The sequence below is a fragment of the Scyliorhinus torazame genome, chromosome 8 (genome assembly GCF_047496885.1).
Source record: "Scyliorhinus torazame isolate Kashiwa2021f chromosome 8, sScyTor2.1, whole genome shotgun sequence".
Classification (NCBI taxonomy): domain Eukaryota; kingdom Metazoa; phylum Chordata; class Chondrichthyes; order Carcharhiniformes; family Scyliorhinidae; genus Scyliorhinus; species Scyliorhinus torazame.
The window spans coordinates 191,386,607-191,963,322 of NC_092714.1; the positions used below are offsets into that span (position 1 = coordinate 191,386,607).

A 576,716-nucleotide genomic window follows, 5' to 3' on the forward strand; every position below is an offset into this window, starting at 1 on the left:
AAAGAAATCAAAATTTTAAGAGATACGGGAGCTAGTCAATCTTTAATTGTAAGAGATGAGGAGTTATGTAGTTTCGGAAGAATGTTCCAGAAAAAGTGGTAATATGTGGAATTCAGGGTGAGGGGAATAGTGTTCCATTATATAAGGTAAGGTTGGAAAGTCCAGTGAAGGGTGGTGAAGTGGTAGTAGAAGTAATAGAGAAACTATCTCACCCAGGAATGCCCATTTTATCTTGGGTAATGATATAGCTGGATCACAGGTGGGAGTGATGCCTATCATGGTTGATAAGCCAGTGGAAAATCAGACAACTGAAGTGTTGAAGGACGAATATCCTGGGATTTTTCCGGATTGTGTAGTAACAAGGTCACAAAGACACATGTTAAGACAAGAGTAGAAATCAAAGAGTGAAGATGAAGTTCAAGTGCAATTGTCAGAAACGATTTTTGATCAGATGGTTTAAAAAGAACAAGAACAGGTGGAGGATGAGGCGGATATTTTTAGTTCAGGAAAATTGGCGGAGTTACAACAAAAAATGTAGAAATAAAACGGATGTATCAGAAAGCATACACGGAAGAGGAATCTGAGTGGATACCAGAGTGTTATTACCGTAAAAGTGATGCCTTGATGAGAAAATGGAGACCTTTACATATGCAGGCGGATGAAAAGAAGTTCATCAAGTAGTATTGCCGCTAGGGTATAGAAAGGAGGTGTTGCGAGTTGCACATGAGGTACCAGTGGGAGGTCATTTGGGAATAAGGAAAACTCAAGCTAAAATACAAAAACATTTTTATTGGCCTGGACGACATAAAGATGTAGTTAAATTTTGTCGATCATGTCACACATGTCAAGTGATAATGAAACATCAAGCAGTGATAAAACCAGCGCCCTTAATACCCATTCCAGCATTTGAGGAACCTTTTACAAGGGTCATAATTGATTGCGTAGGACCGCTTCCTATAGCGAAAGGTGGGAATCAGGGGAACTCCATGATACACTTTGGGGTCCTCTAAAGCCTGACCCATAACACAATACCACTATGCCACCATCTGTCCCTGCATGTGCCCATGCAACCAAGTGTTAACCTTAGCCAATAAAAATATCACTGCCAAACTGCTATCACCCATTTGAGCTCTTACTGAAGACCAATTTCACACTCTAGGCAAATACAAGTTGCAGTTGGTTGGTTCCCATATGACTGTGTAGAGGCAACAAATACATATCAAATGTCCGGTAGTTTTTATGGGGAATCTTCCAACCATATGTCATAAATTCATGGAATGTGCCATATAAACAGCTGTAGAACTTAACACTGAAAAAGACCATTCAGATCAACTGGCCTATACTAGTATTTCACACAAGCCTCTTTCCACCTAATTTGTCTCACCCTATTTGCATATCCTTCCATTTCTTTCTTCCACATGCAATACTGTGCACTTGTGACAAAATTGAGAGTTCTCCCACAGAGTAGCCAAGCAACAGCCTGATGTTGTCCTATTCAGAAATCATGCGTTGTAGCCAATGTCCCAGACAGCACCATTACTATTCCTGGATATGTCCTGTCCCAGCATCAGGCCTGACCCACTAGAAATGGTGGCACAGTAATATTCACTCAGGTGGGAGAGGCCATAGGAGTTCGCAACATTAACTCTGGACCCCTGTGATATCTCAAGTTATCAGGCTAGACTTAGCCAAGGAAACCTCCTGTTGATTAAAACTTACCTCCATCAATATTAGAACATAAGAAATAGGAGCAGGAGTAGGCCATTTGGCCCATTGAGCCTGCTCAGCTATGGCTGATCTGATTGTAGTCTCAACTCCACATTTCTGCCTGCCAGCCAGAGTGCTTGACTCCTTTGCAGATGAGAAATCTGTCTAACTCAGCCTTGAATATAGTCACTGACCCAGCCGCCATTGCTCTCTGGGCTGGAGAATTCCAGAAATTATGACCCTTGAAGAAATTCTTCCTTATCCCCAACGTAAATGAGGGAGAGACCCTTTAGTCTGAAACTGTGCCCCTTCATTCAAGATGCCCCCATGAAGAAAACATCCCCTCCACATCTATACTGTCCAGCCAGCTCACAATCTTATATGTTTCTGTAAGACCAGCTCCCATTCTTCTAAACTGAAGCTAGGATAGGCACAATCTGCTCAACCGTCACCCATAGGACAACCTCTGCATCCCAGGAATCAACCAAGTGATCTGCCACCGATCCCATTATTTTCCCTCTTAAGAAGACCAAAATTGCTCGGAGTACTCTGGATGTGATCTCAGCAATGCCCTGTAGAGTTGTAGCAAGACACCTAAGACGGGATTCTCCATCCCGCTGCATCCATTTTCTGGTACGGCATGCCCCCCGCCGGCAGCGGGATCCTCCGTCCCGCCAGCTGCCCAATGTGGTTCCCCATTGTGGCCACCCCCACGCCGTCGGGAAATCTGCGGCCGTGTGTGCGTAGCTGGCGAAACAGAGGATCCCACCAACAGAGAATCCAGTCCCTTATATTTTATGATCCATCGTCTTTGCAATGAAGGCCAACACATCATTTGCCTTCCAAATTACTTGTTAATGTTTTGTAACTCAAGTACGAACGCATGCAGATCATCTGGTCTGGGGCATCCTGCAGCCTCCCTTCATTGAAATAATATCCTGCTGTTGCATTCTTTCCAACCGACATTTTCTCACATTATATGCCATCTGTCAAATTTTAGCCCAATGATGTAACCTCTCGATATCCGTTTACAAATTCGCTGGGCTGGATTTTTGCTACCCAGGTGGGGATTGGTTCCAAAGAAGAGTCTGATTTTTCTCTCTTCACAGATGCTACCAGACCTGCTGAGTTTTTCAAGCACTTTCTCTTTTTATATAAAAGCAGGTGGTTGTGGTTGTTGGAGCCCCAGGAATTACTACAGGTCCGCCGGTAGTCCCTGCCTGCTGGCTCCGCCCAGTAGGCGGAACATAAATATGCGTGTCCTCCATTCAGCAGCCATTTCGCCAGCTGCTGTGGGAGGCCACACATCTTAGAGCAATAAAACCTCAGTTGTATCCAACTCTAGTCTTTGTTCAATTGATCGTGCCTCAATTTATTGCTCTAAGATTTTCTAAAAGATGGACCTCCGAATCAAACCAGATCGCCTGCAGCTGGATTCGCAATCAAGCGACGCCAAAAAGGACTTTAATCACTGGCTAGCTTGCTTCGAGGCGTACATTAACTCAGCAACCACCCCTGTTCCGGAGGCTCAGAAGATACAGAACCTGTACTCAAGGTTGAGCTTCAGCGTGTTTCCGCTGATCCAGGACGCCCCGAGCTACACCGACGCCGTGGCGCTTCTCAAAGAAAACTACGCACAGAAAACGAACACGCTCTTCGCCAGGCACGTACTCGCCACTCGCTATCAACTCCCTGGTGAGTCCATAGAAGACTTCTGGCCCTAATCCCACTCGTCCGGGACTGTGACTGTCAGGCCGTTACGGCGGCCGAACATTCCAACCTTCCTTTGCGTGATGTGTTCGTAACGGGGATTGGGTCAGACCTCATACGCCAAAGACTGTTAGAAGGGGCCACGCTCGACCTAGCTGAAACAAAGAAGCTAGCGCTCTTCATGACGGTTGCCTCATGTAACATTCAGGCCTACCCCACCAGCCACGCGGCCCACCCCTCCTACCCCTCGTGGACATCACAGACGGCCGCCCCAGGGCCTTACCCAGCCTGTACGCCTGCGCCACACACCAGCCCGCTCACCCCGGGGGTCCCCGATGTTACTTCTGCGGCCAGCAGAAGCACCCTCGCCAATGCTGCCCGGCCCGCGCTGCCCTTTGCAAGGCTTGCGGCAAAAAGGGGCACTTCGCCGCCGTGTGCCAGGCCCGCGCAATCACCTCTATCGCCCCCACCCACCTAGCCTACACACAATGGGCGCCGCCATCTTCATCTCCCTGGACCACGCGCGGCCAGTGGGTGCCACCATCTTCACCTCCCCGGACCACGCGGCCGCCATCTTCTCCCCCTCAGTCCACGTGCGGCCCATGGGCGCCGCCATTTTGTCCCCCGCAGGATCTTCAGGCGCCGCCATCGTATCACCCCCACGGGGCATGGACACCGACAGCATTCCAGGACCTGGGCCCCCCAGGCTCCCCATCATCCGACGTCAGCAACGAACGACCACTACTCGCCTCAGTGGCGATCGACCAGTCTCGTCCGCACAACCAGGTCACCACATCGACCAGTGTGAAAATCAACGGCCACGTGACCTCTTGCCTGCTGGACTTCGGGAGCACCGAAAGCTTCATACATCCGGATACGGTAAGGCGCTGCTCCCTCGCGGTACACCCCGCCAACCAAAGAATTTCCCTGGCCTCCGGATCCGATTCCGTCGCGATCTGGGGGTTCTGCACGGTTACACTCACGGTCCAGGGCGTAGAATTCAGCGGCTTCCGCCTCTATGTCCTCCCTAACCTCTGCACTGCCCAACTACTTGGCCTGGACTTCCAGTGTAACCTCCAGAGCCTAACCCTCAAATTCGGCGGGCCCCTACCACCCCTCACTGTGTGCGGCCTCGCGACCCTAAAGGTCGATCCGCCTTCCCTCGACGCCAATCTAACCCCGGATTGCAAACCCGTCGCCACCAGGAGCAGACGTTACAGCACCCAGGACAGGACCTTCATCAGGTCTGAGGTCCAGTGGCTGCTTCGGGAAGGCATCATTGAGGCCAGCAACAGCCCCTGGAGAGCCCAAGTGGTAGTTGTTAAAACTGGGGAGAAACACAGAATGGTCGTGGACTACAGCCAGACCATCAATCGGTACACGCAGCTCGAAGCGTACCCCCGCCCATGCATATCTGATATGGTCAATCAGATTTCACAGTACCGAGTCTCCTCAATGGTAGACCTCAAATCCACCTACCACCAGCTCCCCATTCATAAATCAGACTGTCCATACACTGCCTTCGAGGCGGACGGTCGTCTCTATCACTTCCTCAGGGTTCGCTTCGGCGTCACTAACGGGGTCTCGGTCTTCCAAAGGGAAATGGACCGAATGATCGACCGGTACGGTTTACGGGCCACCTTCCCGTACCTAGACAACGTCACCATCTGCGGCCATGACCAGTAGGACCACGATGCCAACCTTGCCAAATTTCTCCACACCGCCACTCTCCTCAACCTCACCTACAACAAGGAGAAGTACGTGTTTAGCACGACCCGCTTAACCATACTTGGCTATGTGGTCCAGAACGGAGTTCTGGGGCCCGATCCCGACCGCATGCATCCCCTCATGGAGCTTCCCCTCCCCCTCTGCCCCAAGGCCCTCAAACGCTGCCTGGGGTTCTACTCGCACTACGCCCAGTGGGTCCCAAACTATGTGGACAAGGCCCGCCCACTCATTTAGTCCACCCTTTTTCCCTTGATGGCCAAGGCACAGCAGGCCTTCGCCCGTATCAGAGCCGATATCGGCAAGGCCAGGATGCACGCAGTAGGCGAGACACTGCCCTTTCAAGTAGAGAGCGACGCATTGGATGTCGCCCTAGCCACCACCCTCAATCAGGCAGGCAGACCCGTGGCATTCTTTTCCCGCACCCTTCATGCCTCAGAAATTCGGCACTCATCCGTCGAAAAAGAGGCCCAAGCTATTGTTGAAGCTGTGTGGCATTGGAGGCATTACCTGGCCGGCAGGAGATTCACTCTCCTCACTGACCAACAGTCGGTAGCCTTCATGTTCAATAACACACAGCGGGGCAAGATCAAAAACGATAAAATCTTGCAGTGGACGATCGAGCTTTCCACCTATAATTACGAGATTTTGTATTGCCCCGGCAAACTCAACGAGCCCCCAGACGCCCTATCCCGAGGTACATGTGCCAGCGCACAAATAGACCGACTCCGGACCCTGCACGACAGCCTTTGTCACCCGGGAGTCGCACGGTTGTACCATTTCATAAAGGCCCGGAACCTGCCCTACTCCATCGAGGAAGTACGGACAATCACCAGGGACTGCCAGATCTGTGCGGAGTGCAAGCCGCACTTCTACCGGCTGGACGATGCGCGCCTGGTGAAGGCCTCCCGCCCCTTCGAACGCCTCAACGTGGATGTCAAAGGGCCCCTCCCCTCCACCGACCGAAACGTGTATATTCTCAGTGTGGTCGATGAGTACTCCAGGTTCCCCTTCGCCATCCCATGCCCCGACATGACGTCTGCCACCATCATCAAAGCCCTAAACACTATCTTCGCTCTGTTCGGTTTCCCCGCCTATATCCACAGTGACAGGGGATCCTCATTCATGAGCGATGAGTTGCGTCAGTTCCTGCTCAGCAGGGGTATCGCCTCCAGCAGGACGACCAGCTATAAACCCCGGGTAAACGGGCAGGTAGAGAGGGAGAATGGGTCGGTATGGAGGGCCGTCCAACTGGCCCTATGGTCCAGGAACATCCCAGCCTCTCGCTGGCAGGAAGTCCTCCCTGATGCACTACATTCCATCCTGTCGCTACTGTGCACCGCTACTAACAACACACCCCATGAACGTCTTTTTGCCTTCCCAAGGAAGTCCACATCCGGGGTGTCACTCACAACTTGGCTCGCAGCTCCAGGGCCAGTCCTGCTCCGTAGGCACGTCTGCCTCCACAAGGCGGACCCGTTGGTGGAAAGGGTGCAATTGCTCCATGCCAACCCCCAGTATGCCTACGTGGTGTACCCCGACGGCCGCCAATATACTGTCTCCCTCAGGGATCTGGCACCAGCAGGTTCCACACACACACCTCTCCGGCCACCCTCCCCTCCCCCGGCGCTCCCAGCATTAACCTCACCAGGACCATCCGTCCTTCCCCTGCCCACGCCCGATGATGAAGAGGATTTTGGCACGCTCTCGGAGTCACCGAACATCAGGCCAGCATCGACATCGTCGCTCCCAGCGGAACATCAAGGCACCAGACCAGTTAAATCTCTAACTGCCACCGGACTTCAAAAGAATTTTTTTTTCTGATCAAATACTGTAAATATAAATTAATTGCTGTATATCAGTCTCCACCACCCCACCGGACTCAATTTTAACAGGAGGTGAATGTGGGAAACCACTGTTGCACCTGTATTAGGTGATGTAAGGTAGGACCTGTACTGCAGGTTCGCCAGTCGTCCCTGCACACTGGGCGGAGTATAAATATGCATGTCCTCCATTCAGCAGCCATTTCGCCAGCTGCTGTGGGAGGCCACACACCTTACTGCAATAAAGCCACAGTTGTATCCAACTCTAATCTTTGTTCAACTGATCATGCCTCACACCCCACCCTATCCCTGTAACCCCACCTAACCTGCACATCTTTGTACACTACGGGGCAATTTAGTATGGCCAGTCCATCTAACCTGCACAACTTTGGACTGTGGGAAGAAACTGGAGCACCTGCAGGAAACCCACGCATACATGGGGAGACAGTGCAAACTCCACACAGACAATCACCCAAGGCAGGAACTGAACCCGGGTCCCTGGTGCTGTGACGCAGCAATGCTAACCACTGTGCCACCTACCTGAGAGACACAGGATGCAACGGGCCTTTTCAAACAGCGGCGATGCGAAGGTCTTGTGGACTCTCAGCCAGTGGCCAACACCCCATTGTCTGCCCATGATTATAAACCCCAGTACACATTCCCACATATGAAGGCTCGTAACAGGTACATGACTATTCTTGAAGAAAAATGTATCCTGGTTTGCTCTCCCAGAATTCTGCTGTCTGTTAAATTATTGAAATTCTTTTGATGATTTAGCAGTCATAAAACCTATTCACCTGACAGTGTTGCATGTTCCAGAATGCAGACAATTGGCCACACTGTTTGTCATGCAGTTCTGTACCGGGACAGCTAAGTTGCAAAATGTAAGGTGTGCGTGTGTTGTGAACAAAGTTGAAGAGGTCATCAAAATCAAAAATTTTTCAAAATTCTTGGGAATTGTCATTTGTAAGGCCATTATCTGAATGTATCGTGCTTGTCCAAAGGATATAGAAACTTCTACATGTGACAGGAGAGGATTGATTAAATTCAGAGTAAAAACAACCTGACAATTAAAGACAGACATCGGGCAAAGAATTTATGGAAAACAATTCACTGCATTCCAGATCCACAGGCAGCCACTGACAACCATTAACAAAGCAGATACAAGATAGCCAAATGTGCATCAGAGGTTTTCAAAGTGCCTGTTTCTTGACTGGGTTAATCTAATGATGCAAGTGGAATTTGTGTTTGTCTATGCTGTTCACACATGTCACGTAGTTTATAAAACATTCAGCAGCTAATAAAATTGCCATTTTAATGACTAATTAGGGATGAGGTCCTATTGAGAATTTTTCTGAGTAAAAGGGTTGATGTAACTATCATTCTGTGCTGTTGACTATCATGAATACAAAAATTCAATACTCTGAATTGACTCATCTTTTACATGGCTTATCACTTCATAGGGCAGAATTTAATATGGGTGATGCAGAGTCCTCGCCAACTAGAGAGCTGATGAGGGCCCTGCATGACCACTTCACAGGAAGGCCCGCAACATTAAACAGGAGCCGGCCTTCCCTGGGATCAACGACCCAAGGGCCAGGAGTCCGTCCGCCAAGAGCTGCCTGCCAATCGGAGGCCAACAGCTCTTCATTGTTCAGTAACACTGCGGAGTTGGTGGCTGCCCCAGGATTGCTGTGAGGGGCTGAGTCCAGAGGTGATTTGTGGCAGGTGGTGGATTGCGGGGTGGGAGTTACTGGGAAAAGGGCAATAGGTTAGCAATGAGGGCAAGTGGGTAGCTCCCAGCAGCCCCCATCTCCAACTTCCCACTGAGTGCCTGACAACAGGGGATCCCCCTCACGCCTTACTTTTGGGGTTCCTCCATGGCAAGACTCCTTGGATGAATACTAACAGTGAAGCAGTGAGGCCCCTAAGTATCCATTAATTGCTTACCTAAGGGTCTGAGTAGGTAGTGGGAGTGGGATCAGAAAGCCATCCATGAGCCTCCTTGCTATGGAATTAATCGGAGCTGAGACGGGAAGGCGATGGGATCCTCACCTGCCACCCTCCCACCCAACTAAATACCCTGCTCCAACTTTCCACAGGTGAGTGCATTAAAGTCAGCCCACTATGTCTGTTAACAGCTTTGGTGTTAACTAGCCCTGTGTTATCACATTTCAAAATTGAAGCATTTCAGGGTAATTTTTTTTTGACGCCAGGTAAGGAACATTCAGTCTCTAGTCCAGTCCCCTTGGCTGGAAAGTGCCGCGGAGGAGTTTAATTGACAGCACAGTATCATTGAATCATACAGCACAGAGGCAGACCATTCTGGCCATTGTGCTAGTCTGAAAGAGCAAGTAATCCTCTCTTTCCCATATCCCTGGGGGAAAAAATCCTCTTAAGTGCTTAACCAATTCCATTTTGAAAGTTACTATTGAATTTCTTTGACCACTGTTTAAGGAAATGCCGTCCAGATCATAACAAATTTAGCAAATTACCTTAAATCTGTGTCCTCTGGTTTCCAAATGTCATTATCATTTGATTATGGGCAGGTATATTGAGTGGATTCATTCATTATAATGAATTGCCTGGTTGTGGGCAGGCATTTTGTACATCAATTATCTTCCCAGGCACAAAATAAAAACAAGGTAAACAAGGCTGTGATGTGGCAGTGTCCATCACCAAACCCATTCCCTGCTGTCCACCCCAGTGTTGCTGACGGTTCAGTGATGGAAGGGCAAAAGGAAACCCTAGCCTTATCATTGACTAGTCCTGCATGAAGACCTAACCCTAAGGTGAGACTGGTGCCCCTTGAACAGTGAATATCAGAGGAGGAAGGAAGACATTTGGACAAATGGGGAGAAGGCATTTGAAACGATTATGTAACTCTGGTAAATATCTCCGTAGATCTGAATATTGTGTTCAGCAAGCCAAAAAATTCAAAGAGCCTATAAATATTGTAAATGCTGATTTTTCAGAATTGCAAGCAACATGATAATGCCATTACCGAGCACTGCTGAGCATCAGCATCACCCTCTATCTTCAGGCCATTTAAAACTTGCCTAGATCATGTTGCCAAGCTGTGGTGCTCATTGATTCAGGGACTGCTCAGGATACCACAGTGGAGCTGTCACAAATGTTTACAGCCCCTCCAGTACCGAGTTTTTGCATAGTTCACACAAATGCCACAGAGCGCCAGGAAGATGGCAAAGGCCATTAAAATTCCTGAGGACAAATCCTTTCGAGGGTGTGTGTGTCCACGGGGGGTGTGCGGTTTGAACAGTTCATGATAGGAAGGGTGGTCGTTCCCCGTGTCAGGAAGTCCTGGCGCGGAGACCCGGAGGCGGGGTTATTGGTGACTGAATGGAAAGGGGCGTCCTGGACTGTACAGTGGCAGAGTGAGTGAGCTGCCGGCTTTCAGGCAGTTCTAAACTTAGTGCTGGATATTCCGGAATTAACTTGGGCTCCATTCGGCTGCAAAATAAAAATGAGCCCTGTTAAATGAAAGAGGCTTTTGTGTTTTGGGTGAGCTGTAAAATCTATTTACAATGTGGAAGAGCGAATTTTACACGCTAGGTTCTGGCTCAGAGAAGCACAGGCTCTCAATGACAAGTGGCAAATATTTGTTTGCAAGATTAGAGACACCCTCGAATAAAGTAATAGAACATAACTTCTGCGTGACAGAGTGAGGTAACATTAATGTTTTGGAGCGGGAGAGCTCTCATGGAACCGTTTGTGTTTGGTAACCTTTAAAGAGAACTGCACGAATGCTCAGCCCTAACTGGTACTTCACTGCTGGCTGAAAATGTTCATTTGAAGTGTTTTTTTGTTGAACTGGCAAGGAGGCTTCAATCTTTGGGAATTTCTGAAAACAGGATTTATTTTCCCAGACCTCCTCCCCTCCTCCCTCCCCCTTTTTTTTATCAGCCTATTTGGTCCACTGAAGGAGTCACATTCATGCATTACTTCTCCCACTGCTAATCACTTTTCTGAGTTGAACAGAGCTCCGAATTCATCGGGTCATGCTGCATTCTCTGAGCTTGCTGCTCTGGAGAGACCTGACAGTGTGCGCGGCTGAATGCAGAACTTTGATCGTTGCAAGTGGGGAGTGCTGACCCTTTAGCACAGGCTTGTTCTGAATACAGACGGTGTAGGCGGATCATGCATCCATAAGCAACGCTGTTGTTCAATGGGATGTCGGCTGAACTCTGAGGAAGATGGTAAAGCTCTTTATTTAAAAAAATGTTCAAACGCTGGCTTAGAGAAGTTTATAGCTGTATGCTTAGCTGGATATGTAACCTTTTAAAGTCTCGAGGACTGGAATAACATATCTAACCCTAAAAAAAAAGATCCAGAACGAGATTGCAAATGTTAACCCATTAAGAAATATTCTTTGGAGCATTATTCAGTATTGGAAAAGTATGAATGTTCGGGGCCTTATTGTATTTTCGTCTGCTAATGTTAGACTAAAAAATTATCTTTGCTAATTCAGCAAAATAACTGAACGTAAGTGAAAAGTGGTGTCCACTGTTGGCAGATTAATGTTAGAAATAGTTGAATTTCAAGATGAATAGCGAGTAAATGTACCTATCATATTTGGCTTAATATTTTCATTACTATGGAGACAGGATTAACTAATTCATCTTTGGGGACATCTTGTACAATTAGAACATATCACACCTGCTTTTGTCAATGACTAGTGGAAGGGTTCTCTCAGTAGCCTTCTGTATTGCTTATAGGATTTTATAAGATGGATAAGGGGCAAGTAGCAGACAGGGATTGGGAAAGTTTGAGTATGGGAAGTTAGCAAAGAAAGCATGAGTAATCTGGTCTGGAACATATTTTTGTTCCAGTAATTTGCGGCAATATGGCCTTCAATGCCAAGGCCAATGTTTGTGATGAGCTGTCTTCTTGAGCCACTGCAGTCGTGTGGTATAGGTGCTCCCGTAGCACTGTTAGGGAGTTCCAGGATTTTGAAACAGCAGAGTGAAGGATGATGCATGACTTGGAGAGAAAGTTACAAGTGATGGTGTTCCCTGCACCTGCTGCCCCTGTCCTTCCAGGCGTCAGAGGTCACAGGTTTGGAAGGTACTGTCGAAGAAACCTTGGTGAGTTGCTGCAGTGCATGGTTCATAGCCGTTGCCACTGTTGCTGATGCAGGGAATGGATGTTTTAAGTGGCAGATGGGTTGCTACTCAAGTGGTCTTTTTCCAAGATGATGCAGAGATTTTTGAGTGTAATTGGAATCACGCTCATTGAGGGAAATGCAGAGTATTCCATCACATACCTTGTAGCGAGTGGACAGATCTCAGGAAGTAGTCTGGTGACCTCAGAATTCCCAGTACCTGACCAACTCTTGCAGCCATAGTATTTATACAACTGGTCCATCTCTGGTCAATGATAACCGCCAGCGTGCTGAAAGTGGGGAATTAAGTGATGGTAATTGAATGTCAAGTGGAGGAGGTTAGACTCTCTCTTGTTTGAAATAATCATTGCCTGACACTTGTTGGGTTCAGAAGCAAATCGACTGAGGTAGGTGTGAAAGTGGGTGATGTTATGGTGGTGAAAATAGTCAGTCCTTGTGATGGAGAAGATTTGAGGCAGGACTTTCTCAAATCCCTGGTTATCCCACCATTGAAAGCAGGTGCAAAGGCAAGGTGGACAGTGGTACCCTGGGTGGGATAATACTGGCAGCAGCCAATTAAGAGGAATATTTTGACATTCACAAATATAAAATGTGCTTTTTCAGGCCCAGAGAGGCCGTTCATTAATAATTATAAACTTAGTTTGCTGTTACGAATCCAAGTACACCTCATTCAACAAGGGTTAACTTTTTCAAGAGTTATTACACTGAGACTAATGGTGCATAAATGTAAGTTCATGCCAATTCAAGTGATTTCTAAAGACTTCCATCTGTGCAGACTTTAACAGTGCACCCTGTGGAGAAGAAGGAAATCACTGATGGCAATCTCTGATTTCTTGTGTTTAACTGTGTATGAGTTGATGGAAGAAATTGCTTTCTGTTTTGCACCCGTAATGACAAAGGACAAGAAGGACAGAATTCTCTGTTTTTGAGATGTAAGTGCAGTGGTGGGTGCTTTTCCTACTAGACAGAATGGCGGGATACTGTGCCATATTTTGCACCTTGTGAATTATGCACAGGCAAGTTCCCCTCCATGTCGCCCGTGGGCTGACAGCGGATTTGTCTCACTATCAGCTGGCGGGTGTGAAGGTCCCGCCGCCATATTTAAATACCGGTCTAGCATACTCATATCACTTTCTCCATTCCTTCTGTCTTCACCAGGCTGTGATGTCAGCAACCCAGAGAGAAATGGCTCGCAGTCTCAAGAAGAGGCTGTTTCTCAATTCAATCACCCTCCCTCCAAACACATTACCCATGAGGTGCCCATGTCCCACTTGGACCGCCACCCACCATATCTGGAGTCTTTGTGCATCCCCTGCCAGTAAATAATGTGGTATATCTTTGACTCCCATGTTCGTGAGATTTTCATGCAGCCTCATTGGGGTCCAGCTTCCATCCCCTTCGGCTGCCTCCCATCATTTGTTTTCTTCATCCATCTCCTTGCTCCTCTGCCCTTCAAACCACCTTGCACAGCCCTCCTTCCACATCTCCTCTTGTCTTTGTCAGGCCTCTTCTGACCTTTATTGTGGTGGCTGCCTGAGTACCCCAGCACAGTGATGTCTGGATCGTCCCAAGTGTGTGGCACCACAGGAGGAGACCCCCATGCTCCCAACCCCAGGCACAGGACAGATCCGAGTCTGTGACAAAGGAATGTCCATGGGTTCAGCAGCACAGTGCTGCCCATGAAGACCAACTCATCATGAAACATTAAAACAAAAATCCATGCCAATGCTTGACCTCCTAATATACTGTAGGCTTTGATAATGCCTCAGGAACTAGGAGCTATACCGACATCTTTCTCCCAGCTACATCCTGTTTCAGTCCAGCTGATGTGCTTCTCTTAACACTTTAGTAAGCAGGTAAGTCCCCATTGGGTGTTGCCATATGGATACTAAGTCAGACAAAAGACTCGCGAAGAGCAAGGATTTCTGAGGTTCAATGTTTTATCCAAGATGATATCACTTAGTATCGGAGAGGACCGTTAATTGGTCTCAGCATCACTAATGAGAATAAAAAGAAATGCGGTTGCAGCATTTTTGGTTTTACCCTATGTAAACGTCCCCCGAATTTTACACAGATGTTGAACATGTGTTCAAATCTCACCTTTGCAGTTTGAGAATTTGAATTTAATTTTTAATATCTCTAAAAGTGGTCTTGTAGCTGTCATATTCTCAGATAAAACACAACTGATTGCTTTAGGGAATGAAACTTGCTCAGGCCTATATGTACTTCCAGTCCCATGCCCAAGTGCTGGCTCTTAACTGCCTTTGGAAGTGGTCTAGCGAGTCATGAAGTCAAATGAAACCACCAAAAAGAATACCACACAATTCAACAAGCAGATTCCCACTGTCTTATTAACTCTTTAACTATGATCATGAGCATGACATAATGTTGCTGTGTTTCTTAAATAAGACAAAAGTCAGTAAGAATGACTTATTTTACTTAATAATAATCTGCACTGCAAATAGAATACAGTGTGAAGTGTCTTGGGATTTTTAAAACTAAATTAATGACACATTCAAGTTGTTGTTGCTTTACCTCTAAGCATAGTCATCAACTCCAGTGACTATGGGCGCTGCTCAGCCATCTCGTCACGCCCGACTTGGTATCGGGACAAGGCCGTTTAATCTCGCGAGCGGCCTCTCGCGAGATTTGCGCTACTTGAAATGTCTCTTGAGATTTAATGGAATCTCATCAAACGTCCAATCTAGATCTCGCCCTCACTGGGCGTGACCCAGGTCTGCAAATTTAATGAGCTGTACAGCTCAATTAAATATACGTTCACTGGATTCTCCCGGCGTCCAGGACTCAACCGCCGCGCCTGCGAGACCTCACCTGGGCGCCATTTAGTATTGGTCTACACAAACGTGGACCAGTTGTAATGGCATCTGAGGGTGTCTTCCAGGCCATTGGGACCCCCAGGTTGTCGGGGACAAGGCAGTGTGGCAGCCTGGTTCTTCCTCCTTTTGGCATCTAGGTACCATGGCAGTGCCGCCCTGCTACTGCCAGGGATCGGTTCGGTGGGCGGGGGGGGGGCTCTTATCAGGTAGAGCGGGGTTGAGGGGAGCGTTACCAGGGGCCTCCCCAATGTTGAGGGAGTTTGAGGGAGGGTCAAAAATGGGGGGAATGGGGTCTGAAACGGAGTGGGGGGCTGGATTGGAGTAGTCTTCCAAAATGATAACCCGATCTGCTCTACAGCAGGAAAGTGTGGTCTTGGCGGAGAGAATCTCCCCGAGGTCAAAAAAACAGCAAAGTGCGTTTAATAACAAGATGTTTCTCGGCGCTGAAGCCGTCGAGAAACATCCCGCTAAATGTGGCCAAAACCACGTACAGACATTTTTCGGATGAATCTCACCCTATATTAAATTGTTTCACTATTATTAGGTCACTGCACTTAAATACCCCTAAGAATTCATCCAAATTGCCCCATTTTAAGGTTGATCTAAAGTTTGGTTTCGTAAAAACATTAGGTACTGAATAAAGGGCCTCATTTATTGGCCCTTCAACCAATAATCTTGCCAGTGTCTTGCTTTGTTCTGTCAATAAAAGTTCATGTTATTACTTCCTGTTTTCCTCCACTTCATATCTGCAATATTTCCTTTAATCATGCTCTTGAAAGTCTGCTTAATTCCCACTTTTGCTCTTTTGCTGTAAATTCTCACTTTATGTTGTTATCTCTTACAATGTGGGCATCGCTGGCTGGGCCAGCAAAAACAAATTACAACAGATGATGAAAATCTGAAATGGAAACAACAAAAGCTGGAAATCAGAAATTAAACAATCTGCTTGAAATACTCAGCAAGCAATATATGTGGCAAGAGAAAGAGAGTTAACTTTCCAGGTCACTGTCTCATCAGGACTGGAAAACATTGAGACGTAACAAAGGCAGCATGATTGTGCAGTGGTTAGCACTCCTGCCTCACGGTGCTGAGGACCTGGATTCAATCCTGGCCACTGTCCCTGTGCAGTTTGTAGATTCTCCTTGCGTCTGCGTGAGACACACCCCCACAACCCAAAGATGTGCAGGTAGGTGGATTGGCCAAGCTAAATTGCCCCTTAATTGAAAAAAAAAAGAACTGGATACTTTAAATTTTTTTTAAAAAGCACTGAGACTTAACAGCTTTTAAGTAAGTACAGTGACAGGAAGGTGGGGAAGAGAGGAAAGAACAAAAGGGAAAATTTGTTATAGAGTGGAAGGCAGCAAAAGAGTACAGATGGAAGGAATGTAAATGACAAAAGGGATGATGGTGCAAGGCAAAAAGAGGTTGGTGGTGGTGAAGAAAAGATGGGTCTAAATATGCTATAAATATCCATGGGAACATCATTAGCAACAGCTACCATTAAAAACAACTGGGAGCAGTAATTGAACTTGGTGATATTAATGCTAAGTCAAGAAAACTGTGAAGCGCCCAATTGAAACACGAGGTGTTGTTCGTTGAGCTTCAGTTGAGCTTTGTTAGAATAATGTAGGAAGTCAAGAGCTAAAAGGTCAGAGAGGCAGCGGAGTGGGGAATGAAGATGTCAAGTGATTGGAAAAAACAGGCATCCCACTTGCAGATTGCTTGGTGGAATACATTCAGTCTATCACCCAATCATGCACTGGGCATCCCAGCGTCGAGGATTTATTGCCCATTTCAACTTCCTATTGAGAAGGTTGTGGTGGATCTTCTTCTTGAACCATTGGTATCCATGTTGTAATGGTACCACCACCACGGCCAAGAGGTCAAGGATCTTTTTTTTTCTCTATCCAGAGTCAGTGTGTAACATTGAATCTCATCCTTACTGCCTGAACTTCTTCTCCAGTTTGCAATGCTCTGATCCTTTTCCATTTTCCAAACTTTTCTTCACAAATGGTGTTGGCTGTTCCTTGCTACCTGCCAACCCATTGCTCACACTATATGCACCTTTACCATCGCCATTTCTTCAGTTAGTTTTTTTTTAACATCCCCTTTATTACGACATGGTATATATTCCATCAGCTGTAACCAATTGTTGATAGTTTCATTTAGCCATGTATAGCTCATAGTCTAAATTGCTGGGTTATTTTGTTTCTTGTTCAAGCAGAGCATATATACTTGGGCATTAACAATAAGAGCAGCCTCGTACCTCATGCCATATGCAATTTAAATCAATACTAATATGGACACAAGTTCAGGATAAGTCAACAAATCATTCAAATTTATTTATAAAATCAGAAACAGTTTTAAAATGCAAAACATTTGACCAATGATAAAATATAGATAAATAATTTATAGCATGCAGTTAACTAGAGCCCCCACCAAATAGAATGGTCTCTTGAAGCAAAATAAGCAAAGTATTACAACAACCACTTTATAATTTTACATAGCAGCTTTAACACAGTAAAACATACCAAGGTCCTTCATAGGTGTGTTAACAAACAAGACTGACACAGCAACATGAATAGCTATTAAGGCAGATGAGTAAAACCTCATCAAAGAAGTAGGATTTAACGATTACCAGAAATGCCAAACTGTAACAGGGGAACAACAATTTATACTGTATGAGAGGAGAGTGCTGATTGGTTGGCAAGTGGACACTGATTGGTGGAGGTCTCTGGTATGTTCATTTCTTGAGAGCTCTCCTGATGTGTACAAGACTAAAAACTTAGATAACATGTCTCTTTTTAAGCAATAATCTTAAAGTAGGAAAGTGAGTTAAAGGGAAGAGAGGTTTAGGAAAGGAATTTCAGAGCTTAGGGTTCAGGCAGCCGAAGGCATGGTCGCCAGTGCTGGAGAAGGTAAAGTCAGGGATGTGCAAGAAGCCAGAATTGAAGCTGCTCAGATATCCCGATGAGATTTAGGGCTGGAGGAGTTTACAGAGAGAGGAAGGAACAAAGTCATGGAGTGATTTGAAAACAAGCATGAGTATTTCAAAATCAAGATGTTTCCAGGATTCAATGTATGACTGAAATAAAGGCAGAAAATGCTGGCAAAAACTCAGCAGTTCTGGCAGCATCTGTGGAGAGAGAAACAGAGTTAATGTTTTGAGTCCCTATGACTTTAATTCAATGTATTACTGTCATGGTAAATGCTAAGTCCAAACTTCTCACACAACTTGAAAACTGAACATTGTCCTAAACTGTACCTCTTAGATAGGGATGTTCGTGTGTAAAATGTAAGTTAAAATCTCTTGGAACAGTTTCTTCTGAATAGCTTTCATTAAGAAGCAAAGATATTGGAGCCTTTGAGTACTTAGCTACTTAACTGAATTGCACTTGCTCAGTTTCGAAATACAATTATAATGAAATCATCTCTTTGAGACTGATATTACATAATGATGACGTTCATATAAACAAAGCTTGATTTTGTAATGATTGGAAGGTGCCAATTAACAAAGTCTGCTATTTTAAATAGAGTATTAAAACTGTGTTGAAGAGAATAACACCTAAAATAGCAAACTGAAGGATGTCATACAAGTGCATTTGCTAATTTAGGGAGCATTATTTCTGGGGTTTAGTTTCCCAAAGTAACTTGCACGACCTTGAACTTAGTTCTGGTGACTGCCAATGATACTACTGTGCTTGCTACTGTGTTAGTGCATGATAGGAATTTTGTGTGTGGCACCTATTTTGTGTTAGGTCGAATCTGTTCCAGATGGTTAATGCAAAAGCTGTATATAAATACGCAGTGACTTAGCCATCAGTGAGCTGTGGTAAAGAAAACTGTTGAATTCAAGACTTTTTTCAAGTTCAAATAATGGGATGCACCTTTTATTTAATGGGATATTTTAAATAATGCTTTCATATAAATTGATTGGGTGGGGGTCCTCCTGTTGCCACCCGCGCTGATCGTTTTTTCCCTGTTGAAATCTGAAACAGAGGGAAAGACCAGGAACAAATCTTCGGGAGCTTGCATGCTGATGATTTTGTCCAGCATCTCCAGTCCGAAAAACAACAATTGTGGAGTTCAAGGTTAATTCTATCATCTACACCCAATTGTTTCAGAGTGCACAGTTCACTATATTTATTATAGGAGCACATTTAGCCCAGTACAACAGAATTGTTTCTGCAATACGATTAATGCTGCTGTTGTACAAAATGCTTAATTTGTACAGCGTTGCTGTTTGCCTTCTTTAGTAGTGAGATACCATTTTAAAACTGCACAACTGTAATTAATTCCCAGGGGCTAACCACTACCCCCGCCCTGCACAGTGCTGGCACAGCTCTGTACAGGTCAATGGGAACATCCCAATTGGTTTGGCAAGGAGGTGAAACTTCCTCTGCTCACACTGCTGATGAAAACAAAGCCATCTCCAGCCCAACTCCACAGTGATCCATTTCACGTTTATTCTGCAGGAGCTGGCAGTGTCAGTGATGCTGCTTGACACCATTTTCTTCAGTGATGTATGTTGTTCTCGGTGGCTAAAATTGTGGCCTGTGCATCACTGAAGTTCACCACTTGGTGGATGCAGCCCCAGGGCTGCTCAGTGGCATCAAAGACAGAGGATTCTCCATTTGGGAGACTAAGTCCTCCCGCCAGAGTAGAATTGCTCCTGGTCTGCGCTGGCTCTAGGAGCGGCAGGCAGAAGCGATTCGCTCTCCCTTGTCATGCAGCTTTATGCAGGGTGGTGAACTTGCGGGATTCCATTCGGAATCTGGAATGGACTGCATTGCCATGACGTCCAGCAGTGGACATAGCTCAGCACAAGAAAGACAGTGCAGTTGGGCAGTCTTCCATTTCTATCGCTACCCATGGTGGCCAGACACTGGGACAAAAAAGGCGCAGGAAGCAAATTGGAGAATTTTTCTTAAAACAAATATGAAGGACTGCTAGTAAGTCATGAGCTGGACTTTCAGTCCCAACAAGGAGGAAGTGGTGGGCGGACGTGGAATTTCTCAATGTGGGCCTGCATGCTGATTCCTTGTCTCTTCCCGCCCCCAGGACATTTGCCTGAAGGTGGGATGCAGACTTTGGCAATGTTACCACTATTTCGTCTAAACAATTAAACTAAATAAAATGAACTCAGGGTCTAATTAAAGGGGCAGCCCCCCTACAGGGATACTGCCTTAAACAAATACAAATCACAAATGAAACTCAAAACATCAAACTAAAATGTGATTAAGGGGATCGATAAGCCGCCCAGGTCCCCGGCGGAAAAAATACATCACCGGGGGTGGCAGTGTTACCCACCGACAAGTGGCGCATAGCATATTAAGCTACTTAAAAGCTTATTAAGGCTTGTTAACAGAGGCAAACTGGGATTTTCCAATTGTCCTCTAGATCCCGGCAGGCCATGGGATACAGTATAGCTGCCTGGAGGGGGCCTGTCTTTGATAGACCATGGTGCCAGTGCTCCTGGACGGCTCACCAACCAGCCCTGCCTTCCTGCCAGGGTGCAACAGCAGCTGTGAGGGGATTTTCTCCCAATGTGTGGCCCGGGTGGTAATTTTAAATTTAAAGAAGCTGGAGAGAGATTACCTCAATTTTGAAGTGCCCTCTTCCTCTCACCTAGCTGGCATCCTGCTACTGCTTTCAAGCTGGTGGTCCTCCTATTGGTCCTCCAGCTTTGGGAGCCTTCCAGCTGTCTTTATTTGGCTAGCAAGCCTGTACCCTGGCCAGTCATTGGCCAATTCGGTGAAAATCATTACCGGGTGACTGCTTCCCACTCAGGGAGCTGAACCGAAAAGGTTCAGAGGTGGCCTGATTGGTTGGTCAGAGAGCCAGAGGCAACACCAAGGCAGCCATTTCTGGAGTTCCATTTCTGGGATTAAATCTCCAGCAGGTAATCAGCTGCCATGTGTTGGGTCCAGGACAATAACATGGAGTCCAGGTAATCAGCGCAGGCTGGCCAAGGCCAGGAAAGCAGGCCCTGGGAAGAACAACGGTGGTTCATGTAGAGGACAGGGAGCCTTTCAATGGGGGTAGCTTTTGTCACTGGTGGGACCCTCTGTGGAGCACAGGATGCCTGATCAGGCCCTACGCTTGCTGACAGGCAGCCAAGGAAAACCTGATGGTAGAATACTGTTTGCAGCAGGATGAGCCCATTTAAGGGCTTAATTTGACCTGATGGGTGGGGCCGAAGGTTGATGAAGACTTTTTCCAGTCCTGATTAATCAGGGGCAACTGAGAAGGCTCTCCACCCAACACATTCCCATCTAATTACACACTTGCCTTGCAGCCTGCTCCCTGTAGGGGCTTTAAATTCTGTTCTGTTCTGTTCTTTGAGCCTCACTTGAGCCCGATGCCAATTCATAAGCTCACATCAAAAGTTCCAATTTTGTCTCATTTTAGCCACACAGTTTTTAAAAAATCGTCCATGGGATGCAGGCATCAGTGGCTGGGCCAGCATTTATCGCCTATCCCTCAGGGCATTTAAGAGTCAACCACATTGCTGTGAGTCTGGGGTCACTGTAGGCCAGATCAGGTAAGGGAAGCAGATTTTCCTCCCTAAACCAGATGGGTTTTTACAACAATCGGAAATGGTGTCATGGCCGTCATTAAACTTTGAATTCCAGATTTTTATTGAATTCAAATCTCACCAACTGCCCTGGTGGGATTCAAACCCAGTTCTCCTGACCAATACCTTGGGTCTCTGGATTACTAGTCCAGTGAAAATACCACTACGCCATTGTCTCCCCTGCAATTGTGTCCCATTTTAGCCAGACAAGTGCATTGTGTCATGAAAACAAGAAATTGTGACTGACTGAGAGCTATCTACAACTTTAGCAGTTCACTATAGACATATTGAACAGTTTAAAGAAGACCTGTTTTGAAATAAAACAAAAAAAGACACTGGTCAAAAATGGCTGCCACAAGTCACCTGATCGATGATACTGTAAAGTTGATCACTTTTCTGGAAAGTTTCTATGTGAGTTACACTACACACATGGAATTTCACACCGGGAGTGGGGGTGTCAATGTCCACTTAAAACAGGGCAATCTTGAAAGGAAACCATTAAAGACCCAAAGTGCTGGACTTTGAACAGATACTCAGCAGATATTCAAAACCTCTTGTGGAGGACCAAAATTATCCCCATTTCCTGTTGATTTAAATGTGTCAAAGGTTTCAGGGATGAAAAGATCAAAAAATGTTATTACTTTTTCTACAATAATGAATGCAAGACATGCTATTGAATTGCCTTCCGAGATTATACAGAGAGGAGTTTGAAAAGCTGTTGCAGATAACCAGAATCAAAAGAACAACCAGAAGGAAGAAGAAAAATGACAGTCATCTGAAAACATAACCGGAAAAGAACAGGAAAGACTTCTTTCCCTCTGAAGTTAAAAAGGTGTCTCAGGAAAGTACAGCCCTAAACAAAGTCAACTCTAGAATTCTACAGGAAACAGGAAACCAACTAACTTCAAACGGCTGCAAAGTTCAATAATCTACATGTCAAAGACAGGCAAAGGTCTTAATCGTATATTCTTTTTAGCTGATGCATGTGTGTGTGAGTGAGAGAGTGAGTGACCCTGTGTGAGAGAGAAAGAGAGTGAATGGCTGTGTGTGTGTGTGTGTGTGTGGCACCTTAATTTTTTTCTCAGGTAACTAATAAACTCTGACTCAAGAAAACCTGGTTTGATTGGCTCCTTTGTAACAAACAAATACATTTGGATTGGAAAACGCATTTAAGGGGGGAAAATAAATTTCAAAACATTTGTTGCGACCAACTGAGTGGGCTGAATAGAAAGAGATCCAACCCACTCCTCCTCACCTGGCTGTAACAATTCAAAAAGTGATCAAATAGGCCTTCTTAAATTAGTGAGATTATAAGAGAGACAAGAAAGGGAGGGGTTGGCAGAAAACATCTGGTTGAAACAATGAAGTATTAAAATGCGAGCCCTGGGAGAACCCTGGACTAAACGCTTGTGCATTCCGAATGTTTAAATCCCCCCTGAACGTTTTTGGAAGAAAATATGGTCTGGACAGGATCCCTGGTCATGCACTCAGAGCCTGGACGGAAAAGCTGGCGTAGGTGTTCGCGGACATCTTTAACCTGTCCCTACTCCACTCCGACTTCCCCATCTGCTTCAAGAAGACCATCATCATACCGGTACCAAGGAAGAACCAGGCAACATGCCTCAATGACTAATGTCAGGTGACCCTGACTAAGCCGTAATGAAGTGCTTTGAGAGGTTGGTCATGAAGCGCATCACCTCCATACTGATGCACGATCAATTACAATCAAAGACGTGGTAGTCACATAACTGAAGGCTTTAATAGACTAGAACTGTTCCCCAGCAGCTTCGGTACAGAAATGACCGCTGCTGGGACGGCACCGGTTCTTATAACCCTCCTGTCAAGGCGGAGCTGCATACCAAACAGCCAATGGTAAACTCCTAGGTTTAACCAATGGTCTTCAACCTCTCGGGTACTGTAATACCTGATAATACCACACATACTCCCAGAACGTCTTGACCCACTGCAATTTACATACCGCTGCAACCGGTCCACAGCAGATGCCCGACACTCATCTGGAGAGTATCTCGACAACAAGGACTCCTACTTTGAGGGTGGGATTCTCTGATCCTGAGGCTAAGTGTTGATGCCGGCATAAACGCCGTCATGTTTCTTGACGGCGTCAACATGCCCTTAGAAGCAGCGATTCTGACCCCTACAGGGGGCCAGCACCGCACCGGAATGACCCATGCTGCTCCAGCTGCCGATCCCGGCGTCAGATGGGCGCCGCGGGTCTGCGCATACACAGTGGGACCGGCGCCAAAGCGCGCATGTGCAGTGAGACCGGCGCCAATGCACACATGCGCAGTGGCTCACTTCTCCGCACCAGCCCCAACGTAACATGGCGTAGGGCTACAGGGGCCAGTGTGGAACAAAAGAGGCCCTCAGCCTGAGAGGCTGGCCTGCCGATCGAGTGGCCCCTATCGCGGGCCCGGCTCCAGCGGAGGCGCCCCCTGAGGTCGGACCCCCCTCCCCCTCCACCAGGCCGCCCCGGATGCATGCACGCCGAGATCCCACCCGGTAAGACCACACGTGGACGGCGTCGGCGGGACTCGGATTTTTTGCGCGGCCGCTCGGCCCATCCCGGTGGAGAATCGCCCGGGGGGTCGCTTTCCGAAGAATTGGCGGAACTGCATTGGGGCATCGTCGTGCGATTTGCGCTCGACCCGGCGATTCTCCGGCCCGGCCTGGGCTGAGAGAATCCTGCCTCAGACTCCTATTTATTGACTACAGCTCTGCCTTCCAACACCATAATCCCAGCCTTCAAAACCATAATCAAAGCTCAAAAACCGAGGACTTGGCTCTTCACTCTGCAACTTGTCCCTCAACTTTCTAACCCACAGACCACAATCAGTAAGAATAAACAACAACACCTACTCCACAATAGTCCTCAATACCGGGGCCCCGCAAGGCTGCGTACGTGGCCCCCTGCTATACTCCCTGTGCATACATGACTGCGTGGCAAAATTTGGTTCCAACTCCATCTACAAGTTGATAATGATATGACCATAGTGGGCCGGATCTCGAGTAATGACGAGTCAATGCCATGTGTCATGTGTCATGTGAGTCATGTGAGAGTACCCTTTAAGAAATGGGTGTTTAAGAAATGTACCTTTAGGAAATGGAGCTGCTCATGTTACTGGAGTGATGTCCGAGTGTGGGTGGAACTGAGCTCCACTTCTGCTTTTTTAGTTTCAGTTTGAGAAAGCTTGGGTGTGTCTGTGAGCTGCACTGCTGTTGATCTCTGGCATGAAGGACTATCTCTTAATCATTTGGTGAATTCAGAAGAATTATACATATTTTCAGTCTTGAATGTAAACCCTAATGTGCTCCTGTTTGAAGGTTTGTTAAGTTTTTGGATGTTAAAATGACGGCATACAGATTACTTAGTGTTGTATTCTTTGGGAGGTGTATTTGATTTACTGGTTGCTAAGATATTCACTGTTTGTTTTAAAAAGGTTATCTTGAGTTCATTGAATAAACATTGTTTTGTTTTTAAAACCACTGGTCCATTTTCTGCTGTACCAAACCTGTAGAGTAAGCCGTGAGCTCCCCATACCACAATCTATTAAAAGTTGTGGGTCAGGTGAACTCCATGATACACTCTGGGATTCTCTAAACCCTGACTCATAACATCAGAATACAGGAGGGAGATAAAGAACTTAGTGGAGTGGTGCAGCAACAACAATCTATCCCTCAATGCCAGCAAAACTAAAGAGCTGGTCATTGACTTCAGGAAGCAAAGTACTGTACACACCCCTGTCAGCATCAACGGGGCCGAGGTGGAGATGGTTAGCAGCTTCAAATTCCTAGGGGTACACATCTCCAAAAATCTGTCCTGGTCCACCCACGTCGACGCTACCACTAAGAAAGCATGTGGCTCCTCCCCTCGAGCTCATCTATAAAGGTGGCTAGTCTCCGCCTCCAATCCAGTTCGGGATCAGAGGCCAGGAGGCTTTCTGTTTAGTGTGTTAAAGCCTCAGTTACGGTCATCACTCGTCGTGTGTTTATTGATGGCATATCAATTTAATACACTAAACTTATTAAGATGAACTCATCACTCAAGCCTGATCTCCTGGAGTTGGATCTCCCACAGGCAGCCGCGCCACGGAAACATTCAAGCACTGGCTAAACTGCTTCGAAGCGTACCTCGGATCCTTCACCGAAGACTTTACAGACCTCCAGAAGACATAGATCCTCTATGCACGGGTGAGCCCAAGAGTCTTTTTTCTCATCAGGGACGCCCCCTCGTTTGCGGAGGCAATAATGCTGCTGAAGGGACATTATGTGAAGTCCGTTAACGAGGTATATGCTAGGCACCTCCTTGCCACGAGACGACAATGCCCTGGGGAATCACTTGCAGAATGTCTGCGTGCTTTGCAGGTACTCTGCCAGAACTGTGATTGCCGGGCGATATCGGCTACCCAGCACGCGGAGCTGCTGATCAGGGACACTTATGTTGCAGGCATGAACACTAACTATATCTGCCAGCGATTACTAGAAGGGGGTACACTCGGCCTCCCAGAGACATTGCAACTCTCAAACCCGGTGGAGGTGGCCTCCCAGAACATGGAGACCTACACCTCGGACCGCGCGGCACCCTCGTAGGCGCCGCCATCATCCGACCCAGGTGCGACGCAAGCCTGTGCCGCGCAGCGGGCCGCCAATGCCGGAAGCCCGAGGTACTACTTTAGTGGCCAGGGTAATCATGCCAGACAACGCTACCCTGCACGGAACGCGATTTGCCACGGGTGTGGGAGGAAGGGCCATTTTGCAAAAGCCTGCCAGGCCCGATCTCCCCCTAAAACTTCTAGGCCCAGCAGCGTTGCCTGCTGCCTGTCGGGGCCACCCTCATCTGCCGCGCCACCCGCTATGTGCAACCCATCGGCGCCGCCAACTTCACCGTCATCTTCAATTTCAGCCGCCATGTGCGACGTATGGGGCCACCATCTTTAACGCAATTGTGTTCTCCACCCGCCACGCACGACCCATGGGGGTCGCAATCTTGGACGCCATCGCCGCTGCCACACACCACGCGCGACCCATGGGGGCTGCCATCTTGGACGCCATCGCCAATGCCTCCTGCCACGCGCGACTCATGGGGGCCGCCATCTTGGGATCACTCCACAGCCTCCCGGGAGCCCAGCTCACCCGACCGTACGCTGGCCGCCGCTACCTCCGACCGGCCTATCAACCGCCTTCCGAAGCTCGTCTTCATCACGCTCGAACAGTCCCGGCCTCATCACCTCACAAAGTCTACGATGACTGTCCGGATCAATGGGCACGAGACGGTCTGTCTTTTCAATTCCAGGAGCACAGACAGCTTCATACACCCAGATACGGTAAGGCGCTGCTCCTTCAAAATTTTGCCCACGACCCAAAAAATCTCCCTGGCTTCCGGATCCCACGCAGTAGAAATCCGGGGGTACTGTGTCACGACCCTTACTGTACAAGGCGTAGAGTACGTTAACTTCAAACTCTACGTCCTTCCCCATCTCTGCGCTGCCCTATTACTGGGGCTCGACTTCCAGTGCCACCTCCAAAGCCTTACTTTAAAGTTCGGTGGACCCCTGCCCTCCCTCACCGTCTGTAGCCTCGCAACCCTTAAGGTCGCCCCTCCCTTGCTCTTCGTAAATCTCACCCCGGACTGTAAGCCCGTCGCTACTAGGAGCAGATGATACAGTGCCCGGGACAGGGCCTTTATCAGGTCGGAAGTCCAGCGACTCCTACGAGAGGGGATCATTGAGGCGAGTACCTGCCCCTGGAGAGTCCAAGTGGTGGTCGTCAAGACTGGGGCGAAGCACCGGATGGTCAGCGATTACAGTCAGACCATCAACCGGTACAAGCAGCTCGATGCGTACCCCCTCCCCCGCATATCTGACATGGTCAATCAGGTTGCGCAGTATTGAGTCTTCTTGAAATCCACGTACCACCAGCTCCCTATCCGCCCGGAGGACCGCCAATATACTGCCTTCGAGGCAGATGGCCACCTCTACCACTTCCTCAGGGTCCCCTTCGGCGTCACCAATGGGGTCTCGGTCTTCCAAAGGGAAATGGACTGAATGGTTGACCAGTACGGGCTGCGGGCCACGTTCCCGTACTTAGACAATGTCACCATCTGCGGCCATGACCAGCAGGACCAACACGAAAACCTCCGGCACTTCCTCCACACCGCTAAACTCCTGAACCTCACATAATAAGGAAAAATGCGTTTTCCACACGACCCGCTTCACCATCCTCGGCTACGTCGTGGAACACGGAGTCCGAGGGCCCGACCACGACCGCATGCGCCCCTTCCTGGAACTCCCACTCCCCCACTGCCCCAAAGCCCTGAAGAGATGCCTGGGGTTCTTCTCGTACTATGCCCAGTGGGTCCCCAATTATGCGGACAAAGCCTGTCCACTTATCAAATTCACCATTTTTCCCCTGACGGCTGAGGCCCAACTGGCCTTCAATCTCATCAAGGCCGATATTGCCAAAGCCGCGATGCACGCTGTGGGCGAGTCCATTCCATTTCAGGTGGAGAGCGATGCGTCGGACTTTGCTCTGGCCGCTACCCTCAACTAGGCGGGCAGGCCCGTGGCTTTCGTCCATCGTACCCTCCATGCCTCCGAAATGCGACACTCCTCCGTCGAAAAGGAAGCCCAAGCCATCGTAGAAGCTTGGAGGCATTGGCTGGCCGGCAGGCGATTCACTCTCCTCACTGACCAACGGTCGGTTGCCTTCATGTTCAATAACACACAGCGGGGCAAGATCAAGAATGACAAGATTCTGAGGTGTAGGATCGAGCTCTCCACCTACAACTATATCAACCTGGGAAGCCCAATGAGCCCCCAGATGCCTTGTCCCGCGGTACATGTGCCAGCACACAAGTAGACCGACCCCGGGCCCTCCACAATGACCTCTATCACCCGGGGGTCACCCATTTTTTTCACTTCATCAAGGCGCACAACCTGCCTTACTTCATCGAGGAGGTCAGGGCCGTGACCAGGGACTGCCAGGTCTGCGCGGAGTGCAAGCCGCACTTCTATCGGCCAGACAGAGTGCACCTGGTAATGGCCTCCCGCCACTTTGAGCGCCTCAGCATCGATTTCATAGGGCCCCACCCCTCCACGGATTGTAACGTGTACTTCCTTAACATTGTTGACGAGTACTCAAGATTCCCCTTTGCCATCCCATGCCTTGACATGACCTCTGCCACCGTCATCAACGCCCTACACAGTCTTTTCACCTTGTTTGGGTTCCCCACCTACATCCATAGCGATCGGGGTTCCTCCTTCATGAGCATCGAGTTGTGTCAGTTCCTGCTTAGCAAGGGCATCGCCTCCAGCAGGACGACCAGCTACAACCCCGGGGAAACGGACAGGTGGAGAGGGAGAACGCGACGGTCTGGAAGGCCGTCCTCCTGGCCCTACGGGCTAGAACTCTCCCAGTCTCCCGCTGGCAGGAGGTCCTCTCTGATGCGCTCCACTCCATCCGGTTGCTCCTGTGTACAGCCACCAATGAGACTCCTCACGAGCGTATGTTTGCCTTCCCCAGGAAATTCATCTCTAGGGTCTCGCTCCCATCCTGGCTGGCAGTCCCAGGGCCCTTCCTCCTCTGGAAGCATGCGATTAGCCATAAATCAGACCTCCTCGTCGAGAAGGTCCTGCTCCTCCAGGCCAATCCACAATATGTCTACGTGGCACATCAGGACGGGTGACAGGACACAGTCTTCCTTCGGGATTTGGCACCTGCAGGTTCCCCAGCGACCATCACCACCACCCTCGACTCTACACCGTCTTCCCCCACCTCTCAAAAACTAGCACAAGCAGGCCCATCAGCGGCCATCACCACCACCTCCGCCCATACACCGGCCCCCCCCTCCACCGTCTCAACAACTGAGTGAAGAAGAGAACAACATGCTCCCAGACACGCAGGTCTCAACACCGGTGCCCACACCACAGCCGGGACTGAGGCGATCACGGCGGAAGGTCAAGGCCCCCGACAGACTTGACCTTTAAGACCACTTCACCCCCGCTGGACTCTTTTTTTTTAACAGGGGGTGAATCTGGTAAACCACTGTATTGCATTGTATTGTGTTGTTACATGCCTGGGCCTATCCCGGCTGGATCCGCCTGTGGCTCCTCCCCTCGGGCTCATGGATAAAGGTGGCTAGTCTCCTCCTCCGATCCAGTTCGGGTCCAGAGGCAGGAGGCTTGCTGTTTAGTGTATTAAAGCCTCAGTTACGTTCATCACTTGTCATGTGTTTATTGATGGCATATCACCCTCCCACCCGGCTTACTCACTCTTCCAACTTCTTCCATCAGGCAGGAGATATGAAAACCTGAGAACACGCATGAACAGACTCAAAAACAGCTTCTTCCCCGCTGTTACCAGACTCCTAAACAACCGTCTTATGGACTGACCTGATTAACACTACACCCCTGTATGCTTCACCCGATGCCGGTGTTATGTAGTTACATTGTGCACCTTGTGTTGCCCTATTATGTGTTTTCTTTTCTTTTCTTTCCATGTACTTAATGATCTGTTGAGCTGCTCGCAGAAAAATACTTTTCACTGTACCTCGGTACATGTGACAATAAACAAAATCCATCCAAATTAATCAAAGAGAAGTTGGGCAGATCCTACCACACCACAGATGTACAAAGCCCATCCACTGCTACCCACACACCTATGCCGTCTGATCAAGAACAAGATATCAGATGTGGTGGACAACCTCATCTAGTCCGATTGATAATTCTGAACCAAGAAATTCATAAGCTTCTGGCCAATCTGTTTCATTTTGGTCCATCCAAAGCTCTGCTGCATGTACTCCCAATGCCTTGACTGTAAGATTATGATCCTTGTTTTCAAATCCCTCTTTGACCTTTCCCTCCCTATATTTTGAATCTTTTCATGCCCTACAACCCTCTGGGGTATCATCGCACCTCCAATTCTGGTTTTCTGTGCATTCCTGATATTCATTGCCCAACACTGCTAGTCATGACTTCATCTGCCTGGGTCCTCCGCTCTGGGATTCTCCCCTGAAACATCTTCGCCTCGCTACCTTGCATTCCTCCTTTCAGACATTCCTGTTCACCTGACCAAGCCTTTGTTCACCTGTCCTAATGTCTCCTTATGTGGACTCAATGTCAAATTCTAGTTGATAACACATCTGTGATGCACCTTGGGACGTTTTAGTACACTTAATGCAAGTTAGTTTGTTTTCTGCTGTGGCCAAAAGTGAAAGTTTCCCCCATTGCGTTTCTTTAATAGTAAGCAAATTATTAACAATGTTATCGTTTCCATACTTGGCATATCTTCACCGACAGAAATGTAGAGAAATACATCCAGGAAAATGATTAACTACATGAATGAAAAGTGAGGAAATGGGAGCTGTCGGCAGAAAAATCTTTCTCATGAGCTGGGAACAGTAAACGACCTGAATGTAGTTAAGTGCTCAGGGAATGGCCAATAAACACAGATAAGGCTGTTGACTGATGCTGTAGCAACAAGGTTATGGATTTTTCTCAATGAAATCACACTTTGTGCAAAGAGCTGAGTGAGTTTGTGTACAGTTCACGCTAGCCCTTGTGTTAATACTTGATTGAAGTTTGTGCACCTCTATCTTGCCTTTTTCTGTGAGTCCATGATCCCATTCTGAGACTTATGTGCTGGGAGCTAATTTGGTCATCTCTCTGTAATATCCCACACGGGGCCGATGGGTTGGAATGACTATCTTCCCCATGATCCTTGTGGAGTATGAGCTCCCTTGCTAGGGGTGGTGCATCTCGATGAACCATTGTATAAAAGGTCGGTCAGTTAGACACCAATCAGGAGAAGAACGCAGAGGGATCTACAGGGCAGCACATATATCACATTGTAAATAAATCTAAATTATTTATTTTACTCAGTGTGGACTCCCCGTATCCTTATTAAACTCTCCCTACCTCATGAATAATTGAAATGTTTTTTAAAAATCTGTTATTCTTTTAAATTATTGTTTCTGTTCACTATGGTGTCCCTGGAAAGGCCTGATTCCTGGAAAACCCAAGTTGACTGCCAGGAAAACATGTGTGTTGCAACAGAGCAGCAAATGCAGCACGAATATTTCCATTGTAGATTTAGTTTTTTAAAATTAAATAAAAAATACTTTCCTTTTGTCCACCACAGTGAACTGATGCTGCGCCACAGACTGATGAGATGTGAATATTACCAGTCAGTTAAAAAAAGAAACAAAAGGCATTTATTTTTCAAATTTAAAAAAAAAATGTTTATTAAAGGTTTTCATAAAATATCAATAACAAAATGGGAAAGAAAAAAGAACCCAACAGGGTTAAGTACAAAACACAATCTAAAAAAGCAATCCTCCAAACCCCTCCCCCACTGAACATAAATAATAAATTAACATTAACACCCCGACTTAACACAACAGGTGTATACACCCCCTCAGACCCTCCAGTGTAAATAACATAAACAAAAATAAAGTAAACCTCCCCCCCCCCCCCCCCGCCCCCCCCACCCCCGAGCTGCTGCTGCCATTGACCAATGTCTATCGTTCTGCCAGAAAGTCTAAGAACGGTTGCCACCGCCTAAAGAACCCTTGTTCTGCCCTCTCAAGGCGAATTTCACCCTCTCCAATTTAATGAACCCTGCCATATCGCTGATCCAGGATTCCACGCTTGGGGGCCTCGCATCTTTCCATTGAAGGAGAATCCTTCGCCGGGCTACCAGGGATGCAAAGGCCAGAATTCTGGCCTCTTTCGCCTCCTACACTCCCGGCTCCTCTGCCACCCCAAATATTGTGAGCCCCCAGCCCGGTCTGACCCTGGATCCTACCACCCTCAACACCGTCCTCGCTACGCCCTTCCAAAATTCCTCCAGCGCTGGGCATGCCCAGAACATATGGGTGTGATTTGCTGGGCTCCCTAAGCACCTAACACACCTGTCCTCACCCCCAAACAACCGGCTCATCCTTGTCCCGGTCATGTGTGCCCTGTGCAGCACCTTAAACTGTATGAGGCTGAGCCTCGCGCACGAAGAGGAAGAATTCACCCTCCCCAGGGCATCTGCCCACGTCCCCTCTTCGATCTCCTCTCCCAACTCCTCCTCCCACTTACCTTTCAACTCCACCACCGAGGCCTCCTCCTCCTGCATCACCTGGTAAGTTTCCGAGATCTTCGCCACTCCCACCCACCCCCCCGAGAGCACCCTGTCCTGTACTGTGTGTGGCAGTAGCCGCGGGAATTCCACCACCTGCCGTCTGGCAAACGCCCTTACCTGTAAGTACCTTAAGGTGTTCCCCGGGGGGGAGCCTGTACTTCTCCTCCAGCTCACCCAAGCTTGCGAACTTCCCGTTCACAACAGGTCCCCCAAGTTTCGTATCCCTGCCCTGTGCCACCCCAAAAACCCTCCACCTGTTCTTCCTGGGGCGAACCGGTGGTTCCCTCGTAATGGGGCCCACGCCGAGGCCCCAACTTCCCCCCTATGCCGCCTCCACTGCCCCCAAATTTTGAGGGCCGCCACCACCACCAGGCTCGTGGTATACCTCCTTGGAGGGAGCGGCAGCGGCGCCGTTGCCAGCGCCCCCAGATTCGTACCCACACAGGACGCCGTCTCCAGCCTCTTCCATGCAGCCCCCTCCCCCTCCATCACCCACTTGCGCACCATCGTCGCATTGGTGGCACAGTAGTACCCACAGAGGTCGGGCAGCGCCAGCCCCCCTCTATCTCTGCTCCGCTCCAGGAACACCCTTCTCACCCTCGGAGTCCCTCGCGCCCATACAAACCCCATTATACTCCTGTTAACCCGCCTGAAAAAAGCCTTCGGGATAAACACTGGGAGGCACTGGAACAGGAACAAAAACCTTGAGAGCACCGTCATTTTGATTGACTGCACCCTACCCGCCAGGGACAGTGGCAACGCGTCCCACCTCTTGAACTCCTCCTCCATTTGCTCCACCAACCTTGTAAAGTTAAGCCTATGCAGGGCCCCCCAGCTCCTGGCCACCTGGACCCCCAAATATCTGAAGCTCCTCTCCGCCCTTTTTAGTGGGAGCTCGCCAATCCCCCTCTCCTGGTTCCCTAGCTGAACTACGAACAGCTCGCTCTTCCCCATATTGAGCTTGTACCCCGAAAAGTCCCCAAATTCCCTAAGGATCCTCATTACCTCTGCTATTCCTCCCACCAGGTCCGCCACATACAGCAGCAGGTTGGCCGCATAAAGCGACACCCTATGCTCCTCCCCAACCCGCACCAACCCCCTCCAGTTCCTCGACTCCCTCAGTGCCATAGCCAGGGGTTCAATCGCCAGTGCGAAGAGCAGGGGGATAAGGGACACCCCTGTCTCGTCCCTCGATGCAACCGAAAGTACTCGGACCTCCTCCTATTTGTAGCCACACTCGCCATCGGGACCTCATACAACAGCCTAACCCACCTGACAAACCCCTCCCCAAACCCAAACCCCTTCAGCACCTCCCACAGGTACCCCCACTCTACCCTATCGAAGGCTTTCTCAGCGTCCATCGCCACCACTATCTCCGCCTCCCCCTCCCTCGCCGGCATCATGATAACGTTCAAAAGCCTCCGCACATTCGCGTTCAACTGTCCCCCCTTCACAAACCCCGTCTGGTCTTCATGGATGATCTGCGACACACAATCCTCAATCCCCGTGGCTAAGACCTTCGCCAGCACCTTGGCATCTACATTTAGCAAGGAAATCGGTCTGTAAGACCCACATTGCAGGAGATCCTTGTCCCGCTTCAGGATCAAGGAGATCAGTGCCCGGGACATCGTCGGAGGTAAAGCCCCCCCGTCCCTTGCCTCATTAAAGGTCCTAACTAACAGCGGGCCCAACAGGTCCATATATTTTTTATAGAACTGGACCGGGAAACCGTCCGGCCCCGGTGCCTTCTCCGCCTGCATGCTTCCTATCCCTTTGATCAGCTCCTCCGGCCCAATCGGGGCCCCCAGTCCCGCCACCAGTCCCTCTTCCACCTTTGGAAACCTCAATTGGTCCAGGAAAGGGCCCATCCCTCCCTCCTCCCGTGGGGGCTCGGATCGGTACAATTCCTCGTAGAAGTCCCTGAAGACCCCATTGGGGGTCAGAGACCAGGCAGTGTGGAGACAGTGGGCGGAGGAGCAACAGGAGGGTATCCAGCGCCACACTCCCTCCCTGTCCTTAACTCCCCCGATCTCCCTAGCTGCGTCCCGCTTCCGAAGCTGATGCGCCAGCATCCGGCTTGCCTTTTCCCCATACTCGTAGACTGCCCCCTGGGCCCTAATCCACTGCACCTCCGCCTTCCTGGTGGTCACCAGGTCGAATTCGGCCTGGAGGCTGCGCCTCTTCCTCAACAATCCTTCCTCAGGCTCTTCCACATACCTCCTGTCTACCCTCACCATCTCCCCCACCAGCCTCTCCCTCTCCCACCGCTCCCTCCGCTCCTTGTGGGCCCTAATGGAGATCAGCTCTCCCCTCACCACCGCCTTCAGTGCCTCCCATACCATCCCCACTCGGACCTCCCCGTTGTCGTTGGTCTCCAAGTACCTCTCTATACTTCCTCGGACCCACTCACTCACCTCCTCGTCCGCCAACAGCCCCACCTCCAAGCACCACAGCGGGCGCTGGTCCCTCTCCTCCCCCATCTCCAAGTCCACCCACTGCGGGGCGGGGCCCGAAATGGCTATTGCCGAATACTCGGTATCCTCTACTCTCGCTATCAGCATCCTACTCAAAATGAAAAAGTCGATTCAAGAATAAGCCTTATGGACATGTGAGAAGAGTGAAAATTCCCTAGCCCCCGGTCTTGCAAATCTCCAAGGGTCCACCCCTCCCATTTGGTCCATAAATCCCCTCAACGCTCTAGCCGCCGGCGGCTTCCTACCCATCCTAGACCTGGAGCGATCCAGTGCTGGATCCAACACCGTGTTAAAGTCTCCCCCCATTATCAGGCCCCCCACTTCCAAGTCTGGGATCCGACCCAACATACACCGCATAAAACCCGCATCGTCCCAGTTCGGAGCATACACATTGACTAGTACCACCCTCTCTCCCTGCAACTTACCACTTACCATTATGTACCTACCGCCATTATCTGCCACAATGCTCGACGCCTCGAATGACACCTTTTTTCCCACCAAGATCGCCACCCCTCGATTTTTGGCATCTAGCCCCGAGTGAAACACCTGACCTACCCACCCTTTCCTCAGTCTTACCTGGTCTGCCACCTTCAGGTGTGTCTCCTGGAGCATAACCACATCCGCCTTGAGCCCCTTCAGGTGCGCGAACACGCGGGCCCGCTTAACCGCCCATTCAGTCCCCTTACATTCCAGGTTATCAGCCGGATCAGGGGGCTACCCGCCCCCCTCCCCCGCCAACTAGCCATGATCCCTCCTCGGCCAGCCACGCGCCCGCACTCTACACCCGGCCCGTTCCCCACAGCGGCATACCCCCGTTTCGACCCCACCCCCCACTCGCTCCAGCTCCTCCTTGACCTTAGCAGCAGCAACTCGATCCCCCCCCCCCCCCCCCCCCCCACCCCGGCTAGGACCCATCTTAGCTGGTTTACTCCCCCCATTGCACTTCCGCAAGTCAGCTGACCCCGGCCACTCCCGCCTCCCCTTCGGCTACTCCCATTGTGTGGCACACCCTCCTCTCCCGCTCCCCATCCACAGGCTCTCCCTCTCTCCCCTCTGTTCTAAGCGTGGGAAACAATCCTTGCTTCCCCGCCCCAGCCCCCCCCCCCAAGTCTTCGGCGCGGGAAAAAAGCCCGAGCTCTCCACCTACCAGGCCCCGCCACCAACCAAAACAGTGCCCAACCCGCCCCATCCACCCTCCCCAACCCGAAAGAGAAAATCACAGAGAAAAAGAAACCCAAAACAATGCAAAGGTCCCCCCAATCCGAACCAAAAATAGGCATAACATATCCACCGCAGTCCCCAATTGCCCAATCCGACCCTCGGCCTGAAAAAAGGCCAACGTCTCTGAAAATAATGGTGCCGGTCCTTGTAGGTAACCCACAGTCGCGCCGGCTGCAACATGCCAAACTTCATCCCCTTCCTGTGCAGCACCGCCTTCGCTCGATTGTACCCGGCCCTCCTCTTCGCCACCTCCGCACTCCAGTCCTGATATATCCGAACCTCCGCGTTCTCCCACCTGCTGCTCCTCTCCTTCTTAGCCCACCTGAGTACACACTCCCGATCGACGAACCGATGGAACTGCACCAGCACCGCCCGCAGAGGCTTGTTAGCCTTGGGCCTCCTCGCCAACACTCTATGGGCTCCTTCCAACTCCAGGGGCCCCTGGAAGGACCCCGCTCCCATCAGCGAGTTCAACATGGTGACCACATAGGCCCGCACGTCCGGCCCCTCCAACCCCTCCAGGAGGCCCAGAATCCGCTGATTCTTCCGCCTCGACCGATTCTCCATCTCCTCGAACCGCTCCTGCCATCTCTTGTGGAGCGCCTCGTGCGCCTCCACCTTTACCGCCAGGCCTAAGATCTCGTCCTCATTGTCAGAGATCTTTTGTCGAGCCTCTCAGATCGCCACCTCCTGGGCCGCCTGTGTCTCCAGCAGCTTATCAATAGAAGCCTTCATCGGCTCTAGCAGGCCCGTTTTAATCTCTCTGTGGCAGCGCTGGATACCCTCCTGTTGCTCCTCCGCCCACTGCCTCCACACTGACTGGTCTCCACCCGCCGCCATTCTGTCCTTCTTCCCTCCCTTCTTCTGGTCCACCACCACCTTTTTTGTCGCCCCACTCCTAGTTAAAGCCATATCCTGACGGGGAGCTATTATTAACTCCTTCCCACACTGGGAAACGTCGAAAAAGTGTCCTTGGGGGCCCCGAAAAGAACCCAAAAGTCCGTTTTTGCGGAAGCTGCAGAATGTGCGACTTAGCTGCACATAGCCGCAACCGGAAGTCAAAAAAGGCATTTATATTGCACCTTTTTGCCTCATCTGGAGTCCTCACAAAGTGCTTCATAGTCAATGAATTACTTTTGAAGGGCAACCACCTTTCTTAAGATGACCAGTTAATCTGCTCTTGGTGGTGCTGGTTGAGGAACACTTTGTGGTCAGTTGGCCTGGAGGACCGGCTGTTTATTTTTTTGAATAATGCCAAGCAATATTTTATATCTATCTGAACCACCAGAACACACAGATTTAATGCTTCATTTGAAAAACAGCATTTCCAACAAAAGCACTGAGGTTCAAATGTGCTTGGTTTTGAAGTGGAATTTTTAAATTCCAAATGTTAAAATCACAGTCTCAACATTTTTTCTGTGTAAGTGAGGGCAACAGCTTATACTGTTGTAGCATGATTGCAATCTGATCTGACCCTCCTCATGGAGGTGCAAAAACAGCACCTGGAACCCAACTTAATTCCTGGTGCCCCTAACTTTCAGCACTGTGGGTTAAGGGTGTGGGCCAGCTCCATAGCGGGGATAGGTATACCTTCATCCACCACAATTTTCATGGAGTTGGATCAGAGTTAAAGAACTAATGGTTCACGGCCCAGATGGGTCCAGATGAGTTTCACAAGAATGATCCCTGGAATGAAGAACGTTCTTATATGAGGAATGGTTGGGCAATCTGGGTCTGTACTTGTTGGAGTTTAGAAGTTGAGGGGGGGGATCTTATTGAAACTTACAGGATACTGAAATGTTTCCACTAGTAGGAAAAACTAGAAACCGACGGCACCGCCTCAGACTGAAGGGATGATCCTTTACAATTGAGATGAGGAGAAATTTCTTCAGCCAGAGGGTGGTGAATCTGTGGAACACTTTGGTGCAGAAGGATGTGGAGACCAAATCACTGAGTGTTTTTAAGACATAGATAGATAGATTCTTGATTATTAATAAGGGGATCAGGGGTTAGAGAGAGAAGGCAGGAAAAAGAGGATAAGAAACGTGTCAACCATTATTGAATGGTGGAGCAGGCTCAATAGGCCAAATGGCCTAATTCCTATTTTAAAATAAATTTATAGCACCTAATTTATTTTTTTCAATTAAGGGGCAATTTAGCGTGGCCAATCTACCTAGCCTGCACATCTTTTGGGTTGTGGGGGTGAAACCCACGCAGACACAGGGAGACTGTGCAAACTCCACATGGACAGTGACCCAGAGCCCGGATCGAACCTGGGACCTCGGCGCCGTGAGGCAGCAGGGCTAAACCACTGCACAAATGGCCTAATTCTGCTCCTATGTGTTATGTTCTAATTGCGTGTCATAGCTTGGCATGATGGTATGAGGGCCATGAGGGACACAGGTTGGCATAAAGGTTATGAGGGGTTATGGGTGTTGGGGTGGAAGGGCATCGTTTAGCACGGAGGATATGGCAGCCATTGGGATGGGTGAAGGGGCGTAGCTTAGCGTGGAGGGTGTGAGGGGCTACGGGTGGTGCACAGAAGACATTAGTTGGCATGAATGAGGAATGGGGAGTGTGTGGAGGATGAGGGGATGTGAGGGGTGAGGGCCAGAAGTCTGCTTTTTGATATTTTGATTTTATCGTAACTGGCATGAAACTCCAGATCACCAAATGATATTTAAGCCATCTGCTTTTACACCTGTCAGCCCCCTGTGACAGCCTCCAAGTTCTCAGTAGGGCGGCGGGCCCACCTCTTGTTAGCATCCTTCCCTCCCCGAAAAGAAAAGTGTACGTTTGCTCACACTTTTTCCCAAAGCAGGAATGGCAAGCGGGAAATTTCCCAACTCCCGCTACCACCTCACAGAGAACAATGCAGCCCATTGTTCCAGGAGACTATGGATACATTTATCTTGAAGTTGTTGATAAACCTAACAAATCAACAGTGAGGAATACTTCCTCAAACCATATTCTGACGCCGGAGGGGCAGCTTCTGCCTTGTTTTTTGGTGGGCTGGAAAGCCAGAGGGGGGGTGAACCCAACGGGAGTCTCAAAATGGCTTTTACGCAGTTGGGATTTCCCATTGAGATTGTCCCCATTCGCCCCCCCCCCCCCCCGCCCCCCCCCCCCCCCCCCCCCCCAACACCAATTATGTAATTGTGCTTCCAGCATGTAAGGTCGGGAGCCCCAATCACAACCCACCTTGTCAGCATGCCATCGGAGGACCTACCCCTTCCTTTTGTTTCAAATGTTTAAAAATACGTCGGAGAGGAAACCGGTAAGGTCTGCCACCTGCTTTCCCCGGCCGAAACAACATTTAGTAAAATAATCAATAAATTCCACCTAGGTGTATCTTTGCTTTTGGGAAAAGCACGGGCGCTATTCCCCCCCCCCCCCACCCCACACCGGGTGGGAGAATCGCCGGGGCGCCGCGCGAATCACGCCATGCCGCCCCGACCCCCGCACGCGAGCGGCGATTCTCTGGCCGGATGGGCAAAGCCGCCGCTACGACACAAAAGGTTCCCACCGGTGCTGTCCACCCCTGGTCGCTGCCGGTGGGAACTCTGCGGGAACGCTGGGGGGGGCGGCCTGTGGGGGGAGGGGGTGCTCCTTCACCGGGGTGACCTCCGATGGGGTCTGGCTCGCAATCGGGGCCTACCGATCGGCGGGCATGCCTCTCTCCCCCCCGGGCCTACCTCCTTCCGCGCGCGGCCCCAGAACACCGGCTCCATGTTGGCGAGGGGCCGGCGTGCGTAAGACGTTCCCCACGCATGCGCAGGATGGCGCGGCCCAACTGCGCATGCGCAGGATTGGGCTGCCCCAACTGCGCATGCACGGGTTGGTGAGGCGCCCAGTTGGCGCCGCGTAAGGATGCTGGAGCGGCGTGAACCGCTTGAGCGCCGTGCTGGCCCCCTGTGGGGGCCAGAATAGGTTGTGTCTGGGTCCTGTTTGCGCCGTCATGAAACGCGACGGCGTTCACGACGGTGCGAACGCTTGGCCTCAATATCGGAGAATCGCCCCCCACAAGTTTGGATTAGGGAACATCCAGTTATTTGGGCATATTGGTTTTCCAATACTTCCAGCTGGTCAGAGTTAACAACATTAATGTAACATTTTCCAATGGAGATTATTATTCGCCATAGATTACGGGCGGGATTCTCCCTTCTAGGGATTAAGTCCCCACAACCACCGGCAAACTGGTGGGAATCACTCCAGACTTTTTCCTAGAAAGTCCGGAGTGATTCTCCATCTTCAAGGGGGCTAGCAGGGCCCCCGCATGCGTCCCGCAGCTCCGGCTGCCGGCGGGGCCCTGCAGTTACACCCGCGCGGCTGCGCATGTGCATGCGTGCGCCGGCCGGCTTCGCGCCGGCGCCCGCGCAACATGGCGGCACCCTACAGGGGCCCGGCGCAGAGGAACATAGGTCCCACCTGGAATGAGCATGCCCACCGATCGGTAGCCACCGATCACGGGCCTAGCCACCGTGGAGGTCTCCCCTGGAGTCGATCCCCCCTGCCCTCCCACCAGGACGGCCCCCGCAGCCAGAACGCTGAGGTCCCGCTGGGTGGGACCACACGTGAACCACGCCAGCAGGACTCGGCAGGCACTTGGCCCGTCGAGCAGGGAGAATCGCCGCGGGGACCGCGTTCAATGGCGTCGATCGCGTGCGCGCAACTGCTGGCAATTCTCCGGTCGGCGGAGAATCGCATGCTGGCGTGGGAGCCTATTTTGGGTAATTCTCCGCCCCCGCACCGAGCGTGATTTTGGCGCAAAGGGCTGGAGAATCCCGCCCCTGGTGTGGTGATATGGGGCAAAATTCTCCAGTATCGGCGCAATGACCGCTGACTGGCGCCCAAAACAGCGCAAATCAGTCGGGCATCGCGCCGCCCCAAATGTGCGGAATGCTCCGCAACTTTGGGGGCCGAGCCCCAACCTTAAGGGGCTAGGCCCGCGCCGGACGAATTTCCGCCCCGCCAGCTGGCGGAAAAGGCCTTTGGTGCCCCGCCAGCCGGCGCGGAAATTACATCTCCGGGCGGCGCATGCGCGGGAGCGTTAGCGGCCGCTGACGGCATTCCCGCACATGCGCAGTGGAGGGAGTCTCTTCCACCTCCGCCATGGTGGAGACCGTGGCGAAGGCGGAAGGAAAAGTGTGCCCCCACGGCACAGGCCCGCCCGCGGATCGGTGGGCCCGATCGCGGGCCAGGCCACCGTGCGGGCACCCCCCGGGGCCAGATCGCCCCCGCCCCCCTCAGGACCCTCCGGAGCCTGCCCGCGCCGCTTTGTCCCGCCGGTAAGGTAGGTGGTTTAATCTACGCCGGCGGGACAGGCATTTTAGCAGCGGGACTTCGGCCCATCCGGGCCGGAGAATCGCGGGGGGTGGGCCCGCCAACCGGCGCGGCGCGATTCCCGCCCCCGCCGAATATCCGGTGCCAGAGAATTCGGCAACCGGCGGGGGCGGGATTCACGCCAGCCCCTGGCGATTCTCCGACCCGGCGGGGGGTCGGAGAATCTCGCCCATGATTATCCTCACTAATTGTATCAGAAGACACCACCTGCACTCACACCTGAAGTGATAAATGCACTTAACATTTATGCATTTACTGAAACATCCGGCACCATTTAATAACCAAAGAAATAAAATATTCACAATGATTACAAAATACCTTCACTCTTTACTTGGTGCCTTACCATTTTATCAACAAATGTGCAAAAATATACGTGGGATTAATAGCCCAACGAGGGTGCCTACTTGTACTTTTAAATTTACTGATCAGAAATTTAAATTAGTCACCAGAATTCCCGATGAGCAAAGTGTGGCTAATGGCTGGGCAAGATTGCATGAGAGTCGCACACACTGTACCACAGTAGTAGCAACGGTGTGCAGGCTTTTGTTAATGCTTACTGAGTGATTGCATCAAGGGAGTTCTGATCAAAGCTTCTCTGATCCACAAGTGAATCCCATCTTGCATAAGTTGCATCATTCAAAATCATACATGACAGCCAGAGGATGAGTGTTATGATGGAAGCAAAATCCGATATGTTTAATGAATTCTGTTTGTGTTAAGTAGAATTTGGCAACCAGTAAAATGGAGCAGAACAAGGCTATTTCTGCTTTCTGCTGGCCCCTTAAAAGACAGTGAAATTTCCATTTCATCTTCCGTGGTTCCAAAGAATCTCACTTGGGATGCAGCGATAATCTGAAAATATGGACAGCCTGAATCTCATTGCCATCATATTCGAATTCACCCTTTCGCGTAGCATACTTTTTTGTTTTTTGAATCATTGAATTCACTATCAACTCAGTATGAAATGTGCATTAGCTAGATATTTCAAACATCTCTGTGAATGGTAGACGTTTATAACAGTCACAAATAAAACCCGCTTGACATTTAAAAACAATGCAAGTATAATGCTTTGTCCTGGCAGAAAGCATTCTCCAGTTTGAGGACTGTTGACGACTTAGATTGTGGAATTGGTATTCCTCGATGTACACATTTCTGGATTGCAAGTCTTGATCAACTGACATAAGAGGAACAGCTAATTTTTAAAAAACTATCTCTCGACATTATTTTATTTTTAACCCATTCACTCTACTGCCTTTATCCTGCATTTTTTCAACATTTGTATCATCTCTTTGCATTTCATTTCCACCAATTTTATCTTTTGTTCCTTAATGAAACTCAAGTCACACCGGTTTCTGACTTCTCTTTTCAATATTAATGACAGATTTTCGACCTACATTTCAATCCTAAACAAGGGGCGAAATTCTCCGGAAACGGCGCGATGTCCGCCGACTGGCACCCAAAACGGCGCAAATCAGACGGGCATCGCACCGCCCCAAAGGTGCGGAATGCTCCGCATCTTTGGGGGTCGAGCCCCAACCTTGAGGGGCTAGGTCGGCGCCGGATGATTTTCCGCCCCGCCAGCTGGCGGAAAAGGCCTTTTGATGCCCCACTAGCTGGCGCGGAAATGATATCTCCGGGCGGCGCATGCGCGGGAGCGTCAGCGGCCGCTGACAGATTCCCACGCATGCGCAGTGGAGGGAGTCTCTTCTGCCTCCGCCATGGTGGAGACCGTGGCGGAGGCGGAAGGGAAAGAGTGCCCGCACGGCACAGGCCCGCCCGCGGATCAGTGGGCCCCGATCGCGGGCCAGGCCACTGTGGGGGCACCCCAAAGGGCCAGATCGCCCTGCGCCCCCCCCAGGACCCTGGAACCCGCCCGCGCCGCCTTGTCCCGCCGGTAAGGTAGGTGGTTTAATTTACGCCGGCGGGACAGGCATTTTAGCGGCGGGACTTCGGCCCATCCGGGCCGGAGAATCGCGCGGGGGGGCCCGCCAACCGGCGTGGCCCGATTCCCGCCCCTGCTGAATATCCGGTGCCGGAGACTTCGGCAACCGGCGGGGGCGGGATTCACGCCAGCCCCCGGCGATTCTCCGACCCGGCGGAGGGGTCGGAGAATTTCGCCCAAGATGTCTAGACTTCGATTCACTCTGACATCTCTGCAGCTGACATAGATCGCAGCTGACATAGTTCCCTTGAAACATTCGCCCAGTATTCTTGGTATCTTTCACTCTTCTGCTCTTTCTGTCTGAAGCATGTGATGTTATTCCAGCTGACATGGAGGATTCCAATGTAGCAATTTTCTCCTGCTATACCTAGCACTCGCCTTGATTCAAATCAGTCTATCATTCAAATGTGTAATTTTTTCATCAGACCCGGAGTGTAGTAACGCATTGTTCAAGTTGCTGATAAAAGCAAATTTAATGTAATAACCTACATGAAAATAACCCATAAAGAAATCTGACACAAAGCTGTTAACCAGTGCAATATCAGAAGATATGAAACCCCTAGCATATTTGTCAGGCTGAAACAAGCCAAGCCAATTTTTTTCTCAACTCTCATCTCTCTGTAAATTCGCTGTTAATTGTATTCAACAGTTGTATCAATTGCTTTCTTCTTGTCTATCCAGCAGCTATTACTTTTGGTCCCTCAACAAAATTGTCTCTTGTATCTTGAAGCGACAACAATTAAAATAACCTTTTACATAATAAAACATTCCAAGACCTTTCACAGGAGTGGAATGGAACAAACATTGCCACAGAACCAAAGGAGACATTCGGACAGGTGACTAAATGCTTGATTACAGAGATAGGTTTTCAGATGGTCAAGAGGGGGCCGGGGAATGTGTGAAGTAAGTCAGGAAATGGATTAGCGGCCAGTATTGGAGGAATGCGGTGTTCTATGAGTTTTATATGGTTGGAGGGTGTTAAAGTGACCGGGAACAATGAGGCTATGGAGAAATTTTAAAAGTGAGGCATTGCTGGCCCGGGACTCAGTGATGGTCAGAAAGCTGATATGTGATGGGTTAATATGGTTTGCTATGAGCTAGACCAGAAGTCTTAAGCATTCCAGTTCAAATCAGGTTTGGACCAGCCTATGCCAGTATAGCCCAGTTTTATGTGGACTGGTTTCTAACTGGACTGAGCTGGTTTCTCCCTCTGGTGTTCGATTAAGTTCACGGCGAGTACCTGGATGGAGAGATCCATGGATCTAAGTCAATTTGTCACTGTGCTTCATCAGAATAAATAAACTGAATTATAGGCAGCAAGCATCATCTGTCTGGGCCTTAAGGACTTCAGCCCACTTTGAGGCCTGGAGCTAAGTTTGGCAGGAATGTAAGGAGGAATGCAAGGGTTATTATGATCCCGGACCAGACCTCAACATTTGTTACAATGCTGGAAACAGACCCCAATACTTAAAAAAAATTTTGTAGAACTGTGAGGAAAGAATACGTCACTCCAGGAGTGATTCCATGCGTTTGGGGGCCGAGCCCCAACATTGAGGGGCTAGGCAGACACCGGAGGGATTTCCGCCCCGCCAGCTGGCGGAAATGGCCTTTGTTGCCCCGCCAGCTGGCGTGGAAATGACATGTCGGGGCGGCGCATGCGCGGGAGCGTCAGCGGCCGCTGACAGTTTCCCGCTCATGCGCAGTGGAGGGAGTTTCTTCCGCCTCCGCCATGGTGGAGACCGTGGCGGAGGCGGAAGGGAAAGAGTGCCCCCATGGCACAGGCCCGCCCGCAGATCGGTGGGCCCCGATCGCGGGCCAGGCCACCGTGGGGGCACCCCCCGGGGCCAGATCGCCCCGCGCCCCCCCCAGGACCCCGGAGCCCGCCCACGCCGCCTTGCCCCGCCGTTCAAAAGATGGTTAATCCACGCCGGTGGGACAGGCAATTTATCAGCGGGACTTCAACCGGCGCGGCCTGATTCCCGCCCCCGCCGAATATCCGGTACCGGAGACTTCGGCAACCGGCGGGGGCGGGATTCACGGTAGCCCCCGGCGATTCTCCAACCCGGCGGGGGGTCGGTGTGGTACATTAAAGCAAACTTTATATTAATACAGTATTAAATTACCTGAACATCACAGAAATGTAACTTACAATTACCAATTAAACAATGGTAATTAACAACAAAATAAAAAGAGACATTTTAACTTCTAGCTGCGATCAAGAAAAACCCATCACTGGTCAAAAATTACTTTCAAATAAAGTTAGCAAACACAGGATTACTTGCCTTCTCTCGATAGAGAGATCTTTTGAGCTTGAAGAGAGATAGATAGACATCCTGTCAGATTAATGCTGAACCTGACAGCCTTCTGCAGAAACTGCTGTACAACTCACATCTTCCAGCCAAAATTGACTCAAAACAGACTGCCACATACCTGGCTCCTCCCATTATACATTAACTTTATCCCACTCAAATTCCATGACCTAATTGCTTATGTTTAAATACAATGGTCTGGATTCTTCACTTCTGAGGATAAGTGCAGGCGCGAACGGAGAATCCGCGGGAGGTTCGCAACAGGAAAATCAGCACGAACCCCTCAGCAATTCCGGTACCAGTGAGGGGTTACCACCAGCAGTGCGTGAAACTCCCACGGATCACACCAAAAATGGCCGGAGAATGGCCGGCTCCCAGTCTGCGAATGCGCAGGGCTGACCACCTGCACCAGTCACGCCGTAAAACATGGCGCCGGCCGTGCTCAAACCCTAACCCACAAACCGCGACCCCACAGCCTTGCCCCTGGCCACCCCCCAGCAAATCCCCCCAGCCCTATCGAAACCCCCCCTCCCACCAGCGGCATGGATCCTGGACATATGTGACGGCGCTGGACACTGTCCGCAGTCGGCACACTGTGTTCCCAACGGCTGGGACCAAATGTGGCCTCCACCATCAGGAACACAGCCCATCGGGGGCGCAGCTTCATGGGTAGGCCGGCGGATGTCGTGCCAAATGGCGTTGAAATGGCATGCAGTGCGCATCACGATGACACCGGTTTTGAAGAGGCAGAGCATGGCGGACCTGAGTCAAACCGGCGCCAGCCCCGATTACGCCGTCGGAATCCATTCTCTGCCTCATTTCCGAGCACAATTTTGACGTCTGGCTATGGAGAATCCAGCCCAATGTCTTTGATTATTTACTCCCCAAAAATCATAACAAAGACCCATTCGCCCTCTCCTTCAAACATAAATATGGCATGAAAGAATGATGATCCCACTTTACGATATCTTAATTGCACCTTTTGCAGCCAAAAAGTCTGTCTTTTAAACCAGGATTTTAAAAAATTGCTGCAGCAGATATATACACGCCCTAACCAGGCTTTTAAAAACATTACTGCACCAGGTACATATAATACAATATATATATCAATTTCTTACCTTCATCACAGAATGGTTACAGAGATAAGGAGGGAAAAAGCCATGGAGTTATTTGAAAACAAGGATCCTTGCCGCATCAGGAGCCAGTGTAGATCAGTGACTACCTGGGTAAGGAATGAATGGGACTTGTGAGTTAGAATATGGACAGTTCTGGAAGAGCTCAAGAAAATAAATGGTGTCATTGGGACCATTGGTGAGGCTGTTGAAGACTGGAATGGCTAGGGCCATCTCTGTACCTCTAAAGTGTGTATTGTTGTGCCCCTTTAGGCTTTTAAAATATTCACAACAGTGTTACAGTTAGAATTCTGGGACAGAATTTAATGAGGTTGGTGGGATGCCCTATGCCTGTCAACCCCCCCCCCCCCCCCCCCCCCCACACACACACACACACACACACCCTCCTCAATCTGATCTCTGAGAGCCTCAGGGAATTAAATCCACAATTGGGAGTGGAAATGCTGATGTGGGGCAGCACGGTGGCGCAGTGGTTAGCACTGGGACTACGGCGGTGAGGACCCGGGCTGGAATCCCGGCCCTGAGTCACTGTCCGTGTGGAGTTTGCACATTCTCTCCGTGTCTGCGTGGGTTTCACCCCCACAACCCAGAGGTGTGCAGGTTCGGTGGATTGGCCACGCTAAATTGCCCCTTAGTTGGAAAAAGAAATAATTGCGTGTTCTAAATTTAAAAAAAAAAGGAAATGCTGATGTGGGCCTCCCTGCTCCAAGGCAGACTTCACCCAGTAGGGTGCAAATCCTGCCCTTGAGAACTTCCAGCCAATTAGAGCCCTGCAACTCCCCATTGCTGACAGGGCCCTTAAACGGAATCTGAATACCTTAGTGTGCGGGATTCCACCCACACCCTCTATGCCCTCCCTCCCCTCCACCCACACAGACACATCCCACACATCTCCCTCCACACCCCCACTAGGCTGCAAGCTAATTGGACAGACTGTGGATTGAGGCCCTTAAGTGAGCATTAATTGCCCACTTATGGGTCTCAATTGGCATCCGGGAGGGAAATCCACCCACAAGACATCCCACTCTCAACTTAATTGGGTTAGTGCGGCACTTCTCCAGGGGAGTGGTCCTGGGCTTTAAATTCCACCTTTAATGTTCCACTTGAGAAGTAAAATAATGTGTTAAATATAAATTCCTTGGTCTTCTTGTGGATTTCTTTATTCTCTCTGTTGGGAACAGGCTATCCAATAACAAACAGTAAATGAAGAAGGTGGCTATAACAGCCCTGAATGGAACTTCTTAAAACAAAGCTGTGAGTGTTTGGGCTACCAAAGACACTTTCAGCATGAAAAGCGTAACAGTTTCCAACAATTCTGTGAGGAGAATTTTTATTTACTCAGTGGATTGTTGTCTCTTGAGATCTGCAGCAGGGTTCTCTGTGCAGTATCATTAATTAAAAAGTTGGCCTTTTCCACTATATTCAAAGACGTTAAGCATGATGTTTGGATTCATTTTCTTCACACTGAAAGAAGCCATTCACATGGAAACTCAGGCTCACCAGGTTATTTCAAACAGGCTTTTTAATTTAGTTTATTTCCTGTTTACACTGCAGTCTACATTTTCACTGGGGAATTGCCAAAATGTAGCTATACATCAGTAAGACCTGAGTTATTCTGTCCTCAGTAAGATGTGTGAACAGACAATTTTTTCTGTCTTAAATATCAAATGAGAAGAAATATCTCACATTGAACAACTAATTTTAACAACAAAGTATTCAGAAAACATGGTTTATTTCAAATATAAACTGCAGCAAACAGTCTACAGAGTCTATTTAAAAAGGGAGCTGGATTCTCCGCAGCCCCGCGCTGAAATCGGGTTCAGCGCAGGGGTGGAGAATCCACTTTCACGCTGAAATTGGGCCCGGCGATTCTCCGGGACCCGAGAATCGGCTGATCATGGAGTACGGCGCATGGCTGGGGGCCCATTGACAGGGGCCCGCCCAGCGATCCTCCGCTCCCGACCGGCCGTGTTCCCGAAGGCGTGGAACTAACCTGGTATTCCCAGTCGGGATGCTGGCGTGGCAGCTGCGGACCGAATAGTTGCAGCAACTTTATGGCTAAATTTTTTAAATGGCAAGTGCTCAGGGCATGTCATTCGGAGAGTCAGCGGGGAACGCATGCCCACCCACTCCGACAGGCTCGCTACCATTTTATGCTCAATTGAGCATTGATTTGTCAGCAGAAGGGACTTCCATCTTCACTTCGAAGGAAGTCCTGCATCGGAGAACTGTAGACCAATCGGTTCGGCCAGCAGCTCTCCAACCCATCTAGGCACAGCGCTGCAGTGACGGGAATAGCTACTGCAATGTTGTGCCTGACACTAAATCCTGGGACTGCACTTCTGGTAAGTATTCGTGGTCCCAGTGAAGGGAAAGTAAGGATGCTCTGTGTGGTCACTATGGGGGCGGTAGGGGTCTCATGGTCAAGGTGTAGGCGAGAGGTGTGGCGGGGCAGAATGGCCAAAGCTCCCCTGTCCATAAAGGGAGGGTGCCCATAGTCTGAAGTGGCCTTCTAATGGAGGTGCCTCCCCCAGCTCGAGATCACAGATAAGAGCTTTTATTGTTTTCCACCCTTAGTCATCTTAAAGGTGCGGATTTTGCACCTTTGAGGCGGTCCGACGCCGGAGTGGTTCCCGCACTTCATCACGCCGGGACACCCCGCCCCGCCGGGTAGGAGAATCCCAGCCCTGGTGTCTACCAGCCTAACAATTGAGGCTAGGTGGGAAAAGATTCTTAATGGCCACTTAAAGGACTTAATTGGGGCAAGGTCAGGCTTCTCATCCTAGTTAATGTCTGTCCCACCGTAAACTCCCATTCAGGATGGGGCAGGCAGGATCCTGGAAGGGTCTTTGCAATTTTATGTTTCTCTCCCTACCTCAGAACCCTGGGTACCTCAGAGCCCTTGGGGGGGGGGGGTGGTGAGGGGGGGTTGGGGGGTGAGGGGGGGGGGGGGGGGGTTGAGCATAGAATTCTGACTAAGTATAATGTCAATTCCGGTCACATACAAAGTGATTGAGCCCAGTCTTGACTGTTGGGGGAATTTTCCAATCTTCTCCATTCACACTGGGAATATTGATGCCATTATGTGCACCCTAAAGTTATGCTTCCCTCCCTTGAAGGATCTGGATGTTTCAATGATAAACCTGCTTTTTAATTTCTATGCTACATACCCCAAAAATACGAGTTACTGTAAGAACCTCAATTACCAAGTCAATAAAATTGATTGAGTTGACTCAACTGAAATGGAAAATTACACTTTGCGGTTGACTTTTCTTGCTACCTCTAACAAGACATGTCAACAAATCTTGGAATATTGACTTAACACTGGAATATTCTGTCCTCTGCTGTATACATAACAATTAATACCTTCCGCAAACATACACTTTAAATTAGTTTTCAGAATTTGGCAACATCACAAGCCTCTATGTTTCAATTAAGCGTAGGTTTAGATTCAAACACATATCTTAAAACTGCAGTGTATTTTGATTTCGTGATACTTGTGAGTAGTACAATTGCTGAGTTGAAATGATTAAACGTGGAAAAAGTGCTTATTGATTAAATTAATTATTTAAATTTGGCACTTGGTATTCAGCTGGGAGAGCATTATGGGATTCGGTCTACTTGGATTGATGGTGCTTCTTGAGAGAATACTTGTCCATTGTTGGCCTCTGGCAGGGCAGGACATTGCTGTTAGTCTGGCTTCTCATTTTGGGAAAATGGTTTCAACAGTCAAACCAAACTGTTTCCGTTGTGTTTTGAGTTTGGTGGCTAGATTGGGTTTCTTTATGGTTTGCCTGTTTCCCGAAAAAAAGCTATTTTAGTCTGTTATTCATTTAAAAAATTTATTCGTAGATCTATGTGTTTCTCAGTGGCCTTATGCTAGGTTGATACTTCTGCTTCCCTGCAGATCTCAGTTACTTAAACATGCGCGACATCACAGTTGCATCGTAGTTTTGTCAGTATCAGGTGCTCATGATATTAACTCTTTAGTCTACATCTTTTCTCAGTCTTTATCCCAACTATACACATGCTCCTAAAACTCCCCTCAAAGTTTCAGGCTTCACAGGGTTAGCTCTCAGGTGCCTTCCTGATCCTGGTCCTGATTCAGTTTCGAGGTTGAGGAAGACTCTCTTGAAGTGTCTTCCACCTCGGTGGCTGTGGAGTCTCCACTTGTTTTTGGTTCCCTGTCTCCATCCGGATCTAAATAGCATGTCCAAGGTCCCATAGGTTTCGTTCCCAGTGTTATCAAGGCTTTTTGCTTCCTTCTGGTATATCTCAATTCTATAAATCATGGGCGGGATTCTCTGACCCCCCCCGGTTTGGAGAATCGCCGGGGAGCGGCGTGAATCCCGCCCCCGCCGGCCGCCGAATTCTCCTGCACCGAAAATTCGGCGGGGGCGGGAATCGTGCCACGCCGGTCGGCGGGTCCCCCCCCGGCGATTCTCCGGCCCGCGATGGGCCGAAGTCCTGCTGCTGTCTTGCCAGTCCCGCCGGAATTGCGTCACGCCAGTCGGCGGCCGCTGGCAGTGGCCTACCCAGGAATTCTCCGGCCCGCAATGGGCCGAGAGGCTGCCCATTTTCGGCTGATGCCACCGGCGTGAATTAGAGTAGGCACTTACCGGTGGGAGCTGGCTGCGTGGGCAGCCTCCGGGCTCCTTGGGTGTGCGAGGGGGGATCTGGCCCCGGGAGATGCCCCGGGCCATGGTGGCCTGGCCCGCGATCGGGGCCCACCGATCTGCGTGCGGGCCTGTGCCGTGGGAGCACTCTATTCTTACGTGTCAGCTGCTGTGGTCCTCTGCGATGGCCGACGCGGAGAAGATCACCCCCTGCGCATGCGCTGTGATGACGCCAGCATACGCTGGCGCTCCCGTGCATGCGCCAACGAGTGCCGGCCGGCGGATTCCTGGGGCGGGATTCTCCGACCCTCCGCTGGGTCGGAGAATCGCCGGGGCTGGCATGAATCCCGCCCCCGCCGGTTGCCGAATTCTCCGGCACCGGATATTTGGCGGGGGCGGGAATCGCGCCCCGCCGTTCGGTGAGCCCCGCCCAGCGATTCTCCGGCCCGCGATGGGCCGAAGCCCCGCTGCTGGAATGACAGTCCCAGCGGCGAGAATCAAACTACCTCTGTTACCGGCGGTACCAGGCGGCGCGGGCGGGCTCCGGGGTCCTGGGGGCGGGGGGGGGGAGGGCGCGGGGCGATCTGGCCCTGGGCCATGGTGGCCTGGCCCACGCTCGGGGCCCACCGATCCGCTGGCCGGCCTGTGCCGTGAGGGCACTCTTTTCCCTCCGCCTCGGCCACAGCCTTCACCATAGCCGACGTGGAAGAGTCACCTCCCCCTGCACATGCGCAGGGATGACGTCAGCAGCCGCTGACGCTCCCGCACATGCATGGACTTCCGCCGGCCGGCGAAGTCCTTTCGACCCTGGCTGGTGTGGCGCCAAAGGCCTTCCTCGCCAGCTGGCGGTGCGCTAACCACTCCGGCGCGGGCCTAGCCCCTCAAGGTGAGATCTTGGCCCCTAATGGTGTTGAGAAATCTGCAACTTTGGGGCGGCCCGACGCGGAGTGGTTCCCGCCCCTCCATCCCGCTGGGGCTCCCCGCCCCGCCGGGTAGGAGAGAATCCCGGCCCTGATCTTTCAACAATCTTTATTGTCACAAGTAGGCTTACTTTAACACTGCAATGACGTTACTACGAAAAGCCCCTAGTCGGCACATTCCGGCCCCTGTTCGGGTACACGGAGGGAGAATTCAGAATGTCCAATTCACCTAACAGCACGTCTTTCAGGACTTGTGGTTGGAAACCGGAAACCGGAGCATGTGCAGACTCCACACAGACAGTGACCCAAGCTGGGAATCGAACCTGTGACCCTGGGGCTGTGAAGCAACCGTGCTAACCACTGTGCTACCGTGATCATGATTAACCAAAATGATTAACGTCCTGTTTTGACCACGTGAAGAGGGGTCAAATGATTCCCTTTTTATGCCACTCCAGGTCTAGCATAACAGGGATTTTTCTGAATTTAAGGAGGATCTGCTTTGCCAATACTGCCTGAGTCCCACTATGTTCGCTTTCAGATTACGAAGAATTAGTTGGTGAGGTTTTCTGAGTTTAAACAAGGAACAAGATTAATTAATTGAAACTATTTCATAAATTAAAAACTAACTGGATAATTTTGAACCATCTTTCACATGTGACACAAATTCCCGAGGCCCACATATACACTGGTACAGATGGTAGAAAAGGAAGATAAGCTTAAAGACAGTTTGTGAAGAGGATAAAACATAGGAGGACATGATTATCTGTCCTTTGGTTGATTCCATACTGTGGCTATTTTGGTCAGTTGTCTTCCTGGGTGTAGTTGTATGGAGCAGATTTCCCTGTTTATTCCCAAAAGATCTCAGTTTGCAGTAGATTTCTCGTCTCAGGCCAGTCACTTTGAAAGTCTGGGCACAATACTTTTGTGGGAGAGCTAACAGCTCTTTGCAGCCAGTTTTAGTGGAGCATCTTGATCATAGGGTCATACAGTACAAAAAAGGCCCTTCTGCCCATCATAGCCTGTACTGACAATAGAAACTACGCTAATCTACACTAATCCCTCTTCCCAGCACTTGGCCCATAGCCTTAAATGTTATGGCATTTCACATGCTCCATCTGAGTACTTTTCAAAGATTGTGAGGTTTTCTGCCTCAACTACCCTCCCAAGCAGTGATTCCAGATTCCTATCACGCTCTGGGTGAAAAACCTTTCCTCAAATCCCCTCTAAACCTCCTGGGATGGATTCTCTCTTTTTTTTAAAATTTAGAGTACCCAATTCATTTTTTTTTCAGTTAAGCGGCAATTTAGCGTGGCCAATCCACCTAGCTTGCACATCTTTTGGGTTGTGGGGGCGAAACCCACGCAAACACGGGGAGAATGTGCAAACTCCACACAGACAGTGACCCAGAGCCGGGATTGAACCTGGGACCTCGGTGCCGTGAGGCAGCAGTGCTAACCCACTGTGCCACCGTGCTGCCCCTGGGCTGGATTCTCTGCAGCCCCGCGCCGAAATTGCGTACGGCATGAATGACTGTTTACAATGACTTCGGGACTGGCGCCGCTGAAGTGATTCTCTGGTCTCAGGAACCTCGGGTGTCCGCTGCGGACTCAGTCCGCGGTTGCACTGGTGGGGGTTTGGGGGGATCGATCACTGGGGGGGGGCCTCATGGACGGCCAGGGGAGCGATTGGGCGGCATGGATCAGCGGGTGCGTGCGATTTCGGGGTCGGGCCTACATTTTGGATGACGGTCCACGGTCCGAGTCCACTATCACGTACGGCGCGGCCACTGCAGGCCGCTGCTGTGCACATGCGCGGATTCCCAACTGGAGGTGCACAGCAGCGGGGCAACATGCTGGATGAGGAAGAGGAACAGGAGGAGGCAGAGGGACATGCAGCCTTGTCTAAGGAGGAGGAGGAGGAAGATGAGGTGGTCCAGGAGGAGCTGGAGGACGAGCCCGAGGAGGATGGAGGACAGGCGAAGCAAGGGTCTGACAAGCCAGGAGGACCAGGGAGGCCGTATTCTCATAGGACGAGGCTGTATCACCCTCACCCCCATTTCCCTCCATTCCCCATTCATCCTCCCTCCATTTCTCTCCTGCCCCCAAATCGTCTCTCCCTCAATTCCTTCCCTCCCCGAAACTCCCCATCCTCTTCCGATTACCCACACGCTCCATCAACCCGCCCTACCACCCATTCCCCACTCACCCCATTTCCTTCCCCCCTATTCCCACCATCCCCTCTTTTCCCTCACTCCCTCGTTTCCCCCCATTCCCCTCCTCCCATTTCCCCATCCATTTCCCATACACCTCATCAAACCGGCCCCTCTCTGATCATCCTGTTCCCCCCTCACGGGTCTGTGTAACATCACTTCAGGGTGATGGGTCTGTGTCGGTACTGTCAGTGGGTCACTATACAAGACATGAGAATGTTGATAGCTTGCTGTGATGAAAGCTCCAGTGCTCCTCAGTTTCTGCTGAAGTTTGACTCCTGTTTTTCTGTTGACTGCACGCTCAAACCATCCTCTGAAGGGATCTGCATCGGATATTTTTGATCTTGGACCACTGTGTCGGGGTGGGGGAGGGGGCGGTTGTTGGGAGGGCAACAGGAATGGGGGTGCTGGAGGCTTGCTGCAAAAATTAAAGTGTCAGAGACTTCACATGCATGAGGTGTGACATGTTTTAATAGTAAACATTTTAATGTGACGTTTCTTTTCCTCCTAGCTACAGATAAACCAGTGCCCACTCAGTGCTCCTCACCATTCTTGGTCTTCCAAAGTCTACTGCTATGTCTAGGTATGCCCCCAGAATGCACATCAGAGATGGAGGCAGCCTTGCTGCCTTCCACGGTCTGTGGCCGTTGATGTCTTTGGCAGACATCCTCTGGAGGGCCTAAAGTCGGGGGGTCCCGGCCGACTTACCGATTTCACTGGCTTCACCATGCCACCCTGTTCTGCCCATTGCCCTTGATATGCGCCAGTGTCAGGGGTGGTGGGGGGGCGGTATTTGGCAGAACTGGAGACAGCTGTAATCTCTTTGGTGCAGCCCCACGTTGGCCTCCAGTGCTTCCTTCTCCCTCACAGTGCCCATACGGCCCTGGAGTCTTTATGGGATGGAGGGGAAGCTGAAGTCAGCTTCAGAGGCCTTAGAGGCATCTAGCGTTGCAAATCCTCGAGGTTCCCCATTGTCTGCACCATGGTGTCGACGCCCTTAACGATGGTAACTGGGCCATGCTTTGGAGGGCATCCGCAATGTCCATCTGGGACATGTCCCTCAGCAACTGGGACATGATGCCGTGACCCTCAGCCATGGTTGTCACAGACTGAGCCATGCCTTGAACAACCCCACTCAGGATGCAGACACCGTGTTCCAGGTTTTCCATTGCCGTCGCCTCGGCCTCGGTGTTGGCCTCAGTGCCATGCTTTGTCGGCACCATCATCTGCGCCTGCAGCCCTTGGGACTCCTCCAATCAGCCTTGCAGTCGCTGGAATGTCGCTGACACCCCTTCCTGAATGTCATGGCTCTCGTCTATCATCTGCATCAGCTTTGGGAGAACCTTCTCCAGATGCTCAACATCTGACCGGGACTCAGCTGTGTCCTGGGATCCAGCAGACCTCCGACTTCTGTCTCCCTTGGATGTTTCTGCCTCCACTTGATGTGCATCAGCAACAGCATGGTGCTCACCACCTTGTGCCTCAGAATCCTGTCCACTGATGTCACCCACCGAGATGTGTGCCTCTGCGCTGGTGGAAGATGCAGGTGACAGCTGTGATGCCTTGCTGGTGGTCTCCTCGGAGATCTCCTCCGAGGTGTTCTCTTGAGTGGCGGGGGTACGGCTCCGATGGCAATGGAGATCCTACAGGACAATGGACCCATGGTCAGTGAGAGGGAAGGACCATTTTGTCTGACATGATGAGGGCCTGGGCCTGAGGGTAGCTATGCCCATGAAACAGGAGTGGTGAAGGGGATATGAAGGGTGGCGGGGTATAGGATGGGTATAAAGGGTCCAAATAAAAGTTGGGGTGTGAAGAGTGGGGGTCCTGAAAGGGGGGGGGGATCACTCCTTTACACAGATGCTGCCAGTCCTGCTGAGTTTAGCCAGCATGTTCTGCTTTTATTCCTGATTTCCAGCAGCTACAGAGATTGCTTGAAAAGGGAGGGAGTCCTCAATGACACCTGGGGGTGGGGGGGGGTTGGTGGGGGGGGGGGGGGGGGGGGGGGGGGTGAAGGGGGTAATGCCCATGTGTCCATGTGTGCAGAGGGTGACATTGCCCATGGGTGGGGGGCGGGGGGGGGTGGAACCCTCAAGTTCATCCCCCAAACCCACCTAAAATGACACTCAGAAATGGTTTGGTTGAATCGCACCCTTAAGTAATAATGCGACACCAGCCCTTCTTTCACACCCTTTCCTGTTTTGCCAAAAGATCCTGTGCGTGATTCTCCAGTCCACCAGTCACGCTTTCCTGGGCGGCGCGCCCACACCAGCAGTGGGATTCTACATTCCCGCCACCTGTCAATGAGATTTCCCATTGTGGCCACCCCACGTCGCCAGGAATCCCATGGGTGTGGGTGCGCTCCCACTGCCTATATCCCGGAATGATGAGCTTTCCAGTTCTGCCCCTCCCTCGAACACGTCTGTGACGGCCACAAGATCACAAGTCCACATGTCAATACTGCTCTGAACATATCAGCCTTACCTATGATACTCCTAATACTAATGTTGAGGCCATCCACCCTCACCTTACTCCCTTGAAACTCAACATGCGGTGTCCCTATTGCAGAAACACTCAGCCTCCCCCTGCCTAATTAGTTTAAATCCCTCCCAACAGCATAACAAACCCACCTGCAAAGATGTCCACCCCATATTCTGGTTCAGGTGTAGACCGTCCCATGTGTACAGGTCCCATCTTCCCCAGAAAAGATCCCAATGATCCAGGAATCTAAACTCCTCCCTCCTGCACCAACTCTTGATCCAAGCACTCATCTGCCATTTTCTCCTATTTCTGTACTCGCTAGCATTTGGCACCGACAGTAATCCAGAGATTACAATCTTTGATCTATGATCTCTCTCTAGCTTGGCAATAGTCTCTTAAAGTGTCGTGCCGGCTGTATATTTCAGGAAAATTCTATTCATCCATGTCTGCTGTGGTCATTGTTTTTCGAACAGCTGATTGCATTTTGATGTCTCAGCTCAGAAACGGTTGAAAGATTTCTGGATCGTGCAAGACCCAATTGGAGCTGGGGTCTATCAACCAAGATCTTGTTGAACAACGAAGCAGGCTCGAGGGGCTGAATGGTCTGCTTCTGCTCCGATTTTGTGTGCTCCTCAGGGGGCTGAGTGTCTGTTCTGTTTCATCCCACTCGGTGGGATGCAAGCTTATATCTTGCAGCCGTCTGGCAGACTCCAATGTCTTAAGTTTATTTTTAAAATGCAGGCAGAAAAAGAGAAAATAGAAATCACATTTTGTTTTAAAACGCATCCTTGTAACAGCTCCCTTTTCCATTACATTATCTAAAGCAGCGAACAAACAATTGAAACTCCAAAACCAGTCAAGGACAATTGTACAGCTCATGACATCCTGAGACAAGCTTAGTTTAAGATAGTATTTCAAGCCAGTTTGATTTGGCAGAAGGAGCAGCTCGATCCCCTGCTTTGTTTACTTTCAAACCTTTTCAGCAATCATTCAAATGTGGCAGGACAGAGAATAGCTGAATGAAGCGTTGAGGTAACATGCAGGTACACGAGGAAAAGAGTTGACAGGCTGTGCTAGATTCAAGCTGTGAGTTCCTGTCAACCGTCAATATAAATATTTTAATATATTCATTGTCTTTAAATACTATTGATTTTCTCCCTTCACAGAGATCTTTTATTCCAGGATTTATTCCCAGCAGAGCTGCTGAACTTTGTGAGTTATGGGGAGGGACCACAAGGCTAGTATGGTTCCACTTATTTTAATGAATTTAAACATGAGGCCAGTGTAGGAGTTGCCTGAAGCTGCCTGATTCCTGCCAGTTGAATTTACAGCAAAGGCACGTTTTGTACAATCATTAAATAGCCGCACATTAAATAGGCTAATTTAGAGGATTTGTTAAAATCATTTTGCTAAACAGCTCCCTGAACTGTTTATTTTCAAAACTTATTTTGTACTTACTTAGAACAGAGAGTGCAGAAGGAGGCCATTCGGCCCATCGAGTCTGCACCGACCCACTTAAACCCTCACTTCCACCCTATCCCCGTACTCCAATAACCCCGCCTAACCTTTTTGGTCACTAAGGGCAATTTATCATGGCCAATCCACCTAACCTGCACGCCTTTGGACTGTGGGAGGAAACCAGCGCACTCGGAGGAAACGCACGCAGACACGGGGAGAACGTGCAGACTCCGCACAGACAGTGATCCAGTGGGGAATTGAACCTGGGACCCTGGCGCTGTGAAGTCACACTGCTATCCACTTGTGCTCCCGTGCTGCTCTTCAGTGAACGTCATCTTGATATAATATTTAATTTTGGTTGTGTAGCATAAATGTCTGGCACGTAAGGGGTTAATATGGGACTAAATACAGTACCACCCACACGGAGTAGAAGACCCGGACCCAGGGTCAGTCCAGTGTTGGACAGAGCTGTGCGTACCAGCAAGCTTGGAGACATTTCCTATCTTGGACCCTTTTGTGTATATTTGTAAATAGTTCTCACAGCCAATAAAGATTCACAGTTAATCTATGTCTGACTCTGAAGACATCTTCAGACCTACCGAACTGTAGCCAACACCCTACAACAGTGTCAAACATTTTTTTATTAATAGCTTTGCAAGTTTAAGATGCCCCAAAGGTATTTTTCTTGAGCCTGTAAGGGATTTGATGACAGATTTGCGTATAATCTCTGGGGTTGTTGTGCTGTGACGAAAATAGATTGCCTTGGGGAGAAAATTCAAAAACAGTGGAGAAAAAGATTGCTACATGTAGATATGTGCAGATGCTTTTATAAATATTTTAACTGATTGGTCTTGCCAGTAAAACCGTAATCATATTCTTACCAAACGGTGTAAATTTGTGTGAATACATGGACCTATGCTGCGACAAATAATGGTCTGGATTCTCTGTTTCAGCGACTAAGTGTTGACGCCAACAGAGCATGTGTGGTCTTTTACAACCAAAATTTCTGCCTGAAACCCCTCACCGATTCCGGACTGGTGAGAGGCTGGCAGCGACGCTGGATGAAACTCCCGGCTCCCGCGCGGAAAACGGCTGGAGAATGGGCGGGTCCCTGGCTGCGCATGCGCATGGCTGATGGCCTGCAGCGCTGGCGCCGCACAACATGGTGCCGGCAGCACGGGGACCCAACCTGCCATCTGCGACCCCACAGCACACCCCGTGGTCACCCCCTGGCTACCCGCACCAGTACCCCCAGCCCTCGCGGAAACCCCTCCGACCAGCAGCGCGGACCCCGGCCGAGTGTGGCGGCGTTGGGCACAGTTCGCAGCCGCCAAGCCGGATTCCCTGCATGGCTGAGATCACACGTGTCCCGTGCCATCAGGAACTCAGCCCATGGGGGAGAAAGAGCTTCGCAGGAGGGCCGACCGATGATGCGGCAACGGCGTTGTAACGGTGTGCAGCGTGCGATGCGATGATGCCATTTCCTTTTTTTTTTAATATGTTTTTATTAAGAATTTTTTCAACAATATTTTCCACCATACAAACAAACCGCCCCCCCCTCCCCCCGTAACAAAGAAAAGAAAGAAAGCTCGCGTGGCAAGACATGAACATGGCAAGTCAATAAGATACAGAACTTTGTACATTGGATTCTTCCCGTACATGTCAGGTTCCGGATCATTCATGTGCTTTCTTGCTCAAATGCCCCCCAGAGAAACCCCCCTTCCTCCCCCCCCCCCACACAAACGATGTCCCCCCCTCCCCCCCTGGGTTGCTGCTGCTGTCCGACCATCATCTAACGCTCCGCGAGATGCTCCAGGAATGGTTGCCACTGCCTGTAGAACCCCTGCGCAGACCCTCTCAAGGCAAACTTTATCCTTTCCAACTTGATAAACCCTGCCATATCATTTATCCAGGCCTCCACGCTGGGGGGCTTCGCCTCCTTCCACATTAGCAAGATCCTTCGCCGGGCTACTAGGAACGCAAAGGCCAGAATACAGGCCTCTTTCGCCTCCTGCATTCCCGGCTCGTCCACTACTCCAAATAGTGCTAGCCCCCAGCTTGGCTTGACCCGGTCTTTCACCACCTTAGATACTGTTCCCGCAACTCCCCTCCAGAACCCCTCCAGTGCCGGGCATGACCAAAACGTATGGACATAGTTCGCCGGACTTCCTGAGCACCTCCCACATCTGTCCTCCACCCCAAAGAACCTACTCAGCCTCGCCCCCGTCATATGCGCTCTATGAACCACCTTAAATTGTATCAGGATAAGCCTGGCACACGAGGAAGAGGAATTAACCCTACTTATGGCATCAGCCCATAGCCCTTCCTCAATCTCCTCCCCCAACTCCTCTTCCCATTTACCCTTCAGCTCCTCTACCAAAGCCTCCCCCTCTTCTTTCATCTCCTGGTATATCGCTGACACCTTGCCCGCTCCGACCCATACGCCCAAAATCACCCTATCTTGAATCCCCTGTGCCGGGAGTAGCGGAAATTCCCTCACCTGCCGCCTCACAAACTCCCTCACTTGCATGTACCTGAAAGCGTTTCCCGGGGGTAGCCCAAACGTCTCCTCCAGCGCCCCTAAGCTCGCAAACGTCCCGTCAATGAACAGGTCCCCCATTCTTCTAATCCCTGCCCGATGCCAGCTCTGAAACCCCCCATCCATCCTTCCTGGGACAAACCGATGGTTGTCTCTGATCGGGGACCACACCGAGGCTCCCGTTGCACCCCTGTGCCGCCTCCACTGCCCCCAGATCTTTAGCATTGCCGCCACCACCGGGCTCGTGGTGTACCTTGTCGGCGAGAGCGGCAGCGGTGCTGTCACCAGCGCCCCCAGGCTCGTTCTTTTGCCGGACGCCATCTCCAACCTCTTCCACGCCACCCCCTCTCCCTCCATCACCCACTTATGGATCATTGCCACGTTGGCTGCCCAATAGTAACCACCCAAATTCAGCAACGCCAACCCTCCTCTATCTCTGCTACACTCCAGGAACCCCCTCCTTACCCTCGGGATCTTGCTCGCCCACACAAATCCCATAATGCTCCTGCTTACCCTCTTAAAGAAGGCCTTAGTAATCACAATTGGGAGGCATTGGAATACAAAAAGAAACCTCGGGAGGACCAGCATTTTAACCGACTGTACACTACCCGCCAGCGAGAGTGGCAACATGTCCCATCTTTTAAAATCCTCCTCCATCTGTTCCACCAGCCGCGTCAAATTAAGTTTGTGCAGTGCCCCCCAGCTCCTAGCTACCTGAATCCCCAAGTATCGAAAGCTCCTTTCCGCCCTCCTCAATGGTAGGTCATCTATCCCTCTTCCTCGGTCCCCCGGATGGATCACAAAGAGCTCACTCTTTCCCACATTGAGCTTATAGCCCGAAAAGTCTCCAATCTCCCGTAGGATCTGCATTACCTCAACCATCCCCTCCACTGGATCCGCCACGTACAGCAACAGGTCGTCTGCGAACAGCGACACTCGATGTTCCTCTCCCCCTCGAACCACCCCCTTCCATTTCCCCAACTCCCTTAACGCCATGGCCAAAGGTTCAATTGCTAATGCAAACAGCAGAGGGGACAGGGGGCACCCCTGCCTCGTCCCTCGATGCAGCCGGAAATACTCCGACCTCCGCCGGTTCGTGACCACACTCGCCACCGGGGCTTTATACAGGAGCTTAACCCAACTAATAAACCCTCCCCCGAACCCAAACCTCCTCAACACTTCCCAGAGATACTCCCACTCTACCCGATCAAAGGCCTTCTCCGCGTCCATGGCTGTCACTATCTCCGCTTCTCCCTCCACCGATGGTATCATTATCACATTTAGGAGCCTTCGCACATTAGTATTTAACTGCCTACCCTTTACGAATCCCGTCTGGTCCTCGTGAATCACCACCGGGACACAGTCCTCAATCCTCGTGGCCAACATTTATGCCAGCAACTTAGCATCTACGTTACGGAGCGAGATCGGTCTATACGACCCACATTGCAGAGGGTCCTTATCCCGCTTCAAGATCAAAGAGATCGTCGCCTCCGACATTGTCAGGGGCAGGGTCCCCCCCTCCCTTGCTTCATTGAAGGTCCTTACCAGCAACGGGGCTAACAGGTCTACATACTTACTAACTCCACCGGGAACCCATCCGGCCCCGGGGCCTTCCCTGCCTGCATGCTCCCCAGTCCTTTAACCAGCTCCTCCACCCCAATTGGCACCCCCAAACCAGCCACCTCCTGCTCCTCCACCCTTGGGAACCTCAATTGGTCCAAGAATCGCCGCATCCCCTCTTTTCTCCCTGGGGGCTGGGACCTAAACAGCACCTCGTAAAAGGCCTTAAAAGCCTCCTTCACTTTCCCCGCACTCCGCACCGTAGTTCCCCTGTCATCTTTGACTCCGCCTATTTCCCTCACTGCCATCCTCTTACGGAGCTGATGTGCCAGCATCCGACTCGCCTTCTTCCCATATTCATATATCGCCCCCTGTGCCTTCCTCCACTGTGCCTCTACCTTCCCTGTGGTCAACAGGTCGAACTCCGTCTGGAGACTTCGTCTCTCCCTGAGTAGTCCCTCATCAGGAGCCTCTGCATAGCTCCTGTCCATCCTTAAAATCTCCCCCACTAACCTCTCCCTTTCCCTGCCCTCTCTCTTCACCCTATGAGCCCTGATGGAGATTAACTATCCCTTGACCACCGCCTTCTGCACCTCCCATACTACTCCCAGCTGCACCCGTTGTCGTTGGCCTCCAGATACCCTTCGATACACCCCCGCACCCTCCCGCACAATTCCTCGTCTGCCAGCAGTCCCACATCCAACCTCCACAACGGACGTTGGTCCCTCTCCTCCTCCAGCTCTAGCTCCACCCAATGCAGGGCATGATCTGAAATGGCTATGGCCGAATACTCCGTTCCCTCCACTATCGGGATCAGTTCCCTGCCCAGAACAAAAAAATCTATCCGGGAGTAGGCCTTATGTACGTGGGAGAAAAAAGAAAATTCTCTGGCCAAAGGCCTGGCAAATCTCCACGGATCTACGCCCATCTGGTCCATAAACCCCCTAAGCACCTTGGATCTGGAGTGATCTAATGCTGGGTCCAGCACCGTGTTAAAATCCCCACCCATTATCAAGCTCCTTACCTCCAGGTCTGGAATACGCCCCAACATCCGTTTCATGAATCCAGCTTCGTCCCAGTTCGGGGCATATACATTCACCAGTACCACCTCCGTCCCCTGCAACCTACCACTCACCATCACGTATCGGCCTCCCTTGTCCGCTACTATGTTCTTGGCCTCAAACGACACCCGCTTTCCCACCAGTATTGCCACCCCTCTATTCTTCGCATCCAGCCCCGAATGGAACACCTGTCCTACCCATCCCTTCCTTAACCTGACTTGATCTGTCACCTTCAGATGTGCCTCCTGAAGCATGACCACGTCTGCCGTCAGTCCCTTTAGGTGCGCGAACACTCGGGCCCTCTTAACCGGCCCATTTAGGCCTCTCACATTCCACGTGATCAGCCGGATTGGGGGGTCATCCATCCCACCCCCACCCTCCCCCACCGACTAGCCATCTCCTATCTTAGGCCAGTCCCGTGCTCGCGCCTCCCGCGCCCTCCAGTCCCCCAGGCGGGGAACCCCCGTCCCGACCACCTCTTCCATTTTCAGTTCCCGCTCGGACAGTGCAGCAGCAACCCTAAAATCCCCCCCCCCCCCCCCCCCCCCCCCCCCCCCCAGGTCTACATCTAGCTCTTTTGCTCCCCCCACATTACTTCCATGAGTCAGCTGACTTCTGCTGACCCCGCCTTCCCGTTGATCTCCCCGTGTGGGAGTCTCTCCTCCTCCTTACCTTCCTCCATCCCCCCCCTTTTTTGCACTGGAAAAAGCCCGCGCTTTCCTGAACCAGCCCCGCCCCTGTGCGCAGCTCCTGTTGCGGCCATTATCCCAGTTCCCTCATTCCCGAGTCTCACCTCCCTCCAGCACCGACGCCCACATTCCCCATCATCATCATCTCGTCTACAGAAAAGAAAAAAGGAATTTTAGGAATTTTAACCAGAATTCTACCCACATCCCCATCCATCATCCCACCCATGAAGTATTCTTTACCCCTATTTACAACCCCATATACAACCAACATCTCCCCCACAACCACATTCCCTCAGTTCGAGTCCAGTATTTCCGTCTGAATAAAGGTCCAAGCCTCTTCTGGCGTTTCAAAATAATGGTGTCGGTCCTGATAAGTGACCCACAGTCGCGCAGGCTGCAGCATGCCGAACCTTACTCTTTTTTTATGCAGCACCGCCTTGGCCCAGTTGAAGCCAGCTCTCCTCCTTGCCACCTCCGCACTCCAATCCTGGTAAACTCGGATCACCGCGTTCTCCCATCTACTGCTCCGCACCTTCATGGCCCATCTCAGCACACTTTCTTTCTCCGCGAAGCGATGGAACCTTGCCACTATCACCCCTGGCGGCTCATCAGCCTTGGGTCTCCTCGCCAGGACCCGGTGAGCCCCCTCCAACTCCAGGGGGGTCGGAGAGGCCTCCGCTCCCATCAGCGAATGGAGCATCGTACTCACATACGCCCCGGCATCAGCTCCCTCCACAGCTTCGGGAAGACCCAGAATCCGGAGGTTCTTACTCCTCGACCTGTTCTCCAGGACTTTGATTCTCTCGGCCCACCTCCTGCGCACCGCCTCGTGCGCCTCCATTTTTACTGCCAGGCCCAGGATCTCGTCCTCGTTATCATTCATTTTATCTTTCACCTCATGAAGCTCCACCGCCTGGGTTTTCTGGGTCTCCTTCAGCCCCTTGATCGCCAACAGCATTGGCGCCAGCACCTCCTTTTTAAGCTCCTCCACACAGCGCTTAAGGAACTCCTGCTGGTCCGGCCCCCATGCTGCTCGATCTCCGCCCTCCGCCATCTTGCTTTTTCCTCCTCGTTTTTGCCGCTGCTCCAGAGTCTCTTTTCTCGCCGCTCTACCGCTGATCTCGGCCATATACCGTAAGGGGGGACCTCACTGCACCTTCCCACACGGGATCAAATCAAAAAAGTTCCAATGGGGCTCCTCTGGAGAGCCCGAAAGTCCGTTATCGTGGGAGCTGCCGAAACGTGTGGCTTAGCTCCGCATCGCCGCAGCCAGAAGTCCCGATGATGCCATTTCCAAGCGGGCGAAGCATGGCTGACCGATATCAAACCGGCGCCAGCCCCGATTTGGGCGTCGGTGTTGATTCTCCGCTCGATCACCGATTATGATATCGGCGTCGGGCAACGGAGAATCCAGCCTAATGACTTTTCCAGATCTTTTTTTTCTGCCCTATCACCCATCAGAGTTGAAAAGCTTAATATTTGATGCAAGTTCATTTTCTCACACACTTACAAATTGCTCGAAAATAAATTAAAATAGAAAGTGCTGGAACAGTTCTGTAGAAGAGTCATCTGAACTCAAAGCGTTAACTCTGTTCTCCACAGATACGCCAGTCCTGCTGAGTTTATTCAGCATGTTCTGCTTTTATTCCTGATTTCTAGCACGTACAGTATTCCACTTTTCTTACAAAAAGTTCAGTGTGTCTAGCGGCATCTAACTGTCATAATCATTGACTTGCATTAACATCCATTGGCATCCTGTAGTTTAACACTTATTTTCCTGGTTTTGAATATGTACAAAATCCTGATAGCAAGATGAAACATCGATTGAATGAACCTTTGCTCCTGTCTTGTGAATCTAATTGATGAACTAAAGACCAGTTTTCATATCGCCGCTGTTAATATCAGATTTCTTTGGCTGGAATGAACCCACCAATGCACGTGTTCATGCTTGACCTGTTATCTTCAATGAGCCATGCTAATGATTGATTTTCTTTGTGGAAAAGCAGCTGCCAATCTAACAGTGAACTGTCATTGTGCACGCCTATGTTTTAGGAAGAGAGCACAAAACATTATAGCTGATTAAGCTTGGGTCTATTAAATGCCATGTGATACGTAGGCTGGTGTCTAACCAGGGACTGTGCTAAACCGCAGGCTTGGTAATGCAGAACAAGGCCAGCAGCGCAGGTTCAATTCCCATACCGGCCTCCCCAAACAGGCACCAGAATGTGGCTACTAGGGGCTTTTCACAGTAACTTCATTGCAGCCTACTTGTGACAATCAGCAATTATTATTATTAATATGATTTAGCTGGCCTCTTAATTCACTCCACAAGTTTCTGTCTTAAGGCTATAGAATTTCATTTTACAGTATTGAACTTCTTTAAGTGTCCAACTTCAAATATGATAAATGAGGGACATTTGCAGAATGTTTCATTTATAACAGTGAGTGGGAGAGATTTTTAACCCCAAAAAAGAGGTTGGTTTGGGTTGGGTGTGAGGTTAAAGTTTTAAAAATGTACATCCTAACCCCAACTCCCCTATAACAAACTGTTTTTACAGAGGACAGAGCAGGAGGAGGGTACTCTACCCCCTCCCCGGGAAGAAACTTAAAGAATTATAATGAGGTTGGCAGCCTTTCATTTTTTGCAGCATTCTGAAAGAATCCATGAGGTAAATGGGTTTCCATCTATCTGCTGGACCCAGCATACATGTCTCTCCAGACTCCCAATCACCCCTCCAACCATCCTGATGATCCCAACACTGCCTCAGCCCCTGAGGCTTCCAATAATAATAATAATAATTGCTTATTGTCACAAGTAGGCTTCAATGAAGTTACTGTGAAAAGCCCTTAGTCGCCACATTCCGGCACCTGTTCGGGGAGGCCGGTATCGGAATTGAACCCGCACTGCTGGCCTTGTTCTGCATTACAAGTCAGCGATTTAGCCCACTGTGTTAAACCAGCCCCTAATTTAACCCTTGGGACTTTGCTGCCCTCCGGGGGCCTCCAGTCCTACTTCTGAGGCCTTGTGACTGTCTCAGAGCCCTCTGATATCACCACCCTCAGGTTGCTGGCCCCTCCCAACCCCCACCCAAGGGCTCTGATTCCCCCTCCCACCCCAAATCCCCCACTTATGGTTTCCAACTCTCCCCACTCCCCCTTCAAGCTTCCGACCTCCTCAAATGAGTTAGGGTGCTGACCTACCTTGCACTGCATTCTCTTCTCCAGTGTTCCCTGCTCGGCTGGAAGCTAAGCATGCCAATTGAGTTGACTCCCAGGCAGGAAACCTGTCGGTGATGTTACAACAATGGAATTACAACTACGGCAAATGGGGAAACCTGGATTTCCACGTTTTCCACCTATTATATGTAGCTTCTCTCCCCTCCTCTCCCTGACCCCCATGAGTCAAAATGTTAAAATTCTCCCCAACTCTTAGTGATGTTATTAGTTAAGGGATTGGCCATTAATTCATGATAAAAATTATCTGAGCTTATTTACAACTTTCCTCTTTATCGAATTGAGCTTTGACTAAATTAGACTTACTGGACACTATCTGTCACTGTGCTAAAATATCCATTGTTAATATGTGAGTCTTGACAGTGAAGTAAAGTCGCCATAGTCCCAGATGACCATAGGCTGCTATCCCCTTTGAGGGGGAGAGCTGACAGGTGGCGATTTATCCTGAGGATTACCACACCTCAGGAGAGGGGCAAGGTTGAGAAGGTGGGGCCTTCATGAAGTCCATCAGGATCAATATTTGCAAGTGTATCCGTTTGTGGTACCAGCATCAGACACACACACAGAGTCTGCATTGTACGGATCTGAGAGGATGGATAATAGCATTGGGGTCGCGAACACACTCGTAGTGGTAAAGCTGCAAAGACCCTTCGACGGTTCGGTGTCATCGATCGGTGCTGTGTCCGACCGGTGCATGCGGCTGTCCCCCCTGATAGTGTAAATAATGAATGGGAGAAACTGTGATACATAGAGCTAAATGAGTGAACGTGTGAGATTATCCACTAGAGAGCAAGTGTGCCGTCTCTTTTCATGAAGGCCCGACAAATTAAACACCTATGGGCAATGATGGGCCTGCCCTGGGATCAAAGACCCCAGGACCAGAAATCCCGCTCCTCTAATCAGAAGCCAGCAGATGTGCATTGTCTGGCAGTGCCACCCAAGAGAGCGGTGGCAGCCGCTGGCAAGACAGCCAGCTGAGGCCCAGGATTGCTGAGGCATCCGGCCACAGATGAGTGATGGCGGGATGGCGGGTGGAGGAGAGGGCAGTCGGTAGCAACGGCAAGGGTTAGCTCTCCTCTTGTGGGCCTCCTTTTCCTGATGTCAGGCCCCTCAGTCAGGTACCGAGTACCTTTGAACAAAGGAATTCCTATAAAAACCCACAAGCAAACCCAAGAGTTTACTTTTCGGCTAGGAGCATGATGAGTCCGCCACCCAGTACTGGGTGAATACCAGCGCCGGTTGGTTAAGTCTCTTAAGTGGGGGTTAATTGCCCACTTTTTGGCCTCAATTTGTTGCCAATTCAGATTTAGTCGGGCAGGGATGGGAATTAGGCAAAGTCCCCAACTGCTACCCTTCCACCTGATTAAATCCCGGCCCTACCCCAGCCATTAAACTTGCCTCAGAGAAGGGCATTAAGTTCCATCCAAACAGTGATGGAAACCGAAACGCTTTCCCCAAAAGACAATAAAGGCTGAGTCAATCGGAAATTTCAATAGTTACTAGATTTCTGGTGTGATTACAAAACCAAGGTTGGCGGATGGAGCTAAGGTACAGATCTGTCACGACCCAAATGAATGGATTAGGATTAAAGGGCTGAATGGCCTACTCCAATGTTCTTATATTTTTGTACTACTAAAAGCAGCATCTAACTTGTTATCACCCAAGATCATACAAGCCCTTCCTGTCAGCAGAAGCAAACAGTTGGGATCATATTGTGTGAGGAAGGCAGGTTTGTTTTGGCCCAAGCAGTGATGGCTTGCAATGTTAATTAGTCAATCATCCTGGGTGGGGGCCCATTATTTTTAACTATCTTGTGTTATGGTTAGACATGACCTATTGTCAAAGGGAAACGTCATTGCAACACATAGCAAAAAGCAAAATAATAATAATAATCTTTATTAGTGTCACAAGTAGGCTTACGTTAACACTGTACTGGAGTTACTGTGAAAATCACCTCGTTGCCACATTCCGGCGCCTGTTCGGGCACACAGAGGGAGAATTCAGAATGTCCAAATTACCTAACAGCACGTCTTTCGGGACTTCTGGAAGGAAACCGGAGCACCCGGAGGAAACCCACGCAGACACATGGAGAACGTGCAGACTCTGCACTGACAGTGACCCAAGACGGGAATCGATCCTCGGTCCCTGGAGCTGTGAAGCAACAGTGCTAACCACTGTGCTACCGTGCCATCCATACTGCGGATGCTGGAAACCTGAAAGTAAAGTAGAAAACGAGGGAAACACTCAGCAGATCTGGTAGCACCTGCTGCGAGAAATAATTGTTTCAGGTCGATGACCTTTCACCCCGACTTTGGCCATTGACCTGAAATGTTTCTCTCCACAGCTGCCGCTTGGTCTATATTTCCAGCATCTTGTGTTATTACAGTCACTCGGATTTCTGTAAGGTCGCTTGTCACTCCTCCAAGGAATGACCACCAATATGGGGGACAGTGACAGAATGGGAAAAGGTCCTTAATTAGCTCGGGCTCTTTGCAATTGACAGGTCATTGGGCAGAGATGCTAGGTTGAATTTTCATGCGCATGGGTTTGAGAATGGATATAACATTGGGGAAATTGACAGAAGAGTCAGACAGAAGGCAATCAGCCAACGCCTGCATTTAACTACAGTGCGTTAGGCTGCAGTAAGAAACTTCCTTGGGAGAGGAGGGTTGCCAATTTCACAATGTTAAATGCTCAGTCGCTGTGACATTAACATGGCTGTTGCTATTTAATTGTGGGTCTAGAGGGGGTTCGTGGGCTTCCTGGAACTTGCCAGTAAAAGCTCGGCGATAACACAATGGCGATTGCCGGGGTTGAAGACATTTCAGGGAAACATGGCCAAAAGTGCTGAAACCTCACGGCTGCTCTCTTGCCTGTTTGTGTGAAGGGTTTATCCAAGGTGCTTGTGCTGAATGGTCACTTTGATAACTTTGGAGGTTTGTGTGCCTGATCACCATTTGGGAGCTCGGATCCATTTGATCAGCAGAGATGCTGCTTAGGCTGTTCTACTCTGGACTTCAGATGGTGACCAAAGTGACCAGTTGCAGCAGTACCAGCAGGAGCAATACCAGCAATGTCACCATCACGAGGAGCGGGAAGAAGTGCAAGCTGTGACGGCGCTTTGCTCTCGGATCTGCAGCCCCACAGGAGTGAGGGAATCAGCAGAGAGGTGCAGATGAGAGGAGACAATACCGGCCGTACAGGGTGTACTTGCAGACGATAAACTTCCTCAATGTGTTAGATAGCCAATGGCTCAGTGTGGTGAATGTATTCACCAGATAGGTGATATGCCTTTAAGGTTTGGTGTGATATGCCTTTAAGGCTTGGGTTGGAACCCCGACGGACTCTGCCTTTGGCTCCGCCTCCCCGGGGCTGTATATAATGTTGCGTCCAGTGGGTGGCGCTCAGTTTGTACTGAAGTCTCTGACTAGCTAAGCTCTTTGCGTATTAAAGCCTTCATTCACTTGATTTCTCTGTCGTGTCATAATTGATGGTATATCACTCAGGGAAGCTCATATCAGATGGTGAGAGACATTAGCAGCCCACTGGAACAAGACCTAACAGCTGTGCTTCACCAATGACTGTCAAAGTCACCACTGACCTCAACCTGGTGCTTGTGGGTCTTCTCAGAGCTGTGATGGAGACATTTACAGGACTTTGTAGTCGGTGGCTGATAAGACTGATGGCTGATAGCTTGTTTGCTAGGGAGGCCTATTATGCCAACTTTGCCACTGGTGATGCCAGTCAGAATAAGCAGGGGCTCAGGTTTACGGTTTTGGTTGGCGTCCTGTAGGTGCAGGGTGTCATCGACCCCACTCTTGTAGAAACCAAGCCACCCACAGATCATCCCGGTATGTTTATCAGGGGCAGCCACTCCATCAGTGTGAAACCACAAAAAAGATGCTCACGCATGTGTAAGAAAGTTTCCTGGATAGGTGCCCTGATGTTTTGTTCTGTGGCAGCTCCCCCTCCCTTATTTATTTGTACATCAAAGCAGGTTTACTAGCTGTCTGTTAGGAGACAAGAGATACTTACTTAAATCATGGCTGACAACACTCATGAGAAACCCAACCAATGAGTGACAGGAGTGATGAAACGAGAGCTATATAATAGCCAGATTTGTCATTGAAGAAGCCATCGACCGACTGAAAAGGTGCTGAAGTTGCCTGGACTGACCTGGAAGCGTCATTCAATACCAACCAACCAGAGTTTCCAGAAGGGTTGTTGTGTGCTGCCCACTGTATACATTGCACAGCTGTAAGGGTTGCACATACAGGCGGAACAAGGCATAGAGTACAGAGCATCTTTGGATGATTCTGAGGAGGAGGAAGAGGTGGAGTGTGATGTGGTTAATGCACCAGCAGTGACATGCATAGCTGCCCACAGTGTCTTCATTATTTAGCTTCCACAGGTCCATCCATCTGACAACCACATGCACTTCCACCTGCCAACCCCCCACACTCTGCGAATACAAAACTGTCCTTCGAACAACCATGCAACCCCTCCACAGTCTCCTCCCCCACCTCACCCACCCCCAGTGTTACTCAGTGTCAGTCCTTGTCTGCCCATTCATCACAAGTGAAAAGACCACTTACCAGAAAAGAACCATAACCAGGCAAGTTGGGGAAGTGGTGGTGGAAAGAAATGTTTCTGCAGTTCCAAAGGTAAAACACAAACTTACAACTCTGACATTGTGACATGCCCCATGTACATTCCCTTGGGCAAACCTTTGCTCTACCTTTTCTGAGCATTTCCAGGTGCTGCAACCTGTGTGACTTTAGCAGAGATAGAGGCAGGCTGCTCAGGTTTCTGCTCTTGAGGGTAGAGATGCTCTCAGTAGTTTTGGTGATCACGAGAGCCTAGTCAGAGGCTCTTCCACCCGGACCTGTGCAGCGGTAGATTTGGTGGACCAGGAGACAAGGCAGCAGGTGGGGCACTGACTGACAGTGTAGGAAGTGGAAGCTTTTTGTGCTCCGCCATGTCACGTTTCATCATTATCACTCCTGTGCCCCTGTCCACATTCCTGCCTTGAGAGCACTTGGATGTCGATCAGTGGAACTGTCATGCCAGTGAAACAAAGGAGTGATGCAGTTGGCCATGAGGTGAGCAACAGCAATGCAGTGGCGTGCATGCGTTGCCATGCCTGTGCATTCAATGCTGAATCAGTACAATGGCACGCTCACCAATCCTGATATGCGCATCACCAACCACCCCCCTGCTCCCCAATCCCCTCCTCCTATCTTCTCCAGTCTACTCCAGTACATCATTTGGCGCATTCTCAATTTCTATCACCCCAAGACTGTCAGCATTGTTTTGAAATACTTAAGCCCTACGTTGTGAAATACCCTCTTTAAAGCCACCTCTCTATCTCTTTATCCTCCTTCATTATATTTCTTTTTGACAAATTCTTAAATCACATGTTCTGATGTGGCCTTGTGTCATATGTGATGTGTTGGGTGGTCTGGATCACATACAGGTCACCAACACTTGAAATAGTGCAACACTATTTTATTGAATCATTGACTGTTTAAACATACTCAGACTGTGGGTTAATATGATACTAGTTTTAACTAAAGACCTTTGCCTTGTCCTAACCAGTCGATGCACTCAGCACATGGTGAATGTCTGTGTTGCAGGCTGTGAGCTCTGTCCTCCTAGCTAGCTGCAACTCGAATGAGCGGGAACTCTGATGCCCCCTGTCTTTATAATGCGTGTGCTCTCACTGGTGATTGGCTGCGGTGTTGTGTGAGTTGATTGGTCCCACTGTGTGTCCATCAGTGTGTGTGTGTCTGCAAAATGATATACTGGTGTATATTATGACATCTGCCCTTTTATAAAAAATGTACCTGCGTGGCAATAAATAGTGTATGGTGAATGTTCCTGACTACGTGTGTGCAAAATATTTACAGGACTATGTACATGAAAACTAAGCTATTTACATGGGAAGGTGCCAGGTGCAGAAAAACAGTGTGTCACAAGAATAACAAGATGAACACTATATACAAACCACTTGAACGATTAAACGGAAGAACAGAACAAATCAGAAAGTCCATGAGTCCACAAAGTTCACAGATTAAATCTCTGAGGTGGGCGACGGATTCTGGTTGACCGTCAGGGTGGCACACCACTCATCGTCTGGATCGATACTGTATACCGACAGCGGCTGGTGTCTTTGCTTCGGGGACAGCCTGTTTCTCGTTACGACACCGACTTGAAAAGGTGCCTTCGGGTCCTCGGTGTCACTGCTGTGTGGGAGGTCCGCATCGGACTCGGTGACGGTGGGTTGAATTGCCCGAACATTCCTGCGAGGCTGGCTGAAGCGATATGAATTGGCAGGCTGAGCTGCTCGACAGAAGGCAGCATAGTGGCCAAGTCTGCCACAACGCAGGCATTGTCGAGATTTTGCGGGGCATTGCCGCTTTAAATTGGCGGAGCCACAGTTGCCACACGTCGTGATGTCAGCACGTTCGCTGCACCATCGTGCATGCGCGGTGCGGTCATGCGTGGTGCGTGCCTGCACATTGCGTTCCTCAACGTCGCCGTCCCCTCATTTGGTGCGTACAAGCGTGGGAGTCCGCGAAAAGTGCGCAAAGTGGCCGCCCTCATCCAGGCTGAGGTCCTGGAGGTGCTCAATCACTTGGACCCATTCCGCCTCATGGGGACTTTGCCGTGCCGTTTCAGCCGCTTGTATATGGGAATACCGACTTGTGGCGTTTTCATGTGAGACACAGGTCTCGATGGCGGTCGCTAGGGTGAGTTGCTTTACTTTGAGGAGCTGCTGATGTAGGGGGTCTGACTGAACACCGAAAATGATGTGGTTGCGTATCATGGAGTCGGAGGTGGGCCCGTAGCTGCAAGACTGTGCAAGGATGCGGAAGTGCGTGAGAAAGGATTGGAAAGGTTCATCTTTACCCTGCAAATGCTGCTGGAACACGTAGCGTTCAAAACTTTCATTCACCTCTACGCTGCAGTGAGTGTCAAACTTGAGGAGGACCGTCTTGAACTTTGTTTTATCTTCATCATCCGCAAAGGTGAGAGAGTTGAAAATGTGGATGGCATGGTCCCCGGCTGTGGAGAGGAGAAGAGCAATCTTTCTGCTATCCGAGGCACCCTCCCTATCTGTGGCTTTGAGGAAGAGCAGGAAGCGCTGTTTGAAAATCTTCCAGTTGGCCCCAAGGTTGCCGGCGATGCGGAGTGGTGGCGGCGGGCTGATGTTGTCCATGTTGCAGGATGATGGAATGCTGGCGGAAGGCAGATCACTTGCAGGTAGGTCTAAGAAGTGCTAATATCCCACCACTTCCTGGTATCATGATGTACAGGGTGTTCTGGATCACATACAGGTCACCAACACTTGAAATAGTGCAACACTATTTTATTGAATCATTAACTGTTTAAACATACTCAGACTTGGTTTAATACGATACTAGCTTTAACTAAAGACCTTTGCCTTGTCCTAACCAGTCGATGCACTCAGCACATGGTGAATGTCTGTGTTGCAGGCTGTGAGCTCTGTCCTCCTAGCTAACTTCGAATGAGCGGGAACTCTGATGCCCCCTGTCTTTATAGTGCGTGTGCTCTCACTGGTGATTGGCTGCGGTGTTGTGTGTGTTGATTGGTCCCACTGTGTGTCCATCAGTGTGTGTCTGCACCATGATATACTAGTATATGTTATGACAATATGTTGGCTTTTTGTTTGAATAGGCTCCGCTGAAGCTCCTTGGACTGTTAAATGTAAATTGTTGCTATGATTCTGGAGTCAGGTTATGATTTACCTAGACATCAGGTAGTAAAAGATGCATTTTAATTCACAGAGGCAAGGAGGTTGTTTATGTTGTGTGCCCAGCAACACAGAATCTGGGAAATTATCTGTTGTAAAAGTCCCCCCAAAATGTCACTTAACAATGAATATTTTAGTTACTTCACTGTGTTAATATTGACTGCCACAATTTGCCACGCTATCCTTCTCTTCGATTGACCTGAGCAAGCAAAATGATTGCAAGGCAATCCTAGACAGTGCTACATTGCAGGTAAGCATTTTCTATTGGGACAGAATGATCTCAGCCAATCTGTATTTGTTGCATTATCAGGTGTGTTTGCTAAACTGAATCAGGATTGTGTGGGGGTGGGGGTGGGGGTGGGGCCAATGTTGAGTGAGTCAAAGACATGCATCAGCTCATGTTCCGAGGATTTAGCCACTGCAATCAAATGTTTTGATTATTTGGCTGCAAGGAAAAGAGATCCAGGTAAGTACTTAACTTTGTTTTCACACAACATGTCGTTTAGAAAGTTTTGTGAAGATGACCTTTCTGCAATTCCCTTTGCATTTGTTACCGGTGCATTCGTGAATGGCAGCATGAATTAATCTCTTGTGAAATTGGGATTAATTTTGGGCTAAGATCCATCTTGCCGTATGTCATCATATTATGTATTGCATTGTGGCACTAGTAGACTGCAAGCTTCTGCGCTCGATTCATTTTAAATATTTTAATCTCTTTTGAGATTAGTATTAAAACATGTAACGATAAGATATCGGCCAAGTTAATTGTTTGAGTTCTCTTGATTATCGCAGCCCCTAGAGTGGGATCGTTGGTTTGCTTTGTTCAGAACAGAATTGTTTTTAAACTCTTTGTATATTCTGTCAATGAGGCACAAGGTTCGCTTACTTTATGCTTTGATACAACCCCAACCTATCTAATCATAGACTTCGTGCATCTATTTTGTGTAATGTTAAATGACATGAGGATTAGGACTATATAGAGTTAGACAACTAGCAGATAATCCTTATTGTTTCAAAATGAAGGTTTCGTCCTTGGCTAGGCTCAGATTTGTGCTGGTTAGGTTCAGATTATTTTCAAGGTAGTTAACAGTATAGTATTCATGTACCTTAGAGGAAATAATACTGTGAATCTTGTGAAAATTGTATGTGTGTTATCCTCGGATCTAAAGCTTTTAGTCATTTCTCAAGACCTTTACCTATACTGTTCCTTCACTGGCCAAAAGCTAACTCATTTTCTTAGAGACAAATTCAATAGAATATCACCAAAGGCCAGCTTCTCGAGTGCTCCTTTACATGAGCTGCAGAAAATAACTTAGTTTATCTGTGCGATGATCACTTGAACATTTACACAGGTAAAGAATGATATTTATAAACATTGCGTAAATGGTGTTAAATCTAATAACATGAACAGATACCACTAACCCCCTATATCAAAATCAGTGGCTGAAAATGTTAGGCTCTGACACAATTTCTCTTTTTGAGTGTATTTGCACAGAAATGCTTCGTCAAAACTGGGAAGGGGAGCGGAGATCACTCTTATGTTATAGGGTTGTGAATAAACAAAGGTTTAGAGCACTTCTGACCTCTTGCTGTCTATTCAGGAAGTTAAGGGGTGCTGTTGTTTTACTGTGCTAGTGCAGTTGACATTACATCAGTGTGCTGAAGCAAATATAATTGCCCTTTACATAGTCTTTCAAACCATCTCAATATGCCCAGAGTTCCCATGCTCAATGGCAGCATCACTGGGGTGAAGGACACACTCCCAAGGCTCAGGGTCATCGCTGGATCCAGGTGGGTGGGTGCAGGAGTGGGCTTAAAGCAGAGGGTTAGGAGTCAGCAGCAAGCATGGGAGGTGGGCTCTCAGTGGGCCCCTGTTCCTGATGCTGTGTTCCTTGTTCAGGCACTGAATGCCTTTGAATGAGAACGCACCGCTCCCCCAACCCCTCCCACCCATGCTGGGAGCCTGCAGGCAAACACACCAGGGTTTGCTTGTCGTGCTCCCCCCACATGGCGAGTCTTCCACCTATTAATTGGCCACTTAAGGGTCTCAATTGGTGGTGGGTTGGGAGGGCCGTCTACAGACTTAGTGTGGAGGCGGAAAGGCAGAGTCCCCACCTGATACCCTCGCACCCGATTAAATACCTCACCAACATCAAACTCGCCACAGGAGGGGTCACAAGGTTCCACCCTGTAATCAGGCGAAAGGACTTTGTCAGCTTTGTGAATTTTACAAGGTTTCACTTTGAAGCAAGTTTATAATTTGATGTTGCGCCAATGTATCTTTTTCAAACCAGACTTTTCCAATAGTATGAGGGTTGTGAATATTATTTCTACCTATGCTAGGAGCCTACCAGGGCATACCAGCCCTGTGGACTCAAACACCATTGTAAACCAACTTTGTTATTGGGTTCAGGGTTAATGGGTATCGAGAAAGGTTTTTAATAGTCTATTGCAGCTGTGTGCTAGGTCAGTGAAGAGAAGTCTGCTGATTATAAATCATGAAGCGATATTAGGAAATGCTAATTCGGGTTTAGGCTTCCAATCTGTCATGGTTCCTATATATATATATAAAATAAAGAAATAAATTGACTACATCTAAATGTCACAGACAATATTCACAAACTGTTCGAAATACTACCCTCAACAATGTAGAAACATTTAGACCAAGCATTTTGCCTGTTGGTAGGTGAAGCATTTCAACATTTTCTCTTTATATCGAAGATCAATTGTTGAGTAAGGCTTATTCCAATCGATGTTTCAGCCCTAAGCCAATCCATCCCTTCTGACAGTAGAATCCAATCCTTTAAGGACTTTAAATTCCCATTACAGCAAAGAATTGTACATTGTCAATTTTGCTGAGCTTGTCCTTTATATTCCAGATTCTGGATGCGATTCAATTAAACGGGAACAAAGTCCCATAGCTGGTGCGTTTAGCCAATGTTTCTTGGTGCTGAATGTTGTAAAAGTCCACCTGCATTAAATAAGGGGCTTCAGTGGGCAATGCGCAGCCAAGGCCGCACATAGCCCCGTTTTGTACACCGAGGAACTCCACTCGCTGTAACTTCTCAGTGTAGAGAGAGATGGGGTGCCATTTAAAAATGGCGTCCCGATCTCCAAGACCCCTGATCATCCTCCCCCAAGCCCAAGCTCACTATGTGGGGGAGGGGGGGGGCCTCCAGTCCCCCCTCTACAACAGCTGTGCAGGGAACCCCTGGCCTGATCTGCAGCACAAATAAAATGCCAGCTTGGCACCTTGGCAGTGACCCTACCAACTGGCAGTGCTACCTGACCTGTCAGGTTGGCACTGCCAGGGTGCCTGGGTGGTACCAGGAGTGCCAGGGTACCACACTGCCAAAAGGACATGAGCCTCCGATCCCCTGGGCGGCACCCATGAGTGCCGTTCCGTCTGGTCGTCGTTTGTGGGGACAAGTGCTGAACGGCGCTCGCCCGAGGTCTCAGAGGTGAGGGAGATTGACCCCAATCCCTAGGGTAGCTCAGGAATCTGTACATTGAAATTAGACGAGTGTCTCGCTCTTATGTGCAGATTTGCTAAAATGTGATCTTGCCCACACAAGGTGAGATTTACATCGCAATGTAATGCGAGATCGCGTAATATCTCGCAAGGTGTTGTGAGCCAGGCAGATCCCGGGAGCGGGGTCTCCCGGCTTCTATCCACCACGCTGCGCCATGGCGAGCTGCTTTTCGGGCACAGCATGGCCATTGGATCAGGTGTGGACTTTTACAAATGTGAGAGATAGAAGTTTTTCGCCCCATTAATCTAGGCTTAGTTGTAGAGTTCAAATTAAAATGTTTAACCACCTACATCATTCAATCTCCTGAGATTGAATTCAACTTCCAGAATTCAATGAAACATTTGGAGGGATACTCACTCCTTACTATTCATGGCATTTGGAAAGATGCAGAGGTGCATTTAGCCTCAATAGTTAATGATTGGTGTCTGCTTTGTTTTATTGTCCTAATGGCTTTGGTTGACTCACCGCTCCTCCATGTAAACATTCACAAGTATAGAATGCTAAGGGATGGTGCTGGGAATGGAAGTCGACTGTAGATTTTTACAATAGATACAAATGCAATCTTCTTAAAAAAGGTAGTTGCGACCCGTGTGCTAAAATCGCTTGCCTCTCAAAACTATATTCCTCCTGTCAATGCTGTTCAGCTAACATATTGAGGTTAACGTATGACAATACCACTGCTTGGGAGAAATTAAAGAAAAAGGTGCTTAAGCATGTACAACAGTTCAGAAAGTGTAAATGGTCAGTGCAAGAACAGAGAGCTTCTAGTATATTATTGGGACTGGAATTTACAGGGATAGCCACTTGACTACAGCTGATTATGCCCACCACCTTTCACGCCTGTAGGTGTAGGCTATACCTTTTCTGTTGTGCTCTCCTTCTACAACGCTGGTGGTAAATCATGAGAGATAATGGGCGGGATTCTCCCATTCGGCAACAGAGTGTCCACGCCGTCGGAAACGCCATCGTGTTTCACGATGGCGTGAACGAGCCGCTGGGAGTACTGATTCTGGCCCCTAAAGGGGGCCAGCACGGCGCTGGAGTGGTTCACGCCGCTCCAGCCTCCCATCACGGCACGAACTGTGCGCCGCAGGATCCACGCATGCGCAGTGGCGCCGGTGCCAACCCGCGCATGCGTGGTGGCCTCCCTCAATGCGGCGGCCCCGACGCAACGTGGCGCGGGAGTTTGGGGGCCGGCGCAGATGAAAATAGGCCCGGGGAGCGAGAGGCCGGCCCGCCGATCGGTGGGCCCCGATCGCGGGCCAGGCCCCATCGGAGGCTCCCCCCTGGAGTCGGAGCGTGCCTCCCCCCCCCCCCACTGGCCACCCCCCGACCTTGCACGCACCAGGTGTGGATGGCGCCGGCGGGACTCTGCCTTTTTACAGCGGCCGCTCGGCCCATTCCGGGAATGCAGTGGCCCGCGACCGGCGCCGCGCCAAACCCGCTGGCACCAATGGCGCCGATTCTCCACTCTGCGGAGAATCGCGTGCCAGTGTCGGGGCAGCGTAGCTCGGTTGCGGGGATTCTCCAGCCCGGCCCCGAGCTGGGAGAATCCTGCCCAATACCTTCACCAGGTGCCCAGGAAAAGCCACCATTCTTATCCATTTATGTGCTCCAGCGATCAAATACACAGCCCTCTCAAAGAGAAATTGCAAAGCAAAAACCTTGAATACACTCCATAGACTTACATTCATCGCAGTCCCCACTCCCAGTGATAGAGAGTTTTATGTTTCAATGCAAAATAACACATGCGAAACAGAGAAGACCAGTAAGTGCCACAATGGATGGGACAGAATTGAATACCCTCCCCAGTGATGAATTTGGTGATGGGATGGTATTTAATCAGGAGGACTGGTGGCAGCTGGGAAACCCAGTCCCTTCCTACCTCCACCTTATGTCTGTGGTGGGAAAATCCGTGGTCGGCTTTCCTGCCTCACCACCAATTAATGCTGACCTGAGAGAATCATTCTATCACTGCTGGATTAAACCAGCGGTAGGTGGGGGGCTCTTTGAGGGAAATACAACAAGCAAAGCATGCAGGATTGCTTGTGGGTTCCCGGTAGGGGTTTTGGGGGGGAGGAGGCAATATCCCACATTGTCAGAGTTTGTGTCTTTATCAAGGGACCAAACTTCAGGAGGGGGAGCCCACCGACACCCACCCCTCTGCCGTTGCTATCAACTGCATCACCCCTCCCCCATCCCCCGAGTCATCCACCCTTCCCCTGAGACTCCCACCTCGCAATCCCACTCCTGCCATCACTCGCCTGCAGCCTGTGATCCAGCAATGATCTTAAGCCTCAGGCCAGTGTTATTCCTTCTGTAGCCATCTGCCTCTCCAGTCGCACTGCCTTTCATTGGCCAGAAACTCTCGGTGGATGGGTCCCAATGTCTGATCCGTTGATCTTGGGGAAGGCCCGCTGCTGGTCGAGTTTTAAGTACCTCGAGTGGCACCTAATTCGGTGTGCCTCCCTAAAAGACATGAGGCGAGGCTCTCTCCAGCCGGTTAATGTCACCGACATTAAGTAAGAATGATTTATGATGCTTGGTTGTGGGCATTGTGCTAAACAATTTATTTTCCTGAAGAAAATGTTTTTTTAAAAAAACGGCTTGAAACGACGAAAGCACAAATCTAAATGAAAAAACTTCTGTTAGCTCCTCTTCAGCGTACACTATACTTTGGTTGGGTAGATGGCGACATACATTGAAAGAAAGAGTTGCATTATTGTAGAACCTTTCACAACCTTGGAATACCCCAAAGCACTTCATAACAATTGAAGCACTTCAGTCACTGTTGTAGTTTATGAAGCACGTAGCCAATTTGCACACAGCAAGTTCCTGCAAAAAGCACTGATTGGGTATTTGTTTTAATGATGAATAAATATTGAGAGATAAATATTGGTCAGGACACTGGGCAGAACTTTGAAAAGGGCTGGAGGCCCACCTGAGAGGGCAGATGTGGCTTTGACCGAAAGATTCATCTGAAAAACAGCACTTCTGACGGCGCAGCACTCCCGCTGTACTATGCTGTCAGTTTAACTTTCCTGGCCAAGTGCTGAACTTGGAGGGGCTGGGTTTGTTCTTGGCTCGGAGCCGATGCCCCTGATTAAAGTTCATATTTTTTGTGTGGGAAAGCCCTTAATTGATATGGATATTATTTTCTGGCCTTGTTGTGGTGGTGCCCGTCATGGGAGATTCGGTGACCCTGCCAAAAGGCCATTGACTTACAGCAGCACCGGACAATGTCGGCAACGGGCAGGATCGGAAAACCCCACATGAAATGTGGTACCCGTTTAACCTCTTCGCAACAACCATCATTGGGGCTGCTGGTTGACCTGATAGAGAAATCAGTGGTTTGTGGCTAAGTCTCCCACTTGTAAAATACATCGGTCTGCAGCTGTTTGTGAAATGCCACTTAGGTCTGCAGTTTATCCTTGGAAGGAACCAGGAGCGAAGTTCAAGGCCATAGTGAGTTTGATGGCCACTAGCGGAGTATGGCGACCAGAGCTTCAAGGTGTGAGTTCTTTGGCGACAAGGGCACCGATCTTAATGACCATCTATCTGGAGAATCATAGTGCCTTTTGGCAATGCGTCTAGGTCACATCCAGGTAGCTGCACCTTTGGTGGTAGATTCTCTGAGGAGATTTGGTCTCCTTTGCCTTTCTGCAACTTCCATCCCCCCAATGTCTTCCAGTCCCTCAGCACCACTGGATCCAAAATCGACCGTCGTGCCCCCATTGCAAGTTGCAACCTTCCTTTTGTGATGGAAACCTTGCCCCCTGCTCTGTCTGCCGCTGTAATGTCGGGGTGGGGGGGCGGGTGGGGGTGGGGGGTTGATTCTTTGCAAATCTGAGCTCCGCGTGCCCACTCTCCCTGTCACTGGTGCAGCATCAAGGACACCTAATTACCCGATGCAGGAGATTCTCACAGGACGTGAGTGATGTCCTGGTGCAGCTTTGACTGCTTCCCCACTGTCTACCCACCTTCCCTCAACTGTTCTGAAACTAACAGCTTCTGAATCCTGTCTGCCCTTTAAGTGTTCCACCCTTTGAGTTCAATGAGCTTTAACAAGTTCACTTAACCTCGACGGGGAGGAAAGTGGGATCGCTGTCCCACTCTTTCACCACCTTTTCGCCACCCACGACATTACTGGCACCGGGATTGGTGACGCCCGGTGCTGGTATTTACGGGACTATCCCTAGCTCCATTCCCACTTTCTGGAAAGCCCGAAGATTCAGCTCCATGTGTCTGGAGTGTGACTTGGATCGACAACTTTCTGACTCAGAAACAAGTATTCTGCCCTCTAAGCCCGAACATTATGCAGCTGGATGTTCCTGATTTCTGCCCCTCCCAGTGTTGAAAGCACTCAACATACATTCAGTGCCTCATGCAGACGTGTGGTGAATCACAGGTAAAAATTCATTCCTCGAGGCTTCGTATTGTTACATCAACATATAAATTAAAGCTTAAAGGACTATAAACTGGAAACGTTCATCAAACTTTTCTCACTGTTGTAAGTGTTTCAAAGTTAAACGATTTGTATAACGCATCGGACCAGATGATCCCAAAAATGTTGCGGCTGCAGGAGAAACTGTTGCCTACGGAGGGCAGCAGAGTAGGACTGGAGGTAGGTAATTTGAAATTATTGCTTGATTGCTATTGGGATCAAAGAGTATTTGTGCAACGCATCAGGAGATTATTTAAACATTGAAGCTACAATCATGCAGATAATATAAAGTCTGCGAAATGAGCAAGAATAACAAGCTAAATACATCTTGCTAAAGCGAATGAGAAACCATTTTTGTATGTCTGATTTTTTGGTGAATGTATTGCTCTTTTTTTTCTTCAAAAATTGCCACTTGATTCTGGGTCTGTTCAGTGTTGACAAAAAAAAAATACGGCGATAGTGTTTTTTCAAAATTGGAATCAGCTCAAAATATCACGAGAAAGAAATTGGTTTCTGAAATTCTAATCTAACTTTTGAGGTGGTTTTGTCTGTTCTGGGGAAGTAAGAGCCAGGTGAGGTACGAGAAACATTGGGAAAAAAAAACGCACCTGTATATGAAACAGCAGTAAACTGATAAATACTATCAGTAACACACTTCAAACAAATAATACTATTTGATGATATCTGTCATTTGGCAGTAAAATAAATTGTATAACGTAACGGGATTAGATGAAATGGAAATTGTCTCATGTGGAACATACACATAGAAAATAGGAGCAGGATGAGACCATTCAGCCCTTCGAGCCTACTCCGCCATTCATTATGATCACGGTTGACCATCCAACTCGACAGCCTAATCCTGCTTTCCCCCCATATCCTTTGATCCCTTTCGCCTAAGTGCTGTATCTGACTGCTTCTTGAAAACAAACAGTGGGCGGGATTCTCTGATCCTGAGGCTAAGTGTTGACGCCGTCGTAAACGTCGTTGTGTTTCTCGACGGAGTCACCATGGCCTCAGGATCAGCAATTCTGGCCCCTGCAGGGGCCAGCACGGCACTGAAGCGACCCACGCCCGCTCCAGCTGCTGATCCTGGCGTCAACTGGGAGCCGCGGGGTCCGCGCATGCGCAGTGGCAACGGCGCCAACGCGGGCATGCGCAGTGGCTCCCTTCTCCGCGCCAGCTCCGACGCAACATGGCATAGGGTTAAAGGGACAACGCGGAAGAAAGGAGGCCCCCAGCGCGAGAGGCCAGCCCGCCGATTGGTGGGCCCCGATTGCGGGCCAGGCCACAACAGAGGCCCCCCCTCACCCCCACAGGCCGCCCTCAGACCCTGCCATGCCGAGGTCCCGCCGGCAAAGAGCAGGTTAAAACTGCGCCGGCCGGACTCGGGTTTTCTGTGATGGCCACTTAATCCATCCCGGGCGGAGAATCGCCGGGGGGGGGGGGGGGGGGGGGGGACCCTGTAGAGCGGGCGACATGGCGCGATTCACGCTGGTTGCGGCGATTCTCCGGCCCAGCCCCGGGCTGAGAGAATCCCGCCCAGTGTTTTTGGCCCCAACTACTTTCTGTGATATTGAATTCCACAGGCTCACCACCCTCTGGGTGAAGAAATTGCTCCCCATCGCTGTCCTAAATTGTCTACCCTGTATCCTCAGACTGTGACCCCTGGTTCAGGACACACCCACCATCGGGAACATCTTTCCTGCATCTATCCTGTCTAGTCCTGTTAGAATTTTATAGGTTTCTATGAGAAGCCCCGCATTCTTCTGAATTGCAGCGAATACAATCCTAACCAATTCAACCTATCCGCAAATGTCAGTCCCGCTATTCCAGGAATCAGTCTGGTAAACCTTCGCTGTACTCCGTCCTGAGCAAGAACATCCTTTCTCAGATAAGGAGGCCAAAACTGCACACAATATTCCATGTGTGGCCTCATCAAGGCCCTGTATAATTGCAGCAAGACATCCTTGCTCCTGTACTCATCATCTTGCTATGAAGGCCAGCATACAATTTGCCTTCTTTATCGGCAGCTGTACCTTCATGCTTACCTTCAGTGACTGGTGTACGATGACACCCAGGTCTCGTTGCTCATTCACTCTCCTTTATGGCCATTCCAAATAGTCTGTCTTCTTGTTTTTGCTACCAAAGTGGATAACGTCATATTCATCCAAATTATACTGCATCTGCCATTCATTTGCCCACTCACTCAACTTGACCAAATCACTCTGAAGGATCTCTGCATCCTTCTCACAGCACACCCTCCCACCCAACTTTGGAGAACATCTGCAAATTTGGAGATATTACATTTTGTTCCCTCATTCAAATCATTAATATATATTGTGAATGGCTGGGGTCCTAGCACCGATCCCTGTGTTACCCCATCATTGGTGCCTGCCAATTTGAAAAAGGCCCGTTAGTTCCTACTCTTTGTTTCCTGTCTGCCAACCAGTTTCTATCCATCTCAATAAACTACTCCTAATCCCATGCGTTTTAATTTTACACGTTGAAACACCAGCTGAACAGGTCTGTATGCTGTAAATTCTATTTAAACTACAGTGTAGAGATTTTATTTTATTTATTTAGAAATGCAACAAGTTAACTCCTTGAGGACTATTGTCTGAATTTTAATAATTATAATATGTATGCTATGAAGTAGGATTATTAAGGTTTGACAGTGAAGTAGTAGTTGCTTATGAACTATATCCTGTGAACAATCTAAGTTACCGAGAGCCAGAATCCAAAGACATTTTGGCCTGGATCAAAATTGCCTTCATAGATTAAAGGCAATATTGTAACCCCTTGAAAATTGTTGCAAAAAGTGTTTCAGAATGAGTCAGAATGAATAGCATACAATAGTCATCGCAGTGGCATTAAAAGCCAAAGGTGTGTTTGTGTGCGTAAGTATGTATCATATCTATGTGCAACTTTTACACGGTGATGCCTTCTGCTGTATCACAATTGTACTTCCTGTACCAAGGTGCTGCTCATTAAATTTCTCAATCATTGACCTAACTTTTTATTTCGCTCTCCTCTCTCTCGCACTCAGCCCAGTCCTGAGTTGAAAAGCCATGTTTGCCATTGCAATCATGCATGGGTCCTCCTCCTTGCCTTTTGCCCACCTCTCTCCTAACTAACACATCTTTCCTCCCAGCTCTCTAATACTTCAGATCCTTTCCGCAGTCCTGCCATCCACCATGATACCAAACCCCAGCGTCGCAGCTCCTGAATGCCAAACTCCGAAACCCCCTCTATAATTCTGCAAAAACCCTCAGTAAAATCATCCCATTATGATGAAAATAGATGATCAATCCAATGGTAAACATTCCAGAGCTATAACCTCCCCTCTCAGCATTATCAAATGTCAAATTGATATATCTTCTGTACCATCTTACTTTGTATCCACAATCCTCAAAATGGATAATGGGTAAAAATTAAGGTCAAAAATAAAGGAATGTGTATATCAAAGCATTTGCAATTTCTCCTAATGGACAGGATTACAGAATTCTATCTCAAAGCATTTACTAAAATCCTAAACTCCCATGTTATGTTGTCCCCTGAATGGCACAACACCCATATTGTTATAAAATGGTATGAGCTCCAACTCGCAAACAGCAACAACACAACAATAATCTGAATTTACATAATGCCTCACAGTCCAGGAACTCGGGTTCGACTCTGGCCTTGGGTGACTCTGTGCAGAGTTTGCACTTTCTCCCCGTGTCTGCGTGGGTTTCCTCCGGGTGCTCAGGTTTCCTCCCACAGTCCAAAGATGTGCAGATTAGATGGATTGGTCATACTAAATTTCTCCCTAGTGTTCAGGGGTATGGGGTGTTACAGAGATAGGGGTGGGTCAGTGAGCTGGCGAGTGGACCCAGGTAGTTCGATCTTTTGGAGGGTAGGTGCAGACTCGTTGGGCCAAATGGCCTCCTTCTGCACTGTAGAGATTCATCATGCTAAATTTCCCCCTAGTGTCCAGGGGTGTAAGTGGTTACAGAGATAGGGGTGGGTCGGTGGGCAGGGGAGTGGGCTGGGGTAGATTGCTCTTTTGGAGAGTCGGTGCAGACTCAATGGGCCGAATGGCCTCCTTCTGCACTGTAGGGTTTCTATGGATTACAATCGAGGTCTCAAGGTGCTTCACTGAAGCATGGTAAAGGAAGATTTGACACTGAATGGCATAAGAAAACATTAGGGCAGATGTGCAAGAGGTTGGTCAAAGAAGTAGGTTTTAAAAAGGGTTTTAAGAACCATCTTAAAGGAGGAAAGGGATATAGGGAGGCGGTGAGGTTTGGAGAGTTTGAAGACTATGGGTAATGAAGCCACAGCCACTAATGATGGAACAATTACTATTGGGAATACTAAAAATACCAGAATTAGAGGAGTGCAGATATCACCGAGATAGTTGAAAACAAGGATGGGAATTTTAAAGTTTAGGCACTGCTTATTTGAGAAACAGTCTAGATCAGTGAGTAAAGGGGTGATAGGTAAACAGGACTTGGTACCATGTAGGACAGGGGCAACAGAGTTTATCAAGGATAGAACATGGGAGCATGTTGCCATTATCAAATCTGAGGTAACAAAAGCATGGTTGAGGATTTCACCAGTAAATGAGCTGAGGCAGGATGTTGTTATGGAGGTGGAAATACACAACCTTACTAATGGAGTGTATACACTGTTGGAATCACATCTCAGGATGAAATGTGATACAAAGGTTGTGCAGTATACTGTACAGCTGCCTCTCTGTTATCCTCTTGTTGGGGAAGTGTAGCTAGTTCAACAGCTGCTTGCCATGAGTTCACATGTCTAACCTCAGTGCGGTACCCAACAGACAGATGGTGATGAGGCTGGGATTGAGTTCTGTTTTACATTTCCTTTGAGAAATGAAGGACTGAAGAACACTGTGATACATTCTTTGCAACTCCTAAAGTTGAATTGGGGGAAGTTTAATCAGTTTGAAAGATTGATCTGTGCACACGTTGTGTTCAAGAACAGTCACAGAGAGCGGTGGGGCAGAGTCATTGTCTATATTTAAGGTAGGGAATCAAGGGTTACAGGGAAAGGGCAGGAAAGGTAACGTGAGGACTGTTGGTTCAGTCATGATCCAATAAATGGCAGAGCAGGCTGGGGGATCAGAACGGCCTACTCGTGTTCCTATTTCTTACAGAGCTACTTAAGAAGTTGAGGAGCAGTGAATGGGCCGCATCCACTGTGGTAGTTCAAAAAGTAAACAGGTTATTTCGGATTTGTGAAGATTGCGAGCAAATGGTTTTCTAATTTAGTGGATGGAAAGGTGTTCAGTAAGACGTATCTGCCAACTGCATATTTGCAATTAGAGTTAACTGGCGAGAGCAAGGAACAGTTTATTATTCATATGCACAATGGATTGTACTAGTTAGGTAACTATTTTTCATTAGTATATATGATGTAAAACTGGTACAGTTCCCTGGGCAACACCAAATGTCACACTCCCTTTATCCCTATATTGCCTGTACCTCTAAACTAATTATCAATCCCCTTCAGACAGTTACCTCTAATTCCATAATCCTTACAGTATAATATTTCAACATCTACTATTGAAAATTTAAATATGGTTTGTTCTGACAAATTAACATTTGAGTTCAACTGATCTGATAAAAGACTGGAATCTTGTAAGGTTAGATTTTACAGCAAGTGAGATCAGTGAACCAGAGCAGTGGGAACATGAAGTGACAGGCTTCTGTACATCTATACAACCTTTATTGGGCATAGTTAATTAAAAAAATATTCTAAATCCAACACACCTGGGTTTCCTAGGAACACAAATAGCTACTATGTGTACTGGGCAATTCAAGTACAACTTATCCTAATCCTATCTGCTTTCTGCTTGTTACCTTCTCCTATGTCAGCCACCTCTGAAACTTCCGGCTAGAATCTGTGCCTCATTACTGGAGCCATCTACAGAAAATTCCTCCTATGCCGTTACACATTACCCTGCCCATGCTGCTCCTGCACACTATCCACTCCCTTGATCATTTTCCGACTCATGTCCAATCTGCCATGGAGCTCAGGTGGATGGTTCCACTGGAACATTCTTTAAGTGGGAGGCCCTCTATGCGCCACTCAGGATCTGAGTTGGAGAGAGTTACACAAAGTCATTGTGTGCATGATTTTAACAGCCTAGAAGAGCCCATGGTCCATATATCGATTCAACCCTGTTAGCTGATGGGGCTACTCTTTAACTTCTAGTTACATGTTAGCTCCATGCACAACTTTTGGCTGTCCAGTGAGGATGGGGTTGGGGGGGATGGCCTGGTTAAATCAGAGCATCTTCTCATGGACCTGTTCTTGAGCCTGGCTAAAACATACATTTCTAGGTCTAGGTTGGGGGGGGGGCCCTGGAAGTGACCCTTTGACTGGGCGCCTCTCTTCTGGGGTTCTGTCCGCCTAACTCTGAAAGTTAGCCATCTTGCACTGTCCACTGGTACACGTATTGCCTTGCCTACTGCAGGGTACAGTTTATCTTAGAGCCACATGTTGGTTTAATTGCAAAAATTACCTTTGCTTTCGTTCGGACTTTATTGATTATTTTGGCTTCTTTCAGTTTGATTGGACCATAAGTTTCTTATCTATAGTAATGGTGCCCGAAAAGGGGTATATGTTGTGATGGTTCTTGGTTGGTGGCCAATGTTATCCTTATTGGTCCATCGAAAAAGGCCCATGCTGCCCTACTTGGGGTAATTGTTCATCAGCCCTGTATTCAATTTACCTCCTGTCTCTGACTCCTTGCAATTAAAATTCAAGGCTTGGGCACTAAACTTGCATTTCCTCACTCTGTAAAATCCCATTTTTCAGATATTCTGTTCAAATAATTATACCATTTCAGAAGATATGATGGCTCCTAATTACAGTTCACTGCTGCAGTTATAAGGCCAAACGATATAAGGATCCAAGGTAAAAGACAAATAGCAGCTGCATGGACTTGCAGGAGATATGAAGAGCTTGAGGCCAAAATTTCAAGATGGCATTGGATTCTGCAACCACCCTCGCGGTGTGTATACCGTCAGAGTGTCTTTGCAGTAAGCATTTGTCTTTTCACAGCAAGACATTTAGCATTGTCTGAATGCTCAACAGGTAATGACTGGGATCTCTTAAGCCTCAGCTCCAAGAATACCATGGTCCACCTCCAACACCACTTTGTCTGGCTTTGTTGTTGACTTTGAAACAGGCTATGCCAATTCATTTCCTAGGAAATGTGTGTGTGAGTTAAGCTGTTTGGACTGGTAATGTTAATGAAGACATTCATGATGAATGGGCCAGATTCTGCTGGCAGTCGGTTCCTCGCTCTCCCTATTTCTCCCTTTCTCTGGTTTCTGTGGAGAAAAGAAGAAATATAATGGCCTGATTTCTATGGGTAGGCAGTGGGGGGCTGGGGTGCAGGGTGCCAACACTGAGGCAAATCTGGAAATTCTGGGGATCAGATTTGGCATGATCTCATTTTCTTGCCATGTTACCATTGTGGATAATGTGGGATTTACATTTGAGGTTAGAAGAGATCTCTCTCTGGTATGACTGTGCCTGAAATACAAAGCAGTTCTTGTTATACAGTTCCAGGTGTGTTATAAAGATATTCTTGAATTCTCTAGATGTTTTGGATGTTAAACTTTGAAGACTGGCAACGCACCTTTAGCTTTAAAGCGATTCTCTGTTCTAAAATGCAGCAATTATCATTCATGTGATTGACATGTTGTTACTTGCTCAATGTCTTTGTGGAAAAGTAACCACCATATTTTGTTTTACTGATAAACATAAATTTCATTGAAGATATCATTATCATACCAGCCAATGAAAATGATGTCAGCTGCTTGTTTTTTATCCCTTCATAATAAAAAACGCTAATAAAAAGCTAAAAGAGAATTGTCCTATATATTTACTGGTTTGTTACACACATTATGGGAGAAAATTTACTCAGTGCACTATTTCCTCTTTCCTCTTTAAAACCTTGAACCTACTGTCATTTCCCAAATCCATGCCCAACTTTCTGGAATCCGCCGGGTCGGAGAATCGCCGGGGGCTGGCGTGAATCCCGCCCCCGCCGGTTGCCGAATTCTCCGGCACCGGATATTCGGCGGGGGCGGGAATCGCGCCGCGCCGGTTGGCGGGGGCCCCCCCGCGATTCTCCGGCCCGGATGGGCCGAAGTCCCGCTGCTAAAATGCCTGTCCCACCGGCGTGGATTAAACCACCTACCTTATCAGCGGGACAAGGCGGCGGGGGCGGGCTCCGAGGTCCTGGGGGGGGGGGGCGCGGGGCGATCTGGCCCCGGGGGGTGCCCCCACGGTGGCCTGGCCCGCGATCGGGGCCCACCGATCCGCAGGCGGGCCTGTGCTGTGGGGGCACTCTTCCTTCCACCTTCTGTTGCTCTTATTAGCCTTAGTTTTATTAGCTCTAATTCTGTCACCTTTGCTCACGAGTCACCAGGTATCTTTCTGATACCGCCACGTGGTTCAAGCTCAAGTAATGATTAATAATGCAGCACACCGCTTAGTAAAAGTTAAATCAACAATCATTTATTATATACAGCAATAAATACTTATACAATAATCCTACTTCTAGACTATTACCTACCACTAAAGGCCAATACTTAACTTTGGTGATGGCCCACCAGGTCAGGGAAACGAATGGTCTATCGAATTGGGTCTGGCCTGCAGGATTCAAAAAGGCTGGTACGAGTCGATAGTCTGGAGCACCTATCTGGTAGCGATCGCTGGAGTAACATTTACTTGTTTCTTCGTCGAAGGGTCTCGAAGGTTGCGAGCAGGAGAAGAAGGGTCGATCTGAACTTGGCCCCTATTTTGATAGTCCCTCGGGGCTTCCCGCCTCTCGGCGCGGACCTTGAACCTGGTTCCAAGTGATTGGACTTGGTCCCAATCACTTGGTTCGATATGCTCCAATAATGGGGCGATTCCTTGATCGGGGGGTGGTCGTCCACCTTTCTTTGTCTCAGCCACTGCTGGCGCCAAAAAGTTTGGATCGGCTTTATGTTGCTAATGTGTAGCAATTGTTCCCGGGGATGGCTGCTTAGTATGCAGATGGCTGGGTTGTTGTGCTGTTAATGGTTGCAGGTATCGGTCTGGGCCGACTTCCTCAGAGTCGAATACACTGTTTTGCCTGCAGCCATCCGTTTGAGTCCTGTTGGCTGATTTTCCCATCAGCCTCTTTCGTTCGCCATTTTAGATCGGAGTTTGACTGGGCTTTGGGTACTGCGGGGTAGTGAAACATTAACGGCAGGGAGGTTTGAAGTAATGGGGTCCGCGGTTCCGCGCAACCAAGTGTTCATGAAAAAAATGTTGATCACGATGAAAGAAGTCCTCATGGCTGTCCTGGCTGTCCTCTTGCCTTCTTGTGTTCTTTTGTTTTCTCCGGTCCTGGAGCCTCTGGAATTCTGTAAAAACAAGCATAGTATCTGTAACTACCTTGGTTTCATATCTGGTATGTTAGTGTGTCTGTCCTTTTGGGGCCAATTATTCCCTTATAATTGGTCACTATGTGTGACTCCCTCATTTTTTTTCCCAAAACAAATTTTAGGACACGGTACACTTCCCAATGACGGACCAGTGCTGATTTACCATCCAAATGTTCCAGGATGTAAATAGCAGATGGCAGCAACCTAAAGGTCACCTAAACAAATAAAACCTTTTTGAAATGAAAGAATGTCAAATGAGGTGCGTATGGGCCGCGACGGGTAAGATTTGGATGGAGTCCCCGGGTAGGACGGCTACCAATGCCGTATCTCCCCTACCCGAGTGTGTTTGACCAACAGGGGGGGCCCCAGGCAGGGCGGGTCTCACGCCGTTTCTCCACTGCCTGAGCAACAGACAAGAACGGGCAAAAATGTAGTCATCGTGGTGGGGTTGCTACAGTGATTCTATCCTTGAATCACAAGAGCAGCTACGATCGGGGGTCTGGTACCCGAACCGGTATCAGCTGAAGTGTCTGCAGACAAGCTAGTTCCGCTGAACAAGCATCTGGTCTGCTGACCAGGTATCTGCAGATAAGTTGGTACCGCTGAACAAGCGGCTAGAAAAAAAACTCTCCTGTCGGACGAACAACACAAAACAAACGTACGAACAACATAAAACATCCTGCAGGTTCCATCAGGAAGGACAACACTTCTCCCAAGCGTTTCCTTTAAACATCATGTGGACACCTCAGTTCTCTGTTGCGAACAGGGTCGTAAAGGGGTTGGCGGCTTGGGAGTCAGACTCGAGGTCGTCCCCTTCTCCCGGGTACCAAACTCTGGAGTGAATTAGGGCTGAAAGGGCTGCATGGTGTGAGTTGGGGTTGCTTTCGTCGTTGCGGACAAGTCTGTAGGAGTTGTCGTGGTGCCAATGAGTTGTGTCGAGTTGTGTGGGGACAAAGTCGGGGTCGTCCGTGTGGTTCGGTGGGATTTATTTAGAAACGTGATCATGAAGGGATCACTGGAGTTGAAATCGGAGTCGCTGGGTGTGGGTCCGGTTGTATGGGGATAGTAGGGAGGCGTGCTGTGGCTGTCGTCCGAGTCACAGTCGCTGTCTCTGCTGCTGCAGTCTGTGGGCATTCCGGGGCGGAGTGTAGATTTTGGGGGTGGAGTCGAGGTTGAGTCTGTGGCTGGGCTAGACGTGGTGGGGGTTGGTCTGGTTACGTTGGCTGTGGGCGGGGTGTGGTCTGCTGCGTCAAGCATGATGTAGTGGGCGTGGTTTGACTGTGTTCCATAAGCCTTTAACTGGTTTATATGAAACCACGCAGTCTTACCATTTGGGTATTTTATTTTATATACCGATGGGCTTACTTTATCCGGAATGGAGTACGGACCCGAGTATTTTGGAGACAGGAATGTGCTGGGGTTATATACAGACAGCATCACTTGCTGTCCGATATCGTACTCCGTTGCATGCACTGCCTTATCAAAACATGCCTTGCTCTGTTTCTTTTTGGTGCCCAATTTAACTGCGGCTGCTAACTGAGCCGTTTTTACATTAGCAACTAATTGCTCCACGGCTTTCCCGTGTGTGAGGGCCGTTACTTCAGGGCTGGTCAGGTCTAAACCTAACACGTATTCTGTCCCTTTCATGGGGCGTCCGGTCATAAGAGTGTGGGAGGTGTAACCTGTGGAGGTGGAAACAGTGTTATGCAAAAACATCAGCGCAATAGGGAGGACTGAGTCCCAAGTGGTGTTGTTCTGCTGGACCATTTTTCTGAGGGTAGTTTTTAGGGTCCGATTCATGCGCTCCACTATACCACTCGACTGTGGGTGGTACGCAATGTGGAATTTTTGGGTCATGCCAAATATCGTGAGGACATTCTGCATGACCCGTCCCGTAAAGTGAGAACCTTGGTCTGGTTCAATATTGCGGGGGAGTCCCCATCTTGTAAAGATGTGATGGGTTCGGATCTTGGCTGTGGTTTTCGCGGTGTTGGTGCGGGCTGGAAATGCTTCCACCCACTTTGTAAAAGTGTCTATGACCACCAGAACATATTTATAGCCATTCCTGCAAGGGGGCAATGGACCTATAAAATCAATCTGGAGGTTAGTCCAGGGGCCGTTAACAGGTTGGGTGTGGCTGAGTTGGGCCTTTTTGGCATATCTATCGGGGTTGTTCTGCGCACAGATAAGGCAATTCTCAATGTGATGGCTAACATCTTCCTTGAGATTTGGCCACCAACAAAGCTGTTTGAGGTGGGCTGTAGTGGGATCGATTCCCTGGTGTCCATGACCATCATGGAATAAACAAATTAATTGGTTCCTATCCTGCTCAGGAACTACATAAAGGGTGTCCTTTAACACCACACCGTCATGTGCGGTTAGTGTATTTCTGAACCTCTCGTAGGAGGCTGGAAACTTCCCTTTCACAATCTCAGTGAGAGCGCTATCCTGCTTCTGGGCCTCCACTAGATCCTCGATTCTAGTCTGTGTGACCTGAACTGCACTCACTGGCGCACTCACTGGCGTGCTTTCGGGGGGTTTCCAAAAGTACCCATGCCTGGATCCTGACTTAGCCAGTGCGTCGGCTTTTACATTTCCAGGGGGGGAGGAACGATGGTGGCTGCGGACTTTTATGATCCCAAAAGTCCTGTTCTGGGCTTTTTGTAGAATATGGCGGAGTAATGGGGCTGAGGGGAGGGGTTTCCCATCTGCGGAAACAAATCCTCTTGTTTCCCACAGGGGCAGAAATTCTGTAAGGCTGTTGCAGACATATAGGGTGTCTGAGTATATGTCTGCTGGGCTGGGGAAGGAATCTGGGTGCTCTACTATGTACGCGATGGCCGCAAGCTCTGCTGCCTGCGCGCCTAAGTATCCGGGGAGTTTTAATGCTATCTCCTCGAGGGCGCGTCCCTGCGCGTCCTCAACATAAATCCCGCAACCTGTTATGCGTTGCCCATCTAAGACTGTTGAAGATCCATCCACATAAATCTTAATGGGGTCACACGTGTCCGGGTGAGGGGGGCTCTGAGATGGATTACCTATTTTTCTGGGGGGCGGTTTTGCTATAAAGAGGCCTGTGTTGTGGTGTGGAGAGATGATTTCACATTCATGGGGGGTTCCGGGGTACTGTAAATTGTCCGCTAAGTATGTGTGGGTCTTTGTCCGTTTTACTGTGATGTCCCGTCCCTGCAAGAGAAGGGTCCATCTAGCTGCGCGTATTTGGCTGACGGTACCGTCCTTAAGTTGCCCGTCCAGTAAAAGTTGGGTGGGGGTGTGCTCGGTCAGAATGGTGATGGGGTTCAGTCCGGTAATATATGAAAAGTACTGGACTGCCCAGAAAACTGCGAGCAGGTGCCTCTCACAGACTGAAAATGCCTGCTCCACAGCATCTAAAATTCGGGAGGCAAAAGCCACGGGTCTTAACTGGTCGTGCCGTTCCTGCAGGAGCATGGCTGAAAGGGTGCGGTCTGTGGTCGCTACCTCTATTGCGTAAGGGGAAAGCGGGTCTGGAACTTATAGTGCGGGGGCGGCTATAAGCGCCTGTTTTAATGATTCCACAGCATCCGTATGCTGCGGAAGCCACTCCCAGGGGTCTCCTTTCTTTAGGAGGCCTGAGAGGGGCGCTGCCTTGCTAGCGAAACCGTCAATGTGGTTTCGGCAGTAGCCAACCAGTCCTAAAAACGACCGGAGGGCTGAAACGTTCTGAGGAAGGGGCAATTTAGCGATCGAGTAAATTCTTTTATGCTCGATCTCGCATTTGCCGTGTATGATAATTGTACCCAAATATACCACCTTTTCTTCCAATATCTGGGCCTTTTGGGGGTTTACTTCACAGCCAATGGAGTGTAACAATTCCAGGAGTTCAGCCAGAAGCTCAATGTGCTGTTCCTTAGTGTCTGTCTGCAGTAGTAGATCATCTACATACTGTACCAGACATTCGGGGCGAGAAAATTTCACTAGTCCATTTGCCAGCTGTCGGTGGAAAATGGAGGGGGAGTTGTGGAATCCTTGTGGCAGGCATGTCCACGTGTACTGCTGCGCTTTGAAAGTGAGGGCAAATTTATACTGGCACGCCATTGCCAATGGAATGGACCAGAATCCATTACTGACGCCCAAAACCGTGAAATATCGGGAATTGAGTCCCTGTTTGAGCATGGTCTCGGGACTTGTTGCTACGGTGGGGGCTGCTGCGGGGGTGACTTTATTGAGTTCCCGATAATCAATGGTCAGGCGCCATGATCCGTCGGGCTTTTTCACTGGCCAAATCGGGGCATTATTAGTAGAGGCTACTGATCTGAGTACGCCCTGCTCTAATAAGCTCTCTATAACTTTTAGGATTCCTCCCTCTGCTTCTAGGGTGAATCCGTACTGTTTTTGGGGTCTAGGGTCCGGTCCTGTTACTTGTACGGAGCCAGTCATCCGTCCACAGTCGTGCTTGTGGGTCGCAAATGCTGCCCAGTTCTTTTGCAGGACTTTCCTAACCTGCCTGTCCGTGCTGAGTGTGGTGGGGTTGAACCAAAACTCGCCTACTGCGCTAATTTTGTTCGTATAGTCCCCAATGTTGAGCGTTGCGGGGGCTCTAGCGGATTTCGCCATCTTCCAGACACACTGGTTGACGGGATCGAAGGATAGGTGGTGGGAATTCATAAAGTCGATTCCCAGAATGTGTTCTGCTGTGTGGGGCAGGTCTACTAAAACTACGGGGTGTTTTGTGGTTATGTTTCCTATCTGAATGGGTACAGGGGCTGTGATGTGTCCCTGTTGTGAGTGGCCTGTAAAGCCGCTGAGGGTGATAGTGGCTGTAGTGGGCCACGTGTCCTGAAAAAGGGTGGAGGAATTTATGGTGGTGCGGGACCCTCCTTTGTCCCAAAGAAACTCGATAGGCTGTCCCCGAATTTTCACTGCGACTATGGGTCGTCCTGACCTATCCCAAAGGGTATCGCAGACCCAACTGGGGGAGCCCATACACCGTCAGTCTGTTTCGGTCAAGTCCGTCTGATCCGAACGGGCGCTCACGCTCTGGATGGGCTCTGACTTTTTCTTACTCAGAGTGCCTGTCTGTTGGGCTCTCTGTGGCTTTTTGGGGCCATTGCACTCTTTTGCAAAATGTCCCAACTGTCCGCAGTTGTAACATTCTTGTGATTTGGGTGGGGGGCTGTTCTTTCCCTCATTTACCCAGGCGGGGTTGTGAGGTGTGGCTTTTACTGCCTGCATGTCTGCGGCAGCTTGCTTTTCCTCGGTGGTTTTAGCGGCGGGTCTAATGTGAACAGACTGCTCCCAAACGCGGAACAATCTTTTAACCACCCACTTCTCGTTATGAGCCTCCTCCGAGGGATCATAACTACTGCAGGCATTCTGTCCTGCCTCTGTGGCATGGGAGATAAGGGTACGGGTCCATTTGGCCATATTGTCTGGGGACAAATGGGCACGGTCTACGTCTCCAAAAACGGCTTCGAAGTGAATCCACAGGCGTCCTGCAAACGCTGTGGGGTGCTCAGACTTCTTCTGCCTACACTTATTTAGGCAATCTACAAGGTCACCCCAGTTATACCCAATCGCATCCAGGATCGCGGTATGCATTTCTGCAAGGGTGCCTCCTCCTACGTTCTGTGGGTCGGGAAGGGCTGCTGCTACCGATGGATCCAAACTTAGAACCATGAGCTTTACATGCTCTCTCTCATCCAGGCCGTACATAGTCGCCTGATGTTTGACGGTGGCAAAGAAATGGTGTGGGTCTGAAGCGGGGAGGAACGGTGTGATTTTTGCACACGCGTCCCGTAATTGGGACACTGTGAGGGGGGTGGAATATAGGAATTCCGCCTCGTCCGATGTGGCTGTGCGGTGGGCTGTTACAGGGTTCATTGGAGCCTGAACTACCTGCTGTATGGGGGGTTGGGGTGCTTTTCTCCTTTGGGGCTTTCCCTGCGCACATGTTCTCTGAACATATCTCTGCGCTGTTTCCTGTAATTTTTCCCAATCAGGGCCGTCTTCCTGGTCTAGGTTTTCCCCAAAGTTTTCTTGAAATCCCTTCTGGACAGAAAGCAGTGATTGCAGGTCTGCAATTTGCTTCTGGCACTTCGCATGGTCTATGGTGCTCTGCCTTTGTTCTGTGGATGCAGCGTGGAGCACTCTCAAGGCTGCCTTGAGATCACTACATTGTTTCTGTAGCGTTTCCACCTGCTTCTCTGTTTCTTTCTTTACCAGGACTGCACGCTGTGTGTCCTGATAAGCCTTTTCGTACTGGGACTGGAAACTACTCAAATGCGCCAGACAAGACTGGTGACCCCGTTTGGCGTCAGCCACCTCTTCGTCCTTTGCTGCTAATTTCCTCCTTAGTTCCAGATTCTCTTTCTCCACTTCGCATACATCGATTTTGCTCATACGATGTATGCCCTCTACTTCTTTGCGGAGCGTCCTGACAACCTCCTCTGTGCCTCGCAATTGTGCCAGACAGGACACAATTGCCATCGACTTGCGAGCTTTTGCTAAGTTCTTTTTGTGGCTCTCACTCATGTTCTCCCACCAAGTATGCCCTATACTTCCGGGACCTGAGTCGCCATTATTACAGAAATCATTCCACATGGGCCATCCTTTGCCCTTGAGGTATTTCCGAATTTCCTCTTCCCAAGTGGGGCACTGTCCCACTCTACTGCTGCTGGTCGCTGCAACTGCAAATTCCTCGGGGTTCATGAGGCATTGCATTGCCTGCATGGCCATCTCTCCTATCCGCTTGCTTCGGTTAAATTTGGAACAGGGGGCTAAGGCGGTGTCGTAGATGCGGGTACGGCTTGCGCTAATTTCTGAAACTACAGACTTCCAACAATTTTGACGCAACACAAATCTATCAGTTTTACCTTATAGCCCTGTTAGTTTTGCATGCATACACATACTTCCGAATTATGAATTATTAATCAGAACCGCTTGAACACTTGTGGTTTTTGTTTCCAATTGGATTTTAATTCAAAATTTCTTGGGTTCTCCCGGAGTGGTTTTCCACTTCTAGATCGGGTCCCACCAGAGTCGCCAAAATGTTGCTCTTATTAGCCTTAGTTTTATTAGCTCTAATTCTGTCACCTTTGTTCACGAGTCGCCAGGTATCTTTCTGATACACTGTTTTGCCTGCAGCCGTCCGTTTGAGTCCTGTTGGCTGATTTTCCCATCAGCCTCTTTCGTTTGCCATTTTAGATCGGGGTTTGACCATTTTACTCGGGAATCAGCCATTTTAGGTGGCTACACTTCGCCACGGTCTCCACCATGGCGGAGGCGGAAGACACTCCCTCCACTGCGCATGCGCTGGAATGCCGTCAGCGGCCGTTAATGCTCCCGCGCATGCGCCGCCCGGAGATGTCATTTCCGCGCCAGCTGGTGGGGCACCAAAGGCCTTTCCTGCCAGCTGGTGGGGCGGAAATCTGTCCGGCACGGGCCTAGCCCCTTAAGGTTGGGGCTCGGCCCCCAAAGATGCGGAGCATTCCGCACCTTTGGGGCGGCGCGATGCCCGACTGATTTGCGCCGTTTTGGACATCAGTCGGCGGACATCGCGCCGATACCGGAGAATTTTGCCCCTCGTCTTTAAATACCTCCAATCAGGTTGCCTCCACTGCCGCAGTGCCAAAACAGCTTTGATCAAAGTCATTGAAGATATTCTATGTGACTGTGACAAAGGTAATCTTTCCCTCCTTGCTCTCTCTGTAGCTTTTGACATGGCTGATTTTATGGTCACAGAGGAGTTCACTTGAGAACATAAAGGAAAATGATGTATTGGTTTCAGCAATTAAATACACATAACACACCTGTCCCAGGCTCGTCTTCCTTAGGCCTCTCCCAACTGGGCTGGCTTTTATGTTAGAGTCCATTACTCTATTGATACGAGCCCCGACTCTCATCGGGGAAGCTCCACGAGGTTTGCGGAGATGCTAATTGGCCCGTCCCTGTAGGTCTTGTCTGAGTTATAATGCCTCTCCACTCAGTGAGCAGCAGGGTAGCACAAGTGGATAGCACTGTGGCTTCACAGCGCCAGGGTCCCTAGATTTGATTCCCTGCTGTGTCACTATCTGTGCGTAGTCTCCACATTCTCCCCTTGTCTGCGTGGGTTTCCTCCGGGTGCTCCGGTTTCCACCCACAGTCCAAAGACGTGGAGGTTAGGTGGATTGGCCATGATAAATTGCCCTTCGTAACTAAAGAGGCTAGGAGGGGTTATTGGGTTATGGGGATAGGGTGGAAGTGAGGGCTTAAGTGGGTCAGTGCAGACTTGATGGGCCGAATGGCCTCCTTCTGCACTGTATGTTCTATGTTCACTGTTGCCCACCTGGGTGGGATTGCTTGGCCTGGTTCCATTTTTATCTACCTTTCACTCTCAGGTTTATCTCTTGCAATGGCTCATTTTCCTGCTCCTGCAGTTACCCCTGGAGTCTCCCAAGGATCTATACTTGTCCCCCTCTTTGTTTCTCATTTGCCTGCTGCCCCTTGGTAATGTTATCCAAAAGCACAGGGTGGAATCCCATGTAGACAATGGGCATCTCAGCTGCCAGTCAAAGAGCTGGCGATACCCCATTTTTCAGGAAGGCCCACCTTGTATTGTCCAATTCAGGCACTTGGTAGGTCAGCGGCAGGTCTTCGCCCCAAAACAGGTGCACCAGCGGGAGGTTCCACCCAACAAGAGATGCCAGGCAAACAAAAGCCGGTAACTCTTCTGTGCTCAGTACTGCCACTAGGGAGGTGGTGGCTGCTGCTGCTATTACATTCGCCCGAGACTTTGGATCGAGAAGGGAACTCACAAGTGATGATGGCAGGAAGAGGGTCATGGCATGGCAGTCACAAGGGAGGGGGAGCAGTGTTGGCAGCAAGGGCAGGGGGGAAGCACTTAGCAGGCCCCATCCTTCCTGGTGCTGGGTCCCTCAATCAAGCACTGAATGCCTTTTGAGGCATCTACACTAGAAGCCCACAAGGAAATATGCCAGAGCCTGCCGAGCCTCTCTGCCCACCACTAGGTTAATGCCAGCGGCATGTGAATGAGACCTTTTACAAGGCATTAATTGTCCACTTAAGTCTCTTAATTGGCAGTGTGGCAGGTTGTCCATGGGCCTTCCTGCCACTGACTTAATCGGGGTGGAGGTTGGAAATTAGGTAGATTTCTACCTACTAGCCTCCCACCTCATTAAATACTCTCCTGCCACCAACTTGGCATAGGGGTGGGCACAATATTCCACCCACGGTGTTCGTTTACAATTGTACGCTGAGAACATGCATCTACCTCACCTTCACCTCTCTTGATTACTCCACTGTCGCTAAATTATCCGATATTGGATTTGCAGACGTTTCCTCCAATTGAATATTGGGAAGACTGAAACAATAAATTTGCGACCCGCTGAAGCTCCATTCCATAGCTCCCATGTCCATCCCTCTCCCAGGCAGTAGCATGTAATTAGACAAGCTGTTCACAATCTGAATGCGACATTTTTAGATTCAAACCAAATTTCCGTGCCGTCATTAAGACCCCCTCCATAACATTGCCTGCCTTTGCACCGTCTCAACTCATCTGCAGCTGAAAACCTCATTCATTTCTTTGTTACCTCTAGACTTGAATATTCTAATGTATCCCTGGCTGGTGTCCCACATTATACTATCCATATACTTGTGGTCATCCCAAACGCTGCTACCCTCATTTTAACTCACACCAAGCCCCATTTACTTATCTCCTCTGACTCCTTTGAGTCAAGCAACATCTTTGGTGCTCATTTGCAGAGCCGGTGCAGAGACGATGAGCCAAATAACCTTCTGCACATAACAATTCTAGGATTCTGTGATCTTGATTTTAAAATTTCCATCCTTGTTTTCAAATCTGCCAAAGCCATGTCCCCTTCTCTGTCATCTCCTCCAGCCCGCCAAACCCTGAGGTATCTGCATTAATTTCATTCTGACCTCTTGAACATCCCCAGTTTAGTTCACTCAGTAATTGATGACCGTGCCTTGAGTTGCCTCGGCCTCTACCTCACTTCCATTCCTTAAAAGACCACTTAAAACCTTCTTTTTTGAGCATGATTTTAATCATTAAACAAATATATGGGCCGGGATTCTCCGACCCTGCGCCGGAGCGGAGAATCCCCAGAGGAAGGCGCGAATCCCGCCCCACCGACACGACGCCGGCTGCCCTATTCTCCGGCGCCGTATTTTGGGGGCCAGCGGGATTCCCACCACGCTGGTTGGGGGCCGTTGACAGTGGACCCCCCGGCGATTCTCCAGGCCCCAATAGGCCGAGTGGCCGTAAAGTTTTGCCCAACCTGGCGTGAATTACTCACCTCACACACGGTGGGACCTGGCAGGTAAGTGTGCGTGGGCGGTCCTGGGAGGGGCGCGGAGAGATCCGACCCCGGGAAGGACCCCCACAGTGGCCTGGCCCACAATTGGGGCCTACTGATCTGCAGGTGGGCTGGTTCCGTGGGGGGCCTTCTTTCCTCCGCGCCGGGCCCCTGTAGGGCTCCGCCATATTGCCCGGGGGCCGGCGTGGAGAATAGAACTCCCGTGCATGCGTGGAAATACGCCAGCTGGTCTGCACATGCGCGGAAATACGCCGGCCGGTCCACGCATGCGCGAACTCGCGCCGGCCCTTTGGCGCCGGCTGGAGCTCCGTGAACCACTCCAGCGTCAACCTAGCCCCCGAGAAATTGAAGAATTCCTCACTTTCGGGGGCTGTTGACGCCGTAGTGGTTGACGCCAGTTTTCCTGCCGGTGTGGGGACGCAGCTCCATTTTCAGAGAATCCCGCCCATGGTTTAGTGTGAAATGTGGTTTTATAATATTCGTGTGGAGTGCCTGAGGAAATTTTATTACAGTAGTACAGTAGTTAGCACTGCTGCCTCACAGCGCAAGGGACCTGTGTTCGATTCCAGCTTTGGGTGACTGGTGTGGAGTTTGTGGTGTGGAGTTTGTATGTTCTCCCTGTGCCTGTGTGGGTTTCCTCCGGGTGCTCTGGTTTTTCCCACAGTCCAAAGATGTCCAGTTTAGGTGAAGTTATGGGGTTACGGGGATGGAGCGGGGGAGTGGGCTTAGGTAGGATGCACTTTTAGAGGGACAAATAGCCTCCTTCTGCACTGTAGGGATTCAATGGATTTTATAGATTCTATGGATTAATGTGCTGTGTTAGCAAAAGTTGTTGAGATTATAACCATTGATTTACAGTTTTCTTACACAAATGGTGGTATAGCAAGGCATTAGAAAGACAAATGGAATTATGGTGCGAATTGGAAGGGGAATGGAATATAAAAATAGGGATGTTTTGCTACAGGTGTATTGGATGGTAAGACTACATCTGGAGTACTGTCTACATTTTTTAGTCCCCTTATTTGGATCTCTCTCTTGGGCAGGCCCTCAGGGTCGAGGATGACTTGCTTCCACTCTGGGGAGGTGGGTTCTGTGGTGGCTGAATAGTCCGATCCTGAATATGCACACTGCCATAGGTTTGGCAGGTTGTACTTGATGAGGTGGGTGGGTGGAATGTTCTGGATTCTGCGCTCTGTTTCTGCTGCTTCTGCTTGGCCTCCGAGTGTTCCATCCTGTGATACTTGAGGTGATTGGTGCCTTTGCGGATGCTTTTTCTCCAGTTTGTGCTTTCTAAGACAAGGGATTCCTACGTGTCGATGGAGGTGTTGCATTTATTTAGGGAGGCTTTCAGAGTGTCCTTGTAGTGTTTCCTCTGCCTCCTAGTGATGGCTTGCCATTGCAGAGCTGGGAGTAGGGCACTTAAGAAAGGATATAAATGCATTAGAAGCAGTTCAGAGAAGGTTCATTTGATTGACACCTGGGATAGGGAGGGTTATCTTATGAATTAAGGTTAAACACATTTGCCCTGTATCCATTGAAGTTCAGAAGAATGAGAGGTGATCTTATTAAAATATATAAGATCCTAAGGGCAGGGTGGATGCTTAAAGGATATTTCCCCTTGTGGGAGAGAAGAAGTAGGGGACACAATTTAAAAATAAGTAGTCTCTCATTTAAGATGGAAATGAGGAGAATTATTTCTTTCAAAGCGTCATGAGTCTTTGACACTTCCTTCCCCAGAGACTGTTGGAGGCAGGGTTATTGAATATTTTTAAGGCAGGGGTAGATAGATTCTTGATGAACAAAGGGGTCAAAGGTTATGGGGGTAGGCAGAATGTGGAGTTGAAGCCACAATGCACTCATGATCTTATAGAATGGTGGAACAGGCTCGAGGCCTACTCCTGCTCCTAGTTTATATGTTTTTAATACAAAACCCACTGAAAAGTTTCCCTTATGTTCTCTTGTATTACCCGTCTCTTGGTTTTGTCTAAAATTCATAATTTGTCTGTAAAATTGAGCAATTGTGTTTGGGAGAAGTTGATGATACATATCTCTTTTTTGACTCAGAATTCACAATCGCTGGACACCTGTATTCAACGCATCCTCTCTGCTTTGTATCCTCCATTTGACGCCACTGCTCCCACGGTCCTCAGTCAGATCTTCAGGGTCATCGACACAGTATACAAGGGAGATGGGCTTTGCTGTTTACTGGATTTCCTGATTCCAGCAAAGCGTATCCTGGAGACTGTGCAACAAGAAGCTTGTGTAAGTATTAGGAACGACAATGTGTATATCGGTCTGGTTTTTTTTAATCGAAAGGGAAGACCAAATAATTGTTATGATCTGTTTATATATGAACCTGTTTATCGCGTTTTCCGAAGTGTTCGCTTCATAAAAATAATCTAGGTCTCCTGTGCTTTATACTGTTTGATGGCCCATGCTGTTTAATGCATGACACAACTTGTAGAAATCCTCTACATGTTCACTGCTTAGACCAGAATCTGTCTGCATTTGGCATATTTGGTGGAGTTTCACTGTATGAGCCAAAATGCCATCAAGCACTCTATTTAGTTATAAAATAGACAAATTTGAACTAATTTGACAATCAACTGATTCACATGTGCATCGGGCTGGATCATGTCAAGCGCGATCAGCCTATAATTTTTCCTGATAAAACTATTCATTATTTCAGGACCATTAGAGCTAAGATAATCTTTGTGTCATTTTCTTCATGACCGACTGTTTCTGTAAACCCATATTCCATGTCCCAACATGCGAGGAGCCCTTGAACTTCCATGTCACTAAAATTGAGACCAATTATTGAACTGCATGCAATGGCTTCCCTCCCTTTACCTCGACCACCTCCCGCCCTAGCCCTGAATCCACAGCATTCTCTCGTTTCGCTCCTATTTCTCCTCTTGTACTTTCAACATGTCCATGGGACCCATTTCCAGCTTCCGTGACCCCAGTTCCACTGTACTGCAGGCCACCCAACCCAACATGTGTGAACCTCAGCAACACCATAAATAATAATAATCTTTAGTGTCACAAGTAGGCTTACATTAACACTGCAATTAAGTTCCTGTGAAAATCCCCTGGTCGCCCACACTCTGACGCCTGTTCGGCTACACTGAGGGAGAATTCAGAATGTCCAATTCACCTAACAGCACGTCTTTCGGGACTTGTAGGAGGAAACTGGAGCGCTCGGAGGAAACCCACGCAGACACAGGGAGAACGTGCAGACTCTGCAGAGACAGTGACCCAAGTTGTCACCCGGGTCCCTACCGCTGTGAAGCAACAGTGCCAACCACTCTGCTACCAAGCCACCCAGGCATTAATCAAATACATTTTGCGTGACAGTTACCTTGGTGCACGATCCTTACTTATCCTCTTTGGCAACTCTGCAGTCTTTGACATGATTGATCACACCAATCTGATCCAAGGTCTCTCCTTTATTGTCCATCTCAGTTCTACCCTTGCTTTGTTCTACTCTTGCCGATCAAATCACCGTCAGATCATCTTCTTCAGCAATGGCTTCACTTATAGACCAACATTGCTACTTCTGGAGTCGCACAAGCATCTATTTATGGCCTCCTCCTCTTCGTCATTTGCATGCTCCTCTTATGGTGGCATCATGTGTCAGAACATAGAACATACACTGCAGAAGGAGGCCATTCGGCCCATCGAGTCTGCACTGACCCACTTAGCCCTCATTCCACTCTATACCTGTAACCCAATAACCCCTCCTAACTTTTTAGTCACTAAGGGAAATTTATCATGGCCAACCCACCTAACCTGCACGTCTTTGGACTGTGGGAAGAAACCTGGAGGAAACCCACGCTGACACGGGGAGAACGTGCAGACTCCACATAGACAGTGACCCAGCGGCGAATCAAACCTGGGACCTTGGCGCTGTGAAGCCACAGTGCTATCCACTTGTGCTACCGGGCTGCCCACTATACATGACAACCCACTGCCCTACCTCTCCATAACCTTTTTATTCAATATTAGCCTTGGATGAACAACAAATTCTTCTAGTTAATCACTGGGAAGATCAAAGCCATCGCCTTCACCCCCATCATTAATTCTGCACTGTCAACATTAATTATCTCTCCCTCTCCAGACACGGTAGCACAAGTGGATAGCACTGTGGCTTCACAGCGCCAGGGTCCCAGGTTCGATTCCCCACTGGGTCACTGTCTGTGCGGAGTCTGCAGGTTCTCCCCGTGTCTGCGTGGGTTTCCTCTGGGTCCTCCGGTTTCCTCCCACAGTCCAAAGACGTGCAGGTTAGGTGGATTGGCCATGATAAATTGCCCTTAGTGACCAAAAACATAGGAGGGGTTATTGGGTTACGGGGATAGGGTGGAAGTGAGGGCTTAAGTGGGTCGGTGCAGACTAGATGCGCCGAATGGCCTCCTTCTGCACTGTATGTTCTATGTTCTATTATGACCAGGATTTAGGTAGATGGCGGGGGCCCTGCCCAACAGCTGGCAATTTGGGGACAAGCCTGCTTCTGCTGGCATCAGAAGCCATGATGGTATTTTGCGGTGTTCAGGCAACTAGATGCTTGAGGTCATGGCTTCCACTCTCCTGAGGCCGATTTCCTGCTTCCAAATGCTGCTGACCAATCAGATGCAACCGTTCCCAGACCAAGTCAATGATAGAGGCTGGAGAAGCAGGTAAGGGGGGGGGAGCAGATGGCTATGGCTAGTCAGGCAGGGGGAGGATTCACTGTGTAGCTGTCTGTGGGGCACAGGGTGCCCAACCGAGACCCCTTTCCACCCAAGCCCTCAGTCAGATTACCAGGGTATATCTGACTGCCTTGCCACCTGGCATGGGCATCTCCCATTACAATACCAGTGGTGACAGGAAGAAGCCTTTAATTAGTCATTACTTGACCACTTAAGGACTTCAATAGGCCCAGGGTGGGTGGCGCAAACTGTCCAACACCTACAGCACCACTGGTAAAATAAGCTTCAGTCAGATTACCAAGGTATATCGGACTGCCTTACCACCTGGCGTGGGCATCTCCCACGAAAATACCAGTGGTGGCAGGAAGAAGCCTTTAATTAGTCATTAATTAACCACTTAAGGGCTTCAATTGGTCCAGGGTGGGTGGTGCGGACTGTCCAACCCCTACAGCACCACTGGTAAAATGTAATCTGAAAGACAGCACCTCTGTACAGTCTAAATGCTGTCTCAGACCCTGGCGGAGTTTGATACCTTGACCTGCAACTACTGAGACAAATATGGGGGGGAATTCTTCACTTTTGCAGGTATTGATGTTTAAGCACAATACCATTCGCTAAACATTGTCAGCATTGGAAAGATTCTCAAATGGGGCGACAAAGTGGTTAGCACTGCTGCTTCACAGCGCTAGGGACCTGGGTTTAATTTTGGCTTTGGGTGACTGTGTGGAGTTTGCACATTCTACCCGTGACTGCGTGGGTTTCTTCCGGGTGCTCAGGTTTCCTCCCACAATCCAAAGATGCAGGGTTAGGTGGATTGGCCATTTTAAATTGTCCTTTAGTGTCCAGGGATGTGCAGGTTAGGTTATGGGTTACAGGGGTCAGGACTAGGTGGCCGGGCGTGTGGGCCAGAGTGGGGTGCTCTTTTGATGGGCCAAAGGGCCTCCTTCTGTACTGTAGGAATTCTATGAAAGCTATTTTATTTTCTGAAACTATGCATCGGAAGGTTCTGAGTTCGAGTCCGATCCATTTTATACTCTAGTGAAATAGTGACGATGCCCCCATATGTTGAAATATTAAACTGAAGTCTTGTTTGCTTGGTCAGATAGATTTCAGATTGCTTTGAGATTTTGATAGGATAAGGTACATTATAAATAGAAGCACGGTTATTTTAAATATAGGAAAAGAATTTTGGATTACTTAAAGATTCTAATAAATATTTAAACATGCCAAGATTTTAGTGCGTCATGAATAATGAGCTACTGAATTAGATCGCTGAACAATTATTATTTAAAGAGGGCTTAATAAACTATTACTTCAGTCAATTCCAAAGCATTGCATTTGAGTACATTGCCACCTACTCCAATCTGTACAGAAAGTTAAGGAACAAATTGATTCAATCAGGGGCCTCGAATATCTACCTGGACTGAGCTCCTGTAATTGAGATCCTGTGTGAGAAAAGATGGAAAGCAATGATATTTGAGAACTTGGAGGAATCTGCAATCACTTTGCCAGCTAAACAATCATTAATCATCGTTCTGATTTTTTTTTAATTCAAAGGAATTTGAAATTGGCTTACAGGAAATGGCTTATAACAATAATGATTCAGTGTGTACTGTGCATCACAGTGGAAGTCAGAGGATCGGTCTATTCTTTCTTGAGAAGTAGGTGAAGCTGCTAATTGATACAATGAAGCAATTTTCAAGATACAGTATCAGCGAGCCTAATGATTTGCTGATTGTGATAAGCATGTGAGCATTGTAGATACAGCAGTGTATTTACCATGGGTTGTAAGCATGAAATAAGAGGCACAAGTGCAAGATTAATAAGCCTGAGGTGACACTAAAGATTAGAAGGGGTAGTAGATGAGTGGAGTGTTTTTCTTAAGATGTCTACGGGTTTTTTACTCTCTGTTCTTTCACCTGTTCTGAGAGCTTGCATGTTTGTGTCGGGGTAGTCAGTGAATGATGAGATGGGCATGATGGTGTCTGAAAGTTACAACATGCCAAAATGTGACAGGTTCGATGGACAAGCTGGTCTGTTCCTGTCCTTTTTCATCAGTTTGTGTGTTAGAATAGACTCTCAAGGCTGTGCAAATTCAACTTGTTTAAAAAAATTAAAATAAAGGTAAATAGCGGGGGCGACATTCTCCGACCCCCCGCCGGGTTCAATTCTCCGGCCCGAATGGGCCGAAGTCCCGCCGAGAAATTGCCTGTCCCGCCGGCGTAAATTAAATCACCTACCTTACCGGCGGGACAAGGCGGCGTGGGCGGGCTCCGGGGTCCTGGGGGGGGCCCCCACGATCTGACCCCGGGGGGTGCCCCCACGGTGGCCTGGCCCGCGATCAGGGCCCACCGATCCGCGGGCGGGCCTGTGCCGTGGGGGTACTCTTTCCCTTCCGCCTCCGCCACGGTCTCCACCATGGCGGAGGCGGAAGAGACTCCCTCCACTGCGCATGCGTGGGAAACTGTCAGCGGCCGCTGATGCTCCCGCGCATGCGCCGCCCCGAGATGTCATTTCCGCGCCAGCTGGCGGGGCAACAAAGGCCGTTTCCGCCAGCTGGCGGGGCGGAAATTCCTCCGGCTTCGGCCTAGCCCCTCAATGTTGGGGCTCGGTCCCCAAAGATGCGGAGCATTCCGCACCTTTGGGGCGGCGCGATGCCCGTCTGATTGGCGCCGTTTTGGGCGCCAGTCGGCGGACATCGCGCCGTTTCGGGAGAATTTCGCCCCTGATTACAAATGGGACCGAGGATTAAAGGGTTAAACTTAGGCTACGTTAATAATATTATCCATGGAACACAATGGTTCCTATGTTGCTATGGGATGAAGGATATATCATCGATATGAAGCAGCCAAAGTGGATTCAATAGTGGAGATGATGTGGCTGTCTGAAGTTTCACTTAATTACCTTTGAGGGCTGTGGAGACACCCTTAAGAATCTTCCATTAGAAGATTCAGAAAGCTAATAGTCAGTTAAATGGACACATGCATAATTATACATCTACAGTAGAAGGACTAGCTTACAGCACGGTAAAACATTTTTTATGCTTCCCTCTATCCAGCATTGTGTGATGTTCTGGTAATCCAGGGTTGGGTTGAAATGCAGCTTTCCTGTTGCACAGGAAACCAACTAATTTCTATCCAGGATTGTTGCACAACCTTGAGCGTTGGCTGAAAGAACAGACACAATAAATCGACTTTAAACAGTGCATGCCATCCATTCCAGGCCAGGCCCCTATAACATGAAAATAGATAAATATTTTTGTCAACATAATTAAAATGTTATATCTTGCATGAAAAAGGATTTTCAGCAAGCTGTCACATGATACATATATATTTATGTACATATCTTCTCAGTCAGTCCCTCGGAGCCAATTCCACACTAAAAATAAGTTATCAGGTGACTGAGTAGTTCAATGCGTGACCTACAGTCTCCGCCAGAGATGGGGCAGATGATGGTTGGAGAAGCGGATGGGTGGGGTGCCCAGCTGGGGTGCCCGGGTTGTCATGCATTCCTTTCGCTGTCGACGCTTGGCATCAGCTTGCTCTCAGCGATGAAGCTCAAGGTATTCAGCTCCCTCCCGATGTTTTTTCTCCACATCGGGCGATCTTGAGTCAGGGATTCCCAGGTTTCAATGAGAGTGTTGCGCATTTTCAAGGAGACTTAGAGAGTGCCCTTGAAGCATTATCTCTGCGCTCCTGGAGTTCGCTTGCCACCTTGAAGCTGAGCAGATCTCCTGTTTCATGAGGCTCGTGTCAGGCATGCAGATGATGGGGCCCGCCCAGCAGGGCTGATCGAGGGTGGTGATACCAATCAATCCAGTCGAAACGGTAGTTAACAAGAACTGTGGTTTTAATCAGCTAGAATGTGCCCATCAGTAGCTTCTCCCACACTGAGAGGCTGTCCTGGGTCGATGGGTTATATACCTTCTCAGAGGGGCGGAGCCACAGGCGGTGCCAACAACAACATCAACACAACAACAATAATAGTGAGTAAATACAATAATATATACAACAGCCATATGTGGATCACCACATTCACCCCCTGTTTAAAAAAAAGTCCGGCGGGGGTGAAGTGGACTCACAGGTTCAATCGCACAGGAGAGTGCATTGTCCGCTGTGAACGCCGCAGTGTAGGCACTGGCGTCGAGTCCTTCGACTCCGGGAGCACGTCGTCCTCACACCAGGGTCCCGAACAGAGTGACAGTGCAGGGGCAGTGTTAATGGACCCCGGATGAGTTGATGGGGTAGATGGGAGGTAGAAGGAAGCGGTGAGGTGATGGTGGCCGCAGGGGTACCAGTTGATGGGGTAGATGGGGAGGTAGAAGGAAGCGGTGAGGTGATGGTGAGCGCAGGGGTACCCACGGGGGCCAGGTCCCTGAGGGAGACTGTGTCCTGCCGCCTGTCGCGGTGTGTCACGTATGCGTACTGAGGGTTTGCATGGAGGAGGTGAACCCTCTCGACCAAGTGGTCGGCCTTATGGCTCCTCACATGCTTCCGGAGGAGTACCGGCCCAGTAGTCGTGAGCCAGGTAGGAAGCGAGATCCCGGAGATCGACGTCCTGGGAAAGACAAATAGACGGTTGTGAGGGGTCTCGTTAGTGGCAGTACACAACAGTGACCGGATGGAGTGGAGCACGTCAGGGAGGACCTCCTGCCAGCGGGCGACTGGGAGACCTCTAGACCATAGGGCCAGAAGGACGGCCTTCCAGAGCGTAGAATTCTCCCTCTCTACCTGCCAGTTTCCCCTGGGGTTGTAGCTGGTAGTCCTGCTCGAGGCGATGCCCTTACTGAGCAGGTACTGACGCAGCTCATCGCTCATGAATGAGGATCCCCGATCGCTGTGAATATTTGGGAAAACCAAACAGGGTGAAGATGCTGCGCAGGGCCTTGATGACTGTGGCAGAGGTCATGTCAGGGCATGGGATGGCAAAAGGAAAACGTGAGTACTCATCAAAAACGTTGAGAAAGTACACGTTACGATCAGTGGAGGGGAGTGGCCCTTTGAAATCCATACTGAGGCGTTCAAAAGGGCAGGTGGGCCTTGTCTGGCCGATAGAAGTGCGGCTTGCACTCCGCACGGACTTGGCAGTCCCTGGTCATGGCCTTGACCTCCTCTGTGGAGTAGGGCAGGTTGCGGGCCTTGTCGAAGTGGAGAAGCCGGGTGACCCCCGGGGACAGAGGTCATTGTGGATAGCCCGTAATCGGTTAGCCTGCGCGTGGCGCAGATACCACGGGACAGGGCATCTGGGAGCTCATTGAGCTTCCCAGGACGATACAAGATGTCATAGTTATAGGTGGAAAGCTCGATCCTCCACTGCAAAATCTTGTCGTTCTTAATTTTGCCCCGCTGCGTGTTGTTGAACTTGAAGGCATTGGTCTGTGAGGAGAGTGAATCTACTGCCGGCCAGGTTATGCCTCCAGTGCCGCACAGCTTCCACAATGGCTTGCGCCTCCTTTTCAGGAGTGTCGAATTTCAGAGGCATGGAGGGTACGGGAAAAAAAGGAGACAGGCCTCCCTGCCTGGTTAAGAGTGGCTGCCAGGGCAAAGTCAGATGCATCGCTTTCCACCTGGAACGGGATGGATTTGTCCATGGCGTGCATTGTGGCCTTGGCAATTTCGGATCTGATGCGGTTGAAGACCAAGCGGGCCTCAGCCATCAGGGGAAATGTGGTGGACTTAATGAGTGGGCGGGCTTTGTCCGCGTAGTTGGGGATCCACTGGGCATAGGAGGAGAAGAACCCCAAGCACCTTTTCAGGGCCTTGGGGCAGTGGGGGATGGAGAGTTGTAGGAGGGGTCGCATGCGTTCGGGGTCAGGCCCCAGGACTCCATTTTCCACTACATAGCCGTGGATGGCTAGCCGGGTTGTGCGGAAAACGCATTTCTCGTTCTATGTCAAATTAAGGAGTCGGGCGGTGTGGAGGAATTTTTGAAGGTTGGCATTGTGGCCCTGCAGGTCATGGCCGCAGATGGTAACATTATCCAAGTACGGGAACGTGGCCCGCAGCCCGGACTGGTTGACCATTCGGTCCATCGTTCGTTGGAAGACCAAAACCAACGACGCCGAAGGGGACCCTGAGGAAATGGAAGAGGTGGCCATCTGCCTCAAAGGCAGTGTATTGGCGGTCCTCCCGCCGGATAGGGAGCTGGTGGTACGCGGACTTCAAGTCTACCGTAGAGAAGACTCGATACTGCGCAATCTGATTGACCATGTCAGATATGCGCGGGAGGGGGTACGCATCAAGCAGCTTGTACCGGTTGATCGTCTGACTGTAGTCGACTACCATCCGGTTCTTCTCCCCAGTCCTGACGACCACCACTTGTGCTCTCCAGGGGCTATTACTGGCCTCAATGATCCCTTCCCTTAGGAGTCGCTGGACCTCTGACCTGATGAATGCCTTGTCATGAGCACTGTACCGTCTGCTCCGGGTGGTGACGGGCTTACAGTCTGGGGTGAGGTTCGCGAAGAGCAAGGGAGGGGCGACCTTCAGGGTCGCGAGGCTACAGACAGTGAGAGAGGACAGGGATCCCCTGAACTTCCAGGTTAGACTATGGAGGTTGCACTGAAAGCCTAAACCCAGTAGGAGAGGGGTGCAGAGATGGGGGAGGACAGAGAGTTTGAAATTGGCGTATTCGACGCTCTGTATTGCCAGGTTGGCGGTGCAGTACCCCCGGATCTGCATGGAGTGTTATCCGGAAGCTAGGGATATGACTTGGGAGACAGGGAGGGCCCGGAGGGAACATCGCCTTACCATGTCCGGGTGGACAAAGCTATCAGGGCTCCCAGAGTCGAAGAGGCAGGACGTCTCCTGCCCGTTGAGGCTGATGGCCATCATCGAGCTTTGAAGGTGGCAAGGCCGGGACTGGTCAAGTTGAATGGAGTTGAGTTGATGGCGATGAGTGTCCTTCTGGTCGCAAAATGGCGGAGACGACGAAGTCGGATGAAATGGCTGCCCCCATGGATTGCGCACGGTGTTCGACGTCGATGATGTCAGACAGGATGGCTGCCCCCATGGATTGTACACGGTGAGTGACGCGTCAGCAGAGGGCGCTCTGGGCAGGCACGATGCCACGCTGCGGGGTCTGTGAGTCTCACACTGGGCTTGACAGGCTTTTTGTTTTTGATTCTGATTTTTATGCTTAGCTAGGCATACTTTAGCGTAGTGCCCCTTCTTGCCACACTCGTTACACGTGGAGTTGCGAGCCAGGCAATGCTGCCTGGGGTGCTGGCCCTGACCGCAGAAGTAACAGCATGGTCCTCCAGAGCTGGACGGCTGCCGCGCGGTGCAGGAATGAGGCACGCCTGAGTCGGGTGATGGCTGCACCTCCGACGTCCCCGAAGATGCCGCGTGGTCGGATGGGAAGGCATCCAGGCTCTGGAAGGCCACTTCCAGCGAGGTAGCCAGCTTCACAGTCTCCTCGAGGTCGAGGGCCCCCTTTTCTAGAAGCTGCTACCGGATGTAGCTGGACCGGACATCTGCCACATATGTGTCCCGGACCATCAGCTCCGCGTGCTCGACCGCTGTGACAGTCCTGCAGTTACAACTGCGGACGAGTACTCTCAGTTCACGTAGGTATTCAGCCAGTGACTCACCCTGGCGCTGACGCCGCGTGGTCAGGAGGTGTCGAGCGAGTACCTCGTTCACCGGCCTCACAAACTGTCGTTTGAGCAGCTCCACTGCCTCCGTGTATGAGGCCGTGTTTCTGATGAGCTGGAAAATCCTGTGGCTCACCCGGGCGTTGAGGAGACGCTGTTTAATTTCCGGGGAGACCGCGGCGGCGAAAGAGCTGAGGTAGGCCTCAATGCAATTGAGCCAAGGCTCAAATATTGCCGTAGCCTCCGGCGCCTGCGGCACAAGATCGAGGCGTTCTAGTTTTAAAACTGCTTCCACGTTAAAAAAATTCTAGCTGATTAAATTGATGCCAATCAATCCAGTCGAAACGGTAGTTAACAAGAACTGTGGTTTTAATCGGCTAGAATATGCCCACCAGTAGCTTCTCCCGCACTGAGAGGCCGTCCCGGATCGATGGGTTATATACCCTCTCGGAGGGGCGGAGCCACAGGCGGAGCCAACAACAACATCAACACAACAACAGTAACAGTGAGTAAATACAATAATATATACAACAGCCATGAGTTAATACAATAATATATACAACAGCCATACGTGGCTCACAACAGGTGGTCAATTCTTCGATGCTGGGGATGTCGGCCTGTGTGAGATGACTGACATTGGTGCACCTATCCTGTCAATGGATTTACAGGATCTTGCTGAGGCAGCGCTGGTGGTGCTTCTCTCGGATTTCAAGTGCCTACTGTGCATAGTCCACGTGGACTATGCTGGTGATATATATATATCATATATATATCAGATATAAATATATATTAATGGATGTATATATTTTTCATGAAAACCTAGGGGCTACAAAATTCAGGGAAGGCCTTGCCAATTAAAAGGCAAGATGCTTCAGGGAAATCGATGGGCCTGCAGGGATGTCTTCCCTGTCCATGGCCTCCTCTTTAGACCATGGAGTCTTTGGCTCTGATGCATAAAGGCGATGGCTTCCCCATGCTGTCAGAAAAATTGCCGCACACCCATAAAATTACCCTTATTGCATCAGAGCCGTGCCACTGGGAAACTACCCAGGCAGTGGAAAAGTACCAGGGTGCAGCTCGATGCCACTGCCTGCTATTTTACCCAATTATTCCATTCATGCCACCCAGTGGCTGGTAAACGTCAAACCTTAAACCCTGTTTTGATCTCTCCACAGATACTCCAAAGCCTGCTGTGTATTTTCAATACTTTCTGTTTCTATTTCACCACCTTTCCAGCCAGGTTGTCCGTGATTGTCCCAGATAACTGTGGTGTTAGTGAAGGCAACCCTAATGTCTCATCCACCAACAATCCCACATATTATCTCCCCTCTCCTCCTGAAACGTCCCTCTGCCACTGATCAACATGGTGTCTGTTTGGACATAATGCAAAAATGCAAGGCACCACAGAATGAACATTTATAAAATGAGAGATCAAAGCATCCAATATTCCATACAGAAGCCAAATAATCATCCTTGTGCATTCCCCTAGTGCCTGTCCTCTATTTGCCTTTGCCTGTCCCAGAGTGCTGGAGTGCTACATAAATGGTTGCGGAGTGGCTGGCAGACGGGGGATTGGGGGGGAGGGGGGGAATTCTGCAGATGACCTGGCAGGATGTCCCCCAGCAAAGCCCAGCTGAAAATTACACCATCTCAGCATGAGGGGCAGCAATCTGGATTGGCGAGCTAGCAGTAAAGAACCAGGGAGCTGGTGGAGTGGCAAATGGGAATGTTGTGACAGTTCTGTGTTCCATGATGACACTGCTGTCCCAGAATGATGCCTCAGTAGCCCTCACAGTGCCTTGGAGGGCAGATTTCTGGATTACTGAGATACTCCAGCCTTGTCTGAACACAGGTCATCCGCAGCTATGATGGCAGCAATCTGATCTTGCGTAACTTCAGTTTCCACTTCCACTGCAGGTTCGGGTGATTTCTGCTTGTACTCTGATGGAAGTTGAGACATCACATCAGACTCTGTATTGTGGCTGATGGTAGTTTTCTCCTGACGGTGGCCACTACTTTCAAGCTGGAGACTAACTTGAGCCTCTTGCTCAGTCATGCAGTCACTCATAAGCAGCTTTGACACTGGGCTGCGTCCCACAGACCAAATGAGCAGGTAGCCTGAAATTTGCATGGTGCCTAAATCGGAAGCAACAGGAGTGGGTTAAACATGCATCATGAACCAAGAACCAATTTTACTGAGCTGTCTAATTTTGATCCCAAGCAATCAGAAGCATTGCAATTGGGCCAAATGATAATTGATTTTTTTTATTTCTGAAGCATCCCATTTCCAATTAATTCCGATTTTAAAATCTATTTGGAATTCATGCTAGAACAGGAAGAGGTCAGATTCTGTATGCGATGGTGCTGAATTATGATCAGATTTGTGCAGTGGACGGCAGGCAAACTAATTCTGTCTTACAAACTTGACAGTCAATGGGAGAAAAATAATGGCTGGGATTTTCCAAACTCCCCTCAGCGTGTTTCGTGGTGGCAGGCGTGGCCCCCGATTGGCCGGCTTTGGGATCTTCAGTGGGGTTTCTGTTGATGTATCCTCCACGACTGGGGAATCCGTGGTGGGGTATTTTAGTTGGCGGGACCAGAAGAACCCACTGGCGGGAATGGCTAGAATATTCCCTTATGGTCAACTGGGAAAGACGGAACTGCTCCACATGGTGCACATTCTAGTCAGATCCTTGTTTGGAGAGTGATTGCGGATTATATTATTTGTTTTGTGAACTGTTTCCCCTCAGGGCTCCACTGTGTTTTGTTATGCTCTTGACGTAACATAAGCTGCTTCCTTGGTGTGCACTCTGACAAAGGAAGGTTCAGACTTGGAGATAGCTTTAACACGTTTATTAAACAATGAACAATTCTCCTACTTGGATTCGACGCTACTGTTAATCCTGCTACAGCTACTCAGACTGACGAACCAGTCTGCTACAATCCATGTGGTGGGAGTGATGTTCAATCAACCCTGTGTCTGTACTCACTGAGAGTCTCCACTGGAAAGAGACTGAGCATGTGTGATGTGTCCTTTAATATGGGTTGGTGTAATGCCCTCCTGTGGTAGTGTCACCTCTGTGTGTATCGTGAATGCCCATTGGACGTATCCTATCTTACTGACCTATTGGTTGACTGTCTGTGTGTCATGTCTCTGGTGTTCCCTCTAGTGTCTAGCTAGGTGTAGTGTATGTACATTAACCCTTTGTGTACTTACAGTGATGTATATCACCACACACTGCATCTGGAATTTACTGTTGATCACATAATCGCATTTAGTTTGTAAATAGTCGGTACGTTCAGGTAATGTACACTTTGGGAGAAACATTTATGAAATTGAAATTCAACAAATAAACAAACTGGCAGCATTGTGAAGTTTGAAAGTAAAACCTCATATTTGTTCAAAAAGAGTACACATTAAAACTCCACACCTTTGTTTGGCATAAATGCATCTCGGTGGCACAGTGGTTAGCACTGCTGCCTCACAGCTCCAGGGACCAGGGTTCAAACCCGGCCTCAGTTGATTGTCTGTGTGGAGTTTGCACTTTCTCCCCGTGTCTGCATGTGTTTCCTCCGGGTGCTCCGGTTTCCTCCCACAATCCAAAGAAGTGCAGGCTAAGTGGATTGACCATGCTAAATAGCCCCTTCGTGTCCAAAAGGTTAGATGGGCTTACTGGGTTATGGGGATAGGGTGGAGGCATGGGCTTAAGTAGGGTACTCTTTCCAAAGGCCGGTGCAGACTCGATGGGCCTAATGGCCTCCTTCTGCACTGTAGGGATTCTATGAAGGCACAAGAGACACCATCAGTTCACCCTAATGATGAGGCCTGAGGCCTTGGGGCCTCTCTGCAGTTGCATGTGAGTTAAGCTTGAAGACAGACACTGGGCTAATTTGTATCCATTCTGATGCACCCAGGAGGGAGCAGCTCTAAGTGCCAGAATTGGCGTGCAACAGAGGAACATAAACTGTGCCCCCCATGGTTTGCTGAAATGAGTTTGCTCCTTCCTTGCCAAGAGGTCAAAATTGGACCGACATTACAGAAATAGGGTTAAACCTTCTGAGGTCACTGTGATAACCCTCACACTGACTGCAGAGGATCGCTGATTGATATCCCCGTGGGCTTCGTAGAATACGAGTTCCCATGGTGAGCGGGCAGAGGCTCAACAAGCAAGGACTTGTAAGCGGGACCTTTAAATGTAGCTCCCAGACTCAGACCAGCAGTTCCCGATCGTCCTGGGTTTATGTGCCGCAGTAGCGGATTTAGTTTCAGTTTAAAATAAACCAGTTCGACCTCTGCGCCACCCAGAATTATTACACTGGCAATGAGGATCAAGCTTGGGATTCTGAGCAGTCTTTTCGATATTTCCAGGCGACATCTCTGGCTGGAGGCAAAGCGAAAAGAAAAACCCAGAAATAAAATGCCCTTATTTGGGAAGCTTGAGCGTTATGATGCGGATGTAGAGGACTGGCCCCAGTATGCTGAACGCATGCGCCGCTCCTTCTGCGCCAATGGCATAGAAGGGATAACAGACCTAAAGTAATCCTTTTGACAGCACATGGGGCTCCGACATTTACCATTATTAAGAGTGTAACTTATCGTGCAGCCTCTAACACTAAAACGTTCAAAGTAAAGACATATTACGACCCAAAGCCGTCCGTAATCCTCCAGTATTGCGAATTCAACACGGCTGGGAGGACTCTGGGGAACCTGTGACTGAATTCCTGACTAGATTAAGGAAGCTGGCCAAATACTGTGAGTTTGGCCCATTCCTGACTGAGATGATGCGCAACCGGCTTGGATGTGGGATCAATAATGTCACGATAAAAAAAACAAATTCTTGGCAGGACCCATCGTATAACTCATAAGGGCTATAGAATTAGCATTATTCTTGGAAAACGCTGAGAAAGGGACCTCAGAACTCCAAGGGATGATGGACAGTCGCATTCTCAGGCCGGGGGAGGGTGGGGGTGGGGGAGATGACGGGAGGAAGGGGGGGGGGGCGGATAGGGAGGGCCCTCATATAGAAAATCCAGAATTCCCAGTGAAGACTCCCACGTACCACATCCACGACCAGCTCAACATACAGCCACAACATTCTGGCATCACAAAAGATGGTTGGATAACCCTGGAAGGATTTGGCAATCCTCTAGACTGCAAGTGTCAGCTGTAAGTGTGGCCAAAGGATACGGCCCAGGCAAGACTTTCCGAATCAGCAGCAGGCATCCCGCCCAGGCCAGAAGCCAACGCCATTTCAGAGCCGGGTCTTGCAAATCTATCAGCCTGTAGAGGACAAAACAATGTAACTAAAATGGATCGCCACATCTAAGGTGTCCCCGATAAAGGTAACACTCTTGGCCAATGGTCATTCACTAGAAATGGAGGTGAATACGAGAGCTGCCATCTCTATCATCGGAGAACAGACCTTCTAGCATCACAGGATGGACATCTTTCCCCTAGGCCTGCCAGACACCAGGGCCAGTTTGGGCAATATACAGGGGATCCTTTGAAGATTATGGGGACCACTATAACCCCGATAACCTACGGGTAGCAAACGGCCTGACTCGGGTTCATAATTGCACGAGTACCAGTAACCAGCCCCTTGGGCAGAGACTGACCCCTGAGGATCCATCTAAACTGGATACACGTTTTTAAACTATGAAGCAGTGAACTGTACAAGGTGATTAGCAAATACCCCGAGGTATTCCAAGAAGGTCCTGGTGGAAAAAAGGAATCAAGGGCAACGATCTATGTAGACCATGATGCCCTATCCAAATATTTCAGGGTATGGCCAGTCCAATATGCTTTACCTACTAAAGGAGAGACCAAACTCAAGCAGTTAGAGAGCCTAGGGATAATACAACCAATTTGCAGAGTGGGCTACACCAGTAGTCACCATCCTCAAACCCGACAAGTTGGTCTGCCTTTGCGTGGACTATAAACTAATGGTCAATAAAGCTGGTATTAACATATGGAGTAGGGGCAGTCCTTTCCCATTGCTGGAACGATATGCATCCAGATCCTTGGCAGAGTATAGGAATGAGATAGAGAATCTGGTGAACTGGTGCAACGACAATAATCTCTCCCTCAATGCCAGCAAGACGAAGGAGATTGTCACGACTTCAGGAAGCGTAGTGGAGAACATGCCCCTGTCTACATCAATGGGAACGAAGTAGAAAGGGTCGAGAGCTTCAAGTTTTTAAGTGTCCAGATCACCAACAACCTGTCCTGGTCTCCCCATACCGACGCTATAGTTAAGAAAGCCCACCAATGACTCTACCTTCTCAGAAGACTAAGGAAATTTGGCATGTCACCTACGACTCTCACCAACTTCTACAGATGCACCATAGAAAGCATTCTTTCTGGTTGTATCACAGCTTGGTATGGAGCCTGCTCTGCCCAAGACCGTAGGAAATTACAAAAGGTCGTGAATGTAGCCCAATCCATCATGCAAACCAGCCTCCCATCCATTGACTCTGTCTACAATTCCCGCTGCCTCGGAAAGGCAACCAGCATAATTAAGGACCCTACGCACCCCGGACATACTCTCTTCCAACTTCTTCCGTCAGGAAAAAGATACCAAAGTTCGAGGTCACGTACCAACCGACTCAAGAACAGCTTCTTCCCTACTGCCATCAGACTTTTGAATGGATCAACTTCGTATTAAGTTTTCTCTACACCTTGCTATAACTGTAACATTATATTCTGCAGTCTCTCCTTTCTTCCCTATGTACGGTATGCATTGTTTGTACAGCATGCAAGAAACAATACTTTTCACTGTATAGTAATACATGTGACAATAATAAATCAAATCAAATCAAATCAAATTGGCAGATGAGGAAAGATGCTATTCTCAAATCAAAAAGGAAGGGTTGGCTGTTACTTTTGGGGTAAGAAAATTCCACCCATATGTCTACAGCCGACATTTCACATTCGTAACAGACCATAAACTCCTGCTGAGCCTTTTCAAAGAGTATAAACGGATTTTGCCTACCCCCCACCTCCCAACCCCAATTACCTCGGTTTGTATCCAACATTGTACAGGTTAGGTGGATTAGCCATGCTAAAATTGCACCTTAGCGTCCAAAGATGTGCAGGTTAAGTTGGGTTACGGGGCTACTATGGGGAGTGGGCCTAGGTAGGGTACTCTTTCAGAGGGTCGGTGCAGACACGATGGGCCGAATGGCCTCCTTCTGGACTGTAGGGATTCTATGGAAAGCTCTGGGCCGGATTCTCCGCACCCTCACGCCAAAATCGCAGCCGGCGCAGGGGCAGAGAATCCATGTTCCTGCCAGAAATTGGGACTGCAGCCGGTTCACCGATTGTGCGAGCCCCGAAGTATGCCAGAGTACGTCCCGCCACCTGGGACCTACCTGGGGCCATTGGCAGAGGCCCGCTCAGCCATTCCCTGCCCCCAACTGGCCAAAGTCCCGATGGCATGGAACTACTAATGTGCTCCAGCCGGTCGAGGTACTCACGTGCAGCCGCCCTGCTCAGGGGCAGGTGGATCAGAGGCGGGGGGGGGGCCTTATAGGCGGCCGGGGAGTGCTTGTGTGGGGGTTGAGTGTCGGGCGCACAGCAGATCGGGGTGTTCTCTTTTGTGGGTCGAGCCCCGCGCGCCCGCCGCCGCCGCCTTGCGCATGCGCGGCCTCCAACCTGGAAGTGTGGGAGCTCCTATCTGCAGCAAAAGCTGCAAGATCTACTCCGGGTCCCTGCTAGCAGGGCTTGGAATTCGTGCCACTATGGACCAAGTTTTTCTGGCGTAAAACTCTACCGTTTTGACGCTGGCGTGGGGACATAGTCCCAATAATGGAGAATCCAGCCCTATGTGTTTCAATAAACTTAATTCAATTTTCAATTAACAAGTCACCTGAAATTCTTAACACAGTGATAACTGGATGAGTGCATAACAGCAGATTAGTAGTACTGTTGCTTTTCAGGCTCAAGACAAACTAAAAGCTTTACCTGGAATGTGTGATGACCAGATTGTAAAAGTAATGGAGTTATGATAAATGTAATTCACTTTTTCCTGTTAGCCCTAGTATCTGATCAATAACTGAAGTAAATGCAATTCTTGAGTCTGAGGTATGCACTTTAAATTTTATCAAGTTTAATTTTCTACTTGAATAAAGAAATAGCTCCAGACTCAGGTTTTGTCCCAAATAAGCCTTGACATGTTAGAGGCCAGAATATTCATGCCAATCTAAACAACAGAGACATCATTAAAAGCTGAAAAAGTTCACTCAGTGAAAATTGCTTTGATAATGCAAAATATCAGGATGTTTAGTACTCTCATGCATTTGTTTTTGCTATAAATAAACGTGGCTCATTTTTTACAACAAAGTGGCAAGAAAGATATTAAGACTAGTAAAATAGGATATGAAATTGGAGGGAAGCGATATCCTCCATCTAAGTTACAGTGTGCATATAGTTAAAGTCAATGCAAATTAAACAGCCGATGTTTCACAAGGTGACGTTTAGCATCTTGGAACAAAAGATTACTTGGCAAGCTCCACCGATAGCTTGTTAAATCGCAGTGTACGATGAAGGTTACATTGTAGGACAATGCATATTGTAACATCCATGTGAGGAGGGGTGAAATTACCCCTCTATTTTCCCACTCCAGGTTGATCATAACAGGTTTTTTTTTGTATATTTAGAGAGGATTTCCTTTGCCATTCCTGTAAGAGTGCCACAATTTACACTTTATGTTGTAAAGAATTAGTCAGATAGGTTTTCTTAGGTTAAACAAAGAACAAGATAAGTTTATTACAACCACCATTGATACATTACTTGAATTTGTCTACACCCACACACACACACACCAGTACAGATGACAGAATAAGAGGAGAGGTCGACAGGAATTTTTACAGTTCATGAAAGATAAGATGAAGGAGTTATAGGGTTAGCTGTTTCTTTGTTGGTCTTGACGCAATGTTTTTGCAGCTGTTTTGTTGAGTTGTCCTACTGGATGTGGTTGCAGGGAACAGATCTCCACATTTTCTTCTAAAAAGATCTTGGTTTGTGGTAGATTTGCCTTCTTAGATTGGTTACTTTGCAAACTGAACATGTCTTTTCTGAGAGAGAGAGAGACAGACAGACAGCGCACAGTTTCAAACAGCCTGGGTTCAGTATGGCATGACTTTTGTTCATCTTTCTCTTGCTTGGTAAGGGCAATCAAAGTACCTTCTTGGGTGTATATTCCAGAGAAATTCGACTAGTTCATGCCTTCTGCAATTATTGTTTCAGAACAGCAAATAACATTTTGATATCTCATCTCCGATACATTTACAAAGTCTCAGGATGGTGCGAATCAGGGATGGGGTCTCCCAGGGAGTGAGTGTCTGTTTTCATTCCACTTGGTGTGTGCATTGCAGCAGTCTGGCCAGTTTTGACATTGTCTGGAGAAGGTCCCAGTTTTTTTAAAAGTCTAGCCAGGAAAAGACAAAATTAGAAATTGTCATTTCAAAAAGCATATTTTTGGGGGGGCCGATTGGCTCAATGGGCTAGACAGCTGATTTATGATGCAGAACAAGGCCAGCAGCGCGGGATCAATTCCCGTACCGGCTGAGGTTATTCATGATGGCCCTGCCTTCTGAACCTTGCCCCTCACCTGAGGTGTGGTGATCCTCAGGTTAAATCACCACCAGCCAGCTCTCCCTGCCAGGGGGAAAGCAGCCTATAGCCATCTGGGACTATGGCGATTTTACCTTGCCTCTTGTAACACTGCTCAAAATGGCGCAATGCAACCAAAAACCATATTGCATTGTCATACCAGAAGACAATGTTGCTTTAACTCTTCCTTTGAAAACAAAGTGACAGATAATGGTCCTGTGCGGTCAGAGTCCCTTTTTTCACTTTTCATCTTTACAGCAACATTTTCAGTTCAATTATGGCACCAGCCAAATGTAAGGAAAGTGTACCCACACATTGTGCTAACAAAGTGCTTCCACAGCATGTAAACAGCCTTCGCTGCAGGCTGTTATTTCCTTTTCTTACAGTCTCTGCAATGCGACCTCTTTAACCGTGCCTGTCAAATTAGTGCCTGCCTTGAAATTAGGTTTCCTTTTGAGTTGCGGATGCCTGAATTGATTGAGATTGACCTAAGCTACTTTTGGCATTATGATCCTTAACGTCTAACGGAGGCAAAAAATGTTTAGCTCCAAAGTGAACAACCTACAGATTTATTACCTCCTCTACCATTCACCCTATTTCTTTGTGAACGAGAGGTGGGTGTGTTAGAAAAGCACTTGTGTTCTGGCCCATGACCAGAGGAATGCTGAATGCAGACATTGTTGGTGGGATAGACAGCTGGTCACTTGGAAATGAATTTCTACACTGTTCCGACACAACATGATGATAATAACTGTGCAGCATCCATATGATTTATTTGTTTTTCTATCGATGCACCACAGAAATATAATTGTTTATCGCGAATGTTCAGTCCAAAGCCACTCTCAACTGTAGCAAAGCGAGAGTTTATTTGCCGTGTCTGTTGGAAAGAGGCCTCACTTCTCCTTGGGGAATATGAATCCATGACTGTGATTCGGAACGTTGCCATTTTTTTCCAAAACACAGAATTGAAAAGTATTGCCCGAAATGATTCTTCAGTCTTAGCAGTAATTTTCATTGACTGAATATTAGCTCTCCATTTTCCCCTCTGGAAGTCAATACATTTTAGCTTGTGACAGTGAGTTCATGCTTGCCAAAATGTTACAGATTAACAGAACTTTGTATCGTGTGCAAGATAAAACGAGCATTGCATCTGCATGCTAATTCTGCTCAAACTCTAATCCGTTGGGCACATTTAGCACTGCGGTCTGTTGAACTGTGCCAGGAGTCCACATTGGCACAAACCCACCTCAAACCTTCTGGCTTCTGATGAAGGTTCCATTTATATTATCGGCTTTCTTTTTCTCGTTTTGACCCTGATGATTCTGCGCTGCGTTTCCAGAACATTCTGCTTTTGTTGCTCTATTTCATGATCCCAATCCTTTACTCTCAGATCTTAAACAGTCGAGAGAGTGCAGGCCACAAAATGAGAATTTGGCTTTAAATCCCAACAACAACGTGTACATTTTGTGCTTTTATTGCAATAAAACACTGAGCCACATAAGGAGACATTGAGGCAGATTATCAAAAGCTGAGTCAAAGAGGTCAGTTTGAAGTAACCTATGTTGCCCTCTGGTAGCCGAAGCACATTTTTTTACAAATTCACCAAATCGGCTATCTGAATATACGACTGAAAGTATTATTTTAGCAGAAGGCACAGATATTTGGATACAATGCTTTATCTTCCCACAGTGTAGCCTGATTCAGAATAGGAAAAACTGCAACAGATGGTGGATGTGCACTAACAATTCTACAGCGCAATTGCTTATTCAATTTCAGGGCTGTGTTATTTATGGAGATCCTTTTCTTGAAACCATTTTTCTGCAAACTCAGAGGAGGTTTATTTCAGCCAGGCAATCATCATAAACAAACTGTCCACAAATGCCACAAGACTTTACTATTATGTGTTCCCTCTGTTAGTTTCTGTGGTTGTCTGTCCATTGTCTGTCTTAAATTTGTGTCCTCTTTTACTTAACGACTCACAGCATGTCATTTCAGATTTGATCTTCTGCCTGGTCTTGTTGCAATTGTGAGAAAAGTGCTCAGAATGTGGAGCTCAGTTTCTCTTGAGGCAAGAAGCATAGATGCATTTAAGAGGAAGCTACATAAGCAAATTATCAGCACAGGAGGAGGCAGTGGCATAGTTGTATTGTCGCTGGACTAGTAATCCAGAGACCCAGGGTTCTGCTCTGGGGGCACAGGTTCGAATCGCAAATGCTGAACTGGGAAATCATGTTCTGTCATCCCAGGAATCAGTCAGTAAGCCTTCGCTGATCTCCAACTAGAGCAAGAACATTCTTCCTCAGATCAGGAGCCCAAAACCGCACATAGCATTTCAGGTGTGGCCTCACCAAGGCCCTGTACAATTTCAGCAAGACATCCCTGATCTTCTACTTGAATTCTCTCGCTATGAAGGTCAACGTGACATTCGCCATTCTTACCGCCTTCTGTATGTGCGTGCTTACCTTCAGTGACTGGTGTTTCAGGACACCCAGCTCTTGTTGCACATTCCCCTCTCCTCATTTATGGCCATTCTTTTTTGGGGGGGCAGTGCAATTAAATGCTATACATCTATCTGCACGGGAAAGTCACCTTCCAAAGTAGCCGATTTGACACATCCCTTAATACTGTCTGCTGCTGAACTAAGATCAATCCTCATTACTTCAGTGTTGATTGTTCTGTTCCCCTAGCTTTGGCCCCATTACATGGTGGATCATGAGGGGCTGGATTGTCGCAGAGTCAGGAGGACTTGGAAGCCTTTTAAAAATGGCAGGAAGAACCCGATTCCATGATTCCCTACCCCATTCACCAAGTTTCTGATTTTAGGGAGTGCCTTTTAAGGGTGCGGGCTGGTTTGATCAGTGAGCCTGCATCCTGCACTGCCGACCTTGCCAGCTCCATGACAGAGGTAGGCATGTTCTAGTCTTCCGCATTGAGTCAGACATTTTTTAATGAATCATTGTTTACAGCGTCTCAAAGGCAGCACAATCTGTTGTCTGCCGGAGCAAACATTTGGAAGGTTAAGCTCAAAAAGTTTTCATTATTGCCAAGATATGCCTGCTGCCCACACCCAATGGCCCCTCATGTCACCTTTGCCAAGCTACAGGACCTCCATGCCCATTCAGCCACTATACACTGTATGGAGGAAATGAAATGAAAATGAAATAAAATGAATGAAATTAAATGAAATGAAAATCGCTTATTGTCACGAGTAGGCTTCAATGAAGTTACTGTGAAAAGCCCCTTGTCGCCACATTCCGGCGCCTGTTCGGGGAGGCTGGTACGGGAATTAACCCCAAAGTGACAGTAGAATGTGTAAAAAAAAAAAGTCATTCATCAATAACTTTCCACTTTCTTTTAAAAAAAACACATTTTAACTACAACTTAATACGTGTCAATCATCCAACACTTTTAAAGTATCAATATCTGAAACTGAAAGTACTTAAAATCTCTTTGTCTTGAATAAGCTGTTATTGTTAAATTGACAGTATAGATCAGAGAGCCTAGCTGTCAATCCATCAATGTTTTCCATGGGTGGGGTGTGTAAAGTAAGGAGGTAGGTTGGGTGAGGTGTTGCTAAGGGGACAGGATGTTTAAGGGGTTGGTGTGGGTGAGTGAATAGGGTGACGGTTGGGTTCAGTGTTGATGTTGAGTCAGGGGAGGGCTAGTCAGGTCCTGTTGGGTGTCAGGTGAGTAGTCAGGAGGGAGCTGTGGGGTCAGAGGGGGAGGCAGTGTGAGGCAGGGCATTAGGGGAGGGAGTTAAGAGGTTGAGGGTGGAGTTGAGATGGTGGTGGTTGGTTGTATAGTTACCCAGGAGTTAATCTAGGACTTTTCTGTCCAACATTTCCTGGTTAACTATTCAAGTAAGTAAGTCAGAACGGTCCAACGCCTCTGAGTCTAACTCAGATTTGTAGACTTCTTTGTGGAGTCCTAGCGATCAGTGGAATTACCCATAAGAAGTTCAATGTACTCGGGCAACCTTCTTGGAAAAATTGCACTTCCAAGGGCCCCCATGGTGCATCTTGGGAGGTAGGTCCCGTCTGTGACTATCTGAAGACCAGAAGAACTTGGTCAATATTTCAAGTTTCTACTCAATCTCATTTACAAAAACACAAATCTTCCACGAGATATTGGCAGCATAATAGAGTGAAATTATTTACTGTGTCTTTGGAGTAAATATATTTCTTGATATATTTCTGCGAAGTAACCAGGAGCAATTTAATAAGCACATCCATAAATGGGTTTAACACAATAAATAAGCATTTTTAGTAAGCATGACTAGTTTACGGAAACATTGAAAATGACTTAAACTAATTAAACTGAAGCATTTACTAGTTTCATTGATGTAGAATAACCAGTTTCTGAGCAAATTAAATATTTTAAAATATTTTTCTAAATATTTTTATTCAAGTCAAAATATAATTGTACAAAATATCAAAAGAACAACCAAAGAGCAACAACAAACCATCACACCAACCCACCCAACAACCCCAACCATCCAGCCCTTCTGACACCAGCCCCCAATCACATTCCACCTTCCCCTTTTTTTCTTTTTTCTTTGTTTTAAATTTAGAGTACCGAATTCATTGTTTTCCAATTACGGGGCAATTTAGCGTGGCCAATCCACCTAACCTGCACATCTTTTTGGGTTTTGGGGGGCGAAACCCACGCAAACACGGGGAGAATGTACAAACCCCACACGGGTAGTTGTCATGTAAGAGTACCTTTAAGAAATGGGGATTTATAAAATAGCTGTAATGGATGTACCTTTAAGAAATGGGTGTTTATCAGTGATGTCAGAGTGTGGGTGGAGCTAGGCTGTCTGTCTGCTTTTACTTTCACTTTGGGCTGTCAGCTACAGGGTCCATTTAGTTTTGTTTTAGATTTGGAGAAGCTGCAGTCAGAGCAAGATTTGTATGAATCTCTGCAAGCTTACGAATGTTCATTTGGTGATTTCAAAGTGGTAACTGTTCTCAGTAGTGAAGTTAAACCTGATGTCTTTCTGTAAAAAGGGTTCATTTTGTCTTATGGACGCTGCAAGGAAATATTAAGAGTTACTTAGAGAGGACTGTATTCTTTGGGGGATTTATTGATGTTGATAGTTGTTAAGATGTTTACTGTGGGTTTATAAAGTGTTAACTGGTTTCATAAATAAAGTGTTTTAATTTAAAAGTACTGTACATCTCTGTTGCATCACACATGCAGAGTGGGCCCGTGTGCTCCCCATAACCATAATCTATTGAAAGTTCTGGGTCAGGTGAACTCCATGACACACTTTGGGGTTCTCTAAACCCTGGCCCATAACACTGACCCAGAGCCGGGATCGAACCTGGGACATCGGCGCCGTGAGGCTGCAGTGCAAACCCACTGCGCCACCGTGCTGCCCTCCACCTTCCTCTTTTTAACCTCCTTTACCCATACCCCGAAAGCCCTCCCCCCCCCTCCTCACTGACCACTCAATCCTCCTTGAAGAAATGGATGAACGGCTTCCACTTCTGAGTGAACCCTTCTACCGACTCTCTCAGAACGAACTTGATTTTCTCGAACAGTAGGAATTCTGCCTTGTCGCTCACCCACACCTCTGCCTTCGGGGCTCCCAGTCCCTCTGACATAGCAAAATCTGTCTTTGGGCTATCAGGGAAGCAAAGGTCATTACATCGGCCTCTCCTCACCCCACCCCCACCAACCCCCTGCACTCCCAGATCTTCCGACACCACAAATATCGCCATCTCTGTACGCAGGGCCACCCCCATCCCCAGAACCCCCCTCAGTCTTGGACATGCCCAAAACATGATTTGCGGTTCCCCTGTGCACCGTCCATTCCTATCCTCCACCCCCTCAAAAGAACTGCTCTCCTCGCCACTGTCATATGGGCCCTATGCACCACTTTAAACTTAACCTCGCAAACAACGAGGACGCATTCTCCCTCCTGAATGCTTCAGCCCATGCCCCAGCCCCCCGCTTCTCTCCCAACTGCCCTCCCACTTGTGCTTAACATCCTCCACCTGGGCACCCTCCCACTCCATCAGTTCCTTGTAAATATCCAAAACCTTCCCCTCCCCTATTTCGTCCTCTGACAGAAGCTTATCCTGCAGCACCGGAGACAGCAACCTCAGGAAAGGTGACACCTCTCTCTTCACAAAAACCTGAACCTGCAGATACCTAAACCAATTCCACTAGGCAACTCAAACAATTCCTCCAACTCTCCAGTCCCACAAATTTGCCCTCCATAAATAAGTCCCTGAAGCACTCAATCCCCGCCTGCCGCCACCTCTAAAACCTCACATCCAGGCTCGCCGGCACAAACCTATAATTATCGCAAATAGGCACCCACAATGACATTCCCTCCAACCCCAAATGCTGCCTACCCCTCAGAGCCGCCACCACCACTGGACAAACAGAATACCTAGCTGGCGAGACCGGCAGAGGCGCCAACAACAAAGCTCTCAAGCACATCCCCCTACACGATGTCGTCTCCACTCGTCCGTTCTCAAACAGACCTCTCTTCCGTGGCCCATTTCCTCACCATCGCAATGTTTGCAGCCCAACCAATAATAATTTATCAAATTCAACAACGCCAGGTTCGATTCCGGCTTGGGTCACTGTCTGTTCAGAGATTGCATGCTCTCCCCTGTGTCTGCGTGGGTTTCTTCCGGGTGCTCCGGTTTCCTCCCAGAAATCCCGAAAGACATGCTTGTTAGGTGAATTGGACATTCTGAATTCTCCCTCTGTGTACCCGAACAGGTGCCACAATGTGGCGACTAGGGGATTTTCATGGTGACTTCATTGCAGTGTTAATGTAATCCTACTTGTGACAATAATAAAGAATATTATTATTATTGTCACAAATACGTTGACGTTAACACTACAATGAAGTTACTGTGAAAATCCCCTAGTCACCACACTCCAGCGCATGTTCAGGTACACTCCCTTCCCAGGTGCACCTGCTAGTCTGCCTTCCCACTGCAAAATCTTCTCCTTGTCCAAGAAGCAGTGCAACCGCACCACCATCGCCCTCGGCGCCTCCCTTCTCCTCTGCACCCTGTGCGCCCGATCCGCCTCGAGGAGCCGATCAAAGGCCCCCTTCCCCAGCAACAGCTCCAACATTCTTGCTACATACTTGTCTGCTCTCTACCTTCGGGCATCCCGACGATCGTTAAATTCTATCATGTGGAGTGATTCTCAAGATCCTCCAACTTCTCTCCCAGCCTTTTCTGGCTGCCCACCACCATCCCCAACTGCACTGCCAGAGAGGCCATCCGCTGCTCATGTTCCCCCACTGCCTCCTCCACCTTCTGAATCGCCAGGCCCTGAGCCTTCAGCCTCTACCCCACTTTCTCAATCGCTGCTCTGAGCTGCTACATCAGCTTCACCGAGGCTCCTTCCTCTGCTGCTCAAAAGTATTATTTAAAAACTCCACCAGTTGGTCCTTTGACCACTGGGTGGGCAGTGCTGCCCCCTTGCCCTCTGCCATCTTGACCTGTGGCGCACTACAGAACTGCCCTGCTCCAACTGCCCTCTCTTTCTTGTAGCACTTCTCATCCTCTGATCCATGCACAAGACTCACCAGAGGAGTATCACCTTCCCTGGTCACTCACACACTTTTCACCCTGAAAAAGACCCCCAAATGGATGGGGAAGGAACAACAAAATCCTCCTTGAGCGGGAACCACCGAATGTGCGACCACTCACTCCATGGCCGCCACCAGAAGTCAAATATTTTCTAATTTTTAAGAAGTTTTAAAATATTATTGTCTGTGAACTTAAAAAAAAAGCTTAATTTGAAGAGCCTTCTTGAATGGTTGCAAATGAGTGGAAATTTGCCATGATGTTGAACTGGGGGCATTTATGGTTGAAGATTGGCTTCTAATGCAATGTTTTTTGAACTAGCATTAAAGCTTATGGAACTCGATTTATGCTCAAAGTAAACCAGCTTTTAAAATTCCTTGATAATTGGTTTGGCTGATTTTCTGACGAATTTCATTGGTAAAATCAGCACAAAGTAATGGAAACTCTTGTCTTATATTTTTGTTACACTTTTAATTTGGGCACAGAAAAATCAATTCAATTGAAACCAAGAGTTACAGGCAATTTTTATTTTTAAAAAATGTCCAGGGCAGTAATCCCAGCTAAGAAAAGATTGTCAAATGCTTTTGTCTTGTATAATAATTAGGTGCATCCGTGGTGCAAATACTGCTTCATTTAAACTGGGGGAACAGCACATGGATATTTACACTACGGTATAAGAGTCCCCACATTGCAATGATCAAAGGTCCTATGTTAACATTTTGTTTTCATTAATCAATAATAGCGCCTTGCACTTAAAAGTCTACTGGTTACATGAATAGGAACATTTCCTCAACCTCCAATTAAACCTGGTGTTCTTTGTCTTATTCATCCTCCCTATTGGTCACACTGACCCAGAAAAAGAATAATGTACATAGCCACAAGCGCATATATGTCTTGGAATTAAGCTCTTTAAACATTAGCATGTGAATATGCAAAATCCTCGTGTTGTCAAGTAATGTATCTTACTTAATCAGCCTGAGTACACAGACATCACCGGCGAGCTGAGTTTAAAATGAATGAAATTAACCAAAACCTGTTACAACAGCTTCCTCATTGGATTGGATTGGATTGGATTTGTTTATTGTCACGTGTACCGAGGTACAGTGAAAAGTATTTTTCTGCGAGCAGCTCAACAGATCATTAAGTACATGAGAAGAAAAGGGAATAAAAGAAAATACATAATAGGGCAGCACAACATATACAATGTAACTACATAAGCACTGGCATCGGATGAAGCATACAGGGTGTAGTGTTAATGAAATCAGTCCATAAGAGGGTCATTTAGGAGTCTGGTGACAGTGGGGAAGAAGCTGTTTTTGAGTCTGTTCATGCGTGTTCTCAGACTTCTGTATCTCCTGCCCGATGGAAGAAGTTGGAAGAGTGAGTAAGCCGGGTGGGAGGGATCTTTGATTATACTGCCCGCTTTCCCCAGGCAGCGGGAGGTGTCGATGGAGTCAATGGATGGGAGGCAGGTTCGTGTGATGGACTGGGCGGTGTTCACGACTCTGAAGTTTCTTGCGGTCCTGGGCTGAGCAGTTGCCATACCAGGCTGTGATGCAGCCTGATGGGATGCTTTCTATGGTGCATCTGTAAAAGTTGGTAAGAGTCAATGTGGACATGCCGAATTTCCTTAGTTTCCTGAGGAAGTATAGGCGCTGTTGTGCTTTCTTGGTGGTAGCGTCGACGTGGGTGGACCAGGAAAGATTTTTGGAGATGTGCACCCCTAGGAATTTGAAACTGCTAACCATCTCCACCTCGGCCCCGTTGATGCTGACAGGGGTGTGTACAGTACTTTGCTTCCTGAAGTCAATTACCAGCTCTTTAGTTTTGCTGGCATTGAGGGAGAGATTGTTGTCGCTACACCACTTCACTAGGTTCTCTATCTCCCTCCTGTATTCGGACTCATCGTTATTCGAGATCCAGCCCACTATGGTCGTATCGTCAGGCGGGTATCAATGCAGTTGGAACTCTATTGACATTTTGGAAGCCTGTGGGTTAAGATCACAGATGGTGGGGACTGGGTGACTGCATTAAGCCCCTTTTGGTTTAATCGTCCACTAACCGGCATGTTTTATAGCCATCTCCATGTTACCAATAACCTGCTTAAGTAGCTCACAGACAAAGTTACTTATAAGTATTTTGCTCCAGTGAATTTTCTATTAATGCAGCTTGTATGTTCTTTCCCCCCAGGTTAGATATTCAAGTCTCCTGTTCCGTCATGAAGGCTGGCCTTTGTGTCTCCACGAGAAGATAGTGATACAATTGTCATCATTCAACATCTTTCTTCTGCGCCCTGGCGATTTCTATCTACAAATTCGGCCTGCTGGAAGACAGTCTACACGAATCGTGTTGAAATGCCTGAGCAAAGACCTCTGCAGCGTGGAGGAAAAGCTTGTAGCAGAAGTCTCCTACACCAATATATTTACAGCAGAATGGTTGGGAATGATAAACAGTGAACGTTCTGGCACACCTTTACACACTTGCCTGTTAGCCACAGAGAATGGGGTTGTGAAAGTGCTTTGGACTAAAATAGTACACCCTGAATTTATAACTAAAGCCAAAGTAGCACTAGAATCTGGACTCAAAACCTGTTCTGTTCAGGAAATGCAGAATGACTGTGATCCTGCTGGGATGACATTACAGACTGAAATGGAGACTAATTGTTTATTTAAGGCTTCCGAGCCAGACTCTGAAAATAAAGGTGATAAAAATATGACCCCCAATTCAACTCCGATAGAAAGTGCGAAATGTCTGAGCCACCAACCTGTGACATTTGGAAAGATCTCCCCAAACGTATGTGAACTTTACAATGAAAATGTTGAAGGGGATTATGTAGATTTAATGATGTTTTCTAAAGAAAAGTGTTCTGCTAAGAGGACTGCACACCCTCCATCTTCAGTGGTTCCAGTGAATGGCACATGGGCATGTGGAGGGACAATAAGGTTTTCTGCAGAACCTTGCACACCATGCTTAAACAGAAGGTCAAACAGAGACTTAGAACACAAAGAGATGAAATGTCGCTACCGTGAATCTTACATTGAAGCTCTGCAAAACCCTTTGAACTTTGGATTCAGTTTTCAAGAAACAGAAACTTCCAAAAAGAACAAGGAAGAAGTCTTGACCAACCACAAGCTTAACAGTGGTTCAAAAAGTCCAGTCTGCTCTGGGCAAAAGCTGGAGTCTAGGAAATTCAGTAGGTTGACTGTTCCAACATCATCGAAGGCAACAAATGAGGACAGATTATTGCCACATCCCATTCCACGTCCCGTCTCATTCAAGGAAACATATCGATCTACGGCCAAACATGATCCTCATGTACTTTCGCCATCTTCAGAAATGACCAACCGGCATTCACTTCCTGGTGCTCAAAGGTCATGTTTGCCAACTGATGACGCTACATCCTCAGAAATTATGACCAATAAGAAAGCTGTGCAAGTTGCAAAAAAAAGTTCAGTTGGTTACATATCTCCAAGAATCCGTAGACATAAATCCCAAGGAAAAGGTAAAACATATGGAATTATACTTGTGCCTAACATCCAAGAGTACATATCATGGCTATTGCCTCAACCTGGGGGTGGGGGGGGGGGGGGGGGGGTCTATAACCTACAGCTCTGGATTTGCATGCAGCTCTTTAACATCTCATTTCTGGTTCCCAATCTTTTTCCGTTGGATGTAAAAAAAAAATCAAAAAAATGGGAAGCTGTCTTTTATTGTGGGGTCTAAAAGCTAATTACTACGCTACACTTTATGGTTGCAAATGATTATTGTAACAGGAAAAATCATCACGTTCTAAATAAACCTCTTTATTTACATGTTTATAGATAATCCCTTTGATTTGGGGAACAGATTTTATGGATGTGTCTATTATTGTTTCTAATGCAACGATAAGTTATTCTGAAATTACTATTAGAAGCTATATGACCACAACAATCAATAGCTGAAATATTTCAATTTTATGCATATTAAATTAGGTTTTGTTATGAAGGTGACTTTCCCGACAAATATTTAGTTTAAAAAGGTGATAATTTAGTTAGGTCTATTTTAATTTAGATGTTGTGTCTCTGTATGTATAAAGGTAGATGTTGTTTTAAAGGCAACTTTACCAACAGAATTATAGGTGAAACAGTTATAAAAAAGTGATAATTCAGAAACCAATCTATTTTAATTTAGATTTTATAAAAATCGATTGATGCTTAAAGTAAGATTTTGTTTTAAAGCTGACTTTACTGATATAATTATGGTTTTAAAATGTAAAAGAAAATGTGACAATTCAGAGTTAGGTCTATTTTAAATTAGGCTTTCTTTTCTCTATTGATGCATAAATTCAACAAAGTTATTGGGCTGAATTCTTCCGCCCCGCCCGCCACAAGAAGGCCACAGACGGGCGAGGCGCCGACAATGGAAAAATCCATTGACCTCGGGCAGGATTCTCCACTCGCCGGGTGACTTCGACCGGAGAATCCCTCCCAATTTATTTATCATATTTGCAAATTATACATTCTACCAAGGGATCTGGCAGTTTGCCAAGTATTTGGTTGGTCGAATTTTTGTCTTGCAGGTTCCAGTAATTTTTCTTTTGGACAATGCACTTCTGAAATGAATATTCATTAGATTTGGGATGAATATTTTGTTTTAGAAACTCTTCAATGAAAGAGGAAGAAAAGCAAGCACTTGTCTGGATAAAAGTGCTGATGTTCAGAGTTCATCAACTTTGAAATTCATATGATCCTTCTGGAATACTCAACCAGAATTGGAGTCTGCAGGAACGATCGCAGTTTCGGTCAGGACATGCTCCCCTGCAAAGTGTTATGTCCATTCAGTTTTATTTTGGTGTGCTTCAAAGGAATTTGGAAGTCTTGTGGCGCAGTGGGTAATGTTCCTGCCTCTGAGCCAGATTTGAGTCCCACCCCAGGATTTGATGGCCAAGGAAGGTGTGCTCATAACGCGGTCAAACAGGTTGAGCGTGGCAACCTGCAAATCTTTCCAAACACGCCAGTGACTGGCAGTAAGAGCGGGAGAGACTCCTTGTCAGCCATGCTTGATGTAGACTGGCGCCCCTCAAGCTATAAGCCTCTGGTGACAGAGCAGCAACCTGTTCCAGGAATTACAAGCTATGGAAACAGACCAAAGTTTGCCTTAGTGCAACACTATGTGTGGGAAGAGAATTATAATTGAAAGCATTTGAATTTTAGTAACATTATATTTATCAAAGCTATAAATATTCATCTCAAGTTCTGATACTGAGCAAGGAGTAATATTATACATATTTTCTAGTTACTTCACTGGAATATTAACATTCATAAGACAGCAGCTACTATTTTAAATACTAATATTCTACTACGTCAATTTACTTTATGATTTTGTTTTAGATTATTTATGAGAATATTTGCATAATATTTCTTTTGCCTTTCATGCTAAGTATCAGCAATTGAGATGAAGAGCAAAATTAGTTGTATGGCTGATGTTCCTTGGAGCTGTTCCTTCGATGTTGCTGTAACTTTGGTGCCAATTGTATTTCTGCTGAACATCTGAAATGATGGCGATGGAGTGGGAGGAGCTGCATATTTTTTAACAATAGCATGAATAAAGAAGGATTGCTTGTTGGGTATAACAAGTCCTTTCCTGTCTCTAATCATTCCTATGTTTTTAGAATCATAGAATCGTGCAGCACAGAAAGAAGCCATTCAGCCCATCAGGGGCGGGATTGTCCGTCCGTTCACGGCAGCGGGATTTTCCGTTCCCGCTGCAGTGAGTGGGAGATTTGGCTGAGCGCCAAATTCTCCATCCTTGCTAGCAGCGGCGAATCCCGGCCCAAGTCTCTGCCAGTTCTTTAAAAGAGCTGCAATTCATCCCGTTCTCCCGCTCTTTCCCCTCGCCCTGCAGATTTTCTTTTTGTTCCAATTCTTGATCATGTTCACTACCTGAATAAATCATCATGGCAAATTTATGAGAAAGGAAATAAAATTGTTCCCTTTGGCCAGTGATGATTTGAGCTACACATTTTCTGCGACATTCATCTATGGCCCTCTTATTTTGTGCCTTGTATTGGAAGAAATTGGGCACCCCCAATCCTATCCAATGTTGAACCCAGTCTTTTACTGTAGTGTTATCGGGGGGCTGAATTCTCTGATCCCTCAGCCGCGTGTTGCTCAGCCGTTCGCTGGCAGTGGGATTCTATCTTCCCACCGCTTGTCAATGGGATTTTCCATTGTAACCCCCCATGCCACCAGAAAACCCGTGGGTGGAATTGCGCTGCCGGCGGGAAAAGTGAATCGCAACGACCGGAGAATTCCGGCCCAGATTTACACCCAGCACAAAGAAAGCATATGGCATTATTTTAAAGGGTGGTGGAGGGATGGCGATGCTGACATAATGCTTGTGAGCCTCAAAGTGACCAGTGAACGTGGGGTCTGGGGATATGAAGGACCAGCTGATTGTAATGACTGCTGTTGCTCTTTTTAACCTTCGTCTATTTGCTCTGATTACGTCACCTTTGCTCATGAGTCACCAGGTATCTTTATGATACCGCCACGTGGTTCAAGTTCAGGTTATGATTCAGGTTACGGGCAGCACGGTAGCCTTGTGGATAGCACAATTGCTTCACAGCTCCAGGGTCCCAGGTTCGATTCCAGATTAGGTCACTGTCTGTGCGGAGTCTGCACGTCCTCCCCGTGTGTGCGTGGGTTTCCTCCAGGTGCTCCGGTTTCCTCCCACAGTCCAAAGATGTGCAGGTTAGGTGGATTGGCCATGATAAATTGCCCTTAGTGTCCAAAATTGCCCTTAGTGTTGGGTGGGGTTACTGGGTTATGGGGATAGGGTGGCAGTGTTGACCTTGGGTAGGGTGCTCTTTCCAAGAGCCAGTGCAGACTCGATGGGCCGAATGGCCTCCTTCTGCACTGTAAATTCTATGATAATCTATGATGATTAATAATACAGCACACCGCTTAGTAAGGATTAAAACAACGGTCATTTATTATATACAACGAGCAATATTAATACACTAATACTAATATCTATATAATAAACCTATCACTACTGGCCAATACTTAACTTAGGAAGAGCCCACCAGGTCAGGGAAACGAATGGCTTGTCCAATCAGATCTGGCCCGCGGGATTCAAAAGGCTGCTACAGGTCGGTGGCTAGGTGTCTCTACCGGGTAGCGATCGCTGAATTCAAACTTACTATTGCCGGTGGCTGGTCTTGTGAAGGTCTCGAGCAGGCAAAGAGGAGAGAGAGAGAGAGATCTGAACTTGGACCTTCACTTTTATAGGGCCCAGGGGCTTCCCGCCTCCCGGGGCGGCCCTTGACCCTAAGTCCCAAGTGATTGGATTCTATCCCCAATCTCTGGGGTCGATGTGTCCAATGGTGAGGCGATTCCTCGATCGGGGGGTGGTCGCTCACCTGTCTTTGTTTCGGCCACTGCAGGCGCCGACAGGTCTGGCCCTGTATTCAATTGCTAACATGTTGCAATTGTTCCCGGGGATAGCCGATTTAACTGTGGATGTCTGAATAGATGGGCTGCAAACAGTCCTGAATGCAACTGCGAATACCTGGGTTGATGGATTGTTGATAGCCCTGAGTATCGATCTGGGCTACCTTCCCAGAGCTGAATATGCAAAACTGTCTGCAGCTGCCTGCTTGTGTCTTCTTGGCTGCTTTTCCCAGCAGTCATTCGGGTTAGCCGTTTTAAACTGGGTTTGGGCCAGATTAATCGGAACGCAGCCATTTTACATGGCTACACTGCACCTCATTTCATTAGACTTTCTTGGTGACTTGCCTGAAGGCAGATACATTACGGCCAAGTAGGATTGGGAGTGCTTTGAAAATAGTGCTCCTGGATGACTTGCCATTGTGTTGAAACCTTTGGGTCGTGTTGGAATTTTCAAATTGATGGTGTAGTGAAGTGGGGAGTTGGTAACCTGCTTGTCTCCAATTAATGGCCCGTTACTGTTTTGCAGCACCTGTTAACAGGCTGGGAAGGACAAGATGATGATTTTCAAGTTATATGTCATTAAAGCTAGAGCACTTTAGTGTACAGCTGCTGGGCCCAATAGGAGCCGAAATTAAGAGTCTTTTTCATGATGGAATATTTTGGCAATCAGGAATTATGCTGCAGATCATGTGCAATATCGTACAGTTGTTCTTTTGGCCACATCTGTGCATGTGAGGCCGTTGGTCTTTATAGGTCCTGCCTTTGTTTTTCTTCAAGGTAGTGGCAGGCCCCATCATGGATGCCACTTACTATTGCCACTTGTGATCTGCAGGCAGCTCCCCCCTCTTGGTAATGAAAGCAAAATACCACGATGCTGAAAATCTGAAAAAAAACAGAAAATGCTGGGAAAAACTCAGTAAGGTTGATTCTCTGAGCCTCCATGCCAAAATCGTGATCGGCGCAGGGCGGAGAATGGGCATTGACGCCGGAATGCGGCGCGATGCCGCTCCCTCGATTCCCCGGAGAATCGCCGCGAATCACACGCGTGCAGTCTACGCGAGCGGGTGCCCCCCCCCTCGATTCTCCACGTGTAATTGGCTGAGTTCCCGACGGCGTGGGTCTCTCCTGGTCTCACCCGTCGGGAACTCGGCGTGGCGGCTGCGGACTCAGTCCGTGGCCGCACTGGGTGGGGGGCAGCGGGGATCCTTTGCTGGGGGGAGTCTCACGGACGGCCGAGGCAGCGATCAGGCGGCACCGATCTGCAGACGCGCGCCATCTCGGGGGACCTACATTACTGGTGCAGCTCCGCGGTATGAGTCCGCCGTGTCCCAAGGGGCGGCCGCCACAGGCCGCCATTGTGCAATGTGCGGACTCCCAACTGGAAGTGCAGGGCCCCCTATCTGCAGCCAGAGCTGCGGGAAGCACTTCGTGGCCCTGCTAGCCCCCTGCAAATTGGAGAATCACTCTGGACTTTCCTTAAGAAATGCCCGCGTTTTGACGCTGACGTGCGGACAGAGCCCCGTTATTGGAGAATCCCGCCCAGTATGTCTGGCAGCATCTGTGGAGAGAGAAAGAAAATTTATGTTTTTATTCCATATTACTCTACTTCAGAGATGAGTCACCTGTATAACTGTTCTTTAGAGTTTTTCCAGTATTTTCCACTTTTATTCCCATCTCTTGGCAATGCCTGGCATCACTAATTGGGTGGCAAGCTGACCAATGGCCCAGTTAGGGCATTTGCATTTGACTATTGTGTTGAATGAGTGGCACTATTGTGGTTCGGATCCAGAAATGTTTGGTTTCTCGATCCCAGATTGAATAGTCAGATCCAAAAACTGGCCAATAGGCAGGAGTGGGAAGCATCCTAGCAGTTAAGTACATTGTAAGGGAAAATGTTTTATTTTTTTAAAACACCTGTCATGGTTTATGAGCACTTGTTGCACAACCCTAATTACCCTTGAACTGATTGCCTTGCTAGACAATTGCAGAAGGCAGATAAGAGTCAACAATAATGCTGTGAGCCTGCAGTCACATGTAGGCCACATAAGAATGTGTAGATTTCCTTTCTCTAAAGGTTTTTACAACAATCAATGATAGTTTCATGACCATGTTTACTGACATTAACTTTTTACATCAGCTGCTAAGGTAGGATTTGAACCCCTGTCTCTTATTAACTTGGGTTTCTGGATTGCTGGTCCAATGACATAACCACTATACCATCATCTCATCATACTGCGATTGATGCCAGGATGTGATTGGAATGGATGGGGAGTCTCGACAAGGGAGGCGAAGGCATCTGTCCCAGCCTCTTGCCATTCAAAAGAAAAACCTGTGTTGAGTTTGAGGAAACGCCCAACCAGGAGTGTAAGGAAATAAAAAGTTAATTATTGTTAAACAAAGACTCTATGTGCACAGGTCGCAGAAGGGATGACCCAGCTCACAGTTGGGCCAAGGTTTTAATGTCCTGATTTGCCTACCTGCTGAGGGACCTCCGCCCCTCAGCGGGGGTGCTCGCGCGCCACGAGACTCACTGGGAGCCTAATCGGCAGGGCCCCGTGGGTTACGTGTATGTTACAACACTCTGAAAATGTAATAATTTACCTGCCTGAGCATCTTCTGGCCATAGATCATAGATCATAGAATTTACAATGCAGAAGGAGGCCATTCGGCCCATCGAGTCTGCACCAGCCCATGCAAAGATCACCCTACCTAAGCCCACACCTCCACCCTAACCCAGTAACCCCATCTAACCTTTTTGGACACTAAGGGCAATTTAGCATGGCCAATCCACCTAACCTGCACATCTTTAGACTGTGGGAGGAAACCGGAGCACCCGGAGAAAACCCACGCAGACACGGGGAGAACGTGCAGACTCCGTGCAGACAGTGAACAAAGCCGCGAATCAAAACTGGGACCCTGGAGCTGTGAAGCAACTGTGCTAACCACTGTGCTACTGTGCCACCCATGTTACGCTTGTCCTAATGTAGGAAACATGACTGCTCCCCCACTCAAACAACCAATCAGATTTATAGGTTCATTGCAAGTGACCTCATTGGGATTCAATCTGCACATTTCCTTTCCACTGGTGACAAGATCACTTGCTGAAAAGAGCAGGTTAACATTGAAGAACAACTGAAAGACGTCTGGATCTGATGTTGGGAGTGTATTATTTGTCATTACCCTCTTGTTAACTGCTCCCCCAGCCCAGTTTCCACTAAATGATGGGTGTTAGATTGTGGAATTGAAGTTTGTGTTTCCCAGTCTTCACAGCACTTTGTCATTTGGTCGGTTCTATTCTTCCTATTGTCCAGTTACAGGAAGTGCAGTATGTATTCAGCGTGCTGCCCATTGGTACCTAATGTATTGCTTATGATGCAATTATCAGGGTACTAATGATCTAAGTCACGCAATTGATTACGAAGTACTGAACAAAGAAAAACATAATATGATGGGAGGGTGGCACGGTGGCACAGTGGTTAGCACTGCTGCCTCACAGCGCCAGGGTCCCGGGTTCAATTCCGACTTATCTGTGTGAAGTTTCCACGGTCTCCCCGGGCGGGATTCTCTGACCCACCGCTGGGTCGGAGAATCGCTGGGGGGGGGGGCCCACGGTGGTCCGGCCCGGGGGGGCCCACGGTGGCCCGGCCCGCGATCGGGGCCCACCGATCTGCGGGTGAGCCTGTGCTGTGGGGGCACTCTGTCCCTCTGCGCCGGCCGCTGTAAAGCTCCGCCATGGCCGGCGCGGAGAAGAAACCCCCTGCGCATGCGCAGGGATCACGCCAGCGGTTCTGCGCATACGTCAGAGCACGCTGGCGTTCCTGCACATGTGCCAACTTGCGCTGGCTGGCGGAGGCCCTTCGGCGCCGGTTGGCGTGGCGCCAACCACTCCAGCGTTGGCCTAGCCCCCGGAAGTGCGGAGGATTACGCAACTTCCAGGCAGCCCGACACCGGAGTGGTTCACGCCACTCCTTGGCGCCGGTACGGCTCGGCCGCCGGTTCGGGGAGAATCCCAGCCCCCGTTTCTGCGTGGGCTTCCTCCGATTTCCCCCCACAGTCCAAAGCTGTACAGGTTAGGTGGATTGGCCATGCTAAATTGCCCCTTAATGTCCAAAGGTTAGGTGGGGTTGCGGGACCGAGGTTGGGTGCTCTTTCAGAGGGTAAGTGTAGACTTGATGGGTTGAATGGCCTTCTTCTGCACTGTAGCAGTTCTATGATTCTAACTGTTTTTCAATAAAAATTGAAAACATGAACTCTTATCCACCGCCTTGAGCTACATAGGTTTACTGGACATCTCTCTCTGAAAATTGATAAGGAATAAATATTAAAACCTTCAAACCATTTCTTGGCAAATGAAACTTCGTGAATAAAACTGACACTAAATTAAAACAAGTTGCAAAGGCATCTAGGAACAAGAGACCCAAGGAATAAAGCATGTGAGTTATCAGAACAATATTGCTGCTTTTCTTTTATAAATTTACAGTACCCAATTCATTTTTTCCAATTAAGGGGCAATTTTAGCCTGGCCAATCCACCTAGCCTACACATCTTTTGGGTTGTGGGGGCGAAACCCACGCAAACATGGGGCAAATGTGCAAACTCCACACGGACAGTGACCCAGAGCCAGGATCGAACCTGGGACCTCGATGCCATGAGGGAGCAGGGCTAACCCACTGCGCCACCATGCTGCCATTGCTGCTTTTATAAGCATGAATTAAAGCACATTGTAAATGCAATTTACATGGTCGAATGTTGCTCGGTATAGTATCAAGATCCTTGCACAAACTCAGAATACTCCAGGTACAAATTGGATAAATAGTTCACTTGTTCTATTCCTAAGTGCAGTCATCAAGCAATGAATTAATCTTTCATCGTTCAACGATTTTTGCTGAAAACACTTTGATGCAAATCCATAGACTGTTAAGACCACCTCAGACTCTAGTAACCCTTTCATCACATCTAAAGCTGCCTGAAACTTCCTAAAATCATAACACAGCAACAGTGATTTGTAAGCAAGATACTGCAGTGTGCACCTTAATATCAAACACCCAAGCCTTAGGCCATTCATTTAGCCTCACATGTATTATCTGGAATCAAATTGCAACAGCAGCATCCAGCCAACGCCCTTGTGTTCTTCCTATTTGGCCATGTTCCAGTTTTTCAGTACAAATGCTCCAGGCTGCTACAAGTGGAGACAATGGTTTAATACGAGAAATGCAACACGGTTCCTTCTATGTTTCAGTTCTCAATTATTCTCCGCCATGCTTGAACCAGTCTTTTCGAATACTGGCTCCCAAAACAAAACTGTTAACTGGAGAGATCATTTACCACTCCTTTCATATACAATTATCTGGAAAAATTAAGGCAATGTCCTTGTAATGTTGTAAGTCTACCACAACATTCTTTTAGCACTTCCCGCAGTCAGAGGAGCTTTTTCCCCATGCACTTTTAGTTCCAGTTAATTTTTACAACAGACATTAATTGCTGCCCTGGTCTGGTTGTATGGAAACCAATTATTTTCCAGTACCTCACTGGTCATCATGATGAATAAATCTAGAGAATGAGTACAGATAAGTTATTGAACTGTAGGAGGCATTTCATACATGGGCTGGATTCTCCGTTTTGGAGACTAAGTCCCCATGCCGGCGTAAAAACACTGGTCTTTTACGCCAGGAAAACTGGCGCAAAACGGCCGCCGATTCACCGTTTTGCTGGGGCTAGCAGGGAGGCAGCATAGAGCTCGCAGCTCTAGCTGCCGATACGGCCTTGAGCATTTCCAGTTCCTTGGCCATGCATGCGCTCGGCGGTGGCTTGCAGCGGCCCCGCCATGCTTCATGGCGGACTCAGCCCGTGGTCCCGGACTGCAAAAGTGGTGCCCCCCCTTCGGCCGCTCACGTGCCCCGGATGGCCTGCCCGCAATGACCCCAGACCTGAATGACGCCCCCCTGCCCACGGATTGGCCATCCCCTGACTGTGGTGGCGCTCGACTGAGTCCGCAGCCGCCACGCGATGTTCCCGGACAGTATGAGCACACCTAACCCACGCCGTCGGGAACTCGGCCGGTCGGGGACGGAGCATCGCAGGGCATTCGCCTGAGGCCGTGGATAATCGGCTGCTTTTCAGGGGGCAGAGAATTCAGAAACCGGCGCCGCTCCCGATATTGCCGTCAACACGGATTCTCCGCCCCGTCGCCGAATGCAATTTTGGGGAGCGGAGATTCCAGCTCATGATCTCAGTTGTAATCCCAAGTGCATACACTTCTCACTTGGCACACTGGGTGGTAATAGAAATGGAAACACTGGCTGCTGCCTCCTTTCTTACTTAGTGGCATTAATGTCTTATCTCAACTAAGTTCAGCTAATTCACTACAGCGTTGGGAACACAGAAGTTGTTAGGAAAGTGAATCTGCAGAAGTTGTGTGGTCATTTTAATCCCATTGCAGATGTTTCTAAACTTCAATGACAAACAAGGAGGAATGGGAGGTATTCAGGATATCTATGAGCAACTGCAAAAATAGCGGGCCGATCATCTTCAGTGCAGTCAGCATCACATTACTACCAGAGCGTGACACACTGCTAGTCAATGACCTGTCCCCCAGTTAAACACAAAACCATTTTTGGAGCAATGAAGAATTACATTGTTGGCCCCACCACGTTTGTATTTAGGAAAGCAGAATTCTGTGCCCCCATACCTAAGACAGATACAACCTCCAATTGCTGGTAAATGATTGGTAAATATTTAAAGTTGGGGTAGTCAGCTTTATTTCTGTTCCTGGAAATGTCAAACCATTCTATGATCGCCAAAGTTGTTTTGAGAGATAAGGTTTAAAAATTCTGCCACATCCCTGTGGTTGTTAAACCATAGGCGAGTACATGTCTATTATGTGGTCACAAACAATTCATGAATGTGAGTTTGGCAAGAATTCTGACATTTAAACTTGGAATTTTGACAAGTGTGTTCACAAATGAACACTATTTTCCACTAGTTCAAGATATGCTGTACAACTGACCAAAATAAAATAGAATGTACAGCGTAGAAACAGTTTATCTGACCCAATCGGTCTCTGCTGGTGTTTAAATGCTCCGCATGAATTTCCTCTCATCTCTCTTCATCTAACCCTGTCAGCACATCCCTCCATTCCTTTCCGCCTCATGCATTTAGCTAGCTTCCCCTTCAATGCACCTGTAACTGCAGCACATTTGGCAATAGTTTTGAATTAGTTAATGATGCTGAGTTGTCAGAATACAATAAAGGAGTATGGGAGTATGAACACCAAATTCTACTACAGGCCAGATGTTTTCGAGAACTATTGCGGCATTTCATTCACATGTTTGTATTGTGTAAGTACAGAGGCGATGACCATGTGTTGAGAAAAAAAGTCATTAAAAAAACTCCAGTGGTTTATTTTCAATGCTCAACATTCTTCGCTTGCATTCCAGTCACTGATGGAAAGTTTTGTGAGCGAAGCTGGCAACCCAACTGTTTCATCATCCCTGCCCTCAGCTTCTTGAGCATCAGTCTTACTTATATTGTGATCAATTTTGCCAGATGAAAGAGAGCTCCGCACTGACAGTTTTATTCTGCAGTGTAAATGTGGTGCTTTTGATGATGATAAATGCAAGGCAAAGTGAAGCAGGAGCAGCCCTTCATCTCAGACTATAGAAAGATGGATTCAATGGCAGAGGTTATGTCCCGGAGTCTTGTGAAACAAGAGTAAGAGATACATTTCCAATTCCCAGCATCAAAGTGTGTCCAGAAAAGACCCACAAATAGATGATGATTACATGTACTATAAGCAATGTTATCCACAGTCTCTGGTACCAAAATAAAATGGGTGTGATTCTCCGGAAAGATTTCTAAGTGTTGTAGTGAGCGGGAATTGCCACGGGCTTCCAGGGGCTCGACCCAGATAGGCCGGCAATGCTAGTCAACGTTAATTGGTCCACATAACGAGGCCTCACAGCTGCTCGCCGCAAATGAAGGCTCGCCAGCCGATTCACCGGAGCCTCACTCGCCAGCCTCCCGCTCACAAGGTCGAGCAGCACTGAAGCAGCATTTGCTCAGCCAACCCCAGCCTGCTCTCAACAATGGCGCCGAGGAGACCAGCCCCAAGATTAGGAGAAGCAGACCTAGGGAGGCTCCTACACGCAGTGGAGGCCAGGAGGGATGTCCTGTTCCCCGGAGGGTCCAGGAGGGTTAGCCACAGGGCAGCCAGTGCTGCCTTGAATGAGGTGGCTGAGAACGTCAGGAGTGTGACCAGAAGGACTGGTCTTCAGTGCAGGAAGAAGGTCAATGACCTACATTGGGCAGCACGAGTGAGTAGACACCAACCCCCCCCCCCCCCCCCCGAGACCTGTCGGCCCCCCAAGGACCATCAACCCCCCCCCAACACATCATGCGACCCCCAACCCTCCCTCTGCCCCCATCCCCCTTGAAATCCCCTCAACCCTCCTTTCACACACCCCTCCCTCACCGTGAACCACACATGTGGCTAACGATTCCCTCTCTGTGTCTCCGCAGGCAAAACCCTCGCATAATCGCCAGGAGAGGGCCCAGACTGGCGGTGGTGTGCCAGACCTAAGAATCCTCACCTCTTTTGAGGAGTGTACCCTAGAGGTGACTGGGGTGGCCAGTTCATCACCCCGCTGCTGTGCGAGAATGTGGAGGACACAGCAGACCACCACAAAGTGGGCAACCCTCCGGGCAGTGTACTGCAGTGCGCCACTGGAGCAGCTGAGACATCGGAACCGCAACTTGAGGAGTCCGATGCACGGTTCGATCACAGCCTAGGTGGTCTCATGGGCCTCATTGTACCGGATCTCTGCTTCGGACTCCGGCATCCGTACTGGCCTCATTAGCCAGTTCCTCAGCGATACCCCTTACCCCCAAGAACCAGTCGCCCATCCTGGGGTGCTCTTCGAAGAGGCTGGGGATGATCGAGTGCCCCAGGATGTGACTGTCGTGCACACTCCCCGGGAAGCGCGCGCACACGTACATTATCTTCATCTTGTGGTTGCACACGAGCTGTATGTTGAGGGAGTAGAATCCCTTTCGGTTAACATAGGGCAACCCAGATGACCCGGTGAGCACAGGGCAATATGCGTGGCATTTATGACCCTCTGGACCTGAGGCATCCCGGTGATGACAAAGATACCTGCTGCCTGGCATCTTGCTGGGTTGGTCCATATCAAAGGTGATGTAGTTTTCCGCCTATACATATATGGCATCCGTGACCTATTGGATGCATCTGTGGGCTGTGGCCTGTAAGATGCCACCCAGGTCCCCGCTCGAGTCCTGGAATGATCCTGAGGCATAAAAGTTCAGGGCTGCAGTGACCTCATCCTCCATGTGGTGCCAGTTCCACAAGGGCATGGCACAGGTGCTGCACCATCTCCTTGCTGTCCGCTACATTCTCGAAGGACCAGCAACGCCTGCGCACCCTGTGCCATTGCGGGTCTCCCCCTCTAGTCCCTCCCTGGCCTGGTGGGTGGCCGAGTCCTCAAGGTGTGGGGCGGGGTCCGGGACATGGGCCACTGCCTCGAGGATCAGCAGACGCTATCTCAGGCATCTGACCGCGGCCTATCAGCAGCTCCACTGGGGCAACTTCTACATCCAATATCCCTGCCATAGCGTTCAATATCTGTAAGGAATTGGGAGAGGGTGTTAGACTGATAAAGAGTAGTTGCTCCCACCCTGGGACACTCCATTCCCCCAATTGATCCCCACCTCCCTCACCCCACCCCGCACGAAACACCCTGCCCACCCACACCTGGCCGCAGTGAGCTCCCCTCAATGGACCCCATACCCTGTATCCCGTGCACCCGTATGTAACGTCATCTGGACCGGGTGATGGTCCTCTCCCCGTGGCACACACCCACCCTCTGACCGTGGACATGTACCCGGAGCTGTGTCCCATCCCCTGGGTGTCCGGATGTTGGCTGCTGCGTGTGTGGTGTTGCCTCCTGCAGTGTTCAGGCACAGTGTTGAGGCAATGCACTATGATTGGGATGTTAGGCAATGACATCCACATGCTACATGGCCCGCTCACCAATTGAAATCCACTTGGGTTGTGTGATTTCCAATTCGCGATCAGCAATAGCCTTCAGCTGCACGGCCAGAGGTCTCGGCAGTCGGCGGGGTTTATGGGTGGCCATTGGGGCAACCGGGCAGGGATAAGGCTGTCCTTGGAATGGGTACACATAATCCAGGGGTTGGCATGGGCGTGCCGCGAGTGGATGCCCCCCGTTTGCCCCCCCCCCCCAGCCTCCCATGGTGGCTCACCTCTGCGGAGGGTCCTCACACCCCCAGCCGAGGGTCCCCCATACCCCATCGACCACTGGGGTGACAAGCCCAGCACCCCCGGACTCTTTGCCTGTGAGCAAAGATAGTTACTCACCTCCTCGGCTCCCCCACAGAAGGCCTTCCGCCAGGTTCACGTTTTTAAAAAGGAGTACTAATCGGCTCCAGCGTAACCACTTGCTGGGGAGGCCGATGAGTGACAGGAGGCCGTTGGATAAGGAGTGGCTCTCATTAATTGTATGGAAATGGGGCTTAAGTGGTGATAATTGCTTTCTCGCCACTCGATGGCGAGATCCTGATTTTGTCTCGGGGAGCGGGCCGGTTGCATTGCAAACTATTTGGTGCCTGGTGCGGTTCTCATTTTTGGTCTCTCCTGCTATTCACCTTCGGTTCAGTTGAGCGAGAGGCTAACGAGGCTAGAGAATCGCACCGTACATCATAACCTTAAGATGAAATTTTGCTAGCTTGAGAAGTGCAATAGAAGAAAAAACCAGAGCAATAATGGAAAATGGAAACTTACCCACAATACTTAAGCCAGTCGAGGTAATGGATGTATCTAAACATCCCGGGGTAGAGATTTTCCTTGGTTTGCAATTTGCCAATTACACCCAGTAACTGCTTAAAATTGGGCTGGTTAGGATACATTCAAGTTACTGCTAAAATACATTTGCAAAATCATAAACATATAAATTCCTACCAGCTTAATCAGGCGGTGTAACAGAGTGTAACTATTTCTTTATTTCCAGTTGAAATTATATCTTGGTGTATTTATGCATGATATACTGTCACAGATTAGGTTAGATTAGATTTAGATTTATTGTCACGTGTACCGAGGTACGGTGAAAAGTATGGTTGTGCGTACAGTCCGGGCAGATTGTTCCATACATGTCAAACATAGGCCATACGGTAAATAAGCAATGTAAATACGTAGACATAGTCATTGGGTGAAGCATACGGAGTGTAGTGCTGCAGATGCATAAAGAGATCAGTTCAGTCCGTAAGAGGGTTTTTCAGGAGTGTGGTAACAGTGGAGAAGAAGCTGTTTTGGGATCTGTTAGTGCGTATTCTCAAACTTTTGTATCTTCTATCCGATGGAAGAGGTTGAAAGAGAGAATAACCTGGGTGGGAGGGGGCTTTGAGCTAAAATTTGGTTTATCAACACCGAGAAGCATTTTTAATCAGGGCGCCCTGTCCTCCACCTGCCATTAACTTGCATGAAAAGTTGAGGGCAATTTGAAGAGTCTTCCCAAACTGATGCCACAGGTGGAATCTCCGAATTTTAACCTGGTGTTGCGGCCAGCTTTCTGGACGGGGCTTGATTCAGGCAAATTTGAATCAATGCAAAAGATCATGGATAAGTTTAGGGTAAGTAGTCTTGTGTGTAACTTGACCAATGTTTGAAATTGCTCAATGCTGCGCACTGACTTGACTGATCACACCCGGATTGTGCTGGAATCGTGGCACAAATTAATTGGAATGGAAACAAGCAGGAACCTCCGTTATCCCCTTTTATTGGATTTGTGGCACTTTTTAAGGGTGAGAAGGATATTTCTCTCAGTTGAATGGATGGTGCGCTCTAGTGTACAGACATCTGTAGACTCTCAAGGCTTAAATTTGTCCAGAGCGGGCAAACCAAAATTGCAGAGGCAGCCTAAGTATAAATGGTGATCTGGGGCCAGATTCTCCGACCCCCCGCCGGGTCAGCAAAGGATCTTAATCAAATGAATGCTAATATTAATTACTGTCCTGAACTGATGTTAAATTTAACAACAAGAAACTTATTTTGAGGGCACGATCCAATAGGCACGTTGTGCCAGAAATGTGGCTCGCCGCAGCGCAGCGTGGCCGATGAAAGCTGGGATACCCAGCTCCGGGGATTTACCTGGCTCGCCACGCCTCACGAGATCCAACACGATCCCGCGAGACGCTGCAAATGGACGAGATCACTTTATGGCAAATCTGCATATTAGAGCGATGAAGTTAGCCTCATTCTAATATGAAGATTCCTGAGGCTTTGGGATTCATCCCCTTCACCTCGAAGACCTCGGACGAGCGCTGTTCAGCAGTGGTCCCCACAAATGGGGAGCAGACGGAACGGCACTTATGGGGGTCTCCCACGGGATTGGAGACCCCAGCTGCGTGGCCTTTGGGCAAGGTGGTGCTCTGGCACTGTTGGTGCCAGCCTAACACCCTGGCAGTGCCAGTCTCACATTACCAAGGTGCTCAGGTGGCACTTCCAGCTGGTATGGGCACAGCCAGGGTGCTGGGGGGGAGGTTGGGGATTGTTTTGAGGGCCTCGGAGACAGGGACGCCATTTAAAAATGGCATCCTGATCGCTCGCTACACTGGGGAATTCTGGCGAGCGGAGCACCCCACTGTACAAAGTGGGGCTATGTGCAGCCTCACCCACGCATTCCCAGTTCAGGCCCCTAAAACAATGTGAGTCACGTTGAATAGCAATGTGCTTCTCGGCACTGCAAGCATCGGGAAACACGCGGCTAAACGTGCTCACTAGGGGGCTTTGTTCCCTTTTGGGAGAATTGCGTCCTGAGATTTGCCTCTGCGTAACTCAACTCTATTGCCAATTATACCCTCACAGTTGGAAATCTGTAAAATTGACTCATCAAAAATAGAATCCATGTCTGTATACTCCGCTCTGTTATTTACAGTCCTTCAACCTTGTCAATAATATGTCCAGCCTGCCACTCCTATTTTCTAGCAGGTTTAATCTAAAACTTTCCTTTCAATTCTGTTCCTGTCACAAAGTCCTGTTTGCATTTGATCATGGTGCAGTACCAGCAGGTGCCATTTACACATAACCTGCGCTCGTTGAAGCCATTGACAACATGTAAGATTTTAAAGTATGCAAATAACAGGGGCAGGATATGACTGAAATCGAGATTGACTGTGGATAATTTTGAGCTACCATTGTAGCTACAGTTTTATCCAAAGAATGGGGTAAAGAAGGGTTGTTCAAGTTCAGTTTTTGTGTGATCTTTTCACTCACTGAATAACATTACTTACTGACTGTAAGGTGAAACAGCATCAAGAGCAACAATGGACTCGAGCTCTTCTCATATTTGATGGTTGTGGGGGTTATTCTTTCATATCTGGATAAACCTAAAAGTGAAAACAACCTGAGAGCCCTTACTCGGTACTAAAAAAATACATTTAAATGTCTTCAGATTATTGATGGAAGTTTTTTTCATTCATTCATGGCATATGGGCCCCGCAGGCTGGGCCAGCATTTATTGGCTATCCCTAATTGCCTTTGAACTGAATGGCCTGTTAGGCCATTTGAAAGGGCACTGTAAGAATCAACTGTGTCATTGCTGTGGATCTGGAGTCACATTGGAGTCACATGAGCAGGTAAAGATGGCCAGATAAGGGAGGGGGTCAGGGGCAGCACGGTAGCATGGTGGTTAGCACAATTGCTTCACAGCTCCAGGGTCCCAGGTTCGATTCCTGGCTTGGGTCACTGTCTGTGTGGAGTCTGCACGTTCTCCCCGTGTCTGCGTGGGTTTCCTCCGGGTGCTCCGGTTTCCTCCCACAGTCCAAAGATGTGCAGGTTAGGTGGATTGGCCATGCTAAATTGCCCTTAGTGTTGGGTGGGGTTACTGAGTTATGGGGATAGGGTGGAGGTGTGGCCTTAGGTAGGGTGCTCTTTCCAGGAGCCGGTGCAGACCCGATGGGGCGAATGGCCTCCTTCTGCACAGCAAATTCTATGATTCTATGATAAGGACGGCAGATTTCCTTCCCTAAAGGACATTAGTGAATCAGATGGGTTTTTACAACAATCGAAGATGGTTTAATGGTCATCATTAGGATTTTTAATTCCAGATTTTTATTAAATACAAATTATACCATCTGCCGTGGTGGGATTCGAACCCAGGTCCCCAGAGCATTACCCTGGATTTCTGGATTATTGATTCAGTGACAATAGCACTGCACCATAGTGTGGAGAACAGAATTCAGTTTTTTAATTAATTTACATTTATCCATTGGTTTTTGCTCAGAGATCCCCGTGGAAATTTTAGCTGTTTAAGAAAGAAAAGGCATGATGGAATGAGAATGAACTGAGTTTAAGAGGCTGAGGGTGGTAAGACGGGTGCCTATCAGACTACAAGCTTTCTCCTTGTAACAAATAAGAAAATGGCCAGCAAATCTGTCAGCACCTAATAAGGACGGCAAATTTCCTTCCCTAAAGGACATTAGTGAATCAGATGGGTTGTGTTCATGTTAAACCCTTCATTAGAACTCCAGAAGCCATTTTTTGAGCTCATCCAAGATGTCGGAGGTGTTGCGAGAGCTACTTCACATTGAAAGCAAGAGTGCAAACCTGCAATCTAATGCTACAGCTGTATTTTCTACCCCTCCCCAGGAAAAACTAAAACAATCTCATTTTCAGGCATGTGGAAATTTGAAAGCCATCTCAATAATATTGAGAGTAAACATATCCTCAAGGCACAGTCAGATCTCAAAGACTAGGCTCAGTCATAATTGAAAACTTCAAGCTTAATGTACAAGTTACTACTAGTTATCACCCAGACTGCTTTGAAATAAACATCCATCAGATCACCATATTCTCTTTGTAGATTGCTGTATTAAGGGCAATTTGGCATATGGTATAAAACAGCTATCCATTCAACAGATCGGGTAATATAAACTAAAAGAGCAAAGGTTAAACCATTCGTCCACATTTGCTGTTCCTCAAGATGTGTTGCTCCCATTGGTCAATGGCAGCATTACCTCAGCGGGGGGGGGGTTTACTTTATTTCTGTTTTTGTTATTTACACTGGAGGGTCTGAGGAGGTGTAATATACCTGTTGTGTTAAGTCGGGGTGTTAATGTTAATTTATTATTTATGTACAGGGGGGAGGGGGGTATGGAGGGTTGCTTTTCTAGACTGTGTTTTGTATTTAACCCTGTTGGGTTCCTTTTTCATTTTGTTATTGATATTTTATGAAAACCTTAATAAAAATTATTTTTTAAAAAAGATGTGTTGCTCCAAAAACACACTCCAGTCTGTGCTCATTTTACAACAATTGCAGATCTCTTGTCTGTCTTTTGATGCTTAGCTGCCAATCCAGCCTGTCCTTCTAATGTCACTACTTAAATTTACCCTGTGCAAGTGAAAATATTGACGAACGATTGCACATTTCTGCTTGTAAATTGAGGCTCATGCCTAGCATTCTACATCAGTGAGAAAAACATTGTGTTGTGTTATGCTTCTTCACGTAGCATAAGCTGCTTCCTTAATGTATACTCTGACAAAGGAAGGTTCAGACTTGGAGATAGATTTAACACATTTATTGAACAGTTAACAATTCTCCTACTTGGGTTCGACTCTCCTGCTAATCTAACTCTAGTAACTCAATCTAACTAACCAGTCTGCTCTAATCCATGCGGTGGGTGTGATGCTTCCCTGATCTGCCCCTGTCTCTCTGAGTGTTGCCTATGGAAAAAGAAAGAGCATGTGTGCCCTGTCATTTTATATGGGTAGCCCCCTTGTGGTAGTGTCACCTCTGGGTGTGTCTTGATTGCCCATTGGTCGTCTCCTATCTTACTGACCTATTGGTTGAATATCTGTGTGTCATGATGTCTCTGGTGCTCCCTCTAGTGTTTATTTAGTCCTAGTGTATTTACATTAACCCCTTGTGTATTGATAGTGTCCTAGTGTATCTACATTAACCCCCTGTGTATTTATAGTGATGCATATCACCACATCCCCCCTTTTTTCACGTTACATATTTTCTGTACAGTGTTAAAGAAAATTGAACAAAATAGGTAGATAAGTGGTGACATGTACAAATCATGATGACAGTGATTATTATACAATAAGTCCAAATCATGAGTATGAGTCCAAAGTTTATGAATTAATATGGTCGAGTGGCTTTCTTGTTTTGTTGGTGAAGTGGTGATGTTGATGGTGGCATGTCCTTGTGAACGCCGTCAGTGTCCCTGTGCTGAAGGAACCAAGAAGTGGTCAAATCACTTCGTCGTCTGAGTGGGACTCTTTTTTTTTTTTCTTTGATGCTTGTGGTAGCGATGTATGCAATCTGTGTCATCCTGCCATGGTATGTCATTGTACTGAGCTGAGCAGTAACAGTGTCCCGCATTTGCAGAGTTGTACCATGTCGTACCAGTCATAGTTCCATTGTTGTTGTTTTTGTCGTACTTGCTGTCGACGTTGTTGCCTTTGGTACACTTCTTGTTGTTGTCTTTGTTGTTGGATTTGTAGGTTTGTTGGGTTTGTTGCGCTCAATGACCACCCTCTGTGGATAATACGAGTCTTTCACAAAGTTACTTGTGTCAGTGTCCTTTGTGGCATCTGCTGTTTCCTTGAGCGTGCCATCACTGAGTCCGCGGCGCTCCCCGTCTGGAGTCATGTCCGGTTCACTAGAATCATCTGTGGCTTGTCGATGCTACCCGTCTGGAGCACTTTCTGGTTCACCTGTGTCAGCTGAAGTTTCTTGATGCTCCCTGTCCGGAGTCAAAACATTCAGGAATGCATTTGCTTGTGGAGAGGCTCGAGCGGTTGAGGTTTGAATTAACGTGGTGTTACCGGAGTCACCAGTAGTCACACTGTGATTGTCGAGTGCCTCTGTACAGACTAGCGGAGAACAGCAGTCTCGCTGTTATGTTGCACATCCTGTATGGGAGTTGTGATGCCTTTCTCACTTGTCGCACATACAGTGTGTAGACCTTCAGCGTCTTCTTGCTTGTTAAATGAGTTGGGTAGACTGTCAGAGTCTTCTTGTGCACTTGAGCGTGGTAGACTGTCATAGTCTGCTGCTGGTTGCTCAGTTAAGGTTGCTAGACCTTCATGGTCTTGTTCATGCAAGGACTGCGTTCTGGAGTCTTGCGTTGCTTCCATCGTGGAGTCTGTCCACGAGCTCGCTGTGGAGGCTTGTGTCACTCTCTCTGTGGAGTCTTGCAGCGTTCCCTGTGTGGAATCATGCATTGGTCTCCCAGTGGAGACTGTCATCGCTTTCTGTGTGGAGGCTGGGACCCTTTGTGGTGCGTGGGCCACTCTGTGTGGAGTCGGGGACTCTTCGTGGTGTGTGGACCACTCTCTGTGTGGCAGCAGGCCGCTCTCTGTGGGCTTGTACCGCTCTCTGTCTCTTGGCGTCAGGCCGCAGCATAATCCCGCACTCACGAGTCGGGATGTCATATTTGCTGGGCTGACGATTCCCCAATCTGTTCTCTGCTAGTGTGTACAGAGGCACTCGACATTCACAGTGTGACTACTGGTGACTCCGGTAACACCACGTTAATTCAAACCTCAACCACTCGAGCCTCTCCACAAGCAAATGCATTCCTGAACGTTTTGACTCCGGACGGGGAGCATCAAGAAACTTCAGCTGACACAGGTGAACCAGAAAGGGCTCCAGACGGGTAGCATCGACAAGCCACAGATGATTCTAGTGAACCGGACATGACTCCAGACGGGGAGCGCCGCGGACTCGGTGATGGCACGCTCAAGGAAACAGCAGATGCCACAAAGGACACTGACACTCGTCGTCGGAGTCTTGACAATGTACAATACCTCTAGTTGCGGATCGGATTTGGTACTGGGGTCGCCACGTCCAATGATGAAATCTTCGCCTGAGTCGTAGTCTTCAAGGATCATATCATCTTCTAGGGCGGTGCTAACTGCTTGTTGCAGGGTTCTGCGGAGATTACTTTCAGCTACTGGTCGAAGTTCAGGCATTGTGCTGTCGTTCCAGGTGAAAGAATTGTGTTTTCAGGCTTACAAATTTAAAAAAAAAACTGTTTTGGGACATTTCCCCTTTAAGTGGCCGTGGTCCGGGGCCTCTGACGTCATGACGCTTGTGACGTAGAGCGTAGGAAGTGATTGCGCATGCGCAGATCGCTGTTCCTTTACTTGGTGCATTTTTCGCAACTGCGCATGCACGGCTTCTCGCGCATACGCAAACGGACCTTTCTGTTCTGTGCACTCTTTGCGCAACTGCGCATGTGCGGCACCTTTCCCAAGATGGCTGCAAATCAAAACTGCCGTTTTCTGCATTTGCAGGCCTACCTTCCCCTCATGGTGAGTATTGGCGCCTCTTTTACTGTTCTCTCTCGTGTGTTCCTCGCAGTATTCTTGAAACTTCTCCAGGGCTGCCTGGAAGTCTCTCTTGTCTTGCCCTTTGGAGTACTTGAAGGTATCGAAGATTTCTGCTGCTCTTGCACCCGCGATGGTGAGTAGCAGCTTTATTTTCTCTGCATCCTCCATGCCATCTAGGTCGGACGCTACCAGGTAGATCTCGAATCTCTGCCTGAACGCACGCCAGTTTGCACTGAGATTGCCGTGGTACCTGAGCTGTTGTGGAACCGGAATCTTAAACATCTTGCCTGGGTGCTGTTGCTGGTTGTCATGGATTTGTTGAGTTGAACTATAGGGATTGAACAGGTCACTCACTAGTACCATGTTGTGTTATGCTTCTTCACGTAGCATAAGCTGCTTCCTTGATGTGTACTCTGACAAAGGAAGGTTCAGACTTGGAGATAGATTTAACACATTTATTGAAAAGTTAACAAATCTCCTACTTGGGTTCGACTCTCTTGCTATCTAACTGTAGTAACTCAATCTAACTAACCAGTCTGCTCTAATCCATGCGGTGGGTGTGATGCTTCCCTGATCTGCCTGTCTCTCTGAGTGTGGCCTATGGAAAAAGAATGAGCATGTGTGCCCTGTCCTTTTATATGGGTAGCCCCCTTGTGGTAGTGTCACCTCTGGGTGTGTCTTGACTGCCTATTGGTCGTGTCCTATCTTACTGACCTATTGGTTGAATGTCTGTATGTCATGATGTCTCTGGTGCTCCCTCTAGTGTTTATTTAGTCCCAGTGTATCTACATTAACCCCCTGTGTATTTACAGTGATGCATATCACCGCACATTGTATATTTATAATGCATTGTGCTCTGAATGCGAGTGATGTGTGCTCGATGCAACACTCATTTTTGCACCAAAGATCTTCATCACGCCTCTCTCCCTGAGCTTTGAAGGATACATTGCTTTACAAAAGCAATCAATTTGAACCTTTAAAATATCCCAAGATAGTAGCATTATCACAGAAAGCACTCATTATAATATTCTGTTGCTACAGTAGAGTCGCATGTGGTTTTATGTGTTCTGTTGAGGTCAAAAAGACCTGTGGCTTCACATGTTTTGTGTTTTAGTAGTTAAATCCATAGTCCAGAAATGTTACTTTTACTCCACACAACAATGGTTTACCTGTCACACATTTTTGTCCTTCATACTTCAAGCATCAAACTTGAGCATTACATTTTTCCGCACACACATTCTGCATCGCACTTGCACTTGATTGCCTGTTTCACAATTAAGCGAATAAGGAAATTACCGATTAGCATATAGCAGCCAGGAAATTGGGAAACTATCAAAACTGGACTGTCAACAGTACACGACCATAAGGTGAATGTAAACCAATCAATTCAATCCATGAATGTTGTACAACTGATTGGAGCCGGCACCATTGAATTTTTACAAATGTATTTACAGTTGACCTTAAAACTTCACATAAATAGCTGATAAAAAATTAACCAATTCTTAAGATTATTCTTGCTTCTACATTTGTCGATATTGTGTTATAAATCCCTGGAAAATGTTTTCTCAGACATTTGGGGCCGGATTCTCCGATTCTGCGACTAAGTGCCGACGCTGGCGTGGGAACTGCGGCGTCTTACGACGCCAAAATCGGTGCCGGCCCCTCACCGATTCCAGGACTGATGAGGGGCTAGCAGCGGCGTCGGGTAGAACATTTTTGGCACCCGTGCCAAAAATGACCGGAGAATGGCTGGATCCGTGGCTTCACATGTGCACGGCGACGATCTGCAGCGTTTGCGCCATACAACATGGCGCTGGCCGCGCGCAGACCCGAGCTGCCAGATAGAGCCCCCCTGGATCCCCCTCACCACCCCGGACCACCCCCCACCAGTCCCCTCAGCCCTCGCCGAAGCCTCCCCAGCCAGCAGCATGGCTCCCTATGACTGTGGCGGCGCTGGACACGGTCCGCAGCCGCCACGCATGGTTCATGAGAACCGAGAGCACAAGTGAATCGCGCCGTCGTGAACTCGGCCCAACGGGGCGGAGCATCGGGGGAGGGCCTTCAGGTAACGTCCTGAGGCCGTCCCAACAGCGTGTGGCGTACTCCCTGATGATGCTGTTCTGGTAGGGCCAGAACTTCCGAAAACAGGCGCCGCCCCCGATTCGATCGTAAAAAGGGATTCTCCGCCTGATCGCTGATTACTAAATCGGCGTCGGCAAGCAGCGAATCCAGCCCTTGCTCTCTGTTATGAACCTGAATAATTGATGAGTGTTTGAATTATTGGTTTCAGTTTTGTTACAAGCATTTTCCACAATTGTAAAGCTTTAGTCTAATTGTCTGGCTCCATGTCTCAGTTTATGATCCAAGTTTTACATTGGGCCCCCTCCTCTTCAGAGTCTAATGAAATTCCAAAAAGTTCATGTTGAGTCTCAGTGAGATGGATTCAGGAATTAGCAGCTGAGGCAGCCTACTTCTTAATACTTTGAACCCAACAGTCTGTAACTGAACTGAATGAGTTTTAGCATTGCTTTGGTATTATTCGCACAATCCATCTTGAGCCTCGAGGAGAAACAGAGTTTTAAAAATGACCTTACCATCCTCCTTGCTACTTTATTTAGTGAATGCAAATCCCCAAAGCCAAAAGATAGCCTCCTCATTTGGTGAGTGTAAGGTGATTAGTCTGTTGCTGAGCCTGTAGAGGGGACAATCCTCGGTAATGGGCAGCATTGTTTGTCCATAATCTCATCGGGGTTCGAACTGGAGCCCCAGCAGTGAAGTTGTCTGCACATGCTCAGTGTGAAGCGGGAGGGGAAGGAGGACCTCCTCGCAAACCTGCTCCTGGCCTGGTCAAACCTGCCATTAATAGATCCAGGCAGCGGGCGACCGATGGGGTCGTCCAACCCTACTGTCTGCCCTCCGGCTGCATTCATGGCCCGCTGTCCCTGAAGAGGGAGCCCATGAGCAATGTTGAGGCCTTTCTTGCCTGGTGGGCCCCACTTTATTGACCTTCTTAATCACATTTAAGTTTGACGTTTTAAATTTTATTTGCTCTTTGTTTATGTTTAGGGAAGTATCTCTTTAAGGGCCTGTGCATTTTACTTTGTCCCTCAGTTTGTTTAATTTAGTTTAATAGTTTCAATTAAGATAGTTGACGTTGTCTGCCCTGGCCTGTCCTGAACCTGTTTACTAAGGGCCACTGTTGCCAGGGTAGTTCAAAGTCTGCCATTCAGCACAAAGGGTGTGTCACAGGAACTTGTTAGTGACTGTGTTTTCCATGTCTTAACCTAAAGAATATTTGCTGGTAGATCTTGCTCAGGAAGGGTGCTCTATATGACTCACTGAGATGGAAGACAAGCAGTTGAACATGTAATCATAGAGTGGGTAAATGAGGTGCAACACGGATGGTTCCAACCAGCAAGTAGGTTTTTGGTGAATGTTTGCGGGAGTAATGTTTGCAAGGACAGAACGGCAGGAGACGGATGTTGAGTGGAGAGTTCCTATTATCTATTATGGTGCACATTGTTGCACGTGTACAGTACTCTGCTGCAGAGTATGATAGGGAAAGTACTGAGGTCCAGAGTGTTGTTGCAGTCCTCGCCAATCATAAGTTTGCATGGCTGAGGACACGGAATCGACTCCTGACAGGGAGCACAAATCATGTGAATCCATCTCCGGCAGGAGAACATGCCGCTGGATTCTGCGATTTTCAGGCGGCCTGGGAACGGTGGCGTTTTACGACCGAAAATTCCGCGCAAAACGGCCACCGATCCTCCGTTTGGTGGGGGGCTAGTAAGCAGGCAGCGTAGAGCACCCGGCTCTAGCTGCCGATATGGCCCGGAGAAATGCCGGGTCCTTGGCCGTGCATGCACACGGTGGCGGCCTGCAGCGGCTGTGCCGGGCAACATGCTGCCGGTCGCGATGGACTCGGCCTGCCAAATAGTGCAACCCCTGGACCACCCCTCAACAGTGCCCCCAGCATCTGCCAAAGTCCCCCTTGTCTGCGGATCAGCCCTCCCCGACAGTGCTGCCGCTGGACTGAGTTTGCAGCCGCCACGCCAAATTCCCCACAAATGATAGCACACATGACCGATGCTGTCGGGAACCTGGCTGGTCGGGGACGGAGCATCGGTGGGAGGGCCTCAGGCAACATCCTGAGACCATCGATATGGCGCGAGTACGTCGCTTTGGCGGGTGCAGCGCGGTAGCATTGTGGATAGCACAATTGCTTCACAGCTCCAGGGTCCCAGGTTCGATTCCGGCTTGGGTCACTGTGCGGAGTCTGCACATCCTCCCCGTGTGTGCGTGGGTTTCCTCCGGGTGTTCCGGTTTCTTCCCACAGTCCAAAGATGTGCAGGTTAGGTGGATTGGCCACGATAAATTGCCCTTAGTGTCCAAAATTGCCCTTAGTGTTGGGTGGGGTTACTGGGTTATGGGGATAGCGTGGCGGTGTGGACCTTGGGTAGGGTGCTCTTTCCAAGAGCCGGTGCAGACTCGATGGGCCGAATGGCCTCCTTCCGCACTGCAAATTCTATGAAATTCTATCATGAAAGTGCGCCACCCCCGATTTCGTCAGAAACATTGATTCTCCGGCCGATTGGCGAACGAGATTTTGGCGTCGGCGACCGGAGAATCCTGCCCATAGTCTCCCAAATGGGAAATCTAGCCCAATATTTGTTTGTTTTTTCCATTTCTAAGGAAATCTGATCATCAGTGCAGTAAGTGTTGTCTCATAGTGTTTAGTGGAATAACACAGTGCTCCTTTCTTTTCTCCAACAGACTTCAGTACAGAGGTTCGCATGCAATCAGATGCTCCCCTCCCATTGTGTCAAAGAGCTGATAAAATCTTAGCATCTCCCAACACAAGTTTACCAATTAGTGACTTCTCCACATCAGAACATCACCAAAAGAGGTTTGCTGCACGATCGCTGGATCTCAAGAGTGATCTATTACATTCAGGAGTTGCATGTTTACCAGGTACGCTTAATTCCAGTCAAACTATTAGCAATATACGCAAAAGCACAGACAAACGTAGGGCTGAGCTTTCTAGCAAATGCCAGGGCAATAGGGGTTTCATGAACCTGGTGTATGATATCGGGTGTCTTCCGGATCAACCTTTGGTTGCGGGGGGCTTCCAGTTGGCCATCTGTGTATCACTGTCCAATTAGGATAGTGGGTGGTTTCCCATCCTGGGAGGCCCTAAGAGCCTGCAGGGCAGGCCCATCAGGAGAGGTTGATGCTGCTGATGTAGGTAGGGGAGTGCGAGGGCATGTCAAGGTGGAAGTGCTTTCTGCCCAGTTCAGCAAAGTTTAAACATGAAGAATGCCCACAACTGTCAGGCTATCATTATGGATGGGGCAGTCGCTCTATAGGATTGGTTGTGACTGTGGCCCTCTGATCCCCACAGCAATGGGATAGGGTAGGTCATAGGAGGTGCCGATAGCCTCCTGGCCTTCCTCTGGGTAGTTGCCTCCAGGCACCTGCCATGGGTGGCCCATCTGACCTCCGGAAGATTCAGGCACCTTCACCAATTTGCACACAAATGGGCAGTTAAGTTTTCTAATTGCCTACCCACTGCTGTTGGGCAAGTAACCAGAGCCAATTTAACCTAACCTCTGGTAAAATCATCCAGAGGCAATAATGCATCAAGGAAACAATGTAATGCATATTATCTCATTTTAGTGCCTCCTAACCTGTTACAGGAGAAGCTACTCTTCTTCTATTTAGACAAAAGGGTGTTCTGGATCTCTTCTGAGTCTCCTGTGTAGGGAGGACAGTCTGGCTCTGGTGTACCTTCACTGGTAGATGGTCACTTTTTGCCTTCAGACCAAGCAGAAATACCAGTACTTTGAACCTCCTCCAAATGGTGGTGTGCTGGTAACATATTCTTTCCTTCAGTCAATCAGCTGCACAGCCTCAATTGTGATACACAACTCTGGTTTATAAACCTATGGAGTGTCCGAACCTCTTTGCAGGAGCTGTTTGACTTTTACCAGGGGTTGATCACGGTCTGGAACATGGGTCAGGATTTTGCGGCCCTGCCATGGAAGAACCCGCCATGGGGAAATATAGAAGGCCAACCAAATGGACTTTCAGCGGCACACAAGAGAGCATTAGGTGATCACTTGAATAGAAATAATGTGCAGGGGCATGGGGAAAGGCTGGGGTTGCTCGTTTGGAGAGCCAGTGTGGACATGATGGGCCAAATGTCCTCCTCCTGCACGGCAACCACTATTAATTAGTGAGCAGCAATCCTGGAACCGAGGAATAAATCCTCTCTTCCACAGTCAGTTTGTGAATCAGGTGTCAGTCAGTGGTGCAGGGATGCAGATCTTCGAACATGTGCTTCCTCACAGTGAGACATCACAAATGCCAACTCTGAAATCGACAACCTACCAAGAAATGCCTCTTGATTTTTAATTTTTTCAAGTCCAATCCTTAAAGTTACAAAGCCAATATGCAGAGTGGACAGGGAGAACCCTTAATCCATCTCATTGCTTGCTCTCAAAACCAATTCAAACTCAAATCAAAGCCAATTCATGGTCTCCACAAGTGCGACATACATGATCCAAGCTGACATGAAGGCATTGATCCTCTTCTTGGGCTTGATCTTAGCCAAAAGGTACAAATAATTATCCAATGAGCGCCCCCACCCGTATACCCTTAACCTTAATTTACACTATTAACATTAGAGAGGGTGCAGAAGAGATTTACCAGAATGGGAACAAGGATGAAGGATTGCAGTTGCGCGGTGAGACGTAAGAATCTGGGTTGTTCTCTAAAGAGCAGAGAAGGTTAAGAGCAGATTTGATTTCAGTGTTCAAAATCAGTAAATGGTTTTGATCGAGTTAAGAGGGAGAATTAAGCTGACCGTAACCAGCGGAAGCAGATTTGAGGTGATTGCCAATAGAAGCAGGTGGCATGAAGAATTTTTCTTTTCCTCACAGAAAGCTGTTGTGATCTGGAACTGCGCTGCCAGAAAGTGTGTTAGAAGCAGATTCAATAGAAAATTGGACACGCTTGAAGAGAAAAAGTACGGGACTCTGAGGAAAGAGAGGCAGTGGGATTAATTGGACAGTATGGTGGACTGAATGACCACCTGTGTTGTGTCATTTACGATTCAATGATAGGCTTTTTGGATATTCTTTTTGTGGTTATGTTTTTTAGAAATGAAATTCAGGCTGAGGATCTTGTTGGTAGGGGTAATGTGACCGGAGAACGAGCAAGCCAGCAGTAACCATGACTTGATGGTCCGAGGCAGATTGGCTGTTACTGGGCAGTGCAGGCTTCACCCCATCCACAGCCTAGCACTGGCAGCCTTTTATATTGGGGAAATGACATGAATCATTCACCATTACCACAGGAATTAATTACAAAGGCACTGTTTGTAACGTTTGGAAGATGCTGACTATTCCAGGAAGTTCAATAAGTCCTTTCTCTTCAAACAGCTCTGCTGATTTCTGCAAATCTGCTTCAGTTGAACTACCTTTGTGTTGAGATTAAGGTTACAACTGTTAACATGGGAGAGACAATTGCTAAATGGAGATTATGTCTAGGACAGAGTGTCTGGTATGGGCCGGTGGGGTGGTATAAAAACAGGTGGCTTGATTTGGGTTGGGAGGGGTGGTAGGCACAGGGTACCAGTTCCTTTGTTATCCAACTCCACTAGGATTGTTATCAACGGTGGGGTAGGTGCTGGGGGGCCTGCCTACCCTTAGGCCAATTGAGTCCCTTAATTGCACTTGAGGGTAGTAGTTTATGGTGCCCATGTCATGTAATGAGGCTGCCAGCTAACCTCCACTGGCCTGGCTGCAGCCTGGGGTGAGATCCATTCTATTCAGAGATCTCTGCCTGACAGAAACCACCTCCACTGATGATCATTGCCCCCGTTCCTCTCCTTGGTCAACTCGTCATGGCCCTTTCACCCTCTTGATGTGGCCTGCCTGACTGACCCTCGCAAAACAGCCTCACCAACACCTTGGTGTTCGGCCTCCAGCATCAATCATTGTGTGGAACTGGCTGTGGACTGCTCCCAATGGCAATGCTGGGTCTGCAGAAATGCCTGCAATCTTATTAGTTAAATCAGCTGGGGGCATGCAGGGGATTTTTCAACCGGGGACAGGGCTCCTCTGTGTGAAATGCTGGCCGACCAATGTTTTTAACATACGCTGCTGACTTACCTTTTTTTTGTTACATACCTCCAATATATATAGCAGATAAATCACGTTAACACCAATACACCTGCTATAAACTATTGGGGCTGTGGCAGTTTATTCATGCTAAGTTACTGAGATAGTTTTCAAAATTTAATCCTGAGACATTTAGTTAATTCCACAGGAGTTAAAAATACATGTTTGTGTGGAAAACAGCACTAAAGATGGCCCAGCCAGAACGTCACGGTGGCGCAGTGGTTAGCACTGATGTCTCATGGTGCCGAGGACCTGGGTTCGAACCCGGCCCCGGGTCACTATCCGTGTGGAATTTGCACATTCTCCCCGTGTCTGCGTGGGTTTCACCTCCACAACCCAAAGATGTGCAGGTAGTTGTTTGGCCACGCTAAATTGCCCCTTAATTTGAAAAATTTAAAATACATTTAACAAAAAAAGATGGCCCAGCCACACTCCAGTTAGGAACCTGAAAAATTAAATTTTACTTTTGTGAATAGTGGAAGTGCCTCCTCCTCCTCCTCTCAATCATTGCAACCAGAGAAAAGTTCCTCATTCTGTGACTGCGCATCATAGAAGATGTGAAGAAACTAATCACTCAATGACTGGAAGTTACATTTTAAGTACATACTGGAAATATATATTTGGTACGATGGGATATTAAGTGCCAAAATGGTTTAATAAGAGAGCTGGACAAATGGTGTAACAAGAACACATGAAATAACTTTATATTATTTTCTAATCTTTCCAGGAAGCAGGGATAAGGCAGGGAGAGCTGTGTTACAAGTCTGCAATAATAACAGCCTTTTGCAGAGTCAAAGCTGCAGCAGTGAGGACCTTGGCAGACTCCTCCTGTACTTGTACAACATCCCCAGGTGAAACTTTCCTTCTGTATTGTTGCCTGATGACAGGAAACCATTGCAAACTTTGAGGATACACACATTTCTTTCAGCTCTTGTTTCACTTTTGCAAGAAATAAAGCTCGATTCTATACTGGACAGATTGCAAACAGATTGGTGTTGTGTTTAATAGCAGCAAAGCCACATCTAGTCATAACAGTGGTAATGTGCCGGCCAGCCAAGAAACAATCCAGCTCCACTCAGACTTGGCTGGGCTGTTCAGACCAGGCAGGAAACAAGCTTTAATCAGCTTGGCTTAGCTGGATTTAGATTCTCGCTTGAAATAAAGAATGTTCTGTAGTTCAAGAAGTTCACTGCTGAAACAATGAGAAAATCAAAGCTGAGGCATGTTTTCACTTGTGCTGTTGACTTAAAACTCAGCACCTTCACTGCTTGGTTGTGAAGAATGGGGTCATGCTAGCACAGTACCGGGCTAGTAATCTAGAAGTTTGCAATAAAGCTATGGAGACTTGAATTCAAATCCCACCGTGCAGTTTAGGGAATTAAAAAGCAGTTACTAAATAAAATCTGATGTGGACATGCCGGCATTGGACCGGGGTGAGCACAGTAAGAAGTCTTGCAACACCAGGTTAAAGTCCAACAGATTTGTTTCAAATCACTAGTTTTCGGAGCACTGCTCCTTCCTCAGGTGAATGAAGAGGTGGATTCCAGAAACATTTATATAGACAACGTCAAATATGCAAGACGATATTTTGAATGCGGGCATTTGCAGGTAATTAAGTCTTTACAGAACCAGAGAGAGGGGTAACTCCAGGTTAAAGAGGTGTGAATTGTCTCAAGCCAGGACAATTGGTAGGATTTTGCAAGCCCAGGCCAGATGGTGGGGGGTTAATGTAATGCAACGTGAATCCAAGATCCCGGTTGAGCCCGTACTCATTTGTGTGGAACTTGGCTACAAGTTTCTGCTCGGTGATTCTGCGTTGTCGCGCGTCTTGAAGGCCACCTTGGAGAACGCTTACCCGAAGATCAGAGGCTGAATGCCCTCGACTGCTGAAGTGTTCCGCGACTGGAAGGGAACATTCCTGCCTGGTGATTGTCACGTGATGTCCGTTCATCCGTTGTCGCAGCGTCTGCATGGTCTCGCCAATGTACCAGCTTCGGGACATCCTTTCCTGCAGCGTATGTGGAAGGCAACGTTGGCTGAGTCACATGAGTATGTACCGCGTACCTGGTGGGTGGTGTTCTCACGTGTAATGGTGGTAGCCATGTCGATGATCTGGCACGTCTTGCAGAGATTGCCATGGCAGGGTTGTGTGGTGTCGTGGTCGCTGTTCTGAAGGCTGGGTAGTTTGCTGCAAACAGTGGTTTGTTTGAGGTTGCGCGGTTGTATGAAGGCAAGTAGTGGGGGTGTGGGGATGACCTTGGCAAGATGTTTGTCTTCATTGATGACGTGTTGAAGGCTGCGAAAATTATGTAGTAGTTTCTCCGATCTGGGGAAGTACTGGACAACGAAGGGTACGCTGTCGTTTGTGCCCCGTGTTTGTCTTCTGAGGAGGTCGGTGCGGGATTTTGCTGTGGCGCGTTGGAACTGTCGATCGATGAGTCGAGCGCCATATCCCGTTCGTACGAGGGCATCTTTCACCGTCTGTAGATGTCTGTTACGCTCCTCATTGTCTGAGAAGATTCTGTGTATATGGAGGGCTTGTCCATAGGGGATGGCCTCTTTCATGAGTTTAGGGTGGAAGCTGGAGAAGTGGAGCATCGTGAGATTATCCGTGGGCTTGCGGTAAAGCGAAGTGCTGAGGTGACCGTCCTTGATGGAGATGAGTGTGTCCAAGAATGCAACCAATTTTGGAGAGTAGTCCATGGTGAGTCTGATGGTGGGATGGAACTTAATGATATTATCGTGTAGTCGTTTCAGTGATTCTTCGCCGTGGGTCCAAAGGAAGAAAATGAGGTGCGAATTTGGTCCCCATGGCTGTTCTGTGTGTCTGGATGAAGAACATGTTGTCGAATATGAAGATGTTGTCGTCACCTTCACTGCACAACCTCAAACAAACCATTGTTTGCAGCAAACTACCCAGCCTTCAGAACAGCGACCACGACACCACACAACCCTGCCATGGCAATCTCTGCAAGACGTGCCAGATCATCGACATGGCTACCACCATTGCACGTGAGAACACCACCCACCAGGTATGCGGTACATACATGTGCGACTCGGCCAACGTTGTCTACCTCATATGCTGCAGGAAAGGATGTCCCGAAGCGTGGTACATTGGCGAGACCATGCAGACGCTGCGACAACGGATGAACGGACATCGCGCGACAATCGCCAGACAGGAATGTTCCCTTCCAGTCGGGGAACACTTCAGCAGTCGAGGGCATTCAGCCTCTGATCTTCGGGTAAGCGTTCTCCAAGGAGGCCTTCAAGACGCGGGACTGCGCAGAATCGCCGAGCAGAAACTTATAGCCAAGTTCCACACACATGATTACAGCCTCAACCGGGATCTTGGATTCATGTTACATTACATTCATCCCCCACCATCTGGCCTCGACTTGCGAAATCCTACCAACTGTCCTGGCTTGAGACAATTCACACCTCTTTAACCTGGGGTTACCCCTCTATCTGTATCAGTAAAGACTTAATTACCTGCAAATGCTCGCATTCAAAGCATTGTCTTGCATCTTTGACTTTGTCTGTATAAATGTTTCTGGAACCTACCTCTCCATTCACCTGAGGAAGGAGCAGTGCCCCTAAAGCTAGTGATTTGAAACAAATCTGTTGGACTTTAACCTGGTGTTGTAAGACTTCTTAAAATCTGTAATTAAAAAAGCTAAATTAATTAATGACAGCCATAAAACTATTAGATTGTTACAAAAACAATCCCTCTGACTCATGAAAGAAATCTGCCATTTTTCCTTAGCCTAATCTACATTTAATTGGCTGAACACCGTGTGGATTAAGAAATGAGAGTAGCAAGCACACAGAATGTATTCTGTTTGGGAGACCTCAATGTCCATTATCAAGAGTGGCTTGGTAGCATCATCACTGTCTGAGTCCTGAAGCACACCTGCCAGACCATGTTCTGAGATTGGGAGCTTCAATCCTGGACTCCAGGCATGGGACTCGTTCGTTCGTAGACAGACTGTAGACACACTCTGATATCTGCTGAACACTTGTTTATTAGTACTATTTCTAAACCAGTTACAGAGTAGGCACATATCTCGTAGGCATGATTCCAACCTTGCTCTTGGGAATTTAACACATGACTGACTGATCACAGTAGGAAGTCTCAGAACACCAGGTTAAAGTCCAACAGGTTTATTTGAAATCACAAGCTTTCAGAGTGCTGCTCCTTCATCAGGTAAAGTGGAGGCAGGTTCGCAAACACAGCATATATAGGCAGATAATTACAATTGCAAGATAATTACAGATGATGAGTGATCAGTCCAAGAAGGAGCAGTCAGTGGCAGAGTGTGATTCGACTTAAAGCAGAGTTGTTTAATTATTTCATTCAGTTACAGAAAAGGTGCTCTTTCTAAATACTGTCAAAATGATGCAGAAAACTGGTAAAATTACATTGATCCTGATGTACCAACTTTATTCTGTATCTTTCTGTAAGTGTCCAATTGTTCCAGCTGTATCATGATTTGCAGTACAACAGTCAAAATTAACTGTTTAGTATTGCCATCTACTGGCAATAAAGTTCTAATTTGGAATATAGTTCTGCCATCATAAAGTATAGAGACTTGCCTTTCTATATGCCTGTCACAGCCTTGGGGTGTTCCAAAATACTTAACAGTCAACTAAGTATTTTTGAAGTATAGTCACTCCTGCAAATGGCAGCAAAGGCCCTCAAACAGCAATGTAATAATGATCAGATTTGTTTAGAGATATTTGCTGAAGGATACATATTGGTCAGGACGCTGGGGAGAACTGCTTGACTTATCTTTGAAACTGTGCCCTAGGGGGTTTATTATCTCATCTGAAAGTGACACCTCGAGCATGCAGCAATCCTTCAGTGCCACTGAAGTGTCAGGCTGGATTGTTTACTCAAGTCTCTCGGGTGAGACTTGAAGCCAATCTTCTGACTTGGAGGTGCGAGTTTCATCAGAGACTATAAAATCACCTCCCTAACTTAACCAGTCAACACCAACATTCTTAAACTGGCAGGGATATTTTTATATGCATTTGTTCATGGAACTTGGTAGTGCTGACACGGCTATATATATTAACCACCCTTGCTTCATACAGAACGGTGGTAGTAAGCCATTCCTTGAACTACTGAAGTCTCTCTGGTGATGAAGCTACCACAGCAGTACTAGGCAAGGAATTTTAGGATTTTGGCCCAGTGCCAATAAAGAAACCGTCGTAAATGCCCATGAAGATGGTGTGTGTGCAGCACGGTGGCACAGTGGCTCGCACTGCTGCCCCCACAGCACCAGAGACCTGAGTTCGATTCCAGCCTTGGGTGACTGTGTGAAGTTTGCATGTTTTCCCCGTGTCTGCGTGGGTTTCCTCCAGGTGCTCCGGTTTCCCAGGTGCTCCGGTTTCCTCCACAGTCCAAAGAAGTGCAACTTAGGTAGATTGGCCATGTTAAATTGACCTTTAGTGTCCAAAGATGCGCAGGTTAGGTGAGGTTACGGGGATAGGGTGGGGAGTGGGCCTAGATAGGATGCTCTTTCAGAGGTTCGGTGCAGGCTCGATGGGCCAAATGGCCTCCTTCTGTACTGTAGGGATTCTACGGTCTCTTGAAGCTAATGGTGTTATCATCAGCTGGAATTCTCTAGCCGTTTGTTGGCGGCGGGATTCTCTAGTCCTGCCAGCAGCCCAACTCCGCGTGTGGGTTTCCCGGCGCCGTGGGGTGCCTTTGATGGGGGTTCCCACTGCGGCGGGAACAGAGAATCTCGCCATCTACGAATGGCGCACTGCCTCCCGCTGCTGCGAAGCACGCGGCTGGGAGGCCGAAGAGTCCCGCTCATCATAATTTAATTTGACCATCTAGTGACCAAATGGTTTCTAAAGACCCAGGCGAGCAAAGCAAAATGACCATTGACTTCAGGACTGGAAGATCCTATCAGTGGACAATGGCAAGCTTCCTTCGTCCCTGGTAAACCCGCAATGGGGGTTTGGTGGAGGTGGCAGGGGTAAACTCTTAATTATTCCAGTGATTATAAGTGGTATTCAAAAGCTGAAATTAAAACCGAATTGTTCTTTAATTTTATTCTTAACATTTCTTTTCACAGGAAGGAAGTTCGGGATCTGGGATTAACAATGGTTGTAGATGCCCGGAGACGCCCACCTCATGCTACATTGTTTAAAGCTTTTGGAACTCTTCAGGTGAAAATGGATAAATATTAGTTACGGAATGTCCCCAGGATATTTTTAAAGACTCACTTTCCCTTCTCTTCATTGTTACGAGCACATAAACAATGACAGGCAGGAAAAGACTTAATAGCCCATCTATCCTGATGCACAGGACAGTGAGGCCTTGTGTCTCACAGTGTATGCACTCCCCCAACTCACACAAAAACCAGCTGATCTCCTGAGATTGCTAAAGTGCCCAGATTAATTTGGGGGAATCAAAATCTGGAAAATTTCTTTCTGATTTGAGCCGATTGAAATCTAGCCCAGGAGATCACGATGGCCCCAATTAATGTTACAGCAGGCTTGCCTCTTGCATGAGGTGCTTTTAAATCCAGCCAGACACTAGTCCAGTTCTGACATGAAGGAATTCATGGTATCTCTGTTCTCTACATATCCTAATCCACACATCCATTACTCTCTGGACAAAGAAGCACCTTCTCCTAACATCTAACCTTGTTGTCCCTTTACACCGCTTGGAATTATGATCACTGGTCCTCTCTGATTTATTTATTTGAAACTATTTGTCCACCCATACCCAAACACTCTCTTATCTCTTCATTATCATTTAAATCTGAAACAAATTGAGGTAACCTTCATAACTTCCGTCTGAAGACATCACTTATCTAAACCAAAGTAGGGCCAAATGAAGGGCCTGCTGTGCAATCTACTTTGATTTTCATCCGAAGGATGGTGGTAATCTGGAACAGGCTGCCTGAAAAGTTGGTGGAAGCAGAGACCCCCATAACATTTAAGAAGTAACATTTTTGATGCGCACTTGTGATGCCAAGGCATACAAGTCTATGGGCCAAGCGCTAGAAAATGAGATCAGAATACTTAGGTGGTTGTTTTTGACCGGTGCAGGTGAAAAATGAAATGAAAATGAAAATCGCTTATTGTCACAAGTAGGCTTCAAATGAAGTTACTGTGAAAGCCCCTAGTCGCCACATTCCGGCGCCTGTTCGGGGAGGCTGGTACGGGAAGGTGCGATGGGCCGAATGGCCTTTTCTGTGCAGTAAACATCTATGACTCTATGACTCTTCTATGTAAAGGTTGTCACCAAATTCTCTTTCTCTAACCACTTTCACGCAGCTTCCCACATCATCAGTTCCGAAATATACTTTTTCAAATGTATTTATTATATATAAAGCAAAAATAATTTGTTAGGTATGGGTCCTGAATTCCAATCAGACACTCCACACCTGAATCTTCCAGGCAGCTATTGCCTTGTACATCATTCCCCTAATTTGTCCCTGGTTCCAATCTTTATTCACATCTGTTCTTCACCCATGTGGCATTTAGACTAATACAGAACATTAGTCAAAATGTGTCACAGAGAAAAATGGCAGAGAGAAAGAAATCAGGAAAGCAGAGGAATGCTGACAGTGTAAGCAAAGTAACAGAGAAAATCAATGGAGCGTCAGAAGACAGGAAACTGGAAATTGAAAGAAAGAAAAAAAAGGCCGAATTTCATGGAGAACCTGTCTTGTTTTCCTTCCGTTAATGTGAACAGAAAGTAAATTAGACCAGCTCTGTTGTGGCTGTGTGATCTGTACAGCCAGATTTTCATCCCCGTGCCCCATGGAGATGAAGCTTTCGACCCATGCAGTAAAAAATTAACCCTGCCCCATTTAGGAAATACTTCAGCAGCAACCAGAGGCCCAACCTAAACTAAAGATTTGACAATTTAAGTTGAGTTTGTTTATACTTGTTATTAGTAAGGTGGTGTCCCAGCAGGAAAAAAAAAGTAAAACGAGGAAAATAGAATACAGGGGCGAAATTCTCCGGTATCGGCGCGATGTCCGCCGACTGGCGCCCAAAACGGCACAAATCAGTCGAGCATCGCGCCGCCCCAAAGGTGCGGAATGCTCCGCATCTTTGGGGGCGGAGCCCCAACCTTAAGGGGCTAGGCCGGCGGCGGATGAATTTCCGCCCCGCCAGCTGGCGGAAAAGGCCTTTGGTGCCCCGCCAGCTGGCGCGGAAATGACATCTCCGAGCGGCGCATGCGCGGGAGCATTAGCGGCCGCTGACGGCATTCCCACGCATGCGCAGTGGAGGGAGTCTCTTCCGCCTCCGCCATGATGGAGACCGCGGCGAAGGCGGAAGGGAAAGAGTGCCCCCACGGCACAGGCCCACCCGCGGATCGGTGGGCCCCGATCGCGGGCCAGTCCACCGTGGGGGCACCCCCCGGGGCCAGATCGCCCCGCGCCCCCCCAGGACCCCGGAGCCCGCCCACGCCGCCTTGTCCCGCCGGTAAGGTAGGTGGTTTAATCTACGCCGGCGGGACAGGCATTTTAGAGGCGGGACTTCATCCGGGCCGGAGAATCGCGGGGGGGGCCGCCAACCGGCGCGGCACGATTCTCGCCCCCGCCGAATATCCGGTGCCGGAGAATTCGGCAACCGCCGGGGGCGGGATTCACGCCAGCCCCCGACGATTCTCCGACCCGGCGGGGGGGGGGTCGGAGAATCTCGCCCCAGGTCTGAACTGACCTGATATACTTTAAAATGGAACACCAATAAAACAGGGAATTAAGAATACTAGTCCGAACTGTTTATTTCCTTCTGGGTATTTGTTGTGTAATCTCTAACTATATGTTGTATTGATGTTTCCACTGCTTCAATCACTTTGTTGTTTAATTCTCCAGGAGTTTGCTCCTCACTCCATTCATTGTGTCCTGATATTGGCAGATAAGGAGGCAACACTTAAATTGGAGAAATGTCCGGGAGTACCTGTAAGTGTTGCTTAAACCACTTGAAAAATCCAAATAGAACGGTAAAGTGATTTTAGCTTGATTTTCCCTGTGTCAGAATCTTTCTTTAAAATGAAAATGATACAGATGAGTTCCACAATTACATTGGCGCTTTATGCTTTCCCATTTACACATAATCTGCCCTTCAGTTGGGAGCTAGTCCGAGTCATGCAATAGCCCCTCGCCATGTAACTCGAAAATAACTGATAGGACGTGCTTGGAAGCATGGCAATGATATTTTTGTGCCAACTTCTCTACCCGTCCCTTCAATGCATCCCAGCAATGGTAGGCACTGAGTTGAGCCGCACAACTGAAAACTGTCTAAGGAAGGGCGCTTGAAGCAAGGGTTCGGACTTAAAGGAGGACTCTGGTTGGAGTATTTTGCTACAACAACGCTAGACCAAAATGCTGTGGATGCCAGCAACATGAAGTTAAGACAGAAAATACTGTAAATGCTCGACAAGCCAGGCAGCACCTGTGGAGGAAGAAAAGCAGAGTTGCCGACCTTTCATCAGAGCTGGAGTTTGAGATGTAACAGATGTTTCATCTACAGAGGCAGGGAAATGGGAGGGAAAGGGTGATAGGATGTTAGGCCAGAGAGACAAAAGTGCTGATGGGGTGCAAGGGAAAGGGGGATAGTGGCAGAACAAATAAAAATTGCTTTTAAATATGCTGCAAATGATAAAATGCCCATGGTCACTGACCCAAGTCTCACTGACATATAAGAAAAGTGGTGCGTCAACAACAACATTGTAAACTGAAACATTTGTCCTCTAATGGAGGACTCTGTTGTGAACACCTGGTTGTGCAATTTATGAATGTCTATGCTGACACGGCAGATTCTGTCCTGGATCTCCACGTTGATGATGACCTTTTGAGATAAGTAGTTGCTGAGACATGGGAATGACATATATATGTTATATGTATTATATATATTTAATAGAAAGAGATAGATAGATATATGGCAATTAGACAAATTGTGTCACCCAGCATAGGCACCTCTGACATTGGGGAATTTTCCATCAGTGTTTCTCCAGAGGATGCTCAAAGTCAAGTCGGAAGAAAGGTGAACAAACTCCGTTATCTTCACCAAAGCCATTTTCTCCAGCATCACAACCATGATCCTGCAGAATCAGCTCCATTCGTCTGGACAGTGCGTACGCAAGCCAAAGCTAATCAGCTTCTGAAGAAGATACTCTTTTCACAGCTTACGGATCCCATGGAGGATGGTGAAATGTTTTCGATTACTCTGAAGGCCTCGTTGAAAAGGCATCAAATTTGACATGGGTGTATGGCTTGAATTTGCCACAAGCTGGCACCTCATCCACCAAGCCGCAACAACGTCAGAAACTGACCCCATAAACTCAGCTTCAGGAAAGCGATGACAGCAGAACCCTTGAGAGATCAGAACCCTGCTTCCCCTTCCTCAGAACAATTTTTGTCCACTCTGTCCAAAGACTGTGCATCCAGGGTTGGCCTGGTCAGTCACCTCAGGACGCGCAGGTCATGAAGTCTGGCAGGTGTCATCCGTGTTTTGAGTGAATGATGACAACAAAATGACAAAAATATATCATTGACAGCAGCTGCTACCCAAGTCAATGGAGGCAATGGTTATAGTCTGAAATCATTGAGCTCAGTGTTGATTGCAGAAGGTTGCCAAATGCTTAGTTGAAAGGTGATGCATCTTCCCTTGAACTTTATTAGCGTAGGAGACCACGGACTGAGCAGTCAAGTGGGAGTGTGATGGATAATTATACAATTAATGACTAGTTTACCAAAAAAGGAACCTTTTTATATATACATAGCTTCCTTATTCACATCTGGAGGTTTGTGCCAAAATTGGGAGAACTGTCCCACAGATTAATCAAGCAACAGCCATCCCTAGAACTCACTGCCTGAAAGGGCTGTAGAGGCGTGAACCCTCACTACATTTGAGAAGTATTTAGATGAGCACTTGAAATGCCATGGCACACAAAGCTATGGGTCAAGTACTGGAAAGTGGGATTAGACTAAATAGGCGCTTGATGGCCTGTGCGGACATGATGGACTGAAGGGCCTCTCTCCATGCTGTAAAAGCTCTATGACTCTCTATGATTTACTGGTATCCATCACCATCCATGAGAATGTCCTGTTCCATCAGCAGGACAGATACACCAGTGGTGGTTGCAGAACAATCGTATACAGTCTGAGAGGGAGTCATCCTAAGAGTCCTCAACATTGATTCCCAACCCCAAGAAGCCTAAAAGCGTCAGATCAAACAGAGGCAAGGTTACCGTCTCCTAATTACACCCCATTGCTGGCCCTCTGCTGATGAATCAGTACTTCTCCATGTTGAACAACAGTTGGTGGAATCACTGAGGATGTTAAAGGCACAGAATAATGAGTGGGGGACTTCAATGTCCATCGCTAAAGGTGACTGAATAGCACCATTACTGACCGAGCTGGCTAAGCTGGAAAAAGAAGATGGTTGTGATTTCTGAAGGCCAACAGCTCAGCCCCAACAGGGATTCCTCAGCACAATGCCCGAGGCCCAATCATGTTCAACTGCTTAATCAATGGCTTCTCTCCATCAAAAGGTCAAAACTGGGGTCTTCGCTGATGATTGCACAATGCTCAGTGTCATTCTTGACTCCTCAGATACTGAAGCAGTCTATGACCACATGCAGCAAGACCTGAACAATATTCAGACTTTGGTTAATAAGTGACAAATACAGTTGCACCACACAAATGTAAAGCAATGATCATCTTCAACATAGGAGAATCTAACCATCTTCCCTTGACAGTCAATAGCATTATCATCACTGAAAGCCCCACTATAGGGGCTGGTTTAGCTCACTGGGCTAAATCGCTGGCTTTTAAAGCAGACCAAGGCAGGCCAGCAGCAAGGTTCAATTCCCGTACCAGCCTCCCCGAACAGGCGCCGGAATGTGGTGACTAGGGGCTTTTCACAGTAACTTCATTTGAAGCCTACTTGTGACAATAAGCGATTTTCATTTTCATTTTCAACATCCTGGGGTCACTGGACCAGCCATATAAATATTGTGCCTACAACAGCAAGTTAGAGGCTGAGAATCTGTGCCAAGTAGTTCACCTCCTGATTCTGCAGCCTGTCCACCATCTATAAGGCGCACATCAGGGGTGTGATGCCTGGATTAATGCAGCCCTAATAACTCTCAAGAAGCTCAACACCATTCAGGCTAAGGCAGCCAGCTTGATTGGCACCCCATTCACCTCCTTCAACATATAGTCCCTCCACCGCCGACGCACAGTGGCAGCAGTGTGTACTATCGACAGGATACATGGCAGGAAGGCTGCTTAGGCAGTATCTTCCAAACCAACAACCTCCACCACCTAGAAGTATGAGGGCAACAGACGCATGGGAGCAGCACCATCTGCAACTCGCCTCCAAGTCATATACCATCTGACTTGAAATTATATCGCTGTTTCTTCACTGTGGTGTACTTGCGCGACATGGACTGCAGCGGTTCAAGAAGGCCGATCACCACCATCATCTCAAGGGCGATTAAGGATGGGCAATAAATGCTGGCGATCCTCACATCCTGTGAAAGAAGAAATCAAAATATGATTCAATTCAATGAACTCCATTCCAACATCCCATTTATTTTCTCTTCATTCCCATGGGAAATTGCATTGCCCCTAATTTTGAAATTGAGTAATTGGAAAATTATAAGAGAGGATAATTGGGCCATTACACCTTTTTAAAAAAATTATATTTACCTTTATGTACACAGAATAAGAAATATATATATACATATATAGAAGAGAAGGGCACACCTAAACAAACCCCCCCAAAAAAGTAATAAAAAATAAAATAGAATAACTGGTAGAGTATTGTGCACCAGCTCAACAGCAGCAACTCTGTACAACTGGCAAAATTATTTACAACACATAAGTAGGCGACTGTGGGGGGGAGGGGGGGGGGGGGGGGGGTGGAGACTGGGGAGGTAAATATACATTTGGGTGCTGGAGAAACAATTACAGTGGGCAATACTCGAATGGGTTTGGTGTTGGTGTTGTCACTTGCTTCTCCCGGACGGATCTCGCAGCCTTTGTCATCTCGCGCTCACCTCGGCTTCAGCCGTTCCTCCCGTCTTTCGCCTGTATTCTCCTTGTTTTCTGTTCCTGGAGATGCCAAGTTTGTTATCGTATCCCATGCCCTCCTTCCGGCTGCCATTTCCCTGCCGCGCCCCCACCTCCCTGGTTCTCCTCTTTTGTTCCCTGTCCCTTCCCTCTCCCCCCTCCCCCCTCCTGTGGTTCGCCTTTCTTTCCTCTTAGGTTCAGCTGCCCCCCCCCCCCCCCCCCCCCCTCTCCCGGTCTATCTCTCCCTCTCGTGCTTTGGCTCCTTTCCCCTGATTCTTAGCTACCTGGCTATTCTTCTGCTTGTTCGGTGGCCACAAACAGGTCCTGGAACAATTGCGTGAATGGCTCCCACGTTCTGTGGAAGCCGTCGTCTGACCCTCGGATGGCGAATTTGATTTTCTCCATTTGGAGAGATTCCGAGAGGTCGGACAGCCAGTCTGCAGCTTTGGGTGGTGCTGCTGACCGCCAGCCGAACAGGATTCTACGGCGGCCGATCAGGGAGGCAAAGGCAAGGGCGTCCGCCCTCCTCCCCAGGAATAGATCTGGCTGGCCTGAAACCCCGAAGACCGCCACTTTCGGGAATGGCTTCATCCTCATCCCCACCACTTTGGACTTTGCCTCGAAGATGGCTGTCCAGTATCCCACAAGTCTGGGACAAGACCAGAACATGTGGGCGTGGTTGGCCGGGCCTCCTTGGCACTGTTCACATCTATGCTCCGCCTCCGGGAAGAACCTACTCATACGGGTTCTTGTTAAGTGGGCTCAGTGTACCACTTTTAACTGCGTCAGGCTGAGCCTTGCGCACGTGGAGGTGGAGTTGGCCCTGTGCAGTGCTTCGCTCCAGAGTCCCCACCCTATTTCAATGCCCAGGTCCTCCTCCCATTTCTTTCTTGTTGCGTCCAGTATGGTGTCGGCCCTCTGTACCAGTCGGTCATACATACATGTCCACTCGTGCGTTGGCACATGTGCCGCGGGATAGGGCATCAGGAGGCTCGTTTAGCTTCCTGGGACGATACAAGATCTCATAGTTGTAGGTGGAGAGTTCTATTCTCCACCATAAGATCTTATCGTTCTTTATCTTGCCCCGCTGTGCATTATCGAACATGAAAGCAACCGACCGATGGTCAGTGAGGGGAGTGAATCTCCTGCTGGCCAGGTAATGCCTCCAGTGTCGCACAGCTTCTACTCTGGCCTGGGCCTCCTTCTCGACTGAGGAATGGCGGATTTCTGAAGCATGGAGGGTGCGTGAGAAGAAGGCCACGGGTCTGCCCGCTTGGTTGAGGGTGGCCGCCAGAGCTACGTCGGACGCGTCGCTCTCGACCTGGAAGGGGAGGGACTCATTGATGGCGTGCATCGTGGCCTTTGCAATGTCTGCTTTGATGCGGCTGAAGGTCTGGTGTGCCTCTATCGATAGGGGAAAAACTGTGGATTGGATCAGTGCACGGGCCTTGTCCGCATAGTTGGGGACCCACTGGGCATAGTAGGAAAAAAAACCTAGGCAGCGCTTCAGGGCCTTGGAACAGTGCGGGAGGGGGAACTCCATAAGGGGGCACATGCATTCAGGGTTGGGGCCTACCACTCCATTACGCACTACGTAGCTGAGGATGGCTAGGCGGCCGGTGCTGAACACGCATTTATCCTTGTTATGCGTGAGGTTAAGGATTTTTGCAGTTTGGAGGAATTTTTGGATGTTGTTGTCGTGGTCCTGCTTATCGTGGCCGCAGATGGTGACATTATCGAGGTACGGGAACGTGGCCCGTAAACCGTACCGGTCAACCATTCAGTCCATCTCTCGTTGGAAGACCGAGACCCCGTTAGTGACACCGAAGGGAACCCTTAAGAAGTGGTAGAGCCGCCCATCTGCTTCGAAGGCAGTGTATTTGCGGTCACTAGTGCGGATGGGAAGCTGGTGGTAGGCGGACGTAAGATCCACCATGGAGAAGACCGTGCGCGATCCTGTTGACCAGGTCGGAAATGCGGGGGAGAGGGTACGCGTCGAGCTGCGTAAACCTGTTGATGGTCTGACTGTAGTCGATGACCATCCTATGCTTCTCCCCGGTCTTTACAACCATTACTTGAACTCTCCAGGGGCTGTTGCTAGCCTCAATGACACCTTCCTTCAGTAACCGTTGGACCTCTGACCTAATAAAGATCCGGTCCTGGGCACTATACCATCTGCTCCTGGTGGTGACAGGTTTGCAATCCGGGGTGAGGTTCGCAAACAGGGAAGGCGGATCGACCTTGAGGGTCGCGAGGCTGAAAACAGTGAGGGGGGGTATAGGGCTGCGCAGAGGTGGGGAAGGACATAGAGTCAGTAGTTTTTGTACTCCCTTTCCCTGGACTGTGAGGTTAGCTACACAAAACCCCTTGATCTCTACTCAGTGAGATCCGGAAGCCAGGGAGATTTTTTGATTAACGGGGAGAGAACAGCGTCTTACCGTGTCGGGGAGTATAAAGCTCTCCGTGCTCCCAGAGTCAATTAGGCAGGACGTTTCATGCCCATTGATAATCACCATCGTTGTAGCAGTCGATAGTGTTCGGGGCCGAGACTGGTCCAGGGTCACCGAGGCTACTCGTGGCAGCAGTTGAATGTTTTCTTCGGGCAGTGCGTGGTCAGCCGAGCTGGGGTCCTGGGAGTCCATCCAAGCTGGCGGCGCCCATTGGTCGCACATGGCTGGGAGTGCACAAAATGGCGGCACCCATCCATCACACGTGGCGTCCGCGGGACAAGATGGCGGCGCCTGGAGGCCGCACGTGGCTCTGGAGGAGGAAGATGGCGGCGCCCGCTGGCCGCACGGGGACCGTGGCGAGGGCTGTGGTGGCGGTCCGTATTCGCCTCCGGAGACCGCAGCGACTGCCCGGGCCTGGCATACCGCCACAAAGTGGCCCTTTTTACCGCATCCCTTGCAGGTGGATGAACAGGCCGGACAGCGCTGTCGGAGGTGCTTGGCTTTCCCGCAAAAATAGCAGTGGGGCCCCCCAGGGTTGGCATGCCGTCTTGCAGCACAAGCTTGTGGGCGTATGGGAGATGCCTCGGGGTTGGCCGCGGGGGGGTTCCACGGTGCCCAGGGGGCTGCCGCACGGTCGGGGACATAAGCATGGGCGTTTCGGGAGGCCACATCCAGGGAGCCGGCAAGGCCCCGTGCCTCCTTGAGGCCTAGCGTCTCTTTCTCCAGCAATCGCTGGCAGATTTGGGAGGACAGCATACCTGCAACGAAAGCGGCCCGGATCAAAAGTTCTGTGTGGTCTCTCGCCGAAACTTGCGGGCAGCTGCAGTTTCTGCCCAACACCAGGAGCGCACGGTAGAATTCTTCCAGTGATTCCCCAGGGATTTGTCACCTCGTCGCTAGCAGATATCGGGCGTAGACCTGGTTTAATACGTGGGTATGTCCTTGTCTCCTTTCATAGGAAGTTTTTGAGTTGTAGATACCTTAGCTCGTTCCCCCTGGCTAGCTGGAATTTCTCTGTCAGTTCGTCCAGTGTTGCGATCCTGCTGTCCGTGTATAGGTCCCTGACTGTCAGTGTCCCTCCGTCCTGTCCCCACCTTTTGAAGGTGGAGTCAGTCAGTGCTGGTGTGAACCTATAGTTGTTGCAGGTGGGAGCTTTGTCCGACATTTTGGTCAGGCCAAATTGCTGCCGTAGTTGGTTCCAAGACTGGAGGGCGGCTATCACCACCGTGCTGCTGACGTGTATTTTGGGTGGGGATGGGAGTGCTGCCGTGGCGAGGGCCCGGAGGGAGGTCCCCATGCAGGAGGCCTCTTCCGTACGCACCCATTCGGCTTCAGGTTCTTTGATCCATCCCCTTATTCGCTCGTCCGCGTGTCCAGTGCTTTGAAAAAGGCCTTGGGGATGTAGATCGGGATGGCTCTGAATAGGAAGAGGTACCTGGGTAGTACGTTCATTTTGATCGTCTGGACTCCCCCCGCGAGGGAGAGTGGGAGTGTGTTCCATCTTTGCAGGTCCTTTTTTACTTCCTCTGTCAGACTGGTGAGGTTCCATTTGTGGATCCCTTTCCAGTCGTGGGCTATTTGGATCCCCAGGTAGCGGAATTTGTGTCGGGCTTGTTTAAACGGTAATCCCGTTAGTGCTGCCCCACCTACTCGTGGGTGTACAGGGAAGATCTCACTTTTACTCATGTTGAGTTTGCAGCCCGAGAAGGTGCCAAACTCTTTCAGGAGCGCGATGATTCCGTCCATGCTGCTTTGTGGGTCCGAGATGTAGAGGAACAGGTAATCTGCATAGAGTGAGACTCTGTGCTCTCTGCCGCCCCTTCGGATCCCCCTCCAGCTTTTTGCTGCTCTGAGCGCAATTGCTAGTGGTTCGATCGCTAGAGCGAACAGCAGCGGGGACAGTGGGCATCCTTGTCTGGTGCCCCTGTGCAGCTGGAAGTATCGGGAGGTGGTGTTGTTGGTCCGTACACTCGTCATGGGAGCGTTGTATAGGAGTTTTACCCAGTAGGTGAACCCTGTTCCAAGCCCGAACCGCTCCAGTACCTCTATGAGGTATTTCCATTCGACACTGTCGAAGGCCTTTTCTGCGTCTGGAGAGACGATCACCTCTAGTGTTCTCTCCCCGGAGGGGGTCATTATCACGTTCAGCAGGCGCATGATGTTGGAGGTAAGCTGTCTACCTTTGACAAAGCCCGTCTGGACCTCTGCGACCACCTCTGGTACACAGTCTTCTAGCCTTTTGGCTCGGATTTTGGCCAGTATTTTGGCATCTGCGTTCAGCAGTGAGATGGGTCTGTATGACCCACATTCCGTTGGGTCTTCTATATCAGTGAAATTGAGGCCTGTGCTTGTGTGGGCGGCAGTGGGCCCCTAGCTAGCGAGTCTGTGAAAATCCCATGCAGGTGCGGTGCCAGTGCTGTCGCAAATTCTTTGTAGAAGTCCGCCGGGAATCCGTCCGGTCCCGGTGCCTTTCCCGCCTGCATGGAGCCAATGCTGTCCATGATCTCTCACAGTGCTAGTGGTGCTTCCAGGCCCCGTTTACTGCCCTCCCCCACGACTGGAACGTCCAGTCCATCAAGGAACCGTTTCATCCCGGATTCCCCCATTGGGGGCCTGAGGTGTACAGCCCTTGGTAGAAGGCCTTGAAGGTTTTGTTGATCTTTTCTGGTTCTGTTTCTAATGGGCCTCTGGTATTCCTGATTTGTGCAATTTCTCTGGTGGCTGCCTGCTTTCTCAGCTGGTGTGCCAACAGGCGGCTGGCTTTGTCTCCGTGTTCATATAGGGTCCCACGTGCCTGGTGGAGTTGGTGCACTGCTGTCCTGGTGGAGAGCAGATCAAAGTTCCTTTGTAGCTCTTTCCTCTCCGCCAGGAGCTCTACGGTCGGGGCCTCGGAGTATTTACGGTCTACCTCCAGTATGGAGTTGACCAGCTGCTGTCTAGCCGCCCTTTCCTCTCTATCTCCTCACGCTATGAAAGCGATGATTTCCCCTCTTAGTATGGCCTTTAGCGCTTCCCAGAACGTGGAGGGTGAACCTCCCCGTTCTGGTTGTTCTCCGTGTACTCTGCTATGGCCCACGATATCTTTTCGATGAAGGCCATGTTAGCTAGTAGGGCAATGTCTAACCTCCATGTGGGGCATGGGCCCTGCCCGTCTCCAGCCTCACGTCCACGTAGTGTGGAGCGTGGTCTGATATCACCATTGCGGAGTATTCCACTTTGTCTATCCCCGGAAGCACCGTTTTCTCCACCACAAAGAAGTCAATTCTGGTGTATACGTTGTGTACTGGGGAGAAGAAGATAACTCCTTCTCCCCTGGGTGGGCGAACCTCCAGGGGTCCACTGCTCCCATCTGTTCCATAAAGTGACTGAGTTCCCTTGCCATGCTTGAGGATTTCCCCGTTTTGGGGTTTGATCTGTCAGTCGTTGGATCCTGTACACAGTTGAAGTCACTCCCCATGATTAGTCGGTGCGTCGCTATGTCAGGGATTTCTACCATGGTCTTCTTGAAGATCGTGTCGTCCCAGTTGGGTGCGTATACGTTAACTAGTACTACCGGTGCCCCATCCAGGGCTCCACTGACCATGACGTACCGTCCCCCTGGGTCCGTAACCGTCTTTGTCGCCCTAAACATCGTCCTCCTGCTGATAAGTATTTTTTTTTAACTAACAATTTTATTGAGGTATTTTAGGCATAGAGAAAAAGTGACATTGTACAGTACAAAAAAAAAGAAGCCAAGACACAAATTAAGCATAGTGCAAACCACGGCTCTGTTCACGCACGGACCTGCCTCAATATCCCCCGACTCTCCTCTACCCTAGCCTCCCCCCCCCGCTGACGCTTACTTCTCTGCCAAGAAGTCAATAAATGGCTGCCACCTTCGAGCGAACCCTCTCAAAGCGAACTTGACTTTCTCTCGGCCAAGAAAGCTCGCCATAGCTCTACCTCAGCCCTCGGGGGCTTTGAGTCCCTCCATGCTAACAGTATTCGTTGCCGGGCTACCAGGGAAGCAAAGGCCAGAACGTCGGCCTCTCTCTCTTCCTGGACTCCCGGGTCCACCAAAACCCCAAAGATTGCCACCTCAGGGCTCATTACCATCCCAGTTTTCAATACCCGGGACATGGTATCTGCGAATACCTGCCACTACCCCCTGAGTTTAGGGCACAACCAGAACATGTGTACATGGTTAGCCGGCCCTCCGGCGCATCTGGCACACTTGTCATCCAGCCCGAAGAATTTGCTCATCCGGGCCACTGTCATGTAGGCCCGGTGGACGACCTTAAACTGGATCAGGCTGAGCTTGGCGCATGTTGCGGTCGTGTTTACTCTGCTCAGGGCTTCTGTCCAGACACGGTCCTCCATCTCCCCCCCCCCCGAGCTCCTCTTCCCACTTAAGCTTCAGGTCCTTGATCTGCGTATCCTCTGCTCCCATTAGCTCCTTGTAGACGTCTGAGACTCTACCCTCTCCCACCTCTCCCCTAGAAACTACCCTGTCCTGCCTCCCCTTCGGCGGGAGACGTGGGAAGGACAGCACCAGTCTGCGTACATGCTCGGAAAGCTCCCTTCCAGGGACAGATCCCCAATCCTCACAATCCCCGCCCTCCTCCACAGTCGATACCCCCCGTCCATGTGATACCCCCCCTCCATGTTCCCTGGGGCAAATCGGTGGTTACCGCAGATTGGGGTCCACACCGATGCTCTTACCTTCCCGCCATGCCTCCTCCACTGGCCCCAGATCCGAAGAGCCGCCACCACTATCGGGCTGGTGGAGTACAGTGCCGGCGGAAGCGGCAGAGGCGCCGTGACCCGGGCTGCTAAGCTAGTGCCCCTGCACGAAGCAGCCTCCATCCGCTCCCAAACCGACCCCGCACCCACCATCCATTTCCTTATCATCGCTATGTTTGCCGCCCAGTAATAGTTGCTGAAGTTCGGCAACGCCAGCACCCCCTTCTCCTCTGTTCCTTTCAAGCATCACCCTCTTCACCCGCGGGGACGTCTCTGCCCATACACATCCCAGAATAATTTTATTCAGCCTCTTAAAGAAGGACCGATGGGGAGACACTGAAAAACAAACAAGAACCGCGGGAGAATCGTCATCTTAACAGTCTGCACTCTCCCCACCAATGACAGTGGGAGCGCATCCCACCTCCGGACCTCCTCCCTCACTCGTTCCACCAGTCGGGACAGGTTGAGCTTATGCAGCTTGCCCCAGTCCCATGCCACCTGAATCGCCAAATATCGGAAACTCTCCCCCACTAGCCTGGACGGCAACCCCTTCAGCCTACACCCCTGCCCCCTCGCCTGAATTACAAACAACTCGCTCTTAGCCATGTTCAGTTTGTATCCGGAGAACCGGCCAAATTCCCTCAGGGTTGCCATAATACCGTCCATCCCCACCATTGGGTCCGATACGTATAACAGCAGATCATCTGCGTATAACGAGACTATGCTCCACTCCCCCCCGGACCAGCCCTTTCCAGCCCCTAGAAGCTCTCAGTGCAATTGCCAGCGGCTCTATGGCCAGCGCAAACAGCAGTGGGGAGAGAGGGCAGCCCTGTCTTGTCCCATGGTGCAGTCTAAAGTAGTCTGATATCGTCCTGATCGTCCTTACACTCGCCTCCGGGGCCTGATATAATAGCCTAACCCAGTCGATGAACCCCGCCCCGAACCCGAACCGTCCTAGTACCTCCCACAGATAATCCCACTCGACCCGGTCAAAAGCCTTTTCAGAATCCATGGCTACCACTATCTCGACCTCCCTACTCTCCGGGGGCATCATAATCACATTGAGCAGCCTTCTTAGGTTGGCCATCAGCTGCCTCCCCTTTACAAACCCGGTTTGGTCTTCCACAATTACATCCGGTACACAGTCCTCAATTCTGGTCGCCAGAATCTTGGCCAGTAACTTGGCGTCTACATTGATCAACGAGATCGGCCTGTATGACCCACAAGCCTCCGGGTTCTTATCCCGTTTCAGAATAAGCGAGATGGTGGTCTGCGACATCGTCGGGGGTAAACTCCCTTTGTCTCTTGCCTCGTTAAAGACCCTGAGCAGCAGCGGCCCCACTATCCCGGCAAGTTTTTTGAAAACTCCACCGGATACCCATCTGGCCCCGGGGCTTTACCCGACTGCATGACCTTCAGGCCCCCCAATACCTCTTCGATCCTGACCAGGGCTCCTGGTCCGTCCACCAACCCCCTCTCCAGTCTTGGGCAGGTCAGTCCGTCCAGGAATCGCCTCATTCCCCCCCCCCGGTCCCTCAGGTGGTACCGAAGTGGACAGCTTCCTATAAAAGTCCCTAAAGACCTTGTTCAGCCCTGCCGGGTCATCCACTGGATTACCTTCCCCATCAACTACCCTCCCTATTTCCTTAGCCGCTTCCCTCTTTAGTTGTTGCACAAGCATTCTACTGGCCTTCTCCCCATGCTCATAAATCACGCCTTTTACCTTTCTAAGCTGCTCTACAGTCTTGCCTGTAGACAGTACACCAAATTCGGGCTGCAGCCTCTGTTCTTTCCTGAGTAACTCTGGCCTCGGGGATTCCGCGTAACTCCTGTCCATCCATAGAATTTCCTTAATCAGTCAGTCCATCTCTGCCCTATCTGTCCTGTCCCTGTACGCCCGGATTGAAATCAGCTCCCCTCTCACCACTGCCTTCAGTGCCTCCCAGAGCACCGCTGCCGAGACTTCTCCAGTATCGTTCACCTGTAGGTAATTCTGCATGCATTTGCTCAGCCTCTCACATACCGCCTCGTCCGTGAGTAGTCCAACTTCCAGCCTCCATGGTGGGCACTGAAAGCCGTCCTTACAAAACTGCAGGTCTACCCAGTGCGGAGCATGGTCCGATATGGCAATTGCCGAATATTCTGCCCCCATCATTCCGGCCAGCAGGTCCCTACTCACAACAAAGTAGTCAATTCGGGAATAGACCTTGTGGACGTGGGAGTAGTACGAGAACTCCCTCGACGTCGGCCGGCTAAATCTTCACGGATCTGCTTCCACCGTTTGCTCCATGAACCTTTGCCATCGCTGGGAACCTGCCCGTTCTTGAACATGACCGATCCAGGCTCGGGTCCAGGACTGTATTAAAGTCCCCGCCCATGATCAGCTTACGTGAGTCCAAGTCAGGGATCTTCCCTCACATCCTCCTAATAAAATCCACATTGTCCCAATTAGGGGCATACACACTGACCAGGACTACTCTCACCCCTTCGAGCTTACCCCTCACCATAACAAACCTGCCACCCCCATCCACGACTGTGTCCTCCACCTCAAATTGTACCCTTTTATTAATCAGGATCGCAAACCCCCTCGTCTTAGAATCAAGCCCCGAATGAAAGACCTGACTGACCCAGCCCTGCCTTAACCTAACCTGGTCTGCCACTTTCAGGTGCGTCTACTGCAGCAAGACTATGTCCGCCTTCAGAACCACAGATGCGCAAACACACGTGCCCTCTTCACTGGACCGTATAACCCTTTAACGTTCCCGGTGATTAGCCTGGTTGGGGGACACTTCGCGCCCCCCCCCCTTTGCCGATCAGCCATCCCCTTTCCTTGGCCAGCCCCCCAGCCATGTGTCGCGCTTCATCTGGCCCGCCTCCTGACCGGCTCCACCCATGACCTCCTCACTGTTGCCATGCCCAGTTTCCATCCCCGTCAGCAGAATGACTCCCCACCCCGCCCCAGCAACACCATCCTATCATCTAACCCCTGCTCTAATCTAACTATATGCACCCCCCCCACCTCGGCTATCGTTGACTAGCTGCACTCAGCTAGCCTGGGGCTCCCAGCCTCAGCGCCAGCATGTCTCCAACCCATTGTTCGAATGATCAGTATTGCCACCCTCCTGGCCCTTGTCCCATAGCAGGAATGGTAGGTTTGTCCCACCCAGCCCTTTCTTACCCTCAGTCGGTCCTGCTCTCTCAGGTGTGTCTCTTGGAGGAAGACTATGTCAGCCCTCATATTTCTTAGGTGGTGAGGACTCTGGATCTTTTCACTGGGCCGTTGAGTCCCCTTACGTTCCAGGTGACTATCCTGGTGGGGGGCTTCTGTCCCCTCACTCCTGTGGGATTAACCATACTTACCTGGTGGATGCGCCCCTGCCCTCCGGGGTTTCCCTTTGTTAGGGGGCCATCCAGGATGGCCGTTGTCACTGCTCTCTCCATGCAGTCAGGTCCCTGCGCTCCGGGGTTTCCCTTTGTCCAGGGGGCACCCGACATGGCCGCCTACTGTGTGTCTGCCACACGGGTAGTCCCCTGCACTCTGGGGTCTCCCTTCGCCCAGAGACCGTACTGGGTGGGTGCTTGCAGCGATTCCCTGTTTCGAGCCCTTGGTTGTGGCACTTTGTAGCCCTACTGTTATTCCTTTTCTAGCCTTGTTTGTCCCTCCTTCCCTGTGTCCCCCCCCCCCCGATCTCTCCCTCCCTGTGTTTCTCCCCCCCATTCTTTCCCTTTCCCCCCCTTTTCTCCCTCTCCCGTATACCCCTCCTTTGTCCCTATTTCCCCTGTTCCTATCCCCGTTTGCTCTCCCGCCTCTGCTAAGCGGTCCCCCCTACCCCCTGCCTGGTGCCATCCCCCCTGTTGGGGGGGCGCTGCGGCCCTGCTTTGTTGCATGCCCCCGGCGCTAGCTTTCCTGCTAGTGCAGTGGCCCCCCTCTCGGGAGTTACTGTCTCGCTTCTCCCTTGCCCGGCCTCTGCGGTTTTCTGCCTGCTCTTTTCCCAAACCCAACCTGCACTCCTCTTGCTTGCTCTCCCTTCTCCGCTACTCTCGTTCCCTCGTGCTGGGGCATGGTCTCTCACCTGAAGCGGTCCCTTGGGCAGTGGTTTGCTTTTTGTTCAGGGTGCGCTTGCTGTGGCGGGATGTGGAGGTGGGGAGGGCCTGGCATTGCCTCACCCCCCCCCCCCCCCCCCCCGGTTGGCGTGTTGTTTCCCCTTGCCAGGGGCCCCTTATTTCTACCCTAGCTGCTGATTTTCCAGCCTGTGTTCCTCGACAAACTTGTTTGCTTCGGCGGGGGCTGTGAAGGAGTATTCTCTTTCTTGGTATGTGACCCAGAGTTTCGCTGGGTACAGCATCCCAAAACGCACTTCGTTCTTGTGAAGAGCTGCTTTCGCTCTATTGAATTCGGCCCATCTCCTGGTGAGGTCTGCCCCAATGTCCTCGTAAATTCTAATGAAGTGTCCTTCCCATTTGCACGTTCTGTTTGTCCTGGCCCAGTGCAGGATTGTTTCCGTCTTGGTACCGGTGCAGATTAGCTATAACTGCTCTCGGGTGGTCCCCTGCCATGGGCTTCGGGTGCAGCGACCGGTGTGCTGTGTCCATTTCTGGTGAGTTGGGGAAAGTTTTCCTCCCCACTAAGTTGCCCACGTATGCTGTGGGGTTTCTACCCTCGATCCCCTCGGGTAGGCCCGCTATCCTGACATTTTGCCTTCTCGAGCGGTTTTCCTGATCGTCCACTCTGCCCTTCAGGCTCCCCTGTGTTGTGGCCAGTCTCGCCACCTCATTCTCCAGGGCCGTGATCTAGTCGCTCATGTCAGTCACGGCTTTCTCCAGCTCCTTAATGGGCGCCTCTCGGGCTTCCAGTTTCTCCTCTTGGGCTTCTAGTTTCTCCTCTGCTCTGCCCTGGGCGTGCTGCACCTCCGCTAGAGCCTTGGCCATTGCAGCCTGCACTGTGGCCTATGTGTCTGCCCTAGCCTCTGCCTTGTTTTCCTGCTGATGTTCCCTCAGCGCCTCGGCAAAGGCGGCCTTTCAGTTTCACATTGCCTCGTCTGCTTTTGGTGCCCCTTCTCCCTCTGCTTTGGCTCCCTTCTGGCATTTCTCTCCCCCCTTTTTTCCCTTTTCGTTTCCCCCTTTATCTTCCCCCCTTTTTCTTTTCCCTCCCTTCACTCCTTTACCACTTTTTTTTTGTAAAATTCTTTTCAAGAGAATTTGTTTTTGTTTTTAAAAAAAAAGTGAAAAAATGTATTTCTCTTTAAAAGTTTTATTTTCAAAGTTTTGCTTTTGCAAAAGGGGAAGTTCTTTTTTCTTTTCCCTCACTCACCCAGGGTCGAGAGAGAGAGAGGCTTCTGGCAGGGAGTCCCTCTTTGTTCCTGCCTCTTGGTGGTCGCCGCCAGGGGTGGGGGTCGGTCCTTGCTGCTGGCTCAGTTCCTGCTGCTGGCTTGGGCCCCGCTTAGGTCCCTGCCTTGGTCCGGGCCGCCGTTCGTCTTACCCTGCGCTCTCCTGCCGGGGGAGGGGGGCGGTGGGGGTGGGGGGTCGTCGGTTCTTCCTGCTGGCTCGGTCCCCGCGTTGGTCCGGGCCGCCGTTCGTCCTGCCCTGTGCTCTGCTGCCATGCGTGGGGGTTGCGGGTGGGGGGGGGGGGGGGGGGACCCAAACGGGTGAATTTGCGCGCTTGGCTGCAAGTTCTCGGCGAGGAGCGGGACGCAACTTTGTTCCCCTCCAGGAGCTCCTACACCCACGACCACTCTCTTCCCCTGCCGGAAGCCGAATCCCATTTCACCTTCACAAGGAATTTCTTACGTTTGTCACCCATATACAGTATTGCACAGACGTTCAGGTGTTTTGTTCTGTTTTATGTAAGCTGCTCAAATGTTGAATGAACACAATGAAACCAGATCCACTCGAAACCTCTGTGTCCATAACACCTGATGTTCCTCTCATTTTAAATTGATGAAATCTCAAGGTTTGTGGATCCACTATTTTCCAGCTCAGTCCAGTCCAAGGAACTGGTCCTTATAGGATAAAGACCTTCTCGAAAGTAAAGATGAGTTATGTTTTTCAATCTGTTGTTACTCTTTAGTCTATACCTTCAATTTATGTGGCGCATGCTGTTTTTGCTTTATCAGATTGAAGTTCTGACTTCCTTGAAAGCCCTGCATAAGTTCATTGACAGCAACCAACTGACTGAGAAACTGGAGGGCAGATTTCCTTACAATCACTCTGAGTGGATTCACTTCCGGATGGTCAGTAATACATCACTAAGAAACTTTATTAGTTTCAATAGAGCACAAAAATGTAGATTATGCTGCATTCTATATTCATATCGTTCATTCCAAAAAAATGATAAATATGCTTTTTATTGACTGCGCTTCTTTAGATGTGAAGTCCTATTGTTTGATTCATAATTCAGTTAAATATGTACCTCTGGTGGCATCTCTCACAGACTTTTTATGTTGTCCAAATTGGGCCTGTATTGGGTTGGTTAGCTCTGGCCATGAAGAATCATGGGACAATGTGTCAGGAATGTTTGTAGGCCTGGAGTGCAAAGAGCCATGCAGAACAACATCTTTGGAACAATTTTGAGATTAGATTTTTAGTCATTTTTTCTTGGGATCTGGGAGACACAGTCAAGGTCTTATTTACTCCCCGTCCTTAACTACTCTGAGTAACTGGATCTTCTCCTTGAAGCCCTGCAGTCCTTAAAGCGACTGATGCAACGGTGTTAGGTAGACAATTCCATAATTCTCACCCAGTGACATTGAAACAGCAGTGATATGGGCCCAAGCTGGGTGCTGTGAGACTTGGAAAGGAGGTTGGAGTTGTGATGTTCCCATAACATTGCCACTCTTATTCTTCTTGGTGGTATTATCTAACTGGAGAGACGCTTTAAAATGCTTTGGTGCAGAGCGATCTGGGTGTCCTCGTGCATGAATCGCAGAACGTTAGCGCGCAAGGGCAGCAGGTAATAAGGAAGGCAAATGAAATGATGGCATTCATTGCTAATGGGATAGAGTTTAAAAGTAGGTAAGTGCTGGAGTACTCTGTACAATTTTGGTCTGTTTATTTGAGGAATGAAGTAAATGAATTAGAAGTGGTACAGAGTATGTTCACTAGATTGACTCCAAGGATGAAGAACCTATCTCATGAAGGAGATTGAACAGTTTAGGCCTCTACTCGCTGGAGTTTAGAAGAATGAGAGTCAAACTAATTGAGGTATATAAGATGCTAAAGGGCATTAACCGGTAGGATATAGAGCAGATATTTCCTCTTTTAGACATACTAGAATGAGAAGCCATAATTTTAGGTGAGAGGGTGACAAATTTAAAACGAATTGAGGAGGATTCACATCAATCAAAGGGTCATGGAATTCTGTACCCCAAAATGCAGTAGATGCCGGAACACTAAAAAAATTGAGAAGAGAGATAGGTTTATAATTAGTAGCGGGAAGGAGGGTTATGGGGTGTGGGCAGGAAGGTGGAGATGAGACTGAGATAAAATCGGCCATGATCGTATTGAATGACGGAGCAGGCTGAAAGGGCTGAATTGCCTACCACTGCTCGTAGTTCTTGTGTTCAGCCGCTGAGAAACACCTCGCTAACCGCGCCCAAAAGCAGATTCAAAAATTTGTCCACTGAATCGCGTCCATTGAGTCCAGTAACAGGACGTAAGTTAAGCAAACTGCTCTGTCCTGGACTATGCCAAACTGATTGAAAGTTGTTGCAGCTGCACATCCCACCTGAAGGAAAGATCAGTAAAACTTGGGAAATGACTGGTGTTGGTCAGAACTGGTCTTGTAAACCTTAAAATGAAACTCCAGGTTGGATCAGTACCTGTCATTTCGGAAATCTTACTGGTTTATCTTTCTGGACATCCAAGCAAGTGACTACTCACTCCTGACTCGAGCCTTGTAGATGGTAAAGAGGCGGGGAGAGGGTGAGCCATTCAGAATGACGTGTACCTAGTTTCTGTCCTGCTCTTGTAAACGTGGTGTAAATATGGATGGCCGAGTTGATTTTCTGTTTAACCTCCCGAGGAGTAACCGATCTTCCGAAAGGAAATTCAGTGGTCATGCATTACATTGTGCCTGTTGCATCTCCCTGCGCAGAAATTTGCTATCTATGTGCCTACAAAACAACAGTGTCAACAGATCTCAAACAATTTTTTGGATGTGAAGAGCTGTTGAACAGCCTGTGAATGTGAAAGGGACTATACATAATTTGAAATAATGGTTACCAGAGCAATGAGCCAACACAAAGCCTCAGGGAATTGTCCAATTACACTGTAAACTATATCGCTGAACCACATAGTTGCTGCACCTACCAATTCACTTGCACAATTCGTCTCCTGAGAAATGTTGAGGCAGTGGAAAGGCTTTTCTATCAGAATTTTAAAACGGCAGTTTTTCTGAATGTTTGGATTTATAGAGGATTTTGATGTGAAGATGCAGATAGTCACATGGGAATGTCATTTTGTGGTAATAACTGGGGTCGGGAATTCAGCATCGGGAGAACCTCCAGGCCCCAACCCTTCACAGAGACGGAAGTAAACCTCTGATCTGATCTTTCAGTGCCAGGTCACTGAAAGGCCAGGGCGCGTGCTTGTTTAGTTAAGGATGGTGTGTGGCATCCAAAGGCTAGAGGGTCTGTTAGAGAGAGAGAGAGAGATGGGGTGTCTCTATTTCAAAACACTTCTTAAAAATATAGTAAGAAGTGTTACAACACCAGGTTAAAGTCCAACAGGTTTGTTTCAAATCACTAGCTTTCAGAGCACTGCTCCTTCCTCAGGTGAATGAAGAGGTATGTTCCAGAAACATATATATAGACAACGTCAAAGATGCAAGACGATACTTTGAATGCGAGCATTTGCAGGTAATTAAGTCTTTACAGATACAGATAGAGGGGTAACCCCAGGTTAAAGAGGTGTAAATTCTCTCAAGCCAGGACAGTTGGTAGGATTTTGCAGGCCAGATGGTGGGGGATGAATGTAATGTGACATGAATCCCAGGTCCCGGTTGAGGCCGCACTTGTGTGCGGAACTTGGCTATAAATTTCTGCTCGGTGATTTTGCGTTGTTGCGTGTCCTGAAGGTCGCCTTGGAGAACGCTTACCCGGAGATCAGAGGCTGAATGCCCTTGACTGCAAAAGTGTTCCCCGACTGAAAGGGAACAAACATTCTTGCCTGGCGATTGTCGCGCAATGTCCGTTCATCCGTTGTTGCAGCGTCTGCATGGTCTCGCCAATATACCATGCTTCGGGACATCCTTTCCTACAGCGTATGAGGTAGACAACATTGGTCAAGTTGCACGAGTATGTACCGCGTACCTGGTGAGTGGTGTTCTCGTGTGTAATGGTGGTACTCATGTCGATGATCTGGCACGCCTTGCAGAGATTGCCATGGCAGGGTTGTGTGGTGTCGTGGTCGCTGAAGACTGGGTAGTTTGCTGCAAACAATGGTTTGTTTGAGGTTGCGTGGTTGTTTGAAGGCAAGGAGTGGGGGTATGGGGATGACCTTGACACACCCCCACTACTTGCCTTCAAACAACTACGGTGTGTTTAACCCATATAAGATGGACAAATGATCACACAAGTTGTTTAGTACAATAATAGTTTACTTGACACACACACAAGATTGTTTACTTATTTAATCACACGTTCATGCACATTGGATTATAACTAACACACTTAAATGACCTAAACTTTACTTCCAGGTGACCAGCAGATACAGAGTAGATAAGGCCTTATCTAATTCCAGTAGTCTGGTGGAGGCTGTATTTCTTGGAAGTAGTCTGTGTTCGGTTGTCGTCCTTTGGTGGATGGCGTGGACCCTTGAACTTGGCGAGTGTTGGTAGCTGTCGTGCTGCAGTCGAAGAGCATTGAAAGAGAACGAGTGAAAGCCTGCGCTGCCTTGTAACCGGCTTAGAATTTCCCTGCCCCTTTTGTGGGCGGTCTCTGGGTCGCTGTCAATCAATTGATCAGGGCTCCATCCCCCTGATCGGTTATGTCCAATCAGGGGCTGCCATCTCCATTTTGGGGTGGGCATTCAGTGGCTATGCCTGGAAGTGTTCAGAGCAGGGGCTTGGTGCCGCTGCATTTGGTAGATGATGTGATGGACAGGATGGTTCTATTGTTCCTGAGTAGGCATTTAACAGCCTTTTTCCTATGTTCGTTTCTGCATAATCTGAGCTACAGTTTGTATATTTGCAGGCTGCAGCCTGTCTGTGTTCAAGCTTGGCCAAATTTCCTATCATTCTTTGCGGGAGGCCATTTTAGATAGCCACACTATGTTGAATTAACAAAGCTAATTTTATTACACTACTCTCAATACAGTTCAAATTCTATTCCTAAAGCAAGCAACATTATATAATACAATTACTATCTACACTATAACTAACTACTGTCTCTAACACACTATCTCTCTAACTATCTCTAGACTCTCTGTGCACTATCTGCTCCCCACTACACTCTCCCAGAAGTCTGAGAGGCATTCTCTTTTATAGGTCGGCTCCCCAGCCCCATCTGGTGGTAGAATAAAGTATCCCATCAACTCTTTATGTGCCAGACATTACACATAATGTCACAGGTTAGGCAGAATCCTGAAAGTCTGAATGGGTAAGGCTGTGGCATGCACTGCAGGAGTCAGTAATTATAGCAGTGACCATGTTAACTAATAGAAACATGGGATAAATGGATATAGGAATACTACTGGCCATGTGGGATCAGGACAACTGCTGCCTTGGAATGGAAACACCAAAGTGGATTATGCTGAATGAGCAGTTTCTGCATTTTAATCCCATGAAAGACTGAATCCTTGTTACCTTAGTTTCTGAAACCTTAAAGCAAGCAAAAAACACCAATATAATGTTAAGAAACAATAGCTACGAGCTATACACTGTACCACAAATTTTTTTTAGATAGATTGTTCTGTATTCGGCAGGAGATGCAATTGCAACAGTTTGCTGATAATTGTTAGTGAACCACATCATGGAGTAAATTGGAATTTTACAGTATTGAATCTTCAATATAATGATGCCAGATGTTTCCATTCCATCATACCGACTGCAACAGTTTGCATGAATAAATGTTTATTGAATCAAATAGCTACAGGGTAATAGTTTAATAGAGCTCTTTTAATTAATGCCAGTACAATACTTTTCAGTAATGCAGCCTGGTGTCAAAGGCTTCAGTATGACAGTGCCAGATGTTGTCATTTCATCATGTTGAACGCATGACAATCTGTATGAATAAACATGCCCTGGAAAATAGAACACCTCTGGCTTCACCTGCTTTACTCATATTGAATTTTTCACTGTGATGAAAGATTCAAACACCAGGGGACATAAGAATAAAATTAATAAGTTTGGAATAGAAGAAAAACCATGCAAAGCTTTTTCATGTAAATAGTTCCAACATTGCGAAAAAGGTTTAAAGAAACTTTAAGGAATTTAAGGACATCCCACTCCAGTTGTATGATCGATTTGATCTCCCTGACTCGTTTGTATTGCCTGGGAGGAATATTTCCTCCCCCCACCAATTCCCCCTACCCTCCACCCCCCATTATTGTCCCTGTTTTCCTTTTTTCCTGCCTCCCACAGCAAATTAATTCCTATGGCGATAGAGTGGGTTTAGAAGGTTTTAATCAGAATGCAACAAGAGTGTGGGATGCGTTTGATGAGCCAAATGGCTTTTTCCTGCACATTCAAGAAAAAAACTTAGAGCGGGATTCTCCGCCCACATTCGCCCGGCTACCAGCGAATCCCGTCCCAGGTCAATGGATTTTTCCATTGTCGCCGTCTCGCCTGTGGCGTTCTTGTAGTGGGCAGGGTGGGAGAATCCAGCCCTTAACAGAAGAAAGGCATTTGGCCAGTTGAAGCACAACCTTTTGGCCCTCTAACTCTTCTCTTATAGAAACAGTGGCACATTTTGATCATCTCCAGTGTCAGAGACTTTACTACGGATTTGTTCCAAACATTTAGATTGAGTAGCAACATTTCTTTTCAAACATCTATTTTCAAAACACTTCAGTCCAATTTCAATCTCTTTGCCAACTTGAGGTAATCCCGTGGACTTGTCCTATCTTTACCAAGAGATATTTAATACTTCAGTGAGATCTCCCTTAAGCTTCCCTAATCTTTCTTAATCTGTCAATCTCTTTTTTATTTGGAAACGGTTATATTGCTCTTTTTGGCATGTGACCAAAATTCTACACTGTATTCCCAGTGAGGTCTGACCAATGCATTTAACTGTTCCAGTATAACTTTATTACCCTACTATAAAATCCAGTCACATCGTCATGAAGTTGGAAGTGATGAGAGAACCCCTAACCTCAATTCTCTTAGTAAGCCCCTCTATAAATTCACTCCCATTTGGAGTATTATGATATATATATATATTTTAAACCATTGGTAATACTTTGGGTGCAATTCTCCCCAAAAAACAACAAAGTGTGTGATTCTCTGGAAAGATGTCTAAGTATGGTAATGAGTACCACCGCTGGGCACTGGGGTGGCAAGCCCAGCACCCTTGGACCCTTTACCTTTGAGCAAAGATGGCTACTCACCTCTTGGCTCCCCGCAGAAGCCCTTCCGCCAGGTTTATGTTTTTCAAAAGGATTGAAATTAGCCGGTACGATTTGGTGCGCATCACAGAGACATGGCTGGAAGGGGATCATGGCTGGGATCTAAATATCCAAGGATATGTGTCCGAACGAAAGGACAGGCAGATGAGCAAAGGGTTGCATTGTTAGTAAGCAATCAAGTTACATCGATAGCAAGATGCGATATAGGATCAGAAGGCATAGAATCTTTGTGGGTAGAGTTGGATAATCGCAAATGTAAAAAGACCCTAATGGGAGTTACGTAAAGGTCCCCTAGCAGTAGTCAGGATGTGGGGCAGAAAGTAAATCAGGAGATAGAAAAGGCATATAAAAAAGGCAATATTAGAATAATCATGGTGGACTTCAATATGCAGGTGGACTGGGAAAATCAGGTTGGTTGTGGATCCCAAGGAATTTGTCGAATTTGTGGAATATCTAAGAGATGGTTTTTTGCAGCTGCTTGTGACAGAGCCTACTGGGGAACAGGCAATTCTGGATTTGGTGATGTGTAGTGAGCAAACATGATTAGGGAACTTAAAGTGATGGAACCCGTAGGGGGCAGTGACCACAATATGATAGAATTTACCCTGCAGTTTGAGAGAAAGAAGCTGGAATCAGATGTCATGGTATTACAATTAAATTAAGGTAACTACAAAGACATGAGAGAGGAGCTGGCCAGCGTTGATTGGAAAGGGTGCCGAGCAGGGAAGGCGGTGGAACAGCAAATTTGGGGGTTATCCGGGAGGCACAACAGAAATTCATCCCAAGGAGGAGGAAACATACTAAGGGGAGGATGAGGCATCCATGGCTGATGAGGGAAGTCGAGGACAACATAAAAGCAAAAGAGAAAGCATACAAAATGGCGAGGGTTAATGGAAAGGCAGAGGATTGAGAAGCCGTTAAAAGCGAGCAGAGGACAACTAAAAAAGCAATAAGGGGCAGAAGATGAAATATGAGTGTAAGCTAGCTAGTCAGACCCTATGTAGAGTATTGTGAACAGTTTTGGACCCTGTATCTAAGCAAGGATGTGCTGGCTTTGGAAATGGTCCAGAGGCGGTTCACTAGAATGAGTCCTGGAATGAAGATCTTGACATATGAGGAGCGGTTGAGTACTCTGTACTCGGAGTTTGGAAGGATGAGGGGGGATCTTATTGAAACTTACAGGATACTAAGATGATGCAGGGGCATGCGTGGCTCAACCTAGCTGTCTCTCCATCCCGAAGTGAACCCCAGGGCCCTATGGATACTGAGTGAGAGGAGAGAACACAACCCGGACCCATCCTATAGACTGGTGTCGATAGCCAGCAGCTCTCCTGCGTTCACCCCTCTGATGGGACAGCGTCTCACAGACAGCACCCGGCACAGGGCGGCACGGTTATGCATGTGCTGCCATCAGGGTCAGGGCCCTCTGGCACCAGAGACGCCAGAGGACTACCGTCAGGGGAATCAAAGGATACATGAAGAGATAAGCAGCTGGCTGCCTCCATCTCTGATGTGCATCCTTGGGACCCCAAGATTAATTATGCCCAAGCAGGTTGAGGATCACTGAGAGGGCATGGGGGGGTGGGGGGGATAAGAAGCTGAGTGTGCATTAGGGAGTGTAGGGGGCATTGGGGGGGAGGGTGGGGATAGTGATCGACACCATCGGGAGAGTAGGGCAGTGGTGTCCACTTGTAGGAGGAACATTAAAATACCCCCACAACAACCAAAATGACACCTCTGGCTCCTTGTTCCACAATGGGGGACAGTCACCAAACACATGGCCCCATCCCCCAGACATGTCCCCCTCCTCCACGCATCCTCCACCTGACACGCTCTGTCCAAACACACCCGGCCATACAGGTGCCAGGGGCAAGATCAGCTCCTCATGGATCGGGGCTCCATTTTAAAACGTACCCGATCTCAAAGTGAGGTTGAGGGTCCCCCACAACCCCTACCCACATACATCACTACCCTCCGCAGACCTGGGCAACACCCCCAACTCTTGACCCCTGTTGGGCAACCCCCCCAACCAATCAATACAAGTCTGTGTGAGCCCACCCTTCCCTACACCACTCAGGCATGAGGATAACCCGACCCCACACCTCCATTTCAGGCCCCCTCTTAACCCCCCACCCAACCTCCATAACCCCCCTTCATACCTCCCCTTCGCACACCACCCTTCATACCCCCTCTTCACTTTCATGGGCATGACCCCCTCAGACCCTGCCCCTTGACAGTGCTAACTTGGCACCTGGGTACTGCACCTAACACCATAGCAGTGCCAATCTGGCACCGTGGGACTGCCCCTGGTACTCTGGCAGTGCCAGGTTGGCACTGCCCGGATGCCATGAAGAATGCCAGGGAACTGCCATGCCCGAACCAGGGGCTCCAATGGCTCCAAACCCCCACGGCATGGTCATCTCATCTGGTGTTCGTTTCTGAAGACCAGTATTAATTTGCGTCGGTGTAAGGCCTGGCCAGTGGGGTCAATGAGCCTGGAAATATAGCCTCAAATGGGCTGTGCATATTTAAATGAACCTATTGACTCATTTAAATGTGCTTATCTGGAGCACGCCGAGTAAGGGTGCCAGGCTTGGCGGATCGGGTTCGTCGCGCGTGGCTCAGCGCCTGGCACAAAACCCATTTTTGGCCTCTCCCGCTTTGCACCCAGTTTAACAGGATTGGAGCCAGGCGCAAAACAACATGAAAATAATGTCTTTTATATTTACAGGTATTCAAATGTTCCATTATATTGCTGCCAGCAAATTTGGTAAGCGTACCTCAAGTATAAGAACATAAGAACTAGGAGCAGGAGTTGACCATCTGGCCCTTCGAATCTGCTCCACCATTCAATGAGATCATGGCTGACCTTTTGTGGACTCAGCTCCATTTTACTGCCTGATCACTATAACCCTTTATTTTTTTATTCTTCAAAAAACTATCTATCTTTACCATGAAAACATTTAATGAAGGACTCAACTGCTTCACTGGGCAGGGAATTCCATGGATTCACAACCCTTTGGGTGAAGAAGTTCCTCCTAAACTCAGTCCTAAATTTACTTCCCCTTATTTTGAGGTTATGCCCCCTAGTTCTGCTTTCACCCAGCAGTGGAAACAACCTGCCCGCATCTATCCTATCTATTCCCTTCATAATTTTATATGTTTCTATAAGATCCCCCCGCATCCTTCTAAATTCCAACGAGTACAGTTCCAGTCGACTCAATCTCTCCTCGTAATCCAACCCCTTCAGCTCTGGGATTAACCTAGTGAATCTCCTCTGCACACCATCCAGCGCCAGTACGTCCTTTCTCAGGTAAGGAGACGAAAACTGAACACAATACTCCAAGTTTGGCCTCACTAACACCTTATACAGTTGCAGCATAATCACCCTAGTCTTAAACTCCATCCCTCTAGCAATGAAGGACAAACCTCCATTTGCCTTCTTAATCACCTGTTGGGCCTGTAAACCAACTTTTTGTGACTCATGCACTAGTACGCCCAGGTCTCTCTGCACAGCAGCATGTTTTAATATTTTATCATTAAAATAATAATCCCTTTTTCTGTTATTCCTACCAAAATGGATAACCTCACATTTGACAACATTGTATTCCATCTGCCAGCCCATTCACTTAAACTATCCAAATCCCTCTGCAGACTTCCAGTATTCTCTGCACATTTTGCTTTACCACTCAGGGGCTGTTTAGCACAGGACTAAATCACTGGCTTTGAAAGCAGGCCAGCAGCGGTTCAATTCCCGTACCAGCCTCCCTGAACAGGCGCCGGAATGTGGCGACTAGGGGCTTTTCACAGTAACTTCATTTGAAGCCTACTTGTGACAATAAGTGATTTTCATTTCATCATTTCATCTTAATGTCATCTGCTAACTTGGACACATTGTACTTGGTCCCCAACTCCAAAGCATCTATGTAAATTGTGAACAATTGTGGGCCCAACACTGATCCCTGAGGGATACCACTAGCTACTGATTGCCAACTCGAGAAACACCCATTAGTCCCCACTCTTTGCTTTCTATTAATTAACTAATCCTCTATCCATGCTACTACTTTACCCTTCACGCCATGCATCTTTATTTTATACAGCAACCTAAAGCTTTCTGGAATTCCAGATATACCACGCCCATTGGCTCCCCGTTATCTACCACACTGCTAATGTCCTCAAAAAATTCCACTAAATTAGTTAGGCACAAACTACCCTTCATGAACCCATGCTGTATCTGTCCAATGGGACAATTTCCATCCAGATGCCTCGCTATTTCTTCCTTTATGATAGATTCCAGCATCTTCCCTACTATTGAAATTAAGCTAACTGGCCTATAATTACAAGATGTCTACCAACCTTTTTTAAACAGTGGTGTCACATTTGCTCATTTCCAATCCGCCGGGACCACCCCAGAGTCTAGTGAACTTTGGTAAATTCCCACGAGTGCATTTACAATTTCCCTGGCATCTCTTTGGTACCTTGGGATGCATTCCATCAGGGCCAGGAGACTTGTCTACCTTTAGCCCTATTAGCTTGCCCATCACTACCTCCTTAGTGATAACAATCGTCTCAAGGTCCTCACCTGTCATTGCCTTATTTCTATCAGTCACTGGCATGTTATTTGTGTCTTCCACAGTGAAGACCGACCCAAAAAACCTGTTCAGTTCCTCAGCCATTTCCTCATCTCACATTATTAAATCTCCCTTCTCATCCTCTAAAGGACCAATATTTACCTTAGCCATGCTTTATTGTTTTATAGATTTGTAGTAACGTTTACTGTCTGTTTTTATATTCTGAGCAAGTTTACTCTCATAATCTATCTTACTCTTCTTTATAGCTTTTTTACTAGCTTTCTGTTTCCAATCCTCTAGTCTCTCACTAATCTTTGCCACTTTGTATGCTTTTTCCTTCAATTTGATACTCTCCCTTATTTCCTTCAATATCCACGGTCGATTTTCCCTCTTTCTACCGTCCTTCCTTTTTGTTGGTATAAACTTTTGTTGGTATAAACTTTTGCTGAGCACTGTGAAAAATCGCTTGGCAGGTTCTCCAATGTTCCTCAACTGTTTCACCGTAAAGTCTTTGCTCCCAGTCTACCTTAGCGAGTTCTTCTCGATATTTGTAAGTATCTCGATATTTATTGTGGGTTAGGGGGTGCCAGAGTTTCAGAATGTGCTGACCCTTGTTCTACTATTAACACATTCTGTTATCTGACCTTTATGCCACCTGATTTAGTCTCTAACACCATCATTATCACTCCCTTTGTATTGTGTCCATGATACCTTTGTCATTCAATTTCTACTTCTCCAACCTATCCCTTTTTGCTGCACCTGCTCCTCCCATCTCGTCAACCAGCATAAAACCCATCACATTTCTACCTCTCTTCATCTCTGAAGAGGATTAACACAGAAGCATTAATTCTTTTTCCCTCTGCACAGGTGCTGTCAAACTTGCTGAGTTTTTCTCCCCCAGCATTTCCTCTTTTTATTTCAGAGTCGCAGGTCTAATTGCTATGGAATCCCATCCAGCACCTAACACTGGTCTGAGATTCTTCCTGTCCGGAGTTCCACTTCTTTCTGATCCAGCTACTTGTAGAGTAGTGCAGACATGCACTAATATACTGGAAATGTAGATGGCTCGTACCTTAAATTATGAGAGAGATCATACACTAATATAATAATGCATGTTGGTACATTAACATGCTGCAGAGTTAATGCAGGGGTGCACTAACAACGGTAACATTCTAGCTTACTTTTGCATTGAAGGGTATAGCTTTAAAAGTAGATTTTATGAATGGCTGAGATATTCAGCAGGACCTACTGACATCAACCCTTGCATTCTAACCAGGCACCCTCGGGCCAAGAGTTAATGAAGAGTTGGCAGCTCTTCCCGCAGTCTACCTATGCCAGCCCTGGAACTCTATTTTACAGCTCCACAGTCCCAGCAGCATAACCAGAACAGGTGGCCACTGCTGTTACCGAGGAAGTCCTGGGATCATAAGCACCGCAGGAGGCCTGGAAGGGAAATTAGTGGGGTGGGCTCACCAGGGCCAGTGAGGCAGGACCCAATGAAGGGAGTGGGGATTGAACGCAAGGCAACAAGGGACATTTCAGCCCTTGCTGCTGAGAACTCTCCATGGGGCATGGGTATTCGGTCAGAAGAGCACCCCCCCGCCCCCTCCCCAGCCTTCAAGAAGGTCACCAAGGAATACCTGGTGGCCTCACCATGTGGTAAGATGCCACCTGTCTCTAATAAAATACCGTAGGAAGAGTCCCTTAAGTGGCATTGTGTTGGTCACTTTCGAACCTCAAATGGGAGGAGTGTGGAAGGGTTTCCCACCACTTCTCCTATTTCTCGTGACAGGCACAGTGCCCCCACCATTCCACCTGAATTTACGTCCCTCCTGCCTGTTCCCGGAGAGAGTGGAGTGGTAGATCATGGTCTGACAAATGGCATTCTGGGAGGGAGGATGTTTTGAAATATTTCCTCTCATTTATCCAATGAAGCAGTCAGGTAGGGTGCGATGTGTTCGACTATTTTGCTCCCGGCACACCCTTTATCGGCAGGAAGCCCGCGGCCAGGGTTTGCCGTCGGCGGGGCAGGATGATTCTGTTAGCAAGAATGGCTGGAAAATTCTGGCCGAATTCTCATTCCTTTAAAAATTGACAGTATTGCGTTTCTGCCACCGGGTGTCAGTCTTGTACTTTATAATACTGTGACGGGCTATTGAAATAGTGAGGCATACTATTGCAAACGATTCTTATAAAGAGGAAAGAATGTGTGGTTATATAACACCTTTCACAACCTCAGGACTCGCAAAGCGTTTCACAATCAATGTGCTTGGTGATGCAGTCACTGTTGTGTTGTATGAAGCACAGCAGCAAAACCTCACGCAGCAAGGGCCCACAACCTGCAATGAGACAAATTAAACTGATCTACTCATGCTGGTTGAGGGATAAATATTAACCATGACCTGGGGGAGAATGCTGCCGCTCTTGGAATGCCAGGAAATCTTTCCTGCCCATCTGCAAGATGCTCAATTTACCATCTTATTTGAAAGACAATTCTTTGACAGTGCAGCACTCCCTCAGTACCATGTGAACATGTCAACTTACCTCATTTTTAAGTCTATGAAGTGGACTTTCTGACTCAGGCTGATGCCTATGGAGCACCTTGCCCACTGGCACATGAGCACTCCAGACTCTCTCACTCTGCTGCTCCCGTTTAATTCTCAATTTTAAATATTTATTTACAGGATGTGGGTGCTGCATTTATTGTTCGTCTCTGATTACAATCCATATTTCAGGAAGAAACTGTGGCCTCACTTCAGAGACAGAAACCAGTCACTACTTCCCAAACTCGTTTCCAAATAAAATCTACTCTAATCCCTCCACTAATGCAGGGGGATTAACTTGTCCCCGAGTATGCGCGGGTTTCCTCCGGGTACTCCAGTTTCCTCCCACAAGTCCCGAAAGACGTGCTGTTCGGTAATTTGGACTTTCTGAAATCTCCCTCTGTATACCCGAACAAATGCCGGAAAGTGGAGACTAAGGGCTTTTAATAGTAACTTCATTGCAGTGTTAATGTAAGCCTACTTGTGACAATAAAGATTATTATTATTGTTCCAGGAGAATTATGAGCCCAAAATTCCATTCGGCAATAAGCAGGCAAAGATTTGCAACTTTATCTACATTTCTTCAAGTGTCTTGTTTGAAGGATATATAGATACGAGATAAAAAATGCTGATTGATTTGGCTCCATTTGCTCTTTTTTTTAAATAAATTTAAAGTACCCAATTCATTTTTTTCCAATTAAGGGGCAATTTAGCAAAACCGATCCACCTGTCCTGCACATTTTTTGGTTGTGGGGGTGAGACCCACGCAGACACGGGAGAATGTGCAAACTTCACACGGACAGTGACCCGGGGCTGAGATCGAACTCGGGTCCTCAGCGCCGTGGGGCAGCAGTGCGAAGGATATTCATTCAACCATAAATTGTACTTTTTTTGTTGTTTCAGAAACTTGAGTTGTTCGTCACAAACTGCAGAGAAGTTTCCACCTTGTTGCTGGACACTATTAGAACGTTTGAATTTAACAAAGACGGTATCAGTGCACAGGTACAGACAAATGTTCTAGGAATGTGCTGGAAGAAAATAAGGGGAAGTAAAAATAGCATGATCACTAAACTCTCTCGGAGGATGTCAGATATTTCCAACATATTCTTCGAAATGAATGACAGGATGTGATGCTGGCGGATGCACTTGCATCTAATATAATATGGGGACAGAGATAATTGATGGAAATAGCTCAAAAATTCACAAGAGATATTTCAATCATACATGAACTGATGATATCATTAACCAGTCAGCAAAAGGTAAATGATAATGGAGTCGATTTCGTGCAAATCAGGCAGTGCAAAGATAGCAAAACATTTCTTTTCTAGAGAAATGGTTGTTGTAATTCCCTGACCATTACTGCCCAGGCGTAAAATCAGTTTTGTGGATCAATTGTCCTTTCAAAATTGTCTGATTTTCTTGTGTATTTGATTCAAGCTGAAACTGTACCTCAATGTTTGGGTGAAAATTGGTTCCAATGTTAACTTGTTGGATTCAGTTTTTTCAGATTGAGGACTTCAATCCATCGACCAACCTTTTGATTAAGTTGAAGTGATTATCTTGCTTAAATAAACAGTATTACACCTGAATTAAAATAGTATGTGAACGAAGGTTATACAAATAAATTGTTTACTTGCTTATGATAGTTTTGTGAATATTTGAGATAACCAAAGTTGACCTGTTAAACCTGTGGGCGCGACCTAACAGAAACGTTTCTAATTGTGGTAGCAAGAGGGAAGAGTCGGGTGTTTCCTGCCTGCCAACCCAGTGAGGCCATCACGGGTATCTAATGTTAATTAGGGCACTTAATGATGCCCCACGGGCTTCATGCCGGGAAAGATAATTCCGCCAGGTGATTCGCCTTGACCGTGCTCAGCAGCTCCATACTAACGAGGAAGAGCAGCTCTTAAGCTGATCCCACAGAGCAAACCGCAGACAGCATACAGCCATGCCACCAAGCAGACCAGCTCCATGATTCGGAAATGCCGACCTGGTCAGACAGATAGATGCAGAAGAGTCCAGAAGGGATATTCTGGGCGCGATTCACCGGGGGGGGGGGCTCTGATGGGGTCTGGCCCGCGATCGGGGTCCACCGATCGGCGGGCCGACCTCTCTAAAGGAGGACCTCCTTTCCTCTGCCGCCCCGCAAGTTCCATCCGCCATCTTCTTGCAGAGCGGCCTCGGGGGGGATGGCAACCGCTCATGCGCGGGTGACTTTATTTACGCGACGCCGGCCGCGTCATTTACGCGACGCCGCTTTTTACGTGGCGCCAAGGCCCAGTGCGCGTAAAATACGTGACCCCGCTCCTAGCCCCCCAGGGGCGGGAGAATGGGGGCTGGGAGTGGGCTCCGACGCCGGAGTTAAACACTCCGGTTTTCACTCCAGCGTCGGGACTTTGTCTCCATTTGGGAGAATCGCGCCCAAGATTTCCCCCATGGGCTTCAGAGAGTCAACCACAGGTCAGGCACAGCCAGCTGGGAGACAATGGCAGCAGCCGTCAGCGCAGGGAGTGTCAACAAGAGGACTGCCACCCAGTGCAGCAAGAAGATAAACAACCTCCATTGGGTTGCAAAGGTGAGTTGGAATCCACCCTCTGACACCGGTCTCGCCTGCAACCACCGGACGTTCCCCCCTTTCCCTCCCCCACTCCTGACGTCCCTGAACTTGGTACCCCCACCCCAGCACAATATTGCGCCAGTGGCCCAGAATGCACTGGCACTCATCAGCACACCACACCCATGCCAAGCAGTGGTGCCCACACATGTCCCCGACCATGTCCCCTGCAGTGTGCGGCTCACAGTGCATCCTCTGTGTTCCTGCAGACAAAGTTAGCCCACAACAGACAGGAGAAGGCCCAGACGGGCAGCGGGGTGCCGGACATTAGAGTCCTCACCCCTTACGACATTACGGCCCTGGAGGTTGCGGCAGTGCCTGAGGACAGATCGGTCACCGACGTTGAGTTTGGCAGAGCTGCAGAGGTGGGTACCCACCAGTCCCTGCCCAGATGATCTGTCACATGTGAGTTCTACATGCTAGCATGGTGATCCTTCCTCTCACTGACCACACGTCCATTCTCCCGCAGGATCTCAATCCTATGGTGCTGGCCCCTCCGGGTAGGCCCCTTCCCCCGCCCCCCCACTCCGATCCAAGAAAACACCTCAGATGAGATCGATGATACCACCATCGAGGCATCACAGCTGTCATCCCCACCCTCCACCAGTGCAGAGACACTCACCTTGGTGGGCGGAAATAGTGGACAGGCTTCTGGCTGTTACTGATGTCCATCTGATGGAGGCAGGCACATCCAGGGGAGGCAGCAGTCAGAGGTCTGCTGGATGCCAGGACCCAGCTTGGTCCCAGTCAGATGTCAAGCCTCTGGACCAGGCTATCTTGGAGTTGCTACAGCCACTAGGCAGCAGCCGTGAAACTCAGAGGGATGTCAGTGGCACTTAAGGGGAGGCAATGGCATCATGGTATTGCCGCTGGGCTAGTAATCCAAAGACCCAGGGTAATGCTCTGGGGACCCAGGTTCAAATCCTGCCATGGCAGATGGTGAAATTTGAATTCAATAAAAATTTGGAATCAAAAGTCCAATGATGACAATGAAACCGTTGTCGATTGTTGCAAAAACCCATCTGGTTCATTAATGACCTTTAGGAAGGAAATATGGCGTCCTTACCTGGTCTGGCCTACATGTGACTCCACAGCAATGTGGTTGACTCTTAAATACCCTCAGGGATGGGCAATTAATGCTGGTCCAGCCAGCGATGTCCACATCCCATGAATGAATTTTTTAAAAATTCCAGCGCATTCATAGCTGATTGGGAGAGGGGGAGAGATGACGAACAAAGTCACTTCCTAAGAGAAGCGGGCGAGGATGAGGGGCTCCCTCACCGCTGCCTGCCCTCCATCCTTCTGCTCGGTCCAAGATCGCAAGAAACTGCAGTGTGGTGAACTCAGCTCAACGCATCACACAAGCTTGCCAACCCCACATTGATTCTGTGTACACCTCCCGCTGCCTCAGGAAGGCAGACCGCATTATCAGAGACCCCTCCCACCCAGGCATTGCCTTCTTCCAGACCCTTCCATCAGGCAGAAGGTACAGAAGTCTGAAGACTCGCACATCCAGACATAGGAACAGCTTCTTCCCCACAGCTACAAGACTCCTCAACGATTCCCTCTCGGACTGATCTGTTCCCTGTAAGAATACTATTCACGATGCCCTATGCTGCTCTTGCTCATGTATTTGCTTTGTTTGGCCCCTTGTTCCGACTGCAACCAATCACTGTTTGTCAAAGAACCATTTATCCATGTTCTCTGTTGATTATTCTTTTGTCTACTATGTACGTACTGTGTACGTTCCCTCGGCCGCAGAAAAATACTTTTCACTGTACTCCAGTACATGTGACAATAAATCAAATCAAATCAAATCGGATGGCCCGGTGGGACGCCTTGGGCTTAAAATCCAGCCCCTCCTAGTTCCTCCTTGTACCCTTCCTCCAACCTAGCTGCATATTCCTCCTCCACCACCTCCAGCACATCACCCCGCTGATGTGCCAGCTTTTGAAGCGCACAGCAAACCACCACAAAGCGAGCGATCCTCCGGGGGGTATACTACAGTGCATCACCAGAGCGGTCGAAGCATTGGAACCTCCTTTTAAGCAATCCGACGCACTGCTCAATGACAGCCACAGGGACCTCGTTATGTCAGGTCTCCACATCTGTCTCCAGCCTCCGATGATGTCATTAACCTGGAATTAAACGGGTACACGTTATCTCCCAAGGTCCAAACGGTCATCATGGGCTGTCCCTCGAAGACACTGGTGATTTCTTTTTTAAAAAAATATTTTTATTCTCCTTTTTCACATTTTCTCCCAAATTTACACCCACCAACATAAACAATAATCAGCAACAAATATGTCAATCCCCATAACAATCACAACGATACCATCCTCCCACCAAACCCCAAACATTAGCACGCATGTTTACATAAACAAATGACAAAAAAGAATCAGGAATCATCCATAGTCACCCTTAATACACACAGCCCCCTCCCCCCAACCCTCCCACCCATTCCCCACAACTAATGTTTGATGTTGTCCAGTTCTTGAAAGTGCATAATGAATAATGCCCATGAATTGTAGAAGCCCTCCGTCCTTCCCCTCAGTTCAAACTTAACCTTCTCAAGAGTCAAGAATTCCAACAGGTCCTTCCTCCACGCCAGGGCACAGGGTGGAGAGGCTGCTCTCCATCGCAACAGGATCCACCTTCGGGCGATCAACGAAGCGAAGGCTACGATATCTGCCTCCGCCCCCGCTTCCAACCCTGGCTGGTCCAACACCCCGAGTATGGCCTCCCGGGGACCCGGGTCCAGTTTCACGTGCACCACCTTGGAAATTACCATAAAGACCTATTTCCAGTAATCCTCTAGCTTTGGACAGGACCAAAATATATGAACGTGATTATGAACAAAGAATCGGCTCATCCTCACCCTCGTGAGGTGTGCTCTGTATACCTCCTTCAGCTGTATCAGCTCCAACCTCGCACACGAGGTGGAGGCATTTACTCGCCGGAGCACCTCACACCAGAACCCCTCCTCTATAAACTCTCCCAACTCTTCCTCCCACTTTGCTTTGATCCCTTCCAGTGGTGACACTGGGGATTTCTGACTGTCCCAGGATGTCGCTATCGTGCACGCTCCCAGGGAGCATGACCTTCAGGTGGTGGTTGTACACATGTTGGACATTTTGGGAGTGGAACCCCTTCCTGTTAATGAAGGGCACTCCCGGACCACCCAGTACGTGCCAAGGCTATATGCGTGCCATCTATTGCCACATGGACCGAGGGCCTCCGAGCGATGGTGGAGAATTCAACTACCCAGACATCTTGATGGGTCCAGGTCAAAGATTATATCGTCAATTGCCCAGGCAAACAGGGCATCAGTGACTTCACGGATGCACTTGTGGGCCGTTGGTTGGGAAATTGCACACAAGTCCCCGCTCAGGCCCTGGAATGATCCTGAGGTGTAATGCTTCAGGGCTGCGGTGATCTTGATGGCCAGCAGGAGTGGGTATCCTCCTCCTCCACACAGGTGCCGCACCTTCTCCTTGTTGAGGCAGAAATACCTGTGACACACACTGTCCGACACCTCTTTGAAAAATCAATGATGCCTGTCCACCTTCGGTTGTTGCCGGCCTTCCCCTATGGGTCTCTCCCTGGCCTGATAGGCGCTGGATCCTCAGGGTGTGGGGCAGGCCCCTGCACATGGGCCACTGCCCCGAGCTTCTGTCGATGCTGCTGTCGCTGCCTTCTCCGCGAAAGGCTGCCAGGTTTTCCAGAAACACCACAAGGGCAGCTTATGCGCGGCCCACTACGTCATCCATAATGTGATATCCGTAAGGAATTGAAGAGTATATGAGTCAGACAATCAGCTATGGCTTCCATCCCGGGGCCATGGGTCCCCCATGCCATCCCACCCACACTTCCACTGCCAGCCCTCAGGGTGCCATCCAACACGCCCTTCAGACGCACCCCTGGTTGCAGCAGTGGTCCCAGGGCATCAGACCTCAGATCCTGTACCCAGACACCCTTTGGTAACATTAGCTGGACTGGGTGTTGGCGCCTTCCCTAGTCCACACACCCATCCTCTTGTCATGGGGATGTTCCCAGTGCGGCAGCCCAACTCTTGGGTGTTTTAATGTTGGTTGCTGCCTCTGTGGTGATGAAGCCACCAATTTTCAGGCAAAATGTTCAGGCCCCGCAGTCTGATTGGGGTGCTAGGCAGTAACACTCACTTACGAAATGACACGCCTACCCATGGGAATCCACTTGGGAGCTGTGAAGTGCTCGCATTACTACAATTGCCAATTCCATATTAGCGCTGGCCTTTAGCTGTGTGGCCAAAGGCCACCATGGTCAGCGGAGGTTAAAGTGACCTTAACCATATTACCATGAACGGGGCTCTGTTCTGGGTGTGTTTAGTAGGATGGACAGGCAGCAGCCGGAGCTGCCCCGTTATGGGTATACATGATCCGGTGGGGTGGCATGCTGGACCCGCGGGCGCTGGATCACTCGTTCCCAACCCCAGCCCAGGGGCGCCCCTCCACCAATGGTGGCCCAGTACCCTGACCGGGTCCCCCTGCCCCCCCCCCCCCACCCCCCCCACCCCGTGTGGCTCCCTCCCCCCCCCCGAGCATTGGGCAGCAGCCCCAGTACCTCCGGCCTGGTTTCCCGAATCAGAAGATGGCTACTCACCTCCTCCGATCCCCACAACAGACATTACGCAAGCTTCACATTTTTAAATAGGTGTACAAATACGGCGCCCGGGTGACCGCTCACTTGGGAGATGGTTAGATCATTAGATAGGGGGTCCTTCCCGTTGATGGGATGTACATTGGCCTTAATCCACAGCGGCGGGATCCCAATCTCACCAACGGGAGCGGGCCAGTTCAATCGGACTCCCATCGACGATTGTGGTGGTTCTTGATTTTGGCCTCTCCCACGGTCTAACCAGGTCACGCAGATTTGTGCCCGACGCGACGCGGCCGTTAGATCGCACCGTATATCTTCTCCAGCTTTTATGTTCGCATGTTCAGATTTTTCGCATTGAACCTGTTTTATGTGTGTTTGCATTTAGTTAGGATTTTCGATCAGTGTTTTTCAAACTCTTTCCCAGGACCCATTATTGCCCACCAGCTGACCTTTGCGACATAGGCCATGTTCGCTTATGTTTAATGCGAAAGCGGAGCCTGTTTGGTCCTCACGATCTCACTCCAATCAGGTTCACGGCAGGGGAGGACGATGCGCATTTCAGATGCAGATTTCAGCCAGTTCCTATGCTCTGTCTTCAACTTTGTGCGAATGGAAGATTCAACCTCGCACATGTAGGTTGTTGTGAAGGGCAATAGCAACAAAATTCTTATCTCAGCACTGGATACCTCTGGAAGATGCTGCTCCTGAATACTGACAGCCTCATGGCTTTTATCGTGTTTTAAATGTGCTGTCACCGGCAAGGACAGCAGCATAATCTTTTCATTTGGAGTCAGTTGTAAGTTAATGCCCTAGACTCTCCTGAGCAAATCTCTCCAAATTCAGTTGTGAGATCCTATTCAGTAGGGACACTGTCTATTTGTGTCTCTGGTTGTTTTTTACTTGTAAGGAAAACAATAATCTTCACAGTCCTCTTGCCTTGCTTGCCAACAGCGAGAAAATGGAAGAAGCTCTCCGTGATTTGGCGGCAAAAGCATGTACATAAAGGGCGCCTGATGTCAAGTGTACGTGCAGGATGTGTCACCTGCTCACTGCTGCCGCTTATGGTCAGAAGACCGCCACAGCATAATTTGTTCTGCAGCGACTGCCATTCTCAATAAAAATGCCGGTAGCGGCTGGTGGGTGCTTCTCCTGTGATTGGGACCACTGCGGGAACGAATGCCACGACCCTCCCAACATTCGCCTGCGACCCACCTCCGGGTCATGACCCGCACTTTGAAAAAACGTTTTAGATGATTAACTCACCAGCTGGGGGAGGGGAGGAGAGGAATTTGAAGCACCAGTCACAGAAGTAAAACTAACTTCCTGCATTTGGACAAGCATCGATCGCAGATCACATTTTCTAAATGTAAATTGAATTGTGATTCTGTGTAGGGATAATTACATTAATAAAGCATCTCAACTGCAATTTTACCAGCCTGAAATATTACCAAACATTTTCTGATTGTAAACTTGAGGCTTTGTGTCAAACTCCATTCTCTGGCTGTGATTTTATCTTTATTTTTATTTTAAGGAAGTGATTGATTGCATCAGTAAGCATAGGTTGACGATGAAACATGTTCTGCAAGATGCCCGATTAGTTACTTTACAGTTGGAAGGTGGAGCAATTCTTGCCAGACTCAAGAAAGAAGAATCTAGATTCAGCTACTCAGGGGATTACAGGTTGGAACCCAAATGTGTTTAATTCTAACTTTGTACGGGAGTTTATTGATTTTAATTTTTGCCAAGGGCATCTATTGTATTGGCATCAATGTAATTATCAACTGTATAATCGTTTGAAACCACGAACAAACAATGAATAATGCATAGAATATTCAGGTTGAGTACAACACCCCCATTGCCTCTGAAATCCTCATTCACATTTCCATCACTTCTGATAAAAGCAAATTACTGCAGATGCTGGAATCTGAAACAAAAACAGAAAATGCTGGACAATCTCAGCAGGTCTGACAGCATCTGTGGAGAGAGAAGGGAGCTAACGTTTTGAGTCTGGATGAATCTTTGTCAAAAGCTCTGGCTCTTAGCTTTTGACAAAGAGTCACCCAGACTCAAAACATCAATAATAATAATCACTTATTGTCACAAGTAGGCTTGAATGAAGTTACTGTGAAAAGCCCCTAGCCGTTAGCCCGCTTTCCTCTCCACAGATGCTGTCAGACTTGCTGAGATTGTCTGGTATTTTCTGTTTTTATGCCATCACTTCTGAATTTAACTTAACATATACTCCTCGCCAAGTTTTGAAGTTTTACCCCCCCAAAGTTGCAACCCGTGCACAACTGTATGAGCCACCTTCTACTCCATACCTGTTCACCTATCACCTCTGATCTGGGTGGACTCTACCAATCTTCAAATAATTGATCTGAAAATCTGACTTCTTGTTTATAAATTCCTCCACCGCCTCGCCCACCCTCCTGCAGCCTGAATGCCTCAGCTCACTCCCCCACTTTTCTCATTCTGATCTACGGAGCATCCAAACCATTGGCAGTGACGAGGCCTACTGGCAACATGTTTCCACACTTTGGAATTCCTTTCCTGAGCTCATCCACCTCACTCACTCTTTCGATTTTTAAAAACATCCTCAAAATCCAAACCTTCAGGCACATCTTCAGTCACTTTCGCTAATTTTAGGTCTACATTATAAAATCTTTTTGATGACTTGCAATAGGATATTTTTCCGGGTTCAAGGCTTTATATAAGTACACCAAGGATAGTTTCATTCTGTGGGAGTTTATTCCATCTGTGATTTACCCTTCCTTATTCACTTGCTTTTGCCTTTTAACTTGATCCTTTTTGCCCCTATTATGTCTCCGATCTCTCTTAAGCGCTCACCTGTTCCCACTTTGTTCTTTCTGATTGAATCTTCCACTGTGTTGCTATCTATCTGTCTCTTCCTCAGGTGTCCAATTGCACTCATGGTGGGATGTTCAGTCATGCTATCAGTGAAAATGATTGATAATAGACTGTTGGGTTACTCCACTGATGCTGTGCTCTGCAAACAGTGTAGAGAATAAACTAATTGTTAGCATGTGGGAACTCCAAATCCCAGTGCTTCCTCTGAGCCTTTCCTGACTATGTCTGCGAGTCCAGGATCAGGAATAAGCAAAAGGCAGATCACTCTGGATATAGACTCAGAGGAAGATCGGGAAATAAATTTGGAGAAGGGCATTAGCCATTATCTTCTCCCCATTTTCCTTCTTATATTTCATAATACCGTCCAAACCTCAGAGAAACTGTGACTTCAAAAAGGGTAAGAACACTAGAATTTTAGTGTTGAAATGTTTAAATGAGAATAATTCCATATGTAATTTCCCCCCAAACACCAACAACTCAGAAGGACTGTTGATGGTATGGGAATTATCCATAGGATCTCTACAGGGCAGAAGGAGGCCATTCGGCCCATTGGGTCTGCACCGACTCTTCGAAAGAGCACTGTACCTGGAGCCCACCTTCCCCCCCTATCCCCGTAACCCCGCACATTAATCATGGCCAATTCACCTAGCCTGCTAATCTTTGGACTGTTGAAGGAAACCGGAGCACCCGGAGGAAACCCACACAGACATGGAGAGAATTTGCAAACTCCACACGGATATTTGCCCAAGGTTGGAATCGAACCTGGGTCCCTGGCGCTGTGAGGCATCAATGCTAACCACTGTGTCACCGTGTCGCCCATCCTTTATTGATGACGAGTTAATAATGTGGGTGTGACAGAGGATTTAGCATGAAAAAGATGGTTTGCAATAAAACCGAATCAAAATAGGTGATCATCTGCCTGATCTATCTGCTATTCTCTTCTTTCAGATGTACACTAATTTATTTCCTTCCTGTAGCTGAGAGTGTTGGCCAATAGACTACCCAGGCCACACCAGTGACAATCCACAGCTTTGCTTGTAGGAATGGAGGCCAATTTTTATGACCTTTGCCCTGGGGTGTACCCATCTACTGTGCGCAGATTTAAATCATTGCACCTGTCACAGGTCATATATCTACCCTGTCTAATCTGGTCATGTATGGTGTTTGAACAGTCACTTCTCAATAATCTGCTTTAAACCATTGGTGATTCCTCGTCTCTATTATAGGTATCTGTCACCCTTGATTACATCATTCATCTCAGCCACCCCCCCCCATCCCCCACTCCACATCCCATCAAAGCTTCCGAACTCCCCACCAAAGTCCTTGGGACTGGAACCTCCACACAAATCCCTTCCCCCGTCTCCCCATCTCACCCAGTATTCCGGGGTTGGAATCCTCGCTGTGCTGGGATTAATCCCTCTCTCACTGGAACAAAAACTTAAAATTTGAGCTCTGGCCTTCTCCACGGTGTTCTCCGACCAACTGGAAGCCAAGCCTGCCAATCAGGCCGGTGCTTGGGCATGGCACTCAGCATTGACATCACACACATGCGGTACTGCACTGAGCGTGGGTGGGAATCCTGAATCCCAGGTTCCCTGCATTCTGTCAGGTCACCCCAACCTCAATTTCTAAAAGGGGTAAGTTAAAGTTCCCCTCCCCGCCTCCTCAAACCCTCCCAAAGATCCCCAAAGTTCTACTAAGCAGGAATGCTTTTTTCCACCACATCACCCGCCAGCAAGTGAAATTTGGAATAACTTGGTATTTGGATACAGGGACATCTTTTCATCTTCACTAAGTTCATGTTGGTTGTTTTCCTACTAATCTCTTCCCATAATAGTACTGTAAGTGCATATGACTTAAAGCTTCTCACTTGCATGATATATAACCATTCCTTCTTTTTGTTTTCAGGGACACCATTGGTTCGGTAACGCCTCTCTACAATACGGTGGAGGAGAACGTCCATACTCTAGTAACAAAGTCCAATCACTGCCTGCAGCACCTGGAGTTCTTGCAGGATTTGAGGAGACTGGAGGAGAAATTCAAACAGGTTTGGGATTATCTTCGTCGAGGTACAGTGTTCAGCAAGATTATAAAACTACTTGAGCACCAGTATTCTTTTATCTGACTGCGGTTTTATTTACCAAGCATAGCTTTGTCTGCATATGTGCCAGTGTAACAACCAGTAGAACAGTGAGTGTAGTGGCTAGTGTGATAGTAATGTGTATTGGTGGTGTATGTATTTCTTATCAATGACTACACATTGTTGTAAAGGACGAGATCTACCAGCCGCGTTATGCCCGAAAGGCAGCACGGTGCAATGCAACCGGGAGATGCCGAGAGACACCTCTTCCGGGATATATCCGCTTGACACACCTCGCAAGACTTAATGCGACCTTGCGAGATGTTGCGATGTGAATCCTGCCCATTGAGGGCAGGAAATCATTTTAACAAATCTGCATATGAGAGTGAGACAGCTAGTCCCATTCTGATATACACTCCCACGATCTACCCATGGAGTGGGATCTAAGATCCTTGGATATCTCGAGCAAGTGCTGGTCTCCAGAAATGGGGACAGACGAGACGGCACTCGTGGGAGTCTCCCAGGGGATTGGAGGCCCCCAGGTGCTTGCCCTATGGGCAGTGTGGCACCCTGTCACTGCTGGTGCCATCGTGGCACCTTGGCACTGGCATCCTGGGACTGTTACCTGGGTGCCAGCCTGGCAATGCCAACATGCCCAGGTGGAACTTCAATCTGGCAGAAGCACTGCTAGCTTGCTAGGCTGGCAGTGTCAAAGTGCCCAGGTGGCACCAGAAGAATGGCTGTTCAGTAGCGTGGTATTTCTTGGTGCTCTCGGTGTCGAGAAGCACCCGGCTAATCGCCTGGGTTACAGTATTCTGTTCCCATTTGGGTAGATCGCGCCCCATTTTGACCTCAGATAAAATATGTCATAGAACATAGAACACACAGTGCAGAAGGAGGCCATTTGGCCATCGGGTCTGCACCGACCCACTTAAGCCCTCACTTCCACCCTATCCCCATAATCCAATAAACCCTCCTAACCTTTTTTGGTCACTAAGGACAATTTATCATGGCCAATCCACCTAACCTGCATGTCTTTGGACTGTAAGTCCAAATGTCTTGCTGTAAGTTTACCCAGAGGTTTAATTTTGAACCTAATATTCCTGTATTAATTCCAAATTATTTGACCCATACTCCTTCAGGCATCAGCCACCCACAAATGGGGTATTTTCTTTCCTGAATTGTTACAAATGCAAAAGTAAAATTTCATAGAGATGACTGATTTAATGGATGAAGGGAATACAATAGATGTGGGTCTGAATGTTCCAGTCCTTCCCGCCGGTGTGATCTTGCCATCCCGTCAATGGCGACCCCATGCGGCGGTGTCCCCGGCCAGCAAACAATGCAAAGCGACATTGACATCAGTGGGACCGGAAGATCCCACCGCCAGCCAATCATGATCCACCTCTGCTGCTGCAAAACACACCGAGGGTGGGGTGTAAAACCCCCACAATCTGGGGACTGACACAATCTTGACATAAGACAGTTAAATTGCCCAGGGAGAATATTTTCCTTATTACCTTTTTGTTCTTTCTGCAGCAAAACAATTGGCTTCTTTGTGAAGGTGAATCGTATTTGCAGGATTTAGTTATGAATGGAGATTCACTCGATACCATGCAACAAACACAGCATAATTTCTCTGGATTCTTTATCTTGGCCACAGTAAGTCATATTTAGCATTGCATTAATTGACTGTGCGACTTTTAAATATTGAGTTCTTATTCATCAAGGTGTAAAGATGCAAAACACTGGCCTTTAAATGGGTTGATACCTGGTTAAAAAAGAAACAGTAGTATTAGAACAATCAGATAATGTGTTGTTATAGAAGCAGCACCAATCAGAAAATATACCCCTGTGCGTGTTCACTGAATAGCTTCTTATAATTGTGCATTTTTAGTTGTTAATCTAAAGGGTTAATTCTTTATCATGAAAGGTTTTCATGGGGTTACTCCAGGTGTGGACAAGTTCGATTCCATTTGTTGTTTAAAGTGGAAGCAGCCGCTGTCAGTTTTTGTGCACAGTACACGAACAGAACTCATATTAAACAATAAGTGTTCCTTGAGTAACCACACTGCCAAGAAGCAATGTAAACAATTGGATAGGAGATGGGAACTAGCCAATTAAATGGTCTCTGCTGCCGACAGGATCCAAGGTGGCTAGTGAAGCTGAAACCAAGACATAGAGGTTTACTTCAAGAGTCTTTATTGCCTTGTTCTGTCTCACCACGTTCCTCCCATTACACCCAGTGTCCCAGGTATCCCATACCTATATGCACACACCATTCAATACGTCTCCAACATTATGACTGATTTCAGGTTCTTGAACCTTTCAGGCCCTGAGTTACAAGTCGCTTGTCAGTGAGTGGGTGACTAATAGCTAGTGTTGAGAATAGGGAGGAAAATTTAACAATGGCACTAAATGAATAGAGGTAATGGAGGGTGATATGTTGGCACAGCAGTCAGCACAGGGTCAGGGACTGGGTTCAATTCCAGCCTGAGGTGACTGTGTAGATTTTGCACATTCTCCCTGTGTCTGTGTGGGTTTCCTCCCACAGTCCAAAAATGTGCAGGTTAGGTAAATTGGCCATGCTAAATTGTCCCTTAGTGCCCAGTGATGCAGGTTGCGTGCGGTTGCAGGGATAGGGGGAGTGAGCCAAGGTAGGGTATTCTTTTCAGAGGGTTGGTTCAGACTCGATGGGCTCAATGGCCTCTTTCTGCACTGTAAGGATTCTATGATTCTAACAGGACAAAAAGATGTTTAGTAAAACTAACATTTTGTTCTAAACTCTGGAATTCTGGCCTTATATTTCTCTGCCTCTCTATCCCTAGCTGCTCCTTTAAGGACACTCTTTAAATATAATTCTGCTTCTCCTGTTTCTAATAGTTCCTCATGCGGCTCGGTGTGAAACCTTGTTTTATGGCACTCCTGTGAAGTGTTTTGGGTCATTGACAAGTGCTATATAAATGCAGTTATTCTTCTTGAGTCCTACAATTGGTAATCTTTCATTCCTCAATTTCCCCGCAAATATTCATTACAGCAAGAATACAAAAAGGGCTTGGAGCTGTTAAAAGAGGCAGAACAACTGGACGGTTTTTCATATCCTGAGTTTTCAGTTTTCAGAGATATGGTGGAAACTTTCAAACTGCGACTGAGCAATTTTCACATTCGAGCTAAGAGACGTCAAGTGGAACTGGAGGCTCTAGTTAACTTATACACCTACTGTGACAAGGTTTGTATCAAGGTCACCGAAACTAACTGTAAAATAAATGGATTATTCACGGGATTTCTTCATGTGATGTTGCAAAAAGCATTAGGTAAACAAGGTTCAGTGATATCGCACAATTGCCATTCCACATTTTTCTCCTATCAGGATTGATTGGCACTTCAGAAAAAAGACTTTCAAGTAGTTACACTGAGGTCTAACCAACACTTGGAATTGAAGAGTGCTGAGCAGTTGAGGAATTTGTGGGGCTGATCCTCATTCACATGTTCTAAAGAGGTTAAAAGTGATGCTCATCCCACCAAGGTAGTGGAGGACGATACCACTCAATGTTCCAACGCAAGATGATAGAAATAATTATGTAGAATTTCAGAAGTAGCACTGGTAAATTGTTCTTGGCGAGTGGCAGTACAGACTCGATCAGCTAAATGGATTCCTTCTATGCTCGCCTCTATGAATTCTATCACCGTCCTCCTCACAGTTCATTATGCTTCATGGCACAAAGCTGGGTGGGAGGGTGAGCTGAGAGGAGGATGCAGAGATCCTTCTGTGTCATTTGGACACACTGAGTGAGTGGACAAATGAATGGCAGATGCAGTACAATTTGGACAAATGTGAAGTTATCCCCCTTTGGTGGTAAAATGGGAAGGTAAATTATTATTTGTAAGACTATCAATTAGGAGAGGGGAATGCGCAACAAGACCTGGCTGTCCTCACACACCAGTCACTGAAGTTAAGCATGCCGGTACAGCAGGCAGTAAAGAAGGCAAATGGTATGTTCCATAGAATCCCTACAGTGCGGAAGGAGGACATTCGCCTCATCGAGTCTGCACCGACCCTCTTAAAGAGTGCCCCACCTAGGCCCAGGACTGACGTAAGAGGAGAGATTAAGTCGGTTAGGATTATATTCACTGGAGTTCAGAAGAATGCGAGGGGGATCACGTAGAAACCTATAAATGTCTAACAGGGCTAAACTGGGTAGATGCAAGTAGGATGTTCCCGATGGTGGAGGTGTCCAGGACCAGGGGTCACAGTCTAAGGATACGGGGTAGATCATTTAAAAAAGAGATGAGGAGAAATTTCTTCACACAGGGAGTGGTCAGCCTGTGAAATTCGCTACCACAGGATGTAGTTGAGCCTAAAAAATGTATGTTTTCAAGAAGCAGTTCAATATAGAACTTGGGGTGAAGGGGATCAAAGGATATGGGGGGAAGGTGGGATCAGGCTATGAGTTGGATGATCTGCGATGATCATAATGAATGGTGGAGCAGGATCGAAGTGCCAAATGGCCTCTTGTTTTCTACGGTTCTATCTGCAGTGTTTGGCACAATACCCTGTGCACCCAAGTGAAAATCATTAATATCTGTCAAGAAAAGCAGATGCTCTAGTGCCAAACTCCGAGCACTCCGGGCTGTATTCATTCTTCCAGTCCAGTTGAACCCCCCCCCCCCATGAAGTTAATTGGTGTAGATCTACTTGTTTTGCAGTCTGTACGCTGTCTTTCACACATAATGTGGTGGGTAAGGGAAGAGACAACCCCAGCTTGCGTTTTAGAACCAAGCTTCCTCTGATTGCAGATTGCAAATATACACGCAAATAGCCAGTAGAAGCCCAAGGAAAACAGTTAAGGATAGAGGCACTGCATGGTAAATATTTATTTAATACAAATAACAGAAAATGCTGGAAGCTTGCAACAGATCAGTCAGTGGAGAGAGCTAATAAATGAACTTCTTCAAACCTGATTGCTCTTTTCACAGTTGTTCACTAATGCGCTGTTTGTTTCCAATATTCACCCTTTTACTTCAGAATTCCAGCATCTGCAGTATTTTCCTTTTTAACTAACGTTCATTGTCTGTCCTCTTTTCTCAGGCCACAAAGTTTGCAGAGGATTGTAAACATTACTTGAGCCAGTCGGGAATGTGCAATGAAGCAGCGTTGGATCACCTTGAGAGCTATCATCAGAGGTTTACAGAGTACTCCGTTGAAAGATTTCGGCAGATGAAAGGCCGGGTTCATAGCCTAAACAGTACTAAAGGGATGAAGATGTGGAATGTGACCTGGCTGAGGTGTCAGGAGGTCAGGCAACTTCTCGAGGAAAAACTGGAATTATGCAGGAAGACCCTGAAAGCCAATACAACTCCATCGTTGGACGAGAATGGAGAGTCAAAGGACACAGATCAGAAGTGCAGTAAGGATATCATCACAAGTAGCTCTCATGTGTGTGGGAGCTCTCGTCTAGAAGGTGATGTAATCTGGCAGAGAAAAGAAAATTGTAAGCCTTTGCCTCCAGAGAACATTCAGAGCTGGAAAGAAAATACAACAAATAAACCAAACAGAGCCCCAACGAACTCTTCAACATTTAACTGGCCTCTGTGGCTGCACTCAAATGAAGTTTCCAGTGATGAGAGCAGCTCACAGATTTGTTCTCTCCCATCGTACTCAGATCCTCTCTTCTCTCCTCCTATTCGACACAAAAGTTATCCTTCGAAGAAGATTATGCAGGCAGCACAGGGTTTCCAACTGTCACGGCATGCAAGCTTCTGCTCTGTAGACAAAGGTCCAAAGAATATGACAATTCACAGAAATAGCAGCGGCATTACTGCAGTTATGAGTCCTGCCCTAAGTAGAGATCCAGGACAAAGCTCGGAACATGGAACAATACAGGAATTGAAAAAGAAAACAAAGGGAAATTCCTAGTAAGGATATAACTCTGATATTTGGGAAGTAACCTATCCGTTAGACGTTAATATAAGAAACCAATACATATTTCAGGACAATTAAATTTCAATTCCTTAATCCCCTAAATCATCTCCACCACCTAAAAGGCTCAAATCAGGAGTGTCATACTCTCCACTCGCGTGGATGGGTGGAACTACTGCAACACTGAGGAAAGTCCAGCACTATCCAGAACTTGATTGGCACTATATTTGCCAGGTTAAACATCCATCTGCCCACTGGGATGAGAAAAAGAATGGGGAACCAGTGGGAATGGATTCCCATCCCTAACTCGGCCAGATCCCTAGATAACCACATGGCAGAGGCTTGTTGCCTATTTTGGGTCAAAATCTATGGTGGGATGCACAGATGCATCCACTTCAGGGCCTCATTCGTTTGCCCGACCCAAGTTCACAAAATCTCGACGAGAGGCCCTGTTTTATATTTCGGTGGGACTGTTTGCAACTTTAGGGGTTCAGGGAAGAAGTCAGAAATTCTGGCATGGGGGAATTTATTTGGCAATTGTCTGCAAAACCGTCTCGGGCGGCTCCATTGTAAAGTGGTTAAATTCATTTCTAAGTTGGGATTCAGGTTATGATCTAAGTGTGAATCTTTCAGGTGCAGAATGTCTTATCTCAACAGGTTCAATGCCATTATGCCAGGTTCAATGTGGGAATACAGGAACTTGCAACATATTCAAGTCCTGGCCTAATTTTCAACCATTGTGCTGGAAGATACAGCAGAAGTGTGTTGGAGGGCCATGAGGTTTTGCAACTTTAACTCTTTATTTGCCTTCTACTATTTATTGTTCCTTCACTCTCTGTTTACCTCCCATTCTTTTCTCCCTCTCTCTTTCCATGTGTCTCACAGACATTCTTCTGCTTCAATTGTGTCAGCAGCACAGACGAACATCTATATATTGAGCCAACATTCTCAAATGTGGTTATGGTGGCTCAACACATACACTGGAGGCTTCCAGTGGTAAACTAAAGGGGTTTATTGATGAAAGGCAAAGGCATTAGATAACAGGCACAGAACACTATACAAGAGGTCTTTACTCTTCAGCTCCCTGGTCCACACTGCCCGGGTCCAGCTCCCAAGGCCCTTCGCAAACTCCCCATTGGCCAGGGTTCACGTGCTCCCATGCGATGGCGAAAGGTCGTCACTGGAGCTCTCCCCTCCCACCCCCTTAAAGGGGCCATGTTATCACAGCGGTTAATGTCCAGATAATCTGGGTTTTTTTTTGTGATGCTGATTGATGGACAGATATTGGCCAGTACACGGGTGATAACTCCCCTGCTCTTCAAGTACCGCCATGGGATCTTTTCCATTCACCAACAGCCAGATGGGACTTCAGTTTTTAACATCTCATCTGAAAGACGGCACCTCCAACAGTGCAACTCTCCCTCAGTACTGCACTGGCGTGCCAGTCTTGATTTTTCTATGCTCAAGCTCTGGGATAGGACTTGAACTTGGAAACTTGTGGAAGCATCCCAGGAAATTTAGTGCAGGCCCCATAATGGAAAGCCAGCAGAAGGGTCAGTGCATGGGTGATCAGAATGGATACTGAAAGATTGGAATCAACTGATACATTAGTATGTCCATCTAGGAGACATGTGTAGGCATCAGATTATAGGAATCCTAGTCTGATTTGAGGTTTATGTATCTCTGTTGAGGAGTTATTCAATTCCACAAAGAGGTTTATGGAGAATTTTGTGATTTTGTTAAAAAATCCCCGTTCGACACATAGACCTCACCCCTTCCTTCTTGGGCAACTTTTCATCCTTTGAGCACGTTACTTTAATCCATCTTCTCTTTTAAACTTCTAATTCCCTACCAGTCTGCCAAGCCTCACCCCTTATCTGATTGGTTGAAGTGACAATGTACGCTAAGGCCCAGCTATTTTCTCCTGAGGTGGGTGGTGGGAATCAGCAATTCTCCCAGTTTGCCGTGCCCATCTCGAGGGAAACTCACCAGTACAGAATTGAGTCATGCCTGCTGCTCTGGATGCAGATTGGAGGTGGTCACAGGAGCTGCTGGGTGCCAAGGTGGGCTGTTTAAAAGGGCCACCTCAGTTCTCTGTGACTTCAGCCCAGTTTCATAGATTATCATAGAATTTACAGAGCAGAAGGAGGCCATTCAGCCCATCGAGTCTGCACCGGCTCTTGGAAAGAGCACCCTACCCAAGGTCAACACCGCCACCCCATCCCCATAACCCAGTAACCCCACCCAACACGAAGGGCAATTTTGGACACGAAGGCAATTTATCATGGCCAATCCACCTAACCCGCACATCTTTGGACTGTGGGAGGAAACCGGAGCACCCGGAGGAAACCCACGCACACACGGGGAGGATGTGCAGACTCCGCACAGACAGTGACCCAAGCCAGAATCGAACCTGGGACCCTGGAGCTGTGAAGCAATTGTGCTATCCACAAGGCTACCATGCTGCCCAGTTGTACAGTTAAATATTAGACTTTCTCCTCACACCCCATTACCCCACCCAGGCCCCATGTCCCATGCATGCCAACCCCAATGGCCCCTATGCCAACACATCCACAACCTTTTCTCTTCACCCTCCATGCCAACTCACCCATTATCTACCATTATCTCACTGACAATGGCAGGTTTTTTGTTTAATTTTTCAGGGGCTGGGGATTTAAAACTTTCATGACAATTTTACAGACCTTATCCTTCAAAAGCATTTATGACTCATCTGAAAATTTGTAAGGCCGACACTGCAAGTTAAGGCCTTTGCTACTGTGAAAGTTAGCACTGAATTTAAATAGTGCTGCTGAATTTTGCAAAATGTGCAAATCATGCCCTGCACCTTTCCCCAATAGGTGACAATGGGATCTGTCAGAAATGGGGTGGAACCTCTGGGTCCCACCCATCATTTTGGGAGCTCTATGGAGTCTCCACAACTCTGCGTAAATGTACTCAAAATGCAAAGATCTTCAATTCATCGGCAATGCCATTTTCCATTTGAAAAAGAACATTCTGAATAATGAGATCCTAGTTAACAGTTACATGTTGATCCATGAATACCTTGATTTGTTTTTAATTCATAAAAAGAAATTATTAACAGGGTTATTTTTACCCTTATTTTTGCTTTCTGTTTGTTCCTTGCTAATTCGAAGTAATAAACTGCAGCATATTATGGAAGAGATATTAATCACGGAGAGAGAGTATGTCCGCTCCCTTGGTTATATCGTTAAGCACTACTTCCCTGAGATGGAGCGCATGGACCTCCCCCAGGATCTGCGGGGACAGCGAGGGGCGATCTTTGGAAACCTGGAGAAGCTGTATGATTTCCACAGCCGTTACTTCCTGAAGGAGTTGGAGAGCTGTGCAAGGGAGCCCATCAGAATTGGATGCTGCTTCCTCAAACATGTGAGTTGATGACAAGATTTATTTTATCTTAGATTCTGTGTATACGAGCAAACTTTTCCTGCCATGAATTTAGCACCATAAACATCACGGGTGGGATTTTCCGGCTCCCCTAACAATGGTCTGTCAAATTTTCCGCCCCATTCCGCTTCCTGCAGAGGGCGGGACCGGTTATGTTACTCTTGACCCTAGTTCTATATTCCTCTATTCCCTTTTTGTTATATATGCATCAAGCTCCTTAAGTACATTCATGTTATTGTTTCAATGCTCTAGGGTTCCCCATATCCTTTTGTGTTTTAATTTGATCTTATGTAGATCTCTAACTTCCATTGCGGCAGCGATTTCTTGCCAGCTCTGTGTTCTGGACTGTTTCCCATTGTAACAAATTACAACCACGCTGACAGCAGGAAAACCTCAATTAATCTTTAGGAATCTAGTAGCTTAATTTGTCTCCTTGAATCTCTCTAATCTTACCACCTTTTCTGAAAAATTGTGATAAAAATAAAGCTTTGTTTTATTTAGGAACAAAACCGTGATCCATTTGATTATGACATCCAAAACTGAATGCTAAAAAGAGTAAATGAGTCAAAAGCAATTGCTTACATAATATAACATAACATAAGAACTAGGAGCAAGAGGAGGCCATCTGGCCCCTCGAGCCTGCTCCGCCATTCAATGAGATCATGGCTGATCTTTTGTGGACTCAGCTCCACTTTCTGGCCCAAACACCATAACCCTTTATTCCTTTATTCTTCAAAAAACTATCTATCTCTATCTTGAAAACATTTACTGAAGGAGCCTCAACTGCTTCACTGGGCAGGGATTCCATAGATTCACAACCTTTTGGGCGAAGAAGTTCCTCCTAAACTCAGTCCTAAATCTACTTCCCCTTATTTTGAGGCTATGCCCCCTAGTTCTGATTTCCCCGGCAGTGGAAACAACCTGCCTGCATCTATTCTATCTATTCCCTTCATAATTTTATATGTTTCTATAAGATTCCCACCCGCATCCTTCTAAATTCCAACGAATACAGTCCCAGGTCTACGCAACCTCTCCTCGTAATCCAACCCCCTCAGCTCTGGAATTAACCTAGTGAATCTCCTCTGCATACCCTCCAGCGCCAGTACGTCCTTTCTCAGTTAAGGAGACGAAAACTGAACACAACACTCCAGGTGTGGCCTTACTAACACCTTACACAGTTGCAGCATAACCTCCCTAGTTTTAAACTCCATCCCTATAGCAATGAAGGACAAAACTCCATTCGCCTTCTTAATCACCTGTTGCACCTGTAAACCAACTTTTTGTGACTCATGCACTAGCACACCCAGGTCCCTCTGCACAGCAGCATATTTTAATATTTTATCATTTAAATAATAATCCCTTTTGCTGATATTCCTACCAAAATGGATAACCTCACATTTCTCAACATTGTATTCCATCTGCCAGACCCTAGCCCATTCACTTAACCTATCCAAAACCCTCTGCAGACTTCCAGTATTCATTGTTAACAAGAGTTTTCATCTGTACTCTTTCATTCCAGAAGGATCAGTTTGGACTTTATGCATTGTACAGCAAGAACAAACCACGATCAGATTTCCTACTCAGCAACCACGGGAACAGTTTCTTCAGAGTATGTGGTTCAATTATCTTTATAGTTGTGCAGGACCTTTACATTTAGGCTTCTGGCCAGCTCGCCTGGAAATTGTTCAAACCAATATGCGGGCTGGCACACTTCGAGGCGTAGATTGGACATTGGAGACTGCGATTCAAAATTTGTCCCCCTAACTTCTATTTGATTACCAAACATGGGAGAAACAGGAACAGCAGTTTCATCTGCAGGGTGCACTTCAGCAACTCAGCAAGGAAAAAAACCTAAAAACTGGGAAACACGAATACTGGTCCAAACTAATCTTTTGTAACTTAAATGAGACACTGGTAAAAACTGGGAAATGACGAGCAGGATTTAACTAAATGGGAATAAAGTCCCATGGTAAGCATGTTTAAATGCAGCGCCGAGAAATTCAATGCTATAAAATAGGATTCGCGTTATATGAGGCCAAGGCCACACATAGCCCCGTTTTGTACACCAAGGAGCTCCGCTTGCCGGAACTCCTCAGTGTTGCGAGAGATCAGGGCACCATTTTTAAATGGTGTGGAAAATCAGAAGTTGTGATCTCAAATTCCTATTTTCCAGCTCTTGCTGGATTTTGCGCCCACGACGCCATTTGCACCCACGGTGAGCGTTGGCAGAAAATCCCCCCCATGGTTTTTGTAAAGTTCACTGGATGTGTATTCAAAGCATTGCCAGCAACATTTGTCGTGACAGCATTCAGACAATACTTCTACCTGAAAACCTGCTCTGGCAAATTCAGCAATGAAATGGTTTCAACCTATTTCCTTTCTCTCGCCACAGACCAAACAACTGGAATTAGGCGACAAGATGGACCTGGCATCCTACCTATTGAAGCCTATTCAGAGAATCAGCAAATACAACCTACTCCTGAAGGATATGTTCAAAGAGTGCAGCACAGCCCAGGTGAAAGAGTGCAAAGAGCTCCAGGCAGCCCATGAGATTGTGTGTTTCCAGCTTCAACATGGAAATGATTTACTTGCAATGGATGATATACGGGAGTGCAATGTGAGTTCAGATTCACTTTAGAATAGTGAAGCTTTATACGCTGTTTGTTTTTAAATTCAGACCTCATTTTCTTATCACATGTTCTACCTAGAAGAATGCTGTGCACACTACCACATGATTATCACTTCCTTGATAATTTATGACTATTACAAATTCCTCAGTGTTTCAAAATTGTGGGACGTCTGATTTATTAATAATGCAAGGATACACACGATTATTTACAATACTGTGTCATTCAGACGGGATGATGTATTCGGTGTTGTCACTTCACATTTTTCCACTACTTACAGCAATAGGTTGAAGGCACTTAATATCTATAACCTTGCCCATGTAGCCATTCTTCAAAAGTGAGCTTTGACATTAAGCTTTCGTGTTACATTCAGCTATGAGGGTGGCATGACCAAACCCAATGTTGTCCACACACAGTATCCACGTCTGTGCATTTTTCATGATGGGCGGAATATAACGCTGGCTGAGGGAGTGGGGATGAGGCGGCGGGGCATTGAATTGCACGGGAGGAGCTGTGTCAGTTCTCCAAGGTTGGGATAAAATTATCCTGACGGTGGGGAGGAAATGGGAGAGCAAGATCGACACAATGTGGCAGAAGGTAATTTTAATGGTTTTATACATCGGCCAGGACTCTCCTTTTGGGAGACTTGTTCTACTGCCGGAGCTGAATTACACCTGACTTGCACTTATGCTGGGGACACAAATTAGAAGCGATTCCCAATCCTTAGCCATGCAAATTCATGTATAGCGAGGGTTTCCCTAGGGAAACCCGCTAACAGGCCGTCATTTTGAGCAAGCGGCCCAATAGCAAGCGGCCCAATAGCAAGCGGCCCAATAGCGAGATCCGGAGGCTCCCCCCCCCCACAACACAATTCAGCCCCTCGACCCCTCGCAACTCAATTCAGCTACCCCCCCCCCCCTCACAATACAATTCAGCCCTACCGTCCAGGATTTTCGAGTATCCCCCCCCCCCCCCCCCCAAGGTATGGGGGTGACCTCTCTCCCACATGCAACCACACCTCATACTGTATCTGCTGAGGTGGGAGGGTCCTGATACTGTCTGTGAAGAAGAGCAGTGATGAGTTTGGGTGTTCAGTGGCACAGAAGAAGGTCGGTCCTGAGTTGGATATTCCTTTCAGGCTCTTTAACACCGAAGCTACTGCCTTGTAGTTACTGTCAAGATACAGCTTAGCAATGGCACCCGGACATCCAACCCCATCAGGTAATGGCAGGGGCAATACATCCCTCTCACCCCCCACTGCCTAATTGATGGGCTTTGCGCCTTGACTGGTTTATTTATCCAGCTCATAATTGTGGTCACCCAGCCATTCCCGTCGCTAGGCGGCACCCACTCTGGGTGCGTTGCCAGGATGCAGGCTGGTACAACTAAATTCCACCCTGTGAATGTAATGATCAAGGCCGAGAATCTTATTTGACTATTCTTTTTTTTTAGTCTATTGTGTTAACCTGAGCTGACAGCAACTAGCTCAACACAACCCAAAATGCATATCTGGAACGTTTCTGATCTGTAAGCTTCTGTGTCTCACCAGAGACTGCCCAATAGTCATTGATCCACAGGAAGTTCCAATTTATTTCACTTATCAGTTCAAATTAAATGTCCATAACAACATCATCTTGGCAGCACTGAGCACATCTTTATATCCTCTCAAACTTGCTAGAAGCCATTTTACCATTTTGACATCACACCGCTCTGTAAATTTTCCATTTTGTCCAAATCCAAAGTAGCTGATTCAGTAATAAGTGCAAATTGCAAAAAGGAAAAGACAGTAGCATCTGCAATGAAATGACCTCATTTTATGCTTTATGTAATCAAAAAACAAGGAACAGGGGAAATCAGAGTGCTAATGCCAAGCATCTTGTTCCTAGGTGAACCTAAAGGAGCAGGGCCAGTTGTACCGTCAAGATGAATTTGTTGTATGGTGTGGACGAAGGAAATGGTTCAGGCACATCTTCCTTTTTGACGACCTCATACTCTTCAGCAAGACCAGAAAGGCAGAAGGAAGCAATGATATCTACATTTACAAACACTCCTTCAAGGTGCAGTTTGTTCATTTTCCAGCCAGTTTTTACATTTTCTCTCTATTATATTGTTTGGTGGAATAAGATATGTTTAATTTGAACGTACCTATGGCCCATTTGGGAATTTTTGAAACTGACAGCTGGGAAGACATTTAAAGTATCCTTTCAAACTTTGCAAGAATATTGCGAAAATATCCTATGAATTAACTAAAACTTATAGGTAGCCGCTCCAATGCATTAGTTTGAAAGCATTAATTAACAAGAAACGTTATGGGGTGAGATTCGGTGGACTGGATTTAAAGACCACTGTCAGGCGTATTCAGCATGGTGTTTCTCAGCAGCTGCAGAACCGAGAAACATCTTGCTATCTGCCATTTGATTTTGCCCTTAGGGAGTTTCTTCCCACCGAGGCTGCGCTCAGAAGGATTTCTTGCTGGTGAGTTTCAGCTTAAGTTCTCCAGCAGCAAAGGCTCCTCGCAGATCAGAGCGCTATTCTGACAGGCAGCCCCAATCTTCCCCCCACTTCTCATTCAGACTCCCCCCCCCCACTCTGCATATTGACCCCCCTCATGCCCCCAACTTTGGGGAGATGCCAGGAACCTCCCCTTACCCCCCTCTGCTTGACAGTGCCAGGGTGCCACTTCCAAAATACCAGGCTGTCAGGGCTAAGGTGCACAGCTACCGGGGGAGTACCGGGGTGCCACCCAGCACTGTCCCTGACCACCCTGGGGTCTTCAGTTGCCTGGGTGCCATTACTCCTGGACCATGTTTGTGTGGACCAGTACTAAATGGCGCCCTGGCTAGGGCGCACAGGCATGGCCGATGAGTGCCGGGTACCCGGTGAATCCAGCACCTGCGTATTCACATTTGCACTGGGTGGAGCGAGTCAGTTGACTCTCGATTGGCCCAACGCCCGGCACTGAGCCCGATTTGGATCTCGCACGCGTTTCCCCTGTCCACGCCGGGCACAACACTGAATCGCACCCATGATGATATAACAATACTACTGATCTCGTGCTTGTATATTTCCTGTTTAACCTAATCTCCTGCAAGAACTTCATAGTTTTTACAGGGACTTTAAAATATCTGGCTAACTTAATCTATTTTGAAAAAGTACTTTTACAGAGAGTAAATAAATTATGGCAAATTTATAATTAGTTAATATTGGCTAAATTCTCTAGCCTTTTCACAGGAGAAGTTGAAAGCTTCTTGATATAGCGGAGTCTATTTCAAATTTTTTTTCCCGGGCCCAATTTCGTTAACCAGCAAACCATTGCAGCCCACGCTGGCCAACCATCGTGATCCACGCTGGCCGACCTTCACAACACACACCATGTTCACTTACCTTTAATGTGAAAGGGGAGCCTGCTTCATCCTCACGTTTTCACTCCAAACAGGTTCACAGGAGGAGAGGGCAATGCGCATATCAGGTGCAGAGTTCAGCTAATTCCTTTGTGCCGTCTTCATCTTTGTGAGAACAGAAAATCCAACTTCGCACATTTAGATCATCGTGAAGGGCAATAGCAACAAAATGCTTATTTTACTGAGCACTGGATATTCCCCCCCCGTGTTCGCGCAGAGTTCCCGCCGGCAGAGACAGGGGTGAACGACGCCTGCGGGTTTGTCATTTTTCTCTCCGGCTCGGCCCATTCGGGCCGGAGAATCGGCGCTCGCGTTTGCGGCGATTCTCCGAGCAGCCCGGTGCGATTCTCGTGGCTATGGCTTCGGGGGGGGGGGAGGGAGAATCGCGTGCGGGTGTCGGGGCGGCGTGTCGTGACTCGCGCGGCACCCCGGAGTTTCTCCCACCCTGCGTGGGGGGGAGAATACCGCCCGTGATACCTTGATTGAAATTTCTGGAGTGTGCTGGATGGGAGACTTTTCTATGTTCCATACATAAGGATTAAGTATTGTGTTAGAACTATACAACAAATATAAAAGATATTGATTCTGGTTAGAAGATGGGCAAGTAAGTCACAAGATTCCAGTGGATAGAGAAACACAAATCCAGCTAAAATGGATTGCTGTGTGGTTGACAAAATTGATTTTGATCTACTGTACAATGCATCGTATCATTTTGTATTCCAGACTTCTGAAATCGGCATGACTCATAACGCTGGTGAAAGTGGCCTGTGCTTTGAAATTTGGTTCAGAAGACAGAAGCCCCGGGATACTTACGTCCTTCATGCTTCAACTCCGGAGATAAAACAAGCATGGATAGACGACTTGGACAAGATATTGCGGATCCAAACTGAGAGGAACAGGGGTCAGTAAATTAATAAGCATTAATTGATAAGCAGGTGACTGCTGCAAGGCCTGTAACAATCTTGAGTTTAAGCTCACCCCTTTTCCCCCCCACCTCTTATATTAATTTATTTTGTGTTGTGTTTTTTGCCTCACGATGTTATCTTTTCGGTAATTTGGTGATGTCTTGAATACATTTTGTTGTGATGCCATTCAGCACAAGATGCATGCTTTTGTGGCTATTGACAGTGACTGATGGAAGAACATTGCTGTTTTCTGGTGAATTGATAAGCTTTGACAAATAGTTATTCAGACTTCGCCCTTCTGTCTCTAAAGATGCTGGAAGACCTGCTGAGATAGTCCAGCATTTTCTATTTTTGTTTCAACCACACAAGAATCTTATTTTAGTTCCACGAGGTAGTTTGGTGAAATGTTACTTTAAGTGGCTCTTAGAGAAAGTCCTGCATCTTGTGCTCTTTGTGGTGACAATGTAATCTGAATGATCTCTAACTTTATTTTGAAATCTTTTCAACAATTTCAAAATGTCTTTAGCCCTCCTCTGTACAAAAAAGCAGAACATTCCGCTTGACTTTGTGAAGTGGTCTTACTGAATACGCGGTCTAATGTGTTAAAAACAGGTTCTGATGCTTTACTTTTACCTCCCAGGTTTTAATTGGTGGCTGTGCCTTCAGCTGCCCGGGTCCTAACCGCTTCCCTCGCTAACTCTCCTCCTTTAGGTCTTTCACCTGTTCAGCCTAGCTTTTGGTCACCTGTCTAAACATCTCCTTACAATGTTTGGTGCCAAATTATGTCTGGTAATGTTCCTGGGAAGTGCCTCAGGATGTTTTCACTATGTTGAAGGTGCCCCAAAAGTGCAAGTTTGTTGTTGCTGTAGTGTTAGTCTGTCCCTAGCATCTGGGAGAGACTCTGAGTGCTCTTTTATAATTTGCTTGCGGGAGCTCCAGTGATGGCCCATTTGGTATGTTCCAGGTTTGCTGGCTTAACTAAATAGCAATTGGAATATCTATGAGATTGTTTTATAACAATCTTATTAGTGTCACAAGTAGGCTCACATTAACACTGCAATAAAGTTACTGTGAAAATTCCCCAGTCGCCATACTCCGTCGCCTGTTCGGGTACATTGAGGGAGAATTCAGAATGTCCAATTCACCTAACAAGTATGTCTTTCAGGATTTGTGGGAGGAAACCGGAGCACCTGAAGGAAATCCAAGCAGACATGGGGAGAAGGTGCAGACTCCACACAGACAGTGACCCAAGCCGGGAATCGAACCCGGGACCCTGGCGCTGTGAAGCTACAGTGCTAACCACTGTGCTTTTTTTGGAGCAGCTTCTGGTAGTGTCCACTAGGGAACAGGCAATTCTGGATTTAGTGTTGTGTAATGAGGCAGACTTGATTAGCGAACTTAAGGTAAAGGAACCGTTTGGGGGCAGTGACCACAATCTGATAGAATTCACCCTGCAGTTTGAAAGGCAGAAGCTGGAATCAGATGTAATGATGTTACAATTGAGTAAAGGTAGCTATAAAGACATGAGGGAGGAGCTGGCCAGAATTGATTGGACGGGGAGCCTAGCAGGGAAGACAGTGGAACAGCAATGGCAATATTATTTGGGAGTTACTCGGGAGGCACAACAGAAATTAATTCCAAGGAGAAGGAAACATGCTAAGGGGAGGAGAATGCAACCATGGCTAACAAGGAAAGTCAATGACAGCATAAAAGAAAAAGCATACAAGGTGGCGAGGATTAGTGGGAAGCCAAAGGACTGGGAAGCCTTTAAAAGCAAGCAAAGGACAACTAAGCAACTAATAATGGGGAGAAGATGAATTATGAGTGTAAGCTAGCTAGCAATATAAAAGAAGATTGCAAGAGTTATTTTTTCTATATATAAAAGGTAAGAGAGAGAGAAGAATGGACATTGGACAACTGAAAAATGAGGCTGGAGAAGTAGTAATAGGGAACAAAGAAATGGCAGAGGAACTGAATAGGTACTTTGCATCAGTCAGTAGAAGACACCAGTGGCATATCAGAACTTCAAGACAGTCAGGGGGCAGAGGTGAGTGTAGTGGCCCTCACTAAGAAGAAGGTGCTGAGGAAACTGAAAGTGGATAAATCACTCGGACCAGATGGTCCACACCCCAGGGTTCTGAAGGAGATAGCTGAGGAGATTGTGGAGGCATTTGTGGTGATCTTTTAGGAATCACTGGAAGCAGGGAAGTCCCAGAGGACAGGGAAAAGGCTAATGTATCACTCCTGTTTAAGAAGGGAGTGAGTCAGAAGATTATAAGCCGGTTAGCCTGACTTCGGTCATTGGTAAGATTTTAGAGTCTATTAATAAAGATGAGTTTGCGGAGTACTTGGAAGTGCATGATAAAATAGGACTGAGTCAGCACGGCTTTGTCAAGGGGAGGTCATGCCTGACATATCTGTGAGAATTCTTTGAGAAGGTAATGAGGAAGTTAGACAAAGGGTTGAGCCAGTGGACGTGATCTATTTGGATTTCGAGAAGGCCTTTGACAAAGTGCGCATAGGAGGCTGCTAAATAAGATAAGAGCGCAAGGTGTAAGGGGCAAGGTACTAAGTTGAATAGAGGATTAGCTGGCTGGCAGAAGGCAGAGAGTGGGAATAAAGGGGTCTTTTTCAGGATGGCAGCTGGTAACTAGTGGTGCGCCACAGGGGTCAGCGTTGGGACCACAACTATTCACAATATACATTAATGATCTGGAAGAAGTAACTGAGGGCATTTTTGCTAAGTTTGCAGATGATATAAAAATATGTAGAATGACAGGTAGTGTTGAAGCAGGGAGGCTGCAGAAAGACCTGGACAGGCTCGGAAAATGGGCAAAGACTTGGCAGATAAATACAATGTGGAAAAGTGTAAGGTTATGTACTTTGGTAGGAAGAATAGAGGCATAGACTATTTTCTAAATGGGAAAAGGCTTCAGAAATCAAAAGCACAAGGGCACTTAGGAGTCCTAGTTCAGGATTCTCTTAAGGTTAACATGCAGGCTCAGATGGCAGTTAGAGAGGCAAATGAAATATTAGCATCCACGTCGAGAGGGCTAGAATACAAGACCAGGGATGTACTTCTGAGACTATGTAATGCTCTGGTCAGACACCATTTGGGGTATTGTAAGTAGTTTTGGGTCCTGTATCTAAGGAAGGATGTGCTGGCCTTGGAGAGGGTCCAGAGGATGATTACAAGAATGATCCCGGAATGAAGATCTTGTCATGTGAGGAGCAGTTGGGGACACAATGGACTTTATAATCTTTATTAGTGTCACAAGTAGGCTTACATTATACTGCAATGGAGTTACTGAGAAAATCCCCTCGTCGCCACATTCCGGCGCCTGTTCGGGTACAGTGAGGGAGAATTCAGTGCGTCCAATTCATCAAACAGCACGTCTTTCTCCGAAGGATGAGGGGGAATCTTATTGAATCATACAGAATACAGAGAGGCCTGGATAGAGTGGATGTGTAGAGGATGTTTCCACTAGTAGGAGAAACTAGAACCCGAGAGCACAGCGTCGGACTAAAGGGAAGATCCTTTAAAATAGAGATGAAGAGGAATTTCTTCAGCCAGAGGATGATGGGTGTGTGGAACACATTGCTGCAGCAGGCTATGGAGACCTGGTCACTGAGTGTCTTTAAGGCAGAGGTAGATAGGTTCTTGATTAAAAGAGGAATCAGAAGTTATGGGGAGGATGGTGATGAGAAACATATCAGCCATGATTGAAGGCAAACCGGGGTCAATGAGCCGAATGGCCTACGTCTGCTGCTATATCTTATGATCTTATCAGTTAGCCTTGGCCTCATGGACAGATGGTGGTGGTGTAGGGGAGGTGGCTCAGGGGTGCGGTAGGGGGAAATTAGCCAGATTGTCAGTTCTACTAACCCAAAGAAGTCTACTCAAAGCGCTGTGGATATCAGGGGAATTAACGGCTTAAACATGGCTGTGACACTGCCATGACTCGTTGGCATTGACTGTCGAGGCACATATTAGGAATCATCAATGAATAAATTCTAGGTGGATTGCCAGTGATGTTATCCTGGCATGAGTTCTTGCTTGCAACAGAGTTAAAAGGGAAGGACAAGTATTGAATATGTCAGCCCCTCTTAAAAAAACTTTGAATGTTTCATTTTTTCCACAATTGTGCTGGCAGAATTAACTAACTGTTCGTGCCCAACCTCGTGCCCATTCTGAACTGTCATCATAAACATTAATAAAATTAATTAATTAATTTGATTAATTAAAATAAAGCAATGAATTTCCATGGAATTCCAACTTAATATGGCAAATTCCAGGATCCTGTCTGCCAAATGTGGACTACTGTGCAGTATTAACAAGCAGCAGTGACCTGAAAAATATTTGTGATCAAATTAGTGTTGTTATTGTAACTGTACCTCTAGAAATGAAGGAGTTACAATATTTCTTTTGCCAGACTTGACCAGAATTAACACTTCTCACCCTGGAAAAAGTGACTGGGCTGCATGTGTTAAGACAGGGCAAGAAATATAAATACAAAATTAGTCCAGAATCTGGGCTTGTGACCATAATAAATGCCATGGGATGGGGTTTTCTGCCACACCCCCACCGCCCCGCGGCGTGGTTTCTGGCGGTGGAGGAAGCTCGCCATTAGCCACCAGCAGAATCTTCCAGTCCCATTGATGTCTACGGCATTGTGCATGGCTCGCTGTCCTGCTGCCACAGAACCCGCCGTGAGGAGTCACCTTCGGCAGGACCAGATGATCTCGCCAGTGAAAAGGGTTAGGAAAACCCCAACCATCGAATATTGAAGTTTCATTGGGAACTTTTTTTTCTCCTCAGTTGAAATGACAGGTTTACACAGGTTTAATCTCCACTTGAATAGCCATGGGTTGATTAGGAATAAGTCAGCATGGTTTTTTCAGAGGGAGGTCATACCTAACAAATTTGATAGAATTTTTTGATAAAGTGACCGAGTGTGTGGGTCACTCGATGGAAGTGCAGTTAATGTAGTTTATATGGATTTTAGCAAAGTCTTTGACAAGGTCCCACGTGGTTGAAGCACATGGAATTCAAGGAAACTTGGCGAGATGGATCTGAAAGTGGCTTAGTAATTGGACACAAAAGGTGGTGGTAGAAGGCTGTTCGAGTGACTGGAGGCTGGTGTCCAGCGGCATACCACAGGGGTCAGTGCTGGGTCCTTTATTGTTTGTTATATATATAACTCCCGTACCAGCCTTCCCGAACAGGCGCCGGAATGTGGCGACTAGGGGCTTTTCACAGTAACTTCATTTGAAGCTTACTTGTGACAATGAACGATTTTCATCTCATTTCAAATGATATAGATGAGAATGTCCGGGGATTGAGAAGTAAGTTTGCAGACTGGTAGGATTGGTAGGATGGTTAACAGTGAAGAAGAGGGTCGTAGGTTACAAGAAGGTATATATGTGTTGTTCAGATGGCAGAGCAGTGGCAGATGGTATTTAACCCTGATAAGTGTGAGGTGATGCACTTTGGAAGAAGAAACAGGACAAGGGAGTATGTAATGAATGGCAGGACAATCGGAAGTTCTGACGAATTGATGGATCTTGGGGTACTTGTTCACAGATCCTTTAAGATGGCAGAGCAGGTGTGTAGGTAGTTAAGAAGGCATATGGGACACTTGCCTTTTAAGTCGTGGAGTTGAATAAGAGCAGGGAGGCTATGTTGGAGCTGTACAGAACGTTGTTTAGGCCACAGCTGGTATATTTTGTGCTGTTCTGGTCACCTCACTATAGGAAAGAGGTGATTACACTGGAGAGGGTACAGAGGACATTCACCAGGATGGTGCCTGCAAGGGAACACCTGAGCTATAAGATGAGACTGGACAGGCTTGGATTGTTTTCCTTAGAGTAGATGGAAATAGAGAGATACGGACCACGGAAGTATAGAAGATTTTAGTTTAGACGGCAGCATGGTCGGCGTAGGCTTGGCGGGCCGAAGGGCCTGTTTCTGTGCTGTACTTTTCTTTGTTCTTTGTTCAGAGAAGGCTGAGGGGGAATATGATTGAGGTGCGTAAGATTATGAGGGGTTTGGAACAGGGTAAATAGAAAGCAGCTGTTCGCCTTGGTTGAGGAGTCAATCACAAGGGAGCATAATTGTAGTGTGTAGGGCAGGAGAATCCAAGGCGATTTGGAATTTTGATCTTCACTCAGAGGGTGGTGATAATCTGGAATGCACTGCCTGGGGAGGTCGTGAAGGCTAGAAACCTCCTAACCTTGAAAATGCACTTGGGTGAGCACTTGAAACGCGCCATCACATTCAAGGATATGGGATAAGTGCTGGTCAGTGGGATTAGTACGAGATCAGGGGTAGTTATCGTCGGTGCAGGCTCGATGGGCCGAAGGTCTGTATGACTCGATGACTGTATGACATCTGATGAACTCAGTATTTTTTTAGTCAATTTCCTTAAAATATTTCTCTGTAATAATTTCTGCATCTATCACCAAAGAAAATTGTTTCCTAACTACGAATCTTGTTCCATGACAAGTCTTTGTTTAGGATTTAAATTTCAAAGTAACATTATATTGGCTCCTCCTTCGACTCTAAGTTTGTGTAGTGGTCTACCTATTAGAGTTAAACCGTTTAGAAACTCTGGAGGGAATAGATTGTTATTATCTTCTTTATCTATAGAATAAATGTTGATGTAATCTTTTAATTCACCTGACAGCTTTTCCAAAACCTTTTCAAATTTAGTGAATCTATCAATTTTAGCACAGAAAATAGCTTTTCAAGAATACGTTTTATGAAGTAATTGTCTCCTCCATTGTTCCGCATGTAACATCTCATCCACCTCTTCTATATCATCCCCATCCCATACTATTCCATTGTTCCCACACTATTCCTTTATTCCATCTTCATCCCATTCCCTTCCATACCATCCATGGGAGGTGATTCCATTCAAGCATAAAAGGTTCTTACAAGGTTCAATAGGGTAGATGCAGGAAGGATGTTTCCCTTGGCTGGGACGTCTAGAACCAAGGAACATAGTCTCAGAATAAGGCGTAGGGCATTGAGCATTGAGAAGAGGAGGAATTTCTTCACTTCAAGGGTGATGACTCTTTGGAATTCTTTGTCTCAGCGAGAGGATCAGTCATTGAGCATGTTCAGGACTGAGATTGATAGGTTTCCAAGTATTAAAAACATCAATGGACAGGGAAATTGTGTTATAGAATACCCACAGTTCAGAAGGAGGCCATTCAGCCCATTGAGTCGCACCAACCCTCTGAAAGAGCAGCCGAACCTAGGCACAATTCCCCACCCTATCCTTGTATCCCCTTGTAGGGGTAATTTAGCATATTCAATCCGCCTAACATCTTTGGTCTCTGGGAGGAAATCGGAACACCCGGAGGAAACCTACGCAGACACAGAGAGAACGTGAAAACTCCACACTAGACATGCGCCCAAGGTCGGAATTGAACCCAGATCCCTGGCGCCGCGAGGCAGCAGTGCTAACCACTGTGCCACTGTGTCGCCCGTGCATTGAAGTAGAAGATCAACCATGATCTCACCGAATGACAGAGTGGGCTCGAAGGGCTGAATGGCCGACTTCTGCTCCTGCTAAGGGGATGTTTAGCACAGGGCTAAATCGCTGGCTTTGAAAGCAGACCAAGGCAGGCCAGCAGCACGGTTCGATTCCCGTAACAGCCTCCCCGAACAGGCGCCGGAATGTGGCGACTAGGGGCTTTTCACAGTAACTTCATTTGAAGCCTACTTGTGACAATAAGCGATTTTCATTTCATTCATTTTCATTTCATATTTCCTATGTTCTTATGTTTGTTTCCATCCTGCTGTGGCCATTTACATCCCTCCCATCAATCCCATCCCTCATTATAGCAATCTCCACCAGCCATGGTAACTTTGTTGTTTGCTCCAATTACCTTCCACTGTTTCTGTTCTCTGCCAAAGCCTTATCCCTCATCACCTCATTAGTGATCATGTGCATATTTTCTGCAAGAGTAAAGGAAATATACAGAACCAAAAATGCTTTTTATTCCTAAAATTTAAGGAGTAAGTATGAAATAATGCCTCAGGAGATTCCAAAAGGCCCTCTGATTCACTCCAAAGTTTTAAGTTCCATGAGAGAAATCGGATTGTAAATTAATCTCCAATGCTTCTCCTGCAGACAGCAATGGGTCACCTTAAGTACTGAAATAAATATGAAATATTTAAAGCAATGTAATTGGACTGCAGAAGACAGTCGACATACATTTGCTCACATTGAGAGATTAGTGAGACTGCAAATCTGAGTTTTTCCACTAACATTCACCAATAGAAGATCATTTACTCCAGACATCTTTAATTTCAAGCCCGTTAAGTTATGACGCTTTTGTCTGAAGTGCTTTCACCTGCAAATCTCGTCATGGGTCTGTTGTGGCACTTGTTACGAATCATCTCTGAAAAGAAACCACAGGCTAAATGTTTGCGTTCAAACATCAGTGAAAGTAGAGAATTGGTGCCTGCTTTAACTCTCCCATTATAACAGGATGTCCACTAACTGGCATGGATTGTGCTGCTGGGTGCAAGTAACTAATCTTTACATCACTCTTGAGAGTCTGAAAATTGTTTCTTTTCATCAGTTTTTAAAAATAAGCTTATGTATTAATAAAATGTAAAACAGTCCCTGTCGATGTTGAAATTCCTTCTTTAGAGCTCCAGATGCAGGCGAGGGTGTTTATGGGCATTGGCAGTAAGCCATTTATGGACATCAAACCTAGCGAAGCAGCCATCAGTGACAGATCGGTTGACTGCATCACAAAAGGGAAAGGTATGAGCTTAACACGGAGGGTGGCCGAACTCTGTGAGGGACTGGCTTCTGCAGTGTGTCAGAACATTGTCCTTTTGCCTTTAGGACCTGAGTTCAAAGCCTTCCCTCCAAGCACTTTCAGGAAAAAGGAATTTTGGTAATCTCGCTGTGGTAAAAACACAAAGATGCAAAAAAAGGTTTTGGTTGAATAATAACTGCCATCAAATTGGGAGCGTCCTGTAAGACCACAAGAACAATTTTAGAGTTTGAAATGCCACGCAATAACCTGTGACTGAGGTTAAGGTGCCTTATACAAGGATGTTCGGAATGGATTTGACCTGTGCCACAGCTAACCTTGATGCGATTGTTGCTATCACTAGACCGTAATAGAAAAATGATAATTCCTCACTATTCACCCTGTGCTGCTTATATCTTGAGAAATGCACATGTTCACTAAAATGTAGAAAGCATAAAGCTTCATTCATAATGAATAAATTAGAGTATTGCTATGAAAGACTGCACTATGATCATTGACTGATGTAAATTTTGTTAAAAACTAATCTTGCTTTCATAGTCATTTTTTTCAACATTTTCTTTTCTTTAGTTCTCTGAGAAAAAAAACTTTATGGCCAAGAGGAATTTATTATTTTATATATGTTGTCCATATTTTCTGTTTTCAGCAGCAACCTTCATACATTATTGGAATTAATCTGAGCCTGGGAATATGTACTTGCTGCGTAAAGATACTTGGAAGTCAGATACTTAAGGTGGTGCCACAGGAGACATGACACTCATGTTACATATACACAGTGGCCACTCTGGATCTGCAGCTAACTCTCCCCTGCCAGGAATATCTTTCTCTGCTCTTAAGCCTTGTCTTTCATGCAAGCTCTAGTATTCCTGCACACCTTGTAGATTAAAATAATCAGTGTGTTACTGTGTCATATTGTTATTGTTGCTTTATAAAATTACTGGGTTTTTTTGTACATTGGATTCCGGTCATTTTATCCTCTGGATTAAAGGACAAGTATCACATCCCACATGTTGACATCAAAATATCTAATGGCACCTAATGAATACTGAAACCATAATTTTGCCAAATGGTTCAAGCATTGAACAGATTAACTGGTTTCATTACCTTCATGAGTAACCTTTATGTTCTTTGTTACCACAAACTTGATACTGCTGCATGTCACATTTGCCTCAGACGTTTGGCCCTTGCTCACCATAATGCCTCAATGGGATCTGCTGTATTTTGAAAAACCAAATTATTTGAAAAGCAGGATTATAAATTGGACAAAAAACACAGTTACTTATGGTCAGTTTACCAAGCAAAATATGAGATCAGCAAAGATTTAACAGTGCTGACCAATAAAAAGACTAAACTATAAACATCAGCAGAGCAAATGGGTTATCTTCCCACTGCCACCTTGCCTGTACAGAACAATTCCAACTTTGAACAGTACCAAACTTCAGATAGTATTGGTTAATGTCACTGCCTGGGACCACACAGGCATCATTCAGTCTCACCCAGTCCATCCTTTGTCTGGGTGCTGAACAGCCAAGGAATTGGCGCTCTTTAGCTTAGTGGGTCTCCCATTGAAAGACTGTGGACTTTTGCAGTAGGCCCCTCAGTAATTTTAATGTCAACCAGTGCAATTTCGCTGTTGTGAGTTTGATTTTCCTTTTTGATTTCCCGAACAACTTTAGCATACTTTCCTGAAAGGTTTGAGGAAGATTTACACACTGTATCCCACTTACTGGACATTACAGAGACCACCGGAGCCACCTTAACCTGCTTGGCCCTCTCTGAATGATTCAGTCCATTGGTGGGGAACTTCACTTTATACCAGGCTCGGACAATGCTAGACTTCACAATGCTGAATTTAAGTGACAACCAATCCCTGTAGACATTGTAGAGTGGTGTCTTATTATGTAAAACATTTCCAATCCCTTTGAAAGAGTAAGCAGTTATTTATTTTGCAAGTTTTTGGATCTTGGGCAAACCGCTGTCAGAACAGTAACAGTAAAGTAGATGTTCATGGCACATCAAAGACCATTCCACCAATTCTAAATTAGATTTGAATTGATAACATTTATAAAGTACTACATGAAATAACATCATTATGTTCCTTCAAACTTATTACCTACTCTGTACTTCGAGAAGGTTGTTCCCTTCTTCAAATCACTGCATTACTTTTTTAGCATCCTATAACGTACCTAGGATGTTGGATGAAGGAAAATGGGTTATTAACCTCGTAGGATTTTCTTTGTTTAAATAACATCCTCCACAAATTACTCCTGAATTCCCCCTCAGACATTGCAGTGGGCACATTGTTATTGCAATTAGGTTTCGGATCCTGATTGATTAAGTACCTTATTGAAGAGTTTCAGCAGGTTTTTGTTCCGGGTGTATGTAATGGCATAGCAGCAGGATGCCAAATGCATTCTGCCCAAAGTATCTGATGTGAAAATAGTGTTATGCAAATCCACCTAGTACATGGTTTCCCCAGAACCAATGCAAACCTGGATTAACTTCACTATTGCATGGAGAATGCATATTATTCATAGGATGAAGAAGATTCTGCAAAGTAGATAGTCTAACTTTTTGTGCTAATTACATTTTTGCAATACCATGTATTCTCTCTTTCCGTTCAAAAGCCAACTTTGTTAGTTGTGTCTGTTCCAGAGGAGACCAAGCGACCAAATTCCATAGGCTCCAATGGTAGTGCCTCCTCTTCAGGGAGCCAGTCTTCCTCATCGTCTTCTGGCATTGGTTCCCTCAATATGCCCATTTGCACCTCTTCACCATCGACTACAAGAAGCAGTGCTGGCATCAACAACTGTTTTTATAGCACACGGACACGCATTGAGGAAGATGACCTGGAGAATGACCCTAGTGGAAGACCTTTTATGAGTGAGTGACAAGATCATAAGTCATTTTCAAAATGTTCAGCTGATGCATTCTTTGGGAGGAAGGATGTCCACATCATCAGGCAAGGAATGCCGTTAAACATCTGGATAATAAGACACCATACTGTGCTTTTGACCAAGCACCCTTTGTCGAACAGAGGATTGGCAGAACAGGGGTTTGATCTTTGGTGCTGTGGTTAAGCTGACAGTCTAAGTAGATGAAGGAGTTTACTCAAACAGATGTTGCATCCTATCACTTAATTATATTGCAAGAGCTCACTTACTTTTTTGGTGGAGTAGTAGTACATGAAGTGTAGAAATTAAACAGGGAGATAGAGATAGTTCCTATAAATGAAAAGAGAATGGGAGATGTGAGGAAGTAGGACACCAATAAATCTGATCATGCATATTTTTCTACATGTAGGAGGATGGGCACACACCATTGTCAATCCTCCCTCCTGGAACCCCTCATTACTGGGCTGTACTCTATCCAATAACCTATGGTTGAGATCTGAGGAAATGGGGAACGTCAGAGAGCTGGAACTTTAGACTTAAGCTTTTCTGTTTTGGAACCATTCTAGGAGGTTCTCCTATCAACATTCTCTGGGGTAATTTTGGCTTTGAGCAATAGTGTAAAATAGGTGATTCCAGACCAGCCATCCATTCTACAGGTGGAGTTCTTCCATTTTGCGATAAGTGTGGTGAAGGGTGGCTCCCGTGGTGCCTTTTCTGCGAGCCAGAATGGCGGGGTCCCACGCTAGATTCTGCGTTTGGAACCTCATTAATTATGGACAGCCAACTTGGTGGCACAGTGGTTAGCACTGCTGCCTCATAACGCCAAGGATCCAGGTTGAATTCCGGCCTCGGGTGGCTGAGTGTGTGGCTTGCACTTTCTCCCCCTGTCTGCGTGGGTTTCCTCTGGGTGCTCTGGTTTCCTCCCACAGTCCAGGTTAGGTGGATTGGCCACGCTAAATTGTCCCTTAGTGTCCAATGATGTGCAGGTTAGGTGGGGATATGGGGATAGGGTGGGGGAGTATGCCTCGGTAAAATGCTCTTTCAGAGGGTTAGTGCAGACTCGATGGGCCAAATGGCCTCATTCTGCAGTGTAGGTATTCTATGAAACTTCCTCTCCAACTCTCCTGACAGGCCAGTAGCTGATCCATCCATTCACCTCAGTTGACTGATTCAAATTTACTGACACCATATTTAAATAGCAGTCCAGCACATTCCTATAACTGTCTCCAACCCACCTGCCTTCACCAAATGGTGCAGCAGGTCAGCAACCCAGAGGTAAAAAGCTAACAGATTCATGAAGAAGTCTGTTCCTCGATTCAACCACCCACTCCCAAGCCCATCACCTGTGAGGTGCTCATGCTCCACTTGGATTTCTACCGACTGCATCTGGAGTTCTTCATGCACTCCCTTCCAGTAAACAATGTGGTATCCCTCTAACATCCTTGTTTGTGAGATTTTCATGCGGGCTTGACAAGGTTCAGCTTCCCTCCACTCGGTCTTCCCTCTTCCTTTTTCCTTCCATTGTTCGTCTTCTTTATCCACCTCCTTACCCCCATGCCTTCCATCATGAGCCCTCGCTGTGTTTTCTCATTGAAGTGGGTCGAAGTAAAGATCGGGGGAGAAATCAAGTGGCCGCTGACCCAGCTTCACTTCTTAAAATATTGCTCAAAGCCAAAATGATCTCTGTTAGTTTATACAGCCCACTGTTATGTTATATAATGTAGCAACCCAGCACCATAGTACAGACGATGTTACTTTTACGGTGCCAAGTGTGATTAAATCTTTTCCTGAGAAGTTTCACCAAGGACTTGCCCCCATGGTCTTGCCATTAGTCACCAGCAGGTCTATCCTTGAGACAAGCTGCCTTCCTACAGCAATTTTAAAACAAAAGGATTCATTACCCACTTGGATGATGCTTGACTGCCAGCCAAACAGTCTTTTTTTTCTCATTATCAATATTTTTGTGTCTGGTAAAAAGACATTTTCAAAGAAAATTACAAAATAAACAATCTTTTTCAATGCCCTGATGATTTTTCTCCAGGTTTCAGTGTCCTGGAGATTGATCTTCAATTCCTGGAGACTCTAGGCCAATCCCTGAAGTTTGACAACCTTCGTCAGTCTGATCCTTCTGGCCTATCGAATCACTAATTGACACAATTCACATTAGAGCAATCTCCTCCCTAGCTTCCCAGAGAATCCTAGGTGGAAAGGGTGCAGAGGAGATTTACCAGAATGTTGCCGGGTATGGAGGGAAGATCTTATGAGGAAAGGCTGAGGGACTTGAGGCTGTTTTCGTTAGAGAGAAGAAGGTTAAGAGGTGACTTAATTGAGGCATACAAGATGATCAGAGCATTGGATAGGGTGGACAGTGAGAGCCTTTTTTCTCGGATGGTGATGTCTAACGCGAGGGGACATAGCTTTAAATTGAGGGGAGATAGATATAAGACAGATGTCAGAGGTAGGTTCTTTACTCAGAGAGTAGTAAGGGCGTGGAATGCCCTGCCTGCAACAGTAGTGGACTCGCCAACACTAAGGGCATTCAAATGGTCATTGGATAGATATATGGACGATAAGGGAATATTGTAGATGGGCTTTAGAGTGGTTTCACAGGTCGGCGCAACATCGAGGGCTGAAGGGCTTGTACTGCGCTGTACTGTTCTGTGTTCTAGACTCAGATCGAGAATGCAGGAAAGTGAGATTACCAAACTGATCATTGGTAGAATGAAGTTGTGGAGATGGTGGCGCGGTGGTATTTTCACTCGATTAGTGATCTAGAGAGCCAAGGTAATGCTCTCGGGATCCAGGTTCAAATCCCATCATGGCAGATGGTGAAATTTGAATTTAACACGGGTGAGATTCTCTGGGATTCCCCGGCCTCTCGGCCATGAGTTTCTTGGCAGTGAGAGACAGCACACTGTTCACTGGCGGTTGGATTCTTTGCTCCCACTGCTGTCAATGGGAATTCCTATTGAAGTCACCCCACACCGCCGGGAAACCTGTGGGTGGGGGTATGCTCCCTGCGGGACCACAGAATCCTGCCACCAACGAACGGCTGGAGAATTTTGGTCTTAGTCTCACTGCGCCACGATTTTGCAAGCTTCACTAATGCTACTTGTTCTTCATGGGCTTAATATCTTTATGACGCGAAATGATCAGTCGTTTATTAATTCCACTGTTTCATTTCCATTAAATCACACCCAGTGAGAATGTTTATCACATATTTCCATTGGAGGTAAATTTTTACAGATGTGGGTGCGGGGGGTGGGGGGGCGGTGGTCGTTCCATCAATCATCTACTTTAACCTTGGTGGAAGAGTTGCAGAGTCACTGAAAAATTTTGTAAAAACCTAGAACGCAGTTTTTCTGAGCTTTTCTTTGGCTCATCAAGTTTGCATCAGAATAAGGAGGAAATTTTCCCTTATGATAACTTGTTCATATTCCAGTAAATCCCAAAATAAATGGAGTAATCAATGGAAATGTGTGACAAACATTCTCACTGGGTGTGATTTAATGGAAATGAAACAGACTTCCTGTCAGGCGCGTGTACCCAGTGTTTCCCGGTGCTGGCAACAGCAAGAACTACCCAACTATTAAACAGGACTCTGCCTCATTTCTGGGTCTAGGCGAGGAACGCCCCACTGATGCCACACTTAGTCCCATTTCCTGCAGCTCCGCTCGCTCGTGCAGGAAGACATATGGGCACTCCACCACAGTCTCCGGGATTCTCTAATGCCCCACTCACCAATTAAGAAGTCATCGAGACCCCGCACCCTACCTCATAAAGACAGGGCACCTTGGGCGTGATCCCCAGCACAGGCGAGATGCCACCTCGACACCTTGGCACTGCTGGCCTGCCACCCTGCTGGTACCCCTGCCAGCCTGCCACCTTAGTGGTACCCCTGCCAGCCTGGCAGTGCCACCTGGGTACTCTGGTATTGCCAGGGTGGCACCCAGATGGCACTATCTGAGTGGCACTGCCATGATGTCTGGGTGGCATTGGGGTGTCAGGGTACCACCCTGCCCAGCGCTCGACCACCCAGGAGCCCTGATTGCCTGGGTGAGCCCCCTGCCCCCAAAGTGCTGGTCCGCCTGGTTCACGTTTGTGGAAATTAGTGCTAAATGCGTCCGCATGGGATCTCTAAGGTGAGGCTGCTAGATCCCGGTGTATACATATTCAAGTGAGACTAACTACTCTCTTGAATATGCAAATCTCTTGCGGGATTTACCGGCCTCGCCACATCCTGAGTTGGGCGCGACGAGGCCGATAGATCGCTCCCATTGTCTTTGTAGGAAGAACTTGCTATGTGAGGTGTTTTTACTGAATACTCCAGAGGCAGCTTGAAGGATCAGGTTGATGATAGTGTGACTTAGCTTCTCTCTTTATTCTCAGCTGAGAGTTCGGAAACGTCCTCCCAGTGTAACTCTACGGAGAGTGTTAGCGGTTTCAGCAGTTCTGAACAGAGCAACCTTTCCCTAACTGGAGGAGAGACTGAGGAAGTGATTTCTTTGTGCTCAGCATCATACAAACTCAGTTCTGATCCATGCTCACTCTGTGCACCTTCATCACTGCCGAAGGAAGAACTACCATTTGGAAATCTGATCAAAAAAGTAAGTGTGTTATTTCAGATGGATCCTTGCATTATCATTTCCTGTGTCCCATGCAGTGGATCAAAAAATGCTGCCAAATTCCCATTCAAAATTAAGCAAATTGATGGCAATTTTATTTTTCCTTCTAAGTTTCTACCCTTCTTGGAAGGTGCTGACTGATCTTGGGGTACAATTGCATAGGAAGCAGTTCTTGTTCTGGGTCTCAGGCAATTACCCCTACAAGTAGGCATCAGCAAGTTATTCAATAACCATGACAGCTCATCGTGATGCTGCCATCGCCATATATTTAGAATGATTAACATTGCAATAAATGTCACAGGACATCAATCAAGAGTGAGAAACTGATACTTTTTTCAGTCCTTAGCCTAATTGTTGCCCCAGCTAAGGTCAGTTACCTCACTACAGACAAGAACCATTGATCTTCATTATCTGCATGGCCGTAAATCTGCATTGGGCATTACTTTGAATAACCAGCTTCTCTGGGGAGCATAATGAAGCATCTGGATAATTTCAATGTTCGATTTGTTTCAAATTAATTTTTCTGTTGTTTTTATCTAATGTGTTTGGAATCTCGGGCGGGATTCTCCGACCCCCCGCCGGGTCGGAGAATCGCCGGGGGCTGGCATGAATCCCGCCCCCGACGGTTGCCGAATTCTCCGGCACCGGAGATTCGGCGGGGCGTGAATCGCACCGCGCCGGTTGGCGGGCCCCCCCCCGCGATTCTCCGGCCCGGATGGGCTGAAGAGACGCAGCTAGAATGCCTGTCCCGCCGGCGTGGAATAAACCACCTTTCTTACCAGTGGGACAAGGTGGCGCGGGCGGGCTCCGGGGGGCGCGGGGCAATCTGGCCCCGGGGGGTGCCCCCACGGTGGCCTGGCCCGCGATCGGGGCCCACCGATCTGCGGGCGGGCCTGTGCCATGGGGGCACTCTTTTCCTTCCGCCTTCGCCACGGTCTCCACCATGGCGGAGGCGGAAAAGACTCCCTCCACAGCGCATGCGCGGGGATGCCGTGAGCGGCCGCTAACGCTCCCGCGCATGCGCCGCCCGGCAATGTCATTTCCGCGCCAGCTGGCTGGGCACCAAAGGCCTTTCCCGCCAACTGGCGGGGCGGAAATCAGTCCGGCGCGGGCCTAGCCCCTCAAGGTTAGGGCTCGGCCCCCCAAGATGCAGAGGATCCCGCACCTTTGGGGCGGCGCGATGCCGGACTGATTTGCGCCGTTTTTGGCACCGGTCGGCGGACATCGCGCCGATACCGGAGAATTTCGCCCCTCGTCTTTAATGTTTACTTGTTATTCCAATGTCCCACTTTCTAAATTTTCCTTTCAAGAAGCTGGTGTAGTTTAAAGGGAAGCTTGCGAAATAAAACAGGGCATTCAATGTTACTTATTAAAACACAATAATACAGTTTTGCTCCATGAAGCAGTGGTGCAAATATTCCAGAGTCATGGGTGCAAAAAGAAATATAACTGGTGTAAAATACAACCACATGAGTTAAATCCGGGACTGGATTTTAGGCTGGGCGTGTTTTTGACAGGGTGGGGAGAGTCAATGTAAAATAGGGCAGTTGTCCACCCCTACTCTGCAACATTCTTACTCACTCCCAAGCTTGTCTGCATAATACACGAAGGGGTGCCAAAATCAGCGCTGACTTTGCCTCCAAGGGATAGCCAGCCATCCACAACACCATGCTCCCTCCCCTGCCCCTCCCCCTCCACCTTATTATTCAGCCATTGGCTTGTAAGGATGGCTGTTTTCTTCTGAGACTCATTAATCAATCTAATGTAAGTAGACTTGGGACAGGAATTTCCCACAGACTTCAAGAATCCGCACGCTGTCAGGTACAAATGGTGTCAGAAGGCCACACTGCTTGGGACGCAGCCACTCAGCTGTGATTTTCCATGAATTACTGGCCAGAGGGTAGGCTCGCTGCCCAATTAAGGATGTCAGATGGACCCTCGAAGCTGGGGGCTATTAGGAGGCCTGTCAGCAACGAAGAGGCAGGAGCTAGCTTTTCAAGGTCGGTGAAAGAGGGTACTGCCAGTTTGAGATGCTCCCTCTCAAGCTTTTTTAAATTTGTTGCCAGGCCACCATTGTGGAAAGGAGGCCTCTGGCTGCAGCTGAAGTTAGACAGGCCTATGCCTGCCAATGGAGTACTGACTTCCTGGTCTGTGAAGTCACCTCTAGGTAGCTGCCCTGTTCCTTGAAGCTTCCAGGGACCTCGAGGCTGATTGGAAAATTTCAGTCAGCTTCTGACAATGGAATCATAGAATCATAGAATTTAAAATGCAGAAGGAGGCCATTCAGCCTGTCGAATCTGCACCGGCCCTTGGAAAGAGCACCCCACCAAAGCCCACACCTTCACCCTATCCCCGTAACCCAGTGACCCCACCTAATGTTTTCAGACACTAAGGGCAATTTTGAATGGCCAATCCACCTAACCTGCACATCTTTGGACTGTGGGAGGAAACCAGAGCACCCGGAGGAAACCCACGCAGACACGGGAAGAAAGTGCAGACTCCGCATAGACAGTGACCCAAGCGGAATCGAACCTGAGACCCTGGAGCTGTGAAGCAATGATGCTAACCACTGTGCTACCATGCCTCCCCATGATTGACTACCCGTCTGCCTTGTTACTCCCCAATAAAGGTAAAGTCGGTAATGTCGCCATTGTCCCAGATGACCAGAGGCTGCTTTCTCCTTTGAGGAGGAGAGCTGACTGGTGGTGGTTTAACCTGAGGATCACCACACCTCCGGCGACGGGCAAGGTTGAGAAGGCTGGCCTTCATGAATTACCTCAGCACCCCAATACAGCTTCTGGGTTGGAAATGGAGAACTGGCACATTGGTTGGCAGTGCAGAGCTTCACACCTGCCTTCCTTTATGTTATCCTCCTGGTTTATGTCAGTTCTGCAGGCATGCCTAAAGCGGGTAGGACATATTAACCTAGAATTAGTTGTTAAGTATCCCATTAATAAATGTTTGGGTTTTTCTGGTGTTGAAAATAAATGAAGGATTATGAAGACAAAAGGCAGGATTCTCTGTCGGTGGGATCCTCCGCATTGCCAGCAGTGCACCCATGCCCGCGGGTTTCCCGACGGCGTGGGGGTGGCCACAAACCCCATTGGCCGGCTCCGGGAACAAAGAATCCCGCTGCTTGCGGGGGCAGGCCATGGAGAAAACAGGGCTGGCGGGTCGGAGAATCCCACCCAAGGGCTATTCGCCTCCTTTAGAACACTTTTGTGAGAAGTCTGTGATATTCTTGCTGTGATCTTTGGCATAGTTGAGTTGTTCAGGGTAAATTGGCAATGCTTGCAGAGTGGGCCGCTGAAGTTTACATTCAATTGCACTATCAATTACCCAATGCCAAAGTGGTTATGATGAGCAGGGAGTGGATGTCAAGAAGGAAATGATTCATGCCTCACAACTGTCATCCCACACATCTTACTAAGATTAAAACGTATCTCACTAAGGGTTGACCTAAAATGCAGTGAACAGCAAACATAATTGCATCTGTGTGGCTGCCCCATAGCTTCTAAACTTCATATGAATCATTTAGAAGAGGTCTGTCTGGTTCAAGCTGAATTCCACTCGGCTGGAAAATAAAACGTGGTAAAGGAACTGAAATCTGGGTGACACATTATGGTTTCTTTCCATAAAGAGTTTTTATTTTGAAGTTGAACCATTTCTTTGTGTTTTTTGTACTGATAAGAATTGAATATGTCCCCTTCATGTTATTTACAGTTTTCAAACAGAACTATATCATACAAAGCTAACAAACACAGATACATGCATCAAATATAATGTAGGAAGTTGTGAGATCATGCACTTCGGTAGGACGAATAAAGGAGCTGAATATTATCTAAACTGAGAAAGACTGCAGAAAGCTGCAGCATAAAGGGATTTATACATGAAGGGTCTTTGTACATAAATCACAAAGAGTTAGCATGTAAGTTCAGCAGATAATAGGGAAGGCAAATGGAATGTTGGCCTTTATTTCAAAGGGAATGGAATGTAAAAATAGGGAAGTCTTGCTAAAACTATACAAGGCATTTGTTACACCACAGCTGGAATATTGTGAACAGTTTTGATACCTCTTTCTAAGGAAAGATATATTGGCATTGGGACAGTCCAGAAAAGGTTTACCAGGTTGATCCTGGGTATGGAGGGATATTTTTATGTGGAGAGGTTGAGTAGGCTGGGCCTCTACACATTGGAGTTTAAAAATTGAGAGTTAACCTTATTGAGCCATATAAGTTTCTCAGGGGGCTTGACAGGGTAGATGCTGAGAGGTTTCTTCCCCTTGTGGGAGAATTTAGAACCAGAGGGCATAATTCTAGATTCAGAAAGAATGTTCCCCATGCTGGGGGAGTCAAGAACTAGAGGTCATAGTTTGAGGATAAGGAGTAACCCGTTTAGGACTGGGGTGAGGAGAAATTTCTTCACCCAGGTGAATCTGTGGAATTCACTACCACAAAACGTAGTTGAGGCAAAAACGTTGGGCGAAGTTCTCCGTAATCAGCGCGATGTCCGCCGACCGGCGCCAAAAACGGCGCAAATCAGTCCAGCATCGCGCCGTCCCAAATGTGCGGAATCCTCCACATCTTGAGGGGCCGAGCCCTAACCTTGAGGGGCTAGGCTCGCGCCGGACTGATTTCCGCCACGCCAGCTGGCGGGAAAGGCCTTTGGTGCCCCGCCAGCTGGCGCAGAAATGACATTGCCAGGCTGCGCATGCGCGGGAGCGTCAGCGGCCACTCACGGCATCCCCGCGCATGCGCAGTGGAGGAGGTCTCTTCCGCCTCCACCATGGTGGGGACCGTGGTGAAGGCGGAAGGAAAAGAGTGCCCCCACGGCACAGGGCCGCCCACGGATCGGTGGGCCCCGATCGCGGGCCAGGCCACCGTGGGAGCACCCCCTGGGGCCAGATCGCCCCGCGCCTCCCCCAGGACCCCGGAGCCCACCCACGCCGCCTTGTCCCGCCGGTAAGAGAGGTGGTTTAATCCATGCCGGCGGGACAGGCATTCTAGCAGCGGGACTTCGGCCCATCCGGGCCGGAGAATCGCCGGGGGGGCCCGCCAACCGGTGCGGCATGATTCCCGCCCCCGCCGAATCTCCGGTGCCGGAGAATTCAGCAACCGGCGGGGGCGGAATTCACGCCAGCCCCCGGCGATTCTCCGACCCAGCGGGGGGGGGGGTCGGAGAATCTCGCCCGTTGTGTAATTTCAAGAAGGAATTAGATATAGCTCTTGGGGCTAAAGTGATGAAGGTATATGGGGGGAAGGCGGGATCAGGGTATTGAACTTGATGATCAGCCATGATCTTAACAAATGGCGGAGCAGCATCGAAGGGCCAAATGGTTTCTGGTATTGTCTATGTATGTTTCTATGTATAACCTCAGAGAATGGAGTTTTAAGTCCGAGATGAGAAGGAATTTCTTTTCTTGAGAGGTGAATCTATGGAATTTTTTTATCTTATGGGGCTGTAGAGACTGGATCATTAAATATGTTGAAGGCTGAGATTGATAGATTTTTGATCAGTAAGGGAATCAAAGATTATGGGGATAAGGCAGGAAAGTGGAGTTGAGGATTATCAGATCAGTCATGATCTCATTGAATGGTGGAGCAGGCCGGATGGGCTGAATGGCCTACTTCTGCTCTAACATCTTATGGTCTGACTGATATGATTTGACTGCGAACATTTTTTCTTGTGCAATATATTTACCAAAATTCTTTATCTTGAGAAGCATGTGCTTTCCCAGAAAATAGATCTAAATGTAGGGTTTTGTCCAGCGGGCTGTCTTCTGTAGGAACCTATAGAGGCCAAGAACCCAATTGTCGAAGGCCTCATACTTGGAGTGTTTTGAAGACTTTTACATTGATACTCTGGAAGATCTTGGCTCATGTATAAAATTGAGAGATTAACTCAATATTTTTCTTTTCTCAAATTTATTTGAATCATTACTTACTCCAAAGATTTCAGACTAACACATTGGATTATAATTGCCTTGTATATGTATACATAAGTGTACATAAGTAGACATGCAAAATCACTGTGGGTATGTTTATAGCAAGGATTGACTCTTGTTAGCTTGATTATATTTAGTTTTAAATTGACTGCTTTACTTTGATCCAGGATAAATCGTCAGAAGTGCCTGTGAACCGTTCAACAGCTGTCTGATGCTCTGGAGAACCAGTTTGGTAAATATTTTCACCCAAAAGATCATCACAAATTATCGGGGTGGCTCCACAGAAACAATTTATTCAGTGTGTCTTGGGAATAGAAGAGCAAAGAATAGTTCATAAGGAGCATCACCTGTGCAGTCACAAGTAACAATAAACCTTTTCAAAAACATTTGGCCCAATCTTCTTAAGGGTTAAACTATGGGCGGGATTTTCCTGCCGCATCCCCGTCTCCCCCAGCGGTGTGTTTTCTGGTGGCAGCTCGCTCATCCTGCTGCAGGGACATGCACTGGTAGAGGCAGAAAATCTACCCATTATCCCTACAATTCCATAAACAGAACATCCATTATCATATATACTGCACAGGATGTATCCATGCCAATCATTTGTTTCACAAAGCAGCAAGCAGTTTCAGATCAATGAATGAAAACTAACACTGACCCCAGCTCCACTCTTTCAGTACAGTGCCCAGCTTCCCCCTATTCAGTGCCACATTTTGCCCTCAGTACTGCTCCCAACTCCAGCTTGCCACTACTCCAGGGCATTAAATGTCATAGCGCCCTTCCCATGGGCAGGAACTTATCTTAGCTTCATAAGATACTTCCTGCCCACATGCGCAAGGGCATCAATATCCTGGAGTAGCCAACGCCCACAACGGCATTGAGAGGAATTCGGATTGCAAACTTGAATTGGTGACAATTAAATGCCAGTTTAAATTTGAGGAGAGTGAGGCATACCAGCATGAACAGAGGTAAGGGGAAAGAGAAGTGTGCCGATGTGGATGGGAGACAGAGTGTGGGTGGGGGTGTGGGAGTCTGATTAAGGAGAGAAGGCAAGAGTTTAAATGTGAACTGAGCTTACCGAGTCTCAGTGTGACCAGTGACTGGGCCAGGGGATGATGGAAGTGTTGCTTTGCTAATCACACAAACAACTTTAAAAACTATTCAGTTACAGAAATCCCTGTAAATACCAATATATAACAGCTCACAGATGCTCTGCAAAAAGAAATGAAAGGAAATCCCCAGCAAATTTAGCCACGATCATTGGATGAGAGTTGAAATGTTGGATGCACTTCTTGTTTAACCTTTGACAGAACCAGCCCTCATTCTGATTTCCATCGAGCTGGAAAACTGCAGACATATTCTGGTCTTTTTCTATATATTAGCTTTCTTGTGTCGTCAACTTTTTTCTGATTTCCCAATTTGGCAAACGTGGGGGAGAAGGGAAATGAAGGAAGTGAGTGGAGGTGAGACTAGACACATCTCCAGAGACTGATTCACAAGTGTCCTGCAGCTGACTCCACAGCTGGCTGAAAAATGGCATTTCGGAAGATTCAGGAGAATTCAGGAGGTACTGATAGAGTGTAAAGGATGTGGTAAACCACTGTGTTCCTATATTAAGGGTTGTACGGTAGAACCTGCACTACAGGTTTAACTGGGCCCCTGCATTCTAGCTCCGCCCAGGAGCCCGGTTATAAATATGCGTGGCCTTCAGCTAGCAGCCATTTTGTCAGCTGCTGTAGGAGGCCACACTTCAGATACTAATAAAGCCTCAGTTTGAATTCAACTTCGTCTCCAGCCAAATTGATCGTGCCTCAATTTATTAGTATCTGATTCGGAAGATGGACCTTCGGATTAAACCAGATCGACTGCAGCTGGATCCACACGCAAGCGACGCCAGAAAGGACTTTCAGCACTGGCTAGCTTGTTTTGAAGCGTATATCAATGCGGCGCCGACCCCTGTTCCAGAGGCCCAGAAGATTCAAATCTTGTACTCCAGACTCAACTCTAAAATCTTCCCGCTGATCCAGGATGCGCCCAATTAAGCTGACGCTATGACACGACTCAAAGAGAGTTATGAGCAGAAGACAAACGCGCTCTTCGCCAGACATGCGCTCGCAACGCGTACTTAACTACCTGGTGAGTCAATCGAGGACTTCTGGAGGGCCCTGATCCCACTAGTTCGGGACTGTGACTGCCAGGATGTTACAGCTAAGGAGCACTCAGATGTCCTTATGAGGGACGCTTTTGTAACTGGGATTGGGTCTGATGTTATCAGGCAGCGGCTCCTAGAAGGGGCCACGCGTGACCTCGCACAGACTAAAACATTGCCCTGTGCAATGTATAGTCCTATGCCTCCAACCGCGCAGCCCACTCCTCCTACGCTTCATGGGCCCCACAGGCAGCCGCCCCAGTGGGGGGGCTACCCACCCAGTACGCCTGCGCTACGCGCCAGCCGGTGATCTCCGGGGGGCCCCGATGCTATTTTTGCGGCCAACAAAGACACCCCCGCCAACGCTGCCCGGCCCGCGCTGCCCTTTGTAAGGCCTGTGGGAAGAAGGGCCACTACGCAGCGGTGTGCCAGGCCCGCTCAGCGGCAGCGGTCACCCCCACCCCCCCCCCCGGTCATGGACAATGGGCGCCGCTATCCTCCCCTCCACCCCAGGCCATGTGCGAGCAATGGGCGCCGCCATCTTCTCCCCGCACCAGGCCCGCTCAGCGGCAGCCCCCACGCCCCCCGGTCACGGATAATGGGCGCCGCTATCCTCCCCTCCTCCCCAGGCCACGTGCGCGTTTCATGGCGCCGCCATCTTGTCCACCCCGCAGTACACGGAGACCAATGGCGTTTCAGAAGCCCGACGCAGCGGCCGCCTCACTACCAGACGATCAACCACGACTCGCATCCATGGTAATCGACCAGTCCAGACCACAAACTCTGACCAACGCATCCACCAGCGTGAAAATCAACGGCCACGTGACCTCCTGCCTACTGGACTCCGGGAGCACCAAGAGCTTTGTACACCCGAATACGGTAAGGCACTGCTCCCTTAAGATACACCCTATCAATCAAAGTATCTCTCTGGCCTTCGGATCCCATCGCGTAGCGATCCGGGGGTACTGCACGGTCACGCTCACAGTCCAAGGCGTAGAGTTCCACGGTTTTCGACTCAACACCCAGCACCCAGGATAAGGCCTTCATCAGGTCCGAGGTCCAGCGGTTGCTTCAGGAGGGAGTCATCGAAGCCAGCAACAGCCCCTGGAGAGCTCAAGTGGTAGTGGTTAAGTCTGGGGAGAAAAATCGAATGGTCATGGACTACAGCCAGACCATCAACAGGTACACGCAGCTCGACGCGTACCCCCTCCCACGCATATCTGACATGGTTAACCAGATTGCACAGTACCAGGTCTTCTCAACAGTGGACCTGAAATCCGCTTACCACCAGCTCCCCATCCGTAAATCGGACAGGCCATACACCGCCTTCGAGGCAGACGGCTGGCTATATCACTTCCTTAGGGTCCCCTTCGGCGTCACCAATGGGGTTTCGGTCTTCCAAAGGGAGAGGGACCGAATGGTCAACCGGTACGGCTTGCGGGCCACGTTTCCTTACCTAGACAATGTGACCATCTGCGGCCATGATCAGCAGGACCACGACGCCAACCTCGCTAAATTTCTCCGCACTGCTACTCTCCTCAACCTCACGTACAACAAGGAGAAGCGTATGTTCCGTACAAACCGCTTAACCATCCTCGGCTACGTGGTCCAGAACGGAGTTCTGGGGCCCGATCCCGGCCGCATGCGTCCCCTCATGGAGCTTCCCCTCCCCCACTGGCCCAAGGCCCTCAAACGCTGCCTGGGGTTCTTCTCGTATTGCGCTCAGTGGGTCCCAAACTCTGCGGACAAGGCCCGCCCACTCATACAGTCCACTCATTTCCCCCTGACGGCAGAGACCCAACAGGCCTTCGCCCGGATCAGAGCTGATATTGCCAAAGCTGGAATGCATGCTGTAGGCGAAACACTTCCTTTCCAAGTAGAAAGCGACGCATTGGACGTCGCCCTTGCCGCCACCCTTAACCAGGCAGGCAGGCCCGTGGCATTCTTTGCCCGCACCCTCCAATGCCTCCGAAATTCGGCATTCATCCGTCGAAAAGGAAGCCCAGGCTATCGTTGAGGCTGTGCGACATTGGACACATTACCTGGCCGGCAGGAGATTCACTCTCCTCACTGACCAACAGTCGGTAGCCTCCATGTTCAACAACACGCAGCGGGGCAAGATAAAAAATGACAAAATCTTGCGATGGAGAATCGAGCTCTCCACCTATAACTACGAGATTAAGTATCGTCCTGGCAAACTCACCAAGCCCCCAGACGCCCTATCCCGAGGTACATGTGCCAGCGCACAGGTAGACCGACACCGGGCCCTGCACGATAGCCTTTGTCACCCAGGGGTCACTCGGTTGCACCACTTCATTAAGGCACAAAATTTGCCCTACTCTGTCGAGGAAGTAAGGACGATCACCAAGGACTGCCAGGTCTGTGCGGAGTGCAAACCGCACTTCTACTGGCCGGACCGCGCGCACCTGGTGAAGGCCTCCCGCCCCTTTGAACGCCTTAGCGTGGATTTCAAAGGCCCCCTCACCTCCTCCGACCGACACACGTATTTCCTCAGTGTGATCGATGAATATTCCCGTTTTCTCTTCGCCATCCCATGCCCCGACTTGACGTCTGCCACCGTCATTAAAGCCCAGGGGTGTCATTCTCCGACCCCCCGTCGGGTCGGAGAATGGCCGTTGGCTGCCGTGAATCCCGCTCCCGCCGAAGTCTCCAGTACTGGAGATTGGGCGGGGGCGGGAATCGGGCCGCGCCGGTTGGCGAGACCCCCCGCTCAATTCTCCGGCCCAGATGTGCCGAAGTCCCGCCCAGAAATTGCCTGTCCCGCCGGCGTAAACTAAACCTGGTATTTACCAGCGGGACCAAGCGGCGTGGGCAGGCTCCGGGGTCCTGGGGGGGGTGATCTGGCCCCGGGGGGTGCCCCCACGGTGGCCTGGCCCGCGATCGGGGGCCCACCGATCCGCGGGCGGGCCTGTGCCGTGGGGGCACTCTTTCCCTTCCGCCCCCGCCACGGCCTCCACCATGGCGGAGGCGGAAGAGACTCTCCCCACTGCGCATGCGCGGGAAACTTTCAGCGGCCGCTGACGCTCCCGCGCATGCGCCGGGAAACTGTCAGCAGCCGCTGACGCTCCCGCGCATGCACCGCATTTCCGCGCCAGCTGGCGGGGCAACAAACGCCATTTCCGCCAGCTGGCGGGGCGGAAATCCCTCCGGCGCCGGCCTAGCCCCGACATTGAGGGGCTAGGCCGCCAAAGATGCGGAGCATTCCGCACCTTTGGGGCGGTGCGCTGCCCGTCTGATTGGCGCCGATTTGGGCGCCAGTCGGCGGACATCGCGCCGTTGGGGGAGAATTTTGCCCCTTAATTCTATCTTCACTCTGTTCGGCTTCCTCGCCTACATCCACAGTGACAGGGGACCCTCATTCATGTGTGATGAGCTACGCCAGTTCCTGCTCAGCAGGGGTATCACCTCCAGCAGAATGACGAGCTACAACCCCCAGGGAAACGGACAGGTAGAAAGGGAGAATGGGATGGTATGCAGGGCCATCCAGCTGGCCCTATGGTCCAAAAATCTCCCGGCCTTCTGCTAGCAAGTGGTCCTCTCTGATGCACTACATTCCATTCGCTCATTACTTTGCACTGCTACTAACAGTACACCGCATGAATGCCTTTTTGCCTTCCCCAGGAAGTCCACATCCGGGATATCACTCCGAACTTGGCTCACAGCTCCGGGAACCGTGCTTCTCCGTAAACATGTGCGGCTCCACAAGGCGGGCCCGTTGGTGGAAAGGGTGCACCTGCTCCACGCAAACCCACAGTACGCCTACGTGGCATTCTCCGATGGCCGCCAGGATACCGTCTCCCTCAGGGACCTGGCACCAGGATGTTCCGCCCCCACACCATCCCCGTTGCCCCTGGCGCCAACCTCCCCTCCCCTGCCGCCCCCATCACCCCCCCTAGGACCGTCCGTCCTCCCCCTGCCCACCCCCGTTGATGAAGAGGATTTCGGCACTCTCCCGGAGCCAACTTCGACCATGACAGCATCAACATCGCCGGCTCCACTTCGTCGATCCCAGAGGACGATCAAGGCGCTGGACCACCTGAACTCTGACCGGCCCACCGGATGACCAGAGACATTTTTTTTTCACTGTTCTGTAAATATTAAAGATTGCGAATTGTACATAGTTATCCACCACCCCCGCCGGACTCAATTTTAACAGGGGGTGAATGTGGTAAACCACTGTGTTCCTATATTAAGGGTTGTACGGTAGAACCTGCACTACAGGTTCACCTGGGCCCCTGCATGCTAGCTCCGCCCAGGAGCCGGGTTATAAATATGCGTGGCCTTCAACTCGCAGCCATTTCGTCAGCTGCTGTAGGAGGCCACACTTCAGATGCTAAGAAAACCTCAGTTTGAATTCAACTTCGTCTCCAGCCAAATTGATCGTGCCTCAAAGGAGAAGGAAGAAAAGATGTAAGAAAGCAGTACTAGACAAGATACATTTAGATTCCAGCTCGTCGGGGGCTGGTTTAGCTCACTTAGCTAGACTGCTGGTTTGTGACACAGCCAAGGCCAGGAGCATGGATTCAATTCCTGTACCTACTGAGGTTATTCATGAAGGCTCGCCTTCTCAACCTTGCCCCTCGCCTGAGGTGCTGTGATCCTCAATTACCACCAGTCACCTCTTCCCTCCCCCCGTCCCCAAAGTGAAAAGCTGCCGATGGTCATCCGGAACTATGGCGACTTGACCTTACCCAGTCACAATAATCAAAATTTAAATAAATATATGGCTGCATATAGTCTAACAGTGGCCGTAATTCTCCGGTCATTGGGATACCTTAGCCGGAATTCTCGGAGCCGCAATTGCGCTCGGCGCGGGGGTGAAGAATGGGCGTCAGACCCGCGATCGGATCCGACGCCGCTCCCGCGGACCGGAGAATCGCCACCAATCGGGCATGCACGGTCGACACGGCGTCGGTCGGAGGCCATTGAAAGAGGCCCCCACGGCGATTTTGCCGGCGTGGTTCACTCATGGTTCCACTCGCCTGGAGCTCAGAGTGGCGGATGGGACTCAGTCCGCGGCCGCCCTGATTTGGGGGGGGGCGGGGGGATCTGTCACCGGGGAGGGAGGGGTGGCAGCCTCCAGGATGGCCAGGCGCGCGATCGGGGGTCACCGATTGGCGGGCATGCGCGATCTCGGGGTGCCTATATTGTCGGGGCCGGGCAGCGGTGTGGGTCCGCCATGTTGCCCGGGGCCGCCGCCGCGCAGAAGCGCGGACCCACGACTGGAAGTGCAGCAGCCGGAGCTGCGAGGAGCACTACCGGGCTCTGCTAGCCCCCGCCAGATAGGAGAATCACTCTGGACTTTCTCCAGGAAAGTCCAGAGTGATTTGCGCCCATTTTCCCGCGGACGTGGGGACATAGCCTATTAACAGAGAATTCCGCCACCTCTTCCCACCTCCCCCTTCCCCCACCCCCCCCCGCCCTCAGGTTTCCTGGTGGCCTGGGGTGACTTCAATGGGGAATCCCATTGACAAGCGGCAGGAGTAGTGAATCCCGTCAACAGTGAACGGCACGCCACCATGAAACACGCAGCGAGGGAATGGGAGAATCCAACCCAGTCTGTTTTAACAATATATTCATGTTATATTGAATTTGCTGATAATTTAATCACACTAGCTTAGTCTCCAGGTCAGAGTTAGCAATACGACAAGGCAATTTCCCCATCCTGGAACAATTGTCATTAAAGGAACACAGCACCTTCAACAACTAAATGCACACTAGTAACATAACGTGTCGTATTCGAGCTGTTACACCTTGCTACATATCAATCAGGCAGTACATTTTGCGTGAAATAAAATGTCATTGTTCAAATATTCCAGCAGTTCACCAAGCATGTTGAGTATCTCTTACAATGCTTTGCCTTGTCATTTAATTGCCATTGTATGGACACATGAATAATAGCACTGATCGGACTGTTATAATGCAATACAGGGTAATAGCACTGATTGACAGTCTCTGAAAAGATAATACAGGCTCCAGCCTCATGGGGTAATAACCCTTTAATATGCCCTATGTTCAAAACATTTTCGAAAGACGATTATTTGCTTCTGCTATATTTTGTATCCTTTGATATATGATGAGTTCCAATGTGTTCCTGCGGAATATACTTTGGAAAGCAAATAGAGCTATATATCATTTGAACAAATGTTGTCCTGAGTTATACCTCGGGGCACAATGTTCCACCCGGGTGGACAGTCCTGGATTTATAAGAGTTCCTTCGATCTCCTGTACTCCCCAGTCCCTGTTTTTTTCAAATAGGTAGAAAATTAGACAAATCCATCAATCCTGATGTGTTGGGTGTTCTGGATCCGTGGAACACATACAGGTCACCAACACTTGAAATAATGCAACACTATTTTCTTGAATCATTAACTGTTTAACACACTCTGACTGTGGGTTAATACGATACTAGCTTTAACTAAAGACCTTTGCCTTGTCCTAACCAGTCGATGCACTCAGCACATGGTGAATGTCTGTGTTGCAGGCTGTGAGCTCTGTCCTCCTAGCTAGCTGCAACTCGAATGAGCGGGAGCTCTGATGCCCCCTGTCTTTATAGTGCGTGTGCTCTAACTGGTGATTGGCTGCGGTGTTGTGTGTGTTGATTGGTCCCACTGTGTGTCCAGCAGTGTGTGTCTGCACCATGATATGCTGGTGTATATTATGACATCCCCCTTTTATAAAAAAATGTACCTGTGTGGCAATAAATAGTGTATTGTGAGAATGTCCCTGACTACATGTGTGCGAAATATTTACAGGACTATGTACATGAGAACTAAGCTATTTTCATGGGCAGAAAAACAGTATGTCACAAGAATAACGAGATGAACACTATATACAAACCACGTAAACGATTAAACGGAAGAACAGAACAAATCAGAAAGTCCATAAGTCCACAAATTTCTCAAAATAAGTCTCTGAGGTGGGCGACGAATTCTGGTTGACCGCCTCAAGATTGGGTCAGGAGCTGCCGCCTGAGGAGCAGGCTGGACTGCGCCAGAGTGAGGAGGATGCAGAGTGACCGGGATCTCTGCACAGTCCAGGGCAGGGTCAGCAGGAGGGCGAGGCGACAGTGGAGGATCACGTAGCGAGCGCGGAACGAGACGAAGGCACGTCGATTGCGGCGCAGAATGGAGCCATCCGTAGACGAACCAGGAACGAGCGGGGGGCCACCTGCCGAAGGACCACAGCGGTTGCAGACCAGCCACCATCCGGAAGATGGATGCAGACGTTGTCATCTGGAGCCAGAGCAGGGAGATCAGCTGCACGGGAGTCATGAGCCGCCTTGTGCTGTGCACGAGACAGCTGCATCCGGCGAAGGACCGGAATGTGGTTGAGGTCTGGGACATGAATGGATGGCACCTTCGTCCTCAGGGTGAGACTCATGAGCAGCTGGGCTGGCGACAGCCCAGTGGACAGTGGGGCAGAGCGATAGGCCAGCAAGGCGCGGTAGAAATCGGACCCAGCATCGGCAGCCTTGCAGAGGAGCTGTTTGACTATGTGGACGCCCTTCTCCGCTTTGCCGTTGGATTAGGGGTACAGGGGACTGGATGTCACATGTGCAAAATTGTACCGCCTGGCAAAGTTGGACCATTCCTGGCTTGTAAAGCAGGGGCCATTGTCTGACATCACCGTGAGGGGGATGCCGTGTCGAGCAAAGGTGTCCTTACAGGCACGGAAGACTGCAGACGATGTGATGTCGTGCAACCGTATCACCTCTGGGTAATTTGAAAAGTCGTCGACAATCAGGACATAGTCCCTGCCCAACGCGTGGAACAGGTCAATGCCCACCTTGGTCCAAGGTGACGTGACTAACTCATGGGGCTGCAGGGTCTCACGTGGTTGGGCCGGCTGGAAGCGCTGACAAGTGGGGCAGTTGAGCACTGTATTGGCTATGTCGTCATTAATACCGGGCCAATACACTGCCTCTCGGGCCCGTCGGCGGCACGTTTCCATGCCAAGGTGGCCCTCGTATTGCTGTTCCAGGCGAGCTGGCGCATGCTATGCGGGATGACAATGCGGTCCAGTTTCAGGAGAACCCCGTCCACTACCGCCAGATCATCTCTGATGTTATAGAACTGAGGGCATTGGCCCTTGAGCCACCTGTCTGTTAGGTGGCGCATGACACGCTGTAGCAAAGAGTCAGCCGCCGTCTCGCGGCGAACTTGGACGAGGCGTTCATCCGTGGCAGGTAGATTGGAGGCCACGAAGGCCACATGGGCGTCAACCTGGCAGACAAACCCGCTGGGTCACACGGAGTGTTGACTGCCCCAGAGAGAGCGTTGGCAATGATGAGATCTTTGCCTGGGGTGTATACCAGCTGGAAGTCGTATCGCCGGAGCTTAAGAAGAATACGCTGGAGGCGAGGCGTCATGTCGTTCATGTCTTTCTGTATTATATTGACCAGCGGGCGATGGTCGGTCTCGACTGTGAATTGAGGAAGTCCGTATACATAATCGTGAAACTTAACCACACCGGTCAGAAGGCCCAGGCACTCCTTTTCTATCTGCGCATAGCACTGTTCCATGGAGGTCATGGTCATCAACGGGGGCCCATGATGAGGCCTCATCTCATTGCAGGAGCACTGCCCCAATGCCAGATTGGCTGGCATCGGTCGAAATTTTGGTCTCTTTTGCTGGATCAAAGAAAGCTAAGACTGGGGCGGTGGTGAGTTTGGTTTTGAGTTCTCTCCATTCGCGCTCGTGGGCAGGGAGCCATTGGAAGTCTGTCGTCTTCCTGACCAGGTTCCTGAGAGCCGTGGTATGAGAGGTGAGGTTAGGGATGAACTTCCCTAAAAAGTTGACCATGCCCAGAAACCGGAGGACCGCCTTCTTGTCCTCTGGCGTTTTCATGGCTGTGATAGCAGCCACCTTGTCCGCATCCGGCCGCACACCCAACTGGGAGATATGGTCCCCAAGGAACTTGAGTTCCGTCTGGCCAAAAGAGCATTTGGCCCTGTTGAGGCGTAGGCCCTGCTCACATATGCGTTTGAACACGCGCTGGAGGCGACTGACATGCTCCTGCGGGGTGGTGGACCAAATGATTATGTCGTCGACATAGACGCGAACACCTTCAATGCCTTCCACCATTTGTTCCATGATCCTATGGAACACTTCTGAAGCAGATACGACCCCCAACAGCATCCTGTTGTAACAATATCTGCCAAAGGGGGTGTTGAATGTGCACAGTTTCCTGCTGGATTTGTCGAGCTGGATTTGCCAGAATCCTTTCGAGGCGTCGAGTTTGGTGAAGTGCTTGGCGCGAGCCATCTCGCATGTGATCTCTTCGCGCTTGGGAATTGGATAATGCTCCCTCATGATATTGCGATTCAGATCATTGGGATCAATGCAAATTCTCAGCTAGCCGGAAGGCTTTTTTACACATACCATGGAGCTGACCCAGTCGGTTGGTTCCGTGCCTCTGCAGCTAACTCCTTGGTCCTGGAGGTCCTGCAGCTGCTGCTTGAGGCAGTCCTTAAGGGGTGCTGGGACCCTGCAAGGTGCGTGCACCACAGGCATGGCGTTCTGTTTCAGTGAGATCTTGTAGGTATATGCCTTCGAAGACGTCGTGGTGCTGGTCGATGATGGCGTCGGGTTGCGCCCTGAAGTCAGTGTCCTGAAAGGCAGACGTGTCATCAGGAGAGAGAGAGTGAACTCTCTGAACTTGGTTCAACAGCTTGCATGCCTGCGTGCCAAGTAGGGAGTCTTTCGAGGAGCCCACGATCTCAAAAGGAAGGTGGCTTTGCGTCACCTGTGCGTCATGTCAAGTTGGCACGAGCCACTAGCAGGAATGACATTGCCATTATAATCCAATAGCTGGCAGGCAGATAGAAGGATGGCTGGTTTGACACAAAGGCTTTGGAAGTCAGACTGCGCCATGAGATTGGCGGAGGCACCAATGTCCAGGCGGAATCGTGTTTGGGACCCGTTGACCGTCAGGGTGGCACACCACTCATCGTCTGGACCGACAGCGGCTGTGTCTTTGCTTCGGGGACAGCCTGTTTTTTGTCACGACACCGACTCGAAAAGGCGCCTTCGGGTTCTCGGTGTCACTGCTGTGTGGGAGGTCCGCATCGGACTCAGTGACCGTGGGTTGAATTGCCCGGACATTCCTGCGAGGCTGGCTGAAGCGATATGAATTGGCAGGCTGAGCAGAAGGCAGCATAGTGGCCAAGTCTGCCACATCGTAAGCATTGTCGAGATTTGGCTGGGCATTGCTGTTTTAAATGGGCGGAGCCACAGTTGCCGCACGTCGTAGCGTCATCACATTCGCTGCGCCATTGCGCATGCGCGGTGCGGTCGTGCGTGGTGCGCGCCTGCGCATTGCGTTCTTCAACATCGCCGTCCCCTTGTTTGGTGCGCACAAGCGCGAGAGTCCACGAAAAGCGCGCGAAATGACCGCCCTCATCCAGGCTGAGGCCCTGGAGTTGCTCAATCACTTGGGGACCTTGCCGCGCCGTTTCAGCTGCTTGGATGTGGGAGTACCGACTCGTGGCATTTTCGTGTAAAACACAGGTCTCAATGACGGTCGCTCGGGTGAGCTGCCTTACTTTGAGGAGCTGCTGTCGTAGGGGGTCCGACTGAACACCAAAAACGATCTGGTCGCGTATCATGGAGTTGGAGGTGGACCCATAGCTGCAAGACTGCGCTAGGATGCGGAGGTGCGTGAGAAAGGATTGGAAAGGTTCATCCTTACCCTGCAAACGCTGCTGGAACACGTAGCGCTCAAAACTTTCATTCACCTCTACGCTGCAGTGAGTGTCAAACTTGAGGAGGACCATCTTGAACTTTGTTTTATCTTCATCATCCGCAAAGGTGAGAGAATTGAAAATGTGGATGGCATGGTCTCCTGCTGTGGCGAGGAGGAGAGCAATCTTCCTGGCATCCTCGGTGTCCTCCCTGTCTGTGGCCTCAAGGAAGAGCTGGAAGCGCTGTTTGAATATCATCCAGTTGGCCCCTAGGTTGCCGGAGATGCGGAGCGGAGCGGCAGGGGTGGGCTGAAGTTGTCCATGTTGCCGGATGACGGAATGCTGGCGGAAGGCAGATCACTTGCAGGTAGGTCTAAGAAGTGCTAATATCCCTCAACTCCTGGTATCATGATGTGTTGGGTGTTCTGGATCCGTGGAACACATACAGGTCACCAACACTTGAAATAGTGCAACACTATTTTATTGAATCATTAACTGTTTAACACACTCTGAGGGTTAATACGATACTAGCTTTAACTAAAGATCTTTGCCTTGTCCTAACCAGTCGATGCACTTAGCACATGGTGAATGTCTGTGTTGCAGGCTTTGAGCTCTGTCCTCCTAGCTAGCTGCTACTCGAATGAGTGGGAACTCTGATGCCCCCTGTCTTTATAGTGCGTGTGCTCTAACTGGTGATTGGCTGCGGTGTTGTGTGTGTTGATTGCTCCCTCTGTGTGTCCATCAGTGTGTGTCTGCACCATGATATACTGGTGTATATTATGACAAATCCCTTTCTCACCAACCTTAGATTTAAAAATTTGGAACTGATCACTGAGTAGGCCATTTTGAAGTATAAGTGACTGATAAGGATATGCCTTGTGTCCTCTATCATTGTACTGCATACTCTAATTTCGCCCGCGTTGATGGGGTGAATATGAACCCTGTCCTGAGAGATGAGTGAGAGGGAATTGTTAATTTGCCAGTCACTCACTTCCATTGCTGCCAAGTAAAAATCATGGACAGCATCACCACATGTGGAAAAAATGGCAGCAAAGATGCAGCACCAGTCTGCTATCTTCCCTCAACCTATAGGTTAAAATGGTTGCAAAAGATCTTTATTCTTCCATTTTGACAAATGGGCGATATAGGAGGAATATAACACTCTCGCCATGCACACAGTAACCTATCATCACCTTGTTGCTCACTCATCTCAGACTTCCAAAGATCAGGGGCGAAATTCTCCCGAAACGGCGCGATGTCCGCCGACTGGCGCCCAAAACGGCGCCAATCAGACGGGCATCGCGCCGCCCCAAAGGTGCGGAATGCTCCGCATCTTTGGGGGCTGAGCCCCAACATTGAGGGGCTAGGCGGGCGCCGGAGGAATTTCCGCCCCGCTAGCTGGCGGAAACGGCCTTTGTTGCCCCGCCAGCTGGCGCGGAAATGACATCTCCGGGCGGCGCATGCGCGGAAGCGTCAGCGGCCGCTGACAGTTTCCCATGCATGCGCAGTGGAGGGAGTTTCTTCTTCCTCCGCCATGGTGGAGACCGTGGCGGCGGCGGAAGGGAAAGAGTGCCCCCACGGCACAGGCCCGCCCGCGGATCGGTGGGCCCAGATTGCGGGCCAGGCCACCGTGGGGGCATCCCCTGGGGCCAGATCGCCCCGCGCCCCCCCCCAGAACCCCGGAGCCCGCCCACGCTGCCTTGTCCCGCCGTTCAAATGGTGGTTTAATCCACGCCGACGGGACAGGCAATTTATCGGCGAGACTTCGGCCCATCCGGGCCGGAGAATCGTGCGGGGGGGCCCGCCAACCGGCGCGCCGCGATTCCCGCACCCGCCTAATCTCCGGTGCCGGAGACTTCGGCAACCGGCGGGGGCGGGATTCACGCCAGCCCCCGGCGATTCTCCGACCCGGCGGGGGGTCGGAGAATGACGCCCCAGTTGTGTGGAAAGACTAAAGAAGATGCGATTGTCACGACAAAGAAGGTTAAGGGGAGAATTGATGAGAACCATTCAAAATTATGAGGGGTTTTGATAGATGGGGACAAATTGGCAGGAAGAACGACCACCACAATAAAGTTGAAACAGTTGGTTAAAAAAGCCAGGAAGAAAAATGGAGATTCTTCACTCTGCGATCTGGAATAGCTTGAAAAGGAAGCATGTTCAGCAGCAACCTTCAAAAGGGAAGTGATTACATGTCTGAAAAGCAAATATTTACTGGGATTCGGGGACAAAGCAGCCAGCATGGGTACATGACCACCTGTCTAGTCCAACAATCCTGCATTCAAACTGAATAATCTGTTTGGATATCAGTGGAAATTCATTCATTGTCAAAGGGAAAGCTATGACAGCATTGGATTCAAGTATAATAATAATAATCTTTATTATTGTCACAAGTAACTGCAATGAATTTACTGTGAAAAGCCCCTAGTCACCACATTCCGGCACCTGTTCGGGTACACAAAGGGAGAATTCACAATGTCCAAATAACCTAATAGCACGGCCGGGATTCTCCGCTATCCGAGGAGTGGCGTGAAACACTCCGGCGTCGGGCCGCCCGGAAGGTGCGGAATCCTCCGCACCTTCAGGGGCTATGCGGGCGCAGGCGGGGTTTGTGCTGCGCCAACCGGCGCCAAAGGGCGCCGGCTGGCGCGAGTTGGCGCATGGCGTGATCCCAGCGCATGCGCAGGGGGGTTCTTTTCCGCACCAGCCATGGCGGACCATTACATGGCGTGGAGGGAAAGCGTACCCCCACGGCACAGGCCCGCCTGCAGATCGGTGGGCCCCGATCGCGGGCCAGGTCACCGTGGGGGCTCCCCCCAGGGCCAGATCCCCACCGCGCGCCCCCCCCCCCCCCCCGAGGACGCAGCCCGCAGAGCCAGGTCCCGCCGGTAAGGACCTTGTTTGATTTACAGCGGCGGGACTGGCTGAAAACGGGCGGCCACTCTGCCCATCGCGGAGCGGCGAATCGCCGGGAGGGGCCACGGCCCCCGACCGGGACGACGCAATTCCCGCCACTGCCGAAAAACCGGCACTGGAGGATCCGGCAGCCGGCGTCGGGGCGGTGGGGAGGGATTCACCCCCGGCGATTTTCCGGCCCACTAGGGGTCGGAGAATCCCGCCCCACGTCTTTTGGGACTTGTGGGAGGAAACCAGAGCACCTAGAGGAAGCCCACGCAGACACAAAGAGAACATGCAAACTCCGCACAGACAGTGACCCAAGCGGGAATCGAACTTGGGATCCTGGTGCTGTGCTAACCACTGTGATACCGTGCCGCCCAGTTGGATGTATGACAGCAATCTTGTTGCATTGATTCTTCGCCTTGTGGTGGGAGACTGGTCAATGAACCGGCACACAACGGGAAAGTTGTGTGTTGTGTGTGTGTGTATGGGGGTGGGGGGAGGCGGGAGCGGCATGTGTCTGTGTCATGTATCTATAAGCATACCAGCTCCTGCACCACATTATTTTAGGAATGCTCGATTTAGTTAAAAGGAGAGCTTTGTGGAATGTGCCATTGTCAAATTATAAAGTGCTAGTATATAATTTTAATCTTGTTATTTTCCTAGGCCTGAGAATCAATGAATCGCTGGGGAAACAGGCTGGTTGTTGGTATTCCAACTGCTGCTGAACTCTGAAATGTAATTCCATTTCAAGCTGCGACAAGGGACAGATTTGCAGGAGGTTGCTGTGCCATCTGGGCTTTGCCCTGACAGATTGTTGTTCTTTCTGGAAAACAGATGCTGCTGCGGAGCAGAATTCTAAAATAAAAGCCTCACTTTTCTCAGGTGGTTGGGACATCAGCCTTGGCCGTGGTACTTCCCAAGGTCATTGCATCAAAGAGGGAACGCTTCTCCCTGTGTCAAAATGCGAGGGGTTTCTGGCACCCCTTTCACAGGATGTGACCCTGTAACGCAACATTTAGTCACATTTTGCACCTCCAGTGTCAGCTCAATGAGGTCCAGGATCGCAAGTCCCAGCAAAAGAGGAAGATCCATCAAGTACAGGAGGGACATTCATCCAGGGAAATTTGACTTTGGAAAAAATAGCACTAAGAACAGGTCTAAAGAGAAAGGGCACTGTAACATTTTCATTTAACTATTGAATCATATATAAATATATTTTAATACCCATTAAACAGATGAATTAATATTACTTTGTATATTTACTATTGCCTTCTATTGCATACCTGTTAGCTTTAATCACAGAATTGTTGTAATATCCAGACAAGTGTCAGTTAAGTTGCCAATACTTATGCTTCTTATTTTTACATGTTTACAATATTAAAAAGAACCATGGATTTTCATGATGTTGATGATCTTTTGGCCCCAGTTTATTTAACACTATTCTAACATGGGCTTCATTCTTAAATAAAAAACTTTTAATTTGTGCCCCACTTCTACCACACGTGCCTGCTATCGAGCGATACAGAATTAGCAGACCTGAGTTATATAGCTGCCTCCGTGGATTGTTGACCAGTCAAGATAGAGCTCAATGCATTTGTGACTGCAGGAATACACTGGAGATTTCACCAAGTGGTACTGAAATGGTGCTCAATCTTTAATATCAAAGAAACGGAAATTTAATTTTCAAACTGTTTAAACATTTCCCGAAAACAGTTGAGCTGACTGCCGGTTGATCTTGGGTGCGGTTTAATGCCCAAAAAACGGAGTCAGGTTTTCGGCGTGAATATTGGGGTATTTCTCAGCGCCTGCAGAGCAGAGAACAACCCCAATATCGTACGGGATTCTTTTTTTTTAACCTAATTTCCCGCACTGACATGCTGAGCTCCTCGGTACAGGAAGAGGTTGATGCCACTTTTAAATGCCGCCCCAATCTCTCACCGCCCCCCCTCACCCCTTTGTGCTTCCCACCGTGGCCTCTGGACCCCCCCCCCCCAACTTACCTTTTAGTGAGTCCTCAAGCCCCCATCACCCCACCTCTTTAAGGCATGGAACCCCCAGACCCGAACCCTAGCACGTGCAATCTGACATCCAGGCACCTTGACACTGCCAACCTGGCACCCTGGAAGTGCCAAGGTGCCAGGCTGGCAGTGCTAAGATGCCCAGTTGCCAGTGGAAGTGCCAGGGTACCACCCTGCCATCCCCAAACACCCGGGGCCTTTGATAGCCTGGGAACCGCCCCCCCCCCGGGTACTGTCTGGCCTGGTCCACCTTTGTGCGGACCAATGCTGAACAGCACCATGGCGAGCTCTCCCAGAAATGGGCGTCGTTCCTGTGATTCGGGGCAATCAGGTGCCAACTTATTTAAATGAGCCTAATGGCTCACTAAAATATGTAAATCTGGATCCAGATCGCGACATCTCGTGGGATCCAGTTAGATATCGGGAGGCGTTCTGAGCGTTGTAAGTCTCGCGTGAGGCCTCTCGCGAGATTTAACGGTCTCGTCGCGTCACCGAGTCAGGCGCGACAAAACAGTTTGATGGTACCCCTTAACCTCCATTCAAAACTAGTTGTAATTAAACTCTAGTGAATGTGCAGCCAAAGCAATGTTTGCCTCGCTCTTGTCACCATCTTTCACAGCTTGCCTAAGCTTGGCATGATTAATTGACTCCCTAGTTACATTGCACCGCTTGGGCAGAATTCTCTGTTGGAATGGCATTGGTTTACTGCTTTGGTTCAAGTGGACTTGGATGGGAAATCAATCCAGGTTTTGCTTCGCTTGCACAGCTGGGATTTTCCTTCTAATATGAGACTTCAAATGGCAGGGGAAAAAAATGTCCAGCATATTTCCTATCTATTGTATCCTGGAACTACTGGGCATAAGGAATTAAATTGTGTTGCTGGCATAGAGGTTGCTACGGTGATGGAGGAGCATTTGAAAATGTTAAGAACCTCTGAAATCAACGGTGGGATGATCACAAGAATCAATGCCTGGGTTAAATCAGTCATTTTAGAAACGAGACATTGGGCAGAATTTTCTCAAAAAATGGCAAAATGTTAATCCCGGCACCAAGCTTTGAACACTTACATTAAAAATACATTTCCTCACTTAAAAAACACCGCGCCTGGGTCGTGAAGTGGCTGATTCGCCTGCCGCCTGGGTATTCTGAGCATGTTAATCAAGGCGGAGCACGTTAATCACAGAGGGGACACTCACCCATATGCTGGATGCCATCGAGGAATGACGGGCAATAATATATCCTCATGCTGGCAGGAAACCCTCCATCAAGATAAGGAATCCCGACTGGGAGGTGGTGGCAGCACTGATCAGTGCCAACAGCCTACACAAGAGGATGGGGGTACAGTGCCACAAGAAGGTGTATGATCTACTCCTTTCTGCCAGGGTAAGTGCTCCTTGTCTCCTTTCTGTACTCCACCTTGCCGGACCCCTCAAAATGTCACCTCGATCCTACATGCTGACACCTCACAGGATCCCAGCACCCAATCTTCTACAAGCTTCCTCTCACCTCATGGCACTCCTCATTACAGCCCCTTCCTGCTTATGCACAGTACCCATACATACCAGGTATCATTGACATCTGACCCACAAGGTGTCTAGCTCACATCATCCCCATTCGTGTCCCTGCAGGAGAAGCTCATCTACATCCATCGCGAATGAGATAAGATGGGCAGTGCGATGGCCAATCTGAAGTTCCTGACTCCTTTTAAGGAAAGAACCCTGGAGCCCGCAGGGGAGGAATGAGCCTGTGCTGGGAGTGAGGTGGACCTGTGATAGAAAAGTTCATCCAAGTGACCAATCTCACATGAGTTCTGTGCATCCCAGACCACTGACCTAGCCATATACTAAAAATATGTCCCTTTTCTACAGTGCAGAAGGAGGCCATTCAGCCCTTCGAGTCTGCACCGATCCTTCGTAAGACTACCCAACCTAGACCCAAACCCCACCCTATTTCTGCAACCCCACCCTAAGGGACAATTTAACATGGCCAATCTACCTAACACATCTTTGGACTGTGGGAGGAAACCAGAGCACCCAGAGGAAACCCACACAGACATGGAGAGGATATGCAAACTCAACACAGATTTCCTTGCAAGAACATCACCCGAAGAGCCTGGCTCATCCACCAGCAGTGCCCCACCACCCACTCTCGACACGACCTTCGGAGAAGGACACTGAAGAAGCCTCATGGCTACCGCCCGCATCATCCACCAGTACAGAAACACACATCTTGATAGGCGGTCTTAACAGGCAGGTTTCTGGGTCACCATCTGGTGAGCACGACATTATGATGTACATCAGGTGGAGGCAGGAACGTCCCAGGGACCAGACTTTCGGAGATCTGATGGATCCTAGGCTGTGACCCAACCAGGTGCTGTGCCTTTGGACATGTTCGTCCTTTCATTGAATCACAGAATCCCTACAGTGCAGAAGGAGGCCATTTGGCCCATCAAGTCTGCACTGACTCTCTGAACGAGTGCCCTAACCTCGGCCCAATCCCCCTTCCTATCCCTGTACCATCGAGGGCAATTTAGCATATCCGATCCACTAAATTTACACATGTTTGGACTGTGGGAGGAAACCGGAGCTCCAGGACTGGCAGGGCAAGATAATGTTGAGGCTCATGGAACTCACTCCAGCTGCCCCTCCGCCCCATGGAGTAACCAAGGGGACATGAGCACCTGGACGGAGGAGCACCCGCTGGTGCACAGCCCAGGGCTTTCCACCCAGAAGACCCTGGGAGTGACCAGCCAATCTGAACTCCTCTTTCCTGAGACCAGCGCAACTCAGGCACAGCGAGCAGAACAGGATTACACTACAACACCAGTGCCACCCAAAGGTAGGATGCGATCCGCTGGGACCTGGCCTCCAGAGAACGCCACCAAGGACATCTCAGGCAACAGGGCGTGGAAATCAGCAGGCCGCCTCGGCCTCGGCCTCTGATGTGCATCCTGGGAAATCACTAGACATAGTGGGAAATCTAAGGAATTGTAGGGGCACTGTGTGGTATGGGTGAAGTTAGACGCAGGGGGACATTGCCACTTGTGACATTTTGATATGTCAGTACATTAAATATCATTGTTGCTCAGAATCATTAACCCTCCTCCCAGTGGCATGGCGCTTCTCCCCAACAGGACACACTTGTTCTCACTGGCCCTCCCTGCCCGCCCAAGTGGTTAAGCCCTCTCAGTGCGAATGTTTCATTCGCAGTGATAGGACTCAGGCATGATTCACTGAACCCTAGATTCTCGCTCCTAATCCCCCTCTCGAGCAAGAGGACAAACGAATGTAGCACTGAACCTCACTCAGAAATTAGCTGGGGAGTCAGTGTGCTGCAACAGACAGGAGTCAGACTCAAGCAGCCGCTGAGGAGCATCACAGGCCATTCCTCACTGCGAGCCGTTGTCACCGTCCTCCATCGACCAGGCAGCAGACACTCAAGGACCCCCAGTCCCAGTACCCTGATGATCGATATCCCAGCCACCTTCATCCACTGATTGCAGAATGATCACAACGTCCTGAGGGTGGGAGGTCACAATATCGGACAGAGAGCTAGTCTTCCTGCATGAGGTGGAAGGCAATGGAGGCGTCTCTAACCCTTGCCTAGCCACCATCCTCAGACTCCTCAACAGGCTCTTCCTCAGCGACCTCAGGCACATCCTTCTCATCCGAGGATTGTGCCAATCTCCAGGCTGTTCTCAGTAAGCTCCTTGCCTGCTCCAGAGCCAGGTTGTGGAGGGAGCACAACAGTCCACAACAATGCGAGAGACCTTCTGGGGGTGTTTTTGTAGGGCCCAACCAGACCTGTGAAGGCAGCAGAACCACATCTTCAATAGGTTGAATGCAGCTCTGGTCGCGCTGTGCCCCTCATTGTAACTGGCTTCCGCTGTGTCTGTGGCCTCCGCACTGGTGTCATCAGCCACGACCTGAGAGGGTATTCCTTGTACCTGAGGAGCTATCCCTGCAGCCTGGGGTGCCCCTTGAAGATTCCAGGGATCTGCGACTGGCCGAGGATCCCTGAGGATTCATCCCATTCCTCGACTTTGAGACTATGAGGAGCTGACAATGCCAAGGATTAACTTGTTGGCCAATTAGTGTGACGAGTATGAGTCTCAGCAATGTTAAATGGCGCAATTGCTTTCTGCTTCAGGGAGATGCAGAGCTAATAGGCACCCTTACTGAGGTTGCATACTTCAGAGGACTCATTGCTGTCATGCGTCACCATTTAAGCATCCTGGACAGTTACTCCATAGGTTGAAGCCGAAAACGCATCAGCATAAATCCTGTTTTTGGCCACTCGCGATATTTAGTGCCCATCATGGGATTTGTGCCCACAACTAATGGGCCTGCTAAATCACACCCAGTAATTTTGTAAATATTAACGCCAATCTTAGGGGCCATCGTTCAGGCAACACTGCAGTCATGGTCCACTATCACCATTTTCCAACTCTTACCTTGTTGAGCGCACTGGTAGAACAGGTGGAATGCCCATCTGACCAACTGGGTACCAGGGTTGCACCAGGATCGAGAAATGGTTTCAAACTCACATCGATAAAACCGTGTAATGCACTTATTCTGGCTTTAAGTTATTCCAAATCCCCATTAAATGTCCCTCTGTCCTCAAGTTATTCGAATCACAATACTACCCACTATAAAATGTTGGGATAATGATTAACGTCCTGTCGTATCATTTCCTCTAATTCTCTCAGAATGTAGATGTGAGTATAAAGTATATCACTTTGTACTCATGTCAACTTTGTGTTAAAAGTAACAGAGTAAAAGACACCCCTTAGTTGCTCTTGTTCATGTAAATTAGAATGAGCCTGATAATAACTGCTGAATTTTCTGGAGTTGCTGAGTAATTTCCATTCTATGCAGGCTGTAACATTGTTGCTACGCAACTGAAAATGTATTAAAGGTTTAATTCAAGCCATTTGGTATTGGAAGCTGTGTCCCATTTGTGTTTCTCTTCTAAAATGAATCGTTCAGTTGCAAACTAACCTGAAGACAGCAAACGTTATGAGTGTTCATTGAGATTAATGGTACTGGAACATCAAATGGTCCCAGAGCTGTCTGATTCCTTCAACACATTTGATGAAAATGCATTTGAATTAAATTGAGTTCACTAAATTGTTGTATTGAGGAAAATGCCTTAGGAATGCACAAATATGTAAAAACAAATGTTACTTGTGGTGCAGGCACTGCTTATCAGATGTGTTGTAATAGTTTGACACACTTTGGAAAGAGTATATCACCAATAATGCATGTTGTTCATTGATAGTCAAGCATTTCACCAGATAGCATCAAAGCCACAATAGGATGCTGCAAAAATTACTCAATAATGAAACCTATTGCCTGAATGAAGAAAAGACTTAGGGTGGAATTTAGATTGCCCCGGCACAAATCCCGTTATGGTCACTAAATCTCATGAGAGGGCCATAACGGGATTTCCGCCAGTTAGATCTCAATTTGTCCTCTTCCCCACCCCTTCACGGTGTTCACACTCACAATGGGTGCAAACCTGATTTCCATGAATTTTAATACACTTAAATACACTAGATGTCATTATGCTGTAGCGTCTGGCCACGCTGGATCCCCGCATCACACCCCCTCCCCCCACCCCCACTCCAGTTGCATGACGTTATGCAGGCGCAAATCACTACAGGGGTATGGGGACAGTGCCAGTGAGGGGGGAGGGGGTGCAGTGCCAGTGAGGGGGGAGGGGGTGTGTCCTGATATTTGCTTGCCAGGACAGTTGAGGAATAATACTATAGGAAAGACAGCAGCCAAATTGCACACAACACGGTCACCAAAAAAATAATTCGATCATTTTCTTTAGTGATGTTGATTGAGAGATAAATACTGGTCAAGATACTGGGGATACACTGTTCTTCCAAATACTGTAATGGGTGCTAATAGCATGTTAATCATATTATTAAGATACACAGATGAAGGACATTGTTTCATTAATTAAGTACTTAGAACATTTATAGAGAAAGCCTGACATTCATCTCTGGTGTCCCTGCAGCTGTTGCTATCTTTATGAATAACCACAAGCTGCGAGTATGTTTCTTGTATTGACCAAATGACCACACATCCAGTATGTTAGTTCAAAAGACAGTTTATTATCAAACACAAGACTTGTCGCTCTGTGCAATGATACACGCGGTTACGCATTAAACTACACCTATCAACTAAGATGACCTTTACTTAACTTCTGGATGACCGGCTCCGTGCAGGTAGATTAGGCCTTTATCTGAGTCCCCACGTGTTGGCTGGAAATCGTCAGGTTCGTCTCGGCTGCGGCTCATCTCTCTCAGGTAGCGATTGCGGGTCCTGAACTTGGCTAGTTGTTATGCTGCAGTTGGTGTGGGCACAGGCCAGTCCCAAAAGAGACCGATCCCTAATTGCGCAGTGCCTCTTATCCTTCTCCTTTTTCGCGCCTTTTTGAGCGGTGCTAACTCAGGATGCAATGGATCGATAGGGTCTCGAATACCCTGATTGATTCTGGCCAATTAGGGGCGGCTACCTCGATGGCTGGGCGGGTCCTAGTTACCATTGTCCCAGGTACGTATGCCTTTCCAAATAAGGGGAAGCGGCGCCGGTGAGTTTGCTACTGTTGCTATTCCTTCATTTGAGTCTATTGTCCTGGGGAAATCGGTGATTGACCTTTAACAGGTGCAAGTTTCAGTACGGTCTGGTTTTCCTTTGCACAGTACACAGGGGCTGTGTACTGTCTGTGTCCCAACTTGACCACAATTCCCATTATCCTTTGCGGGCGGCCATTATAGAAGGCCACAGAGCAGAAGCATGTGGTATTCACTGGTGCGCTTGAGGCCTTCTGTCGCCTGTGCACACAGCAGGGGTTGGAGTGCTCCATCAGCCCCAGATAGAACACTTTGATTTAATTAGATTTTCCTTTGGAGTTTTGTTTCTTTTACTGCGGCTCTTCAAAGGGCTGTCAATTGGATTCATTTTTTAATTTATTTGTTGATTTATCAAAAAAGTATAAAGAGAGACTGCTGGGAAACTAAGGTAGTCAGTAGGTGGCAGACATGTATAACGCTGCATTCTATATGAATTCCATCTATTTTCACATTTCATCTGGCATAGAATCTATGGTATTCACCTCATAGAGCCGGCAGTGCTTCAATTTAACATCTCATCTGAAAGATGGCACTCCCAAAAGTGCAGCACTCCCTCAGTTAGTCTAGATTTTGTGTTTAAGTCTCTGGTTTGGAAATTGAACTGAGAGCCTTCTGATTTAGAGGCGTGAGTACTACTGACAGAGCCACATCTGGCACCCGTACGCCCTGTTATTCAGCTTAAAGTTAGTATTGATGGTGGCATAGTGGTATTGTCACTGGACTAGAAATCCAGAGACACAGCTGATGGTCTGGGGTATTTAGTTCGCATCCAAACATGGCAGTTGATGACATTTGAATTTAGTAAAAAAAAATCTGGAATTAAAAGTCTAATGATGACCATGAGACCATTGTCCGTTGTCGTAAAAACCCATCTGGTTCACTAATATCCTTCAGGAAAGGAAATCTGCCTTCCTTACCCCGTCTGGCCTACATGTGTCTCCCGACCCACACAGCGATGTGGTTGACTCTTAACTTCCCCCCACTGAAATGGCTGAGCAAGGTCACTCAGTTTAAGGGCAATTAGGGATGGGCAACAAATACTGGCCTAGCCAGCGATGGCCACATCCCAAGAACGAATAAATTATTATTTTAAATCATTATTTTAAAAATTTGGGGCTGGATTCTCCGTTCTGAAGACTAAGATCCCACGCCAGTGTGAAAACAGTAGTTTTTTAATCCAGGAAAACTGGTTCAAAACAGCCACCGATTCCTTGTTCGGGGGGTGGCCAGCAGCCAGGCAGCGTAGAGCTCGCCGATATGGCCTGGAGAGTTGCTGGGTCCATGATGCGCATGCGCACGGTGGCGGCCTGCAGCGGCCGCGCCATGCTTCATGGCGGATGCCTCTCGTGGACTCGGCCTGCGAAATAGTCCCCCTTTTGGCTGGCTCGCACGCCCAGGAGCGCCCCAACACAGTGCCCCCAACTTCGAATATGTCCCCCTCTGCCCGTGAATCGGCCCGCCCTGACTGTGGTGGCACTGGACTGAGTCCGCAGCCGCCATGCTGAGTTCCCGACAGGTGAGACCATGAGAGTCCCACGCGTCGAGAACTCGGCCGGTTGGGGACGGAGCATTGTGGGGCGGGCCTCAGCCAACGTTCAGAGGCTGCGGATATGCCGTACTCTCCGAGTATGCCCCTTATCAGGGGCGGAGCATCGCAAAGCGGCGCCACCCCTGCTTTCGGCACCATCGGGGATTCTTCACCCCATCGCCGAACGCGATTTCGGTGTCGGGAATCGGAGAATCCAGCCCATTTGCCCATTTCATATTGCTCTGCTTGCTCCATGTATCGTCCATTACTTTGGTCTGCAAAGTTCATTCACAGAATTAATGTTGCGTTAGAGTGCATTAGGTGACAGAGTTTGGACAATAAGAGGAGTATCAGATGAAGGGAAGTTGGATGGAGATGAGGACATGATGATTTTCATTGTTTTACAGTAAGTGTGACTCAAGCAGCAGGGCATGGTGTCAAATCATCTGTTTGAACAATTTGGTGAAACATTTTAATGATTCTATAAATGAGAAAACTTGAACTGGATTCCCAGTCCTTGCTGATAGGAGTAAATGTGTATTGCTGCCAAAGTTCAGGGTTCAGATCACAGTTGAAGTGTTGTTGAGACAAAATAGAAGTTCTCTTGGCACTTCAACAATAGGGAGAATATTGAGAGCAGCTGCCATTTGCTGGAGAGAGAGGTTGGGGCAGATGCTCTTCCTGGTTTGGGGGGGGGGGGCGGTAGGGAGGGAGGGGGGAGGGCATGCCTCAAGTAGTTACAGTGACTGGCTCAATCAGAGAGAGGAAGTGGTCCACTGGCACTTGGACGTCTGAACTTGGGAAATAAATACAATCAACGAGCTGGGGGGAAGGATTGGCAAAAGCATGAACAGTAAAGATTAAAAGAGTATGTAGAGATACGACAAAACATTTTCCCAGGGGCAGACTTTTATCAAAGAGAAAGAATGTTTAAATAAGGGCAGCACGGTGGCGTAGTGGGTTAGCTCTGCAGCCTCATGGCGCTGAGGTCCCAGGTTTGATCCCGGCTCTGGGTCACTGTCCGTGTGGAGTTTGCACATTCTCCCCGTGTTTGCGTGGGTTTCGCCCCCACAACCCAAAGATGTGCAGGGTAGTTAGATTGGTCACGCTAAATTGCCCCTTAATTGGAAAAAATTTATTGGGTATACTAAATTTATAAAAAATTAAAAATTAAAAAAAAGAATGTTCAAATTCAAAGGTAAAGTGAATGCACTTTGAGATATGAAACATTAATTTCAGTCTTGGTTTTTGAATTGTGCAAAATTGAGTGGCATTAGTGAGATAAAGGAAGTAAAACTGGATAAGGATAGAGGAGAGATCTAAACATGAAAAAAGTGTAAAAGGGTTAAAAATGGGAAAATGTTTATACATATACCTGAGTTTGAACTCATTTTGCTAATTTATGAGGCAAGCAGTGTGTAGTTTTAACAGGAAAAGCACCATCAGTGACACACACTGAGGAAATCAATTAATACTGGGGAAATTTTGGCAGATTGCAAAGAGGCAAGTGTAGTTCCAACATTGAAGTTGCTCTGAAGAAGTCATTTGGATCTGAAATGTTAACTCTATTTCTCTCACCACAGATGCTGCCAGATCTGCTGAGTCTGTCCAGCATTTTTTATTTTTTATTGGAATAATCCAGAGATCCATGGTAATGCTCAGGGAACCAGAATTACACCATTGCAGATGATGGAATTTCAATCCAATAAATAACTCAAATTAAAAGTCTAATGACGACAATGAAACTATTATTGATTGTTGTAAAAATCCATTTCATTTGCTAATTCTTTAGGGAATAAAATCTGCTATTCTTACATGGCCTGGCCTACATGTGACTCCAGATTCACAGCAATATGGTTGACTCTAAAATGTCCTAGTAAGCCACTCAGTTGTATGAAACCTGATGGGCAGGTAGAATACTTGTTTACGTTAATTACGTTAACTGCCAAGGACAGTTTCCTTCAGTTTGGTCCTGTTTCTTGAAGGGACAATATTGATATTTCTATTTTTGTCTTGTATTGCAAAGCAAGGTACTTAAATTGTTTGGAGTCCTTTTGTCCAACATGAATCTAACTAGTTATTCCCCTTCATTACACAGAAACATTAAATTAAATCCACTGAAACCTCTACCTTATTTTTAATGGTTACCAATAGAAATATAATTCCCTTAAAACTATCTTTGTTTTCTTAACAGCAGTTCTGAGACAAAGGTACAAGTCCACTGAACTTTCCCAGGTGACAATCCGTCCAAACAAATGCACTCCTGTTGCATTCCCTCCACAATTGTAGTTAGCCACATATTGTTTTCCAGTGTCTCAACTTCCATCTTATTTCTTATGAAAAGGAAAAGTGAACCTCCCATCTCTTACGTGGGAGGCTTCCCATCTGTGCAGGATATCTTTGACTGTACCTGCCACCATACAATTGAACAGTGACGTCACAGCCTGCCGGTATGGGATTGGCTGGTGACTGGTAGGTAGTTTTCCTTTTATTTTCCCTCAGGTGTTATCGTGCGGGGCGCAGAGGTTGCTGAGTGAGTGCTTGCTGAGAAGGGGAATGAATAGCAGGTAAGCTCTTTCTTTCTTTTTCCTTTTTTTTCTAGAGGGGATGGCAGGGAAGGTAGTGCTGTGTTCCTCCTGCAGAATGTTTGAGGTGAGGGACGCCATCAGTGTCCCTGCTGATTTCATCTGTGGGAAGTGCACCCATCTCCAGCTCCTCAGAACCCGCCTTAGGGAACTGGAGCTGGAGTTGGATGAACTTCGGATCATTCAGGAGGCAGAGGTGGTCATAGATAGAAGCTTCAGGGATGTAGTTACTCCGAAGAATAAAGATAGATGGGTGACGGTGAGAGGGGCTGGGAGGAAGCAGTCAGTACAGGGATATCCTGTGGTCGTTCCCCTTAGTAACAAGTATACCACTTTGGATACTGTTGGAGGGGGGGGACTTACCAGGTGTAAGCCATGGGGTTCAGGTCTCTGGCACAGAGTCTGTCCCTGTTGCTCAGAAGGGAAGGGGGAGAGGAGTAGAGCATTAGTCATTGGAGACTCCATAGTTAGGGGGATAGATAGGAGATTCTGTGGGAACGAGAGAGACGCGCGGTTGGTGTGTTGCCTCCCAGGTGCCAGGGTGCGTGATGTCTCGGATCGTGTTTTCGGGATCCTTAAGGGGGAGGGGGAGCAACCCCAAGTTGTGGTCCACATAGGTACCAACGACATTGGTAGGAAAAAGGATAGGGATGTATGGCAGGAATTCAGGGAGCTAGGGTGGAAACTTAGATCTAGGACAAACAGAGTTATTATCTCTGGGTTGTTACCCATGCCACATGATAGCGAGATGAGGAATAGTGAGAGAGAGGAGTTGAACACGTGGCGACAGGGATGGTACAGCAGGGAGGGTTTCCGATTTCTGGATAATTGGGGCTCATTCTGGGGTCGGTGGGACCTCTACAAACGGGATGGTCTACACCTGGACCAGAGGGGTACCAATATCCTGGGGGGGAAATTTGCTAATGCTCTTTGGGAGGGTTTAAACTAGTTCAGCAGGGGCTTGGGAACCTGAATTGTAGCTCCAGTATACAGGAGGTTGAGAGTAGTGAGATCATGAGTAAGTTTCAAAGTTGCAGGAGTGTACCGGTAGGCAGGAAGGTGGTTTAAAGTGTGTCTTCTTCAATGCCAGGAGCATCCGGAATAAGGTGGGTGAACCTGGTACCTGGGACTTCGATGTTGTGGCCATTTCGGAGACATGGATAGAGCAGGGACAGGAATGGTTGTTGCAGGTGCCGGGGTTTAGATATTTCAGTAAGCTCAGGGAAGGTGGTAAAAGAGGGGGAGGGGTGGCATTGTTAGTCAAGGACAGTATTACGGTGGCAGAAAGGACGTTTGATGAGGACTCATCTACTGAGGTAGTATGGGCTGAGGTTAGAAACAGGAAAGGAGAGGTCACCCAGTTAGGGGTTTTCTATAGGCCTCCAAAAAGTTCCAGAGATGTAGAGGAAAGGTTTGCAAAGATGATTCTGGAGGAGCGAAAGCAACAGGGTAATTGTTATGGGGGACTTTAACTTTCCAAATATTGACTGGAAACGCTATAGTTCGAGTACTTTAGATGGGTCCATTTTAGTCCAATGTGTGCAGGAGGGTTTCCTGACACAGTATTTAGATAGGCCAATGAGAGGCGAGGCCATATTGGATTTGGTACTGGGTAATGAACCTGGACAGGTGTTAGATTTGGAGGTAGGTGAGCACTTTGGTGATAGTGACCACAATTCGATTACGATTACTTTAGTGATGGAAAGGGATAGGTATATACCGCAGGGCAAGAGTTATATCTGGGGGAAAGGCAATTATGATGCGATGAGGCAAGACTTAGGATGCATCGGATGGAGAGGAAAACTGCAGGGGATGGGCACGATGGAAATGTGGAGCTTGTTCAAGGAACAGCTACTGAGTGTCCTTGATAAGTATGTACCTGTCAAGCAGGGAGGAAGTGGCTGAGCGAGGGAACCATGGTTTACTAAAGCAGTCGAAACACTTGTCAGCAGGAAGAAGAAGGCTTATGTAAAGATGAGACATGAAGGTTCAGTTAGGGCGCTCGAGAGTTACAAGTTAGCTAGGATGGACCTAAAGAGAGAGCTAAGAAGAGCCAGGAGGGGACATGAGATGTCTTTGGCAGGTAGGATCAAGGATAACCCTAAAGCTTACTATAGATATGTCAGGAATAAAAGAACGACTAGGGTAAGAGTAGGGCCAGTCAAGGACAGTAGTGGGAAGCTGTGCTTGGAGTCCGAGGAGATAGGAGAGGTGCTAAATGAATATTTTTCGTCAGTATTCACACAGGAAAAAGACAATGTTGTCGAGGAGAATACTGAGATTCAGGCTACTAGACTAGAAGGGCTTGAGGTTCATAAGGAGGAGGTGTTAGCAATTCTGGAAAGTGTGAAAATAGATAAGTCCCCTGGGCCGGATGGGATTTATCCTAGGATTTTTTGGGAAGCTAGGGAGGAGATTGCTGAGCCTTTGGCTTTGATCTTTAAGTCATTCTTTGTCTACAGGAATAGTGCCAGAAGACTGGAGGATAGCAAATGTTGTCCCCTTGTTCAAGAAGGGGAATAGAGCCAACCCCGGTAACTATAGACCAGTGAGCCTTACTTCTGTTGTGGGCAAAATCTTGGAAAGATTTATAAGAGATAGGATGTCTAATCATCTGGAAAGGAATAATTTGATTAGAGATAATCAACATGGTTTTGTGAAGGGTAGGTCGTGCCTCACAAACCTTATTGAGTTCTTTGAGAAGGTGACCAAACAGGTGGATGAGGGTAAAGCAGTTGATGTGGTGTATATGGATTTCAGTAAAGCGTTTGATAAGGTTCCCCACGGTAGGCTACTGCAGAAAATACGGAGGCATGGGATTCAGGGTGATTTAGCAGTTTGGATCAGAAATTGGCTAGCTGGAAGAAGACAAAGGGTGGTGGTTGATGGGAAATGTTCAGACTGGAGTCCAGTTACTAGTGGTGTACCACAAGGATCTGTTTTGGGGCCACTGCTGTTTGTAATTTTTATAAATGACCTGGAGGAGGGCGTAGAAGGACGGGTGAGTAAATTTGCAGATGACACTAAAGTCGGTGGAGTTGTGGACAGTGCGGAAGGATGTTACAAGTTACAGAGGGTCATAGATAAGCTGCAGCGCTGGGCTGAGAGGTGGCAAATGGATTTTAATGCAGAAAAGTGTGAGGCGATTCATTTTGGAAGGAATAACAGGAAGACAGAGTACTGGGCGAATGGTAACATTCTTGGCAGTGTGGATGAGCAGAGAGATCTCGGTGTCCATGTGCATAGATCCCTGAAAGTTGCCACCCAGGTTGAGAGGGTTGTTAAGAAGGCGTACGGTGTGTTAGCTTTTATTGGTAGAGGGATTGAGTTTCGGAGCCATGAGGTCATGTTGCAGCTGTACAAAACTCTGGTGCGGCCGCATTTGGAGTATTGCATGCAATTCTGGTCGCCGCATTATAGGAAGGATGTGGAAGCATTGGAAAGGGTGCAGAGGAGATTTACCAGAATGTTGCCTGGTATGGAGGGAAGATCTTATGAGGAAAGGCTGAGGGACTTGAGGCTGTTTTCGTTAGAGAGAAGAAGGTTAAGAGGTGACTTAATTGAGGCATACAAGATGATCAGAGGATTGAATAGGGTGGACAGTGAGAGCCTTTTTCCTCGGATGGTGATGTCTAGCACGAAGGGACATAGCTTTATATTGAGGGGAGATAGATATAAGAGGTAGGTTCTTTACACAGAGAGGAATGCCCTGTCTGTAACAGTAGTGGACTCGCCAACACTAAGGGCATTCAAATGGTCATTGGATAGACATATGGACGATAAGGAAATAGTGTAGATGGGCTTTAGAGTGGTTTCACAGGTCAGCGCATCGAGGGCCGAAGGGCCTGTGCTGCGCTGTAATGTTCTATGTCTTTAGCCCAAATATTGCACCATTTCTGAATAGAACAGGCCATCACAGTGCTGATAGTCTGAGACTAAAGGAGCAGAATTGATTACCAACTTTACATTTTCTTGGCAACTCCCAAGATTCATTCATCCTTCAGTCGCCAATGAGTGAGAAATTATTTACAGATCTATGTAACCTTCAGGGGCAGATTTATGTAAATTTAGGATATGGCTTTGAAATCTGTGGCTTATGACACCTGTACAGACAAAAGCTGGGAGAAATAGGAGGCAACTCATAACCTTGATCCAGTGAAGCAGCAGACTGGCAGAGAAAGTGCTGTACTACAGCCCAGTCAAGGTTAGTAGGCAATGTGTGGAGGTCTCCGATGGAGACAGCAGCTCTGGTGTCTGTCTCCATTGGCATAGGGTGTCGATTAATCTGTACGGTAATCCGAGTCGGCACTATGGGCGAGATTCTCCAAACCCGCGACCGGAGAATTGGCACCAATCGTGCTGGCGGGGTTGCTGTGGCGCCGGTCGGGGGCTGTTGAAAGCGGCCTTTCAAAGCACCTTTGGATCCCAATTAGATGAGGAAGACGTCCCTGATTGGCAAGAACTAAACAAAACCGCGCATAGGTATGTTCAGGGAACATGTGCGCAAGGAAAGCCTCAAAAGAGAATAGATCAGGCACCATGAATCCAGATAGATCAGGCACCATGAATCCAGTCACTACCCACCTCACAGTCACATCGGAAGGAGACACAGAATTCCTTTACACCAGCCCCTTAACCGTGACCCAATTACGGGACGCATGCAAAAAGATCACACCGTTCCTCCCCATCTCAGACCCCCGCCACTTTTTTGCTAGAGTGAAGCATGTACAGCCTGGATGAGCATGAGCAAGTGAAGCTCACAGTTTTAAGCTTAGACCCTTCAGTTGCAGCAGCCCTTTCTGACCCACAGAATGTAGGAGGAGGCACCTTTGCAGAGATGCACACGGCGATCCTAGACGCGATCGGTTATAACAGAGGTGACCCAGTAGAAGGCCTGAATAAGTGCAGGCAAAATAAGACAGAACACCGCACAACGTTTGCTGGACGCCTGTGGATCCATTTTACAGCCGTTTTTTGGAAACTTACACCGCGCCCATTTGTCCCCAGACAACATGGCCAAATGTACCCGCACCCTTAACTCCCATGCCACAGAGGCAGGACAAAAAGCTTGTACCAATTATGACCCCTGGGAAGAAGCGCACAACAAAAAGTGGGTTTTAAAAAGGTTGTCCCGCTCCTGGGAGCAATCTGTCCACAACAAACACACGATTAGGAAACGCGAAGAATAGCAGGCAGAGGCAGATATCCAAGCAGTTAAAGCGCACCAGAACCCCGCATGGGTGAACGAAGGCAGGAACAGCCCCCCACAGAAATCACAGGAGTGTTACAACTGTGGACAATTAGGTCACTTTGCACGAGAGTGCAATGCCCCATGAAAGCCACAGAAAGCCCAGCAGGCAGGCACTCTGAATAATAACAGGACAAAGCCCATACATAGTGTGAGCGCCCGTTCAGACCAGACAGACATGAACGGAACAGACTGACGGTGTTCGGGCTTCCCCAACTGGGTCTGTGACACCCTTTGGGATAGGTCCGGCCGACCAGTTGTTGCAGCGAAAATACGGGGACAGCCCATCGAATTTCTCTAGGACACAGGAGGGCCCCGCACCACAATTAATTCCTCCACCATGTTCCAAAAAGACACGTTGCCCACTACAGCCACAATCACCCTCAGCGGCTTCAAAGGCCACTCACAACAGGGACACATCACAGCCCCTGTACCCATTCAAATTGGCAATATTACAACAAAACACCCCATAGTTTTGGTCGATCTGGACCACACAGCAGAACACATTTTGGGCATTGATTTCATGAACTCCCACAACCTGTCATTTGACCCAGTAAATCAATGTGTCTGGAAAATGACAAAGTCAGCAAGAGCCCCCACAACGCTCACAGTAGGGAGTATGCAAACAAGATTAGCGCAGTCGGCGATTTTTGGTTTGACCCGACCGCGATTAGTGCAGACAGACAGGTTAGGGCAGTTCTTCAGAAGAACAGGACCGCATTTGCAAGTCATAATCATGACTGCGGCAGAATGGCTGGTTCGGTTCAAATAATAGGACCTGACCCTAGACCCCAGAAGCAATACGGATTTCCCCAAGAGGCAGAGGGAGAAATCTCAAAGGTTATTGACAGCTTATTAGAACAAGGCGTACTTAGATCGGTATCCTCGACTAATAATGCCCCGATTTGGCCAGTGAGAAAGCCCGATGGATCATGGCGACTGACCATCGATTACCGGGAACTCAACAAAGTTACCCCCGCAGCAGCCCCCAAGGTCGCCACAAGTCCCGAGACCATGCTCAAACAGGGACTCAACTCATGATATTTTACGGTTTTGGACATCAGTAACGGATTCTGGTCCATTCCGTTGGCAAAAGCGTGCCAATACAAATTTGCCTTCACTTTTAAAGGTCAGCAGTACATGTGGACATGCCTTCCACAAGGATTGCACAACTCCCCCTCCATTTTCCATCGACAGCTGGCCAATGGTTTATCCAAATTTTCTCACCCCGAATGTCTGGTCCAGTATGTAGATGACCTATTACTGCAGACAGACACCAAGGCAGAGCACATCAAGCTTCTGTTCGAACTCCTGGAACTCCTACAGTAAATTGGATGCAAAGTTAACCCCACGAAGGCCCAAATTTTGGAAAACAAAGTGGTATATTTGGAACGATTATCACGCAGGGTAAACGCGTGATCGAGCATAAAAGAATTGACTAGTTTGTCAAATTGCCCCTTCCCCGGAATGTTTCCGCCCTCCAGTCGTTTTTCGGACTGGTTGGCTACTGCCGAAACCATATTGACGGTTTCGCCACCAAAGCAGCACCCCCTCGGAACTCCTAAAGAAAGGAGCCCCTTGGGAATGGCTTCCGCAGCACACGGATGCTGTAGATGTTTTAAAGCATGCACTCATTGCAGCCACCGCACTACAGGTTCCAGACCCGCTTTCCCCCTATGCTATAGAGATAGCTAGCACAGAGCGTACCCTTTCGGCCGTGCTCCTCCAGGAATGGCACGAACAGTTATGACCCGTGGCTTACGCCTCCAGAGTTTTAGATCCTGTGGAGCAGGCATTTTCGGCCTGTGAAAGGCACCTGCTCGCAGTTCAATACTTCTCATACATCACCGGACTAAACCCCATCACAATCCTCACGGAACACACCCCCACCCAACTTTTACTAGACGGACGACTTAAGGACGGTACAGTAAGCCAGATCAGAGCAGCCAGATGGACCCTTCTTTTGCAGGGACGGGACATCACTGTTCAAAGGACTAAGACCCACACTTTCCTAGCCGACAACCTTCAGTACCCAGGCCCCACCCACAAATGTGAAATCATCTCACCGCACCACAACACAGGCCCCATAGGTAGTTCACCCTTTATGTGGTTCCTGAACAGGACAGGAATCAGCTTATTTGTTTGTTCCATGATAGTCATGGGCATCAGGGAATTGACCCCACTACAGCCCACCTCAGGCAGCTCTGTTGGTGGCCGAATTTAAAGGAAGACATCACGCACTAGGTAGACAATTGCCTTATCTGTGCCCAAAACAATCCGGACAGATATGCGAAGAAAGCTCAGCTTAGCCACACCCGCCCCTGGACTAACCTCCAGATTGATTTTATAGGACCATTGCACCCGAGCAGGAATGGTCACAAGTATGTGTTAGTGGTTATAGACACGTTTACGAAATGGGTAGAAGCATTCCCATCTAGAACAAACACGGCAAAGACTACCGCTAAGATTCTAACCCATCACATCTTTACAAGATGGGGACTCCCCCCAGCATCGAATCCGACTAAGGTTCCCATTTTACGGGATGTGTCATGAAGAACGTCCTCACGATATTTGGCATTACCCAAAAATTCCACATCGCATACCACCCCCAGTCAAGTGGTGTCGTGGCGCGAATGAATCGGACTCTAAAAGCAACCCTCAGGAAAATGGTCCAACAAAACAGCACCACTTGGGATTCAGTCCTCTCTTTTGCACTAATGTTTTTGCGTAACACTGTTTCGACATCCACAGGATATACCCCACACACTCTCATGACCGGATGCCCCATGAAAGGCAGAGAATTTTTATTAGGACTTGACTTGACCAGCCTCAAAGTGACGGCCCTCACACACGAGAATGTAGTCAAAAAATTAGTTGAGAATGTAAAAACGGCTCAGCTAGCAGCCGCAGTAAAATTAGGCACCAGGAAGAAACAGAGCAAGGCCTGTTTCGACAAGACAGTGCATGCAACTGAGTTTGAAGTAGGACAGCAGTCATGCTCGCCATTTACAACCCCAGCACGTTCCTGTCACCAAAGTATTCGGGTCCGTACTCCGTTGCGGATAAAGTAAGCCCCTCCGTTTATAAAATTAAGTACCCCAACGGGAAGAACGCGTGGTTTCATATTAACCAGCTCAAGGCGTATGGCTCGCAGTCTAACCATGCACACCACGTCATGCTCGACGCAGCAGACCACGCCCCGCCCACAGCCAACGTATCCCTACCCTCCCCCAACACGTCCACCCCATCCACGGACTCGACCTCGACTCCACTCCCGAACTCTAGACTCCGCCCTGGAACGCACACAGACAGCAGCAGCAGTGACAGCGTCTGTGACACAGGCAATAGCCACAGCACGCCTCCCTACTATCCCCATACAACAGGCCCCACACCCAGCGAATCTGAACATGATTCGAGTGATCCCTTCCTGATCACATTCCTTAACAAACCTCACCAAAGACCACTGCCTTACGATGACCCAGACAATAGTTCAGAGGAACTAGTCTGTCAGCAGACAACAATCATAACTACTCTCCTGATTCGAAAGTAATCACGAAAGGCAGCTCCCACGACGACCATATTCTTACCCGTTCTTGCCGGTTGCTCAGGCAATGGAGAAACGGCATTGGTCTCCGCCCTGCCTGAGGACCCCCCTCTGGTCAGCTAGGCTCGGGTAGAGCGCATACGGCATTGATCACCATCCTACCCGGGGATTCCATCCAAATCTTACCCGCCGTGGCCCATACGCACCCCATTTTGGCTCGATTACATTCAAAATTCTTTTGTTTGGTTTTAGCAACCCTTAGGATTGCTTCCCTATGCTATTTACATCCTCAAACACTAGGATGGTAAATCACACAGGCTGCGAGACAGCGCGCAGTATGGGTGTATTCTCTTAGATGTCCAGTCCAAATATTTGGTTTAAAAAAAAATGAGTGAGTCACACATGGTGACCAATTATAAAGGCAAATTGGCACTAAAAGACAGACATGCTAACGTACAAGATATTAAACAAGATGGTAACAGAAACTATGCTTGATCCCCAGAATTCCAGAAGCTCCAGGAAAAGAGAAGAGACAAAAAGGAAGAGAAGAAAGGAAAACAAGAGAACAATGAAGACGGCATACGTGTTTTTCGTTATAATGTATATTCGGTTATGCGCGGACGCAAACCCCATGACCCCAAACCCCCCAGCCGTCAATGATTCACTTCCCCATAGCACCCAGAGCCCAGTGACAAGTAACAATGCACCATCATGGTGTGATAGGTTTATAACATGGTACTCCCTTTCATACGTAATTGAATCCCTTTTAGTATTGGCGATATTTTGCAGCATCATGCAGACTATCCGCATGAGAAAATGGCGAAGGAGGGCCTACCACTCTCGCACCCCGGTATACAGGATGAGATCCCCTATTTTCAGTTTTCACCAGGCCCCCGAACCCCTTGATCTACAATAAAGGACATTCGTTTACATCATTTGAAAATAAAGAAAGATTGTACAACTCTGTGTTTGACCTCCAAGCCAGAGGAAAATGTGGATGCTGCTATTATTTTTGTATTGTTAGGAAGTTAGCATGATGGATATTTAAATGAGTGTAGTTTATGGAAGATAGTTAGAGGTACCGTTTTTTTATGTTGTAATGCATGCCCCTGTTGTGGCATAGCGCCACTTAAAATTGTTAGTTAAAAATTTTCATACATAGTTATGGTCAGTTTAGAGGCCATGGAAGAGTGCTCGCTGGATCAGGGAGTGAAGACAACGCAGTTATATGATCCTTCACGCTTTGCATTAGGGATCACAAGGAGGGTGTGTAGCCACAAGGGTTGGCCACTTCCCGACTTAAAATGGAGATCCGCAAAGAATGCAGGGAAATTCAGTCAAGCCAGGAAAAACTAGCAGGTGCAAAGTTTCCTGTGTATTAAAACTTGCAGAAACCCAGACAGCACTGAAACCAACAGCCATCTGCATATTAATGAGCGATCCCCGGGAACAATTGAAACATTTAAGGTAAATAAGGCTAAGCCAGACTCCTTGGCGCCAGCCGGAACCAAGACAAAGGAAGGCCAACAGACACTCAGGAACCGCCCAGCGATCAGGGAACGGTCCCAGTATTGGAGAAATCGATCCAAGTGATCGGAACGTAGTCCAATCACTTGGAACCAGATAGGGGGTCCGCCCCGAACGGCGCAAAGCCCCTGGGACTATAAAGTAGAGTCCCCAAGTTCAATTCGTCCTTCTTGGCAGGGTCACTCAGCAGCTCGAAACAACCCTTGACAGTAACCTTCCTAGCTGCCGCATCAACCAAGTAAGTCTCCAGTCAACGCTCGCTACGAGATAAGCGCTCCTAGCTACCAGTCCATACCAGCTTTTGAATCCTGCAGACTCAGAATCGAACAAAAGGCCATTTATTCCCCTGAGCTGGTGGGCCAGTTCCAAAGCTAAGTATAGGCCTTTTAGTGTTAGAGATAGTCTAGTAAGTCGAGTTTTATGCATGAGTAGTGATTGACTGTGTATAATAAATGTGTTTTGACTTGAAACTTACTAACTGGTGTAGTGAGTTATTGATCAGTACTTGAACTTGAACCTCGTGGTGGTATCTTAAAAATACCTGCCGATTCTCGAGGAAAGGTTATAGAAACAGAGAAAATTAAGTAAAGACACAACGGGCAACATTTAAGAGCCAACCAAAAGTTAGCAACATTTACTGGTGAACTCTGACGGGACCCGACTTAGAAGTGGCCTAACCACTCCGGGAGAACCCAAAATTTGAATTGAGAATCCAATTGGGAACAGAAAAACCACAAGTGTTCAAGCAGTTCTGATCAATCCTCCTAATTCGGAAGCAAGTTAATGCATGCGTAACTAACAGGGCTATAAGGTAAAACTGATAGATTTTGTTGCGAAAAACTGTCGGGAGTTTGTATTCCGGAAAGTAGCGAACGCCGTACCCGTGTTTACAGCACCGCCTTAGTACCCCTCGTTCCAAATTTTAAGAGAGCATTCAGATAGGGAAAATGGCAATGAAGGCAATGGAACGCCTCATGAACCCTCAAGAATTCATGGTTGCAGCGACCAGCAGTAGAGTAGGACAGTGTCCCGTTTGGGAAGAAGAGATCAGAAAATATCTCAAAGGGAAAGGATGGCCCCTTTGGAGTGAATTCTGTGATAATGAGGAAACAGGACCCGGGAGTATAGGACATACTTGGTGTGAGAACCTGTCAGAGATCCATAAGAAAAGCTTAGGGAAAGCTCGCAAGCCGATGGCAATCATGTCCTGTCTGGCACAATTGCGAGGCACAGAGGAGGTCGTTCGGACGCTCCGCAAAGAGATGGAAGAGAGACATCGAATGAGCAAGGTCGATGTTAGTGAGATTGAGAGAGAGAATATAGATTTGAGAAGGAAGTTGGCAGAAAAGGACAGAGAGGTGGATGATGCCAAGTGGGCACACCAGTCTTGTCTAGCGCATCTGAGCAGCTTCCAAACCCAATACGATAAGGCCTATCAGGACACGCAACGTGCAGTCCTGGTAAGAGAAGAGACAGAGAAACAGGTAGAGGCATTGCAAAGGCAGTGTAGCGATCTAAAAGCAGCGTTAAGAACACTCCATGCTGCCACCACGGAGCACAGACAAAGCTCAGTGGATCATGCAAAATGCCGGAAGCAGATTGCGGAACTGCAGTCTTTGCTTTCAGTGCAAAATGCCTTTCAAAGCACCTTTGGATCCCAATTAGATGAGGAAGACGGCCCTGATTGGCAAGAACTAAACAAAACCGCGCATAGGCATGTTCAGGGAACATGTGCGCAAGGAAAGCCCCAAAAGAGAATAGATCAGGCACCATGAATCCAGATAGATCAGGCACCATGAATCCAGTCACTACCCACCGCACAGTCACATCGGAAGGAGACACAGAATTCCTTTCCACCACCCCCTTAACCGTGACCCAATTACGGGACACATGCAAAAAGATCACACCGTGATTCTGGTCCATTCCGTTGGCAAAAGCGTGCCAATACAAATTTGCCAACGCATGCGCGGACCCATGCCGGCCATGTAGGGCCGGCTTTCAGCGCTGGAGCAGCGCACAGTACTCCGGCGCCATGCTAGCACCCGAGGAAGGGGAGAATGACTGGGCCTGAAGGCCCGTTGATGACGGTGGCGCACGCGCTGGTTTTGATGCCGGCGTCAACACTTGTATCAAATATAATTGCATCAAGCAGTCATCGTCATCACCCTCCTGAGTGCCCACATGCATCCCTCCAGTTGGCACCCGAAAATCACACTCCGCCATGAGCTTGCCTCAGAGATCCTTCCGTCGGAGGAATTTTTTGCCAGACCCGCACCATACCGTAACTGAAATGGGGTCCGAATGGAATAGTGAGCAAGCTATGCATATCATAATCAACGGACCCTTATAGCTCCTGCACACCCTTCTCCGTGTGTTCGCGAGAGAGGGAAAGTTCAATAGCTTGCTTAAAATCCAACGTAGTTTGCAATAACTGTTTCCATTGAGTGGCTGAATTACTGATACCACACATGAATCTGTCCCATAACATTCCAGAGAGGGACTGCCCGAATTCACAATGTTCACTCAAGTTCAGCAAACGAGATGAAAACGTCCATCATGACTCACCAGCAGAGTGTATTGCCAATTAAACTGGTATTGTTGGTGTTGAATTCAGCAATTATAGAGGGGGGTCCTTTAAAATATTAGCTGAAAAAGATTCCTGAAAATTACTGATGAGAAAGTTATAATTATGATCATAATTAATAACACTGTCCATGGCTGTATCAAGTGTTAAAAGTAATGAACTCCAAGTTCTGACATTATCTGATACGAAGGTACATTCAACAACATTGAAACAGTATCAGCTGAGCCCAGACGTGACATAGGGGGTGGGATTCTCTCAGTCCGGGGCCGGGCCAGAGAATCCTCGTGACCGGCGAGAATCACGCCACGCCGCCCCGACGCCGGCACGCGATTCTCCATTGGCGCCGGTCGGGTGCCGCTCTACGCAGCCAGCCCGTGGATTCTCGGCCCGGGATGGGCCGACTGGCCGTCATAAAAACGCCGAGTCCCGCTGGCGCCGTTCACACCTGCTCTCAGCCGGCGGGAACTCGGCGTGGAAAGGTCAGGGGGCAGCCTGTGGGGGGGGGGGGAGTGGGCGTCCGACCCCGGGGGGGGCCTCCGATGTGGCCTGTCCCACGATCGGGACCCACCGATCGGCGGCCCGGCCTCTCTGGCTGGGGGCCTCCTTTCTTACGCGCCGACCCCTGTAGTCCACGCCATGTTGCATCGGGGCCAGCGCGTTCAAGGAAGCCACTGCGCATGCGCGCATTGGCTCCAGTGCCACTGCGCATGCGCGCATCTCGCAGCACCCAGTTGACCCCGGCATCAGCAGATGGAGCAGCGCAAACCGCTCCAGTGCTGTGCTGGCCCCTTGTAGGGGCCAGAATTGCTAATTCTGAGGCCTTGTTGATGCTGTTGAGAAACACAACGGCGTTTCTGACGGCGTCAACACTTAGCCTCAGGTTCACAGAATCCCGCACAGGGAGTTTGAACGTGGTACAGAAGTCATGGGAAACTTAATTAACTACGGATAATTGATTAATGTCTAATTAACCAATCGCAAGTTAAGTGAATGCCACTTTCCTGAATGAATCAAGGGCAGTCTCAGTTGAGACGTAGAACCAATGAAACAAAGTAAGGGGCTGAATCCAGATAAGAATTCCCTTAAAGAATGTGGGGTGGGATTCTCTGACACCGGGGCTGGGTCAGAGAATCGCTGGGCCAGGCGCGATTCACGCGACGCCGCCGGTCTGCCGATTATCTGGTAACTAGAGAATCAGCGCCGTTGGTGCCGGCGCAGTTGGTGCTGCGCCGGTGGCCCTCCCAGCGATTCTCCCCACGGACGGGCTGAGTGGCCTCCAAGATAGCCCGAGTCCCACCGGCGCCATTCGTATGTGGTCTTACCCGGCGGGACCTCGGCGTCCATCCTGCGGGGGGGCGGCCTGTTGTGGGGAGGGGTGTCCGACCCCAGGAAGGCCTTCACCGCTCGCGATTGGGGCCTACCGATCGGCGGGCCGGCTTATCCTTGTGGGGGCCTCTTTTCCTCCATGCAAGACCCCTGTAGTTCTACGCCATGTTGCGTCGGAGCTGGCACGGAGAAGGAAACTAGTGCGTATGCGCGAATTCGCGCTGGTCGCAGCGCGCATGTGCAGACCCGCGGCACCCGTTTGACGCCGTTATCGGCAGCTGGAGCTGCGTGAGTCGCTCCAGTGCCGTGCTGGCCCCCTGTAGGGCCAAGGATCGCTGATCCTGGGGGCCTGTTGACGCTGTCGTAAAACGCGACGGCGTTTACGACGGCGTCAACACTTAGCCTCATGATCAGAGAATCCCGCCCCCGATCTGTCTAAATGATTTAATTGAGTCGTCAGAGAATAGACTTTTTCAAAAAAGGTTTCTGTTGAAGTCACTTTTATCTCAATGTTTGTTTTTACTTGTTCAGGAGACACTTTGAGAGCATTTTCCAGTTAATTTTGTGTGAATGTCCCAAAATGTGTCTTTAATTTCATGAGAGAGTACCTTTAAGAAATGGGTGTTTATAAATGCGTGTGTATATAAATATCGTAGTGAGAGTTTCTTTAAGAAATGGGTGTTTACTACTGCAGTGATGTCAGAGAGTGGGTGGAGCTGGGCTGTCTGTCAGCTTTTTACTTTCGTTTTAGGCTGTTTGCTGCAGGGTGTGTCTAAATGTCAACTTTTGTGTCTCCAGATGGTATATACCAATTCAAAGTTATGCCATTTGGCATGATAAACAGCGAAGCCACATTTCAACGGTTAACTAACAAAGTTGTTTCAGGCTTACCCAATTGTGCGGTTACATCGGCGATCTGGTAATTTTCAACAGACATGGAAAGAGCATTTAAAATATCTGATGGAGTTATTCGATCGACTTCAGGAGGCGGGTTTGGTGATAAACCTAGCCAAAAGTGAATTTGGAAAAGCCCAAGTCACTTTCCTTGGCCATACAATCGGACAGGGTTGAATGGTCACACGGGATATGAAACCAACAGTTATTGAGGAGTTTCCGATACCCTCAAGACAAAGGGAAATAATGCGATTTCTTGGCATGAATGGATTTGATCAAACATTTGTGCAAAGGTTTTGTAGCGTGGTTGCTCCACTGATGGACTTGCTGAAGAAATGTTGAACATTTCAGTGGACAGTGGACTTTCAACAGGCATTTGACGGCCTGAAAGCTGTGATAACCAATGCCCCTGTGTTGGAGAACTACAAGGGATTCTGTGATCAGATTGAACTAAAGTATCTGACTTTAAAGAGAAATGCAGAGGCATAGGAAAATGGACAGATCGTGCAGAGACCTTCTTGTTCAATCAGGAAGGAATTCAGTTGGAGGAAGAAGAACAAAAATGGACTATATTATTGTACCTGTTTGCATGTGTTGTGTTTTTTGAAACAATAAAGTATATTGACTGTGGATTTCTTAAAGGATAGTGAAAAGGTGAAAAATGAAACCATCTTGAAGTTGATGGTTTATTTTTTTTCTTGGGGGGAGGTGTCATGTGAGAGTACCATTAAGAAATGGGAGTTATAAATGTGTGTGTATATAAATATCTGTAGTGAGAGTACCTTTAAGAAATGGGTGTTTACTACTGCAATGATGTCAGAGAGCGGGTGGAGCTGGGCTGTCTGTCAGATTTTCACTTTCATTTTTGAGCAGGCTGCAGGGTGTGTTTTAGTTTCATTTTCAGAGCTGGAAAGCTGCAGTCACAGCCAGAAGGTGTATGAATCTCCCTCTGTAATCCAGAGACTGTAAATCGATCCTGGTGATTTAAAACTAATAACAGTAGTGACTTTAACCTGATGTGCTTCTGGTAAACGGTGTTTTAAGTCTTATGGATGTAAAAAGGAAAGCTTAAAGGATTACTTGGTGTTGTATTCTTTGGGGGTTGTATTTGAATTAATGGTTGCTAAGATGTTCATTGTATGTTTCAAAATGATTAACTTGAGTTCATAGAATAAACATTGTTATGCTTTAAAAAATGCTTTTTCCATTTCTGCTGTACCACACCTGCAGAGTGGGCCGTGTGCTCCCCAGACCACAATCTATTAAAGGTTGTGGGTCAGGTGAACTCCATGATACACTTTGGGGTTCTCTAAACCCTCTCCCATAACTTTAAGAAATAAAACCTTTGTTCAATTCATCCAACCGGACTGACTTATCTATGAACGAGAGATAAGACGAATCATACATTGCATTATTGCAGACAGTTTGGGGTAGTAGCGGTCTGAAACCATTGCCACAAGTTCATTGAATGAGCTGGAATCCAGTGCAGCCCGGTAGGTCAAGATTTTCATGATCCCAAATGTCTAGGCGGTCAGAAGGAGAACTTCTTGCCGGTTCACCCCATTATACCATTCACTTGGAAGAAGTATTGCATGCACTCTGCATACTAATTTCAATCGTCCAGTCCCGCATCGAATGCATCCAATTTACTGAGCAACGGCATCTTAAACAATTCAACTTACGGCAATCAATACAAACTTTTGCCAGCCAAGGCAGAACAACAGCAAGCATAGGGCTTCCATAAATCCTCATCGCTAATGTAATAACTCATAAGGAAACTGTCATTAATATCGGTGAATTTATTTACATATTGTCATTGAGAGTACCTTTAAGAAATGGGTGTTTATCTGTGATGTCAGAGTGTGAGTGAAGCTGGACTGTCTGTCTGCTTTTACTTTCGTTTTGGACTTGCAGCTACAGGGTGTGTTTAGTTTCATTTTAGATTTGGAGAAGCTGCAGTCTAAGCAAGATGTGTATGAATCTCTGCAAGCTTATGAATGTTCATTTGATGATTTCAAAGTGGTAACTGTTCTCAGTAATGAAGTTAAACCTGATGTCTTTCTGGAAAAAGGGTTTGTTTTGTCTTATGGATGTTGCAAGGAAAGATTGAGAGTTACTTAGCGAGTACTGTATTCTTTGGGGGATTTTTTGGTGTTGATAGTTGTTAAGATGTTTACTGTGGGTTTATAAAGTGTTAACTGGTTTCATAAATAAACATTGTTTTAATTTAAATGTACTGTAGATTTATGTTGCATCACACCTATAAAGTAGGCCCATGTGTTCCCCATAACCACAATCTATTAAAGGTTGTGGGTCAGGTGAACTTCATGATACACTTTGGGGTTCTCTAAACCCTGGCCCATAACAAATTGGGCCAGGATAAAAGTCTATCTATTGGATTGACTTAGTGAACTTAAAGACAGTGAGGGGTGAGCATACTGTGTTTGCTTTTCAGATGTGGTACTCCAATTTAAATAGGGAGTGTGTTGTGGACAATGGCTCTTTCAGAGGCACTGAAGTTTTTGGAGGTGGAGACGGTCACACGCACTACCTTACAGAGACCAAAAACAGGCTTTTAGATTTGGCAAAAACATTGCAGTTAACATTACCTGGCAAAATGTGAAAAGATGAGGTAATTATGGCGGTGGCTAAGCATTTCAAATTGCTTGAGATACAGTCTGGCTCATTGGAAATGACAAAAATTCAGTTACAAATTAAACAAATGGAACATGAGAAAGAAGTAAAGCAGCTAAAGAATTAAAGCGATAGCGAGGAAAAAGAAAAAGAGAGGGAAGAAAGGAAAACAGAAAGAATAGCCCTGGCAGAACAAAAGGAAAGAGAAAGGGAGATCCAGTTCAGGGAAAAAGAAAGAGAGAGAGACAGAGAGAGAGAGCAAAAATGAAGAGAGAGCAAAAGAGAAGGAGAGGAAAAAGAAAGAGAGAGAGAGTTTGAACTTCAGAAAATGGCCATGAAAGTTGACATTCAGTTAAAATTGACGGATGTAAAGGGAAACATACAGTTTGAGGATAGTGATGAGGATAAAGAGAAAGAGCGTCAAAGTCAAAGGCTTGGTGGGGATCTATTTAAATATGTCCAAGCATTGCCAAGGTTTGATGAGAAGGATGTGGAAGCATTTTTCATTTCATTTGAGAAGGTAGTTAAACAAATGAAATGGCCACAGGCGAGGTGGGTATGACTGATTCAAACAAAGTTGTAGGTAGAGCTAGTGAAATGTTTGCATCACTGTCAGAGGATGTATCTGAGTCGTATGAGGAGGTGAGAAAATCCATCTTAGGTGCATATGAACTAGTGCCTGAAGCCTACAGGCAAAAGTTTAGAAATTTAAGGAAAAAATTTGGGCAAACATACATGGAGTTTGAAAGGATCAAACAGAGTAATTTTGATAGGTGGATAAGGGTTTTGAAAATAGACCAAACGTATGAAGCTCTCAGAGAAATTATACTTTTGGAGGAGTTTAAAAATTCAATTCCTGATGTAGTGAGAACTCATGTGGAAGAGCAGGGGATTAAAACTGTCAGGTTAGCAGCAGAAATGGCAGATGATTATGAATTAGTTCATAAATCAAAGCTTGGTTTCTGACATCCTTCTGCACTGTAAATGCTATGAATTCTATGGATTCTATAGTTTCAGTCTGTGAGGAATAGAAACTGGGGAAAAGAGAAATACTCAAGTGGTAGAGATAAAGGAGATCTGATGGGAGATAATAAGGAGAGTGTACCTCAGATTAAAAAGAAATCCAGGAAGGTGGGAAAACAAAGAGAAGTTTCAAACGTTTTCACTGTAATAAACAAGGCCATGTAAAGTCACAGTGTTGGTGATTGAAGAAAAGCACTGGGATGGCTGATGTTGTAAAATGGGATAAGACAGTGGGGTTTGTTAAAGTGGGAAAGGAAAGCCCAAGTGAAGCGAAGGAGGTGCAAAAGGTTGTACAGCCTGATCAAGAGGTGATTGATAAGAAGGTGCCAGATCACTTTAAAGAATTTACTTGTGTGGGTAAAGTTTACTCATGTGTACCAGAAGGAGCAGGTAAAGAAGATACAATTTTAAGAGATACGGGAGCTAGTCAATCTTTAATGATAAGAGATGAGGAGTTATGTAGTTTGGGAAAATGTTGCCAGAAAAGGTGGTAATCTGTGGAATTCAGGGTGAGAACAGTAGTGTTCCATTATATAAGGTTAGTGAAGAGTGGTGAAGTGGTAGTAGGAGTAATAGAGATACTATCTTGTCAAGGAATACAGTTTATCTTGGGTAATGATATCGCTGGATCGCAGGTGGGAGTGATGCCTACCGTGGTTGATAAGCCAGTGGAAAATCAGACAACTGAAGTGTTGAAGGACGAATATCCTGCGATTTATCCGGATTGTGTAGTAACAAGGTCAAATTTTACACTGCAGAAGGAGGTCACTCGGCCCATCGTGTCCGCACTGGCCCAAGCCCACACCTCAACGCCATTCCTGCAACCTCACCTAATCCTTTTGGCACTAAGGGCAATATATCATGGCCAATCCAACTAATTTGCACATCTTTGGACTGTGGGAGGAAACCGGAGCACCTGGAAGAAACCCACACGGGGAGAATGTGCAGACTCCACACAGACAGTGACCCAAGCTGGGAATCGAACCTGTGACCATGGAGCTGTGAAGCAACTGTGATAAGCACTGTGCTACCGTGCTGCCCATTGTTTTCTCATGATTCTCATGGGGGTAAAAACAGTAAGATTATTGTCCTTACTGTGTCATCTATGTTCTCTATAAAATGGTGATATAAGAAAAAAGAGGGGAAAGGCAGCAAGCAGTTGAAGAAGCAACTGAGCAACCGATTCAACCTGCTTACGATTACCAAGCACACATTAATCGTGCAAACATTTAATCCTCCACTCCTGCCAATCTCCCTCTTGTTGCTCAGTCTTCACAACAAATAGAGTTTTCCTTAGATTTGGCCCAGTTGTACATCAGCACCGACAAAGACAACTTGGTAGTCAGTGAATATTGCAATTTACTATCAATCAATGAACTCTTGCATGATCTACCATGCACGTTTATTCAGTGAGGTAGATTTTCAACTGGCCTGCCAGCATAAAACTGGAACGCATCTGACGTTTATAGAAACTCCACAATTATTGTTAAACAAAAACAACCCGTTTCTATAATCATAGAATTTACAGTGCAGAAGGAGGCCATTCGGCCCATCGAGTCTGCACCGGCTCTTGGAAAGAGCACCCTACCCAAGTTCAGCACCTCCACCCTATCCCCATAACCCAGTAACCCCACCCAACACTAAGGGTGGCACTAAGGGTGGCAAATTTATGGCTGGGCCATAAATTAAAACTCTGTCCAAATGTCTTTATGTTAAATCAATCCTGAAAAGTACCTTGCTGAAAATATGTATTTGTGAATATCAGGTGAAAAAAAGGATTGTTTTCAGCTATAAAGGCACCCATTATTGAATTACCTGGGAGCACTCAACAGTCAAGGCACACAGATGAATAATGGCCACTTGAATGAATTACTGGTGGGCGTGTGACACTGGTGAAATCACTATTCATCAAATAGGAGCCTGGTGGAGGGGAGAAGATTCATAGAGGAAGATTGTGAGAAAACAAATGCTGATCTGGTGAAAGTTCCCAAATGTTGCATCCATTTAAAGGTATGTTTTCCATTATGCTTCCACTTCCAGCAGGATTTATTTTCTGGCTTTGAGATGTGTTGCTGTATTTGAGCTGTCAAAGCACCTATCTTCCAACACGATGTTGAAACCCATATCTATTCCACTGATTAACTCAATATTTTAAACCCATTGGAATATGTTCAGAAGCATGTTGAGGTTTTATAATTGAACAACTGTGGACCATCTATCAAATGTCTTACATTAAAACCGGCAATTTGTTAACGGCACAAAAATTAGCATTTTAAGTGTCTCTGACACTTTTCATGCAAGTCAAGCTACATGGGGCAAGTGTCGAGGTTTGCAGGATTTATCATATCATGTTGTTCTGTTTAACAAATTCAGTGGAAACAGATTAGTCAGCCCAAATGGACCATAGATTAACGTAGATTAACATAGAATTTACAGTGCAGAAGGAGGCCATTCGGCCCATCGAGACTGCACCGGCTCTTGGAAAGAGCACCCTACCAAAGGTCAACACCTCCACCCGATCCCCATAACCCAGTAACCCCTCCCAACACTAAGGGCAATTTTGGACACTAAGGGCAATTTATCATGGCCAATCCACCTAACCTGCACATCTTTGGACTGTGGGAGGAAACCGGAGCACCCGGAGGAAACCCACGCACACACAGGGAGGATGTGTAGACTCCGCACAGACAGTGACCCAAGCCGGAATCGAGCCTGGGACCCTGGAGCTGTGAAGCAATTGTGCTATCCACAATGCTAGTGCTACCGCACTGACCATGCCAGTGTTTAATCTCTGCATGAACCTCCTTCCACTCTTCTTTATCTAACCCCATAAGCATCTCCTTATATTTCTCCCTTCTTCTGAAAATAACTTGCAAAAGAAAAGCATCTATAAAAAGTTGACCATTAATTGAACGAATTGCAGCATTTGCAGAGGTAATAGTCCATTGTCCCTTCGCTGGTGTGAGCTCCTCAATAAGAGCTATCTCATCAATTCTATTTTCATACATTTATGTTATGTCCTTTTATGCTCTTGTTGATCAAATACTTAATCCAATTCTCCTTTGCTATACTTGCTACCTAATGAGGCACTTTTGGTACAACATTCCATTTTATAGTCATTCCGTATTAAAACATTTCCTTTAACTTTCCTCCAATTCTTCTAGTGATTATTATTTCGACAATGTCCCAAATAAGCGGCGGGATTCTCTGACCCGCCCCCGGGGGGGAGAATCCTCAGGGGGGCGGGGTGAATCCCACCCCGCTGCTCCATCGGCGGCTGCCGTATTCTCCAGCGCTGGTTTTCAGGCAGGGGCGGGGATCACGCCACGCTGGTCGGGGGCCGTTGGCAGCGGCCGCCCCTGCAATTCTCTGGGCCCCGATGGGCCGAGCGACCGTGGTTTCTGGTCAGTCCCACTGGCGTGAAATGGACATGATCCCACACGGCGGGACCTGTCTGGTAGGCCGGCTGATGTGGACCTCAGGGGGAGCGGGGGGTTCCGGCCCCGTGGGGGGCCCCCATGGGGCTCACCGATCTGCGGGTGGGCCTGTGCCATGGGAGCACTCCTTCCTTCCGCGCCGGCCTCTGTAGTGCTCCGCCATGGCCGGCGCAGAGAAGACAGCCCCCTGCGCATGTGCCAGAATATGCCACCCGGTCTGCGCATGCGTGGAACCATGCCGGTGGTTCTGCGCATGCGCTAACACACGCCGGCCCTTCGCCGCCGGTTGGCACAGCGCCAACCCCTCCGTCACTGGCCTAGCCCCCGGAAGTGCGGAGGATTCCGCAACTTCCGGTTGGCCTGACGCCAGAGTGGTTCACGCATTTTTTTTACGCCGGCGTCGGGCCATAGGGAGATTCAGGAGAATCCCGCCCAAGAGGTTCACATGTAAAATCAAAGCGCATGGGATTGGAGGTGGTGTATTGAGATGGATAGAAAACTGTTTGGCAAACAGAAAACAAAGAATAGGAATAAACTGGTCTTTTACCAAATGGCAGGCAGTGACTAGTGGGGTTCTGTTGGGATTGGTGCTGGGATCCCAGGTATTCACAATACATATTAATGATTAAGTTGAGGGAACTAAATGTAATATCTCTATGTTTACAGATGACATCATGTTGGGTGGGAGGGTGAGCTGTAAGGAGGATGCAGAGATGCTTCCACGTGATTTGGACAAGTTAAGTGAGTGGGAAATAGGGTTCAGGAAAATCCCAAGGCTGTCATTGGCAAATAGGGTTAAGGAAAATCCCAAGGCCGTCATTGGCAAATAGGGTTAAGGAAAATCCCAAGGCTTTTAACACGTACATAAAAAGCAAGAGGGTAGCCAGGGAAAGGGTTGGCCCACTGAAGGATAGGCAAGGGAATCTATGTGTGGAGCCAGAGGAAATGGACGAGGTACTAAATGAATACTTTGCATCAGTATTCACCAAAGAGAAGGAATTGGTGGATGTTGAGTCTGGAGAAGGGTGTGTAGATAGCCTGGGTCACATTGAGATCCAAAAAGACGAGGTGTTGGGCGTCTTGAAAAATATTAAGGTAGATAAGTCCCCAGGGCCTGATAGGATCTACCCCAGAATACTGAAGGAGGCTAGAGAGGAAATTGCTGAGGCCTTGACAGAAATCTTTGGATCCTCACTGTCTTCAGGTGATGTCCCGTAGGACTGGAGAATAACCAATGTTGTTCCTTTGTTTAAGAAGGGTAGCAAGGATAATCCAGGGAACTACAGGCCGGTGAGCCTTACGTCAGTGGTAGGAAATTACTGGAGAGAATTCATCGAGACAGGATCTACTCCCATTTGGAAGCAAATGGACGTATTAGTGAGAGGCAGCATGGTTTTGTGAAGGGGAGGTCGTGCCTCACTAACTTAATAGAGTTTTTCAAAGAGGTCACAAAGATGATTGATGCAGGTAGGGCAGTGGATGTTGTCTGTATGGACTTCAGTAAGGCCTTTGACAAGGTCCCTCATGGCAGACTAGTACAAAAGGTGAAGCCACACGAGATAAGGGGTGAGCTGGCAAGGTGGATACAGAACTGGCTAGGTCATAGAAGGCAGAGAGTAGCAATGGAAGGATGCTTTTCTAATTGGAAGGCTGTGACTAGTGGTGTTCCACAGGGATCAGTGCTGGGACCTTTGCTGTTTGTAGTATATATAAATGATTTGGAGGAAACTGTAACTGGTCTGATTAGTAAGTTTGCAGACGGCACAAAGGTTGGTGGAATTGCGGATAGCGATGAGGACTGTCATACAGCAGGATTTAGATTGTTTGGAGACTTGGGCGGAGAGATTGCAGATGGAGTTTAATCCGGACAAATGTGAGGTAATGCATTTTGGAAGGTCTAATGCAGGTAGGGAACATACAGTGAATGGTAGAACCCTCAAGAGTATTGAAAGTCAGATAGATCTAGGTGAACAGGTCCACAGGTCACTAAAAGGGGCAACACAGGTGGAGATGGTAGTCAAGAAGGCATACGGCATGCTTGCCTTCATTGGCCGGGGCATTGAGTATAAGAATTGGCAAGTCATGTTGCAGCTGTATAGAACCTTAATTAGGCCACACTTGGAGTAGAGTGTTCAATTCTGGTCACCACACTACCAGAAGGATGTGGAGGCTTTAGAGAGGGTGCAGAAGAGATTTACCAGAATGTTGCCTGGTATGGAAGGCATTAGCTATGAGGAGCGGTTGAATAAACTCGGTTTGTTCTCACTGGAACGACGGAGGTTGAGGGGTGACCTGATAGAGGTCTACAAAATTATATGAGGGGCATAGACAGAGTGGATAGTCAGAGGCTTTTCCCCAGGGTAGAGGCATCAATTACTAGGGGGCATAGGATTTAGGTATGAGGGGCAAGGTTTAGAGTAGATGTACGAGGCAAGTTTTTTACACAGAGGGTAGTGGGTGCCTGGAACTTGCTGCCGGAGGAGGTAGTGGAAGCAGGGACGATAGTGACATTTTCGGGGCATCTTGACAAATACATGAATAGGATGGGAATAGAGGGATATGGACCCAGAAAGTGTAGAAGATTGTAGTTTAGTTGGGCAGCATGGTCAGCACGGGTTGGAGGGCCGAAGGGCCTGTTCCTGTGCTGTACTTTTCTTTGTTCTTTGTTCTTTGAAAATGCATGGCAGACGCAATATAATTTGGATAAATGTGGCGTTATCCACTTTGGTAGCAAAATTAGGAGGGCAGATTATTGTCTGAATGGCTTTGGATTGAGAGTCAGGGATATGCAATGAGACCTGGACACCCTTGTACATAAGTTGCTGAAAGAAAGAATGTAGGTACAGCAGGCAGTAAAGAAGGCACATGATACATTGGCCTTCATAGTGAGGAAATTTGAGTACAGGAGCAGGAATGTCTTGGTGAGACCACACCTGGAATATGCATGCAGTTTTGACCTCCTTATCAGAGGAAGGATGTTCTTCCTGTAGAGGGAGTGCAGCGAAGGTTTACCAGACTGATTCCTGGGATGGCGGAACAAGCTGGGATTCTCTGAAACGACAGCTAAGTGTTGACGCTAGCATAAACACCGGAGCGTTTCATGTTGGCATCAACGGGCCCCTTGGCCCAGCGATTCACTTACCTGAAAGGGGCCAGCAGGGCGCCTGAGTGCTCTGCGCAGCTCCGACTGCTGATACAGGGCCCTGCACTTCCGTCCGCAGGTCCGCGTTGAAGGCGGAGCTGTAGTCAATAAATAGGAGTCTAATGTAGGAGTCCTTGTTTTCGAGATGCTCTAGGGATGAGTGTAGGGCCAGGGAAATGGTATCTGATGTGGACCGGTTGCAGCGGTATGCGAATTGCAGTGGATCAAGGCGTTCTGGGAGTATGGAGGTGATGCGCTTCATGATCAACCTCTCGAAGCACTTCATTACAACTGAAGTCAGGGCCACTGGTCGGTAGTCATTGAGGCACGCTGCCTGGTTCTTCTTTGGTACCGGTATGATGGTGGTCTTCTTGAAGCAGGTGGGGACCTCGGAGTGGAGTAGGGACAGGTTAAAGATGTCCGCGAATACCTCTGCCAGCTGGTCCACGCAGGCTCTGAGTGTAATTGAATGGTGGGGCAGGCTCAACGGGTCGAATGGCCTACTCCTGCTCCTAATTTGTATGTTGGTATGTATGTTCGTATGTTCCAACACTGTGGTAGTACCAGGTATTGCGGTACCTAAGAGGTGGATGACCATTGGTTAGACCCAGGAGTCTACCATTGGCTGTTGTACATAGCTCCGCCCTGCGAGGCAGAGTATAAGAACCGGTGCCATCCCAGCAGCCTTCACTTTCTGTATCGAAGCTGCTGGGGAAGAGTTCTAGCAGATTAAAGCCTTCAGTTATGATTCACTTCGTCTTGAGAGTAATTGATTGCGCATCAAACACATGCCAATAATAGACAGCAAGAGTGGGAGAAATTCCTGCTCATGTAATGGAAAGATAGCTGGATCCCCTGCCATTCCAATCCCTAGTTCCAGACTGCAACATACATGTTAAAAAATGCACGTCGTCATGGAAACTCAGATTCCTTGAGTGAACTGTAGCACACTGGCATATATAAAACACAGAATCTAATTTTCTTTTTCGTGGCTTTATTTTTGCACTCTAGTCTTTGAAGTGCTATTTGTGCCACTTGATTGCTGTTATGACACTCTCTTAACTTTTAGGGTATGCATCCGTTTACCGCTCTTTTTGACATAGTGTAACCACTTCAGTTCACCACAACAGAAATTGCCCACGGTGGAAACAGCGAGCCATCTGAATCCCAGTTGACTTTGGTGGGACAGGAATATCCCGCTGGCGAGAGGGGCGGGAAGATCCCACCCTTCATCTTTCTCTGCATTATACTGCACCCAGCACAAATATCATTTTGTTGACCATCCTAAGTTGCCACCAACATTAACTATATACATCCCGTAACTATTTCCAATTTATTTATTTAAGAATAAAACTAACAAAAATGTTTCCAACATAGATCCCACATTTGATCCTGCTAAAAAGAGAAACCAAAGAGAACATGCTGGGAAATCTCAGCAGGACTGGCAGCATTTGTAGGGAGAGGAAAGAGCTAACGTTTTGAGTCCAGATGACCCTTTTGCAACAATTTATAAATGTTCAAGAACAAAATGTCAAGGTTTTAAACTTTCAGGGTGGTTGTCTAATGGAGTGAATCCAAGAATCCAGGCACAGCTTCAGTCCTGATTACAGAGCAGATTCTGCTATAGTAAAACCTCAGCCAGGTCTTGTTTCCTTTTGCTCCAGGTACATTGAACAACTTTCTGATTGTCTGTACTGTTATATTTAAGGTTCCAGACTGGACAGTCTATTTTTTGAGGGGCTTTCTGGAAATGCCTAAGAAGCAAATCAGTCATTAATCACTTACTTCTATCTCTTGTGATGTAATGATATTCCCCATTAACATTTCCAATCAATTTTCACCTGGGTTACATCAAACCCCAGCGCTCAAACCAGAGTCCCACGCCCCTCTCTCCCACAGTTGTCGGTTTTCTCAATAAGGGCGAGTTCCATCATTCAGGTTCCCCTCCAAGTCACTCGCCATCCTGACTTGGAAATATATCGTCATTCCTTCACTGCCGCGGAGTCAGAATACTGGAACTCCCTCCTAACAGCATTGTGGGTGTTTATTTTTCTTGTTTATTTATGGGATGTCAGCATCGCTGGTTAGGCCGATGCCTCGTTGCCCTTCAGAGGGTGGTTGTGAGTTGCCTTCTTGAACCGCTGCCAGTCCTTGAGGTGTAGGTATAGAGGGAGGCTGTTAGGGAGGGAGTTTAAGGATATTGTTCCTGTGACAGTGAATGAACAGTGATATATTTGCACGTCAGGGTGATGAGTAACTTGGAATGGAACCTCCAGGTGGTGGGGATCCCAGGTATCTGCTACTCTTGTCTTTCTAGATGATAGTGGTCGTGGGCTTGGCAAGAAACCTTCTTGACTGGGTTTTTCAAACTCAGGGTCGCGGGCTGTTGTTGGGAGAGTCGCGAAGCGATTGGTTGCAGCATTACGGATTGTGGGAAGAAGTCCCCAACGGCTGCGCCCGGCCTTTAAGAATGCCGCCGCGGGCAGTCCTTGATTGGTTGCGGCGGTTGAGGGGGCGGGATGGCGTGAGGCTGCACTGTGTGCTGTTCACAGCGTGCGCGCTGGGGACATGGGACTGACAGGCACTCACGTAGGCGCACAATGTTAACAGTGGGGGCCCCAGCTTGAAGCTTCGCTCTGGTGATCATCCTCTGTGTGCTGCTCGGCTCGTCCCCCGCCAGTGACTGGCAGTATGCAACCTGCGGTTCCGTGGTCAAGCTGTTTAACAGTCAATACAATGTCCGCTTGGCATCTCACGACGTGAAGTACTGATCAGGAAGTGGTCAGCAGTCTGTGATCAGGGTGGTCGCAGCTACTGGACAGTGAGAGGGAAGCCAGGCCAGGTTTGTTGGCGAGGAATACCAATCAAACAATGCCAGTCAATACGGCTGACACATGTCAACAGTGGAAGAAACCTACAGTCATCACTTTGTGTCGCCACTCTCTGGAAACCAGGAAGTAAGTGCTTTTGGTGAGAATGGGTGAGATGATTTGTATGTTTGGATGGTGCAATGCAGTGGAACCAGTAAGAAATATTGTGATAGTGTATGTGTTTGACAGGTTACTTTATCTTGTCTGAAGATATAGTTTGTAAAGTAAAAACAAGATGGCACCTTTTTCTATACTTGCTTAAATTTCTAAAGAAATAGGAATATATTTAAAACAAAGTTTTGTGCAAATGTAAGGCTGCACATGTTCAACTGGAATTGTTTTAATTTTCAGCAGTAAAAAGTCATAAACTGAAAAATTCAGGTATTGGAAATAAAGTTTCAAAGTTAAAAAAAGAATTACGGCCGTGACTGGCCTTTAAATATGAACGATTGAGTTTTTCCAGCGGAGGCAGCGGCAGAGAGAAGGTCACATGCCCAACAAGTACACTGATGTGCCTGTACATCGGTTCTTCGGGCGTGAAATCATGGAGGAGAGATTCCTCCATTTTGTAGCTGCCAGCAAGCAACAGCACTGTGTGAAGAACTGAAGATGGATAATTTTGTAAGAAGGACGAGAGGGCCAGACACACAAATAGGCCAGGATCTCACAATTGAATCTGCTGGAGAGAGCTTCTCGGGAGAGTCCACGGCAGGACAAAGCAGTGCTGGTGTCAGCTGTATCCAGAGCTCCAGGGCCTCCGGTGAACAAACAATTAAGAAGAAACTGAAATCAGGAACAAAGCAGTATAATGATGATTTCTTGAAATATGGCTTTAATTGTGCCAATGCAAATCAGGATGCAAAGCACATGTGTGTTATGTGCAGGGATGTACTGGCAAATGAAAGTTTAAAACCCACAAATCTTCAAAGGGATTTGAAAACTGAGCATGTTGAGTTTGAGGGCAAACCTCTTGATATTTTTCAAAGGATACAACGAGAACTTAAATCGTCAGCTGAAGTCCTTCGCATAAATGTAACATTGAATGACAAAGCAAGTGGGATCATGAGGGCCAAGCAGGCTCATCTTTTGCATAAAAGGTAAGCAATAATGGTGTGTCGTGAAAGTTGGCCAGCATGGGATCTAAGGTCGGGCAACATGGGTCCCAAAGGTTGGTAAAAGTGAGTCCCAGGAAAAACAGTTTGAAAAACACTGTTGTAGATGGCGCACACGATTGCCACTGTTTGTCGGTGGTGGAGGGTTTGAGTGTTTGTGGAAGGGAGAGCAATCAAGCAGGCTGCTTTGTCCTGCATGGTGTCGAGTTTCTTGAGTGTTGTTGGAGCGGCACTCGTCCAGGCAAGTGGAGAGTATTCCATTGCACTCCTGACTTGTAGATGGTGGACAGGCTTTGGGGTCAGGTGGTGAGTTACACGTCATTGAATTCCTAGCCTTTGACCTGCCCTGGCTAGTCCAGTTGAGTTTCTGATCAATAGTAACCCCTCTGGATGTTGATTGTGGGGGATTCAGCAATGGTAATGCCATTGAATGTCAAGGGGTGGTTAGATCCTCTCCTGCTGGAGATGGTCACTGACTGGCATTTGTGTGGCGCGAATATAACTTGCCACTTGTCCGTCCAAGCCTGGATGTTGTCCAGATCTTGTTGCATTTGGACATGGATTGTTCATTATCTGAGGAGTTGCAAATGGTGCTGAACATCGATCAGTCATCGGAAACATCCCCACTTCTGACCTTATGATGAAGGGAGGTCATTGATGTAGCCGCTGAAGATGGTTAGGCCTAAGACACTATTCTGAGGAACTCCTGCAGTGATGCCCTGGAGCTGAGATGATTGACCTCCAACCACCACAACCATCTTCCTTTGTGCCAGGTATGACTCCATCCAGCGGAGAGTTTTCTCCCTGATCACCATTGACTCCAGTTTAGCTAGGGCTCCTTGATGCCATACTCGGTCAAATGTTGCCTTGATGTCAAGGGCAGTCACTCTCACCTCACCTCTGGCATTCAGCTCTTTTGTCCATGTTTGAACCAAGGCTATAATAAGATCAGGAGCTAAGTGATCCTGGTGGAACCCAAACAAAGCATTTGTGAGCAGGTTATTGCTGGTTAAGTGGCCATTGTTAGCACTGTTGATGACTCCTTCTATCACTTTGCTGATTATGGAGAGTAGACTGATAGGGTGGTAATTGGCTGGGTCGGATTTGTAATGTTTCTTGTGTACAGGACACACCTGGGCAATTTTCAACATTGCCGGGTAGATGCCAGTGTCGTAGCTTACTGGAACAGCTTGGCTAGGGGTGCGGCAAGTGCTGGAGCGCAAGTCTTCAGTACTATTGCTGGGATATTGTCAGGGTCTTTGCAGTACCTAGTGCCTTCAGCCATTTCTTGATATCACATGGAGTGAATCATATTGGCTGTGGACTGACATCTATGATGCTGGGGACCTCCAGAGGAGACCGGGGTGGATCATCCACTCGGCACTTCTGGCTGAAGATTGTTGCGAATGTCTCAGACTTGACTTTTGCACATGTGTGCTGGGCTCCTCCATCATTGAGGATGGGGATATTTCTGGAGCCTCTTCCCCCAATGAGTTGTTTACTTGTCCACCACCATTCAAGGTTGGATGTGGCAGGACTACAGAGCTTAGATCTGATGTGTTTGTTGTGCAATCACTTAGCTCTGTTCATTACTTGCTGCTTATCCTGTTTGGTACACAAGTAGTCCTGTGTTGTAGCTTCACCAGGTTGACACCCCATTTTTTGGTATGCTTGATGTTGTTCCTGGCATACTCTCCTGCACTCTACATTGAACCATGGTTGATCCCCTGGCTTGGTGGTAATGGTAGAGTAGGGGATATGCCGGGCCATGAGGTTGCAGATTGTGTTTGAATACAATTCCGCTGCTGCTGATGGCCCACAGAGTCTCGTGGATGCCCAATATTGAGTTGCTACAGCTGTTCGAAGTCTATTCCATTTAGCATGGTGATAGTGCCACACAACACGACGGAAGGTATCCTCAATGTGAAGGTGGGACTTTGTCTCCACAAGAATTGTGCGGTGGTCACTGCTACCGATACTGTCATGGACAGATGCACCTGCAGCAGGCAGGTGTACCTATCCCTCAGGTGTGGCAAAGGATCAAGTAGGCAGCTTATCACCTGCTTCTCAAGGACAACGAGGGATGGCCAATAAATGCTGGCCTAGCAGCCACGACCACAATCCGGAAATTAACTTTTTTTAAAATTCCGGCCTTAAAGAATTTGATCCATTGAGTTGATTCCATTCATACCCTACAACATACTACCAATTGTTGATTTTAAGGAATCGTTTTCCTCTACACCCCCTGGGGAAAGAAACCCTCAATCCATCTTCTCAACTAATATTGATCTGGTTCCCTTTTACAGTCATCAATTGGCCTCAAATGAATGATCTCTTAAGGTTGTTCCCATCTTTTATTCCATAAGAAAAGCAAGTTTTTCCTAATCTTTATGTTGGTGAATTGTATACTTGTGTTCCCCAGCTTGATGCTCAAGATAAGTAACCGCCTTCCCGACATTAGCCCTATCTGGACCTACAAATTCATCCATAAATTTTATTATTTAAAAAAATATATATATTTTTTAATTCTCCTTTTTCATATTTTGTCCCAAATTTACACCCAACAATAAACAATAATCAGTAACAAATGTAATGGCAATCCTAATATCAATAACAACGATCCCATCCTCCCCCCAAATCCCAGACATTAGCCCGCATGTTAACATAAACAAATGACAAAAAGTAATCAGGAATCACCACAATCACCATTAACATATACAGTCCCCCCAACCCTCCCAGCACCCCCCCCCCCCCCCCCCGCACCGAATGTTCGATGTGATCCAATTCTCGAAAGTGCATAGTGAATAATACCCATGGACCTGTATTCTTGTAATTTGACTTTGAATCCTTTAGAATACATTTATATTCTTTCTTGGTGCTATTCTGATGTCTGATTTGTCTTATTGATCACATTTTATACTCATCAGGTGAATTGTTCCCACGTTATGGGCAGGATTTTCTGGGGCTTGCAGGGGGGGTAAAATGGCAGCCGGTACAGAGGAATGTCCAGACGGTTGATGGTGAGAGAAGTGTCAGCGGTTAGGTTAGCGGGCAGGAAGGTAACAAAATCGAAGCTCATTGTTATGCTTAATTACCCATTTTAATTTAATTTAAATGCAATTCCTCGTGAGTTACTACACCTCCTTGAATTTTTGAAACTCATAAGTGTCTCTTATGCCGTCAGCATCTCACCTAGTGTAAGTTGGCAACGTTGCTACCTTGACTAGCTATGACAGTCCTTTTAGCTTCCAGGAATCTGAGGCCCAGATTGTCAAATGTTGGAGATCAAAGATGGCGGAGGAGGCTGGGATCCGAAAGCCCCACCCTCAAACATGGCATTTACCATATTCCCAGGAATGGGAATGGGAATGGGTTGCATTTCAAACATACATGTTTTGTGGCGGTAGCTGCCCATATAATTGAACAGCTGCCTCCACTCATATGCCTCTGACCTCGGTTGACTGTGTGGAGTTTGCACGTTCTCCCCGAGTCTGCGTGGGTTTCCTCCGGGTGATCCTGTTTCCTCCCACAGTCCAAGATGCAGGTTAGGTGAATTGGCCATGCTAAATTGCCTCTTAATGTCCAAAGATTAGGTGGAGTTATCGAATTAGGGTGGAGAATTGGGTCTGGGTGGGGTACTCTTGGAAGGTCGGTGCATAGTTGATGGGCCAAATGGTCTCCTACTGCACTGCAGAGATTCTATGATTCTGTGTTTAGTTTTAGTGACATTGATATGTGAAACCTGATGTGCGCAGAACTGAACTTTCTGCATTTGTTTGGGTAGTTAGAGTACTGTCGTGGGAATGTTACTTTAAGAAATGTTTGTCTTCTCCAGTGGCTGCAGTGATGTCATTGTGTGGGTGGAACTGGGCTCTGACTCTGCTTTTTATTTTCGTTTTGAGCTGGAAGCTGCTTTGTGGCTCTGAGCTTTAGTTTCGTTTTCAGTTAGAGAGCTGCATTCAAACCAAGGAGGTGTATTTTGGCCTCTCTCTCTGCATGCTAAAGAATGTCTCCAGATCACTTGATGATTTCAAAGTAATACTTGTTTCTGTAAGGAAAGCAAACCACATCTCTGTTAAAAGGGTCTTTGACTTATGGATGTTGTTAGGAAAGTTACTAAGGGTTACCTATAGAGTACTGTATCTTTGGGGGGAGTATCAGTGTTAGTGCTTGATAAGACGTTTACAGTGTGGTTATAAAATATTAACTGGATTCATAGAATTACATAGTTTTGTTAAAAAAATACTTTAGATCTCTGTTGCATCACACATGTAAAGTGGGCCCTTGTGCTCCCTAAAACCAAAATCTATTAAAAGTTGTAGGTCAGGTGAACTCCATGATATACTTTGGTGTTCTCTAAACCCTGGCCCATTATAGTACCATTTTGGAGAAGTTCAGGGACCCCTTTGTAATTTTTTCGAGAATTATAACTGCACCAGAAATGGCAAATATTCAATAGCAATTGTCAGTCTTTAACCTAACCGAGTAGAAGAGTGGGGCTGCTGGACTTGGCAATTTCTTTGACCACGACCGACTCTTGCAGTTAGGTGCAGGAATAGCTTGTACTTGAGAAGGATGCATTGTGCTTTGTGGCAAGGAAGATATAAGATGGGTGTGGCATCTTTGCACTTGTGTGCTAGAGAAGCAAGTTAATTATGTGAGCAGGCAGAGACTTGAGGGAGGGCACAAGGAAGGAGAAAGAGGCAGTGCTATGGAGGAGGGGAGGGAGGCATTATCAGGTACTTGCCTGCGGAAAAGGAGCACCAACCTTCCATGTCATATCTCAATATGGTGGCGATCTGTGCGAAATGTGTCTGAGACTAAGCAATGAAGTGTTCAATGATATATACCACATGGTCCAGCAACAAGTTAAACCACACTCGATCGACTGCCATGCCCTGCCAGTGGCTGAAAAGGTAACTGTTGCTCTCAATTTTTATCGGGACCTTTCCAGGGATCAGAAGGGGAGCTATCCGAGATATCCCAATCAGCAGCATTAAAGCAATAACTAATGTTCTCTTTGCTCATGTTGGAGATCACATTAATCTTCCTGAAGGGTGGCTCAGATACAGAGAGCCACGGCCTTTGCTCAATTATCAGACTTCCTCAGGTTCAGGGTGTTATTGATTGTACCCATGTTGCTAAAGAATTTCCAACTCAATATTAGGACACGTTCGTCAACTGAAAATCCTTCCATTCACTCAATGTAAGGGTGATTTGTCACCATAAGAATGTTCTCTGGCAGTTGCCATGACTCCTTCAAACTGTGGAATTCCCAATTCGCTCAGCTATTTTAGCCACCAATGTAGATCTGTGACTGGCTTCCAAGAGACAGCCTAAGGCTTCCAAGCTACACCCTAAGAATTTGGCTAATCGTTCCTTTTAGGAGCCCTCAAACTGAAGAAGAGTGCTTTGACAACAGCAGACATTTTGTCATTGAGAGGACAATCGAACAGGCCAAGGGCTTTCTGAAAAAATGCTGCAGGTGCATTGATTGCTCAGGTGGAGCTCTGTAATTTACCCCATCGAGGATATCAAAAATAGAGATGCTGCACTGCATTGTGCAGTTGACGAGTCTGCAGCCCGGAAGGAAGATACCATGGCTTGAGCTCCAACCTCTGAAGAGAAGGATGATGATGATGAGGAGAAGCCCCTGTCCATTCTGAAAATTCTGAAATGGAGGAGGATGAGGAGGCAGCCAACGGCAGCGATGTTGGGAGGCATGCCCATGTAGCCAGGGATGATTTTGTGCAGGAGGGGTTCATCGCCAGATGTTTCCTTGTACAAAATGGATAAACATAGGATCCTCTGACCTCACACTTGCCATCAGGTAATCCCTGGTGAACAACTTCCAATGAAAGAACCATTTAAATGGAAGCCAAAGGAGTGTCCATCCCCGGCAAGGGAAAAAAGAACAACAATGAATTTCACTCAGTCGCATTAAAATAGATGCTACCCTCACCATCCTGACATTTGCTGCAACACATCACAAGAAGCCCTTCAAAGCCTGGCCCCTCACATACATGCCAATGCCCAAAAATGAGGTGCTAGAATCACCACCCTGTGCATACTTAAACAATGCTAACAACGCTGAGTGTGCCCTGATGACTTGTGACTTTCCAACCAATACATGAAGATGTTTCAGCTTGAATTGGACAGGCATGTGAGTGGGTATATGCATGGCAGATGCAGTATAATGTGGATAAATGAGAGTTTACCCACTTTGGTAGCAAAAATAGGAAGGCAGATTATTGCATAGGTGTAAATTGAGAGACTGAGGTGAGGAGTAGTTTCTTCACCCAAAGAGTGGTGAATCTGTGGAAGTCACTATAGCAGAAAGTAGTTGAGACCAAAATTTGAAGAAGGAATTCAATATAGCTTATGGGGATAAAGGGATCAAGAGACATGGGGAAAAGGCGGGATCAGGGTATTGAATTTGATGATCAGCCATGATCATAATGAATGGCGGAGCAGGCTCAAACGGCTGAATAGCCTCCTCCTGCTTCTATTTTCTGTGTATATTGCACACATAAGGCCACAACTGCATAGCAATAACTAATTGAATGAACTTGCATAGATTCCATTCCAGCCAAAGGTCCTGTTTCTGAAGTGGAAGCTTATGCAACATTCTTAACTTCACAAAGCACATCCTCAGCCAACTAGACTGCAAAAAAGTAGTGGGGACACCAAAGAGCAACAGTCCAGGAGCAAACATGGCATCCTGACCTGTGTAACCACATGTAATGCTAACTTGTGGGATGGCTGCCTTGTAACCTATACTCATGCTTGAGATACACCTGCTGACCTCTATCTGTTCATGGAGTCTCATCATTAAGCCTACCTTAAAGTCAATAGATGGGCAATGAATGCTGTGAAGAGCATCATTAAACCTTTGAACACTACATCCTTGTGTGAAAGACCAGAGAAGGAAGAAGCCTTCTACTGCCTCACAAATAGACTAACACCCTTGCTCCAGCTGCTGTCAATGTGACATGGACCACAGCATTTCAGCCTCAATGTCACTGGTAAGAACATAATTCATTGAGTTTTGTAGTGTGCTGACACGGACTGAGACACGTGTATGCACGTATATTCAAATAGTGCTCAGTTGTACAAATGGATAAATATAACCACGGTGAACCCATAAGTGCTCTACGTGAGGCCCTTCACTCTCGCACATTCCTGCGAAGTTCCCTTGTGTTGTCTTGATGGAGATGGTGGAAGGCTGCTCATCTCTCATTCTATATGGCAATGTGCAGTGTGGCGACCAGCGACGTCGTGCAGGCACCTCTTGGGACCCCTTCAGACTGCATCTTCTGCATGAGCAGCAATTATAACTTACTGAGTTAACACTCAGAGAAGGTTGGGGATGGTGGTGGGGGTGTGGGGAGGGGGTGGGGGGGGGGGGGGGTGGGGGGGGGGGGGTTGGGGGGGTGGGAGGGGAGGGGTTGGATGGGGTAGCAGGGGTGAGGGGGGGACCCTCAGGCAGGAGACCCTCAGGCAGGAAATTCTGAACTCAGGAATACTGAGTGCAAATTAACACGGCAGCTTGCAACTGAGAGGCTGAGACTTAAAGTGGTATCACTGATTTGAGTCCCTACGAGAAGGTCACTTAGGAGGCTGCTTACAAGGAATGGAATCATCCATTCTGTCCGCCTTCATCCTCGAGCACTGGAGGTGATGCACCAGCTAGACTGTGACATCTGAACACTCTCTTGAACACATTGATGTCGCCAAATTATCTTGTGATGGGAGATGAACTTTCTCCATACACTTTGGGACATCTTTTTATGCTGCAGCAACATACATTCAGGGATGCTGGAGATTCAAACTGCAGAGATTTCCTAAAAAAACTCTACAGGACCATTTCTAACTAACACAGAGCTAGCTGTCCTTTATTTATGCTTCCAGCCCTTGCATGACCATCTTCTGGAAAACGTGGCGCATTAAGAAATAACATGTATCTAAAGTTAGAAGGAGCTCAATTTTAAAAATAAAGTCACACAGGAAACACGGGAACCAATCTACAAATAGGTGAATGCACACTTTCAGGGTTATCCAGCAGATGGTAGCAAAGTACAGCTTTGGGAAAGTAAAAGGCATTCTTCACTAAAAGTGCAGCACTAACGATACCTCATTCACAACTAGTTCAAATCTACTCTTTTCTAAAAATAAATTTAGAGTACCCAATTCACTTTTCCCCATTAAGGGGCAATTTAGCGTGGCCAATGCACCTAGCCTGCACACCTTTGGGTTGGGGGGGCACAACCCACGCAAACACGGGGAGAATGTGCAAACTCCACACGGACAGGGACCCAGAACCGGGATCGAACCTGGGACCTCGGCAGCGTGAGGCAGCAGGGCTAGCCCACTGTGCCACCGTGCTGCCCTTAGTTCAAATCTACTCTTGATCTGTGTGCTTGCATGTTGTATACCGGGAAGGAAACACAGAAGCATTAAAATAGAAAAAAAACGTGATTTTTTTTTTTTGGCAATTAGCTTGGGAACAGATAATGTCAGGTGGATGGGAGTGAAGTCATAGGGCGGGATTCTCCGCTTGCCGATGCCAAAATCGTATTCGGCGATCGGGCGGAAAATCCCCTTTGATCCCGAAATTGGGGGCGGCGCCTGTTTTCGGATGCTCCGCCCCCTCCAAAACAACATCACCAGTCAGTACACCGCACTCCGTTGGGACGGCATCAGGACTTCATCTGAAGGCCCTCCCCCAATGCTCCACCCCCGATGAGCCAACTTCCCGACTGCGTGGATCACTTGTGTCTAATGGGCGGCCGGGGAACAGATCGCGCGGTCAGATCTTCGGGCATGCGGCCGATCGGTGGGTCTACATTTTTAATCTGCCTCCGAGTCCGGCATGAGTTGGATGAAACTTGAACCAAAATGGGCTTGAGAGAAGCCCAGAAGATCCTAGAGGGCAGTCAAAGATTGGTGACTCCATATTGCGGGTAAAGGTACCCTTTGGAGCAGTGGTGTTTTGCTTGACACAGCCAAAGATCGGAAATTGTGCTTGGAAGTTGAAGCACGAGTGTATTCGGAGGTTCAGGGGAAAGCAATCTCAAAAGGTGAGATTGAAACCATGGAGGTGGATTCCTGTTAAAGCTGTCTGAATAGAAGTGACGTTTGGAGAGAATTCCAAGATGAGTTCTTCAAATATGGAAGTTGGAAACCCTTGTGAAAAAGCCAGAGTTTCAGTGAGGCAGGTTAGCTCACGGTGTGACAGGTGTCTGGATAAATTGGATGAGAAATCCAAGGACTCTGCTTTGGTCACAGCTGTGTGGTGTGTCTGACCACAGTTCACCCGTTAATTGACGTATACCATGAATACTTACACTCACCTTGGTTGGGCTTTCGTGACGAGGCCACTGGGGGACTATCTTGTGCTTATTACACAGCTGATTCGGTGCAGCAGGTGGATGCACAAGGAACAGAGGGTGCGGATGGTCAGAGGGCAGATCGATTCCAGAGACTAGCTGCCGTCCAGACTGGTCTCAAGCTTCTGGAACAAACAGCCTCATCAATCCTGGAGATTCAGTCGCAGAGCCAGGGACTGCAGGAGACATTGTTGGCGAGCATTCAGCTCCTGCAGGTGCAGTTGGATGAGTCCAACCGCGTGCAGCAGCAGGAGGTGGTGCTGACAATGCGTGCCACCCAGGCCAACATCGCATGGTGGCGTCAGCGGTGGAGGCATTGGGAATGACGGTTTCGGCTATGGATCAGCATGTCCAAGGCCTGGGGCATTCTGTGCAGGCACTGGCCGAGGCCCGGACAAGGTTTTTTTACATAGATTACATAGAATTTACAGTGCAGAAGGAGGCCATTCGGCCCATCGAGTCTGCACCGGCTCTTGGAAAGAGCACCCTACCCAAGTCCACACCTCCACCTCATCCGCATAACCCAGTAACCCCACCCAACACTAAGGTCAATTTTGGACACGAAGGGCAATTTTGGACACTAAGAGCAATTTAGCATGGCCAATCCACCTAACCTGCACATCTTTGGACTGTGGGAGGAAACCGGAGCACCCGGAGGAAACCCACGCAGATACGGGGAGAACATGCAAACTCCGCAGAGACAGCCTCACAGGCGATCATGTCACAGGGCCACTTGGAATTTGCAGCGTCGCTCCTCAGGTGGTCCAGTCACAGTAGTCAGCAGCTGAGAACATCGGCGGCATTACCCAGTTACTGGCCAAAGTTGCGCAGACACAGAGGGAGGTGGCCCAGTCCCAGAGGGAGATGGCACAGTCACTGGCTCGTGTAACACAAATCCAGAAGGTGGTGGCACAATCGCAGCGTGATGTGGCGCAGTCTCAGACTGAGATGGTCCGCCTCCTGTGCTCCATGGCTGTGTGGACCCTGGCTGAGACGTGAGCGGGCCTCCTGGACTGGCAGTGCCAGGTAGCGGGGGAGCCTCAGGAGATAGCTCCTCTTGCACCCCCGACGGATGTAGAAGCCCGAGGGCCCGAGCCGGTGACTCCCGCAGGAGAGGTGCTGGAACACCACAGCACCTTGGACCGCCCCCCCCCCCCCCCAGCAACCCCCTTTCCTACCCTTGGCGCATCTGGGGGCAGAACGGGGCAGAACGGGGCAGCGCCACGTCACCTGGGACATGCGAGCAGCAACCGGGTCCATCCAGGTCCAGTCGCCCGCTAACGAGGATTAAGGTCGCAGGGAAGGGATCACAGCACGCCGCCTCCACTTCCTGCTATACTGTCAGGGGATCCACCTCGATGTAGCGTTAGGTCTCGTAAGGGCAGCACGTTAGACGCTAGTTAAGCATAGGTGTGGTTTAGTTATAGGGATGAGGACTCAAATCTGTATATATTTGTTCACATTAAACACATGTTGCCACTGTTACAGCCTGCCTCGGTGCTCTGATGGGCGTGAGGGGTGGGCATGGCTGGGTTGGCCGGGGGTCGGGGGGGGACCCTGTGGGTGGCCTGGGCACCTCTCAGCACCTCCCGACCGTCCCCACCACCGCCACCCCAGGGATCCGATGGAACCATGTGATGGAATGGCCAGCTCGCATGCAGGGATCGCCCAGGTGGACAGTGGACAGGGGTCAGGCGTCTCCATTCAATGCGGAGCACCAGAGCTCAGAGTGTGGGGTTGGGGTGCATTGTCTGTGCCTTTGGCCATTCTCCCTACTCTACACCCCCAGCCGGTGTACCTGGAGGCGATCAGAGCGTCCCAGGCGAACACGTCATGCGGCATCCCTTGCCTGCCTTCGCTCCATGTCCTGCCCCCCTCCCCCTCCTCCTCCCCCGCATCCTCCTCGTCGGACGAGTCCTGGCGTTTCTCCTCTTCCGCCAACACAGCACGGTAGCACTGTGGATAGCACAATTGCTTCACAGCTCCAGGGTCCCAGGTTCGATTCCGGCTTGGGTCACTGTCTGTGCGGAGTCTGCACATCCTCCCCGTGTGTGCGTGGGTTTCCTCCGGGTGCTCCGGTTTCATCCCACAGTCCAAAGATGGTTAGGTGGATTGGCCATGATAAATTGTCCTTAGTGTCCAAAATTGCCCTTAGTGTTGGGTGGGGTTACTGGGTTACTGGGTTATGGGGATAGGGTGGAGGTGTGGACCTTGGGTAGTGTGCTCTTTCCAAGAGCCAGTGCAGACTCGATGGGCCTAATGGCCTCCTTCTGCACTGTAAATTCTATGAAACATCACCCCTCAGCTAGGCGATGTTTTGCAGGATGCAGCTGGCCAGCAGATGTGGGCTACCCTCTTTGCATCTTACGGGGGGGCCCCTCCAAAGTGGTCCAGGTACCTGAACCGCATCTTCAGGGTGCCGAGGCACCGCTCGATCATGCTTCAGGTTGCTGTATAGGCTTTATTGTAGCGGGTCTCTGCATTGGTCCGTGGCCTCCGGATAGGTGCCATCAGCCACGACCGCTTTGGACAAACCCTGTCACCCAGGAGCCAACCACCAACTGGGGGGACATCTCGAGCATGGCAGGAATCATCGAGTGCGCCAGGATGAAGGTGTCGTGCACACAGCCCGGGTACTGGCACAGAAGTGTATGATGCACATCTGATGGTCACATATCAGCTGCACGTTCATCAAGTGGAAACTTTTTCAGTTTTTGTTGTGCGGCCTGTTATCCCGACAATCATCCCCTGGACACGGGGCATCCCATCGATGGCGCCGAGCCCTGCTGCCTGGGCATGCTGGTGGGCTCGGTCCACGTTGAAATGGATGTATTGAGGCGCCTGGCCATGTAGGGCTTCCGTGAGTGTGCATCTGCACCTGTGCACCGAGGTCTGTGAAGTGCTTGACAGATCCCCAAATAGGCACCTGGAAAGACACTGTCGCGCATAAGTTCAGGGCAACCATCATCTTGACTGCCATCGGGGACTGGCGTCCTCCCCCATACCCCCGCGGTGCCAGTTGTGCCATTATCTGGCAGATATGTTGCACTGTATCTCTTCTCAGCCGGAGTCTTCGATGGCATGCCCGGTCCGTCAGGTCCTCGAATGACAGGCGGTGCCGGTTCACGAGGGGCCTCATGCGGTGCCTCCTTTGCACCTCCTGCTCCTCGGCCTGGTGGGCTGCCAGCTCTCCAACCTGCCCCTCTGCTGCATGCGCCCCTGCTGCATGCTCAGCTGCTGCAGCTTCCTCCTCCTCCTCGAGCAGCACCCGCTTGTACAGCAGCAGGGCATCTCCCAGGGCAGTGGCGATGAGCAGGAAGGCCACCATTGCTGGTTGAAGTCTGCAGGGGATGAATGGCCAACATGTTAGCATGGTGCATACCCCTGTGCCCAGCCAGGTCCCCTGGGCTACATGGTGGCCCCGGTTGGCACTGCAGGCGCTGCCCCCTCATGTCCCTCCCCCCATCCCTGCACCCCTATGGTGCAGTGGTTCAAGAAGGCAGCTCATTACTGTCTTCTCAAGGGAAATTATGGCAGGGTAATAAACCGTGGCCTAGCCAGCAACACCCACACCCTGTGGAAAGATAGTAAAACTAAATCTCCTATTTCTACTTCCCATTGATTTCTTGGATCCTGAAGCAAGTGGTCAAATTTGCAAATAAAGCCGAACTATAAAGGACAGTGAAAATGAAAGCAGTCGGCCACAAATAACAATAACTTGCAGTTATCTAGCATCTTTTACATAAGGAAACATTCTTAAGGGGCTTCATAAGAGCATAATTATACAGCAATGGCAAATGGTGACAATGAGCCGGTCCCTCTTGGAGGCCGATTTGGTAGCCCGGGCTGGATTCTCCGCCCCGCCGCGCCACTTTTCTCCCTCGACCCGCCGGTGGGATTCTCCATTGCGCCGGCCGGTCAATGGGGTTTTCCATTGTGGGGCAGCCACAGTGCAGATTTGGTGGATTGGCCATGCTAAATTGCTGTTAGTGTGCAAAGATGTGCGGGTTTGGTGGATTGGCCATGCTAAAATTACCCCTCAGTGTTAAAAGATGTTTCTGTTAGGTTGTGGGGCTACGGGGATGCTACGGTATGGGTGGGGGAGTGGACCTAGGAGAAGTGCTCTTTTGGAGGGTCAGTGCAAACTCAATGGGCTTAATGGCCTCCTTCTGTACTGGAGGGATTCTATGCTTCTATGAATTAAATCCAATAAGAAGACAATAGAACAGGATTTTACGTTGGCCCCACAATATTGCGTGCGTCATACAGGCAATAAGGCAGATTCATTTTGTTGCATTTCTCATCAAAGAACACAATAAAATGGGACCAAAGCATTGGTAGTGAGACTTGATAGGAGTTCAGGAGTTTGCTGCTGGTTTACTGCTGACATTTCATCGCTTTTCCTGTTATTTCTGTTGAACTCTTTATATCAGCAGTTATTTTAGAGAGCTCTTTTGTTTATCCAACTCTCTGAACATTTCTGAACAGTGCACGAGACTGTGCCATCTGCATCTCTGGAAATGTTTACTCTGCTGGTGGACCTCCTCTGAAGAGGGAGGCCGGAAGGAAAGGAGGTCAAGTGACTACAGACAACATCCCAGGGAGCGGCCTTTGAGAGGAGAGGCTGAGGCATAAGTCAGAGCAGATCCGGTGATCCTCAGAAGGTTGTAAGACATACATGAGGACAGTCGTGCATAGGGTTTGTTCCAGGAGAGTCTGAAGAAAGTCCATGATAACTTGCTCTGTATCTGATTGTCACCTTACTATGTGTGCTTTAATAAAAATCCTGATTTGGACAAGTCACCAGCAGTTCTGTGGATTCCTTGCTCGGCAATGAACACCAAACACAACAGCACAAGGTTAGGACATAGAGACAGACGTGCAGAACCTTCAGGAAGGCAGGGACACCAGACAGGCCTTGATTCAACGCAGCTTAGCTAGGCTACCAAGGCATAAAGAACAAACAAAAAAGGAAAATTACAGCACGGGAACAAGCCCTTCGGCCCTCCAAGCCTGCGCCGATCCAGATCCTCTATCTAAAACAGTTGCCTATTTTCTTAGGATCTGTATCCCTATGCTCACTGCCCATTCATGTATCTGTCTAGATACATCTTAAATGATGCTATCATGCCCACCTCTACCACCTCCTCCAGCAATGCATTCCAGGCACCCACCACCCTTTCTGTAAAGAACTTTCCACGCATATCTCCTGTTTTGTTATGTTTCCTTTGGAACGTAAGCGGCTTCCTTGTGCTGCATTTGTCAAAGGAAGGTCCAGACGTGTAGATAACTTCAACACATTTATTTACACTATGTACACTTTTATAACTTGAGTTCGACACTACTGCTAATCCTATTATATCTACCTAAACTGACTAACCAGCTGCTGTCTTCCACGTGGTGGGTGTAATATTGAATCAACCCTGTGTCTCTACTCACTGACTGCCTCCACTGGCCAAAGGGCAGATCATGTGTGTGGTGTCCTTTATATATGGATTGGTGTAATCCCCCCCTGTGGTGGTGTCAGCTCCTTGTGTATCGTGAATGTCCATTGGTCGCCTCCTATCTAACTTATCTATTTGTTGAGTGTGTGTGTGTGATGTTTCTGGTGCTCCCTCTAGTGTCTGGCTAGCTTACATGTATTTACAGTGATGCACATCACCACATCTCCCTTAAACATTTCCCCTCTCACCTTGAACTCGTGACCCCTAGTAATTGAGTCCCCCACTCTGGGAAAAAGCTTCTTGCTATCCACCCTGTCTATACCTCTCATGATTTTGTAGACCTCAATGAGGTCCCCCCTCAACCTCCGTCTTTCTAATGAAAATAATCCTAATCTACTCAACATCTCTTCATAGCTAGAGCCCTCCATACCAGGCAACATCCTGGTGAACCTCCTCTGCACCCTCTCCAAAGCATCCACATCCTTTTGGTAATGTGGCGACAAGAAATGTACGCAGTATTCCAAATGTGGCCGAACCAAAGTCTTAAACAACTGTAACATGACCTGCCAACTCTTGTACTCAATACCCCTTCCGATTAAGGAAAGCATGCCGTATGTCTTCTTGACCACTCTATCAACCTGCGCAGCCACCTTCAGGGTAGAATGGGCCTGAACACCCAGATATCTCAGTACATCAATTTTCCCCAGGTCTTTTTCATTTACCGTATAGTTCGCTCTTGAATTGGATCTTCCAAAATGCATCACCTCGCATTTGCCCGGATTGAACTCCATCTGCCATTTCTCCGCCCAACTCTCCAATCTGTCTATATTCTGTTGTACTCTCTGACAGACCCCTTCACTATCTGCTACTCCACCAATCTTAGTGTCATCTGCAAACTTGCTAATCTGACCACCTATACCTTCCTCCAGATCATTTATGTATATCACAAACAACAGTGGTCCCAGCACGGATCCCTGTGGAACACCACTGGTCACAGTTCTCCATTTTGAGAAGCTCCCTTCCACTACTACTCTCTGTCTCCTGTTGCCCAGCCAGTTCTTTATCCATCTAGCTAGTACTCCCTGGACCCCATGAGACTTCATTTTCTCCATCAGCCTACCATGGGGAACCTTATCAAATGCCTTACTGAAGTCCATGTATATGACATCGACAGCCCTTCCCTCATCAATCAACTTTGTCACTTCCTCAAAAAATTCTATTAAGTTGGTAACACATGACCTTCCCTGCAATAAACCATGTTGCCTATCACTGATAAGCCCATTTTCTTCCAAATGGGAATAGATCCTATCCCTCAGTATCTTCTCCAGCAGCTTCCCTACCACTGACGTCAGGCTCACCGATCTATAATTCCCTGGATTATCCCTGCTACCCTTCTTAAACAAAGGGACAACATTAGCAATTCTCCAGTCCTCCGGTACCTCACCCGTGTTCAAGAATGCTGCAAAGATATCTGTTAAGGCCCCAGCTATTTCCTCTCTCACTTCTCTCAGTAACCTGGGATAGATCCCATCTGGACCTGGGGACTTGTTCACCTTACTGCTATTTAGATTACCCAACACATCCTCCTTCCTTATGCCGACTTGACCTAGAATAATCAAACATCGATCCCCAATCTCAACATCTGTCATGTCCCTCTCCTCGGTGAATACCGATGCAAAGTACTCGTTACGAATCTCACCCATTTTCTCTGACTCCACTCATAACTTTCCTCCTTTGTCCTTGAGTGGGCCAACCCTTTTTCTAGTTGCTCCTTATATATGAATAAAAGGCTTTGGGATTTTCCTTAACCCTGTTTGCTAAACATATTTCATGACCCCTTTTAGCCCTCTTGATTCCTCGTTTCAGATTGGTCCTACATTCCCGATAATCTTCCAAAGCTTCGTCTGTTTTCCGTCGCCTAGACCTTATGTATGCTTCCTTTTTCCTCTTAGCTAGTCTCACAATTTCACCTGTCATCTATGGTTCCCCAATCTTGCCATTTCTATCTCTCATTTTCACAGGGACATGCCTGTCCTGCACTCTAATCAACCTCTCTTTAAAAGCCTCCCACGTATCAAATGTTGATTTACCATAAGACCATAAGACATAGGAGTGGAAGTAAGGCCATTCGGCCCATCGAGTCCACTCCACCATTCAATCATGGCTGATTTCAACAAACAGGTAAACAGGTAAAAATATTTTACCTTCAAACAGCTGCTCCCAATCCACATTCCCCAGCTCCTGCTGAATTTTGGTACAGTTGGCCTTCCCCCAATTTAGCACTCTTCCTTTAGGACCACTCTCGCCTTTGTCCATGAGTATTCTAAAACTTACGGAATTGTGATCACTATTCCCAAAGTAATCCCCGACTGAAACTTCAACCACCTGGCCGGTCTCATTCCCCAACACCAGGTCCAGTATGGCCCCTTCCCGAGTTGGACTATTTACATACTGCTCTAGAAAAGCCTCCTGGATGCTCCTTACAAATTCTATTCCATCTAGACCTCTGACACTAAGTGCATCCCAGTCAATGTTGGGAAAATTAAAACCTCCTATCACCACCACCCTGTTGCTCCTACATCTTTCCATAATCTGTTTAAATATTTGTACCTCTATCTCACGCTCGCTGTTGGGAGGTCTGTAGTACAGCCCCAACATTGTTACTGCACCCTTCCTATTTCTGAGCTCTGCCCATATCGCCTCACTGCTCGAGTCCTCCATAGTGCTCTCCTTCAGCACAGCTGTGATATCCTATCTGACCAGTAATGCAACTCCTCCACCCCTTTTACCTCGCTCTCTATCCCGCCTGAAGCATCGATATCCTGGGATATTTATTTGCCAATCTTGCCCTTCCCTCAATCATGTCTCAGTAATAACAATAACATCATACTCCCAGGTACTCATCCAAACCCTAAGTTCATCTGCCTTACCTACTACACTTCTTGCATTAAAACAATTTGTAGTAGTCCCACCTCCCCCAGAACCGGTCCCAATGTCCCAAAAATCTGAACCCCTCCCTCCTGCACCATCTCTCAAGCCACGCATTCATCCTGCTTATTCTTTCATTTCTACTCTAACTACCACATGGCACTGGTAGCAATCCTGAGATTACTACCTCTGAGGTCCGACTTTTTAACTTGGCTCCTAACTCCTTAAATTCTGCTTGTAGGACCTCATCCTGTTTTTTACCTATATCATTGGTGCCCATATGCACCACGACAACTGGCTGTTCACCGTCCCCCTTCAGAATGTTCTGCAGCCTATCTGAGACATCCCTGAGCCGTGCATCTGGGAGGCAACATACCATTCAGGAGTCTTGTTTTTGACCACAGAACTGCCTATCTACTCCCCTTATAATTGAATCCCCTATGACTATAGCCCTTCCACTCTTTTTCCCGCCCTTCTGTACAGCAGAGCCAGCCACGGTGGCATGAACCTGGCTACTGCTGCCTTCCCCTGGTGAGCCATCTCCCCCAACAGTATTCAAAACGGTATACATGTTTTGGAGGCTTCAGCCTAATGCAGCGGGCACTGCCTCTTTGCTAAACATTTCTGAGGAGGCAATCCCATGACCCTAATGCCAAATCCCAAATTCCCAAAGAGACAGCAACCAACTTGTTTGCCTGCGTGCGGTAGCTTTGGACATCCCTGCTCATCATAGATGCAGGGGTACCTAGCATAGTGTATTGGATTTCAGTTCCAAGTGTGACCTCAGGAACCCCAGAATTCCGAGAGCAGACTATCCATGAGAACTGCCACTCTCTCATTGGAAATGGCTCTACCCTTAGAACTCAGGGTCAATGCAGCACTTGCACTCTGCATGGACTCCACCATGATGTGGAGATCCGACGTTGTACTGGGGTGAGCACAGTAAGAAGTCTTACAACACCTGGTTGAAGTCCAACAGGTTTGTTTCGAATCACTAGCTTTCGGAGCATTGCTCCTTCCTCAGGTGAATGAAGAGGTAGGTTCCAGAAACACATAGAGACAAAGTCAAAAATGCAAGACGATACTTTGAATTTGAGTCTTTGCAAGTAATTAATTCTTTACAGGTCCAGATGGAGCAACTGGAGAGAGGGATAATCACAGGTTAAAGAGGTGTGAATTGTCTCAAGCCAGGACAGTTGGTAGGATTTTGCAAGCCCAGGCCAGATGGTGGAGTGGGTGAATGTAATGCAACATGAATCCAAGGTCCCGGTTGAGGCCGTACTCATGTGTGCGGAACTTGGCTATAAGTTTCTGCTCGGCGATTCTACATTGTCGCGCGTCCTGAAGGCTGCCTTGGAGAACGTTTACCCAGAGATCAGAGGCTGAATGCCCTTGACTGCTGAAGTGTTCTCTGGAAGGGAAAATCCCTGCCTGGCGATTGTTGCGCGATGTCCGTTCATCCATTGTCACAGCGTCCGCATGGTCTAGCCAATGTACCGCGCTTTGGGCCATCCTTTCCTGCAGCATTATGAGGTTGGCCAAGTCGCACGAGTATGTACCACATACCTGGTGGGTGGTGTTCTCACGTGTAATGATGGTACCCATGTTGATGATCTGGCACGTCTTGCAGAGATTGCCATGGCAGGGTTGTGTGGTGTCGTGTTCGCTGTTCTGAAGGCTGAGTAGTTTACTTTAATATCTCAGTCGTATTAATCATCACATAGTCAGTGTGCATACGAGGCCAGTTGGTGAGACTGTGGCTAACTGTATCATTTACGGCATCGGGGTTGCTGGTTCACTGGGATCTCTTGCTAAGAACTTCTCATTTGACCCTACATTGTTTGCACTCTCCACCAGTCTTGCATCTGTCCACTGGACCCTCACCTTCCTCTGACACTCCTGCCTCGCTGCGACCTGAGGACCTTGCTGCATGCTCTCATTCCAACTCCAGGGCATCCATGTCTAACTTGCTGAGTATGAGCAGTTTAGCAACCCCATCACCCATTCATGCGCACTCCATAGCATTCTAGTTTCTTTTCCCCTGTACAGACAAAGATTCGCCCAGGTTAACGTGCAGGTTCAGTCGGCAGTTAGGAAGGCAAATGTAATGTTAGCATTCATGTCAGGAGGGCTAGAATACAAGACCAGGGATGTACTTCTGAGGCTGCTTAAGGCTCTGGTCAAACCTCATTTGGAGCATTGTGAGCAGTTTTGCGCCCCGTATCCAAGGAACGATGTGCTGGCCTTGGAAAGGGTCCAGGGGAGGTTCACAAGAATGATACCTGGAATGAACAGCTTTTCATATGAGGAACAGTTGAGGACTCTGGGTCTGTACTTAGTGGAGTTTAGAAGGATGAGGGGGGATCGTATTGAAACTTACAGGATACTGCGAGGCCTGGATAGAGTGGACGGGTCATGGATATTTTTACTTGTAGGAAAAACTAGAAGCAGAGGACACCATCGCAGACTAAAAGAACGATCCTTTAAAACAGAGATGAGGAGAGATTTCTTCAGCCAGAGGGTGGTGAATTTGTGGAACTCATTGCCGCAGAAGGCTGTGGAGGCCAAATGACTGAGTGTCTTGAAGACAGAGATAGATCGGTTCTTGATTAAGAAGGGGATCAGGGGTTATGGGGAGAAGGCAGGAGAATGGGGATGAGGAAAATATTAGTCATTATTGAATGGCGGAGCAGGCGGGCAGGAGATACAGAAGTCTGAGAACGCGCACAAACAGACTCAAAACAGCTTCTTCCCCACTGTCACCAGACTCCTAAATGACCCTCTTATGGACTGACCTCTTTAACACTACACCCCTGTATGCTTCACACGATGCCGGTGTTATGTAGTTACATTGTGTACCTTGTGTTGCCCTACTATGTATTTTTTTAAATTTCCTTTTCATTTCATGTACTTAATGATCAGTTGAGCTGCTTGCAGAAAAATACTTTTCACTGTACCTTGGTACACGTGACAATAAACAAAATCCAAAAATCCAAATTCTGCTTTGACGTCTTGTGGTTTTATTAGTCTCCCCTCTACATAGATTAACATAGATTAACATAGAACATAGAATTTACAGTGCAGAAGGAGGCCATTCGGCCCATCGAGACTGCACCGGCTCTTGGAAAGAGCACCCTACCCAAGGTCAACACCTCCACCCGATCCCCATAACCCAGTAACCCCGCCCAACACTAAGGGCAATTTTGAACACTAAGGGCAATTTATCATAGCCAATCCACCTAACCTTCACATCTTTGGACTGTGGGAGGAAACCGGAGCACCCGGAGGAAACCCACGCACACACGGGGAGGATGTGCAGACTCCGCACAGACAGTGACCCAAGCCGGAATCGAACCTGGGACCCTGGAGCTGTGAAGCAATTGTGCTATCCACAATGCTACCGTGCTGCCCCAACGTGCTGCCTCTACTTCCTACACCGTAGAAGCCTTGCACCCCAGACCACCCCCACCCTTGCAGAAGCAGGCTGAGGAGCCCATCAGATTTGCACACAACACACTTCTATGCCCCCACGGTTAGCGGGTAGATGTCCCAGGCTTGGCCAACATAGCTATAATATGTCTTTTGTCACACTGAATATTTAACCCCTGAGCACCATGAGGAAAAGCCAACCTTCAAGACACCGTCACACAGTACCATGACAACTCAGTACTCAGCCTTGCTAAACACAAAAGATCACTAAATCTTTTGGGCCACTGGATCCAGGTGTAATTCACAATGTCATGCCCACTGACCTGGCACCTCTAAACCAGGCCTCCTCTGGCTGGTGAGGTAGACTGCTCCTACAATTTCACGGCATGAGAGTGTCCCGCCTGAAACTCAATGCCTCCATTAGAGTATGCAGACACTCATCTGAGAAATGGGGAGGGGCAGAGAGCCCGCCAGCATTGCCCTCCCACGCCATGTACCCAATGGGTGCTGAGGCCATAACTGCTCCCAAACATCAGATTCTCTGATGGACAGCTCCCTGAGGCTCCTCACCACCGCTTTCCAGCTTTCAAGGAGCTGCCTCTACTGCAGTTAAATCCCATGCCAAAGTCCCCATTAGACTCAGTGCCCGCCATGCTCCCATCCCTGCTGGCAGCAACTGGAGTCCCTGCAGTTGCTGGGTGCGTTTCACTCTTGCCACCCTTAATTGGTGAGCCAGCGTGAACTCACGTGTCAGTTGTGATCGTGGCCAGAAGTGAAAATCAGAGCCACTTCCGGGTTTGTTGAATGCGTACGCACTATGTGTGTAAAACTCAGGTCTTTATGATTGAATTGTGGCCTGGTCTTGTTAAAATGCACTGATTATGACCTTTGAGGGTTATGCTCCATTAGATACAACATCACAATATGTCATTGCAATCTCAATATATTGCAGACAGGAGAATTCCGTCCATAAAAACGCTAAAGCCTAAATTTCCTGGTCCTTCCTGCCTGGGAATGATTAAGGGCGTGGGGGATAATTTGACGGACTAGCAAAAAGTACGTTGACTTTGGGCGGGGTTTTCTGGCGGGGAATACCTTTCTGATACAGGCTTTTTCACACTCTACCCATACCTACTTCCTACACAACTCACCCAGTCTCCCAGCTGTCCATTTAATGCTCATTTGAGAGACAGATATTAACATAAAACATTTTTTAAAAATGTATTCATGGGATGTGAGCATTGCTGGCTGAGTCAGCATTTATTGCATAATATTTCCATTGAACTGAGTGACTTGCTCGGCTATTTCAGAGGGCAGTTAAAAGTCAACCACCCTGCTGTATGTCTGGAGTCATATGTAGGCCAGACTGGATGAGGACGACAGACTTCCTTCCCTGAAGTACATCAGTGAACCAGATGGATAAACAAATGATAATCCCTTTAGGAGGCACTTTACATTGTGGCAACAGAATCACTAAAACTTCAACACAAACTTATCAAATTAGAATTGTGCTTTGGAGCTGTACCTTTGTAAATCCCTTTGAGAACCAAGTAAACAAATTATCCTTTTAAAGGGTTGATTATTGTAACTAAAATAAAATTGTCAAAGGAAACCTATCAAATTAAAATATAATTTTGGGGTGCGGCGGTGTACCGTTTTATATTTCCTCCAGATACGTAATCAATCAATCAGTCAATAGTTTATCATTATCAATACAAGCACAGTAGCACAGTGATTAGCACAGTTGCTTCACAGCTTCAGGATCCCAGGTTTGATTCCCGGCTTGGGTCACTGTCTTTGCGGAGTTTGCATGTTCTCCCCCTGTCTGCGTGGGTTTCCTCCGGGTGCTCCAATTTCCTCCCACAGTCCAAAGATGTACAGGTTAGGTAGATTGGCCATGTTAAATTGCCCTTAGTGTTCAAAAATGTTGGGTGGGGTTACTGGTCATGGGGATAGGGTGCAAGCTGGGTGCACTTTCCAAGAGCCGGTGCAGACTCGATGGGCTTAATGGCCTCCTTCTGCACTGTAAATTCTATGAAATCTAGAAGATAAGCTTTTAATCGTGCAGTTATTTCTGACCTGTTGTGCTACGCACACCGACGTACACATACAGGAATATTGGAATTAGAGTGAGCCATTTAGTCCCTTGAGACGGTTCCAGCTTTCAATTAGATCATGGGTGATCAGTTGCTAAATACCATTTGCCCACACGCAATGCCCACACACAATGATTTTTAAAAAAAAATCTTTATTGTCACAAGTAGGCTTACATTAACACTTCAATGAAGTTACTCTGAAAAGCCCCTAGTCGCCACATTCCGGCGCTTGTTTAGGTACACAGAGGGAGAATTCAGAATGTCCAAATTACCCAACAACATGTCCTTCGGGATTAGTGGGAGGAAACTGGAGCATCCAGAGGAAACGCACGCAAACACAGGGAGAATGTGCAGACTCCAGACAGACAATGACCCAAGCTGGGAATCGAACCTAGGACACTGTGCTGCCATGATTTATTTCAAAAATCACTTTTTCAGAAACAAAAGAGAAAAAAATAGGTAAAAGAGGAATTGTCCATCATTAGTTTTATGGAGATGGTGCCTTTTAAGCGAGGTGAACTGCTGAAATAGTGAACTGAATTGTGTGGAACATGAATGACAATTAACAACAACTTATGTTTATATAGCACCTTTCTGGGAATAAAATGTTTCAACGTTCTTTATAATCAAGAGAAGGACTCCAAGCTGGTTAAAAAGATGCTAGATCAGCTGACCATAAGCTTGGTCAAAGAGTTTTAAAAAGTGTCTTAAAGGAGGACGGTAAAGTATGGAAATGTTCAATAGGTTAGAATCCTAGGAATTCACAAAGTGTTGTGGGGCTGGAGGATATTACAGAGATAGGGAGGGACATCATGGTGGGATGCGAAAACCAGGATGCAAATGTTAAAATCAAGACATTATTTGACCAAGAGTCAATGTAGGTCAGCGAGCACAGGAGTGATCGGTGAACAGGACCGGGTGCAAGTTAAGACATGGAGAGCAGAGTTTTGGATGACCTCAAGCTTATTGAAGGTGAAATGTGCGTTGAAATAGTCAAGTCTAGATGCTTAAAACATCTTGCTTTAGCTGTAAACGAGCTGAAGCATGGTAAAAGTGAGCAGATATTACTGGAGTGGGAACTAGACCTGGTGATACTGCGAATATGTGGTCATAAATCCATCTCGGGGTTAAATATGAGAGCAAATTTGCAAGCAGAGTGGTTTAACCTCAAATTGTTGTGAAGGAGAGGGATGGAACAAAGAGCTCGGGAACAAAGTTTGGAACGGGAACCCAAAGCAATGCCTTCCGTCTTTCCAATATTTAATTGGAGAAAATTTCTACTCATACAGTACTGGATGTTGGGGTAAGCAGTCTGATCGTCTGAGTGTAGATATATTTGGTTCAATGGCCTGTTTTTTGTGCTGCAAACTCTCTGTAAAAGTGATGGATGGTCAGATCAAATGCAGCCAATACCCATATTGCAAATCATTGCTGTAATTTACCGTGTAGTCAAAAAGAATCAGGGCTGTGCCAATAATTCTCTTGCCCACTGAGAGCTCACAAGCTCACATTGTTGAATTGGGTGAGGTGCTCAGTGCCAAGGTCGAACGATGGGAGTGGGGAGAGGGCAATGATAGAAAGAATCATCTGTGTACTGGGCTGGAATGTGGTGGTGTCTGGCATGAATAGACCTGAGAGAGCAGTACTGAGGGAAATGCAAAGCAGCTCAGCAACACCCAGAAACACAGCACTGGAAACCCTTTCGAGTTTCCCAAAAATATCATTTGGCTTTTTAACAATTTTATTTTTAAGTGGGATTGGCTCTTCCTGTCCACCTTTATTTAGGAAACATATTAGTCCGTCAGCTCACTGTCGAGAAGGCATTCATTCATTCATGCTTTTACACATTCACAAAACAGCCACTGTTTCATGTTTTCCACTCTGTTTCTCCATGAATGCTAACTATAAGACCAGATGATGTAAGTCAGCTTTAAACCATTGACGAACAGCAAACCCAGCCATCGAGAGTAAAAAGAGCTGCCTGCATGTAGGCTCTTGAATTGCTGTTTTAAAGCTTATGTCACCCCCTTTAATAGACAAGGCCCTGTGTGAGTGGGGTGGAGACAGGTGGGTGTGGTGCAGTAGTTCAACAGCAGGGCAAATGTGGTCAGAAGACTCAGATTTACTGGGGGTCTAGCTCCGTTGGATCTCTGCTGCTAGTTGGTGAAATCTGTAGGCCAGGATTCTCCGATCTCATCTGCTCCCCCCCCCCCCCCCCCCAACCTCTGTCAGCAAGGACGGAGAATTTGGCACTCAGCCAGAACTCCATTCACTGCAGCAGGCCTGAAGAATCCCAGTCATGGGTGACGTCGGAGGATTCCAGTCATAAAAACGTGAAAGCCTAAATTTTCTGGTCCTTCCTGCCGTGGGAATGATTAAGGGCATGAAGGATAATTTGACAGACTAGCAAAATGTACGTTGACTTTGGGAGGGATTTAGTGGTCCTGCGGGCAATACCTTTCTGATAACAGGCTTTTTCACATAACGTAGCTCTACCCACACCAACTTCCGACAAACCACCCAGTCTCCCAGCTGTCCCTTTAATATTGATTTGAGAGTCAGAAATTAACATAAAACCTTTTTATAAAAATGTATTCATGGGATGTGGGCATCGCTGGCTGAGTCAGCATATATTGCATAATATTTCCATTGAACTGAGTGACTTGCTCAGCTATTTTAGAGGGCAGTTAAAGTCAACCACCCTGCTGTGGGTCTGGAGTCATATGTAGGCCAGACTGGGTGAGGATGACAGGCTTCCTTCCCTGAAGGACATCAGTGTACCAGATGGGTAAACGAATGATAATCCCTTTAGGAGGCACTTTACATTGTGGCAACAGAATCACTAAACCTTCAACACAAACTTATCAAATTAGAATGTCGCTTTGGAGCTGTACCTTTGTAAATCCTTTTGAGAACCAAGTAGACAAATGATCAACTCCTTTTAAAGGGTTGATTATTGTGTAATTCAAATAAAATTGTTAGAGGAAACCCATCAAATTAAAATATAATTTTGGGATGCAGGGTTGCACCTTTTTATATTTCCTCCAGGTACATAATCAATCAATCAGTCAATAGTTTATCATTATCAATACAATTGGCATCCGCTCCTTTTTAAGTACATGTCTGCCATAAAAGCGAGCTCGCAACACTCTTCTCCCACTCCACGTAGACAGCAATGGAAATGCAATATGGTCTCATCTGTCAGACATCCCGACATTGTTGCCTGACATGGCCATGATGCTAATTGAAGATGCAGAGGGTAAATATTTGAGGTAGAGGAAGGCACATGGCTACCGAGAGGGAGTAGGGGCAGCGTGATTACTTTTGAATTACTTTGGAAAACTTCAGGAAAAGATACAATGGGCTGAATGGCCTCTGCCGACGCTGTAAATTCCTATGTTTCAGCAGTTCATCTGCTTTTGGTGCATTTACCAGAGTACCACCTCCCAATCAGCCCAAAACTTTGTTCTGTAGGAAGGGCGGGCCTTTGAATATTGAACATGGGTGATCTTCTTTCAGCCAACCTGGAACAGCAACTCCATACTTGTCGCTGTGAGGTATTCATTGCTGTTACCGTTCAGTTCATTGGCGAGAATTCCAGATGAACAAGGATTTTATGAAGTTAGGGATGTAAATGGGCAGGAAGGAGGAGCTAAGAATGGACCTACAGATATCTTCAGGAAAACTCTAAAGTTGGAAGGATCACTTCTGCGTCTCCTGATTTCAGATTCAGATGTCTATCAAATAAATAAAATGTACCATTTTCATGGCGGTCTCAACGTTCCCTTTATGGACAGCTGATTAGACCAAATGCAGGATCAACTGCATTCATAGCAGCCCAGTTTCAGGAAAAGAGTCTTTGCAAAGGGCCTGGACCATGCTCGAGTTATTACCACTATGGCAGCACAGTGCCCACCACCGACTATACTTGGACATCAGACTTGCATTCCCAACCAGCGACTCCAACTTAGAGGTCAAAGGACAAATGTAAAATTGGCCTGGCTTCAATAATTCAATAACCTGGCTACTTGTGCTGATTGCTCCTCCATTGGCAACTCACTTAGGTGGGAAATGAAGTTTGAGGTACCCAAAGATAACTCTTGGGGGGGGGGGAAGGTTATGGAGAAGCAACAGGTCAGGATCCAATTGTGTGTGCTGTGGCCTTGAGGGAAGCACTCCAGCTTCCCCCTGAATCGATAGCTGTGATTGCTCGTGGGTCGAAAATCAAAATTATGGTTTGTCGGTGGCTAAAGAATCCTACGCAGAGCAGATCTTGCACTTACTTCAACTACTTTCAACTGGGAAATCTGAAATGGGCATAAGCCTAGGCCCTCAGTTATGTATGTAAGAATAATAAGACTTATTTAATTCAACAGCCCTGGCCACCTTTGCAGCTGTCTACCTCAATACAATACAGAGAGTAACTCAGGTCCTGATTTGATACAAGATGTTGCATCTTGAAATTGGTCCCTTTTGCCCCCATTTACTACATGAAAAACAGATGCAACAAAGACTAATTTCTACCCTTAAGTGTGGCTTTATTCTTAAAGTGCTTCCTTGGAAAAATAGAACATTTTAACAAGCTGTGTCCATGGTCCATGTATCATATTATTTAAGGGTGAAAGCTATTAACTATTCAAGTATACTAATATTATTTACCATATGGGTACATGTAAGAATAATATTATGCAGAGGTCACTAAGAATACATCCTGTATAAATATTATTTCACTGTATTATTGGTCCTTTTATATTGTTCTTATGGAGTAGTTAAAAATACATTTGAAGAGAGGCCAGCTTAATAGAAACCCATAACAATATAGTGTACAGGCCTCAAACTTAACAAATTACCTGGCAGACAATATCAACTTCATGACTGGCAATTGGACGTTCTTGATCCAGCCCATATTTTTGTCCCAAATGAGTTTACCAAATGTGATCTGCTTCACATTTTAAAGACGGAAATAACAAAAATGGTTTACTTCACAGCTTTTTGATTTGTTAGTAAACCACCACCCATTCTATGAATAAATATGGGTGGGAAAGTTGATGATACAGCATGGTGGCACAGTGGTTAGCGCTGCTGCCTCACAACACCAATGACGTGGGTTCAAGTGACGTACTGTGTGGAGTTTGCACTTTCTCCCCGTGTCTGTTCCGGTTTCCTCCCACAGTACAAATGTGTGCAGATTAGGTGGATTGGCCATGATCAATGCTCAGAGTTACGGGGATAAAGTGAGGGGGCGGGCTTAAGTAGAGTGCTTTTTCAGAGGGTCATGCAACCTTGATGGGCTGAAGGGCCTCCTTCTGCACTGTAGGGATTCCATGGATACCTCTAGTAGCTGAACCTGAGAAATGTGTAGGAACGCACACGTCTCACAATTAATGACTAGCAGGTGACTTGGTAAGCAAAATGATATACCTAGTCTGGATACAGTAAGATGAGCCACAGCTCAACCAGTTGAAATGAGATTCTGGAGCATAGCCGAGTGACTGAGTGTTGCTGTGAGTGAGTGAGCCGGTTCAAAGCTGTAAAGTGGTCCCAAATTCAAGGAATTTGGTGCAGCATTTACACCTAATTGTGGTGAACAACTTGCCAGAAGATGATTTGTTGATGACCCATATCTCCTGTGGTATGACGAATATATTGAGGGAAAAGTTGCCCACATAGTCAGAATGATACTTCTGTTTGGTTGGTAAGATTTCAGCTAAGAAACAGTCACAACTCTAGCTGCTTAATGTACAGGACTGTTACAAGCTGAATATGCAGGAGCTGAGAGGGACAGTGTGCCTTTTGCAAAGCTTCCATGCATCTTAGGGAGCTTTGAACTTGGACGTTATGTTAGTTTTTTGTACTTCCTGAGTCAGATATTGCCAGTAGGTCTTATTCTCCCATGTACATTGCATGTGTGAGCAATATTTTCAATTGCTGCTTTGTGAGATTAAATCTTTTTTTAGATATTCCTTGATCTCATAACTTTAGCACTGGAGCTTAATAATGGGGTCAGAATTTTCTGTCCCTGCTGCTAAACTCAGGAATCCCAATCAGACAAAGAATCCCGCAGCAGGTAGCTCAGTGGGCTAGACAGCTAGTTTGCGATGCAGAACAAGGCCAGGAGCGCGAGTTCAATTCCCGTAGCAGCTGAAAATTCTGAATTCCCCCTCTGTGTACCCGAACAGGTGCCAGAGTGTTGCGACTAGGGGCTTTTCACATTAACTTCATTTCAGTGTTAATGTAAGCCTATTTGTGACAATAAAAAGGTTATTTTTAAATGTATTTATCGGGATTCACGCTGGGCGGCAAACCAGTAGCGAGTCTCTGTTCCCGCCCGCCGGCCATAGTGGGTTTCCCAATGGCCCCGTTGGGCTTCACGTCTCAGCCAGGTGGGACCATGCAAATAGCTCATTGGAGCTATTTTGCATGTCATTGGTGGGCAGGCTACACCATTCACCAACCCGATGGGATGTTCCGGCCCTGCTAGCCGAGAGTCCCACTGATGTGAATTGGTACATGTCCTGAGGAGCATGGACCTGGAGGCTTGCGGCCAGAGGGGTGATAAGGTGGCAAATACACTCCCAACAATTGCCACGAGGGTGCCAAGGGAGGTTTGTCATGGGAGGTGCTGGGCTGGTAGGGCTCAAGTCAGGTGTTTTCCTTGGGATGGAATTCCTTTGGCTGCTCTCCCCATCTGCAGCCATTAAACCCAAAACATAGTTAGTCTGTATGTAACAGTTAGGTTTTGCCACAATAAAGTGCAAATGTGCTCACCTGTAGACTCATTAAAAACTTGTGGTTGGAGAAACAGCTGCTACCCTGACGTAATGGATCGCCACAGAGCTACAAAAATAAACATTCTGATTCATCCTTTGAAGTACCAGCGCACATGATGCTTTTAGCAGGGAATGAAATGTGAATTTCAATGTGAACAATCCAGTTCAAGGCATTCAGTCTCAAGCCATACACAGTGTCTTCAATACTTCAAAAGGCAATGAAACTGATGATGTGAAAACCACTTCAAAGGATTCCAGAAATTTAAATGCATAACGTTCACCTTCATCTCACAGACCTTTAAGATTGACACATGGCAGACCTTTTAAAGGATTTAGGGGTGATTTGAGAACATTTTTACTTTATTATTGGGATGTGTATTCATGAGATAATGAGTGATTGTTGTCAAAATGGTGTAGGAGTACAGATGAGCACATATGCAAACTCCACACAGATAGTCACCCAAGGTCGGAATCGAATTCGGAACCCGATGAGGTAGCAGTGCTAACCACTCTGTTGCCCCATTTTATAGCTGCTTGGATTTCCTTTATTATTTGCTAAGATTGGAGCCACTACACAACACTGGCTAATTGCTTGTGATTGTCACAGCCGTTAAAAGTGGAGGTTGATGGGTGACTGGGAAAAATTGATACACAGTCAAAAGTTTTGTTAGCCATTGAGTCAGGTCTGATCATCAGCCTTGGCACAGTTGTAGCACATTCAACTCAAAATCTGAAAGTTGTGGGTTCAAACCCCACTTCACGTATTTGAGGGAGTGCTCACTGTCAGAGTTGCTGTCTTGCAGGTGAGATATTAACCCAAGGCCCCACCATGGTATATTTTGCTAAAGAGCAGAGTGATTTTTCCTACCGTCCCGGTCAACATCTAATTGTCGTCACCTCTACAGAAACAAATTATCTGGTCATTTTTCTCATAGCTGCTTGCAGAACCTTGAGATTTGAAAACTGGCCACCAAGTCTCCCTACATTATGATAGTAAGTATGCTTCAGAATCATTTTTTTGACTGTGAAGTGATGTTTTATAATGTGTCAAAATCATGAAAGGTAAAATGGAAATGCAAATCTTCTTTCCTAATTGGCAAAATAAATCATCTAAATGTAAAGAGGGATTTTTTCTCTTCTGATCAGTGAAGTGATTGAGGTTTATCACCAGAAAAAGGATTGAAAAAGCATTTGAAATTTCTTCCAGAGCGTTTGCCCATTTTGAAAGTTTCTCCTTGATCTAGGGTGATAAGCTGCACAAGGAGCTGTATTTGTTGCTCAGCTTACGTTACTTAATTCAACTTCTAGGTTGATGGCTGTGAAGTAGAACACTAGTTATCTGAGGATTCTTGTCAGGTTCATCCAAAGTTAGTTAAAAAAAACATCTGAATCGGAGCCCATGGAAATGTTAAGAAAGTTACTTTGGATTATAAAAATGGTTTTGAGTATAAGTGCAAGTAAAATATTATGGTGCACCTCCTAATCCTACGACTTCTACAAAAAGTATGAGTAGCAGGAATCATAGGGGTATCATCATTTTCCTCCAAATCACACACCATCCTGACTTGGATGTAATATCCTCCAATGATTATTTAATGCCTTTCAGTACTTCTGGGAGATATTGGTGTAGCGGCATTGTATCTAGACTGGTAATCCAGAGATCCAGGGTAATGGTCTTGGGACCTGGGTTCACATCCCACCATGGTTAAACGATGACAATGAAGCCATTGTCAATAGTTGCAACAAAAAAAACTCATTGGGTTCTTTTGAGACCCATTAGGAAAGGAAGTCTGCCAACCTTACCTGGCCTGGCCTACATGTAAGTCCAGATCCACAGCAAAGTGCCTGACTCTTAGAAGCTCTCTGAAATGGCCCAGCAAGCCACTCAGTTCAAGGGCATTTGGGGATGAGCAATAAATCCTGAACGTGCCAGCAACAGTCACATCCCATGAATGAATAACAAACAAAATAGTTTCATACTTCGAGAGAAGACCCTCCTTATTACCTTTTCAGGCCAAGGAAGGCTGGCCAATAAATCTAATCTTGCATCATCCCTCTCATCCTGATTTAAAATACAGAGGGTAGAATTCTTGCCCCCCCGCTGGGTCGGAGAATCCCTGGGGGGGCGGCGCGAATCCCGCCCCGACGGCGGTTGCCATATTCTCCCTGCCGTTTTTCGGGCAGGGGCAGAATTCACGCCACGCCGTCGGGTGCTTTTGGCAGCGGCCTCCCCCGGCAATTCTCCGGGCCCCGATGGGCCGAGCGGCTGTCCGTTTTTGGCCAGTCCGCCGGCGTGGGTTACGGCAGGTAAGTCGGCGGAGGCGGTCTCAGACAATATATAGGCCCACAAGTCCGACTCTCAGAGAAGTTGATTTGCATGTGGCAATAGTGAGAGCAGCACCAATAGGTAACTTCTGGCTACTTAGAAACCTTCCGCCAGATTAACTAACCCGACAAGGAAGAATGAGGCACTGCTCTGAAATGCCAACATCCCCTAATAGTAGATGCCCAATGGTGCCAGGATTGGATTTTTTGGCCCCTCATAAGTAAAATTGTTTTTTCACATAACTCTGTGGTTACTAACATGTTTGAGAGGTTCATTGAGGTTAATGTCTAATTAGGTGTATCAGTATTGCTGTGATTTAGAAATACTTTTGTTCATTGCTCTTTTTTCAAAGAACTGAAGTGCTGTTTATATCTGTGTTGCAGTGTGACATGATTTTTTTTCTAATGTCATAAGGATGCGAAGTAGAAATGCTGTGTGATGAGGGTGGGGAGTCCGGGGCTGGATTTTGGATTTTGGGTCAGGACGCTGACACAGGGTTAAATGGGAGTTACAATCCGATAGGGAACAGTCACCCAGCAATGATTTTGTTTCCAAGTTGGCTAGTTATTGACCGGAGGATCACAGAAACACAGGATCGTTACAGCGCAGAAGGAGGCCATTCACTCCATCATGTCTACACTGGCTCTCTGAATGAGGAATTCATCTGGTGCCATGTTCCTGCCTCCTCCCTGTAACCCTGCACATTGTTCCTTTTCAATTCCCATTTTGAACACTTGAGTGAACCTGCCTGCACCACACTCTCTGACAATGCATTCCTGTGAGTAAAAAAAAATCCTCATGCCACGTTTTCTCCTTTTGCTGATTACTTTAAACCTTTGCTCTCTTGTTCTTGATCCTTTCATGATTTGGAACATTTTGTCCCTGGCCCCTCTGTCCAGACACCTCATGATTTTGAAAAATCTCTAATAAATCTCCTCTCAACCTTCTCCAAAAGAAACAGTCCCAGCTTTATAATTCATTCCTGGAACCATTCTCATGAATCTTTTCTACACTCTCCAATGCCGTCGCATCCTTCCTAAAGTGTGGCACCCAGAACTCGACTCAGTACTCCAGATGAGGCTGAAATAGTGGCCAAAACTCTCTGGTTATTGTGATTACCTGTTTCCGCTGGCAGCGCACACCCACCCATGGATTTCCTGGCGGCGTGGGGTAGCTTCAATGGGAAATCCCATTGACAATCAGATGAGAGTACAGAATCCCGCCGCCACTAAATGGTGTGCCACCGGAAATCACGCGGCTGGGGGACCGGAAAATCATGCACAGTATCTTACAATAGTTCAACAGGACCTCCTTGCTCTTGTACTCTATACGCCCACTGAAAAATCTTAGAGTACTGTATGCTTTATTAACCACTCTCTCCACCTGCCCTGCCACCTTCAATAACTTATACACATAAACACCTAGGCTCCTCTGCTTCTGCATCTCCTTAAGAATTGTACCTGATGTGTTAGGCAGGGTGGTTTGATGTGGACTGCACTTGATGCAGGGAAGCTAGAAACAGACGTCTAACACTGGAGAAGATCCAACACTGTTTGATTCAACGATAGAACTGATATACATATTCAGCTGTGGGAAGACACCATACTGAACTGACTTGAGACCTTGTAGTAGCCTGACCAGACTTACTAGCTACCGCATGGTGTTTGCACTTGCTAGCTCGTGGACTCTGACTGTCTCAGTGGCCGGGTCCCGAGAGAGCGGGAAACCTAGTGCCCTCTGGCTTTATAGTGGTAGTGTCTTGTCTGGTGATTGGTTGCACTGTGTTGTGTGCTTACTGGTCATCCTGTGTGTCAATCACTGCCTGTCTGCATCTCATTATATACATGAGTGGATATTTTGACACATCCATATTTTGGCCATCTCCTCACGAATTTGGACCACCCATTCGTCAGAGGCCGGAAGGTTGGTGGCACACAACTGCACTTGCGCTTCTATGTGGCAGGTGAAGTCACTTGTTCACACGGTGTGGTAATGGATCTGGATAGGGCATCTGCAACGATCAGCTCTTTGCCTGGCATGTAGACAAGTTCGAAGTCGGAGCGGCGTAGCTTAAGAAGAATTCGCTGTAACCGAGGTGTCATGTCATTTAAATCATTCTGGATTATATGGACTAGAGGCCTGTGGTCCGTTTCTACCGTGAATTTTGGCAGGCGGTAAACGTAGTCATGAAACTTGACTATCCCTGTCAGGAGGCCCAGACACTCCTTCTCAATCTAAGTGTACCGTTGCTCAGCGGGCGTCATGGCGCTGGAGGCATACGCCACTGGAGCCCAGGACGAGGAGTCATCTCGCTGAAGGAGCACCGCCCCAATGGCGTCCTGGCTTGCATCAGTCGATATCTTGGTTTCCTTGGTTGGGTCGAAGAACGCTAGAACCGGGGCTGTGGTGAGCTTTGCTTTCAGCTCACGACATTCCTCTTCATGCGTGTGCAGCCACTGGAATTCCGTCGACTTCTTGACGAGATGGCAGAGGGCCGTGGTGTGGGATGCCATATTGGGAATGAATTTCCCGAGCAAGTTGACCATCCCGAGGAAGCGGAGGATCGCCTTCTTGTCTCCGGGGTCTTCATGGCATTGATCGCCGAGACTTTGTCGGCGTCTGGCCGTATGCCTTCTGCGAGATGTGGTCACCCAGGAACTTAATATCCGATTGACCAAATGAGAACTTGGCCCTGTTGAGCTGGAGACCGTGTTCATGAATTCTCTGGAATACCTTCTTGAAACGAGCGATGTGTTCCTGGGGCGTTGTGGACCATATAATTACGTTGTCAACATATACGCGCACCCCCTTGATGCCCTCCATCATCTGCTCCATGATGCGGTGAAATACGTCGGAGGCAGATATGATCCCAAAAGGTATCCGGTTGTAGCAGTAGCGACCAAACGGGGTGTTGACCGTGCACAGACTGCGACTGGATGCGTCCAGCTGTATTTGCCAAAAACCCTTGGAGGTGTCCAGCTCAGTAAAGAATCTGGCATGAGCCACCTCACTGGTCAACTCTTCACGTTTTGGTATCGGGTAATGCTCCCGCATGTGTTATGGTTTAGATCCTTAGGTCAATGGAAATGCGAAGCTCCCCTGACGGCTTCTTGACGCAGACCATGGAGCTGACCCAGTCTCTAGGCTCTGTGACCTTTGATATGATGCCCTGGTCTTGGAGGTCCTGTAATTTCTTCTTCAGACGATCTTTGAGGGGTGCCAGCACCCGGCGTGGTGCATGCATTACAGGGGTGGCGTTCGGCTTGAGCAGGATTTTATATCGGTACGGAGTGTGCCCATTCCGTCGAATACGCTGTGGTACTGCGTGATAATGTCATCTATGTCGGCTTGCAAGTTTCCATCAGACGAGCCATCGCCAGTGATGATGACATGGTGTGGACTCGCTGAACCAGGTTCAGGAGCTTGCAGGATCGAGCACCGAGCAGGGACGCTCTCTCAGGCCCGACGATTTCAAACCGCAGTGTTGCCTTGATCGCCTTGTTGGATACCCCTAGTTGACAGGAGCCATTGGCAGCTATGGCATTGCCATTGTAGTCAAGGAGCTGGCAGGCCGGTGGAAGATTGCTTGGTCTGGCGCGGATGGTGTCGAGATCGGATTTTAAGATGAGGTTCGCTGATGCGCCGGTGTCCAGTTTAAATCGGATGCGAGCCTTGTTAACTGTGAGGACAGCACACCACTCATCGTCGGGATCCACACTGAGGATTGAGAGGCGTTGCGTAGGTGTGGTGGAAGGCAGCGCATGTGTAGTTATGATGCCCACCCGGTACCCGGTATGGGGACTTGAGACACTCAGCATCAGGGTCTGTTGGGCTGTCGGGATCGGAATCTGGCATGCCTTGTTGTATTGAGGCGGACACTTCTGCGCCGCAGCTGGGATCGCTTGCTGCTGAGATCTGCAAAGGGCTGCGTAGTGGCCAAGCTTGCCACACTGTAGACACCGGCGTCCTTTTGCCGGACATTGTCACTTTAAATGGGCGGAGCCACAATTTGGACACGTCATGACTTGTCACGTCACAATTTGGACACGTTCCGTGCGCCATCGCGCATGCGCAGTGTGGTCGGTCGACGTCCACACCTGCGCAGTCGGGTTGTCGGGCTCGTCGTCCACTCGATCATGGCGCGCATGCGCAGGGACCCGGGAAAAGCGCGCGAAATGGCCACTCTCCTCGATGCTCAGGCCCTGCATTACTGCAATGGCCTGCACCCGTTCCGCCTAGTGGGAGGCCAGCTTTGCAGTTTCTGCTGCCCTGATGTGGGAGTAACAATTCTGAGCATGCTCATGGACAACACACGTCTCGATAGTGACAGAGAGGGTCAACTGTTTGACTTTCAGGAGCTGCTGCCGTAGGGAGTCGGAGTGGACCCCGACAACGATCTGATCCCGGATCATGGAATCAGCCGTCGAGTCATAGTTACATGACTGCGCTAGGATGCGGAGATGGGTGACGAAGGACTGAAAAGGTTCATCCTTACCCTAAAGCCTCTGCTGGAAAATATACCGTTCAAAGCTCTCATTCACCTCAATGTCGCAGTGGCTGTCAAACTTCAGCAGGACTGTTTTGAATTTTGTTTTGTCTTCGCCGTCAGCGAACATGAGGGAGTTGTAGATGTGGATGGCGTGGTCCCCCACGGTGGAGAGAAAAAGCGCGATCTTCCTGGCATCCGATGCTGCTTTGAGGTCGGAGGCCTCGATGTACAAGAGGAACTTTTGCTTGAAGATTTTCCAATTGGCGCCGAGGTTGCCGGAGATGTGGAGCTGCGGAGGAGGCTGGATGTTTTCCATTTCACCGGATGGCTGCTTGCTGATCAATGCTGATTCACTCGAGGTAGGTCCGTCAAGATCAGTATCACTCTGGTACCATGATGTGCTAGGCAGGTAAGTTCGATGTGGACTGCACTCGATGCAGGAAAGCTAGAAACAGACGTCTAACGCTGGAGAAGATCCAACACTGTTTTATTCAACGATAGAACTGATACACATATTCAGCTGTAGGTCGACACCATACTGAACTGACAGGAGACCTTGTAGTAGCCTGACCAGACTTACAAGCTACCGCATGGTGCTTGCACTTGCTAGCTCGTGGACTCTGACTGTCTCAGTGGCCGGGTCCTGAGAGAGCGGGAAACCTAGTGCCCTCTGGCTTTATGGTGGTAGTGTCCTGTCTGGTGATTGGCTGCACTGTGTTGTGTGCTTACTGGTCATCCTGTGTGTCAATCACTGCCTATCTGCATCTCATTATATATATGAGTGGATATTATGACAGTACCCTTTACTTTTTATTGTCTATATATATTTTATATTGTCAAAGTCGCAGTATTTACATTTAGGTGGAGGTTCCCTTACTCTAAATATTTAAACTTTAAAATAAGAAATACACTGAGCACCATTATCGTGGGGCCTGTGGGGGGCCTTTCCGTCAAGTGATCTGTGACTGCAACTGTGAGTCAGCAAGTGGGGAGGGCAGTGTGCCGGGAGTCCAACATGCCAGCCTTCTGCGCCCACCCAACTCTGTGCTTGTCATCATCGGAAGCTAAATATTTCCCACCTTAACGACATGTTTCTACACTCTAAATCCCAGGCAATTTCATGTAACCCTCGAGCTCGTATGGGCTGTTATTTAATGCAAAATGTTTGGACAAAGTTGGTGCAAACAATGATGTCAAACTGTTGCAGTCTTCTACTGATCTACAGAAACCACTGTCTGCTTTGAGCTGATAACATCATCACTCTCATGATAACAATGGGTGGAGGACAACCCAAGTGTGTAAACTCTAAAGGCAATCTGTTTATTTTTCAGGTTGTCTTGATCCAAATGAAATGACTGATGGTTCTATAAAAAGGAAATTAGTTTGTTTCACAGCAAATAGAAAATAGGCAGCTGGAAAGCGGTCCCATTTTAAAAATTAATGTGGAGACATCTCACTTCATGTTTAAATTTCCCACAATAACTATTGTGATGAAAGGTTACTGCCTTATCATCATGTAAGGTGATGTCCCCTTTAAGACCGGGCTTGGAACCCTGGGACTCCGCCTCTGGCTCCGCCCATCTGGGAGCCATACATAAAGGCCTGCCTCATGGACTGTGTAACAGTCAGCTCTCGTCTCTAGCTGTAGTATAGTTATTAGTCTAATAAAGCCTTCTTTACAGTTTAATCTCTAAGCATCATTATTGAGGGTACCTCAATTTATTAGACTAAACTAGATTCAGGATGGACGCAGGCCTAAAACCAGAGAAGCTCAATCTGGAAGCGCGAACGCCGGAGGCAAAGGAAATTTTTAAATACTGGCTGCGGTGCTTCGAGGCCTACCTGGACTCCGCAGAGATTCCCATCCTAGGGCCACGCAAGCTGCGTCTACTCCACACCCGTTTCAAATTTTATATCCTCCCTCACCTCTGTGCCCCCCTGCTGCTCGGACTGGATTTCCAGTACAGCCACCGAAGCCTGACACTGAAGTTCGGCGGACCCTTGCCCCCCCCTCACGGTGTGCTGCCTTGCGACACTGAAAGTCGCACCCCCCTCGCTATTCGCTAACCTCACTCCTGACTGTAAGCCCGTCGCCACCAGGAGCCGGAGCTACAGTGCCCAAGATATGGCTTTTATCAAGTCAGAGGTCCAGCGTTTACTGGGAGAGGGGGTCATCGAGGCTAGCAACAGCCCTTGGAGAGCGCAAGTGGTGGTAGTCCGGTCCGGGGAGAAGAAACGGATGGTCGTGGATTATAGCCAGACCATAAACCGATTCACGCAGCTTGATGCGTACCCCCTTCCTCGCATCGCGGAAATGGTAAATCGGATCGCCCAATACCGAGTCTTTTCCACGGTCGACCTCAAATCTGCCTACCACCAGCTCCCCATCCGACCAAAAGACCGCCCCTATACTGCCTTCAAAGCAACCGGCCGGCTCTTCCACTTCCTCAGGGTCCCCTTTGGTGTCACAAATGGGGTCTCCGTCTTTCAAAGGGCGATGGACCAAATGGTGGACCAGTACGGTTTGCGGGCTACATACCCGTACTTGGACAATGTCACCATCTGCGGCCATGATCAGCAGGACCATGACGCTAACCTCAAAAAGTTCCTCCAGACCGCCCGAGCCCTTAACCTGACCTATAACGAGGGCAAATGCGTTTTCCACACCACCCGGCTGGCCATCCTCGGCTATGTCGTGGAAGACGGGGTCCTAGGTCCCGACCCCGACCGCATGCGCCCCCTTAAGGAACTCCCTCTCCCCCGCAGCCTCAAGGCCCTCAAACGGTGCTTGGGGCTTTTCTCCTATTACGCCCAGTGGGTCCCCAAGTATGCAGACAAAGCCCGCCCACTCCTAAAGACCACCACTTTTCCCCTCTCGGCTGAGGCTCAATTGGCCTTCGACCGCATCAAGGCTGACATCATCAAGGCCGCCATGCACGCGGTGGATGTAACCATCCCTTTCCAGGTAGAGAGCGATGCATCAGACATCGCCCTGGCTGCTACCCTCAATCAAGGAGGCAGACCAGTAGCGTTCTTCTCCCGAACCCTCACCGCCTCCGAGGTTCGACACTCTGCAGTTGAAAAGGAGGCACAAGCCATTGTGGAGGCTCTGCGGTGCTGGAGACACTACCTCGCAGGTAGGAGGTTTACCCTCGTCACCGACCAACGGTCGGTCGCCTATATGTTTGATAACACGCAACGGGGCAAAATAAAAAACGATAAAATTTTGAGGTGGAGGATCGAACTCTCCACCTACTCGTACGATATCAAGTATCGTCCAGGGGAGCTCAACGAGCCCCCAGATGCCCTGTCCCGCGGCACATGCGCCAACGCGCAGGAGGACCGCCTGCAAGCCATCCACAATGACCTCTGCCACCCGGGGGTTACCCGGCTCGTCCATTTCATCAAGTCCCGCAACCTACCTTACTCAACCAAGGAGGTCAAGGCCATGGTCAGGACCTGCCAAGTCTGTGCGGAGTGCAAACCGCACTTCTATCGGCCAGACAAGGTTCGGCTCGTGAAGGCCTCGGGCCCCTTTGAGCGACTCAGCGTGGACTTCAAGGGGCCCCTCCCATCCACCAACCGTTATGCCTATTTCCTCACCGTGATCGATGAGTTCTCCCGTTTCCCATTCGTCATTCCCTGCACCGACATGACCTCAGCCATGGTGATTAAGGCACTGCACAGCATTTTCACCCTGTTCGGTTTCCCTGCTTATATCCACAGTGACCGGAGTACATCGTTCATGAGCGATGAACTGCATCAGTATCTGCTCAGCAAAGGAATCGCCTCGAGCAGAACGACCAGTTATAACCCACGGGGAAACGGGCAGGTGGAGAGGGAGAACGCGGCCGTGTGGAAGGCTGTCCTTCTGGCCCTGCGGTCGAGAAATCTCCCAACCTCCCGCTGGAAGGAGGTCCTACCCGATGCCCTACACTCCATTAGGTCACTCCTCTGCACGGCCACGAATGAGACCCCTCACGACCGATTGTTTCTCTTCCCCAGGAAGTCTACCTCCGGGGTCTCGCTTCCACCTTGGCTGATGGCTCCGGGACCTGTTCTTCTCCGGAGGCACACGAGGAGCCATAAAACGGACCCCCTGGTTGAAAAGGTCCGACTGCTCCACGCCAACCCCAGTTACGCCTACGTGGAGTACTCCGACGGCAGGCAAGATACGGTTTCCCTCCGGGATCTGGCACCCGCTGGATCCTCCACCACAGACGCCCCTTCCCGCACCGCGCCCCTGCAGGACCCGTCGCCCCGTACAACACACCCCCTTCCGGCCCTACCACCCATTGGTGAGCTCCTACCGTGCCCTTGCGCCCCCCCCCTTTACACACCCCGCCGGTGCCGGCTCCGCTACCCCTGGCCCTGCCTAGTTCCTCTGCCCCGACCCGGACCGAAGCTCCGACCGCTGTGCTCCCGGATGTGCCCTCAACCGGGACGTCCGTGCCCGCCGCACCACCGCCCGAATTGAGGAGGTCGAGGAGGACGATCCGGCCACCGAGACGGATGGACCTATGATGGCACTTCACCCCCGCCGGACTCTTTTTTAAACAGGGGGTGAATGTGATGAACGGTTACTGCCTTATCATCATGTAAGGTGATGTCCCCTTTAAGACCGGGCTTGGAACCCTGGGGACTCCACCTCTGGCTCCGCCCATCTGGGAGCCATACATAAAGGCCTGCCTCATGGTCTGTGTAACAGTCAGCTCTCGTCTCTAGCTGTAGTATAGTTATTAGTCTAATAAAGCCTTCTTTACAGTTTAATCTCTAAGCATCATTATTGAGGGTACCTCAACTATGTACAGGTTCTGTATACATGGCAAAAGACATTGGGGGAAACAAGTTCATCAAAGAGTCAATCGGTCAGGGGACCTTTGAGTCCCTCCTGACCTCTGCAGACCACCTGTATGCTGGACATCCTTCAAGGTAGACAGATTGTCAGTAGCCAATGACAATCTAGGAGGCACCACCTCTGTATAGGAGAATTGGCCTCACAGTCTCCAAAGGTGTAGCTGGTGGGTTGCTTCGGGAGTTCTCTGCTCCTGCTGCTCAGGAACATTCACAGGAGTGTCAATAATGCCAGTAGGACTTGTTTTCTCTGAAATGGGGGTTGTTATTCCCCATTTTCTCAAATGGTCAATGTGCTTTTTGATAGTCCTTCCATTTACATTCAACCCATATGACACAGGCCCGACTAGGACACAATCTGTCCGGCGAACCATAGTGGCCCTGGTGTGAAATTACGAACCAAGCCGGGTCCCCACCTGGAATGGCCTGTCGTCCCTCAGCATTGCCTGGTGACCTCTCCGGGAGGCCTGGCATGACCCCACACTCCTCGCCAAGTTACAAAACACTAAATCCAAGTGACTACTGGGACGGCGGCCCATCAACAACTCGGCAAGTGTGACTCCCAGGTATGTTGACTTTGGGGGGGCAGCTCAAATTGTATGACAACACAAAATTAGTCAACCATTGGCCTGACAGTTTGTCAGTTTGTTTCCTCATATTTGTAAAGGTCTGAGCGGCCCTCTCGGCCAAACCATTGGACGCAGGGTGGTATGGGCCGTCCTCGTGTGACGTATGCTGTTGGCTCGATCAAAGATCTGGAAGTGAACACCTGTAAAAGTGGTATCATTGTCTGATACAATGGACTTTGGCAGTCCATGAATAGAGAACACTGAGTGCAAGGCGCCCGCCGTAATCGCCAAGATCATGGTCCCTATCTCCTCATAGACAGCCACTTGAAGTGGCTAAAAATATGTTGTCCAGGAAAGGGCCTGCATAGTCAATGTGAACCTAGGTCCATGAATGTGAACCTCGAACCATCCCATTCCTTATGTGGAGAGTGGCCGATGGAGTCAGATACTGTTGTGTCTGACAGGGGTGATATGCTGTACTATTTCTTTGATGACTTTGTCAATGCCTGCCCACCATATCATAGTTTATCATAGAATTTACAGTGCAGAAGGAGGCCATTCAGCCCATCGAGTCTGCACCGGCTCTTGGAAAGAGCACCCTACCTAAAGTCAACACCTCCACCCTATCCCCATAACCCAGTAACCCCACCCAACGCTAAGGGCAATTTTGGACACTAAGGGCAATTTATCATGGCCAATCCACCTAACCTGCACATCTTTGGACTGTGGGAGGAAACCGGAGCACCCGGAGGAAACCCACGCAGACATGGGGAGAACGTGCAGACTCCGCACAGACAGTGACCCAAGCCGGAATCGAACCTGGGACCCTGGCGCTGTGAAGCAATTGTGCTATCCACAATGCTACCGTGCTGCCCGTGCTAGCTGCGTGCCAGCATCTTCATCTTTGTTTATCCTGAGTGGACACGATGCAGCTCCTGGAAGAGAGGTTCCCTGGCTGGTGGTGGAGCGACAGCTTGTGAGCCCCAGAAGATCACACCATTCTCACAGGTCAATTCACCTTGTGGGTTAAATGGCCTCTCATGTGCTCGGATTTATCATGGTGCCACCCGGTCTGAATCATCCTCTTTACTTTCGATAATATGGGGTCCCTCTGGATCAAGTTACGAATGTGGCCAGCCAATACTGGAAATGTGTCTAAGAAGTTGATTTGAACCTAGGTGTGATTCTGCTTTGTTTGTTAATCAATTATATAATCAGCAATCTTGGATCATTTCACAAAGATTTCCTTGCGCACCATATTCATAACTGTTGTTTTGACTGAAGATTGTTTTTTATAATCGATGCACCACTGATAAACAAGGGGCACGATTCTCCATCGGCCGACACCGGAATTGGGAAAGGCAATTGGGCGGAGAATTGGTTTTGATGCCGAAATCGGTATGGGCGCTGGTTTCACTTCAAATTACAATTCTTCGGTGCCTCGACAGCGGCAACAATGCGTTCCTCGCCGAACGCACAGTAAATGCCGTTGGCATGTTATTAGCAGGCCTGACCGGTATTCTCCGGGCCTCCGCGATTCTCTGCCTGCACTGGTGCAAACACCTGGCGGCGAGGTTCACTTATGGTCTTAAAGATCGTGAAACCGGCATCGTGGCTGATGAAGGAGTGAGAGAATGTAGGACATGGAGAGGCGTGACCATAGGCTGCCGGTCCTGATGCTGCATGAGGGGACGGGCTGTGGCACCGGGCAGACCCCGCACGGGACTGGGATGGTGACCAGGCACGGACTGCCATTGCTGCAGCCTGCAAGGCAGCCATCTTGCTGCGCACCCCACTGACCACAAACAATGGCCCCTGATTCTGAAGAGTGCCATCGGCTGTAGGGCTGTTCCCACCCCCACACCAGTCCCTTCGCCATACCCCCCCCCACCCAACCGGCCGCACCAACTGACGGGGTATCACGCAGCTCACCCAAGGGCAACATCCACAGTAGCTCCTACAGGGGGGGGTGCCAGAAGGGGGCCACGGAGCATACCGCTGGCATGCGTCTCGCCAGCACATGGTACCCCTGGCAACAGGGATAAGCGCAAGGGCCAGAGGTGTCTGAGGTGCATAGCACCGATGGGGCCATGGATGCAGGGATGATGGAGGGAGGGGGACATGTGGTGGCAGAGTCCGAAGTGCCAACCGGGGCCACCGTGTAGGCCGGTAGGCATGAGGTTACGCACCTTGCTAACACGTCGGCATTTCAGCCCCCGCAGATAATGGATATTGGAATACAACAAGCAATGGTGACCTTTCTCCATGTCGCTGCAGCCCTGAGGTTGTGCGAGTTGGAGTGGCTCGAGAAGGAGGAAGCTCCAGCAGCAGAGCCTGCCCCCGAGGAACAGGAGGCAGCCGATGAAGTTGGATAGCCAGCCGCTCAACAGGCTGAGGAAGTGGAGGAGGAGGAGGAGGGAGGTGCAAAGGAGGCGCCTCATGAGGCCTCATGTGTACAGCAGCGGAGTCTGCAGCAGCTGAGCGTGCCCCAGAGGAACAGGAGGCAGCCTCCTAGAATGGAGAGCCAGCTAACTAACAGGCCGAGGAGATGCAAAGGAGGTGCCGCGTGTACTGGCAGCGCCTGCCATTCGAAGACCTGCCAGACCAGGCATGCCGTCGAAGACTCCGGCTGAGCAAGGAGACGGTGCGACATATCTGCCAGATCACGGCGCACTTGGCACCGCAGGGGTATGGGGGAGGACACCTGCTCCCGGTGGCCTTCAAGGTGATGGCCGCCCTGAAATTTTATTCCATGGGGCCCTTCCAGGCGCAGAGTGGGGACCTGTCTGGGATGTCAAAGAGCTTGGTGCAGAGGTGCATCCGTGCCCTCACGGAGGCCCTGTATGCCCAGTTGGAACAATACATCCATTTCAATATGGACCGAGCCTACCAGGATGTCAGCGCAGCGAGGTTTGCCGCCATTTCCGAGATGCCCCGGGTCCAGGGGGTGATCGAGGGGTTGCATGTCGCCCTGCATGTCACCTGCAGATGACAGACTATTCTTCACAAACCAAAAGGGGTTCTAGTCAAAGAACGTGTAGTTGGTGTGTGACCAACAGATGTGCATCATGCAATTTTGCACCAGATACCTGGGCAGTGTGCATGACACCTTCACCCTGGCACACTCAACGATTTCCGATTCTTCGAGGCACAGCCCAGGTGACGGATTGGCTCCTGGGCGACAGGGGTTACCCACTGCGGTCGTGGCTGATGGTGTCTATCCGGTGGTCACATACCGAAGCGAAAACCCACTATAATGACTCCCATGCAATGACCAGACACGGTTCAGGTGCCTGGACCGCTCTGAAGGGATCCTCCAGTATGGCGCTGGGAAGGTTGCCTGCATTGTGGTGGCCTGCTGCATCCTCCACACAATCGTGCAGCAGAGGCGATATGCTGGAGGAGTAGGGTTACTGCCAGGTCTGAGGAGGATGCGGGGCAGGGTGAGAATGAACAGTACATGGGGCCTGGGTTTGCATGGGAGGCCGCACAACATGTGTGCCAAGGCCAACGCATATGGGAAGCTCTGATCGCCTTCAGGTTCACCAACTGGGGAGGTACTGTCCAGGGACATGGACACTGCATTCCTCCCTCACGCACACGCACCCCTCCCCCCGGTCACCACCCTGCAACCCCCTATGTGTTACATAACTGTTGCATAACTGCCACACTACATGGTGCGGGCCCTGGGTTGCCATTAACAACAGATCTAGCCCATCGGATGGAGGATGATGACAACCCGCTCTGCGATGCCCGCTCTCTAATGCGTTCTGGTGCTCTGACTGTTTGACAACGTCTGACTCCTGCCCACGGTAGCATTTTCCACCGTCCACCTAGGTGATCCCTGCAGGCAAACTGGCCATTCCATCACAAGGTCCCATCTAATCACTGGGGTGGTGGAGGTGAGGACATTATGGGGTGGGGACAGTAGGGATGGGGGGAAGGGAGTGGTACACCGGAGCAGTGAGCGCCAGCTGAACTGCGGTCCCTGAGCCAAGCCCACCCACAACGTTCGCCAATTCCCGCCCCCCAACCCTCGATCCCTCTGTGGCCAGCCCAGAGAAAGCCACCCCTCGCACCTTTTTGACAGAGCACTGAGGCAGGTTGTAACATTGTACACAGGTGTTTAATGTGGAAACATATGTACAGATTGGTGCCCTAGACCCGATCACTAAACTGTGTCCTGCACCTGTGCCAACTTAACTGGTGTCTACTTTTCTCGCCTTATGGGCCCTAACACTACATCTAGGTGGTTCCCAAGATGGTAAAGCAGGAGTGGAGGCGGCCTGCTGTGATTCCTGCTCTATCCCTTTTGATGGCTGTCTCCTGGGGCAACTGGGCCCCAATGGGCCCAGCTGCTGCTCGGGTGTCCCAGTGTTGGGGTACAACCCTGTTCTGTTCGCTGCCCACCTAATGCGCCAGGGACAGGAGGGGGAGAGTCCCAGGTGCTGCGGTGTCCCAGCACCTCCCCTGCGTGAGTCTCAGAAATGGGCCCCATTACCTCCTCCTCCCTCGGGGTGCCTGGTGACCTCCTGAGCTAACCCCTGAGGCTTCACCACCACCTGGAGCTGCCAGTCCTGGAGGCCCGCTGCCATCTTGAGCAGGGTCAGCATTCTAACGGCAATGGCGCACAGGGAGTGGATCAACCCTGCCTGGGACTGCGCCACATCACCATGCGACGGTGCCACCACCTTTTGGGTCTGTGCCACGTCAGCCGGTGACTGAGCCATCTCCCTCTGGGACTGGACCACCTCCCTCTGCGTCTGTGCCACATCAGCCAACGTCTGGCAATGCCACCGACGCTCTCAGCCATGACTGGGCCATGCTCAGGACCACCACTGCAATGTCCAGGTAGCTCTGGTGGCGGGGGAGGTGGGAGGGGGGGACAGAAGGGTGGTGTCCTGGAAATGGGGGGTCTGAAAGCGTGCGTGTGGAGGCCTGAATAAAAGGGGCCCTTATCGACTCTAAAGCAGGGTGTTATCACTTGAGAGGCTGTAGGGTTGTAGTAGTCGGTATTAGGGGTATTACGGTACCAGGTTGATACTGTAAGACTATTGGTGTGGGAGATACCTGAGACAGCAATATCATTGGGGAAGCCTGCCTGCTGGTTCCGCCCAGTAAGGCGGAGTATAAGAGCCTCTGTCTCCCTAGCAGCTGCATTCTGTACCTGCGCTGCTGGGGGAAACATCTAGTCCAATAAAGCCTTCAAATGTCATCCAATCTCGCTTCTGGAGTTATTGATCGAGCATCAATTTATTGGACTAGATTTTAAAGAATGGAGCTCCGAATCAAGCCGGAGTGTCTGCAACTCAGCCCCAACGTGGCAAACTCAGCGGCAACCTTCAAACACTGGCTGGTGTGCTTCAAAGGGTACCTCAGGACGGCCACGAGTGAACCTACGGAGGACCAGTAACTGCAAGTTACTCACTCGAGGGTGAGTCCAGAGATCTACACCCTCATAGAGGATGCAGACGATTTTGAGGCCGCAATGACCCTGCTGAAAGGACACTATATTCGCCCAGTAAACCAGGTCTACGCCCGACATCTGCTAGCGACGAGGTGACAAATCCCCAGGAAATCGCTGGAGGAATTCTACCATGCGCTCCTGTGTTAGGTAGGAACTGTGACTGCCCCCAAGTTTCAGCCATCGACCACACAGAACTTTTGATCACGGACGCATTCGTTGCAGGTATGCTGTCCTCCCAAATCCGCCAACGGCTGCTGGAAAAAGAGACACTAGACCTCAAGGAGGCACGGACCCTTGCAAGCTCCCTGGATGTGGCCTCCCGAAATGCCCGCGCTTACGTACCCAACCGCGCAGCCGCCCCTTGGGCAGCGTGAAACCCCCCCGCGGCCGACTCCGATGCATCCCCCATCCCCCCACAAGCTTGTGCTGCGTGACTACCAGGCAACCCCGGGGGGCCCCGTTGCTATTTTGCGGGCAAGCCAAACACCCCCGGCAGCGCTGCCTGGCCCGCTCCTCCACCTGCAAAGGGTGCAGCAAAAAGGGCCATTTCATGGCGGCATGCCAGGCCCGGGCGGTCGCCGCGATCTCCGTGGGCGAACCGGGACCGTCACCCCAACTCTCTCCAGAGCCACGTGCGGGCCCCGGGTGCCGCCACCTTGTTCCCCAGGGACCATGTGTGACGGATGGGCGCCGCCATCTTGCACACCCCCAGCCATGTGCGACCAGTGGGCGCTGCCATCTTGGCTGGCGTCTCAGGGACCCGATTCGGATGACTACACACCGCCCGAGGAAAACCTCCAACTTTTACCACGACTTGCCTCGGTGACCCTGGACCAGTCTCCGCCCCGAACGCTCTCGACCGCGACGACGACCATGCTCATCAATGGGCACGAAACATCCTGCCTGATCGACTCCTGGAGCACAGAGAGCTTCATACACCCCAACATGGTAAGGCGCTGTTCTCTTCCCATCCACCTAGTTAATCAAAAAATCTCCCTGTTCTCCGGGTCTCACTCTGTAGAGATGAAAGGGTTCTGCGTAGCGAACCTCATGGTCCAGGGAAGGGAATCTAAACATTTCCGCCTCAGCGCTGCCACGCTCCTAGGGTTAGATTTCCAATGTAACCTCCAAAGTTTAACTTTTAAATTCGGCGACCCTATACCCTCCCTCACTGTCTGCAGCCTCGCGACCCTCAAGGTCGATCCACCCTCCCTTTTTGCGAACCTCACCCCGGATTGCAAACCCGTCGCCACCAGGAGCAGACGGTACAGTGCCCAGGACCAGACCTTCATTAGGTCGGAAGTCCAGCGGTTACTGAAGGAAGGTATTATTGAGGCTAGCAACAGCCCCTGGAGAGCTCAAGTAGTGGTTGTATAGATCGGGGAGAAGCATAGGATGATCATCGATTATAGTCAGACCATCAACAGGTATATGCAGGTCGACGCGTACCCTCTCCCCCGCATATCTGATTTGGTCAATCAGATTGCACAATACAAGGTCTTTTCCATGGTGGATCTAAAATCCGTCTACCACCAGCTCCCCATCCACCCTCTCCCCATCCACCCTAGTGACCGCAAATACACTGCATTCGAAGCAGATGGGCGGCTCTACCACTTCCTAAGGGTTCCCTTCGGTCTCACAAATAGAGACTCGGTCTTCCAACGGGAGATGGACCGAATGGTTGACTGGTACGGTTTGCGGGCTACGTTTCCGTACCTCGATAACGTCACTATCTGCGGCCACGACCAGCAGGACCATGACACCAACCTCCGAAAATTCCTCCATACCGCAAAAATCCTTAATCTAACCTACAAGGACAAATGCGTGTTCAGCACCGACCGTCTAGCCATCCTCGGCTGCGTAGTGCATGATGGAGTTATAGGCCCAGATCCCGAACGCACGCGCCCCCTCATGGAGTTTCCCTTCCCCCACTGGTCCAAGGCCCTGAAACGCTGCCTGGGATTTTTTTCATATTATGCCCAGTGGGTCCCCAACTATGCGGACAAGGCCATTCCACGAATTCAATGCATGGTTTTTCCCCTGTCGGCAGAGGCCCGCCAGGCCTTTAGCCGCATCAAAGCGGACATTGCAAAGGCCACGATGTACGCAATCGATGAATCCCTTCCCTTCCAAGTCGAGAGCGACGCGTCCGACGTAGCTCTGGCGGCCACCCTCAACCAAGCGGGCAGACATTTGGCCTTCTTCTCACGCACCCTCCATGCTTCAGAAATCCGCCATTCCTCAGTTGAAAAGGAGGCCCAGGCCATAGTAGAAGCTGTGCAGCACTGGAGGCATTACCTGGCCGGCAGGCGGTTCACTCTCCTCACTGACCAACGGTCGGTTGCTTTCATGTTCAATAATGCACAGCGGGGCAAGATAAAGAACGATAGGATCTTACGGTGGAGGATTGAGCTCTCCACCTACAACTATGAGATCTTGTATCGTCCCGGGAAGCTAAACGAGCCTCCTGATGCCCTATCCCGCGGCACATGTGCCAACGCACAAATGGACCGACTCCGGGCCTTCCACGAGGACCTCTGCCACCCGGGGGTCACTCGATTCTTCCATTTTGTCAAGCCCCACAACCTGCTCTACTCCATCGAGGAGGTCAGGACTGCCACCAGGAACTGCCAAATCTGCGCGGAGTGCAAACCGCACTTCTACAGGCCAGGGAAAGCGCATCTGATAAAGGCTTCCCGTCCCTTTGAACGCCTCAGTATGGACTTAACAGGGCCCCTCCCATCCACCGACCGCAACACGTACTTCCTGACCGTGATTGTCGAATACTCCCGGTTCCCATTCTCCATCCCCTGCCCCGACATGACCGCAGCCACCGTCATAAAAGCCCTCCACAGTATCTTTACACTGTTCGGTTTCCCCACCAACATACACAGCGATAGGGGGTCCTTCGTTATGAGCGACGAACAGCGTCAATTTCTGCTCAGCAAGGGCATTGCCTCAAGCAGGACGACCAGTTACAACCCCCGGGGAAACGGACAGGTAGAATGGGAGAACGGAATGGTCTGGAAGGCTGTCCTCCTGGCCCTGCGGTCCAGGAATCTCCCAGTCTTCCGCTGGCAGGAAGTCCTCCTGGATGCTCTCCACTCCATCCGATCACTGCTGTGCACCACGACCAACCAAACACCTCACAAACGTCTCCTTGTCTTCCCTAGGAAGTCCTCCTCCGGGACCTCGCTCCCAACCTGGCTGGCAGCTCCTGGACCCATCCTGCTCCGCAAACACTTGCGGGCGCACAAGTCGGACCCATTTGTCGAGAGGGTCCACCTCCTTCACGTTAACCCTCAATTCGCCTACGTGGCGTACCCCGGCGGCCGACAGGATACGGCCTCCCTACGGGACCTGGCGCCCACTGGGTCCCCACCCATACACCCACCACCAACACCACCCTCCCTCCCACCGGCGCACCCCACAGCCGCCCCCTTCCCAGGTGGATCGGTTTTCCAACTGATCCCATCTAGGGGTGATGAAGCTGCCGAAGAAGCCAAAGCCACGCTCCCGGAGCCACGGATGCCCGAGCCGGCGCCTGCATCACCTCCGAAACTGCGATGATCGCAGAGGACGACCAGGGCCCCCGACCTACTAATTGCTTCATTTTGAATGTAAATAAATACTGTAAATAGTTGCAACATGTAACGAGGCAAAACACTGTACTAATGTATACCAGGTACCACCATAACCTCAACCTCTACCATTGTATAAAGCGAGACCACCACCCCCGCCGGACTCTTTTTTTAACAGGGGGTGAATGTGGTAGTCGGTATTATGGGTATTACGGTACCCAGGTTGCAGCTGTAAGACCATTGGTGTTGGAGGTACCCGAGACAGCAATATAATTGGGGAAGCCTGCCTGCTGGTACCGCCCAGTAAGGCGGAGTATAAGAGCCTGTGTCTCCCTAGCAGCTGCATTCTGTACCTGCGCTGCTGGGGGAAACATCTAGTCCAATAAAGCCTTCAATTGTCATCTAATCTCGCTTCTGGAGTTATTGATCGAGCATCAAGGGTGATGCCTATTTATGTGGGTGGTGACATTGCCCATCGGTAGGGATGGGTGAGCCATAACCCCACTTGGAGATCGGGGCACCCTTTCAAAATGGTGACCCAATCTCTGAGGAGCAGGTCTGGCCAGCGTGTTCATCTCCGCAGTGATTAAAATAATTCTCAGTTTTGGCTTGACTGGGGAGAAAGTCCCCAGGGTCCAAAAAAGTGGCTAAGAGCACGATCTACCGGCCAGGCTGTGCCCAAAAAGCAGCTCCATGGTGCAATGTGGACGGTGAATGATGGGAGACCCTGGTCCCACGATCTAATCCCATCTCGCAAGACATTGCGATGTGAAGCTCGCCCATTGTCGGTGGGATCACTTTTTGGCAAATCTGCATATTAGAGCGAGACAGCTAGTCTCACTCTACTGTGCAGTTTCATGAGGTAACAAAGCTGTAGGGTCTATCCCCTTCAACTTGAAAACCTCGAGTGAGCGCCATTCAGCACTGGTCTCCACAAATGGGGACCAGACGGAATGGCACTTGTGGGGATCTCCCAGGGGATTGGAGGCCCCCAGGTGCATGCCCTCTGGGCAAGCTGGTACCTTGTACTGCTGGTGCCACCTGGGCACCTTGATAGTGTCAACCTGGCTGCCTGGCAGTGCCACCTAGGTGCAAGCAAGGCATTGTCAAAGTGCCCAGGTGGTGCAGACAGGAGCACTGCCAGGGTGTTAGGCTGGCACTGCCAATGTCCCAAGCTGGCATTTTTGTTCATGGTGGGGATTGGGTCGGGTGTGTCCTATGTGGGGGGTGGTGAGGGGGTCCTGGGAACAGTGAGTTGGGGCTTAGGGGGATTTGGTGGTCACATCAGGGGTTCAAGAGATTGGGAGGCCATTTCAAAATGGTCTACGGGTCCAAAATGTAAAGCTTGGGCCTGGTTCTCTGGTCTCCCAGCTGTATGTTTCTCGGCAGTGAGAGGCAGCATGCCATTCACTGGCGGCGGGACTATCTGCTCCTGCCACTGCCAATGGGACTTCCCATTGAAGCTACCCCCACTCTGCTGAGAAACTTACGGGAGGGGGTGCACTGCCTGCATGAGCAGGGAATCACACTGGTGTGAACAAGAGAAGAATGGTGGCTCTTGTCTCTGTTATGTGATTTCCAGTCAATCACCAGCTTTGCCTTTACCAGTTTTTCCCCCATCAATTAAAGCAATTGCAGTTCAAAACACAACAAATAACTTCTCCCTCAAGTACCTTGCTGGTCAGGTGATTCCTGAGTAAATGCCTGCTTGTTAACAATCCAAGGAGAACTTGTAAACTCTTCTTAAAAAAAACTCCAGGTCACCACCCAAGTGTCCATATAATGCAATGTCTTTCCATATTTTGAAAAAAAAAAGTTTCGGAAGATATAATTATAACAATCTAAGATTATCAATGAGTTATATTGCCAAATAAGTAGCATAAAGATCAGAGGTTATGCTAAAATTGTTGATCTGGTAGGACTGCACCTTACATATTGTGCTGTCTTCTGTTCACTGAAACAGGTGGGAAATATTCAACCATTGGAAGCTTTGTAGAGAAGTTGGAACACTCCTTTGATCATAGATGAGAGAAGCTGAAAAGAATTGCTAAAAGGAATCTATGAAATATTAAACAATGTGGAAAAAATAAACCTGGAACATCACTTCAAGTTCAATCAAGAGGGCATAGGGCATGTGGGAAACTTTGAACAAATGACAGGATGACGTATTTCATATGGAGCGTAATCAACAGTGAGAATACATTTCTGGTCTGAGCAATGGAAGTGAAAACATGAACGTATTCAGCTTTTTAAATATGCTTTTTTTTTTAATGAGCACACGAAGACGGTTTGAATAACAATCCTCCTTTGTATACATCTTACAATCATTTTCTGCCTTATGGTCAATTCTGCACATCTACTGGCTCTTCATTCCCATGGAAATACTTCTAACAGAGCATCCTGTGATATTCTACCCTTCAAATAGTTCCTGGACTTATTGTCTCTCCATTTCTGTTTCCTGGGGATGCATCAGGCTGGCTCCACGCTACCAATGTCAGGTTTACACTAATACAGAACCTGTGATTTTAAGTTTAGATTCCCTCCCAAAGTATTTTCTCTATTTCCCAGCATTACCAAAACATTATTTATTATCAAGACATCCTCCTCCAGGGAAGGATAATGATAAGAGGACATAGACAGGCCGGTGGAATGGGCGGACAGATGGTCAACATATTTTAATGCAGAGAATTGTGAAGCGATTCATTTATCATGTGGTAATTGAGTTGGTCCATTCTTACCGCACAGGGATGGACAATGGATGTTGTACTTGCCACCAAACCTCACATCCGCTGAATGAATTTTTAAAAAATCAATTGTTCAACTTCTGCAATACTATAAAAGCAAAATACTGAGGATGCTGGAAATCTTAAATAAAAGCAGAACATTCTGCAAATATTCAGCTGGTCTGGCAGCATCTGTGGAGAGAGAAACAGGGTTAATGCAACCAGTCACGAATGCATCTTCTTCTGAGCTATGTTCAGCATCTGAGGTTGTTTGGAATGTCTTTCCTAATCTGTCTTTTGAATGAGATATTAGGGGTGGGATGTTTTGTCCGCGCCCACCCCAAGATCGGAAATTTACCCAAGGTCAAAGGACCTTGAAATGGTCCATCAAATTGTCCATCCTGTCCGTAATGATTCCCATGGCGGGCAGGACCATCTACGTTCTGAGAGGCACATGAACATCTTTTTGTCGTATCTTGTAGTAATCCAAGGGTCAATATGTATCTCTCGGTGAATATCACTGAAATGGAATTGTGGTCATTATCTCATCTCAGGTCGCGGAATCTGGCTGTGCATAAATTTCCTGCATTGTTTCCCACATTTCGACATTGACAAAATTATATGACTACATTGTGTACATCACAGAAGTGCTTCATTTTCTTTAAAGTGCTTTGGAATGTCCTGAGGTTGTGATCGGTCCTATTTAAGTGTGGGTAGGTGCTATATAAATGTTGATAGGTACTTTTTAAATGGAGGGAGGTACTATATAAATATAACTCTTCCTTTCTTCCTAATGCATTGGCATCGTTATTCTAGTTATTACATTGAACAGTAATGAAGTTTGTGGGTGCTCATGCCTGTACTGTGTTTAATGCGAAAATAAAGCAGTTCCCTAATAGCAGTCTCATCAGCAGTAGTCGGTTTTTAAAACTGGCAAAACATAATGTTCCATATACAGGGGCTGCTCTCTTTCTACTTCAGTTTATTTACTCAATGTATTTTGTTTGGAGAGTGAGTATTAATGATATCATTGGGGAAACAGGCTCGGTGGAGGTACTGAGCTCAACACTACAACAGAGCTAAATTCATTTGAGGGTGTATCAAAAATTAATTCAACTCCTACGTGCTGGAGGACAGAGTAATATTATGACCCGGGTCGTCTGATATTCAATGATGTATATCTCTGCCAAACCAAAGAAAACATAAGGGATGGGTTATTTTGGCCGGTCTAGTGCATGATACATTTGGAAATCCTTTGACTATGTTTAAGTCTCCAAATAAACTATTGCAAAATCCACAAATGGATCAATTCTTCTTGCCAACATTATGTCCCCATAGGAACACACCCCATACGCAAAGAGCTTAGACACAGGCAGATTCTAGCCCACATGCATTGCTGGAGTTCGATCAACTTAAAGTGTTCACTTTTTCACTGAAAGATGTTCCATAGCTTGTTCAGCTGGAACTGTCCAATCTATCAGCACATTGACAGGCAATCCATATGAACCTGAGATGGAAGGATGATAGTTCCCAGTGACAGGGCTATTTTCCGATTTACGAGTCAGACTGACTTGTTAATCACCAACAGCCTTCTGGCTTACCTGTCTATCGTAGATTATCATGAGCACCTTAGAGGTTTCTAATCTTACTTCACTCTGTATTTCATCTTCATTCCACTGCACACGGTCTTCCACATAATGCCTCAACTGGTAAGAACTCTCAATTAATAAATCCAGCGAGAATTGGGCTTTTAAAAGGAAGAAAGAGAGCTTGGCATTTCTGTTGCATCTTTCACAACCTCAGGATATCGCAAAGAGCTTTTCAGCAGATCAAATGGTTTTGAAGTGAAGTCACTGCTATATTTTAGAGAAATGCAGCAACCAATTTGTGCACAGCAGGATCCCACAAATAGCAATGAAGTAAATGACCAAGATCTTCCGTTTCTGGTGTTGTTTGGGGAACTAACTCTTGGTTCAACCAAATTTTCCCCACTCGTCCTTGAAATAGTGCGATGAGATATTTACCATCCACCTGAGATCCATGGGTCCTTGCTTTGGTGTCTCAGGTGCCACCTCCGACAGTGCAACATCCTGTTGGTACTACACTGGAGGATCGGCCTGGTACCTATTCCCAAGCTTTGATTTAGTATCTGAGGTTTATTCTGCCTTTGAAGACAAGGGCAGACATCAGAGCCAGTGTTTTCTCATCAAATTGAGGGGGACTGATTACAGTGGAAGTGTCTCACTTTTTTGCCAATAAGTGGTAAGACTCCAGCTTCCCAGCTCACCGGAGTCTTAGGGACCACTTCCAAATGGTCATTTCATTTCTGGAATTGCAGTGCAAATTCAGAAGTGAGTGCTGATTGAAAATCTGCCCTGTTCAATTAGGACAGCCAGGAGTGTCAAACGCTGACTTGAGTGTGAGAGCAGTGATGCAGCTTGTTATTGTGTCAACTGGCCAGAATGGAACCTTTGTATAAAAGCAAATTACTGCGGATGCTGGAATCTGAAACCAAAGAGAAAATGCTGGAAAATCTCAGCAGGTCTGGCAGCATCTGTAGGGAGAGAAAGGAGCTAACGTTTTGAGTCCAGATGACCCTTTGCCAAAGCCTTTGTATCTTCAAGATGATAGGCTCCATTACTGCGTTTTTTAAAATAGAGCCTGAAGGCAAAGACTGCCCGAAGAAAGCTGGCTATTTCCTCGGGCTGCTCGCATTCTCCCTCCATAACATTTCTTTTAGCGCAGTGGAAAGTAATTGAGATTTCTGCTGCACCTCCAGTGACAGCAGGAGTATTGGTTTTTATAGATGGGACAAAAGATCATCCAAATCCCGTCAAATTTTCACACCATCAACTCTCCAGGCCAAATCTGATTTCTTTCAGCAATCAGATTTGAATTCAACTTTAAAGGTAGGAGGCTTAAAACATTTTAAACTGAATCAAATTAGATTCCAGCAATCTTCACAAGTAACTAGAATGTTAGTGAACAAATGCATCCTTGTATTATCACTGAATATGTACATCTCAATGCCATCAGTAATGCACACCCCACCCCCACCACCAATTCCTCCCTTCTATCGACAACCCACTCACATTGCTAGTCATAACATTCACACACAAACTCTGGAGATTAGAACAGATGTGATGAAGATCTATAGAATTAGAACCATAGAATTTACAGTGCAGAAGGAGGCCATTCAGCCCATTGAGTCTGCACCGGCCCTTACAAAGAGCACCCTACCCAAGCCCACGTATCTACCCTATCCCGTAACCCAGTAACCCCCACTTAACCTTTTTGGACACTAAGGGTAATTTAGCATGGCCAATCCACCTAACCCGCTGTGGACTGTGGGAGGAAACCGGAGCATCCGGAGGAAACCCATGTAGACACGGGGAGAACGTGCAGACTCCGCACAGACAGTGACCCAGCCGGGAATCAAACCTGGGATCCTGGAGCTGTGAATCAACTGTGCTAACCAGTATGCTACCGTACTGCCCCAGAGTCTGATCTGAAATGCTAGCCTAACTTTCTTTTTCTGATGCTGTAATGAAAGTTGGTCCTCCCGTGCCTATCAAGTAAGGGCCCACAGTGAGAGGAAATTGCCACTGTGCAGTTTGTGGAAGGGTACTGCATATACGATATAGTTATGTCAGCTAGGTAACACAAGGCAGTGAGAATTCAGTTTGAATTTCTGTGTGGAGGACTAAATCAGTCTTTTCAGCAATTTCTGGACCAGAGACCAGAAGAATAACTTATGCAACAGATCTGCTGGTTCTGTATGACAAATAAAAATGGCCTATTTATTTGTATAGCCAAGAGTGGTCAGTTTATGTGCTATTTCATAGACACACAGAGGGAATAACTATACAGCTGTTTGCCTTTTGTTTTTGGTTCCCAGGAATGCCAATTTGCGAAGTTGTTGATTCATTGAGACACTCCATTATTCAAGTGCAATGTGGTAAACTCTAATTCTGATATCAAAATCAAATGAATTGGTATTAGTGTAAAATGGAACTGTGACAAAAATATGTAACAGATTTCTTTAAATGACACATAACTAAGAGAGTTCTAAATTCAGAAAAAGATAAAAGTGATATATTTGTTCAGATAATATAAATTATAATGAATTTTAGTTCTGTGATGAGTCTGTGAGTGCAGACTCATTTAATCATGCAGGTTTCCTTCCCTAAAGGACATAAGTGAACCAGGTAGGTTTTTATGATAATCGACAATGGTGTCATGGTCACCATTAGACTTTAAATTCCAGATTTTTATTGGAGTTAAATTTCACCATCTGCCTTGGTGGGATTTGAAACTGGGTCTCCAGAGCATTACCCTGGGTGTCTGGATTACTAGCCCAGTGACAGTACCACTATACCAGTACCTCCGCAGCAATCTTCACTCACAAAGTTAAGTGTGAGGAGCTTATGGATATTGTCATTTAGATTGCAACCATCTGATCAACAGACTCTGCCACTTCTCTCTTGTTGTTTAGCAGAGGAACAAATTTCCAGAAGCCCTGAACTTTCATCTTTTGCTTGTTTACTTCTATCTTCCCTCATGTCCCCTCCAACTGATCTTGTCCATAAGAATCACCTCCTGCTCCCTTTACCCTATTCCCAATTTACTATTTACTATCAATTTCCCTTTCTGGCTGCCAAATGAGCTGATATGGTTGTCAATTCACTCAACTTACATACAGTCCCTCTCTCCATTAAATCTGCCATCATCAACCCGCTCCTCAAAACAAATTTTGAAAAGACCCTTAGCAAGTAATCCCAGCAAACTACCATCACAGCACCAATCTCCCTTTCTTTTCTAAGGTCCTTGGATGTGTTGCCAACACCCAAATCCCTGCCCATCAAAACTATAAATGACCACCCTATATGTGACTGTGACAAGCATAAACTATCCCTCCTTGCCAACTTGATATATCTGCAGCCTTCGTCACAAGTGACCATCGCCTCTCCATCATTGTCCAACTGGGTGGAACTGCCCTGGCCTGGGGCTATTCTTATCTGCCTACTCATAGCCAGAGATTTGCCTGCAACTGTTTTCTTCTCACTCTTGCACCATTACCAATGATTCCCCCCAAGTATCTATCTTGGTCCCTTTACCTCACCACCACCTTTCTCAATTTCTTCACTGTCTCTACCTTGTCAGACAACAGTGAGCAGAAATTTCCACAATCAAATATTGGACACACCAAAACTATCGGACTGGATTCTCCGTTCCTGAGACTAAATATGGATGGCAGGGCAGGATTTGTGGACTTTCACAACAGCAAAACAAAATTGGTGCCGAACCTGGACCGATTCAGTGACTGGGGAGGGGGCTAGCACCGGCGCCACGTGAAAAACAATAGATTCAAATGAAAAACAGTGCAGGATTCGCCAGGTCTGTAATTGAAAATATGGAAAGATATGTCATTTGAAACATGGAAGTCTGGCAATACCTGATCTAAGAAACATGAGAGAATGTAGGGGAAAATCCCACGAAGGGTTAACAGCAGCTGCAGTAGAGGGCTGTGAAATGCAGATAGCCTTTGTCAAACAGGCTCAGCAAACAAAACAAGCAGGTCTTTCAAGTCACTATCGAGTGAATTTTAGTATACAGCTAAAAGCAATGTCTCTCACCTCCTTTTGAAGTTAGGTAAGCAGATGGAAAAGAATTGATAAGGTTTTCAGCTGAATTAGGTGACACATGGTTAAATGTGAGGCAATACTTTTAACTCACCACCAATTGAATCTTTAGTATAAAGCTAAAAGCAATATTTCACACGTTCATTGAAGTTAAGTAAGCAGCTGAAAAAGAATGGATGAGGTTTTTAGTTGAATTAGGTGACAAATGCTTAGGTGTGAAATTCTGCTGACACCAGGTAAATATAGGAAGCTGGAGACAACCTGCCCAAATCAAAGTCAAAATTATGAGCTGGGGACACAATTTGTTAATAATAAAACTATAGAAATGACAGGAATCAAAAGTCACACCACTTTGAAATCAAAGCATTTTTGAACATCACAAAGGATACAATGTAATCAGAGATCTATGAGCTGAGGTCATGCTCAAAATGAATACTTAGTCGTGTTAGAAAAATTTAGATTAAAGGTACCATTTACAATCCAAGTGAAATAAAAGTTACTTTACAATAAAGTCATAAAAACGTAATAATTGTTGGAAAGATATATAAGCCCTAACAAAGGGGACAGCCAGCCAAGTCAGCTCAGAGTCAGCTCTCAGAGCTAGGTCATGGGAAAGGGACAGAGCAAAGCAGCTGCGCTAAAACAGCTAATACATCTAAGGAAGACCATAATTTAAAGAAGAGAGAGAGCCAGCTCTCACAGCGCGGTACATGGGAAATATAGAACATAGCAACCGAGCAGAACAGCGAATACATCTAAGGAAGACCAAACGATAAAGAAGAGTGATTGTCAAGGTGGACCTGAAGGCCTCTTCAACCAACCAGGAGAATCCAGAAGCAAGATCTTTTTACTTTTGTGTAAAAACCGTGATTGCATTTTTTAAAAGAAAAAATATAATAATAAAATAACTTTAAAGTTTTAACCTGAAACAATGGTTATTACAAAGCCGACTTTACTTACTTAGCAATGCAGGACCCAGGATATCAATGCTACTAAGTGGTAAGTAGGTAACATTCTTCTGTGAAGGTATGGGTTACACCGGGGGATAACTTGAAAACATAGTTTGACCTGAATGGCACCCACCTACGCCTGCATAGGAGTCAGGGAGTGAGAATCCCTGTTCACCATTTAGAATATCGACCCTTTTTGGTATAGGGAGAATTCTAAGAATAGTGGTGACTTTTTCATTTCCGGTCCATAATTGACACTCGGGAGGCTGACCAGCTGCAGCCGCATATACATATTACAATCTCCACACACACTCGCCCCAGCCAACAAGATGGCATTGGTTGTACTGGAGCATGCCATACAGCTGATGGGTCAGCTGGGGCCAGAAGGCACCTCGTGGGTGGCCTGGGAGACACCTATACCCATGGCCCTACTTTCACATTGGGCAGTCAGCGGCATGCACAGCTGCATGACTGCCTTGCCGGCCACGGCAATGTTGTTCCGTGCCCATCCACCCGGCCCTGTGGTCCACCTACTGGGCACCTCCCGCTACTCCCCCCAGGCCTGGCAGAAGCTCCCTCTCGCCAGCAGCACACCTGTCATCACACTATACTGATATTGGACACTTTATGTACCCCCTCTCTCTCCCTCAGCCGCCACAACACTAGTTTCACAACTTGTAAAAGCACAAGTGAACCTCGCCGTCGGGAATTCAGCCCATTGGAGGCCGGGAATCATGGAGATGATGGAGAATACTGGGTCAGGCCCACTAATAATATGCAAGTGATGTTTACTGTACAGGCGTACCGGAGAATTGTGAATCGCGTGAAATCGGAGCCCGCCACGATTTTGGTGTCGGAACAGATTCTCTGCCCAATCGCGTTTCCCGATTTCTGCGTTGGCCAAAGGAAAGCCCACCCATTGTCTTTGGTCTCTGCATCAAATTCCAGTCCCACGTCACGGCTTACATCCCTCTCCTTGGCAATAGTCTGAGGCTCAACCAGACTGTTCTCAACCTTGATGTCATAGTTGACCCCGGGATGAGCTTCCAATTAGGTACCAATGGCACCTCTAAAATCACCTACTTCCCGCCTCCACACCTGCTTCAGCTCAAGATGGCTTTGTCATCTCTAATTGTAATTATTCCAATGCATTCTGGCTGGCCTCTCACATTCCACACTCCATAAACCTGAATTGATCCAACATTTTATTGCCCATGACCTAACTTGTACCAAGTTCATTCGTTCATACCCCTGTGCTTGTTGACCTACCCTGGCTTCCATCTAATCCACTTTCGCAATTCTGTTCAATCTATTCATCACACCTTTTCAAAACAAAGCTCTATCATCACTCAATGTATTAATAACATATGTGATGTTGGCAACACCTTTTCAACTTACCTGTTAAACAGTTTCCGACTCCAAATCAGGGTTTCCCCAAGGTTCAAGACACCTCTGTGCTAGTGTGAACCAAATCATTTTCAAAAAACATCCAATTCCACAAAACTTGCAGATGTCTGGAAATCCCACTTCCACAATGTAGCCAGCAACATCGGGACAACCACCCATGGGCTTGTGATCTGACCAATTGAACCCCTACAGTGCAGACGGAGGCTATTCAGCCTATCGAGTCTGCGCCGACCCTCTGAAAGAGCGTCCTACCGAGGCCCACTCCCCCGCCCTATCACAGACCCCATTTAATCTGCATATTTTTGGACACTCAGGGGCAATTTAACATGGCCAATCCACCTAATCTGCACATGTTTGGACTGTGGGAGGAAACCGGAGCACCCGGTGGAAACCCACGCAGACAAAGGGAGAAAGTCCGCCAAGGTTAGATTTGAACCCGGGTCCCTGGCGCTGTGAGGCAGCAGTGCTAACCACTGTTGCTTCGTGCCGCTCAAACCCTTACACTGTGTTCCTCAGTGTTGCCTGCAATGGGAATGGGTGTGGGAATCCTCAAATTTGATTCTGCACACCATTTTATAAGGTTGTCTGACATGGGCTGGCCTCACGCTGGGTCAGGAAAACTAACTCATTTATTTGGAGTTTTGTTTTTGATGTTTTTGTGCTGTATAAATGTTATGATTCTATGCTGGATGAACAGTGAAAGAGTTAAGTAAGATAGAAAACCTACATTTTACTGCACATTTAATGGGCGGCATGGTGTTGTAGTGGTTAGCACTGCTGTCTACGACACTGAGGACCCGGGTTCGATCCTGGACTCGGGTCACTATATGTGTGGAATTTGCACATTCTCCCCGTGTCTGCGTGGGTCTCACTCTCACAACCCAAAGATGTACAGGTTAGGTTGATTGGCCACGCTAAATTGCCCCTTAATTGGAAAACAAATAATTGGGTACTCTAAAAAAAATTTCTTAAATTTACAGCCCGTTTCACAGCGTCAGGACAATCCTAAGTACTTTCAGTCAACCTTTGAAATGTAGTCAATGTCGGAAACACAGCAACCAATTTGCAACTAGGTTCAGTGAACCGCAATTCAAGAGCGACTGGATAATTTGTCTCAGTGTTGTTGGTTGAGGGTTAGCGATTAGCCAGGTTAGAGGGAGAACGTTTCTGTTCTTTAAAACAGTACCATCAGTTATTTTACATCCACATTCAACAGATGGCACTTCTGACATTGCAATACTCACTCTGCTATGCACTGGATTTCAAGTGAACCTGAATCCACAACCTTCAAACCCAGAGGCGAGAGTGCTAGCACTGAGCCATGGCTGAGTTAAAATGCAACTCAAAGTGACAGCTGCATATGCCAGAGGAGTATTCCTTTGCTTCTGCACTCTAATTAGTGTGAACTAATTACACCTGTGGAACTTTGAGGTAGGTGTCTGACCCTCACAAAACCACAAACTAGTCTCTGGCAAGGAAAAGCTGTGTATGCAAATACTCATTCTCCAAAGCCCATGTACATGTTTAATGTCAGTCATTGACAGATGCTACAGTCAACCCCTTGATGTTAAAAAATTAGGTTTAAAATGTTTCCAGATTGCCTGGAATTTAATGTAACTCACGTGAGGCTGAGGCAGTGTGAGACCACCTCCTGAGGAAGATCAATTTGAGTGACATTGTTGCTGAATTATACTGTGCACCTCTGCAATGGTACAAAACTGAAATCCTGTTCCACTGAGAAAAATGAAATAATAAAAGCAACCCATTCAAAATTTTTCGTGAACATAACCTATTCAAGGAGCTCACACAGTCTCCATGTCATATTATTTTCTGCACAAGCTGTTCATATGCGTTGAATCATTTAGCTCATCTACATAACATAATTCTTGAATTAAAAAAATAACTCTTAAATGCACAGACCAAGACACACAAGAGTAATTTATGCAATACATTTTCTAGAGCCCTGGTAGTTTCAGGATTTTTAAAATTTACACAGTAGAAATGAAAGTGAGATGATTTCAGACATCTGTTATCATGTACAATTACAAATATTGCCATCTCTCCTAATTTCCAACTTCTTTGCTTGGTGGTAGACAACCACAGCTTAATTAGTGGAACTGTTAGATAAGAGAACCACATAGTGCTATCATACTGCTGCGATTATACCGTCCTGTTTGCATCCAATGAAAACATGTATCTATTCTGTCTTGATATTAATCCATGCCCAGCCAGCCAGGTGCTTTCCCATTCACCACTTGGGGTCAGACTTTCATCAAGGAGATGGGTCAAGAAATTTGCCAAATTCCCACACTCAACTCCATTAAAGAGACCCCTGCCCACCACTTTTTCGTTCTGGGGAGATGAGCACATTGGAATCAGGACCACTCCCTCCACAGGAAGGGTTGAAGTGATACAGCGGAGGGCAAATATCAGTCGAGAAGATTAGTGGGACATCAACCCAGTTGCAAACATGAATGTCAGGCCCTTAAGCCGTTGCACCTCATGTCCTCTCATTTTTCCCGTGATCTCCATTCCCCACATGCATTCTCCATACCCACACTTCCAGTTTCCATTACGTACAGAACCAATAAGCCTTTGCAAGTCCTGCAGTGCTCATGAAACTGACACAGTAAGCAAAGAGGGTTTGAAGATCTCCTTTGACGAAAAACATCTCACTTCACAACTACAAAAAAGTGTCAATCAACACCAGTCTTTCATAGGATATATACCAAAACTCTCTTACCCTCCTCACATCCTTAATCTAATGAAAAAAAAACATTCAGGGATTGAAAAATTACCATAAAGAAATAATAACTTATTACAGGATCGCAAGGCTGTCATTCAAACACGTCTTGCGACCCCCTCGGTAGCCGTTTCGCTTACTGTTAAACTGAGTTGATTCGTCATTCTTGGAGCTCAGCCACTATCTGGCAACTCAATCCACAAAACTGGTCATCACATCTGTTTTTTTCCAGAAGAGCATTTGTAGTAGGGAAAATAGAGCCTCAAAGGTACACTTAGGGCAGCCAGAAAAAACCTGCCTGGAAAGGGTTAAACTGACAGTCTCCAAGAACCTAATCAAATTAGCATAGTACAATCCAGCAGGCCACAGGTAACACATAACTAATAAGACAGCGATCAGCCTGGCTCCGGCCTGTCTAGGAAAGACATGGGGCTGGATTCTCCAAAAATGGGGCTATGTCCCCACGTCAGCGTAAGAAAGTCCTGAGCGATTCTCCTACCTGCAGGGGGCTGGCATGTCCCGGAGTGCTACTCGCAGCCCTGGCTGTGGATACAGAGCCCCACACTTCTGGTCGGGAGTCCGCGCATGTGCGATGGCGGATTCGGACCGCGGACTGTCACCAAAATGTAGGCCCTCCCCCGAGGTCGCGGGTGCCCGCGGATCCGTCCCGCCCGATCGTTCCCCTGGCTGTCCATGAGGCCCCCCCCCGGTGATCGATTCCCCCCCTGCCCCCCCACCAGGGCGGCCGCGGACTGAGTCTGCAGCAGTCACCCGATACGTGGTTAGAACCACGTTGTCAGGAACTCGACCAATTTTGCGCGAAGAATCGTGGGGGGCCTCTGTCAATGGCCCCCTAACCATTCCGCGTAGATTGCATACGAGCGATTCTCGAGCGATACTCCGGGGACCTCCTCATAAGCGGCCATTCTCCGCCCCCGCACTGAACGCAATTTTGGCGTGGGGCTGCAGAGAATCCAGCCCATGGTATAGCTAGCTACATGCAAATATCAGGGACATGGAGCAGTCATCACCCCCTCACGGACCGATTGTTCAGACACGATCTTTCGTATTACAAAGCAGGTGAGCAAAATGTACCTCCGGAAAGATTAAGAGCAATGTATGTAAAATAGTGTATCCGCGTCATCTAATTGGGAATGACTATAATCCCATCACGTTGCCATTACCAATAATCGGTTGCATTGTACTATTTGAATCACTCATATCATGTTGAATCACTTTGAATCACTCTGTGTCGAGCTGAAACAGTATAAAGAATTGCGTGGGGGCTTTGTTCGGGCAGAGCTGCTTGGACCGAGCTGTAGTTAAGACAGATGAGTTTTAGCTCTGACAAATAAAGCTATTTTGTTAAAGTTTCATACGGTCTGAAGAACTCGACTCATTTAACTCCGATAACAATGCTCCTTCAACATCATCTTTAATACCTGCATCCTCTACCACCTAGACGGACAAGGGTAGCAGACGGATGGGAACCCCAGCACCTGCATGTTTACCTCCAAGCCATACAACATCCTGACTTGGAGCTATATCACCGTTCCTTCGCTATCACTAGAATTCCCTTCCTATCTAAACTGTGGGTGAACCTACACCACACAGACTGTAGCAGTTCAAGAAGGCACCACCACCTTCTCAAGAGCAATTAGAATGTGCAATAAATGCTTGCCCATTCAGTGACACCCACATCCCATGGAAGAATAAAAATGATGTGTGCTGATCACTTTTTGCCTCCAAATCATCTCTCCTGCAGTTTTTTCTTTGTTTTCCTTATTTTAAAATAAGCTTCCTTATTTTAATTCCATTCTGTTAGTACAACTTCAAGATCAAGGATTACTAGGTCACATGTGCCAGTCTTTGTTATCATCTAAGAAAATGACAACTGATCCTTTAACACAAATATAAACATTTAAAAGTGCTGTGAAAACATTTTTTAAACACTGATACATTCCCCAATGATAATAAAATAATTCCACAATTGCCTTATTGCTTTCAGGTCAACGTTTATTGCACCTTCACCACTTTTATCAAAATGATGTTTCAAAAGATTTTATTACCCATTCGAAGAATTTTTAAGAGAGGAAGTGGCTGTGGTGCAGTGGTATTGTTGCTGGATGAGTAACCCGAAGATTCTGGGGACCTGGATTTGAATCTCACCTTGGCAGATGGTGAAGTTTGAATTCAATAAAAATCTGGAATTAAAAGTCTAATGATGACTATGAAACAATTGTCGCAAAATCCATCTGGTTAACCAAAGGAAATCTAGCATCCTTACCTGGTTTGGCCTTCATGTGACTCCAGACAGACAGACAGCCCTACAGCAATGCCCTACAAGGCATCCATGGCTGACGAGGGAAGTCAAGGACAGCAGAAAGGCAAAAGAAAAAGCATACAAAGTGGAGAGGATTAGTGGGAAGTCAGAGGATTGGGAAGCCTTTAAAATCGATCAGGGGACAACTAAAAAAGCAATAAGGGGGCAGAAGATGAACTATGAGTGCAAGCTAGCTAGTAATATAAAAGAAGATAGGAAAAGTTTTTTTCAATATGCAAAAGGCAAAAATAGACATTGGACCACTGGAAAATGTGGCTGGAGAAGTAATAATAGGAAACAAAGAAATGTCAGAGGAACTAAATAGTGACTTTACATCAGTCTTCATGGTGGAAGACACCAGTGGAATGCCAGGGCTCCAGGAGAATCAGGGGGCAGAGGTGAGTGCAGTGACCAACACTAAGGAGAAGGTTCTGGGGAAACTGAAAGGTCTGAAGGTGGATAAATCACCTGGAATGGGTGGATGACATCCCAGGGTTCTAAAAGAGATAGCGGAGGAGATTGTGGAGGCATTGGTGGTGATCTTTCAGGAATCACTGGAGGCAGCAAGAGTCCCAGAGGACTGGAAAGTGGCTAATGTAACACTGCTGTTTAAGAATGGAGGGAGGCAGAACACGGGAAATGATAGGCCGGTCAGCCTGACTTTGTCCATTGGTAAGATTTTAGAGTCCATTATTAAAGAAGAAATCGCGGAGTACTTGGAAGTGCATGATAAAATAGGACTGAGTCAGCACGGCTTCGTCAAGGGGAGGTCATGTCTGAAAAATCTGTTAGAGTTCTTTCAGGAGGTAACAAGAAAGTTGGACAGGGGCAGCACGGTGGCGCAGTGGTAGCACTGCAGTCCCACAGCGCTGAGGTCCCAGGTTCGATCCCGGCTCTGGGTCACTGTCCGTGTGGAGTTTGCACATTTTCCCCGTGTTTGCGTGGGTTTCGCCCCCACAACCCAAAGATGTGCAGGCTAGGTGGATTGAACACGCTAAATTGCCCCTTAATTGGAAAAAATGAATTGGGTACTTTAAATTTATTTTAAAAAAGAAAAAAAAAGAAAGTTGGACAAAGGAGAACCAGAGGATGTGATTTATTTAGATTTCTAGAAGGCCTATGACAAGGTGCCGCTTAGAACACTGTTAAATAAGTTAAGAGCCCATGGTGGAAAGGGTAAGATCCTGGCACGGATAGAGGATTGGCTGACTGGCAGAAGGCAGAGAGTGGGGATAAAGGGGTCTTTTTCAGGATGGCAGCCGGTGACTAGTTGTGTGCCCCAGGGGTCAGTGCTGGGGCCACAACTTTTCACAATATACATTAATGATTTGGAAGAAGGAACTGAAGACACTGTTACTAAGTTTGCAGATGATACAAAGATCTGTAGAGGGACAGGTAGTATTGAGGAAGCAGGTGGGTTGCAGAAGGACTTGGAGAGGCTAGGAGAGTGGGCAAAGAAGTGGCAGATGGAATACAATGTGGAAAAGTGTGAGGTTATGCGCTTTGAAAGGATAAATGGACGCATAGACTATGTTCTAAATGGGGAAATGCTTCGGAAATCAGAAACACAAAGGGAATTGGGAGTCCTTGTTCATGATTCTCTTAAGGTTAACATGCAGGTTCAGTCGGCAGTTAGGAAGGCAAATGCAATGTTAGCATTCATGTCGAGAGGGCTAGAATACACGACCAGGGATGTACTTCTGAAGCTGTATAAGGCTCTGGTCAGACCCCATTTGGAGTATTGTGAGCAGTTTTGGGCCCCATATCTAAGGCCTTGGAAAGGGTCCTGAGGAAGTTCACAAGAATGATCACTGGAATGAAGAGCTTGTCGTATGAGGAACGGTTGAGGACTTTGGGTCTGTACTCGTTGGAGTTTAGAAGGATGAGGGGGGATCTTATTGAAACTTACAGGACACTGTGAGGCCTGGATAGAGTGGACGTGGAGTGGATGTTTCCACTTGTAGGAAAAACTAGAAGCAGAGGACACAATCTCAGACTAAAAGGACAATCCTTTAAAACAGAGATGAGGAGGAATTTCTTCAGCCAGGTGGTGGTGAATTTGTGGAACTTATTGCCGCAGAAGGCTGTGGAGGCCAAAGCACTGAGTGTCTTGAAGACAGAGATAGATAGGTTTTGATCAATAAGGGGATCAGGGGTTATGGGGAGCAGGCAGGAGAATGGGAATGAGAAAAATATCAGCCATGATTGAATGGCGGAGCAGGCCCGATGGGAAATCGTGTTCAGCGATCGGCCGGAAAATCCCTGTTTGCACCAAAATCGAGGGCGACGCCGCTTTTGCGATGTTCCACCCCCTCCAAAGTGGTGTCCCCGAGTACGCCGTATGGACGGCCGCAGGATGTTACCTGAGGCCCTCCCCGGATGCTTCGTCCCTGATGGGCCGATTTCCCGACGTCGTGGGTCACTCATGCTATTTATTTTCATGAACCCGACGTGGCGGCTGCGGACTGAGTCCAGCGCCGCCACAGTCAGGTGGGAACCGTTCCGCGGGCAGGGGGGGCTTTGGCGGGGGCTGTGGGCACTGGTGGGGTGTGGTCCGTGGATGGCGAGGGGTTTTACAGGGGTGCAGTTTTTGGCCGTCCGGGGCCACCTGCGGCCATGTTGCACAGCGAGGCAGCTGCAGGCCGCCGCCGTGCGCAGACGCGGTCACAGACCCGGCAATTCTCCGGCCCTTACCGCAGCGAAAGCCGGGGGCTTTATGCTGCATGTCTGCTAGCCCCTCACCAGGCAGAGGACCGGTGCAATTTTTGCGTTATTTCTTCGGGCATATAACGCAACTGTTCCCACGCTGGCGTCAGCACTTAGTCTTCAAAGTGGAGAATCCAGTCCCACTATCCTGAACCCAGCCACAATGAAAATGAAAATGAAATGAAAATCGCTTATTGTCACAAGTAGGCTTCAAATGAAGTAACTGTGAAAAGCCCCTAGTAACCACATTCCGGCGATTGTTCGGGGAGGCTGGTATGGGACAATGTCTTTATTCTGAGGCAGTCTGTCATTCCCAACATCTTCATACTTTCAAGAACAATCAGGGATTGATGCTCAGGGAAAATGTTTATGCTCTGTGCACTTGGTTCATGTCCTGCTGAGATCTGAGTAGTAAGGGCAGCAGATACATAACAAGAGCCGTGGATCAGATGGAGTTTACAGCACAGAATGAGGTCATTCGGATCTTCCAATCCCCGCTGGTTCTCTGTGAGATAAAGTTTTCCAGTCCCACTCCTTGACTTTTCTCCATACCCCACCAAATTACTCTCTTGAAGTGCTTATCCAATTCCTATTTGAAAGCCATGATCAAATCTGTCTCTGTCACATACTCAGGCCTTATGCTGCTTTAGGTCATCAGCCAGTCAGGTTAAGCCTGTGACCACTAGTTCTGGGCCCTTCACCAAAGTTAACTATTTCTCTCTATCTACTTTGTCCAGTACTTCCCCGGAGCGGAGAAACTACGTCATCTTCTTCACAGCCTTCAACACGTCATTGATGATGATGAACATCTTGCCAAGGTCATCCCCACACCCCCACTACTTGCCTTCAAACAACCGCGCAACCTCAAACAAACCATTGTTTGCAGCAAACTACCCAGTCTTCAGAACAGTGACCACGACACCACACAGCCCTGCCATGGCAATCTCTGCAAGACGTGCCAGATCATCGACATGGATACCACTATTACACGTGAGAACACCACCCACCAGGTACGCGGTACATACTCGTGCGACTCGGCCAACGTTGTCTACCTCATACGCTGCAGGAAAGGATGTCCCGAAGCGTGGTACATTGGCGAGACCATGCAGACGCTGAGACAACGAATGAATGGACATCGCGCAACAATCACCAGGCAGGAATGTTCCCTTCCAGTCGGGGAACACTTCAGCAGTCAAGGGCATTCAGCCTCTGATCTCCGGGTAAGCGTTCTCCAAGGCGGCCTTCAGGACACGCGACAACGCAGAATCGCCGAGCAGAAACTTATAGCCAGGTTCCGCACACATGAGTGCGGCCTCAACCGGGACCTGGGATTCATGTCGCATTACATTCATCCCCCACCATCTGGCCTGTGAAATCCTACCAACTGTCCTGGCTTGATACAATTCACACCTCTTTAACCTGGGGTTACCCCATCTCTGGATCTGTAAAGATTTAATCACCTGCTAATGGTCGCATTCCAAGCATTGTTTGGCATCTTTGAATTTGTCTATATATATGTTTCTGTAACATACCTCTTCATTCACCTGAGGAAGGAGCAGCGCTCCGAAAGCTAGTGACATCGAACCAAACCTGTTGGACTTCAACCTGGTGTTGTAAGACTTCGTACTGTACTTTGTCCAGATCCTTCATGATTTTGAACTTCTCTATCAAATCTTCTCTCAACCTTCCCTTCTCCAAGGTGAATAACCTCAGTTTCTCTAATCCATCCACACAACGAAAGTCCTTCGGGCGGGTTTTCAGTTCCCCGCTGCCGATTTCATAAACGGTGATCGGGCAGAGAATCACCTCTGATGCCTAAATCCGGGGTGACACCTGTTTGAGGCAGGTTTTGTATCCTCCACCCCTCCGAAATGGTGTCATTGCATCGCATGCCGCAAGCCATTGTAATAGCTTTAGAGCGTCACTTGAAGGCTCTCCCCCAATGCTTCGCCCCCGATGGGCCATGTTTCCCGACCTCATGATTGACGTGTTGCCTCAGCGGTTGGAATCCCGGCATGGCGGCTGCGGACTGCGTCCAACACCACCACAGTCGGGCAGGAGCCATGCTGTTGGCTGGGGGGCTTCTGCAAACGCTTGGGGGACTGGTGGGGGATGGCCAGGGGGCACTATCTGTCAGGTCTGGTCTGTGCACTGCTGGCACCATGTTTTATGGCGTAACCGCTGCAGGTAGTCAGCATGTGCATGCACGGCCACGGACCTGGCCATTCGCCAGCTGTTTATATCGTGGGAGCCAGGAGATTACTCAGCGGCAGCTGCTAGCCCCTCACCAGTCGGAGGGGGTAAAAACGCCACAGATCCTCCACACCTAGTTTCAAAAATGGTGAATCCAGTACTTCATTCCAGGACCCACTCTTGTATTTTTGTTCTGAATCCTATCTACAGAATGTGTTCCAATGGCTCGTGTAATCTTGGAGTTGGTAATCACTTCCACACTGGACAGAATGGGCGCAAAGATTGGTGTGATTTCCTCGGCCAACTTGGAATCAAACCTCTTCATGCAGCTTGACGGTGATAGGTAGCTGTTTGGCAGGCCTGTCAATGAACCCAACACCTTGATGTACATGCCCATCAGCATTTTCATGTAGGTCACCTCTTTCAACTTCCCATCCCCTGCACCTGAACTCATGTGCTGCCTCACCCTCTGGGGAGTTGGCACAAAACACAAACAGTCCCCAGGGCTTGGCAGCAACCCATTTGTGCCTGCTGACTCACCACATGCAGATCCTGACTTCATTTCCAAGCCTTTGAATTTGACAGAGTATCTCAGCTGTAAGTATCAGATCAAATGCTAATTCTTCAAAGGTAGTGTTGAGTTGTTCTCTCTCTCTTCCTCCTGGGGTTAATGTGGCTGGTTCACATTGACGTTTTGGTTGTCTTGAAGCAGGAAATAAGAAGGTGTGAGCTGGAGTGAGGGAATGCAAAACAAGAAGTCCCGGGTCCAGACTTTATCCCACCATCAGTTTACATCCCATGCCAGATAACAGAGTGAGGGTGAGGTAGGAGTTAAGAAAGGCAATCAGGCAGTAAAATGCCATCATCAGCATGAACTCCACAAAACTGGATTTTACAGGTTCTAACACAGGCAACCTTGGGACGTGCAGCACCCTCTGCTGTATCTGGCTCAAGGAATTGTTGTGTGCTGGTTTCTCACTGGTTTGACTTTGAGCCTTTTATCTCTGGGCAGCACTGTCTTGCTAGGGCGAGGGTAGAATGCCAGTGATTGATTAGCACTATGTTTGTCTGATCTGCCACCATACCTGAATAGCAGGAGGCAGCATGAGTATTTGTGTGAGGCGAGCATTATTGTAGGGTTTGTGAAGGGAAAGTAGTGTATCTGGATCCTGGGCATGAATCCTGACTGCAGGGACTGTTGCTAGGTTCATGGAGTGCTCTACATTGAGCAATGTGAGAGTATGGGGACGCTGCGGCCAGACTCTGAGAATTCACGTCTTTGGCCATCTGCTCCTCTCCCTTTCAGTGAGTATTCCTTGAGAGCCTCCTGGGGCAAAATTCTCCCCAAACGGCGCGATGTCCGCCGACTGGCGCGCAAAATGGCGCCAATCAGACGGGCATCGCGCCGCCCCAAAGGTGCGGAATGCTCCGCATCTTTGGGGGCCGAGCCCCAACACTGAGGGGCTAGGCCAGCGCCGGAGGTATTTCCGCCCCGCCTGCTGGCGTAAATGGCGTCTGTTGCCCCGCCAGCTGGCGCGGAAATTACATGTCGGGGCGGCGCATGCGCGGGAGCTTCAGCGGCCGCTGACAGTTTCCCGCGCATGCGCAGTGGGGCGAGTCTCTTCCGCCTCTGCCATGGTGGAGACTGTGGCGGAGGCGGAAGGGAAAGAGTGCCCCCACAGCACAGGCCCGCCGCGGATCGGTGGGCCCCAATCGCAGGCCAGGCCACCGTGGGGGCACCGCCCGGGGTCAGATCGCCCCGCGCCCCCCCCAGGACCCCAGTGCCCGCCTGCCCCGCCTTGTCCCGCCGGTAAATACCTACTTTAATTTACGCCGGCGGGACAGGCAATTTCTCGGCGGGACTTCGGCCCATCCGGGCCGGAGAATCGAGCAGGGGGGCCCGCCAACCGGCGCGGCCCGATTCCCGCCCCCGCCGAATATCCGGTACCGGAGACTTCGGCAACCGGCGGGGGCGGGATTCACGGCGGCAAACGGCCATTCTCCGACCCGCTGGGGGGTCGGAGAATGACGCCCCAGGTTCCCAACAGAGACATGGCATCATTCCTCCTTTTCACCTCTGTATTCACACTGAGATCAGTGGCAGTTCTTTTTTTAAAAATATTTCTTTAGTCTCCTCCTTTTTCATATTTTCTCCTAGATTTACACCCACCAACAATAAACAATAATCAGTAACAAATATGTCAATCTCCATATCAATAACAACAATCACATCCTCCCACCAAACTCAAAACATTTGCCTACATTTTCACATAGGAATCAGGAATCACCCATAGCCACCATTAATACCCATCGCCCGCTTCCCCCCAATCCTCCCCCCCCCAACTAATGTTCGATGTTATCCAGTTCTTGAAAGTGCAAAGTGATTAATGCCCATGAATTGTAGAACCCTTCTATCCTTCCCCTCAGTTCAAACTTAACCTTCTCAAGAGTCAAGAATTCCAACAGACTCCCCCACCACGCCAGGGCACAGGGTGGAGAGGCTGCTCTCCAACCCATCAGGATCCACCTTCGGGCGATCAACGAGGCGAAGGCTACAATATCTGCCTCCGCACCCGTTTCCAACCCTGGCTGGTTCAACACCCCGAATATGGCCTCCCGGGGGCCCGGGTCCAGTTTCACGTGCACCACTTTAGAAATTACCCTTAAAACCTCCTTTCAGTAATCCTCTAGCTTTGGACAGGACCAAAACATATGAACGTGATTAGCGGGGCCTCCCCCGCAACGTTCACACACATCTTCTACTCATTCAAAGAATCGGCTCATCCTTGCCTTCGTGAGGTGTGCTCTGTATACCACCTTCAGCTGTATCAGCCCCAACCTTGCGCACGAGGTGGAGGCATTCACTCTCCGGAGCACCTCACACCAGAACCCCTCCTCCATATCCTCTCCCAACTCTTCTTCCCACTTTGCTTTGATCCCTTCCCGTGGTGCCTTCTCCTCTTCCAAAATAGCTTCGTAAACCGCTGACACTACACCCTTCTCCAGTCCCCCTGTCATCAGCACCTCCTCCAGCAATGTGGAGGCCGGCTCCTCCGGAAAGTTCTGTATCTCCTTTCTGGCAAAATCTCGAACCTGCATGTATCTAAACATTTCCCCCTGCTCCAGCCCATACTTCGCTTCCAGCTCCTTCAACCCTGCAAACCGACCCCATAGAAACAAATCTTTCAGTGTCTTAATCCCCTTCTCCTCCATTTCTGAAAATTTCCATCCCACCTCCCTGGCTCTAATCTGTGGTTCCCCCGAATCGGCATTTCCCTTGACACTGCCCCCAACATGAAATGTTGGCGAAACTGCCTCCAAATTCTCAATGAAGCTATTATTACCGGACTCCCTGAGTACTTCCCGGGGCTATCGGGAGCGGCGCTGTTGCTAGTGTTTTCAATCCTGACCCCCAGCACAAACTTTCCTCCATTCTGACCCACTGGGAATCAGCCCCTCTTACCCAGCTCCGCACCTTTTCCACATTCGCCGCCCAGTAGTAATACATCAGGTTCGGAAGACTGCCTGCCTTCGCCTCTGTAGTAGCACCTTTCTAACTCTGGCCAACATCCCTCCCCATATGAACAATGCAATCCTTCACTCAATCGCTCTGAAAAAAGCCTTTGGCGGGAAAATTGCAGGCATTGAAAAATAAACAGAAATCGTGACAACACGGTCATTTTAACCGCCTGTACCCGACTGCCAGTGACAGAGGGAGACCATCCCACCTTGCCAGATCAGCTTACACTCTCCCCACCAAACTATAAATGTTGTACCTGCGGAGCTCCCCCCCCCCCCCCTCCCCCCCACCACCACTCCCGGGCATCCTGCATCCCCAGGTACCTAAAGTGAGTCCCTGCCCCAGGTAATGGCAGCCCCACCCCTGCCCCCACACCCGGCCGAGACGCCACAAAATACTCACTCTTGTCTAGATTCAACTTGTACCCCGAGAAAGACCCAAACACTTGAAGCAGCTCCAATAGTCCCCCTATCGACACACTCGGTTCCGACATGTATAACAGCAAGTCAGCGGCATATAAGGGCACCCTATGCTCTATCCACCCCCTCCCCCGCACTATTCCTTTCCATACCCCCAAACTTCTTAATGTGATGGCCAATGGCTCAATCGCGAGTGCAAACAGCAGGGGGGACATAGGACATCTCTGCCTTGTCCCACGGTGGAGAGAAAAGTATCTTGAGCTGATGTTATTTGTGCAGACACTCACACTCGGCTCCTTATATAGTAGCTTTACCCAATTCACAAATCTTGGTCCAATTCCAAACCACTCCAGAACTGCCATCAAGTACCCCCATTCTACCCGGTCAAACGCCTTCTCAGCGTCCAATGCCACAACCACCTTTGTTTCCTTCCCCTCTGCCGGTGCCATAACGACGTTTAATACCCGTCTAATATTTGAAAAAAGCTGCCTCCCTCTCACGAACCCTGTCTGATCTTCACCTATCACCTTTGGGATGCACTCCTACAGCCTACCCGCCAGTACCTTCGCCAATACTTTTGCGTCCACATTCAGAAGTGACAAGGGCCTGTACGACCTACACTCCGTCGGATCCTTATCTTTGTTTAGCAACAGGGAAACCAATGCCTGCCCCAAGGTGTGTGGCAACACCCCCTTCCCTATCGCCTCTTCAAACATCCCCACCATCAGGGGTGCCAGCTTATCCTTGAATTTTTTACAATATTCCACCGGAAACCCATCCAGCCCTGCCACCTTCACTGACTGCATCCTTCCAATCGCATCCATTATCTCGTGCTCCACTCTCGCTCCTTCTAATGTAGCCCTGTCCCCCTCCCGTAACCTCGGGTACTCCAACCCATCTAGAAATTCCTAGATCTCACGCTCTCCCCCAGGTGGCTCTGACCTGTACAACCTCTCATAAAATTCCTCAAAAACCTTGTTAATCAGCTCCGGAGCCACCACCAACTTCTCTGCCCTATCCCTCACCTGAACAATTTCCCTTGCCGCTGCTTCCCTCCGGTGCTGACCTGCCTTATCTCCAGGTTCGTAAACTTACCCTCTGCCTCTTTGACCACCCTGGCCTGAAACAAAATCACCTCCCCCCTCACCACCGACCTTAGAGCATCCCAGACGACCCTCACCCGAACAGTTGAAACCTACATATTCCTTAATTGCCTTTTCAATTTTCTCACAGAACACTTGGTCCCCCAAAAGTCCCACATCTAATTTCCACCCCGGCCTCTGCGCTACCCCCTTCTCCAGCACCATATCCACCTAATGCGGAGCATGATCTGACACAGCAATTGATCAGTATTCTGACCCCTTAACCCCAGCCAGCAAAGCCTTCCCCACCACAAAAAGGTCGATCCGCGAATATACCTTATGGACTGCTGAGAAAAAAGAGTACTCCCGCTCCCTCGGGTGCAGAAACCTCCAAGGGTCCACAGTTCCCATTTCCACCATTAGCCCAGCCAACGCCTTTGCCCTCCCTGATGGGACCAGCGAGCGCGGCCGTGACCTGTCCAACCTTGGCTCCTGCACCAAGTTCCAGTCCCCCTCCCCCCACACACACACACTATCAGTTTGTGTGTGTCCAAGTCGGGGATGGCCCCAAACGTCTTTGCGAATCTCACATTGTCCCAATTGGGGCCGTATACACTTCACAACACCACTAACCTCCCCTCCAGCGCCCCTGTCACAATCACATATCTACCCCCCTGATCTGCCACCACCTTCTCCATCTGGAAGCGTACTCTTTTGCTGACCATTACCGCGACCCCTCGAGCCTGTGGTGATATACATCACTGTAAGTACACAAAGGGTTAATGTACATACACTACACCTAGCTAAACACTAGAGGGAACACCAGAGACATGACACAAAGACAGTCAACCAATAGGTCAGGAAGATAGGACACGACCAATGGGGCAGTCACGATACACATAGAGGTGACACTACCACAGGAGGGCATTACACCAACCCATATAAAAGGACACATCACACATGCTTAGTCTCTTTCCAGTGGAGACTCTCAGTGAGTACAGACACAGGGTTGATTGAACATCACTCCCACCACATGGATTGTAGCAGGCTTGTTCATCAGTCTGAGTAGCTATAGCAGGATTAACAATAGCGTCGAATCCAAGTAGGAGAATTGTTAATAGCTTGAGAAATGTGTTAAAGCTATCTCCAAGTCTGAACCTTCCTTTGTCAGAGTGCACATCAAGGAAGCAGCTTATGCTAACGAAACAGAGCCCTTCCGTCAAGTCCAGAGTGAAACACCTGACTAACCCAGCCCTTTTTAAGTCTCACCTGGTCCTTCACCCTCAATTGAGTCTCCTGCAGCATTGCTACATCGGCTTTCAAACTTTTAAGATGCGCAAGCAACCTTGATCTCTTGACTGGACCTCCTAACCCTCTCACGTTCCACGTGACTATCCTAACTGGGGGTCTCTCACCCCCCCCCCACCCTTCTTATCCACCATCATCATACCACCGGGCTCTGCCCCATGAGCCTGACCCGCCCCTATCCATTATTAACATCGAACCCCTTCTCCACTTCCAAAACCACCCCCCCTACATTTCCTCTCAAAAAAACATCTCCCAGCATCAATCCCCCCCCCCCACCTCATTCTCGTTCGCCTCGTAGGCCCATAAAAAGCGGCTAACCAGTCTCCAATGTCCACAGCCCTCCTCTCACCTCACTTCCATTCACTAGCCGACTTTAGTTAGCTAGCGCGGTTGGCTCCCCCGCCAAGATATACCGTCCCCTCCCACCCGGTCCCAGAGAAACAAAAAACAAAAACAACAATCCAACCCATACAATTCACTAACCTAAGATATGACCGTCGCAACACAGAATGCCAATCAACCTAACCAAATTCTTGAACTCTGTAACAATGTGAAGAGAAGTAACTTACAAAACATGTCAGTAAAAAGAAAGTTACAGCATTTATTCATTTTCCAGCTCCCCAATCACAGTCCACAGTCTCTCTTCCAGCTCCACTCCTCACATCTGTCCCAAGCCTTCTGCCCTCACGAACGCCTCAGCCGCCTCCGCTGTCTCGAAATAAAAGTCTTTGGCACCATACGTCACCATCAGCTTCGCCGGGTACAGTGCCACCTTCACTCGCCCGAACACTGCTCGTCTTTTTGCCAACTCCACCGTCAAGTCCTGGTAGATCCGAACTCCGGCACCATCCCACTGCACCTCGCGCTTCTGCTTCGCCCAGCTTAACACCTTCTCCTTCATACATTACTTATGGAAGCAGATGATTACTGCTCTTGGCGGCCCATTCACTTTGGGCTTCGGCCTTAACGACTGATGAGCTCGGTCCAGTTCTTATCGAGAGGGGTTCTCGCCCTCCCCCATCGGCCAACTTCTTAGCGAAGTACTCTGTTGGCCTTGGACCCTCTATCCCTTCAGGCAAGCCCACAATTCTCAGATTGTGCCACCTCAAGCGGTTCTCCAAGTCCTCGAGCTTTGCTCGGAGTCCTCTGTTGACCTCCACCACCCTCCGCAGCTCGTCCCCTATCGAGGTGAGCTGGTCGCTATGCTGCAAAAGGGCTTCCTCCACTTCCTTCATCTTCTCGCCCAGCTCTCTCACCTCGTCCGATGTCTTTGCCACAGCTACTCTCACCGGGGCAATTGCCTCCTCCACCAATTACTTCAATGCGACCGCCATCTCCTTCTTCAAAGCCTCCATGTGCCTCACAAACTGCTTTACCAGCTCCACCGCCATCACCTCGGTCATCGGCTCCTCTGTAAGCAGTGCGGCCCCCGCATGCGGGCCGGCCTCCGTCATCTTGTCAGCACTTTTGCCCGTCTTCTCATTCAATGGCGAGCCCTCGTTTCCTTCCTTCCTCGACGCTGCTTTTCGTATCCTTTGACGGCTTATTATTTTTCCTTTTTCTCACTCTTCCCTCCTTCTTCAATCTTTTGTTCAGAAAGAAAAACAAAAAAATTCTTCCTTCAAAAAAAGAGAAAAAAAACTTTCACCAAGTTTCTTTAAACCTTTTTTCTCTTCTTTTTTGTACTCCTCCAGAATTCCCCTTGGACCGGACTTCAGTCTTCTTAAAACATTCTAGGCAGGAGCCATCCGGTGTGGATCATCTCCACTACATCGCGCACTGGCTTCGGGCCTGCCGCCTCGACTTCCGTTTGGCTCTGCCCCCACTGCTCCAACCTGCGCGCGGGCTGGGCCCGACTCCTCAGCATCAGCCGCCTGACAGCCGCGCGGGGTTCCTCGCCAGTTTTCCAACCGGCCCTGCTTGACACCCGGGACGGCCCCAAAGGACGACAATAATCGGGGGGGAAGAGCAAAAAATCGGGGAAACCCCCGAAAGTGCTGCAAATAGTGGCCACCGGCAGGAACTCCTCTTGATGCGGCCGACCAGCTCGCAGACACCACCGGAACGACCAGTGGCACTTCTATGAATAACTAAACCCTCACTACTGGTGCACTACTTCCATTCTATCTTTCAGCACCAGCAGTCAGCGGCAGTCACCTTTCATTCTGTGCCACGTCACTTCAAAGGGGACTGACTGCCTTTAAGAGCACAGGCCAACTGGAATACATGCCTGCCCCGCATGCTGTAAGATCATTGGTCAAGCCTGCAGCCAGACACAGATTCATTTGGTTGCATTGGATCGCGCATTAGAAATCTGCCCGCTTCAATAAGATTGGGTGCAAGAAGATCATGAACAAGGACCCCTCACATAGATGTCTCCCCCCCCTCCCCCTCCCCTCACCCCCCCCTCCCCTCCCGCGCACCCCCCACCCAGCCACCAGCACCCAAAGAGCGGGGTAAACCAATTGGTAGCATTGGATCAATGGACATAAGTAACATGAAAGGAATTGAATATGTGTAACTTGCAACTGGGATGGGCCAGTGGATCTCACTGCAATTGCTTACCGTGTCCTCAGGCTCAGAAGGAAAAATGTCACTGGTCTCAGTTTATTATTGTGTTGTCCATTGATAAGTTCATATCAATCAGGTTCAGCGAAGAGTACAACCAGTGTCTGCTCTGGTCAGATATATCACTGGTTAAACTCAAATATGCCATACTGAACCCATACTATAGGACCCTAGCTTCGAAGATTAGTTTGATAAGTTTCAATTCAGCTGTACTTTAAATCGTAACAGCTCCCAAACAATTGTAACACCCTTTCTTACTCAGACTTCTAAATCAATGGCTTTCCAAGAACCGATGCTGACGTGTAACATTTCATGGGTTGTCAATCACCCGTCTCAATTACTTTCAGTAAATTCTGTGATCTTGCATTTTGATAAGTTATAATGATTAGAGATAAATTTTTCTCAACTGTTTTATAAACTGTCCTTTATTTTCTCCACTGATGTCAGTCGCTCTGAACAGGATGATGTCAGAATGGAAATAATCTCTGTTCCATACTCTTGTTTATTATGTGGGAAGATAGAAGGATTGACAATTAAGTATTTTAAAATAGTTTTGTTTATACTAATATTGAATTGTGACATTGTTAGTTGAAGTGAATCCAGTTTAAAACACAACAGCTAAAAGATTCCTAATGCAAATCCTAAACAAATAGAAATGGTCTGCAATTAGATTGGATTAGATTGTCATGTGTACCGAGGTACAGTGAAACATATTATTGTTCTGGGAGCAGCTCAAACAGATCATTCCGTACATGTAAAGAAAATACACAATAGGGCAAACCTAAAATACACAATGTAAATAAATAGACACAGGCATCAGGTGAAGCATACAGGCATGTAGTATTACTCAGAAGAGAAGATGTGTGAAGAGATCAGATCAGTCCATAAGTCCATCAGTCCATAAGAGAGTTGGATAGGAATCATAGATGTTTACAGCATGGAAACAAGCTCTACGGCCCAGCTTGTCCATGTCACCCAGTTTCTATCACTAAGCTCGTCCCACTTGCTCACATTTGGCCCATATCCCTCTACACCCACCCTGCCCATGTAACTGTCTAACTGCTTTTTAAAGGACAAAATTGTACCCGCCTCTACCACTGCATCTGGCAGCCTGTTCCAGATGCTTAACATGTTCTGTGTTTAAAAAAATTCCCCCTGGTCTCTTTTGTATCTCTCCCCTCTTACCTTAACCCTATGCCCTCTAGTTCTAGACTTTACCCTTGGGAAAGTATGTTGACTATCTATCTTGGCTCTGCTCCTCGTTATTTTATTGACCTCTATAGGTTCACCCCGAAGCCTCCTATGCTCCAGGGAAAAAAGTCCCAGCCTACCCAGGCTCTCCTTATAACTCAGACCATCAAGTCCTGGTGGCATCCTCGTAAATCGCTTCTGCACTCTTTCTAGTTTAATAATATCCTTCCTAGAATAGGGTGACCAGAACTGAACACAATATTCCAAGTGTGGTCTTACCAATGTCTTGTACAACTTCAACAAGACGCCCCAACTCCTGTATTCAATATTCTGACCAACAAAACCCAGCTTGCTAAATGCCTTCTTCACCACCCTATCCAACTGCGACTCCACCTTCAAGGAGCTATGAACCTGTAATGCTGGATCTCTTTGTCCTGTAGCTCTCCTCAACTCAGGCATTGCCTTCTCCTCCCCCAGGCATTGCCTTCTTCCAGGTCCTTCCATCAGGCAGAAGGTACAGAAGTCTGAAGACTCGCACATCTAGACACAGGAACAGCTTCTTCCCCACAGCTACAGGACGCCTCAGCGACTCCCCCTTGGACTTATCTGTTCCCTGTAAGAACACTATTCACGATGCCCTATGCTGCTCTTGCTCATGTATTTGCTTTGTTTTGCTCCTTGTTCTGCACTGTAACCAATCACTGTTTGTCGATGTACCATTTGTCGATGTACTCTGCTGATTATTCTTTTGTCTACTATGTACGTACAATGTACGTTCCCTCGGCCGCGGAAAAATACTTTTCACTGTACATCGGTACATGTGACAATCAATCAAATCACATCAAATCAAATTAAATCCCTACCATTAACTGAGTAAGTCTTGCCCTGATTTGATCCACCAAAGTGCATCACCTCACATTTATCTCTCTGCCATTCATCGGCCCACTGACCTAATTGGCCAAGATCCTGTAGCAATTTTATATAACCTTCTTTACTATCCACTATGCCACCAAGATCCAAATCATTAATATATATAACAAATAGCAGTGGACCCAGCACCGATCCCTGAGGCACACCGCTGGTCACAGGTCTCCAGTTTGAAAAACAACCCTCCACAACCACCCTGTGACTTGGGTCGCAAAGCCAATTTTGTATTCAATTGGCTACCTCACCCTGGATTCCGCAGATTTAACCTAATGCAACAACCTTACATGCAGTATTTGTCAAAGGCCTTGCAAATGTCCATGTAGACAACATTGACTGCACTACCCTCATCTACCTTCTTGGTTACCCCTTCAAAAAATTCAATCAAATTTGTGAGACATAACTTTCCCCTTACAAAGCCATGCTGATGTTCCCTCATTAACTCTTGCCTGTCTATACGCCTGGAGATCCTGTCCCTCAGAATACCTTCCAACAATTTACCCACTGCAAAAGTAAGGCTCACCGGTCTGTAGTTCCCAGGCTTTTCCCTACAGCCCTTTTAAACAAGGGCACAACATTTGCTACCCTCCAGTTTTCAGGTACCTCTCCTGTGGCTGTCGGTGATTCAAATATCTCAGCTAGGGGGCCGACAATTTCCTCCCTCGCCTCCCACAATGCCCTGGGATACATTTTGTCAGGTCCTGGGGGTTTATCTATCTTGATGCGCTTTAATACCTCCAGCGACTCCTTCTCTGAAATATGTACACTCCTCAAGACAGCACCTTTTATTTCCAATTTCCCTAACATTCGTGCATTTCTCAACAGTAAATGCTGATGAGAAATATTCATGTAGGACCTCTGCCATCCCTTGTGGACCCCCCCTCCCCCCCTCCCCCCCACCGCACTCCTTCTCTGGCCAGACCAGACCAGCAGCCCACCCCTCTCACCGTTTTGACAGAGTTATAAAATTGCAAACAGGTGTTTAATGTGACAACATATATGTAGACTTGTGCCCTCTCCTCTACTCGCCGTAAATTGTGCCCTTCGAGAACATAATGGCAATTATGATGCCATTAGACATGACTTGGGGAGGATAGGTTGGAGAAGTAGGCAGCAAGTGTTGGGCACACTGGATATGTGGAGCTTGTTCATGGAACAGCTACTGCGTGTTCTTGATAAGTACGTACCAGTCAGTCAGGGAGGAAGGCATCGAGCGAGGGAACCGTGGTTTACCAAAGAAGTAGAATCTCTTTTTAAGAGGAAGAAGGAGGCCTATGTGAAGATGAGGTGTGAAGTTTCAGTTGGGGCGCTTGATAGTTACAAGGTAGTGAGGAAGGATCTAAAGAGAGAGCTAAGACGAGCAAGGAGGGGACATGAGAAGTATTTGGCAGGCAGGATCAAGGAAAACCCAAAAGCTTTCTATAGGTATGTCAGGAATAAAAGAATGACTAGGGTAAGAGTAGGGCCAGTCAAGGACAGGGATGGGAAGTTGTGTGTGGAGTCTGAGGAGATAGGCGAGATACTAAATGAATATTTTTCGTCAGTATTCACTCAGGAAAAAGAGAATGTTGTGGAGGAGAATGCTGAGACCCAGGCTATTAGAATAGATGGCATTGAGGTACGTAGGGAAGAGGTGTTGGCAATTCTGGACAGGCTGAAAATAGATAAGTCCCCGGGGCCTGATGGGATTTATCCTAGGATTCTCTGGGAAGCCAGGGAAGAGATTGCTGAGCCTTTGGCTTTGATTTTTATGTCATCATTGGCTACAGGAATAGTGCCAGAGGACTGGAGGATAGCAAATGTGGTCCCTTTGTTCAAGAAGGGGAGTAGAGACAACCCCGGCAACTATAGACTGGTGAGCTTCACGTCTGTTGTGGGTAAAGTCTTGGAGGGGATTATAAGAGACAAGATTTATAATCATCTAGATAGGAATAATATGATTAGGGATAGTCAGCATGGCTTTGTGAAGGGTAGGTGATGCCTCACAAACCATATTGAGTTCTTTGAGAAGGTGACTGAACAGGTAGACGAGGGTAGAGCAGTTGATGTGGTGTATATGGATTTCAGTAAAGCGTTTGATAAGGTTCCCCACGGTAGGCTATTGCAGAAAATACGGAGGCTGGGGATTGAGGATGATTTAGAGATGTGGATCAGAAATTGGCTAGCTGAAAGAAGACAGAGGGTGGTGGTTGATGGGAAATGTTCAGAATGGAGTTCAGTTACAAGTGGCGTACTACAAGGATTTGTTCTGGGGCCGTTGCTGTTTGTCATTTTTATAAATGACCTAGAGGAGGGCGCAGAAGGGTGGGTGAGTAAATTTGCAGACGACACTAAAGTCGGTGGTGTTGTCGACAGTGCGGAAGTACGTTGCAGGTAACAGAGGGACACAGATAAGCTGCAGAGCTGGGCTGAGAGGTGGCAAATGGAGTTTAATGTAGAGAAGTGTGAGGTGATTCACTTTGGAAGGAATAACAGGAATGCGGAATATTTGGCTAATGGTAAAGTTCTTGGAAGTGTGGATGAGCAGAGGGATCTCGGTGCCCATGTACATAGATCCCTGAAAGTTGCCACCCAGGTTGATAGGGCTGTGAAGAAGGCCTATGGAGTGTTGGCCTTTATTGGTAGAGGGATTGAGTTCCGGAGTCATGACGTCATGTTGCAGCTGTACAAAACTCTGGTACGGCCGCATTTGGAGTATTGCGTACAGTTCTGGTCACCTCATTATAGGAAGGACGTGGAAGCTTTGGAGCGGGTGCAGAGGAGATTTACCAGGATGTTGCCTGGTATGGAGGGAAAATCTTATGAGGAAAGGCTGATGGACTTGAGGTTGTTTTCGTTAGAGAGAAGAAGGTTAAGAGGAGACTTAATAGAGGCATCCAAAATGATCAGGGGGTTTGATCGGGTGGACAGTGAGAGCCTTCTCCCGCGGATGGAAATGGCTAGCACGAGGGGACATAGCTTTAAACTGAGGGGTAATAGATATAGGACAGAGGTCAGAGGTAGGTTCTTTACGCAAAGAGTGGTGAGGCCGTGGAATGCCCTACCTGCAACAATAGAGAACTCACCAACATTGAGGGCATTTAAAAGTTTATTGGATAAACATATGGATGATAATGGCATAGTGTAGGTTAGATGGGTTTTGTTTTTGACTTCCCATGTCGGTGCAACATCGTGGGCCGAAGGGCCTGTACTGCGCTGTGTCATTCTATGTTCTATGTTCTATCATTGCAGAAGTTCCTCAGGGTAGTGTCCTGGGCCCAACCATCTTCAGCTGCTTCATCAATGACCTTCCTTCCATTATAAGGTTGCTATTGCCCGTCAGATGTTTTCTGAAGTAGCACAGCTCCTATGCCATCCTTGCTTGCATTTGTTGATATCTTTTTTTCACTCACAGGATGAAAGAATGACAGAACTGGTGCCCTTGTGAGTGCTGTCTTTAAGTCAGACCATTCCTTTTCATGTTCTTCAGTCCATGTGAACAGGACATTTTTCGTATCAGCTGCCTCAGAGCCGTCATACGTGTTGCTGAAGGCGTTCGCTGCCTGCCACCTATGCCCAAGTACGGCAAATGGCAGTGGCTGGCAGCCTCCTTTCCGGGTCGGGGTACAGGTTCAACCGCCTCTCTTCTACCGCGTCCAGGAGGGTCTCCAGCAGGGCGTTCGTGAACCTTGGGGCCGTACTCCTCGATGACTGGGATGGTGTGTGTGGGGAGTGAAGTGTGTATAAATGGCTGCACCTTGTCAGCCTCCTGAATGTCAATCTCCGACCCGGCGAATCTGGCACCGTTTCTCATTGGAATTGATTGTGTTCCAAATGGAGCTCGTACTAGCCCCTCAACAGTAGCTGAATTGGTCCAGGTGCAGCGCCAGTTTGCTGTTGTGGAACTCCACGAATCCTGCGTCGGCATCAACACTTAGGTTCAGGAACGGAGAATCCCGTTGAATCTCTCTCTCACACACACACTTTTTCTTTCTCTCACACATATAGTCACAGCCCCCCTCTCTCTCTCTCTCTCTTTCTCTCTTACTCTCACTCACACACACAGTTTCTCTCTTTCTGACACACAGATTGGATTGGATTTGTTTTATTATCATGTGTACCGAGTTCAGTGAAAAGTATTGTTCTGCGTACAGTCCAGGCAGATCATTCCATACATGAAAAGAAACATAGGACATACATAAATACACAATGTAAATACATAGGCACAGGCACTGGCTGGGTGTATGGAATGCAGTACTACTCAGTAGAGAAGATGTTTGAAGAGATCAGATCAGTCCATAAGAGCGTCATTCAGGAGTCTGGCAACAACGGGGAAGAAGCTATGTTGAATCTCTTAGCGCATGTTCTCAGACTTTTACATCTTCTGCCCAATGGAAGAAGTTGGAAGAGTGAATAACTAGAGTGGGAGGGATCATTTCTTATGCTGCCCGCTTTCTCAATGCAGCGGGAGATGTAGTCAGAGTCAATGGATGGGAAGTGGGATTGCATGATGGACTGGACTGTGTTACAACTCTCTAATTTCTTACGATCTTGGGCTGAGAAGTTGCCATACCAGGCTATGATGCAGCCAGATAGGATGCTTTCTATGGTGCATCTGTAAAAATTGTTAAGAGTCAATGTGGAAAAGCGGAATTCACTTAGTTTACAGAGGAACAATAGGCGCTATTGTGCTTTCTTGGTTGTAGCGTCAATGTGGGTAGACCAGGTCAGATTGTTGGTGATGTGCATACATAGGAATTTGAAGCTGTCAACCATCTCCACCTTGGCACCATTGATGCAACCAGAGGTGCATATGATACTTTGCTTCCAGACTAAGCAAGAGCCACAAACTAAGTCACAAAATCTTGTCGGTTGTGGCAAGGTTTAAACAACATAACGGGCTACAAAGCAAAGCCGAGTAGAATCTCTGGCAGCAGCACATCCCTCCCCGGTGAACTAAATGCATTCTATGCTCGGTTTGAGCAGGAAACCATCACTCAGTTGTCAATCGCCCCAGCAGCCTCAGACACACTCGTACCAACCGTCACAGCTTCTGAAGTCAGATTGGCCTTCTTGAAAGTGAACCATCAGAAGGCGATAGATTCTGATGAGGTCCCTGGGTGTGCACTCAGATCCTGCGCAGACCAGCTGGCGGATGTGTTTGCAGACATCTTCAACCTCCCCCTGCTCCATACCAAGGTTCCCACCTGCTTCAAGAAGACCACAATCATACCGGTGTCAAAGAAGAACCAGGCAACGTGCCTCAATGACTACCATCCAGTGGCCTTGATATTGATCATCATGAAGTGCTTTGAGACTCTAATATTTTTATTACTTCAGGGAATGTGGGCATCACTGGCGGGCCAGCATTGTGTTGCCCATCCCCGACTGATCTTGAAATGAATGGTTCTCTGGGTCATTTCAGAGGACATTTAAGAGTCAACCGCATTGCTGTGGGTCTGGAGTTACATGCAGGCCAGATCAGGTAGGGATGAGATGATTTCTTTTTTTTCCCCGAATTTAAATTAAGAATAACAATCGACAATGGCTTCATGGTCATCATTAGTCTTTTAATTGAATTCAAATGTCATCATCTGCCATGGTGGGATTGGAACCTGCGACCTTAGAGCATTATCCTGTCTTTCTGGATTATTAGTAGAGTGACAATACCACGAAGCCACCACCTCCCCTAATTCACTCGCATCAAGTAACATTCATAATCCATCATTGGTTTATCTCCCTGCAATATTGGGTATGTTAATAACTAATATGATGCTCACGGGTTCTTTTTGATACTTTTTGGGGTCATTTAAGTTTTACTGCTGATTTTGATGTAAATAACAAATTAAATTCAGTATAAGAAAGCTGGGGTACGCAATTGGACCTTGCAGTTCGTATTTTAGACTAATGGTCCAAAAACAGCCAATCGCAGGAAGCAAGGACATGGATTCAGTGCACAGCAAGGGTATGGGCATCGCTATAAACACAATAGCAGCTTTCCAGAGGCCGGTGGTCTCTGCCTCAAATATGCATTAGACCTGACAATTATATATCAATGAGAAACCGATTTTCCGGGACCCCTGCGCTAGATTTGGTGAGCAATGAGCAGAGTAGGCCTGAGTTCTTCAGTATTTGCTAAGGCTTAAGCAGCAGCCACAATAAAAAAAACTAATTCCCCCCCCCCCCCCACCATTGTTAAAATGAAATTAGGAGGAGCAAGAGATCTCCACCAAGCTTGACAGCATTCCTGGATGCTGCAATCTCCCAGGATAGGCCCAGGTGGGGTGCATGTGTTCCGTGCACACAGGGAAACTGGATGCAACCAATCAATTTTTGCTCCTTCTAAATCTTCCTTCGCATATTCGCTGTGTGAAAACTGTTAATTCTAGCTTTTGTGCACCTGTTTCAGCTACCAAAGTGATACTAGTTATCTTGCAGCATAGTATTGTACTAATCTTAATAATCTTAAAAATGTTAATAATCTTCATTAGTGTAACACTGCAATGAAGTTACTGTGAAAATCCCCTCGTCACCATACTATGGCGCCTGTCGGGCCACTGAGGGAGAATTCAGAATGTCCAAATTACCTAACAAGCCCGGCTTTCGGGACTTTACTCTGTGTGCAAGGGTGAGGGAGAGTGGAAGCACAGAAACAGAAAATGCTGGAAAAAGTCAGCAGGTCTGGCAGCATTGTGGAGAGAGAAAGACAGAGTTAGCGTTTCTAATCCGTACGATTCTTCTTCGAGAGTGGAGACAGTTGCTCTTCCTTCTTCCTTCCCGAAGGTGTTGATTCTGGTTGGGACTGATTCCACGGGTAGCAGCAACTCCTCCATAAATAGCCATTCTTCATGTCTACTGAGTAGTTGAATGACTGCGGGAAACAACTGAAACCTACATTTTCCACAGGCTCACACACAGCAGTAAAGATTAGTTAATAGGAGGAGGAACCTATGCAGGTATGGATCAAATCTGGAGCTTCTCAATTACCTGGTTAAAGCAGCGATTTTAATAAGTAAACAGTCAAGGAGGTTCTGAATAAGCAGCAGTTGAAACCATATCCAGATTGTTAACTAATGAATGTGGAAGGAGCACAATAGATTGTTCCTGCCCCCATGTAACCTCGTTCTGCTGTTGTTATAGTGTGTTAGCATATAGGCTTCTTGGGGACTAAGAAGTAGAGACATGCTTGAAGCAATGTCCAACAATTGTGGCGCACTTGACATCTGACCCATGCAAATGCCAATTCTCTTCCCGCACCTAGTGGTGCACTAAAGTAGACTTTTGATTGTCTCCATCACTAGTAATTCCTGGAACACATTGCTAGTCTGTCGCCAAGGGCTTATGTCTTGAGCGGCGCCATTCCACATCAAACATGGCTGACTAGGAGTCTCTCCTGCTCTTACCACCAGCCATTGGTGTGTTTGGAAGGATTTGCAGGGTGGCACTCAACCTTTTGGTTGCGGTAGGAACACACTTTCCTTGACCATGAAGTCCTGGGGTGGACTCAAACCCAGAACTTCTGGCTCAGATGCAAGGGTGCTATCCACTGCGCCACAGGCCCTCCTATCCATACAAATTATCAGGAGGTAATTTACTTGGACCTCTAATGAAGAAAAACAGGTAGAACACCCTGAATTACAATTTGAACTGCCAGCAGCACAGGCTGGTAAAAGGACCCTCACTGAATACAATTTGAATGGAATTAAAGAAACTAAGTCATGCAAAGCTTCATTATAACTATAAATTATAGCTTCAAAAGCCTGAAAACTTTCTTTATTATTTGGGTGAAAACATGATGCACGAAAATTATTTTTATTTCAATATGAACAATACTTGGCAACCCAAAATCCACCATTATTTCTCCGACATACATCTCATGATAGGTTACCAAAAGATGATTCATGTAGACGTTAGACGATGTAGAAGGGAAATTAATGTTGGGAATTATTAACATTTGTTGCCCGCTTCGAGAATACATTGATAGTAGTTGCTATTAAAGAAAAGGCACTTGCGAGCATGATGGGATTGCTTGACTTTATTTTAAACTGCTTTTTTAACAAAAAGATATGCTTTCTTCTGTCTAATCTCAGAGTGCTGAGGAGCCATTGCAGCCTCTCCATGATACCGTGTTAATAGAATTCCTGAAACAAAGCTCAAAGCCTCTGCCTATTATTATTTCCACGAAAGATGAGAATCGTTATCCCAATTAATTAGTCGTTGCAAGCTGATGTCAATGTCTGTGCTATTAAAAGATCATTCCTCCATTGAGGTAGAAAGGTACCCAACAGGTACGATTTTCCAGCCCTTCCTGCCAGGACAGAGGCAGAGGAGAGATAGGTCTGCTGCCATGTATCAATAAGGACGGTGATGGAGAGCATAATAGGCCTGCTTACGAGTTTATGATGCCTGGATGGCGCTTGGGATGTGCTGCCGTATCTGCTGTGCTCTTCACAATTTTGCTCTCTCGTGCACTGCCTCACATGAGGAAGCCGAAGAAGACTCAAATGAGGAGCCAGGATGCCAGACTGTGAGGATGAAGATACTGAATTTAGGAACCCTCATGGGGTGCAGGGACACTTGGGAGGCCTTGATTGGGAGAGGGTGTGCTACCAGTGGCAAATCTTTACTTGTTGTAGTGGCTATGTTTCTCTTGAAAGTAAATTCAAAGCTTCATTGAGTACTCAATCCTTCACGTTCAGTGACATATCATGCGGTCCCCCGATCCCAGATTACTCCAGAGAGACTTATGAATGTTCCCACCCTTTTGGACACCTGACCCATTGATGGACCTAAGGCTTCAAACCTACTCTCCAGTGTTGAGATGCACAGGCAGAGGTGTGTTCTGAGACTCCCTGATTCCCACGTGCTTGATTGCAATAATGGATGGGCACTCTTCTGCAGTCCCCCACACTGGACAATGCCCACTTAGAACACACCCTTGCCCAGTGCAGAAGATCATTGAACATTTTCCGGCACTAGATTGAAGTGCACTGGACCAGGTCATGCCTGTTGACCTCAGCTGCTACTTATGCCCAAACCTTATTGGTGAGGTGGGGTGCACTCCTCCTTCCATCCCTCAGCATGACGACATCCCTCCTCACTATCACCGCCTCAATACAGCCTAACAGGCACTTGTTGGGCGTTTTCTGGTGTCCTGGTCTTCCCTCCCACTTGGTGTGCCTTCCTGTTGCTGCCATTAGCTCCCTCCAGCTCCTCCAATTGTCTTCAGTGGTCTCTGGAAGCCACCTTTAAACTTTGGGCCGAGCTGACATTGTATCTAGTGCCCGCCACATTCCACCCCCACTGAACCCGCTGACCCTATCCAAACGTAATTTATGTTGGCTGCCACTTAAATTGAAAGCCAGTGTAATATTGTGATCCTTAATTGATCTAGAGCAGGACCAGGAAAAATGGTCGCTTCCGGTGCCATCTAGAAATTCCTGCATCTCACTGACCTGCCTTATCTCCAGGTTCGTAAACTTACCCTCTGCCTCTTTGTCCACCCTGGCCTGAAACAAAATCACCTCCCCCCTCACCACCGACCTTAGAGCATCCCAGACGACCCTCACCCGAACAGTTGAAACCTACATATTCCTTAATTGCCTTTTCACTTTTCTCACAGAACACTTTGGTCCCCCAAAAGTCCCACATCTAATTTCCACCCCGGCCTGTGCGCTACCCCCTTCTCCAGCACCATATCCACCTAACGCGGAGCATGATCTGACACAGCAATTACTCAGTATTCTGACCCATTAACCCCAGCCAGCAAAGCCTTCCCCACCACAAAAAGGTCGATCCGCGAATATACCTTATGGACTGCTGAGAAAAACGAGTACTCCCGCTCCCTCGGGTGCAGAAACCTCCAAGGGTCCACAGTTCCCATTTCCACCATTAGTCCAGCCAACGCCTTTGCCCTCCCTGATGAGACCAGCGAGTGCGCCCTTGACCTGTCCAACCTTGGCTCCTGCACCAAGTTCCAGTCCCCCCCCCCCACTATCAGTTTGTGTGTGTCCAAGTTGGGGATGGCCCCAAACACCTTCTTTGCGAATCTCACATTGTCCCAATTGGGGCCATATACACTTAACAACACTACTAACCTCCCCTCCAGCGCCCCTGTCACGATCACATATCTACCCCCCTGATCTGCCACCACCTTCTCCGTCTGGAAGCGTACTCTTTTGCTGGCCATTACCGCTAACCCTCGAGCCTGTGGTGATATACATCACTGTAAGTACACAAAGGGTTAATGTACATACACTATACCTAGCTAGACACTAGAGGGAACACCAGAGACATGACACACAGACAGTCAACCAATAGGTCAGTAAGATAGGACACGACCAATGGGCAGTCACGATACACACAGAGATGTCACTACCAAAGGAGGGGATTACGTCAACCCATATAAAAGGATACATCACACATGATCAGTCTCTTTCCAGTGGAGACTCTCAGTGAGTACAGAAACAGGGTTGATTGAACATCACTCCCAACTCATGGATTGAAGCAGACTGGTTTGTCAGTCTAAGTAGCTATAGCAGGATTAACAGTAGCGTCGAATCCAAGTAGGAGAATTGTTAATAGCTTAATAACTGTGTTAAAGCTATCTTCAAGTCTGAAGCTTCCTTTGTCAGAGTGCACATCAAGGAAGGAACTTATGCTACGTCAAGGGGATGGTGTGGCGGATGCAGAGAAAATATAGCTTCTACTTACCATCGCGGGTCCAGAAGCAGCTGAAATCTTCCAGACCTTCAAATACTCAAAGGGGCAAAACAAGAGTGATTTCCAGGCAGTCCTGGACAAATTCCAAGAATTCTGCGAGGAAAATACAAGAAGAAAAGGTAAAAGAGGCGCCAAAACCCACCGCGAGGTAGGCTTGCAGACATCTTGGAAAAGGTGCTGCACATGCGCTGTTGCGCACAGAGCGCACAGAACGGGAAGGTCCGTTTGCGCATGCGCGAAAAGCCGCGCATGCGTAATTGAGAACAAGGACCCAAGTAAAGGAACAGCGATCTGCGCATGCGCAATCCATTCCTACGCTCGACGTCACAAGCGCCGTGACGTCAGAGGCCCCGGGCCATGCCCACTTAAAGGGGAAATGTCCGAATACACGTAAAAAATAATTTAAAGCCTCAAAACCAGATTCTTTCACCTGGAACGACAGCACAATGCCTGAAATTCAACCAGTAGCTGCAAGTAACCTCCGCAGAACCCTGCAACAAGCAGTTAGCACCGCCCAAAGAGATGATACAGTCCTTGAAGACTATGACTCAGACCTTGAATTCTTCTTTGGACATCGTGAACCCAATGCTAGCTCCGACACAAAACGGTAATATGGTCTTGGAAGACAACGACTCAGACAAAGCTTTCACCTTGGGAGGCTACCCCAGTACCAAATCCGAACCGCAACTAGACATGTTGCACATTGACGACCCCGATGACGGGTTCTTCGGATTTGAAGATCTTCAGCCCAGCAGATATGACATCCCGACTCATGAGTGCAGGATTATGCTGCGGCCTGACACCAAGAGACAGCGAGCGGGACAAGCCCACAGAGAGCAGCCTGCTGCCACACAGAGAGTTGTCCACACACTGCAAAGGGTCCCCGACTCCAAACAGAGAGTGGTCAACGCACCACAAAGGGTCCCAGCCTCTACACAGAAAGCGATGAAAGACTCCACAGCGAGACAACTGCATGTCTCCACACAAGAAGTGGCTCCAATGACACAAGCCTCCACAGCAAGCTCGTGGACATACTCCATGATAGAAGAAATGCAAGACTCCACAGCGCAGTCCTTGCATGAACAAGAAGTGACTCGAGTGAAACAAGCCTCCACAGAGAGCTTATGGACAGACTCCATGATAGAAGCAACGCAAGAATCCAGAGCGCAGTCCTTGCATGGACAAGAAGTGATGACAGTTTCGCCAGAGACCAATGCATGATTCCACACAAGGAATGCTGCAAGACTCCACAGAGGGAGTGACGCAAGCCTCCACAGCGAGCTCGTGGACAGCCTCCATGATAGAAGCAACGCAAGACTCCAAAGTGCAGTCCATGCATGAACAAGACCGTGAGGGTCTAGCAACTTCCTCTGAGCAACCAGCAGCAGACAATGCAAGTCTGCCATGCTTAAGTGAACAACAGAAAGACTATGACAGTCTGCCACGCTCAAGTGTACAGCAAGCAGACTATGACAGTCCACCCAGATTATTTGAGCATCAGAAGAACACTCTGACAGTCTACCCAGCTCAAGTGAAAGACAAGAAGACACTGAGGTTCTACCGACTGTATGTGAGACAAATGACGACGGCATCCCACTTCGCATACCAGCTGTGCAACGTGACAGACCTCAGCTTGAATGTACAGAGGCACTCGACAATCACAGTGAGACTACTGGTGACTCCGGTGACACCACGCTACTTCAAATCTCATTCGCTCGAGCCTCTCCGCAAGCAAATGCATTCCTGACTGAAATGACTCCGGACGGGGAGCATCACGAAATTTCAGAAGATTCAAGTGACCCTGAAATGACTCCGGACGGGGAGCATCGAAAAGGCAAAACTGACTCAGGTGAAACAGACCAGACTGCAGACGGGGAGCATCGACAAGCCAAAACCGACTCAGGTGAAACAGACCAGACTCCAGACGGGGAGCATCCACAAGCCAAAGCTGATTCAAGTAAGCCGGACATGACTCCAGACAGGGAGGGCCGCAAACTCAGTGACGGCACGCTCAAGGAAACAGATGATGCCGGAAAGAACGCTGACACGAGTAACTGTGTGAAGGACCCGTATTATCCACAGAGTGTGGTCCTTTAGCGCAGCAAACACGGCAACAAAACCAACCACCACAACAACATCAAAGAAAATAACAGGAAGCATGCCAAAGGCAATAACGTCGACAACAAGCACGACAAAAACAACACCAATGGAACTACGACTGGTACGACATGGTACATCTCTGCAAATGAGGGACACTGTTACTGCTCAGCTCAGTACAATGACATACCATGGCACGATGATTCATCTTACCAATTCACGTTTGCTGCACTACCAACAGGCAACCTGGCTTTCAGGGCAGATGCCATCAAGAATTACCACCACAAGCATCGAAAGAAAAAAAAAAAGTCCAAACCAGACAATGAAGTGATTTGACTACTTCTTGGTTCCTTCAGCACAGGAACACTCATGGCGTTTACAATGCAATGCCACCATCAACATCACCAACTCACCAACCAAACAAGAAAGCCACTCGACCATAATAATTAATGAACTTTGGACTCATGCAAATGATTTGGACTTATTGTTTAATGATCACTGTTATCATAACTTGTACAGAGTATCACTCATCCACCTAGTTTGTTCAATTTTCTTTGACACTGTACAGAAAATATGTAACATGAAAAAGGGGGGATGTGGTGATATACATCACTGTAAGTACACAAAGGGTTAATGTACATTCACTACACCTAGCTAGACACTAGTGGGCACACCAGAGACATGACACACCGACAGTCAAACAATAGGTTAATAAGATAGGACATGACCAATGGGGCAGTCACGATACACACAGAGGTGACACTACCACAGGAGGGCATTACACCAACCCATATAAAAGGACACATCACACATGCTCAGTTTCTTTCCAGCATAGACTCTCAGTGAGTACAGACTCAGGGTTGATTGAACATCACTCCCACCACATGGATTGCAGCAGGCTTGTTCGTCAGTCTGAGTAGCTATAGCAGGATTAAAAGTAGCGTCGAACCCAAGTAGGAGAATTGTTAATAGCTTGATAAATGTGTTAAAGCTATCTCCAAGTCTGAACCTTCCTTTGTCAGAGTGCACATCAAGGAAGCAGCTTATGCTACGTCAAGGGCATAACGAAACAGAGCCCTTCCGTCAAGTCCAGAGTGAAACACCTGACTAACCCAGCCCTTTTTAAGTCTCACCTGATCCTTCACCCTCAATTGAGTCTCCTGCAGCATTGCTACATCGGCTTTCAAACTTTTAAGATGCGCAAGCACCCTTGATCTCTTGACTGGACCTCCTAACCCTCTCACGTTCCACGTGACTATCCTAACTGGGGGTCTCTCATCCCCCCCCCCCACCCTTCTTGTCCACCATCATCATACCACCGGGCCCTGCCCCATGAGCCTGACCCGCCCCTATCGATTATTAACATCGAACCCCTTCTCCACTTCCAAAACCAACCTCCCCTACATTTCCTCTCGAAAAAACATCTCCCAGCATCAATCCCCGCCCCCCCCCTCGTTCGCCTCGTAGGCCCATCAAATCCTGCTAACCAGTCTCTAATGTCCACAGCACTCCTCTCACCTCACCTCCGTTCACTAGCCGACTTTAGTTCGCTAGCGCGGTTGGCTCCCCCGCCAAGATATACCGTCCCCTCCCACCCGGTCCCAGAGAAAGAAAAAACAAAAACAACAATCCAACCCATACAATTCACTAACCTAAGATATGACCGTCGCAACACAGAATGCCAATCAACCTAACCAAATTCTTGAACTCTGTAACAATGTGAAGAGAAGTAAATTACAAAACATGTCAGTAAAAAGAAAGTTACAGCATTTATTCATTTTCCAGCTCCCCAATCACAGTCCACAGTCTCTCTTCCAGCTCCACTCCTCACATCTGTCCCAAGCCTTCTGCCCTCACGAATGCCTCAGCCGCCTCCGCTGTCTCAAAATAAAAGTCTTTGGCACCATACTTCACCATCAGCTTCGCCGGGTACAGTGCCACCTTCACTCGCCCGAACACCACTCGTCTTTTTGCCAACTCCACCGTCAAGTCCTGGTAGATCCGAACTCCGGCACCATCCCACTGCACCTCGCGCTTCTGCTTTGCCCAGCTTAACACCTTCTCCTTCATACATTACTTATGGAAGCAGATGATTACTGCTCTTGGCGGCCCATTCACTTTGGGCTTCGGCCTTAACGACTGATGAGCTCGGTCCAGTTCTTACCGAGAGGGGTTCTCACCCTCCCCCATCAGCTCCGCCAACTTCTTAGCGAAGTACTCTGTTGGCTTTGGACCCTCTATCCCTTCAGGCAAGCCCACAATTCTCAGATTGTGCCACCTCAAGCGGTTTTCCAAGCCCTCAAGCTTTGCTCGGAGTCCTCGGTTGACCTCCACCACCCTCCGCAGCTCGTCCGCTATCGAGGTGAGCTGGTCGCTATGCTGCGAAAGGGCTTCTGCCACTTCCTTCATCTTCTTGCCCAGCTCTCTCACCTCGTCCGATGTCTTTGCCACAGCTACTCTCACCGGGGCGATTGCCTCCTCCACCAATGACTTAATGCGACCGCCATCTCCTTCTTCAAAGGCTCCATGTGCCTCGTAAACTGCTTTACCAGCTCCACCGCCATCACCTCGGTCATCAGCTCCTCTGTAAGCAGTGCGGCCCCACCATGCGGGCCGGCCTCCGTCATCTTGTCAGCACTTTTGCCCGTCTTCTCATTCAATGGCGAGCCCGCGTTTCCTTCCTTCCTCGACGCTGCTTTTCGCGTCCTTTAACGGCTTATTGTTTTTCCTTTTTCTCACTCTTCCTTCCTTCTTCAATCTTTTGTTCATGTAGAAAAACAAAAAAATTCTTCCTTCACAAAAAGAGAGAAAAAACTTTCACCAAGTTTCTTTAAACCTTCTTAAACCAAAGGACGACAATAATCGGGGGGGGAAGAGCGAAGAATCGGGGAAACCCCCGAAAGTGCCGCAAATAGTGGCCACCGGCAGTAACTCCTCTCGATGCGGCCGACGCTCTCGCAGACATCACCGGAACGACCAGTGGCACTTCTATGAATAACTAAACTCTCACATCTGGTGCACTACTTCCATTCTATCTTTCAGCACCAGCAGTAGCAGCAGTCACCTTTCATTCTGTGCCATGTAACTTCAAAGGGGACTGACTGCCTTTAAGAGCACAGGCCAACTGGAAAACATGCCTGCCTCGCATGCTGTCAGACCATTGGTCAAGCCTGCAGCCAGACACAGATTCAATTGGTTGCATTGGATCGCGCATTAGAAATCTGCCCGCTTCAATAAGATCGGGTGCAAGAAGATCATGAACAAGGACCCCTCACACAGATGTCTCCCCCCCCCTCCCTCCCTCCTCCCCCCCGCCCCCCCCCATCCCCCGGCACCCCCCACCCAGCCACCAGCACCCAAAGAGCGGAGTAACCCAATTGGTAGCATTGGATCAATGGACATGAGTAACATGAAAGGAATTGAATATGTGTAACTTGCAACTGGGGTGGGGCAGTGGATCTCACTGCAATTGCTTACCGTGTCCTCAGGCTCAGAAGGAAAAATGTCCCTGGTCTCAGTTTATTACTGTGTTGTCCATTGATAAGTTCATATCAATCAGGTTCAGCGAAGAGTACGACCAGTGTCTGCTCTGGTCAGATATATCACTGGTTAAACTCAAATATGCCATACTGAACCCATACTATAGGACCCTAGCTTCGAAGATTAGTTTGATAAGTTTCAATTCAGCTGTACTTTAAACCATAACAGCTCCCAAACAATTGTAACACCCTTTCTTACTCAGACTTCTAAATCAATGGCTTTCCAAGAACCGATGCTGATGTGTAACATTTTATAGGTTGTCAATCACCCGTCTCAATTACTTTCAGTAAATTCTGTGATCTTGAATTTTGATAAGTTATAATGATTAGAGATAAATTTTTCTCAACTGGTTTATAAACTGTCCTTTATTTCCTCCACTGATGTCAGTCGCTCTGAACAGGATGATGTCAGAATGGAAATCATCTCTGTTCCATACTCTTGTTTATTATGTGGGAAGATAGAAGAATTGACAATTAAGTATTTTAAAATAGTTTTGTTTATACTAATATTGAATTGTGACATTGTTAGTTGAAGTGAATCCAGTTTAAAACACAACAGCTAAAAGATTCCTAATGCAAATCCTAAACAAATAGAAATGGTCTGCAATTGGATTGGATTAGATTGTCATGTGTACCGAGGTACAGTGAAACATATTATTGTTCTGGGAGCAGCTCAAACAGATCATTCCGTACATGTAAATAAAATACACAATAGGGCAAACCTAAAATACACAATGTAAATAAATAGACACAGGCATCAGGTGAAGCATACAGGCATGTAGTATTACTCAGAAGAGAAGATGTGTGAAGAGATCAGATCAGTCCATAAGTCCATCAGTCCATAAGAGGGTTGGATAGGAATCATAGATGTTTACAGCATGGAAACAAGCCCTACGGCCCAGCTTGTCCATGTCACCCAGTTTCTATCACTAAGCTAGTCCCACTTGCTCACATTTGGCCCATATCCCTCTATACCCACCCTGCCCATGTAACTGTCTAACTGCTTTTTAAAGGACAAAATTGTACCCGCCTCTACCACTGCATCTGGCAGCCTGTTCCAGATGCTTAACACGTTCTGTGTTTAAAAAAATTCCCCCTGGTCTCTTTTGTATCTCTCCCCTCTTACATTAACCCTATGCCCTCTAGTTCTAGACTCTACCTTTGGGAAAGTATGTTGACTATCTATCTTGGCTCTGCTCCTCGTTATTTTATAGACCTCTATAAGTTCACCCCGAAGCCTCCTATGCTCCAGGGAAAAAAGTCCCAGCCTATCCAGGCTCTCCTTATAACTCAGACCATCAAGTCCTGGTGGCATCCTCGTAAATCGCTTCTGCACTCTTTCTAGTTTAATAATATCCTTCCTAGAATAGGGTGACCAGAACTGAACACAATATTCCAAGTGTGGTCTTACCAATGTCTTGTACAACTTCAACAAGACGCCCCAACTCCTGTATTCAATATTCTGACCAACAAAACCCAGCTTGCTGAATGCCTTCTTCACCACCCTATCCACCTGCGACTCCACCTTCAAGGAGCTATGAACCTGTACTCCTGGATCTCTTTGTTCTGTAGCTTTCCTCAACTCAGGCATTGCCTTCTCCTCCCTCAGACATTGCCTTCTTCCAGATCCTTCCATCAGGCAGAAGGTAAAGAAGTCTGAAGACCTGCACATCCAGACCTAGGAACAGCTTCTTCCCCACAGCTATAAGACTCCTCAAAGACTCCCCCTCAGACTGATCTGTTACCTGTAAGAACACTATTCACGACGCCCTATGCTGTTCTTGCTCATGTATTTGCTTTGTTTTGCTCATTGTTCTGCACTGCAACCAATCACTGTTTGTCGATGTACCATTTGTCAATGTACTCTGCTGATTATTCTTTTGTCTACTATGTACGTACAATGTACGTTCCCTCGGCCGCGGAAAAATACTTTTCACTGTACATCGGTACATGCGACAATCAATCAAATCACATCAAATCAAATTAAATCCCTACCATTAACTGAGTAAGTCTTGCCCTGATTTGATCCACCAAAATCAGTCGATTTCGGCGGGAGAACAGCTGGTGAGTCACTTTCAGCGGGAGCAGTGCGGAAGTGGCTGCTGGGAGGTAAGTCTGTCCTTTAAAAGCACTTGTCTTTGCAGGGGCAGGCCAGTCGATTTCGGCGGGAGAACAGCTGGTGAGTCAGTTTCAGCGGGAGCAGTGCGGAAGTGGCTGCTGGGAGGTAAGTCTGTCCTTTAAAAGCACTTGTCTTTGCAGGGGCAGGCCAGTCGATTTCGGCGGGAGAACAGCTGGTGAGTCAGTTTCAGCGGGAGCAGTGCGGAAGTGGCTGCTGGGAGGTAAGTCTGTCCTTTAAAAGCACTTGTCTTTGTAGGGGCAGGCCAGTCGATTTCGGTGGGAGTGGAGCTGGCTGGTTAGTCAATTTCAGCAGGAGCTGAGAATTTTTTTATTTTTATTTTTTAATTAGTGTTTTAGGCAGGAACAGGAAGTCGACCCGCGGACGTCTGGGAAGACCCTCACCAATAAATTCTGGTGGAGAGGAAACCCGAGACACTACACGTGTAGTGTCTCCCACCCGCCCTCCTCCTCTAACCTAATAATAAAACCCATTGGTCTGAGGTAAGTACCATATTTTATTATATTATTATTATTTTTTATAAAAAAATTTAATTTAGTTGTTAGCCAGATCTTGGTAGAAAGTTAGAGGAATGGCAGGGAAGGGAGTGCAATGTTCCTCCTGCAGGATGTTTGAGGTGAGGGATGCAGTTAGTGTCCCTGCTGATTTTACCTGCAGGAAGTGCTGCCATCTCCAGCTCCTCCAAGACCGAGTTAGGGAACTGGAGCTGGACTTGGAAGAACTTCGGATCATTAGGGAGGCAGAAGGGGTCATAGATAGCAGCTTCAGGGAATTAGTTACACCAAAGATTGGAGATAGGCGGGTAACTGTAAGAGGGACTGGGAAAAAGCAGTCAGTGCAGGGATCCCCTGCGGTCGTTCCCCTGAGAAACAAGTATACCGCTTTGGATACTTGTGGGGGGGGGGGACTTACCAGGGGTAAGCCATGGGGTACGGGCCTCTGGCACGGAGTCTGTCCCTGTTGCTCAGAAGGGAAGGGGGGAGAAGAGCAGAGCATTAGTAATTGGGGACTCTATAGTCAGGGGCACAGATAGGAGATTTTGTGGGAGCGTGAGAGACTCACGTTTGGTATGTTGCCTCCCAGGTGCAAGGGTACGTGATGTCTCGGATCGTGTTTTCCGGGTCCTTAGTGGGGAGGGGGAGCAGCCCCAAGTCGTGGTCCACATTGGCACTAACGACATAGGTAGGAAAGGGGACAAGGATATCAGGCAGGCTTTCAGGGAGCTAGGATGGAAGCTCAGAACTAGAACAAACAGAGTTGTTATCTCTGGGTTGTTGCCCGTGCCACGTGATAGTGAGATGAGGAATAGGGAGAGAGAGCATTTAAACACGTGGCTACAGGGAAGGTGCAGGCGGGAGGGATTCAGATTTCTGGATAACTGGGGCTCTTTCTGGGGAAGGTGGAACCTCTACAGACAGGATGGTCTACATCTGAACCTGAGGGGCACAAATATCCTGGGGGGGGAGATTTGTTAGTGCTCTTTGGGGGGGTTTAAACTAATGCAGCAGGGGCATGGGAACCTGGATTGTAGTTTTAGGGTAAGGGAGAATGAGAGTATAGAGGTCAGGAGCACAGATTTGACGTCGCAGGAGGGGGCCAGTGTTCAGGTAGGTGGTTTGAAGTGTGTCTACTTCAATGCCAGGAGTATACGAAACAAGGTAGGGGAACTGGCAGCATGGGTTGGTACCTGGGACTTCGATGTTGTGGCCATTTCGGAGACATGGATAGAGCAGGGACAGGAATGGATGTTGCAGGTTCCGGGGTTTAGGTGTTTTAGTAAGCTCAGAGAAGGAGGCAAAAGAGGGGGAGGTGTGGCGCTGCTAGTCAAGAGCAGTATTACGGTGGCGGAGAGGATGCTAGATGGGGACTCTTCTTCCAAGGTAGTATGGGCTGAAGTTAGAAACTAGAAAGGAGAGGTCACCCTGTTGGGAGTTTTTTATAGGCCTCCTAATAGTTCTAGGGATGTAGAGGAAAGGATGGCGAAGATGATTCTGGATAAGAGCGAAAGTAACAGGGTAGTTATTATGGGAGACTTTAACTTTCCAAATATTGACTGGAAAAGATATAGTTCGAGTACAATAGATGGGTCGTTTTTTGTACAGTGTGTGCAGGTGGGTTTCCTGAAACAATATGTTGACAGGCCAACAAGAGGCGAGGCCACGTTGGATTTGGTTTTGGGTAATGAACCAAGGCCAGGTGTTGGATTTGGAGGTAGGAGAGCACTTTGGGGACAGTGACCACAATTCGGTGACGTTTACGTTAATGATGGAAAGGGATAAGTATACACCGCAGGGCAAGAGTTATAGCTGGGGGAAGGGCAATTATGATGCCATTAGACGTGACTTGGGGGGGATAAGGTGGAGAAGTAGGCTGCAAGTGTTGGGCACACTGGATAAGTGGGGCTTGTTCAAGGATCAGCTACTGCGTGTTCTTGATAAGTATGTACCGGTCAGGCAGGGAGGAAGGCGTCGAGCGAGGGAACCGTGGTTTACCAAGGAAGTGGAATCTCTTGTTAAGAGGAAGAAGGAGGCCTATGTGAAGATGAGGTGTGAAGTTTCAGTTGGGGCGATGGATAGTTACAAGGTAGCGAGGAAGGATCTAAAGAGAGAGCTAAGACGAGCAAGGAGGGGACATGAGAAGTATTTGGCAGGAAGGATCAAGGAAAACCCAAAAGCTTTCTATAGGTATGTCAGGAATAAGCGAATGACTAGGGAAAGAGTAGGACCAGTCAAGGACAGGGATGGGAAATTGTGTGTGGAGTCTGAAGAGATAGGTGAGATACTAAATGAATATTTTTCGTCAGTATTCACTCAGGAAAAAGATAATGTTGTGGAGGAGAATGCTGAGCCCCAGGCTAATAGAATAGATGGCATTGAGGTACGTAGGGAAGAGGTGTTGGCAATTCTGGACAGGCTGAAAATAGATAAGTCCCCGGGACCTGATGGGATTTATCCTAGGATTCGCTGGGAGGCCAGGGAAGAGATTGCTGGACCTTTGGCTTTGATTTTTATGTCATCATTGGCTACAGGAATAGTGCCAGAGGGTTGGAGGACAGCAAATGTGGTCCCTTTGTTCAAAAAGGGGAGCAGAGACAACCCTGGCAACTATAGACCGGTGAGCCTCACGTCTGTAGTGGGTAAAGTCTTGGAGGGGATTATAAGAGACAAGATTTATAATCATCTAGATAGGAATAATATGATCAGGGATAGTCAGCATGGCTTTGTGAAGGGTAGGTCATGCCTCACAAACCTTATTGAGTTCTTTGAGAAGGTGACTGAACAGGTAGATGAGGGTAGAGCAGTTGATGTGGTGTATATGGATTTCAGCAAAGCGTTTGATAAGGTTCCCCACGGTAGGCTATTGCAGAAAATACGGAGGCTGGGGATTGAGGGTGATTTAGAGATTTGGATCAGAAATTGGCTAGCTGAAAGAAGACAGAGGGTGGTGGTTGATGGGAAATGTTCAGAATGGAGTACAGTCACAAATGGAGTACCACAAGGATCTGTTCTGGGGCCGTTGCTGTTTGTCATTTTTATCAATGACCTAGAGGAAGGCGCAGAAGGGTGGGTGAGTAAATTTGCAGACGATACTAAAGTCGGTGGTGTTGTCGATAGTGTGGAAGGATGTAGCAGGTTACAGAGGGATATAGATAAGCTGCAGAGCTGGGCTGAGAGGTGGCAAATGGAGTTTAATGTAGAGAAGTGTGAGGTGATTCACTTTGGAAGGAATAACAGGAATGCGGAATATTTGGCTAATGGTAAAGTTCTTGAAAGTGTGGATGAGCAGAGGGATCTAGGTGTCCATGTACATAGATCCCTGAAAGTTGCCACCCAGGTTGATAGGGTTGTGAAGAAGGCCTATGGAGTGTTGGCCTTTATTGGTAGAGGATTGAGTTCCGGAGTCGGGAGGTCATGTTGCAGCTGTACAGAACTCTGGTACGGCCGCATTTGGAGTATTGCGTACAGTTCTGGTCACCGCATTATAGGAAGGACGTGGAGGCTTTGGAGCGGGGGCAGAGGAGATTTACCAGGATGTTGCCTGGTATGGAGGGAAAATCTTATGAGGAAAGGCTGATGGACTTGAGGTTGTTTTCGTTGGAGAGAAGAAGGTTAAGAGGAGACTTAATAGAGGCATACAAAATGATCAGGGGGTTGGATAGGGTGGACAGTGAGAGCCTTCTCCCGCGGATGGAAATGGCTGGCACGAGGGGACATAACTTTAAACTGAGGGGTAGTAGATATAGGACAGAGGTCAGAGGTAGGTTCTTTACGCAAAGAGTAGTGAGGCCGTGGAATGCCCTACCTGCTACAGTAGTGAACTCGCCAACATTGAGGGCATTTAAAAGTTTATTGGATAAACATATGGATGATAAAGGCATAGTGTAGGTTAGATGGCTTTTGTTTCGGTGCAACATCGTGGGCCGAAGGGCCTGTACTGCGCTGTATTGTTCTATGTTCTATGTTCTAAAATGCATCACCTCACATTTATCTCTCTGCCATTCATCGGCCCACTGACCTAATTGGCCAAGATCCTGTAGCAATTTTATATAACCTTCTTTACTATCCACTATGCCACCAAGATCCAAATCATTAATATATGTACAAATAGCAGTGGACCCAGCACCGATCCCTGAGGCACACCGCTGGTCACAGGCCTCCAGTTTGAAAAACAACCCTCCACAACCACCCTGTGACTTGGGTCGCCAAGCCAATTTGTATTCAATTGGCTACCTCACCCTGGATTCCGCAGATTTAACCTATTGCAACAATCTTACATGCAGTACTTGTCAAAGGCCTTGCAAATGTCCATGTAGACAACGTTGACTGCACTACCCTCATCTACCTTCTTGGTTACCCCTTCAAAAAATTCAATCAAATTTGTGAGACATAACTTTCCCCTTACAAAGCCATACTGACGTTCCCTCATTAGCTCTAGCCTGTCTATACGCCTGGAGATCCTCTCCCTCAGAATACCTTCCAACAACTTACCCACTGCAGAAATAAGGCTCACCGGTCTGTAGTTCCCAGGCTTTTCTCTATAGCCCTTTTAAACAAGGGCACAACATTTGCTACCCTCCAGTCTTCAGGTACCTTTCCTGTGGCTGTCGGTGATTCAAATATCTCAGCTAGGTGGCCTCCCACAATGCCCTGGGATCTACATTTCATCAGGTCCTGGGGATTTATCTATCTTGATGCGCTTTAATACCTCCAGCGCCTCCTTCTCTGAAATATGTACACTCCTCAAGACAGCACCTTTTATTTCCCCAATTTCCCTAACATTCGTGCATTTCTCAACAGTAAATGTTGATGAGAAATATTCATGAAGGACCTCTCCCATCCCTTGTGGATCCCCCCCCCCCACCGCACCCCTTCTCTGGCCAGCCCAGACCAGCAGCCCACCCCTCTCACCGTTCTGACAGAGTTATAAAATTGCAAACAGGTGTTTAATGTGACAACATATATATAGACTTGTGCCCTCGCCTATACTAGCACTAAATTGTACCCTTCTAGAACATCATTGCAGAAGTTCCTCAGGGTAGTGTCCTGGGCCCAACCATCTTCAGCTGCTTCATCAAAGACCTTCCTTCCATTATAAGGTTGCTATTGCCCGTCAGATGTTTTCTGAAGTAGCACAGCTCCTATGCCACCCTTGCTTGCATTTGTTGAAATCTTTGTTTCACTCACAGGATGAAAGAATGACAGAACCGGTGCCCTTGTGAGTGCTGTCTTTAAGTCAGACCACTCCTTTTCATGTTCTTCAGTCCATGTGAATAGAACATTTTTTGTATCAGCTGCCTCAGAGCCGTCATATGTGTTGCTGAAGGCGCTCGCTGCCTGCCACCTATGCCCAAGTGCGGCAAATGGCAGCGGCTGGCAGCCTCCTTCCCGGGCCGGGGTACAGGTTCAACCGCCTCTCTTCTACCGCGTCCAGGAGGGTCTCCAGCAGGGCGTTGGTGAACGTTGGGGCCGTACTCCTCGATGACTGGGATGGTGTGTGTGGGGAGTGAAGTGTGTATAAATGGCTGCACCTTGTCAGCCTCCTGAATGTCAATCTCTGACCCGGCGAATCTGGCACCGTTTCTCATTGGAATTGATTGTGTTCCAAGTGGAGCCGGTACTAGCCCCTCAACGGTAGCTGAATTGGTCCAGGTGCAGCGCCAGTTTGCTGTTGTGGAACTCCACGAATCCTGCGTCGGCATCAACACTTAGGCTCAGGAACGGAGAATCCCGCTGAATCCCTCTCTCACACACACACTCTTTCTCTCTCTCACACACATAGTCACAGCACCACCCCCCCCCCCCCCCCCCGCCTCTCTCTCTTTCTCTCTTACTCTCACTCACACACACAGTCTCTCTCTTTCTGACACACAGATTGGATTGGATTTGTTTTATTATCATGTGTTCTGAGTTCAGTGAAAAGTATTGTTCTGCATACAGTCCAGGCAGATCATTCCATACATGAAAAGAAACATAGGACATACATAAATACACAATGTAAATACATAGGCACAGGCAATGGCTGAGTGTATGGAGTGCAGTACTACTCAGTAGAGAAGATGTTTGAAGAGATCAGATCAGTCCATAAGAGTGTCATTCAGGAGTCTGGCAACAACGGGGAAGAAGCTATGTTGAATCTCTTAGCGCATGTTCTCAGACTTTTACATCTTCTGCCCAATGGAAGAAGTTGGAAGAGTGAATAACTAGAGTGGGAGGGATCATTTCTTATGCTGCCCGCTTTCTCAATGCAGCGGGAGATGTAGTCAGAGACAATGGATGGGAAGTGGAATTGCATGATGGACTGGACTGTGTTACAACTCTCTAATTTCTTACGGTCTTGGGCCGAGAAGTTGCCATACCAGGCTATGATGCAGCCAGATAGGATGCTTTCTATGGTGCATCTGTAAAAATTGTTAATAGTCAATGTGGAAAAGTGGAATTCCCTTAGTTTACAGAGGAACAATAGGCGCTATTGTGCTTTCTTGGTTGTAGCGTCAATGTGGGTAGACCAGGTCAGATTGTTGGTGATGTGCATACATAGGAATTTGAAGCTGTCAACCATCTCCACCTTGGCACCATTGATGCAACCAGAGGTGCATATGATACTTTGCTTCCAGACTAAGCAAGAGTCACAAACTAAGTCACAAAATCTTGTCGGTTGTGGCAAGGTTTAAACAACATAACGGGCTACAAAGCAAAGCCGAGTAGAATCTCTGGCAGCAGCACGTCCGTCCCCAGTGAACTAAATTCATTCTATGCTTGGTTTGAGCAAGAAACCATCACACAGTTGTCAATCGCCCCAGCAGCCTCAGACACACCCGTACCAACCGCCACAGCTTCTGAAGTCAGATCGGCCTTCTTGAAAGTGAACCATCAGAAGGCGATAGATTCTGATGAGGTCCCTGGGTGTGCACTCAGATCCTGCGCAGACCAGCTGGCGGATGTGTTTGCAGACATCTTCAACCTCCCCCTGCTCCATACCAAGGTTCCCACCTGCTTCAAAAAGACCACAATCATACCGGTGTCAAAGAAGAACCAGGCAACGTGCCTCAATGACTACCATCCAGTGGCCTTGATATTGATCATCATGAAGGGCTTTGAGACTCTAATATTTTTATTCATTCAGGGAATGTGGGCATCACTGGCGGGCCAGCATTGTGTTGCCCATCCCCGACTGATCTTGAAATGAATGGTTCTCTGGGTCATTTCAGAGGACATTTAAGAGTCAACCGCATTGCTGTGGGTCTGGAGTTACATGCAGGCCAGATCAGGTAAGGATGAGATGATTTCTTTTTTTTCCCCGAATTTAAATTAAGAACAACAATCGACAATGGCTTCATGGTCATCATTAGTCTTTTAATTGAATTCAAATGTCATCATCTGCCATGGTGGGATTGGAACCTGGGACCTTAGAGCATTATCCTGTCTTTCTGGATTATTAGTAGAGTGACAATACCACGAAGCCACCACCTCCTCTAATTCACTCGCATCAAGTAACATTCATAATCCAACATTGGTTTATCTCCCTGCAATATTGGGTATGTTAATAACTAATATGATGCTCCCGGGTTCTTTTTGATACTTTTTTGGGTCATTTAAGTTTTACTGCTGATGTTGACGTAAATAACAAATTAAATTCAGTATAAGAAAGCTGGGGTAAGCAATTGGACCTTGCAGTTCGTATTTTAGACTAATGGTCCAAAAGCAGCCAATCGCAGGAAGCAAGGACATGGATTCAGTGCACAGCAAGGGTATGGGCATCGCTATAAACACATTAGCAGCTTTCCAGAGGCCGGTGGTCTCTGCCTCAAATATGCATTAGACCTGACAATTATATATAAATGAGAAACCGATTTTTCGGGACCCCTGCGCTAGATTTGGTGATACTAGTTATCTTGCAGCACAGTATTGTACTAATCTTAATAATCTTAAAAATGTTAATAATCTTCATTAGTGTAACACTGCAATGAAGTTACTGTGAAAATCCCCTCGTCACCATACTATGGCGCCTGTCGGGCCACTGAGGGAGAATTCAGAATGTCCAAATGACCTAACAAGCCCGGCTTTCGGGACTTTACTCTGTGTGCAATGGATGAGGGAGAGTGGAAGCACAGAAACAGAAAATGCTGGAAAAAGTCAGCAGGTCTGGCAGCATTGTGGAGAGAGAGAGAGAGACAGAGTTAGCGTTTCTAATCCGTACGATTCTTCTTCGAGAGTGGAGACAGTTGCTCTTCCTTCTTCCTTCCCGAAGGTGTTGATTCTGGTTGGGACTGATTCCACGGGTAGCAGCAACTCCTCCATAAATAGCCATTCTTCATGTCTACTGAGTAGTTGAATGACTGCGGGAAACAACTGAAACCTACATTTTCCACAGGCTCACACACAGCAGAAAAGACTGGTTAATAGGAGGAGGAACCTATGCAGGTATGGATCAAATCTGCAGCTTCTCAATTACCTGGTTAAAGCAGCGATTTTAATAAGTAAACAATCAAGGAGGTTCTGAATAAGCAGCAGTTGAAACCATATCCAGATTGTTAACTAATGAATGTGGAAGGAGCACAGTAGATTGTTCCTGCCCCCATGTAACCTCGTTCTGCTGTTGTTATAGTGTGTTAGCATAAAGGCTTCTTGGGGACTAAGAAGTAGAGACATGCTTGAAGCAATGTCCAACAATTGTGGCGCACTTGACATCTGATCCATGCAAATTCCAATTCTCTTCCCGCACCTAGTGGTGCACTAAAGTAGACTTTTGATTGTCTCCATCACTAGTAATTCCTGGAACACATTGCTAGTCTGTCGCCAAGGGCTTATGTCTTGAGCGGCGCCATTCCACATCAAACATGGCTGACTAGGAGTCTCTCCTGCTCTTACCACCAGCCATTGGTGTGTTTGGAAGGATTTGCAGGGTGGCACTCAACCTTTTGGTTGCGGTAGGAACACACTTTGCTTGACCATGAAGTCCTGGGGTGGACTCAAACCCAGAACTTCTGGCTCAGATGCAAGGGTGCTATCCACTGCGCCACAGGCCCTCCTATCCATACAAATTATCAGGAGGTAATTTACTGGGACCTCTAATGAAGAAAAACAGGTAGAACACCCTGAATTACAATTTGAACTGCCAGCAGCACAGGCTGGTAAAAGGACCCTCACTGAATACAATTTGAATGGAATTAAAGAAACCAAGTCATGCAAAGCTTCATTATAACAATAAATTATAGCTTCAAAAGCCTGAAAACATTCTTTATTATTTGGGTGAAAACATGATGCACGAAAATTCTTTTTATTTCAATATGAACAATACTTGGCAACCCAAAATCCACCATTATTTCTCCGACATACATCTCATGATAGGTTACCAAAAGATGATTCATGTAGACGTTAGACGATGTAGAAGGGAAATTAATGTTGGGAATTATTAACATTTGTTGCCCGCTTCGAGAATACATTGATAGTAGTTGCTATTAAAGAAAAGGCACTTGCGAGCATGATGGGATTGCTTGACTTTATTTTAATACTGCTTTTGAACAAAACTTAGAAGTTTGGGTAATGTAACCAAAATACTGCTCAGAAACAGTATTTTAGACTTGGCCTTATTATGCTGACAAGTTGTTTTTAGCCAAGAGCAAGAACTACGTACTTTTCCAAGTTTTATTTAATATAAATATGGCCTGCCAGGTGCTGTTTTCTTCTAGAGCTGTTTATTTCAGACTATAAAGATATGCTTTTTTCTGTCTACTCTCAGAGTGCTGAGGAGCCATTGCAGCCTCTCCATGATACCGTGTTAATAGAATTCCTGAAACAAAGCTCAAAGCCTCTGCATATTATTATTTCCACGAAAGATGAGAATCGTTATCCCAATTAATTAGTCGTTGCAAGGTGATGTCAATGCCTGTGCTATTAAACGATCATTCCTGCATTGAGGTAGAAAGGTACCCAACAGGTACGATTTTCCAGCCCTTTCTGCCAGCGGGAGTTTCTGGTCCTGCTGTCTGCCAGATGATTAGACTGGAGGTAGACTCCAATTGTGTGAGTGGACACCCAATGCCTGTGGCTCTCAAAGTCACTGTGGCATTTAACTTTTATGCCTCTGGATCTTTCCAGGTTGCTGGAGGTGATCTTTGCGGAGTCTCCCAGTCAGCTGCACACAGCTGTGTCAAGCTGGTGTCTGATGTTCTGTTCAGGTGGGTGAGAACGTTCATTTATTTCAGGACGCATCAAGTCAGCCAGGCTGAGCGGACAGGAGGCTTCACCTCTATTGCAGGGTTCCTCTGCATCCAGGGTGCCGTTGATTAGACCCATGAGCCACCAAAATGCCAGCCAGCCAGCCGGGCACTTTTGTCAACAGGAAGGGGTTTCACTTCATGAATGTTCAGATGGTTTTTCACCAACAAACCCAGATTCTACAGATCTGTGCGAGGTATAATGACGACATTCACTCACAAGTGCCAAGTCTATTCACTGCTCCAGCTCGCCTTGAGGGATGGTTGACTGGGGACAAGGGATATCCTTTGAAAAGGGGGCTAGTGGCACCTGGGGACAGAGGCAGAGGAGAGATAGGTCTGCTGCCATGTATCAATAAGGACGGTGATGGAGAGCATAATAGGCCTGATTACGAGTTTCTGATGCCTGGATGGCGCTTGGGGTGTGCTGCAGTATCTGCTGTGCTCTTCACAATTTTGCTCTCTCGTGCACTGCCTCACATGAGGAAGACGAAGAAGACTCAAATGAGGAGCCTGGATGCCAGATGGTGAGGATGAAGATATTGAATTTAGGAACCCTCATGGGGTGCAGGGGCACTTGGGAGGCCTTGATTGGGAGAGGGTGTGCTACCAGTGGCAAATCTCTACTTGTTGTAGTGGCTATGTTTCTCTTGAAAGTAAATTCAAAGCTTCATTGAGTACTCAATCCTTCACGTTCAGTGACATATCATGCGGTCCCCCGACCCCAGATTACTCCAGAGAGACTTATAAATGTTCCCACCCTTTTGGACACCTGGCCCATTGATGGACCTAAGGCTTCAAACCTACTCTCCAGTGTTGAGATGCACAGGCAGAGGAGTATTCTGAGACTCCCTGATTCCCACGTGCTTGATTGCAATAATGGATGGGCACTCTTCTGCAGTCCCCCACACTGGACAATGCCCACTTAGAACACACCCTTGCCCAGTGCAGAAGATCATTGAACATTTTCCGGCACTAGATTGAAGTGCACTGGACCAGGTCATGCCTGTTGACCTCAGCTGCTACTTATGCCCAAACCTTATTGGTGAGGTGGGGTGCACTCCTCCTTCCATCCCTCAGCATGACGACATCCCTCCTCACTATCACCGCCTCAATACAGCCTAACAGGCACTCGTTGGGAGTTTTCTGGTATCCTGAACTTCCCTCCCACTTGGTGTGCCTTCCTGTTGCTGCCATTAGCTCCTTCCAGCTCCTCCAATTGTCTTCAGTGGTCTCTGGAAGCCACCTTTAAACTTTGGGCCGAGCTGACATTGGATCTAGTGCCCGCCACATTCCACCCCCACTGAACCCGCTGACCCTATCCGAACATAATTTATGTTGGCTGCCATTTAAATGGAAAGCCAGTGTAATATTGTGATCCTTAATTGATCTAGAGCAGGACCAGGAAAGATGGTCGCTTCCGGTGCCGGCTCTGCTCGCCACTGGTAGAATATCACTGATGCGGCATCTCCCTCTGGACTGGACCACCCTGTCTTGGGCCTTGGCCAGCGTCTGCAAAGAATGCCACAGGCCTTGGACATGCTAATCCATAGCCAAAACCCTCACCCACAATGCCTCCACTGTGGACGCCACCCGTGGGGTGTTGGCCTGGGTGGCACGCATGGTTGGCACCACCTCCTGCTCCTGCGTGTGGATGGACTCCTCCAACTGCGTCTGTAGGTATTGGATGCTTGCCAATAACCCCTAATGTGGTCCATGGCTTTGTGACTGCATCTCCACAATCGATGGGACTGTCCAATCCAGAAGCCTGAAACCCATCTGGATGGCAGCTAATTCCTGGGGGCGGCTCGCCCTCTGACCGTCCACCCCTTTTGGTTGTTTCCTACCTCCACCTGATGTACCAGATCAGCTGTGTGGTGAGCACCAGCTAGTGTCCTAGGGACCTGTCCACTAAAGTGCCCAACCAAGGTGAGTGTCTCTGGGATGGTGGAGGGTGTTGGAGACAGCTGTGATGGGAAGTCAGTGTCATCCCCGGATTCGAGCTCCGGGGTGTCTTGGGTCACAGGAATATGGCTGCCGTCTGTGCTGATCTTCTTAATGTTGGTCGGCACATGGGAGGCCTCCAGTTGCGGCATTGGCTGGGGCAGGGATACCAGATGGACCCACCAAATCACCAGCAGATCCTGCAAGACACAAGACAAGATGCAGGATTAGACTGCCGGCCGGGTGGGAGTGGGAAAGAAGGTGGTGGTGAGGGGGAAGGTTTAGGAAGATGGTGAGGTGAGGGTGGTATGAGGGTGGTATTGGGGGTGAGAGTTGTGTGGCGTGGTGTTGGGTATGGGCATTGACACACATGTTATGGGGAACCGAAATTCAGTGGCGTTTCACTTCCTTGCCTGATCTCCACATCGTGACCTCCCTTTTCTCTGGGCTGCCACCACATCCAGGGCCCTCTGCTAAGTCATGGTGAGGGGCCGCATGTCTGGCGGTCCCCCTCCAGTTTTATCCTGCTCATGCACTTATGGACGTCTTCCCCGGGAGGCGCGAAACAGAAAACGTCAGTTAGACAGCCAGGGAGTGTGTAGCTGATGGCCTCCATGGTCGGTATGGGTGCTGACATGAGGTAGTGGTTCGACCACCCTCTGGATGGGGGAGTGGGGCGGTAGGGGTATAGGTGTGTGGGACAGGCGTTAGTGTTCGGGTCACAGTGCTGCCTACTCACCCTGGCCACCCTGAGGAGGTTGTGCAGTTTTTTACGGCACTTCTTGCTGGTCCGGATGGTTTTCCTGGTGGCGCTGATCGCCTCTTCCACCTGCGTCCAGGCACAGCAAACGGCAGTGGCTGGCAGCCTCCTTATAGGGCCGGGGTACAGGGTGGCCTGCAGCTCCTCCACTGAGTCCAGGAAGGTCTCCAGTTCAGCGTCCGTAATTCATGGGGCCGTGCGTCTTGCTGCCATCTTGTTGACTGGGATGGTGTGTGTGGTCAAAGAAGTGTGTATATGTGGCTGCAACTTGTCAGCCTCCTGAGGGTCAATCACAAATCCGGCAAATCCTGCTCCGTTTCTCATTGGAATCATTGTGTTCCACATGATGCCTGTGCTGTCCCCTCAACAGTCGCTGAATCGCTCAAGGTGCAGCGCCAGTTTTGCTGTCATTGAATTCCACGGATCCTGCACTGGCGTCAACATTTAGGGTGGGATTCTCCGATTGCCGTTGCCAAAACACATTCGCCGATTGGCCAGAGAATCGCGTTTGACGGTTGGCTTCGGCAGGGTCTGAGGGGACTGGTGGGAGGTGGTCCGGGGGTGGCGAGGGTGGTTACAGGGGGGCACTATCTGGCAGGCCGGGTCTGCGTGCGGCCGACGCCATGTTGTAGGGCAAGTCGCCGCCGTGCGCATGCACGGTCACGGACCTGCTGATTCTCCGTCCGTATCTGCAGGGAAAGCCAGGGGTTTTACGTGGCACAGCTGCTAGCCCCTCACCGGGCGGAGCATCAGTGTGGGGACGCCGCCGATTTTTTTAGTCGTAATACTAGACACATGGGGCTGGATTCTCCGATTTGCAGACTAAGTGCTGAAGCTGGCGTGGGAACAGTGGCGTTTTGCACCAGAAAACACAGCACAATAGCTGCATCGATTCCGGAACTGTTGTGGGGCTAACAGCCACACCGGGTAAAGATCCCGGCTCCCACGACAAAAACGGCTGGAGGATATCCGAGTTGTGGCCGCGCATGCGCAAGGCGGCGGCCTGTGGTGACCACGCCATGAAACATGGCGCATGATGCATGCGGACCTTGCCTGCCAAATAGTTTCCCCCTGTAACCAGCCTCGTCACACCCAGGCCAATCTCCATCATACCCCCAGACCCCCTGGACGCCCGCCGTGCCTACGGGACGGCTCCTCCCCGACTGTGGCGGCGCTCGACACAGTCCGCAGCTGCCACGCGAGGTCCATGAAAAGAAATACCATGAGTGATCTACGCCGTCGGGAACTCGGCCCATCGGAGGGTGAATCAGGGGAGGGCCTCAGGTTATGTCCTGAGGCCGTCCTGTCGGCGTGCGGCATACTCCCCGAGTACGCCGTTTTTGAGGGGACGGAGCATCGTAAAAGCGGTGCCACCCCTGATTTTGGTGTCGGCGATTGGAGAATCCCGCCCATGCTCCAGACAGCCTCAAAATCGGGTAATCTAATGTCTCAGGAACAGAGTTGTCTATTTTTCCTTCCCACGTGCAACATTTAGCAAATTAAAGAAAAAATGCTGAAAGTCGAACACAAAAACAGATGCCAGAAATCAGCTCCATCAACATAGCAATTAGATGGTCAAAAAAATGGAGCACAAAGTCAGAGAGCAAATAGGAGGCAATAAGATGGGTTGGATTCTCCGATTTGAAGAAGTGCTGGCGCCGGTGTGGGAACAGTGGCGTTTTACACCCAAAAGCAGCTGCACTGATCCTCTGCCTGGTGGGGGGCTAGCAGGCATGCAGCTTAAAGCCCCTGGCATTAGCTGCGGACACAGCTGGAGAATTGCCGGGTCCGTGGCCGCGCATGTGTACGGGGATGGCCTGCAGCGACCGTGCTGTGGATCATGGCACCGGCCGAGCATGGACCCGGCCTGCCAAAAACTGCCCCCCTTTGGCCAGGCTCACCACCCACCAAACCACCCCCCCGCCAGTGCCCCAGCCTCGCCAAAGCCCCCCCCTGCCCGCGCAATGCCTGCCATCCGACTGTGGCGGCGCTGGACTCAGTCCGCAGCCGCCACGCCGGGTTCACGAAAATAAATTGCATGAGGGACCCACGCCGGCGGGAACATGGCCGATCGGGGGTGGAGCATCGGGGGAGGGTCTCAGGTGATGTCCCGAGGCCACCCCGACGGCGTGCGGCCTACTCTGTGAGTTTTGGAGGGGGCGGCGCCCCCGATTTTGGCTCAAACGGGGATTTTCCTGCCAATTGCCAAATGCGATATCGCCGTCGGAGACCGGAGAATCCCGGCCAATGCCTTTCGGTGGTTCTGCAAAATCCCGGCTGTGAGCTGAAAGCAGAACACGAGCTTGCTTTCTCAGGTCCAAGTGTAGGTTAAGATGGATAAATGGGACTTCCGGTTGCGGCTATGCTTTGGTAGGTCGACGGTCGGCAGCTCCCGCCGATAATGGACTTAAGTCTCCCAGCACTGTATGGAGTGGACCAGGAGAGGAGCAGTCAAAAGAGTGGCTTTAGAGAACAGAGGAGAACGGGCATGAAAAAACAAGATGGCGGCAGGCGGTGATCAGGCAGCATGGACCCAGTGGTCTCGGGAGCATCAGGAGTTTTTGAGAAGCTGCTTTGCGGACTTGAAGGCGGAGATGTTGGCCCCTATGAAGACGTCGATCGAAAGGTTGGTGGAGACCCAGAAGATGCAGGGGATGGCGATCAAGGAGGTGCAGCAGAAGGCCTCTGATAACGAGGATGAGATTCTGGGCCTGGCGGTCAGAGTGGAAGTGCACGAGGCACTGCACAAAAAAATGGCAGGAGAAGCTGGAGGACCTGGAGAATAGGTCGAGGAGACAGAACCTGCGGATTCTGGGTCTCCCTGAAGGCGTGGAGGGATCGGATGCTGGGGCGTAAGTGGCCACGATGCTGAGTATGCTGATGGGCGCCGGCGCCTTCCCGAGGCCCCTGGAGCTGAATGGGGCGCACAGAGTCCTGGCCAGGAGGCCTAGGGCGAACGAGCCACCGAGGGTTATGGTGGTAAGGTTCCACCGCTTCACTGACAGGGAGAGTGGCCTGCGATGGGCGAAGAAGGAGCGGAGCAGCAGGTGGGAGAACACCGAGATCTGGATTTACCAGGACTGGAGTGCAGAGCCGGCCAAGAAGCGGGCAGGATTCAATCGGGCCAAGGTGGTCCTCCACGGGAAGGGGGTGAAGTTTGGGCTGTTACTGCCGGTGAGGCTGTGGGTCACAGACCAGGACGGACATCACTATTTTGATACGCCGGATGAGGCATGGACTTTCATCAAAAATGAGAAGTTGGTCTTGAATTAATGGTTTGCAGTATGTTATGGGGGTTGTTGGCGAGGGAGATGGGGCGATGTTTGGGTGGGGTTTATCCCCCACGTTCTCTTGGGTCTGGGTGGCCCCGTGGCCTGGGGCCCTCGGGGACTGGGGCGAGGTCGCAGTTGGGAGGAGCTGCGTCATAGCGGGGGGGGGGGGGGGGGGGGGTGTCGGCCCAGCCAGAGAGCGTGGCTTTTTCCTGCAAAGTGGTGGGGGTGGTACCCGAAGCGGGGGGCGGTACTGTGTTCAATGTCTGCATTGGTTAAAATGGGGTGGGTGTGGGGGGGCTGGAGATTTGGATGGGGAATCCAAAGGGGAATTGGAGGCAGAGGCGGGAGCGGCCGGGGTCAGCATGAGTCAGCTGACTTATGGGAGTGCAATGGGGGGAGGGGAGGTGGAGGGGGGTTAATCAGTTGCTTGGCTGGGGGAGGAGGGGTTTGGGGGGGGAACTGGGTTGCTGCTGTGCTGATTGAGGGGGAATCGATGGTAAGAGGGAGAGTCGGGGCGGGGAGCCTCTGCCTGGGGGACTGGAGGATGCAGGAGGCGCGGGCACGTGGCTGGCCTAAAAAAGGAGATGGCTAGTTGGCAGGGGAGGGGGGTGGGTAGGGGTAGCCCCCCCCCCCCCCGATCCGGCTGATCACGTGGAACGTGAGAGGCCTGAATGGGCCGGTCACGAGGGCCCGGGTGTTCTTGCACTTAAAGGGGCTGAAGGCAGACGTAGCCATGCTACAGGAAACACACCTGAAGATTGTGGATCAAACCAGGCTGAGGAAGGGATGGGTGGGCAGGTGTTCCACTCAGGGCTGGATGCAAAGAACAGGGAGGTTGCAATCTTGGTGAATAAGCGGGTGGCATTTGAAGAAGTGGGTACTGTGGCGGATAAACGGGGTCGTTATGTTCTGGTGAGTGGCAGGCTGCAGGGGGCCCGGGTGGTGCTAGTGAATGTGTATGCTCCGAACTGGGACAATGCGGGGTTCATGAAGTGGTTGCTGAGTCAGATTCCGTATCTGGGGTCATGTAGTTTGGTAATGGGGGGGGACTTCAATACGGTCCTGGACCCGACACTGGACCGGTCTAGATCGAGGTCGGGTAAGCGTCCGGCAGCGGCCAAGGTCCTGAGGGGGTTCATGGACCAGGTGGGGGGAGTGGATCTGTGGAGATTTGCCAGGCCAAGGGCGAGGGAGTTTTCCTTCTTCTCCCATGTGCACAAGGTGTACTCGCGGATTGATTTTTTCGTGCTCAGCAGGGCGCTGATCTCGAGGGTGGAGGGGACGGAGTATTCGGCCATTGCGATCTCGGACCATGCCCCGCACTGGGCGGAGCTGGGGGTGGAGGAGGAGAGAGGCCAACGCCCGCTGTGGCGAATGGATGTGGAACTACCGGTGGACCAGGAGGTCTTTGGGCGGGTCCGGAGGTGCATCCAAAGATATGTGGAGGCCAATGATAATGGGGAGGTGTCGGTGAGAGTGGTCTAGGAGGCGCTGAAGGCAGTGGTCAGGGGGGAGTTAATCTCAATCAGGACCCACAGGGAAAAGAGGGAGAGGATGGAGAGGGAGAGATTGGTGGGGGAGATACTGAGGGTACATAAGAACTAGGAGCAGGAGGAGGCCACCTGGCCCCTCGAGCCTGCTCCACCATTCAATGAGATCATGGCTGATCTTTTGTGGACTCAGCTCCACTTTCCGGCCTGAACACCATAACCCTTAATCCCTTTATTCTTCAAAAACCTATCTATCTTTATCTTAAAAACATTTAATGAAGGAACCTCTACTGCTTCACTGTGCAAGGAATTCCATAGATTCACAACCCTTTGGGTGAAGAAGTTCCTCCTAAACTCAGTCCTAAATCTACTTCCCCTTATTTTGAGGCCATGCCCCCTAGTTCTGCTTTCACCCGTCAGTGGAAACAACCTGCCCACATCTATCCAATCTATTCCCTTCATAATTTTATATGTTTTTAATAAGATCCCCCCGCATCCTTCTAAATTCCAACGAGTAGTCCCAGTCCATCAACCTCTCCTCGTAATCCAACTCCCTCAACTCTGGGATTAACCTAGAGAATCTCCTCTGCACAGCCTCCAGCGCCAGTACATCCTTTCTCAGGTAAGGAGATCAAAACTGAACACAATACTCCAGGTGTGGCCTCACTAACACCTTATACAATTGCAGCATAACCTCCCTAGTCGTAAACTCCATCCCTCTAGCAATGCAGGACAAAACTCCATTTGCTTTCTTAATCACCTGTTGCACCTGTAAACCAACTTTTTGTGACTCATGCACTAGCACACCCTGGTCTCTCTGCACAGGAGCATATTTTAATATTTTATCATTTAAATAATAATCCCTTTTGCTGTTATTCCTACCAAAATGGATAACCTCACATTTGTCAACATTGTATTCCATCTGCCAGACCCTAGCCCATTCACTTAGCCTATCCAAATCCCTCTGCAGACTTCCAGTATCCTCTGCACTTTTTGCTTTACCGTTCATCTTAGTGTCGTCTGCAAACCTGGGCACATTGCGCTTGGTCCCCAACTCCAAATCATCTATATAAATTGTGAACAATTGTGGGCCCAATACTGATCCCTGAGGGACACCACTAGCTACTGATTGCCAACCAGAGAAACACCCATTAATCCCCACTCTTTGCTTTCTATTAATTAACCAATCCTCTATCCATGCTACTACTTTACCCATAATGCCATGCATATTTATCATATGCAGCAACCTTTTGTGTGGCACCTTGTCAAAAGCTTTCTGGAAATCCAGATATACCACATCCATTGGCTCCCCGTTATCTGCCGCACTGGTAATGTCCTCAAAAAATTCCACTAAATTAGTTAGGCACGACCTGCCCTTTATGAACCCATGCTGCGTCTGTCCAATGAGACAATCTCCATCCAGGTGCCTCGCTATTTCTTCCTTGATGATAGATTCCAGCATCTTCCCTACTACCAAAGTTAAGCTAACTGGCCTATAATTACCCGCTTTCTGCCTACCTCCTTTTTTAAACAGTGGTGTCACGTTTGCTAATTTCTAATCCGCCGGGACCACCCCAGAGTCTGGTGAATTTTGGTAAATTTTCACTAGTGCATTTGCAATTTCCCTAGCCATCTCTTTTAGCACTCTGGGATGCATTCCATCAGGGCCAGGAGACTTGTCTACCTTTAGCCCCATTAGCTTGCCCATCACTACCTCTTTAGTGATAACAATCATCTCAAGGTCCTCACCTATCATAGCCTCATTTCCGTCAGTCACTGGCATGTTATTTGTGAAGACCGACCCAAAAAACCTGTTCAGTTCCTCAGCCATTTCCTCATCTCCCATTATTAAATCTCCCTTCTCATCCTCTAAAGGACCAATATTTACCTTAGCCACTTTTTTGTTTTATATATTTGTAGAAACTTTTACTATCTGTTTTTATATTCTGAGCAAGTTTACTCTCATAATCTATCTTACTCTTCTTTATAGCTTTTTTAGTAGCTTTCTGTTGCCCCCTAAAGATTTCCCAGTCCGCTAGTCTCCCACTAATTATTGCCACTTTGTGTGCTTTTTTCTTCAATTTGATACTCTCCCTTATTTCCTTAGATATCCACAGTCGATTTTCCCTCTTTCTGCCGTCCTTCCTTTTTGTTGGTATAAACCTTTGCTGAGCACTGTGAAAAATCGCTTGGAACGTCCTCCACTGTTTCACCATAAAGTCTTTACTCCCAGTCTACCTTAGCTAGCTCTTCTCTCATCCCATTGTAATCTCCTTTGTTTAAGCACAAAACACCAGTGTTTGATTTTAACTCCTCCTCAAGGCTGCCTTGACCGACCTGGTTAAACCAATCGACATGTAGATTAAAATCCTCCATGATAACTGCTGTACCAATTCTACATGCATCCGTTATTTCTTTGTATATTGCCTGCCCCACCATAATGTTACTATTTGGTGTTACTATAGACTACTCCTAACAGTAACCTTTTCACCTTACTATTCCTGATTTCCACCCAAATGGATTCAACCTTATCCTCCATAGCACCAATGTCATCCCTTACTATCCTTAAATATCCTGTTGTGGAGTAAGTGCTACTCATCATTGTTTGCGATAGAAAGTTCCAGGTATTAGCGGAGGAGCTAACTGTACACCTATATGATTGATATTTCTTAATTTCCTTTTTTCGTAAAACTGCAACCAAAATGCACAAGACTCTTTTATGGGTCAGAAATTGAGATAATCAGCCTTGGGAAGCAATTCCTGTTCATGGAATGGAAGGTGGGATTCCCTTGTCCCGTGTGGTGTGGATGACTCAGTATGACAAATATTATAAGCAACACTGACAAAACTAGAGACAATTTTTTTGGCTGTATCAGATCGTTGTCCCATCCCCTATTTTTGTACAAAATGAAATATTTCGGCAGAACATTTTGGTAGCTGAATTCCTCAACTTTCATCACAACGTTATTACAAAAATAACCCGAACCCAGTATGGGGAGATCATGGTCCTTCAAGGCAGTGTGACATTGACAAGAATCATTGCAATAATGATCAATACACTCATATCAAAGATACTCATTAAAGGAGCAGATCAATGGAGAAAAATCATCACATATAAATCCACTTAATCTGTGGCAATTTGAGGGACTCGAGGGGAGGAGTCAGAGGGGACTCAAACTTCTCAAGCACAAACTTCTAACCACAGGGAGATTCCCATTGTGCGGAGGGTTTTTCTCATGATATTTTTCCTCGTGGTACCATTTCTCCACAGCCTCTAACCAAACCTTCGAATAGGAGGCCTGGTCGCAAGCCCTGTAAATGAAGATTTCCTAAATCGTAAAAAGATAACCCGATATGGGGGAATGGTGGATCCGTCACATGACTAAAGCATCGGGAGTAATTCATGAACTAAACCCATTTGAAACGAATTCTAATAACTTCTCACAACCCTGCACTGCAGCTTTCTACTCTTTGTTTTTGAGGCTGCTAGCTCCGGTTGGGTTGTGCATGTTTTCTAAGGAGTCACTCTTCCTGTATGAACAAAGATCGGCAGGTGATTCACGTCTCAGGGGCAAGTTCTATCTATCTACCCTCACTTGACGTCCTGGATTATTTTCCACAGGAGTGGCTGGTTGGTGATCAAGAACTTTCTTCTTCCAGGAACTCAGGGTGCTGATGTGAACTTTGGTATTTGTCCCATGTGGAAGCCGAGCCAAGCTGCTTCAGCACCAAACAATCAGACTTTGCAATCTTCCCATTCAACATGGCTCGGTACTACAACAGCAACTTAACGTGACCACTGAACCCCTGGGAGAAGCTCCACAGCCAGGTTCCCAGTCTGCTTTAACACATTCTCAACATTTGTTTTAATGTATTTATTATTTAAGTACAAGAAAGGTAACCAAGAGTGACATAGCGCAAGAGAGAAGAAAGATTACTTACTGTTCCTTCTCAGTACGTAGAGGATTAAGCAAAGAAATAAAATGAAAAATTAAAAATAAAATTCCAGTTCACACCAGGTCACGGGTTTCCTGCAGCATTTTAATATTTACGAGTTCATCAGGTTGAGTAAAAGCCCAGTTATTTTTTTTAAATCACAGCCATCAGTTCAGAACTGACACCGGCTTATCTTGACAGCCCAGCTTGTATTTTATTACGAAAGAAGGAATCAAAATTGAATTTACAAACTGAGCACCGCCAGCAGCAAGTCTTGATCTCAGTACTTCAGCAATTCAGCCTGCCTTCCGCAAGACGAGGAAACATCGCACCAATCCTCTCAGCGTGTTAACAAATTTATCTACGATATATTCGCAATGTGTGCCCCCGCTGAAATCTGCAGTGTTTTCAACAACAAAAATCTGCACTATATTCTGGTGGATAGGAGGTATGCGGAATCACCCTGAAGGAGCGCCAGAGCCTCCAAATGGAGTTTGACTTGCTAACCACGGGAAAGGCTGAGGCCCAGTTGAGGAAGGTACAGGGAGCAGTGTATGTGTATAGGGAGAAGGCAAGTCGGATGCTGGCGCATCAGCTGCGGAAGAGGGAGGCGACTAGGGAGATTGGGGGAATTAGAAATAAGGGGGGGGAACACGGTGCGGAGTCCAGCTAAAATAAACAAGGTCTTTAAGGACTTCTATGGTAAACTGCATGAGTCAGAACCCCCGGAGGGAGGGGAGGGGATGAGGCAGTTCCTGGACCAACTGAGGTTCCCAAAGGTGGAGGAAGGGCGGAGAGAGGGACTGGGGCCCATATTGGGATGGAGGAGCTAGTTAAGGGGTTGGGGAGTATGCAGGCGGGCAAGGCCCCGGGGCCGGATGGGTTCCCCGTAGAGTTTTATAGGAAATTCCCAGAGGTGTTGTGCCCGCTGTTGTTGAGAGCTTTTAACGAGGCTAAGGAAAAGGGTATCCTTCCCCCGACGATGTCGCAGGCTCTGGTCTCGCTTATCCTCAAGCGTGATAAGGACCCGCTGCAATGCGGGTCCTATAGGCCGATTCCGCTCCTTAATGTGGAAGCTAAGCTGTTGGCCAAGATCTTGGCCACGAGGATTGAGGATTGTGTCCCGGGAGTGATTCATGAGGATCAGACGGGGTTTGTGAAGGGCAGGCAGCTGAATACGAATGTGTGGAGGCTCCTGAATGTGAACAAGAAGCCCTCGGAGGGTGGGGACGCAGAAGTGGTAGTAGCTATGGACGCGGAGAAGGCCTTTGACCGGGTGGAGTGGGAGTACCTCTGGCAGGTGTTAGGCAGGTTTGGATTTGGGGAGGAATTCATAGGGTGGGTCAAATTGTTGTACCAGGCCCCGGTAGCGAGTGTTTCGACGAACCGGCTGCGGTCAGGGAGCACCGTGTTTCAAAGTATGCGGATGACCTGCTTCTGTATATAGCAGATCCGGTGGAGGGGATGGGGGAGGTCATGCAGATTCTTAGGGATTTTGGAGACTTCTCGGGATACAAGCTAAATGTGGGAAAAAGCGAGCTTTTTGTGGTGCATGCGAGGGGCCAGGAAAAGAGGTAGGGGGAGCTACCGCTCAAGATGATGGAGAGGAGCTTTCGGTACTTGGGTATCCAGTGGCCAAGAGCTGGGGGGTCTTGCACAAGCTCAACTTAGCGCGGCTGGTAGGTCAGATAGAGGAGGACTTTAGGAGATGGGACATCTTGCCACTCTCCCTGGCGGGCAGGGTGCAGTCCGTAAAGATGACCGTCCTCCCTAGGTTCTTGTTCGTGTTCCAGTGCCTGCCCATTCCCATCCCCAAGTCCTTTTTCATGCGGGTAAATAGGAGTATCACGGGATTTGTGTACAGGATAGGGTGGTCTTGGGCATGTGGGTGGGGGATGGCAAAGTATCGGACATATACCAGGAGCTGCAGGAGGCCTCGAAGGCCTCGGTGGAAGAACTGAAGGGCAAGTGGGAGGAGGAGCTGGGGGAGGAGCTGGATGAGGGTGTGTGGGCTGATGCCCTGGGCAGGGTCAAATCCTCCTCATCTTGCGCCAGGCTTAGCCTGATTCAGTTTAAAGTGGTGCACCGGGCGCATTTGACAAGGGCGAGAATGAGTAGGTTTTCTGGGGTGGAGCATAGGTGCGTGAGGTGTTCAGGGAGCCCAGCAAACCATGCCCATATGTTCTGGACATGCCCGGCACTTACGGAATTTTGGAAGGGCTTTGCAAAGGCTATATCCAAGGTTTTGGACACTCGGGTGAAACCAAGTTGGTGGATAGCGATATTTGGGGTATCAGACGATCCGGGAGTACAGGTTTCGAAAGAGGCCGGACTCCTGGTCTTTGCCTCCTTGGTAGCACGGAGAAGGCTCTTGTTAATGTGGAGGGACGCAAAACCCCCAAGCGTAGAGGTTTGGGTCAGTGACATGGCGGGATTTCTCAGGTTGGAGAGCATAAAGTTTGCCTTGCGAGGGTCTGTGCAGGGGTTCTCCAGGCGGTGGCAACCATTCCTTGACTTTCTCACGGAGCGTTAGGTGGAGGTCAGCAGTGGCAGCAGCCCAGGGGAGGGGGGGGGGGGGGGGGATTTCATTTCATTTTATTTGTAAGGGGCGGATGCCCTACTTTGTTTTGTTTTTGTTTATTAAATTCTTAGTTGGTTAGGGGGTTAAGTTGTTTTGTTGGCACAGTGTTTTGTTTTCTTTGCATTACATTTTCTATTGTAGTGTTTTGTAAAACATTATTGAAAAATCTTGAATAAATACATTTTTAAAAAAAAGATGGATAAATGTAAGAGTAATGGGAGGACAGGTTTAGATGAAGAACCCCATGCCACCTGACACTCCCCTACCAGCATGTTGTGATGACGTGCCTCTCTGATTTTCCTGGCATACCGTGTGCATGTACCCAGCAAGTGGCAAAAATAGCAAAGTGGCTGTTCTCTTTGGAAAAATGAACCAACATTGTCAACTACAAGACCTGTCCAGGTGGACTGGGTGGAGCAGGACTGCAGGAGCACTTGCTGATGGCATAGGAGTGTAATGGTTACGTTACTGGATTAATGGCCCAGAGATTACACTACTAATCCAGACAAAGTGAGTTCAACAGGGCAGCTCAAGGTTTGGAATTCAGTTTTTAAAAAATTGGTAAATATAAAGCTGACACTAGTAAAATTGGTCATGAATCTGTTGTGTTGTCGTAAATAAACAATTAATTCACTCAAGTCCTTTAGTGTCAGAAGCATATTCCTTTACCTGCTCTGTTTTAAACGTAACTCCAGTCCCACATTAGAATAGTTAATTGTCCTCTTAAGTGGTGCGGCAAGTAGCTCAGTTGTATCATCAACTTCTCAGCACAACTAGAGATGGGAAATAAATGACAGAGTGCCCCAGAATTAATCTCAGAATATTCTAATTTTCAAGTCAGAGGGTGACATGCTGCTGATGTTGCAAGAGGTAGCTGAAAAAAAGGACCCAAAGAGAAAAATTCCTACTTCTGCTTCTGTTATTTTGTTGGGAATGTTGTTGGATGACCTTGGTCCCGCAGAGTGGAATGCTTTCCATTTGAAACATTCAAGTGGTAACACCAAACACTTGTACTTAAGCATAACATAATTAAATACAGGGTAAAGCTCCCTGAGCCATAACTGCAGAGTGCATCCCCTGCTGTACTTTCCTGGTGTCTCTCAGGTGGTTAACCAATGTAATATTGTTATTTTTAAATTTCATCTGCCATATGAAAGCTGCATTAAGAATCCAAAGCTTGTGTAACTACTACTGCCATCCACATGACGGGACAGAATTTCTGTGGGGTTGTTTTTGATTTAGCTAACATTTTCAACAGCACATCTTTCATTCCCTCACCCTACAGTATAAATATCTCTCACTTTCTATGCCTTTTAGCTTTGACAAAGGATCATCTGGACTCGAAACGTTAGCTCTTTTCTCTCCTTGCAGATGCTGCCACACCTGTTGAGATTTTCCAGCATTTTCTCTTTTGACTGCCCATCAGTCTACTCTCAGTCATCAGCAAAGTGATGAAAGGTGTCTTTGATAATGCTACCGAGTTACTCATACTCACCAATAACCTGCTCAACGATGCTCAGTTTGGGTTGCAGCAGGACCACTTGGTTCCAGACCTCATTACAGCCTTGGTCCAAAAGCTTTAAAATACAGAGGGAGGGTGATAGGGACTGCCCATGATATGAAGGCAGCAGTTGACTGGGCAAGGCAAAAATCAACCCAAGTCAATGGGAGTCAGAGGCAAAGCTCTCCACTGGCTCGAGTTAAAACAAACACAAAGGAAGATGATTGTTGTTGTAGGAAGCCAATCATCTCAACCCAGGATACTGTTGCACGAAATCTCTAGGGCAGTTACCTCAGTACAGCTATCTTCAATTTTTTCATCAGTGATCATCCCATCACCACCTTCTCAAGAACAATTAGCATGGACGTTAAATACTGATCTTGCCAACTAAGTGTCCATCGCGTGAATGAATAAAAACGGAATAATAAAGAACACAGTGATCATGCTCATTATGACAAAGCTTGAGCAATAATGTCCCTTCTACAGACCAAAAAAGGTTGCCCAAAAAGTCGGGAGTGAAGCGGATTCCCCCTCAGACAGGAGGCTCTGAGAGGTCCAGGAAGCATTGTGGAGAAGTTGTATTTTCAGTTTCCGTGGTTGCTAGGACATTGGTTCAATTGCTTTACGTTTCTGTTCAGCAACACAGCCATTCAGAGCTATGGAAAGAATGGGATGAGATCATACATCCAAATTCCCCTCATTTGCACTCAGTGTTTTCTACAAGGTAAATGAGGCATTGTGGCTTGTCAGGGTCAGCTCATCTCTATAGAATTGTTATATTTAAAAGTACTTACTCATACAATCATAGATTCATAAAATCTGTGCAGAAGGAGGCCATTCGGCCCATCCGGTCTGCACCGATCCTCTGAAAGAGCACCTTACCTTGGCCCACTTCCCCACCCTATTCCCTCACTTCATCGAACCTGTACATCCCTGAACATTAAGGGACAATTTTAGCATGGCCAATCCCCCTAAACTGCACATCTTTAGACTGTGGTAGGAAAACGGTGCAGACAGCAGCAAAGGGAAATGTAACAGCATTGAAGAAAGGTAAAGTCAAGGGTGAAGGAATTCATCCAGTTTGGGAAGCATTCACAACATTAATGAGTTAGCCAGTTCAATCATAGATCATAGAATTTACAGTGCAAAAGGAGGCCATTCGGCCCATCAAGTCTGCCCCGACCCTCGGAAAGATCACCCTGCTTAAGTCCACGGCTCCACCATATCCCCGTTACCCCACCCAACATTGTCTGGACACTAAGGGCAATTTATCATGGCAAATCCACCTAACCTGCACATCTTTGGACTGTGGGAGGAAGTCCGAGCACCTGTAGGAAACCCATGCAGACAAAGGGAGAATGTGCAGACTCCGCACAGACAGTGACCCAAGCTGGGAATCGAACCTGGGACCCTGGAGCTGTGAAGCAACTGTGCTAACCACTGTGCTACTGTGCTGCCCACAATCATATTGCTAACTTTCCCGCAATTTAGAAGGTGAGACTGCCACTGCATTGTGGGACCCCACTGTGATCCTTTTGCATTTTCTGAATGGAGATTCCTCACCCTAAATATTTAAATTCTTTGTGACCAGCAGAAACAAATTCACTGGGATAGATTCCCTGTTGGCAGGATTCTCTGTTGCGCCGGCAGCACATCCATGCCCGGGGATTTCCTGACGGTGTGGAGATGCCCACAATGGGAAACCCCACTGGCCGGCTGGCGAGACGGAAACTCCCGCCGCTGGCATGGGCTCACCGCACCAGAAAATCTTCTTCCGACTAAACTTCTCTTCAACATTTCCCCAGGTATGTCTATCCCAACCATTCTGTAATTCCCATGAGAGAATATCTGTCTGCGTCTGCTAAGCAAACATGCCACTTCATCTGAATTAACTATCTTGACTGAATTAACTTTTGTACTGTAAATTCTATGATTCAAGGTCTTTGAACAATGAAGCCAAACAATGCATTCACATCTGGTTTAAAATTTTCATGTTCCTGATTAATAGATGGACTATAAATGTATGCCAAGAGATGAAGTGGGTTGTTCAACTGCAATAAGCGTTCATTGATTGGGGATGGCCTTTATCTCATGAGCAAAGGGAAAGAATGTCCGAGGGTTTTTATTGTTTTTTGACTGCTAGTGCTGCCTGGATCAACCACTTACATTTGAGTTGGTCTTGCATGACTAGACCATAAACTTAACATGTGTTACTATCTCAGCTGCGCCACTAATTCTGACCTGAGTTTCATTAGTTGGTGGGACAGCAGATTTAATGGATCTTGAATCTGCCGAGTGGGTATCATTTTCTGGTCCAAAGTTGCTGAAGACTCACTCAAGCCTATCCTGCAAGGCCTTCAGGCCTTCAGTTTGTGCTTCTGTGGAGGAGGCACACTGAGCCACCTGCATTGGGTAGCTTCATAATTTAATCTTCATATGGCATCATCTCTTTTACATGTACACATCCACCAGTGACATAGTGTACTTCTGGATCGAGCTTCGTAATGTTAGATAAAGGCAAGCATATGGAGCAAATACTTGCAATTATAACAGAGAGGGAGGGTGACGGTAAAAAAGGCCTAGTCACATGTGAAGTTGGTGTTGTAAGGGGCAGCGTGCAAGAAAGCTTGTGAATAGAGTTTGAAGAGTTAAGGAGCCACCGAAACAGGGTCCATTGTGCAAGATGACTTGTTCCAATTAAGAAGTAAAGTTGAGCTATATTGGGGCCCTACGGTGCAAAACTGGAAAGAGGACAGTGGTGGTATTCTTACCTCTTCTGTCCTCACATCGTTCTGATATTGGCCAAGGTTCTCAAGGTGACAGGGCTGTCATTGAGCACCACTTCCGTCTCTAACTGCATGACACAGGCAACTCGCTTGACTGCTTTTTTCAGATGATCTCAACAATCAGCCTCTCCTCCTCTTCTCTTGTCCCATCAGGACCTCCAGGTCAGGGACCTATTACCTCAGCCTTGGAGTTGCCTGGCCACAGGTTGGAGCAGCTGCATTTTGACATTTCTGGTGCCTTACTGCAAGGAGCTTTGATAAAGCACAGCAATCAACTGCAGTCAACTATGAACAGTTTGCCAAAGCCTGGAGGGGAAAGTACTGAACTGCTGCTCTTACATGAACTTGCCACCACTTTAGGTTCCTGCAAATCTTGAATTCCCTGCAGCAACAAGTTTCCTTCCCACCCCTAACACTTTCCTTTAAATTTACACATGATTTGCACTTCTGGTTCTCATGAAAATGAGGTAATCTTGAAATCTGAAAGGGTCAACAATGCAAGTCCATTGCAGAGTAAAGTCCTCTCCCTCCAGAAAAAGTGACCAGGAAGAATTTACTTTCTAAACCAAATATAAGTTGCAGTTCTCAATGTCTTCATTCACTACAAATCGCACACCATCATGCTTTCTGATTCTAATCACTTTTACACTTAATTTATTGTTGATTTTCAAAAGATTAGTATTATGTTCTAAAACACTGTATAAAACATCTGGGGCTGGATTCTCCACACCCTGGAGTCGAAATCGCGTTTGGCGCCGGGGCGCAGAATCCAGTTTCCCGCATGAAATCGGGACCGGAGGGAGTTCAGCGATTCTCCGCCCCCTGAAAAGCTCCCTGAGTACGCCGCGCTGATTAACCACCACCTGAGGCCATTGCCAGAGGCCCGCCCCGCTATTCTCCGCCCCGACTTGCCGAATTCTCAATGGCATGGACCACTCATGGTCCCACCGTCTGTGATACCCAGGTGGCGGCTGCGGACTCAGTCCGGTGTTAGACGTTTAGGAGCTGTTGTATAACGAGTCAAAGGTACTGCTCCTTTTTACAAACAACTTTATTTCACTTTAACAGACTCTGCACAAAACTCTATCATCACATCACCTGACACAAAGGCCACCTGAAGCCTCTTTACATATCAATGTTAATTATTGGATACTTAACATAAATGAGACAACTAATTGGAATGTCTCTTAACCCACTACTTAACTGTCTCCCCTTCCTTGGAGAAAACAAATAATTAGGTGAAAACGAAATTACAAGAAACTCAAAATTACACACGCAATTTCCCCCCTTCTCTTATTTTCATTTTTTTGGGGGAAGAAAAAAAAGTCACAGAAACAGGTGCCCTTCATTAACAATATCCAAAAGTTTCTGTGAACTAGCCCCTCTTTTTGTAAAACAGTCTGACAATTGATAGCTACTGCCGACACATTTAATTTTTGTTATCTCCCCTCTGTTCAACATCTGCTTCAAACTTGGGATGTCTATCCTTAACCCCTCTTCATTGACACTTTTTGTAGAGTGCACATTTTTCCACAGAGATTTATTGTCAATGTGACATTCAATAGGTATATTACCCAAATCCCCTAATCGCAAAATGTATGTCAATGTCTGAGATATATAAAAGGCCATATTCACTGCCTCTACAAGGCTTAACGTCTCAGCAGCCAAAGTGCTTTTGACCACTCTCCTTATTTTCTTTGTTTCCCACACAAGAAGGCAACATTTACCATGTTACCCAAAAGGAAAATTATAAAACCTCCTGCGCTTGAAACCCCATCACATAAATTTGCACAGGACGCATCACTATAAAGTACGAGTTTCAAGTGCCGAAGGTCACCTAAAATCGGGAACCTCAAAACACACTGCTAAATTTTTAGTTTGACCAATGCTTTATTTGCTCTTATTAAGTCTTCCACTTTGGGATCATTCATTTTTGTACTCAACTCTAAGACATCAAAACTCATGTCCGGTCTAGTCTGTCTACCTAACCAATTCAGTTGCCCAATTAAACTTCGCAGTTGTTCTTTTTCCATCTTTGAAACCATTGCGTCTTTTTGTAAAATCTGGCCACGACTAATTGCTATTGGGCTGATGCTTTCCAAATAAGATTGCTGACGTAAAGTTGCTCCTAACTTAGTCTGTCCGATTTCCAGTCCAAGATATTTAAATGCACCGGAAGCCTGACTTCCAACCCTGAATTCTTTCCTCAAAACAGAGATTACAATAGCTTCAAAATCACTAGTCCCACCCCACAAAAAAATCATTGACATGCATCATAAAGATGCCAGAAAGATTTCCTTTATAGTGCCAGTAAAACATTGCCGGATCTGCTTTCAACTGGCAACAGCCTAACTTTAACAAAACTGACCTTACCAAAAAATACCAGACTCTAGATGCATCATTTAATCCATATACACATTTGTTCAACTTCCAGAGTACCCCTTCTGTGTTAGCTGCTTCTTTAGGAGGACAGAGAAAAATGTGTCTCTGGAGCTGATGCCCCTGCAAAAAGGCAGCTTTTATATCTATAGATTTGCATTTCCATGCCTTTGTGGCTAATAGAGCCAAGAAGATCTTTAAAATAACCTTTCCTGCCGCAGGTGAATCTACCCTTAAATCTTGATCTTCTAAGTTTTCTTCAAATCCCCTTGCCACAAGCCTGGCCTTTGCCTTATAAGTTCCATCCGGAAGAACCTTTTCCATGCAATCCATCTGTGGGTTAGAGCTCTTTGTCCCCTATCCAGTACTTCCGTGTATACCCCAAATTCACTCCAACTATGCCGTTCTTGCTGTTTGGCATCTTTGATAACTTTTTCATCTAATTTATTGGAAGCCACCAAAATCTCACGTGCATGTGGGCTGCTACTCCTAATAGTACTCGTAGTCTTACTCATGTCCGAGATCTTGACAAACTTCATCCCCTCTCCCGCCTAGTATCTCGTTCTGTACTGCTACTGCTTGATCTTTCCCTTCTGCTGTGGGATGTCCTTTCAATAGTTCTCGACCTTTTCCTGCAGACCTGTTCACTATCCAATGTACTATCTGAACTGGCACTGCGTTTCTGTGCCCTCCATTTTTGAACTTCGTGTTCCCAATCCATTGTCTTGACTCCTTCCCCTGAATGCTGTACATTGAACCAATGTTTATACTTTCCAGTAGCCTTCCCTGCTCTACTAATAACAATTGCATCCTTCCATTAATTAGACCCTTCAGGCACGTATGTCACTTTTGCACCAACTTTTGGCAGTTGTCCTTTCGGAAAAATGGCCTGTTCTAATTCATCACAAGTGTTGTGTTCCTCCACAGAAACCCTGTCTTTATCAGTTAACTGGTCCTCATAGTTCTGTAACACGTGCGTACCAGATGACTGTGGTTCCTTGTCATGTCTGTCTGTTCTGTCTAAATTTGAAAATTTGTAATCTGTACCCATTATCCTTGATGAATGTACCCGAACAGTTTGATTGCCGTGTTGCAAAATAATTGTTTTACCATCTATGCCGATGATCTTCCCTGGGCCTTTCCATTCATTAAAATTGTCTCTCTTATAGTATACTGTGCCTCCTTGCTAAAAAATGGTATTTGATGACCGTACATTATGTCTTAAAGCTCTGCGAATTCTTTCAGAGACTTCTGCTTCCAAAAAAGCTTTTCTATTGCCATGTAATGCATTTAAATGCTCAGCAAAGGCAGAGCTAATTGCAGTCCCTTCCCAAGCTGGAGGCTGGTCATCTAAAATGGACGGAATTTTTGGATTTCTACCAAACACTAATTGATAGGGACTATAGCCCCCAACCATCTACAATGAATTCTTTGCATGTACCGCCCATGCTAAGGCTGAATTTAGCTTGCAGTTTTGTCTATCTGCCAGAATTTTCTGGAGCATGTCATCTATTACCGCATGGTTTCTTTCACACACACCATTACTAAATGGGCTTTCAGCATCCGTATTCATAACTGTGATATTCACGTTTTCACACATATCCCTAAACACATCATGAGCAAATTCTCCCCCATTGTCCATCAGGAATTTTGTCAGTGGGCCAATTCATGTTCCTATCCATTTTTCTACGAATTAATCCAGAATTACTCTCTTTTCTTTACTTCGTACAATCGTTGATTGGCTAAATCTGGTTGGTAAATCTACAAAATGCAAAATAAAAATATTATTGGCATTATCCCAGATCTTAAGGTCCGTGGCCACAATATTGTTAAAATCTCTGGCCAAAGGTAGGGTTACTATCGGTCATGCTGGTGCCCTTCTGTATTTCCAACAAACTTCACAGCGATTACTAACCTGTTCTATCAGTTTAGTATAGTCTTCATCCCTTACCTCTGCATCCTTTAATAAATTTTTCAGCCTCCGAGGAGACGGATGCGCAAATTGCCTGTGCAGTTTTAATACAACAAGGTTTTTATCAGCTAAAGACCCATTTTCAACTACCATTAACACATCCTCAACAACTGTACTTGAAATATTATTTGTCAATAATGGAATACAATAGTGTCCCGATTGGGTAAATTGTAAGTCCACCGTCTTTCCAAACACTGTTGCCTTATCCTGTTCCATAACCAGTTTCATGCGTGCTTTCTTCATCGACGGTCTGGTCAGAGGCAAAGGTATCTCACTTGGTACAACATTCATGCTTATGAAATGATTCACTCCTGCAATATTGCAAAGGATCACCACTCTTTTCAGCGACTTCAGAGTATTATCATCCCCAAACCTGAAACTTGTGGAACTTTCAAATTCCTTAACCATATTACGATTTTCAGCATTCAAGGAGTCCAGATAACATTTTAACCAGTCAATTCCACACACAGTAGATGTGCAGCCACTGTCCAATACAGCACAGTTGAAGGATTCTGCAACCAACACTCTCATTACCGGCGTAAAACTGCTTGTTAATAGGATAATGCCTTCTTTCTGATCACTATCTTTTTCTTCTTCTGACTCTTCCGTGTCATGTGTCACTTCAAACACTCTATTATAACATGTTGGACAGTTGAAAGCATAATGGTATTGAGAGTCACATCGAAAAAATCGATTTATCATACCATGGGCATTTCTGGGGTTCATCTTCCTATTGTAGGTTCTAACTGGGTTTCTGTCTTCATAATTTCTGGGTCCCGATCTCCTTCTATAGTCTTGGAACCTGTTTGTAGCCGTGCAATTTCACTATACTGTTAGTAGTGTATCTTCCATTTTCTGCTTTATTGCAGACTGACCTATTTGGGTCATCAAAGCCATCGGAATAGAATGTTTCCCCAGAAACTATTTTAAAGCTTCTGTCATCTGATTGAATAAGGTATCCTTATCTGCAAGCTGAACTCCTGTCAAAACCAGGAGCCTATCCATGTTGCTCACTCTAGCACAGTCAAGTAATTTAAAGGCCACCACAGACTGTGGAAATTCCAGGTTGTGTTTCTGCGGCCTTTTATATAGTCTGCCAAATTCCATTATATAGTCTTCCATGGAGAAATCCTCTATTTTCCGGAACCTATCTAAATTCGACCATGCTTCATATGCACTGAATAAGTCTTCCTTTTTGTAAATATTATCCATATAACGTAATAGAATCTCCAGACCTTCTTCTGAGTATAACCCTTCCAATTCCAGCTCAGAAAACACTTTGCTTCAGATTTTACTGTCATAAGGTAGAGATAGAGTCAATGCCATATCTTGTTTTCTCTTTGTCATGTGAGAGTTCCTTTAAGAAATGGGTGTTTATAAATGGGTATGTATATAAATATCTGTAGTGAGAGTACCTTTAAGAAATGGGTGTTTACTACTGCAGTGGATCTGGGCTGTCTGTCAGCTTTTTACTTACGCTTTAGGCTTTTTGCTGCAGGGTGGGTTTGGTTTCATTTTAGTTTTGGAGAAGCTGCAATCACAGCAGGATGTGTGAATCTCTGCAAGCTTATGAATGTCCATTTGCTGATTTCAACATGGTAACTGTTCTCAGTAGTGAAGGTAAACCTGAGGTGCTTCTGTTAAAGGTTTTGTTTTTAAGTCTTATGGATGTTAAAAGGAAAGGTTAAATGATTACTTAGTGTTGTAGTCTTTGGGGATTGCATTTGAATTAATGGTTGCTAAGATGTTCACTGTATTTTTAAAAAGGTTAACTTGAGTCCATAGAATAAATATTGTTTTGCTTTAAAAAATATTTTTCCATTTCTGCTGTATCACCCCATTAGAGTGTGCCATGTGCTCCCCATACCACAATCTATTAAAAGCTGTGGGTCAGGTGAACTCCATGATACACTTTTAGGTTCACTAAACCCTGGCCCATAACAAATTGGGGGCTTGAGGGGGATAACAGTCTATCTATTGGATTGACTCAGTGAACTTAAAGACAGTGAGGGATGAGCATACTGTGGTTGCTTTTCAAGTGTGGTATTTTAGTTTAAGTAGGGGGTGTGTTGTGGACAATGGCTCTTTCAGAGGGTCTTAGGTTTTTGGGGGTGGAGACGGTCACATGCAGTACCTTACAGATAGAGATTAAATGCAGACTGTTAGATTTGGCAAAAACATTGCAGTTAACATTACCTGACACAATGCGAAAAGATGAGGTAATTATGGTGGTGGCAAAGCATTTAAAGTTGCCTGAGATACAGTTTGACTCATTGGAAATGTCAAAATTTCAGTTACAAATTAAACAAATGGACCATGAGAAAGAATTAAAGCCGCTTGAATACAAAAAAGATAAAGAGGAAAAAGAAAGAGAGAGAGAGCGGAAAAAGAAAGAGAAAGGGAGATACGGATCAGGGAAAAAGATAAAGAGAGAGAGAGTTTGAACTTCAGGGAAACGTACAGTTGGATGATAGTGATGAGGATAGTGAGAAAGAGCGTCATAGTCGAAGGATTGGTGGGGATCTATTTAAATATGTCCAAGCATTGCCAAGGTTTGATGAGAAGGAGGTAGAAGCCTTTTTCATTTCATTTGAGAAGGTAGCTAAACAAATGAAATGGCCACAGGACATGTGGGTATTACTGATTCAAACAAAGCTGGTAGGTAGGGCTAGTGAAATGTTTGCATCACTACCGGAGGAGGTATCTGGGACGTATGAGAAGGTGAAAAAAAATCCATCTTAGGTGCATATGAACTAGCGCCTGAAGCTTACAGACAAAGCTTTAGAAATTTAAGGAAAGACTTTGGGCAAACATACATGGAGTTTGAAAGGATCAAACAGAGTAATTTTTATCGGTGGATAAGGGCTTTGAAAATAGACCAAACGTATGAAGCTCTCAGAGAAATTATACTTTTGGAGGAGTTTAAAAATTCAATTCCTGATGCAGTGAGAACTCATGTGGAAGAGCAGAGGGTTAAAACTGTGAGATCAGCAACAGAAATGGCAGATGATTATGAATCGGCTCATAAATCAAAGTTTGGTTTCTGACATCAGTTTCAGCCTGTGAGGGATAGAAACTGGGGACATGAGAAATAATCAAGTGGTAAAGGTAAAGGTGATCTGATGGGAGATAATAAGGAGAGTATACCTCAGATTAAAAAGGAAATCCAGGAGGGTGGAAGAGACATGATTCCTGGCCCATAACATCTTTCACAAGGCAGTTACCTTAGTCCTCATAACTACTGCACTTCTCCATTAGTCATATGATCCATTTTCAGAAAATAAGGGGGAGCAGTCATACCCGGCCACCTTTATCCGAGGTTCAGTCCTATATCTTCTTTTTTTTTCTTCTCACTCACCCCTTGGTTTGGTCTGGAAACGTTGTATCTTTGAACCCTTCACATTTGCACAGCAACCATCCTCTGCTACCATTTGTTAGATGCTTAGCTGCTGTTGTATAAAGAGTCAAAAGTACTGCTCCTTTTTACAAATGCTTTTATTTCACTTTAACAGACTCTGCACAAAACTCTATCTTCACAGCACCTGACACAAAGGCCACCTGAAGCCTCTTTACATAGCAATGTCAATTATTGGATACTTAACACACATGAGACAACTAATTGGAATGTCTCTTAACCCTTTACTTAACATCCGGGGCAGCCACAGTCGGGGGAGGGCCGATCAGAGGGCAGGAGGGGACCTCACTTGGGACTGGGGCTTTTTTGTCCGGTCTGGGTTGGGCGAGCGGCCGATCGGAGGCACTATTTCCGCGGTCCAGGTCCGCAGTCTGAGTCCGCCATGGCACGGCCGCTGGAGGCTGCCGCCATGCGCATGCGCGACCTCTGACCCAGAGGTGCGGAGGGCCGTATCGGAGCTGGAGCTGCGAGCTCCATGACAGCTGGCTGCTAGCCCCCTGCAAGGCTGTGAATCTGTAGCCTTTTGACGCCAGTGTTTCTGGTGTAAAAGACCACAGTTTCCATGACAGCGTGGGGACATTGTCCCTGAAATGGACAATACAGCCCCTGATCCTCCCACTCTGTGATTTTCTAAGATGTGTTCTTGCTTGAATAATTAGATGACAACATCACTCCGTTAAAAAACTGTAGGTAGTTGTTCTGCGCAACAAATTATGTATCTAATCAGAAGGGTTTTACATATCGGTTTTCTGTTTGATCCGATATAACTCAACATTTGTGGTCTGAGGCATCTTTATACATTCCATTTTAATGTCAATGTGAAGGTATTTCAGATAATCCCACAATAAGGGAGAGTAGCCACAACATGTTGCAGAAGTCCACGGGAGTATTGGGGCATGCACTGCAGGACTTCGTCCTGACTTCAAGGGTTCTGCACAAACTATTTGCTCCCATACATAGAATCAACAGTATGCAGCCCCCCTTGGTCTAGAGCAATACGGAAGAATAAGCAGAAGTGACACAGGAGAAGTTGCTGGAAGAGGGCGAAGGAGGAGGGGGAGCAGGGCTCTCAGCAGAAGTCATATTTGCCTGTGTTAACCAGGGAGAAATTCACCTGCCTGAACCTCAACTAGGAACTAAAGATGTTCTCACTTATATCAGTCGCCTATTGCAGTTACAACTGCAGCTTCAGTGGAAGGGATGGGCTGGAATGCCAATGGCAATTAACTTCTAAGTGTCTTTAAGTGTCTGGTTCCTGCCAGGCTTACAGGCAGGAGCAGCCAATATTTCCTAAATTTTCCCAGTTTGTTGCATGAGAAAGGTCATTTAGGGATCTTTATTCCAAGAGAGCAGAATACATTTCATTCTCTGTTGCCAGAGTGAAGCAGGTGGAGTGACCATATTGCTTCACAGGAATCCAATCTTCCCTGTTTTACAAATGCTGTGTGTCAACTCTGAGAAGTGCCATAACAAAAAGAGTTTCTACTCCCTTATTGTTGAAGTCGGACCACACTTGGCATATCATGCAGGTCAATGCCTGGTATCCTGGCAGCAGTCACGATGCCTTCATTCTGGGCTGTCCACTGCGCCATCTGCATTTGAGCCACCTCACCAATCCCACTGACTCCCACAGCTACCTCAGCTACAGCTCCTCACATCCCTCTCCTGTAAGGACTCCATCTCATTCCCCCAGTTTCTCCATCTTCGCCACATCTATTCCAATAATGATCTTTTTGAAAACAGCACTTCTGACATGTCGGCCTTTTTCAGCAACCAAGGATTCTTCCCGACATGGTTGACAGAGCACTTAACCCAGTCCAACCCATCTCTCACACCTCCATCCTCGCCTCTACCCCTCCCTCCCAGATCCATGACAGGGTCCCTCTTGTCCTCACTTTTCACGCCACTTGCCTCCGCTTTCAAAGGATCATCCTTCACCATGTCGGCTGCCAAATCATGATGCCACCACGAAACACATCTTCCCCCCCATCCATCTCCGCATCCCCCATCAGCATTTTGCAGGGACACCCTGGTCCACTACTCCATTGCCCCAATTGCTTCATTCCCCCTCTCGTGGCACCTTCCTTTGCAAACGCAGAAAGTGCGACATCTGCCCCTTTGCCCCCTCCCTCCTCGCTGTCCAAGGCCTCAAACACTCCTTTCAGGTTCAGCATGTTTCACTTTCACCTCCTTCAATTTGGTCCATTGTTTCACTGCTCCCAATGTGGTCTCCTCTACATTAGGGGGAATACAATGAGGCTGGGTGACTGCTTTGCTGAGCATCTTCACTCCGTCTGCAAGTATGATCTCAACCTTCCATTCCAACCCAACACCAAGTCTTCATGTCCACATCTCTGTCCTAGTATGTGGCAATACTCCAGTGATGCCCAATGCAAACTGGAAGAACAATACCTCATCTTCCAATTACACATTGTAGAAGGCACATTACAGCCTTCTGACTCAACATTGAGTTCAACAACTTTAGACAGTAAACTCCTTCCTGCGTCTTCAACTCACCCCACCCCCACCGACTTTGTAATTTGTTTTCAATTGATTTTCAGCTCCCTGGCCTGTCCCAACACTGCCCTACTCTCCCACTGCCTCAGGGAACCCAGCCAGGTGTGAACACATCTGTTGTGGATCATCTAAAAGCATTCTCACGAGGTTCCATGTTCCATCCCACTGGGACATAATCATGACTTTCCTCCCTCCCCTGAGAGGGAATGGGCACAGGTGTCTCTGACTCTGACTCTTTGTCCTCACTCTGGTGCAGTATCCTTCACATTTTATCACTGGCTCGATAAGGTCGCTGCATCCCTCCATCCCTACACTCTTGTGTAGGTATCTGAGTTGGCAGGATGTGACTTGTCAGATGTAACACTGCCTCCTCGGACATATCTTGATGCCCGAGGAACGATCTGGCATGTGGGAGTGAGGGTCAGAAATGGGACCTATATGAGACACAAAAGGATTTATTTAAAAATAGTTCTTCTCATTGTGAATGCATTCCCTGATTCATGGCCATTTCATTTAACCACACTTGCTGTTGCCCGTATGAAGCAACTCCATCATTGCACTCATAGAACATAGAACATTACAGCGCAGTACAGGCCCTTCGGCCCTCGATATTGCGCCAACCTGTGAAACCACTCTAAATCCCATCTACACTATTCCCTTATCGTCCATATGTCTATCCAATGACCATTTGAATGCCCTTAGTGATGGCGAGTCCACTTATGTTGCAGGCAGGGCATTCCATGCCCTTACTACTCTCTGAGTAAAGAACCTACCTCTGACATCTGTCTTATATCTATCTCCCCTCAATTTAAAGCTATGTCCCCTCGTGCTAGACATCACCATCCGAGGAAAAAGGCTCTCACTGTCCACCCTATCCAATCCTCTGATCATCTTGTATGCCTCAATTAATTCACCTCTTAACCTTCTTCTCTCTAACGAAAACAGCCTCAGGTCCCTCAGTCTTTCCTCATAAGATCTTCCCTCAATACCAAGCAACATTCTGGTAAATCTCCTCTGCACCCTTTCCAATGCTTCCACATCCTTCCTATAATACGGCGACCAGAATTACATGCAATACTCCAAATGCGCCGCACCAGAGTTTTGTACAGCTGCAACATGACCTCATGGCTCCGAAACTCAATCCCTCTACCAATAAAAGCTAACACACCGTACGCCTTCATAACAACCTTCTCAACCTGGGTGGTAACTTTCAGGGATCTATGTACATGTACACCGAGATCTCTCTGCTCATCCACACTGCCAAGAATCTTACCATTAGCCCAGTACTCTGTCTTCCTGTTATTCATTCCAAAATGAATCACCTCACACTTTTCTGCATCAAACTCCATTTTCCACCTCTCAGCCCAGCGCTGCAGCTTATCTATGTCCCTCTGTAACTTCTAACATCCTTCCGCACTGTCCACAACTCCACCGACTTTAGTGTCATCTGCAAATTAACTCACCCATCCTTCTACGCCCTCCTCCAGGTCATTTATAAAAATGACAAACAGTAGTGGCCCCAAAACAGATCCTTGTGGTACACCACCTGGAACTGGACTCCAGTCTGAACATTTCCCAACAACCACCACCCTTTGTCTTCTTCCAGCTAGCCAATTTCTGATCCAAACTGCTAAATCACACTGAATCCCATGCCTCCGTATTTTCTGCAGTAGCCTACCGTGGGGAACATTATCAAACGCTTTGCTGAAATCCATATACACCACATTAACTGCTTTACCCTCATCCACCTGTTTGGTCACCTTCTCAAAGAACTCAATAAGGTTTGCGAGGCACGACCTACCCTTCACAAAACCGTGTTAACTATCTCTAATCAAATTATTCCTTTCCATATGATTATACATCCTATCTCTTCTAAACTTTTCCAAGATTTTGCCCATAACAGAAGTAAGGCTCACTGGTCTATAGTTACGAGGGTTGTCTCTACTCCCCTTCTTGAACAAGGGGACAACATTTGCTATCCTCCAGTCTTCTGGCACTACTCTTGTAGACAAAGATGACTTAAAGATCAAAGCCAAAGGCTCAGCAATCTCCTCCCTAGCTTCCCAGAGAATCCTAGGATAAATCCCATCCGGCCCTGGGGACTTATCTATTTTCACACTTTCCAAAATTGCTAACACCTCCTCCTTATGAACCTCAAGCCCTTCTAGTCTAGTAGCCTGAATCTCAGTATTCTCCTCGACAACATAGTCTTTTTCCTATGTGAATACTGACAAAAAATATTCATTTAGCACCTCACCTATCTCCTCGGGCTCCAAGCACAACTTTCCACTACTGTCCTTGACTGGCCCTACTCTTACCCGAGTCATTCTTTTATTCCTGACATATCTCTAGAAAGCTTTAGGGTTATCCTTGATCCTACCTGCCAAAGACTTCTCATGTTCCCTCCTGGCTCTTCTTAGCTCTCTCTTTAGGTCCTTCCTAGCTAACTTGTAACTCTCGAGCGCCCTAACTGAACCTTCTTTACATAAGCCTCCTTCTTCCTCTTGACAAGTTTTTTGACTGCTTTAGTAAACCACGGTTCCCTTGCTCGACCACTTCCTCCTTGCCTGACAGGTACATACTTATCAAGGACACGCAGCAGCTGTTCCTTGAACAAGCTCCATATTTCCATTGTACCCATCCCCTGCAGTTTTCCTCTCCACCCGATGCATCCTAAGTCTTGCCTCATCGCATCATAATTGCCTTTCCCCCAGATATAACTCTTGCCCTGCGGTATATACCTATCCCCTTCCATCACTAAAGTAAACGTAATCGAATTGTGGTCACTATCACCAAAGTGCTCACCTACCTCCAAATCTAACACTTGTCCTGGTTCATTACCCAGTACCAAATCCAATATGGCCTTGCCTCTCGTTGGCCTATCTACATACTGTGCCAGGAAACCCTCCTGCACACATTGGACAAAAACGGACCCATCTAAAGTACTCAAACTATAGCGTTTCCAGTCAATATTTGGAAAGTTAAAGTCCCCCATAACAACTACCCTGTTGCTTTCGCTCCTATCCAGAATCATCTTTGCAATCCTCTCCTCTACATCTCTGGAACTTTTCGGAGGCCTATAGAAATACCCTAACAGGGTGACCTCTCCTTTCCTGTTTCTAACCTCAGCCCATACTACCTCAGTAGATGAGTCCTCATCAAACGTCCTTTCTGCCACTGTAATACTGTCCTTGACTAACAATGCCACCCCTCCCCCTCATTTACCACCTTCCCTGAGCTTACTGAAATATCTAAACCCCGGCACCTGGAACAACCATTCCTGTCCCTGCTCTATCCATATCTCTGAAATGGCCACAACATCATCCCAGGTACCAACCCATGCCGCAAGTTCACCCACCTTATTCCGGATGCTCCTGGCATTGAAGAAGACACACTTTAAACCACCTTCCTGCCTGCCGGTACACTCCTGCAACTATGAAACCTTACTCATGACGTCACTGCTCTCAACCTCCTGTATACTGGAGCTACAATTCAGGTTCCCAAGCCCCTCCATCGAATGTGCTCAGTGCACTGATGGCATGATCTCCACCATTACCTCCATTGGTGATATCATCTGCTACCGCCGATTCACCATCACCAGAGGATAGCTACTCAGGCACCCTGGAAATCTCGATGACCCCTTGTTTTATTAGACAAATGCTTCTCAGCCAGGCTGACGCACCACTAGTCTAGGCCATCTCCCTGCCGTTCTTCACCCTTTTGGTCTGCAACAACAATATGAGTTAATGTTAACCTGATGTCTCGTGCATGGAGCGATATTACTTTTGCAGATTCTGAGTATTACAGTGCTCATTCATGCATGTTCTGTGAAGACCTACATGAGCAGTGTACACATACAAGCCTCAGTGCTAAAGCAGAGATACGGGCCATGGCTTGAATCTTTACTGCAGTATCCAGATCTGACCTTCTCTTGGAGTTCTGTATGGATGAGCCAAGCTACTCACCTTCCGGGAATGCAGCAAGTCATTAACCTTTTTCCTGCACTGAATCTATGAGCATTGATAGTCTGCTGCTGCATTCACTGCAGTCACTATTTGAATCCAGGTCTTCTTGGTTATTACAGGGCCATTACGGTGGCCAGCAGGGGAGAGGACTTGTCTTCTCCTTTTCACCCATTCCACCAAAATGTGAAGGTCCTGGTCAGAAAAACTGTGGCAGCTGGACCCACTCCTTCCCCTGTGTCTATATGGCATTCTGGGCTAGATTCTCTGACCCCCCGCTGGGTCGGAGAATCCCCGGGGGGTGGCGTGAATTCTGCCCCGCCGCCGGCTGGCGTATTCTCCGGCGTCGGTTTTCGGGTGGGGGCGGGATTCACGCCACGCCAGTCGGGGGCCGTTGGCAGCACCCCACCCCCCCCGGCAATTCTCCGGGCTCCGATGGGCCGAACGGCAGCCCGTATTTGGCCCGTCCCGCCAGCGTGGATTGGATATGGTCCCACACGGCGGGACCTGGCAGGTGCGGTCCTCGGGGGGGGGGGGGGGGGGAATCCGGCCCCGGGGAGGGCTCCCATGGTGGCCTGGCCCGCGATTGGGCCCACCGATCTGCAGGCGGGCCTGTGCCGTGGGGGCACTTCTTTCTTCCGCGCCGGCCCCTGCAGGGCTCCGCCATGTCCGGCACGGAGAAGACATCCGCCAGCGCATGCTCCAGAATACGCCGGCCGGTCTGCGCATGCACGCAACCACGCTGGCGGTACTGCGCATGCACTAACTCGCGCAGTCCCTTCGCTGCCGGGTGGCGCAGCGCCAACCCCTCCGCCGTCGGCCTAGCCCCTGGAAGTGCAGAGAATTCCGCTACTTCCAGTCACCCCGGCGCCGGAGTGGTTCATGCCGTTTTTGACGCTGGCGTCGGGCCATCGTGCCGATCGCAGAGAGTCCCGTCTATGTCTAGTGCCCGGAAAATGGAAATGGCTGCTCACCTTAGTTCCCCTCAACAGCCATTGCGGCAGACTCACGTTTTGAAAAGGAATACTAAATGATGTCAGTGTGATTTCTCACTGGGGGGTGGGTTAATTCCTGGGAGGCCATTACATTCAACTTTATTCTTGTGAATGAGATGGAAATTAATGCAAATGAGGGTTATTGATATGCTCACTATATTTGGGCATGATCTAGAACTCACCATCGGGAGTGGGCCGGTTAGAGGGCAAACTAATTTCCGCCTGGCGCGAATCTCAATTTTGGCCATTCCTGCTATTTAACCGGCATACCCAGATCCATGCCGGGCGCAACGCCAAGGTTAAATCATACCCCACATTTTTAAATCTGTTACAGTCATTAACGGTGTGATGTACTTATCCACTTTATAATCTTTTTTGTCACAAGTAGGATTACATTAACACTACAATTATGTTAATGTGAAAAGCCTCTAGTCACCACATTCCGGCACCTGTTCGGAGGGAGAATTCAGAATGTCCAAATTACCGAACAAGCACGTCTTTCGGGACTTGTGAGAGAAAACCAGAGCAACCGGAGAAAACCCATACGGACACGGGGAGAACGTGCAGACTCCCCACAGACAGTGAACCAAGCGGGAATCAAACCCGGTTCCCTATCATTGTGAGGCAACAGTGCTAACCACTGTGCTACTGTGCCACACTGTATTGCGCAGTAAACAGTTCTGTAACACACTTTTAAATCAATTAGTAATGTATGAAGTCTCTTGTAGTCTTCTGTATGCACCATAAGAATCCACCTCTCATGTATTTTCTGAAAGTGGAAAGATACAGTTGACACCCCCAAACCCTTATCCGGGTTGTTATAAGTTGGCCAACAAAATATTTAACATGCTATCTGGGAAGAGGTAATGGATGCAATTTAACCGGATAAAAAAATCAGTGTCCGGTTTTGGGCTTGTTTAGTGAGTGTTTCTCAGTGGCTACAGCGCAGAGAAACACCCCGTTACTTGCCTTCAGGGAGTTTTTCTCCACTGAGGCCACACTTAAAAGTTATTTTCTCGCAGGCCAAGGCGCTATTTTGTCTGGTTGCTCCAATCTTCCCACCTATTCAGCCCCCTCCCCCTTTTTCCGATCACCACCCTTCCCCATCCTTATGGAGGTCCCCAGGAACACCCCCTCAATCCCCTCTACCTGGTAAAGCCCCTTGGACCTGAACCCTCGCAGTGTCAACCTGACACCCAGGTGACCTGACGCTGGCAGCCTGCAGAGGCACTGCCAGGGTAGCAGTGCCAAGATACCCAAGTGCCAATGTACCACCCTGCTCTGTCGCTGACCTCCCAGGGGTCGTTAAAGGCCTGGGGGACTGCCCCAGATGCTGTTACGACTGGTCCACGTTTGTGGAAACCAGTACTAAACGGTGCCCTGGTGAGGTCCCCCAGGTGCAGCAGTTCGATCCCGGGCGCTGAGTTAATGCTGCAAATGCATATTTAAATGAGCCTAATGCTGATCTGGATCATGTCCAGTGAGGACGAGATCCAGATCAGAACGTCATGCGAGACTCTGTTAAATGTGGTGAGGCATTTTAAATGTCACCAATCTCATGAGAGGCCTCTGGAACGATTCAACGGCCTCAACCCGAGACCAAGTCAGGCGCAACGAGGCCATTAAATCATGCAATGTATCTTAATAATCGCTTTCCTTGGGAAAGCTGTGGTTCACTTTCTCAGACCCAAAGTAAGTGTATGTGTGAAGTTGCTGTCTTTAACTCAGGTGAGAGTGATTATTGAGGGAGTGCTCCCGATCTAGGGTAGTCTATGTTTGGGGCTAGAGTTATAATCCATTTCAAATGGCATCTCAGATGTGTTCTCAGATGGTCCTTTAACTACTGCAGAACCGGGGGCTGGATTCTCCCAAAATGGGGTTATGTCCCCACGTCGGCGTAAAAATGCAGGTATTGCACTCCCGGGTTTACTGAAAAAAATTCCAGCCAATTCACTTACCTTCAGGTGGCTAGCAGGGACCCGGAGTGCTTCACGCAGCTTTGGCTGCAGATACGGGCCCCCCCACTTCCAGTTCTGAGTCCGGGCATGCGCATGGTCGCAGCCTCCGGCGGCCGCGCCAAGTGCCATGGCGGATTCGGACCGCGGACCCACACAAAGAAATTAGGCCCCCACGATCAGCTGCGTGCTCGAGGATCTGTCCAGCCAGATAGCTCCCGCGGCCGCCCATAAGGCCCCCCCCAGTGCCAGATCCCCCCGCACCCCCAGCCGCCACGTGAGAGTCCCGACCGGACTTACCATGTTAGTTCCAAGCCGCCGGGAACTTGGCCGGTCGGGAGAGGAGGTTCGCTGGGCGGGCCTCTGGCAATGACCCCCAGCCACGTGGCGTATTTCGCAAACGCGCGGATATTTGGAGCCCGGAGAATCACTGGAGTGGTGCCGGGCACAATTTTGGCAGGAAATTTGATTTTCCGCCCCCACGCCAAACACGATTTTGGCGTGGAGCTGCAGAGAATCCAGCCCCCTGTTCTTATAATTCTGTCTGGAATGTCTATTTTAGCTTTATAAGTATAAAAAGAGTGTCCTGACAATTGTAAGACCCAGACTTAAACATCGATGGATGACACTACATTGATCACAGTCTGAGGTTTAAGTCTGAGCTCCCCCAGTTTCAAACTTTGGGTTGGAAATGTCTTTGAAGTTCACTTTAAATCCTAGCCGAGGTTTGGTCCAGCATAATGACTCAGCCTAAAGGGATAGGCTTAGTCAATGCATTGGATGATCCCTCTCGATGCTTGAATTCACAAACAGATACCCGATCAAGTGGTAGTTCCTGAAATTGAAGGTCTTGATGCTGATGGGACTGCTAGGGCCCACGGTCCTGCAGTTATTGATGCCCAGGAAGAAGGAATCCAATCGGTTAATTGGGACATTCAGGCCTACACCCCTGATCTACATGAATACTCAATGAGTAAATGTACCCCAGCACAGTTAGGTATTTTAATGAACGGTGCTCGTCAGGGCAGCAGCATTCATGCTCGAATCACTAACCCGGGTGCTCCATACATCCATGATGGTCATGGGTTTCAGATTCGAAGTTGCTGCCTTGAACTCAGGTGCGGATGATTGTTGAGGGAGTGCTCCCGATCTAGGTTGGTACATATTTGTGGCTAGAGTTATAATCCATTTCAGCTCAAACGATACTGGGGCCATCTCTGACCCCTTACTATTTTTGGGGTCACTAGCCCCAGCTTCTATTCTAGCTTGCTCGTCACCACTCTCCCAGGCTGAAAACTAGTGTTTCCGGCAGCCAATATTAAAGGTCAGGTTTGCGGAGCTGGGAATATTCCCATCTCTGCACACCATGAGTGGTAATCTGGGCTAACCTGTCTGCAAAGCCACATCAGCAACAATAGTCTTGAAAGAGATAAATAGGGGCCATCTCCTATCCCATTAGCAAATCATCCAGACAATCACCTGGGTACTCAGATGGGTGGAGACAAACCATTAGACATTATTACTTGGACAATGTGACTCTGACTGAGAGAGAAGTGTCCAGCCATGATCGAATAAAGATAATTGAAATATACTAACCATCACCAAACTTTGGTCACTGGGCAGTTGGAGAGAGGTCATCTGTGTGTTTTAAACATTTGTTTTATTTGAAGACAAGGTTAAGTAACTGAGACAGTGAAGGAACAAGACTCTGCGAGGGTTACTTGCTCCTCAGCCCTCCACCCCATTCCCAGCCACCACTTCTGTTTCTCTCCACCCAGCTTTCAAATTTTGAAGCCTGTCTTCTGATTTGAGTACTGGGGTGCTGAAGACAGAATCTTTTAAAGTAACAACCCCGTGCTGCCGTCTCCAGAAGAACAGATAAATCATCCATCTTTAAATTGCCTCACATCGAAAGCAGCAGGACAACCAACATCTGCCTGAAACAACCCAAGTCACTTACGTTCAACAGCTATACAGCACTTTAATTTTACTGGACTCTAAAATTACTTAATCTACCCTTAACCCGCTGCAATCTATTCATGTGTATGGACTTTGAATGTGCATGCTTGTAAACGTTGGAGCATTTGTTTGCTTAGACTGAGATAAGTAGAATTAAAAACTATCTTCGCTTTTTGAAAACTCAAATAACCTGTGTGATCATGCCTTTTATGGTTACAGCAGGTAAACAGGAAAAGACTCATGGAAATGGTAAGTATATCCCTTTTTTAAAAAAAAAATCTGTTGCGGTCAAACAAGGAGATGGAAAAGAGGGAAGCCATAACTCCTCCTCACCTGATTGTAACACCAGCAAGCTCCTTTGAACACCGTTACATGCAAAGATGATGGCAGCAAGCTGACCTTCATCAGCCATCAGACACGGCATTGTGGTTGGGCCTGCAAGTATGCTGATGCTCTTGGCAAGCAGTGCCATGCTGGAATGGATGAGCTTCTAACTCTACACAAACTCTGCCAAATAGGGATCCTCTCGGAAGGAGCGATCACAATTTGGTGGAATTTAAAATACAGATGGAGGGCGAGAAGGTAAAATCAAGCACTAGTGTTTTGTGCTTAAACAAACGAGATTACAATGGGATGAGAGAAGAACTAGCTAAGCTGGACTGGGAGCAAAGACTTTATGGTGAAACAGTTGAGGAACAGTGGAGAACCTTCCAAGTGATTTTTCACAGTGCTCAGCAAAGGTTTATACCAACAAAAAGGAAGGATGGTAGAAAGAGGGAAAATCGACCGTGGATATCTAAGGGAATAAGGAAGGAAAAAACATACAAAGTAGCAAAGATCAGTGGGAGACTAGAGGACTGGGAAATCTTTAGGGGGCAACAGAAAGCTACTAAAAAAGCGAAAACAAGAGGAAGATAGATTATGAGAGTAAACTTGCTCAGAATATAAAAACAGTTCGTAAAAGTTTCTACAAATACATAATACAAAAAAGAGTGGCTAAGGTAAATATTGGTTCTTGAGAGGATGAGAAGGGAGATTTAATAATGGGAGATGAGGAAATGGCTGAGGAACTGAACAGGTTTTTTGGGTCGGTCTTCACAGTGGAAGACACAAATAACATGCCAGTGACTGATGGAAATGAGGCTATGACAGGTGAGGACCTTGAGAGGATTGTTATCACCAAGGAGGTAGTGATGGGCAAGCTAATGGGGCTAAAGGTAGACAAGTCTCCTGGACCTGATGGAATGCATCCCAGAATGCTAAAAGAGATGGCTAGGGAAATTGCAAATGCACTAGTGATAATTTACCAAAATTCACTAGACTCTGGTCCCGGCGGATTGGAAATTAGCAAACGTGACACCACTGTTTAAAAAAGGAGGTAGGCAGAAAGCGGGTAATTATAGGCCAGTGAGCTTAACTTCGGTAGTAGGGAAGATGCTGGAATCTATCATCAAGGAAGAAATAGCGAGGCATCTGGATGGAAATTGTCCCATTGGGCAGACGCAGCATGGGTTCATAAAGGGCAGGTCGTGCCTAACTAATTTAGTGGAATTTCTTGAGGACATTAACAGTGTGGTAGATAACGGGGAGCCAATGGATGTGGTATATCTAGATTTCCAGAAAGCCTTTGACAAGGTGCCACACAAAAGGTTGCTGCATAAGATAAAGATGCATGGCATTAAGGGGAAAGTAATAGCATGGATAGAGGATTGCTTAATTAATAGAAAGCAAAGAGTGGGGATTAATGGGTGTTTCTCTGGTTGGCAATCAGTAGCTAGTGGTGTCCCTCAGGGTTCAGTGTTGGGCCCACAACTGTTCACAATTTACATAGATGATTTGGAGTTGGGGACCAAGTGCAATGTGTCCAAGTTTGCAGACGACACTAAGATGAGTGGTAAAGCAAAAAGTGCAGAGGGTACCGGAAGTCTGCAGAGGGATTTGGATAGACTAAGTGAATAGGCTAGGGTCTAGCAGATGGAATACAATGTTGACAAATGTGAGGTTATCCATTTTGGTAGGAACAACAGCAAAAGGGATTATTATTTAAATGATAAAATATTAAAACATGCTGCTGTGCAGAGAGACCTGGGTGTGCTAGCGCATGAGTCGCAAAAAGTTGGTTTACAGGTGCAACAGGTGATTAAGAAGTCAAATGGAATTTTGTCCTTCATTGCTAGAGGGATGGAGTTTAAAACTAGGGAGGTTCTGCTGCAATTGTATAAGGTGTTAATGAGGCCAGACCTGGAATATTGTGTTCAGTTTTGGTCTCCTTACTTGAGAAAGGACATACTCGCACTGGAGGGTGTGCAGAGGAGATTCACGAGGTTAATCCCAGAGCTGAAGGGGTTGGATTACGAGGAGAGGTTGAGTAGACTGGGACTGTACTCGTTGGAATTTAGAAGGATGAGGGGAGGTCTTATAGAAACATATAAGATTATGAAGGGAATAGATAGGATAGATGCGGGCAGGTTGTTTCCACTGGCGGGTGAAAGCAGAACTAGGGGGCATAGCCTCAAAATAAGGGGAAGTAGATTTAGGACTGAGTTTAGGAGGAACGTCTTCACCCAAAGGGTTGTAAATCTATGGAATTCCTTGCCCAGTGAAGCAGTAGAGGCTTCTTCATTAAATGTTTTTAAGATAAAGATAGATAGTTTTTTGAAGAATAAAGGGATTAAGGGTTATGGTGTTCGGGCCAGAAAGTGGAGCTGAGTCCACAAAAGATCAGCCATGATCTCATTGAATGGTGGAGCAGGCTCGAGGGGCCAGATGGCCTACTCCTGCTCCTAGTTCTTATGTTCTTATTATGTTCTTCTGACAGGCCTGTCAATGTGGCAAGGATTTACTTGAATGCCTCCATGAACTGTCTTCAGTTGACTGCTTCATCTGAGTCCTGTGCAGCAGAACCCATGTGAAACCTCACCTTCAGCTCAGCTGGAAGCTCTGCTATTCTTTTATCCTTAGCTCTAGCTGGAGCACACTCAAGTTTGTTGTTGAAACACGTCACTACATTCCATTCTCTAAAGCGAGGTTTCTGAAAGTGTGGGTCGCGACCTGTGAGAGGATGGCGGGTGGGTGTTGGCAAGGTCATGGAGAGATCGGTTGTGGTGTTCATGGGGTGATCATGATTGTGGGAGAAGCGCCCAACGGCTGCGACCAGTATTTAAATTGAGAATGTTGGCCACTAATGGCGTCTGAATGAGAATGAAATCAGGCTGTGAGCAGTCTTCCAGCCATATGTGGCAGCAGTAAACAGGTCACGCACCCTGCATATACACTTGATGTCAAGCGCCCTGTATGTACGTATTATTGGCACCAAATCATTGAGGAGAACTCCTTTCACTTTCTGGCTGCGAGCAGGCAAAGCAAGAGGATTTGAGGATGGGTCATTTTGTTAAATGAAAGAGACACAAATAGGCACAGTACCTCAGCAGGACCTCACATCTGAATCTGCTGGAGGGAGCTGCTAAGGAGAATCCTCGGTAGGACAGAGCAGTGATAGTGTTCACTCTGCACTGAGCTCCAGGGCCTCTGGTGAATTACCTACTAAGAAGAAACTTAGCTCAGGAACAAATCAATATAAAGATGATTTCTTGAGGTATGGTTTTGTCAAGAGTGCCAATGCAAATCAGGATGCAAAGCCCATGTGTGTTACATGCAGGAAACTACTGGAAAATGAGAGGTTTCAGATTTTGAAAGAGAAGGATGGATGTCAAATTCCTTTTGAGGATGAGACCTCAGAGTTAGTTATTAACTTACAGCTGATTCTAAATGAAAAGACTAAGAGCGCAATTCAGTGGACAAATGTAAAAGTCCGCATTTGGGCTGAGAAACACCCCGCAATTCAACGTCACTGCCATTTTTTTAAACTTCAGGGAGTTTCTCCCCATCGCCGCCACACTCAGAGAGATTTCCTAATGTGGGAGCTGATCTCACCGGCAGGTCGGCTCCTTGCAGATCGGAGTGTCATTTTGATTGGCAGCCCTGATCTTCCCCCCATTTTCAACACCCTCCCACTTTTTTTTACCCGCCCCCCTTCTCCCTCCAACCTTTTTGAGGCCCCACAAACCCCCTCTAATGTGAAAGCTCCTCCCCCATCCGGGCTCGACTCGGGTTAATGGCAACCTTGCAGCCAGACACCCCAGCAGTGTGACCTGGGAAACTGGCAGTGGCAGGGTGGGACTGCCAGGGTGCCTGGGTAGTATGGGCAAGATACCAGGCTGGCAGTGCCAAGGTGCCCAGATACCGGGGGAGTGACGGGGCACTACCCTACCCTGTGCCTGACCTCCCAGGGGTTTCAATGGCTCATGGAACCCCAAAAATGTCACCACACCTGGTTCACATTTTGGCACCCCAGTGAAGTCTTGCAGGCACAGCCATTAATTTCAGGTTGCCGGGTGAATCCGGTGTCTGGATATTTAAATGAGCCGCACAGCTTATTTAAATATGCACCTCTGGATCAAGCCCAGCGAGGGTGAGATTCAGATCATGATGGGCGGAGCAATTCTGGTGACTCGCGATCGGCCCGGCAACCGGCGTAGAGCTTGATTTGAAGCTCTCCCTGGATTAACCCAGTGCGCACGATCTGCGTGATCACTGAATCACATCCTAGAGCTTCTGTACCTGACCTATGACAACACATTTAAAACACGCCAAAAGCCCATGAGGCTGTGAGCATTCTAGAGTAGCATCTCCCAGGAGTATCCAGTGCTGAGTAAACAAGCATTTTGTTGTTGTTGCCCTTCATTACCTGCATGTGCGAAATTGGATTTTCTGTTCTCACAAAGATGAAGGTGGCACAAAGGAACTGGTCTCTTCTCCTGTCAACCTAATTGTAGTGAGATTTTGAGGACCAAGCAGGCTTCAATTTTGCATTAAAGTAAAGTGCTCCAGGCATATGTTGTGTAGGTCAGCCAGGGTAGGTTACAAAAGGAGGCTAGTTGGCAAAAGTGGGTCCCGGGAAAAAATGTTTGAAAAACACAGCTCTAAATTATGCACAAATACAGCATTGAAGCTGGTGGCTGTGAGAGTTAGGAACAAGATTCTTGCTCCATTGCTATCTTTCTGCTCTTCTATCTTTTGTTCTTCCAGCGCTATCAGGCTGCATTTCTCATGTACCTGAAAGAAGAGATGTACAAGGGTATATATTTGCAGAGAGAGGCAGGTGTTAAGTCTTCCTGAGGAAAGCAAAAGTTGTACAGGTTTACACCATCTGTGGTCAGCAAATATGAAGAGATTGTGAGATAAGGAGAAACTAGGATGTGAGAAGTGGATTAGGCTGGAGTGTGCCACCATCTTTGGCGCTTTCAGCCCCATTACTGGTTAGGATCTGGGTCATACCAGCTCCAATGGTGGCGAGTCCTGCATCCTCCATTGGGGTGAAGGCGGGCAACCCTGCCTATCCCGACCAGTGACGAGCTGCTAACTCTGGTTGTGTACCATCTTTTCCTGCAGGAGAGAGGGATGTTTGTCAGTCAATGTAGTGCAAACTGTTTTGGTGCTGTAGCTGTCTTGGTTGAATAGTTGGAGTGTGTACAACTGTGGGTGTTAGGCTTGCAATTTGCTCACATGAGAGTGAGGTGAAGCTAAGAATGTAAGGTATGATTTGTGATTGGAGACTGTTGATAGCTGAGTGATTGAGGTGTGGTAAATTGTATGTGAGCCTAGTGACACAGTTGATGTGATATGGGCTGGAATTCTCCGTCCATTCACTAGCGGCAGGATTCTGCGGTGCGGCTGGCAGCACACCCCCACCGGTGATTTTCCCGATGGCGTGGGGTGATTTCAATGGGAATTTCCATTCACAGCGGTGGGAACAGATAAATCCCCTCGCCAGCAAATGGAGCGTCGCCTTCCACCGCCGGGAAACACACGGCTGGGAGGCCACAGAATCCCATCCTTTGTATTTGATGGTACAAAGACCAATCTTGACCATTTGTGTGACACTGCATCCAGGTTAATTTGACTTGACTCCTGGCATGGACCACCTCAGTTATCTGCTCCCACTGTCTTTGTGAAGTATGTCTGAAGGACCTCCTGACCTCCTCTCTCATCTCCACCTCCTGCACCAAGGCCTCCAGTGTAGTGCACTATCGGGAAATCTTTATGCCCACCTCGCCCATATCGTGCCAATCTCGTCTTTCCCAGGTCAGAATTAGCTGCAGGATAAATCCCTGCTCCAGCCAGAATGCTCTTCCCCTTTTAAGCAGTGCAGGCTGGCTTTAACTTGTGCAAACCTCTCATCATTTTCCCCGCCTCCCCTCTGCAGCCATTCAACAGTGCACTCAGCACTGGCCTACGCCAAAATCACTGAAATTAGCAGGCCGCACAAAACTTACATGCTGCCTGGGTCGGAAAAACAAACAGGGTAATCCTGCAGTGTTTTCAGGCTGCATACAATGATATGGTCAGTGAATTCAGCCAGAGATTGCAATTAGGACTTGACTAGACATTGAATCAAAGAAAAGTGCGACTCCTTGGAGGCTGGAACTCCATTTTGTGAACATTTGCACTCAATTTCACGCCATAATTTTAGTGCAGATTGTAGTGAGAGTGCACCCATAAATATAATCCCTGAGCTGGCTCAGTTTCAATATCTTTTGCACCTATTTAATTTTACAAAGCAAAAGCATAAAGGATGCCTGAAGTTTTTCAGGAAACGGGCTTCCTGTAAGCAATAATGAAATGCGGTCAGATAAGAATAGCGATATGGAAAATGGCCATTTGTCTTGCTGCACATAATTACATGTGATATATTAATTACTGAACGCTTTGTGACACATTTGATTCCACACAGTAAGAACTGATTTCCTGAAATCATCCCAAATGGATTTTAAAACATGTCTCAGTGCGATGTGCTGAATTATATCGGGGCTTTTTACAGTAACTTGATTGAAGCCTACTTGTGACAATAAGCGATTATTATATTATTATATCATTCATTGGGAAATTAGCGCATTGAAAGGAAAATGTTATTAAAAAATGGCTGCATTCATTAAGAAGATTAACATCTAGATTTCTTTGTCTGGAATCCCAGCCATTGAAAAAGTGTGCTCCAGACATTCCAGTAAACATTGCTCAGGCCATTTAGAAATAGGTTGCAAAACTGTCAGCCATCCAGGCTGGAATTTCCACTTTGGGAAACTCTGCTATTGGAGGGCCGACAATGAACATAATGTTTGAAAATTATTCCTGTTACTTCTTAAGGCATGACTGGGTTTTAAAAGAAGAAGCAGATTTGTTTTGGTGTGAAATATAGTCCCTGAAAGGGTAATGGAAGCAGTTCCAATCGCAACAAATTGGATTTATATTTGCGAAAGAGAAAAATAAAAGTGAAGGTCAATGGGGAAAAAGCAGTGGAGTGGAGCTATTTGGGTTGGGTTGGGTCAGGCGAGAAGCTTTCAAACCAGAACCTAACCCATCTTGAGCTCATCCACCACTGTTGTTAACATTAGAGGGTTTGGATGCTGGTGATTAAACAGCCTACCTAATGTTGACCAGGTCTCCCAGACCTTGGGAAACCTAGCTGGTGAAAGGAGGTGACAAAAGGTTGGATCCACAAGCGAATAACCTTTGCAGAACTCCTTGTTGATTGGTTTGAGCAGCAATGTTTCCCCAGACACAATAAGCTACCTTGTTAACTTATCCACCTTTCACATCCCTGGCCCCCTCCACCACCTGGAATCGCTAAGTTTTTCCAATACCCCCATGATCACTGACCACCACGCCAACATCACTCCCCCATGTTGCATCCTTATCTAACTGCTACAGTCTTACGTCACTGGACCCCCTGCCAGGCAGGGAGTGATTAAGCTTGTCAATCAGGCTGGTTGGTGGACAGGAACCTGTACTTCTGGGTTTCCTGTGCAGAACACCCATTCCCAGTTCTGAGCCATTGAATAGCTCTTTGAAAAAACTGGAGCAGGAATGATGGGCAGAATTGTTGCTCTGTTTGATTGGTTCTAAATATGGCGGTCAATATGGTCACCTTCCTTAATCCTAATTCCGTTTGCTCTAAAGTCGCCAGGTATCTTTCGATACTGCCACAAAGTTCAAACCGAATACTGATCAAAGAGCCAATATACCAGTTAGTTAGTTCAAAGTCAATGCTATTTATTTACACACACAGTAATATCTACTCATGCACAAATACTAGAAACTAAACTATCACTACTGCTAAAGCCTATACTTAGCTTCGGGTGCCCATTCAGTCAGAGGAACAGTGGCCGTTGTTCGGATCTGAGGCTGCTGGAGTCGAAGTGGTGAAGGGGAACAGCTAAGGTCATCTGTCTGGTAGCGAGCGTTGACTTTGGACTTACTTGCTTCTGGTGTAGCTGGTGGAAGGGTCTCTCCGCTTTGAGAGCCGATTCCAAGAGAGCGATTCTCTCTCGGGGCCTTCTTCTTATACCCGGAGGGGCTTCGCGCGCTTTTGGGCGGGCCTTGAACTTGGCCCCAATTAATTGGGCCGTATCTTGATCACTCGTATTAATCTTGACCAATAAAGGGTAGGTGCCCTGATAGCTGGGCGTGTCCTTGGTGGCCGTTGGCCTGGCTTTGTTTGTGCTTTCGGTTTGGGGAACTGGCGCCATGATGTCTGGAGCCAGATCGGTTACTTGAGTGTCTTTCCTTTGTTCCCGGAGATGGGCCATCAATATGCTGATGGACCTCCAGTTTCAGTCTCGTCTGGGAGCTGCGGTTCTAATACACGGACAGGCTCTGTGCTTGCCTGCTTTCTGAGCATTGTCCATAGTTCCCTGCAATCTTTGCAAACATAGAACATAGAACATTACAGCGCAGTACAGGCCCTTCAGCCCTCGATGTTGCGCCGACCTGTGAAACCACTCTAAAGCCCATCTACACTATTCCCTTATCGTCCATATGTCTATCCAATGACCATTTGAATACCCTTAGTGTTGGCGAGTCCACTACTGTTGCAGGCAGGGCATTCCACACCCTTACTACTCTCTGAGTAAAGAACCTACCACTGACGTCTGTCTTATATCTATCTCCCCTCAATTTAAAGCTATGTCCCCTCGTGCTAGACATCACCATCCGCGGAAAAAGGCTCTCACTGTCCACCCTATCCAATCCTCTGATCATCTTGTATGCCTCATTTAAGTCACCTCTTAACCTTCTTCTCTCTAATGAAAACAGCCTCACGTCCCTCAGCCTTTCTTCATAAGATCTTCCCTCCATACCAGGCAACATTCTTGTAAATCTCCTCTGCACCCTTTCTAATGCTTCCACATCCTTCCTATAATGCGGTGACCAGAATTGCGCGCAATACTCTAAATGCGGCCGCACCAGAGTTTTGTACAGCAGCAACATGACCTCATGGCTCCAAAACTCAATCCCTCTACCAATAAAAGCTAACACACCGTACGCCTTCTTAACAACCCTCTCAACCTGAGTGGCAACTTTCAGGGATCTATGTACATGGACACCGAGATTTCTCTGCTCATCCACACTGCCAAGAATCTTACCATTAGCCCAGTACTCTGTCTTCCTGTTATTCTTTCCAAAATGAATCACCTCACACTTTCCATTTTGTATTCTGGAAGTGGCCATCCCAGATGGCAACACTTCCTCCTTGTGATCCTCAACGCGAAGCGTGAAGAATCACATTACCACGTCATCTTTGTTCTCCTCCCAAGTCGGGCACCCATAAGCACTGACAGGCTCTACACTGCTCTGTCCTATGAATTGCAACTTTTATCTAAATTATTTTATGTACATACATCATTATAAAATTCTACGGGGGGCTATGACATTCAGGCATGCATTACAAAATAAAAAAACTGGAACCTCTAACTGTCCTTAACTAAACTATCCTCAATCAATCAAAATAATTTACAACATTTTAAACTGTACAATAGCAGCAACACACGTATCTCTGGCTTGGCAGTCAAGCACAGAGTTTTACATTTCTTTATTAGAGCGCAACAAACACACACAAAAAAAATGGATGTACTTTAATTCACTTTAAGGGATTGGGGGATCTGTTGAAGTCCGAAAATAGGGGATCTGAAGGTGTATACCCAGGTGCGGGAGGCTTTCCTTCACCATTTCCTTAGTCTAAGGGTCTGAACGACACTGCCGAGTATTGACAGTACTAACAGTGCTTCCACAACGTAGGACAGGGAATTGCAGGTGATGAACTTGTCACACCAGGTCGGTGTATCGGTAACTACCTCGGGGTACAGTGTATGGCAGGGGTGGGAAACATTCACGTCCTGTGTGGTAAGGGTCAGGGGGGTAGCGTCTGCGCGCAACTGGAGGGATCCCGCTAAGATCCAACTGTAGAGCATGATGGTTGTCTTCATCTTTCCTTCTTTCTTCTTCTTTTCTGCTTCTTGAGTCTTCTGTGGTTCCGGAGTTCTCTGGACACAAGCATCATTTCTGTTATTATCTTGTTTAAGATCTCGTGTGCCTGTCTGTCTGTCCTTTTATTGTCAATTACCCATCTGTGACACCCTCATTTAAAAAGAATAACAAAATATTTGGGACAAGACATCCGAGAAAATACTGACACAGTGCGAGCCGCCTTACAGCCTGTGCGATCTACCATCCCAGTGTTTGAGGTTGTAAATAGCATTTGGAAGCAACCTAAGGGTCGCTGTAAACAAAAGAGTTTACGCGGCGGGTAAGAATGGGTGGAATCCCCGGGTAGGACGGTGACCAGTGCGGTATGTGCTCTACCCGAGCGTAGCTGACCAGAGGGGGGTCCTCAGGCAGGGCGGGGACCAGTGCCGTTTCTCCACTGCCTGAGCGACTGGCAAGAATGGTAAGAATTTGTGGTCGTCGTGGGGGTTGCATTTGTGCTAACTTCTACCTTCGAAGCAGAAGAGCAGTTATGATCACTTGTCTGTGGACAAACTAGTTTCTCTAACAGCCATTGGGCTCTAAAAGAGTGGTGGCGTGGGGCCATGAAAACTTTAAATTGACAAACAACATTTAACCTTCACAGGAACAAACAAACATACAATACAAACATGATGCAGGTTCCATCAGAAAGGACACCGTAACTCTCCATCGGTTCCTTTTTACCATCATCTGGACATCTCCTTGCTCTAAAGCAAACAGCGTCACAAAGGGATTTGTTTGGTGGGAGTCAGACTCGATGTCATCATCTTCTCCCAGCTGCCATACACTTGACTGGAGTAAGGGCGCTAAAGCTGCTTGGGGCGAATTGGGGTCCATCTCATCATTCCGGATGAGCCTGAACGAATTGTCTCGGTGCCAGAATCTTGTGTCGAGGTTGGAGCTGCTAGGGTTTAACCCATAATCGTCGGGCAGTGGGTCTGGGTCAGGGGCTTTAATGTACGTTATCTCGAAGGGGTCGCTGGAATCATGTTCGGAATCGCTGGGAGTGGGGCCTGGTGCAGGGGTATAATTGTAACGTGGTGTGCTGGGACTGTCGTCATCGCTATCACTGTTGCTGCTGGTTGAAGGAAGGAGAGGCGGAGTCGTGCCTCTGGGGGTGGAGACGAAGTTGTGTCTGAGGACGGGCTGGACAGGTTGGGGGAGGGTAGGAATACGTCCTTCGTGGGCGGATCATGCTCATCTGCTGCTGCAAGCGAGATGTGGTGTGCATGGTTGCTCTGCAAGCCATAAGCCTTAAGCTGGTTTATGTGGAACCACGTAGACTTGCCATTCAGATAGGTGATCTTGTATACAGAGGGGCTGACTTTATCAGAGATGGAGTACGGTCCAGAAATTTTGGGGGAAAGGAATGAACTGGGGTTGTATAGGGATAGCATCTCTTGCTGCCCTACTGCAAACTCGGTGGCGGTACCGTTTTATCAAAGCAAGCTTTGCTTTGTTTCTTGCGGGTTCCAAGCCTAACGGCTGCTGCAAGCTGGGCTGCTTTCACATTTTCAATAACCTGTTGTACTGCTTTCTCATGCGTGAGGGCGATGACTGTGGGGCTGGCCAAATCCAGTCCTAATAAATATTCTGTCCCTTTCATGGGGCGTCCGGTCATGAGGGTGTGGGGGGTGTATCCTGTGGACGTGGATACTGTGTTTCGAATGAACATTAAGGCAAATGAGAGAACTGTGTCCCAGGTGCTGTTGCGTTTTTGCACCATTTTTCTGAGGGTCGCTTTTAAAGTTCTGTTCATCCTTTCTACTATGCCGCTCGATTGGGGGTGTAGCCATGTAAAATGGCTGCGTTCCGATTAATCTGGCCAAAACCCAGTTTAAAATGGCTAACCCGAAAGACTGCTGGGAAAAGCAGCCAAAAAGACACAAGCAGGCAGCTGCAGACAGGCTTGCAGCTTCAGCTCTGGGAACGTAGCCCAGATCGATACTCAGGGCTATCAACAGCCCAACAACCCAGGTATCCGCAGTTTCATTCAGGACTGTTTACACCTAATCTACTCAGACATCCACAGTTAAATCAGCTATCCCCGGGAACAATTGCAACATATTAGCAATTAGACCTGTCGGCGCCTGCAGTGGCCGAAACAAAGACAGGTGAGCGACCACCCCCCGATTAAGGAATCGCCTCACCATTGGACACATCGACCCCAGAGACTGGGGACAGAATCCAATCATTTGGGACTCAGGGCCAAGGGCCGCCCCGGGAGGCGGGAAGCCCCTGGGCCCTATAAAAGTGAAGGTCCAAGTTCAGATCTCTCTCTCTCTCATCTTCGCCTGCTCGAGACCTTCGCAAGACCAGCCACCGTGTATTGTAAGTTTGAATCCAACGATCGCTATCCGGTAGAGACACCTAGCCACCGACCTGTAGCAGCCTTTTGAATCCCACGGGCCAGATTTGATTGGACAAGCCATTCGTTTCCCTGACCTGGTGGGCTCTTCCTAAGTTAAGTATTGGCCAGTAGTGATAGGTTTGTTATATAGAAAGTAGTATTAGGGTATTAATATTGCTTGTTGTATATAATAAATGACCGTTGTTTTAATCCTTACTAAGCGGTGTACTGTGTTATTAATCATAACCTGAAATTGAACCACGTGGCGGTATCATAAAGATACCTGGTGACTCATGAGCAAAGGTGACCTAAACAGAGCAAATAGACTAAAGCTAGAAAGAGCAACAGGGGTGGTATGCAATATGGAACTTTTGCTTTATTCTGAAAATTGTGAGGACGTTTTTCAACACACGTCCTGTAAAATGCGAGCCTTGATCGGACTCATGGGAGTCCCCATCTTGTAAAGGTGTGCTCAGTGAGGATTTTAGCTGTCGTTATGGCGGTGTTTGTTCTGGATGGGAAGGCTTCCACCCATTTTGTGAAGGTGTCGATGACCACCAACACATACTTAAAACCATTTCTGCGAGGGGGTAGGGGTCCTCTATAGTCGACTTGCAAATTCGTCCAGGGGCCATTAACGGGGTGTGTGTGACTTAGCTGAGCTTTTCTTGCATATCTGTCCGGATTGTTCTGGGCACAGATTAAGCAATTCTCGATGTAATGTGTAACATTGGCTTTTAAATCAGGCCACCAGCAGAGAGGTCTGAGGTGGGCTGGGGTGGGTTCAATGGCCTGGTGTCCATGATTGTCATGGAATTGACAAATAATTTGATTGCTGTCCTGGCTGGGGACTCCATAAATGCCGTCTTTTATAATCACACCGTCATGTGTGGTTATCGCATTTTTAAAGTTATCATAAGGGGCTGGGAAGTTGCCTTTTAAAACTTCCCTGAGCTGCTCATCTTCCTTTTGAGCCTTTGCCAAATCTTGAATGTTGGTCTGTGAGACGTGAACCGCGTGTACTGAGGCGCTTTCGGGGGGGTTCCAAAAGTGACCATGTCTGGAACCTGCTTTCGCTAGGACGTCTGCTTTAACGTTACCAGGGGGGAAGAACGATGATGACTACGAACTTTGATGATGCCATATTTACGGTCTTTGGCTGTTTTCAGGATACGCTGGAGTAATGGGGCTGAGGGTAGGGGCTTTCCGTCTGCGTAAACGAATCCTCTAGTTTCCCACAGGGGTAGGAATTCGGTTAAACTGTTCAGACATATAAGCTGTCCGAATATATGTCGGCTGGGGCGGAAACGAGTCGGGGTGATCTACAATATAAGCTATAGCTGCCAGTTCTGCTGCCTGCGAGCCTAAATGTACTGGCAATTTTAACAAAATCTCTTCTTGGGCGCATCCCTGCACGTCCTCTACATAAATACCGCAAACGGTAATTCTTTTCCCATTTAGAACTGTGGAGGAGCCACCCACATAGATTCTCAGGGGTGGGCATGTGTCTGTGGGCTGGGGTCTCTGGGGTGTAGTACCTGCTTTCGGGGGAGCTGACTTCGGTACAAAGGGTCTGTATTATGCTTAGTGGAGATGATCTCACACTCATGTGGGGTACCTGCATATTGCAAATTATCGGCTAGGAAAGTGTGGGTCTTGGTTCTCTTAACTGTGATGTCCCGTCCCTGTAAAAGAAGGGTCCAACAGGCTGCGCGGATCTGGCTGACTTTGCCATCCTTAAGTCTACCATCTAGTAGTAGTTGTGTTGGGGTGTGCTCAGTGAGAATGGTGATGGGGTTGAGTCCTGTGATGTAGGCGAAGTATTGTACTGCCCAAAAGACTGCGAGCAGATGCCTTTCGCAGGCAGAAAATCCTTGCTCGACTAGATCTAATACGCATGAGGTGTATGCCACGGGGCCTAATCGATCATGTCGTTCTTGGAGGAGCACGGCCGAAAGGTTTCGGTCGGTAGTTGCAACCTCAATTGCGTATGGGGAAAGTGGATCTGGGACCTGTAATGCGGGAGCTGTGCCGAGAGCTCTCTTTAAAGCATCCACGGCATCCGTGTGCTGTGGAAGCCATTCCCAAGGTGCTTGTTTCTTGAGAAGTTCGGAGAGGGGTGCTGTTTTTTGCAAACCGTCGAGATAGTTTCGGCAGTAGCCAACCAGTCCTAGACATGACCGGAGGGCTAAGACCTTATGGGGCAGGGGTAATTTGACAATCGAGTCAATTCTGTTCTGCTCGATCTCATGTTTGCCCTGTGTGATTACTGCACCTAAGTAAATCACTTTTTCCTGTCAAATCATGGCCTTCTTGGGGTTCACCTTACAGCCAATTTGTTGGAGGAGCCCTAAAAGTTCAGCGAGAAGTGAAATGTGCTCTCCCTTTGTGTCCGTCTGTAGTAGCAGATCATCTACATATTGGACCAGACAATTGGGTCGGGAAAATTTTGCTAATCCATTTGCCAGCTGTCGGTGGAAAATGGAGGGGGAGTTGTGGAAGCATTTTTGAAGGCACGTCCACGTATATTGCTGTCCGTGGAATATGAATGCGAATTTGTATTGGCACGCTTTATCCAATGGAATGGACCAAAAGCCGTTGCTAATGTCCAAAACCGAAATTATTTTTGACTGGAGTCCCTGTTTGAGCATGATCTTGGGACTCGTGGCTATGGTGGGGGTTGCTACTGGGCTAACTCTGTTCAGTTCCCGGTAATTAATGGTCAGTCGCCATGATCCATCGGGTTTCCTGACGGGCCAAATTGGTGCGTTATTCGTGGAGGCTACTGATCGGAGTACGCCTTGATCAAGCAAACTCTGTATCACTTTTGAGATTTCTCCCTCTGCTTCTTGGGGAAAACTGTACTGCTTTTGGGGTCTGGGGTCGGGACCTGTAATATTCACTAAGCCAGCGATCTTGCCACAGTTATGCTTGTGCTGTGTAAATGCTGCTTTGTGTTGCTGCAGGACTTCCCTTACTTGTTTGTCCTGACTAATGGTTCAAGGGTCGAACCAGAAGTCTCCTCCTGCGCTGATCCGATTTTCATACTCTCCAACTGTGAGCGTGGGGGTGGCTCATGCTGCCTTTGCCATTTTCCACACACATTTATTTACCGGGTCAAATGAGAGGTTGTGGGAGCTCATGCAGTCAATTCCTAAGATGTGTTCGGCTGTCTGGGGCAGATCGACCAGAACTACGGGGTGTTTAGTTTTAATGTTCCCTATCTGGATTGCTACAGGGGCTGTGATATGTCCCTGTTGTAAATGCCCTGTAAGACCGCTGAGTGTAATGGTGTCGGTGGTGGGCCACGTGTCTCGCTGAAACATCGTGGAGGAATTGAGCGTGGTGCGGGACCCTCCTGTGTCCCAAAGGAATTCTAAGGGGTGTCCCCGGACTGAGCCTGCCACTACCGGTCTACCGGACTTGTCCCAAAGGGTGTCGCAGACCCAAATTGGGGAGCCTGAACACCGTCAGTCGGTGCCGTTCATATCGGTGTTCTCAGAACGAACGCTAACACTGCGAATTGGCTTTGCCCTATTCTTACTTAGGGTGCCTGTCTGTTGGTTTCTTTGCTGCTTCTGGGCGCATTACACTCGCATCCATAGTGTCCTAATTGTCCACAATTATAACACTCCTGGGATTTGGGTTGCTGTGGGCTGTTCCTGCCTTCATTTACCCATGCGCGGTTCTGGTGCGTCCTAACTGGATGCATGTCTGCCTGCTCTTCCTCTGCTTTAACAAACGCTGTTTTGCCTTGGATGGACTGTTCCCAAGTGCGGGACAATCTTTTCAAAACCTATTTCTCATTGTGGGCCTCATCTGAGGGGTCGTAATTTGCGCAAGCTCTCTGTCCTACCTCTGTTGCATGAGAAACTAGGATGCGGGTCCATTTGGCCATATTATCTGGGGACAAATTGGCGTGGGCTAACTCTCCAAACACTGTAGTAAAATGTATCCACAAGCGTCCAGCAAACGCTGTGGGGTGCTCTGTCTTCTTTTGCTTACACTTGTTTAGGCCTTCTACGGGGTCTCCTTTGTTATAGCCGATCGCATCTAGGATCGCTATGTGCATTTCTTGTAGGGTGCCTCCTCCTACATTCTGTGGATCGGGAAGGGTTGAGGCATAAACCTTTGAGCTTCACTTGCTCCTTTTCATCCAGGCCATACACGGTCGCCTGTTGTTTTACTCGAGCAAAGAATTGGTGGGGGTCCGATGTGGGTAGGAACGGTGTTATTTTATCACACGCGACCTGTAATTGCGTGACAGTTAACGGGGTAGTGTATTGGAAATCTGTGTCTCCTTCTGCTGCGGCCCTGCGATGTGTGGTTACAGGGTTCATAGGTGTGTATTCTGCTTGTGCAGTTGGAGATTGGGGAGCTTTTCGTTTCTGGGGTTTTTCCTGTGTACATGTCCCATGTACATATCTGTGGGCAGTCTCATTCAACTCCTGCCAATCGGGACCATTTTCCTGGTCTAACTGGGATCCAAACGTGCTCTAAAACCCATTCTGAACAGAAAGCAGAGATTGCAATTCTGCAATTTGCTTCCGGCACGTTGCGTGATCTACCGAGCTCTGCCTTTGTTTCGTTGTAGAAGTGTGGAGCGCTCGTAGGGCTGCTTTTAAATCGCTGCACTGTTTCTGCAACTGCTCGACCCTGTTGTTCGGTTTCCTATCTTAACAACACCACGCGTTGCGTGTCCTGGTAAGCTTTGTCATATTGGGACAGAAAGCTGCTCAAATGGGCGAGACAAGGCTGGTGTGCCCGCTTGGCATCCTCCACCTCCTTGTCGCTCGCCGCTAACTGCTCTCTCAGTTCCTTGTTCTCTCTCTCATATCGGCTCACATCTCCTTCATTACTCTTGTCTCTCTCCTCAATCTCTCTACGGAGCGTCCTAACGACTTCCTCTATGTCTCTCAATTGTGCCAAGCAGGACATGATTGCCATCGGCTTGCGAGCTTTCCCTTAGCTCTTGTTATGGATCTCTGTCAGGTTCTCCCACCAAGTATGTCCTGTACTTCCGGGACCTGTTCCTTTATTCGTGCAGAATTCACTCCAAAGGGGCCATTCTTTCCCTTTGAGATATTTTCTGATCTCTTCTTCCCATACGGAACACTGTCCTATTCTACTGGTTGCTGTGACCTCAAATTCTTGGGGGTTCATAAGGCATTCCATTTCCTTCATTGACATTTTTCTCTATCTCTGTGGTCTCTACCGAATTTGGAACAGGGGGTGATAAAGTGGTGATGCAAACATGGGTACGGCTTATACTAATTTCCGGTCAACAAAACTCCCGACAGTTTTACGCAACAAAATCCCTCAGGTTTACCTTATATCCCTGTTAGTACGCATGCATTAACACACTTCCGAATCTTGGGGGTTTGATCAATATCGTTCTTACACTTGTGGTTTTTCTGTTTCCAATTGGATTCCAATTCAAATTTGGGTTCTCTTGGAGTGACTAAGCTACTTCTAGGTCGAGTCCCGTCAGGAGTCGGCAGTAAATGTTGCTCTGTTTGTTTGGTTCTAAATATGGCGGTCAATATGGTCGCCTTCCTTAATCCTAATTACGTTTGGTTTAGAGTTGCCAGGTATCTTTTGATAGCGCCACAAGGTTCAAACCCGAATACTGATCAAAGAGCCAATACACCAGTTAGTTAGTTCAAAGTCAATACTATTTATTTACACACACAGTAAATACTACAAACTAAACTATCACTACTGCTAAAGCCTTTACTTAGCTTTGGGCGCCCACTCAGTCAGAGGAACAATGGCCATTGTTCGGATCTGAGGCTGCTGGGGTCGAAGTGGTGAAGGGGAACAGCTAAGGTCATCCGTCTGGTAGCGAGCGTTGACCTTGGACTTACTTGCTTCAGGTGAAGCTGGTGGAAGGGTCTCTCCTCTTTGAGAGCCAATTCCAAGAGCGTGATTCTCTCTCGGGGCCTTCTTCTTATACCCGAAGGGGCTTCGCGTGCTTTTGGGCGGTATCTTGATCACTCGTATTGATCTTGACCAATAAAGGGGTGGGTGCCCTGATGGCTGGGTGTGTCCTCGGTGGCCGTTGGCCTGGCTTTGTCTGTGCTTTTGGTTTGGGGAACTGGTGCCGTGATGTCTGGAGCTAGATCGGTTACTTGAGTGTCTTTCCTTTGTTCACGGAGATGGGCCTTCAATATGCTGATGGACCTCCAGTTTCAGTCTCGTCTGGGAGCTGCGGTTCTAATACACGGACAGGCTCTGTGCCTGCCTGCTTTCTTAGCATTGTCCATACTTCCCTGCAATCTTTGCAAACATCCATTTTGTATTCTGGAAGTGGCCATCCCAGATGGCTACAGAATGATCTCCTTCTGTGCTGTCAGATACTGTGAGAACCCAAGATTGCCTCATCCTTTTGGTCCTGCAGATGATCAGTAATTTATTTTCTAATGCCTTGATTGGTTCTTCCAATGGGGAGCCCAGTTCAAATGGCGTGCAGGTCAAAGACAGTATTATAATTCATTTGTTCATCTTTTCATTCAAAAGGACTGAGACAGGAATATCCCAATTCTTAAAAGCCATTTCACTCTGGGGAAAGGTCCTGCGTTCAACCCAAGTCTGTGCTGAGTTAGCTCATTGCAGTCGTAATATCAGTGGTTGTGTTACAATTAGCTGCAGAACCTGTGAGCTATAGAGCAGGTAAGACTGAGACAAGATCCTGAATCGTGGACCATGTTGGAAAGCTTACTTAAATTGACATAGCACTGGGGTCAGCTGTGAGGCCTCCAGTGGTTACTGACACTCACTATTTAGCTCACTCATGCAGATGGTCGATATTTGTGGGCTTGTATTGCAACGTGAGTCAGTGTCTTCAGGAGAGGAGAGAAAAGATTTCAATATTCTTCCTGCTCCGTTGATAAGGCTACTTTGTCAAAATCACTGGAAGGCCAGTGAAAGGGAAAGATTGAGTACTGAATATTCCTGGCTACAAGGTGTTCAGAAAAGATAGGGAAGGAAAGAAAGGACGGGCGGCATTATAGATTGAGGAAAAAATTATATCAGTGGAGTAAGAATAGGCCCTAGAGAGGTCAGGACAGAATTTATGCTATAATTCAAATCCTTGAAAAAACAATAATTTATTCTTGTTAAATAAAAGACAATAGGACAAATCGTCACCTCCTTTCAACATAAGCCATAGTTGTCGTATTATTATAATGATATAATATCTTGAGCTTATTTACTCTACAAGACACAAGGTACCAATCACCAGGGATTGAGTAAACACATTGTGGGTTAATTGATAGAGTCCAGCCCTTGTCACTTCCTTTTGCCTATAGACCACAGTTGTCGTATTTTTATAATGATGTAATACCTTGAGCTTATTTACTCGACAAGACACAAGTTACCAATCACAAGGGATTGGGTAAACACATTGTGGGTTAATTTATTTAAACTAGGCACATGGAAAAAGTTATACACCGTATAAAGGTTGAAGACACCAGGGCTGGATTCTCCGCACCTCGACACCAAACTCGCGGCCGGCGGCGGGTTGGAGAATCCATTTCCCCGCATGGAATCGGGACCAGCGCCGGTTCCCCGGGCCCCGAAAAGCGGCGTACTCTCCGAGTATGCCACACCGCATATCCCCTACCTGCGGCCATTGCTGGAGGCCCACCCCACCATTCTACGCCCCCAACCGGCCGAAGTCCCGACGGCGTACATCTAACATGGTCTTGCCGATCCGGATACTGGTGTGGCGGCTGTGGACTCAGTCCGTGGCCGGCTTGGTCGGGGCCGGGCCGATCGGAGGGCAGGGGGGCCCTTATAGGGGACTGGGCAATATTTGGGGGGGGGGGGGGCGGTGCGGGTCGGGCGTGCCGTGCACATGCGCAGATCTGACCCAGAAGTGCGGGGGCCTGTATCTGCAGCAAAAGCTGCTAGTTTTACGCTGGTTCACTGCCAGCCCCCTGCAGGGCTAGGAATATGTGGCCCTTTCACGCCAGTTGTTCTGCCATGGAAGTCCACAGTTTTTACAACGGCGTGGGGACATAGTCCCAAAGGCAGAGAATCCAGCTCCAGAGGTGTGTATATGTGTGTGATCTGCTCAAAGCCAAAGAGAAACTAAGATTGGGTCACATGACACACTTCCCTTTTATTGATGTCATGTTGATATCCGATAAAGGCATATTACAACAGTTTTGCGGAAAACAAAGTTGCAAGCAAATTACAGAAGTACGATAACTGTAAACTGGTTATGATGAGAGACTTTAATTATCCTAATATATGGAGCAGCAAAAGTGTAACGTAAATTTTGTGATGCAGTAAGTCGGGTCCCTGCCTCTGAGGCAGAAGCTGTGGTTTCAAGGCTCTCTCCAGGATCAATGGCCAAGGAAAGTGCATTCACCATGAGGCAAACAGGCTGGGTGTCAATTGGCAAGTCATTCTAACTTACACCGATGACAGGTGGTAAGAGCTGGAGAAACTGTTATGGGCCAGGGTTTAGAAAACCCCAAAGTGAAATATGGAGTTCACCTGACCCACGACTTTTCATAAATTGTGGTATGGGGAGCACACGGCCCATTCTACAGGTGTGGTGCAGCAGACATCTAACAGTATTTGTTAAAGCAAAACAATGTTTATTCTATGAACTCAAGTTAACCTTGTTAAAACAGTCAGTGAACATCTTAGCAACCATTAATTCAAATACAACCCCCAAAGAATACAACACGAAGTAATCCTTAATAAATTCCCAAACAACATCCAGAAGACAAAAGACCCTTTTAACACAGAGATCAGGTTTAAATTCTCTAATGAGAGCAGTTATTCCTTTGAAATCACCCAAATGAACACCCTTTAGCTTTAGAGAAATCCACGCACATCTGCTGGCTTTCACTGCAGCTATTCTCTCTGAAAACGAAACTAAAAACCCACAAACACACCCAAGCTTTTTCTCAAAGTGAAACTAAAAAGCAGAGCCAGAGCTCAGCTCCACCCACACTCTGACATCACTGTAATAACATGAGCAGACAAACATTTCTTAAAGTGACATTCTCATGACAAAACCCCTTGCCAGAAATGTGATGGAAAGAAAATCGATGCATCTCCTTTCACCTTTTTTTAGCTCTGGACTATATGATTCACGTGAAAGAGTATATTTCCACAGAGAATTGGACTCCTTGAGGGTCCTGTTGGCTGGATGGCCAGTGTGGATCAGATGGGTATCAATATAATGGAGTTCAGTCCCTGTTCTGGCTAAGATGGATTGAGGAAGTGACTCCTTACCCTTCTCGGATAGTGTAGATCACAACACTGTGGGTCAGTCCTGCCCTCAGATAGAGAACTGAAGAACTGAGAAAAGAAGAATAGTGTAAAGGAAAGAGCTCCTGAAGTGTGTCAGGAGCATTTTCTAGAACAGGTTATTTTCACCCCAAAGAGAAAGGTAGCATTGCTTGATCTGATTCTGGGAAATCAGGTGGGTCAAGTGAATCAAGTGTCAGCAGAGGAACATTTAGGGGGCAGTGATCATGGCATCAGAAATTTGGGGTTAGCAATGGAAAAGAACAAACAGAAATCTAGAGTGAAAACAAATTGAAAGATGGCCGATTTCAACAGCGTGAGAACTGATATGGCCCAGCTAAATTGGAATCAAAGAATGGCAGGTGGAACTGTAATTGAGCAAAGGGCTGCCTTCAAAGGGGTGGTGGATCAAGTATGGCTGAGGTATATTCCCACAACAGGGAAAGTTAGTTCAAACAAAGCCATAGCTCCCTGGATGGCATAAGAGATGGGGAATAAGATGAAGCCAAGTAAGGATGTTAATGGTAGATACTCAGGTTAATAATACAAGTGAGATCCAGATTGAATATAGTGCGTTCAGAAGTGAAGTGAAAAAAGTACCAAGAGAAGCAAATGAGGCAAGACTGATAGCTAACTTAAAAGGAAATCCATAAGTTATGTGTAGGCATACAAATATAATGAGTGGTTCAAAAAAATAGGAGTGGGGCTGATTAAGAATGAAAAATGTGGTTTATGAATGGAGGCAGAGGACATGTCCGAGATACTAAATGAGTACATTGCATCTGTCTTTACCAAGAATGTCAAAGACACAATGAAAGTGGAAGAAGGTCAGACACTGAATTGGCTAAAATTGGTGATGGGAAAGTATTAGAAAGGGTGGTTGTACTTAAAGATTATGAGTGAACGTGGCTGAGTTAGGGGCATCTGAGGATGCTGAGGGAAGTAAGTGTGGAAACTATGGAGGCACTGGACATAATCTTCAAATTCTTCTTAGATACAGGGCTGGTGCCAGAGAAATGGAGAATTCAAATGCTACATCCTTATTCAAAAGTAGCTAAGAGAATAAAATCAGCAACTACAGGCACTGTTTCCAGTTTAATCTTGTTACAAAGCTTTTCGAAACGATAACCCAGGGCAAAATTAACAGTCATTTGGCCAAATGTGGATTAATTAAGGGGAAACAACATGGGTGTATTAAAGGTAAATCTTGTTGAGGGAACTTGATTGAGTTTTTTGGTGAGGTAACAGGGAGGGTTGACGAGCAAAATAAGGTTGAGATGATGGTGCATGGACTCCCAAAAAGTGTTTACTAAAGTTCAACGCAACAGGCCTGTCAGCAAAATTGAAGCCCATGGAATAAAAGATGGAGTGCAGCATGAATGTGAAACTAGCTGATTGACAGTGCTGAAACACTTGTTTTCAGATTCGATCAAATTATACAGTGGGGTTCCTCAGGGTCGGTACTAGAACCATTCCTTTTCTAGATCTACATTATTGAGCTAGACACGAGCGAGCAGGGTATAGTTTTAGAATTTGCAGATGACAGAAAACCTGAAAGTATTGTGAACTGTGTGGAGGAGAGCAGATTGTGGCACAATGGTGTTGTCACTGGATTAGTAACACAGAGATCCAGGACAATGATCTGGGACCATGGTCGATGGTAGAATTTGAATTCAACAAAAATATGGAATTAGACGTCTAACGATGACCATTGTCAGAGAAACCCACCTGGTACACTATTGCCCTTCAGAGAAGGAAATCTGCTGCTCTTATCCGGTCTGGCCTACATGTGACACCAGATCCACATCCATAGCAATGTGGTTGATTCTAAATACCCCCTGGCCGAGCAAGTCACTCAGTTGAAGGAGAATTATGGATGGGCAATAAATGCTGGCCCAGCCAGCGATACCCACATACCATGAATGAATTAAAAAGTGATAGTGATAGACAGTTCAATGGAATGGGTAGGCATGTGGTAGATGGATGCAGAGAATTATGAAGCAATGCTTTTAGTAGGAGGACCAAGCAAGGCAACATAAAATAAAAGATATAATTCCAAAGGGGTTCAGGAGTATAGAGGCCTGGGAGTATGTGTGCACAAATAATTGAAAATGTCACAGAACTTTGAAACAGTGGTTGGAATTACAATCCCAGCCCAGACCCCAACAGTGGCTAGCACAGCTAAATTTTAATTTAATTTTGTAAGACTGTGAGGAAAGGTTACCTCGGTTCAGGTATGATTACACAAAGAAATAGGGATATGGTATACTAAAATAATTTTATTACTAATGGTATTAAAATCTTTAACATCACTCCAGAAAATAGCTAACAATTAACCCTTAAACAATACAACTCAATACAGTGAATACAATACCCTTAATCATTATTCCCACTTAAGCAACAAGAAAAACACCATCTCAGCTCCCAATCCACTTTAGCTCCCAATGGCACATAGGAATACTTGCTTCACAGAGATGTTCTTTGAGAAAGGGAGATATTTTGACACTACTTTTCAGAAAAGCTCTGACTCCCATCAGACCCATGCAGAAATACTGGCTGTATTTCATCAGAATATGATGCTCAGCTTGTTTCAGCTCCTATTTGTTCTCAGACAAGTCTGCACTGTTTTAAAGACAGTTAATCTCTTTTAACTTAACTGCCGAGAGCAAACTGCTTCACTTCTGGCCACAGCTTAATTCAGATCGGAACTGAACTGCTTTCTCAAAATTCCTGATGCCTTAGCTCCTCCCAATAATGATACCATCTTATCAAGCTGAAATCTAATTAACTCCACAAAGAATCCCCCTGAATCAAAACAAAACTTCATTCGCCCAAGCTTTTTCCGATGGTTTCATTGCATGCCTGGCTCCAAAAATCTTAGTTGTCTTTCAAACTAGGATTTATTTTAAAACGTGACTGCAGCAGTCACACACACACTAACCCAGGCTTTCAACCCCTACTGCACCAGATATCTATGATACATTACTTCTGAATTCTGACATTCATCACAGTTGGGATCCTGGGCTCTATTATTACAGGCACAGGGTACAAAAGCAAAACAGTGAGAGCAAATCTTTATAGAACACTGGTTAGGCCTCAACTGGAGTATCTAGGCACCATACTTTAGGAAGGGTGTGAAGGAATTAGAGAAAATATTTATGAGAAAGGTTCCAATGATGAGGGACTTCAGTTATGTGGATAGATTGAGGAATATCTGGCTGTTCTCCTTTGAAGATTTAGAGGAGATTTGATAGATGTGTCCAAAATTATGAGGGGCCTGGACAGGCTAGACAGAGAGAAATTGTTCCCATTGGCAGACGCGTCAAGAACCAGAAGCACCAGTTAAGGTGAATTGTAAAAGACCAAAAGGCAGCATGAGAAAAGTGTATCTAATTAATGGTTAGGATTTGGAATATGCTGTCTGAAAGTATGGTGGAGGCAGATTCAATCATGGCTTTCAAAAGTGAGTTGGATAAAGACGAAAAATTTGCAGGGCTTTGGGAAAAGGCCAGGGGTGTGGAACTAGGTGACCTGCTCTTGCAGAGGGCCAACATTGTCAGAAAGGGCTGAGTGGCCTCTATAAAAGTTCAAGAGACCAGAGAAGGTAAGTTAAACAATATTTAATTAGTTAACATAAGTAAAGGCCACAATGCAACTTACAACTCAGAGGTCCCAGTCGGGACTTCCGGGAGTGACGGTCCCAGTCTGGGCAGGCTTTTAAAGGGCGGGTTTACGAGCCCCAGCTGGGCGGGCCTCCACCCACTAACGGGGAAGCTTGTATTCTACAGGTCCCACGGAGAGAATAGAACATAGAACATAGAACAATACAGCGCAGTACAGGCCCTTCGGCCCACGATGTTGCACCGAAACAAAAGCCATCCAACCTACACTATGCCATTATCATCCATATGTTTATCCAATAAACTTTTAAATGCCCTCAATGTTGGCGAGTTCACCACTGTAGCAGGTAGGGCATTCCACGGCCTCACTACTCTTTGCGTAAAGAACCTACCTCTGACCTCTGTCCTATATCTATTACCCCTCAGTTTAAAGTTATGTCCCCTCGTGCCAGCCATATCCATCCGCGGGAGAAGGCTCTCACTGTCCACCCTATCCAACCCCCTGATCATTTTGTATGCCTCTATTAAGTCTCCTCTTAACCTTCTTCTCTCCAACGAAAACAACCTCAAGTCCATCAGCCTTTCCTCATAAGATTTTCCCTCCATACCAGGCAACATCCTGGTAAATCTCCTCTGTACCCGCTCCAAAGCCTCCACGTCCTTCCTATAATGCGGTGACCAGAACTGTACGCAATACTCCAAATGCGGCCGTACCAGAGTTCTGTACAGCTGCAACATGACCTCCCGACTCCGGAACTCAATCCCTCTACCAATAAAGGCCAACACTCCATAGGCCTTCTTCACAACCCTATCAACCTGGGTGGCAACTTTCAGGGATCTATGTACATGGACACCTAGATCCCTCTGCTCATCCACACTTTCAAGAACTTTACCATTAGCCAAATATTCCACATTCCTGTTATTCCTTCCAAAGTGAATCACCTCACACTTCTCTACATTAAACTCCATTTGCCACCTCTCGGCCCAGCTCTGCAGCTTATCTATATCCCTCTGTAATCTGCTACATCCTTCCACACTATCGACAACACCACCGACTTTAGTATCGTCTGCAAATTTACTCACCCACCCTTCTGCGCCTTCCTCTAGGTCATTGATAAAAATGACAAACAGCAACGGCCCCAGAACAGATCCTTGTGGTACTCCACTTGTGACTGTACTCCATTCTGAACATTTCCCATCAACCACCACCCTCTGTCTTCTTTCAGCTAGCCAATTTCTGATCCACATCTCTAAATCACCCTCAATCCCCAGCCTCCGTATTTTTTGCAATAGCCTACCGTGGGGAACCTTATCAAACGCTTTGCTGAAATCCATATACACCACATCAACTGCTCTACCCTCGTCTACCTGTTCAGTCACCTTCTCAAAGAACTCAATAAGGTTTGTGAGGCATGACCTACCCTTCACAAAGCCATGCTGACTATCCCTGATCATATTATTCCTATCTAGATGATTATAAATCTTGTCTCTTATAATCCCCTCCAAGACTTTACCCACTACAGACGTGAGGCTCACCAGCCTATAGTTGCCGGGGTTGTCTCTGCTCCCCTTTTTGAACAAAGGGACCACATTTGCTGTCCTCCAGTCCTCTGGCACTATTCCTGTAGCCAATGATGACATAAAAATCAAAGCCAAAGGTCCAGCAATCTCTTCCCTGGCCTCCCATAGAATCCTAGGATAAATCCCATCAGGTCCTGGGGACTTATCTATTTTCAGCCTGTCCAGAATTGCCAACACCTCTTCCCTACGTACCTCAATGCCATCTATTCTATTAGCCTGGGGCTCAGCATTCTCCTCCACAACATTATCTTTTTCCTGAGTGAATACTGACGAAAAATATTCATTTAGTATCTCGCCTATCTCTTCAGACTCCACACACAATTTCCCATCCCTGTCCTTGACTGGTCCTACTCTTTCCCGAGTCATTCGCTTATTCCTGACATACCTATAGAAAGCTTTTGGGTTTTCCTTGATCCTTCCTGCCAAATACTTCTCATGTCCCCTCCTTGCTCGTCTTAGCTCTCTCTAAGAATGATGATGTTCACCTTGCACCTCGTTAGATTTATTATAGCCTCCAAAGAGAAAATGCTGGAAAATCTCAGCAGGTCTGGCAGCATCTGTAGGGAGAGAAAAGAGCTAGCGTTTTGAGTCCAGATGACCCTTTGTCAAAGCTAAAAGACAGAGAAAGTGTGAAATATTTATACTGTGGAGTGAGAATAAAAGATGAGTCAAAGCCACAGAAACCCATGGAAACAGGCTGCTAATTGCCGCTTCAAGCTCTCGTCCGGACCTGGAAAAATTCATCAACTTCGTTTCCAGTTTCCACCCCTCCATCACTTTCACCTGGTCCATCTCAGACACTTTCATAGAATTTACAGAGCAGAAGGAGGCCATTCAGCCCATCGAGTCTGCACCGGCCCCTGGAAAGAGCACCCCACCCAAGGTCAACACCGCCACCCTATCCCCATAACCCAGCAACCCCACCCAACACGAAGGGCAATTTTGGACACTAAGGGCAAATTATCATGGCCAATCCACCTAACCCGCACATCTTTGGACTGTGGGAGGAAACCGGAGCACCCGGAGAAAACCCACGCACACACGGGGAGGATGTGCAGACTCCGCACAGACAGTGACCCAAGCCAGAATCGAACCTGGGACCCTGGAGCTGTGAAGCAATTGTGCTATACACAAGGCTACCGTGCTGCCCCTAAAGCAATTTAATCCCCAATCCAAACTCCACCCTTTTGTCACCAATTCCATCCCTTTCCTTGACAATCGAGGGAGATAAAGTGTGCTGTTCACAACCTGAATCTCATGTCACCTTGAGATGAGCTTTCAAATATACATGAAATGAAAATCGCTTATTGTCACAAGGAGGCTGCAAATGAAGTTACTGTGAAAAGCCCCTAGCCGCCACATTCCGGCGCCTGTTCAGGGAGGCCCGTACGGGAATTGAACCTGTGCTGATGGTCTTGTTCTGCTTTACAAGCCATCTGCTTAGCCCACTGTGCTAAACCAGCCCCTAAAACACTTCCCTTCCCTTCCTTGATATTTATGTCTCCATTTCCGGCAATAGGCTATCTACTAATATCCACTACAAGCCCACTGACTCCCACAGATATCTGGACTACAGCTCTTCGCACCCTACACCTCGTAAGGACTCCATCCCTTTCTCTCAGCTCCTTCGCCTCTGTTACGTTTGTTCCGATGATGCCACTTCCCAAAATGGTGCTTCGAAAATGTGTTCCTTCTTCCTCAACCTTGGTTTCCCACCTACAGTTGTTGACAGGGTCCTCAACAGTGTGCTGTCCATCTCCCACGCCACTATCCTTGCCCCCTCTCCTCCTTCCCAGAAGAAGGATAGAATCCCCCTCGTTTCCACATTTCACCACACCAGCGTCCTTATGTATCCTCTGCCATTTTTGGCGACTCCAGCGTGATGCCACCGCCAAACACATCGTCCCTTCACTCCCTCTGTTAGCATTCCGCAGAGACCGTTCCCCTCCGAGATAATCTAGTCCACTCCTCCACCATACCCAACACCTCTCCCATCACCCATGGCACCTTGCCATGCAATCGTAGAAGGTGGAGCACCTTCCCCTTTACCTCTTCCATGCATGAAATCCCAGGCCCAAAACACTCATTCCAGGCTAAGCAGTGTTTCACTTGCACCTCTTTCAATCTGGTCTATTGCATTCGCTGCTCCCAATGTGGTCTCCTCTATATTGGACAGGCCAAACACAGACTGGGTGATCACTTTGCTGAGCACCTTTGGTCTGTGCACAATCAGGACTCTGACCTTCCCATTGCTTGCCATTTTAACACAAGACCCTGCTCCCATGCCCACATGTCTGTCCTTGGCCTGCTGCAATTCCAGTGAAGCTCAACACAAACTGGAGGAACAACATCTTATCTTCCGATTAGGCACGCTACAGCCTTCCGCTCTCAACATCAAATTCAACAACTTCAGATGATTAGCTCTACCCCACCTCGACCCATTTGTTTTCATCCCATTTCATTTTAACCAACTTTTACCATTTCTTTCTTTCTTGTCTTTCTTTATATATAATTACCCCTTCATCTTATCCACCTTTCCTTAACCTTTCTCCCCTTTGCTTCACTCTTCCCCTCCCCCCACATCTACACCTGTCACAGTTTACCCTCTGATGTTAGTTGCTCTGCTGTTTGGCCTTTCACACCTTTTGTTCTCTCTGGAGACTGCCATTAGCACTGATTCCCCTTGGTTCTGCGGCTATTAGCAGCCTGTTTCCATGGGTTTCTGTGGCTATGACTCATCTTTCATTCTCACTCCACAGTATAAATATTTCCCACTTTCTCCATCTTTTAGCTTTGACAAAGGGTCATCTCAACTCGGAACGTTAGCTCTTTTCTCTCCCGACAGATGCTGCCAGACCTGCTGAGATTTTCCAGCATTTTCTCTTTGGTTTCTGATTCCAGCATCCGCAGTAATTTGCTTTATTATAGCCTCCTTCTGTCCAGTTACCATTCTATGATTCAAATAACTGAACATCAACTGAATTACTGAAGGAAAGCAAAGTTTCACAATCTTGCTGCCAGGCCCCTTAGATCCTCCGATTTGAGGAGGTCCTGGTTAATGGTGAGCATTATTTATTGGGGCAGCATTGGAAGTGGACATACTGTGGGCAGTAATGGGAAGAAATTAAGTTGGGGAGCCTAGGAAAACCCTCTTCTGTGTAGCCTATGCCTGTTAAATGTGCAGTCCATCACCATCCATGTGAGGAACCCCTGAAAATTCTGGGCTAGTGGAAAGAGAACGGAAACCCAGCATAACAAGTCTCTGCACTCTTTGTTTTCTCTTTCGAGCCTTGTAATTGAATGTTCCTGAGGTACCACAGACAGTAAAGTGTGATTGCTTACTTTATTTTACTGCAGGTAATCACACCATTCCCCATGGTTCGGACATTATTTTGACCTCTCCGTGCAATGACTCATTTATTCCTCAAGATCCATTGTTCTCAATGTAAGCAATGTACAACAATGGATTTCAGTCTTATACCAAACAAAAGTCACCCACTTACAAACTTTACAATCATCAGACAGTCTTGTAAATTATTTTTCATCTACATAATCAAAGTACTGGCCATTTTTGGGGAGCCCAGATGTCAGTGTGTAAAAATATAACTTTGAACAGACATGAAATAATAAACCATCATCAATGTATTTATCTGGCATTGACCAGTGGGATGGCAGCTCTGGCATCTACATGCTGTGCCCTTAAATTGAATTATGAAGGTGAAATCTGTGCATGAACAAAATTCTCATTTTCTTTTGATGGTCAAACTCTAGCTTTCTGCTAGCCCTAAATGGTGACTTTTCTTGCACTTTTCACAATGGAGCGACTGCTGAGGAAAGTCAAAGTTCACCAGTTGTTGGATTGTGTCCAAAATTGATTTTTGTCCCGATTTTTGTCCAGTTGTGAGGATTTGCATGTATAGGTGATGTTGCATCAAGTTAGACCTTGAGAAACTTTGTCCATCCAGTGATGATGTTGAAATGTTTCAGAGATTTTCCAGAAACTTGCTGGGTGTAAAATAAATGAGCCCAGAGAGATTTCATTCATTTTATATCAATCATCTTCATGCCTTCTACCTGACACCTGTAATGTGCATCGACAAGTGAAACATTGATGGGGAAAGTACGAATTTTGATATAGTAGGAGTTAGTAGCTTGTTTCTGTTGATGTAATCCTTGCAGCTAAGCTCCTGTTTTTTTAATAATAGCATTCAATGGCATTACCATCGCTGAATCCCTCACGGTGAACATCCTGGGGGTTACCATGGATCAGAAATTGAATTGGACTAGCCATATTAATATTGTGGCTACCAGAGCAGGTCAAAGGCTAGGAATCCTATAGCGAGTAACTCATCGCCTGATCCCTGCAAAGCCTGTCTACCATCTACAAGGCACAAGTCAGGAGCATAATGGAATACTCTGCACTTGCCTGGATGAGTGCAGCTCCAACAGCACTCAAGAAGTTCGACACCATCCATGACAAAGCAGCCCCTTTGATTGCTCCCCCATCTATTAACATTCAAACCCTCCATCACCGACGGACAGATGCACTGCAGTAGCTCACCAAGGTTCCTTAGTCAGCAACTTCCAATTCAACGACCACTACCATCTAGAAGGACAAGAGTAACAGATAACTGGGAACCCCACAACCTGGAGGTTCCTCTCCAAGTCACTCACCACTTGGCTCGGAAAATATCACCTTTCCCTCACTGTCACTGGGTCAAAATCTTGGAGCACCCTCCTTAGCAGCACTGTGGCTGTACCATCACCTCAGTCACCAAACCCTCTGGCTTATGCCGTACGTTTGGTGACCCTTGAATAATTGAAGGTGCTACCTGGAGAAAAAAAGATTAGAAGTTAAATAATGGCACATCACAGGTGAATTTAAACATGAGACTTAGTTGGATAGTGTAAAATGTGTGATAACAAATTAATTTGAATGGATATAAAAATCGGAAGAATTGTAAAACGAGCTATGATTCACTATCACCCATTTTGCACTACTGCAGAGTCAAAGTTAAACCCATGGCATTTTGTGTACTCTATGATTGTTCTGAAATAAAATGTTTTTTTGGCAAACATTATCAGTTCATAGACATTAAAAATGTATTTTGTGTATTATATATAACTTACCTCTGACAATTGGGTTTAATCATTAATAATGAACTGCAATGTTGTCCAGTACTTCCCTGGAGCAGAGAAACTATGACATCTTCTTTGCAGCCTTCAACACGTTATTGATGAAGATGAACATCTTGCCAAGGCCATCCCCACACCCCCATTACGTGCCTTCAAACAACCGTGCAACCTTAAACAGACCATTGTTTGCAGCAAACTACCCAGCCTTCAGAACAGTGACCACGCCACCACACAACCCTGCCATAGCAACCTCTGCAAGACGTGCCAGATCATCGACATGAGTACCACCATTACACATGAGAACACCACCCACCAGGTTGCGGTGCATACCCATGCGACTCGGCCAACGTTGTCTACCTCATACGCTGCAGGAAAGGATGTCCCAAGGCGTGGTACATTGGTGAGACCATGCAGACACTGCAACACCGGATGAACGGACATCGCGTGACAATCGCCAGGCAGGAATGTTCTCTTCCAGTCGGGGAACACTTCAGCAGTCAAGGGCATTCAGCCTCTGATCTTCGGTTAAGCATTCTCCAAGGTGGCCTTCAAGACACGTGACAACGCAGAATCGCCGAGTAGAAACTGATAGCCAGGTTCCGCACACATGAGAACGGCCTCAAACGGACCTTGGATTCATGTCGCATTACATTCACCCCCCAACATCTGGCCTGGGCTTGCAAAATCCGACCAACTATCCTGGCTTGAGACAATTCACACCTCTTTAACCTGTGATTATCCCTCTCTCCAGTCACTCCGTCTGGACCGATAAAGACTTAATTACCTGCACAGACTCGCATTCAAGGTATCGTCTTGCATCATTGACTTTGTCTATATATGTATTTCTGGAACCCACCTCTTCATTCACCTGAGGAAGGAGCTGTGTTCCGAAAGCTAGTGATTTGAAACAAACCCGTTCAACTTTGACCTGGTGTAAGACTTCTTACTGTGCCCACCCCAGTCCAACATGGGCATCTCCACATCATTTTGAATGAAAGTAGACACAAATATCAAGTAGTGGATTTCAGTAGTAAGGGCTCAAAAGAAATAATTGTTTACAACTGAGCTGAGGTGGGAGAGAACATCTCTGCAAAATTATACTATTTTATGTGGGGCCAATTGCATCGGTCGTGTGGAAAGCTAAAGATCTGAGGCCGTTTTGCCCGGGGTGACTGCAATGTCCTTTTCTGCTGGAAATTTGGCGCGGCACAAATGAGCTGTGCAGCTGTGCCCAGTGGTACAGTCCGGCCCCTCACTTGAATTTAGGTTTCTTCTGAGGGCTGATTTAACACATGTTCCTGTTGTTGCCGTATTTTCTTTCATGTCAAGCGATTTGATGGAAAGCATTGTGTTTCGTTCGATTAAAAGAATACTAAAATCACCTTCCACCCGACGCAGGAACTGCTGACTCTGAGTCATTCAGCAAACTTCAGGGATTTTATGTTGCTAGATTTGACTCCCCTGGAATGAACTGTGCCCACAGAGGGAACGCTGCTGTGTTTGCTTCAAATAGTGAAGGTAGGGAGTAGGAGAAAAACAAATCCTTCATCACCTCAGCCACCCTTAAATTTGCATATGTCGGATGTCACACTCCTCGGCTCCCTGGTGTTTTCGATTTGCGGGACGCTTCGACGTGACGTGCTTGGGTGGACTATAAAGGTTTGCAAAGTGATCAGTGGAAATTCAGAGTTGGAGCAGAGGGCGTGAGGAGTGTGAGGAGAGCTGAGACCATCACAGGGGACATCACAGGGGAGAGAGAACATGGCACAAGGTCAGGGAACTTGCAAGGAGCAGCGAAAGTTGGAGTGAATGAATGGATGGAATTGCTGCAGTGGCAAAAGTGCATGAAATAGTTTGTGAACTTGGCATCTCAATCCTGTGGAAGAAACGAGAGTCCAAGGTTCTGAAACGGTTCAGGGTCGTAGAAATTGTTACTGTTCAAAATTGAAGGGGATGGAATAATTAATGCTTGTCAATTGTTAAAACTGAATTTATGAATAATTGCGGATTCCCTTTGCTGTGACCTTTTCTCCTTGGTTCCTTCCTTTAGCTTTGGCTGTGGGAACTACAGATTTTCAGTGTGAGTCCAATGGCCAGGCCCACAGGACCGCCGATTTCGGTCCCAGCCGGCTCATTGTGAGACGGGGAGATCGTTTCATCATCATCGTGCACTTCACCGGCAGGCCGTACCAACGAGGAGAGGATCAGATCTCCGTCATTGTGGAAACAGGTAGGAAGGCACTGTGTGCCTGTCTGAGGTAAAGGGGACAAGGGTTATTGGACCTCTTTCTTCAAAAGTCAAAGAAAAGAAATCCCCCTCTCCCAGGGCACCCCAAAGTGCTTTACACCTATTCAAGTTCCAGGTTCAGTTCCCGCTTGGGTCACTGTTTGTGTGGAGTCTGCATGTTCTCCCTGTGACTGCACGGGTTTCCTCGTGGTGCTCTGGTTTCCTCCCACAAGTCCCGAAAGATGAACTGTTAGGTCATTTGGACATTCTGAATTCTCCCTCTGTGTACCCGAACAGGCGCCGGAATGTGGCAACTAGGGGCTTTTCACAATAAATTCATTGCAGTATTAATGTAAGCATAGTTGTGACAATAAATATTATTAAATTAATTATTAAGTAATTTGCATGATGATATAACTTCAGAGTCAAAATGGAGTACAGCAGAGCGCTAAGAGACTAACAGCGAAAATTTGTTTACCTAGTTGGGAGGACATCAAAAATAATTCCAAGACTTGGAGGGAGTGAAATAAACCTCCTGCTCAAACAAGATGAATATAGAATTTACATAGAATTTACAGTGCAGAAGGAGGCCATTCGGCCAATCGAGTCGGCACCGGCTCTTGGAAAGAGCAGCCTACCCAAGCTCGACACCTCCACCCTATCCCCATAACCCAGTAACCCCACCCAACACTAAGGGCAATTTTGGACACTATGGGCAATTTAGTATGGTCAATCCACCTCACGTGCACATCTTTGGACTGTGGGAGGAAACCGGAGCACCCGGAGGAAACCCACACACACACGGGGAGAACGTGCAGACTCCACACAGACAGTGACCCAAGCCGGGAATCGAACCTGGGACCCTGGAGCTGTGAAGCAATTGTGCTATCCACAATGCTACCATGCTGCCCCCAATGTGGGGGTGTACACACATCATCTTTCCCTATGAAGCTGTATTACTCACTTAGACTTTGAACATAGCACGAGTATAAGCCCCGAGACCTGTAGTTAGAGGTTTCGACTATGAGAGGAAATCATGGACACCTGCTCCCTTAGAGCACCAGAGAAACAGAAAGGCCTGATGAACACTTCCCAGTCTTAACTCATATGATAGATTAGGTTATAATTTTATTTATTTTTTTAAATAAACTTAGAAATCCCAATTATCTTTTTCCAATTAAGGGGCAATTTAGCGTGGTCAATCCACCTACCCTGTACCTCTTTGGGTTGTGGGAGGTTGAGACCCACAAACACACTAGGAGAATGTGCAAACTCCACACGGACAGTGACCTGGGGCTGGGATTGAACCCGGGTCCTCAGAGCCATGTGGCAGCAGTGCTAACCACTGTGCCGTCCCTTAGGATCTAATTATATTGCTGTTGCGATTCAACTCTTGGAAGATCATTTGATTCACTACTTGCTTCACTAAATTTGCAGACAGAGATGTTAAAAGTTATGGAAAATACCTAATGAGATGTACACAGAATCAATAATAGAGCTGGTGGCTTCTAATAATTGTGTTCGGCAGGATAAAGTGTAAGAGATCATGAGACTCGATTATTGTGAGCCAGCTGGTTTCAGATATGGTTTGAGATGATTTGACAGATTGGCAACATGAAGGAAAGGCAGTTCAAGCAATTAGACGAACACATGAATTATTTTGTGGCACTTCTGAGCACCAGTAAACTCCTGCACTGATGGGAAATTGTGTATCTTTACCCTGACTAACAGGAGAAACAAATATTTGATCAATAGTGCAGTCCAGGCAATATGAGTCTGTGCCAGTGCAATTGAACAGAATGCAGAGGGCAAGGCAGAGAGATTTGTTTTGTTTTTAAATGTGATAAAGTGGGTGACAAAAACAGCAAGTGATATTTTTCCCAACGGTCGATGGGGCTTGTAAAATGAGCAATATTGCAAAGTTTACTGATAATATCTCCCACTTAATATTCTTCTTTATCGGAATGAAGATCTTGTGGGTTTATACCAGGCATTTGATAATGCCCGTTTTCTGCCTCGCTGATGTTGAAAGTTCTGTCAGCTATCTTTGGTTTCTCTACGTCCAACCTGGAATAAAATATTCTGTTGCTGTATAATTCTGCACAAACATGTCAAAATTCCTAAAGAGCGTCCTGAACATTTGTGAAAAATGTTGGCTAATCTGCAGATGGTTATTGCATAAAATCAAGTAGTCTGTTGGAACTTTCTGTGTATTTTTCAAATTAACTTAGTTTGTCTGTGCAGCTATTCTTTTCAATCTTGGTAGTGTTGTAACTATATACTGCACAATCAGTTTAGACTTTTTTTTTAGCTTGGAGGGGCTAAAAAGAATTGCGTTAACATGAATAAAGAGAAATGTGTTCAGAGCTCTTCCATCAACAATTGAAAATTAAATTTGATAATTTTCTGGTAATCCATCACATTTCAACCTTCACTTGGTACTCACCACGTTAGAATGAAGCCAAAGTTATGGAAGGTCATATTTGGTTCTTAAAAAATTACACTGTCCCTTCACTGTCCACTTTGTCAATGCAAGATGTATGTAGATCTGGAAGTAGAAAACACGAGTGTTGGGCTCAAATCACAGTGTGATATTAGGAACAAATCTATAAACTCATCATAAGAAATTCCACTATCTTGATGCAAATCAGATAGAGGAATTTTAGATAAATATATGGGAGCTTTCATTCCTCATACCATGCATACTTTTAAGATTTGGGGCTGAATTTTCCTGGTCCTGTGATGTTGGGCTTGGAGCCGGGGAAGCTTGTAAAATAGAGGGGAGCCAAATTGGAACAGCTCCTCGATGTGTTCCCACCACCCGGTGTTAAGCTCCAATAGTAACTCAATAATAAGAACGAGCGAGTAAGTCTTTTACTTCTTAAACTCCAGGTTTATTGTGTTCCGAATATCACTTCAGCAACAAAACAGTGCTACCGGTATCTCCTTTATATATTGGTACAATAAGTGCAATCTATTAAACAATTAAAACCTCAATTCCAAAGTAAGTATGAGGGAACATTGGGCACGATTCTCCACTCCCACGCCGGTTGGGAGAATCGCCTGGGCTGCCAAAATATCCGGGGACGCCGGTCCGACGTCCTCCCGCGATTCTCCCAAGCGGCAGGAACAGCCCGGTCGAGTTTCACGGGCCGCAGGCCAGAGAATCGCCGGAGACACCGAAAATGGCGATTCTCCGGCACCCCCGCTATTCTGAGGCCCGGATGGCCGAGCGGCCAGGCCAAAACGGCGGGTTCCCCCCGGCGCCGTCCACACTTGGTCGCTGCAGTTGTGAACGGTGCGTGAACGCTGGGGGGGGGGCGGCCTGCGGGGGGGCGAGGGGGATCCTGCACCGGGCTTTACCTGAAATGTGGGGTGGCCCACGATCGGTGCCCACCGATCGTCAGGCCGTCCTCTCTGAAGGAGGACTTCCTTCCACGGCCCCGCAAGATCCATCCCCCATTTTCTTGCGGGACTGACTTAGAGAGGACGGCAACCACGCATGCGCGGATGACGCCCATTATGCGGCGCCGGCCGCGTCATCTATGCGGCGCCGCTTTTAAGCGGGCGACAAGGCCTGACGCGTGTAGATGACGCGGCCCCGATCCTGGCCCATTGTCAGGGCCTGAATCGGTCAGGACCGGGGCCGTTCTGCGCCGTCGTGTACCTCGACAGCGTTCACGACGGCGCGGCCACTTCGGTGTGGGAGTGGAGAATCGCGCCCATTAACTCTTTCCTAACACCGGGGATGTTTTCCTAGGACAGCCTGGGAAGTTGATTGCCTAACTACTGCATAGAGTAGGGCAGGCAATCCATATACTTAAGGTCACAGTCGGGGCAATTTTGTGGCTCTGCTGGCATTTTTCCAGTGACGGGGCAGTTCCCCAACCATGTGCAGAGATGCTAGCTTCATGAAAGTGGCCTTCCTGCACAAGCAGCGGGACCACTGGGGACAGAGGGCTGGATTCCCAATTCGAGAGACTATAAGTTCTCCCGCCAGAGTAGAATTGCTTGTGTTCTGCGCTGGACATGGCGGGGAACTTGCGGAATTACAATGAAATACCACTATCGGGCCATCATTTTTAACGGGCGGCCCAATACCGAGGCCCGGCATCTGGCCGCTCTCCCCCTCACAGTGCAAATCCTGCCCACCCCCCTGCTGACAAGTAGGGGCAACCTCCCCCCACCACCATGGGAATGACGGGTCAACACAGCACCCCCCACCCTCCCCCCCACCCCCACAGGACCCTTGCATGAGAGTAACATGATGACCCCCTCCAACAATGTCCCTCCATCAGGCCCCACCATCAGAAACCTCCAATCAGACAACCCCCCACTTAAGAAACCCCTGCCTGAAAGCTGAAGAGCATTCCAGGCAGTAGGTTGAAAAATCCCTGCTTTTTCACTTACCATTTCTTAAATCTGCTGATTGACAGTTTTATTTCCCCAGAGACAGCTGCTTAATGGTTTGTTCATTGATCTTTCCCATTATGCTTGAATGCATCTCCATTAGCCTGCTTTGATGCTAACCACAATGTTTATAAACAGTCTTGCTATGATTGACGGCCCCTCCACATCAAAGGCAGCTAAGTGCCTCCTTCTGTGAAAAGGAGAGGGTGGTCTGATAAAGAGCCTCTGTTGGGGTCTATTAGGGTGGTCTCTGTTGGGGGGTCCCTGTTGGATGTCTGATGGTGGGACAGGTGTGGGTGGGCAGGATTTGCATTGTGGGGGGAAGGTAGATGTCCGAGGAACTTTGGGGGGCCTCTACATTACATCTGTAGCATCTTAACCCACCGCGCCGGGGCCACGCTTGAAAATTCTTTCACCAATTCACACCCGCTGGAATCCCGGCCAAGAGGGCTGGAGCATCACGGTGGAGTAGAGAATCGGGCTTCTGGCCCATTAATAGGATGAAAGAGGGTTCAAATTACCCATTTTCATCCTCCCGCTGGCACAGGGTGTGTAGCTTGCCGCAGCTGCTGGCGGGGAACTAGAGCATCACAACGGAATCAGCGTTTTTAGCCTTATGTTCGAATTTCTGCCGGATTGGGATAATCAATCCTGGCGGCGAATGGCGGGGAATCCACCCAGCGGCTCTGTGCCCACAAAAGGCAACTACCATCAGGATGCCTCTGAGGTACGGATGCTTCTGCCAGATCCAAGGATGCCTTCAAGTGTGCCCCCATTTTTAGGCTCTGTTGCATTCTTCTGTGATTGGACAGGCAGCATAGGGAGCTACCCGCTGCCCTTCTTGGGTTGGCAAGAATGGAGGTGACTAATTTGGAGCTTGCCTCAGGAAAATTGTTCGACCAATCTCCCTCCCTACAAATGTGGGCTGGAGATCTTTGATTTGTCTGGGCAATGGGGTCCCGAAGCCTGTAAGACAGTTCTACTCTTTCAGTAAATGAAGTAAAAATGAAACCTGTGCATTATAATCTGCTCTTTTGCCATTGGGCAGCACAGTAGCATAGTGGTTAGCACAGTTGCTTCACAGCTCCAGGGTCCCAGGTTTGATTCCCGCCTTGGTCACGGTCTGTACGGAGTCTGCACGCTCTCCCCATGTCTGTGTGGGTTTCCTCCGGGTGCTCCGGTTTCCTCCCACAGTCCAAAGATGTGCGGGTTAGGTGGATTGGCCATGCTAAATTGCCCTTATTGGACAAATGATGCTAAAGTCTGCATCAGCTATTTTGGGTGGTCCCAGCAGTTGTTCACACCTCCTTCACAGTCCTGCTTACTTGCTATCACAAATTTCAGTCTATGTTTTACAATATGGCTTAAGTTTGATTCTTTACTCATTATGAAACCTATGTGTTGTCAGAATCAGTTTTGGCAAAGAAATCTCGAGTGAATATATCAATAGGGTCACTCAGTTGTGAAAGTCTGAACTTTGGGGAAAGTTGCTGACTGCCATGAGATAATTTGTATTTCTAGTTTACTTTTTTTAAAAAAAGTTGAAAGCTAGAGGATGATCTGTAATGACCATCACAACAAAACCGTGAAAAGCATCTAAAAGAACAAAAGGATGTGAAAGTAGCGAAAAAGGCAGAGTAAATTTATAAGAAAATTCACATAAAAAGGATACATTAAATGGAATGTGTTCGGACACCCTGGGCAAGTGCACAGTCAATTCCAGCCATACTTGTCCCGGAGTAACAACACAAATGAATTAACCAATAATTGTTACAAAAATACCCCAAATCTTTGGCCCCTGGCTGCCCAATAATTACAGTCACCAGGTCTGTAAGTTGAAACACAACTACTGTTTATTTCTAACAAGAATAATGAAGAAATGCGCAGCAGATACAGTTGTTTAAGTATTAATATGTGCCTAATTCCACCGTCAACCAATCCCCTCACCCTCTACGCACACACACAAGACAGAAAAACAGATAGAGGTGAAAAAGAGAAAAATAAACTAAGTGAAAGAGGAAAGAGTCTTTGCTTCAGATGATGGTTCCTAACATGCTTTCTTCATAGTTACAGCCTTTGTTTTGCAGCCCGTACTGGTTTTCTTGCAGTTTTTAAAAGCACCATACTCACACATTTCCTGGAGGGGTAGAAACTTTGTTTCCTCAAACCTTCCCTTCAGTTTGTGTTTCATCTTTTAGCCTCTGTAGCGCAGAAAAGGTAGTAGTGACAGGCAACAGGCCTCCTGGAGAAAGATAGTTGATTAACACCAGCTTTTCTGGGTAGAGTTAACAGATTCTGAACTTTGCCTGCACAGCCTGTCATAGTTCCCCTGTAAACATATTCACTCAGGCTTTCTGCCAGCTCAGAAACATAGCGTTTCTGGAGAAAAACAGAGAGGAGAGAGAGTGGGAGTTCTCTCTGAGCTGCCGGGAGTCAAACTGAATCTAAACTGGAACCTCGGGACTCTGGAAAACATTCCAGTGGCATCAGATCTAATCACCACCTGTTACCAGGCAGAGCACAGCCTTTTGGGCCAATTGATTAACCACCTGCCAAATCAATCAAACCGAGTCACATCCATTCTCTGTCATTGGTGCTGGTCAGTCTATGGCCTCCTGTTCAAACCAGCACAGGCTTCTGTTGAAATTAAAGGCACAGGCCACTGCTTCCATCTGCTTGAATTAAAGATTAAAGATGTGTGGTTCCAGCATTCCCTGTTTCTATTTCCAATTTGCAGCATTTGTAATTTTTTGTTGTTTCACCTGCACCTGTATTGAGAGAGTTCCCAGTGTGCTCTTTCAAGCTAATAAAAAGCAGGATTAATTGACTCTTTTCCACTGTAATTTGGGGGTAATTTTTTAAAAAAATGCTGAAATGAGGTGCTGAGAATCATTGAAGATACTTGACAACTCAAGATGGCTGAATCAACAATACATTTGCCTTGTTCGTCCGAGAAACTATTCAATTTTGTGTCAATTCACACCATCTTGTTCCCTCGAGTTCAGTGATAAGTCGTCAATATAAAGTATAAATGAGCTGAAATCACCCAAACATTTTTTAAAAGAAATTTAGAGTACCCAATTATTTTTTTTCCAATTAAGGGGCAATTTAGCTTGGCCAATTCACCTAACCTGCACATCTTTGGATTGTGGGGGTGAAACACACGCAGACATGGGGAGGATGTGCAAACTCCACACGGACAGTGACCCAGGGCCGGGATTGAACCCGGATCCTCAGCGCCGCAGCCCCAGTGCTAACCACTGCACAACGTGCCGCCCCTAAATCACCCAAATATTGAGCATAATGACGAATTAAATGCCTCTGACCTTATCATCGGTGTGAAGTGCTCAATTTATGAAAGATACTTGATTTGTAATATGATTTACACTCAGTTGAAATGAATTTTAAATGTCACCGTGTTTTTGTAGAATTTGACATGTGCAGTGACCTCGTATAAAACTCTTTCAAACTGGTGATAAATGATTTAAGAATACACCCGAAGACTCAATTTCTCTTTATCATGACCAATAGGAACTCATAGCCAAGAGGCACTGGAAAAGATTGGAAAAGATTTACAAGAACAATACTGAGAGGTTATAACAGGCTGGGATTCTTTTCTACAGAAAAATAACAAGGCTGAAGGGTGACCGATTAGGAGTTCGCTACGATAGTTGTTAAAAATATATCACCACCTGTGGGGGAGTCCATAGCTCAGGACCATAAAGTCAACTAATAAATCCAACTGAAAAAAAATTCAGGAGGTGCTCCTTTACACAAAGAGAAGTTAGAATATGCAGGTTGCACCATAGATTATCATAGAATTTACAGTGCAGAAGGAGGCCTTTCGGCCCATCGAGTCTGCACCGGCTCTTGGAAAGAGCACCCTACCCAAGGTCAACACCTCTACCCTATCCCCATAACCCAGTAACCCCACCCAACGCTAAGGACAATTTTTGGACACTAAGGGCAATTTATCATGGCCAATCCACCTAACCTGCACATCTTTGGACTGTGGGATGAAACCGGAGCACCCGGAGGAAACCCACTCACACACGGGGAGGATGTGCAGACTCCGCACAGACAGTGACCCAAGCCGGAATCGAGCCTGGGACCCTGGAGCTGTGAAGCAATTGTGCTATCCACAATGCTACCGTGCTGCCCGTTGGAGTTGCCACAGTAAGCGTATAAATGCCTTCAGATAAGAACATAAGGGAGAAAGGAATAGAAAGGATATGCAGCGGGAGGTGGATAAAGTAGTTTGGGAAAAGGTTGATGTGGAGCATTAACACAAACAAATGCCAGTTGGTCAGTATGGGCCATTGCCATGTTTTTGTGTAATGTTAACATAAATAAGGCAGAAAACTAGCACATAATATCGTTAAATGCTTCTTGCTTTGACAGTAGTTGTGGTTGAGCAGAGACATTAAACTGACAAGTCTCAGCCAGTGGTGTACACAGAACACATTACACAAACAGAAAACAGTCAATCGATTCGTAGCGGAATCCTTGCAGAACTTGAGGCTGCAGCATAAACAGGTGATACATCAAATGGAAGTCAAAAGGAAAGTTGTTTTTAAAATTTAGAGTTCCCAATTCATGTTTTCCAATGAAGGGACCCCCCCCCCCCCCCCACCGGGTCGGAGAATCGCCGGGGGCTGGTGTGAATCTCGCCCCCGTCGTGTCCCGAATTCTCCGCCACCAGAGAATTGGCGGGGGCGGGAATCGCACCGTGCCGGTTGGCGGTCTCCCCCCCGCCGATACTCCGGCCTGCGATGGGCCGAAGCCCCGCCGCTGTCAACCGGCCGGCATGGATTGAACCATCTACCTTACCGGCGGGAGCAGACGGCGTGGGCGGGCTCCGGGGTCCTGGGGGGGTGCGGGGCGATCTGGCCCCGGGGGGGTGCCCCCACGGTGGCCTGGCCCGCGATCAGGGCCCACCGATCGGCGGGTGGGCCTGTGCCGTGGGGGCACTCTTTTTCTTCCGCCTTCGCCATGGTCTTCACTATGGCGGGGGCAGGAGACCCCCTCCACTGCGCATGCGCGGGGATGCCGTGAGCAGCCGCTGACGCTCCCGCCAGTCCTTTCGGCGCCGGCTGGCATGGCACCAAAGGCCTTTCCCGCCAGCCGGCGGGGCGGAAATCACTCCGGGGTGGGCCTAGCCCCTCAAGATGAGGGCTTGGCCCCTAAAGGTGCGGGGAATTCCGCACCTTTGGGGCGGTGCGGCGCCGGAGTGGTTCCCAACACTCCATTACGCCAGATTCCCCCGCCCCGCTGGGTAGGGGAGAATCCTGGCCCGGGTCCCTGGAAAGTGAGCCAGAAGTGCTGACCACTGTGCCACCATGCTACCCTTCAACCTATGAATTATTCATGTTTGTGATCCTTTACATCAGAAAGGAAGAAACAATGATTTTTTGTTAAAGCCTTGGATGAGTCGAAGGATGAAGTGAAGGAATAGCTTTGTGGTAGAGTGAGTCAGTGCTGCTGAAGAAAGAGGTAACGTGTGATCATGTGATGGCGCTAAATGTTGAATGTGGATCTCAGTAAGTAATGAGAATAGCTGTCTGAGGAATGTTGGGAGATGTCTGTAAGCCTAGGTATATTTAAAACACCAAAGATGGAATTTCAGTTCGAATCCATGTGTAATAAGATGAAACTGGAGACAGTTTCTGAAAAAGGAGGTATGGCCAGGTGTGAGAGACACCTGGGCTGGAATTCTCCAGCCATTGGGATCGTCTTTTCCCACTGGCAGCACACCCTTGCACGTGGGATTCCCGGCGGCATGTGGTGGCTTCAAAGGGAAATTTCATTGACAAACGACTGGAAGATAGAATCCCGCCGCCAACGAACCTCGTGCTGCCGAGAGACAGGCGGCTGGGGGTCCACAGAATCCTGCCCCTGATCAAACAAGGGAAGGAAATGGAAAGCAATGATAGTGAACAAGCTTTAAGAGTCAAACGTAAATCTTGTTTGAGAGAAGCGCAGATCTTCCTCAAGGTGAGAATACGTGGGAGAGAAGTGGCAGTGAATTAAACACTAATAGAAAAACAAATGCTGGAAGTCCAATAGGAAATGCGAGAAACTTTCAGCAGGTCAGCATCTGTGGAGGGAAACAGAGTTAACAGACACAATTCTCTCAATAAACTTTGAATTGCGGTCTCCGACAGGGAAAACGGCATGATTCCCACCGGGTGTGTCGGCGCTATCCAGATCGCAATCCACCTTCACGTAGAAATTTCTTTGGAGAGTGGCGATGTTTCGCACCAGCACTGAGAGGGACTCGCCAGAAAGCCTGGCTTCAAAGAGAACAGGGTAATTTTAAATTTAGAAAAGCCAATTATTTTTCTTTTCCAATTAAGGGGCAATTTAGCGTGGTCAATCCACCTAATCAACACATCTTTAGGTTGTAGGGTGAAACCCACGCAGACATGGGAGAATGAGAAAACTCCACACAGAGAGTGACCCAGGGCCACGATTCGAACCCGGGTCCTCAGCGTCGCAGTCCCAGTGCTAACCACTGCGCCACATGCCAAGCTTCAAGGCAACTTTTTTAAAGGGCGCCTTGAGCTCAAAGTGTCAGTACAGGCCACCCACCCACAACTATCAGCCTCGCCGGCATCTCTGCTTCAGTGTCTGCTGCATCACCATCCTCGCTGGCAATAGGGCTTCAGTGCCCCCTCCACCACCAGCACCAACATCACCCCCCCCACATTTCCTGCCAGCATTAGGGCCATCTGCCACCTCAAACGCCAATACCAGCAACCCACAGGTGAGCAACATCCCACCGTGGGGTCACCAAATTCCCTGCACTTCATGCCTAGCCCACTGCATCCCCTTGCAGGCCCCACCCTTTGACACTGCCAACCTGGCACTGCCAGGATGTTGTGGTTCCAGGATGCCATGGCACTGCCCTGCCATGTCCTCGACCACTTGATGCTATAATGTTCTCAGAGCCCCCAGTGTGGTCATCACATCTGGTGGAGACCAGTAGTGATCCCTGCACGGTGCGGGGGTGGGGGGGGGGGGGGGGGAGTATCGGGACTTGGGCGAACCTGGTTTCAAATAGTCGCGACATCTTTAAATTATGATGTAAATATGCGAATCTTGTTCACACCCAGCGAGGGCATGAACCAGATTATGTCAGCTTCAGCAGACGGTGAGCATCGCCCATTGTTAGGCGCAAATCCTGGGGTGAATATTCCGCCGGTGGGAATCTCCGTTCCACCGGCAGTGCCCCCACTCCTGCAGATTTCCCGGCAGTGTGGGATGACTATAATGGGAAATCCCATTGGCTAGCAGTGAGAATGGAGAATCCCGATTCCAGTAATGGTTCGCCGACGAGAAACACATGGCTGGGGATTTGGAGAATTCACCCCGCTGTTTTGGGGCTCTCCCGGCTGTTCTCGCGGCATAACGGGATTTTTACCAGGCACATTGCAGCCGGAGAATCGCACCCAACATTTCAGGTCGATGGTGGCATGACTGTCACACACACTTTCCAAAACTCCCTCTACTACACCCCAAATTCACTTTCTCAAAGCTGTCCTGGCTTACAGTTTCATTGCATCCCGCAAATCTCAGCCGACACGTTTCAAAAAATTTTTTTTTTTCTTCCAAGTGTGAAGGATCGCAAGCTTAAACAACTGATGGGGAGTAATGTTCTCCTGATCATGCTTATCAGTGCTGATCAAAGGCCATTAACCTGAAATGTTAACTTTGTTTCCCCATCTATATATGTTGCCTAACTGGCTGAGTATTTCCAGCATTTTATGGTTTATTTCAGATTTTCAGCATCCAACTTTCATTCCAGATTCCTCGGTTCAGACAAATCAGTCTCTTGTGGATGGGGAAGCCTCCATTTTGTTTGGCTGGTTGCACAGCTCCATGTGAAGTTATTTTGAGAGCGTTCAATCCCAGTTCCATGTCCTATAACTGTTTATAAATGGGGTTGAATTTAGACATGAACCTCTAGACGTATTTATACTCATTTTAAGGATGGCTGTTCGCCACATAGGAAATGTTGGCTCAATTGGAGTGGGTAGTTCTTCTGAGGGTGATGTTGATCTATATTTTTGAAACAAAGAATAAGGAGCTTTATTCTGCATATATATGCATTTTCCCAATCCCCTTGTATTTTTAAACCTTACGAGTCTCCACGATTGCCTCACCATGATGTTGGTACATTTGGTGTCTATTTTGATTAGTCACTTCTATTTGAAACTTTTCCAAGTCTGTCTAGGTCACTCTTTCCTCAGTTTTACCATTATTCCCAAAGTCTTCATCCTAGATTTATCCCTGGCATCACCAAATTTGCCCACGTCCCACTGAAAACATTAACCTTTAATGTCTGCACTCGTGTTTGCGTCACCAGAATGACTCGAACGGACATTTTAAACAAACAGATTTGAAAATTGGACCAGCATCAAATTTAATCATTATCGTTGTTTAGTGCTGTGCCAACTTCATCTATGGAGGTAAAATTTGAGTGAATCCATCCTGATTCCAGACCAAAACCTACACCACTTCATGGACAACCCCCAGAACATTGAGTGCCCACATGAAAACATAGAATAATCCGCACTAGAATATGGAAAGTCCACACAATCATGTGAAATACCAAAGTAGAACATGTCAAATCCACATCAGATCATGGAGTAACTGCACTAGCAAGGGCAAATTGCACAAATGAACTTTTTCTGAGTCTCAAAATAAATATTTTATATTTAAAAGAACATTAAAAAAGGCATAGAAAGTAATTTGGGATTTCTTTTTCAATATCCAATTTGGTTAACTTGGACGGCCTTTGTTTGATCAATATAAATTGTGGTCAATGTTTTTTAAGTCAGCAGCAATGTTAACAGTTTGCCTGTATCACACTTTTGCTTAATTTGTCATTCAGCTGACTGAGCTCTTACAATAAAAGCGATCAAGACAACAGCAGCACCAAAAGGAATCTAATCTGAAATTGAGTTGTATTTTTGAGGAAGTGTTTCAGGATTTTTCGGCTATGAACATAAACTGAAGGCTGTCTTCCTCCCAGGATGATGGGTGGTTCTGGGACCAGAATCTTGTTGTTCCCTTTTAAGATGAGTTTGTTTGAAGCTTGTGTATAGACAGTTTGCTCCATCCTGTATATTGTTATGTTTAAGATGACAACCTGACTAACTGGAATCTTTCTCAACATGCTTTATAAGGATTAGGTTAAATCGTATCTGTATTCTGTTCAGAATCAAGGTAATTTGAAGGAGCCAGGGAGGATAAGGAACAAAGAAAATACATATCTTGCTTTATGAAAAATGTCTGTTCCTGTTGCCCATACAAAGAATTAATTTGTGCTGCAGAGACTGTTATTAAGCAAAAACAGCAGCCATTTTGCCCACAGAAATTTTTACAAAACAAAAAACTGTTAATAGGCAGCATATTTTACCAAACACTGGGAAAGTTAGCTGCTTTAATTCAAATAGTGTAATGGGATCTTGACAATTCTCCAGAACCACTCGGCATGGCCAACATGGATGCTTCGAGGGTTTAAGGTCTCATTTGAAGGATGGTGACTGTACAAGGGTGTATTTAATTGTGAGAGAGACTTGGGGGAGATGTAAAGTAAAAGGTTAACATCAGAAGCAAATGATGCCTGGGACACTATACTTACCTCTGTGCCCTCGGTGGGGGGTTGTCTTCGCCTGGTCTCCTTTGGTCCAGACCAGTTGTAAAGCTTGTGGGTGGAGGGGATCCTTAACGTGAGGGGACTCAGTGGGTACACTCGCTAATGAGATGGTAATGGGGTTCCCGTCCTGTCTGGGCAGTTACTCCATCATTACATCAGTGGCGGGGACATGGGGACAATGTGAATGGGAAATGCCACTGACATGTAAGTCATTTGGGGACTCCCATATCATCTTCCATCTTCGCCTGCTCTCCAGCTGGCTGAAAAAGGCAGAGGAGAATCCCGGCCCTTATGATTGTGTAACAGAGAGCTGGAGGGTGATGGAGTTCCAACATCATGCAGAGATCCCAATATGTATATAGAAGCTGTAAATAAAGAGTAATGGTTTCACCAAATTACAGTCTCGAGCAGATTACTTTTGGAGAGTAGCACACATCAAAGCAGCACGGTAGCATTGTGGATAGCACAATTGCTTCACAGCTCCAGGGTCCCAGGTTCGATTCCGGCTTGGGTCACTGTCTGTGAGGAGTCTGCACATCCTCCCCGTGTGTGCGTGGGTTTCCTCCGGGTGCTCCGGTTTCCTCCCACAGTCCAAAGATGTGCAGGTTAGGTGGATTGGCCATGATAAATTGCCCTTAGTGTCCAAAATTGCCCTTAGTGTTGGGTGGGGTTACTGGGTTATGGGGATAGGGTGGAGGTGTTAACATTGTGTAGGGTGCTCTTTCCAAGAGCCGGTGCAGCCTCAATGGGCCGAATGGTCTCCTTCTGCACTGTAAATTCTATGATAATCTATGAAAGCACCCCATTTGTACCCCAACCACAGGACAAAATAGCAACTTCAACAGTGGAAAGTCAAAGTAAATAATTTGACCAATTCTTGGAGTGTTAGTGCTTAAAAGACAAAACTCAACGAGTACATTGGATGACTGGCCTTTCTGATCCACCTTACTCAGAAAATGATTATTAATCTGGCACAAGTTTTAGACAGTCTACTATTTAATGATCAGAAATTGCCCTTTAAATACCCATTTGGCTGAGGTCCTTCAGCAGGCTTGTTAGTACATTCTCTAAGTCCTTGCTGGCCTCATCCTGGAAATTTACCATCGAGCAGAGGATAAATAAATCAGCCTGCAAGATGACGCCTTGGAAGCACACTGATCACTCCTAGTGGTCAAAGTTGCAACCTTGGTTTTTGGTGGGGCAAGGCCTGGTCACTGAATTGAATAAAGTACTAACTATGCCCTCGATAATGTGGGTGGTGTGGTCTCAAAGCTGCCTGGTGACAGAGGCAAAATGTGTATACTTTTTTACTTTGTTTCCAAAAGACATTTTTCTTCTCAATATTTTAGTGTAAATGTGTGATTATTTCTAAGCAAAAGCAACAGTCGAAACCCCCTTGGGATATTTTGCTATTGTAGGTGATTTATGAAGCAAGTGGTTTGTCGTGTTGGGTGTTCTGATGCAAAAATGATCCAACACGGCTGTAGATGGTACAACTCTGTTTTATTGTCTAAACAACAGTAACAACTAACTACTGGCTTGGGTGCGTACTTCACCAGCTAACCTGTGGACCCAGCCCTATCATTATCTTAGTGAGGCACTCAGCACATGGTCTATGTCTGAGTGGCGCGCTGTGAGCTCTGTGCTCTGAGCTATATCCCGGTAGAGTGAGCGAGAACTGTCGTGTTCCCTGTTTTATAGTGCGTGTGCTCTCACTGGTGATTGGCTGCAATGTTATGTGTGTGCTGGTTGGTCCAACTGCCTGTCCATCAGTATGTGTGTGATTGCACCATGACATGCTGATGTGGATATCATGACATGGTTGTTGTATTACAGACTTTGCCATGCATTGTAAACTTGTTGATAGTTTACATCACTTAAATCCCAAGGCCTTTTACTGCTTTGTAGCATTCCCCAAAGTGCCTTGTTTTGTACATAATTCAGAAATGCAGCCATGTATTTCAATTAAATGTACCATTTTTAGTTCTTATCAGTTTTGTTTCTTTGCTGCTGATGTTTTCACAGCAACTATTTAGCTCAGATTTATCTGTCTGGTAATCTACTACATCCACCTGAGCGAGCAAAGAAAGCCTTAATTCTCAAACAGAGAGCTAATGGGTGCGATTTTACGAAAAGGGAACAATGCCCCATAGCAAGTTCATTTAGCTGCGTGATTCCTGGTGCTCGCAGCGATGAGAAACACATGGTATAAAACGCTTCTTGAGTTAGATAAAGGGCTTCAGCGGGGAATGTGTGGCAGAGTGTGCATATGGCCCCGCTTTGTGCACTGAGGAGCTCCACTCGCTGGAACTCCTCAGTATCTCCGAGGCATCTGACGTGACCCCCTCGAAGCTGCAATGCACTCCACCCCCCCCCCCCCCCCCCCCCCCCACCCACCCACGCAGGACACACCGGCCTGATCGGCAGCACACAAAAATGCTACATGAATGAGAAAGAAAATCCAAAGGAAAAGGGGGAAAAATAACTGTTGTTGGAAAGGGAAAAAAAGAAGCCAGATTTATTTGCAATTGTTGGACGATAATTTATTTGCGAGGCAATAGTTTTCTTTCATAAAAGCTGACAGTTATTAGCTGGTGGGAGAGAATGTTGTAATCTTTTTGAGCAGTTACATAATAAGCACTCAGTAATATCTTTTGTGCTAAGAGTCTAATTCATTTCTGAATTCAATAAAATTCTGTCTTTTTCCTTTCAGGTCCGGCACCTTCAGAAAAATCTGGAACTAAAGTCCAGTTTCCGCTGTCGGATTCATTGGATAATGCGAAATGGAACGCTTCTGTGGTATATAGTGATTCGAAACAACTCTCCCTGTCCATATGCTCACCTACCGATGCCAAGATCGGGCACCAGGCTTTAAAACTGCTGTGCACAACACAAGGTCAATCTACATTGCTTGCCCTCGGAGAATTCATCTTGCTCTTCAATCCATGGTGCCCAGGTATAATACTTTTTAAATGGATTCCATTAATAAATCTGTGTGATAACATAACAGCCCAGAAGATATAGGCAACAAATGTGGCCTTGCCTACTTCCTGAGATCAAATAAAAGACTGTAAATTCTCATGTGTCAAATAATAATGGGGGCGAGTATCACAGTTAAATATTTTGTTAAACAGTTTTGAACAATTAAATTATTGATCAATAGTCATTTCAGAGTTTATTTATGATGTTTATTGAAGTTAACAATGGAAACATGGGGAATAAATATTTTTTGTTCCTTCTTCAATTATCCTGGGTTGGTATGAAATATATCTAGAAGCAACAGTGCTATGCCCCTAATATGGTGTTAAATTCCACCCACTCTACCTCAGAAGCATACATCAGATGCAAACTACGAACCGGGATCCCTACTGTACATTTGCTCTCACAAGATCAAACATCCTCCAAATCTCTTTAATTTGAGGTTCTCAATTTGAGCAGACTTATGAAGTTTTGGATTAAGGACTTGACCTGCGGCAAGTTTGCTTCAGATTATTACACACAGTAACTTCACAACCAACATCCCAATTTACCTCCTACCAGTCTCCACTGGGTCAAAATTGAGAGAAAGGGCAGTGTTTAAAACCCCCAAATAGCTGAGTTCCTAGATAACCCCCATCAGTGTGAGGGTGTTTGATTAACATCAATGGGTGCTGTGATTAAGTTAAATTATGTCAGTAGTGTTGGCAGTTGTTATAATGTTGTTTGCTGTTGTTGTTACCTTGCCAACTGCTTGGCAATATTGTACATGCAAATCTTCCAGGTCAGTTTCGCCAGGGCATCGCTCACAGGATTGATTCACATGTACTATTTATAATGGATATTTGAGACATATTGAATTAGATTGACTATCAAACAGTGCCAATATTGACACACAGCTCAGAAAAGTGTTTCATATTGTATTCTAAAGACACAAATGACAATATTTGTAAGATAGCTGACCGCTTTGAGATTTTTAAAAATTTCAGGTGATGCCGTCTTCTTAGACGATGAGAATCAACGCGGGGAATATGTACTCGCTGATCAGGGCTTGATCTATCAGGGTTCGGATTCATCCATTGGGCGCATAGCTTGGAATTATGGGCAGGTACTGAAGAATCTAAACTTATTTTGTCAGTGGAACAAAAAAAGTTACAATTAAGCACGAGGAATTGACAGACAGAATGTAATAATTTATCAATTCTGTTGTTGCTGTGTACTTCTTTTACCCTCGCTATATATTCTGAGCAACATACTGCTGATAAGGTCAAGAGGAGACTCGTTAGAGGTGTTTAACATCATGAGGACTTTTAGAGTGAACAAATGACACTGTTTGCAATGAAGTGTCAGTAACCAGAGGGCACAGATTGAAGATTGATACAGATGTCAGATCAGGAGATTTTCTTTATGTACTGTTTTGGAATGGACTGTCCAAAGAGTGGTGGAATCAGATTCAATAACTTTTAAAAGGGAAATTAAGATATATTTGATAAGAACATAAGAACTAGGAGCAGGAGTAGGCCATCTGGCCCCACGAGCCTGCTTCGCCATTCAATGGGATCATGGCTGATCCTTTGTGGACTCAGCTCCACTTTCCAGCCCGAACACCATAACCCTTAATCCCTTTATTCTTCAAAAAACTATCTATCTTTATCTTAAAAACATTTAATGAAGGAGCCTCAACTGCTTCACTGGGCAAGGAATTCCATAGATTCACAACCCTTTGGGTGAAGAAGTTCCTCCTAAGCTCAGTCCTAAACCTACTTCCCCTTATTTTCAGGCTATGCCCCCTAGTTCTGCTTTCCCCCGGCAGTGGAAACAACCTGCCCACATCTATCCTATCTATTCCCTTCATAATTTTATACGTTTCTATAAGATCCCCCTGCATCCTTCTAAATTCCAACGAGTACAGTCCCAGTCTACTCAACCTATCCTCATAATCCAAACCCTTCAGCTCTGGGATTAACCTAGTGAATCTCCTCTGCACACCCTCCAGCGCCAGTACGACCTTTCTCAGTTAAGGAGACCAAAACTGAACACAATACTCCGGATGTGGCCTCACTAACACCTTATGCAATTGCAGCATAACCTCCCTAGTCTTAAACTCCATCCCTCTAGCAATGAAGGACAAAACTCGATTTGCCTTCTTAATCACCTGTTGCACCTGTAAACCAACTTTTTGCAACTAGCACACCCAGGTCTCTCTGCACAGCGGCATGTTATAATATTTTATCATTTAAATAATTATCCTCTTTACTATTATTCCTACCAAAATGGATAACCTCACATTTGTCAACATTGTATTCCATCTGCCAGACCCTAGCCCATTCACTTAACCTATCCAAATCCCTCTGCAGACTTCCGGTATCCTCTGCACTTTTTGCTTTACCACTCATCTTAGTGTCGTCTGCAAACTTGGACACATTGCACTTGGTCCCCAACTCCAAATCATCTGTGTAAATTGTGAACAGTTGTGGGCCCAACACTGAACCCTGAGGGACACCACTAGCTACTGATTGCCAACCAGAGAAACACCCATTAATCCCCACTCTTTGCATTCTATTAATTAACCAATCCTCTATCCATGCTACTACTTTACCCTTAATGCCATGCATCTTTATCTTATGCAGCAATCTTTTGTGTGGCACCTTGTCAAAAGCTTTCTGGAAATCCAGATATACCACATCCATTGGCTCCCCATTATCTACCACACTGGTAATGTCCTCAAAAAATTCCACTAAATTAGTTAGGCACGACCTGCCCTTTATGAACCCATGCTGCATCTGCCCAATGGGACAATTTCCATCCAGATGCCTTGCTATTTCTTCCTTGATGATAGATTCCAGCATATTCCCTACAACCGAAGTTAAGCTCACTGGCCTATAATTACCCGCTTTCTGCCTACCTCCTTTTTTAAACAGTGGTGTCACGTTTGCTAATTTCCAATCCGCCGAGTCCACCCCAGAGTCTAGTGAATTTTGGTAAATTATCACTTGTGCATTTGCAATTTCACTAGCCATCTCTTTTAGCACTCTGGGATGCATTCCATCAGGGCCAGGAGACTTGTCTACCTTTAGCCCCATTAGCTTGCCCATCACTACTTCCTTAGTGATAACAGTCATCTCAAGGTCCTCACCTGTCATAGTCTCATTTCCAACAGTCACTGTGAAGACCGACCCAAAAAACCTGTTCAGTTCCTCAGCCATTTCTTCATCTCCCATTATTAAATCTCCCTTCTCATCCTCTAAAGGACCAATATTTACCTTAGCCACTCTTTTTTGTTTTATATATTTGTATAAACATTTACTGTCTGTTTTTATATTCTGAGCAATTTTACTCTCATAATCTATCTTACTCTTCTTTGTAGCTTTTTTAGAAGCTTTCTGTTGCGCCCTAAAGATTTCCCAGTCCTCTAGTCTCCCACTAATCATTGCCACTTTGTATGCTTTTTCCTTCAATTTGATATTCTCCCTTATTTCCTTAGATATCCATGGTCGATTTTCCCTCTTTCTACCGTCCTTCCTTTTTGTTGGTATAAACCTTTGCTGAGCACTGTGAAAAGTCGCTTGGAAAGTTCTCCACTGTTCCTCAACTGTTTCACCATAAAGTCTTTGCTCCCAGTCTACCTTAGCTAGCTCTTCACTCATCCCATTGTAATCTCCTTTGTTTAAGCACAAAACACTAGTGTTTGATTTTACCATCTCACCCTCCATCTGTATTTTAAATTCCACCATATTATGATCGCTCCTTCCGAGAGGATCCCTAACTATGAGATCATTAATCAATCCTGTCTCATTACACAGGACCAGATCTAGGACCGCTTGTTCCCTCATAGGTTGTATTACATACTGTTCCAGGAAATTATCGCGGATATATTCTATAAACTCCTCCTCAAGGCTGCCTTGACCGACCTGGTTAAACCAATTGACATGTAGATTAAAATCCCCCATGATAACTGCTGTACCATTTCTACATGCATCAGTTATTTCTTTGTTTATTGCCTGTCCCACCATAATGTTACTATTTGGTGGCCTATAGACTACTCCTATCAGTGACTTTTTCACCTTACTATTCCTGATTTCCACCCAAATGGATTCAACCTGATCCTCCATAGCACCGATGTCATCCCTTACTATTGCCCGGACGTCATCCTTAAATAAAAGAGCTACACCACCTCCTTTACCATCCACCCTGTCCTTCTGAATAGTTTGATACACTTGGATATTTAACTCCCAGTCATGACCATCCTCTAACCATGTTTCAGTAATGGCCACGAAATCATAGTCATTCATGATGATTTGCGCCATCAACTCATTTACCTTATTCCGAATACTTCGAGCATTCAGGTAAAGTACACTTATGTTGGCTTTTGCACCTCTGTTTTGAATCTTAACACCTTTATCAGTACCCTCTCCTAAGTTATTTTTCCTCTAAACGTTTCTCCTAATTGTCCTTGTCGTTGAACCCATATCTTTATGTAACAACCTGCCGCGTCGCTTTCCATTGATGTTTTTACTTCCCGATTTATTCCTTTTAGTATTACTGGGCCTATTCACTGAGCCCCCCTCAGTCACTGTACCTTGTACTGTCGCCTTTTTTGATTTTTGACTATGTCTTCTCTGCCCTACACTTTCCCCCTTACTGCCTTTTGTTTCTTCCCTTGTTTAACTACCTTCCGACTTCCTGCATCGTTTCCCATCCCCCTGCCACATTAGTTTAAACACTCCCCAACCGCTCTAACAGGTAGCCCCCCCCTAGGACATCAGTTTCAGTCCGGCCCAGGTGTCACCCATCCAGTTTGTACAGGTCCCACCTCCCCCATGATGGGTAGAACATTTCAGCTATGGGGAAAGTGCAAGGGAGTGTAACTAATTGGATAGTTGAATGGCCTCCTTTCATTCTGCAATTACATGATACTTTGTTTATTTTCAAAAAAAAATAATTTGTGGTATGGGGGCTTCGCTGGCAGCATTTACTATCCTGAGGGCATTTAAGAGTCACTCACATTTCTCTGCATCTGGAGTCACAAGATTTCCTTCCCTAAAGGGCATTAGTGAACCAGATGGACATATGCAGAGGCCATACAGCATGCTGGCTGCAGCTATTAACGACATTGGTTTCATGATCGTTATTCGATTTTCATTCCAGATTCTTTTTATTGGGTTCAAATTTCACCAGCTGCCATTGTGGGACTCAATCCCTGGGTCCCGAGAGAATTACCGTGGGTCTCTTGATTACTAGTCCAGTGACAATGCCACTATGCCACTGCCTCCCTCTGTGTTAATGTTTACTTGTGACTCCCCATAAATCATATACACCTAGTCAATGCACTTTGACTTACCGAGACCTCTTCCCTAAGTCTTGGTGACGTTCTGTATTGTTGACTTTAACCATAATGAATTTGAAAGAAGATGCATCTAAATTGCTCAAAACTGAGATTTTCGGTGGGGAAGGGATATGGAGCAAGGACAACATGGAATTGAGATTTAGATCAGCTATCATCTCATTAAATGTTGGAATTGGCTCAGGGGTCTGAATCGTCTACTCATGTTCCTGTGGCCGCAAAATGTTTTGCTTGGATAGTGATTTGTGCAAACTGCACAAGAAAGATCAAGGGGCCAATTCTCCGCTTCAAGTACAAATTGGTTCAAATTTGCTTTGTAAATTAAGATGTGCCAGAGTGTCAAGCGGAAGTAGCATTTGATTTTCCCAGTCTGAGCTTATTTGTATAATGGTTCACAATTAGAGGTAAAATCTCTTCAATGGGCCTGGGACTCAGACCAATGATGGAGCTGAGAATTTTTTGCATGCAAAATTTAAAGGGGTAACAGTTAACAAGGAGCCTACTGAGGAGAACAACAGCTCGGAAAACCTGTGAAGGTAGCTAAGTGGCCTCCCAACCTTTTAGCAGTTGTTGCCGGCTGCAGGCAAGTGACAGAGCAGCCAAATGACTGACCTACCTCTCTCAATGTTGCTGAACTGAAATTAATATGACATGAAATGCTTATGAAGGTTGTTTGCTGTGCCACACTATAGCACCACCACCATAGAACAGTTCTACAGTATGTCAGAAAGGGGACACAGCCAAATTGTGTGCGTCTGCTGGCAGTTTGTTCCTGGGCACATGCAGACACCATGCTGCATGATAGCTGCAGCTGTTCTTGCAGCAGATCATGGAGCATAGCCTCTGCCCATCTGTTACAAGAACCTGGAGAAGGCAGGCTTCGCTGGTTATTACCACGTAGGTTTGATAGGGCTTGAAGAAGTAGTTTAGTGGTATCTTGTAAAAACAGGCCACACTACTTCCTGAGGCCAAGTCACTGAGTGTATTTAAGAAAAAAAAGATAGATTTCTAGACTCTAAAGACATCAAGGAGTATGGGAAGAGAGTGGGAATATGCCATTGAGATAGAGGGTCAGCACGATTACATTGAATGCCGGAGCAAGGAACATACTGTGATTAGGTTGCAAGAACCTTGCAGCATCAATGGTGAATCAAGCATTCAGATCTCAACAGTCCCCCTTTATGAAGAGAAGTACTGACCAGCACAATGTATACCAAAGTGAGTTGTGTTACTCCTCCCTGTGAATAAATGGATGTGAGCAGGAGGCCACCTGGGCAGCCTAATCTACCTGGCATCCCTCTGAAGCTCTTATTCTTTATCCAGACATATCACCTTCAATGTCCCTACTGGCAAACCCAGTGGTACCAATTAGGATTGGGACAATAACAAAAATAAAGATAATTGAGACAAAGGATTCTGAAAGAAAAGCCTCAAAATCAGGCAAGATTTCTACAGTGGGATCTAATTATTAAACTGGATGTGTATCTAACAATTGTTGATTGTTAAACATTAACACATTTCACAGCTTAAAATAGATGGATGCTAAACATTTTATTATTGATTCTTGCTTTCAGTTTGAAAACGAAATTGTGGATATTTCTCTGAAACTGTTGGATAATAGCTTGAACTATCTGAGGAATCCGGATGAAGATTGTTCTCAAAGGCATGATCCTCGTTATATCGGCAGGGTTGTGACAGCTATGGTAGGAACTGAAACCTAATGCCTTCTGCTTCCATTAATAATTTAATTATCTCTACAAGGAGGAAATTAACTGTTCTCTATATCTTTGTCTACTGTTATCATAGTGACAAATGACCATTAAATGGATTTGGCTGTTTTTTCAGTTGTCCTAATTTGGTAAGGTATTCAAAACTTTATTACTACAATGACGTTTATGTAAAAGGCATTTGTGAAAAGAAGGAAGCAGGTGCACATTATCTATATACAAGGGCTAGTGGTATTGTAAGCGACTCAGTAAATAAGTATTAATTATTGATACGCAAATAGAGATGAGATGAAAGCTCCCCCAAAGCCTCATGACAACCATGACTTGGGTGTGCAAATGTCATTTCTCAAAACGAGTTGTCTTAGGTTTGTGTCCCTGGCTGAATTCATAAAACCAGATGGCGTGTGATAGGCAAGTGCACATCCCAAGGGAATAGACCGGGAGAACATCAGCTCAGGCTGCTCTCAAGCACCCCTTCACACCAGGCTTGAGCGGAACAGCTGGGATCTGGGAATAACTTGCATTGCCAGCCCACTGGAAAACATTTAAACAATTGAAGAAAGTCCAGAAACAATTCAGTCTGGCAGATTATCTTAAAGGCAGTGGTAAAGTTACCTGTTTGCAGAATGACTCCGCACGTGCAGGTTTGGTTGATGCATATGGTCTAATTTAAAATTACTCACTCTGCAAATGGCCGTACAATAAAAATCCATTTTCGTTCAAAGTTGTGATCCAGTATCCTTCACAAATACTAATTCTCCTCCTATCCTTGTTGCGGTTGTGGCTGTCACTTCCAATTGAATGCCTGTTTGTCTATTTTATTTTAGCATGAGGCAAAACAACTGTGAAGCCAGTGGATTGATTGTTAGTAATAACTGGCAAGATGTCCATATAATCAGCATTTTGTCCTGAGGAGTAATTGCTGCAAAATTCTGCTTTGCCTCTTGTCAATACAGTCCATGAGTAGCAAAATAATACTTTGGAATATTATGTTATATTTACTTCATTTTCCTTGTCACCTGATTTATTATATATTACATATATATATTTGTAAATCCCAGCAGGTCTGGCAGCATCTTTAGGGTGAGAAAAGTGCTAACGTTTTGAGTCCAGATGAACCTTTGTCAAAGATGACCCTTGCCAGCTTTGACAAAGGGTCATCTGGATTTGAAACGTTAGCTCTTTTCTCTCCCTACAGATGCTGCCAGACCTGCTGAGATTTTCCAGCATTTTCTCTTTGGTTTCAGATTCCAGCATCCGCAGTAATTTGCTTTTATATATATATATATATATTTGCCTTATTCAAATATCAGTCAGCTCTCACTGTTCTGTTATGGGGAGTCAGACAATTTCCCAATATAGTGACGGTAATGTATAAAACTAAAAGCCAAATTTGGTTCTGTCATCCTGCACAGGTAATTTTATAACTGAAGTATTTGCATGTATCCCTTTGCCAGATACAGGGCAGCTTGCTGCCAGCCAGCAGTTGGGAGGGATGTTACCTGCCCCCCCCCCCCCCACCTCCCCTGCAGTATGTTTTGCAGTGGAGGAGGCCGCCTGCCTGCCATTGATCGATGGTGGGATCTTCCAGTCCTATTTTCCTATTGTTCGCACCCTCCATTGCGAGGGAACCTGTGCCGGGGGGGTTAACCTTGGCAGGACCAGAAGACCCCACCGACGGGAATGGCTGGACAATTTCAGCCGTTATCATTACTGCAAAGATTGTTATCCAGTGTTGGTGGTAAGATTGTTTTTCCCATTTTAATTTGCAGTATTATTTGGACCAGTTCAGAAAATGGATGAATGCTGCTCCTTTAAAATGTAAATATTAAACAAAATTATGGGAAAATAATCCATTCCGACCACTTTGTTGAATAGCCAGTGTGAGGTATCTTCTTCTTCTGTGATTACTCGCGAATGAGTCTGATTATCCACCTAAGAAGCTCTATGTTACCCGTCATGGGTTCTGTGTATCCATGTGTGGCCGATGAGCCTGATCATAGAGCTGCTTCTTCGACTGCACCCTTTGCAGATGATTCCGTAAGGAAGGATTGAGCCTTGCCGGTGTTCCTTTCTCGGGCTCCTTTTCTGGGCCTCCTCTTGCCATCGGAAGTTTAGGAAACATTAACCTCCAAGTAGATCTCTTCAGATGCTGAAGTCAATGTCTATGTTGCATTTCTTGAGGTAAGTCTTCAGGGCGTCTTAGAAGACCGTCCCTTGTACTCGGGAGCCTTCCTTGAGCTGGGCGAAGAAGATTTGCTTTGTGAATCGGGACTCTGACGTCCTAAGCACATGGCCGGCCCAGTGGAGTTGGTTTTGGATGATCGTGGCCAACTCTTCGGTATGGCTCTTGACTCCTTCAAGAATACTAATTTTCGTATGCCTGTCTGCCAGCTGGTGCGAAGAACCCGTCTCAATAGTATTGATGGTACCTCTTCATGGCCTTGAGGTGGAGTCTGTACGTAGTCCATGACTCTGAGCCATACAGAAGAGTTGGGAGGATGACTGACTTGTATAAGAAGATCTTTGTGCCAGCACGCATGTCAAGATAATCAAAAACTATTTTCCTTAGCTGTCCAAAAGAGGCACTCATGGACTAGAAAACAATATTGGACCTCCTCATTGATGTCAGCCTTAGATGAAAGCTGGCTCCCCAGATTGTGGGGACTGGGGACCACTTTACCGAACGTCACTGATCCGTTCACAAGTAGGACCCAGACCTTCCTGTCATTGCCATTTCAGTTCACTCTCCTGCTCTTTTGTCCATATGTCTGTCCTTGGCCTGCTGCAATGTTCCAGCACAAACTGGGGGAACAGCACCTCATCTTCCGATTAGGCACGTTGCAGCCTTCCGGACTTTAAAAAAAATGTTTCCAATTCAGGGGCAACTTAGTGCGGCCAATCCACCTACCATGCATGTCTTTGGGTTTTGGGGGTGAGACCCATGCAGACATGGGGAGAATGTGCCTTCCAGATTTCAGACAGTGAACTCTCTCCTCCACCTTCACCCCATTTTTAATTCCATCCATTTATTTTCATTTCATATGTTGGTCTGTTTTCCCCCACCCCATTCAGGCCATCTGTTTCTAGTTGCCCTTTGGCACACTGCTCACCTTTGTTCTGCCATTCACACTTTCTCATCTCTTCATGTGCCACTATCAGCACCTTCTTAGCCTTTATCACCCCATTTACATTCTTTTTGTCTTTCTGTGTTCAAAATCTTTGTCAAGCCTATCCAGTCCCGCCGCTCAACACCCATCCCCCCCCACAAAACAGTATAAATCTAACACTATTTCCAGTTCTCTCCAGCTTTGACAGAGTCATCCAGACTCAAAACGTCAGCGCGCTTCTCTCTCCACAGATGCTGTCAGACCTGCTGTGATTGTCCAGTATTTTCAGTTTGCAGATTCCAGCATCCTCAGTAATTTGCTTTTATCTCCATTCCAAATGATTGTTTTGCTCGTTATCCATGAAGGCCGCCCTCTGGGTTGGGGGAGGGTCGGGTTACCGGTGTGTGGGATGGGGTTTGGTGCCACGGGCTGGCTACTCACCCTTGCTGCTCTGAGGAGGTCATGTAGTTTCTTTTGGCACTGCTGGCCGGTCTGGACGGTGCTGCTCGTGGCGCTGACCGCCTCTGCCACCTGCACCACCACACAACGAATGATGGCAGCTGGCAGCCTCCTTCCCTGTCGGGGTACAGGGTCACTGACCAGGAGGGTCTCCAACTCGGTGTCGGTGAACTGTGGATCTGCTCTCATTGCTGCCATCTTGTTAGTTGGGAAAGTGAGTGTGGGGAGTACAGTGTGTATATGCAGCTGCAGCTTGTCAGCCTCCTGACTGTCAATTGCGAATCCGGCAATGTTTCTTATTAGAATCGATTGTGTTCCACATGGCGCCGGTGCAAGCTCCTTAGCAGTCGCGGAATCGGTCCAGGTGTGGCGCCTGTTTTGCTGTTGTGAAAATCCACAAATTCTGCTTTTTCATCAACACTTCGTCTCTGAAAAGGTGAATCCCACCCAGAATGCGTTTCAGACTACAAGAGACACCACCGAAGAGGGGGCAGACTTGCGCACACCTTGGTGAACATTTTGTCTGGCCCCACACCTGCACTGGGCACACACAAAGGGTGAAGTTGCTGATGGCCGAGTCTGGGCACAGTAAGCATCTTGGCGTCTGACGCACTGACCCAAGGTTTGGGTGCAGGGGTGGTGGGGGGGATGGTGGGGTGGGGTGGGGGGGATGGTGGGGTGGGGTGAGGGGGTGGGGGTGGGGTGGTGGGGGTGTGTGGTGGTGGTGGGGGAGACAACACCCAGCTTCCCACCCCGTACACCCGTAAAGCTTGCCACAGTGTCAGCTTACAGAAGTGAGGTGGATTTGCACGAACACCAAAAAACACTCAGGGAGCTATCGCCCCAAAACTTTGCACCGCATTTAATGTAGTTTAAGCATAACATAAAACAGAGGCTCTGGCAGAATGTCACAAGACCAGCATTCAAACCCGAAATGCCCAGTAAACTCAGCGTCAACGGAGTCAGTCACACACATATCAAGTCAGTAGAGTCTGTAGGCTCAAAACTTGCAGCCATGCAGCAATCGTCAGCACCAGTGTAGAACATCGCTGTTGCCAGACAGCTTTCCCAGCGATCGCAGAACAATCTCTTGAAACCAACGCCGCACTCAGAACCTGGACGACAGTCCAAGGCGGGCTGCGGCAAAGTGACAATTGGTATGCCGTTGCACACGGTCTTTGACAGAGGGCAGTTCCAGTCGCCAGGCAAATTCGACGACTGAGGATCTTCCTGATGCTGCAGCCTTAATCCACCATCGCAGCCATTGATACCATACGAGTATCTTCCACCTGATCCGCTGTTGAGGACTTGTTTGGCTGGTTCCTCCCCTCTGACCTTACCGTCATGGGTGACCCTTCCAGAAGTTAAAGACTGCCAACGGCATTGCTCCCGGTATCAGCGGAATGTTCAAGCCTCTCCACCATGGCAAGGTGGCAATCCAAGGAAAGGGATATAAGATATATAGGAAGGTGGGAAGGAATAAAGGAAAGTAACATAAATAGCTTAGGGACCACATTCAAATCATTACTGCTTGGTGTTCAGCACTGCCTGGGTGTTACAGAATAAAATCTTCCAGAGAGCATTCCATGTCTCTTATAGAATGTGTCATATTTTTCATTTCATTAAATTACATGCTGGTACTTAATGGACCGTGGGAGCAAATCTCCACAACACCACAAAAGCAGACTTCATAAAGTTTCTAACTAATGATATTTCTGAGGGATTCATGTCAAAAATCACTTGCTTCCAAATACCTCGAGGAATAAATAAAACGCATTATGTTAGAATGAAGCCATTGATTTTTTTTATGACAATATCTGGAAACAAAGTTTGAAAGGAATTTAGAAACATTTATTTCCTTAAAGAGTAGAATGGGTAATGTTAAATTGAATCCGATTCAGAAGCAAGGCTGCCCCAAGAGTTTTATTTCAGATATTCATTGAAAAATAATTACAACAAGCATAATTGGTTCTGGAGAGGCCTCAAGGAATGGAAGAATTTAATTGTAAATATTTGCCACAGCTTCCAAATGACGCAGCTTTAGGAAAGCTCAATCAGAATCATATTGAATGGGTAATGCCGAAACAATATCTACTAATCACTTGCTGCAAAGTAAGAGTTAATTGATTCATTTGCATTAATATGAATTGGACATGACACAAACTGCAAAATGAATAATTTATGAATTCATTTATGTGAACATGATCGGACTCTAAGTAACATAGGAATGAAAAACATTTGACATGTGCCGAGTTAGGGGCAGAACCTAATGCCCCCAGAGACAGATTTGGAGGCCTTGGGAGTGGGGGAGTGCGTGCATTGCACCATCTGGGGGGGGGGGGGGGGGGGGGGGGGTTGTTACCTTCTTGCCTCCCAGCCTCCGCCCTATTGAGCCCAAGGCAGGAAAGTTCATGGGTGGCCTTCTGTGCTGACAGTGATTAAGGCACTTAATTGGGCAATTAATGGCAGCTGGTGGAATTCCAATTCATTTAATAAATATTAAGCTGGTCTCAGTAATAGTGACCATGAAACTATCATCAATTTTCTAAAAAACATCCAGTTCATTAATGCCCTTTCAGGAAGGAAATCTGCCACCCTTGTCTAGTCTGGTCTACATGTGTTTCCAGACCCACAGCGATGTGGTGGACTCTGAAATGGCCGAGCAAGCCACACAGTTTGAGGGAAATTCTGGGTGGATAGCAAATGCTGGCCTTGCTGCCGATGCTCATATCCCATGAAAGAATGAAGGAGAAAAAGAAGCTGCTCTTGCAGAAGTAACTCATTTTTCAGCATTCCTCTGTAATACTTTGCTATTTCTTTCTTTTTGCAGGTGAACAGCAATGATGATAAAGGGGTTGTGAGAGGAAACTGGGGCCCTGATTATTCAAATGGAGTACGTCCAACAATGTGGAGCGGAAGCATCATCATCCTCCGCCAATGGAGCAAATCGGGCTGTCTGCCTGTTCGTTATGGCCAGTGTTGGGTCTTTGCAGCAGTGGCCTGCACAGGTATGCAGCAGACTGGGCAAGGTTTACGGCACTAACATGAACATTTAACAATAATGGTTCCACGTTACTGAGAACCGAAGACAGATCCACAGATCTCTTTATAGCCGAACTCCAATATTCCGCATTTCAACTGATCAGGAATTTTGATATGAAGTTTCCATATATTTTGTTAAAAAAACCTCAAACCACAATTTCATGAATTCCTGATGTGTTATTCCATCAGCGTCTACCAATTTGTAAGCAATGATGTCTCAATGGAGTAGTATAATCACTTGCAGCAACCGGGCCTAAGTAAATGTATGGGTATTGAATGAGATTTATTTTGACCAGCTCAGATGTAAATCTATTCCAGTTTTCTGTGGCATTGCAGATGAAGTGCAGAAATGTAATGGCATTGTTCCTGGTTTTCAAAAATATATAATTGCATTAGTTTTAGTGAGAAGTTATGTTGGTATAAAAACATTAGTTAATAAATAGCACTCGGGAAAAAAACATTGATTAAAATGTAGATGGGGGCTATGAAGTAAATTGAGACAGTGAGGTGGAGCTGGTAACTTCTCATGGTTGCAACAATTTAGTCTTATAAGTTAACTGGTCTCAAATGGCTGGTATTGATGTAATTTCTAATTTAATGTCCTAATGATGTAGTCCAAACAATGCATTTAAATTATAGTCTGAAGCTCACTTTCTTTCAGACACTGTTGATATTTTGGAGCAATGGAGAGCACCTACTTAAGCCCACACCTCCACCCCATCTCCGTAACCCAGTAACCCCATCTAAGCTTTTGGACACTTAGGGGCAATTTTAACATTGGCAACCCAAAAACCTGCATTTCTTTGGACTGTGGGAGGAAACCGGACGGTAAGTGCAAACTCCACACGGACAGTCACTCTATGCCGGATTTGAACCCGGGACCCTGTACCTGTGAGGCAGCAGTGCTAACCACTGTGCCACCATGCCGCCCCGTTGTTGAGCCTGTCTAAAGAATATAAAAGTCATGGTTTACGCTGTCGCTCTGGTGGTGTGGGCAAAATAGAGCCGGTACCCGGCTCCACAGAGATCGGGGCGACCTAGCCAGCAACGCCCACATCCCATGAATGAATAAAAAACAAAGCCGGGACTTCTGTCAGATATGAGAAATATAATTCAATTTATCTGGCCCCAGAGTTGGTTCCTGTGAGGATTTTAAATTATCCTTTGTTTATTTAAAAGATTTTAAAATGTGTTTACAAGAGTCATTATTCATGTGCATCTATGTATTTTTTATTCCATAAAAAATGTCATGGAGTCACTTGGAGCGTCCATGGAGAGTTGAGCTTTTGACTTGTAACAACCATCTGTGGGAAGTTGTTGATAATTTATTTTAAGGCTTGTGAATCATTGCAGCCATGAAGAATTATTTAATTCTTCCTCTTAACCCATTCCAATTATGACAAAACATCATCATGAACGGAGCCTGAGAGAGTGACTGAATATTAAAATGGGGGCCGTCCGCAGTCTCAGTTAGTGCTAGCTTTACTGGTGAGTCACAGAATTGGTCCGCCAATTCGCCACGCCATCTAGGTCGGACACTATCAGGTAGATCTCAAATCTCTGTTTGATTGTACGCCAGTTGGTACTGAGATTGCCGTGGCACCTGAGCGCTGAGGAACCGGAATCTCAAACATCTTGCCTGGGTGCTGTTGCTGGTAGTCACGGATCTGTTGAGTTGAACTATATAGATTCAAAAGGGCACTACTGGTACCATGTTGTGTTATGCTTCTTCATGTAGCATAAGCTGCTTCCTTGATGTATACTCTGACAAAGGAAGGTTCAGACTTGGAGATAGATTTAACATATTTATTGAACAGTTAACAATTCTCCTACTTGAGTTTGACTCTCCTAATCTTGCTATAGTAACTCAGTCTAACTAACCAGTCTGCTCTAAGCCATGCGGTGGGTGTGATGCTTCGGATCTGCCCCTGTCATTCTGAGTGTCGCCTGTGGAAAGGGAAAGAGCATGTGTGCCCTGCCCTTTTATATGGGTTGCCTCCTTGTGGTAGTGTCGCCTCTGGGTAACTTGACTGCCCATTGGTCGTGTCCTATTCTAAGTGATCATTAGCTGTATGTCTGCATGTCATGATGTCTCTGGTGCTCCCTCTAGTGCTTACTCAGTTTTAGTGTGTTTACATTAACCCCGTGTGTGCCTACAGTGATGTATATCACCAGAGAATTGACTGATTTGGCCTCTGAAAAGAGAATACTAATTAAACTGTCACATAAATAAAACGATTGCGAAGCTTTTTTACTTAAAAATTAGCAGCGATCATTCAGAAATTCGTCATTCAGATGCCAGATATTTCCTGGCAGATACGACCTCCACTTTCACACTAATCATTTCTTATGTCAGCTTTGTTGCTATTGCTGCTCATTCTGCATCCACCGATGAAATTAAGAACATAAGAACTAGGAGCAGGAGTCGGCCATCTGGCCCCTCGAGCCTGCTCCACCATTGAATGAGATCATGGCTGATCTTTTGTGGACTCAGCTCCACTTTCCGACCCGAACACCATAACCCTTAATCCTTTTATTCTTCAAAAAACTATCTATCTTTATCTTAAAAACATTTAATGAAGGAGCCTCTCCTGCTTCACTGGGCAAGGAATTCCATAGATTCACAACCCTTTGGGTGAAGAAGTTCCTCCTAAACTCAGTCCTAAATCTACTTACCCTTATTTTGAGGCTATGCCCCCTAGTTCTGCTTTCACCCGCCAGTGGAAACAACCTGCCCCCGTCTACCCTATCTATTCCCTTCATAATCTTATATGTTTCTATAAGATCCCCCCTCATCCTTCTAAATTCCAATGAGTACAGTCCCAGTCTACTCAGCCTCTCCTCGTAATCCAACCCCTTCAGTGCTGGGATTAACCTAGTGTGTCTCCTCTGCACACCCTCCAGTGCCAGTACGTCCTTTCTCAAGTAAGGAGACCAAAACTGAACACAATACTCCAGGTGTGGCCTCACTAACACCTTATACAATTGCAGCAGAACCTCCCTAGTCTTAAACTCCATCCCTCTAGCAATGAAGGACAAAATTCCATTTGCCTTCTTAATCACCTGTTGCACCTGCAAACCAACTTTTTGCGACTCATGCACTAGCACACTCAGGTCTCGCCGCACAGCAGCATGTTTTAATATTTTATCATTTAAATAATCATCCCTTTTGCTGTTATTCCTACCAAAATGGATAACCTCACATTTGTCAACATTGTATTCCATCTGCCAGACCCTAGCCCATTCACTTAGCCTATCCAAATCCCTCTGCAGACTTCCAGTATCCTCTGCACTTTTTGCTTTATCACTTATCTTCGTGTCGTCTGCAAACTTGGACACATTGCCCTTGGTCCCCAACTCCAAATCATCTATGTAAATTGTGAACAGTTGTGGGCCCAACACTGATCCCTGAGGGACACCACTAGCTACTGATTGCCAACCAGAGAAACACCCATTAATCCCCACTCTTTGCTTTCTATTAATTAACCAATCCTCTATCCATGCTACTACTTTCCCCTTAATGCCATGCATCTTTATCTTATGCAACAGCCTTTTGTGTGGCACCTTGTCAAAGGCTTTCTGGAAATCCAGATATACCGCATCCATTGGCTCCCCGTTATCTACCGCACTGTTAATGTCCTCAAAAAATTCCACTAAATTAGTTAGGCACGACCTGCCCTTTATGAACCCATGCTGCGTCTGCCCAATGGGACAATTTTCATCCAGATGCCTCGCTATTTCTTCCTTGATGATAGATTCCAGCATCTTCCCTACTACCGAAGTTAAGCTCACTGGCCTATAATTACCCGCTTTCTGCCTACCTCCTTTTTTAAACAGTGGTGTCACGTTTGCTAATTTCCAATCCGCCGGGACCACCCCAGAGTCTAGTGAATTTTGATAAATTATCACTAGTGCATTTGCAATTTCCCTAGCCATCTCTTTTAGCACTCTGGGATGCATTCCATCAGGTCCAGGAGACTTGTCTACCTTTAGCCCCATTTGCTTGCCCATCACTACCTCCTTGGTGATAACAAAGAATTAAGACATGGTATATTCCCAGGATTGGAAGCAGAGGGGTCGAAGCTCCCCATAGCAGTAACAAGAGACTTTTCAGAGAACTTGTTTACATCATTTGGACCTTCTGGGTGTAATTTGCAATAATGTGTTGCATTTGAGTTTTTACAAAGTAGTTACTTTCGTACCAGGTTTGGTCCGGCATAGGGCGTGATTTAACGTAAAAAATTCTAAGTGCCATTTCGGGCGCGATTGGACGGGTGTTTCCCAACTACCGCGTTGGTGAGATCACCGACTGTGTTAAACGGCAGGTAGTGCCGAAAATGAGCCCACACGAACTTCATGCCATTATTGGCTGCCTCACCATCCAAATCACCAGGCTCACTCCTTGGCAGCTCTCCTCTAACGACAGGGATCTACTTTTAAGCGCTCCCTCACAATTCCCTCCCAGTCAGCACACAGGCTTGGCACCATGCAGACCTGCTCCCTGCTTTGGCGATGCCAACCTGGCAAGACTACTGGATGCCGTGGATGCGAGATTGGACATCCTGTTTTCCCCTGAGGGGGTCAGAGGCCGAGCAGCAGGGTTGCCAATTCCGCCTGGGAGGCAGTGGCAGCAGCAGCAGCCGTCAGTTTGGGCGGCGTGACCAAGAGGGTTGCCATACAATTCAGGGAGAAGACCAATTACCTCTACCAAGCCGCAAGGATAGGCTAACGCCCCACCCCGGTCCACCAAGTCAGCGGCTGGCACTTTGCACCCCTGCCCCACACAGAGAAGTGCACTTGTGACCCAGCACTTCCTGGCATCCACCAGTACAACCCTCCATGTCCAGGTACGGTGCCCACAAGACAAGAGCGGCATGGTAGCACAGTGGTTAGCACTGTTGCTTCACAGCACCAGAGTCCCAGGTTCGACTCCCAGCTTGGATCACTGTCTGTGAGGAATCAGCATGTTCTCCCGTGTCTGTGTGGGTTTGAGCGACATGCCCGAAAATGGAAATGAGTACTCACCTCCTCAGATACCCTCAGTAGCCATTGCGGCAGCTTCACATTTTTAAAAGAAGTGCTAAACAACGCCCATCTCTCGCAGGAAAGCTGGTTCGTTCACAAGTGCCATTCCATTGGACTTCCATCTCACTAATGAGATGGAGGTTGGTCTTAATTGGTGTCAATGATCTTCTCACCACGTTTGGGCGGGATCGGAAACCCGCCACGAGAGCAGACTGGTTAGATGGCGAACCGACGGATCCCAATTTTGGCCTCTCCCGCTATTTAACCGGCGTGCCCAGATCCGCGCTGGGCGCAACGTGGTGAGGAAATCTCGCCGATTGTCTTTCTTGGTTATTCCGATGTGTATTTTTTAATCCTCCTATTGAATCATGAAATTAGCGGCAAAGACACTGAAGTAACATTTATAGCCCTGGTTAAATTCCCAGAAGAGGAACTAGTGAGACGGATCCTCAAAAAGTGGTTCAAGTTAAAAACAAAATATATCTTTCTGAATGATAAAACATATTGGGAGAGGAGAGAAAATTCCAGCAAAATGAATTGCTGGGTTCGTAACCCATCTGCTCATTAATCCACATAAACAGTGATGTTGTTAACATAATTTTACAACTGAAATGTAGGATGAGCACAAGAGATGTCTTGGATTTTGAACCACAATCAGCACAGATCACATTCTGCCAACTCTATAAGCTCAGTGGAAAGCATCTTGATCCTACATGCAGTAAAATCAACAATTTTTTCTCAGATCTCAAAGGTAGACATGACTCAAGACTACTATTGTAAGTACCTGATGCATCGCACGACATCCTTCTCTTTGTCATAATGAGTTAACTTCTTTAAGATTATTTCCACTCTTACCTGTTTTCACCCTCTTTTTTCTTGTAGGCTTGTTTTTAACCTTTAGTTATGGTGATGTTTCGTTGAAAGATATCACTTGTCAGGTGGATGTACTTTTAAGAAATGGGTGTTTATCAAATAGCTGCAGTGATGTCAGTGTGTGGGTGGCGCTGGGCTGTGTCTTTTTTCTTTTGTTTTGAGCTAGGAGCTGCAGTGTGTCTTAATTTCGCTTTCAGTTAGAGAGCTGCATTTGAACCAAGCAGATGTATTTTGGCCTCTCTTCATGAAAAAGAATGTTTCCAGATCACTTGCTGATTTCAAAGTAATACCTGTTTCTGTAAGGAATGCAAACCTACTGGGCGCGATTCTCCACTCCCACGCCGGTTGGGAGAATCGCCTGGGGTGCCGGAATTTCCGGGGACGCCGGTCCGACGCCCTCCCGCGATTCTCCCAAGCGGTGGGAACAGCCCGGTCGAGTTTCGTGGGCCGCAGGCCGGAGAATCGCCGGAGATACCCAAAATGGCGATTCTCCGGCTCCCCCGCGATTCTGAGGCCTGGATGGGCCGAGCTGCCAGGCCAAAACGGCGGGTTCCCCCCGGCGCCGTCCACACCTGGTCGCTACAGTCGTGGACGGTGCGTGAACGCTGGGGGGGCGGCCTGTGGGGGGGGGCGAGGGGGGATCCTGCACCGGGGGGTACCTTAACTGTGGGGTGGCCCGCGATCGGTGCCCACCGATCGTCGGGCCATCCTCTCTGAAGGAGGACCTCCTTCCTTCCGTCGCCCCGCAAGATCCGTCCCCCATCTTCTTGCGGGGCGGATTTGGACAGGACGGCAACCACGCATGCGCGGATGACGTCCGTTATGCGGCGCCGGCCGCGTCATCTAATTGGCGCCGCTTTTACGCGGGCGACAAGGCCTCGCGCGGTTAGATGACGCGGCCCCGATACTGGCCCATTGTCAGGGCCTGAATCGGTCGCGACCGGGGCCGTTCCGCGCCGTCGTGAACCTCGACGGCGTTCACGACGGCGCGGCCACTTTGGCGTGGGGGTGGAGAATCGTGTCCAATGTCTTTGTTAAAAAGGGTTTTTGGCTTATGGATGTTGTTAGGAAAGTTATTAAGGGTTACCCATAGAGTATTGTATCTGTGGGTATTATCAATGTTTGTAGTTGGCAAGATGTTTACTGTGGGTTTACAAAATGTTGACTGGATTCATAGAATAAACATTGTTTTGTTTTTAAAATATTTTTAGTTCTCTGTTGCATCACACCTGCAAAGTGGGCCCTTGTGCTCCCCATAATCAAAATCTATTAAAAGTTGTGGGTCAGGTTAACTCCATGATATACTTTGGAATTTTCTAAACCCTGGCCCATAATGCACTATATTGGTGAACCAGATTTTCTGACAATCTTCCAACGTTAGGAGAGTCCTTGTGGAATTTCAAGTCTTAGCACTTTCATTTTTAACTTCTATTTTTAACATTTTTCTGAAGCCTCAGGCAGCCCTTACTGAACTTTCCTGTCATTTCTTGTTCCCATATTTGATGTTTTGAAGCAACAAATGTTTTCCCATGGGATGCTTGCTCATGAACAGGGACAAATTTGAAGAATCCAACAATTAAAATGTCTGGGATTTTCTCTCCTCCCTCAATATTTCAATCAGTGCTAAACAGAATGAGATGTACTTGTTTTAATTTCAATCAGTTGTTGAGGGTCCTTTCCATCACAAATTATTACCAACAACATCCAGTTTCCAGCAGTTATAGAAATAGAAATTTCATAGAATTTACAGCCCAGAAGGAGGTCATTTGGCCCATCGAGTCTGCACCAGCCCTCCATCCCATCCCTGTAACTCCATCCAACATTTTGGACACTAAGGGCAATTTAGCATGGCCAATCCATCTAACCTGCACATCTTTGGACTGTGGGAGGAAACCAGAGCACCCGGAGGAAACAGACGCAGGCACAGGGAGAACATGCAGACTCTGCACAGACAGTGACCCAGCCAGGAATCAAACCTGGGATCCTGGAGCTGTGAAGCAACAGTGCTACCCACTGTGCTACCATGTTGCCCGTGTTATCATACAGTTGCGATCTAATGTCGGTGCATTGCAACAAGCAGCCCATTCCTGAGCTGTTTTGAACCAAGTGTACTGTTATCTTTCTTTCAATCTTTTAGCGACAAGTGACAAATCGAATAACTGGTGTTGAGTGGAGCCCGACTTGATTATCACAGTCACAAATGCCATCCATAGGGGACCCATACTAACACTTGTCACTTTGTTCTAGTCTTGAGGTGTCTGGGAATTGCCACTCGAACCATTACAAATTTCAACTCTGCTCACGACGCAGATAAAGATCTGAGAATTGACAGCTTCGTCGATGAGAATGGAAAAAGGGTGAGAAGTTCAGGAGATAGTATCTGGTAAGTTGAGTTCCATCACTTCATTTACTGCATTAATTCATTCGGAAAGTCTGATAGAAATTGAAAAGCATGGCCTAATCTTTTCAGAGAAACAATAATGGATCAGAATTTATGAGGATGAGATTGGGGGGTTGTTCACTGTTTCTGCAGCTGACAGCGATCTTAATTACTACAGCAAACATCAAATAAATCTTCTTCGTGCAAATACTAATAAAGCATGCCTTGCAAAGAAATTTCTAGATATACAACCAGCTATTTTTCTTGTATTGATTTAAATCACTGGATCAGGAAAATCTTTTCCTCAAGTATCAATGGCCAGTTGCATTGGTGTCAATGGAGTCAGATATTCCAGCCTAAGTGTCATGTGTTATTATTTAGCAGCTTAATTCCTCTGTGACTGCTCAATATGTCCTGCACAAAGTACATATTATGATGTGAAATCACACTTTATTCACCCACAGGAACAGACATTGAGGCAAGTTTTTAGTTAATAATCTCAAACTGCAAAATGGAATGAACCATCCATTAGACATCGTGCGCGATGTTCCTTTCTGACAATATCAATGTAATAAAACATTGGGAGTTATGTGAAATGCTTGGCTGATCCCACAGTCACATTACCTTCATCTTTCTTTACTATTGACAATGCAACGGGCCACTGAACAGCTCATATCCACGAAGCACTTTTACTCAGGAAAGTTTCAAACATGTAGGGTAAAGGTTTCCGCTGTGCTGTGTTTCGAGACAGCAGGTCTTCAATTACATTAACCACCGTGGAGAGAGGAAACCTCCTCTCAGACCATGGGCGAGATTCTCTGACCCCCCCGCCGGGCCGGTGAATCGCCGGGGGCTGGCCTGAATCCCGGCCCCGCCGGTTGCCGAATTCTCCACCACCAGAGATTCAGCGGGGGCGGGAACCGCGCCGCATGGCAGGCCCCCTCCCCGCGATTCTCCGGCCCAGATAGGCCGAAGTCCCGCCGGCGTAGATTAAACCACCTACCTTACCGGCGGGACAAGGCGGCGTGGGCGGGCTCCGGGGTCCTGGGGGGGGGCGCAGGGCGATCTGGCCCCGGGAGGTGCCCCCACGGTGGCCTGACCCGCGATCGGGGTCCACCGATCCGTGGACGGGCCTGTGCCGTGGGGGCACTCTTTCCCTTCTGCCTTCGCCACGGTCTCCACCATGGCGGAGGCGGAAGAGACTCCCTCCACTGCGCATGCGCGTGAATGCCGTCAGCGGCCGCTGATGCTCCCGCGCATGCGCCGCCCGGAGATGTCATTTCCGCGCCAGCTGGAGGGGCACCAAAGACCCTTTCCGCCAGCTGGCGGGGGGGAAATTAGTCCGGCGCGAGCCTAGCCCCTCAAGGTTGGGGCTCGGCCCCCAAAAATGCGGAGCATTCCGCACCTTTGGGGTGGCGCGATGCCCGACTGATTAGTGCCGTTTTGGGCGCCAGTCGGTGGACATCGCGCCGTTTCCGGAGAATTTCGCCCCGATTCTAATTAGAAACGGCGCTTGTAAAAATTGGTGTGCTTCTGGAAATGATTATACTTTCTGGTGTAGTGGTTTCCTGAGATTAAGACTCGTGAAACAGAAACACTAACTTAACTTTTAGAGTACTGAAACGCTATCTGGAGACTGCCAGCTGACCTAGAAAATAGGTCTGGACCCTGATTAGCTGGCTCCCTGTTAGCACAGGGAGTTACTGAAGGAATTCGTAAAGAGTGGGACCTCATTGATCATTGAGACAATACCAGACTAAGCTAGAGTCACAGACAAACGACACGGACGCTCGTCGATTGTGGCAAGGGTTAAACAACATAATGGGCTATAAAGCAAAGCCAAGTAGAATTCCCGGCAGCAGCACACCCCTCCCCAATGAAGTCAATGCATTCTACGCTCGTTTCGAGCAGGAAACCAACAAACCGTTGTTGACTGCCCCAGCAGCCTCGGACACATGCATACCTAGGGTCACAGCTTCCGAAGTCAGATGGGCCTCCTTGAAAGTGAACCCTTGGAAAGCAACGGGTCCTGACAGTCCGTGGTCGTGCACTCAGATCCTGCATGGACCAACTGGTGGGTGTGTTCGCAGACATCTTTAACTTCTTCCTACTCCGTTCCAAGCTTCCCACCTGCTTCAAGAAGACCACTATCATACCGGTGCTAAACAAGAACCAGGCAACGTGCCTCAATGACTACCATCCGGTGGCCTTGACATCTATCATTATGAATTGCTTCGAGAGGTTGGTCATTAGATACATCAATTCCATACACCCAGAATGCCTTGATCCACTGCACGGTGCAGGGGCGGCATGATGGCAAAGTGGTTAGCACTGCTGTCTCACCCCTCCAGGGACCCAGGTTCAAGTCCGGCCTCGGGTGCCTCTCTGTGTGGAGTCTGCATGCTCTCCCCATGTCTGTGTTGGTTTCCTTCGGATGCTCCGGTTTCTTCCCACAGCCCAAAGATGTGCAGGTTAGGTGGATTGGCAATGCTAAATTGTCTCTTAGTGTCCAAAAGATTAGGTGGGGTTACTGTGTTATAGGGATAGGAATGAGGCATGGGCTTAAGTAAGGGGCGCTTTCTTTTTTGTTTAATGTTTTTATTCAAATTTTTTACATATTTTCAACAAACCCCCCCCCCTTACAGAAATAAGAAAAAACAAAGAACACATAAATAAACATCTTATAGCTATGTCACGTATTCCCCCAATATACAAGCCCCCCATTAAACGGTAATAAACACAGTAGTAAATATAAAGTACCCCCCCCCCACCCCGCCCCGGGTTGCTGCTGCTGCTGACCACCTCCTAACACTCCGCTAGAAAGTCTAGGAAAGGTTGCCACCGCCTGAAGAACCCTTGCACAGATCCTCTTAAGGCAAATTTTACCCTCTCCAATTTAATGAACCCTGCCATGTCGCTGATCCAGGCTTCCACGCTTGGGGGCCTTGCATCCTTCCACTGTAGCAGAATCCTCCGCTGGGCTACCAGGGACGCAAAGGCCAGAATACCGGCCACTTTCGCCTCCTGCACTCCCGGCTCGTCCGATACCCCAAATAGTGCAAGCCCCCAACTCGGCTTAACCCGGGTGTTTACCACCTTAGACACCATCCTCGCAACGCCCCTCCAGAACCCATCCAGCGCTGGGCACGCCCAGAACATGTGGGCATGATTGCTGGGCTCCCCGAACACCTCACACACCTGTCCTCCGCTCCAAAAAAACGACTCAGCCTTGCCCCAGTCATGTGCGCCCTGTGCAGAACCTTAAATTGTATCAGGCTAAGCCTGGCGCAAGAGGAGGAAGAATTTACCCTACCCAGGGCGTCCGCCCACGTACCCTCGTCTATCTCCTCCCCCAGCTCCTCCTCCCATTTACCTTTCAGCTCCTCCACCGAGGCCTCCTCCTCCTCCTGCATCTCCTGGTAGATCGCCGAGACCTTGCCTTCCCCAACCCACACCCCCGAGTGCACCCTATCCTCGATTCTATGTGCTGGTAGCAGCGGAAATTCTCTCACCTGCCGTCTTACAAACGTCCTTACCTGCATGTACCTGAAGGCATTTCCAGGGGGGAGCCTGGGTTTTTCCTCCAACCCCCCAAGGCTCGCAAACGTCGCATCTATAAACAGGTCCCCCATCCTTCTAATACCTGCTCTGTGCCAGCTCAGGAACCCCTCATCCATTCTCCCCGGGACAAACCGATGGTTTTCTCGGATCGGGGACCACACCGAGGCCTCTGCCTCCCCCCTGTGGCATCTTCACTGCCCCCAAGTTTTGAGGGTCGCCGCCACCACTGGACTCGTGGTGTACCTTGTCGGCGGGAGCGGCAGTGATGCCGTCACCAGCGCTCTCAGGCTCGTGCCCACACAGGACGCCATCTCCAGCCTCTTCCACGCCGCCCCCTCCCCCTCCATTACCCACTTGCGTATCATCGCCACATTTTCAGCCCAGTAGTACCCACACAGATTAGGCAATGCTAGCCCTCCTCTGTCCCTGCTCCATTCCAGAAACACCCTTCTCACCCTCGGGGTCTTTTTCGCCCATACAAACCCTTTGATGCTCCTGCTGACCCGCTTAAAAAAGGCCTTAAGGATCAGGATGGGGAGGCACTGGAATATAAAAAGGAACCTCGGGAGCACCGTCATCTTCACCGACTGTACCCTACCCGCCAGGGAGAGTGGCAGCATATCCCACCTTTTAAACTCCTGCTCCACGAGCCTCGTCAAGTTGAGCTTGTGTAGGGCCCCCCAGCTCCTGGCCACCTGGATCCCTAGGTATCAAAAACTCCCTTCCGCCCTCTTCAGTGGAAGCTCGTCTATCCCCCTTCCCTGGTTCCCTGGGTGTATCACGAATAGCTCACTCTTCCCCATGTTGAGCTTATACCCGGAAAAGTCTCCAAACTCCCTGAGGATCCGCATCACCTCCGGCATCCCCCCCCCACCGGGTCCGCCACATACAGTAACAGGTTGTCTGCATACAGCGATACCCGGTGTTCCTGGTATCCCCCCCCCCCCCCCCCCCCCCCTCACCAGCCCCCTCCAGTTCCTGGACTCCCTCAAAGCCATCGCCAAAGGTTCAATTGCCTCCGCAAATAGCAGGGGGGATAGGGGGCACTCCTGCCTCGTCCCCCGGTACAGCCGAAAGTATTCCGACCTCCTCCGATTTGTGGCCACACTCGCCACCGGGGCTTCGTACAGTAACCTAACACAACTAACGAACCCCTCCCTGAACCCGAACCTCCTCAACACTTCCCACAGGTAACCCCACTCCACCCTATCGAAGGCCTTCTCCGCATCCATAGCCACCGCTATCTCCGCTTCCCCCTCCGCTGCAGGCACCATGATTACATTTAGGAGCCTCCGCACATTGGTGTTTAGCTGCCTTCCCTTCACGAAACCCGTCTGGTCCTCGTCGATCACCCCGGAACACAGTCCTCAATTCTGGTAGCCAACACCTTCGCTAACTGCTTCTCATCCACGTTGAGGAGCGAGATTGGCCTATACGACCCACACTGTAAAGGGTCCTTGTCCCGCTTCAAGATCAGCGAGATCAGCGCCCTGGACATCGCCGGGGGTTGGGCCCTCCCCTCTCTCGCCTCATTGAAAGTCCTCACTAGTAGTGGGCCCAACAGGTCCATATACTTCCTGTAAAATTCCACCGGGAACCCATCTGGCCCCGGTGCCTTCCCCGCCTGCATACTCCCCAGCCCCTTAGTCAGCTCCACCAGCCCTACCGGTGCCCCAAGCCCCGCCACCTGCCCCTCCTCTACCCTCGGGAACCTCAGCCGGTCCAGAAAACGATGCATCCCCCCCTCCTCCGTCGGAGGTTCAGACCTTTCCAGCCCCTCATAGAAGTCTCTAAATACCCCATTTATCCCCACCCCACTCCGCACCGTGTTCCCCCCCATTTATTCCTAACTTCCCCCAATCTCCCTCACTGCCTCCCGCTTCCGAAGCTGGTGTGCCAGCATCCGGCTAGCCTTCTCCCCGTATTCATACACCGCCTCTTGCGCCTTCCTCCACTGCACCTCTGCCTTCTTGGTAGTCAACAGGTCGAACTCGGCCTGGAGGCTTTGTCGCTCCTTGAGTAGTCCCTCCTCGGGGACCTCTGCATACCTCCTATCTACCCTTAAAATCTCCCCCACCAACCGCTCCCTCTCTCTCCTCTCCTCACCCTCCTTGTGGGTCCTAGTGGAGATTAGCTCTCCCCTAAACACCGCCTTCAGCGCCTCCCAGACCACCCCTACCTGCACCTCCCCATTATCGTTCACCTCTAGGTATCTTCCAATGCACCCCCGGATCCGCCCGCTCACCTCCTCATCCGCCAGCAAACCCACCTCCAGGCGCCACAGCGGGTGCTGGTCCCTCTCCTCCCCTAGCTCGAGCTCCACCCAGTGCGGGGCTTGGTCTGAGATGGCTGTGGCCAAATACTCCGTGTCCTACACCCTCGGGATCAGCGCCCTGCTCAAAACGAAGAAGTCAATCCGGGAGTAGGCTTTATGGACGTGGGAAAAGAAAGAGAATTCCCTGGCCCCCGGCCTAACAAACCTCCATGGGTCCATTCCTCCCATCTGGTCCATAAACCCCCTCAACACCTTGGACGCCGCCGGCCTCTTACCTGTCCTGGATCTAGAGCGGTCCAATGCTAGATGCAATACTGTATTAAAGCCCCCTCCCCCATTACCAAGTTCCCTGCCTCCAGGTCCAGAATCCGGCCCAATATGCGCCACATAAATCCGGCATTGTCCCAATTCAGGGCACACACATTCACCAAGACCACTCGCACCCCCTGCAACTTACCGCTCATCATCATGTACCTACCTCCATTGTCTGCCATGATGCTCAGCGCCTCAAACGACACCCGCTTGCCACCAGAATCGCCACCCCTCGATTCTTTGCGTCCAACCCCGAGTGGAAAACCTGCCCTACCCACCCCTTTCTCAGCCTAACCTGGTCTGCTACCCTCAAATGCGTCTCCTGGAGCATCACCACATCTGCCTTCAGTCCCTTCAGGTGCGCGAACACACGGGCCCTCTTGACCGGCCCGTTCAGGCCTCTCACATTCCAAGTTATCAGCTGGATCAGGGGGCTGCCCCCCCACCCCTCACCCTGCCGGTTAGCCATCTCCCTTTCTAGTCCAGCCGCGTGCCCGCGCCTCCCGCACTCTCCGTTCCCGCCAGTGGCACACCCCTGCCCCTACTCTCTCTTCAGGCTCCAGTTCCTCTTTGGCCAATGCAGCAGCAACCCAGTTCATCCCCCGCCTCCCCCCAGCTAGGTCCCCCCCCTAGCTGTGTTGCTGCCCCAGAGCACTCCCGTAAGTCAGCTGATTCCTGCTGACCCCAGCTGCTCCCGCCACTCCATCAACCCCCCCAGTGTGAGAATCTCCCCCCCCCCCCCCCCACTCCTGTCCATCAGCGGGTACTCCTCTCCAGCACCACCCCTCCCCCTGATCCCGCCCCCTTCCTTCCCTAGCACGGGAGAAAAACCCGTGCTTTCCACCAAGCCGGCCCCGCCCCCTGAGTTCCCTTTCGTGGCCTAATCCCAGCTCCCCCACCTGGGGCCTCCCCTCTCCCCTCCCCCAATGGGGCCCCCTCCTCCAACCACCGACGCCACACTCTCACCAACCCCCCACTACGAACCATTTTACCCTACCTCACCCAGCACCCAAAAAGAAAACAGTACCAAACAGAACAGAACATCCCCCTTAAACACAAGAATCACATCAATCCCCTCTCAACATTCCCTCTCAGCCGACCCTCAATCCGAGTCCGACTGTTCGGCCTGGATAAAGGTCCACGCCCCCTCTGGCATCTCAAAGTAGTGGTGGCGGTCCTTGAAAGTGACCCACAGTCTCGCCGGATGGAACATTCCAAATTTCACCCCCTTCCGATGCAGAGCCGCCTTAGCCCGATTGTACCCGGCCCTCTTCTTGGCCAGCTCCGCGCTCCAGTCCTGGTATATCCGGACCTCTGCATTCTCCCACCTGCTGCTCCGCTCCTTCTTTGCCCACCTTAGGACACACTGCCTGTCCACGAAGCGGTGGAACCGCACCAGCACCGCCCGCGGCGGCTTGTTGGGCATGAGCCTCCTTGCCAGGACTCGGTGGGCCCCCTCCAGCTCCAGGGGCCCCGGGAAGGCCCCCATGCCCATCAACGTGTTCAACATCGTGACCACGTATGCTCCAACATCCGACCCCTCCACTCCCTCCGCGAGACCCAGAATCCGCAGGTTCTTCCTCCTCAATCGGTTCTCCATGTCCTCGAACTTCTCCTGCCATTTCTTATGCATCGCCTTGTGCGCCTCTACCTTCACCGCCAGGCCCAAGATCTCGTCCTCGTTCTCCTTTTGCCGCACCTCCCGGATCGCCGCCCCTTGGGCCTTCTGGGTCTCGAGCAGCTTGTCTATCGAAGCCTTCATCGGCTCCAACAGCTCTGCCTTCAATTCCGTGAAGCAGCACTGGAAAAACTCCTGCTGTTCCTGCGACCACTGTGCCCACGTTGCCTGGTGTTCACCCGCCACCATCTTGATTTTCCTCCCCCGCACTTTTCGCTGCTCCAAAACTACTTTTTTCACCGCTCCACTCCTGGTCCTATCCATACAGTGCCGGGGAACTGATACTATCACCTTCCCACACTGGGAACCGTTGAACAGCTCCTGCTGGGGGCCCTAAAAAGAGCCCAAAAGTCAGTTTCTGTCGAGAGCTGCCGAACCGGAAGCCCGTAAGGTGCGCTTTCTAAGGGCCGGTGCAGACTCAATAGGCTGAATGGCCTCCATCTGAACTGTAAATTCTATGAATTTGCATACTACCACAACTGGTGCACAGCAGGCTCTACCTCCCTGGCCCTACACTGGAGCATCTCGACAACAAGGACTCTTGTCAGACTCTTATTCATTGACTACAGCTCCATCCTCTTCACCATAATCCCAGTCAAGCTCAAATCAAAACTCCAAAACGTAGGACTTCATTCCTCCCTCTGCAACTGAATCCTCGATTTACTAACCCATAGACCACAACCTGTAAGGATTAACAACAATACCTCCTCAATACCAGGGCCCCGCAAGGCTGCCTACTTAGCCCCCTTCTATGCTCCCTGTACACACACGACTGTGTGGCAAAATTTGGCTCCAACTGCTTCTGCAAGTTTGCTGATGACACAACCGTAGTGGGTCATGTTGAGTTCTTTACCATTTAAAGGTGTCCACTTCTGGTAGTATGTTGTTCTCTATTTTGTTTTATCTGGATGGCTGGGATGTGTAGTGTTGAATAAAGAACACAAAGCATGGTTAACGAACAAAACTATAAATTTATAAACTACTAATTAAGATTCGATCACATTCCTAAAATCGAAGGATTTGTTATGGGCCAGGGTTTATAAAACACCAAAGTATATTATGGAGTTCACCTGACCTATAACCTTTTGTTGAATTTGGCTAGGATGAGCACAAGAGCCGGTCTTTCAGGTGCTATTCAACAGAGCTCTGAGGTGCTTTTTAATCAAAAAACCAAGCTTTATTCTAAGAATTTACGTAACATTTGTATAAACACACAGTAAGAATTTTTTATCAACAACAAACATAAATACCCCACACAGCTACAGTAATCTATGTATAACACTTAATGAATTCCCCCTTAACTGTTCCAATTCAATAACCAGAAACCCCTTTTCAAAGGTGTGGCCCAGAACATGGCTCTCTTACTGGTCTAAGACTTGTTATTGATATTCTTATTCCCCTTTCCAAATAGCAGGTTTGAAATTCTTCCAGAAAGCAATTATATCTTTTAAGTTACCAAGTAGTCTAAAAACAGCTTTTAAAATGAAGATAGAGAGACACTTCTTTCAACCTGGGCAATTCAAAACCAGTCTAAACTCAAAGCAAAAGTAAAATCCCACAGAGCCACAGCCCAGCTCCACCCACACAATGACATCACTGAAGTCATGTGATAAGACAAAAACATTTCTTAAAGGGACATTCCCAGGACAGTTTCTACATTAAACTATGCTACCTCTAACTAACAGACTTTCTCAAGTACAACTGCTCTCTCATGCCTCACTATCTTATCACTCCCAGAATCTCCAAGTCACATGATACATATATGACTGTTCCGTGGTTTCCTCTAGTGGTAAGAAGCATTATCATTAACTTGTTAACTCTTTACATCGCAGTTAATATACATATCATTACAGGTCGGTTCCTGAACAATGATGAGGCACAGGACTGGAGGGAGATAGAGAACCTAGTGGCATGGTGCAATGACAACAATCTCATTTTCAATGTCAGCTAACCTAAAGAGCTGGTATTTGATTTTAGGAAGCAAAGTATTGTATACACCCCTGTCTGCATTAATGGTGAAAAGTTGGGGATAGTTGACAGCTTCAAATTACTAGGTGTGCACATCACCAACAATCTGTCCTGGTCCACCCACGTCAACGCTACAACCAAGAAAGCACAACAGCGCCTATACTTCCTGAGGAAGTTAAGGAAATTTAGCATGTCTACATTGACTCAGACCAATTTTTACAGATGCCCAAGGAACGAATCCTATCTGGCGGCATCACAGCCTGATATGGCAACTGCTCGGCCCAAGACCGTAAGAAACTACATAGTCGTGAACACAACCCACTCCATCATGCGAACCCGCCTCCCATCCATTGACTCTGCACCTCCCACTGCCTTCGGAAAGTGGTCAGCGTAATCAATGACCCCTCCCACCCGGGTTACTCTCTCTTCCAACCTCTTCCATTGGGCAGGAGATACAAATGTCTGTGACCACGCACGAACAGATTCAAAAACAGCTTCTTCTCCGCTATTACCAAACTCCAGAATTACCCGTTTATGGACTGATCTGGGGCTGGATTCTTCGATTTTGCGGCTATATCCGAAGGAAGCACCTGGTCTTATGACCAAAAAGTCGGCGGCACCTCCACACCGATGCTTCGTCCAGTGGGGGGGGGCTAGCAGCCGCGCCACATAAAGCCCCCAACTTTACTTGCCAATACAGAGGAAGAATGGCCTGGTCCGTGGCTGCGTATGCTCATGGCGGCGGCCTGTGGCGGGTGCGTCGTACACCATGGCGCCGGTCACTCGTGGACCCGGGCTGCAAGATAGTTCCCTCCTGTAATCGCCCTCGCCACCCCTGGACCACACCCCACCAATCCCCCCAGCTGCCACCGAAGCCCCTCCCTACCAGCTGAATGGCTCCCCCTCCCGACTGTGGTGCCGCTGGGCGCCACGCCAGATTCACAAAGGTTGAGAGGACACGTGTCTCACGCCATCGGGATGTCGGCCCATTGGGGGTGGAGCATCAGGGGAGGGCCTCAGGTGACATCTTGATGCGGTCCCAATGGCGTGCGTCGTACTCCTCAAATATGCCATTTTTGAGGGGGCAGAGCATTCGGAAAACCCCGCCACGCCCGATTCCAGCGTAAAAAAGGATTCTCCGGTTGATTGCAGAACTCGATTTCGGCGACGGCAATCAGGAATCCTGCCCTTGATCTCTTCACACCTGGGACGGGATTCTCCGTTCCCCGGCGCCGATTTCATAATGCGATAGGGCGAAAAATCCCTTTTTAGGATGGAATCGGGGGCAATGCCTGTTTTCATCAGCAAGGAGTACACCGCACTCTGTTGGGACGGCCTCAGGACATTACCTGAAGGCTATCCCCTGATGCTCTGCAACCAATGGGCCGAGTTCCCAACCGCGCGTGAATGTGGGGTCTCGGCGGTCAGGAACCCGGCTTGGCGACTGCGGATAGTCGGACGGGAGCTGTACTGCTGGCCAGGGGGGTTTCGTCGAGGGCTGGGGGTATTGGTGGGGGATGTCCAGGGGGTAGTGAGGAGGTGTCCAGGGGGGCACTATCTGACAAGTCGAGTCCGCGCACAGCCGGCACCATGTTGTACAGCGTGACAGCTGCAGGCCGTCGCTGTGTACATGCGCAGCGACAGACCCGCCAATTCTCTGGCCGTTTTCGTTGTGGAGACCGGGCTTATTACGTGGTGCAGCTGCCAGCCCTCACTGGTCGAAGGATCGGTGCTGGGGCTGCGCCAATTTTTTTAACGTAAAGTTTCATAGATCCTCCGGACATAGCCTGAAAATCGGAAAATCTGGGGTTACTGGGTTATGGGGTTGTGGGGATAGGGTGGAGGTGTTAATCTTGGGTAGGGTGCTCTTTCCAAGAGCCGGTGCAGACTCGATGGGCCGAATGGCCTCCTTCTGCACTGCAAATTCTATGACTATGAGAATCCTGACCATCTTTTTAACTGAGTAGTACTGCACTCCTGTATGCTTCCCCGATGCCTGTGTCTCATAATAATAATCTTTATTATTGTCACAAGTAGGCTTATATTAACACTGCAACGAAGTTACTGTGAAAAGCCCCTAGTCGCCACACTCCGGCACTTGTTCGGGTACACAGAGGGAGAATTCAGAATTTCCAATTCACCTAACAAGCATGTCTTTCAGTACTTTTGGGAGGGAACCGGAGCACCTGGAGTTACATTGTGTATTTATGTATGTCCTATGTTTTTTCATGTATGGAACGATCTGCCTGGACTATACACAGAACAATACTTCTCACTGTACCTCGGTACACGTGGGTGGCATTTTGTCCATGCTGGGTTTTGGGCAGGGGTGGTGCTGCCCTTGTAAGGTAGGGTTCAAGGGGCTCAAGGACCCCAATTTTAGGGCACTGGTGTTGATTCCGGAAGCTGAGAATGGGGGGTCTAGAGATTGGGATGCCAGGTGAGCGGAGTGGGAAACATCCGGCTAAATCTGCCCCGACATGGGACTCTGTTTCTTTTCCATTAAATCGCACCCACAGTCCTTTCTCCGAGAGTAGAAGAGGGAGGAAGACATGTTTTTATACTTAAAGGACCCATTGCGGGTCATCTTACAACTCTGCCGGGATTTTGCTATTACAGGTTCCCAAACAGACCCCCCCCCACCCCCATGTGCCCTGAAGGTAAGAAACAGTAAGAATGGGGACATTGGAATACTGGTCCAAACTGGTCTTGTATGCCTTAAAATGGAACATCAATAAACTGAGAAATAAGAGTACTGATCCAACTGTTTCTTTCCTATTGGATGGATAATAGGTACCCAACTCTGAATCAACAACAATAGGTTAAAGTAATAAATTATTTTATTTTCAACCCAAAATATGTGTATGTGCTATGTTGAAGACAACAGGCCAGGATTAAGGGATGTATAAATATGCTGAAGTGTATTTGTGGACTTTTGCAAAAGCTTAACTTCAGGAGATGGTTTAAAAATTCTTCCCTGGGAGATGGCCAGCATTAATTGTCCATCCTGAATTGCCTTTGAGAAGGTGCGAATAAATGGACGGTAAGAGTTCATGGTAGGCAGTATAGCACGTAGCCTTTTGAAGGACCAAATGGGGTTTGAAAACATTGACGCAGTTTTAAGTGCCTCGTGGGAGTGACATAACCACTTTTTAATAGAGAAGTTAAGACATTTACACCTTCCAAGCCAGTTCTTAATTTCACTGTTGAAAACTTTCACAAACTCATGATCCGAAGAGGATGAAGGCATGCCTGTAAAGCTAGTTTTACGACTAAATTATAAAAATCCAATTAATAGGGTAGCAGTTATTAACTATAGTTACTCTCTGTAACACTGAAGGAATTTCCACTGTTGGATTGAGTCTTGGATGACACGCCCTGATCTGAAGCCAGGCTACGATGGTTGGCAAGTACTAGACCCAACACCACAGGAGAGAAGTGATGGTAAGGGTGCATATCATGGTGTATACAATAATAATTTTGGGTAAGTGCCATTTACTGTGATGTGCTTAGTTTGAGACTTTCCTTTGGCAAACAAAAATGATATGGTCCCCTGAGGGTGAGGTAAATGGTTCTCCAAAACAAATCTTTGCAAGGCACCATAATCAACTTCAGATTGTCATCAAATAAACCAGGAATAATTCATCCTTCAACCAAATAGCATGTCAAGTCTATTTGTAGCTGTTACAAATTTCTCGTCTGGCAAAAGTACTGCCAAAAATTGTTCCTAACTAACTCCTGTGCGTTTCACTCTTTATCTCGGACGCAAAGCATTCCTTTAAAAAAAGGCCAATCTTTTTAAGTTGAGCTTTTTTGACCTGAAGCTGAAGATTTCCAAACTGTTCCAATTGCCCTCTAATTGACTTCCAGAGCTTGCAGTCGGCTTTCGATATCTGGACATAATAATAATTGCTTATTGTCACAAGTAGGCTTCAATGAAGTTACTGTGAAAAGCCCCTTGCTTATTTAGATCTGTACTTTTGGGGACACTTGAGCTTGACCTTATAAGGTGCAGGCTATGTAAGCAGCTATAAAAACTACCCTGCAATTCCCAAACTGTTACACCACAGGAAATTTATCAGGTGAAAAAGATAAAGTGGGGTGGGGAGAGGAGGTGGAATTTTACACTCTCAACCAAGCACCCCCTTGCTAGTATGTTGAAGGCTGGGGAGGTGCATAAAATCAGTAGGGTGGCCAGCTGACAGCCTTCCCACCCATGCCCGAGCTGCCTCTCATATTATGGTGAGCAAGTAGTGGGTCAGGCAGCCTGCCTAACCTTAGTTCTAATGAGGCCCTTAAGTTGCCAATGAAAACCCAATTAAGGGCCTCTTTCCACCCCTGGCACCATAGTACATATAACGTGACCATTGGTCACTGCAGTGCTTTATTGACCCCTTTAATCCCATCTTGGTTTGAAGTTTTATATTTCCTTTCTGATTTATTTTTTGTTTAATGCAACCCTTGAAGGCGGTTGCCCATTTAACTTTTGCTCCAGTTTGTTTAATTTGATTTCATTGGTTAACACTAAACAGGAGTACAGGGGGCACAGTATGGGAAAGGAGGCACGAAGGGCAGTAGGGTAGCACAGTGGTTAGCACTGTAGCTTCACAGCTCCAGGGTACCAGGTTCGATTCCCGCTTGGGTCACTGTCTGTGTGGAATCTGCATGTTCTCCCTGTGCCTGCATGGGTTTCCTCCGGGTGCTCCAGTTTCCTCCCACAAGTCCTGAAAGACGTGTTGTTTGGTAATTTGGACATTCTGTGTACCCGAACAGGCACCGGAACGTGGCGACTCGGGGCTTTTCACAGTAACTCCATTGCAGTGTTAACATAAGTCTACTTGTGAAAACAAAGACGATCATTATAAAATAAGTGGCCAGCTGTCACTTTGCTTACACAAGATAAAAGTTGGGAAAGAAGAAGATATTTCCTTTGGGGAGCCCCCTGTATTCATTGGGCCATGCCCCTCCTATGTGCCTCCTCCCAGACATCAGCACCCTTCATCGTCACCCCTCGCCAGGGTCTTCAATGCCTCTCCGATCAAAACCCCCAGACTCAGCTAGGCCTGTTAGGCATGTTGTTTTCTTGTCGGGACTTCTTTTTTGTCACACTACTGCATTCTGGTGTTGCTGAGATTACTCAGCCGTCAGCCAATGAGAATGGCCAACATGCTCTCGAGGGCGGGACTTCCTTTCTCTGAGGGATACAAGTCCCACTCTCGTCTCATTAAGATCACTTCCAGCATATTACCAGTGTGGGGAAGCCTTTTTAAAGTTGATGAGTTGCTGACTGGCTTTTCTATTAGGCAGATGTGAAATCAATATGCATTAAATTCAACCCAAGATGTTTTCAGAAGATAAATATGAGATTTAGATGATAGCCATCTGCCTTAAAATCGTAATTCTTACAGCATATGTTATCTGAAACAATCACTTCTGAATAACCATTATTGACAACATAATTAATGAATAAATAGTTAAATTGATTATAATAATACTCTTTATTGTAACAAGTAGGCTTACATTAACACTGCAATGAAGTTACTGTGGAAAGCCCCTAGTCGCCACATTCCGGCGCCTGTTCGGGTACACAGAGGAAGAATTCCTTAAGCTGCAGAATGTTACAAATGCTTTGACAATTCCAGATATTGCACATTTTTTTAATGTTCAAAAGAACAGAATGCAGTGTTGCAAGGTTGACATGGTGGTGATGTTCAGTTTTATTCTTTTCAGGAATCTATTGCTGTGGACCGGCTCCAGTTAAAGCCATTAAAAATGGAAATGTCAATCTGAAATTTGATACCCCGTTTGTCTTTGCTGAAGTCAATGCAGATTTTGCCTCGTGGGTTGTCTGTAACGATGGAACAAAAAAGCAGATTGGTGTTAATCATCGATTAATTGGCCGGAAAATCAGTACAAAGGCTGTTGGCAGTGATGAGCGTGAAGATATCACACACAATTACAAATATGAGGAGGGTAAGCAGCGATCAGGCTGGCATTCTAATTAGCATCAACATTGAAGGTTAAAGGTAACACTTGAAAACAAGTTAGTGAGTTATATTTAATCTTCCCTCAGTGGATAATTGAGTGACTGAATGATCTTTAGAAACATAGAATCTCTACAGTGCAGAATGAGGCCATTTGGCCCATCGAGTGCCCCCCCCCCATAGCTAAGTCGAACATTCCTGGACACTAAGGGGCAATTTCGCACGGCCAATCCATCTAATCTGCACATCTTAGACATGTTTCAACAGGTTCAAGCATAGTTTATAGGAATAGGAAGAAACAGTGAATAAAAATATTTGTTATACAGTTTAAACCACACGAGGGAGCAGGTAACTGCTCTATCAAAACTGGTAAGGTGCAATTGGGTGTTAATACTGGGATTCCTTGGAAAACCGAGACTGAGGAAGGATTTTGCCAAATGCCAACATCAAGATCATCCTTTAATACATGCACCCTGAAGCATTCATTACACACAATAAGGACTTTGCCAGAAACACTTTCCAAATTCAAACAGCCTAAAAAAATAACTGCAGCTTTAACTTGTTTGTTTTTGTCAAATGGAGGATGAAAGGGAAAATTTAGTCTGACCCTGGCCTAAGGCCACCATTCTGAAGCATGAAGCCTAGTTTCTGAAAGGCAGGAAGAGGTGCTCATTAAACTGCTGAGTGTTTTCATTCCAGTGGAGTGATTAGAGGAGCTGAGGTCATTCCCTTTATAGCAAAGAAAGTCAAGGAGAGATTTAATAGAGGTGTTTAAAAATCATCAAGTGTTTTGATGGTGTAAATAAAGAGAAACTGAGCACTATCTACTGGCTACATTGCGCCGGAAGGCAGTGTGGCCGGTAGATGCCGGGGGATCCCTCTTCTGGGATCCACTCTGCTCGCTACAGCTCGTGAGATCGAACACGATCTTGCGAGATGTTGCGATCTGAATCACTATTTTGCAAATTTGCATATGAGAGCAAGACAGCTAGTCTCACTCTAATATGCACTCCCACGATCTACCCAAGCAGTGAAATTGAACTCCTTTGCCTTGGAGACCTCAGGTGATTGCTATTCAGTGCTGGTCCCCACAAGTGGGGACCAGATGGAATGGTACTCATGAGGATCTCCCAGGGGATTGGAGGCCCCCAGATGCTTGCCCTCTGGGCAGAGTGGCAACCTGCTACTCTGGCAATGCCAGCCTGCCACTTGAATGAGCTTCAGGTTAACAATTATTTCCAAATTTGCATGTAATTGTAACCAAATATCCTTAAAAATTAGGAAGTTTTATACTTGATGAGAGGACTGAACATTTCAACAGGGAACAAAACTTTGAATTCCTTTTTTAAAAATTCCAATTAAGGGGCAATTTAGTGTGTCCAATCCACCTACCCTGCACATCCTTGGGTTGTGGGGGTGAGACCCACACAGACACGAGGAGAATGAGCAAACTCGTCACGGACAGAGATCCGAGGCCGAGATTGAACCCAGGTCCTCGGCGCCGTAAGGCAGCAGTGCTAATCAGTGCGCCACCTTGCCACCCAAAATTTTAAATTTCTGTTAGGTTTTTATTGAAATGAAAAATGCTTATTGTCACAAGTAGGCTTCAAATGAAGTTACTGTGAAAAGCCCCTAGTCGCCACATTCCGGCACCTGTTCTGGGAGGCTGTTACGGGAATTGAACCGTGCTGCTGGCCTGCTTTGGTCTGCTTTCAAAGCCAGCGATTTAGCCCTGTGCTAAACAGCCCCTATTTTAGATAGAAACAGGCAGGCACATGTTAAAGTTGGGAAATTTTGCTTAAGAAAAGAAGAAAGAATGTTTTCTGTCCTAATGTTTCCACAATTAATCAATTTTCCAAAGGTTCAGAGGAAGAAAGAGCGGTTTTCACTAGAGCAAACATGAAGAACAAACTGGTTGAAGAGCCAGAGAGTCAATTCTTCCTGAAGGTGAAAGTGAGGAAAGGCATTCTGAATGGAGCCGACTTTAAAGCTACTGCTGTTCTCAGAAACCAGTCTTCGGGGGTGAGGAACTGCAGATTGATACTGCTTGCTCAAACAATCACGTACAATGGGCAACCAATTCAAGATTGTGCCTTCAAAGATCTAGCCAAAGTCACAACTGGACCACATGAAGGTAATGCCAAATGTGCATCAAAGTGTATTTTGACATTGAGAAAGGGACAAGTAACGATTAAAATATATCATTGTGAAGCCTAGTCATCGTAAGCTCCAGAGAATGTAAATGGTTCCAACTTCAGCTCGAACACTAAACTGACATTCAGTATCGATAATGTTACAAAGCACCATCAGGAGCAAGAACATGGCTGGTTTAGCACAGTGGGCTAAACAGCTGGCTTGTAATGCAGAATAAGGCCAGCAGCGCGGGTTCAATTCCCGTACCGGCCTCCCCGAACAAGTGCCGAAATGTGGCGACTAGGGTATTTTCACAGTAAATTCATTGAAGCCTACTTGTGACAGTAAGCGATTATTTTTATTATGTTTTACTGCACAAAGATATGCAAAGAAAATCTGTCCAAGGCAATAGTCCCAGATGACCATAGGCTGCTTTCCCCTTTGAGGGGGAGAGCTGACTGGTGGTGATTTACCCTGAGGGTCACCACACCTCGGGCAAGAGGTAAGGCTGAGAAGATGGGGCCTTCATGAATAACCTCAGCTGGTACAGGAATTGAACCCGTGCCGCTGGCCTCGCTCTGCATTGCGAACCAGCTGTCCAGCCAACTGAGCTAAACCATGGCGGTGAAAGAGACGTTAGTGGCAGTGGGGGGCAATGGGTGTGGGTGCATGGCAAGAGGCTGCAGAAGATTGGAGAGGTTTTGAGAGAGGGGTGGGGGTGGAGTGACCCCAAGGGGAAGGTGGTCAGAGAAGCTGCAGGGGTGAGATGGGCCTTAGGGATGCTGTGAGGAAGTGAGAACCATTTTAAACCTATCAACAAATCAAAACGCTGCCAACTAGGAGCCAAAAAAACCTGAGGTTACTGAGTTAATTGATTCATAGAACAGTACAGCACAGTACAGGCCCTTCAGCCCACGATGTTGTGCCAACCATTTATCCTAACCTGAAATCAACCTAACCTACACCCCTTCAATTTACTGCTGTCCATGTGCTTGTCTAAGAGTCGCTTACATGTCCCTAATGACTCTGACTCCACCACCTCTGCTAGCAGTGCATTCCACACACACACACCACTCTCTGTGTAAAGAACCTACCTCTGACATCTCCCCCGTACCTTCCTCCAATCACCTAAAAATTATGTCCCCTCGTGACAGCCATTTCCACTCTGGGGAAAAGTCTCTGGCTATCCACTCTATCCATGCCTCTCATCACCTTGTACACCTCCATCAAGTCACCTCTCTGCCTTCTTTGCTATAGTGAGAAAAGATCTAACTCCCTCAACTTTTCTTCATAAGACATGCCCTCCAGTCCAAGCAGCATCCTGGTAAATCTCCTCTGTACCCACTCCAAAGCATCCACATCCTTCCTATAATGAGGCGACCAGAACTGGACACAATATTTCAAGTGTGGTCTGACTAGGGTTTTATAAAGCTGCAGCAAAACCTCGGCGGCTCTTAAACTCAATCCCCCTGTTAATGAAAGCCAACACACCATATGCCTCCTTAACAACCCTCTCAACCTGGGTGACAACTTTTAGGGATCTATGTACGTGGACCCCAAGATCCCTCTGTTCCTCCACACTTCCAAGAATCCTGCCTTTAACCCTGTATTCAGCATTCAAATTCGACCTTCCAAAATGAATCACTTCACATTTATCAAGGTTGAACTCCATCTGCCACTTCTCAGCCCAGCTCTGCATCCTGTCAATGCCCTGTTGTAACCTGCAACAACTCTCAACACTATCTACAACTCCCCCAACCTTTTGTGTCAACGGCAAACTTACTAACCCACCCTTCCACTTCCTTATCCAAGTCATTTATAAAAACCACAAAGAGCAGAGGTCCCAGAACAGATCCTTGTGGGACATCACTGGTCACCGACCTCCAGGCTGAATGCTTTCCATCCACTAGCACTGTCTGTCATCTTTTGGCCAGCCAATTCTGCATCCAGGCAGCCAAATTTCCCTGTATCCCATGCCCCCCAACATTCTGAATGAGTCTACCATGAGGAACCTTATCAAATGCCTTACTGAAATCCATATACACCACATCCACTGCCTGACTTTCATCAATGTGTCTCGTCAAATCCTCAAAGAATTCAATGAGGCTTGTGAGGCATGACCTGTCCCTCACAAAGCCATGCTGACTATCTCTAATCAAACTACCTTTTTCTAAATAATCATAAATCCTATCTCTCAGAATACTTTCCAATATTTTGCTCACCACAGCAGACATAAGACTGATGGGTCTGTAATTTCCAGGGATTTCCCTGTTCCCTTTTTCATAGAATTTACAGTGCAGAAGGAGGCCACCCGGCCCATCGAGTCTGCACCGGCTCCTGGAAAGAGCACCCTACCCAAGGTCAACACCTCCACCCTATCCCCACACCCAGCAACCCCACCCAACACTAAGGGCAATTTTGGACACTAAGGGCAATTTATCATGGCCAATCCACCTAACCTGCACATCTTTGGACTGTGGGAGGAAACCGGAGCACCCGGAGGAAACCAACGCACACACGGGGAGGATGTGCAGACTCCGCACAGACAGTGACCCAAGCCGGAATCGAACCTGGGACCCTGGAGCTGTGAAGCAAATGTGCTATCCACAATGCTACCGTGCTGCCCTTTCTTGAACAGGGGAACAGCATTCGCCTCCCTCCAATCATCCGGTACTAATCCAGTGGAGAGTGAGGACGCAACGATCATCGTCAATGGCACAGCAATCTCCTCCCTCGCTTCCCATAGTAACCTTGGGTATATCCCATCAGGCCCAGGGGACTTATCTATCCTGATGCTTTCAAAATTTCCAGCATATCCTCCTTCTTAATATCAGCCTGTTCGAGCCTATTAACCTGGTTCACACTGTTCTCATGAGCAACAAGGTCCCTCTCTCCAGTGAATACTGAAGCAAAATATTCATTGAGGGCTTCCCCTACTTCCTCAGACTCTAGCCACAAGTTCCCTCCACTATCCCTGATCGGCCCTTCTCTCACTCTGATCATCCTCTTATTTCTCACATAAGTGTAGAACGCTTTGTAGAACGGGTTGTCCCTAATCCTTCCCGCCAAGGCTTTTTCATGCCCCCTATAGCTCTCCTAAGTCCATTTTTGAGTTCCTTCCTGGTTACCTTGTAACCCTCAAGAGCTGTACCAGATCCTTGCTTCCTCAACCTTCCGTAAGCTTCCTTCTTCCTCTTGGCTAGAAGCGCCACTTCTCTTGTCAACCAAGGCTCCTTCACCTTACCATTCCTTCCTCGTCTCAGTGGGACAAAACTATCCAGCACTCGCAGCAAGTGCTCCTTAAACAACCCCCACATTACTGTTGTGCATTTCCCCAAGAACAATTGTTCCCACGTTATGCTCCTTAGCTCCTGTCTAATGGCAGTATAATTTCCCCTCCCCCAATTAAATACCTTCCCATACTGCCTGTTTCTATCCCTCTCATGACTATGGTAAAGGTCAAGGAGTTGTGGTCACTATCACCGAAATGCTTTCCCACCTAAACATCTGACACCTGGCCTGGTTCGTTGCCGAGCACCAAGTCCAATATGGCCTCCCCTCTAGTTGGCCTATCTACATATTGAGTCAGGAATCCTTCCTGTGCACCACCTGACAAAATCTGCTCCATCCAAACCATTTGCACTAAGGAGGTTCCAGTCAATATTAGCGAAGTTGAAGTCACCCATGACAACAACCCTGTTCCTTCTGCATTTTTCCATGATCTACTGCCAATCTGTTCCGCTATCTCTCTGTTGCTATTGGGGAGTCTATAGATAACTCCCAATAAAGTGACTGCTCCTTTCTTGTTTCTGACTTCTACCCATACTGACTCAGTAGACAAACCCTCTTCAACTACCTCCTTTTCTGCCTAATTAACAGTGCCAATCCTCCACCTCTTTTATCTCCCTCCCTATTCTTCTGAAAACATCTAAACCCCGGAACATCTAGCAACCATTCCTGCCCCTATGAAATCCATGTCTCTGTAATGGCCACAACATCGTAGTTCCAAGTACTGATCCATACTCCAAGTTCATCTCCCTTGTTCCTGACACTCCTTGCATTGAAAGAGACGCACTTTAACCCATTCCACTGAGTGCAACTTTGCCCTATCAACTGTCTATCCTTCCTCACAGACTTGCTGCATACTATTTCTGCCTGTTCAACAGCTGCCCTATCCTCGGATCTATAGCTCTGGTCCCCATCCCCCTGCCAAACTAGTTTAAACCCTCCCAAGGAGCTCAAGCAAACCTCCCACCCAGGATATTGGTGCCCCTCCAGTTTAGGTGCAATGTGTCCTTCATATATAGGTCTCACCTTCCCCAGAAGATATCCCAATGATCCACATATCTGAAGCCTTCCCTCCTGCACCAGCCCTGTAGCCACATGTCAGCTGCACTCGCTCTCTGTTCCTTGCCTCAATTGCGCATGACAGCGGTAGCAATCCTGACATCACTACTCTGCTTGTCCTGCTCTTTAGCTTCCTACCTAACTCCCTAAAATCACTCTTTAGATCCTCATCCCTTTTCTTAGCTATGTCATTGGTGCCTATGTGCACCACAACTTCTAGTTGCTCCCCCTCCCCCTTAAGAATCCTGTAGACTTGATCTGAGACATCCCTGGCCCTGGCCCAGGGAGGCAACATACCTTCTGGGAGTCTCGTTCGCGGCCAGAGAATCTCCTATCCATTCCCCTCACCATTGAGTCTCCTATCACTATTGCTTTTCTATTCTCCCCCCTTCCATTCTGAGCCACAGAGCCAGGCTCAGTGCCAGAGACCTGGCCACTAGGGCCTTCCCCCGGTAGGTCATTCCCCCCCCCCCCCCCCCCAACAGCATCCATAACGGTATACTTGTTTTGAAGGGGAATGGCCATGAGGGATCCCTGCACTGCATGCCCCTTCATTTTCCTTCCCCTGATTGTAACCCAACTACTCTTTTCCTGTACCTTGGATGTGGCTACCTCCCTGTAACTCTTCTCTATCACCCCCTCTGCCTCCCGGATGATCCGACGTTCATCCAGCTCCAGTTCCCTAACGCGGTCTCTGAGGAGCTGGAGTTGGGTGCACTTCCCGCAGGCGTAATCATCGGGGACACCGGTGGTATCCCTCACCACCCACATCCTACAGGAGGAGCAAGCAACTGCCCTAGCCTCCATCCCCTCTGATCTTACAGAATGTAGCTGCGCTGTGAACCAACTGGAACACCCCCATCTGACTCTGCTCCCAGTCAGCTGCACTCTCTGTAAACCCCTGGCTCCCTTCACGCTCTTTGAGGAAGTGTAGGAAACAAAATGAAAGGAGCACCTTGCTCCCTCCTCACCTAGCTCCCTCAGCCACCAAACTCTCACTATAGCACTCAAATGCACCCAAATTCAGCGCTCCCTCAGTCACCAAAGTCGCACTATAGCACTCAAATGCACCCAAATTCACCACTCCCTCAGTCACCAAACTCTCACTACAGCACTCAAATGCACCCAAATTCACCACTCCCTCAGTCACCAAACTCTCACTATAGCACTCAAATGCACCCAAATTCAGCACTCAGTGCAAACAAAGTCAGCACTGTAAGCTGGCTCACCTTCTCTTGTGTGACTAGCCTCTGAAAACTGGCCTAATCCAATTAACTAATTAACAAGCTCCAGCTGCAAGTAGAGCCTCTGTTTAAAGCTGATTGAAACCTCACCTGCTTCTAAACCCAAACAGCAACTTTTAAGTTAATTAACTGAACAAAAGAAAGACTAGGCTTTAGATAAAAATGAACCCTTAATATCCCTCTGTCACCAAACTCTCACTATAGCACTCAAAAGCACCCAAATTCAGCACTCAGTGATTCCTTGCACATCAATGGGGAGTCTCTAGCTTCAGGCTGCATAAGTTCAGGAGCTATCATATATGGAAAAAATAGGACGATATTTTAATGAACATGGTAATAAAGTAATTTAATCCTGAACAATTTTATTTCATGAGAAAGATTTGTATTTCTGTGTTATCATATCTCCATGCATTTCACACTGAAATTCATACTCCAAATTAATCAAGGTGACTGATTTTGTTGGAGATAAAGGGCTGAATTTTATGCATCTGAAGTCCGTGATCCATCATTCGTCTTCTTCAGAAACTAGTTGTGGTTACAGCTGTGGCTACTATCTTATTCAGGCAGGACTACAGAGCTGACAGCCAATCAGAGAGCAAATGTATCATGTGTATTTTTACCTAAAACTTAATTTAGTAATCCACCATTATTCCTTTTCTTCAGAAAAAAAGGAACGTCTGGATGTACTTTACTCAAACTATTTCCAAACCTTGAGCGAACACAATCATATACTCATTATGGCATTGGCAGAGGATGATGAGGCAAAAGAAACACATATTGCTAGAAAATTGGTTACTCTTCAGAATCCATCTCTACAAATGAAGGTAATTATTACTGAGGAATTTGGTTGGTAATAGCATCCCACTGCATCGACGTTCCATGCCTGAGATAGTTTACAAAATAAATAAAATTGGTTAATTTCCAGATCTTATGCCATCAGTTTGGCTGGATTCTCTATTTGCCAAAGGTAAAATCGTGAAACGTGATTGGGCGGAGAATAGCTTCGATTCCGAAATCGCTGTCGACGCCGGTTTGAAGCCAAATCGGGATGCTCCTGCACCCCCAAAATGCATAAATGCGGCCCTCGCCACGCGGGCTGAAAATACAGTAGGCATACCATTAGCGGGCCTGATACCTGATGCTCCTGGGCCTCCGCAATTCACTGCCACCGATGGGCCAAGTTCCCGACAGCGTGGTTCACTTGTGCTTATCAAAATTGTGAACCTGCCGTCCTGGCTGTTGAGCGAGAGTGAGGAGGTAGGAAATGGCGTGGATTGACTGCAGGCTGCTGGCCCGGACACCAGCCATGCTGGCCACAGTGGGGGCACCGTGCCAGGACTAGGGGAGGGGAGGGGGTTTGGGGTGGTGGTGGGGGGGGGGGGGTACAGGGGAAAGGTCGAGCAGCCGGGATGCACTCCCACAGTACTGGGGCGGTACTCAGGCACCGACCGCCATTACGGTGACAATCTTGCTGACCATCGACCCCGGCTCCTGGTTCTACACAGTGACACCGGCTGTATGGGTGCGCCCACCCATACACACCCCCTCCACGACACATACCTGCGGCACTATGAGCTGGGGCACTCGGTTGGCAGTGACAGCGGGTCTGGCCCATGGGATAGAGGATAATGACAGCCCTCTCTGCGATGAGCTTCGTGCTCCACATCGTATGACAAAGTCTGATTCATGGCCACAGTAGCACCTTCCACCGGGTGAAGCCTGTATGCGAACTGGCTAGTCCATCACATAGTCCCGTCGAATCCCTGGGGTGGGGGTGCTGGGGATGGTCGGGGCAGTGGGGGGAGCGGGGAGCAAGGTCCAGCCATGGGGCCTGCACAGGTCTCCCACTCCCCACTCCCACTGGCCAGCACTGACCATCCCACCCCACACCCATCAGACAGAACACCGAGGCAGGTTTGAACGGTGTTAACAGGTGTTTATTGTGAACAAATATACACGGTCTGTGCCCTAACCCCCATAACTAAACTGTGCCCTGCACCTGTGCCAACTTAATTGGTGTCTAACTTTTTGGCCTTACGGGCCTTAACACTGCTTCTAGGTGGTTCCCCAGATGGTACAGCAGGAGTGGAGGTGGCCTGCTGTGACGCCTGCCCTGCGATGAGCGTGCCCGTTGGCACACGTCTCCTGGGGCGCCCGGCCTGCATGGGCCTGGCTGCTGCTCAGACCGCCCGGGTGGCGTGGTGCTGCCCTGTTCTGCCTGCAGCCCATCAGGGACAGGAAGGGGGGAGTCCAAGGAGCTGCACTGTTCCAACACCTCCCCGGCGAGAGTCACCGGCACTGGCCCCAGAACCTCCTCCTCCCTCGGGGTGGCCGATGGCCCCCGGGCTACTCCATGGGATGAAGGCCCCCCCGCCACCTGACGCTGCCAGTCTTGGAGGCCCTCTCTGGTCTCGACCAGGTTTGCACATTCACGTCCATGGAGCAAAGGGAGTGGACCATCTCTGTCTGGGATTGTGCCACCACACTGAAGGACCATGCCACATCAGCTAATGACTGGGTCACCTCCCTTTGGGTCTGGGTCACTTCTCAGCCATGGCCTGCTGTGACTGAGACACGCTGAGGAGCGCCGCTGCAATGTCCAGGTGGCTCTGGCACACAGCAGCCCTGTCCTGGGTCTCGGCCCCCGCCTGCACAGGATGACACAGGCCTTGCACACTCTGACCCATATCTGACACCATCACCCCCAGTGCCTCCATCGCGGATGCCACCCATGCGGTATCGGCCTGGGTGGCACACATGACCGGCACCAACCTCTGCTCCTGCACGCGAATGGACTCCGCCAACTGTGCCTGCATGTGCTGGAAGCTGGCTGTCATCCCTTCTTGAAGTCCCTGGCTGTCTGACTGCACCTCCACTGTGGCTGGGACTGGATGTTCCAGGAGTCTGGGACCCGTCTGGGCAGCAGCTGGTTTCTCTGGCCATTCTGTTGAATTAGGGCTATAATTGTTTGCATTATAGCTATGCCTTCCACAGAGACACGTAGGCCGTGATAACTGGATAGAGTGTTGAGCTTCCACACTTTCCTTTCTATTAACTTCCAGTACCGAAGAATCTGGCTCGGCACCCATTTGGGTGACAGTGATGGCAATACCACATGTGCAAAAACCTCAGACTGAGCTGCAAAATGTTATTCGTCACGTGTGTGCATGCTTCCCGTAGCTACGTCCTGGGCCTCTTCGAGGACCACCCCTGGATGGGCGGCTGGCTCTTCGGGGATAAAGGGGTGCCCACTGAGAACCTCGCTAATGACGCCAGTAGGGAGGCCAGAGACCGGAGCAGACACCCGATACAATGAGGCCCTTACATTGACGCCCATGTGACCAATCGGGCTGTCATTGAGCGGTGCATCAGTCTGCCCAAAATGCCTGGAGAGATGGGCTAAGGTTTTGTAGGTCGGCCCGAATTGTGGAAGAAAGTGACAGAGGCATCATACAGGTTGTGCTCAAGTGTTTTTAATGTGTCACATGTTCACAAATCACCACCCACCCGATGGTGTCTCCCCACTCTCCCCACCACCCCATCACCCCCCCCCCCCCTCACTCACTAACTACCCCCCCTCCACCCCTATTTCCCACCCTCCCAGGGCACATGTCACATCACTCCAGGGTGCTGGGACTATGTCAGCACCGTCAGCGGGTCACTGTTGAGGGTAGGGGGGGTGATGAAAACCCACAGAGAGCTGAGTGGCAGTGTTCCAGTGCTCCTCAATCTATGCTATATTCTGACCCCTGCTTGTCTGCTGAGTGCTCAAACGTTTTTAATGTGTCATATGTGTCATACAATTCCCCACTCTCCCGATGGTTCCGCCCAACTCTCCCAACCACCCCCTCACATCTTACCACCCACCCATCCCCCGGCCCTCTCCTCCACCTCCCCCGGTGCCCTCAATGATCCTCGATGTGCTTGGCCTTCCTAGCTCTACCGCTACGTCTAGGTGTCTCTGCAGGATGCACATCTGAGGTGGAGGCAGCAAGCTGCATACCTCATCCTATGGCCTTCGATTCCCCTAGCGGGCGTCCTCTGGGGCCAGAGGGCGCCGCCGCACTTGTTGACGGCACATGCGCAGCCGTGCAGCCCTGTCCCATGTGTTAACCTTGAGACGCGGTCTCATCAGAGTGGTGGAACCTGGGGAACTCATGTCGGGGCAGCATGGTTGCGAGCTGACTGGGGCTTGCTGGCTGTGCAAATGCAGCTTCAGTGCTGCTTGACCTTTTTAGTGGGTGGCTAGCGAGTGCGGTCCCGGCGAATCGGCTTGCAAGCCTTCATTTACGACTAGAAGCCCGTTGGTCTCGTTAAGTGGACCAATTAATGTTGAATAACTTTGCCGGACTCAGTGCTGGGAAGCTCGCGGCAGTTCCCGCTCGCTACCATGCTTTGAAATCTTTCCAGAGAATCGTGCTCAATGTTCAATTTTACACTGCTGGTTTACCCCCTTTTACCAATTATGAATAAGCACGATTGCTGCCAATGACTTGTATATTCACTAGTTAGTGACCCCAAGACTGCCTATATACTTTTATTCTTGCATTTTTCTCCAAAACACTATTAATCTATTCATACTCCAATCCCACTAGCATAATTACATGCTACCCATCTTCCATCAATTATTAGCCCCAATGTCCAATCTTATCTGGATAATATTCACTTGCCCTTAACCTTTGATAAACCCCGCGTCCAACATATTGGTTCCAAACATGCAAAGGTGTTTAAATAATTGCAAAATACAAAATTTATTTTGTCCAAAATGTTGACAAATGCATCATTGAAAATGTATTTTCTTGCATGTCCACAGCTTAAATCCTGCCAGAGGTGCCTGGGGCTTGTGTTTTGCTTCAATGCCAATGTCCTGAGGAAGCTGAAAACTTCTATTTGGATCCAGCCCCCACCCCCCATTCAGCTTCCACATTTTGTGCCCCCACTATTATGTTGCCACAACCATATAATCCACCTTACCTTTCCCTGGCCGACCCTAACATTTCCACTTTCCATTCCTACCATACCGATCCTTCCATCCATTGTGGCATCCCATGTCGGCTCTGAATCTCAAATATTACCGAGATTGCCCTTAATCAAATCCCATGGCACATCTTATAATGGACCACTTTAAAATAGGAACATTATATATTGTCTGACAGAGTAGGAATTAAGATCAAAGGAGCAAAAATTAAAAAACTCGGAGCATGCAAACGATTGACAGGGCAACCTCTAGAGTGTCATTGTAGTTTGGTCCTGTATGCTAAAAGAAAGGAACATATGCTGGAGTTTTCCAGGGCTCCCCCCCGCCCCCCCCCCCCCCCCCCCCCCCCACTCCCCCAGCAGTGGGTTTCCCCATGGTGGTGGCAGATCCCCATTGGCTGTCAGCAGGATCTTCCTGTCCCACTGACGTCAATAGTCATTTGCATTGCTCGCCCGTCACTCCGCCGGGGAACCCACGCGGGGATCGGCTTTGGCAGGACTGGAGGTTCCTGCTGGTGGAAAGGGTCAGAAAATCCCACCCATTATTTTATTAATTGTAGAAGATTATAATAGTCACATTTAAAAATTGTTTATCTTCATGTACAGAACAAATTCTGCCCTTTTTCACTTGATTAAGAATTAAAATAAATTATTCGTTCAGATCCTAGGAGAGCCAATGCAGTATCGAAAACTAACAGTAGAAATTGGCTTCATCAATCCGATGCGAGGGAATTTGTATGATGGTAAATTCCTGGTGGAGGGAGCCGGCCTCACTGATGAGCAGACCATTCCCTGTCCGTAAGTAGAACCAGCAGCTTTCAGCTTTCGGTAACATTTTTGCCTCTGATTTGGAACATGTTGGTTTAAGTCTGAATTCATGGATTTGAGCATATAAACCAGGCTGACACTTAGTGCAGTGCCCTGGGAATAGTCCACTTTTGGAAGTGCTGTCTCCTGGGTGAGAAGTAAAACCAGCACCTGTTCTTCCCTCTCACGGGCACAAAAAGGTTAAAGAGGAGCAAGGGAGTTCTCCCCAGAGCCCCGCCATTACTCAGCCAACATCATCTAAAGCAAAGGCTGGGATTCACTGTTGGCTGGAGAATAGCCTCCGACGGCAAAATCGTGGCAGGCGCCGGTTTGACGCCAAATCGGGATCCTCCGGCACCCCGAAAAGGGCGTAACTGCGTCACTCACCGCGCGTCTTTTATACACCGTTGGCATATCATTAGTGGGCCTGACCCTCTTGTTATGTGTCAGGGTTTAGAGAACCCCAAAATGTATCATGGAGTTCAGCTGACCCACAACTTTTAATAGATTGCGGTATGGGGAGCACACGGCCCACTCTAGAGGTGTGGTACAGCAGAAATGGAAAAGTATTTTTAAAAACAAAACAATGTTTATTGTATGAACTCAAGTTAATCTTTTTAAAACAACAGTGAATATCTTAGCAACCATTAATTCAAAGATAACCTCCAAAGAATACAACACTAACTAACCTGTATGCTGTCCTTTTACACCCAAAAGACTAAACAACCTTTTGGCAGAAGCACATCAGGGTTTACATTCAATATTGAAAACATTTAAATTTCTGAATTCACCAAATGATCACGAGATAATCCTTCATGGCAGAGAGATCAACAGTACAGCTGCTTTGGCTGACTTCAGCTGCAACACACTGAATTGAGTGTGTTCCACATGGCATCGGTGCTAGGTCATTAAAGGTTGCTGGATAGGTGCAGGTGATGCGCCAATTTCTTTGTCATAAAACTCCACACATCCTCCGCTGGCCTCAGCACTTAGTCTCAAAATCCATGAACCCAGGCTAAATTATCTGGTCACTATAACTTGCTGTTGTGAGAACATGCTTTGCACAAATAAGGTGTACTTCCTGTATTACTGCACTGACTATGGGCAAGATATACCGAGAAACCCACCAGGCGTTTCTCAGCAGCGGAGGCAGCCCGGCAGCGGGATTTTCTGGTCCCGCCGTTGGCAACGGGATTTCCCATTGACTGCACCCATCACCGCCAGGAAACCCATGAACCGTCAGTGGGATCGGAATATCCCATCGACGTGATTAGCTGGTAAAAAACACAGAATTAACTCCCCAAGTGGCTCAGTGAATAAAACACTGACCAATTTGAAACTGTCGTTTGAGGTTAACCTCTATTTTACCACCCTTGCTGAGTTGTCATTGCAACTTTGCCTTATAATTCTCGAAATCACTGTTTGTGTTCTTGGAGAATTGATACTTAAGATCCTTATGTTCCCGATTATAGCAGAGGTGTTAACCAATTCAAATGAACTAAGTTATGATCAATGATCATTTCTGAGTTAATTTTTCCATCATTAATGTCACATTTCCAAATTGTGAGCAATTCAAATAATTTTCTAATTACTGCAGAGCCTCCTTCGCCGTTCACATTTTAAAAATTACTTCTTCACACATGAGGCGAAATTCTCCCCCAACGGCGGGATGTCCGCCGACTGGCGCCAAAGCCGGCGCCAATCAGACGGGCATCGCACCGGCCCAAAGGTGTGGAAGGCTCCGCATCTTTGGCGGCCTAGCCCCAACATTGAGGGGCTAGGCCGACGCCGGAGGGATTTCCGCCCCGCCAGCTGGCGGAAATGGCGTTTGTTGCCCCGCCAGCTGGCGCGGAAATGCGGCGCATGCGCGGGAGCGTCAGCAGCCGCTGTCAGTTTCCCGGCGCATGCGCGGGAGCGTCAGCGGCCGCTGTCAGTTTCCCGCGCATGCGCAGTGGGGAGAGTCTCTTCCGCCTCCGCCATGGTGGAGGCCGTAGCGGAGGCGGAAGGGAAAGAGTGCCCCCACGGCACAGGCCCGCCCGCGGATCGGTGGGCCCCGATCGCGGGCCAGGCCACCGTGGGGGCACCCCCCGGGGTCAGATCGCCCCGCGCCCCCCCCCCCAGGACCCCGGAGCCCGCCCACGCCACCTGGTCCTGCCGGTAAATACCAGGTTTGATTTACGTCGGCGGGACAGGCAATTTCTGGGCGGGACTTCGGCCCATCCGGGCCGGAGAATCCAGCGGGGGGTCCCGCCAACCGGCGCGGCCGGATTCCCGCCCCCGCCCAATCTCCGGGAGCGGAGACTTCGGCGGGGCCGGGGGCGGGATTCACGGCGGCCAACGGCCATTCTCCGACCCGGCGGGGGGTCGGAGAATGACGTCCATGTTTCGGATTGAGCTTAATCAAATTTAATTTCCCTTCCTTTTGCTGATTTGCTTTTTAATTATTCCTTCTCTGACACTTATCCAAATCCCTTTTAAAATGTTGTGACAGCCGTTGCTTCAACAGAATTGTGATTACGCGTTGAAAACCCTAACTAGCCATTTCAAGCAGAAACTTATTTTAACTTCCGCTTTTGCTTATCAAGTGACAATACTGTGAGTGGGATTTTCTGCGCAGCCTGACGCGTGTTTTTCAGTGGCAGAGGCGGCCCGCCAGCGGTAACTTCTGGTCTGGCTGTTGTCAACGTGATTTTCCGTTGAATGCACCCCTCGTCACCGGGAAACCCGAGGTGGGGGCGGGTGTCCAGTCGATGGGACCGGAGGACCCCACTGGTGTGAACAGCCAGTAAATTCTGTCGTAAATCTGTACTCTTGTTACCGATTGACCATTGAAAACAACCTCTCGCAATCGGAATGGGTGAAGGAAGCCTGTTCAACGGTAACTATCAGAGGAGAATTAGCTAAACACATGAAAAAGAAAGAATTGCCGCGACAGAGAAAGAGCAGGAAAGTGGGACTAATTGGAGCGGTCTTTTAGAGAGCCAGCACCAACGTGATGGGCCCAAGTGGCCTTACAACCTGTATTTTCCCTCTCAAAATTGCAGAGCAGAATGGGGACTTTCCTTACTTGGCACCCTGTGATAGCAGAGATGGATTTAGGATAAAGTAGACCGAGCTTTCACGATACAAATGCCACTCTGTAGAAAGTGTTCTCCCAGTGCAGATAAAGTGAGGAAAGGAAAATTCAGATTCCCAAACTCAGGCACCTGGTTTTTGTGCGCTGCTATTTGCTTTCACAAAGAATGTGGAAGAATTTTGTGACATATTAAGACAAAGCCCAGAGAACAATAAAGGTGACAGCATAGTGCTGTTTAATTTCCTATTGGGTTTTATTTAAAAATGCATCTCAGGCTGTCTCAGTCACAATTAATTTTCACCCCTAGTTTCCCTGAGAATGCAGATGGATGATGCAGCTCACATCTTACTAGTACAGCCAATGACACGAAGCAGTATATTGAGCTTTCCAAACTGGTTGGCTGATGGATTTTCTATTTGTCTGGCACAAGTTGAATTTGAACAATTACCCACTCAATAATGGATGCCATACATTTAATTCACTGAATAAAGATATCTGGTAACTTCCCTCTCTGTTTCTTTCAGGGCAAAGATTGCACCAGGTCAGGAGGCGAAGGTGTGGGTAAATTTCACCCCTCAGAAATCAGGCCTGAGAAAGCTGACCGTGTATTTTTATTCTAGCAGACTGAAGGGTGTGAAGGGTTTCCTAAGCATCGATGTCAAACCAATGGAAAGATAATGGACCTGTCAGTCATCTTCATATTGCATTGGAGCCAGTGCTTTTCAGAAGAGAAGGGGAAAGTGCACAGATTTACAATCGTGATTTTAGTTCTGCATTCCCCTGTTCCTTTAAAACTTTTTTTGATAAATTAAGCATTTCACTGATTAAATAAACCAATGTTCCATTTTGTTGCATAATAATCTAAGGACATAAATGTTCCTTCCACTTTCCATATTTGCGCTTGCTCAGTTTCTACTCATTACAATTGCATTTAATCAAATTCCAGATGATCTGAAATTATGTCATCTCTTCTCATTATCATAGATTATCATAGAATTTACAGTGCAGAAGGAGGCCATTCGGCCCATCGAGTCTGCACCGGCTCTTGGAAAGAGCACCCTACCCAAGGTCAACACCTCCACCCTGTCCCCATAACCCATAAACCCCTACCCAACACTAAAGGCAATTTTGGACACTAAGGGCAATTTATCATGGCCAATCCACCTAACCCGCACATCTTTGGACTGTGGGGGGAAACCGGAGCACCCGGAGGAAACCCACGCACACACGGGGAGGATGTGCAGACTCCGCACAGACAGTGACCCAAGCTGGAATCGAACCTGGGACCCTGGAGCTGTGAAGCAATTGTGCTATCCACAAGGCTACCGTGCTGCCCATTAATGGTCCACCACAACCCAAGACAGACAAGATTCCTTTTATATGGGTGGCATGACACAGGCATTGGATGGTATTTGATTCGCAAATCTATGCATGTAGATTAAAAAGCAACCGGAGATTGGATCAATTAATTTCATCAATCACATGAAATATATTGGTTGGAATTCTTCAGCCATTAGGATTCTCTTTTCCCCCTAGCAGCGCAACCAGCACCCACGGGTTTCCCGGCAGTGTGCGATGTCCTCAATGGGAAGCCCCATTGACAAGCGGTGGAAAGAGGATCCTGCCGCCAGCGAATGGCACGCTTCCAAGGAATACGTGGGTGGGGGAACCAGAGAATCCATCACATTAACTAACCAATAATGGAACCGCTGAGTCAAGGTACTGGACTTAGCTCAGTGCTGGCAGCCTTAACTCTGAATCAGAAGTAGTGGATTTAAGGCTCACCCCAGCAACCTGAGTTATAAAGTGCAGTACATGGGGAGTGTGGTACTGATGGAGATGCTTTATTTTGAATGAGGCACTTAACTCCAGTCCTGTTTGTCCTTTCACATCGATGTAAAAGACCCCACAGCATTTTAATTTACAAAGAAATTGTACAAATGCAAATTTGTGACTTACATTTGAGTCAGCTTCATGAACTGAACAGTTTGCTTCTTTGGAAGTGGATGACAATCAAAGTAATGACTTTTCAAGTGAACATATTTGCCATTTTAATTGTAATAGCATTTTGTCTGATTGACATGAAGCCAGGCTGCTAATGGCTCTTTACAATCCCTATTGCTTGTACAACTTACTTAATTTATCAGGTTTATTTTGCCTTCATCAGAATCAAACTTTTATAGAGTGATCTAATGCATTGTCCTTGCTATCTCACCAATAAAACATGTTGCAAAGCATTGGCTGGTGTACTGTGGTTTTCTTCAAAACTTAGAATTGGTGCAGAAGAAGGCCATTCGAGACTGCACTGACACTCTGAAAGAGCACCCTGCCTAGGCCCACTCCCGCACACTATCCCCGTAACCTCACATAAGCTGCACATCTTTGGACACTAAGGGGCAATTTTATCATGGCCGATCCATCTAACCTGCACATCTTTGGACTGTGGGAGGAAACCAGTGCACCCGGAGGAAATCAACACAGACACAGAGAGAAAGTAAAACTCCACTCAGTCATCCAAGGGCAGAATTGAACCCATGTCCCTGTGAGGTAGCAGTGCTAACCACTATGCTACTCGGCTGCCCGTTTCTGCCATATGTTTTCCTAACTTATAGAGGCACCTCTTTTTTATTTGTAATTCTTTCTTGCTAATCTTCAGGTTTGTGCCTTATTAAGAGAGAAGGCAGTGGTTCCATTTCAAGGCCTCTACATGCCACTCGTAAACGTATCCAGAACAATTTGGAACCTCCCCCCACACCTGGCCACATAAGCCCCTAATTTTCCCTCTTGTTTTGTGAGGCGGGCTGATCTCAACGGTTTCATTTTTATGAAGTGTACACTGCATGCCTGACACCTCTGAGCTGACATTCTTCTCTGTATGCATAAAATGTCTTAATTTTACCCATCTCTGTAACTCTGGGTACGCGGCTGGGATGATTGCAAAGGGGTTTTGATCTTTCAGGGTTAACCATATTGCTGATCCTGTTTAGAAAACTCCAATGGAACTCAACATTCCAACAATCTTTCTGTCAACTTGCTCTGGGTCATATTGTGAGTTACAACAAAAGTCGTTCAAATGTTGGAACTAGATTAATAAACCCAAGATCTGCTTGGTTATTTCTCTACCTCACAATCAAGTCTCAGTACACTCCCTTTTATTGGGGGATGTGGGGAGGGGGGGGGGGGGGGAGAGGAAGGATGTGCAGAGATTGCATGAGCCAGGAAACAATGTTGAATTCAGCCTTTTTGAATAATTGGGGAAGCTTTGACTCTCAAGATGTCTGTGCCAATGGTACTCTGTAAATTCCCATTTTACACTATTCAAGGCTCTTGGAAAAATCTATGCTAATTTCAAACATTGCCGAGCATTGAGATGATTGTTACCGTATGGCTGGACTGAATTCCATCATTCAGACTGTTACCTCAATAAAAAGTTGTACAGTTTTAGCACATGATCATTATTGTTACTGCACTGACCGTGCATTTGTGTAATTCAGAGTAACATAGGACGGTACCTTCCAGCCCTGACAGCACCAGGAAGCTTGGCCAGCAGGGAAACATCATGTGAAGCCAAAAATAATTTTCCTGACATAGGGATGAACTTTAGGTATTCTTGAGATTTTAAAGGCAGGACAAGCTTCATGACAAACAATATCAGGACGCCATTTTGCATCCACTCGTATGTCATGCATGCTCATTAAAAGGTTACCCTACTGGGATGAAGTTCTCCACAGTCAGAAATTAGAGCCTTCACTTTTATGATTGTACATAAGCACAATGCACTCGGTGAACGTCACTTCCATGACTTTGAGATGAGTACACACAGCTTTGTTCTTGACGGGGGGACCAAGTGTTTCTCACAACCTTGCTCATATTGAGTGCTGGTGGGACAAGCTGCACAAAGACTGGACAAGGGAGGCGGGTGAAAGAAGGGTCGTACGGTAGAGTAGAGTGTGGACATGAGAGGCAGGAGAAGGAGGAGCAGGATGGTGGAGTGGAGGCTGGACATGGGATGCAGGGGTAGTACAGGGGAGTGGAGGCTGGACATGAGAGGCAGGGGTAGTACGGGGTAGTGAAGGCTGGTCATGGAAGGTACAAGGGATGCAGACAGAGAGGAGGGAAGGAGCCTTTTTGGGGAAGTGATAGGCCATCTGGGGATGAAGCAGAAAGGGAATGCAAGGGCACAGTGACGTGAGATGGAGGTAAAGGATGATTTTGTTGGGTCAGGTAGTTCTGTGGCTGGCTGGGTGGGGGGGGGGGAAGGAGGGGGTTTCTCGGCAAAGATGGTGGGATAGAAATGGGGCTGGATTCTCCGTTTACCGACGCGGAAATCGCGAAACGCAATTGGGCAGAGAAAAGCCTCCAACGCCAAAATTGGGGTAGGCGCCAGCTTGATGCCAAATCTGGATGCTCCGGCACCCCGAAAGTGGCGTAAATGCATTGTTCGCCGTGCGGTGTTAAAGTACAGTAGGCATATCATCAGCGGGCCTGACCCCCTATTCTCTGGGGCCTCCGAGGTTCACTGCCTCCGATGGGCCATGTTCCCGACGGCGTGTTCACTTGTGGTTTCAGAAACCGTGAACCTGGCGCCGTGGCTGCTGAGTGAGTGATGTACCATCAATGACGACAGACGAGAGTCGGAAGAGTAAACTGTGGCTTTAATCAGCTAAAAGACACCTGCTGGCAGCCGGTGCCAGAATGAGGGCAGGGCTGGAGGTTAGCTACCTTTATACTTGAGCTCGAGGGGCGGAGCCAGCAGGGACAAGACAAGTTACAAACAGTAAGAACAGTAAGTACCATAAGTAAGAACACTATGTACAATATAATACAGTGGTTCACCACATTCACCCCCTGTTAAAAAAGAATCTGGCGGGGGTGAAGTGGACGGGTTGAATTAGAGATCAAGTCTGTCGGGGGCTCTGACCTTCCGCTGTGATCGCCTCAGTCCCGGCTGTGGTGGGGATACTGGTGTCGGATGAAGTGTTGAGGCCTGCATATCCAGGAGCGTGTCGTCTTCCGGATAAGTAGCAAGGGAGGGAGACAGTGTAAAGCCGGGGGGTAGTGGTGATGGTCGCTGGGGTACCTGCGGGTGCCAAGTCCCGAAGGGAGACTGTGTCCTCCCGCCCGCCATGGTGTGCTACATAGGCATATTGGGGGTTAGCATGGGGGAGAAGGAACCGTTCAATCAGGGGATCCGACTTGTGAATCTCGCATGCTTCCGGAGGAGGATGGGCCCTGGAACTGTCAGTCAGGACGGGAGCGAGACCCCTGAGGTGGACTTCCTGGGGAAGACAAACATCCTCTCATGAGGGGTCACATTGGTGGTGGTACACAGGAGCGACCGGATGGAGTGGAGCGCATCGGGAAGGACCACCTGCCAGCGGGAGACAGGGAGACTTCTAGACCGTAGGGCAAGAAGGACGGCCTTCCAGACCATCGCATTCTCCCTCTCCACCTGTCCATTTCCCCGGGGGTTGTAGCTGGTAGTCCTGCTTGAGGCGATGCCCTTGCTAAGCAGCAACTGACGCAGCTCATCACTCATGAAGGAGGAACCCCGATCGCTATGGATGTAAGTGGGGAAACCGAACAAGGTGAAGAGGCCGTGCAGGGCCTTGATGACTGTGGCAGAGGTCATGTCAGGGCACGGGATGGCGAAAGGGAAACGTGAGTACCAATCAATGATGTTGGGAAAGTACACATTACGGTCAGTGGAGGGAAGGGGCCCTTTGAAATCGATGCTGAGGCGCTCAAAGGGGCAGGAGGCCTTTAGCAGGTGTGCTCTATCCGGCTGATAGAAGTGCAGTTTGCACTCCGCACAGACCTGGC

At 47.8% G+C, this 576,716-nt stretch overlaps 2 protein-coding genes across 4 annotated transcripts; both read left to right on the forward strand.

Moving 5' to 3' along the window:
- Positions 1-10,967: 10,967 nt before the first annotated feature.
- Positions 10,968-274,604, forward strand: LOC140428312 (pleckstrin homology domain-containing family G member 4B-like). Of its 3 annotated transcripts, none has more exons than XM_072514651.1 (23): positions 10,968-11,182; positions 105,428-105,625; positions 135,014-136,325; positions 163,403-163,600; positions 167,540-167,663; positions 172,899-172,992; positions 175,662-175,748; positions 193,153-193,269; positions 207,618-207,716; positions 215,498-215,646; positions 218,743-218,881; positions 220,454-220,576; positions 221,952-222,143; positions 224,004-224,830; positions 227,990-228,242; positions 229,780-229,869; positions 230,653-230,877; positions 232,774-232,944; positions 235,012-235,189; positions 246,645-246,872; positions 251,273-251,490; positions 257,620-257,684; positions 273,868-274,604. In XM_072514651.1, the coding sequence occupies exons 1-22, from the start codon at positions 11,180-11,182 to the stop codon at positions 257,662-257,664; spliced, it is 5,070 nt and encodes a 1,689-aa protein (XP_072370752.1). In that variant the 5' UTR covers positions 10,968-11,179; the 3' UTR covers positions 257,665-257,684; positions 273,868-274,604. The 3 variants fall into 3 exon arrangements, with proteins under 3 accessions (XP_072370752.1, XP_072370751.1, XP_072370750.1); XM_072514649.1 differs by lacking the exon at positions 10,968-11,182 and adding an exon at positions 83,666-83,790; XM_072514650.1 differs by lacking the exons at positions 10,968-11,182; positions 257,620-257,684 and adding an exon at positions 83,664-83,790.
- A 213,089-nt stretch (positions 274,605-487,693) lies between these two features.
- On the forward strand, positions 487,694-571,803 carry LOC140428899 (protein-glutamine gamma-glutamyltransferase 2-like). Its single transcript, XM_072515546.1, has 13 exons — positions 487,694-487,784; positions 499,345-499,524; positions 516,309-516,551; positions 517,561-517,679; positions 523,490-523,618; positions 530,042-530,219; positions 538,399-538,534; positions 551,666-551,769; positions 554,056-554,298; positions 556,171-556,443; positions 562,697-562,857; positions 567,672-567,808; positions 571,418-571,803. The coding sequence occupies exons 1-13, from the start codon at positions 487,694-487,696 to the stop codon at positions 571,569-571,571; spliced, it is 2,148 nt and encodes a 715-aa protein (XP_072371647.1). The 3' UTR covers positions 571,572-571,803.
- Positions 571,804-576,716: the final 4,913 nt, after the last annotated feature.

Bases quoted from the DNA above. Each gene is read 5' to 3' on its own strand.
- LOC140428312 (XM_072514649.1), top strand. From the start codon at position 83,722: ATGATCCCAAAAATGTTGCGGCTGCAGGAGAAACTGTTGCCTACGGAG. The intron at 136,326-163,402 runs GTAAAACATATG...TTTCTCCAACAG, and splicing joins ACATAAATCCCAAGGAAAAG to ACTTCAGTACAGAGGTTCGC. The intron at 235,190-246,644 runs GTCAGTAAATTA...TGTCTGTTCCAG, and splicing joins CCAAACTGAGAGGAACAGGG to AGGAGACCAAGCGACCAAAT.
- LOC140428899 (XM_072515546.1), top strand. From the start codon at position 487,694: ATGGAGGCAGAGGACATGTCCGAGATACTAAATGAGTACATTGCATCT. The intron at 530,220-538,398 runs GTATGCAGCAGA...ACTTTGTTCTAG, and splicing joins TGCAGCAGTGGCCTGCACAG to TCTTGAGGTGTCTGGGAATT. The intron at 562,858-567,671 runs GTAATTATTACT...TTATTCGTTCAG, and splicing joins ATCCATCTCTACAAATGAAG to ATCCTAGGAGAGCCAATGCA.